We start from the raw sequence: 554,938 nt of genomic DNA, 5'->3' as shown, positions 1-554,938 counted from the left end.
AGGCATAGGGCGCGGTGGGAGGGGCCCGGTGCAGGAGCTCTGTCCCCGTGGATCGGGTGCCACCCTCCCCCCGTGATGTATTCTCCCACCAGGAGGCTCTCCCGCAGGTCTGATCTGCCCTTCACTGCGTTTGCATCCTCCTCCCTCCCCAGGGAATGGGGTGTGGGGCGGAAATTCCAAACTTCTGATGACCTGGTCTCTCTTGTGACCAGCCCTCACTCAGGGGCCACCCAGGAGGCCCCCTCCCCCAAGTCCCCTGGTAGAACACAAGAGGCCCCTGTCACCCAGGGAGCTACAAGGGTCCCAGGAGCACTGCCGGGACCTGGGGGCAGACGGGGGATAGTTCCTGTTGGGCTTGATCCCCAGTGTGGAGCGTGCAGGAGGCAGCCGGCCCATGATTCTCTGTCATCATTGATGTTCCTTTCCCTCCCACTCCCTTCCTCTCTGAAATCAATAAAAAAAAATCTACACTAATAAAAGAGAAACATGGTAATTGGTGTACGACCGCTACCCTTTTCATTGGCTAATCAGTAAGTATATGCAAATTAACTGTCAGCCAAGATGGCGGCCGGCAGCCAGGCAGCTGGAAGCAAACATGAGGTTTGTTTGCTGCCGTGAAGGAAGACTCCAATGTTCCCCGCCTGCGCTGCCGGCCTCTGAGCAGGCAGTTTGAAACTTTGTAACAAAACCCCGGGATCTCAGAGCTGGAGTTATACATTGTTTCAATTATAGAACGCAAACAAACCAGCGGAAGCCTCAAAGCTAGAGCCAGAGTTAAAGCTGGCCAAGAATAAAATAAAAAAAAGAGAAAAAAAAGGAGGGGTTGGGAGCTTCAGTCAACAATCGCCAGCCTGAAAGCAGCCCTCAGCCCCTCACCCAGACTGGCCAGGCACCCCAGTGGGGACCCCCACCCTGAAGGGTGTGTGACCAGCTGCAAACAGCCATCATCCCCTCATCCAGGCTGGCCAGGCACCCCAGTGGGGACCCCCCACCCTGATACAGGTCACCCTTCAGGGCAAACCAGCCGGCCCCCAGGCCTCTATCCTATATAGTAAAAGGGTAATATGCCTCCCAGCACCGGGATCAGCAGAGCCTCGAGGCCTCCTGGCACCAGATCAGTGTGACAGGGGGCAGCGCCCAAACCCCCTGATCGCCCTGCGACTCTGTGTGTGACAGGGTGCGGCGTCCCAACCCCCTGATCGGCCCTGCTCTGTGTGTGACAGGGTAGAGCCATAACCTCCCCATCAGCCCTGCCCTGAGTGTGACAGTGGCAGCGCCCCAACCCCCTGATCGGTCCTGCTCTGTGGGTGATAGAGGGCAGCGCCCCAACCCCCCCACCCCCACCCAACGGGCCCTGCTCTGTGTGTGATGGGGTAGAGCCATAACCTCCCCATTGGCCCTGCCCTGAGTGTGACAGTGGTGGCGCCCCAACCCCCTGATCCACCCTGCTCTGTGTCTGACAGGGGTCGGTGCCCTAATTCCCCTATTGGCCCTACTCTGTGAGTGATAGCGGGGAGCTCCTCAACCCCCTGATCGGCCCTGCTCTGTGAGTGACAGGGGGGAGCTCCCCAACCCCCTGATGGGCCCTGCTCTGTGCATGACAGGGGTCAGCGCCCAACCCCCTGATTGTCCCTGCTCTGTGATTGACAGGGGGCAATGCTCCAACCCCCTGATTGACCCTGCTCTGTGCGTGACAGGGGGTGGCGCCGCAACCTCCCCATCAACCATGCCTTGAGTGTGACATGGGGCGGTGCCCCAACCCCCCAATCGGCCCTATCCTGAGTGTGACTGAGGGTGGCATCGCAACCTCTCGATCTGCCCTTCTCTGTGCATGACAGGGGGCGGCACCCCAACTCCCCAATCGGCCCTGCTCTGAGCCTGACCACGGGCTGCACCTAGGGATTGGGCCTGCCCTCTGCCACCCAGGAGCAGGCCTAAGCTAGCAGGTCATTATCTCCTGAGGGGTCCCAGACTGCGAGAGGGCACAGGCTGGGCTGAGGGACCCCACTCTTCCCCCCCCCCCCCCCCCCGAGTGCACAAATTTTTGTGCACCGGGCCTCTAGTACATATTATAAAAGAAATAGGAAAGGAGGAGATAATTACTTCAGAGAGTGTTAAAATAATACTTTATGCTGAAATGTAACCGTTTTAACATCTGGTTTGTATATTTCAACTCTATCTTCTTATTGACTCATTTTCAGAATGGGTTGTGTACTTGGTGGTAAACCTGGAACCTTCTAGATAGAAAACATGTCAGAGAGGAGAGAGGCCGCAGGTTTCCCCACGCGGGCGCCCCTCTGCGGAGGCCCCTCCCCGGAGCAGGACGTCAGCGCCTCTTTCCCGTGTCTAGGCCTCCTGCGTGCAGTACCGCCTGGTGGTCCGGGAGGTGGGCAGCCTTCAGATCCTCCAGCTGTACAGCTGCCTGGACCAGATCCAGCACGTGGAGTGGTCGGCCGACTCCCTCTTCATCCTGTGCGCCATGTACAAGCGGGGGCTGGTGCAGGTACGCGGCCGGGCGCCGTCCCGGGTGAGCCCTGCAGACCCCCCGCTGCCCTCTGCCCTTCTGGCTTGAGAAAAAGGCCCCTCAGAGCCGCTCCCTGTGAAAACTGGTAGTTCTCTCAGTTCAAGTCCTTCCAAATGGGAAACACTTCAGTATTTTTTTTTTTTAAGATTTACCTTTATTGTTGAAAGTACTGCAGATGTCCCCTTTGTTTGCTGTTTTCCCATTGACCTCACCACCCCGCCCCGCCCCTCCCTGCACTTAAATGTCCCTCACCTGGAACCGAATAGCCGTTGGGACGCAGGCAGAGCGTGCAGACCAGGGCGAGCAGCTGGGGCGTGGGCATTTGGGAAGCCCTGAGACGAGGCTTTGTTTGGGAGCTTGGCCATTGCGGCATTAATGACTCCTCCCTTCACCCCCAGAAGGGTGGGGACTGGTGGTGTGCCCGCCGGCCCGGCATAGAGAGAGGGGGGCCAGCTTCCTGTGCCTGGACCGCAGTGGTTTTAGGGTCAGTGCTGCCCTGGTTGGTTTGTGATCCGAGTCTCTCCTGGGCCAGGTGTGGTCGCTGGAGCAGCCCGAGTGGCACTGCAGGATCGACGAGGGCTCCGCGGGGCTGGTGGCCTCCTGCTGGAGCCCCGACGGGCGCCACATCCTCAACACCACCGAGTTCCACGTGAGTGGCCCCTGCCCCTGCCCCGCACAGCGCGCTCGGACATGAGCCCTGAACTCCCTCCGGGACTTTGGGGGTTATTTATGTCAGTCGTCGGAGCACAGCAAGCCCCTAAGTGGTGATATTTAATCTTCTTGCCCAGTTTTAAAGGAAAATGAACACATTTTTAAAAAGTAAACCCTAAGTCACATTTTAAGGCTTTAAACAGTTCTCTATTGTTAAGAAACTTAATAGAGAATGTGCATCAGTATAAACTGATTTACATCTTTCCGAGGGGGTGTCTGACCTGGTGTCGGTGACCACATTGTTGGTTTGTTCTTTGAACACCTTGCTGGCGGTTCTGCCCGGTGGGGCCGGGGCTGAGTGCGGCGTCGTGTGAGGTCTGAGTAAATCCGAGAGCTCAGCAGGGCCTCCCCCTCCCGGGTGCGTCCGGTGAGGGCACGGCCTGTGCCGGGTGCCCGGGGCCCGCGTGCATTTTGGAGACAAAGGTGCGCAGATCCCGCTCCTGCGCTTTTCTGAGGCGCCTTAGGCCCCGGCATGTGGGCCTGACCCCGAGTGTGGTCGGCGGGCGGGGCTGCGGGGCGGCGTGGCGCTGGCTCCAGGCTCGGCCAAGCTGACCGCACGCACGTGGGGCGGGCACACTGATTCCCAGCGACCCTCGGGGTTCACTCGGCTTTTTCAAGGGCCCCTCTGGGTAGACCCTCTGTCCAACTGTGAGGAGCTGCTTCAGGCCGCTCTGGCTTCTCGGATTTGTCAGTCAGACCCTGGGACCTGGGCCTGCTGCTGTGATGTCAGAAATCGGGGAGCCCCTTCCCCACTGGGTGCTGGGGGGGGTCCTTACGATACCTTGAGGAACAGAGTATTCTGAGACTCGCATGGAGGTGAGTGATTTTTATTTGTGTGGAAATAAATCCAAAGTCCAGCTCCAGTCCTGGGGGAAGTGTAGCTGCAGGCAAGGCCAGTGTCCCCCTTCCGTCCATGTTGCAGCCGGTCCAGGCATGAGCGGCCGCAGTCCCTCAGCGCAGCGAGGGGTCCACATGGCCGTGAGCCGCGTGGGGAGATGCCAGGAGCGGAGCGAGGGAGCCCGGCCTCCAGGAGTCCAGTGTGACAGGCCAGGAGCCGAGGGAGCGAGCACCTCTGCTCGGGTTAATGTCCCAGGTTCCACGCCCTCAGTCGCCGTGCCCAGTCTGCCCAGTGACCTGCTCTCAGCTGTGACTGACAAGCGGGCACCTTCCCGGCATCGCCAGCTTGACCGGGCAGGCGTCCCGTGTCCCCGTCCAGCCCCTCCGCCAAGCCACCTGCAGGGCGGGACCTCGGCTCCTGGGGGAGCTCACCCGCAGCGTCCTGACGAAGCTGCTGGAACGACCTGGTGTCAGCATGGCCTTCCCTCTGCTCCTCCCTGTTGTCACTGACTCGCCAGCCATACGGGCAGTCGGGGGTGAGGCGGGAAGCACGGCTCCTGGTCTCGGCCCCGGGCACGCTGACACGTTAGAGCTGCTCGTCTCCGGCTTCAGACGTGATCCCTGGGGCTCTTCATGCTGCCGCGGGCACAGTCCTCGCACTCGGCTCCCTGGGCCGGGATTCGCCTCCAGCGGCAGGTGGCGGCCCCTCCGCGGGGGCCGACTCACACAGGCTTTGCCCCGCGGACCAGCCTCCGTGAGCAGGGACACAGGAGCCATTCGCGCCGTCAGGTCTGGGCTGGAAGGCAGGCCCGAGCCAGCGCCCCCCCAGCCAGTGCTCCCGGCTGCTGCATGTCTTGTGACTCAGTCCTCGCGCTCCTTGAGGGGCATGTGTGTATCTGTGTGCCCACACGTGTGGTTGTATGTGTGAGCATATATCCGTGTGCCCATACATGTCCTTGTATGTGCATATGTGCCACACATATGGTTGTATGTGAGTGTATGTATCCGTGTGCCCATATGTGTGGTGGAATGTGTGTATCTGTGTCCATATGTCCATGCATGTGGTTGTGTGTGTATCTGTGCCCATGTGTGTTGTTGTGTGTGTGTGTGTGCCTATACGTGTGGTTGTGTATCTGTGTGCCCATACGTGTGGTTGTATATGTGTGAGTGTGTGTCGACACTGCACTGTGGGTTTGCACCTGTTTCAGGTCCGTTTGCATGACTTTGTCCTCTGTCCGAGGTCCTTGCTCCCCCGCTGCATGTTTCTGAGACCCCCCCCCCATGTGGAAGGCATGGCTGGTCCCTGCATTCCTTGTGGGAAAACCCCACTTCATTGCCGTCCTACCTTTGCCGAGCATTTGAGGTGTAGGGACCCATGTAGCTGGGAGTCTGTTGTGTCTCCTACGACCCGTGTGAGCCGTCCTCTAGGATGGGCCTGTGGGTGGCCTGGCGGTGGGAGGCGGCGCAGAGCGATCGCCCGCCCCGTGCGGCTGCGTGGGCTGCACTTGGGCTTTGGTTTCCACTTCTCTGCCTATTGGTGAGGTGAGTGCTTTCCCGCCTGGTTTTTAGACACACGCACGCTCACTCACACACACGCACTCACACACACACACGCACTCTCACACGCACACACACGCTCTCACACGCACACACTCACACACATGCACATGCACACATGCGCGCACTCACACACACTCGTACACACGCACTCGCACACACACGCACTCGCACATGCACATGCACGCACTCACGCACTTGTACACACGCACTTGCACGCACACGCACTCACACACGCACATGCGCACGCACACGCGTACACACGCACTCGCACACACACACTCACACATGCACATGCACGCACTCACACACTTGTACACACACTCGTACACACGCACTTGCACACACACACATGCACATGCACGCACTCACACACACGCACTTGCACACAAACGCACTCACACGCGCACACACTTGCTCGTGCACTCACAGACACGCACTCACAGGTACTCACACACTCACACACACACACACACACACAGTTTACACATGTGCCTCAGGGTCATGTGTTTAGAAACATCAATGAGAGAATCCTGGACTGGCTGCCTGCTGCACGCCCCACACTGGGGATCGAGCCCGCAACCTGGGCAGGTGCCCCATGGGAATCAAACCACAATCTCCTGGTTCACAGGTCATTGCTCAACCACTGAGCCACATCGGCCAGGCACAGGGCCCTTTTTTCTTTTGTAGTTTGTGTAGTCGGGTCTCTGTTCACCACGGCCGGGCCCAGCTGGGGGCTCCTCCCTGCGCACCTGGCAGGCGGCTGCAGCTGCGGCTCAGCTCTCACAGACGGGCGGGCAGGGAGAGCCTTTCCACAGAGAAGTGGAGCCGTGCTGGTCGGGGCGGCTGCTCCCAGGCTCCGGAGGGGATGGGCGCGGTGGAGGGGGGCTGTGAGCCTCAGCGGCTGATGCAGATGCGCTGGTTTGAGTGAAAGGCCACGGCTCTCGTCCCCACCCGAGGTTGTCCTCCTAAGCACAGGGGCCTGCCGCCCACCGCCCGCCACACAGGTTCTCGGTCCTTCTGCGCCTGCCGGAGAGGGAGGGCGGGGACGTGGACGGGCTGCCTCAGTGGTTTCTCCGGGACCCTGGGCAGAAGCAGTGGGTCAGCGTTTCAGGACACAGCCTCCTGCCTGGAGCTGGGCCACCGCTCCAGCATCCCAGGCGCCAGGAGCAGCCAGGCCGACTCCATGGAGCGAGGAGGCCCGCGTCCTGCGTGCTTCCCCACAGGACGCTGCTCCTCAGACCAGCGATGTGCATGACAATATGCCAGCCGCCACGCAGAACCGACCTGCCCCGATGAACATCGACATTCGTGCATTATTCATTCACTCTCTGTCACTCACATGGCATTGCTGCAAAGTGAAAACAGTGGAGAGGGTGGCTGGAGGGCAGTGGGAGGTGAGCGTGGTGCCCACCGAGGGCCAGGGCGAGGGCCAGGGCCAGCCCTGCCCAGAGACCGTTCCCGCTGCGGCCTGGCTCAGCTCAGTGCCGCCTCCCCTGGGCTCGGACGCTCTCTCTGGAAATGTAACGTGTGCTCCTCCCCCTCCTCCAACAGCTGCGGGTCACGGTCTGGTCCTTGTGCACAAAGTCCGTCTCGTACATCAAGTACCCGAAGGCCTGTCAGCAGGGTGAGTGCGCAGACCACGGGGTCCAGGCCTCGGGCGCTGCTTTGGGTCCTTTGCTCTTTTTATTGGGAAATTTCAGCCACAGGCTGCAGTGCCTCCGCCGTCACCTCATCTCCCCTCGGGTTGTTCTAGAGCCTGTCCACCTCCGCATGTCCGTCTGTGAAGGAATATTTCCCGAGCCTCCAAAGACAAGGTCCCTTCAAATGCCCCAGGGGCCAAGGAGGCCTGTGTAAGGGCATCAGAGGCGAGGCGCTCCGTGGCCAGCCCTTCCCTGTCTCAGGGCTGAGGGCCCACTTCACGCCTCGAATTCTGAACCTTGAATCTCAGGCTTCTGTTGACTCAGTCTGTGGTCTCTGTCCAGGGCCATGGTGACCTGCCCCATCTGGACATCCCAGAGGAGGGCTGAGGGGCGGTGTCCCCTGGCCATGGGGAGGGCAGGTGGCTGAGATGGGTGGGCCACGAGGCTGGGTGGGCGTCCTGCTCAATGCAGCTACAGTGATGCGTCCTCCATGTGGCCAGGGGGAGGCGTTGCATATTGAGTGGTTCAGCCCTTTGCTCTGTGGCCTCGGCAGTTTGGAGCTTGCGTTTGGATGAGGGGCGGTGGTACATTTGACACTTACTTCTGGTTTGAAAGCGGGTGTCTCCCGAGGCCGCGTGAGCATTTCCTGCCTGGAGACGACCCTCCGACTCAGGCCGCAGGAAGTGTGATCTGGGTGTTGTCAGCTCCTTCCAACAGGAAATGCGGTGTAACATTTCCAGAGTCTTATCTCGAAGCTCCTTCTTCCAAAGAATTAGGTTCAGAAGTAACAATAGAAGCGTAGGGACAGGCTGATCCCGACGGCCCGAGAGCCCTGTGGTCTGTGTCCTGACGCCCAGACAGCCTGGGGCTGCGTGCGGCGGGTCCTCGGGCAGGCTGCCTCGTCTTCACGGGCTCCCGGCACGTGCGCGCCCGCAGGAGCCGGACCACACTGCCCTCGCCCCCGCGTTGCCGTGTCTATCTGGGCTGCACCCCCTTCTTCCTTGAAAACCACCCTGGCCTGCCTTCGGTCTGGCCTTGATTCCGCCCGTTCCTCTTGCTGGCAGGAATCAGCTTTTCCCGGGATGGCCGCTACCTGGCCTTGGCCGAGAGGCGGGACTGCAAGGACTACGTCAGCATCTTCGTCTGCAGCGACTGGCAGCTGCTGCGGGTGAGCAGGCCTCCCGCGGGGACCGTTGTCCTCGCCGCGTGGCAGGGAGCGGGTGCGCCTGTCCTCAGGCTCTTGGGCCTGCGGGGTCCTGTGGGAAACGGGACTCCCATCTCCGAGGGCGGGTGCTACCTGCGACTCCACGGGGCGCCCACAGGTGAGGCGTGTGAGCCGTGGTGGGATGGTGCGGGCCGGGGTGCGCTGAGGGATTGGCGGCCTCGGGAGCCCTTCCCCTTCCGGCCCGTCCATGGCATGTGGCGCCTCGTCAGGCGGAGTGTGGACTTGAACCCGACTCGGACTCCCCAGGGCCCGGGGCTCGGAGGTACCCCCAGCTGCAGGTGGGAGACAGGCAGGCTGGGCACAGAACCCTCTGGAACGCCGTCAGAGCTCAGGGAGGGCTCAGCAGCCCGCCGCCAGGCGAGGAGCAGGCCGGGAGAGCGTGCACAGGTGGGAGCTGCACCCGAAGCTGGCAGTACCTGCCGGGCAGCCAGGCTGCGCCCCCGAACCTCCGGACTCTCAGGCGCATGACGACCGGGAAGGACACGTGGTAGCCTCCCACCCACTGCTGTCTAAGGAAAGTGCACCCGGGACGCATTAGCAACATCGGCTGCACAAGCACACGTCCGCTCCAACGTAACCTGCTTCTCTTCTCCCCTTCCCGTGGCAGCACTTCGACACGGACACCCAGGACCTGGCTGGCATCGAGTGGGCGCCCAACGGCTGTGTGCTGGCGGCGTGGGACACCTGCCTGGAGGTGGGAGGTGCTTTGCCGCATTCATCCTCGCTTCCTCGGCTGCGGCGCCGTTGACAGCCGGTCCCGTCCGCAAACCTCACCGCTGTCTAGCGACCACCTCTCCCAGCTACCGCCCTGGGTCCCTGTGCCGCGGGCGGAGTCTGGCCCCGCTCGTCCTCGCCTCCCGTCTGTGCACTTGTGCTCGCCCGGCTTAGTGGGGGCTCAGCTAACGGCGCCCTCTCTCTTGCAGTACAAGGTCCTGCTCTACTCCCTGGACGGCCGGCTGCTGGCCACGTACTGCGCGTACGAGTGGTCCCTGGGCATCAAGTCGGTGGCCTGGAGCCCCAGCAGTCAGTTCCTGGCGGTCGGCAGCTACGATGGGAAGGTGGGCAGGGCGCCCGCCGTAGGGAGCCCAAGGACGGCCCGGGTGGCGGGGGTCCCCACGCAGTGCGTCTCATGCGTGGCCCGCCCTCAGGTGCGCATCCTCAACCACGTGACCTGGAAGATGCTCACCGAGTTTGGGCACCCCGCGGCCATCAGCGACCCTCGAGTGGTAAGCGGCGCCTGTCTCCATGGGAGCGGCGCTGGGAGGCGGTGATGCTGAGATGCAGGGCTCCATCCTGCGGCCAGGGGACCGGGACGGCCACGGACTCGCTGCCAGGGCCTTTTCCTGCCCACACTCCCACGGGGCGCCAGGCGGTGGCCTTGCGTCCCCCTAAATGGCTCATCTCTGATCTGCTCCTGCACTGTCCGGCCTCCTGCCCGGTGGAGGGCGAGGCTGGGAGAGCTGGTGTCTCCCAGGGTGGGTGGGGACGCTGCCACCGAGGGACGGGCAGACACCTGGGACGTGGTGCAGGATGGGGAGGAGCGTGCCAGGCAGCGGGGCGAGACTGAGGTGGGAAGGTGCTGGGGGGCGAGGGGCAGTGGGGACACAGAGCCTGGTCTGGGGAGTTCCTCGCCCACAGATGGGGACCTCAGTAAGGGGGCAGGTGTGTGAGGGCCTGAGCTGGGGGGCTGTAGGGACAGTGTGAGGTCAGGCGGCCCCGGAGCCGGGAGGTTCAGTGAAGACGAGAGGGAGCAGGGCTGTGCTGGCGGCTGGGGCGTCTGTGTGTCAGGCAGTCAGCTGTCCCCAGGCCTCGGGGACGTAAGTCGGGGTACTCGCCGCTGCCTGTCAGCCAGGTCACAGGGTCCCTTACTCCGAGCCTGTCACTCCCCAGGGAGGTGCTCACGTTTGCTAACTGGCCGAGCGGATGTGGGGCTGCCCCCATCAGACCTTCGTCCTTAGGGGGCTTTGGGGTCACACAGAACCCCAGGAGGGAGCAGTGCCCCGTGTCCTGCACCCGCAGCGGCAGCACCGCCGTCCCTGTCTTGCAGGTGGTGTACAAGGAAGCGGAGAAGAGCCCACGGGGGGCGCTTGGCCGGCCCGCCTGCCCGCCACCCAGGGCCGCCGAGAGCAAGTGTGAGCCTTTCCTTGTTTGTGGACAGGGGCTCCCTGTCCCGTCCTCGTCAGAGGTCCTTCCTCCTGTCCCGGCACCGCCTCGCAGCCGCAGCCCCACAGCCTGGGCTGCTTCCCCAGGGGGCGTGGCTTTTGTTGACGGACTGTCAGCCCTGGAGTCCGATTTGACGGCCCCAAGGGCCTTGTTTCAATCAAAGTGGAACTCCCTGGAGGAGCCGAGGGTTGGGAGCGACAGCGGGAAGGGCTGGCGGGCTGTTCCGTGTCCTGGCTGCGGCCTGGGTCTCCTGTGACCTGGCATCAGACACGCTTTAAGTGGCGCCCAGAACGCAGCCCCGGGCTCGGCGAGCGCTGATGGGCAGCCGGGCACACAGCGCGCTGCTCACGCCCTGTCGGCATCTCGCGCTTCTGGTCTTGTCTTGCTCTTTCCTTTCGATGATCTTTTTAGCAGCTTAGGGGAGGCACAGGTTTCCCCTACCCCCACGTTCTCGGTCCCCCCCCGGGGACGTTTGTCACAGTGGGTGACCCTGAATTGACATGAACCTAAAATAGCACATCGTATTGTCACTTCCCTTTTCTCATCTGAGAGGTCTAGAGCGAGGCTGTCGGGGGTGGGCAGCAGCGGGCTGTGAGCTGAGGGGCTGGGACTGGGAGGAGCAGGACATGCCAGGACCGTGCTCGGGAGGTGCTCCGCACGGACCTCACACGCCAGCGTCCCGCCGGCCCTTCCGTCAGTCAGGTTTTGCCTGAAGCTTTCAAGGTCGTGTAACCTCTTCCTCTGTCTAAACCGAACAGTCGGGGTCAGAGGCTCTGCCCATGACGGGCAGGATCGCGGGCCATGCGGCGACTCCGGGGTGCGTGCGCCGTGCTGAGACGGGTGTCGTGTTCTAGATGAGATCGCTGCGGTGCCGGTGTCCCTGCAGACGCTGAAGCCTGCTGCCGACCGAGCAAACCCGAAGATCGGCGTCGGCGCGCTGGCCTTCAGTCCCGACAGCTACTTCCTGGCCACGAGGAACGGTGAGCGCTGTGCCCTGTGGGGCCGGGACACCAGCAGTTTGAAAGGGCGTCAGCTGACAGGCCTGCCTGCATCCTCCTGACGCGCTGCCGAAACGCGGGTCCTCCCCAGAGGCTCGGAGTAGGCTGCGCGGCCCCTCTGCCCCGTGCCTCTCTGCACGCACTCCGTCCTTGGTGAACAGGAACCCAGGCTCACTACAGCCCTGGCCTCTTCCTGTGAGAAGGGCTTTTACACGTTAAAAGTCATTCTTAAAACACCAGAACATGCCCGTGCGGCCAGTGAGCCCCAGGGAGTGACTAGTGGCCCCTACAGACCTGGGAGCACGAGCACCGCCCCCCTCCCCGCCCAGGGCCCCACATCCACCGTGTCAGGGCCCATGGCAAGGCCAGATGGGGCTGAAGCAGGCAGCTGGAGGGCGGGTTTGACCGGGGACCTGCCCATCTCCCCTCAGACAACGTCCCGAACGCCGTGTGGGTCTGGGACATGCAGAAGCTGCGGCTGTTTGTGGTGCTGGAGCAGCTGGGCCCCGTGCGCTCCTTCCAGTGGGACCCGCAGCAGCCCCGGCTGGCCATCTGCTCGGGAGGCAGCAAGGTGTACCTGTGGTCGCCGGCGGGCTGCATGTCCGTGCAGGTGCCCGGGGAAGGTGAGCCGGCTCCAGGGGCCTGAGGCTCTGAGCTCTGGAGAGAGGCCCAGCCGGGTTGAGGCGGTTTGTTTGGGGCTCCAGCTGGGTCACTGCCCCGTCCCTGCACCACAGGCTCCGGGCTGCTCTCCTGGGACCTGGCTACCTCTAACCCTCGGCCACGTGTCCTCCCCAGGGGACTTCCAGGTGCTCTCTCTGTGCTGGCCTGTCACGGGGGACTCGCTGGCCCTGCTCAGCAAGGACCACTTTTGCCTGTGCTTCCTGGAGACGGAGGACGGGGCTGACGCCCTCGGGCAGCTGGGCGACCACACGTAGGACGCGTGGCAGCCGTGGGAAGGGACACAGACGTGCAGAGCTGTGGGGCGCGGGCTCGGGGCAGCTCCGACCCGTGGTCCGTGGAGACAGCTTGTGTTTGTTTCCCTACAGCGAGGCGCTCTTGTAAATATGTAAAGTGTAAAGCTGAATTTTGTAATGTAAATGTTTGCTAATTCATAAAAAGGCTGATGCTGGTTTTCTTGGAGGGTTTGGTCACGGTTTTCTAGGTTCGGTGTCTTAGGGAGCAGCACTGAGTCCCCAGCAGCCGGTTCCCCCGAGACAGACACGTGCTGGCTCCGAGCTCCTGCCGCCACTGAGTCTCAGGCGGACGGCGTGCTCTGGGTGCAGGGGGAGCCCGGGGCACCGGAGGGTGAGCCACAGAGTGGTGGTCAAGGTCAGTCCACCTGCAGAGTGGGTCCCACGGGGAGTTTCCACCCCAGCCGTGGCCCCGAACACACGGTCGGCAGCTGGTCCAGGTGTGTCTGACAGGCCGCCAGGGGAGAGCCCGAGAGCCCTCGTCACTGCCTGCCAGTAGGGGCCGGCTCCCAGGACGAGAACGGAAGCAGTTTGGGCTTCAAGATGCACTCACGGGAGAGGGACCGTCGCGGTTGTTGCACTTGTTTTAATAACTTCAAAAAAGGAACGACACCCAGTCGATTCTCAATGTCTTTACTGCGAGACTGAAAGCAGAGGTTCGGGGCCAGGCCGTGTGGGCAGCCTGCCCGGCGAGAGGCACTGCGTCCGGGTCCCATCCCCCCCAGTCCGGCCACCCAGGGCTGGAAGTGAGGAGGGAACCGGCCAGCTGGTGCTGTAGCAACAAGCCTATCAACAAATCCCGTCAAAGCCGCAAGCCGGGCCTGCGCGGGGCGGCGGGCTGTGGTCCCCGTGGGGCGTGCTCCCTGGGCGGGAGGCCAGGTGTGGGTAGGCGAGACCCTGGCGAAGCCTGTATCTGTGTGGGCGCTGCTTCCTGAGAACACGGTTCCTCGTTAAAGTGCTTTCTTTAAGAGCAAACGAAGCGATGCCCTTTTCAGACATGACGAGTGTGACAACACGAACCTAGAGCCCAGCAGCCGTCCCGGCGGGCGGACGGCTCGGGGCGTCAACCAAGGAGTGGCCTGCAGGGACTGCAGCTTCTGGGCGAGGAGGTGCCGGTGAACTTCAGATCCGACACCTGCTCACACAGCAGCTGCCCGCCCGCCCGCCCGCCCGCCCGGGAGCTGCCTCCTGCTCACCGCACCAGGCTGCTGGCCGCTTTTGTCTTTAGCTTTAAAACGTGGATTATGTGCCTGAATACACGGCTGGACACAGTGTAACTCACTTGTGACGCAGGCACTGGTGTGTGGTGCCCCTCGGGGTGACGACTGCCCAGCTCAGCTCGGCCAGCGGACGCTCCAGTGCAACCACAGCACGTTTATTGACAGGCAGGTGGGGGCGGGGGAAGGAGAGGCCCCAAGGGAGCTCCCGGAGGTGGCAGCGGCCAGCAGGGACAGCTGCATGCAGTCTGCGCCTGTCTAGCGGGTGACCACGTGTCCACACCCACCTCCAGTATACAAGTCATGTGACTGTTGTAAACCCACTCACCCCTACAGGGAAGGACCCGGCCGCAGGGCGAGCTGGCCCCAGGCCTGTGCCGGCCCAGCCGCTCTCCGAGGCGCTGCAGCCCTAGAAGCCGATCTTGCCTCTGGTCATGGAATAGCCCAGCTTCGCCTCGTTGTTGATGAAGGACATCAGCCCCACGTAGGTCTCGATGAGGAGCGGCTGCTCCAGGACCAGCACGCTGGTGGCCTGTCCCGGCAGAGGACTCTCTTTCTGGGCTTTTTTGACAGCTTGGATCAGCAGAGACTTGAAGCTCTCCAACTTGAAAAAGAAAACAGCTGGTCAGAGTGAGCCAGGGAAGGAAGCCACTGCCCCTAGCCCGAGCCAGCCCAGCCCAGCCCTCCCCTCCCTGTGGCCTCTGCTTGCCTGCTCAGGGGGCTCTGGAAGCCTCGGATCACAGCTGTGCTCACTGTGCTGGGTGACATCCAGGACCTGGAGCCTCGCTCTCCACATGCCTGAGTGGCTTAGCCACAGTGAGTGACCACCACCAAGCCAGGAAGTAGGCCAGGTGCAGGGCAGGCTAGTGGGCGACATGCCCAGGCCTTGGCACTGCCCTCACCACTGGCCACGGCCTCCTGTGATGAGCATACGGACTGCCTGGTGCTGCCACAGGCTGGTCAGCTGCCCTGCCCCAAAGCTCTCAGGCCCTTTCCCAAGACAATCTCGGCCACAAGGGCTACCTTAGAAAGTGGGGATGACCAGTGGCTGCCAGTCACATGGGGCTGCTTAACCTTAAGTCAGCTAACACCACTGAGAATTAAGAGCGTGTTTCCTGTCTTGCTACCCACTCAGTGCTCAGCAGCCACATGTGGCCGCCACAACAGGCAGTGCAGGCCTAGAACCCCACCACCCCCCGGGGCGGTGCTGCAGCCATGGGCTCTTACTTGGCACAGAGAGGCCGTCTTCTCATCCGCACCCGCCATCGGATGTTCCACGAACGTGGTGTAGGGTACGTTGGTGGACCAGGGGTTCCACCTGTGTATGAAGGAGGGGCGGCTCTGCTTGTCCCACTGAATCCGAATGCCCAGGCCTTCTCGCCTGCAGGGTTAGAGAAACAATCCGACTTCACCAGCAGGCCACAGCCTCCCACGGCAGCGGCTCAGTGATGGGTGTGACGTGGAAAAGCCGGTCGTGGTTGAAGACAAGGCCTGTGGCCTCGGGAGTAAGCAGTCTCCAGAGAGAAGGGCTGTTTCCCACCTGGCTGGCCAGGCACGACACACTCGCGTCTGCACTGACGTTCACTCGAGTAATTTTATCTGCTTTCTGAGACAGTGTTCGGGCTAAGCTAACGACTAACGCGGCAGGCAATGGGACTCCACAGAGGGGCTGACGCCTCCTGGGCCGGCGCCTGCTTAACGCCGGAAGCTCCTCTCTGCTTCCTGAGCTCCCTGCAGCCCTCGCCTTCGGAGCTCAGCACCAGTGTGTAACTCGGTGGCCCACACTCCTGCCTGGTTGCTCATATTTTAGGAAACTCGCTCCAGCATGAGGATCAGCTCCTGATTAAAGCAGTGCCACTGCTGCCTTTGAGAAGCGGGCAGGACAGACCTGACCCAACCCGCAGGTGTGTTCCTGGTCGGAGTAATACGCTGTCTGGTCCTTCGCTGTATGTGGAATCCACTTGCCTACAAGCCCAGCAGCGGTTCTGGTGCCAGAATTCCTCTTAATGCCGCACTGGTTTCTACTCTGAGACTATGGGCTCTGCAGCTGGTGTGAGAAGCGCGGGGCGAGGCCCTGGCGCTGGACCCCGCTGAGCACTTACTTGTTGAGCGATTTCGGGGGGAACTGGAACCGCCCGCAGGAGATGGTGTCCACGGCGCGGAGGGCGATGCGCACCACCTGCTGGCACTGCAGCGCGATGAAGTCGTACTTGCAGACGAGCAGCGACTGGTCGGTGATGAGCACCAGCCGCTCCTTCTCATTGTTCCAGTGATCGACCCTGCGGCAGGCACGCCCGACCGTCACCCCGCGCCCCCGCGCCCCCGCCCGCCCCACCCGGCGCCCCGCTTACTCGGTCAGCAGCCACACCCCCTGGATGTCGCCGTCCTCCACCGGCCGCACCACCACGCGGATCTCGTCCACCGCCTGCTCGATGGTGCCGGGCTGCGCGCGGGCACAGGGCGCGGTCACCCTCCGCCCGGCCGCTCCCCGCTCCCCGCCCCCGGCCCGGCCCGGCCGACCCCAGCCTCACCCGGAACACGAAGTACTCCTTGACACGGGCGCGGCGCGTGGGGTCGTGGACACTGAGCGGCCACAGCGTCTGCCGCAGCGGCGCGTCCGGCCGCCCCCCGACCGCGCCGCCCGGCCCGACCTCCTCGCCGGCCGCCAGCACCGCCGTGGGGCTCGTGCCCGCCGAGTCCACCGAGTCTCGCAGCTGCAGCATCGCCGCGCCCGCCGCCCACCCGGACCAGGGCCCGATCAGGACGCCGTCGCAACCCGTCGGCCCTCCGCCAACCGGGCGGCCCCGCCCCGCCCTCCGGGTCGCCGCGATTGGCTCCGCCTCACAAGCCCCGCCTCGGGCTCCGGACCCTCCTGTCCCCGCGATTGGCTCTTCGCCATTCGTCTTCCGCGATTGGTTCGTCCGCCGCTGCTCACAATCGCTCCCGCCCCTTCCGCGCAGGAAGCGCACATCAACTTCCTGTTTACGAGTGGGGGGCGGGGTCAAGGCCAGTTGCCAGGAGACGGGGAGGGGCGCCGGAGGCCCACGCCCCTTCGCAGTAACCGGCCCCCCTCGTGCGGCAGACGCCCGGGACCCGGCCACGACCTCCGCGGAGGGGCCGCCCCGACGCAGCCGAAGTCACGCCCACAGGGCGCACGAGGATTCATTCCCGCGGGTGGGGGTGGGCGTGGGGGTGGGCGGGGGAGATACGAGCATGGCCACTACCTTCCGCCAGGGGTCGCTCACTCCGCCGCCCCTGTCCCGCCCCGTGGGCTGTGCGCGAGCCTGTGGCTCTCACCCCGCTGCCCTGCGACGTCTGCTGCCGCCGCTCGAGCGCCCCTCCTACCCCATCGCCCCGCGTCCATCCAACACCCGTGTCCAGACCCTCCGCGGGACACTGTCAGTCAACACGGCCGCTGCTCCGCTCGCTGCTCCGCTCGCTGCTCTTTCATCCAACGACCTGCTCCCTGCGCGGTCCCGGCCGCGCGCGCCCTATTTGTCAGGAAAAGGCGCCGGGACCATTTCCTCCGCAGGGTGGGCACTTGGGGACTCTCCGCGCCTCCCGGGTCCTTCGCTTCCACCACAGCCCGGTGTGGGCACTGTGTGCAGGCTGCAGCTGAAGGCGCGGCCGAGGGTGGCTCTGGTGGCCGCCCAGGCGCGGCTGGCACAGCTCCACTCATTAGCAAAGGCCCTCAAGTTTGTGCGGACTCGGATGCCCAGAGGGTTCGTGCACAATTCGAGGGCCCTCCCAGCCTTCTGCTCCTCGAGCCTCCCGCCCCGCCGCGGGTCCTGGAAGCCGCACACTCCTGTGCTGGATGTCATCACTGATGGACGGGCACTGGCATGCCACCGATACTGAAATATTGTTGGCACTTTGCCTCCTAAAAAAAAGCCCTTAAAGAGTGCTGAGCGAATGCGCAGATAGAGGTAACAGCGTGGGTCTAGAGCTGCCGCGGTGGCGTGGGGACAGCTGGCCCTGCAGACCCCGTGTGTGGGTCTGGCTGAGCCTGCCATGCCCAGTCCCTGTGGGGAGGGCCAGGATCAGGCTCCGGAGCCGATGGGGCTGGAGGTGCCCGCTGACCCTCTCCTGAGTCTCCCTTCACGACGGAGGGGCTAGGAGCAGAACCAGGGACCCACCGGTGACGGCACTGAGCACGTGCCTGCGGAAGCCTGCTTGCCTGGGTTGCATCAGGCAGCTCCACTTCTGTCCATGGACTTGGACACAAGCTCTCCGTGCCTCAGTTTCCTTTTCTGGTACATGGGGTTAATACTCGTTTCTACTAACGGGTGCTGGGAGGGTTACATGAGTTCATGCCTGTGACGCGCTCAGCACTCTGCCTGGCCCACATGCAGCGCCATCTCAGCGTCAACTGTTATTCACGCTGTTGCTGAGCCTCGAAATGCCAGGTGTGCTGCAAATATGTCTCTGCTCCCAGCACAGGTGCAGCAGTATGCCCTCCAGTATGACGCCCTCTGACCCAAGAAAACGACCTCACGCCCCCCCCGGGGGCCCAGCATGCGCCCTGACCTGGAGTCCAACCAGCAACCTCTCAGGTGCACAGGATGCCCAACCACAGGAGCCGCACCTCACACCCCCACACCTCCCGGCCCCTGTCTTTGGTGCTTCTTTCCTGGGGCTTTTGAAAGGCTGTTCCCACGCCGGCCGGCAGGTGGCAGCGTCGTCCCGCGGGCGGAGCACCGGCCAGTGCTGGGCGAACCTCAGTGCCGGATGAAGGCTCAGCGGCAGGTGTGCGCCTTCTCTCTCCTTCCAGGTGTTCGCATCTCTCAGGGTCGGTGGGTCCGGCCTCTGACCTCTGTCTCGGATGGAAGCCGGTCGTGGGCACGGGGGTGGGCCACACAGGAGCCCCAGAGCCGCCGGGCGCCAGGTGCTCGGGGAGCTGGGTGCCCGGCGGCCCGGTGGCGGCTCCCAGGTTGGCGGCTCAGGTGCAGCCAGGAGGTTACTCCAGGTGCAGGGTCTGCGGGCGGAGCTCACCTTCCGGAGAAGCTGCATCGCGGGCAGCCCCTCCCGCCTCCCAGGAACCAGGGGGCGGAGGGCTGCTGCTGAGGTTGGACAGGGTCCCCTCCCTGCTGTGTCTCAGCCAGGACAGTGCTGGCCACGCGGTCACCTCCTGTGGGGCCATCCTCGGAAGCTGGCGGAGGCTCCCTCGCTATCTGGACAGAGCAGAAGACCGCTGGGGCCGCTCTGCGTGCGAGCCCCTGACCTGGAAACGCCTCGTTAATTAGCTCGCCTGCCCTCGGTCGGGAGTGAAAATCCAGACGGGACTACGTTAGCATGGCCCGCGGCTCGGCTCAGGCGGATGCAGGGGCTGTGCTGACCTCGCTGTGGGACCCCCTCTCCGCTCTGGGGGTGGAGGGGGGTTAGAGCAGGACCTCAGGGCGGAGCAGGAGGCTTTGGAAACGACCAGCCACGCTGGCGTGTGGTCCCCCCCTCCTCCACATAGGTTTTCCCCCGGCCCAGGCTATTTTTATCATTTCCAGAGGGTGAGACGGAAACAGTGAACAGCGGTGTCTTTTAAAAATGCTTCCACGCTCGCTCGGGCGGCGGTTTGCCAGATGTGAAGGGAAACGTTCCCTCCGCACACCTGCCTGCGTGAGCTCCAAACCGCCGACTCCGTGACCCCGGTGTGGTCACCTGGGCAGGCCAGGGGCCTCTTCCCGCCCAGGGCAGGCGGGCCACAGGGTGGCGAAGGGGAGGGAGCTGTGTGCGGCAGCAGGCCAGGCCACTGCGAACTTGTGGCTTCCACGTGTGGCCCTGCTGCTCAAGGCTCTCTGGCCTGAGTGCGGTGCATAATGTTGACCATAAAAATAACGCAGCCAGTTATTTTTACCTGCGAAAACGGGTTTATTCAGGAATAGCAGAGAATTCCTATTCGGGCCAAGCACACTGTAGCAAAAACGATAGGCAAGCCCAGCAAGCAAAGGGGAGGAGGAATGCTCCTTTCCAGGGAAAGAGGAGCCGGAAGGCTGCTTTAGAGGAACCCGAGAGTTCAGGCGCCCATGCTTCTCATTGGCTGAGCTTGTTGCTGGGCAAGGAGAAAATCTTCCTCCTGCTGGGGTAGCAGCGACACTTCCTGTTGGGAATGCAGGTTATGTCTCTCTTCCTGCCGGGTGTGTAATTGGCACAGAGCGAGCGCTGGTGGGAGAGGACTCTCCTGGCCTCTCACCTCCATTTTCAATGAGGTGTCCGTTAGTCGCGTGCACCCTTCTACCTGGTGTCCCACACCTGCAAACGAAACCACGTCTGTTTCTTACAAGTCAAGTCAGCGAATCCCAAGGTAGAAGGGAACCTCTTGCTACGGTTTGGCTAACGGCTTCCGGGCTGGGGATTGGGGCTGGGGCTGGAGAACTGAGGTGGGCCAGCACCCGCCCGAGCTCCCGCCTTGACTCCTAGGGTGTCTGAAGCCTGGGGTCTGTGGACGCCAGGTGGGTGCAGGGGGGGACCCGAGGCTTCCATTCCTCCATCCTACACCCGGGGCGTGCGTCCCAGCTCGGGCTGCGCCCCAGAGCAGCTTCCCGCCCCAAGTCTGGACCTTCTCAAAGCTGGATTCTTGGGAAGAGGCCATTTCTTCAGGAATTAATGAGTGTTCAGCGCAATTGCTGCAAAAGGTCCAGCGCAACTTTGAAGGAACCAGACAAAGGGACTCCAGTGTCTACTTGGACACATGATGGGTGAGAACGAGCGGCGTGCTCTGTGGGGAAACTGGTGCGATGGGGGGTGCTCCCTGGTGCCATCTCAGCCTGTCCTCCGCCAGCTTCCCGAGCGGGGGGCGCACCCCCTCATCTGCAGTGCAGCCGCCGAGAAACCACGCGGGGTGGAGCGAGAATCAGCGGCAATACCCACAGACGGGCTAAGCCATTTGTCCGGTTGGAGAGCTGTCACAGCAGCTGCCCGGCAGGGGGCCCTGGAGCCACCGGAGCACACAGCAGGGTGAGTCCCGCGTGAGATAGATGGGTGCGAAAGGCAATAAAGAAAGCAAAACAGTCATCATTTTTCCAAGCTAAGTGCTTATTTTTACATATATTTATATGTAAAAAGGATTTTATTTGCAGGGGAACGAGACTCTCATCAAACAAGCCAAATCCCATGTCGTCATCAGACTCCTCGGACTCCTCTTTCTTCCCATCTTTCTCCTCCTCAGCTGCAGCTAGGGCAGAACCAGCAGCAGGAGCTGCAGACCCCGGGGCGGCAGAGACCCCCACAGCCCCTCCAGTGGGAACGCTGGCCAGCTTGCCAATACCCTGGGCGATGACATCTTCAGTGTTCCTCCCGTTCAGCTCCCTGATGGCCTTGTTGAGCCGGTCGTTGTCCGCCCCGATGCCCACACTGTCCAGGATCTTCTTGTCCTCGTCCTGGGAGAGGCATCCCCCGAGGCGGCCAGCAGGTAGGAGGCAGTGTCGCGCATCTGGGGGCGTCAGGTAGGGAAAAAAAGCTAAAAATATATTTGTATTGATTTCAGAGAGGAAGGGAGAAGGAGAGAGAGAAACATCAATGATGAGAATCATTGACCGGCGGCCTCCTGCACGCCCCCTCCTGGAGATTGAGCCAGAAACCCGGTCATGTGTTCTGACCAGGAATTGAACCGTGACCTCCTAGTAACTGGTTCACAGGTCGATGCTCAGCCACTGAGCCACGCCGGAGGGCTAAGCGCTTATTTCTAAGCAACTTCAGAGGGATAAGCCATGGGTCTGAATAAACAAAACGAGTTGGCGTCGCCCAGAAGGACTGTCAACCGTCCTACCCCTGGGCTGCAGACCAGGACAATGTGTGCGACGTCCACAAACTGTCCTGAGTGAGAAAACGGGCACGGATGGGCGGCTCTCAGGGAAGGTGGGCGCCCTGTACTGCGTAGACTGATGGGTGACTCAGGGAAGGTGGGCGCCCTGTACTGCGTAGACGGATGGCGACTCAGGGAAGGTGGCGCACTGTACTGCGTAGATGTGTGGTGTGATGTGACATCTGTCTCTGGGGAAAGTGCAATGGGGGTGCTCCCTGGTGCCATCTAAGCGCTGGAGGGGAGGGGTAAGCCCCCTGGCAGGGGCGGGGTGGGGAGGGGGCTCACACGTCTAGGTGCACCCGTCAGGCGGGTGCTGAGGCAGGGCCCTTGAGGCTTCCTCCGGGCAGTTTCTCGGAAGATGAGGTGGCAGGAAGCCCAGGAGAGGGTGCTCCCGGAACCCCGCTGTGGGCCGGCCCTGCCCTGGGATCCCAGCCAGGGGCCAAGGAGCGGGACCCCGCAGGGCGGTCACACGAGGTCACACTTGGAGCATCAGCGAGCAGGATGCTAACCTGCATCTGGGGTTCAGTGACAGTGACATCTGTGGCTGGAGCTGTGTCCCCCCAAATCCATGTGTTGAAGCCCTGAATCCCAACGTGACTGTATTTGGGGATGGGGCCCTTAAGGAGGGAATTAAGGTTAAATGAGGTCATCAGGGTGAGGCCTGACCCTCCGGGGCTGGGCCAGGCAAGAGGAGGAAGAGACCCCAGGCCCTGTCTGTCTGTGTCTGTCTCTCTGTCCGTCTCTCCGCCACGTGAGCACAGCAGGAAGGTTGCCGTCTGAGAGCCGGGAAGAGCCCTCACCAGGTCAGATCCAGCTGCCAGCCACTGTCCGCCGCGGCTTTTTGTGGGCAGCCCGAGCCGACGGAGGCCCCCTTCCCCCCCGAGTTAGTGAGTCTCTTAGAGGCAGCGGAGTAGGGGGTTGAGTGAAGGTCCCCAGGACCAGACCCGTGTCCAGTCCCCACATGGCGACTTGGGGGTGTTGTCCCCCCCTGACCTCCGGTTCCTGTCTGTACAGCAGGTGACAGCCACTCCCTGACAGCTCCCCTGCGGTGAGGAGGGCTCAGATATGGGGGGCACTGTACCTCCACTGCCTCTGCACAGCTGTGGCCCCCTCCTCAGCCCCGCCCAGCCCGGGGCTCCAGTCCATATGAGGGTGGGGTTCTGGAGCCTGCAGGTCACGTGGACACCTGGAGTGGAGGGGGAGGAGCGCCCTGCCCGCTGGGCAGCGAGGCTGCCCCTGTGCCCGCTCCGTGCGGGGCCTGGCGGAGGGGGCATGTGGAGGGGGTGGCCCAGGCTCCACGCAACTGCATGTGACTAATGGGGCGCCCAGCTCCTGGCCACCCATCGGGACCCACCGGACTGCGTCTCCCTCCATCTGCTCTCTGACACCTGCCGAGGGCACTGTCCCGCTCCAGGGCCCAAGGCGCACCTGGCCCTCCCCCTGGAGCATGTGATTTCCAAACCCAAACGGGTTTCAAAGAGTCCTGGCTGGGCAGGAGGCTCAGGGGTAGAGCAATGACCTATGAACCAGGAGGTCATGGTTCGATTCCTGGTCAGGGCTCATGTCAGGGCAATCCCCAGTAGGGGGCGTGCAGGAGGCAGCCAATCAATGATTCTCTCTCATCAATGATGTTTCTATTTCTTTCTCCTCTCACTTCCTCTCTGAAATCAATAAAACAATACTTTTAAAAAGAGCTCTAGCTGGTTTGGCTCAATGGATAGAGCGTCGGCCAGGGGACTGAAGGGTCCTGGTTCAATTCCGGTCAAGGGCACAGATCTGGGTGGCAGGTTCCCTGCCCTGGTCGGGTGCGTGGTGGAGACAACCTATGGATGTTTCTCTCTCCCTCTCCCACTCTCTCTAAAAATGTTCTCGGGGGAGAATTAACCACAACAGAGTCCTGCCTGCACCTCCTGGGAGCAGGGCGCCCAGCACCCCGACCACAGGCCACCGAGGGGATGGGTGCGAGGGGTGACGGTGCACGGAGCATCGAGGCAGGAGAGCCAAGGCCGCTCCCCGGGGGGCCCTGGGACTTAGGAGGGCAGGAGGGCTGAGGGCTGCCCCGAGGACGGAGTCTGCGGTCCGGGTTCCGCGGAGAGCAGCCTTTGCCCGGCTGAGGGGCGCCCCCACCGGCGTTGGTCACTTGGATCCCGCGGGACCTGGCGCTTTGAGCCGGAGGAGCGCCGGGAGCTCGAAGGAACTGCGCGGGCCGGGCCGGGGGCTGGCGAGGACCCGAGCGGGGCTGTGGGCGGGGCTGTGGGCGGGGCGGGGGCCGGCGGCCGGGGGCGTGGCCGGCGGCTGTGGGCGGGGCTGTGGGACCGGCTGTGGGCGGGGTCGGGTCTGGGGTCCAGCCGGGGGCGGGGCGAAGGCGGCGGCTGGGCGCGCGGGCTGGGAGCGCACGGGGCTCGCTGCGCGGGGTGTCTCCTGGCGCGCCGGTCTCCGCTGCCCCGGGCGCGGGCGGAACCCCGAACCCCGCACCTGCAGCGACCTCGGGCTCGCGGGTCCGGCGCGGGCACCTGCGGCCGCGCTCCCGGTCCCCCCGGCCCCGCTGGGCCATGGCGCGCGAGGAGGCGGCTCGGAGGGCGCGCCGGGGCCGTCCGTGAGCTGGGGCCCGGAGGAGGGACACGGCGCGGGGCCGCGGGCGCGATGCCTGCTTTTCCGGAGGCGAAGGCGGCCAGACGCGCGCTGGCCCTGGCGCTGCTGCTCACCGTCGTGCCCGGGGGCGCCCCGCTCCGCCTGCAGCCCAGCATGTGAGTGGGGGGACGGGGGTGCTGGGCGCGACGCCCGGAGACGGGGCCCTGGGCGGCTTTGTCCCGGGGGCCCTGAGCGGTGGGCTCTTGGCCGGAGCTGGGGAGGGGAGGGGAGGGGAGGGGAGGGGAGACGAGGTTCCGGGCTGGGGCCCCTCCCCGGCCTCTCGCCGGCCTCTCCCCCTCCCTCGCCTCCCTTCCCTCTGCTAAGGGGGCTGCACGCTGAGGCGGATGCCCCGAGGTGAGGGAGCCTGGGTCCCGGCCAGGCGGGTCCGGCTGGAGGGGGCAGAGGAAGCCGCCAGCTTCACTTCCTTCCAAGCCGCCTCCCGGGGCGGGGGCCGGGCCGGGGCGGGCTGCGCCCAGACGGGCCGCACACACTCGGTTTGTGTGTGAAGCACGTGCGCTCTGGGGCCGAGGGACCCGCAGGAATCCAGCCGAGCGGCCGGAAGCGCGGGTCGGGCAGCCGCGAGCCGACTGGATCCTGAAAGACGACTCCGCGCGGGCTAGCGGTCTCTCCGCAGCTGGGCGGGCCTGGTGCCGCCCCGAGGGGAGCGGGGAGCCCGCCGGCCGCCCCCAGCCCGGCGCTCGCTCCCGCGGGGGGGCCTGCCCAGCTCGGGAAGGCTGCTGGGGGCCACGGAGGGGCGGGCGAGTGGCCCAGGCCTGGGGGAGGGCTCCGGCCCAGCACCTCCCCGAGGCCCCACTGGACACGCGTGCAGGTGGAGCGGGCAGGGCGAGTCCGCGCACCCAGACCCCCCGCCCTGGGGCTGGGTTTGCTCCAGGGGGCACGGCCTCTGGGGTGGGGGCCTTCGCGCCCAGAAATGTGAGAGCCCCAGTCCCGGCTGCACGTGACTTCTGCCGGACATTCCTGCCTCCTGCGACCCCAGGGGAGCCAGTGTGTTGGAGGGGAGCCCGGGGGCTGGCCGGGTGGGCAGGCTCAGAGGGCCCTCGCTCCAGGGCCGGTGTGGAGACCCAGCCGCCCTTCCTGGGCCCCTTTCCTGAGCCCCAGGGGATATGTTGTGACGTCACCTGCTCCCCTAGGGCCTGGGCTCCTCCTGGGGCCCCCCTCCCCGGGCAGCGGTGCCCCCCCCTGCCCCCACCTGGAGCATAGCCACTAGGGCCTGCCCTGTGGTGAGTTCTGTGGTACCTCTGAGCCCACCTCCCATGGCCCTCTGTCTTTGAAGCACCTGACTTGTCTGAGTGGCAGTGGGTGGAGGTGGGACCTGCAGTGGGACCTGCAGTGGGTGGAGGTGGGGCCTGCAGTGGGACCTGCAGTGGGTGGAGGTGGGGCCTGCAGTGGGTGGAGGTGGGGCCTGCAGTGGGTGGAGGTGGGACCTGCAGTGGGTGGAGGTGGGGCCTGCAGTGGGTGGAGGTGGGACCTGCAGTGGGTGGAGGTGGGGCCTGCAGTGGGACCTGCAGTGGGTGGAGGTGGGGCCTGCAGTGGGACCTGCAGTGGGTGGAGGTGGGGCCTGCAGTGGGTGGAGGTGGGGCCTGCAGTGGGACCTGCAGGGGGTGGAGGTGGGTCGCGGTGGGTGGTGGTGGGCTGTGCAGTGGGACCTGCAGTGGGACCTGCAGTGGGTGGAGGTGGGTCGTGGTGGGCTGTGCAGTGGGTGGAGGAGGGTGGAGGTGGGTGGAGGTGGGGCCTGCAGTGGGTCTCGGTGGGACCTGCAGTGGGTGGAGGTGGGTCACGGTGGGCTGTGCAGTGGGTGGAGGTGGTCGCAGTGGGTGGAGGTGGGTCGGGGTGGGTCGCGGTGGGACCTGCAGTGGGTGGAGGTGGGACCTGCAGTGGGACCTGCAGTGGGTGGAGGTGGGTCGCGGTGGGCTGTGCAGTGGGTGGAAGTGGTCGCAGTGGGTGGAGGTGGGTCGGGGTGGGTCGCGGTGGGCTGTGCAGTGGGTGGAAGTGGTCGCAGTGGGTCGGGGTGGGTCGGGGTGGGTCGGGGTGGGCTGTGCAGTGGGTCGCGGTGGGACCTGCAGTGGGTGGAGGTGGGGCCTGCAGTGGGTGGAGGTGGGTCGCGGTGGGCTGTGCAGTGGGTGCAGTGGGCCGGGGTGGGTCATGGTGGGCTGTGCAGTGGGTGGAGGTGGGTCGCGGTGGGCTGTGCAGTGGGTGCAGTGGGCCGGGGTGGGTCATGGTGGGCTGTGCAGTGGGTGGAGGTGGGTCGCGGTGGGCTGTGCAGTGGGTGGAGGTGGGCTGTGTGGTGGGTGGAGGTGGGTCTCGGTGGGCTGTGCAGTGGGTGGAGGTGGGTGGCGGTGGGCTGTGCAGTGGGGCCTGCAGTGGGTGGAGGTGGGTCTCGGTGGGTCGCGGTGGGCTATGCAGTGGGACCTGCAGTGGGTGGAGGTGGGTCTCGGTGGGCTGTGCAGTGGGTGGAGGTGGGTCTCGGTGGGCTGTGCAGTGGGTGGAGGTGGGTCTCGGTGGGCTGTGCAGTGGCTGGAGGTGGGTGGCGGTGGGCTGTGCAGTGGGACCTGCAGTGGGTGGAGGTGGGTCTCGGTGGGCTGTGCAGTGGGTGGAGGTGGGTCGCGGTGGGCTGTGCAGTGGGATTGCATTGGGCGGGGCTGCGGCTGAAGGGGAAAGCGCCCTGCTCCTCCCAGAGGTTTCCAGGCCGAGGCTGCTGCTGAGCGGAAGGTGGGGGGGGGGGGTCAGGAGGGAGGGCAGGGGGGCTGCTGGAGTAGCCAGAGGGGCAGAGGAGGGCCTGCAAGGTCCCAGGAAGTGCCTTGTCCTCGGAGGTGCTGCCTGCTGCCATCCTGACCTACACATGGTCCTGCCCCTCCTTGGGGGCCTTTGGGGGACCCACGGGGGAGGGAGTGTCAGGGCCTGTGGGCCTGTGGGAGCGACGGGCCGGTGCTGTGGCTCCTGCCGACCGGGTGATGGGAGCAGGTCGGGGGACAGGGGGACGGCATCCCCACACCTTGGCGCTCTGTCCGGGAGCAGGGCTCAGAGGAGACATCTGTTCCCTGGGGGCTGGGGTCCCCTCGGCAGCCGTGCTGGGAATGCGGCCAGGCAGCTGGTTAGATTGACCCCCTGTCCCCGGCAGGAAGGGCCCTGCAAGCTCAAGTCTTGTCTTGCAAGTGGCTTTTGCCATGACCCTCTCAGACCCTCGTGGCCCCAGGGCTGCCACTGGGCCCGCCAACCCCAGTGCCTCCCCCCTGGGCTGCAGCCAGGCGGGGGGGTGCAGGTTCAGGGCCCAAACCCAAGCCGGTGGAAACAGACACCATGGAGACGCTTCTCACAGCCCAGCCACCCTCCCGCCCTCGGGGTGTCCAGCTGCGAGAGCTGGCTGTCTGGTTCCCCATCTGCGCCTCCTGCCCCCCGGTGCCTTCATCCTGTGGTTTTGGGGCCTGGACCACCCCCCAGAGGGACAGAGCTCGGCCCACCTCCCCTCCAACTCCGGGTGAAGGCCCCCAGCCCCGGGGGCCCCCTTTCCTGGAGGAGGCGCCCTCCACAGAGCTGGGCTCAGGGCCGGCCGGGATGCCTTCCCAGCCCCAGGTGGCAGTAGGGCCTGACTGCCAGGCCCCTGCCCACTCCGGGCGTCTGCCAGGCGCCCCTCCCCCTGACCTGGGTGGGCAGCGGGTCCTGTCTGCTCCCTCCGCCCTGCCCCCACCCCACTTCCTCCACCCCCCAGATGGGAAGCTGCTAACTTGTGCTTCTGAGGCCAGTTGTCTCCCTGACCAGCAGCTGCCCACGTGGCTGAGGTTGGAGGGGGCTGGGGGGCTGGGAAGGAGGGGGCCAATCTGAGAGCAGCACCCCGCTCCCCTGACTCCTGCCCCGCCCTATGGGGCATTCTCCTCCCCCTGGCCCAGTGGCCAGACCACTGCCCCGCAGCCTGGGCGCGCCCCAGTGCCCAGTCTGCGTCCTCCCGCTGGGGGTGGGGCTGGACACAGGGAGGCCCAGTGCTGGTGGGAATGGGGGCTGAGACCCAAACCCAGCCGCCCAGACCGGCGGTTCTCAAAGGCCAGTCTGCATCCGAGCCCCGGAGGCCCGGCTTGTGGCCACGGGCGGGGCTGGGAGGTCCGGGTGCTGATCCCGGGAGGACTGTGCGTGTGCGTGTGTGCGCGCATTTCTGACCAGTTCCCAGGAGAGGCTGCTGGCGTTGCTGGGCAGCTGTGGGAGGGCGACTCAGCCCCGGGGTGAAGGGCATGGAACCCAGAGAGAGCTGCCCAAGGGTGCTGGGCCCGAGTGAGGCTCGGCCCTCCAAACCTGGGAAAGACAAGAGCCTCAGCGTCTTTCTCTCCGCGGTCCCCCCTCGCCCTCCATATCTTGCTGGTCCTCCCATTGGCCAAACCCACCTGGAGCCAGAGGGCAAGGATGTGAACACGTGTGCATGCATGTGCATGTGCGTACACATGTGTGCGTGTGGGCTCGTGCATGTACTTGTGTGCGCGAGAGCTTGTGAATACGTGTGTGTGTGGGGGGGTGGGGGACTGGCCTTGGGTCAGGGAGACTGGACGGGGCAGATGCTGGTCTGGGAGGACCCGGCGGCCAGCAGACAGCTGCGGGGTGGAGGGTGGCAGTGAGGCCAGATGGCTTTTGGGAAGGGGCAGGGCCACTGACCCCTGTCCTCTCTCCCAGGCCCCACGTGTGTGCCGAGCAGGAGCTGACCCTGGTGGGCCGTCGCCAACCCTGTGTGCGGGCCTTCAGCCGCGCGGTGCCCGTGTGGAAGCCGGGCTGCGGGCGGCAGGCCTGGTGCGTGAGCCACGAGCGCAGGTACGTGGGTCCCGGGTGGGAGCGGGGCTGTGCGCACGTCAGGAGCAGGGCGGCCAGGCCGGGGATGGTCCTGGCGTCGGGGCCACCCGTGCCCCCCCAAACCCCTCGTCTGCCTGAGGCCAAGGCCTCCCACCCCCAGGGGCTGAGGCTGGAGCACAGCTGTCCTGCTGGGCGGCCCCTGGGACCTCTGTGGGCGGGTGGGGATGGGGACCTGGCAGGAGGGAGGGGACCCTGTGGGGGGTGCTGGCCACGTGAGAGGTGGAAGCTGGGCCCAGCCTGTGAGTTCCCGCTGGAGCCTGACCCCTGGCCTCGCGCCCGAGCCCGTGTGAAACCTTCCGTTGCTCAAGATTTTATTTCAAAACCAAACGTGGGGAGGGAGTGCCTCTGTGCACCTCTCCTCTGCACTCAGCCCGCTGGGCCCATCGCAGAGCTGGGGGGGGGGCGGGGGGGCGGGAGGGGCAGCTCTGCTTGGGCAACTCCCGCCTGGACGCTGGCGCTGCTGGGCCGGTGGGGGAAGGTGGTGCTGAATGTTTTGATGGGCGTGGTGCCCAGCCTCTCAGGAGGTTTGGGGGAGTCGCCTACACTGTTTGGGGGAGTCGTTCATACACCTGCTGTGCCAGGGGCTCTGGGGCACCTGCCTGCAGCCTGGGGAGGGGGTGCAGCTCTCATTTAAATGTCGATCTGCTGTAGGTTCAGAGGAGAGGCAAGGGGTCCATTAAGCTCCTCAGTGGTTCAGGGGACAGGCGACTGGCCCCCTCCCTCCCGGGGACCTGGGATGGGCTGGGGACAGTGTCTGTGGTGACTGCAGCTGGGAGGACACGGCTGCCGTCGCCCGCAGGTGGAGGCAGGGGTGCTGCTGGACACCCTACAGCATGGGGTGCCCCCCCACAAGGGACATGCCCGAGGAGCCCTGGGCCCTCACCTGTCCCCAGACCCACCTCTGTGCGCATGCAGGTGGCGCAGTGCGCGTGCAGAGGGTGCGTGGCCGCCCCGGGGAGGCTGCTGCTGCTGGCTCACCCCCACCCCCGTGCATTCTTCGGGACCCCACAGGGGCTCGGGGTCCCTGGGAAGCCCCTGAGCCCCCTGCCCCCCTTCACCCCATCGGCCCAGACCAGCAGCCAGGCCGCCTCCTCCATGGTGCATCCAGCACATCAGGAGGGCTTCCCTGACGAACCGCAGCCCACACAGGCCGCCGAGGCAGGAGCCCAGGCCAGGAGAGGGCTGTCCCCCTCGGTGGGGGTGCAGGAAGGAAGGAAGGAAAGAAGGAAGGGAGAGAGGAAGGAGGGAGGGAGGGAGGGGGAAGGGGGTGCTTGGCCACAGCCACATGGGGACCTGCCGCAGGTCTTTGCCACAGGCCCTTGACCAGACGCTGCTGCGCTGCGGCCAGGGGTCCGGGTGGCTGTAGGGGGAGGACCGCACCAGCCTGGCGTCCCTCCTCCTGTGACAGTGGCCCCTGTGGACTAGCTCCCTGGTGGTGGCTGGAGCCCGTGAGGGTCCCCTGTGAGCTGCAGGGGAGTGAGGGGTCCACTCTTGGGGACTCCGGGGGCTATGGGCTGACCGCCTGTCTCCAGGGGACGTCGGGGAGGGTGGCAGATGGGCGGGTCAGCTGGGCTTCCCGGCGACGCCAGGCCCTGCACGTAGCCGGGAGAGGGATAAATATTTACGACGGAAGGGCCCAGATACTCGCTCTGCCAAACACTGTCCTGCTGCGGGGTCCCCGCAGGCGCAGGTGCAGGCGGTTCCTGTCCTCCAGGCGGGACGTGCAGAGCCCCCCACCCCCCGGCCGCCGCGGGCAGCGCCCAGCCCGCTTCCCGGAAGCCACCCTGATTGTTTGTGGGGTCCCAGCCCCCGGGGCCACCGGCTCCCAGGCTCCCAGGCTGCCGAGGGCGAGCCCAGCACCCCCGGAGCGGGTTTCGTTTCCTGGAGACACAGCAGCCCAGCCTCTCCGGCCGCTCCCGGCTCAAGGGCCCTTGACCCTGGTGGCTGTTGGCTGGTCACCTTCCTGCCGACGACGCGGTGGGAGCCGGGAGGAGTCACTGCCAAAGGCCGCAGGGTGGCCGGCCAGTCCCTTCCTCTGGTACCTCCACTGTCTCATCCTCCCTGCCTCCCTCCTGTCCCTCCTGCCCCCACACCCAGTGCCCAGTGTGGTCGTCATAGACCCAGGCCCTCGCCGCCAGGGGACCCGGGGGCACGGCTGAGTGCTGGGCACAGAGTGTCCGTTGCCGCTGCTGCTGTAACAGGTGGTGACGCACGGGCGGCTGAAACCACAGGGCACTTGGTCCTGCAGCCGGAAGCCCCATGACGGGGTGGGTGGTGGTCCCTCTGGAGGCCGGACGGGCGTCTGGTCAGGCCTCTCCAGCTCCCGTGACCATGGCCTTCAGTCGAGCGCCGGGGCTGGTGGCTGCGTCACGTGGCCTCTGCTCTCTGCTCACTTCCCTCTCCTCGTGAGGATCCTGGTCATGGGACTCAGGGTCACCCTAGGCCAGTGTGGCTTCACCTGGGCTTGGTGACACCTGCCAAGGCCCTGTCTCCAGATGAGGTCACATCCCAGGTTCTGGGGGGCCGGACTCGGGGTACCGCTCAGCCAGCACAGCAGTAAGAGACGGTGGGCAGGGGCAGTGAGCCTCTGTCTTGTGTCAGCAGGTGAGGGGGAGGTTTTGGGGGGAGGGGAGTCAGGGTGGCGCCCAGGTGACCCCCAGAGGCAGCTCACCTTCTGGAGAAGCAGGAAGGGGCTTTCTGGGTGGGCAGAGACCCTCCCAACGCCTGAGGCCCAGCTGAGGAGCTGGGATCTGGGACCCTGGGGTGCGGGGTGCCGCTGAGTGGGGTGCTGTGGGCCAGGCCCCCCCCCCCGTCCCCCGCACCCCCCCCCCCCCCCCCGCCTCTGCTCCAGGTTTGTGGCCCAGGGGAGTCCTGGGCTGGGGGTGGCCCCCCGCTGGCTGTTCCACCAAGATGCCCTGCCCCCCGGGCTGTGGATGGTGGAGAGACTGGGCGGGGCTGGGCCGGGCAGGCTGCCTGGGTGGCTGGGCTTCCAAGGGCCCAGCCTGGAGCCCCTCCCAGCTCCTCAGCCTTCGTGAGGGCCACACCCACCCTGTCTGAGCAGGAACCAGCAGGGACTGAGGCCTCCAGGCTGCCCCTCACCCTGAGAGCCCTCTGCCTGCTCCCCTCTGCCCCCGGCGCTGTGCACTGAGCACGCTCGGTCCTGTTATGTGGGCAGCTTCCTCCTGGCAACCCCGCTATCCCAGCTCAGCACTGCCCTCCTTGGGTGGCGATGGACCGCCCCCCCCATGGACCCTCCAGGACAGTCTGCTGTCCAGCCCCTCGATGAGCCAGTGGGCCGAGAGCCTGGGGCCGGATGGGCACTGCCACGCACGGCCCGCCCAGCACCGGCACCTGGCCCACGGGGGCCATTTTGGAAGCCGGTCTTGCTCCTCAGCTGAGCTCCAGAGTCTGACCCCCCAACCCTCCGAGACCCTCTTGGTGAGGCCCGATGCCGCTCCGGGTGCCTGACACCAGCTGGAGCCGGGGCTGCCGCGGGGGAGGGGAGTCGGCCATGCTGGGCCGAGCGCTGTGGCGTGCACCCCGGGCCGGCCTCGCATACGGCCTCCCCCCCGTCCCCCCGTCCCCCCCCTCCATCCCGCTGTGAGATGGGCATCGAGACTCCGTAGTGTGTGTGTGTGTGTGTGTGTGGGGGGGGGGCCGGTGAGAGCCGGACGCGGTGGGTGAGATGCGCCAGCGCCTCCCTCCTCCCTTCTTCTCTAGAACCGTCTACTACACGGCCTACAGGCAGGTGTACGCCATGGAGGCCCAGCCCGTGCTCAGGTGCTGCCCGGGGTGGAGCCAGCAGCCAGGCGACCAGGGCTGCCTCTCCGGTGAGTGTCCCCCGCCTGTGCCACCTGCAGGCACTAGACCTGCCTGGGAAGAGCCCGTCTCCTGGGACTGCCCCCCCTCACAGCTGCCCCCCCCCCCACTTCTGCTCCTGGTGGGACGGTCCCAGCAGTGCCCTGGGCCACGCCTCCCGCTAGTGCGCTCACTCTAGCGAAGACGGTTAGCGCGGGGGAGGAGGAGCTGGGACGCCCTGCGCCCATGCTGGCCGCGGGGCTGGCACCATCGGGAGGGGCTCTCTGAGCCTGGTTCGGGGTCAGCGTCCTGTACCGCCATGCCCACATCCTGCCCTCCGGGCCCACTTTGTTCCAGGAAGGCCGGGCTGGGCACGGGCCCTGTCTGCCTTAGCCCTGTCTGCTGAATGGAGTCGCTGCCTCCCGACTCCTGCACCCCCACTCCTGTACCCCCACCCCTGCCCCCCGCCCCTGCCCTGAGAACGAGTCCTGGTGGACGCAGTCGTGGGGAGCCCGTGGCCAGGTGGCTCCGAGAGGTGCGGCCAGGCTGGAATCGGGGCGTCTGGGCCCAGCGGGCAGCTGGGACACCCCTGCTTCGTGGAAGGCGGGGCTCACGGCCCAGGAGAGCGCAGGAGGCTGCCCGGCCTCAGCCTCCCTCCCGGGAGAGGTCGGCCTGACGTCTGGTGTCCCCTGAAGCTGACATGGCATCCCCGTGCCGTGAGGGGGCTGGGGTCCCGGCTTCCCACGTCCAGGGCTTCCCTGCGGCGACCGGGACGGGGACCAGACTGTAGGGGCCGTGTCGCAGCGCGTGCGTCCTCCGGCCGCTGGTCCCTCCCTCCTCACGGAGACCTGAGGTGAACTGCAGGGGCGGGGAGAGGAGAGGACGGGTGTTTTCTCAGGAGAGGAAATGAATGATTCTCTCCGGAAGGGAGAGAGGAGAGAGGAGAGGGAAGCAGCCCGGCCACGGGCAGGAGGGACGGGCGGATGGACGCCGGCCAGCTGCCCTGGGGGGGTGTCCCGCCCCTCAGCCGCCCTCTGTCCGGTCTGATCGCAGCGCTGATGTGTGCAGCCTCGGGCTGGCGTCTGGGAACACAAAGGGGTCTGTTGAGTGGGTGCAGGGCAGACATCAAAGCCGGGTCCCCCTTTCCGCTCTGCTGGGGGCTCCTCAGGCCTTCCAACTTGGCGCTAGCAAGTGTGACATATAAGTGGGGGCGTGTCCCCAGGCTGAGTGGGGGAGGCTGGGCCTGTCCCTCCCCCCCCCCAAGGGACGAGGTGCAGGACGTGGCTGGTTCCTGGGCTGGGGGAGGGGACCCGTGCAGGTCCTGGCGTGTCTAGCAGCCCTGATTACGTCTGGTTTCTCCCGGGTCTTGGAGTGACCGTCCCAGGGTTGGGTGGGAGGTGCAGCTGGGCCAAGGGCCGGCCAGACCCCGGGAGGGAGGCCAGCCTGCAGGGACGGGGGTGCGGGAGTGGGCACAGGGTGGGGGTGCAGGAGTGGGTGCAGTGCGGGGGTGCAGGGTGGGGGTTCAGATTTTGGCAGGTGGGCCTGAACCCACTGAGGATGGCAGAACCTGAGGTTCCTCATCCCGGGTGGGGCCTAGGCTGGCACCCCCACCCCAGGGCAGCCTGGCCTCTCAGAGGTGAGAGCTGGGCTGGGAGCAGGGCAGGGGGTGTGGGGAAATGGGGGGGTCTCAGTCACTAGGCCTGGCCTGGGGGGCCCAGGTTGTCACATCTGCCAGGAGACATGGGACAGGGTGCCTGTGGTATAGGGTCCTCATGGGACAGGATGCCACAGGACAGGCTCCCACGGGACAGGATCCCCACGGACAGGGTCTCCACGGGACAGGATCCCACAGGACAGGATCCCACAGGACAGGGTCTCCACGGGACAGGATCCCACAGGACAGGGTCCCACGGGACAGGATCCCACGGGACAGGGTCCCACAGGACAGGGTCCCCACGGGACAGGGTCCCACGGGACAGGATCCCACGGGACAGGATCCCACAGGACAGGGTCTCCACGGGACAGGATCCCACAGGACAGACTCCCACCGGACAGGGTCTCCACGGGACAGGATCCCACAGGACAGACTCCCACCGGACAGGGTCTCCACGGGACAGGATCCCACAGGACAGACTCCCACAGGACAGGGTCTCCACGGGACAGGATCCCACGGGACAGGATCCCACGGGACAGGGTCCCCACAGGACAGGGTCTCCATAGGACAGGCTCACTACATGTATGCGGAACTTGAAGCGCTGGCTTTCTTGGTTGTTGTTTTTAAAAACCCTGTGTTTAGGGCAGGATTTACTTGTCTGTGCCTTTGGCTTTTATCTGTTTGTCTCAGTGACCCGGGAAAAGCCCATGTGTCCTCATGTCCGGGGGCCAGCGTGAGGGGAGGGAGTGGGGGGCACGGGGGCGGGCCGGGCAGGAGCCGGATCTTGCCCTGGGTGGGTGCGCCCCCCAGGTCCTATCTGGGGCCGCAGCAGCGCAGCGGCTGGTTCCGTGAGGAGCCGCTGCCGAGGCCACGGAGCTGTGTTGCTGATGCTCTTAACTGCACGTCAGAAAGCCATTGAGGGACAGGATGAGTGATCAGGCGGCCACGTCGCTGGCTTCTTCGCTTTGTCTCGGAGGAAACGAAATCCTGGAAGATCCCAAGGAAGCTCAGCTCCGGGGAGAAGCCTCGAGGCTCCGGACGCGCGTCCTGCCGGTCGCTGAGTCCGCGGGACGCAGAGCCGGACGCAGAGCCGGGGCTGCCCACGGGGAGACGTCACACACACGGGAACGTGCCGGGCGCCGGGAGCGACTCCGTTACCTGCTGGGCTCCGAAGTCCTGGACGGAGGTTGGAATGACAAGGACAAGAACGCTGCGAGAAGCAGGGCAGTAGAGGATGCTGGGAAGTTCTGGGTAAATACCGAGCGGATCTCATCGCTTCCTCCGCGGGAGCCCACGCCTCGAGGAAGCGCGGACTTCTCCGCTGTCACGGGGGCGTGGGAAAGGCGTCGTGAGCTGTCACCCTGAGGGACGGCCGAGTCCGGACCGTTGTGCATGGGGGAGCGAGAGGCATCGCCAGGGTGGGGGTCACTCCCGCGTCCGCCGTGGGACAAGCTTCAGGCTCAAACCGAGCAGGACATGGGACAAGCAAATGCACGCGAGACTGTAATTTCTACTTAAAAAAAATTTTTTTTTTTTTTTTTGTATTGATTTCAGAGAAGAAGGGAGAGGGAGGGAGAGAAAGAAACATCAAGGAGAATCACGGACCGGCTGCCTCCTGCACGCCCCACACTGGGGACCGAGCCCACAACCTGGGCCTGTGCCCTGACCGGGAATCGAATCCTGACCTCCTGGTTCATAGGTCGATGCTCACCCGCTGAGCCCCGCCGGCTGGGCCATTTCTGCTCTTCCACTCAGAACCCGGCCTCCCAGGAACCCGCAGGACGTGCTGCTGTTGGAACGGATGCTGGTCAGTGGGACCCCTCCTCGCTCGGCCACGTGAGCACTCGCGGGAGTGACAGCAAAGGCACTGGACACCTGGACTTCTAGGCTGAAGTGACCGACAGTTGACTCTTCGCTGTCCTGTTGGAAGCAGCTTGGTTCCCGGGGGTGCTGGTTCATTCCTCCCTCCCCTCACTCATCCACTCATCAGGGTTTGCTCCGCCGCCGAGCGCTGGGATGCAGAGGGGCCGCGGGCAGTGCCTGCTGGGGAGCCCGCATCTCACGGGGAGGCAGGCTGCGGGCAGACACCGGGGTTGGGACGCGGAGCCCAGGGCCACGAGGGCATCTGTGGAGGGGGAGGCGAGGCAGGAGCGGGCCTGGGAGGCTGGAGGGGCAGCTGGAGCAGAGCAGGAGGAAGTGGGTGGGAGCAGAGGGGAACGGTCAGTGCGGCCGCTGGCGGGTGTCTGGGGAGCGTGGGCAGCGCACGGGGCCTTTTTGGAGCTGCCCCTCCGTGGGGTGTGGCCTTCGCGCCGTGAGCAGCCTCTGCCTCCCGCTCTCGGTGCTCAAATTCCCTCGCTGGCCCGAGTGCGCAGGTGCAGGAGCCCTGCCCGCTGCCTTGGTTGGGAGTCTGGTGGCTGCTTTGGCCCCTCCTGGCTGGCGTGCCTGCGGGCAGCAGGGCTGCAGGGTTCGCTGGGCTCCCCGCTCAGGGTTCTCTGGGTTCCCGGCTCAGGGTTCTCTGGGCTCCCGAGGCTGGTGAGGGTGTGACGCAGGTGAAGGGCCCCCACGTGGGACCGGCACTGCCTTGCGCAGCGGGGGGCTGGGTCAGCGGGCTCTGCCTCCACCCTCCCCATTTCTTACCCTCTGCCCCTCGCCTCGCCTCTCCATCATCCCTCCAGCCCTTCCAGAACCTTCTCTCTGTCCAAGGCCAGGCTCCCTGGCGGTCAGGCTGGGGCAGGCGGGGGTGGCCCAGGAGCAGCTGACACCTGCTGCCCATCCCCCTGCCACGTGGGCTTGTGCAGGGCCGAGGAGCAGGCCTGGTGCCCGAGGAGAGAATGGCAGGAAGCTCCTAATGGTGTCGGGATTCCTTGGAGACCCACTCGCAGCCCGGTGACCAGGAGGCGACCCGAGGGGAAAAGTGCTGGCTCCCCGGCCCAGTGGCCTCGTGCACACGCCTTGGGGCGGCCGGGCCCCGACCCTCTGCTGTTGGGGTTCGAGTTTTCCTGCTCAGGGGATCTCTGCCACCTCTATCCCAGTTGGCTAACAGCTTTTTGAAAATATATTTTTATTGATTTCAGAGAGGAAGGGAAAGGGAGAGAGAGAGAAACATCAATGATGAGAATCACCGATCGGCTGCCTCCTACACGCCCCACACTGGGGATCGAGCTGCAGGTGCCCTGACTGGGAATCGAACCCTGACCTCCTGGTTCATAGGTCGATGCTCAACCCCTGAGCCATGCTGATGAGGCTGGATAAGAGATTTTGCCTGGACCCTCACGATGTTTCAGCCATAGTAGCCCTGGGTCCTGGCTCCCCCTCCTCGAAGGATAAGGGGGAGCAGCTGTACCCCCAGGCCCCGCACGCAGACCCTGGAATGGACACAGCCCTAACTCGTGAGGCTGGGCTCAGCCCATCCAGGAAGCTGCAGAAGGGAGGCAGCTCCAGGAGTTCGAGGAGCCAGGGGGAGGGGACCTGCAGTCCAGGAAGCACCCCCACAGCACAGTTAAGCTCCATTAAGCAGTTCCCTTTGCAGGACTTCTCAGAGCCTTTGTTGTGCTAATGAGCACCATGGATTCCTGAGACAGACTCTAGTGTTTTCCAATCGGATTCTTTAAAAAGAAGGAGGGGTTAGTGACAACAGGGTCCGGAACAGTAAGACAGTGTCCCTAAAGCGCACCTGGGAGGTGCTGGCCCAGGGGATGCCTCGCGCAGACGTCCACGGGGGCTGCTGTGCCAGTGCTGCGCTCAGGCCTGGGAGGGCGGCAGTGAGCAGAGACCCGCAGCCCTGTCCTCACGGCCTCGTGTCCTATGGGAGGGGCAGGAAGGGGAGGAGGGTAAATGACGTGCCAGCCAGTGGGGAATTCTACGGAGAAAGACGAGTGAGGAGGTGCCTGGTACTGGCCCCATGGGCTCTGGGAATGCCGCCCCCTGTCCTGGACCCGGGTGGCCCCTGTGACTGGAGGGTGGGCCTCGCACCTGCCTGGGGAAGAAGGAGCGGACAGTGTGAGGCCGCAGGCACCTGGGCGGGGCTGTGTGGTCTCTGCCACCTGCCCCTCCGGAGCCCCTGGACCCTCTGGACGCAGCCCGCCCACCGCGCCTGTGGCCTCGGCACTGCCGTCACCAGCCCTGGTCCTGCCTGCCCTGGCGGCCCCGGGGAAGGAGTCGCCAGGAGGCCGCCCCCTGCCTTCTTGCCCCTGCTCACTGTTCCTTTTCCATCTGGACGCGTCCTCCCCGCCCAGCGTGGGAATTGGCAGAGCTGGCGCGTCCACACGTGTGTCACTCTCGCTGGCAGCCCGGCCGCATCAGTCTGGCCCGGCGCCCGCACCTGCCTGTTCTGGGGCACAGCTCTGTGCGGCTCTGCTTTCCTTCCCGTGGGTGTGGGCCTGCTGCCCTGAGCATCCTCGTGCGCACCCCGGGCTCCTGCCTGCCCAGAGCTTCTGGGCAAAGGACTCACCTGCCGCCTTGCCTGCAGTTTAGTTGTTCGTTCATTCCCTCACTCGTTCATTCACTCGTTCATTCATTCCCTCATTCATTCATTCATTCACTCACTTATTCATTCACTGACACATTTATTCACTCGTTTGTTCATTCATTCGTTCCCTCATTCATTCATTCACTCGTCATTCATTCACTCATTTATTCATTCCCTCATTCATTCCCTCATTCATTCATTCACTTATTCATTCACTGACACATTTATTCACTCGTTTGTTCATTCATTCGTTCCCTCATTCATTCATTCACTCGTCATTCATTCACTCATTTATTCATTCACTCATTCATTTATTTATTCACTCATTCACTCGCTCATTCACTCATTCACTCACTCACTCAGTCACTCATTCGCTTATTCATTCATTCACTCATTCAGCACCATTTATCCCACGCCTTCTAAGAGTCGCTGAGGAACATGGTGGTGATGAAGGTGGGGTAGTGGCTGCTCTCAGAGCCTGTGGCTGGGGGTGGGGGGAGGGTGAAACGAGCTGTTTCCCCCCTAAGTTCTTTGGTCCGTCGGGAGGTGCTGTGGTGGGAAACCGCCCAGAGGGTCCGTGAACCTTGACCACATGCGGCCACGGAGGGGTGGGGGCAGTGTGTGAGCCAGGGCAGCAGAGCTGGGACCGTGATCTCCCAGGTTTGGGGGCTCAGCCCTCAGGTGTGGTCCCGGCTGCAGTGGGGGGAGGTCTGGGTCCCTTCCACGCCTGAAACCTCTCCCCACGGGTGGGCTTCATGGGGAGGGCCCCCCAGGGACTGGGTCCTGGCTGGGCTCACGGGCCTCCTGTCCTCTCTCCACAGCCGAGTGCGGCGCCGGCCTCTGTTTTAATGGTGGCAGCTGCGTGCCCGGCTCCGCCCAGCTGTGCCGCTGTCCCCCAGGCTTCCAGGGTGCCCGCTGCCAGCACGGTGAGTGCAGCCTCCGCCAGGCTCCGGGGCTCGGCCGTGGGCGGGGGGCACAGTGTGGGGGAGACCCTGGTGACTGTCATTCTCCAATGCCCGCCCCCGCGCCCCACAGCCCACCCGAGGTTGTGAGAGGAGGGGGTGACTGAGAGGCCTCTGCACCCCATAACTTAGGGCCCCCTGTTCGACCGTGCCTCTGCGGGTGGGGCAGCAGGTGCAGAGAGGGCAGGGGCCGGCGGGGTTGCGGGCCGGTCAGGACGGGCTCGGCCCCGGGTCTCTGAGCTGCCTGCTGGCCTCACCGAGCCTCCGTGACCTCAATGTCGGAGGGTGGGGGCCCGGGGGTCCTGCCTGGGCGGTGGGTGGAGGAAACGGTGGCGCTCGAGACACTGAGGCCTGATGCCCACGGAAGTCAGCATTTGGGGGAACGTTGGCGGGCACTCAGGCGCGGACGGGCTCACAGCGAGCGAGTGGGGGACGGCGTTTTTGTGGGGTCACGCGTTTTGTGGGGTCTGTCGGAACACCCCACTCACCGTGACCGCTGCGTGCTGGGGCGGGGCTGGCTCGGGTCTCGCTTCCCGCCGCTTCCCCGGCCGCAGGGGAGGCAGTTCGCTGGGGTCCGGGGAACAGGGCGCAGAGCCCCGCCGCCCGCTGCCCGCCGCCGCAGACCACGCTCCTGGCCGGGTTCCCGGGCTTTGAACTTGCTTCTGGGAGCCGCCGGGGCTCCTGCCGGGTGGACGCCGGGCAGACATCCTGAGAGGAGCGTCCACGCTCCCGACGCCCAGCAGGCAACCGGGGGATCAGGAAATCGCGGGGAGCGGGAGGGCCCCCGCTCAAGGGGGGAGCCTCCACTGTGGCTGTTCCCTGCGTGTTCACATGCGGTGCCCGCCCGCCGCGCCCGCTGAGGGCCGGGGTCCCGGGAGGTGCTGGGTCCAAGTGCTGGGAGGGTGCCGGCAGCCAGGGGTGCCCATGCCTGTTGGAAAGGGGGGCTCCCCGCGAGGTTCTGTCCTGTGCCGGGGGCTCTGTGTCTGGGGGGCTGCCTCAGCCAGGCCTCCACCAGGACAGTCCCCGCGCCTGTCCGAGGGCTGGCCACAGGCGACCCCCCCACCCCCCGACGGTGCAGGCCGGGGTCCCGGCGGGATGGAGGCTGCGCACCGCGCCTCCTCTCGGGGTCTGTCGTTGGGGTGACAGGTGGGTGTGGAGAAATGCTCAGAGGAGCTTCCGGCTCATTCCTGCTGCTTGACTTGGTTTCATCTGGAAACCCCAGCCCTGGGCGGGGCTGGGACCCGGCTGCGGCTGGACAGCCGGCCACACAGAGGTGCCTGTGCTGCGGTCCCTGGTGGGGGCGGGAGGAGGGGCTCCGGAGCGCCGCCTGTCCTTGGTCACGTCCTCTGAGAAGCGGCAGGGACACCCTAGGGCCCGCTCCACAAGTGCCTCCTCGCCTGCCTGTCCAGGAGCCCGGTCTGAGCCACAGGCCCTGAGCCACAAGGGGTGTGAGGGCGGGTGTGAGGGACTGTGTGGGGGTCGGGCCGGCAGGGCAGCCCCTTCCTCTCCTCCCTCCGGCCCCAACCCCCGGCAGCGGCCCCCCCCTCCCCCCCGGCCCCTCTGTCCTGGGCCTGGACCCCAGCGCGCTGGGGATATTTAACCCCCAATTATAATTGATTCCAGTTTTGAAAATAAAAACCATGTTTTTTCTGGTTTCCCCAAATTCTCTCATTTGAACAAAAGCGAGGAGGGCGGGAGAGGGATCTGCTCGTCGATGGTGGTGAGCAGAGGGGGAGGGAGCCCCGGGAAGAGCCTTGGCCCCCCTCCCAGGGCTCCCCCTTCCAGATGGCCTGCCTGCGGGGCTTTGCTCCACCTCCCACCTCCCAGCAGGGGCTTTCTGCCCGAGCACAAGGGGCCTGTGTGGGCGGCTTGGGGGTGGGGGTGCCCTGGGCGAGCCCAGTGCAGAGCCCCGCCTGCCCCCCAGCCCGGGGCAGCCAGGCCCAGGCAGTTGGTCCAGGTTGGGCTTCAGGGTGTGCGGCTGCGCCTGGGACCCAGGATGCCACCCTGCGCCCGGATACCATCCTGCGCCCGGATGCCCAGCTGGGGGGTAAAGTAGCGGCTTCCGCAGGTTCCAGGCGTCCGCGCAGGCGTGCTTCCCCGAGGGCCTGGCCTGCGGGGCGTGGGAACGGCAGGGGGACAGTGGCTAGCGCTGGCCTTGTTCTGGGGGTGACCCGGGGACGCCCTGTCCTGTGGTGGGCTCGGGGGTCCTGTCAGGGCACATGTCTCATCAGACGGACCAGGAGAGGTGTGCGCGGCCGAAACACGGCTTCGTCACCTGTGCACGGGCTGCCCCGTGTGGGAGCTGCAGGTGCGCGCGCTCGCCCCCCCCCCCCCCGGCGGGCGAGCGCCCTTCTCGGCGCTGGTGCTGGCGCTGGCGCTGGCGTCGCGTCTTTAAGGAGGAAACGAGCCTGAGCCCTCATAACCTCAGGCGCCAGCACACCTCTCAGCAAAGCTCTCTTCTGCGCTGAGTTCCGGCACGGCCACCAGTCCCAGCTCCTGCCTGGTCCCGCCTGCTGCGTGGGGCAGGACAGCCCCTAGCGCAGCGGTTCTCAACCTGTGGGTCGCGACCCGTTTGGGGGTCGAACGACCCTTTCACAGGGGTCGCCTAAGACCATCGGAAGACACATATATAATTACAAATTGTTTTTGTGATTAATCACTATGCTTTAATTATGTTCCATTTGTAACAACGAAGTTGGGGGTCACCACAACATGAGGACCTGTGTTAAAGGGTCGCGGCGTTAGGAAGGTTGAGAACCACAGCTCTAGCGCCTTCTTGGTTGAGGAGCTTTGGCTCTGGTTCCCTCTGGGCCTCGGTGTCCTCACGGGGAAATGGCAGGTTGGGCCGGTCTCTGAGGCGGTTCCGGACTCTGGCTCCCAGGACCCGGTGAGCGGTCAGGGCTCAGTGCTGGTGCCCCGAGGAGGGCAGCAGTCCCGAGGGCTTCCCGGAGGGGGCGTGCCGTGGGCTGCGGAAGGTGTGGGGAGGGCCAGGCCGGCGGTTGGGTGGCCTCCCAGATGGGAGCCAGAGGAGCCAGGAGCAGAGCGCAGGGAGGGAGTCGGTGGGGCCCCAGGCTGGGCGGGGGGGGTGGGGGGGGTGGGGAGGGGGCTCAGGAGGGCCAGTGGCAGTTCCCGGTTCTCAGTCTCCCTCTCTGGACGGGACACCGGGTTGGAAGGACCCGGAACCAGGAGGGCTGCTCTGGGCCGCCTGGCAGGCGCCTGGGGAGCGGGTGGCCAGCCCCTCCGGCTGCCCCACACCAGCAGGGAAGTCCTGAGTGGGCCCACGCGCCTGCACACCCAGGCCCACGTGTGCCTAGTGGGTCCGCCTTTTGAAGGAGCCTCGGTTCCTCAGGGAGCAGGGGCGGGAGTGGGAGCTGCGAGCAGGAGGTGGCCAGGCCTGGCTTTGGCTCAAGGGCGACCCTGTTTCTAACCCGGGTCGTTGGTTAACGGGGAAGAAGCAGCGCCCTGGCTCTGGGTGCCACCCAGGCCCTGAGGGTGCGGCCTGACCCCGGCGGCTGGGGCCGGGCTGCCCTTGGCCACTCGCCCGGCCAGGCCTGGGCACTGCTGCTCGGCTGGGAGCCCCGCCCTGGGCACGACCCGCCTGGGACCTGGCTCTCTGCTCCCTGGGGGGGGGGGGGGGGGGGCACTCGCCAGGCCCCTCGCCCCCTTCTGCTCTGCTCCCCGCCCGAGTGGACAGAGTGGCCGCGGGCTTTGCACACACCCCATCGGCTGCACTGCACCCCTCCTTTGAGGACAGACCCGCCCCCAATCTGCCGAGAGCCCCGCGCCCCGCAGGAGCCACCCCAGGGGTGGAGACCGCCCGGGGGTGGGGTGGAGGGGGTGGGTGGCTTTGATTCCAACAACAGGCCACCAACTATTGTGACAGGCACCCCACATGGAGGCAGGCACCCCACATGGAGGCAGGCACCCCATTCTGTGACAGGCACCCCACATCGAGGCCGCACCCCTCTGACCCTCTGGCCTCAGTCTGCCCTGCCCATGACAGGCGCTGGGACACGAGGCTGCTTGGGCCTCTCCTGCGTGCTGGCTGGGCCTCGGCCCTCGGGGGGGTCTGGGGGGGGGGGGGTTGCAGACAGTCTGCTCCCCGCTGGGGTTGGGGAAAGAGGCCCAGCTGCTTTCCCAGCTCAGGGAGCGAGCGGCTGGCCCGAGGGGCATTCGTGTCGCTGGCGAATCGTTTAATTACCAGGTTTGCCCCCCGCCCCCACCCACAAAGGCGCCTCTGTCTTCGGGGATGGCTTGTGCCCGGCTGCTCTGCGCACAGTGGGCCGTGGGCTCTCCCAGCGCGGCCTCGGAGCCAGGGGCCTTTCATGACAAGCCCGGCAGGAGACACTGGGAGCGGCCCTCCGGGCGTGGAGGGCGGGGGCTCACCCTACCTGCCCCTGCCCGCTGGGGCCTGCTGTCCGGGCAGGATTGAGGCTCAGGGTCAGAGGTCAAGGCCCCGCCCTCCCCTGGTCTGCCCCCGGCTAGAGGCCCCACCCTCTGTGTGATCTGAAGGGATCCTGTGACCTGTGACCCTGCCCCTTGGATAACTGTCCTGCACCACCTGAACCCCCCACCCCCTCCCAGACTCTGGGCGAGAGGCCTCCTCTGGCCCCAGGGCAGCCCGGTGGCTGGGAGCTTGTCCTGTTGAAACTGGGGACACCGATCCCCGGTGGCGGCTGAGTTCCGGGCTCAGTGATGGCGCAGTGTCGGCAGGCAGTGCCGGCCCGGGCAGGGCTGGGTGCTGGGGCCGCTGCGCTGGGGTGGGCGAGCCCGGGCGGTGTCTGGTGCGGGAGCGGTGGGGGTGGGCGGAGGCCGTGCTGCCCAGGTTCCCTGTGCGGGTCCCCAGACTGTCTGCTCGGCACGGATGGATGGGCAATCGCATTTCCTTTGGTGCCGAGGGCTGTGCCCGGCCTCTGCAGACCTTCCCTGGCGGCCCCCTGGGCGGAGCGGAGCCAGGCAGCGGCCCCCTGGGCGGAGCGGAGCCAGGCAGCGGCCCCCTTGCCAAGAAGTGGCGGCGCCCGAATTTACAGCCTGAGAGCCTCGCTGAGCGGCTTGGCGCTTTCTCCTCTCGGAGGAAAGGCTGGGCCCAGCGGAGCGGAGGGGGCGTGGCTCAGGCTGCCTGGCGCATGGCCGGCCTCGCACTGCACCAGGCAGGCACTCTCCCCACCTTCCATCTGGCCTTCCCCACCCCTGGAGGGGCAGAGGGCAAAGCCTCATCCCAGAGGCCGCCCCCACCCCCCATGTTATGGTCTTGGTGGGTGAGCCCATGCCAGCCAGGGCTGCCCATGGGCATTCCCATCAGAGCGAGGGCAGCGGAGGGAGTGGGCTGGAGGGACCGGGAGGCAGCGTGTGTGGGGAGGTCCCTGCACTTGGGGGCCCTGGGCCTGGCGCTGGGGGAGACCCTCCGGCCCTGGAGAAAGCACGTGTGAAAGGAAACTCGTTGGGGGCTTAGCGAGCCTCCCTCCTGCCCCCGCGGACCGCCTTCCTGCTCCTGCCACAGTGGGCGCCGCCCTCTGTCAGACCCTCTCCTCCCCTCTCCAGAACCTGCCCCCCAGCCCGGGAGCCCCTGTGGCTGGCGCGCACCCCACCCGGCCCCGGCAGGGGGAGTGTCGGGACTTAGTGCAGCAGCCAGGGCAGGGCTGTGGGGGGGCTGCCTCTGAATTCCTGGGAAATTCCTCCGGGGTGACCCTGCAGCGGGCGGCCCTCCGCCTCGGCCCTGTCTGCTGGGCCCACCTGCCCGAGTGAGGTGGGCGCTGGCCACCCAGGGCCTCGCTGTCCGGGTGGGTTCCAGGGGAGGTGCTGCTGGCCGCTTTCAGGGTTCCTGGGGCCGTTTTCAGGGTCCTGGCGCTCCTGTCTCCCCTCCCAGCAGGGTGATTAATGAGGGTCTGTGAGGAGGGAGCTCTGGTCCCGGGCTCCAGGCTGCATTCCAGAGCAGCCGGCCCTGCCCGGACCAGGCGGCCAGGCGGGCCTGGGCAGCATCAGGAGCCAGGCCAGCTGATAACGGGGTGGGCGGGTGGGGGCGGAAGGGTCGGCCAGGGGGCGGCGGTGGGGCTGCTGCGCTGGTCAGTCTCCGGGCCAGCATCTGCTTCGCTGGGAGCCAGGAGCAGGGACGTCACCCCACGTTTGGGGCAGGACAGTGAGCTTCCGATTGGGGTTCCACGGTGAGGCCTTCCAAGGCAGGCCCGGGTCACAGGTCTCAGGAGAGGGGGGCACTCTACCCAGGCCCCGCCATGCGCTCCGGAACCCCAGGGGTTCTGTTGTTGAATGAACGAATGAATGACATGTGGCCGGGTCACTCACACACCTGCTGGCCCCAGTCCATCTGCTTCCCTCCGCCTCTCAGTCCAGAGCCAGCTGACAGTGCCTCCCCGGGGGACCCCTTCCCCGCATGCCCTGTGAGCCCCGGGAAGGCTCTGGAAGCACAGCCGCCGGGCAGGTTAGGCCTCACAGACCCCTCCTGGGCAGGCTCCTGCCCCAGCACCAGCCCCACCTGCTTCCCCTGCCTGCAAGGTCAGGACAGGGCACTGGCTCCCCCTGGTGGCAGTGAGAGGCCAGAGCAGGTGCAGGGGGCTGCCTGGGGTTTAATGTCAATGGTGACCGCCAGGGACAGAGCAGCAGGCTCCCCGCATCTCCTCACCAGCTCCTGATGCCAGTCCAGCCGCAATGCCTGGTGTCACGGCTGAGGCCTGAGGGCACAGGCGGGAACGAGAGGATGAGAACCTGACGGGGCCCCAGGGCAGGAGTGGGGAAGGGCTGGTCCGGGTGTGCACCATACTCGTTCATTCATTCACTCATTCATTCATTCATTCAGCCGTCCATCACTGTGCCCTCAATGTGGGGTGTGGAGGGGGGCATGGAACCAGGGCCTGGCCTGGCCTGGCTGGGGCAGCCGCTCCGTGGGGTGGCTCTGTGCGCCTCTACACTCACCTAAACCTGTCCCTGAGGCCACAGCTCCGGGTGCCTGCACGGACCTGCCCTGTGGCTTTTAGTGATTGAGAGAGAGACAGGCGTGGACGAGGGTTTGGGCAGGCGGGACAGGCCACCAGGGGAGGAGCAGGGGAGGCGTGTGCGTGCCTACGCATGCCCTTCGCTGTGCAGGGGCCCTGGCTGGGCTCCCTTCCCTGCGAGGCAGGGGCTGAGCTGGTCAGCAGAGCGGGAGGCCTCTGCGAAGTGCCTCGTGTGGGCCAGGTGAGAAGGGGTACAGATGAGAGCAGGCCAGCGGAGGGCAGAAGTCGGGGCGCAGCAGGATGTGTCTTCAGAGAGCTCTTCTCGCCGTGCTCTCGGGGCTCGTAGGAAAACAAGCCAACAACCCCTGGGTGAGTCCTGGGAGGGGCAAGCTGCTCGCCTCCCCTGTGACCTTGCCCGCACAGGAGCCAGCCCAGGGAGGCTGCTGCCCTGGCCTCATGTCCTGGACGGGGCTCCTGGCAGGTCAGGGCTTGGCCAGGGGCAAGTGTGTCCAGCCTGGGTTTCACCCCAGGGAGGCGCGGGGAGTCAGCAGGGCATCGAGCCAGGTGCTGGAGCTCAGCTGGGAGCTCTCATGTAGGGCACAGACATGCACGCACGCACATACACACATCTGTGTATGCAGGCACACATACACATGCACTTGCTCACATGCACAATATAAGCATGCACATGTGTGCACATGCACAAACTCACGCACATAATGCACAGCACACACGCATATGCACATGCTTGTGCTGTACACACATGCACAGTGCACACATGCACACGTGGACATGCACAGGCATGGACACTTCTGCATACAACACACACGAGTGCACATATGCTTGTACATGCATAGTGCACACATGCGCTCATGCACACAACACACATGCAGGTGCACACATACTTGGACGCATGTTCACACACATACACTCATGCACACGTATGTACACATATATACTCGTGTACACATGCACACCTACGTCTGCAAACATATAAGCACGCGTACACACGCACGTACACAGGAGAGATGGGCTGAGTGTTCGAGCCCTCCCCAAGCTACACCCCCCGCGTGGGGCACTGGCCCCCGGCTGCAGCCGGCTGCTGAGCCAGAGCTGAAGCGTCCCAGGAACGTGGCCCCGGAGGGGGAGCGGAGACCTGGACATCGGGGAACTGAGGAATGTTCTTGGCTCCCTTCTGGGCCTTTTACATTTTGTCTGTTTTCTGGGAAACACATGGGAAAAAGCCCATTTCCACATTTCTGGAGGCTGATTTGTATAAACAGACCGGACCTGATAACGTGCAGAGCAAACAGAAACGCCGTCCGCAGGCAGGGAAGTGTGTTGGCCACGTGAGGTGCCCTGGCCCAGGTGGCCCTCCCCGCTTCCCCCAGGCCCCGTCCACTCTTCCGAGCAGGCGTGGTTCGTGGCGCACTCGGTGTAGGGCAGCCGCGGGCGGTCATGGGGCCCGGCTCCCGTGGCTGGTGGCCTTGGCAAGTCCCATCTCTACATGGGCCGCGTCAGTCAGCCGGCGGCAGGCAGGTTCCGTGTGAAGAGCCCGGGAGCCCTTGGCTCTCGGTCGGCTTCAGCCCTGACGGTGCCGTCCCCACCGGGCGGGACTGGGGCCTGGGGCCTGGGCAGACGTGAGGGCGCTCTGGTCCTGCCCTGGGTGCTTCGCCTCAATGACACCTGCATGCCCGCTGCCGCTGGGGTTCTGCTCGGGCACCTTGGGCCCCGCCTCCAGTTGCCTGGACTCCCGGTGACGCCTGCCCCCCGTAGCCCTGGGGCTTTGGCAGAGCGGGTGGCACCCTCTGCTCCAGGCCTGACTCTCTGCCGTCTTCCCGGGAACAGCCCTGCCAGCCTTGGCCCGGGCCATGCCCACCGCCTCCTGTCTGAAGGCTGTGCCCTGCTGGGGGCTGTTCCTTCCTGCCCGGCCCCCCCCCGCCCCCGCCTCCTGCCACAGACAAGGGGGATTCGGCAGGTGCCTCCTGAAAACGTGAAACTTCACTCGGCCCCAGGCCATCTCCGTGCCTGTCCCTGGGGCTCAGAGGGACCAAGAGCTGACCCCTGCCCTGTGGAGCCTCTGGGTGGGGGCCTGGGCCCGGTGACCTCCTGGAGGGGTGCGCCGGGTGACCTTGGAAATCCAGAGCGGGTGATGCCTGTCCGACCGTTTCTAGGCGACCCACTCTTGGTTTCCATGGTTGCCCCGGAAACCACAGATGGGGTGGGGTTGCCCGGACCTTGGGGAAGCCGTGGGAACTGCCCAGCCTCCTTACATGCACGCGGCCGAGTGAAGGGAGCCACGGGCAGAGGCTGCATGTGGTGCGGCTCCCACCGCAGAACCTGCTGGAAAAGGCAGAACTTTGGAGGCGGTGGAGAGGTGGGCGGGGGTGCCCAGGCGGGCACAGAGGGTGGTCAGGGCAGCGACCCTACTCCTTCGGACATCACGGTGGTGGGCATGGTCACAGCCCATTGGTCAGACCCGCGGAGGCCCCGCAGGGACGCTGGGCTGTGGTGGAGACGTCGGAACTGCCCACGTGGGTGCTGGTGAGGGGGGGCATTGTGGGGTTCACAGAACTCCACACTTTCTGCTTAGATTTCCATAAACCTAACACTGCTCTAAGAAATAAAATCTGTGCATTCAAAATGAGACAAAATGAAACTTCTCAGCCTCATAGCCTGGGGGCCGGCCTGTCCTGCCCCATCCCCAGGGCGCCTCCCTGGCCATGGCTCAGGGCGGCCTCCTCGCTCTCCTGGCTTTTGTGGTGCATGGCTCCCTGCAGCCTCATTTCCTTTGTCTCCTGGGGACGCTCCCTGCTCTCCATCTCCGCCTGCCACCCCGCCCCCAACCTCCACTGATTAATAATCGCTCCTGTTGCACGTGTTTGGAAGCTGGAGTTTGAGCCTCTGAGGGGACCTGAGGGCGCCTCCTGCTGCAAAGGCCCTGAGGTCAGGGGACTAGACTCGCGCTCCAGAAGGCAGCCCCTTAAAGTGATGCTCCTGACCGCTCCCTGGCTTCCTCTCCGCCGGGTCAGTTCCTGGGGCGGCCACCAGGGGGCGATGTTGCAGCAGCACAGCTCGGGTGCGTTCCAGTTGGATGGACAGGACAGGTGTGCCCTTCAGACAGCGCTGAGGGTCCAACTGAGAAAGGCTCGCTCACCAGCCCCACAGTCAACCCTGAGCTTTCGGAGCCAGTGCCCGCGGGTGGCACTGCAGAGCCTTCTGTGTGTGGAGGGTCCATGGGACTCCTTCCGACGGCCAGCTGTCCGTGGTACCGGGCACGGGCTTGGCCTTCAGAGCGGCGGGGAGTGCAGCCTGCAATCTACACGCCCTCCTGGGCTGCCCTATTCCCCCCCACCTCTCCCCCCCACCTCCAGCCCCCGCCAATCCCGTGGGGTGGAGCGGCCTCGGAGCCTGTCTGAGCGGGCTCAGCCGCTGGACGCACGCTTCTTCCAGGAGGCCTCCCTGATGCACCTTCTGCGCTTCCCCCCCTGACCGCCCACCTCTGCTTTGCTTCTCGGGCTCCCTCACCCCCATCCTTGGGCTTCCCCTCCCTGTCTGACCCCGGGGGCCCTTGTGGGGGCTGGGCACCCGTCGGCACTCTGCAGGTGCTGCTGGGGGGTGAGAGAGGAGGGCCCTCCTCCAGCTCCCCCTGCGGTGCTGAGGGGGTGGGTCCCACCGGCTGCCTGGGCAGGCGGGGCTCTGAGCTGCAGGAACGATAACCACCTGGCCGCCCGGCCTGGCAGCCCTGCCCCCTAGAGAGGCTGCCTCCCAGCAATGGCCCCGCCCTGGCCCGGAGGCCAGGGACACGCGGCAGGAACGCCTCTCTGAAGAGGTGTGTTTCTCTCCCGTTTTAAAGGTGATACTTACAGTAGCTGCATGCGTTTGTCTTTTGCGGCCGAGACACAGCGCTGCAGTGTGGTGCCGTCAGAGAGCGCCCTCACCCAGGGCTCCGGGGTCCCGAGTCCCACTCGCGTCTCACGGGCTGAAGGCCGGCCTCGGGCAGGACCGGTTCTGTGTGGAGGCTCCTGGGAGTGCCGGTTCCTTCCGGGGTCTAGAGGCGCACATATGCCTTGGCTCGAGGCCCCGTCCTCATGCTCAGCTGGCAGCCTCTCTGACCCTTGACCCCACCCCCATGTCCTCTCTTCTCTCTCTCTCTCTCTCTCTCTCTCTCTCTCTCTCTTGGACTTAGCCTCTCCCGCCTCCCTTGCCCCCTGGGAGGCCCTGTGGTGACACTGGACCCGCCCACTTCTCCCGGACGCTCTCCCTTTGGCCAGCTCCCCGCTCTGCAAACGGGACCCCACCTGCCCTGGAGTGACATCGCCCTGGGCCCCGGGGGTCAGGATGGGAGTTTCCCGGGGTCAGCATTCTGCCGGCCACAGTGCCTGAAGTGGGGGAGCAGGGAAGAGGGTTGCAGCCTCGCCCCAAGCCCAGCGGGACTGCCCGCTGCCCGGAGCTGCCGGGAGCCCGTGGGTGAGCCCTGACGGAGGCCGCAGGTGCCTCTTCGCACGGCTCTCGGCCACCCCTGCCGCTCTGGCTCTGGGAGAAGGAACCCGCACGTCTGACCCCGTCCAGTGCGTGGTCCTGGGCCTGCCAGTTGCCATGGCAACCTCATCGAATGCGTGTGACGTTCTCTACCCCGGGGAGCTCACGGTGGTCTCTTTGGACCAAGATCGAGGAGTTCCGTCTGGGACCCGGGCAGCTGGCTTCACACACAGCCCGGCCCCACAGCCTGTCCTGGGAACCGGGGGAGGGGGGGGGGGCAAGCAGGGACCCACAGGATGTCCCGTGGGCACAGCGGAAATCACAGCGCCCGGTGGGGCGGGCTGAGCGCACCTGCTCCGGCCGCTTGGGGACCCTGGGATCCGGTCGTCCTGGGGACAGAGTAGATGGGAGACCAGGTGGTCATGGTGGATTCCCGGGGGGCGGGGGGTGGCCTGGGGCGCCTGCAGCCAAGCCCCTTCCTTGGGCGGTGGGGGCAGCTTTCTGAGCTGGGAAAGCTGTTTCCCGGCCCGGGGCAGGGCTGGGTCCCGGCTGCCGCCTCCTTCCTGCCCCACTTGGCAGGTGCCCCTGGTCGTGGAAGCTCAGCATTGGCCCGAGAGCCTGGAGGCTTCTGGGACACGCCGAGGCGGGTGCCGCCTGGCAGCGCTGTGAGGGAGAGCCCGAGGCGGGGGGATGAATGGGGGGTGTTGCTCCGTGTGCCCTGAGTGGACGGGGGCTGGGCTCTGTGCTGAGGGCCTGGGTCCCGGCCGGGCCCTGGGCTGTGCTGCTTCGGCCTGTCATTTCTGACCCAAATGGGATTAAATGCCAACGGGCGCGGCGCTCTCCCGGGGGGGTCCTGCCGGCCCTGCCGTCCTCGGGGCTGCCGTCCTCACCCGTCTCAGGTGGGAGACCGAGGCCAGCGGCGTTGACAATGGCGTGTTCGCCCAGCAGCCGAGAAGCCGGGCAGCTGGGACCTGTGCCTGGGGGACCCTACCCCCGCTTTTGGGCACTGCCTCGCCTGGGGGAGCAGGGTGGGGGTGTGGGGGGCCTCCGAGCACAGCTGGGTTCCCCCCCTGCCCCCGTCAGGCCTGGGTGTAGGGCTGGCGCGATGCGGCCGCAGCCCGGGACCCTGCAGGGAGCAGGCGGGAGGCCCCCGGAGCTCAGGATGGAGCTCAGGGAAGGGGTGACCTGGGTTGGCCCGGGGACACTGAGTTCACACTCTGGCGTCCAGAACTGAGAGGACAGCCCCTGCTGTCAGCGCCAGGCCTGTGGAGCCGCACAGCGGCCCCTGGACACGGCCCCTCCCCTGTGCCAGGACCCGGCCCTCGCCTGACTCCAGGGCATTTCTGGCTCCCTGGTCAGAGCCCAGGCCCTTCTGCTTCTCATCCCTGACCCCCCCCCCAGGGGCCCAGGGACCGCGCCTGAGCTGGGCCCACCCTCCTCGACCTACCCCCCTCCCCATGTCCCCACCTGTGCAGCTGGTCCCCCGGGGCCACCCTCTCTTGTGCCGGCCGACCCAGGTGCTTCCCGCCCGGCGTCTCGTGTTTCTTGTCTGACCCCTGGGGTGCCTGCCCCCCAGGCTGGCTTGGAGCCCCCACCAGGGCCTCGTCTTACCTGTCAGGGCTGGAACCCCTGCCCACGACATGCAGGGCGTGTGGGAAGGGGTGATGCAGGCGGGGCCGCGGCGGCAGAGCAGGCCCCGACCCGTCCTGGCGGGAGGTGCGCAGGCACGGAGCCCGCAGAGCGAGCTCGCACGGGCCGGTGTCCCGCTCCCCCGCGGGAAGAGGGGGTGGCCGGTCTGGGGGGGAGCATTCTTGGGGAGATAGACAGCCCCCACCTCCTGCGCTGGGGAGGGGTTCCCCACGTCGGTGCCATCTGCCCAGGCCGGGGCCCTGCTGCCCTTCAGCCAAGCACAGAGGGGGCCGGGCTGTCCGCTCCTCTCTGGGGACACCCCTTTGCCAGCCCCTGAAAGCTCGGGGCCCTGGTGAAGCCCCAGCACGGGCAGACCCGCCCCCCGGACCTGCCGCTCCCACACCTTGTCTGTCTGCAGAGGCACGCGCGGCCTCCAGCGAGCTGTCTGGCGCCCTTGGCTGCGATGCTGGGCAGCCTGCCTGCCTGGGCGACACCGGCTGCGGGTGGGACTCGCTTCCCACAGGCAGGGCCCTTATTTACTTGTTTACCATTTAAAAACATATTTTTACCGATTTCAGAGAGGAAGGGGGAGGGAGAAACTTCAATGATGGGAGAGAAACAGGGATCGGCTCCCTCCTGCACGCCCCACCCTGGGATCGAGCCCACAACCCGGGCCTGTGCCCTGACCGGGAATCAAATCGTGACCTCCCGGCTCATAGGTCGATGCTCAACCACTGAGCCCCGCCGGCCGGGCACAGGCCGGGCCTTGAATGCCGGGCTCCTGACAGGGGGCCCACAGCCGGGGAGGGCGTGCGGGATGGGGTGACCGTCCCCCAGGCCTGGTGAGCGAGGCCTGGCACCCCCTGCCCACGGGCTTGGCGACCTTCCTGGGTGTCCCGGCCTCCGTTCCGCAGTGAGCCTTCCCCACCCCCACGGCAGGTGGGGGACCCGGGCCGTGCCCCTACTTACAGACACCCAGTGGTGGGAGGTGGTCGGGGACGCAGGACAGGTGGCGGGGAGTGGGCTCGTGAGGGCTGGTCCTCCCACCACCCCTGCCTCTCTCCTGAGGCCCTGGAGTGGGGTGTTGGCTCAGACGGGCGGGGCCGGTACCCACGTCGAGTATGGCACGGACCAGCTGTGGGCAGACACAGGTGTGAGCAGCTCGCCCGCTGCAGGCCCCCGGGGCTCAGCCCAGCCGAATGCCATGGCCGGCTCCACCCGGTGTCGGGGCCCAGGTGAGGTGCTGGGAGCCGTGTGGCAGCCTCCACACCGGCAGCTGTGAGGGCTCGCGTGGTCTGGGGGCCTGCTCCCCGGCGGCCTGCCCTCCTGGCTGCCCCGCTGAGTGGCCGGAACGGCCGGCAGCTTCTGGGGATGCCTCGCCCACGGGTCTGGCCTCTGTGCTGTCCCTGGGCCGGGCGGGAAGCCCTGGGCGCTGACCCCGACTGGCTGCCTCCGGCTGGCCCTGTGTCACTTGTAGGAATTCCCAGAAAATCCCGCTGTTGGTCTTGGCCGGCCGAGCTGAAGTTTGCATTCCAGTGATCCCGAGGGATTCTGGCCCCGCCGTTCCCGTGGGACACGGCCGCCCCTGCCCCCTGACCTGCCTGGGGTCTCCTAGGGTCCCTCCCGAGGAAGGACAGCCTGTCCCGGCCACACCGAAGCCGTCCGGGCCTGGGTGTGGGTCCGGGGCGCCAGCGCAGGGTTGTTGGCGCTGAGGGGGTTGCTCCCGTGTGGCCGGGACAGTGACCTCCCGTGGCTGCGCCCGTGGCTGCGCCTCGCACGCTGTGGGGCGGCCGCTCGTCCGGGGTGCCCGGAGGGACCCTGGGGCAGGTGCCGGGTTTGCAGGTGGGTGTCCCCCTCGTGGGCCTGTCTGGGGGGGGTGGGGCTTGCCCGCTTCCTCCAGGCCAAGGGGGTCTATGGCGAGGGGGTCTGAGGCCCTGGGGTGGCCGTGGCTGGGAGGTCCCGTGGCGCTCACGGCTTCTCCCCCCGCAGACGTGGATGAGTGCGCCATCGGCCATGGGGGCTGCGAGGGCCAGCGCCCAACTCGGGGGCAGCTTCAGGGACACGGCAGGACCTGCCCCACGGCCACCGCCCACCCCTGGGTTCCTGGGTGGTGCCCAGTCCTTGGGGTCCTCCCTGCCGACCCCTCCCACGCCTTTAGGGGTCCTCCCGAAATGAGGTTGGGAGACTCAGAAATCTGATGTAGGTGGGGGGCCCTGGGGCTGTGCGGGGTGGGAGGCTGCTGTGCCTGGGGAGGTGCCAGTGGAGAGATGGGGGGGGCGGCAGCTGGCTAAGCACAGGCGGCTGGCTGTGTGCTGGCACCAGTGGGCACCCTGCCCCTGCCAGGGGTCTGGAAGCGTTCACCAGCTCTGGGATCACTCCGTACCCAGCCCTGTACCCAGCCCTGCTAAGGGCGGGGCGGGGGGGGGGGGGGGCTGAGGTGGGAAGAAGGCAGGTGGCGAGGTGGGATGTCCCCCTCACCCCTTCACCTGCCTGGCCCTGCCTGGCCCTGGCTGACCGTGGGGGAGGGTGGGCGAGGGCATCTGCTTTCCCTCAGGGGGTCAGACAGTTGCTGTCGCCGCCCTCTTCCAGCGCTTCCTTCCCCGACAAGAACCCTGTCTCCAGCTGTGGACCAGCTGGGAGCTGTCTGTCCAGTCTGTAGGAGGTCAGGGCGGGGATGCGTCTGCTGGGCGGGTCTAGATGGGGTGTGTGTGGGGGGGGGGGGGGGCGGCGCAGGAAGGCCTCCGTGATCCCTTGCTCACCCCAGGACCTGGAAGCCTGTGCCTCTGGGGGTGCAAGAGCGAGGGCTGGGTGAGAGGGGGGGAGTAGGAGCCAGGGCTGGGTGAGAGGGGGGAGCGGGAGCCAGGGCTGGGTGAGAGGGGGGAGCAGGAGCCAGGGCTGGGTGAGAGGGGGGAGCGGGAGCCAGGGCTGGGTGAGAGGGGTGCGCGGGAGCCAGGGCTGGGTGAGAGGGGGGAGCAGGAGCCAGGGCTGGGTGAGAGGAGGGAGCAGGAGCCAGGGCTGGGTGAGAGGAGGGGAGCAGGAGCCAGGCCTGGGTGAGAGCGGGGAGCGGGAGCCAGGGCTGGGTGAGAGGGGGGAGCGGGAGCCAGGGCTGGGTGAGAGGGGGGGAGTAGGAGCCAGGGCTGGGTGAGAGGGGGGAGCGGGAGCCAGGGCTGGGTGAGAGGGGGGAGCAGGAGCCAGGCCTGGGTGAGAGCGGGGAGCGGGAGCCAGGGCTGGGTGAGAGGGGGGAGCGGGAGCCAGGGCTGGGTGAGAGGGGGGAGTAGGAGCCAGGGCTGGGTGAGAGGGGGGAGCGGGAGCCAGGGCTGGGTGAGAGGGGGGAGCGGGAGCCAGGGCTGGGTGAGAGGAGGGAGCAGGAGCCAGGGCTGGGTGAGAGGAGGGAGCAGGAGCCAGGCCTGGGTGAGAGCGGGGAGCGGGAGCCAGGGCTGGGTGAGAGGAGGGAGCAGGAGCCAGGGCTGGGTGAGAGGGGGGAGCAGGAGCCAGGGCTGGGTGAGAGCGGGGAGCGGGAGCCAGGGCTGGGTGAGAGGGGTGCGCGGGAGCCAGGGCTGGGTGAGAGGGGGGAGCGGGAGCCAGGGCTGGGTGAGAGGGGTGCGCGGGAGCCAGGGCTGGGTGAGAGGGGGGAGCAGGAGCCAGGGCTGGGTGAGAGGGGGGAGCAGGAGCCAGGGCTGGGTGAGAGGGGGGAGCAGGAGCCAGGGCTGGGTGAGAGGGGGGAGCGGGAGCCAGGGCTGGGTGAGAGGGGGGAGCAGGAGCCAGGGCTGGGTGAGAGGGGGGAGCAGGAGCCAGGGCTGGGTGAGAGGGGGGAGCAGGAGCCAGGGCTGGGTGAGAGGGGGGAGCGGGAGCCAGGGCTGGGTGAGAGCGGGGAGCGGGAGCCAGGGCTGGGTGAGAGCGGGGAGCGGGAGCCAGGGCTGGGTGGGGGGAGAGGCTCCACATCACCCCCGAGCCATGGCTTCACTGTGACCCCCCTTCTGGGAGATGCGCCCATTGGTGTGCGGAGCCCACCCAGGCCTGCGCCCTGACTCCAGGACACGCTGAGGGCAGGGAGATGGGCGGAGGGGAGGCGTACCCCTCACTAGACTCTGGGTAAGGAGGGGCCCCCAGCTGCCCACCCCCGTCTCCCAGCAGTGCCCTCTAAAGTAGGCTGACACGCTGGTGTAGGGAATGAACCAAGGGTCCTAGGACATGCCAGGCCCAGGGCAGGCTCCCTGTGAGTGTCAGACGCCCCTCACCCTGGCCCACGGAGCCCACGGTGCCCACAGAGCCCACGGTGCCCACGGAGCCCACGGGGCCCACGGGGCCCACAGAGCCTGGTGCCCAGAGACCATGGTGCCCACTCAAAGGACAGGACAGCCCACGACACAGCCTCCTCCTTCGAGGCTCTGGGCTCTGACACCTCTGGTGCCCTTGGGGGATCCGGGCCCCCATCCGGTCTGCCGTGGGCTCACTGCCCGGCCTGGTTTCTTCTGCTTCCACATTCCTGCCGCGGGCTCCCCAGCCCAGGGGTCTCCCCAGCTCAGAGGGCTCCCCAGCCCAGGGGCCTCCAGATTGGGCCTCAGCCTTCCCATCCCCTGGCCCTTTCATTCCTCAGCCCCAGAGTCTCCTCAGAGCCTGTGGGCCCCCGCAACTCCTTGGTGTCTGGGGCCCCTGGCTTCCCCAGGAGGGCTTGTGCCAGGCCAGGGGCCATGCTGGGCTGCCCACAGGGGTCTGCAGAAGCATGTTCCGGGCTCCAGGGCTGACCAGACCAGCGCCAGGCCCGGCCCGGGGTCTGCAGGTCTTGGAACGGAAGTCCACCACTTGGCCCCGGGCATAGGTGGGCTAACCCGCCTGGACGGTGTTCCCTGGGGGGTGTGGAACCCCTCACTCCAGGAGGTCCCGGAGGACAGGGGGCTGTCACCAGCAGAGCCGGCTGGAGGCGGATGGGGACGGGATGGCCAGCAGGGGAGCCAGCAGGGGAGCCAGACGGGAGGGAATGGCTCTGACCTGCATCCGCTGCTGCGGGCCTGGCCCTCCCCAGCCTCCCCCTGGGCTGGCTGACCGGCTCTGCGTGTTTGGGGGGCCGGGGCTCCGAGGCACCGCGTGGCCGGGGCTCTGTGGAGAGGCAAGCGCCTGCGGGGGTCTCTCTGTCCCCTGCAAGCCAGGCCCTGTGCGCGTGTGTGGAATGGAGTGGGGCTCAGGGGCGGCCACGGCCACGTGCGGGCAGAGCCAACAGGGAATCGGGATGTCACTGCGGGGAAGCTCTGCTGGCCGCTGGCCGCACGGGAAGGTGGTGCGGAGCTGGTGGGTGAGCGCAGAGCCCGCTGGGCCGGTGCAGGGGCCTGTGGGACCCGAGCACGCAGGGGCCTGGCCAGAGGGCGCCGTGGCCCTCACTCCGGAGCGTCGCCAGGCCCAGGTGTGAGCGTGTGAGCATGTGTGTGTGTAAGAGAGCGTGTGTGCGCCTGAGCATGTGTGTGAACGCACATGTGTGTGCCCGTGTGTGAGAGCGCGTGCGCGCGCGCGCGCGCGTGTGTGTGTGTGTGTGTGTGTGTGTGTGTGAGATGTTCTGGGAGACCCTCCTGGAGTGGGAGCCGTGTGCTTGCTCACCGGAGCGGCTGGTGCCGGAGTGGCGTGTCCCAGGCGAGGCTCTGTGGGGGCCAGCCCTCCCCCCAGACCTCGGCAGGTTCTGACCTGAGGCTCACAGAGGCGGTGGGTCCCAGGGAGAAAAGTGGGGTCCAGGGCAGAGCTTGTCCTGGCCGCCCAGCTCTCCGCGGGGCCCCTTGGGAAGCTGCTCCGGGCCAGACTTCGGAGTCCGTGAGACCCTTGGGTGGGTAACTCTGAACCTCGTCTCTTCCTCATCTGCACTCCCGCCTCAGGGCCCTCAGGGGGCTCCAGGGAAAGCCTGCGCCAGGCCCAGCACCTGCAGCGGGCTCCCAGCCCCCCACCGGCTTCAGGGGGTGCAGGGGACGGAGGGAAGGGCTGCCCCAACCGGAGGGATCCTGTTCCCGCCTGGGCCTTGGGGCACTGCCCTCTGCTCCAGCCTCACTGTCTTCTCTTGACCAGGCCCAGGGGTCGGGGCTACATCAGGTCTGGGGGTGACAGGGGGACCAGGACCCTAACCAGGCCCAGGAATGGAGACCTACATCCAGGCTGGGGACCTGTCCCCTCCCCTCCCCTCCCCTCCCCTCCCCTCCCCTCCCCTCCCCTCCCCTCCCCTCCTCTCCCCTCCCCTCCCCTCCCCCTCAGAACCCCTCTCAGCCCTGAAAGCCCTCTGGGAGGCCTCCTCCACTGGCTGGTGTGTGGCTTGGGGACCCTGTGCCTTTGGAGCCCCTGCCCAGGGGGCAAAGACGCCACCTTCCGGAGAAAGTCAGGTGTCTCTGGGGGGGGGGGGGGGTCTCGCGGGTCCAGGCCTGCCTTCCCCCCACACCAGGAGCGGGGAGCTGCGGAGGCCCTGCTGACCCTCCTTCCAGGAGATGAGGCTGCGGGGCGGGGCAGGGCGGGGAGCAGCTTTCTCCCTGTGCGGCCGACGCCGCCCAGCATGGAAACAGCACTCGTTCCTGGGGCTCGGCATCCCCCACGTCCCCCCACCCCCCCACATGTTCCCCATCCCCTGCTGCTCCTCGGCTCTGGGGGCGGCGTCCAGGGAAGGGCTGGGGTCCTCGTCAGGGTGTCCGCGAAGCCTGCGGGCCCTGAGGCCTGGCCCCCAGCCCTGCCGGCTGATACCTGCTCCAGGTGGGCAGGTCTGCTGCCCCGTCCAGGCACCTTCCTGGGGCCGGGGTGGGGGGGGGAGCCCCTGTCCGAGGTACATGTGCTCAGGGCGCCACAGGCTGCCCTGCCTGCCTGGGTGGACGCCTGGGAAAGGGGCCTGGAGGCTGACAGGCGCTCCCCTCACACCCCACAGCCTGGCTGGGACGAGCTGCGGGCTGGGTCCCCTGGGGGAGCAGGAATGTGGGCAGTGATAGGCCCTGAGGAGGGTGCCCGGGGCTCGGCTGGGTCAGGAGGCCGAGGCTGACCGGGGCCAGCTGTGCCGTCCTGGGGGCTGGCCGGGCTGCGAGGAGGGGCAGGGGGGCGGCTGGGGGCCCTCGGCTGGCGCCTCCTCTGGCCGAGGCTGGCCCTGCCCCGTTGGAGTCCGCGTGGACTTGGGCCTTTGGGAGGCAGACCCCCCGTCTTGTTCTCAGGAGGGTCGGCCTCGGCCCCCAGGCCAGGCCCTCTGCTGGCCGCCCCCCAGTCCTCAGGCAGGATGGGGACGTACCGATGAGGCGTCTGCGGCAGGGCCCCCCCGCCCCCCGTCGGAGGCGCTGAGAGGGGAGCCTCATTCCCTGGCTCCGGCTGAGTCCGGCCCCTGGTGACCGATCCTGGCAGGTGCCTTCCTGGTGGAGGCCAAGGCGGGAACAATAACAGCCCAGCCCAGCCAGCCAGCTTTCCGTGCGACAGGGAGGCCAGCGGCTGCCGCACGGGCCTGCCTGCCCCCCAGCCCAGGCACTGGGCCGGCTCCCGGGAGGGGACCCCAAGACGGGCAGCCTGCAGGCGCCAAAACCAGAGCTTCAGGTGAAGGTGCGGACGGCGCAGAGGACGGGGGAGTCGCAGGGCCGCTCGCATCCCAGAGCCCCGGCCTCGAGCCTCCAGCCAGCCAGGCCCCCGACTGGCCTCTCCTACTGTCTGTGTCTTGGCTGCATCTTCTCTGTCCCCCTCACCCCCTTCCCTGCCATACCCCTGGGGCCCCGGCTCTTCTCCAGGCACCCCGAGAAGCGGGTCTGGGCTGGGCCTGCACCCCACCCTCGCCCCCTTCCCTGTTCCCGGCCACGCTGGGTGGTGGGCTCCTGACCTCACGGCCCAACCCCAGAATCTCTGCTTCCTGAGGTCTCAGGACAGTGGTGGGGTGGGGCATGGGCTGAACGCAGAGGACGAGCCTGTCACTGCTGCTGTCGAGGACACGAGGTGCCTGTCACAAAAGAACCCACGGGGCTAGGGGGTCTTGGGTTCGAGGGGGAGGGCTGGGTGCCCAGCAGGGACCACGGCTGTCGCATTAGAGCTGGGGAGCGCGGGGTCTTAGACGTTGACTGTGTTTTAGGGGTCGGCAGCTGTCCCCGAGCTCAGGCTGTGCAGCAGGTGGCCCTGTGCCCTGCAGATGGCATGGATGATCACCCTGCCAGCCAGCTCCAGGCGTGGGCACCCTGGAAGGTGGCATAAGTGCTGGCTGGCCCTGGGCCCGGCCGCAGCTGGCTGCCACGCTTTGACCCCGTGTCCTGCGATCAGGTTCGGCCCCCAGGTAGGAAGGGCAGCAGGAGGGTGACGGGTCCAGCAGGCCGCGGGGTTGCTGGGAGCAGGTCTGGCTGTGTGCCCGGGGGGTGGGGGTCAATTGCTTGTTCCTTCTGCCCGGTGGGTGCCTGCTGTGGGCCAGGGCCCGGCACCCGTGTCGGCAGCAGTCCCCGTGGCATCCAGCCCTCCGTGGCCCGTCCTGCCCCTGCACTGGCAGCCTCCTGGCCCTCCTGTCCTCTGACAAGCAGGTCTTTGCTCCCTTCCCTTCCTCCACTCGTCCAAAGGCCAGCTCAGCCGCTTCCCCCAGGAAGCCTTCACCGTCTCCTGAGTGCTCCCTGCTGCCTGGCCGCTCAGGTGTCCCAGTGAGAGCCAGGTCTTCACAGCCGTGCCCGTGGTGGGGCCGTGCCCGTGGTGGGGGCCGTGTCCGTGGTGGGGGCCGTGTCCGTGGTGGGGCCGTGCCCGTGGTGGGGGCCGTGCCCGTGGTGGGGCCGTGCCCGTGGTGGGGGCCGTGCCCGTGGTGGGGCCGTGCCCGTGGTGGGGGCCGTGCCCGTGGTGGGGGCCGTGCCCGTGGTGGGGCCGTGCCCGTGGTGGGGGCCGTGCCCGTGGTGGGGCCGTGCCCGTGGTGGGGGCCGTGCCCGTGGTGGGGACTGTGTCCGTGGTGGGACTGTGCCCGCGGTGGGGCCGTGCCCGTGGTGGGGGCCGTGCTATGGTGGGTGGCGTGTCGTGGTGGGGACTGTGTCGATGGCGGGGACTGCGTCAGCGTTCTAGGTGCAGGCGCTCCCACCGGGACTGGCCTCGCCGTCTTTGCGTGTCTACGAGAGCCTGGGCAGCAGAGGACCCAGGCGGGGGCTCATCACACGCTCACACATGTGCACACGTGTTCGGAGGCCTCCCAGGCCCTGGGTCTGGCTCTCGACAGCGCCCCCCGGGCAGAGACTGGGGCTGGTCCCGATGCCCCAGGGGGAAGAGCGGGTGATGCGGGCTGCCCCCCTGCCCTCCAGGGCCATGTGCGTCAGAGGGGGCTTCCCAGTTCCGCCCGGCCCAGCCAAGGGCAGCGGCAGCAGGAGTGGCAGCCGGGCTGTCGGAAACGACCTGGTTTTAATTTCCCCTCCTCTGACTCGGGGAGGGCTGAGGCGGTAATGGCTTTACCATGAGGCTGATGGAGCAGCGGCCCCAGAAGAGGGCCGGGGAGACTCTGGAGCCGCCTGCTTGGTCCCCGTGGAGGCAGGTGGATCGTGTGTGACCCGCGCCCGAAGCCGACCCCCTGCTCTGGGCTGGGCTCTGGACATCGGGGGAAACACCAGGCGGGTGTGTGTCACCTGGGACCCAGGTGTGAGGAGGGCTCCGGGCTGGGAGGCGATCGAAGCCAAGCCTCATGGGCACACGCCTCCTCCAGCTCCTTCATGGCCTCTCCTCACTGATGGGGGGTCTGTCCTGCTGATAGCCCGGCCCCTGAGGCTCCCCGGAGGCACCCACACTGCTTTCTCGGCCTTCAAGGCCCACCAACCTGCCCCAAACCAGTCACGTGACCTGTCGGACTCAGAGGGAGCGAGAGAGGGTGGGGAGGCCTCACTGCACCATCATGGAGGACGTGTTGGTGAGCGCCAAGGGACCAGCCACAGGGCGTGGCCCTGCCGAGTTCCTTCCGCCCCTGAGCTCCCTGCGGGGGGTCTGCTGTGGATGGGCCGGCGCTAAGGGAGGCATGGCATTGGGGGGGGGCATGGGCCTCGCCCAGCCTGGGCTCTGGCGGAGGAGGAGGGCTGGGCCGGCTGCGGTGGGGACAGCCCTGCTGCTGACACAGACATTCCGTGTTTTCCGCATCGGGAAGGCATTTCCCAAACCGCGTCCAGACCCACAGCCCCGGGCCGGAGACCGTGGGGGGTGTGGGCACCGCCGGGCTGCCCGTGGCGTCCGTACTTGGCAGCTGCGGCCCCTCACGGCCATGCCCGAGTCCAAACACCCGGCCTACTGGGCACAGAGGCCCAGAGCCGTCCACACCTCCTCCCGAATGTAACCCTCCACTGGGTGGGGAGACCACTGCACCCCAGAACCGTGTCCAGCGCAGAGCGGGCACACAGGCCGTTGTTGAGTGAAAGGCACGAATGCGTGAGTGAGTGAGTGAGTGAATGGGTAAGTGAAGGACGGGCCAGGTTTGGGGAGCACAGGGCGGCGGCAGCTGGGTCTGGGGGTGCTTTGCGGAGAAGGTGACCTCTGAGTTGGCTGTGGAAGCGGGGGCTCCCCAGGGCCAGCCACGCAGAGGCCGGAGGAGCCAAGATCCGGACCAGAACTTCCTAGAAACCCTCTGCCCGCATCCAGCTCGGACTCTGAGTGGGGCCCTTCAGCGGCTCAGCCTGAGGTGCCAGCACTGGGTTCTGGGGGACAATCCAGGGATGCGGCCGGGACACCAGGGACAGCGGGAGCCACAGAGACCGTTTCTTCACAGCTCACCCCCTCCTGCAGGTTCTCTGCCCCTCCACTCAGACACCCTGGGCACCCACAGGGAGACCCCGGTGCCAGAGGGAGGCCCCGGGTGCCAGAGGGAGGCCCCGGGTGCCAGAGGGAGACCCCGGATGCCACAGGGAGGCCCCGGGTGCCAGAGGGAGACCCCGGATGCCACAGGGAGGCCCCAGGAGGGCAGCCCTGGGCAGAGGAGTGCTGCGGGGGGCATGAGGGGCGGGGGACCCACGAGGGCTCTCAGGCTCTCGAGGACTTACTTCCAGGACAGGAAGGACTTGTGCCCAGACTTGTCGGGCACTTGGCAGCCTGGCTTTGCTTCGGGAGCCGCCCCTGCACACGAATTGCTTTTCTATTGGCCAAGTTCCTCCTCCCTGGGCCCCGTGGGCACGGCGGCAGGGGCACACCCGGTCTGGTTCTCTTCTGTCACCTGTGTTCCGTGGCGGCAGGGGCACACCTGGTCCGGTTCTCTTTCCTGTCACCTGTGTTCCGTGGCGGCAGGGGCACACCCGGTTCGGTTCTCTTCTGTCACCTGTGTTCCGTGGCGGCAGGGGCACACCCGGTTCGGTTCTCTTTCCTGTCACCTGTGTTCTGTGGCGGCAGGGGCACACCCGGTTCGGTTCTCTTCTGTCACCTGTGTTCCGTGGCGGCAGGGGCACACCTGGTCCGGTTCTCTTTCCTGTCACCTGTGTTCTGTGGCGGCAGGGGCACACCCGGTTCGGTTCTCTTCTGTCACCTGTGTTCCGTGGCGGCAGGGGCACACCCGGTTCGGTTCTCTTCTGTCACCTGTGTTCCGTGGCGGCAGGGGCACACCCGGTCCGGTTCTCTTCTGTCACCTGTGTTCTGTGGCGGCAGGGGCACACCCGGTCCGGTTCTCTTCTGTCACCTGTGTTCCGTGGCGGCAGGCCATGGCCCCCAGCTGGTCTAATCTGGCCCCTGCCTGCTGTACAGATGAGGAAACAGGCTCCGCGGGGGTCCTGGGACCTGTGTGTGCTCCCAGACTGCGCCTGCTCATCCCCAGCCCTGCTCTGCTGGGCACTGAGGACAGGGGCCCGAGCAGCGGAGCAGCCCGCCTGACCCTGGGACGGCCCTGGGAGCGAGGGACCCCTCTCAGGCCGGGATGTGGGTTGCAGTCCAGGTGGATACAAAAGGGGGTGCAGAGTGACAGCAGCGGGGCCTGTGTCCCAGCAGCTTCTGGGGCGGGGCAGGCCTGGCGGGGTCGGGGTGGGGCACCAGGGGCCGGCCGGGCTGCACAGGATTTGGGGCTGCAGGCCAGGGCCTTCCAGGGATGCCCAGTGGCTGTGGCTTTGATGACCCGGGGGAGGGCCATTTTGGACAGAGCTGGGGCCTAGGCCTGTGCCCTTGGGTAACATGGGGCCAGGGGTCTGGGGTTAGAGGCGTGTCCAGGGCTTTCCTAGCTGGACACGGGGGTGGGGCGTGGGGGTGGGGGTGGGCTGGTCCCCGCCAGCCAGGCTCCATTGGTTCTGGAGGGTGTAGCCAGACTCTGCTAGGCTCCCTGGGGGCACAGCCCTGATCCCTCTGGGTACCCACCTGCCTGGGCCCTGTGGGCGGGGCCCTGGGCTAGTGGAGAGCATGGCAGTGCCAGGTGGGGGACACCTGCGTGGGGGCTACAGGCATCTTCACCCCCAGGATTTCCACTTTGGTGGGTGGCCCCGAAGGGCCTGCTGCTCCCAGCTCCACCCCCCAACCTGTCAGAACGGATCCCCATGGAGCGCCTCTGGAAGCCCCGGCTTTGCAAGGGCGGCCCCTCCGCTGCTTGGAGTTCTCCCCTCCTTGGCACTGGGAACGCGACTGCGTCTGTGTCAGTATGTGCCTATCTGCGGGGCTCTGTCTCGCGTGCATGTTTGCACACGTGGGTCTGTGTGCACACACGTGTCTGAGTGTTGGCTGGGCCCTGGGTGTCTGCGTTTGTGCGCGGGGCTGTCCCAGTGCGGGGACTCCGCGAAGGAATGCGCTGCGGGCTGCGAGCCTGGGGGACCCGCGCTGCTGTGGGGGCGGCGGGGCGGGGCGAGGGCGGGGCCGGGGGCGGACCCTCAGCGCCGAGGATTTGACCTTTACCTGTGGGGGGTGGGGGTGAGGGTGGGGGAAGCGGGGAGGGAGGGGTGGAGGGAAAGCTGAGAACTTAAAAGGCGAGGGGCGGGGAGGCTGGGCGGAGCGGCTCCTGGTGGCGCCCAGCGGAGCCGGAGGCGCGGCTGCTAGTGCCGGCGCTGAGCGGGGAGCGGGGAGCGGGGATTGGGGAGCGGGGATTGGGGAGCGGGGAGCGGGGAGCCGGAGCCGAGCCCGTCCCCCAGCGCAGCATCCGCTATGGGGGTGTCCCAGCGCCGCAGCGGTCTGGCCGCGCTCTGGTGCCTCCTGCTCCTGGGGGGCCTGGCGCGCGTGGCGGGCACGCACTACCGCTACTTTTGGAGGGGCTGCTACCCGTGCCACCTGGGCCAGGTCGGCTACCCCCTGAGCGTGGGGGACCGGAGACCAGGTGGGTGCCGGGCGGACTCTGCGCAGGGCGGCGGGACGGGTTCGGGGGCGGGTGCGGGTGCGGGCGCGCCTCTCCATGTGTGGCCTTTGTTGCCTCTTTTTAAAGTTTGCGCGGGGCTAGGGCAGGAGGGCAGGAGGGCAGGAGGGCAGGGCAGGCCAGCGCCCAGTCCGCAGACATTCCTGCCCTCCTGGCGGCTGTGGGCTGCTGACCGCGGGGTGGCCGCCTGGCCAGAGGGAAGGACAGCCCCAGCCTTTGCGAGGGGCCCGCACCGGCCGCTCTGGGGTTCACCCAGATGCAGGCTCAGGAGAGAGGCCGGTCGGGGAGCAGGATCTCGGACCCTGGGGTCCCCTGTGGAGGTGGCAGATGCTGTCTCCCCCCCCCCCCCCCTCCGAGCCCAGTGAGCTGCAGGGTCAGCAGAGAGGACAGCAGCTCAGGGGAAGTGGGGGCACCCTGCCCCCTCCCGGAAGCTCAGGTCTGGCCCCCATGAGGCCAGCTTCCCCTCAGGGAGCTCCTGGGAGCTGGGAGCCAGGGATGGGGTGGGGGTGGGGGGGGTGCTGTGGGCCCTCTAGTCCCCAGGGCGGCATTCCCTGCCCTCTCCGTGCCAGAGGGCACACAGAGCCCCAGCTGCAAGCTCGACTGCCTCTCCTGGCTGTGCCACTCTGCCAGTAGGGGGGTGGGGGGGGCGGGCTCCATCCCCACGAGGTCCCCGGGCCAGGCCGCGGGTGGCACTGGATGCCGTGAGACTGTAGCATGCAGTGTGGGGCTGGGCGGGGCTGGGCTTAGGGGAGGCCCTGCCATGGGACCTGCTTGGGCTTGTGAGGGAGAGGGGACCGGCCCTGGGATAGGGGTGCACTCCCCGGGGTGAGGCCTGTGGCGTGTGGGGGGCAGGACTTGCTAACTGCTGACGGGGCTCAGGCAGGAGCCTGGGCGCTCGGTCCCTGAGGTCCGGGGCTTCAGCACAGGCTCGTTTGGGTGGTTTCTGTCGGGGCAGCTGGTTCCACCTTGGCTGTGGGCTCCTGGGCGGGAGCTGGTGTGATGGGTGACGGTTGATAGAGACCCTACGGGCCCCCCACAGCCTCACGATGGGCTCCCCGAGGCACCGCCATTTGTTCCCCGGCTCTGCAGACACCACAGGGCCAGAGGGCTCCCCGGGGACCAGCCCAGTGCCGGCAGTGATGTCACTGCTCCAGTGTGTGTGGCATGTCTGGGCTGCCAGAGTCCTCCGTCACGTATATCAGCTGAGGGCAGTCAGGGCCACGGACGGTCCCGCAGAGCCGGGCCCAGCGGGTCCTGAAACTGCCCTCGGACTGGCCCGCGGCCGCCAGCGCACTCTGAAGCTTCAGCGGCCCAGGGCATGGCGGCGGGGCCCGGGCTGGAGGGCCAGGGAGGGCCAGGCGGGTCCCCGACTGCCGGCAGTGCCGCTTTGGGGGTGGGCAGGGCCGGAGTGGGGTATCCGAGAGGCTGGGCTGGAGGCAGACGCCGGAGTCCACATGTTCCCTCCACGCAGCAGGCGCGGGAGAGCTGGTCCTGCGGGCTGCAGGTGAGACCAGGAGGGAGGCTGGCCCTCAGGGACGGGCAGCAGGTGAGACCAGGAGGGAGGCTGGCCCTCAGGGACGGGCAGCAGGTGAGACCAGGAGGGAGGCTGGCCCTCAGGGACGGTGGGCTGAGCCTGCCCCCACCCCCCCTCTTCTGCCCAGACTGTTGTCAGTTTGGTGTCCTTGGGCCGTGGGGCTGCTGTGTTGGCTCCTCCTGGACCCCTGGGTGTCCTGGACGGTGGTGCAGACCTGCCGGGAGCTGCCTGCGGACGTGGCCCCAGGGCAGGCTCGGCCCCCGCCAGGTGTCTGCAGGCCTCAGGGGTGCGATGCCACCTGGGCCTGTCTGTCCTTGGCCGAGCAGCTGGAGGGAGCTAGGGTTGGGGGGGGGGGGGGCGGCACATGACGTCGCCAGCATCCCCGCTGCCTGCTTGCCCAGCACCGGCCTCCGGGGGTCATATCAGGGAACATCCGTGTCCTATCCCGGCTCCCCCTGCCTGCCCACCCCTCAGACAACACACGAGGCACCCCTTCTCCCACAGCACCTCCCCGCATCCAGTGCTTCCCGCCGCCCTGCCCCACGGGCGTGGGTCAGCCCTCTGCCCCCTGCCCGGGCTGACTTCCCACGGAGCCCTAGGCCCGAGCCTCTTTGGGGCTCTTTGGGGGCCGTTAATTTCTTGCCTCTAAGCTCCTCTCCTGGCTGCGACCGAGGACCCCCCGGGTCACCTGGTGCAGGCGGAGAGGCTGTGGCCGCCCCTGCCCTCCTCTCTGAGGGGCCTGGGAGGGGCCTTAGGGCTCCCTGGAGCAGAGGGTCCTGAGGCCCCAGCAGAGACCCTGGGTTCTGCGTGTCGTTCCTGGGGCGCCAGGCACATTCTTGGCGCGTGGACTGGGGGCAGGTCCGTGCGGGGGAAGTGCAGCCTGGGGGCCTCAGGGGCGGCAGGGGGACTCTTCCCCGGTGTCACCTCCCAGGTCTGCTCAGGTGGCTGCAGCTCGGGGATGGGAGCGGGTGTGTGTGAGGGGCGGCGTTTCCTGGTGGTGCTGGAGGGCGGAGGGCACGGCTCTGTGGATCATCGGCAGAATGAGGGGGAACCTCGCTCTGCAGCCACTGGGAGCATGTTGTCTGCCGCCGAGGTCTCCCCTCAGCTGAGAACTTGCCCCCAAATCACTTTTCCTCCTGACGGGGCCGCACAGCCTCTGTGGCCTTCCCCGGCCAGGCCAGCAGCAGTCAGGGCCTCTCGTCCTGGGCGGGGTGCCCGGGCTGCTGTGCGCGGCTGGGAGACCCGCAGGGGTGAGGAGTATCTGTGGGTGTTCCCTGGACGCCGCCTCCTGGCAGCCTCCTGGGCTGCTCCGGCCTGAGGGGCAGGTGCCCGTGCTCCAGGCCCCACTGCTTCCCTGTTGTCTGAGCAGAGGCCTCGTTCCTCCCTCTCGCCGTGTCCCTGGGGCAGGCGGGTCCCTCCAGGCTCAGCCCCACACCCTGGTGCCCGTACCGCCTGGTGCCACCTCCCGTCCTCCTGTCCCAGTTGCTGCCTGGCTTCCCCCAGGCCCAGCTGGGCAGGAGTGGGCTTGAGGGAGGGCGAGAGGCGAGGGCAGCGGAGCCCCCACATCTCTGCATTCCTGCAGAAAGAGGGGGCCCCCATGAGGTGCAGCCCGGGGACCCAGTCCTGGGGAGGGTCTCTCCACCCTGCTGCTCCCTCTTCAGCCTCTGCCTTGGCCCAACCTCTGTTCCCCGTGTTCCAGCTGACCCCACAGGTCGGGGTGCCGCTCCTCCAGCCAGGTGTGGGGGACAGGCCCCCCTTCTCTTCTCTCTGCTTGGCCAGAGCCGGTGAGGGGCGGGCTGCAGGCGTGGCTGGAGACGGAGGGTCTGGGGCCTGGGCGGTGCCCTCAGTGAGGGGCGTGCGGACGCTGGGCCAGCGCAGAGCGGTGGACAGCCGGGTGGGTACTGGCTGGTAACCCTCGACCCATTGTGCCCCAGATGTGGATGAGTGCCAGCTACACAACGGCGGCTGCCACCACAGGTGTGTGAACACGCCCGGCTCCTACCTGTGCGAGTGCAAACCCGGCTTCCGGCTCCACGTGGACGGCAGGACCTGCCTGGGTGAGCTCCCCTGGGCCCGGCGCCCCCCCTGCCCAGCTCCTGGCCTCGCTGGTCCCCACCCTGCTGGGTCCACCCAGGTCTGGGCCAGGTCTGGGTCCCTGCCCTGGGCTGAGAGGCAGACGGGGCCTGGCTCAGGGACAGCGCTGTTCTAGGGCCCCTCCAGCGGCGTGTGGGAGGCCGAGGGCCCGGCCCGGCCTGTCACGGTCCTTCCAGCCCCACCCCCATGAGAGCCGAGGCTCGGTCAGGTCCCCAGGGCCCGGCTCCCCCGTGGGCAGGACCCTGTGACCCGGGGCCTCGGACCGTCTGCAGCCACACCTGAGCGGGCTGGGAGGCCCGGTGGTCTCCCTGGAGGGGGCATGCTCTCGTGACTTGGGAGGGGCCCTGGGCTGCAGCAGAAGCCACCGTGGCCTGTCAGCGGGGACCAAGGCTGGCCGGGCTGCCCTGAACTCCAGGAGACTCAGATACAAGCGGGGCCATGGGAGGCTGGTCTGGGGGCCCGGGAGGGGGGCAGGTGGCAGGGGGGGCAGGGAGGCCACTGTGCTCTGCAGGCTGGGCTTCCAGGAGCCCGGGGGTGCGCCGTCTAAGGCGGAGACACTGAGCCGTGGGATCCTGACCCCGTTCCTCTGCGGGCTCTTTGCTGTGGGAACAGCCCCATGGGGAAGGGGCCGGCGGAGGTCCCCGGCCCCAGACTGTGGCCCCTGCCAGTTCGGGAGGGTTACAGGGAGAGAAGGGGTGAAGGGGAGAGCACTAGACACCCACTGAGGTAGAGGGTGAGGGGCTGGAGGCCAGGAGCCTGGTGTTGAGCGGTCAGGGCCCTCCCCTGGTCCCCCTCTGCTCCCCCCTCCCCCTCCCGACCCCTCCCGGCTGGCCCTGGACACAGGTGCTGCGGGCACAGGGCTGACCCCTCCCCGTTGGCCACTGTCTGTGAGGCCCCGAGGGGTCGTCCTCTGGGGCAGGGGGCGAGATGCCCCCTCTTTCCACCCTGGCGACCGCGTGGCCGGGGTGGGCTCCGAGGGCCGCTTCCTGCGTGCCTGGCTGCCGTGTGGCAGGCGGCCTGCCAGCCCCGGGGGGGCCCCCCCGCGCACTCACATGTCCAGGCTGCTGCTGGGAGCGAGGCCGCTGCCCGTAAAGTTTCCTGGTCGGAAAGTGGAAACAGATGCAGGAATGCTGTGGTGTGTGGCGCTCTTGAGACACCCTCACGGCGCGGCCCCAGCTGCTGCCCGCGGGCGGGAGGGCTTTGGGGGCCATACCACGCGCGCTTTGTCCTCGGGGCCCCAGGTCTCCCCGATGTCCTCCCCCGCCCCTCAGGCAGGTTCTCCTTGGAGGAGGTGCCTGTGGGGCCGGGCCTGGTGGACACCCGCTGGCCCCTCCCTGCCCTGGTTCCCCTGTGAGGGGCCTGGGTCTGGGACACACCCTCCCGTCCCCTCTTCTCCCCACCTGCGCTGACGGGGGCCAGCAGCCTGCAGAGGGGAGGTGCCCTTGGGGACTTCGGGGGGACCCATCGCGGCCTCTACGAGTGGCCTTGGGCTGCTGCTTCGGGACGGGGTGGCCCGCAGCCTGGGGCCTGTCCCCTGTGCTTTCTCCGGGGACTGAGCCGCAGGGACCTGCTGGCCGGCGTGCAGTCTGTGACGTGGGGCTGGTGCCACCCCTGCTCGTGGCCCTGGAGTGTGGCTCCGGCGGCCGTGTACACGCCTGCAAGGGCATCGTGTCCTGTGCAGTGCCAAGGCCCCATCGGAGGGGGGACGGGGCAGGACGCACAGGGCTGAACAGCGAGTGACCCCAAGCTGCCGGGGTGGGGGCGAGGGGCAGGCAGAGCCCAGTGACTCTCTCCTCCTGGCCCAGCTGGCAGCCACCCTCCCGGTCCTGCCCTCCTGGCCCTGCCCCCAGCAGGGCTTCCCGGGAGGAAGGGCTGCGGATGGCCGCTGACCACACATGTGACCACACGTGGGATGAGGCGCTGGGGTCTAGCAGCCCAGCCAGTCTGAGGGCAGTAATTACGGAACCCCAGGAAGCCAGTCCCGAGACAGCCAGCTGGTGGAGGCAGCCTCAGGGGGAGCTGGGGCTCGGCCACCATTGGCGGGCTCGGCCCCCAGTCAGCCTGCCTCACAGCCCCCAGCTGACCACTCGGGCTGGCCTTGTGCCAGGCCTGGGGCCAGGGCCTTGAGGGCGGCCACTCACAACCCCCACCTGCCCCTTCCTCCGTGGCACTCTGGTGCACCTGACCCTGGGCTCCAGCCTGAACCCGTGCCCAGCTCTCGGGTGCTGCCACCTGCACCCCCAGCTGGGAGATCGCTGGCAGAGTGCGCCCCCACCTTGTGTGACACTTGTTTTCTAGACGCCCAGTTTCCTGCTCAGGTGAGGTTCTGCTCCCTTGCACCTCTCCAGGCCTCACACCTGAGGCTCCTGAGTAGGGCGGCCCCTGCTGGCAGAAGGCGGGGTTGCAGCCCAGCTCTATTAGAACCTGCAGTCCCCTGGCTGAAGCCCCGTGTCCTGGACTGTGCACGCTGGGGAGTGAGGGTGTATCCGTCAGCTCAGGCAGCTGTAACAAATACCACCGACTGTGGGGTTTAAACAACAGACCTTAATTTTCTCATCGTCCTGGAGGCTGGAAGTTTCAGATCCAGGTCAGTCCTGGTAACCCGCTGCCTGGCTGCCCCTCTCGCTGTGTCCTCATATGAGGACAGGAGACAGAGAGATCTCATGTGTCTTCTTATAAGGACACAAATCCTATTGGATCAGGGCCCTGCCTCTTTGACCGCATTTAACCTTAATTACCTCCATGAAAGGCCTACCTCCCAATACAGTCACATTGGGGGTTGAATTTTAGGGGTGATAGAGCCCCCTAGCCTTCTATCTTTTTTTTTCTTTTTAATATGTTTTTTATTGATTTTAGAGAGGAAGGGAGAGGGAAAGAGGTGGGGGAGAGAGAGAGAAAGAGAGAGAAACATGGATTGGTTGCATCCTGTAAGCATCCTGACCAGGACTGAACCCACAACCGGGGTATGTGCCCCAACCAGGAATCAAACTGGCGACCTTTCAGTCATGGACCAGCGCTCAACCGACTGAGCCACACCGGCCAGGCACCTCCCACCTTCTGATGGGCTCTCAGCTTTGCTTCAGGCCTGAGTGTGTTTTTTTAAAAAATATATTTCTATTGATTTCAGAGAGAAAGGGAGAGGGAGAGAGAGACATCAATGATGAGAGAGAGCCATGTGACACGCCTCACACCGGGGATCGAGCCTGCAACCCGGGCCTGTGCCCTGACCGGGACTCGAGCCGTGACCTCCTGGTTCATACGCTGGCGCTCAGCCGCTGAGCCCCGCCGGCGGGGCTAGGGTGTGGTCCTGACTTGCAGGACTTCCCAGGCAGGGGTCCCTGGGACATGGGTGACTCCAGGGGCCGGGAACGTCAGCACCAGCTCTGGACGCTGCTCACACAGTGGCCGGCCCTGCCCTGAGCGCACAGCCCTGCGCCCGAGGGATGTGCCCGCTCAGCCTCCCGGGTCCTGGCTCAGGCTGTGCGAGCGGCACTGGGCTCGGCTGCCTCCTGGCACAGCCCCGGAGCCTCTGGAACGTTAGAGCGTGTGCAGCAGCGTGGGGCTCGGGGGGCTCGGGGGCTGTGAGGCTGCACAGGGACCTGGACCCCCTCCACCTGCGCCCACCTGCCTGTGATTCCTTCCCCGTGGGCCCTGGTGGGCTCAGTGCTGAGTGCCTCTGGGCCCGTCCGGGGCGCTCTGCCGTCTGGAGGGCCTCTCCCCCAGCTCTGCCCCGGCCCCGCCTGGGCTCCCAGCCCCCGTCTCGGTGAGCCTCGCGCCTGCCAGCGACGCGCTCTGGTTCCTATTAGGCGTCCTGGTGCTGGGAAGGCAGAGCCAGGCGGGCTGCCCAGGCCACGCTCGGAAAGCTCGGGGAGGGGGGTGCTAGCCCAGAGCTGTCTCAGGTGAGGCGGGCGCGTCCTGGGGGTCCGGGCAGAGTCGGGGGTGGGCGGGTGGGGAGGAGGCTCAGGCCAGCTATGAACAGGGGACAGAGCCATTTCTGCCACCCCCCCACCCCGCACCCTCCTCTGCCCCCGGGGCTGGCTTGGCCCCGAGGGACCCTCAGTGCAGGCGCCCACCCTCTCGCCCCGCGTGGGGAGCGGCCGTGTCCCGAGTGCCGTGTTTGGCTTGTTTCAAACACACTTGCTTTGAAGGGAGCTTTGCTGTTGGCAGACGCCGTGGCAGGGGCCTCCCTGGGCGCCCAGACCACTCACGTGCTCCGCGTGCAGCCGCGCGGCACCAGCTCCCCTGGCCTCGGCGCTCTGCCCCCGCGGTGCCAGGCGCGTGCTCCTGGCCCCCAGACTTGCAGGGCGTCTCGGGGTGAAGCCCTGGCCCCCGCGGCCCCAGGTCTGTGCGGGCACACAGGCGCCGCATTCCTGTGGGTTTGCTCTGGGGTTCTGGGCCGACGCCTCCCTAACCACGAGGCCACTACCAGAGACTCGGTGGAGCTGCCAGAGGCCCCTGCCACCAGGGCACCCGCCCGGCTCAGCACCTCCCCGGGCCCGGCCGAGCTTCTCCCTGTGGGCGCCTCACGGAGGCCTGGACCAAGGTTGTCCTGGGCCTGGGCCTGGGGTCCCGTGCTCTGTGGCCGTTCCCAGTGTTGTCCCCTCAGCCGCTGGAGGGGCGGGGACTGTGTGAGCTCCGGTTTCGAGTGGGGCCCGGGCTGGGGTGGGCAGGAGGTGCACTGGTCTGTCAGGAACCAGGGGCCAGGCCTGTGGGCCATGACCGCTGTCCATGGCGGCTGTCCACGGCCACCCCACGCCTGGCCCGATGACCAAGATAGTGAAATGTCTGGGCCTCCACCACCCCTGCTGGCCTGCCACCTCCTCCAGGGGGCCTTCTGGCCTGCTCTGCCTCGGAACCCTGGACACCCTGGATCCCACGGGTGCTGGGCGACACCTGGCTTTCGCTGAGAGGCCAGTCCTCAGGCCGGTGGGGTCAGAGCACCCAGAGACGGACTGCGCCCCGCAGCCCCTGCGTGTGGGCCGAGAAGGGGCGCCTGGGAACCAGACAGGAGGTGTTGCCCTCTCGAAGCCCCGGCCTCTGGGATGGCGGTGGGAAGGAGGGGCTCAGAATGGCCCTGAGGTCGTGCCACCGCCTGCTCCGCGGGCCCCTGGGTCTCCCGTCCTGGGCTGACCTGGGCTCTCTGCGCCCCCAGCCATCAGCTCCTGCGCCGTGGGCAACGGCGGCTGCCAGCACGACTGCGTGCAGCTCACGGTGACGCAGCACCGCTGCCAGTGCCGGCCCGAGTTCCAGCTGCAGGAGGACGGCAAGCGCTGTGCCCGTGAGTGTCGCCGGCCGGGAGGGGGACCCGCAGCCTGAGCCCGGGCAGCGGCAGGCAGCACGGCCCGCCCTGCAGACCAGCAGGGAGGACGGGGCCCTGGGGCAGCCGGGAGCCCTCGGGGTCCCCAGCCTCCCACCCTAATCTCTCCCCTTGGCTCTCTTCCTCCGGGCGGTGGCCGCAGGCAGAAACCCGTGTGCGGACCGGAACGGAGGCTGCATGCACACGTGCCAGGCGCTCCGGGGCCTCGCCCACTGCGGGTGCCATGCTGGCTACCAGCTGGCGGCCGACCGCAAGGCCTGTGAAGGTGAGGCGCCTCCCCGGGGCCAGCCCCGCCCGGGGCCGCTGTAGAGGGTCTGTAGAGGGCCCGGCTGCACCGGCTGTGGGCACAGGGCCGGCCTTGGGTGGTGGCCGCTCCTCTGCACGGCTGGGGGCTGGGGGCTGGGGGCTGGGGGCTGGGAGGCGGGGCAGGACCGCATCAAGGCTGCTTCCAGCCCGAGCCTCATTTGGGCAGCGGTTGGCAGACTTCAGGCTGTGCTTTTGTTTTTGTTTATTTACTTATTTTTAATATTTTTATTGATTTCAGAGAGGAAGGGAGAGGGAGAGAGAGAATCATCAATGATGAGAGAGAATCATGGATCAGCTGCCTCCTGCAAGCCCCCCACCGGGATCGAGCCCACAACCCGGGCATGTGTCCTGACCGGAATCGAACCCAGGACCCTTCAGTCTGCAGGCCAACGGTCTATCCACTGAGCCACACCGGCCGGGGCTGCTTTTGTTTTTAGATGTTTCTGACGTCACTAAGCAAGACCTGCTGATTAGAGAGACGAGAGGAAGAGAAAGGGAGGCGTTCCCTGTGCAGGGCCACCTCCCCTGTGGCCTCAGGTGTCTGGGTTTGTTACCCTGCGGGCGACGCTTCCTAGAACAAGCCGCCAACCCCGGCAGCGGGGCCCTGCGGCCTGCGTGGCGCCGGTTAGTTAGACGCCCCTCCCGGGGCTTTCGGGTGTCCCCGCTCCCCCGTGTGACCCGCAGCCGGCCGGATCGGCGTGGGAGGGTGGCCGTCAGGGACACCGCAGGTGTGGGAGCTCTGGGTGCGGGGACTGGTGGGCTCAGGGAGACGTCTTCATCCTGAGAATGGGGGGGCGTGACCCAGGCAGAGGCCGGGACCCTGGGCTAGGGGCCTGCTGCCCCAGAGGCTGGAGTGCTAAGGTCCTCCCGGCCCACGCTGCAGGGGCGTGGTGAGCATGGGTGGGCGAGGGCACAGCTGAGAGCCGGAGGGCGCAGAGGGGTGGAGCCGCTGCCATGCTGCTGGCAGGGCCGGCCCTGGGGGCGGGGGGGCTCCGGAGGGAGAGCTGGGTGATAAAAACGGGTGCTCAGAGGGGCCAGCCGGGACTGGAGCCAGAGCGGAAGGCAGGAGCGGGCATGAGGGGGCCCCTCCTGGCACAAGGGGCCTGAGCCCTGACCCGTGGCGGGTCCCTCACACCAAGGCACCGCCCCTGCCGTGTACCTTCGGGGCCAGCACCCAGAGCCTCCCCAATTCCCTCCCATCCAGACGTGGACGAATGTGCCGCGGGGCTGGCCCAGTGCGCCCACGGCTGCCTCAACACGCGCGGGTCCTTTAAGTGTGTGTGCCATGCGGGCTACGAGCTGGGGGCGGACGGCCGACAGTGTTACAGTGAGTGGACGGGGCCGGGGGTGGGCACCTGGGGTGGGAGGTGGTGGCAGCAGCTTGCTTTGGCCAAGCTCCCCTGTCAAGGACAGTGCTGGGCGTGGGGTGGGGGTTGGGGGGTGGGGAGTGGGTGGCCCTAGGAGGGCAGGGGTGTGGGTGGCCCTGGGAGGACGGGGTGGGGATGGGGAGGGCAGGGGGTGATCAGGAAGCCAGCCATGCCAGAGCCCAGCTGCCCAGGGCTCCCTGCTGCCTCTTTCCCAGCAGAGAGGACCTGGGGCCCTGGCCGGCTGCTGGGTCAGGGCCCACCCCGACGGGTGGGGGTCACTCAGGCCCCGTCCCACGTCCCTGGGTGGGTCTCGCTCAGGGATCGAGATGGAGATCGTGAACAGCTGCGAGGCCGGCAACGGCGGCTGCTCCCACGGCTGCAGCCACAGCAGCGCGGGGCCCCTGTGCACCTGCCCCCGCGGCTTCGAGCTGCACGAGGACGGGAAGACCTGCATTGGTGCGAACCGGCTCCTCCCGAGGCCGCGCCCCCAACCCTGACACCCAGGTCCCCGCCTGTCACACCCACAGCTCCCTCTGCCCAGGCCAGCGGGACAGAGTCCGGGGGGCTCCTCCCGCCCCCGAGTGACACCCAGCACTGCGGTGTGAGGGTGTCCCCACCCCGTCCCCAGTCCGGCCCACAGCAGCGGGTGGTCCTGTGGCCATGACATCTGTCCTGTGGGCGTCTGTGTGTGCAGGACAGGAGTGCCTGTGGGGGCCTGTGGGTGCGCGCCCTGGCGGGTGGGAGGGGTGTGCCCACAGGGTCCCCGGGTGCCAGCGGGCTCCTGTGTGCCCGCAGACGTGGACGACTGTGCGGACTCGCCGTGCTGCCAGCAGGTCTGCACCAACAGCCCGGGCGGATACGAGTGCAGCTGCTACGCCGGCTACCGGCTCAGCTCCGACGGCTGCGGCTGTGAGGGTGAGCGGGGCCCGGGCAGGGGCGGGGGCTGGGCGCCTGTCTGCAGGGACCTGCCTGCTGGCTCCCCACCTGTGGTCGCTGGTCTCTGTCACAGGGCGGGCGTCCACCATCACTCTGAGCCTGGGGAAGGCGGGAAGGGGGGGCGATGGCTGTGGGGGTGTCGCCTAGGCAGAGCCTCTGCCTCGGGCCAGCAGGCAGTGGGGCGGGAGGGGCCTCCCAAGGCCCAGCAGCCCGGTCTGCCCGCAGACGTGGACGAATGCGCGTCCGGCCTCGGCGGCTGTGAGCACCACTGCGCCAACCTGGCCGGCTCCTTCCAGTGCTCCTGCGCGGCCGGCTTCCGGCTGGACGAGGACCGCAGGGGCTGCACCCGTGAGTCTGCGCCCATCGCGTGGGGCCCCTCTGTGAGGGCGGAGAGCTGCTCCTGCCCCCCATCCCCTCCATGCTCAGCGTTCCTGCGGCCAGGAGGGAGCGGCCGGAGCGGGGGTCAGGCCCTCAGGTCCTGGAGCCTTGTGTGTCCGAGAAATAGGGTCAGAGAGCAGCTGGGACCCCAGCCCCCAAGACCAGGCGGGCGGGGGAGGGCAGCAGGTTGGGCCCTGGGTGGGCTGGGGCTGGGGCTGGGGCTGAGGCTGAGGCTGGGGCTGGGGCTGGGGCTGGGGCTGGGGCTGGGGCTGGGGCTGGGGCTGGTACTGAGGGGGGTGGAGGCCCTGAGGAAGGGCAGCAGGGGCTCAGGGCCTTTGTGTCGCGCAGCCCTGGAGGCGCCCGAGGGGGACCCCGACGGCCGGCTGCCCTTCGTGCGGCCTCTGCCCCACGTGTCGGTGCTGGCGGACAGGCTGCCCCACCTCTTCCAGGATGATGATGTGGGGGCCGAGGAGGCGGAGGAGGCCGAGGCCCGGGGCGCCCTCTCCCTGGAGGAGAAGTTTGGTGAGCAGGGCCCCCAGGCTTTGGATCTCGGGGAGGCGTCCAGGGCCCCCGAGGACCCTTCTGACCTGGGTGTGGGGGAGGGACCCCTGTCATGGCCCTTAGACCACGGCTCAGAGGTGCAGCCACCTGCGGAGTTTGCACAGCGTGTCAGGGGCTGAGCCTGGGCCAGACGGGCCCCAAGTTCCCGGGGAGGCCCCCCCAGGCCTGTGTCTTCTCCCACCTCCCACCTCGCCCTGGGGCTTTCATGGACATCCCTGGGCCCTGGAGCCGGTGGGTCTGAGCCCTCGCCCTCGCCCTCGCCCTCGCCCTCGCCCGCAGTCTGCCTGGACGACACCTTCGGCCCCGACTGCAGCCTGACCTGCGCTGACTGTGGGAACGGAGGGGCCTGCCTCCCGGGCCTGGACGGCTGTGACTGCCCCGCGGGCTGGACTGGGCTCGTCTGCAATGAGAGTGAGGCTGCGTGTGGGGGGCGGTGGGGGCGGGCCTGGGCTGGGCAGCCCGTCCAGTGTGCTCCTTCCTGGGCAGGGTCCACTGGGCACCCACTCTCCCCTCCACCCACTCACTCACGTGTTCAGTGTCTACTGACCACCCGCCCCGTGCCAGGCGTTTGCCCCTCCCAGTGGGCGGGGCTCCCTCCTCTGTCCGGGGCCTGCCCCACGCCCCACCCCACGACCCCAGACCCCCAGACCGGGTAGCCCTGGAGGTGTGGTCTCGGCCTTGGTGCCTCCGGGCGTCTGCCAGCTGAGAGTGCCGCTGGGGAAGGTGGATGCCGGCGTCCGAGGGACAGCACGTGGTCCCAACCGGGGACCTCTGCCTTGCGTGTGGGCGTCAGGGGCCCGAGCGTCATGCGTGTTGTTCTGGGCGGTTGCTTCTGAACTGGCGGCTCAAACCCCAGGGGGGGCCGCAGTGTCCCTGGAGGGGCTCTGGGCCGAGCCCTGCTGCGGCCGTGACCTGGGCGCCCCTGTTCCTGCAGCCTGCCCTCCGGACACCTTCGGGAAGAACTGCAGCTCTGCCTGCAGCTGCCAGAACGGCGGGACCTGCGACCCCAGGACGGGGGCCTGCCGCTGCCCTCCCGGCGTCAGCGGCGCCCACTGCGAGGACGGTGGGTGCAGCTGGGGGGCGGGACGGGAGGGCAGCGCCTCTCGGCGCCCGCCTGGCTCTCTCCTGGCCGCCTTTCTTCCGCGGGAGGGGGGCAGTGACACTGGCCGTGCCCCGGTGCTGGGCGCTGGGCCCCTCGGGGCGCCTCCGGGGACTTGGGGGCCAGTGTGAGTGGACGCTCACAGGCCCCGCTCCCCAGGCTGCCCGCAGGGCTTGTACGGCAAGCACTGCCGGAAGAAGTGTCACTGCGCCAACCGGGGCCGCTGCCACCGCCTCTACGGGGCCTGCCTCTGCGACCCGGGGCTGTACGGCCGCTTCTGCCACCTGGGTGAGCCCCTGTCCCGGCGCCCGTGTCCGAGGGGCGACCGCTGCGCCTTCCCGCCCGCAGCAGGCGTGGGATTGTCTGTTCGCTAGTGCAGAGGAGGCTGGGGGGTGAGGTCTGGGGGGGGCCCCAGCTCAGGCGGGGGGGGCTCCCTCAGAAGCTCCTGGGGTTTAGGCTCATCTTGGCTTTGGAGCTTCCTGGTGGCACCACGGGCCCTGGGCCTGGGGGGGCTGCAGACGCCGGGAGGGAGGGGCGGGGGCTGCGGGGAGAGGCGGGTGGCGCTGAGCGGCTCAGTCCCAGCAGCTCTGCAAAGCGCTTTGTGAGAGGGGAGAACACCAGGACCCAGAGTTTCCCAGCTGGGAAGTGGGGCGCCTCTGGGCAAATTCCGGAACTTCACTGAGACCCGGGTCACCAGTGCTGGGGAGGTGTCCCAGGGACACAGCCCAGCAGGGGTGTGGGGACCAGGATCGGGGGAGGCGGGCACAGCAGAAGGCCCGTCATGTCTGTGGGTGCAGCCTGCCCGCCGTGGGCCTTCGGGCCGGGCTGCTCGGAGGAGTGCCGGTGCGAGCGGCAGAACACGCGGGCCTGCGACCGGAGGGACGGCAGCTGCTCCTGCAAGGCGGGCTTCCGGGGCGCGCGGTGCCAGCACGGTGTGTGCCCGGTGCCCAGAGCGGGGTCCTGGGGCCGGGTGTGGGGTGCTCCTGGAGGCTGGGTGTGGGGTGCTCCTGGGGGCGGGTGTGGGGTGCTCCTGGAGGCTGGGTGTGGGGTGCTCCTGGGGGCGGGTGTGGGGTGCTCCTGGGGGTTGGGTGTGGGGTGCTCCTGGGGCCGGGTGTGGGTGCTCCTGGGGGCTGGGTGTGGGGTGCTCCTGGGGCCGGGTGTGGGGTGCTCCTGGGGCCGGGTGTGGGGTGCTCCTGGGGCCGGGTGTGGGTGCTCCTGGGGGCGGGTGTGGGGTGCTCCTGGGGCTGGGTGCCCAGGTACAGGGGGTGCTCCTGGGGCTGCTGAACCCCACAGCCCCTCTCTCCTCGCCCCCTCAGAGTGTGAACCCGGCTTCTTCGGGCCGGGGTGCCAGCAGGCGTGTGCCTGTGCCCCGGGCTTGGCCTGTGACCCTGTCAGCGGTGCGTGTGGGAAGCAGTGTCCAGCCGGCTTCCGGGGGGAGGACTGTGACCAAGGTGAGCGGCTGGTCCCTGGCACCTGGGGTCTGGGGGCGGTGCGGTCGTTCCACACCTGGGCACTGGGCACCGAGCTGCCACCTGGGGTGCCACCTGGTGCTGCCCTTACACCACCCCCCATGCACCTGTGAAGATGGAGGTGCTGGGGTGGGGGCTGGGGGTGTGCCCAGGGCCCCGCCCACAGAGGGCCGATGCCTGTGCCAAACTGCTCCGTCCCCCTTCCCTCTTCCTCCCCCCTTCCCCCACCACGGGAACGTGTGCTGAGTGCGTCGGTGCGGAAGCTGGGGGCAGACTCCTCCCGGGTGGCCCGAGCCGGCCAGACAGGCAGCTGCTCCTGGGGTGGGTCCCGGAGCCGAGCCTGAGCGGGTGGCGCGGGCATGGGCGCGGGCATGGGTGTGGGCAGGAGGGACGCCCTCCCATGGAGGCTGAGGCCTGGGACCCTGTCAGTGGCACAGGGCGGTGGGCGAGGCGGGAGGCTGGACCCTTACAGGCCGTGCAGGTGATGGCAGGGCCCTCAGTGTACGTGTCGGGGCTGCTGCGGCCGAGGTGACGGCGCCAGCAGGGTGCCCTCCCTGGGCACAGGGCCCTCAGTGTCCATGGCCCCAGGTGGGCAGGAGCTGGGGGGTCCTTGGTGTGAGTGGTGTGACCGTGGCCCGGGGCAGCCGGCTTGAGCTCCCCCAGCCGCAGGCCTGTCCCCTCAGTCAGAGCCGCCCCCCAGTGTCCATCTCTGGAGAATGAGGAGGGGCAGGGGTCGGCGTCCCCTCTGCACCCAGGCCGCGTCCCTCCCGTGTGGGGGTCCCAGGACGCCAGTGGTGACCCTGCCAAGGGCTCTGGGTACAGCAGGGCATGTGGGACCCCGGCAGGACCCCGTTCCAGCCCGACCTTGTCTCGGAAGAGCTCAGGTCTGGGCTGCATGCGTCTGCGTCCATCTGTGGAAGCGACACGGGACCCGGGAGCCACACAGGCGGCCACTCGTGTCCTCTTGATTCCTCTCCACCCCACCCCCACTCACGCCCAAGCACGCACACGCACAGGAGGACACACACACATGTACATGCACACAAGCATACACACACACGCACATGAGCATGCACATGAGCACACACACAAGCAGTACACACACGCACACGAGCACGCACACACATGCACACGAGCACACACACGAGCACACACACACATGCACACGAGCACACGCACAAGCACCTACACACATGCACAGGAGCACACACATGAGCACGCACACACACACGCACATGTGCAGCTCACGCCCCGCCGCCCCCAGCGCTGTCTGCGGGGACTAGGAGGGCCCCAGCCCTTCCCGCTGGTTGTCTTATTCTTTCTTTCCCTTTTTTCGTCAAAAGCCTTCGGTGCCCCAAGGATGAGCCACAGGAAATGACACACATATTTTTACAGACATGATGCCCCTCCCCGCTGTTGTGAGGTCTGGAAAGTATTACGGAGCCAAACTCGCGTCTGCCCCCAATTAGTGGAGAGGAGATCCCGGGGCCGGGTGGGGCCACATCAGCTGCTCCGTGGGCCTCCCTGCCTGTGGCCTGCAGCGTGGTACCTGTGTGTGCGTGTGTGCGCGTGTGCGTGCGCATGTGTGTGCATGTGTGTGCTCGCCAACTGTGCCTGTGCCCATGGTGGGATGTGAGAGGGTCCCCAGGGGCTGGGTCTTTGTGACAAGGTTCCCTGGGGGGGTCCTCTGTCCCCATCGGGGCCCTGGAAGGCCTCAGGCCTGGGACCTACCCTGTCCCAGCTCGGGCTGGTCCTAGCTGTCAGCCCACGTGGGCGTTGTGCTCAGTGGTCTGGTTCCTGGGGTGCGGGGTGCGGGGTGTGGGGTGCGGGTGCGGGGTGCGGGGTGTGGGGTACGGGGTGCGGGGTGCGGGGTGCGGGGTGTGGGGTGCGGGTGCGGGGTGTGGGGTGTGGCCTTCCCAGGCCTGGAGGACGTCCTCCCACCTCAGGGGGCAGCTCCCACCAGCCCGGGCAGCTATGGGTGCACAGGGCTCTGCACCGCCCTCACGGGTGGGGTGGGGATTAAGGTGCCCAGGCTCTTCCCTCAGGCCCTCCTGCAGCTGAGCCCCGGGGCCACTGCTGCCCAGCACCCTCTCCCCCCCAAGGTGGGCGGGACTCTGCGGGTGTCCCGGGGCCCGGGGATCCAGGTGGCTGGAGGGAGGGCAGAGCTGGCCGGTCACCTGCTCCTGGTCCCTCACCAGGGTTCTGGGTGCCCAGCCTAACCCTCTGGCAGCCCCCCCCAGGCCCTGCCAGCTGGGCCCTCCCGGCGGCACACCCCTCCCCTGTGCTCCAGTTCCCTGTCCCCTGCCCACTCCTGTGACCACCCGGGGGACCCCGCTGTGTCCAGCAGCCCCGCTGGGCCAGGGGGCAGGTGCCAAGGGTGGGGGCCCGAGGGGAGACGGGCAGATCCATGTGGGGGTGGCTGAGGCCCTTCCTGCCCCCACAGACTGCCCGGCGGGGACATTTGGCCTGAACTGCTCAGGATCCTGCTCGTGCGGGGGGGCCCCCTGTGACAGGGTCACGGGGCAGTGCCTGTGCGCCCCTGGGCGGACGGGGGATGACTGTGGGGCAGGTGAGTGGCAGGCACGTCTGTGGCCCCCTCGCTTCCCTGGGCTGGACCACTGGGGGCGGGGGCCGCCCCAGGCCGTGTTCGCAGACCCCAGCCCTGGGCTGTGCTCGGGAGCCCTGACCCCGGTCCGTTCACAGAGGCTCTGGGAGCCCATGCTGGGCCACCCTGCGGCCCGGGGGCCGGGTCTGTGCTGCCCTGAAGGCGGTGCCAGCAGAGGGGCCCTAGGAGCCCTGGCCCTCGGGGAAGCTCGGCCCCAGAGCCCAGCCCTCCCCGAGGGGCTGTGGGCCGCCCTCCAGGCTGCTGCTACTCCCTGGGGGTCTCCTGGCCGGTCGGGCCCCCTGGGGCGGGGCTCCTCTCGGGTGATGGCACCCCGTAGTCTGCACCCTGCAGCCAGGAAGGGGCCGGGAGTCCCCCTCCTGTGCACGTTTGGGGTGTGGTGCTGAGCCCGGGGAGACTGACGCACCATGGTGGGGGCCCGGGGGCTAGACTGTCCCGAGGGCCGCTGGGGGCTCGGCTGCCAGGAGATCTGCCCCGCATGTGAGCACGGCGCTGCCTGCGAGCCCGAGACCGGAGCCTGCCGGTGCCGCCCCGGCTACACGGGCAGCCGCTGCCAGGACAGTGAGTGCCCCTGCCGACCTCAGCCCCCGGAGACCTGCGGCCCCCCCACACTCCCCCTCCCGACCCCCCCCCGCGGCTCCGCACCCCCCCCCCTCAGTGTGCCCCCCACACCCCCCCCCTCAGTGTGCCCCCCACACCCCCCCTCAGCGTGCCCCGCACACTCCCCCCCCTCAGCGTGCCCCCCACACTCCCCCTCCCCCCCCAGAGTGCCCCCCACACTCCCGCCCCCCTCAGCGTGCCCCGCACACTCCCCCCCCTCAGCATGCCCCCCACACTCCCCCCCCTCAGCGTGCCCCGCAGGCTGGTTTGGGCCCGGCTGCCACATGAGGTGCTCTTGTGCCAACGACGGGCACTGCCACCCGGCGACGGGACACTGCAGCTGTGCCCCCGGGTGGACCGGCCTCAGCTGCCAGAGAGGTAGGCGCCGCTGTCTGGCACCCTCCCCGGGAGAGGTCCCCACAGGCCCAGCAGCCCCCCCACCTCCATGGTGCCCCGGGCTCTGCTGGGCCCGGCTGGTGACGGCGCTCTGTTGCAGCGTGTGACAGCGGGCACTGGGGCCCCGACTGCAGCCACACCTGCAACTGCAGTGCCGGCCGCGGGAGCTGCGACGCCGTCAGCGGCCTGTGTGTGTGCGAAGCCGGCTACGGGGGCCCGCGATGCGAGCAGCGTGAGTCCTGCCCGCCCCAAGGCTGTCTGTGTGCACACGCACCCCCATGCACACAGACACACCCCACACATGTACACACCCCCGCACATGTGCACCCATGCACAGACACACATGTGCACACCCCACACATGTGCACCCATGCACAGACACACATGTGCATGCCCCACACATGTACACACGCCTGCACACATGCACGCCAGCACACATGTACATGCCCCACACAATGTATACATACCCACAGGTGCACCCCGTGCGCACAGGCACACGTGTACATGCCACACACATGTATACACACCCACACACGTCCCCCATGCAAGACACACATGTACACACCCCACATAATGTATACATGCCCGCGTGTGCACAAGCATGCACACATATGCATGCATGCACACCGTGTAACAGATGCACACATGCAAGTGTTGGGGAACCTGGCCCTGCCCTCTTCTCCCCAGAAGAGCAGGGGTTGCTCCCCTGAACTCACCAGCTCCCCTCCCAGCCCAAGCCCCCGCCTCCCACCCCCTGGGGCTCGGTGCCTGCGCCTGCCCCGGGGGCTGAGGTGGTGGCTGTGAGCGAGGCCTGGGGAGGGGAGGGACATGGGGTGAGCCCGGTGCCCTGGGGCAGGGAGGGCAGGGGAATGGGGGTGAGGGACATGGGGTGAGCCCGGTGCCCTGGGGCAGGGAGGGCAGGGGCATGGGGGTGAGGGACATGGGGTGAGCCCGGTGCCCTGGGGCAGGGAGGGGCTTCTCCATTAGCCAACCCCAAACCCTTGGTCTGGGGGCCGCTGGGATGGCGGAGGCCCAGGCAGGATGGGGGGGCGGTGGCCTCACTGTCACCCAGTTGATGGCGGGCGGGGCTCTGTCTCCCAGGGTGTCCCCAGGGCCACTTCGGGCCGGGCTGTGGGCGGCGCTGCCAGTGTGAGCACGGGGGCGCCTGTGACCACGTCAGTGGGGCCTGCACCTGCCCCGCGGGCTGGAGGGGGACCTTCTGTGAGCGAGGTGAGCGGGGCGGGGCCAGGGCCGGGCGGCCAGGCGTGTGGACGGGCCTGGTGACCTGGCCGGCTCCCCGTCACCGCCCACTCCTGCAGCCTGCCCGGCCGGCTTCTTCGGACTGGACTGCCGCCACGCCTGTGACTGCGCGGCCGGGGTGCCCTGCGACGCTGTGAGCGGCGCCTGCCTCTGCCCTGCTGGCCGCCTGGGCCCCCGCTGCGCCCAGAGTGCGTGAGGCCTACCAGCCTGGGTGGCATTGAGGGGCGGGGGGCGGTCACTGTGCCAGACCCGCTCCCGGGGCCTGGCCTGGCTGTCCGGAGCTGCCAGGTGGCCACCCCGGCACACCGCTCGCCCACGAAGGCCAGCATGGGGGCCCCTGTGTGTGGCCCCCCTGAGTCAGGGGTCCTCAAACTTTTTAAACGGGGCCAGTTCACTGTCCCTCAGACCGTTGGAGGGCCGGACTATAGTTTTAAAAAAAACTATGAACAAATTCCTGTGCACACTGCACATATCTTATTTTGAAGTAAAAAAGCAAAACGGGAACAAATACAATATTTGTATTTGCATGTGGCCCTCGGGCTATAGTTTGAGGAGCCCTGAGTGATGCCCAGGCCAGGGAGGGGCACGGCGGCCACAGCGGCCCCGGGGCCCAGCTGCTCCTCCCAGGGTCTGTCTCCCCAGGCCCCTGACTGCCCTCTTCTGCAGCCTGCCCAGCCCTCACCTACGGGCACAACTGCAGCCAGGCCTGTTCCTGCTTCAACGGGGCCTCCTGCGACCCAGTGCACGGGCAGTGCCACTGTGGCCCTGGCTGGACGGGTCCCAGCTGCCTGCAGGGTAAGTCTGGGGTCTGGTTGTGCTCCCTGCTCCTGGGTGGGTGCCAGGCTAACCTGAGGGCAGCAGGGTTGGCTGGGGCCCTGGCACCCGGGGGAACGAGGGGAGGAAGGAGGCGCTCAGGACCCAGGGCCACGCCCTGTAGCGCTGAGCCCCCCCAGCTGGGTGGCGAGAACGGGGGAGTGGGGGGGTGGAGGGGGGCAGGTTGTCCTGGGAACAGTGGTGGGCGGGGGTAGAGACCTCCCTAAGGCGGGCTCGGCTGGGCCTCCTGCGGGGAGGGGGCCGCCCTGAGGCCTGGCTGTGGGTGCTGCACGCGCTGCCCTCTCCCCAGCCTGCCCCGCGGGCCTGTTCGGGGAGAACTGCCAGCTCGCCTGCCTCTGCCGCAACGGGGGCACCTGTGACCCCGTCTCCGGCAACTGTACCTGCGCGGAGGGCTGGGCCGGCCGGGCCTGCGAGCAGGGTGAGCCCCGGTGGGCAGAGGGACGAGGGGCCCAGGGCTCTGTGGGAGCCGGGCTGGCACCCCAACGGGCCCCTGTGCAGCCCCACCCTCTGTGGCCAAAGCTTCCCGCTCAGGGGGAGGCAGCATCTGGCGTGTGGCCTGGGGCTGCAGCGTGACCAGCTCACCTCTCCTTCCTGGGGGTGGGATCTGAGGCTCTGGGTGCAGAGGCATGCGGGGGGGGGGGGGGGGCGGGGGGGGGGCGGGGGGGGGCCCAGGGTCATGGCCCGGCCCCAGGAGGCGGGCCCTCACCTGTGCTCGCCCACAGAGTGCCTCCCCGGGCGCTTCGGAGCCGGGTGCCAGCGCAGCTGCAGATGCCTCCACGGCGGCCTCTGTGACCCGCACACGGGCGGCTGCCTCTGCCCCGCGGGCTGGACGGGGGACACGTGTCAGAGCCGTAAGTGGGCGAGGCTGGGCCGGTGCAGGGCGGCCCTCAGCCGGGCGGTCGGCCGTCCCGTCGGGCGGGGCTGCGTCCCAGCTGCCCGTCCCCTGGGGCCCAGCCCTCCGCTGTCATCCCGCAGCCTGTGCCCAGGGCACGTTCGGGGCCCGCTGTGAGGAGCGCTGTGCCTGCCGGCGGGGCGCCACCTGCCACCACGTCACCGGGGCCTGCCTCTGCCCCCCGGGATGGAGGGGCCGGCGCTGTGACAGTGGTGAGCCCCCAGCCCTGCCAGCACCAGGGGTGGCCTGTCACCCGTGAGCCCTCCAGGCCAGTGCTGGCCCTGGGCTCCCCACCCAGCCCGTGCCTCCCGCAGCCTGCCCGCACGGATGGTTCGGAGAGGCCTGTGCCCTGCGCTGCCAGTGCCCGCCGGACGCCGCCTGCCACCACGTCACCGGGGAGTGCCGCTGTCCCCCGGGCGCCACCGGGCCGGGCTGTGAGCAGAGTAGGTGACCGAGCGGGTGGGCCTGGGTGGCGGGTGCTGGGTGCCTCCTGAAGCTCAGGCCACATGTCCCCCTGAGCCGGGCCCCAAAATCTCCTGCCAAGAGGGGCCACGGGGTGATGGGAGGATGTCTGCTCCCCAGCCTGCCCGCCCGGCACCTTCGGGGAGAACTGTGGGCACAAGTGCCAGTGTCCCGGCGAGAACCAGACCTGCCACCCGGCCTCCGGGGCCTGCGTGTGCGCCTCGGGCCACCACGGGCCCGGCTGCCGGCAGCGTGAGTGCTGGGACGGAGCTGGGCCGGGGGCTGGCAGGGGTGGAGGGCGGGGACGTGGGGGGCTCTGCTGGGAGGCCCAGCCCCTCACCCCTGGCAGCCGCCCCCCACCCCCTGCAGGGTGCCCCCACGGGCGCTTCGGGTCCGGCTGTGAGCACCTGTGCGGATGTCTCAACGGCGGCTCCTGCGACGCGGCCACGGGCACCTGCCGCTGCCCCCCGGGGGTCCTGGGGCCCGACTGCAGCCTCAGTGAGTGGCAGGGGGAAGGCGGGGGCTCCTCCTGCGCTTCGGTGGGCGGGGCCCCCCAGTTTATAGGGAGGACAGCGCCCTGCCCACCTGCCTCCCTGGCCCTCCCCTCGGCCCCAGGCCGGGGGAGCTGGGATGTTCCTGCAGGCTGCGTGCTTCATGCTGTGTGCGCGCCCCCCCCCCCCCCCCCCCCGTCATGCCCACCAGGGTGGCGCACAGAGGCCAGCGGGCATCCTGCCGAGAGCAGGGCCTTCCCCTCAGTCACGCGGGGACTCTCCATCCATCTGGGGTCCGTCTGGGATGCCGTCTGGGATCTGTCTGGGGTGCTGGCTGGGCTTGGGGGGGGCAGTGAGTCACTGTCGCTGCGGAGCAGGCTGGGCCCCAGCAGCACCTTCGGGGCTGGGAGGTGCCCGAGCCGGATGGGGGGGCAGAGGAGCAGGGAGCAGGCAGTCTCCACTCTGTCTGGGCCGCACGTGGATGGAGACTCCGCCCTGCCCCCCCCGCACCCCCCCTGTCCCCACACGGCGGAGAGAGGGGGTCGGCCACCTCCCCCTTCCTCCCGCAGCCTGTCCACGAGGCCGATTTGGCGCTGGCTGCGCCCACGTCTGCAGCTGTGGGCCGGGGGCGACCTGCGACCCTGCAACCGGCACCTGCACCTGCCCCCCAGGGAGGACCGGCGCCCACTGCGAGCTCGGTGGGTGCCCTCGCCTGCTGCCGGGCGCCCGGGGTCACTGCGTAGCCACGGAGGGCGGGGGCGGTCTCTGGCGCGTTCACACCTGTGGCCAATGTAGAACCCCCCCCGCCTCCCGCCCAGTGCCCCAGGGGTCATTGGGCCGCCCAACACCCCCCGAGGCCTTCCCTTGACCGTGGCCGGCTCAGGCCATCAGGTTGCCGGTCCACGTCCTGTGTCCAGTGGGAGCCGAACAGGGTCCCTCTAGTCCCGCAGCAGGAGGGCCAGGTGGCCGTTGAGTTGAGGATGGAGCAGCCTCTGGCCGACGCCCCCTGGGAGTGGGGTCCTCTGTGCTTTCTGCAGGCCCAGGGGCTGGGCCCCGGGAGAGGGAGGCGTGGAGCACAGGCCGTGGGGGAGCAATGGGGTGGCCCTGGGGACAGTCGTGGGGCTCACACCCCCGATGGCATGCAGGTCCCATGGCCATGCCCAGAGCCCCTGGCAGGCCTGAGCCCTGCCACCCTCTGGTCCTCAGAAGGGCTGGTGCCGCCCGCCCCCCCCTCCGCCCCCCCGTTCTCAGCCGGGGGCAGCAGAAGGCCAGCAGCCCCAGACCTGGCTCCAGCTGGGCCTTGTCCTCACCCCCAGAGAAGCAGGGCAGCCGCGGGCCAATCAGATGAGGAGCAGAGTGCCGCCACCTCCCGGAAGGCTCCCTGACCCTACGCCCCTTCCCCTGAGTGACCTCAGCTCTGGGTCAGGCCTGAAAGGATGGACGGAGGGGCAGGACACGATTGGGGTCCCTCCCCGACCCGTGTGCCCGGTGCAGGCTGGGCCCGAGGGTTCCTGGGAAATGGTTGAGTGGATGTCGGGCCTGGTGGGGACGGGTCCCCAGCGTGTCCAGCCTGGGCCGGAGCTCCAATGGCGTCCGGCCTCTGTCTCTAGAGTGTCCCCAGCACCGGTTTGGCGCGAGCTGTGAGCACCGGTGCGCCTGCCAGCACGGCGGCCTGTGCCACCCCGCCAACGGCAGCTGCTCCTGCGGCCTGGGCTGGACGGGCCCGCACTGCGAGCTGGGTGAGTGCCCGGCGGCCGGGCGGCGGGTCTGGCGTGGGCTGAGGGTCAGCTCCCGGGTCCCCTGAGTCCGGCCAGTGCCTGAGGCCGACCTGCCGCTCTCCGCAGCCTGCCCCGCGGGCCGCTACGGCGCCGCCTGCCGCCTGGAGTGCTCCTGCCTCAACAACGGCACCTGCGAGCCCACCACGGGCGCCTGCCGCTGCGGCCCCGGCTTCTACGGCCAGGCCTGCGAGCACCGTGAGTGCTGGGGCGCTGGCCCGGCACCCCCCCTTCCCGCCTGTGCGGGGGTCTGGGCTCACCTGGGCTTGGGCGGGCCTAGGAGACTGGGCCTAACCCCAGGCTACTGGTGTCATATCGGAACCTGTGAACTCCCCCCTGATCCCCGTGTGTGTGTGGGGGGGAAGCCGGGCCTCGATGGGCAGCAGGGGGAGCCCAGACCCCTGAACCCAGTCCTTTGCTCACTCGGGTAAACTGAGGCAGGAACTCTCACCCGGTCTCCCTCAGCCTGTCCCCCTGGCTTCCACGGGCGTGGCTGCCAGGGGGTGTGCAGGTGCCAACATGGAGCCCCCTGCCACCCCGTCAGCGGCCAGTGTCTGTGTCCCGCTGGCTTCCACGGCCAGTCCTGCGAGAAGGGTGAGCGCCCCCCTACCGCACCCCTGCCCTGCCCAGTCGGGTGTGGGACGCGGGGAGAGCTGAGCCACTGCCCCGCCCCCGCCAGGGTGTGAGCTGGGCTCGTTCGGAGAGGCCTGTGGTCAGCGGTGCGACTGTGAGGGTGGGGCCACCTGCGACCCTGTCACCGGCCACTGCCTTTGCCCCCCAGGCCGCACGGGGGCCACCTGTGACCTCGGTGAGTCTGCAGTCCCACCGGTGGGGCACAGGTGTGGGTTCCTGGACCAGGACCTTGGTCCGGCCCTGCCTGTGTCGTGCCGGTCTGGGCTCGGGGGGCACCCTCTGCTCCCCGCTCCCGCAGGGTCCGCTGTCAGGGCCGCACCCTGTCCTCAGACCCCTACAGGCTTCCGAGAGACCTCTGCCGGGGAGGTGGGAGGAGACCCTCGTCTGCCCCCTCGGCCGGGACAGGAAGGGCGCCCTGTTTGTGGTCTTGACGTGGGTGCATCGTGACCGCCAGGCCCCCCTCGCCAGCCCTGGACAGGGAAGGACCTGGGGCTGTGGGTCGGACACGTGCTGGGACCTGGCGCTTTCCCACGGGAGAGCCCACGGGGCCGGAAACAGTGGAGGGTTTGCCCTCAGGACCCCACCAGAGGGGGGCCGGGCCGGGGCGGAGGTGGCTCCCGGCTCAGCGCTCCGCCTCCCCCTGCAGACTGCAGAGCCGGCTTCTTCGGGCCGGGCTGTGCCCTGCGCTGTGACTGCGGGGGTGGGGCCGGCTGCGACCCTGTCAGCGGCCGGTGTCACTGCGTGGACGGCTACACAGGGCCCACATGCCGCCAGGGTGAGTCCGGCTCTTGGGGAGGGAGGACGGGGACCCTGTGCCCCAGCCCCACCCTGGCCAGGCCCGCCCCTCCCCATGCAGTGCTGACCCGTCCTGGTGGTCTGGGGTTCCCATGGCTTCTGATGAACAAAATGTAACCTTGCAGCCCTGGACCTAGGAGCAGGGCTTGGCATGCTGGCAGCCCCAGATGTGGGCAAGGGCGGGCTCCTGCCACCTAGGGCCAGGCCTGGGCTGTGGTGCCAACCTTGCCAGTCTGGTGCTCAGGACATAATGTTGGCTGTGGCGGCACCTGGTGGTGAGACGTGGTACTGCACCAGAGGGCCAGACAGCCTTGGGCAGCCTTGACATTTGAGGGGATTGGGGGGTGCTGCCTGCCTGAGGCCCCTTGGGAAGACGGACAGGCAGGGCCTCGCGGCCCCCTGCTTTGGATGGGACCTGGCTAGTTCTGGGGTGAAATTCCCCTCCCCCCATCCAGCCTGAAGTCCCGTCTCCCAACCCTCCGTGCTGCCTGGACAGGGCCGGGCTGGGAACACTCATTGGGGGTGGGGCAGGAGTGGGGAGGGGGAGAGGCCCCGCTGTTTGCCTAGCGGGGGCTCTGCAGGCCTGGGTTTCCCTCACCAGTGCCACCCAGGGGTGGGGCACTAACATGAGGGGGTCTGTCTGCCTTCAGGTGGGCCCCCCCAGCTCCCTGGGATCCCGTCCCCAGCCCTGGGCCCAGGTAAGGGGCTGGTGGCGTTTGGTGCGTCGCTGGTGCCTCAGCAGACGGAGGCAGAGGAGGGAGGGTGTGGGCACAGGTGGGACTGAGCCTCAGGGAATAGCCTGGTGGCGGCAGGGAGGAGAGGCTGAGCAGGGGAGCGGGGGGAGCGCGGCGTCCCCCCCTGCACTGACCCCCCTTCCTCCTGTCCCTGCAGCGTCCTCACAGGCCGCCCCGCACAGACCAGCGCCCGGGCTCCGCCGCAGGGCAGAGGAGCGCTAGCGCAGCCGCGTGCCGCGTCCCCGTGCGGCCGACAGCACCCAGGGCCTGGAGAGCTCCCGTGGGGAGCTGTGGGCCAGGACTGAGCCCGAACCCTTCTTGCTTCCGCGGGCTGTGGACACGGCAGCCTCTGCAGGGACCTGCACCGGGCCTGGCCTGCAGGAGGCTCCACTGGACAGCTCTGGAGCAAGCGGACTGGCCTGGCTGAGGAGGCCCCGCCCGCCCTGGGGGGGACTGCAGGAGGGGTGGCTGCAGGTGCAGGCAGGCCGAACCTGCCCTCCGAGCGGGCTCTCTGGTGCTACGCCCGGGACTGCGCAGCGCGGTCCGAGGCCTGGAAGGTCGCGGCGTATTTATATGATGGTATTTATGGGTCGTGGGCGTGCCCGCTGCAGCCTGGGTGCTGGAGGGCGCCTGGATCTTGCCGCCCCCGGAGGCCCGGACTCAGGACTGTGGGGTTTGGGGGCCCCCGGCCGTGGGCTCCGGCACCTTGTGAAACCCAGGAAGCTAAGAAAGGAGCGTGCTTCCCGAGGCCTGTTCGTGTGCTGCTCTGTGCGGGCGCCGGGGGCGCGGGCACGATCGTCCTCCGACAGGAGCCTCCCCTGACCAGGGAGGCCCCCGGGTACCTGGCCCACTCGGCCCCTGCTCCACCCTAGCGATGGGGTGCCCACAAGGAAAGCTGGGGTTGACCCTGGTTCCTAGGGGCTGCCAGAGGAGCCCACAGCCCAGGCGCCCGAGATCCAGGGTGGTGCGGGGCAGCATGGGGCCCACCTATCCCTACTCCTGCCCTCCTGGTCTCAGGCCAGAAACAGCAGCGAGGAGCGACCATTGCAGGGCAGGGCACCCGCAGAGAGGGTTGGACCCAGATTGTCCCACCAGACACGGGCTGAGCTGCAGCCCTGCCCCCTCCCCTCCCACTGCCCCACCCCTGAGGGCACAGGGCCTCAAGGGGCAGAGTACGGAGGGAGGTTCTGGGAAGCCTCACCCCTTAGCAGACAAGCAGTGAACAGTGGAGAGCGAGGAAGCCCAGTTAATGAGCCTGTCCTAGGACTCAAGTAAACTCATGACTTGATTACCTGGAAGGGGAGGGGCGACAGAGGCAGTTAAAGGGGAGCCACCAGGGAGACTGAGTCAGGGCGGCGGCACAAACACAGCCAGCGTGGGCTTCCCTGCCAGGAAGGTTCCCAGCAGGCAGCCGGCAGGCAGCCGGCAGGCAGAGAGAGAGAGAGAGAGTAGAAGTGGCTAAGGAAGGGTTGCTGTCCATCTAATCTATATATATAAAAGCCTAAGGGACCGGTTGGTTGCTATGACACACACTGACCACCAGGGGGCAGATGCTCAATGCAGGAGCTACCCCCTGGTGGTCAGTGCACTCCCACAGCCAATCTCCCGGGGCCCCGATTGGCCCTGATTGTCAGCCAGGCCGAGGGACCCCACCCACACACCAATTCGTGCACCGGGCCTCTAGTTGAAAAAAGAGAGAAAACCACTGAGGAAGTAGCAGTGAACAAGTTCTCAGACCAAAACGCAGCTGATCTCACACCGTGCCCCAAAACATCAGCAAAATAGACACGACCCAACGAGCATTGGGGTCATCGGCGCCGAGGAACATGCTAAAATGCCCGGAAAAGGGCCAGCGCCAGAGTGATGTCAGACGCGGTAACAGACACTCCAAGCAGAGGCGCAGACATTCTGTGTTCAGTGTTGGAGGAGGAAATCTGAAACTCGAGTTTGACGTCCTGTAAACGACGCCCCGCAGCACAGCCCACGAGCCCACGAGCCCACGAGCCCACGCTGCTCTGGGCGGCCGCCTGAGGAATTCTGTGCCACGGGGTGCCTGGAGGACGGCGGGTGTGTGGACATGCGTGTGCATGTGTGTGTGCACATGTGTGTGTGCACGTGAATGCATGGGCCATGAGCCAGTCACACTCTGCAAACAACCTAGTGAGAGAATCAGCAACAGACTCATGGCCCCCCCAAGAGGGGCGTGTGCTCCCCCCCCCCCCACCACTGGAGGAGGAGGAGTAAAGCAGTAAACTGGGGTGGGGACAGGTTGGAAGGAGGCGAAGGGTGTTTACCGTCCGCACCACCTGGGGGATGTCTCCTCCCGGGAAGGAGGGAAATAAGCAGAAGAGGGAGGAAACCCTCAGGTGAGTGGTTACGAACGACCCAGAGCAGGCACGGGCAGCGAGCACCAGGCCACAGCGTTTCCCCGGGAAGGCGATCTAGTCGCATGGACACGCCACCCGTGGTGAGGCCTCAGGACGGAGCAGGAGTTCTAACGTTCCAGCTGAAAGCACCGTCACTCACAGGCTCGGGCTCAGCAACGGCGGCGTGACAGGTGGGAATAGTTCTAACCGGCGGCTTCTTTACAAAACCCAAGCCGTTCTTTACGCAAATGGACATAAGCCATGGTGACCTGTGCAAAAGCGTTAACACGCTGTACGCTGATCGCCATGTCACATTCATGTGCGCACACGTTTACATGCGTACATAGACTTTACACGCAGAAAAAGGAGCATCACGGGACATTTAACAAAATCAAAATCTCTCCGAAGACTAATAAGAAAGAAAAAACTCTGGCAAGAATGTTCTTTTATTTTTTATTTATTTTTTAATATATTTTATTGATTTTTTTACAGAGAGGGAGGGAGAAGGATAGAGAATTAGAAACATGGATGAGAGAGAAACATCGATCAGCTGCCTCCTGCACACCCGCTACTGGGGATGTGCCCGCAACCCAGGTACATGCCCTTGACCGGAATCGAACCCGGGACCCTTCAGTCCGCAGGCCGACGCTCTATCCACTGAGCCAAACCGGTCAGGGCGGTCCTTGATCTTTTAAACGTAAAGCAAGGAAAAATGTACAGAAAGAAAACAGCAGACCCAACGGGGTATGAAACTGAAGAAGGAATGTTAAGAACAACTGTGTCCCGAGAACTGGAAACAGGAAAACGGGAATGTTCTGGGGAAATACAGACGCCAGGCACAGCCACGCGCAGGTAGAAACAGCTCTTCCACCCAGAACAGCGGATGCAGTGAGCACCCTGCTCCCTCCGCACCTGCCCCTCCCCAAGGCCGCCCGTGTCTGCCGGGTCCTAACGCCAGGCGTGCAGGGCGGTGCAAGGAAAGGGAATCGCAGGCTCTTTGTACGCAAAAACCCCAGTAAAACGTTAGCTCCTCAAACAAAAATATTTTTAAAATAACGTGAAGTTGAGCCGTGGGGATTGGATTGGATTCAGACGCCCGGACGGCTTCACATCAGAAAATGCGTCCGTGCCTCCGGGTGAGGCCGGAGGACCGATTGCCTCGATGGCAGCAGAAGGCGTGCGCCCAGTCGGTGTGTCTGTGGGATGGAAATTCTCGGGGGGCCGGACGGCAAGGGCCTCAGCAATGCGAGGCGCCCCGAGTCCAAGTGAGCGGCGGGGAAGCCAGCGGCCCAGTCTGCCCAGGAGCTGCCGGGCCTTCCCTCCACGGTCCTGCTGTTCCCGTGGGGCTCCTGTGGCTCTCGGTGGCCTGACGGACAGCTTCCCCACTAGGGGTGGCCCCTGGGGGGCGCGGGCTCTGCCTGCTCTGAGGGACCCCCGGACAGGCCCCGGACAGGGCCCAGGGGACACTGTGGGCAAGTGAACGAATTCCCTTCACAGCCAAGAACCCATGTCTCTGGCACCCCCACCCCAGCAGAGCTCGTGGGACCAGAAACAAGAAGTGGGGAGCGGGGGGTGTGTGCGTGCGTGTGTGTGTGCGTGTGCGTGTGTGCGTGTGTGTGGTGTGTTGGGGAGACGCTGACCGCCCTGGCTCCAGGGCTGGGCTGTTGCTATGGAGGAGCTGGAAGTGCCGACAGGTTAGCGGGGCCAACGAGCACGTGGCCAGGGGCCGCCAAGTCACAGACAACCGTTCAACACGGCAGCACCGACTGGAGAACAAACAAGCCGCCATTCCCGCTGCGACACCCAGCACACACCGGGGTGCCTCTGCGGCGGGACCTGCAGGGGCCTGACCCGGGAGGACGTCCTCTCTCCAGCCCGTGTCCACGTCTGACGGGACCCCAGTCTGTCCAGAGACCCAGCGACGGGCCGGACAGGTGCCAGCGGGGGGAGTGACTTGGGATGTCCAACGCGAACAAGGGTGTGTTACTGGGTCGGTGACAAATAACGGGGTGACAAGGAAGTGAGCAGAATTCATGGAAACCCCGCGGCCGTCCAGCTTGACTGGCGTGGGGCTCCACGCCCGAGGGCCCCCCCGTGGGGAGCCGAGGACTGTCATCCCACCAGGGACACTCAGAGGCCTCCCGTGCCTTGAACCCTGAGGGCTCGGTGCAGTGCCCCTGCCGACCACCAGGGGGCAGTAGAGGGAGCCAGGCCAGGGAGCTGGAGAGCTTGGTGGGCACGTGGGTCCTAAGACTGTGTTGGGGCTCCCGGCCTTTAAGTCAATTAGGTGCCTCTGCCTCAAAGGGGACCCTGACGTACAAGGACGGGGGGCAGGGGGGTCAGCTGCAGGCCCCAGTCCAGCTCCCACGGCCCCTGCTCTGCACACACATCTCCAGGGGCCAGGCCAGGAGGCCCTGGTGGAGGGGGGGGGCGGGGAAGGGGGGGGTCCCCTCACTGTCAGCAGGGGCTTCTCAGGCTGTCCTAGGACGCCTCGCTGTCTCCGGGCAAACCCGTGACCCTGCGTGGGCCAAGGGCTTGGGCCTGTTTCTCACCTGCATCGGGGGGTGCAGCCGGCTGGGCCTGTTCCACTTGGAAGCGCTCATGTCCTGAGCTCGGTGTTCGCCCCAGGAGCAGGGCTCGCAGCCCCTCTTCCGGCTGGTGGGGGCGGGTGGGGGTCAGGTGGGAGAGGTACCCTCCATCCCTCCGTCCATCCCACCTGCTCCTGGGGCGAACACTCACCTCCCTTGTTGGCAAGGCCCAGTGGACCGGCCGCCCCCACAGCCTCTGGCCACCACCCCGCCCGCCCTGGACATCCTCAGGACTAAGCATCCGACTCCCCCTTGCTCAGGAGGCACAGGCGCTGCGGCTGCTTGAAGACCCGAGGTTTCCCGCCCGAGGCCCCGGCACTGAGGACGTCTCCCTCCCCGAGGCCCCGGCACTGAGGGCGTCTCCCTCCCCGAGGCCCCGGCACTGAGGGCGCCTCCCTCCCCGAGGCCCCGGCACTGAGGGTGTTTCCCGCCCGAGGCCCCGGCACTGAGGGCGCCTCCCTCCCCGAGGCCCCGGCACTGAGGGCGTTTCCCTCCCCGAGGCCCCGGCACTGAGGGCGTTTCCCTCCCCGAGGCCCCGGCACTGAGGGCGTTTCCCTCCCCGAGGCCCCGGCACTGAGGGCGTTTCCCTCCCCGAGGCCCCGGCACTGAGGGCGTTTCCCTCCCCGAGGCCCCGGCACTGAGGGCGTTTCCCTCCCCGAGGCCCCGGCACTGAGGGCGTTTCCCTCCCCGAGGCCCCGGCACTGAGGGTGTTTCCCTCCCCGAGGCCCCGGCACTGAGGGCGTTTCCCTCCCCGAGGCCCCGGCACTGAGGGCGTTTCCCTCCCCGAGGCCCCGGCACTGAGGGTGTTTCCCTCCCCGAGGCCCCGGCACTGAGGGTGCTTCCCTCCCCGAGGCCCCGGCACTGAGGGTGCTTCCCTCCCCGAGGCCCCGGCACTGAGGGTGTTTCCCTCCCCGAGGCCCCGGCACTGAGGGCGCCTCCCTCCCCGAGGCCCCGGCACTGAGGGCGCCTCCCTCCCCGAGGCCCCGGCACTGAGGGTGCTTCCCTCCCCGAGGCCCCGGCACTGAGGGTGTGGCCTCAGGCTTTCCACAGCCACTTTCCTCCATTACCTGGACCAGGCCGGGCAGCGGATGGGCAGTGGCTGGCCCGCCCTCCTGGGGGGCTCAGTGGAGAGAACATGGGGGTCTGTGGGAGGAGTGGCCCCTCTTGGTCCAGGGGACGGGCAGCTGGGCTCACACACACACACACATACACACGCACCAGCACATGCACACACACACGCACCAGCACACACACCAGTGCCCACGGCACTGCACGGACAGCAGGGCGTCCACCCAGCTCCCAGGTGGGAAAACCAAGGCCTCCCACTTCCTCCTGTCCAGCCGGTGAGGGCCTGACCGACCCGGCCCCCCGGGCCACACCCTCCTAGCCCTGGCCTTGCCCCCTCCCTCACCCCCATCCCGGGCAGCGTCTGCCCAGACGGCCCTGCTGGGGCTCTGTAGGCCTGCCCTCTGCTGAGGCCACGGAGGTCACCTGGAAGTCTGGGAGCAGCGGCTCCACCGTTCTGGCCCAGGGGACAGGCTCGGAGGTCCACCCCTCACTCAGCCCCTCCCCTGGGTGGCCCTTCCCTCCTGGGCCTGGGCCGACCAGGGCCTTGTTCACGGGACCCTCTGTGCTGAGCCATCTTATCGGGGCGCAGAGGGCTCCCAGCCGTGCCCAGGAGGAGGGGCCAGTCGCACCCCTGGCTTTGATGCCGAAGCCGGTGCCCAGTGGGATGTGGCCGACCATCCAAGGACAGCCCTGCCAGCCGAGGCCACAGGAGGGCCGGTGGGGCTCCTGGGAGAGTGGACGGTCCTCGAGCCTGGCCAGGCAGCCGACAATCCGCCCCCCCCCCAGCCCCGAGGTCCACCGGCCTCTCCCATCTGCAAGGCCCCTCTGGGGCGTCTCCCAGGCTCTGCTGTCCTCACGCCCCCAGACCCACTGGCCTTGCCCATGACTCTGGCTGGACAGACGAGGGCCAAGAATGAGCCCGAGGGGCCGTGAGCGTGCGCCCAGGCGAGTGACAGACCCAGCACAGTGACCGCACACAGGCCAGGCCCCCGCCCTCGGCACCCTGGGGGCTCGTGAGGCCGGCGCGGCTCAGGTGTGCTGGAAACCGGGCGCTGCACAAGCACTTTAATGACCCCGGGAAGCGCAGCCACAGTACATGCGGGTGCCACACGGCCCCCCCACCACCACCACCCTCCTCTCGGGAGGCGGGGCAGCCCTGGGCGCGAGGCCTCCTGTGCACCCGGGGCAGGAGGTAGACAGTCACGCCATCCCCACAGTTCTCGGGGCCCCTCCGAGTCACCTGTGGCCCAGTCCTGGGTGCACGGGGCAGGGCGGGCTGGCGGGAGCTGGGTAGGGGGCAGTGGCCACGGCCGCTGGGCTCCTCCCGGGGACTGGGCCAGGGGCCAGGGCTGGTGTGGCCCCAGGAGCTTGCCTGGAGCCATCGCTGCAGCGCACGGTCCTCGGGGAGATCCAGGATGGGTCTGGGACGAGTCCCTGTGGCCCCGGGGCCTGGCACGGCCACTGGCTGGCTGGAATGTGGGCGGAAGCCGCCGGAGGCGCCGGCGGGGCGGCTACACGTCCGTCTCCACGCGCAGCCGCTCCATCCTGCGCATGTTGCCCTCCACGGCCACGCGGTTGGTGATGCTCTGGACGAAGTCCTCGGGGAACCAGCCCGTCTCTCCGTCCCGCAGCCTCTCGCCGTAGAACCATCCTGACCCAGACACGGGCAGGTGAGGGAGGGTCCTGGGACCGGGGAGGGGCCCGGCTCGGCACCCCCACCCCCGGAGCCCACCACCGCCTCCCCCAGGGGGTCCTGACAAGGCCTCGGGGCTCCAACCAGCTCTGCCGGCCTCTGTGGGGTCTCAGCAGCAGCAGAGCCCCCCACTAGGGCACAGCTTTTGATCCTGCACCTCGAGGGGGTCTGAAGGTGCCTGGAAGGAGGTGCTCAGGGCCTCGGTCCCAGGCTGGCCGGGAGCAGTGACCTCTGGGGCAGGGCCAGGGCTGCTGCCATGCCAGTGTGGCCAGACCCTCGCCCGAGGTCCAGCTTGCCTGGGCCCCTCTGCCAGGCCCTCTCCCCATACTCCCCTGGCTCTGTCCCCCACCCGTGTCCCCCTTGTCTCCCCCCTCCCCCCCTCCCCCAGTGCCTGGCCCCCCCGGCCCCCCCCCGCCCCCCGCCGCTCACCGTCCTCCTGCTGCAGGACCAGCACCACGTCCGCCTGCTGCAGCGAGATCTCGTCCACCTGCTTGGCGAAGTAGGCCTTGGTGACCTCCACCTGCGGCAGGTCTGCGGGACGGGCAGGTGTGAGTGACGCCGGTCCTTTGGGGAGGGGAGGGCTCCCGACAGCCCCCAGCGCCCAGCTCTCCTCTGTCCGGAGCCGGCCCTCCCCACAGCGGGACAGGCTGCTTTCAGGGTCAAAGAGCCCGCCCAGCAGGGGGCGCTCCCAGCTCCTGGGGGTGGGGGCAGGAGGAAGGGGTCTGTGGGCCTCTCGCTCTAGCGCGTGGGTCTGTTCCACCAGCTACTGGGCTCGGCACCACAGGGAGGGAGGCCCCAAGGCAGCAGGGCTGTGTGGCTGAGGCCCCTCCCCGGGGTCAGGTGTGGGATGGACGGAGGGATGGAGGGTACCCCTCCCTCCTGACCCCCACCCGCCCCCACCAGCCGGAAGAGGGGCTGCGAGCCCTGCTCCTGGGGCGAGCGCTCACCTCCCTTGTTGGCGAGGCCCAGCCACTGCTGCTCCCTGTACGTCAGCGCCGTGATCCAGCGGGCCCGGTCACTCCTGGGGACAGACAACATGAACCCGGTCACTCCTGGGGACAGAGCGTGGGCCCGGTCACTCCTGGGGACAGAGCGTGGGCCCGGTCACTCCTGGGGACAGACAACATGAACCCGGTCACTCCTGGGGACAGAGCGTGGGCCCGGTCACTCCTGGGGACAGAGCGTGGGCCCGGTCACTCCTGGGGACAGAGCGCGGGCCCGGTCACTCCTGGGGACAGAGCGTGGGCCCGGTCACTCCTGGGGACAGAGCGCGGGGCCCGGTCACTCCAGGGGACAGAACGCGGGCCCGGTCACTCCAGGGGACAGAGCGCGGGCCCGGTCACTCCAGGGGACAGAGCGCGGGCCCGGTCACTCCTGGGGACAGAGCGCGGGCCCGGTCACTCCTGGGGACAGAGCGCGGGCCCGGTCACTCCTGGGGACAGAGCGCGGGCCCGGTCACTCCTGGGGACAGAGCGCGGGCCCGGTCACTCCTGGGGACAGAGCGCGGGGCCCGGTCACTCCTGGGGACAGAGCGCGGGCCCGGTCACTCCTGGGGACAGAGCGCGGGCCCGGTCACTCCTGGGGACAGAGCGCGGGCCCGGTCACTCCTGGGGACAGAGCGCGGGCCCGGTCACTCCTGGGGACAGAGCGCGGGCCCGGTCACTCCTGGGGACAGAGCGTGGGCCCGGTCACTCCTGGGGACAGAGCGCGGGCCCGGTCACTCCTGGGGACAGAGCGCGGGCCCGGTCACTCCTGGGGACAGAGTGTGGGCCCGGTCACTCCGGGAGACAGAGTGTGAGCAGGGCCCGAGGCGGATGCCGCCAGCCTGGTGGCTTTGGCTTCAAGCCCGCACCCCCCGTTGGCACAGAGAAGATGGGGTCACACGGCTTCCCATGGGGTCTGAGCGCCGCCCCACACCCTGGAGGTGGGACAGGCCGTGGAGACCAGGCTGCCTGACACCCTCCCACGAGCGGGCTTCCCCCCGGGGCCTCCCCACCCCACCACCCGGGGCCAAAGCCTGGGAGGTCGCAGGGCGTGGGAAGCAGCGCAGGCAGGCTGAGCCCGAACCACACTGGCCCGGGTCCGAGCCAGGGGCAGTGGCCCCTCAGCACCCGGGCCGCCCACCTCCTGCGCTGGGCTCTGTGACCCGGGCCTCTTGTCAGTTGCTGTTTGACAGGAGCCTCAGCTTCCTGCCCGGGAAGGGGAGTGAGCGGGAGGGAGCGCGGACCGTCTGCTGGGCTCCCTCAGTGTACTGAGTCCCTGCCCTGTTGCAGCCCTGCTGTCCTCTGGCTGCTCCGTGCCATGGCCTCCTGCCCCAGGGCCTTGGCACGGCCGCGCCTCTGCTGGAACCCTGAGCCTTGCTCCCCTCAGAGCCCTGTGCATGAGGCTTCCTCCCCAGCCCCACCCCCTGCTCCCTCTCCTGCCTGTTTGTCTCACCCCTCACCCCTCAGCTGCTCATCTTGTGGCTGGGGTGCCCCTTCCCGGGAATGTGAACTCCGTGAGGACAAGGCTGTCCCTGCACCTGGTGTGGTGCCCGCACAGAGCGGCAGTCAGGGAGGTGGGTGGCGGGAATCCTATCCTCGTGGGTCACGCAGAGCCCCCTCCCCCCGGGGAGCCCTCCCAGACTTACGCAGAGTCAGAGGACAGCAGGATCCTCTCCTGGCGGCCCTCGCTGTTGTGCAGCAGGGTCACCTGGAAGGGGTGCGGCACAGACGAGCTGCGGTTGACGCCGCCTGGCAGGGGCAGCTCCGTGGCCTCCACCTTCTGGACCTGGAGGTGGTCCACGTGGGCGTAGTCCTGGACCACGAAGCTGTCCTCGCTGCGGGAGGAGGCGGGCGAGGTGCGGGGTCTGTGGGCAGCCTCCCCCCCGCCCCCCGGCCCACCAGGTACCCACAGCGGCCGGGGGCCAGGCCTCCAGGAGGGCGCTCTCTAGATGGCCCTCCATCCCCCACCTGGAGAATCGCGGCCACCAGGGTCCTGGTGGCTGGGCGGGCAGGCCCAGGTCTGCAAGTGGAAGCCAGGGCCACGGCGCCCCAGGTCCCCTGTGGCGGGGGGTGGCGCTGAGCACCCCCTGGAGCTGCATGTGTCCTTGTGGAGGGGACCCGGGCTGCTGCCATGGGCCAACCGGCTGGGCAGGTCCTGTGTGTGCCCCCCACTCTGAGGCCGGAGGAGGCTCAGGTCGGCTCCCCCATGTCCTCCCGGCCTCCAGCCCACTCCTGGCCCCGAGGCTGCAGCCCGCCCACCGGCCACGGCGCATGGTACACGGCCCACCACCCACGGCACATGGTACACGGCCCACCGCCCACGGCCCATGGTACACGGCCCACCACCCACGGCCCCCCGCGGCGGGGTGGGGCGCACCTCTTCTTCTTGGTGACCACCAGGACGTCATTGAACAGGAACAGGTGGCACGTGGGCCGGCTGGCGAGTTTCCGGAACAGCCCGGTCTCTTCCACCACGAACAGCTCCCCGCGCTTCAGGAGCCAGCGGGAGGCGGAGATCAGCGGGAGGGACTGGGGGACAGACAGACAGACAGACGTCAAGCCCCGGTCCCCACGGGCCAGGCCTGCAGCTGCTGGTGGTGGGGACCGACCCCTGCCTCTGAGAACCACGGCGGGCCAGACCCAGGGCTGCCCAGGAGATGCATTCCGGCTGCAAGCGAAGGGCCGGCCAGGCGGCTGCTCCGAGCCAGGCCTGGGCCCAGCCCCCCGACCAGCCCCCGGGCCAGGCCTCACCAGGCCTCGGGCTCGCTGTGCGCCTGCCGAGTGCGCCCGGAAGGGCTCACGGGAGGGGGGGGGGGCGTGGCGGTGGGGGGGCGGGCGTGGGGAGGGTGTGGTCTGGGAGCGGGGACAGGTCAGGGCCAGCCCGGGGCCGGTGGGCGTGGTGGGCACAGCAGGCGCCCTCTGGGGCTGCCTACCCTTGACCTTGCCGAAGTCCAGCTGTGTCTGCAGCGTGTACATCTGCTCCATGCGCTCCATCTTGTGGGCCCCCTCGTTGCACTGCTTCACCAGCTGCAGGGCGTGGGCAGGGAGGTGTCTGGGCTGCGGGCCCCACCGGCCCAGGTCGCCGCCCTCCTGGCTGTCCTAGCCTGCCTTGCCAGGAGCTCCATGGCTGCGTGCGAGCTCCACTCCCTCTAGGCCTCAGTTTCCCCACTGGTACCATGAAAAGCTTGGGGTGGACAATCTTCAAACGCTTCCTGCCAGGCCCTCGGGGTCTCTGCTATCGGGGGGTGGGGTTCCCTCTCACCTTGTTCATGGCTTTGAACGCGCGGCTGGCGGCCTTGTACCTCTCGGGGTGGCCCTGGGTCTTGAGGCAGAGTGTCTGCAGGGGAGACACCAGGGGTGAGCGAGCACCAGGCACCCTCCACCCCAGGCTTAGTGGCCGCGAGGGGGAGGCTCCCTCACACCAGACGCAGGTGGGGCCAGGGAGGTGGGGTTCCTGGCAGACCCCACTGGGGGACACAGCCCCCAAACGGCTCAGCCAGGTCAGGCCGGTTGGGGGGGACGTGGAGTGAGTGCCCCCAGGACCCTGCCCCTTCCAATCCTGGCCACCCTCGTCCAGCCAGGGGCCCCCACAGCCTCTATTCCTACTCTTCCCAGAATGCCCGTGAGGGGATGTCCCATCTCGCTTGGACAGGTGACCGCCTAGCACAGGCCCACATGCCGCCTCCAGGAGCTTAGCTGGGCTCCTGCCACGTGTGTGTCCACATGGGCATGCATGTGCCTTCCACCCTCACATGCCTCTCTGCCCCCTGAGCCAACATCTCAGAGACGCAAGCCACTCCAGGGAGCCCCTCCGAGCCCCGCTCCCCGCGCCCGGGACAACTGGCCGAGGGGTGCGAGGCAGGAGGCGCCGATGGCCCAGGACCATCTGGGTGACGCGGGGGTAAGACGCATCCTCATGCCCGTCATGTAAAGCGCAGGACAGGTCCTGGCAGAGACAGTTCTATGGGCGACGGAGACGATGCCGGGACCACGTCACCATGGCGACTAAAGCCCTATCACCCTCCTCATCATGGGGTGATGGGTGGAGGAGGAGGTCCCCGAGGGAGCAACGCCGGGTCTGAGCGTGAGACCGGAGCCCAGGCGCCTCCGTCCCCCGCCCGGCCCCGGCTGGTGCTCACGTCGGTCAGGAGGGGCAGGCGGGTGACCCGCTGCATGGGGAGGATGAGGAAGGAGATCATGGGCAGGCCGCCGCACGCCGGCCGCCGCTCGATCTCCCGGAGGGCGTCTCGGAAGGCGGGGGTTGCTGCTCCTGCAGGGACCAGGGGAGGTGGGTCAGAGCCCGGAGGCGGCGGCGAGCAGGCCGTGCCCCCGCCGCCCCCCGGCCGCCGCTCACGTGAGCCTCTGCAGGGCGCGCTGCTGGTAGACCTCGTTGGAGCAGTAGGCCACGTAGGGGTGGAAGTGCCCGCTCCGCGTGCTCCTCCAGGATGTCGCTGATGTCCTCCACGCACACCTGCGCCTTGTGCCGCCGCTCCAGGTCCTCGAAGAACCTGCGGGCGAGGACCGTGGCTGACTGCCCACGCCGCATGTGTGAGCACGCACACACGCACACACACACACGCAAATGCATGCACACACATGCACGCACACGCATGCACACAAACAGGTACACACACACACACACACACACACGCCCAGCTCAGCTCCGGGGCAGCACACATGTGGACGGAGCCCACTGGCCCAGGAAACCCCCAGGACAGATGAGCTGCTGGGATGGGCAGTGACTGGCACAGACCCCTGGCCAAACCCAAGGCCACGCCCCTCCAGGCCCGGCAGGAGGTGTGGGCCCCGAGGATGCTGGCGGCAGGACAGAACTTCATTCTGACTTGACTCCGGGGACTTGGTTAGAGGCGCCAGGACCTGCCTCGGGCCCAGCACCCCGCCCCAGCTCAGCGCGGTGCCTCCGGGCAGACGCCCTGGAGGGGACAGCCACAACCCCGCCCTCCGGGGTCCCCGAGGCTCAGCGCACCCAGGCCTTGCAGGGAGGAGAGGACGCCTGAGCCACCGTCCGGCGGGTCTGGCCCAGGGCTCTGCTCCCACAGGCAGCCGCTGTCCTGGGGCTGGGCCGTCAGGTTACGTGCTACACAGGCTCCGGCTGCAGCCTCCAGGGCGCCCTAACCCCAGGCAAGTGCCGGACCCCCAGGCCCCACGCCTCTCCCGGCCTGGCCAAGGCGGCCAGAGGGCCTTCCACCCCGAGGCTCTGTCCCGAGCAGTCCCTCCCTGGGGCCTGGGCCGAGGCCACACCCCCAGGCCAGCGTCTCAGTCCTGCTGAGCTGGGCGGCCTGTTACAGTCTTGCCTGGAGATAAGGTGCTGGCTGACCTCTGAGGGCAGAGGGCAGAGTCCCAGAGCTCAGAGCCACACGGGGACCTCAGGTGGCCCGCAGCCCTCATCAAAGAGTGACCAGCTGGGGCCGCAGCCCTTACAGCTCACCGTGGGGGGAGGGGAGGATGCTGGTACCCAGACAGGGAGGTGGGTGAGTCAGCCCCACCCAGGACCTGCGGCCAGGGCACCACCCGGGAGGAACATGGGCCTCCCACCGACCTGTGGGCCCCCTGGAAGCTGGGGCCTGGCTCTGGTGACCCTGGTGAGGCCAGTGAGGGGGGCAGGGAGGGGCGTGGCCTCGGCTGGGGGTCCCTCAGGCCCCTGTCACAGGCCCGGGCTGACCTCCTGCCACAGGGACCAGGATCCCTTTTGGTGGAACGTTCTGAGGCTGACAGGCAGCCCGGCAAATGGCTCAGTGTGTGTCAGGACAGATGGGGACCCCCCACCCCCAGCCCAGGATGACACACACAGGCACAGGCAGGTGTGCTGGCCAGCACCCCCGTGGGCATTCTGGAGGCTCTGAGAAGGGGCTGGGAGGTCTGAGATGGCCGCGGGCCACTGACCCAAAGTAGCCGATTCCTGGGGGAGGCCGTGTGAATGGCCACAGTGCATACTTGGACTGTGCCTGCCACAGGAGTAAACACACACTGCTGCCCCCACGCGTGCACACACATGCACACACGTTCACACACATGCACACGCACACAATGTGTGTTGCACACAATGTGTGTTCACACACATGCAAACAGCTGCTACCCACACATGCAATCACACACACGCACACACACCTGCTGCCACACGTGTACCCCACATGTGCACATACACACAGCCCACGCAGGCCTGCAGCTGCACGCCCAGCCCCTCCTCCACCTCCTGCCCTGCAACCAGAGCCCTGGGCCGGGCACCAGACACCCCGGGAGGAACATGACCCGGGGCGACGAGAGGCCGCCTCCCACCTCGCCCTCTGGGTGCCTCGCGCCGGGCCATGCAGCCCTCTGGGCCGGGGTGCCCTGGTGGGAACGTGCCTGTCCTTGGACAGAGCCATGTCCCATGGGAGACATCCCCCTCTCGAGCCTCAGGGGACAGGGTGCGGGGGTCCCAGGACACCCACAGTCTGGCGCTCAGCTCTCCCCGGGGCCACTCTCTGGCCTCAGGGCCCAGGAGGGTTTCACACGCCCTCCCAGCTAACCGCTGCCCCCACCCCCCCACCCACAGACCCAGACCCAGACCAGGGGCCTCCGGGATCTGCCCTCCCACCCACACCCAGGCCAGCGGCCCCAGCCCGAGGGGGTGGGGTGTGGCTCTGGGCACCCGGTGGGTGGAGGTTGTGAGGGGGTGGCTGGGGGGCTGTGAGGGGTGGGTGGGGGGCTGTGAGGGGTGGGTGGGGGGTTGTGAGGGGTGGGTGGGGGGCTGTGAGGGGTGGGTGGGGGGCTGTGCGGGGTGGGTGGGGGCTTGTGCGGGGTGGGTGGGGGCTGTGAGGGGGTGGGTGGGGGGCTGTGAGGGGTGGGTGGGGGGCTGTGAGGGGTGGGTGGGGTTGTGAGGGGTGGGTGGGGGGCTGTGAGGGGTGGGTGGGGGGCTGTGAGGGGTGGGTGGGGGGTGTGAGGGTGGGTGGGGGGCTGTGCGGGTGGGTGGGGGGCTGTGCGGGGTGGGTGGGGGCTGTGCGGGGTGGGTGGGGGGTGTGAGGGGTGGGTGGGGGGCTGTGAGGGGTGGGTGGGGGGGCTGTGAGGGTGGGTGGGGGGCTGTGCGGGGTGGGTGGGGGGCTGTGAGGGGTGGGTGGGGGGCTGTGAGGGGTGGGTGGGGGGCTGTGAGGGGTGGGTGGGGGCTGTGAGGGGTGGGTGGGGGCTGTGAGGGGTGGGTGGGGGGCTGTGAGGGGTGGGTGGGGGGCTGTGAGGGGTGGGTGGGGGTTGTGAGGGGTGGGTGGGGGGCTGTGAGGGGTGGGTGGGGGGCTGTGAGGGGTGGGTGGGGGTTGTGAGGGGTGGGTGGGGGCTGTGAGGGGTGGGTGGGGGGCTGTGAGGGGTGGGTGGGGGGCTGTGAGGGTGGGTGGGGGTTGTGAGGGGTGGGTGGGGGGCTGTGAGGGGTGGGTGGGGGTTGTGAGGGGTGGGTGGGGGGCTGTGAGGGGTGGGTGGGGGGTGTGAGGGTGGGTGGGGGCTGTGAGGGGGTGGGTGGGGGGGTGGTGAGGGGGTGGGTGGGGGGTTGTGAGGGTGGGTGGGGTGGTGAGGGGGGTGGGTGGGGGTTTGAGGGGTGGGGTGGGGGGTGGTGAGGGTGTGGGTGGGGGTTGTGAGGGTGGGTGGGGGCTGTGAGGGGGTGGGTGGGGTGGTGAGGGGGTGGGTGGGGGTTTGAGGGGTGGGTGGGGGGGTGGTGAGGGGGTGGGGTGGGGGTTGTGAGGGTGGGTGGGGGCTGTGAGGGGGTGGGTGGGGTGGTGAGGGGGTGGGTGGGGGTTTGAGGGGTGGTGGGGGGTGGTGAGGGGGTGGGTGGGGGTTGTGAGGGTGGGTGGGGTGGTGAGGGGGTGGGTGGGGTTTGAGGGGTGGGTGGGGGGTGTTGAGGGGTGGATGGGGGTGGTGAGGGGCGGGTGTGGCACTACCTCTGGCTGGCGCCTTGTACGTCCAGGATGTTGGAGAAGAGGTGGTGGTGCTCGGTCTGGGTCATGGTCGCCCGCAGCTCCCGGGACTGCAGGAACTCGGCCACCAGGATGCCCAGGCTGTGCTGGTAGGAGAACTCGGACGTGAGGATCTCGAAGATGGCCTGGCGAGAGCAGGGGGAGCCGGAGAGCGGTTTGGAGGCGCCGCCGGCCCAGGGCAGCCTGGACACACATGCACGCAGACGGGGGCTGGCCAGGGCGCGTCTGAGACCAGCGCTCGGCGGCGGAACCGTCAGGTGAGGCGACAGGCCGGGGTTGAGCCCCCCCCCCCCGGACGAGCCCTGGTGGGAGGAGAGTGCAGCCAGGGGGACGGGACCGACTCCTGGGTCTGCGCTCCGGCTCGGCCACAGTGAGCTGTGACACTGGGCCAGGGGTAGCTGCCCCAGCCCCCGCCCCGCCCGCCAAGGGCATCAGCCATCTCCCTGGTGTCTGGCCCAGCAGGCGGCGGAGGGCGAGAGGGCGGACAATGTCACTGTGGCCGTTGTCCCCCCCCCCCCCCCCCCGCTCGGTGAGGCTGGGACACAGGGCGCACCCCCACCGGCCGCTCACCTCCTGCCTCTTGCGCTCCTCGGGCCGGCAGTGTGTCCAGGATGCCCAACTCCACCACCTGCGGGCACAGGCCTGGGGTCAGGGGCCACGTGTCCTGAGTCCTCCCTGCGGGGCCGGGGCCACCGTGGATGGCAGAGAGGCCTGGAGAGGGCGGAGCCAGGCTGGCGGGGTGGGGGGGAGCCCCCCCTCCAGGCTCAGTGCAGTGGGACCACCGAGCTGGCCCGTCCGTGCCTGATCCTGCACCTGCGTCTCTCCTCTCCGTGGACACGTGCCCTGGGTGGGCCCTGCACCCCTGCAGGCAGACCTGGGGCGCGAGGGGGGAGGAGGGGGCCCAGAGAGAAAGGCCCGGAGGCACCCGAGCAGAGGAGGGTGGAGAGGGCAGGGCCACCTGGGAAAGCTGGGGGTGCCTGGGCCAGGTGAGTCAGCGCCCTGCCCAGGAGGTTGGGGGTGACCCTGCTCTAGCGGGCGCCCCGCCCAGCTCCCTGCCGTCAGGGCCGTGGCCTCCGGGCTGCCCTGGTGGCGTGTGGCTCTCAGCCACGCGTGCCCCGTTGTGCCCGTCGGAACAGGCTGGGCTGTGCCTCTGCCTGAGGGCACCCCCTCTGTAGAACCCAGAGCCACCCCGTTCCTGCTCCCTCCTCACTGGGCTGGGCACAGGCCGTGTCCTAGGCCTATGTGTGTGGGGGGGGGGGGGGGCAAACCCCGTGCCTCTTCCTCTAGCCCAGGCTGGGCCGAGACCCAGCTCAGGGGGTGGGGGGCAGACACCCCGCTCCCCTGTGGAGGGTGCAGCGTCTGAACGCCACCAGACCCGGGTGACATGCCCGGGACTCCTGGCACGCAGCTGGCACCGGGCAGGTGGGAACAGATTTCCCACTTCCCATCCGCCTACCCTCAGCCCAGCCTGGCTCTCCCGGCTGGGGTCCCACAGCCTCAGCTCTCGTCCCCCTTTGGGCGCAAGCAAAGAGCCCATGTACCGCAGACAAAGGACCGAGTGCCCGCCCCACTGCCCACTGTGCCCACGGCTGCCGCCCAGCTCCACGCTGGGCTCCCAGGGACGGGTCAGGAGTCTGCCCGTGGCCGACCGGGCCTGGGGGTGACAGCCGCCCCCATCCTGTGCTCTCACCGAGTCCCCACGTCCCTGCAGGTGGAGTGAGGGTGGCTTGGCCGTGGCACGGGGCTCTGTGGGAGCCGAGGCCTGGCCCCCCTCATCCCCTCCTGCCTCCTCAGGGGAACCCCTGGCACTTTCCTGGGGGCAGGGCCCTGGCAGGAGGGGTCCTTGGTACCCACAGCTCCCCGAAGGCCAGTCTGAGCAGGAGGCAGAGAGCACGGGGCTCGCCTGGGGACGCCCGTCGCACACCTGGATGGCACCTGCCCCAACTCCCCCGCCCCCGCCCCCGCCCGAGACCACCAGGTGCCGTGCAGGGCGGGCGGCTCTGAGGGCACGGGGCGCAGCTCTCCTGGGGCTGGGGTGGGCGCCTGGGGAGGCCCCGGGACTGACCGCCCACGGGTGGGGAAGGGCGCCCCCAGCAGCCGGCCTACCTCGGGGAGCTGGCTCCAGGTGACCTGGGGCGCCCGGAAGTTCTTGACCACGATGGGGGTGCCCACCGTCCGCGCTCCCTCGGGGCTGCCCGGCTCGTCCAGCAGGTCGTCGTCGGACTCCTGGCTGGTGGTCAGGCCCCGCTCCCGGATCTCCTGATAGAACCGGGGGTCTGGGGAGAGGGGGCGCATCACGCGGGGGAGCGGGGGCTGGGAGCGGGCCTGGTCCCCCCAGAACCCACAGGCCGAGTCCCGAGGAGCCCCTGAGAACACCAGCGCCCCTGGAGCAGGCTCCCCTGGGCCGCTGGCCGCTGTGGCCGCTCCGGGCGGGCCAGGCAGGGTGCGCCCGGTGCAGAATGTGGCACCTTCAGGCCAGCGGAGCTGACAAGTCAGAGCACAGGCGGGTGGGGGCCTGCAGAGGTCTTCGGGGGGCTGTCCCAGAGCCCCGAGACCAGGGCTGTGTCCTGCTCCCACACTGCAGGCCCCGGAACGGCCCGGTCCACCGCTCAGGGCACCGAGGGCCCCGTGCACCCCCTCCACGCCTCGCTCTGGGGCCCGGGGCAGGAGCCGGGTCCTGACGCCTCCCTCGCCCCCTCTAGCCGGTGCCCGTCACAGAGGTCAGGGCTGGCAGGGAGGGGGACCCATCCTGGCGGGGCCCTGTGTCCTCAGAAGCCGACGCCTGGCACCCAGCCTGGCACCCAGGCCCAAGCCCTTCCCGGCCTCACTGGCCCCCCCTCCTGCCCAGCGGGTGCTCCATCCTGGCCGGGCAGCACTTCCTCTCCCCTCCCCATGGGGCCCTGTTGGCACCCACCCCGCAGCAGGCTGAGGGCACTGCTCTGGGCGCCCCCAAGGTGCAGCTGCTGCCCATGCCCTCCGAGCCCCACCCCACAGGCTCCCTGTGCCCCGAGACAACCCCAACAGAGCCCAGCAGGCGTGTCCTCCCCGTGGGGCTTGGTCCCCCGTGTGGCTACCATGGGCCGCCCCCACACACGAGGTGCTGGACAACTGTCGCCTGGGGGTGAGTGTGGGGCTCTATCTTCTGCCCCCGGGATGGTGCAGAAGGGAGTCCATGGGAAACTTCTAGGCCTTTCTAGACCCATCAGCACTACATGGCCAGGTGGCCACCAGGACCGCTGGTCCCCAGAGGAATCCCTGCAGTGCGTGCTCTGTGCCACCACACCCAGCCCCCCTGTCCCTGCCCTTGCCCCAGCGAGACCAGTCTCATCTGGTCTGGCCCAGCCCACGGCCACCTCCCCGGGCCACACTCACCATCCTTGAAGGAGCCCTTGTGCGCACGCTTCCGCCCCAGCGTCTTCTGTGTAAACGAGACACAGAAACACCAGTGGTCAGCAGGGAGGAGGGGCAGGTGTGGGCCTAGAGCGGCTCCTCCACCCGGGCTCAGACCACACCAGGCCCGGCAGGAGTGGGCTCTGCTGAGCACACAGAAGCCGCTCAATAGATGCTGCTCCCGAGGGAGGCGGCCGCCAAGAGGAGGCCAGGGCAGGGGGGTGCCTCCAGAGCAGTCAGGGCAGGTGACTGAAATCTGGGCAGATCCAGGAGGGCTGCCTGGAGGTGGAGGCAGGATTGAACTCGTTAAGAGGGGTGCTCAGGAAAGTGGGGTGTTGCCACTTGGGGAAGCCTGAGGTAGGACAGGTGTGGTTAGGAGAAGGCCCAGAGGGACATTGCGGGGGAGTGGAGGCCACGGAGGAGGTGGCCTGAGGCGGCAGGAAGAGGGTGAGCGTCCGGCCCCAGCCCTGGAGGCCCGGCGGCTGACGCAGGGCTGCGGGGGGTGAGCAGGACCACACCCTGGCCCACCAGCTGCTGCTCAGCCTGCCTTCTTGGCCGGATGCACCACTGTCCCCCGACCTCACAGGTGCCGGTTCCAGCAGCGTGGGAGCTGGTTTCTCCTGACGAGTTGGGGCCTGACTCTCCCCGTGCTGGTCTGGAATGTGTGGCGCTGCCAGCTGCACCTGGCCCTGCTGCCCCCCCCCTGCCCTGCGTCCCCCAGCGCCCTCACCCCTCCCACCTCCAGGTCTGGGCACAGGCTGCTGCCTCGGCCCCTCCTCCACCTGGCACCCGCCTTTTGTCCCTGCTTCTGCTTTAACCCTCCCCTTCTGGTCCCCAGGCCCTGTGCTCCCGGGGAGCCCCTGCTCTGTGCTCCCCGGTTCCCTGAGCATCCCCTGCCTGGGAGCTCCTGGGCCTGACCAGCTGGGACCCCCCTCGCCCCCTGCCCAGAACCTGTGACTCAACAGAAGGAAGGAATGGGCCCCGCAGGCCTGGCCATGACGCGTGGATACTGAGGCCCTGAGGCAGTCCTGGGGCCCCCGGCTTCTCAGGGAGGCATGGCAGCGGGCAGCGTCCACCCCCCCGGCCTGGGCATGGCAGTGGGCAGCGTCCACCCACCCCAGCCGGGGCATCTTTAAACTGCGGACAGTGGCTCTGGCCTCCTCGCCTGGCCCACTGCACCCTGGGGGCCTGTCTTCCCACAGTCTGGGCAGAGCCCTAAGCTGGGGAGGCCGTCGGATGGCAGCCACGGGCACCGAGGTCCCGGGTGAGGCGCCCGTCCTGCTGGCCCTGGGCCTGTCCCGTGCTCCCCAGAAGGCAGAGGCCCCAGGGCTGCCGGGCAGGAAAGGGGGCTGCGTGTGCAGAGGGCGTCAGTCTGCTCCTGAGCTGGAGGCAGCCCCTCCCAGTCCTCGACAGGAGCCCCCGGGCACTGAGCCCCGGGCAGTGGCTGCAAAGCCATCCCTGAACCCTCTCCTTGAGACGAGCCGGCTCCCCTCGGGCTGGTCCCGCCCCAGGCTGCCCCGCTGTGTCTGTGAGCGGCTCACACTCTGGGGCCCTGGGCAAAGCCTTGGACCATCCTGAGCCTCAGCTGCCCCATCTGTAAAATGGGCAGTCAGCCAGCGCAGCCCGGCTGCCGGTCTCCGGGAAGAACTGGCAGAGCCTGCACGTGGCAGGTGCTCAGTGGCAGCTGGGACGGTGATGCCACGGCTGCCCCCGCCCCCTGCCCACGGGCTCCCGGGGCCCGAGGCCCATCCCCGAGCCCGCCACCCCCCCTTGTCCAGGCGCACGGGACCCCACCTTATTTTTGGGCGAGGGCCGAGCGGGAGGCAGGGCGGACTCCTCGGCCAGTGCGTGGAGCTTGGGGCTGAGCTGGACGGGGGCCACCTCGCCGCCCAGCGGCCCCGGGCCCTTCATGGCCGCGCGGTAGGACTGGCTGCGCAGGTTCCGAGCCGGCACCCCCCCCGGGGCCCGTGTCCATGTCCATGTCGTCCAGGGAGAAGCTGGGGGCCGCGAGGAGCCGGGGCTCCCGCCGGGCGGCCTCCTTGCTGAGCACGGCCGCCCCGAAGCTCTGGTGGCGCGTGGGGGCCTTGGCCTTGCTGGACACGGCCAGGCTGCGGGGGATCAGCTGCGCGGTGCCCAGCTTGAGGGCCGCGGGGCTCTGCGTGCTCAGGATGACGGTGCGGGGCTCCCGGGGCTCCGGGGACGCGGGCTGGGGCTCCGGGGTGTCGGGCTGGAAGACGGCATTGCTCCTGCCCTGCGGGGGGCTGCGGACCAGCGGGAGGCGGGGCTCGGGGTTCCCCTGGGCGTCCAGCCGCAGCTCCGAGTGGAAGCGGCCCTCCAGCAGCTGCTCCTCCAGGGCGCTGTCCGGGCGCCGCCGGGCCATGCCGGGCGGCCGTGGGGTCCTGCGGGGACAGACACAGGCAGCTGGGGTGGGGCTGCGGGGCACGGACACAGCCACCAGGACCGCAGGGCACGGACACAGCCACCAGGCCTGGCTGACCAGGACCGCAGGGCACGGACACAGCCACCAGGACCGCAGGGCACGGACACAGCCACCAGGACCGCAGGGCACGGACACAGCCACCAGGCCTGGCTGACCAGGACCGCAGGGCACGGACACAGCCACCAGGACCGTGGGGCATCACACACAGCCCGGGGCCTGGCAGGGAGGGTCCCTACCCCTCAGCCCGCAGGACCCAGGCGGGAGCAACCTGCAGCTGAGGCCGCCCTGTGAGGCCGCCCTGCGTCCTCTGCCGGGTCGCCCACGCTGAGGACAAACCCCTGAGCTGGGGTGTCAGTGCAGGGCGGCGGGGTCCTGGGCCCCAGGCCTGGGACGGGATCCGCCACGCGGCCTGTCGGACCACTCCCAGCGGGCAGGTCCCAGCCCGAGCCCACCTCACACCCGCTGCCCAATGTGGGGGCTGCGAGCTCCCCGGGAAGTTCCCAGTTTGGCCCCGGGACCCTCCCTGAGGGGGGCGGGCAGAGCGGCCACCCGGCTGGCCTAGCCCATAGCACAGCCCGCCCGGTGTGGCATCCGGACCTGGTTCTCCGCTGCACACCCAGGAGGGGGCGGGCTGCCTCCCGGCCACCCCCGCATTCTTGGGGACAGTCTGAGTCAGCCGGAAGAGGAAGGCGGCGGCCACTCCGGCCTCCCCCGCGCCCGCTGCGAGGGCACCATCCCGGGCTCCACCCCCGTGTTGACGTGGCTGCCTCTCCCCAGGCCTGGCTGAGAGCGGGGTTCAGACCTCCCTGTGAGCCTGCCCCCGAGCAAATGCGCCCCGAAAGGCGAGGCCTCTCATTCGAAGAGCAGCAGCGTGACCGAGCCCCTGTCCCGTCCCCCCTCCGCCTGTCGCCTGCCCAGGCCCGACTCTCCCGCCTCTGAGCCCGGCCAGACCCACGGCCTCTCCCAGCGGAGGGCAAAGTCTGCTCCGGGGAAAGTGCCCGGATGGAACCAGTCGGCCGAGCCACTGCAGGGTGTGGCCTCGGTGCCCAGCCAGGCGGCCCCACCACGGCCTGGGCGCTTCCAGGGGGACCCGGGACCGGGTCAGCAGGAGCTCCAGGCTGGGTCCCTTCCTGCTGCTCAGCTTGTCCCAGAGCCACCCAGGCACAGGTTCCATTCAACCAGCACCGAAAGGTGTGTCACCAGCCAGGCGTCCCCCTCCCGCCCTGCACCCCGCAGGCCGCCACTCTGAGCTGCTGCGTTTCCCCGCCCTACCCCCCCTTTTCTAACTAAGGTGCAGCCGCCGCAGCGATACCCGAGGGGTTTGTGCGCGGCTGAGTGGACGTGGGCCTGGCCTCCTCTCTGACAATCACTCCCTCTTGTCCAGCAGCCGCTCTCCCCCTTCCCCAGGCCGCCCAGGTCCCTGCCTGTGTGTCCCGATCGCAGCGGCCCCCGCAGCGGCCCCGGGTCCGAGAGCCTGGCTCCTCTCCAGCCTCCTGCTTCTGGGCCGGCCCTGGGCCGTCTGGATCCTCCTTCCCCTGGGTCCCCCATCACCGTGCCCGCTGTCCCCCCGTCACCGTCCCCGCTGCCCCCCCGTCACCGTCCCCGCTGTCCCCCCGTCACCGTCTCCGCTGTCCCCCCCCGTCACCGCTGTCCCCCCCGTCACCGTGCCCGCTGTCCCCCGTCACCGTCCCCGCTGTGCCCCCCTGTCACCGTCCCCGCTGTCCCCCTGTCACCGTCCCCGCTGTCCCCCCCCGTCACCGTGCCCGCTGTCCCCCCCGTCACCGTGCCCGCTGTCCCCCCGTCACCGTCCCCGCTGTGCCCCCCTGTCACCGTCCCCGCTGTCCCCCCGTCACCGTCCCCGCTGTCCCCCCGTCACCGTGCCCGCTGTCCCCCCCGTCACCGTCCCCGCTGTCCCCCCCGTCACCGTGCCCGCTGTCCCCCCTGTCACCGTGCCCCGCTGTCCCCCCGTCACCGTCCCCGCTGTCCCCCCATCTCTGTGCCCGCTGTCCCCCCCGTCACCGTCCCCGCTGTCCCCCCATCTCTGTGCCCGCTGTCCCCCCCCGTCACCGTGCCCGCTGTCCCCCGTCACTGTGCCCGCTGTCCCCCCATCACCGTGCCCGCTGTCCCCCCCGTCACCGTCCCCGCTGTCCCCCTCATCTCTGTGCCCGCTGTCCCCCCCGTCACCGTGCTCGCTGTCCCCCGTCACCGTGCCCACTGTCCCCCCCATCTCCGTGCCCGCTGTCCCTTTCTAGGAGGCAGGCACTGAGCTGATGGGAGGCCCCTGTGCCCGGTGCGCGTGCACACACGTGAGCCACACAGGTGAGCACACGCTCCTGTGGGCCGGCTGTGACCCTCCCTGACCCTGAGGTGTCCCTACCCAGCAGCCTCTCCTGCAGTGGGACCGACAGACCACCCCTCAGTGTCCTCCCTGGTGCTGGCCTGGCCTGGCGTCCGGGAGCACCGACCCTTCAGCCGCCATCGGGGCAAATGCCAGCCGTGCCGTCCGGGCAGCCCTGCTGAGAGCCAGCCGCCTGCAGAGGCCACGGGGCCCCCAGGCGGGTCTGCTCCCGAGAGGCGGCCGGGAGCTCGGCAGTGAGGCCCGAGCCGGGGCGGGGGGGGTGGGGGGGGAGAGGCCGGGCAGTGAGGCCACGCTGCTCCCCCACGAGGGCGCGGGCCCGTGGGGGGCAGGACAGCCTCCTGGGCACGTCCCCCGCCGTCAGGCTCAGTGCCCAAACCGACGGCTCCCCGGGCACTGGCCGCGTCCGGAGCTCTCCCCGGGGGCTGTGCTGAGAGCCCGCCCCTGAGGGCGCCTCGCTTCAAGACACAGGGACCCCCGAGCAGTGTCGGAGGCTCAGGGCCACCTGTGCCCCCGTGTGGGTGACTTCCTGCTGTTTCTGCTTAGGGCAGGCTGGAGAGGGTCTCCCATGGCTGAGCCCTCGGAGCCCATGCCACTCCGCGCCCCCTCACCATCCTGCCCTGCCCCCCAGCACACACGGGGGAGGGGAAGGGGTACCCGGAGCTCGGCAAGTCCTAGGCTGCACCGGCCCCTCCTGGCAGCCCAGCCCCTCTGACTCCCTGGACAGAGGGGCCCCGGGACCCCAGCAGGCCCAGTCCCCCCCTCCCCGGAGAGGCGCACTCTTCCTGGCTGGACCCGAGGCTGTGGCCTCACCTGCTCTCGCAGCCGCCAGCACCCACGTCACACCGCGGTTGGGACCTGCGACCCTGGATGCGGACACCACGCGACCTCCATCCTGGGGACGCCCGTCCCCTCTGCCCGACCCCCAGGTCCTGGTGAGACTCGGCCTCCCCCGGCACCGGCTGCGGACGCAGGTCTGCGCTCAGGCAAACTCAGCCACAATGACCGCCTTGTGCTCGGTAACCCTGCCCGGCCACGCGGGAGACGCGGGGAGACGGAATCCGGGGCCAGGCTCCGGCTTCCTAAACCACAACGCTCGCCGCAGACAGTCCCATGTGCACAGGGGCCACGGGGGCCACGGGGGCCACAGCCAGGGCCCAGCTCCTGGCCTCACGGAGAGGCCGCGGGAAGCTGCTGAGGGGCCCGCAGCGCACAGGACGCCCCAATGTCCTCAGCGCTGAGGGGGACCCAGCGCAGCCGACTGAGAGTCACCCTCACGGAGGGGGCAGGGGAGGGCCACCAGCACGCCAGCCCGGGACACAGCCTCCGGCCGCCTCCTTGCCGCCACACCTGTAGCACCAGCCATTGTCACTGACCAACCGCTGCCTGTGCACCGCAGCGCCCACCCCCTGCCTACCTGTCCCTGCCCCTGGCTCCTGCCCTGGGCTCGGCTGGCACACACTGCGTCGCCCACCCCCTGCCCACCTGTCCCTGCCCCTGGCTCCCGCCCTGGGCTCGGCCGGCACACACCGCGTCTCCCCAAAGGAGCCGGGCAGGAAACCAGAGCCCGGACCCAGTGGGAGCGGGACAGGTGACGGGGGGGGGGGGGGGCCTTCCAAAAGGCTTCTTGCCCCCCCTCCCCCGTCCTCAGCCCCTCTCGTTCCAGAAGGTGGGTCCTGCCCCGCTCGGATGGGCTAGGGCAGTGGTCGGCAAACTCATTCGTCAACAGAGCCAAATATCAACAGTACAACGATTGAAATTTCTTTTGAGAGCCAAATTTTTAAAACTTAAACTATACAGGTAGGTACACTATTATTAACTTAATGAGGGTACTCCTAAGGCTTAGGAAGAGCCACACTCAAGGGGCCAAAGAGCCGCATGTGGCTCGAGAGCCGCAGTTTGCCAACCACAGGGCTAGGGGACCAGGCGCAGAGGGAACATGGCCCGTGGGGGTCAGGCCGCCGGGCAGCAGAGCCGGCAGAGAGCAGGCCCCGTCCTGATGCCCTGACCCACACGGCTGCCCGGCGGGCACGGGGGTCCTCACTGGGAGTGAGGGTGCCCTTAGAGGCCGGGCCCGAGCACGCAGCCGCCAGGGCCGAGACGAGCAGCTGACATCGTATGGAAACAGAAAGTTCTGGGGCCCAGACCTCGGTGAGCACTGAGCCCTCAGTCCCACACATGGACTGCCGTCCTGGGGGCCGCGACCGCGGGACCCACCCCGCAGGCTGCCTCACCTCCGCGCCTCAGTTTCCTCGTGGGGTCAGAGATGACCTCCGGGAACCAGGGCGCTGGGGTGGGGGACTCACTTTGGTCCCCGCGACTTAAGGCCTTACCTCTTCCAGGAAGCCCCTGGAACCCCCACCTCCCACCCTCCCTCCACCCGGACGCGGGAGGGGGCGGCCCTGCCTTCGGCCCCGGCCCCCGCCCTGGCAGTGCCCAGGGCTCTCCTCTTCTCAGGGCCGCGGGCATCGGCGGGCAGCGAGCGAACCACAGCTGAGCCAGTGCCTCTAAGCGGTCGCACCTGCAGCTCCTGCTCCGCAGGCAGGAGACCGAGGCGCGAGGCCCAGGGCTCTGAACTCGGCCCCACTGAGCACCAGGCCGCAGGGAGTCAGGTACCCGGGGTGCCAGGCCTCCAGCCGGACCGCAGGTGCCAGGGGCCTGGGAGGGTCCCCTGCCCAGTGGGCTCGGGCTGTTCGCCCCGGGACGGACGCAGGGGAAAGGTCAGCCAGCCAGGCTCCCCCTGCCACCCACTCAGCCCCCACCCCTCGCGCCAGGTGCCGGGTGAGGGCACGCCAATCTCAGAGACCCTGCAGACCCAGGCAAGCATCAGAAGCTGCCCCCACAACCCGGGACCAGCCCCCCAGCGCCCGGGTGGGGGGGTCTTCATTCCTGGGGCTGCCACCTCCTGGGCCCAAGCGGGTTTGGGCACCAGATTCTTGAGAGGGTCCTCCGGTCCCTCCTCCGTTCAAAGGCCCTGGGGCTCCTTCCTAAAACCGTCAGCTCTGAGGTCTGGGGCTCCGGCCGCAGGAGAGAGAGCTCCCCACCTGGGCCAGGAGGTCCCCCCAGGCGCTCAGCGGGGCTGGGGTGCACCGCTCGCCCCGCCTCCTCCTGCAGCCGGTCCACGGAGGGAGGGAGGGAGGGGCGCAGAGTTCCCAGGACCCGGACGGGACTTGCTGGGGGGGCGCGGGGGGGAAGCGAAGGGGGCGAACGGCGCCCCAGGGTGACTGCCCCCCCCAGGCTTCCTCCCCCTCCCCCACTTCGCTCACCTGTCCCCCAGGCTCACCTGTCCCCCCCACTTCGCTCACCTGCGCCGCGGGGCGGAGGGCAAAGCGACCAGCGCGGGCGGCGTCGGTGGGGCCGGTCCAGCCTGCAGGCTCCGCGCCCCCGGCGCTCCGGCTCCGGCTCCTGCCCGCGCCCCGCGCTCTCCCGGCCGCGGTCCCGCCCCGTCCCGCCCCGTCCCGCCCTCCCACTTCCTGTGCGGCCGCGGGCGGGGGCGGCGGCGGCGCGGGGCCGGGCCAGGTGGGCGGCAGGTGGGCGCCAGGTGGGCGCGGGCGGCCGGTCCGCGGCTCCGCAGCCCGAAGCCCCGCGGGGAGGGGCGCGCACACCTGGCCGCGCCGCCGGCGTCCCCGTCCCCACCTGGCGCCGCGCTCACGTGACCGGCGGCCTCCGGTTAGGGCGCCTCCCGAGCTGGGGCCGGAGTCCACCGGCGCCACCGGAGGCCCGCGCCCCGCCCGCCCGCGATCGCCTGCCCGGAGGCGGGCTCCCTCGCTGCCACCCAACAGCCCCCCCCCAGGCCCGGCTCCCGGCTCCCGGCTCCCGGCTCCCTCCTCCGGACGCCCCAGAAGCCACCAGCCCCGGAGAATCTGACCTTGGCTGGACCCCACGCGGCCGAAAGGGCCCCGCCTGCGGGATTCCTTGAAGTGGGCGGTTTGGCCGGCAGAGTCCCGCGCCTGGGGCTGTGGTCTGGGTACCCGCACCCCTGTTTACACCGAGGATCCGGTGCCTGGACTCCAAGCCCCGCCGCTCCGGGACTTGTCCAGGGGGTGCCCGACACCCACCACGGGGGGTTCAAGCAAAGGGACCACACTGGGTGGAAAGAACCCGCTGGCAGGGCGGAGTGGCCGACCCGCCCGGCCCACACCCTGCGCTGCCTGAACCTCCCAGGACGATGATCCCTGTGTCCCCGTTCTTGAGTCACTCTCGGTAAGACACGGAGTTCAGGGTGTTCACCATTTCGGCATGTTCCTCCAAGTCACCTCACAATGTGCCAAAGTCCCCCTCAAGGCGCGGGCGTCAGAACAGAGCCCAGCACCACCCAGGACCAGAGGAGGGGGAGCACCCACCTCCTTCCTTTTGGAGACTATACCTCTGTTAATACAGCCTCCTCCTGCGGCAGCTCTTACATGTGTCCATCTCACAGCACAGAGCCCAGGGCCCTGTATACAGCTGGTGCTCAGCAAGTGCCTGGTGACTCACCGGCGTGACCTGAGATCCTGGGACTGAGCCCCAGGGGTGCCGGGTGTTCCAGCCCCACCCCCCCCCGCCCCGACCTGTCTCCAGGTCCCCTGTCCAGGAAAGGCCCATGTGATTCCATGTGAATCCCACAGGCTGTGCCACGGGGTGAGCTTTCAGATGACCAGCCCTGTGCCGAGCCCGAGCCTGTGCAGCAGGCAGGGCGCAGGCCACGCCAGGCCACAGGGCAGTATCGCTGGGGGTGCAGGCCCACCCTCTCCCGGAGCCTGCCTCCCCAGGGGCCAGCCTGGAGAGCTTGCTGCTGTGTGCCGGGCAAGGGGTGCCGCAGGCTCACAGGGCTGGCTTTCTTGGGAGCCGTGGTTTGAAGGGCAGCCCTGCCTGGCACACCTGTGGCCTGGCACACCTGCTCCCTTCCGGGCCCCCAGCGTCTGCAGAACAGGCTGGCCGGCCTCGGGGAGGGGCCTCATGTGCCCTCAGTGCCACCTGTGTGTGTCTGTGGGCGTGAGGCTGAGGGCTGACACCTGTGGGTGGGGGCCTGGGCCCTGCCGCCAGCTCCTGGGGAAAAGCGGGCAGCTGCTGCCCTCCAGAGGCCATTGTGGGTACTGCACTCACCAGGCCTTCTGTGGGGAAACTGAGGCCCTGTCAGTTCCCAACGTCCACTGAGCACCTGCCTGGAAAGCCCTCTTCCGGAACCTGGCTTGCCCACGGCAGGGTCAGCCCCCACCCCACCCCTTCCTGCCCCGGCACCCAGCACCCCTGTGGGCCCCTCCAGCATCGGAGTCGGCTCTGCCACCCGCCTGGAGGCTGGGGGGCCGTCCCCCCCGCCCCCGGACCCAGGTGGCTCGGCTGTGGCTGGGGACGGGACGCGGAGCAGTGGCTCCGTCTCTGGGCCTCTGTTGCCTCTGCAGCAGGTGGGGGTTTGATGGTGACACACGAGGGCGCCCAGAGGCAGGCGGTGGAAATGGGTCAGAGTCACAGTGACCGGCCGGGAAGAGGGAGCCCGCCTGGCCGCCTGGCCTCTCCCGCTTGCCCGCCAGCAGGGCAGGTCCTGGTTCTCCGCGGCCCTGGGCCCAGGACACGCAGGCCGGGCCTCACTGAGCGGCCGCGAGGAGGCCCGAGGCCCAGCGACGGCTTCGCCGCGCAGTTGGCTGGAATCGTGTCACCAGCCTGGAGGGCTTTCCAGCCTGAGACCTGAACGGCGAGAGTGGCTGGCGCGGCTCCTGGGCCCCCACACTCCCTGACAGCTGGGAGGGGACACCGCTGACCCGCCCTGGGCTCCTGGGGCTGCACACGACGCTCACCTTTGTAAGGTGAGAGGTGGCTCAGCCGCGCCTGGCCTGTCGGGCATCAGAACAGAGCCCAGCACCGAGGGTCTGGGCGGGAAGAGGGTGCGGAACCCCAATCCCACGCTCCCGGGACTTCATCCGCAGGCGTCTCTTTCCTGTGCTCGAGGGTGGCCGTCACCCGGGGTTATGGTTTCCAGTCTCAAACGTTGGCTCAGCCGCTGGGGCCGCGGCCCAGAGAGGCGGGGCTGCGAGGCATCAGCCCCAGGAGACCTTGGCCTGCCCGTCCCAGGTGCCCAGGTACCCAGGTGCCCAGGTCTGAGGACCTGAGGCTGCCCGGGGGCCGTCTCCCCTGCCAAGGCGGGGTGAGCCGTGCCCACTGCCACTGCCCTCCCTCCCCGGGGCCACAGGGAGCGTGCAGGGCGGAGGGCAGGGCACACAGCCCTCTTCTTCTCCAGCCCTGGCCCCGGGCTGACCTTCCCTCACTGCAGGGTCCCACGGTGCCCGGCCCAGCCTGCGGGCGGCTGGGAAAGGTCTCGTTGACCTCAGATGGCGCAGCCGCTGTGAGTGGGCCGAGGACAGAGGCGCCTCTGTGCTGGGTGGGTGGGGCCCAGGCCGGGTGGGGTCTGCAGATGCCCACAGGCTGGGGGTGGGGGCTGCTGCCTCTCTGGCCACCAGGGTGGCCTTGCTGAGCAGGAGGCCCAGCCAGGAGCACCGGGTCACTGCTGCACACAAACAGCAAACGCGCGTCACGCCTCCTGCAGACCTACTGTGTGCCTGGCCCTTAGGTCTGCGATGGGATTCCTACAGAAGCTCCCTACGTGCCACTGTCCTCCTCAGCCGACGGGTGCAGTGTTTGCCCCTGGTCTCCTGGTGAGGCCCCACTGGGATGAGAGCTGAGGCCTGTCTGGCTGTGAAGTCCAGGTCCCACGTGATCATTAGGGACGATTTCAGGTTTCCAAAGACGTAAGAAAATAAACTGTAGGTGCACGTATCTGCTTCCAACGGACACTTTAACCCGTGGCGGACACGTTGGCCCTGATGAAGCAGCTCCCACCATAACCGACGAGAACCCGGAGCAGACACAGAGTAAGCGCCTGGCAGGTGTGGCTCACGGCTGGGCACTGCCCCTGGCCGGTCCATTCTCCGCCGGGCACATGCCGGTGGCAGACTCCATCCCCAGTAGGGGGCGTGCAAGCAGCAGCCTATCGATGGATCGTTGTGTTGCTCTCACGTTGATGTTTCTCCCCCCCCCCCCCCCCCTTCTCTCTCTAGAATCAACGGGAACATGTCCTCAGGTGAGTACTGAACAGAAACAATCGTTCCTGTGAAAAATACCTTCAGAAAAGAAAGTGAAACCCAGACATTTTAAGACAAAATGTAAGCTCCCCACTGGGTGGAAGGGGGCCACCCCAAGTGCCTGGGGCGAGGCAGGGCTGGGAGCCCGGAGCTGGCCCCCCGCTGAGCCACAGCCCCTCTGCTCCTGCCACCCTGTGTGGCCTGTGTCCCCGGTCACTGCGTTGTAGGGCTGGCTGCTGCTCCGTGCAGGTCTGGGCGCCTCCTGGTGGCCGGGACACAGGCTGGGCCCCAGGGTAGAAGGGCCTCAGGAGGTGCCGTCCTCCTCTGCCGGGCAATTCCAGGGGCGGACTCCGCTGCCCCCTCCTGGAGGGGGAGGGATGTGCAGGAGACGCGCTGCTCAGAGCACCCAGCACTGCCCTTCCCAGGGTTGACATCCTGGCTCCTGGCTGGTGGCCACCTGGAGCCCAGACCCCCACCCCCAACCTTGAGCAAACGCAGCTGCTGGACACCTCTCTGTGGTCCCTCTGTCCCCATGCAAGCCCCCCCCCCCCCCCCCCCCCCCGCCCCAGGATAGGGCCCTTTCACCCCGGATGAGGACACAGCTCAATTTTGGGAAAACTTTTGCTCCCATGAGAAATAAGGCTCATGAATCTCAAAATAGCGTCGCTGCAAATAGCCAGAAGGCCCCGCCGGCCCCGCGCGAATCTGAAGGGCGATTCTTTCCCCAGAAAACAGATCCCTCGCTGACACGGTTTCTCCAGTCGGTTCTCTCCGTCGCCTAAATGCAGCCTTTTCCCCGCGGCCTCCATGCGAGGAGCGGGCTCAGGAGACAAAAGTCGCCTGTCAGCAATATTCCGTCTGTTCTCGCTCCCGGCGGCGACAATGCGGCCATTGTCAGAGCGCCTCCTGCTCCCCGGATGGTCCTCTCCTCCGGCTGATGAGGAGGGAGCGTGCCAGGCCCCCAAAGATGGGGGTCTTCGCTGGAGGGAGCCCCGTGCCAGGCCCAGGGCCCCGATGGGCGTGGGGGGACCCGGGGCCATTAGCAGGTTTTGTGTCACATCACTCGTCCTCTGAGAACGGAAATGCGTTTCCCAGAGAGAAGCCTGGCGCCTGGGTGAACCGGGTCAGAGCCCCCAGCCTCCTGGCAGCCCCGTGTCGGCTCAGGGCCTCCCAGCGCTTGTCGGCAATGGCAACGGCGGGAGAAGTGACCTGAAGTGGCCAGAGGCTCCCCAAGCCTCGCTGCGTGGGAAGCTGCACCCCAAGGAGGCTCGGCACCCAGGGGTGGGCCCAGAGCTCTTGTTCCAAGATCCGCTGCTGTTTCTTGCCTTTGGCGGCTCCTGGGAGCTGCTATTTGGGGACCCCAGGCCTCACCGTGAGAGCATGTTCAGGCCCATTGGGAGGCACTGGAGCTCCCAGAATCCATCTTGATCCATCCATCTGTCTGTCCGTCCACCCATCCATCCACCCATCCATCTACCCACCCATCCATCCACCCATCCATCCACCCATCTATCTACCCACCCATCCATCCACCCATCCATCCACCCATCCATTTATCCATCCACCCATCCACCCATCCATCCACCCACCCATCCACCCACCCATCCATCCACCCATCTATCTACCCACCCATCCATCCACCCATCCATCCACCCATCCATTTATCCATCCACCCATCCACCCATCCATCCACCCATCCATTTATCCATCCACCCATCCACCCATCCACCCATCCATCCACCCACCCATCCACCCACCCATCCATCCACTCATCTATTTATCCATCCATCCATCCATCCATCCATCCATCCATCCATTTATCCATCCATCCATCCATCCATCCATCCATCCATCCATCCATCCATTTATCCATCCATCCATCCATCCATCCATCCATCCATCCATCCATCCATTTATCCATCCACCCATCCACCCATCCATCCACCCATCCATCCACCCATCCATTTATCCACCCATCCACCCATCCATCCATCCACCCATCCACCCATCCATCCATCCATCCATCCATCCATCCATCGTGCAACCCACCCTCCACTCAGAGGGTGTCCCCGCCAGGCTCCGGGGAAGGAGAGCGCTATCAGGACCCTCACCTGGGTAGCCCGGTCCACTGTGGGGGACGGTTCTTGTCTCAGAGGACAGAGGTCCTGGGCCCCGCGTGTCCTGGGCTCGTGATGGCGGCCAGCCGGGAGAAGGGCCTCACCGTCTGGTTCCTCCTGTGGACGCGGGGCCCTGTCTCCCTCCCACTTTATGAGGAAAACAGAAAAGACGCGGGTCCCTCAGCCATCACGGCAGTGAGCTGCTCCCCCCTGTGGAGAGCTGCCCTTCGCACATCTGGGAGGGAGGCCACAGGCCAGCCTGCCTGGGGGGGAGGGGGGCGGGGAATAGGGAGGAGGGGCTGCTTTGTCAGACAGATGCTGGGTGTGGGAGGCGCCGCCTGCCTCATCTGTGTCTGCGGCCGGGAGGCTCGGCTGCTGTGGTGAGCCCGGGAGCTGGGGGCTGTCTCCTGTGGCCTGAGTGGGTGAGGGGGTGGCGTGCCCACCGAAGGTCAGGAGCTTCCTGGAGGGGGAGGGGCCAGCGGGCGGGGCTGGAGCAGGTGGGGGGGTTCCTGTGGGAGGTCACGTGGGCCAGCACTGTGTCGCCATCAGGAGCAGGTGTGGGGCCACGTAAAAGCCTGAACGCTGGGGTCTCCCACAGAAGACGCCACTTGGAGAAGCTAAAGGGCCACCACCAGGATATGGGGAGCTCTGGTGAGAGGTGGACCCACCACCCCAACCCCAGCCAGTGCTCAGGCACATGCCCTCCAGATGTGTCCCCTCCAGGTGTGTCCCCCTCCAGGTGTATCCCCTCCAGGTGTGTCCCCTCCAGGTGTGTCCCCTCCAGGTGTATCCCCTCCAGGTGTGTCCCCTCCAGGTGTGTCCCCTCCAGGTGTATCCCCTCCAGGTGTGTCCCCTCCAGGTGTGTCCCCCTCCAGGTGTATCCCCTCCAGGTGTGTCCCCTCCAGGTGTGTCCCCTCCAGGTGTATCCCCTCCAGGTCTGTCATCCTCCAGGTGTGTCCCCTCCAGGTGTGTCCCTCCAGGTGTGTTCCCCCCAGACATATCCTCTCCAGGCATATCCCCTCCAGGTGTGTCCCTCCAGGTGTGTTCCCCCCAGACATATCCTCTCCAGGCATATCCCCTCCAGGTGTGTCCCCTCTCCCTCCAGGCATATCCCCCTCCAGGTGTGTCCCCTCTCCCTCCAGGTGTGTCCCCTCCAGGTGTGTCCTCTCCAGGTGTGTCCCCTCCAGGCGTGTCCCCTCCAGGTGTGTCCCCTCCAGGCACATCCCCTCCATGTGTGTCATGCCCCTGCCCCATGTTTGAGGAGCCATCCCTGGGTCCTGATCCATCATTTGTCTTTGGAGGTTTAACCACTGGTCAGAGCAGGGTCAGGTGGGGGCCCGGCTCCCTGAGGCAGGTGGGCCTCGGAGGGAAATGCCTGGTCCTTGGGAGGAGGGGCGCCAGGGGAGGCGGCCTGCTCCCCGGCAGCCTGTCCCCTGTCCCCTGTCCCCTGTCCGCCTCCTGTGGGGCGGGCTCGAGCCTGGGTGGGGACGTCCACCCTGAGGCAGGGGCCAATTCAGGACGAGGCTTAGGGAGGAGACAGGGTGTCTCCAAAAGGGAGGCCACCGCACCTGGAGGCTACGCTGCCTGGAGGGCACCAGGTCGGGAGACAGACAGCCCTGGAGGCGCCTCGCCTGGAGGCTCCCGCTGTCGCCCAGGCTCTCAGGGTCCTGCTCTCCCGCCTGGTGGGTGCTGGGAGGACGGCCTCGCTGCCCCGGAGCCCATGCCGGACCCTCCCCCCCCGCCCGCCCCCCCCCCCCCCCTTGAAGGCGGGAGAACCTTGGGACTGCCGCCCGCCGCCCGGGCCGGCCCCGCCCCTGCTCGCCCTCAGTGACGCTCGGGGCGCGAGGTTAGAAAAGCACACAGATTTATTGCATATCAATCTCAGTATAAATTCATTGTAGCATCGGAAAGATTACATTTGGTATACAGTCCTATTCTACAGCATTAGCCTCGCATCGGCCACGGCGTCCCGGAAGGACCGTCTCTAACAGGCACGTCCGTCCTTATCACCAGCATCGCCCAGAACCCCCAGGCTCGGCCCGCGGTTTCCCGGACTCTGCCTCCCGCGTCCTCTGCCCAGCGAGGTCCGCACTCTCTCGGAGCCGCCCTGGCGCCAGCGGCTCGGGCCCCTCAGGCCCTAACGCGTCTTCAGTAAGTGCATCTACGGACTTTCCTTCCCATGGACACGGCACGACCAGACACGACAATGACCGCTACAACCAGCCATGCACACGTCACCGGCAACAGAAGCAATTTACAGTCTCGGACGGGGACGCACCAGCCTCCTGCTTCAGGGCGGTTTTTCCAACGTGATATGAGAACCAGACAGTTACATTTCCTGTTCACACTATACAGCCTGGAAGCAAAGCAAACGAAACAGAAACGCAGCCGAATTGGAAAGGCAGCGACGGGACGGACACCGCGGAGGCCGGGCGTGCCCACGGCGGCTCCCCTCCCCGCCTCGACGGATGGGACAGCGGGGACGCGGGCCCCGCCGCCGGACCCCGGCAGGATCGCTTTGTTCACGAGCAAATTGCACATTTGGAGACTCGAGCTGCCTTTTCCTTCTTTTCTTTCTTTATTTTCCCGAAAGTGGTGCTGGGGTCAGCGACAGAGAGGACACAACAACGGCTGGAACGGAGGGTGGGGAGGAGGCTCCGGAAAACTCGCTGCTACAGACACAGTGCGGTGGCTTTAGACCCGCTGAGCTCCCCGGCCCAGGAGCAGGGCGGCGTCCCCGGGCGGCAGTGCAGGGGTGCACCCTGCGGGCGGCGCTGTCCCCCCCTCCCTCGGGACAGCCTAGTGAGTAGCTCAGTAGATTTCAGACACTTGGGCGGGGGGGCAGGGGGAGGGGGGGACGGGGACAGGGCCCAGGGGCCGGGGACCACAATCCAGTGCTTTGAGGCCAACACACGTGACACGTATCTGGGCAAGTGCTTTGCAAACGGAACGCTCACCGAGGAAGCAGCGAGACGGAGGAGGCCGAGGGCCCGCGGGTCCACGAGGGAAGCAGCTGAGGCTGGACTGAGCGGCCCGGGCCCTGGGCAAACGCATGGCCCGGCTCTGCGGCCACGGGGCTGGCGGGCCCTCAGGTCTGCACGACTGGCTGTGCCTTGGCCTCGTGCAGGGAGGCCGTGTGGCTGGGGGGTGGGGTGGGGTTGGGTCTCAGGCTCACCCTGTGACAGGTCCACACTGCGGGTGCCCGGGGGCTGGGGCTGAGGGACGAGAGGAAAGGGAGAGGAGGCCCCCCCTTCTGAACTTCCACTTCGGGGGTGAGAGTCAACCGCCCACAGGATGAAGCAGCGGAGCTGGACGGAGGGTCTCAGGACTGTCTGACTCCCGGGCTGCCTGGGCCCCAGGGCTCCGGGCACAGATGGCGCCAGCGGAGACCCGTGTGGCAGGGCCGAGGGCACAGATGGCGCCAGCGGAGACCCGTGTGGCAGGGCCGAGGGCACAGATGGCGCCAGCGGAGACCCGTGTGGCAGGGCCGAGGGCACAGGGAGGGACAGGTGGCCCGGCGGCCATGCTCCCCACGCACCGGCACGGGGACCAAGTGCTCTCTGTTGGGTCCAAAGATGGATTCCCCGAACTGCCAAGTGCTTGGGCCGAGGGGCTGACCCGTCGGGACCAGCTGGCCTCGCACCGATCACGTTCAGGGTCACAGGAACACAGGCCTGAACATGTGCCAGTGGGGGGGCTCTGAGGAGGATTGGCTGGAAGTAACAGAACATGACAGTCTACAGAGGCAGGTGGACAGCAAGGGTGACCCTCAGGGTGGACAGCAGGGGCGGCCCTGGGGGTGGACAGCAGGGCGGCCCTTGAGGTGGACAGTAAGGGAGGCCTTCAGGGTGGACAGCAGGGGCGGCCCTTGGGGTGGACAGCAGGGGCGGCCCTCGGGGTGGACAGTAAGGGAGGCCTTCAGGGTGGACAGTAAGGGTGGCCTTCAGGGGCGGCCCTTGGGGTGGACAGCAGGGGCGGCCCTCGGGGTGGACAGTAAGGGAGGCCTTCAGGGTGGATAGCAGGGGCGGCCCTTGGGGTGGACAGTGGCGCCGTGACGGCTGGGGACACCACTCAGGTGTCCGCCCGTCCAAACCGCCTCTTCCACAGTCACCACGCAAAGTAGGCACATGCCGCCTTCTCCGGCAGGAAGCATGTAATCGGGGTACAGACACGGGTGTTTCTGAGGGGACCCCATCCAGGTGAGGGCCGGTGGCAATTCCGAGCCGCACGGGGCAGCCCTGGCTGAGGGGAGGCGCCGGGGCCGGGCCGGTGGGAGGTGGGAGCGGTTGTGTTTTCGAATCCTTGTCCTGGGCCCGGCCAGCTCTTCTCAGCACACGCCAGGGCGGCGCTCGGTCTTGCTGCCTCGCGGGGCTTGAGAAGGGGGGACCCTTTCCCAGGGACCCGCGGGCTGGGGGCATCTCAGGGGTCTCCCCACCAGGGTCTTGAGGGCGAAGCCGGGACCCCGACACCAGCATGGATGACTGTCCGGCCGGGGCCGCTGTGGCGGGCGTGTGGGGCACCGGCGTGCACGCTTCCCGCCACGCGGGCCAGCGGAGGACACGGCACCGTGAGACGTGCGTCGCCCTCACTGCGCGCTCACGTTTCTAAGGGCGACTCGGCGACTTCTCTCTCTCTTGTTGGGATACTATTACTCTTTTTTCTGCCAAACGTTAAAAGAAATAAATAGAACACTTGTCTTAAATGCAAACGCAACTCAAATTTAACAAAAACACATGATTGTCTGGAAAGGGACAGCCGCGCGGCGGGATTGGCGGGGACGCGGGACTCGGTGCGTGGAGACCGCCCACGCCTGGCTCTCAGTCACACAACACACAACCTATTACACGGGTTTGGTCCTTCACTGGGTACTTATATTAACATTATTTCTTCACAATAAGAATGTCTAATGCCAAAAAATACTGTTAAGGAAGAAATAAAATAAGAAAAGAAACAAATTAGAAAAAAATTACAAGTTATATACAGATTAAGGTCAATTCCATCAGGGAAAAAAATTATTATTTGAACTTGGCCCCTATGGGAATAATTTAAAGCCCATGAGTGGGGAAGTAGACTGGTCCCGGGAGGGAGGCGCGGCCCCGGCGGGCTGGGCTGTCTTTGCTGCAGGTCCCAGGTCCTGGCTGGACGTCCCTCGGTTCTGGAGCCGGTCCCGCCTGCCAGAACCCACTCGGAGAGTGGCATGGCAGCAAATCCTGAATCTGCGCTCTCAGAAACACGTGGGGCGGCGTGGTGGCCGGCGCAGGGAGCGGGAGTGTCCCCCACGGCGGCCATGGGTGCGCCCGCCTTCTGCCCGCGCCCGTCTGACGGGGAGGGTGAGGTGGCCTGCCTCCTGGAGAGCAGCGGTGGGGGCCGGCCGTGGTGGCCGAGGACAGACCGGGAGGAACGCCAGCTGCCCGGCCCACCTCTCCGACCTTCCCACATAATTGGGGGGTCTAGGGAGGAGCCGCCTGCGGGCCACGGGCACGGATCACATGTCACACAATGACAGGCACATGTCCCAGTCCCAGCCTCGGGCGGCCTGGGACACGTCTCAGAGTCCTTGGTGCAGTCTGAACTGGCTCACAGGCGTGGCCTGGTGCCCGGCCCGCCCGCCGCCACCACCAAACTACCTTGGCTTTACAAAGAGGGCCGAGGACAGAAAACTTCCCCGTTCGCTACAGTACAGAGGCCGAGCGCAGCCCGTGCGGGCCCGGGAGGGCGTGGCTTTGCCAATAAGCTCAGGTTCCCAAGCGATGCAAAATTACTTTTACAAAACAATTTGCAAGTCCTTTTTCAATTTCTTTTTAAAAAATACTGTCTGTTATTAAAACCACATGCTTAAATAGACTCTGTCGTCAATAAGGTTACCAAAAGGGCTGTTCTGGTCATTTTCACTATAAAAATCGTGTGGGCCTCCCCTCTGCCGGGCACATCGGGTCTGCCCCTCTCCTTCCGGCCTCGAGCGGCCCCGGCTTCAGTGCGGGAGGAAGTGCCGCCGGTGCCCGCCGGGCTGTGCCACCAGGCCGTTCCGTGCGCCGCGCCCACGGCCGTGCGCCGGGCTGTCCTGATGATGCCCTGGAGACCGGTTCTCAGAGACGTGGGCCCGACGACCTCAGGGACTTCGGCTTCTGGGTTTGCATTGGGAAAGGCGAGTGAGACCAGGGGCAGACACCGAGGAGCCGTCGGATGCAGGGGCGAGGGTCTCCCTGGCCGTGGGCCGCGCCGGCTCCTGAGGCCTCGCTGGGATTTCTGTCGCGATGCGGGGCCCGAGGTCACCTCGCGAGCCCCAGCCCCCCCCCGGCCGGTCAGAGGTGGTTGATGGGGTTAAAGGCTCCAGCCTCGGGCGCGGGTCCCGTGATGCTCAGCCACGCGTCCAGGGGGCTCCGGGTGGAGGCGCGGAGAGGAGGGTCCTCGGAGACGGACAGCATCATTGCGTACGCCTGGCGGGGAGGACACGGGACACAGGCGGCAGGTGAGCCGTGGGACCCCGGCCGGCTCCGTCCTCGCCCCCTCCCGCCTCCCGCCGTCTTGGCCCACTCAGACCCACACGGGAGGAGAGAGGGCTGGTGCCAGGGCCCGGCCCATGGAGGCCAGACCCCCCCAGCCAGGCCTGGATGAGGGAGACGGGAGGCCGCAGAGGGGTGCTCGGACGCCATGGCCCCGGCAGAGGGGTCCCTTGGCCTCTCGGATGTTCCCCCTGCAGTCACCTCCTCCACCCCTTTTCTCCGCCTGGTGACCAAACCCGTGGGCAAGCGGGCACTGTGGGGCCCCGGAGGTGCCGGTGGTCATCGCTAAGACCCCGTCCGCAGTCAGGCCCTGCCCAGGGGATGCCGTGGGGACGGGTGGTGCGGGGGGACACGAGCGTGCTCAGTCCCAGGGCACCTTCTGCCGTGAGCCACGGGGTGCGAGGTGACGGCACCCGCAGGGCGGGCTGGTGGGGAGTCAACACTGGACAGAATTAGTAAAAAGACACAGACAGACACACAGACGGTTTTGCTGAGACTCGGGAGCTGCAGAGCTGACTGAGACCCTGTGGACTCCAGACGGGAGGCGGGTCCTGCGGCCGTTACACTCGGGAACGGGCCCCGGCCAAGCCTGCGTCCTCCCTGACCCCATCGGGGCTCCAGCACGGACCTGTGCCCCCGCGGGCAGCTGGCTACGAGGAAACCTGGCTCCGTCACTCTGGCAGGTCACAGAGGGCGGGGGCAGGGCAGCCTCACCCGAGAACCTGCTTGCGGTACTGCCTTCTGGGGATGCGAGGACAGTGACCTGCATGTCCCTGAGTGACCTGTCTACGTCCTTCTGCTCTCAACCCTCCCTCCCCGCTGCTGCTGCAGGGACGTGCCGGTCGCTGGGCATCTCTTTAGCCAATGCCAGGGGCATGGGTGGGCCAGGGGGTCCTGGGCCCCGAGGCAGGCCCGGGGTGGCCATGCGAGAGGTAAGGCTGCCCCTGCCTCGCCTGGGGAGGTGGGAGGGCTCTGAGGGTACCTACCTGGTTCTTAGCCTGCCTGTACAGGGTCTGTTTTAAAGCCTCAGAGTCTAGGGTGGAATTAAGCACATCTTTAACTTCAAACGCTTCCTCGGCTGCTCTGCGCAGGTCCAGCCCCTTCCCAAAAGTCGGCATCGGCTCCAAAGCTAAGAGACCGCCCGCCGGCGGCTGCTCAGCACACCTGCACCAACCGGAGAGGCCTGTGAGCCGCGGCCTTGGCCCTGACGCCGCATGCACATGACAGACACGTGACACCATGGGTCTCCACGAGCCACATGCACAAGACAGACACACAGACACACGGACACAGGACGGAAGCCACACGGATGCAGGAAAGCGCGGACAGAGGACCACGGAGCGGGTGAGTACACGTACACATGCTGCAAGTAGCAGGCTGGGCACCCAGGTTTCCAGGGACAAGGACAGAGGGGAGGCCTTGGTTCCCAAGAGTCTGGGCAGTTGGGGAGCTCAGGACCCCAGTCCCAGGACCTGGGGGGGGGGGGGGAAGCTGGCACTGTCCGTTGCCAGGGGCGTGGCCAGCACTCAGGATAGAAGGGAAGGGGCTCTGATTGGCACAACTTCCAAAACTATGGGGTTCAGTCTCAGCACCACAGCGCCCGCGGGATGCTGGACAGCACCCCCAGGTGACAGATACTATGTGGCTCTGCAGCTGGACCAGCTCGCTCCGTGCCTTCCCCTCCACTCTGCTCCCAGGCCTCTGGATGTGCATGCACACACATGAGTGTATGTACATGCACGCATATGCCCACACACGTGTTTGCACATATGCATGTTTGCATACATAAGCACCTTGTGTGTGCACATGTGCGTGTTTGCGGGTACACACATGTGCGAATGCATGCACACGCGCACAGGTCTATGCATGTGTCTGCGTGTGCACGCCTGCATATGTTTGCCTGTGTGCATGTGTGTGTGCATGTTTGCATGTGGTGTGTGTGTGCGTGGCTGGGCCTGGCCCCCTCCCCAGGCCGGGGCTCTCCCTGGCCTACGTGCAGAAGCCCCCGTGGTTGAGACACTGCAGGGAGGAGGGCCAGCAGGGAGGGGGAGGCTCTCTGCAGGTTTGGGAGTGAGTCACCCTCGTGGTGCTCAGGGTCCTCCCTGGCTGGGCCCCGGCTCTCTCAGCTGCCCTGCCATGGCCTGGAGGCTGGCACCCACCTTCGGGTGTGGTCGAAGCCCACGGCCAGGGAGGCGGGGGGCTCCTCGTCCTCCTCGTCCTCGTAGGCGCCCTGGGGCTCGGGCGCGGGGGACACGTTGTCGTCCTGGGACTTCCCCGCAAGGCTGTCATCGTCCTCCTCCTCCAGCTCCTCCTCCTCCTCCTCCTCGCCGTCCTCCGGCTTCCCGCTGGCCAGGCCTGGGCAAGGCGCGGTGCCGTCCAGCTCCTGGACCTCTGGCCTGAAACGGCACGGGAGGGAGTTGGCCACCGACTCCCAAAGGCCGGTGAGTCAGCTCCGGTCAGCTCTCCCCCGCTGCACCCCGACCCTCCCAGCCCCACTAGAGAGCGCGCCTCTGTGGCCCCAGATCCCTGAGCTGTGGGCCTGCGCTGTCCCTGCCTGGTCCCAGCCCGTCCCTGTGGGGTGAGCGACTCAAGAAGAGGAGGATGCCCCTTCCTGGCAGGGCTCCTGGCAGAACGGACACTGTGTCGGGCGCCGTGGCCGGCCTGGTGCTGGGCCAGGGTCCGGCGGGCACAGGAGACGTCGGGGAGGGTTGTGGCCCAGCCCAAAGGTTCTGTGCCTCCAGCCTCAGGGGCTCAGGACGTGGGACGGCCCAGGCCAGGGGCCCCTCAGCGGACGGCGTTGGGTCCCGGGGTTCTGCAGGGGTGTTGGGTCCCGGGGTTCTGCAGGGGTGTTGGATCCTGGGGTTCTGCAGGGGTGTTGGATCCTGGGGTTCTGTGGACGGAGTCTGAGTCCCAATGTTCAGTGGATGGTGCCTGGGTTCTGGGGTTCAGTGGACAGAGTCTGGGTCCCGAGGTTCAGTGGACAGTGCCTGGGTTCTGGGGTTCAGTGGATGGAGTCTGGGTCCTGGGGTTCAGTGGATGGTGTTTGGGTCCCGGGGTTCAGTGGACGGAGTCTGCGTTCTGGGGTTCAGTGGACGGTGCCTGGGTTCTGAGGTTCAGTGGACAGTGTTGGGTCCTGGGGTTCAGTGGACGGTGTCTGGGTCCCGGGGTTCAGTGGATGGAGTCTGTGTTCTAGGGTTCAGTGGACGGAGTCTGTGTTCTGGGGTTCAGTGGACTGAGTCTGTGTTCTGGGGTTCAGTGGATGGTGCCTGGGTCCTGGGGTTCAGTGGACGGAGTCTGGGTCCTGGGGTTCAGTGGATGGAGTCTGTGTTCTGGGGTTCAGTGGACGGAGTCTGGGTCCTGAGGTTCAGTGGACGGAGTCTGGGTCCTGGGGTTCAGTGGACAGAGTCTGTGTTCTGGGGTTCAGCGGATGGAGTCTGTGTTCTGGGGTTCAGTGGATGGAGTCTGCGTTCTGGGGTTCAGTGGACGGAGTCTGTGTTCTGGGGTTCAGTGGACAGAGTCTGTGTTCTGGGGTTCAGCGGATGGTGCCTGGGTCCTGGGACTCAGTGGACGGTGTCTGGGTCCTGGGGTTCAGTGGACGGTGTCTGGGTCCTGGGGTTCAGTGGATGGTGCCTGGGTCCTGGGACTCAGTGGACGGTGTCTGGGTCCTGGGGTTCAGCGGATGGTGCCTGGGTCCTGGGGTTCAGTGGACGGTGTCTGGGTCCTGGGGTTCAGTGGATGGAGTCTGCGTTCTGGGATTCAGTCAGTGGCAGACCCGCCGGGACAGGTTTGCCTCAGAGACAAGTCCCCTGATGTGCAGGCCCCTGGGCCCCTCCAGCCCGGGCGGGGCTTCACTGTGGGTCCTCGTGACCACAGGCAGAGGGAGCGCGGGGTGGGTGTGAGTCCTCGCGTCCCTCTGGCCTGGGTTCCGCTCGTCAGGAAGCCCGTGACGGGGGTGTGGGGGGCAGGAGGCCCCAGGTGCCCAGCACGCGTGCAGGGAGGCGGCGGGCAAGGCGCTCGCTGGCTGCACCCACGCCTGACCTGAGCTCCGGCTCCCAGACCCTGCACCTCCTGGACCCGCAGGGCCGACGGGAATCCGTCCACTGGGCCAGGGACACGGTCCTCTCTCAGCGTCCGGCAGGCGGGCCTCCGCCCCAGTGACCTCTGACCTCCAACAGGGCAGGTCTGGGGCTCGCCCTTGTGCCGGGGACCGACCGTGTGCCCTGGCCCGTGTGTCTTCATTCCTCGTCGTCCCGTGAGGAGGAGAGGGATTCTGACAGCTGACCCGCCTGGGGGAGGGGGGTGGGCCCAGCGTGTTTCCCTGTCACCGGGCACCTGTGTGGGCACCGGGCGCGCGCCCATCCCACCGTGATGGGGGGTGGGGGGTGGCGGCCCTTGGACCAGGTGATGTAGCCAACAGCCTCCTGTCTCCTGTGGGCTCTCTGCGGGGGCCTTGGGGGGTCCTGGCCCCTCGGGGCCCGGTGCCCTCTCAGGGACATGAGACCCCGCCCCCCCCATCTCCATGCTGAGGACGCGGTGAGCAGGCGGGCAGCTGCGGGCACCGGATGCGGAGCATGTGCTGCCCACAGCCCTGTGTGTCCTCCGTGGAACCCGCACGCACTGGGCACGTTTCCATGTGGCGCCTCTGCCCGGGGCCGGGACCAGGCTCTTCACCTGTGTGCCCGCCCCTCCCCCCCGAGGATCTGCTCGTTGGCAGGCGGCCCGCACCGGCTGGGGTGCTGAGGGCCCAGCGGGCACCGTGGGGGGCCAGGCGCCTGGTGCCCGCTTCAGGCAGAGGACACGGGACACGCGTGCAGGCCTCCAAACAGCTGCCCGGGGCGCGTGCATGTACCCGGGGACACAGCCCACGCTGGGCATCAACAACGGGACCTTCTCTTCCGGTTCTGGAGCCGGCGCCCAAGGTCCAGGTGTCATGGGATGGTCCCTCAGGCCGTGAGGGGGACCCGGCCCAGGCCCCTGCTCTCTCTCTGCTCCGTCTTCGCATGACATCCATCCTACGTGCACGTCTGCGTCCACATCTCCCCCTTTACAAGGTCCCTAGTCAGGTGGGATGAGGGTCACCCAACCCCAGTGTGACCGCATCTTCCCCCATCAGGTCACGTTCCGAGGCTCCTGCGGGCCAGGCCTCCAACCGAGGGACCTGCAGGGGCACCGTTAGCCGTGAGGCCGGGACCCCCGGTGGGGCCTGAACTCCCCCTGACGCTCAAGGGCAGTGGTGCCGAGTGAGGACTATCCGTTCACACTGGCCCCACGGATCTGCCATGGGCCCCGCACTTGAGGGATGTACGTTGACCGAGACCCTGGTTCCCACTTTCAACAGTGACGTGGGGCACCTCCAGCCAGGGCTCCGGGCTCCCTGGACGGGCCGGTCCAAGGGCCTGGTGTGTGGCTGGCTCTGCCCGGCTCTCTGGGGACTCGGGCAGCGGCCTCCGTCTGAGCCTCCCTCACTCCCCTGCCCTGAGCAGCAGGGAAGCCCTGGCGGACGCGCATGCCAAGGTCAGGGGGTAGGATGGCGCCCTGGGAATACCGAGGGCAGGGACCCCTCTCCTGGGCACTGCCTCACCCGCTGGGGATGGATGGGGGCCCTGGGCCCAGGGACGGTAGACTGCAGCCCACCCGTGGCCACCATGGCGGCAGTGCCCTGGGCCTGGCTGTGTGGCTGGAGCCAGGCGCCCCACTCCTCCGGGCCTCAGTTTCCCCTCTGAGGAACTAGGGGACCGCACCCCGAGGCCTCTGGGAGTTGGCCGTGTCTCTGGTTCTCGGACGCCCGGTCTGGCACCAGCTGTCTCCCAAGGAGCAGCTCTTCCTGGGGTCGGAGGTCCTTGCCGGGGGGGGGGGGGGGGGGGGGCGGGGGGGGGCGGGGGGGGAGGGCAGTGCCACGCACCGAGCCCCGTGAGCGGGGCTGTGCAGACGCCCTCCTCCTTCTTGAACCCGAATCCTCCATTTTTCTGCTGCTGCTGGTGTGTGTCTCTGTGTGTGCGTGCTCACGTGTGTGTGTGCTCACGTGTGTGCGTGTGCATGTGTCTGTGTTTAAAGGGGCAGCACTATTGTTCGGAAACCTTCAGTGCCTGGGGCTAAGCAAGTGTCCCCGAGTCTCAGGCGGTGAGGGCCGTGGTGTCTCCCCCACTGCTGACACTTGGTTGCACACGTGTGAACGCCAAGGCCATGCACGTCCAGGGGGAGAAACTGAGGCAGGGGGGAGCCCTTGCTGACTCTCCCTGGCTTCCAGGCGGCAGAGCTGGTACGGAATGGGATCCGCTGCAGAGCCCTGAGCCCGGCCCGGGGGCAGGTGCGGGGGTGGAGGGCCCTGCTCTGGGCTCAGCCGCACAGGGGGGAGGGGCGCCCACACAGCCCCGGGGCCCGGCAGGGGCTCCTTACCGTGTGTCTGTTCGCACCGCCGCCTGGCTCATCTCGCTGTTGGCGATGAAGTTTCTGATTTCAGAGAAATAGGAGTCTTCCTTCTCGTCTAAAAGTGCGTGGGTGTCGGACTCAGAGGTGGGGGAGGAGGCGCTGGTCCCCAGGTGGTTCGTGAGGACCCCGGAGTGCTGGCTCACTGCGTGGAGGGGGATGGGGGACCCTCAGCTGTACCGCTCCGCTCCCCACTGCCCCTCTCCCCACTCATCACCCCATCATTCAAGTTCTACCCACCCCCACCCTCGTTTCGGAACCACCTCCCGGGGCTGCCTGCAGGCGCGCACCTGGGGTCTTTTCACCAGGGGCCTGCCTGCCTGGGTGTGTTCGCCTGGGGCCTGCTCCCCTGGGCTGTGCTCCCCTGGGGGGTGGTCCCCTGGGGGTGGTCCCCTGGGCTGTGCTCCCCTGGGGGTGCTCCCCTGGGCTGTGCTCCCCTGGGGGGTGCTCCCCTGGGGGTACTCACCTGGGCTGTGCTCCCCTGGGGGTACTCACCTGGGCTGTGCTCCCCTGGGCTGTGCTCCCCTGGGGGTGCTCCCCTGGGCTGTGCTCCCCTGGGGGTACTCACCTGGGCTGTGCTCCCCTGGGCTGTGCTCCCCTGGGGGTGCTCACCTGGGGCGTGCTCGTGCTCATGCTTCTTCAGGTGCCGGTCCAGGTTGGTCTGCTGCCCGAAGCAGCGGCTGCACAGGTGGCACTTGAAGGGCTTCTCCTTGTTGTGGATGTTGCGGACGTGCCGCTGCAGGTTGGAGGAGATGCTGAAGGACCGGTCGCAGTACTTGCACCTGCGGGACACACACCCTCAGAGGCGGCCCCGCGGCCGGCGGCCCCGCCCCGTGCTCCTGAAGGTGGGCACGGCAAGGCTGTGCCAGGAGCAGGCATTCGACCTTGACCTGCGGGCAGCGAACCATGTTGGGGTGTGCCCTAGCTGGAGGAGGGGCACCCGGTGGGGCCGTGCCCCTGGGTGTGCAGCGCCCAGACTCCCCAGCGCCTGCGTCCTCCCGGTGGTGGGTCACCCAGCCCGGTGGCCTCACGCCTGGCAGGTCCACCCACAGGGCGACGTGCTCCCAGCAGCCTCAAGGGGGCAGCATCTCACCATGGAAAGACGCTCAGCTGGTCCAGGGAAGGGGGACCAGTAGACAGCTCCCCGCAGAGACCCCCACCTGGTGCGGGTTGAGGAGAGCGGGGGTCCTCGCGGGCCCTCGGGCTAGTCCCACCCCCCAGGCCCTGAGCTTGCTACTCCATCGGTTGGGGGGGTGGGGGCTCCCAGCCTTGTGGCGTCTGGCTGCTCCCTCTGCAGGGACCATGATGACCACAGGGTCCCCTTTGCCTGGGGGGCAGCCCAATGCTCAGCTCATCTGTGTGTCCCATGGACACCACCTGCAGCCTGCGTGGTACAGGGGCTTCCGCCGCGCCCGCCAGAACATTCCGCTGACGCCCCTTCTCCGAACCCCGCGCTGACTGAGAGAGAACAGCCATGCCGCACAGCGGAGGCGCCTGTGATGTGATGCCCCCATGGGTGTGGGGCCCTCGAGCGGGGCCTGGCCTTCACGCCCACTCTCACGACCCCCATACTGAGGGCGAAACAAGAGCTAGCGACGTGAGCCGTGAGCGTGGGGAAGCAAGACACCCCGCCAGACACAGGGTGAGAGCCAGGGCCCCAGAGGGTGACGGAGAAGTCACCGTGCTGCCCCCTCCTGGTGGTGGAAGACCAAGCAAGGCCAGTGACTGACAGGTGTCCCACCTGTACTGTGTCCAGCTAAAGCCGCACACTGTGTGTATGTGCATGTGTGTGTGCACACGGTGCAGGTGTATTATTGTGTACACGTGTGCCCATGCACACGTGGGTGCACACGGTGCACACGTCAGCGTGTACATGCGCGCCCATGCACATTCTGGTACGTGTGGGTGTGCAGACATGCGTGCGCACAATCCATGTGTATTAGTGTGCACATGTGCATGCACACACGGGCACGTGTGTGTGTGTGTAGTGTGAGTGCATGCACACATGTGGTGCATGTGCACACGGGCACAAACAAGTGCTCCAGTCTTTGGAATTGCTCCAGGGGCCCTGTCAGTCTCTCTCTGTCCGATGGTGTCAGGCTCCCACTGCAGCCCTGCTCCTTAGGCGGCTGCTCAGGAAAGACAAGTGCAAGGCCAAGCTGGCCCCCTCCCGGGTCTGGGCATTCAGCCCCTGCCCACCCAGCAGGCGTGCCGGGCTGAGCTGTGCCGCCCCGGTCAGCGCTGCGCTCGCTCGCACGGCGCCCCTTTCCTTGTTTCTGTCAACAAGTCCCTGGAGGGCAGCGTGGGACCTGGAGAAGCGGGGTCCTGAGTGAGAACGAGGCTGTAGGGCGCGGGTTCCAGGCAGGAGGTCAGGACCTCGTGGGATCCTCCCTCCGGCCTCTGGGGGGCGGGAGGGTGGGTGGCCAGGCTCTCCGTGGCCACAGAGTCCCGAGTGGCCTCCCGAGTTCTCATCTCAGTAAATGGCCCAGACAAACAAGCCTGTTTGAACCTTAGGGGGCGGCAGCCCAGGGCTCCGGGGAGCAGGGCCTGCGAGCAGCTGGGATTTGCCTTGTAAATAAGCTGACAAGTGGCGACTGAAATTTATGGCCGCGCCGCATAGAATAACAACACCACTGCGCCCGCCAGGAGCGAGCAGATGGCGGCCACGGTGGCGGCGGCGAGGGCCTGCAGCGGACCTTGCCATGACCGTGTCCGCGGCCACTGCAGGGAAGCCAGCCGCGGGGGACACAGCGTGGGACGGGGGGTGGGGGGAGAGGGGGGGTGGATGGCCCCAGGCAGCGTCCCACCCCACACAGGGCCACACCCCAGGGAGAAATGCTGTCAGTAACTGTCAAGAAAGGGACAGAGAGATTCTGAAACCCAGCCCTAGTACTCAGCTAAGGGAGGAAGGAGGGACCTAGCCCTAGTACTCAGCTAAGGGAGGAAGGAGGGTCCCAGCCCTAGTACTCAGCTAAGGGAGGAAGGAGAGACCCAGCCCTAGTACTCAGCTAAGGGAGGAAGGAGAGACCCAGCCCTAGTACTCAGCTAAGGGAGGAAGGAGGGACCCAGCCCTAGTACTCAGCTAAGGGAGGAAGGAGGGACCCAGCCCTAGTACTCAGCTAAGGGAGGAAGGAGAGACCCAGCCATAGTACTCAGCTAAGGAGGAAGGAGGGACCCAGCCCTAGTACTCAGCTAAGGGAGGAAGGAGGGACCCAGCCCTAGTACTCAGCTAAGGGAGGAAGGAGGGACCCAGCCCTAGTACTCAGCTAAGGGAGGAAGGAGGGACCCAGCCCTAGTACTCAGCTAAGGGAGGAAGGAGAGACCCAGCCCTAGGACTCAGCTAAGGGAGGAAGGAGAGACCCAGCCCTAGTACTCAGCTAAGGGAGGAAGGAGAGACCCAGCCCTAGTACTCAGCTAAGGAGAAAGGAGGGACCCAGCCCTAGTACTCAGCTAAGGGAGGAAGGAGAGACCCAGCCCTAGGACTCAGCTAAGGGAGGAAGGAGAGACCCAGCCCTAGTACTCAGCTAAGGGAGGAAGGAGAGACCCAGCCCTAGTACTCAGCTAAGGAGAAAGGAGGGACCCAGCCCTAGTACTCAGCTAAGGGAGGAAGGAGAGACCCAGCCCTAGGACTCAGCTAAGGGAGGAAGGAGAGACCCAGCCCTAGTACTCAGCTAAGGGAGGAAGGAGAGACCCAGCCATAGTACTCAGCTAAGGGAGGAAGGAGAGACCCAGCCCTAGTACTCAGCTAAGGGAGGAAGGAGGGACCCAGCCCTAAGACTCAGCTAAGGAGGAAGGAGAGACGCCTGGCCCGGCACGGGCGTGGGCCTTCACGCAGATGCAGGACGGGAGCCCGGGAGGAACCGGACTGAAGGTGGGAGGCGTGTGTCCTGGGGCGGGAATCCCAGGTCCCCCCAGGGCCCAGGGCAGCCTCGGACCCTCGCCTCCGCCGTGTGACCCAAGGCCCTGCGGGCGCCAGGACGGGGAAGAAGGCAGCCCTCAGCCCTAGTTCAGTCTTTTTGTTGTTGTTAATCCTCACCCGGGATATTGTCCCACTGATTTTTAGAGAGAGTAGGAGAGAGGGGGAGAGACCAGATGTGAGAGAGACACATCGATGGGTTGCCACCTGACCAGGGCCTGGGCCGGGGAGCAGCCTGCAACCAAGGTACGTGCCCTTGGCCGGAATCGAACCCGGGACCCTCTGGGCTGCAGGCCGACGCTCTACCCACTGAGCCACACCGGCCAGGGCTCTAACTCAGTCTCCATGTCCCTCCATCTTTATCTCAACAAGGCCTGCGCGCGGAGCCGCAAGGACGGGGTCTCCGGCTCCTTCCTTCCCGCCGCACTCTGACCAGGAGGGGCCGGCCCGGCCCGAGTCTCCCCTCCCCTCCCGGCAGCATGCCCGTCACAGGAGAACGTGCCTGTCCTCCCTGCGCGCAGGCGTGGGGCTGCGGCCGGAGTCACTTAGAGGGCCGGGCGCGGACTTTAAAGGCAGCGGTGCAGCGCTGTGTAGCGGGGTCATCGGGTCATGCGCAGCCATGAGAAGCCGGCGAGGGGCCGTCCGCCTGCCTCCCTGGAGCGCACAGGGACGCACCATGGGGTGGGCGCTCATGTAGGCGGGGGGGTGGGGGGGTGGGGGGGCGGGCGGAGGTTTACTCAGCCTCCCGGGGCGGGGGGTCCCCCTCTTTGGCAGGTTTCTGAGGCCGAATGTGCGCATTTCCCTTTTCCCACTTAAAGCCTCCCAGTGATCAAAGGCGGCCCGGAACCCCGTGATGTCACGGGAGTCACCCCCGGGCCCCTCATCACAGGGCCGCCTTGAGCCCGAGAAAGTCAAGATCCACAACGCGAACTTTCCAAGCAATTATTGCTCCGTAAGTTGAACCTCACAGATTGAGAGAACAAAAGAAATCAATGATAATCAAATGTTTCTATAAACACGGCCCGGCCCCCGGGGGCTTTTACACGGAACACGGTCCGGAAACCGGCTCGCGTTACACAAAGGCCCGGGCGGCGGGCAGCAGACCAGCCCTCCCGCTGCTCTGGCCTTCGCCAGGCGGGACCCGCTTCTGGGCGGCGGGGCCTGTGCTGGGCGCTGGGTGCTGCCACAGGCGGTGAGCGGTGCGAGCTGGCCTTTCTCCCGCCAGGACGCGACCTGGCTTTGTGGTGGCTGGGGATGCGTTTTACGTCTCAGAGTGGGCGTAGGGCCCAGGATACCGGCAGGGGCCCGTGTGGCCACCTCCCCAGGGATGAGGACACCACACACACAGCTCAGTCTCCAGGGCCAGGGGTGACTCAGGCTCAGAGTGGCCAGATGTGGGAACCTCTGTCACCAACTTCCAGCCGTGCCAGCTCCCTACTCCCAACCGCTGCCCCTCAGGCCCCAGCACGATGCGGGGCAGTGAAACCAGCGGCTCCCCGTGCGCTCCAGGCCGCCAGCACCGTGGCTCCCGTCTGAAATGCCGACCCCGGGCCCCTTCCCGGCAGGGTTCCTGAAGGCCAGGGTCCCCGGCAGCCCGCTCGTGCCCCGGGAAGGCCCAGGGCCCAGGGCCAGGTCGGTGAGCTGGCGAGGCATTCGGCTCAGATGTGGCCTCGGACCCCCGCCAAGTCACGGGGCGGCCCTGAGCCCCGGGCTCCAAGCCTTTGAGAGGAGGGTTGTGCCCCACTTGTTGTAAACACCCCGCTGTGCTGTGTGGCCGCGTTGCCGCCCAAGAACTGAGGGGCAAGGTGGGGATTGGACGCACGGCTCTGTCCAGGGCCCTAAGGGGACCCGCGCAAGCCCCTGGGGTGCCCCGGCCTGGTGGGACCTGCATTTGCTCGGAGCTCCGTTCCACGGTCCACCGGCCTAGGCACCACCCTGGCCCGGGGTCAGGTCAGCCACGGCCATCGGCCATTGGTCATCGGGAGGTGAACGAGGCTGGGCTTGGGCGGGGGGTTCGGCTGAGGCTTCGCCGACAGACCACCCTGGGGCCCTGGATCCTGACAGGCCCTGCTCTGAGCCCCTGCCCAGCGGACACACCAGAGGAGGCGCGGGCTGCCCCTGGCATCGTCCTCCGGGGGCAGGTGGGAGCCTCGAGAACCTGCTGGGCAGGGGCGCCTCCTGCCTGACCTGTACAACGTCCCAGGGCAGGACGGGGGGTGTCAGGAGGGGCCCGGGAGTGACTGGGAGCACATGCTGGTCCCCCCACTCCCCGCGCCCCCCACGCGGCTCCCACCTGTACGGCTGCTCCCCGGTGTGCGTCCTCAGGTGTCGCGTGAGGTTCGCGGATCGGGGAAAGATCTTCCCGCAGTACCTGGGGGTGGGAGGCCGTCAGGAGACCCAGGGGCCAGGTGCTTCCTGGCGCAGCCCCCCTCAAACTGGGCACCTAGTCCCCCCCCCCCCCCCAGCTCCTCCCCGGGGCAGGTGGCCAGCTGCACTGCCTGCACTGGAATGTCTCCTGCAGCCCCAGCGCCCAGCTGAGCTCTACAGAGAAGCCACTAGCGGACGGACTGTCCTGCTGAGGCCTCCGGGCCGGGTCCCTCCTCAAACATCATCTCAGCCCGGAGCCCAGGGTGCTGCGCTGGCTGGGACCGGCTGGGACCGGCTGGGACCGGCTGGAACCACAGCCGGACAGACACAGGTGCCGCAGGGGACAGACACAGTGGTCTCTTCCCCAGGCTGTGGTGTGAGTCCCCACCCAGAGCCGCAGTTCAACCTCGAGCAGCCCAGGCAGCGGGGCGGGGGGTCCACCCCAAACAAGAACGTGAGGATCGCGGACCATTGTTTGCTGCGCTGCTGCAGGTTGTGACTGGGGTTTCCCTGGAAAAGCAGGGCCACGGGCTGTGCCGTCACCTGTGGCCCCCTCCCCCCACCCCCCGGGCGCCCACCAGCCCAGGGCCCCCGGGAGGCTCACCTGCAGGTGTAGCGCTCCTTGCCCTTCCTGAGGATGGGGTCGGAGAGCGTGGGGGGCGGGGAGCGGAAGTTGAAGGGGTGGTGGGGCAGGGGCTGCAGGGCGCCGGAGTCCGCCTTCATGGCCGCGAAGCTCTCCAGCTTCTCCGTCATGGTCTCAATGGCCGACATCTGTTGGCGTGAGAACGGGAGAGGCTGGGGGACTCCCCGGAGCCACCCCCTCTCTCTGGCTTTTTTTTTTTTTGGTTAATCCTCACCCGGGGACATTTTTCCATTGGTTTTTAGGGAGAGAGGGAGAGAGAGGGAAAGACAGAGAGAAGCATTGATGTGAGAGAGACACAGCGGTTGGTTGCTCCCTGCCTGTACCCCAACCAGGGCCCGAGTGGGGAGGAGCCTGCAACCAAGGTACATGCCCTTGACTGGAATTGAACTCGGGACCCTTTGGTCCTCAGCCCCATGCTCTATCCACTGAGCACGCCGGCCAGGGTCCGCCCCTCTCTTGAAGCGTGGGGACCCACCCATGGGTGTCGGGTCCTCAGTGACAGAGCACAGCAGGGGCCAGGCCGGGACGAGAGGCCACGTGGGCCTCAGGCCGTCATTGGAACCAGATATCCCGGCGTCTCCTCGGCCCTGGGCTGGATTCGTCCACCGACCGCGGCCCCAGCCCTGCCCTGGTCCGTCCCCAGAGCCCCCATCACCGTCCGGGGTCCCGGCTGTGGGAGCTGGAGCTGACCTGCAGCCGCCCTGCCTGGCGTGGGACCCAGTGAGGCGGACTGTGGACACGGGTCATCACCCCCCTCCCCCCTGACCTTCCCCTCCTCGGCCCCTGGCCATCACTCCTGACTGTCCAGTTTGGGTTAAAGACAAAATTATATCTTTTATTTTATTTTATTTTTTTGAGTCTTGAAAAATTAAGACAGTTACCTGAATCTCAAGGGATCACAGGGATCAGGCCTGAGGCGCCACCACCCCTAGTGGTGAGAGGCCATCATTGCAGGCAACGTACTAGAAAGAACCCACAGCTGGGACTGGACCCCACTAACTCAGTGGCCAGGATGGCAGTGCCGGTGCCACATGGCACAGGACACGGGGACGCGGGCCAAGGAGCTGCCTCTCTGCCCCTTGGAGATGCCAAGGGGGTGGCAGGAGGAGGAGGAGCGTGGCACTGGTTGTTTCCACGTGGTGGGCAGAGTCAGGGTCAGACTGTGCCTGCCCCCCGAGTGCTGGGGGCTCGGGGACAGGAGAGCGGGGGCTGCTGCAGCTGCACAGGCCTTGGCAGCACCGTCCCCGTGGAGGGGCCGTCCTGGAGGCCTGCCGGTGCCTGGCCCTGTGGGGCGTGGGCGGGGCCTGGACAGGAAGAGCCTTTGCCATGGCCAGAGCCCCTCGGGGTACAAGTTGGGGACCAACTGACTAATGGGTTAATGAACAGAAAATGCTGGCTGCCCATAACGGCCCAGGCCTCCCCCGTCCCAGGCCAGCCCCGTCCAGGTGGCAGGACCCTGTGGGGGAGGCACTGCTGTGGGCTGCCCTCCCCGGCCCCTGATGGACCGAAGTGAACTGCCCCCTCAGCGGCTGCCCGGCCTCTCCCTGGCCCCTTCCTTGGACAGGGGGACCCCAGAAACACGCTGCCCCCCCTGCCGCTGGTCTGTTTTCACCACAGTCTTGAAAGGTTCTGGAACCTGCCACCACTCCGACTCCCCAGGACCCCCAGAGGTGGTGAGGGGCCATGGCCAGCAGGACCTCCTTGCCCTGCACCCTGGGGCTGCCCACGGCACGTCAGGCCTCAGGAGGGAAGCTCTGGCCTGGCCTGACTCGAGCACAGGCTCAGGCCATGTCATTAGGTCACTTACTGGTCACCTCCCATCTGTCCGCCCACCTAGCTCTGGGCCCACAGGTGGGGCGGGGGCGGGGGCGGGGGACGGGTGGCAGGGCCCAGCTGACAGGGGGTCAGTGCGCCCCACCAGCCTCTGGTTGTCAGGCCTGGGTGGGTCTCAGAGGCCGCAGTCCTGCCGGCCCTGCCCGCTCCGCCCGTCAGATATTCCGGGCCCAGCTCCCCGCAAACACAAACACAGGATGCGCCTGGCCGGCCAGCGGTTCCCAACCTGGCTGCTCCCAGCCGGGCCGAGGAAAATCGGGGGAAGTTGTTAACCCGGCCCCGGCCCGGCGAGACAATGGGGCTCTAAGTTTAGCTGTGAGCCTGCGGCGCAGGTTTAACCGGGGGCTTGTCCACGGCGGGGCTCCGGGCAGAACAATGCCCGTCTGGAGTCTGGGCGCCCGGGACCCCCCGGGCCGAGGCGTGGGGGTGGCTTTGGGGAGCTGGGCCCCACGCAGTGAGGACAGGTGGGCGCAAGGCAGGGAACCAGGGACTCCGCCCGGCCCTGCTGGTCCCCTCGGCTCTGTGGCTCCTCTGTGCCCACCCCTGGGAGGCGAGGGCCCGAGGGGCAGACGGAGTGCCCGCAGGCCTGGGGTCTGTGGTCTCCTTCCCAGACCCAAACCCCAGTCTCGGGGGGGGGGGGTGCTCCCACCCTCTCCAGCCCCCGGGGACCCGCTGCTTGTCTCCTGCTCCTGCCTCCTCACCCCGCTCTGCCCCCTGACACACGGCCACCCTTTCCTGGTCTTTCTTGTCAGGCACCCCAAGGCCCGCGCACCCTGGAAAGGCCGCTCACCTCCACATCCCTCCGGGTCCCTCCAGCTGAACCTTCCTCTCCCAGTCTTGGCTTTCCTCCCTGAGCTCTGCCCCCCGCACCCCCCAAAGCCGGGTCACGGCCGGGGGGCCCCGTGGGCCGGGGGCCTTGGCTGCTTCCAAGGAACCCACAGGGCTGCCCCCCCAGAGCCCGCCTCCTTCCTCAGCGTCCAGGCCCTTCACCCCGTCTGGCCTCAGGGCGCTGCCTGGTCCGCAGGGAGAGACCCCGGGCATCTGACGGGCAGGTGGGGAGGCTGCCACCCGCCTCGGGGTGTGGCCCGGCCTGGACGGGCCTCGGGGTCCTGCCACCACCCCCCCCCCCGCCCCCCGCCCTGCGCCCAGGCCAGCTCACCTGGGGGTGGAAGAGCAGAGGGGGCGGCCGCAGGAACTTCTCCTTCAGGACGCCCACGGGGTCTGGCACCTTCCGCTTCTCCACCCTGCTGGACAGCAACGCCGAGGGTTACGTACCCCCAGGGCCCGCAGGCTCCTGCCTGCGCCCCTCGGTCACGGGGTGCCTCGTCATGCCGGTTCTGCTGGGCCCCACGGAGTCTCACCGACGTGCAGGGACCGTCATGGCTTGGCCCACGCGCTGCCCGCTGAGCCCTGGCTCCCTCCCTCCCGTGGCCCCATCACCTCACCAGCTCTGGGCCCCCCCAGTCTCCCCAGCGCCCCCCGCCCCAGCTGGGGCGCCAGTGACCGTGCGAATGCTGAACGCGGAGCCTGGGACCTTCTCGGGAGCCCCCCACACCCCGTGCACCAGCCCCGCCCCGCCCACTCTGTCGGGGTCCCTGGGGTTGTCCCAGCAGAACACGGAGCACGCGGGAGGCTGCCACCGACTCCCCAACTTCCCTGTCCCCGGCCCTGGGCATTGGGCACAATGCCTGGCCAGTGAGTGACCAGCGGCTTCGACCTGGGGAAGGCGCGGGGCCCCCTCATGTGGCCGGGCAGCTCCCACCGGGGCCCTGGCGGCCAAATGCCGGTGACACTGGGTCAGCACAGAGCGGGGGTGGGGGGGGGGGAGGGGTGGCCGGGGCAGTGGCCAGCAGCCCCTCTCCCCTGAGGTCACCTGACGTCCCCTCTCACCCAGGGCCCCCCTCACCCAGGTCTCCTCACCCAGGTGCCCTCTCATCATTTCCCAGCAGCACCTGCCTCAGTTTCCCCTCGGGGTTGAGATTCCATCTAAACGGGGGAAACCTCTTCACCGGCAGACACAGCCCCTCTGACCTTGTCCCGGGCCCGTGGGGCTGCCTGGCTCCTGCGAGGCCTCGCTCCCGTCCCTTTGACATGCGACTGTCTTCCCGGGCCCAGCGGGACGCTGGCCACAGCGGGACGGGGACGACCCAGGAGAGGGGCCGAGCGCAGGAGACCGCAGGGCCGCCCGGAGCCCAGGGGCAGGGGCGCCTCCCAGGTAGCCCGGCGGAGAGCTGCCGTCTGGGGGGGGGGGGCGGGAGCCGCAGGACGGGCTTGGGGAGGCCCCCTCGGGGGATAGAATAACCCTGGGCGCGGCCGTGCGGGAGTGGAACCGGCTCCGAGAGCTTAGCCAAGGCCCCTCAGAGCTGGCCGTGCCCGGTCCCGCCCTCCCAGGGGACACGAGGCTGGGGGCCTGGGCGAGGGGGGACCGCAGGGCCGGGGGGGAAGGCTCCATCCCTCTGCCTTCACGCTGATTTGGGCCACATGCGGCCTCACAGCGGGGCGAGGGGGACCCGGGTGGGCACTGGAGGGCAGGCGGGGACTGGCCCCCCTTCGCTGACACCCCGCCTGACCGGGCGCGTCTCCCACGTCCCTCAGCAGTCGTGACCTCACTGACCGCGGGTCCCAGGCCCCGCTGGCCCTTGGGGAGCGAGCAGCAGGCACACAGGCCCTCTGGGTGGCCGCACGGCCCTTGCTCCCTGACACCAGTGCATGTGTGTACACGCGTGTGCACACGCCTCCCGCCCAGAGGCAGGGCCTGCGTCAGCTGCACCGCCAGTGCCTGCGCCTCGGCTCCCTCCCGACCTGCCTGTGCTCAGCCCGCTCCTGGGGCTCAGCCGGGCTCCCCGGGGCACAGGTGGGGGTCAGACCCTCCCACCCCACAAACCCCAGGTCAAAGACCCACAGACACCGGGGAGGACGAAGGTGGCCCCTCACTGGGAGGCTGGCCGAGTAAAGGGACACTGATTGGTGCCAGCCCTAAAGCTTCCTCCTCCCCTCCTCCCCCTCCCCCCCCCCTCCCCCCCCCTCCTCCCCTCCTCCCCCGCCTCCCCCTCCCCCCCTCCCCTTCTGTGGGCAGGGGCTCCCCCTGGGACACCAGGAAGGCCGGCTGTGCCTCTGAGGCATGACCAGAGGGAAGCAGAGATGCTGGGGAGAGGGACGGGCGAGGGCAGGTGTGAGTTTTGTGGGGGCCCGAGCTGGTCCAGGAAGACAGCTGGAGGCTCAGGGGCCTGGGATGGGGTCCGAGGGGGGGTTGTGGGGGGGCTCAGGCAGTGCAGAGGGTAGCCCAGTGGCCATCAGTGAGAGGAGCGCGAGTGTCCAGGAGACCCTGCCCTGGCCTCCCGAAGTGGCCCGGCCAGGCACCCACACCAGGATCCCAGGATCGGGCCAGCAAAGGCAGAGGGAGGCCTGGGCGGGCGGCCAGGGCAGGGCCTGTGAATACCTGTAGATGGGGTCCATGAAGAAGGGCGACGGCTTGGCGTAGTGCAGGGAGGGCTGCTGGGGCAGCTGGGCCGGGCAGGCCTTGGGCAGCCCGTCGCCCGCCAGCTTGCGCTCCCCGTAGATGTGGTTCTTGCGCGGCTCCCGGCCCCCGCCGTTCAGGCTGGCCCGGGCGCGGCTGCCGATGCTCAGGTCCAGCGGCTGCTCCTCGCCGGCCGCGGGGCCCGCCTTGGGCGCGGGCGGGACGGGCAGCGCCTCTTTGGGTTTGGTGGTGAGGTCGAAGGGGGACTCGGTGCTGGGGCCGCCCCCCTTGAGGGCGTCCCGGGGCGACTTTGGCTCGGCCTTGACCAGCAGGCTGTGGGCGAGGGTGCGGTCGGCGAGGGGGTAGAGGGAGGGGGGGAAGTCGGGCAGGAACTGGAAGGGGAACACGGAGTGGTAGGGCAGCGCGCCCAGCCGCTTCTCGGGGACGCCCATGAAGCCGGGCCCGAAGTACTTCTCCGCGATGGACGCGATGGCCTTGATGGAGTCGCCCGTGGCGCCCGCCGCCAGCAGCTGCTCGTCGGGCGGCGGGAAGAAGGAGTGCTGGGCGTAGAAGACGGGCACCTCGCTCACGCTGTTGGGGGCCCCCGGCGGCGCCGCGCCGCCCCCGAAGCCGGGCTTGCCCTCGGCCGCCTGGCCCTTGTCCTTGGCCTTGTCGCGGTCGCTCTCCGCGTCGCTGTCCAGGTCCGAGCCGGTGCCCGTGGTCGTGTCCAGGTCCGTGCCGGTCGTGGTGTTGATGTCCTCGAAGTCGCTGCCGTCCGACAGGTCGCTGCTCCGTGTCTTGAGCTTCTCGGGATACGCGTCCTCCAGGTGCCCCTCGAACTTCTCCTCGGGCCCCGCGGCGCCCGCGGCGCCCTGGCCGCTGCTGCCCACGGCGGAGACCAGGGGCAGCGCCGGGTTCCCCAGGGGGCTGGGCAGCTTGGCGTCCTGGGTGTGGTTCAGGGGGCTCTTGAGCAACGGTGTGGGAGGTAGCAAAGGCGGCCGGGGGTACAGGGACGGCGGGAAGATGCCGGGGAAGCCGGGAGTCAGTGCGGGGAAGGCCGGCGGCGCCGCCGAGAAGGGCAGGCTCCCCGGGTGCGGCCGGGAGGGGAAGTACTCGCCGAAGCCCAGGCCGGCGTGGTTGAGGTTGGGGGGCGGCTTGGCCTTGTCCAGCAGGGGGCTGGGGGTGAGGGGCAGGCCCGGGGAGAAGAGGCCGCCGGGCGGGTAATGGTTCTTGCCCTCGCAGAAGCGCCGGTGCTTGTTGAGGGAGGAGGTAGTGCTGAACATCTGGCCGCAGTCCTTGCACTTGATCTGCGTGCGGCAGTCGGCGTGCATGCGCTTGTGGCGGCACAGGTTGGAGAACTGCGTGTAGGACTTGTGGCACACCTCACCTGCAGCGTCAGCAGAAAGCACGCAACACGCTATGAAATTACCAGGAAACCGGGGGGGGGGGGGGCTTCTGTCCCTGGTGATGGGGCAGCCTGTGCTTCTCTGTGCGTGTACATGTATGTCACTAGGTATGCATGTGTGCACGCAAGTGTGTAGATGCACACATGTTCATGTGAGAACATGCAAACGCAGGCACATGTATTATGCATATGTGCATGCAGACATGCGTGCACACAGGTTGCACATAGATGCGGGAATGCCATGTGCACAAGCATGTGTGTTCACGTGTGTTCACGTGTGTTCATGCTGTGCACAAATGGGTGAACGTGTGCACGTACACAAATGTATGCATGCCACACATGCATGTGAATGACACTCACATGCACATACGTGTGCACGTGCACACAAAGTGTGCTCATGTATTTCACAGTGAGCACGTGTGCATGCCATTCATGGGTACATGCATATGTTGCATTGTGTATGTGCACATCTGCATGTGTGTGCCTGAAAGCACACGTGCACACAGACACACATGTGCACCCCATGCTAGGGCTGGCCTTGTCCCTAGTATGAACGGACAAAGGCTACTTCTGCGTCTCCTGTGCTCCCCGTGCAGCCAGGCTAGGCCTCATGCTCTGTGTCTGTAATGGGGGCAAGGACTTCCGGCCTCAGGTGGGCAAAGGCACGTTTCTAACGGTGCAGTGTCCCCAGCCGCCCGTCCTCTCCTGTCCCAGGCCCTGGGGCCTGCAGCCCAGGCGGCCACCCCTCCGGAGTGCTGGGTGGGGAGCCTGGGCTCCCGGCCTGTGTGGTCGCCGGGGGGGGGGTGGTCTGAGTTGGGGGGGAGAGGGAGCCCCCGCAGGGCCTGCAGCGCGGGGCTGTGTCCGCTCAGAGGAAAGTGGAACCTCCCGAATTGGGATCCAGAGGCGGTGCCGTCTCTGCTCCCGACAGGAGAGGGCAGTGCCGGCTGGCGCCGAGCGCAGGGCCCAGGGACCCAGGGGACCCGCCGCGGCCATTTTCCCGGTGGCCTGTGAGCTGAGTGGCAGCAAGTCACCAGCGTTCCTCTCTCCTGTTTTTCCAGCCGCAGGAGGCACGCACGCCCCCCGCCCCCCCAGCCCCCCGCGTCTCTCTCTGCAGGACAATCTGCGCCCTGGTACAGCCCGGGTGGAACAATGGTTCCGCGTGCTGCTCGCTCCCCAGCCCTCGCGGCCTGACGGCAGGCCACCTAGCGGGCGCCGGCCCGGATTATGGCGCCTCCCATCGCAGCATCTATTTATATGAGCCGCTCGGCCTTCCTGGCCGCGGGCAGGGCAGGCATTTTCAAGGGAAGAGGCTGCCTCACGGAATCACATCTGCCCCTGGGGAGGCACGGGACCATCTATAAATACCCTCAGGTCCCGCCCAGCTCGGGGAGGGGGAGAGGCTGTGCTCGGCTCAGGCCTGGCTGGACGAAACAAGCGGCCGTCGCTGTGCCCTTGACCCTGGACGGGCGGTGTCAGTGCCTCGTTAGTGGCTGCTATCCCCTGAGCTTGGAAAGGTGCCTGGGCCTGGGAGCCTGGCATGCCGGGTCCCACCACCTGCTCCCACCGCGGGGGCTGCAGAGGCGTCTCTAGGGGACTGAGGTCAGGAGATGCGGGTCCTGGACCCCGGCTGGCCGCCGCTGTCAGAGCCGGTACGGGAGGCGGCTGCCCGCGGGGCTGAGAGGCCCTTGGACGTGGGGCCCAGCACCTGAGGGACGGGGACCCGGGCTCTGCCAGGGTGCAGAGGGGTCCTGGCCCACCATCATCCTGTCAGCAGTTTTCCGTGAGGGGTACATGTGTGGATATACACACTCACCACCACACATTCACACACATACAGACTCACACACATACACCACCCCCACTCACACACCTACACCCCCCCCCACACCCACACCCACACTCACCCCCCCTCGCACACGGCCACGCACACACACCCATACCCCCCCCCCCCCCAATGCACACACCAGCACTCACACACATGCATACACCCACACTCACACACAGGCACACACCCACTTACATACCCTCACACGCACACACCCACAGTCACCCCCCCACGCACACAGCCACTCACACACCCATACACACCTACACCCCCCAATGCACACACCAGCACTCACACACATGCATACACCCACACTCACACACACAGGCACACAGCACACACCTACACTCACACACATGCACACACTGACACACACACATGCCTGCACTCACCCACATTCACACACACACTCCCACATGCACACGCACACACACACACATACACAGAATGACCCCCTACGGCGAGAACACCCTGACACAACTCCCCACACTCCCAGCGTCACCCTTCCTGGCTTTGATGGAATGGAGCCTGAGAAGTCCCAGGCCACCTGGCCTGGGGTCAGGAGCCAGCCACCTCGAACCAGAAGCAGGGTTTTGCTGCATGGCCTTGAGCACCTGGCCCCTTAATGTCCTGAAGCCTCAGTTTCCTTCTCGGTCCTTAGAGATAGTACAGACCCCGTTCCCTAGGATTTCGTAAGGGTACTGTGAGATAATGCATGTGAAATGGTGACTCAGCACAATCTGGTGTGAAATGGTGACTCAGCACAATCTGGTGTGAATGGTGACTCAGCACTATCTGGTGTGAAATGATTGCTCATTGCACTGCTAGGCAGAGAGGAACGTTCAGGCTCACTTCCCTGGGCTGGCCCATGAGGTCCCTGGGACCTAGCCCTTTGTGGCCTCTGACCCCTCTCCTATGAACCCCCTACCACTCACCCCCCAGACACACTGGCCCCCTGGCCTCTATGCTCAGAGCTGTTGTTCCGCTCTCTCCTCCTCCTTCAGTCTCTGCTGGAGTGACTCGTCCCACAGGCTGCCCGGCCTCCCTTCACATGGGTGGAGCAGTGCCCGCCTGGCACTGAGAGCCTCCTAGTCCTGCCCTGCCCCACCCCCAGCTCGGGCGCCGGTCATATGCCTGGTTAAGGGTTACATGGCTCGACCGCTGTCTCCTCCGTTATTTCACTGGGCCCTGCCACCCGGGCATGTAGCCCAGGCCCCAGCGGAACTCGGTGGGCACCACTGGCATGGCCGTGCCTCCGGGAGCCCGGGTTGGGTGGGGCCTGAGTGCGGGGAGAGGGTGTGCATAGGAGAAGAAGGCGGGACCCAGGACCTTCCTAGCAGCCGCGGCCACCTCTGGCCTCTGCAGGGATGTGACGGAGGAGAAAGTGAGGGAAGAGGCACAAAACGAGGGGGGTGAGGGAGCCGCGCCAGGGACCGGCAGCCCCAGCACACCGCCCGGCCTGGGCTCTGCGTGGCAGAGGGGCCCCCGCCGCCTCGGTGCCTTCTGCACCAACAGGGGTCCTGCCATGCGGGGAGCCCCGGGACCCCCTGCCTTGGCTTGATCCTCGAAACGCCCGCAGGCCCGTGGCACCCAGCCGGGGACGACTTACATATGAAAGGTTTCACGGTGCTGTGGATGTGCTTGTGCTGCTTGAGGCCGGAGGACGTGGCGAAGGTCTTCCCGCAGTCGGGGCAGGCGTGCGCCCGCGCGCCCACGTGCTGCGAGCGGATGTGCCGCTGCAGGTTGCTGGGGTCCGTGAACACCTGCGGAGGCAGAGGCTGTGGCCGGCGCCCGCCCGCCTGTTCCAGCAGAGGCAGGCGGAGCTGGACACGTGCTGCCTGACCTTGGGTGGCCTTGGCCCCCACCCCCTCCATCCCCATCGTGGGGGCGGGGCCGCCTGGAGAGAGCAGGTCTGCCCCCGGGGCCCTGTCCCCTCCCAGTCCTGCCACCAGCCTGTCCGGGACGGGCGGTGGCCACACCGGGCGCGGTACCTTCACACAGTTTTCACATTCGAAGCGCTTGCCGCTGTCGTGGGACATCTGGTGGCGGATGAGGTTGGACTTCCAGTTGAAGGCCTTGGGACACTGGTCGCATTTGTACTCTCGTTCCTCCGTGTGGACGACCATGTGCTGCTCCAGGCTGTGCCGAGAGGTCAGAGGTCACTCCGGCCAGCCGGCCCACCCCCTGCCCAGCGGGACGGCTGCCTGCGCCCCCAGCACGCCCTGTGCAGATCAGAGCGAGCTGTGCACCGTCTGTCCACCTCCCCCCGGACAGTTCCATGGGATGGAGTGGCAGAGGCGGCCCTTGGCCAAAACCACCACAGGGCACCCCCAGCCCACACTTCCTGGTCTCCCTTCTGGACAATCTTAACCTTGAAGCTGACCCTGGGCCTAAGAAAAGGGGTCAGAGCTTTCAACAGGGCCATGAGCCCAGCGTGGGAGGGGGCGCACGAAAGCCACGGCCACTCCGAGTGGCCTCAGGTGCTCCCCGCCCGCTGCGCGCACACGGAGGTGGCCGGGGTGCAGGGCGGGCCGGGCCCGGGTGAGCGAGCAGCCCCGACCCTCGGGGGACCCCTGCCTCCCGTGGCCCAGGTCCGCCCGTTAATCTTCATGAGCGAGAAGCAATACATCACGGCCCGTTAATTACGGCGCCCAGCCATCCGTTCAGCTCGGCAGCGCTGGTCCTCGGCCCGGCAGCCGGGACCCCTCTCCGGTGCTAATTGTGATTTATGTGTTTATGTAAAGGAAACAGGGGCCCTCGGCAACGCTGACCACCCGGGGCCTCGGCGGGACTTGCCTAAGCGCCGACTTTCTGTCGTCTGTTCGGGGTGGAGGGTTTCCCGCCCCAGAGGCCACGAGGGGCCCGTGGCCAGTCCCCATGATCCCACGGCCAGTTAGGGGCCTGCCGGGCTGCGGCTGCCTTGGCCGGCCTGTCCGGGAGGAGACTCTCGAGGCAGGAGGAGGCCGCGCTGGAAAGGCTACCTGTCCCCTGAGCACGGGGACGGCGTGTCCCTCCTCGAACCCAGGAGGCCCGTCTTCCCCGGGGCCCTCGGGGCTCCCGGCTCCACCTTGACCCTGCCTGGCTGGGGGCGGGAAGGGCCACCGGGGCCGCTCCAGGGACGGTGCCCAGAACTCTGTGCCTCTCTGTGAGGCCTCCTGGGCCAAGTGGGTGGCACCTGGGACGGGGGTGGGGAACCCTGGGTGGCTCCTTCCCTCTCCTGCCGCTGTCTAAGGAGCTGTGCGTGTATCGGACAGTCAGGCCGCACCACCAAGCCCGGGGCCATGGGGTGTAGCTGTTCCCACTCTGGCCTGGGACCTTTCTCAAGAAGCGGCCCTGGGCCCGGCCCCGCATGTCCTGCGGTTATTGCCTTCCCTCCATCTGCCCCCACAGCTCCGCCTGATGCGCAGGGCAGGGCCAGTGGTCTCAGAGGGAATCTCCAGGGGATGAGGCATGGACAGGGACCGGACTTCATGTGAGAGCCAGGAACATCTGCGGCCTCCAACGACCAACTTATTGTCAGCTCAATGCCAGCTCAATGCCAGCTCAATGCCAGCTCAATGCCAGCTCAATGTCAGCTCAATGCCAGCTCAATGCCAGCTCAATATCAGCTCAATGCCAGCTCAATGCCAGCTCAATGCCAGCTCAATGCCAGCTCAATATCAGCTCAATGCCAGCTCAATGCCAGCTCAATGCCAGCTCAATGCCAGCTCAATATCAGCTCAATACCAGCTCAATGCCAGCTCAATGCCAGCTCAATGCCAGCTCAATGCCAGCTCAATATCAGCTCAATACCAGCTCAATGCCAGCTCAATGCCAGCTCAATGCCAGCTCAATGCCAGCTCAATATCAGCTCAATGTCAGCTCAATGCCAGCTCAATGCCAGCTCAATGTCAGCTCAATGCCAGCTCAATGCCAGCTCAATGCCAGCTTAATGCCAGCTCAATGCCAGCTCAATGCCAGCTCAATATCAGCTCAATACCAGCTCAATGCCAGCTCAATGCCAGCTCAATGTCAGCTCAATGCCAGCTCAATGCCAGCTCAATGCCAGCTCAATATCAGCTCAATACCAGCTCAATGCCAGCTCAATACCAGCTCAATGCCAGCTCAATGCCAGCTTAATGCCAGCTCAATGCCAGCTCAATGTCAGCTCAATGCCAGCTCAATATCAGCTCAATGTCAGCTCAATGCCAGCTCAATGCCAGCTCAATGCCAGCTCAATGCCAGCTCAATATCAGCTCAATGTCAGCTCAGTGACAGTTCAATGCCAGCTCAATGTCAGCTCAATGCCAGCTCAATGTCAGAGGAGTGGGACACGTACCCACCCCTGGGGGTGCCACACTGGAGGGGACCCTCATCTCCCCCTGTCCCTGCAGCCCTGGGCCTGTCAGGGCTCCCTCTGTGCTCCGAGGGCGGGCTGACCTGCTGTCCTGACTGGCTCCTGGGGAAGGGGCGGGGGAGGAGAGGTGGGGGAGGACGGGGTGGGGGAGGCACCTGTATTTGTTGGGGAACATCCGCTCGCAGTCCTTGCATTCGTGGGCCTGCCCGTCGCCGCCCCCGCCGCCCAGGCCCTTGGCCTTGAGCTCGTCGCCCAGGCCCGCGTAGAGGGCGGCGCCCACCGAGCCGCACGCGTACTTCTTGTGTCGCCGCAGGTCCAGCTTGGACTGGAAGAGCTCGTCACACACGTCACAGCGGAATGTGGGCTCCTCTGCAAGAGACAGGGGGCAGGACGTGAGGGGGGGCCGTGACCTGGGAGTAGCTGAGGGGCTGGGGGCCACCCGCACTCGCTGCTCCTGCTCCTTCCTGCCCTCATCATCGGCCCCAGGGGTGGTGGCGGACACGTGGAGACCGCGGGCCCCGTGTCCACAGCGTAGGAAACGCCGGAGGCCGGGGCCCTGCGTCTGGGGCCTCGCGGCGGGAGCGGCCCGTGCCTGGGAGCGGAGAGGAAGCGGCCAAGTGCTTTGTTTATGCATCAGGAGGAGAAGATGACAGCGCTCTAATGCGTGTCATAAATTACTGTCGTCAAGGTCAAACGAATTAAAGGGGGGCAGTTGTTATGAAGTTTACGAGGCGGCATCCTGCCCGGCCTGCCCAGCCCAACAGCCGGCCCAGAGCTGTCAGTTTCCTGGGGGGACGACCTCCCGCCCTTCCCAGCCTCCCCCCCCCCCCCGCCCCCCCCCCCCCCCGCCAGCGGCTGCTTGCCGGCAGCTCCTTCCGGAGCGGTATCCTCTCCCCGCCAGGAGGACCCTGTGTCCCACCCTGGCCTGGAGCGAACACCAGCACTAGGGCCCTTGCACAAAAGTGTGCTGGTGAGCGATGTGTGAGTGCACGTGTGCTCCTTGTGCAGAATGTGCAGCTGTGCGGGTGTGTGCATGCTGTGTGCAGGGCGTGCAGCTGTGCATGTGTGTGCATGCTGTGTGCAGGGCATGCAGCGGTGCAGGTGTGTGCATGCTGTGTGCAGGGCGTAGGTGTGTGCATGCGGTGTGCAGGGTGTAGGTGTGTGCATGCTGTGTGCAGGGCGTGCAGCTGTGCGGGTGTGTGCATGCTGTGTGCAGGGCGTGCAGCTGTGCATGTGTGTGCATGCTGTGTGCAGGGCATGCAGCTGTGCAGGTGTGTGCATGCTGTGTGCAGGGCGTAGGTGTGTGCATGCGGTGTGCAGGGCGTAGGTGTGTGCATGCTGTGTGCAGGGCGTGCAGCTGTGCGGGTGTGTGCATGCTGTGTGCAGGGCGTGCAGCTGTGCGGGTGTGTGCATGCTGTGTGCAGGGCGTGCAGCTGTGCAGGTGTGTGCATGCTGTGTGCAGGGCGTGCAGCTGTGCGGGTGTGTGCATGCTGTGTGCAGGGCGTGCAGCTGTGTGGGTGTGTGTGCATGCTGTGTGCAGGGCGTAGGTGTGTGCATGCGGTGTGCAGGGCGTAGGTGTGTGCATGCGGTGTGCAGGGCGTAGGTGTGTGCATGCTGTGCAGCTGTGTGGGTGTGTGCATGCTGTGTGCAGGGCGTTCAGCTGTGTGGGTGTGTGCATGCTGTGTGCAGAGCATGCAGCTGTGTGAGTGTGTGCATGCTGTGTGCAGGGTATGCTACTGTGTGGGTGTGTGCATGCTGTGTAAACATGGACATGCAGCTGTGTGGATGTGTGTGCATGCCGTGTGTAGGGTGTGTGGCTGTGTAGGTGTGTGCATGCCGTGTGTAGGGCATGTGGCTGTGTAGGTGTGTGCATGCTGTGTGTGTAGGGCATGTGTGGGTGTGTGCATGTGGTTGGCTGTGTGAGAATATGTGTACATGAGTGTGAATGCTCATGCATGTCAGCATCCAGGTATGTGCATCTTTGTGTGAATGTGTCAACATTTCTGTGTGTCTACACTCATGCTTGTGTTGTGTGCATCTGTATTCATGTGCAAGTGTGACCAGTGTGAGTGTGCACCTGTGCTTTTGTATGTAGCTACATGTGTGGAGATTTATGTGTCTGCATATTTTCACACTCCATGATGGACATGTAAATATGCCCGGACATGTGTGCATTTGTGCATGTTTCTGCACACCCATGTGTGTATTATGTTGTGTGTGCATGTTAAGTGTACACATTTGCGTGCACACATGTTGTGTGTGGTGAGTATGCATGTATAAATGTAAATTCATGCATGTTTGTGTGAATATGCAATTGTGTGCATTTGTGTGCCTGTGTAAATGTGTGTAGCTGTGTGTAAATATATGCATGCATGTGTGTGCCTACATGCGCATGTGTGTGTTTGTGTGTGCACATGCACAAGGACCCCTGGGCCTGGCACAGAGCAGAGGCTTGATAACCTGGGCTGAGTGCAGCCCCAGGGCTGGCCTTCCGGGTCAGGAGGCAGGCAGCAGGGAGATGGGGTTCCGCTGCCTCCTGGTGTCGGGGGCCACCAGAGCCACTCTGAGGTGAGGAGGGTGAGTGGCCTGCAGCCTGGGCGGTGAGTGGCCACCTGTCGCCTCCCCTGCTGATGCCCCGGGGGCACCTGCAGGAGCAGCGCTGAGGTGCCGGCCAAGCCCCGGGGACACGCAAGCACCGCCCTGCCCAGTGTCACTGTCGCTGTCTCTGCACAGAGGCAGGTACCTGGGGGCAGGGGAGGGCCTGCCGAGAGCAGCCCTGGGGACACGGGGGACTGGATCACCTGCGCCGGGGCAGCCCAGGCAGCCCGGGGAGGGAGTCACGTTACAGCAGCCGGCCCTGCGGGGGCTGTGGCCGTGGCCGTGGGGACAGGGCCTTGGGCTCTGGAGCTTGGGAGGCTCTGGCCCAACATCTCTGGACACATGGCCTGGACCGCGCCCCAGACACGCTGGGCGGCAGAGGAGCCTGGGAGGAGGCCAGCAGGCCGGTGTCCACACCAACCCAGCGGCCTGGCTGGGCAGGCGTTTGCCAGCACCGCGGCCAGCAGGATCGTGATGCTCCCGCCAATGGCCGGGCAGCGGGACAGGGCTGTGGGGCCGTGGCCGATGGAGAGTGAAGCCTCCGAGAAGATCTATAGCAGAGCCCACCTAGCCCGGCCCGGCCGGTGGGGCCCGGTGGTTGAGCGTGGACCTAGGAACCAGGAGGTCAGGGCTCGATTCCCGGTCAGGGCCCATGCCTGGGTTGTGGGCTCGATCCCCAGTAGGGGGCATGCAGGAGGCAGCCGATTGATGATTCTCTCTCCTCATTGATGTTTCCATCTCTCTCTCCCTCTCCCTTCCTCTCTGAAATCAATAAAAAATATATTTTTAAAAAATACATTTCAAACAGAATTCTGCGTGCCAGCTCCTTTCAGGAAAACGTTCCGCTGGGAGAACAGCCTGAGTGACGTTTCCACACCGAGGGGCGGGGCCTCCACGTGGCAGCACGCGCCCACGGACATCCTGGCACCCGCGCATCGGAGCCTCGCCCTCCCGGGGATATTCCTGTGCCTGCTTTCCAGGGGTAAACTGAGGCTGAGAGAGACTGGCCGAGGGACCCAGCAAAGCGACAGAGCCATGTGACGCCAGCCTTCGCTGTGCTTCCTGCCCTGGACGCAGGCGGCAGCGTCCCCGCGTCCCACAGGCCCATACGACATGCGAGGCGCGTGGCTGCGAGGCTGCAGGACACCGGCGCCCCCGGCCCCTCCCTGGCCTCGAGGTCTGTGAATTCCTGTCCATCTGAGCGTCCAGGTGCCGCTTCAGAGCGGAGCCGGATGCTCAGACCCCACAAAACGGCCCTGCGGGCTCGCTCGGGCTTCCCGGGCCGGGCTGAGGCCGGAGGCCCTCCCTGAGCGTCACGGTCAAGTCAGAAATGCGGGCCTGGCTTGCGCTCTCTGCACCCAGCGAGGAACAATCAGGGAGCTTGCAATTTGAAACAAAGCAGCGACGCCGGCCCCTCCCATCCCCAGCTCCGACCAACTGCTTTTCCCACGTTTGATCTGGGATTTGGATTGAACATGAAAACTCAAGCCCGATTCCCAGTCTGCGGCGTCTGAGGGAGTCTGGAGGCGACGGGCCCACGTGGCCATGACGGTCACCCTCCTCCGCCGCCTCCCCTTCAGCCATGGATCGGCCCGCCCGGAGGGAGGACCGAGCTGGGAACCCTCGCCACCTGCGGTGTGGACAGGGGTCCCACCATCGCCCTCGCAGGTAAGGCCGGGGCGCTGAGCGCACGCCTGGCTGTGCTGGGGGCAGAGGGGTGCCCACAGCCCACGGGGTTCACGTTTCCAGCACCAGCGATTCTCTTGTGTTGAAAGACTGAACCAATAGCTACATTGTAGCCCCGTTGTGTTACATTGTATCCGATTGTGCTGTAGGGCATTGCTTCGCTGCATTGTATGAAGTCGCGTTGTATTACATTGCATTGTATCGTGTCGTCTTGCATCGTGTCAGTCTCATGCTTATACACAGCACCCGGCGTCCTCTCGCCCGGGTGTGGAGAGGGTAAAGGGTTAATAATGCCGAGCCTTTCTCGAAAGAAAGGCATATTGAGTGGAAATGGTTTCGTTATTTTCTTCCAAGAGCGAGAAGTTCTCCTGAAAGAGAATCCTTTCCCCTCCCCATCCAAAGAGTAAAAATGAAAGGCTGCGGGGACCCAGGCCCTGCAAGGCCCCCTCTGCCCTGACCCCCGGGGGTGAAGGGCCGACTCGCATTTCTATGGAGCCGCAGCCTGGACAGAGGGGTTCAGCCCCAGGCGGGCGGGCCGGCGCTTGGGGCCCCCAGGGCGGCCGGCCGCCAGGGCCTGTTTCTCCCCTGTGACCTGATCAGTGTCCGGCAGAGCCCCTGCCCCCAACAGGAGCGCACACCATTGTGACTCAGAACTGCAGTCTCGCCCGGCAGGTGTGGCTCAGTGGTTGGAGCATCGGCCTGTGCACCGAAGGGTCACAGGTTCGATCCCCAATCAGGGCACACACCCAGGGTGCGGGTTCATTCACCGTCGGGACATGTACTGGAGGCAACTGATTGATGTTTCTCGTCCGCGTAGATGTTTTGCTCTCTCTCTCTTTCTCTCCCCCTTCTTCTCTCTAAAACCAATTTTTAAAAGGACCGCAGTCTCCTCTCCTAAGCCGGGCGGGGCCATGGGGGCCGTGGGGGCCGGGACCGGGGAAAGGCTCCTTCTTCCACCCAAACCCAGGCGTGCGGCCTGCGCCCGCACGTCCGTCTGCAGCTCCATCGGCCACGGGGGAGCAGGGACGCAGCAGAACGCCGGCCGGTGCCCAGCGGCTCTGAGCGCGGGGCCAGGGGACGCAGTGCGGTGCCGGCGGGCAAACCTCCCGCCTGAGTCCCCGCTCAGAGCCCCGAGTCCCCCGCCCGCTCAGGCCGCATCGAGGGGCCCGGATGGAAGATGTTTTATGGTAATTCTCTTCGTGAGGAACGTTTTTGCATTTTCCTTTTTGTGAAATTCAGAGTCTAATGGGGGCGGGGGGGGGCTGTTGGAGGCCAAGGAGGGATCCTGACAGCAGAGAGTCTGAAAGTCACCTACTCGATGGGCGAGCGTGGGACCAGGTAGCGACACGTTGGATAAATGAGTGAAATGCAGACCCAGGTGAGTTACGATCGGGCTGCGGGGAGGAGGAGTCAGGTTTAACAGCTCGGGAAGAAGGACATTTCGTCGCACACGAGAACCCGCCTGGCGCGGCGCGGGTTTGCCTCTGAGGCCCCGCACCGGCCGAAGCCTCTCGGTCTCTCCAACAACTGTTTTAAGGAAAACGAGAGCCCCCCCCCCCCCCCCCCCCCCCTGGCCGCCCAGGTCTCGGCCGTTTATTTTTCTTTTCTCGGCGGTTTCTTTTCTCCTAATGAAAACCACCCGTGGAGGAGCGGACAGATGGGCCCCGGCTCCCGAAACCATCCTCTGCGGGCCGCCCACCCGCCCGCCCGGCCGCCCGGCTCTGCCGCGGGAGGAGGCGCTCCCACCGCTGGCCTGGCCACGCGGGCACCAGGAGAGCGCGGAGCCGGCCCTCGAGGCGGCCCGGTGACCCCCACGCCCCGCTCCCCGCCAGCCAGGCCGCCCCGTGCCGTGCTGTTGGAGGGACTTGCTGTTAGAGGCTTAATCACGAAGCTGAGGTGTGTTGGGGAGGGAGGGGGAGAAATAAAGTCGGGAAGGAACCCCTCCTCTCGCATGAGGGGCAGTAGCTCCCAGCGCGGCTGAGAGGGGAGACTGCTTTCTGTTCACTCGCGGGGTCTCAGGCAGAGAAAAGCCTCCGGCCCGGCCGGCGGGGCTCAGGGGCTGAGCGTCCACCTAGGAACCAGCAGGTCACGGTCTGATTCCCGGTCAGGGCACAGGCCCGGGTTGTGGGCTCGATCCCCGGTGTGGGGCGTGCAGGAGGCAGCCGATCCATGGTTCTCTCTCATCACTGACGCTTCTATCTCTCTCCCTCCCCCTTCCTCTCTGAAATCAATAAAATAAAATCTATTAAATAAATAAAAAAGAAACAAAGAAAAGCCCGCATCTGCTCAGAGGCGGCGCTCGGGGTGAGGGGGCAGCCCTCCAGGGCCGGGCACCTCTCTCCAGCGACTTGTCCTCCGTGGCACAGGGCTCGGCGTCCTGGGAGCCCGGGCGCCCGCTGCCCCACGCGGCGGCAGGGGAGCGACTGTCTCGGGAACCGGAGCCCGTGTGCGGGGAGCTTTTCCAGCTTCCCCCGAGGCGCACGCGGTGGATGCGCGAGGGAGGGACGCGTGTCCACTGGACAGAGCCGGGTGACGGTCAGGAGGCAGGGACATCAGGCGTGGACAGAGGTAGCCGGGCCCGACCCCAGGACCCGCCGAGCCCTGCGCCTCCCTCTCCCAGAGCGCACTGGCCAGGCCTCCCCCTCGGACACGGTCTCCTTTGGCGACAGCTGGCACTGGTGTCAAAGCCGTGCCTGTCCCGCTGCCCTCGGGAGACGGACACTTCCCCGCAGGCACCGCGCTCTGCGGGCGTGAGTCTAGGCCACAGACTGTGTGGGTGCGTGCGTGTGCGCGTGTATGTGTGTGCGTGCATGTGTGCGTGTATGTGTGTGTATGTGCGTGTGTGAGTGTGTGCGTGTGTGAGTGTGTGCGTGTATGTGCGTGTGTGCGCGTGTGTGTGAGTGTGTGCGTGTATGTGCGTGTATGTGCGCGTGTGTGTGTGCGCGTATGTGTGTTTGAAAGCGCCGAGGAGAGCAAGCGGTGCTGCTGCTGCTGGCAACACAGTTGAAAACCTCCCCGGGACTCAGCCTGCGAGGTGCCACGCGACACCCCAGCGCCCCGCATCCGCCAAGGCCTACGTGGAACGCGGGGCGGGGCTCCCAGCACCCCAGGGAGGAGAAGCCCAGGGCGGAGGCTGGGGCGCTGTAACGGAAGCTGGTCCTGCCGGCGGGGACGGGGTGGGGGTGCGGCCCCGTCGGCGCGGGGCGGAGGCGGAGCTTACCCTCCAGGCCGGGCGGCGCGGTCCCCAGCGAGTAGGCGCCCTCCTTCATGTGCAGCAGCAGCTCTTCCCCCGGCCCGATGTCCTTGATGACTTTATAGTAGATCTGGGGGGAGAGCAGAGAGGGGGTGAGCGGGTGGCCTGGAGAGCCGCGGAGTGCGCCGGCCTCGCCCCGGGCGCTCGCTGGGAGCCGTGGCGCCTGCAGGATGAGCGCAGGGGAGCCGCGCCCCCTTTGCATCCGTGGGATCCAGTGTTTGGATGTCGATGGGGGTGGGGGGGTGGGTGCAAAATTAAATCCGTGAGGGTCTGTCCCCGAGTCCGGAGCAGGAGCATCTTGGCAGGAGGGGCCAGGATGGGGGCTCCCGCCCGGGGGGCCTGGGTGCTCCCCTTTGCAAACGTGTGTGAGTCAGGGAGCCGCCCTTTGGCTCACGCAGGCCCCGGGTCAGGATGAATGTGGGTGTCTGTGAAGGTGCCGTGAGCTCAGACAGGGACCGAGGGGGGGGTACCCCGGCAGTCTCAGTGGGAGTGGACACCGTCCTGCAAGGTGTTGGGGGGGCCTGCCGCCAGCATGGAGCCAGTGGCCGCCAGGGGTCTGAGCGGGGGACACCCCTGAGAATGGCGGGGGCGCAGGGTGGGTTCTGCACTGTGTCCAGGGGGCCAGCTCAGCACGCCCAGCCTCAGTGCTCTGCACGGCGGATGCGCCTGGAGCTCGTCAACGTGCCTCCCGAAGAGGACCCGCCGCATCGGAGGCGGCGGCCACGGTGGGGAAAATTCTGGCAACTTGAAGGGCAGCACGGAGGGGACATCTGGGACGAGCCCAGGAACAGTGGCTCAGAAGCTGACGCCAGGGACCCCGCACCTTTAATCCGGAAGCATCCGCCAGCAGTGTGTCTCCCGGGCCAGCCCACTGCCCGCTGCCCGCTGCCCGCTGCCCACTGCCCACCGCCCACGTGGGGTGTTTGGGCCTCGGCCTGGAGAAGCCGTAACCAAGGGGCTCCAGGAGCCTTGGTCGGGCCTCAGACAGACTGGGAGGCAGAGAAGGACCCCGGGCAGCATCTGCCCGAGACCAGGCTGGAGGCTACTTCCCGGGGTCCCCCCGAGGCCGGCCCGGGGCCTGGGGACAGGTATCCAGCCGACTTCCCAGCGCCGCTGACCACAGGTCAGGTGTCCCAGAGGCTGAGCTGGCCCCTGGCTGTCCCCCCTACACCCCCCGCCCTGGCGACATCTGAAGGCTGATCTTCCGGGAGCTGGGGGACTCTTGGGGACTCTCCCTCACAAAGGGCCAGTGCCAACCCCACAACCACAGCAAGGAACCCGCAGGAGGAGGCGCCCTTAGCCGCACTGCGTCCCCCGTCCCCCTGGGTGCTGTTCCCGGGACAGCGGGCTGCACCCCGCGAAGGAACCTGCCGGACACGGTCCCCTGGGATGAGCCCCTCGCTGGGCGCTCGGGTCGCTGCATTTGGAATCATGCTCAGGTGCGTGTGTAGAATAACGGCAAGATTTTAAAACAAAGACTAACACCGACCACGTGAGCTTATGTACTTAAACCATCGTGATTAACATCCCGGTTTTGTGTCATTTTATCCAAAAAGTTACACCGTGGCTGAGCCGGTTTTTAAATCATCAGCTTCGAGCCATTGTGTTTCCCGCCCGGGCGCTGCGTCGGGTTATTAACACGTAGGGCGGTCCTCTTCCACCCCCGGCGTCGGCGTTGGCGTCGGCATCAGAGCCCACGGTGAGGGCAAGTTAGGCCGCCCCGAGCCCGCGCCACCAGCGCCGAGTCCCTGCGTGCAGGCTGGGGAGGCCCCTGCGCTGAGGAGGCCCTGCAGCCAGACCGGAGGCTTCTGCAGGTCCCCATTAGGGGGCAATGTGGCCCCGCCCGCACCCCCCCTCCTGCCCCGCGGGGGCCCCGGCGCTCCAGGCGGCGCTCTGACCTGGCTCTGTCTGTGCGCGCAGCTCCAAGGCGGCCGTGTCCTCCTCGGGCCGGGCTGTTGGGCTCCTGCTACAGCCGGGGCCGGAGGGGCTGGGCGCGGTGCCTCCCTCCTCTGACCCCCTCGGAGGGCCAGCCGGCCTCCCAGGACCCTCCCCCAACACCGCACCTCCTCTTGGGGGGCCACTGCCTCTCCCAGGATCCACACCCCAGCTGCTAGGGCGGCAGGACTTCCTCCTCCGACCCCCTCGGAGGGCCGCGGGGACCTCCTGGGACCCCCCCCACCCGCATTCCAAGTTCCCCGGGTCCCCGCCCCCCACAGCCCTCCCAGCTCCCAGGGCTGCTGGACCCCTTGGGACGCTTCCGCACCCACAGCTCCAATCCCAGGGCCTCGGGACTCCCTCCTCAGATGCCCTCCAAGGCCGCCTGGCCTCCCAGGAGACCTACCCTCCCAGGAGCTGCGGAGGGAGGGAGGGTCCAGCCCGGGGCCCCGGGACCAGTTTGCAGGCCACGCAGTAGCCCCCTCCCCGGCTTCGGACCCACAGGATCCGCCCGCCCCGCGCCTGGCGGGGGCACAGGCTCAGGACGGGAGGCGGCGGGGCCGGTAGCCGAGGCCGCCTGGACTTTGAGCTGCAGACGGAATTAATCGCTATTAGTGCTAATCGCAGCGCCTGGGCGGGCGGGGCAGGTGGGGGTGTGGGGGCACCGTCACCTCCACCTGGAGGAGGGGGCGGGGAGGTGAAGAGGGTCTGAAAACGTTTCCAAAGGCGGGGTCCCGCCTCCCCGGGGCATGGCGGGTGCGCAGAAGCCCGCACAGAAGCCAGGGGTTTTCCCCTCGCGCCCCCAGCGGCACCCAGGCCTTATCAGCCAGAGGCGGGCAAAGACCTGGTTCCTGGTTCCCGGGGGTCGGCTACTTCCCGGGACAAAGGCCCGAAGGCCGGCTCCGTGGCTCCCAGGTCGGCAAAGGCACCTCCGGGGTCGGGTCCCTGTTCTGAGCCGGCCCTGCCCCCGGGGCCCACAGCAGCCCCTTGAAAATCCGAGATCAGCTTATTGCCGTCTGCCCCTCGGCCCCTCACACCCAGGGCGGGGCCGTCCACCGGCCCAGGCTGAGCCGGGAGTCTCCACGGGAGGAGAGAGGAGGCCCTTTTCCGGCAGCGGAGCCGCAGGAAGGAAACGCGTGTTGGTTTCAGGGACAGCGTGCAAGGACCTGCGCCTTTCCCCGAACAGACCCTCCCCGGCCCCGTGGTGTGCCCGGCGGCTGCGGGGCGGCCCTTCCCTGGTCCCGGATTGCGGGCTGTGCCGGCGGTGCCCGCAGCTGGTTCACTGGCGCCGATCAGTGTCCGCCTAAACGGCTGGCTTCCCACACGGGCTTGCCAAGCGGGCTGCTCGGAAGTGAGTTCTCGCTTCAGGGGCCCAGGCTCTGCAACGGCCAGGACCTCGCTGAACAGGGGCGGCCAGGCCGGCGCTGGGACTCTCTCCGTGTGGCCCTGCCTGCGAGCCTCCCCCTCGCCCTCCAGAGGCGCACTGCAGCGCGGGGAGTGCGGACACACGGTGGTGGCCAGGGTCCCACCGAAAGGAGCTGCCGCGGAGGAGCCGGGCTCGGCGCCAGCCACGCTCGGTCCCCGCCGGTTAGAACGTGAACATCTGTTTCCCCCAGCGACGTCCTTTAAGACCAAGACGTGTTCCCACCTTATCACGGCCGCCAGTTGGGGTACTTTCTCCTTTCGGTTTCTTAAGGGCTTTTTTTTGTTTTTTGTTTTAAATATCACACGAATTCGCAAGGATAAAGACTGCCTTCTCATGTGAAGCTAGAGAACAGTATCTGCTAACACTTAAGCCCCACAGGTTTTATTTCTGCTTGATCTTAGAATTCTTACACTTACGGGACGCAGACCCGGCCGGCACGGGACCCGGCGCGGGACACAGGCGGCAGCCGGCGCCGTCCCTGCCGGGAACACACGGTTTTCTCAGAAACAGGAAAGTGAGCAGGTGACCGGCCGACCCTGCCCCCTCCTTTCGACCAGTTTGGGAACTGTAAGGAGGCGTTTGGATACTGAGCTGCAGTCGCTTTCGCTGCTTCTCTTTAAGCAGCCACGGCTCTCCCTCCCGGATTGAAGTCCAAAGGCCTCTGAGAGGTGCCGAGGGCTGTCGGAGCCCCCCACCCCCACCCTAGGGAACTGCTGGGAGCCACTCACCCAGTGGCCAGCCGCCTCCTGGGACGACGGGGTCTGAGGCAATGCCTGGGCATCTTTTTTTTTTTTTTGTCTCTCGGGGACGCTGAGGGGGCAGTGGGTGCCCGCGCTGCCTCGTGGCCCCAGGACTCTGGGAGTGTCACTGCGTCTTCACGATTCGCTGTCCCCAAGGTAGGCCATCTGGTGCTGGGACGCTGTGGACGTGGGGGCCCTGCCGGGCTGAAGGTCTGAGCATGTGAGCTTAGACAACAGCGTAGGCGGCTCCACGGCCCGCAGGGGCAGCGTGGGAGCGCGCTCTGCCCGTGTCGGGCCCCTGGCCTGGCCTGGCCTGGCCTGCTCGCTGCTTTCAGGGCCCAGCGAAGGGACAGCAGTTCTGGGTTTGGCCCATCCACAGGCTCAGGGGCGTGCAGACACCTCCCTCTGCCGGGGGAGGAGGCTGCTGCCTGGGATTCGCGGGGCCTCTCTCCTGTGCGTGGCGAAGGCCATGTGCGCCTCCGTCTTTACACTGTGCCGCATGTGTTCGCCGCCTGCCCCGCGGCTCCGCCAGGAAACTGAGCTGCCCGTGCCTCAGGCAGTGTGGGCCTGCGGTTAATTCTCCCTCTGGAGTCTGGGTCCCAGGGAAGCCGTTCATTGTCCTTAAGCGCCAGTGGTGACTGTGGCGGGGACTCCCCGGCAGCTGGTGGGGTTTCTCGCCGCCGTTTGGCCGGACAGAGGGTCGCTTTGCTCTGAAGGCGCAGCGAGCGGACAGCTCTCCGACTGGAACGAACTGGCCGCGTGTCTTCAGTCTTTTGTGAACTGATCAGGAAATGCGGAAATGAACCCCTGCCCTCTCGCTTCCAAACGGAAAACCAGTTCACTCCAGCTTTTACTTTATCAAACCCAGGGTGGGACTGCAAGGCAGAGGGGCCGTCCCTGCGCCCGGCGGGGCGGGGAAGGGGTTCAGGGCCTGCCGGCTAGAATCCCAGCCCCAGCAGACCGCGGGGTCCACACCGGGCAACAGAAACGAAAGCAAAAGAGCAGCGCCCGGTGCCAACGCGGCGGGAAGCAGCGGGTTCGCATTAGCGCCGGCGCTGGCCCATGCGTGTGGCGTGGCTATCGGGCGGCCAATCTGCTAGGAGCTGCCTTTGTTTGACGGGAGGGGGAGGTCGGCCCGTCTGCTTCCACTTTGGGGAGGCCGACCCCTGCTCCGTCGGAGCCCCTCGCCCGGCCCCGAACATGCTGCTGACGTGGGTGTTCCTGCCGCCCGGCCCGCCCTGGGGGGTCCTCTGCCCCGAGCCCTGCGCCCCAACATGTGTGTGACCCTGGCACCACGCCACACCATCCTCAGCGCCGTGGCCCCGTGCCACCTCGCCACCAACACCCCTGCCTGTTGAGGGGCCTCTTGGAGCTGCGGGGACTGAGCGGAGGGTCCCTGGCAAAGAGGAAACGCCAGAGGCAGGGCTGGTTCCACAGCCACCGGACCAGGGGCCCTGAGGAGACGGCCGTTCAGGTGGCCCCGAGGCCGGCGCTGCCCGGAGGGAGGGGTTGGGGCCTCCGTGTGGGCACCTCCGTGTGGGCACCTCCGTGCGGGCACCTCCGTGTGGGCACTCCATGGCAGGGAGGACGCTGGTGCAGGAGCTCTTAGGAGCTCGAGTTCTTCTGAGCGCGGCTCACTGTCTTCCTGGGGCAGGGGCTGGGGGGGTAGGGGCTGGGTGGGCTGGGGAGGGGGCGGGCGGAGGTCCCAGGAGGCTCCAGGGAGAACGAGGCCTGGCCCCGGACGCCGTGCCGTGTCGGGGTCTGGGTCCCCTGAGTGCTGAGGACGTGAGCTGCAGTCACTCGCTGCCCAGAGCCCGTGGGGACCAGGAGCCCGGCCGCGAGCAGAGGCCCCGTGGGCGGAGGGAACTGGGGTGCCTGGGGACACCAGGAAGCTCCGTGGGCCAAGGAGGTTCAGGGCAGGCGGAGGGCTCCCCTCCCCCTCGGGGCGCAGGGCTCACGAGGTGGGGTGCCACCGGCCTTTGCCTTTGCCTCAACGGCCCCCACACGCCCCCGAGCTCCTGCACCGAAACAAGACGGGTACCGCGAGGCCGTGTCCGGGAGAAGCAGCCAGAAGCCTGATGCTGTGCGGGCGACACTCGGCCGGTGCAGCTACAGGGCCAGGCGTGCTGCGCGGGGGACAGCACTTTTGAGCAGAGACGCGCTAGGGTGAGCGTGGGGCCGAATGAAGGACGGGGAGGTGGGGGGGAGGGAGCCCTCTGTCCCCGGGTCTGACGAAGGCGGGCAAGGCAGTCAACCCCCTTTAGACCCTTCAGACACGACGTGGAGCGAGCCGTTCCCAGGGAAAGAAGCGGCCGCGCGGAGGGTCAGCCGTCTGTGGGCTTTTCCAAGTCCGCGCAGACAGATGGCCGCTCTCCTGCTTCCCGCGGGGCCCGGCGTGCCCGCCGCTGCTTCCCAAACGGGAAACCCGGAAGCTCCGTCTTCCCTTCTCTCTGTCGCAGAAGCGCAGCCTGGCTGCCGCCCCGGGCGAGTGGGCCACAGCCAAGGACACGCTCCCCAGACAAAGGCGAGAAGCCCGCTCCCCCCTGTGCGCCTGGATCTAATGCCTCCGCTCCCACGCCCCGCCATCTCCAATGAAAGGGTTTCTCGCCCGGCCCGCGGGGCTCAGGGCTGAGCCTCGACCTGTGAACCGGGAGGTCAGGGTTCGATCCCCAGTCAGGGCACAGGCCTGGGTTGCGGGCTCCATCCCCAGTGTGGGGTGTGCAGGAGGCAGCCGGTCCATGATTCTCTCTCATCAGTGATGTTTCTCTCTCCCTCTCCCTTCCTCTCTGAAATCAATAAAAATTTTTTTAAAAAAGCAAGTTTTTTTTCAAGTTCTGTTCTCTCTTTTATGATTTTTCTTTGCTTTGTATGGGAACTTTTTTTTTTTTGCCATCAGAATAAGTTCTTTTCTAAATGTCAGGTTCTAACTAAAAGCCGTGCACGTCCTGGGAGCAGAGGCAGACTCGAGCCTCAGGGTGTCCTCAGGCCCTGCTGGGTGCGGCTGAGCCCCGCCGGGGGCCCTGAGGGATGAGGGAGTCGCCCCCAGCCCGGGGAGGGGGGACCGCCCTGGTGGCGGCTCTGCCTTTATTAATCCCAAACCCTTTCTCTAACACGGGGAGCCTGGAGCCTGACGGAACGGCTTGCACAGGCCATGCGGGAAGGCGCCTGTGTTATGTGGTCTCTGCTAACATTTTTGAAAGCAATGGAATCCCTTTTGCAAGTGAGGTCTCCTGTGTGACCCCAAGATGCCGTCGGCAAAAGCAAACGGCTCGGAGGGAGGGCCTGGGCCTCCAGCTCCCAGGAGCCCTGTATTTGGGGAAGACGGCGGGAACGTGGCCCAGGGGCCGGCTCCGGCGCGGAGAGCCAAGAGGCCGGCCACTTGCAGACTTGTGATTAAAGCCATCAAAGCCGCTCGCAGCAAGGGCCACGCTGCCTTCCTGTCCACAGAAACTCCACCCGGCACCTTCCATCTGGTCCGCCCGTGGGTCGGGATGCCCGCCGCCCAGGGCGGCCCCGACACCCAGGGGATGAGTCCCCGCTGCAGGCTGGCCCTGCTGCCACCGCGGGTCTCAGGGCGGCGGGACCGCAGCAACCTTCCGGCTGGTCAGCGGCGACTCTCCCCAGGGCCTGGCCACACAGCCCAGGCAGACCCGACTCTCCAGCGGACAGTTCCGCTCCCCGCCTCCCGCCTGCCTCCCGGGCGGGGGCACCTGTCGGGAGCGAGGCCCGCAGCATCCTGTCTGCTCGCTGCTCAGCTTCACGCACCGGCCTCTTTAGCCCCCAGGCCTGGCAGCCTCGGGAGGCACTGACCGAGGGCCCCCGGGTGGAGCCCATGAGGTGGTGCCGCGCTCCCCAAAACCCTACGCCGACCGTGTCAAACCCCCACGCAGGACGGGGCCTGGCAGAGGTCCCTGGACCCTTTACCTTGGCCCTCCAGGCCTCTCGCCTCATTGCCAAGGCCCCCGCAGGGTCAGAGGTCAGGGGACCCTTCCCCTCGGCAACCCAGGCCTCCCGCCTTGGTGCCAAGGCCCCCGCAGGGTCAGAGGTCAGGGGACCCTTCACTTGACATGCCAGGCCTCTTGCCTCATTGCCAAGGCCCCCGCAGGGTCAGAGGTCAGGGGTCCCTGGGCATGAGCCGCGACCTACCTGCTCGTTGATCTGACACATGGTGAGGTTCTGGTCGTCACAGGAGCAGGCCACGCGGATGTACTTGAGCCAGCTGCCCGCCCCCGCCTGCCCAGCGTCCACGCAGAACTTCTCGCCGCCCAGGTCTTCGGAGACCTGCCCGGGAAGGAAGAAACGGAGCAGGTCAGGGGTGCCCTCCATGAGACACGCGGCCGGGCCCGGAGCGGCAGGCGCTCAGCACCTGGGCATGTGAGGGAGCCCTCGGCCCACAGCCACCTGCCAGCAGCCCCAGTGCCCAGGGAGGGGGCCTCTCTCTCACCGAGCAGCTCACTGGCCGGCGTGGAAGCTGCCACCCGCCCTGTGACGCCCCCAGCACAGCGCCCACGTGTGAAACCCGAGGCCGCCGCCGCAGGCCTGCAGGAGCCGCTCTCGGAGGTAAAGGTGTTGGGTGTGTGGCCGCATGCGAGCCGGGTGTGCACACGCTCACACCCGCGTGCACCTCACCCTGCAAGTCAGAAAGACTAAATGTTCTTCTGAAACGTGGAAAGTTTCATCTGACACCGTGGCCGCCCCCCGCGCAGCCTCTCACGCCTGCAGCCACGGCTCCTCTGGCCACGGTCCCCTGACCGGCTCTGGCCGCGGCGCCTTCATGCAGAGACCTGACTGTCCAGCTCAGAGAGGGTCGCCTTGCCTTGGTGGACCCGCGGGCGGCCGCAGGCTGGGTGCCCCCGACCCCCACCTGCTCCGTCCAGTGCCTCCGGGGGTCCAGCCAGAGCCGTGGATGAGGCAGCATCCGGGCCAACCTCGGGCAGCCCAGCCGGGTGCAGGGATTGGGGGAGCCGAGGCCACCTTCACCCTGAGGTCCTGACGGGCAGGGGTGTCCGGCTGAGCAGGTGATGGGAGCAGAAGGGCCCAGGGAAGCCAGGGCGGGGGGCAGAGGGGGTGACCGGCCAGTGCAGACAGAGACGGCTCTGGGTCCCATGGCCTCTAGGCCCCGTGGGTCTGCTGAATGCCTTACGAAGGGAGAGCAGCCAGGAGGGAGGGGCTGCCTGAGGCCGGAGCATCGGTGCTTCGTAAACATTCCTGTGGCCCCCAAGTGTCCCAGGCACTTCCTAATGGCCAAGGGCCCCCAAGTGTCCACAGATACTTCCCACACGGCCAAGGGCCCCCCAAATGTCCACAGATACTTCCCACACGGCCAAGGGCCCCCCAAGTGTCCACAGATACTTCCCACACAGCCAAGGGCCCCCCAAGTGTCCACAGATACTTCCCACATAGCCAAGGCCCCCCAAGTGTCCACAGATACTTCCCACACGGCCAAGGGCCCCCCAAGTGTCCTAGACACTTCCTGCCTGGCCAAGGGCCCCTAAGGGATGGGGGGCAGCTGCTTTGCTGTGGGGGACATAGAACCTTCCTCTAGTCTGTCTGTGTGTCTGCCCCCACGGCCCCTTGGGGGGCCCATGGCGGCCCCTCCTCTGAATGACAAGTGTCCGAGCGACATGCAGGGGCCTAGCGCTGCTGACACCTCTGTGGGCTGAGGCCTCCGCTCGGAGAACTCTCCATTTTTGGGGGGACTTAAACCAAATGGGCCTAATTCTGAAAGAGAGGAGAGAAACCAGAGGGTCTGGGCAGGGTGGAGACACGAGATGGTAGGTGGGAACAGGTGGGCCCAGGGCAGGTGGGCATAGATGAGCGCTGGAATGATGGGCACAGGTGGGCACAGGGAGGGTGGGCAGTGTGGCAGCGGGGCTCCTGTCTCCGTCCCAGCTTCCGGTCCTCACCATGGCAGCCCAGTCCCTGAAAGACCAGGGGAAAGGGGGCGTGGCCAGGTGAGGCCCCTGTGGGCGGCTTGGGGGGGAGCACAGGCCCATGGGAAGGGCCCCTCCTCCCACCTCCCACCCCAACTGCAGGAAACCCGTCGAAAAGACCCCACATGAAGCTTGTGGTGGTGGCACCTCCCGGAGCGAGGCTGCCCCTCCCCCGCCTTCCTCCGTTACAGGAAGAAGAGGGGCAGGCGGGGGGGCTGGGGTTCCCTGTGGCCCCCACCCTGCGGGTGTGTACCGGGCTGGCAGGGACGGCGTCTCTGTCTCCCTCTGTGCATGTCCCCTTCTCTCTCTCTGTGTCTCTCTGTCACCCGCCCCCCAGCCCCATCGGTGTCTCAGAGCCGGGCCTGCCAGCTCTGGGGTCCAGCTGGCTCAGGTGGCCCCTCACCTTGACCCCCAGGACCAGGTGCCTGTTGCCCGGAGTCAGCACTGGAGGGAGAGCCATGTAACCAACCAACGAACGAACTACTGTTCTACGTGCTTAAAGCTCCTCTCCATCCAGCTTGCACGTGTGAGTGCTCGTGTGTGCATGTGTGTGTACGTGTGTGCACGTGTGTGCATGTGTGTGCATGTGTGTGCACGTGTGTGTGGCTGTGAGGGGGCATCGGGTGGCTGTGCTTTGGGAAAAGACTGACCCGCTGCCTGAGGATGGGCCCCGCCGCCTCCACCAACCGCCTTTCCCGCCCTCCATCTCCCTCTGCACATCCCGGTGGGGCCGAGCCTGCGCCAGCCCTGTGCCAGGATGCGGGCACCACAGGCAGCCCCTGGGCAGGTGCCCTGGGCCCGGACGCCGCACTGGGCCCTGCAGACTGGCTCCCCAGGCGCCTCCATCTGCTGCGGTGACAGGGCCCCGAGTGGGACCAGGGCTCCTCTGCTGTCCCCCTGCCCTCTGTCACCCCGAGAGCCCACCTGATCCTCTAGGACGGCCCTCAGAGGCTTGTTCTGGGGGGAGGGGAGCTACAGCTCCAGAGGCCGAGGGCAGGGACGGCTGGAAGGTTCTGGGCTCACCCACCCACCTGACCCCACACCCACACCGACGCCTTCCTAACGTGCATGAGCCTGTCACACCTGCGGGCACAGGGACTCCGCCGCCTGTACTCGACAGCCAGGTCTACCGTTGACCCTGATGCAACCTGGACGAACAGGCCCCGCCTTCCAGAAACTTCCGCCCTCCACCCTTGCAGAACCAGCCCCTCTTTTCCACATGATGCCCCGCAGGCCTTTGTCCTTGACCCAGGGGCTCCTGGCCCTCGCGGTGCTGGGCACACGTCCCGGCTCGCGCACGGGTGTCTGAACAGGACATGGCTGGCCGCTCGCCCCTCGGGATGCTGTGCGGGGCCTTCAGTCTGTCCCTGCCCCTCGGGGTGCAGGGCCTGGGCCCCGGGGCCACAGTCTCCTGGCGCCTCCCCCACCTGGCGCCCAGTGTGCCCCCCTCTCTGGCCAGCAGCCACCCTCTCCTGGTCACTCTGGGGCATGTCCCTCCTCCTCAGTCCAGAAACCCTGTCCCCGCCCTGACCCGGCGCCTGGTCGCTGGGTGGCACTCACTTCCTGGTGGCCCCAAAAGGCCAGAGGAGGCCCCTCCTCCCAGGGGGCCTGGCTGGCTTCCGGGTGACAGAGCAGGACTTGGCTAACCCTTTCCCTCTAAAGAGATGAAATTGCTTCTGAGAGGCGCCAGGCGGAGCCTCCAGTCCCTCCCCGCGTGCAGCACCCGCGCCTCCGCCCCCGCCTGACCCGGGTCCGAATCCTGGCTACGATCAGGCTGGCCCTGGGAGTCCCAGCGCCCCCAGAGGAAGCTGCTCTGATGCCCGGGCGCCCACTCAGCCTCGAAGACCCCCTGGTCCTCGTCCCTGCCAGTTCCCCAGCTGGTGCACCTCCCCCCCCCCCCCCCCATCAGAAATGCCTCCTGGGAAGCAAGGGCTGGAGAACCTTCCCGTGGTTTGCACATCGTTCGAGGTTTCCTGCGCTTCTAATGCGTGGGCTCTGCCGGGTGGCTCTCTCCTGCTCATGGGCACGGCCTGCCGAGGCCCGTCGGGGGTGAGCGCGCAGGTGGGGTGCCAGGCTGCCGTCCTCGCTGGCCTAACGGGTCTGAGCGAGCAGGACGGCGCCCCAGGCTGCCCTCGGTGCCCAGGCCCTGCTGCTGTAACATGGCTCCCCTGGCACAGCGCCCACCCCCCAGCTGGTGGGCACCAGGGAGGGCCTCCTCCTCCTGCCCCTGCCCCTGCCCTCTTCTTTAAGGACCGGTAGTGTGTGTGGTGGGCGCGCACGTGCACACCCCGTGGCGATTCACGGTGTTTGTGAGCGCCATTCTGACAGGAGGGGCCGGAGGGTGCTCCGGAAGCCCCTCCATCGTGCGGGCAGGCCCAGGGCCAGCTCAGAGATCCCATCCCCTCCGACTCTCACTAGCTCATTACGGCTCATCTCAGCTCGGGGAAGAGACGACCCGGCGCTGCCCCCAAAGGCGGCTGGTGGGAGGGGTCGCGGGGCAGATGGGCGTCCAGGCGGCAGGTCAGGGCCTGGGCCCACCTGCTCCGTGTGGGAGGGAGGGAGGGATGGGGCAGGGAGCAAGGGGGCGGCTTCTGGGAAAGGGAGGGCAGCCAGGTGGAGGCAGCCCTCCCTGAGCTCATGAGGAGAGAGGGGTGGAGAGCCGTGCTTCCTGGGGCGCGCCCCCTGGAACCGGAAGGGGCTGGGTGGGGCTCCTCGTCCCCAGGGACCGGCTCCAGGCCAGGGTGCATGCCCTGGGCATAAGGACCAGGGTCCGTTGGTTTCAGGGACCCCAGAGCCCAGCCCACGTGAGGAGGCTACAGGCGCCAGGCAGGGGACGCTGACGCTGCAGAAGGCCGAGGCCCCAAGTCCGAGCTGGGGGCCCTGCTCCTGCTAATGATGCCAGACTCCGAAACCGCCTCTGCTGTTCCGGGGCACGGGCGCGTTGAGGGCCCGAGGAAAGGCACAGACCGCAAACTGTTCAGGTAAAAGGCCACGCGAACCACCGTGGGAAGGTCTCAGACCTCTGTCCCCCAATACTCAGGCAGCCGGGGCCACAGAGCCTCCTGGGGCTCACAGAACAGTTCCCCCAAATACCCTGACACTCGGGGGCTGTGGCGCCCCCGGGAGCCCGGATCCCAGGCTCAGCCCAGCATTGCCACAGCCTCTCTGCTCCGACGCCTTCCCTGCCTCCCCCCGCCCACCTGCCCCTTATTCTCCTTCTCCCTCCCTCTCGCCTCCCTGGCCCAGGGGGTGCAGGCGTGGGGCCACCCAGTCGGCAGCAGCTGCGAACTCGGCAGAAACCCAGGGCGAGGCAGCGGCACCGCAGAGCTTGGAGCTCGTGGGGTCCCCTGGGGTGGGACTCACACCCCTGATGATGTCATCGGCGCACGAGACAGGAAGAGCGGCTACAGAAACCTGGGGCTCGGCGGCTGCCCCTCACCTGCTGCAGGACCGGGTCCCCACAATCAATGGTCTGAGTGAGGTGTTGGGGGGCTGGGCTTCCCCCAAGCACAGGTCTCGTCACCATGCAAGCCTGCAGTTTGTCTCGGGGGCCACACGCTGCAGGCGGAGCCGTCGGAAGAGACGGGCACTGTGGTGCAGACCAGCTCTCCCGTGGGCAGGGCAGGGCAGGGCAGTGAATGAATGAATGAATGAGTGAACACGGACCTGCTCAGACACGGGCCCCGGGGCGGCCAGCAGGGAGCAGGTGACGGCGCAGGAGTGGGAGCTCGGGACCCCTGCGGGCGAGGAGCCCCGCACACGGTGAGTGCCGTCACGGGAGCATCAGGGACGGCCGGGCAGCCAGCGGCCAGGGCGCGCTGAGGGGAGGCTGGGCTGTCTGTACCACACGTGCCTGAAATGTCAGATTCTCAGCCAACAACACTGGGTGGGCTGGGAGGCTGGTCCTGCCGCCATCGCTCCTGTGGAACCAGAAAGCCTCCTAGCTGTTGAGGGCTGTGCGGGGGCCGTGGCCGAGGGACAGGTCGAGCGGCCTTGGCAGAGCCCATGCCCACACCGGCCCGGCGCTGAGAGCCTGCAGGGTCCCCGGCTGGTGGCCACAGGTGCCTGCTGCCCCCCCGCCCCCACACCCAACTGCACCTGCACATCAGGCCGCTGGGCAGAGGCGGCCCTTCCTGGCTCCCCCGGGGGTCCAAGTGCGGCTCCTGGTCGGTTGGGAATGTTCCGTGGGTGGCCCGGGGCCCCAGAGGGACAGACCAGCGGCAGGAGCAGGTGAGGGTTATCGTGAGCTTCCTCTCTGCCCCCCAGGTGCCCCACGGAACCTGCCCCTCGGAACCTGCCCCTCGGAACATGCCCCTCAGAACATGCCCACGCCCCAGAGAAGGCGGTCACTGCAGGGCTCCCACGCACCTCTCAGAGGCCCAGGACGGACCTCAGTGCCGCTGGATGACGGGGTCAAAGCATGGATTTGGGGCTGGACTTGAACTTGACAAGGAAGTCACACGCCCACAGGTCCAGGGCCCCTGCCTCTGCCCCCGGAGAGGCTGGTGCCCAGGCAGCTACTTGCCAGGGTGGGTCCTGCAGGGGCCTGGCCTCGGGGGACCCAGGTAATGCTCTGGCACCCCCGCAACCAGGCACCACCGTGGGGTACCCCCCACCTGTCTGTGGGTGCCCATGTGCACAAGCCTGTCTCTTGGGGGCTCAGCCTGGCCCAGCCTCATGGGGCTGCTGCTCCTGTGGGGTGGTGGGGGGGGGGGGGGTGGCGGGAGGACAGCCCCTCTGGTCCTGCGCTGTTGGCTGGACCCGGAGGTCGGGGAGGGCAGTTGTGAAAAGCCATTGACGTGCCACCATCTGGGCCAGTTTGGGCAGGTAAAGGCCGGTGCAGGGAAGCCCCCCAAACCCTGGCCTGGCTTGTAAACTGCCCCCCAACTTGCAGCTCCCACTCCTGCTCCCCCGCCCCCACAGGCCCGGCCCCTGCTCCCGGGACTGATGTGGTTAAGATCAGCCAGGCCCTCGCTCAGCCCCTCGCGGCTGCGAGGGGGGCGGGAGCAGGAGCTCCGAGCGGGGAGGTCACAGGCCACCGCAGGCCCAGCTGTGACGTTCGCGAGTGAGACGCTCCCAGCTGCTTTGGTTGCTGTTGCTCATGAAAAAGATGGAAACAAGCCGAACAACAAAACCGAGGGCTTGCGGCGGCACCTTTGCCCGGGGCCCGGGGAGCCCGGCTCTGCCCACAGGAAGCGACCCCGAGTGGAGGTGTGGCCCCCGCAAGGTGTCACACGGCCACATCGGTGGTGACGAGCTGCAGAGCTGTGAGCGGGCACCTGCCAGCAGGTGCTGAGCAGTCTGCACCGCGGCTGAGCTGCTGCAAACCGGGGGAGGGGCCTCCAACCTGGCAGCCGGCCGCGGGCCTCGCACCTGTCTCCACTCTCTCTTTGCTGGACAAAGGCCCCGGTGTGGGCACGGAATGCCAGGCCGAAATGCCCCCAAGGACCCAGGCCTCCTCCCCCAGCTCTGCCCCCTGGGCTGGGACTGTGTGCCGTCCAGCCGGTGACCCGAGAGGAGCTGCTCGGAGACCCAGAGTCCCGTCACCCTCCGACCCCCTCCAGCACCCCCGTCACCATGGATGACAATGCGGACGGCGCCCGGGAGTGACTTCCTCCCACATGCACGTCTCAGAGAACAGGGAGCTCAGCGTCCCCTCCCCCTTCCTCTGCAGGCGTCCCCGCCACCGCCCCGCAGACCGCTGCCCCGGCCGCTGGCCACCAGGAGCTGTACCACCGAGTCCTTAGCGGCCACGTTCGCAGATGAGGACAGGCACAGAGGGGTTAGGAACCGGCCCGGTGTGGCTCAGCAAGAAAGGGGCCGGCTGGCTGGACACGGCACTGGATGCCTGTCGCACTCCTTTCATCTCTGTGGGGACCAGCGCTAAGCACCCTGGTTGGTCCTGCCCTTTCTGCCTCTCCTCGCCTTGACCGTGGCGGCCAAGGGTGACTAAAGCTCCCCCCGAGCCTCGGAAGGACTGGGGTTCAGTCAGGGCTCACTGACTGTCTCCAGGGGTGGGTGGATTGGAGGATGGATGGATGGACAGACAGATGGATAGAGGGATGGATGCATGATAAATGGATAGATGGAGGGGTGGATGGATGGATGGGTGGGTAGATGGATGAATGGAGAGATAGATGGAAAGACAAACGAATGGCCCGGCTGGCATGGCTCAGTGCCTGAGCATCGACCTATGAATTGGAGGTCACAGTTCGATTCCTGGTCAGGGCTCATGCCCGGGTTGTAGGCTTGATCCCCAGTAGGGGACATACAGGAGGCCTCTCTCATCATTGATGTTTCTATCTCTCTCTTCTTCTCTGAAATCAATAAAAATATATTTTAAAAAAGACAAATGGATGGATAAATGATAGATGGATGATAGAGAAATGGGTAGATGGATAGATGGATGGACAGATGGGTGGATGGATGGATGGATGGACGGATGGATGGATGGATGGACAGATGGATGGATGGGTAGATGGATGGATTGATGGGTGGATGGATGGATGGATGGATGGGTGGATGGATGGATGGGTGGATGGATGAATGGGTGAATGGATGGGTGGATGGATGGATGGATGGATGGATGGATGGATGGATAGTTGAATGCATGGGTAGATGGATAGATGGGTAGATGGATGGATGGATGGATGGATGAATGGATGGATGATGATGGATGGACAGATGAATGGGTGGAATGGATGGGTGGATGGATGGGTGGATGGATGGATGGATGGATGGATAGTTGAATGCATGGGTAGATGGATAGATGGGTAGATGGATGGATGGATGGATGGATGAATGGATGGATGATGATGGATGGACGGATGAATGGGTGAATGGATGGGTGGATGGATGGATGGATGGATGGGTGGATGGATGGATAGTTGAATGCATGGGTAGATGGATGGATGGGTAGATGGATGGATGGGTGGATGGATGGATGGATGGACAGATGGATGGATGGACAGATGGATGAATGAGTGGGTAGATGGATGGATGGATGGATGGATAAGTGGATTGTTAAACTGAATAATAGATGAGACACAGAGTCCCCCAACCTCCCCAGACACCTTTGGCTTCCTCCGCTTCCCAAGGTGAGCTATAAGGGAACATCCTGCCAGGAGTTGTAAAGGTGGAAGAACTCCTGGGGACACCTCTCCCAGGAAGCCTGCCTTGATCTCACACACCAGACGGGCTCTCACAGTCCCTGCCCCATCACAGGACGACCACAGTGGGTTTCATTCGCTGATCCCCAGAGCCAGGCGGATGTGGTGCCCCTCACTGTTTGGGGGACAAATGGGCGAGGGGCTTCAGGACCACAGACTGGCCTTTGCCAGCGAGTCTGTGCTCATCTCCCCCTTCACCCTCGGGGCCCTCTGCTCGTTTCCCCGTGGGCTCTGCCCAAGGACGCGCAGACCCTCCTCCTCGTATCCCTGCTTCTCTGGATCCAGGGCTGCGATTCCCCTGCGGCCAACGTCACTGTGCTCTGTGCCCCTGACTGGGCTTTCCCCGGGGTCAACGGGGCAGCGTCCTATTTCCCAGGGCTGAGGCCACGCTGGCTTGTCCATCTCAGCGCCCTGGGGGACCGGCACACAGTAGGTGGTCGGGGGAGGGCTGGCGCGCAGCCGGATGGGTCCAGCTGGGTTATATTTAGTGCCTCCCTGCGCTGACTCAGTCTCTCCGAGCCCATCCCCTCTTCCTCCTCCAGGGGACATGTCCGTCCGGAGCAGCTCCGTGACTCACGCCCCCGTATCAGCCTCGTGTTCTGAGATCAGCGCCCACAAATAGCTCACATCTCAACAGGCCGACTCTACGCGAATACCTTGCCGGTCCCCCAGCGAGCACGCGCGGCTGACAGACAAACATGGTCATTGGCAGAGGCTCCTGGCGCACAGCCTGTGGGGTGTGGACGCCCCGCGATCAGCCTGCTCCCAGGTCCCCCCCGCAGGCCTGGCCGCGCCCTCACCTGCGCTTCACAGAGAGGGGCTGCCTTTTCTCCAAACACTTTCCCCTCATGATTCTGCCGCCTGGGATTTCAGTGGCTTTTTGTTTTTAAATCCTCACCAGATGGTATTTTTCCTTTTATTATTATTTTTTAATATGTTTATTGATTTCAGAGAGGAAGGGAGAGGGAGAGAAACATCAATGATGACAGAGAATCATTGATTGGCTGCCCCCTGCATGCCCCATCGAGCCGGTAACCTGGGCATGTGCCCCTGACCGGAATCGAACCCGGGACCCGTCGGTCCACAGGCCAGCGCTCTATCCACTGAACCACACTGGCCAGGAGATTTCTGTTTTCTGGTGTTTTTTTACCTGGTGGCCCGGAGCTCGGTCGTCGTCCGGCTGCGTGGGGAGGGGCCCGGGGCCCTGTAACTGTAACCCAATGGCCCATCTCTCTCTCCCAACTTCTCAGCGCATCGGACATCAGACGTGGGGTGACTGAGATACTGGGGGTGCGATGCGGGGCTCCGAACCCCCGGTTCCTTCTGGGTTCTCAGTTCTCCCGCGCGGCCCGTCTCAGGGACGGACCTCGCGAGCCGCACGCCCGGCCGCTGAGGCCTGTGCCCGGCCTGTACCACCTCCCTGGGAACCCACGGCCGGCTCCCTTCCCAGACGCGGGCGCGCTGGGGCGCCCGGCGAGTTTGGAAATGATTCATGGGCCGAGGTGGGGCAGAGTCAGGCCGGAATGACAAATGGAACCAATTAAATCCCGCAGGTCTGCCCCTTCCCCGGGTTCCAGCGGTCCAGTCACCTCGGAGGAAATATATTAAAGGAATTAAAGTGTGTCCTCCGCCCCCCGCCCTCCCCGACGGTATTACCTGGATTCCTTTCAAGTCCACACCAGCCCAGTGCAAACAGCTCTTCTCACTCAGGAAATAGCCCCGAAGTGGCTTGTGAAAGTCTAATGACAGTGTCCCGAGGCCCCGCCAGCCCTCAGCCTCGCCCGGTGGCTCAGCGCAGCCGGCCTCGCGGCGGGACCATTCTTCGTGGATTCTACCGCTTTTTTTAAAAATCCTCACCCCAGGATATTTTCCATTGATTTTGGGGAGAGTGGGAGAGAGTGGGAAGGACAGAGAGAAACATCGATGTGAGAGAAACACATCGATTGGTTGCCTCCTGCATGCGCCCTGACCCGGGCCCGGGCCGGGGAGGAGCCTGCAACTGAGGTCCGTGCCCTTGACCGGAATCGAACCTGGGACCCTTTGGGCTGCAGGCCGACGCTCTATCTGCTGAGCTGAACTGGCGAGGGCCCTATTGCTTTTTTAATTTTAAATTTGAAAAGAGGCAAAGGGAGGAGGATGTGGTTTCTTGAGGGAGCGGGTGTTGGATTTATTCCGGCTGCTGGGTTCCGCTATGTCGTGGGATGAGGATGAAAGCTCGGGGCGGGGCTCCCCGTGGCTCAGGTGGCTCGCCTGCCTGCTGTCCTGAGGCGGACACGTCCCCGCGTGACCATCAGGAAGGGCTGTGAGGACTCGGTCCTTCCGTCCTGGGTGGGAGCGGCCGGGGCCGGGGGCGCGGTCAGTCCTCTCCCTGTGAGCTTGGCTCTCGGGTGCCTGGCGGGTCTGACAGCTGTGGGGGCAGAAGGTCCCTTTGCCGTCTTCCTAGCCGGTGGTGGCCGCCCAGGGTGGGATCATGTTGTCCTTCTCCGGCGGCTGAGACACCCCCACACATTGCGGGGGGCTGAGCTGGGGTCTCTCTCTGTCCCGGAAGCCTCTTGGCCAGAGCGGCCCGGTGCAGTGACCTCCCGCGGACGCGGATCCAGCCCCACACGGCGAGGCGTGGGCGGCTCTGGGCAGACAAGTCGCCCTCGCGATCCCACGAAGGCCAGGCTCACGGAGCTGGTGGGCACCCACTCCTCCTGTCTTTTCTAGAAGGTTCCCTGCCTCTGTGGGAGGTTGTCCCTTAGGCATGTCTGGTGGGTAATGTCGCTCTCTATTTCCTTCCCTCGCACTCTCCATGCGTCCCATCCCCTTCTCACGGTGTTTGATTATTCTTAAGCAAAAATGATCACTTCGATTCTTTCCCAACTGCCTTGTTTTGAAGATAAGGTGTGTGTCCCCCCCTTCCCCGTTTAATACCCATTTTAATAAAAAAAAACCTTAATGAAAAGCAGAGGAGAATCCAAGCACTTAGCATAAGCCCGCACACTTCCCGACCGCCCTTCCCTAGGTCGCAGCCACTGGAGCAGACGCAGGCGCGGCGTGGAGCTCTCGGCGGCTTCCCTGCTGGGCCGTGCTGGGCTCTACGTGGGTCCCGTGGAAGCAGAAATTCCCTGAACACACGCGCCTCCTTAACATCTCAGGTGCACGCTAGCGCTGCAGGCAACATCGGGCGTGGCGTGGGGGCGCAGGCCTGTGGGACCTGGCGCTCTGGGGGGACAGCGTGAGGCCTGGTGTGGGGGCACAGGCCTGTGGGACCTCGCACTCTGGGGGGACAGCGTGAGGACCAGGCGCATCTGAAAGGGAGCCCCCGCTGAATGGGCTCCTGGCCACGGCTTGTGACATCTCTCGCCGTCTCTGCATTTCTCTCTCTCTTTTTTTTTTGTTAATCCTTATCCGAGGATATTTTTCAATTGACTTTTAGAGAGAGTGGAAGAGAGAGAGAGACCGAGAGAAACATCGATGTGAGGGAAACACATCGATCGGTTGCCTCCTGCACGAGCCCCGACCAGGGCCCGGGCCAGGGAGGAGCCTACAACTGAGGTCCGTGCCCTTGACAGGAATTGAACCTGGGACCCTTCATCCACAGGCTGATGCTCTACCCACTGAGCAACACTGTGCTTTCTTTAGACTAATGGTTTTCAACCTTCTTCATCTCCTGGCCACATATACTAATCACCAAAACTCTGTGGCACACCAGAACATACATATATATATACTAGAGGCCCGGTGCATGAAATTTGTGTGGGAGGGGGGTGTCCCTCAGCCCAGCCTGCACCCTCTCCAATCACGGACCCCTTTGGGGATGTCCAACTGCCGGTTTAGGCCCGATCCCTCAGCAGTCGGACATTCCTCTTGCAATCTGGGACCGCTGGCTCCTAACCGCTCGCCTGCCGGCCTGCCTGGTCACCCCCCAACTGCCCCCCTGTTGGCCTGGTCACCCCCCAACTGTCCCCCTGCTGGCCTGCCTGGTCACCCCCCAACTGCCCCCTTGCCAGTCTGGCCGTCCCCCAACTGCCCCTCTGCTGACCTGGTCGTCCCCTAACTGCCCCCCTGCTGGCCTGGTCGCCCTCTAACTGTCCAGAAGGAAGTCGGACGTCGGGAAGATGTCTGGTCACCTGGTCTAATTAGCACATTGCCCTTTTATTAGTATAGATATGTTGTTTGCTGATCTGACAAAAAAATAGATATGATTTTGATTCACTCACACTGGATGCTATCGTTGTGTCCGCTGTTGTCATTGTTTCGCTTGACAATCTGGGGACAGAGGTCAGTGCCCCGACCACATAGTCAGGTGCCACGTGTTTTAAACGTTCTCGCGGCTCCCCGGTGGAAAATGGCTGCACGAGACCAATATTTGCAAATGGGCAGGATCCCCTGGCCCGGGCTGGCAGCCACCAGCGTAACCCCCTGGGGGCCCGGGTGGGCCGGTGGTCTCTCCAGGGTCAGGCGCTGTGACCAGGGCTCCAAGCTGACGAGCCGGGCTGCGTGGGCTCCCGGTGCTGGCCTTGAGGAGGGCGGGCAGGAGGCCTCAGAGGTGGAGACGCCCCCTCAGGTGACCGATCGCTTTGCCCAGGGTCGCGGCCTTGCCAGGGCACCGGCTGTGCCTCCGCAGAGGAGGCTGTGGTTCCCTGGTCTCCGCGAGGCCCTTGGGCAGCGACCGGTGAGGAAATCAGGCCGTGGGCGTCTGCGAGGCAGCGGAGAAGCGGCTGGATTCGCACGGAGTTCAGACCCCAGGATGCGGCAGGGACGGCGCACTGCCCCGTGCAGATGGCGATTGGAGCTCATCTGGGGGAGGGAGGCGGCTCCGGGGAGCGCGTGTCCCGCTTGCCAGGCGGGGTCGCGGGCGGGGCTCAGCGCCTCTGCGCTTCGCTTCGTGTGTTTGGTGGGAAAGGGTCGGAGTGAGGGCCGAGGTTCCGCACGTGGGGCTTCCCGAGGGCCGTCCTTTCCAAAAGGGGCTCGGCGGTAACTCCTCCCAGGGGAGCTGTTCCATCGAGACGCGGCATAAATCGGGGGCCCCGGGCTGCTCGCGCTTCTGGATGACAGACACTCGGGGTCCTGTTTGGCAGCCCCATCGTGTCCAAGTGTCTCCCCCAAAGCCTTGGCGACTGGGGCGTCGGGCACGGGCTCAGCCGATGCCCTTGCATTCCAGCGTCCCCTCTGCTGGAGGGGCCCTCCCAGTCCCACCTGCCCGGGAGCCCCAGGCCCAGCCCCCCTTGCACTCCCCCCTGCACCCCCACACCCCTCCCCCTGCACCCCTCCCCTCCCCATGCCACAGACCCCCTTTGTGCGCGGTAGACGGGAGACCAGGCCGGGTGTCCCAACACCCAGCTACAGCCCGGGATTCTGCAAGAGGATGTTAACCACACGTTCTAATAAAAAAATAAAATAAATAATAATAAACATTTGACCCGAGTGAGGATCTTTCACGAGACGCCCTAATCATTTTTCTGCTCCGACCTCCGTTTTCTCTGGCCCGGCTCCAGGGAGCCCGGGGGCGCGACGGCCTTTCCTCGGAGGGAACAAAGGTCTTTTTCAGTCCGAGGGGCTGTCAAGTTTATCCAAATATTCTCAGCTCACTACCAGCCCCTTTCTGAATTGATATTTCCAATAAAAGGACACTTTGTATCTTTAAGCCACACGGCCCCCCGAGCGAGGATGCGGAGGGCAGGGGAGCGGGCCGCGCCGCCCGGCGGCCACTTCCTCGGGGACGGGTGGCAGGAGGCGTCCCCGGCCTGACGGGGTGGGAGCGGGCAGCCCCGGGCTGGGCGCTGAGGGAAGAAGGAGACGGGACCCACCGAGGGTGCCCACCCTCCACCACGCCCCACGTCAGGGCATCGCCACGCACCCCTCCCGGCCGCGGTGCTCATTTTGGCCGAGCCTGCCCAGCCTGCCAGCAGCTGCCAAGCGCATTAAGTCATGAGAGCAGCGGAGGCGGCGAGAGAATTCATTCCAGCCGGGCTGAGCCGTGCGAGGCCTGTGTTCTCCGGCTGTCGGCACGCCGGGCGGTGAGCGCCTCCCGGGAGCCCGCCCTTCCCCGCACGGCGAGGCCGATTTCTTAGCACCGGCTCCTCCCATCTGCCCAGATGTCTCCCACTAGCCAGCCTCAGAGCCCTGTGCTGTGTGCGTGTGTGTGCATGTGGGGTGCATGCATGTGCATGCACACACATCTGTGTTCACACGTGTGTACATATGTGTGCGTCCACGTGCATACATGTGTGTGCGTGCATGAGTGTGTGCCCATAAGCACGCACACACATGCATTCGACACCCTTCTGAGGGTCCCTGCAGCCCCACAAAGGGCATTTCCCCCCACCGGCCTCCTCCAAACGGCTCTGATTAGCGTTAATGATAATTCTCATTAATCACCCTCGGCTGCTGCGGATGGAAACGCGGCCGCGGCCCCGTGACAGGACCACTTAGCCGTATTTATGACTTGTGTGCGCAGCGGCAGCCGGGCCCGACACCTCTGGCCTGTGGCTGACATCGGGGCTGACATTTGGGGCTGCAGCTGCACCGCACAGAGGCCCTGTGTTTCTTCTCCTTGCCCGACCCCAGGCCACCCCCACCCCCCCCCAGGCCGCTCCAGTGCAGAGCAGGGGCCCCCTGTCAGGGCCGAGGGTAGAGGGAGGGGGCTGCGGGCTGGGGGTGTGGCTGCCTGAAGCAGGGTGGCTCCTGTTGCCAGGAAGCCTGCCTGCTTCTCAGGGGGAGCCCACACTCTTTCCTGTCCCTGCCTGTGTGCGTGTGTGCCCGTGTGTGTGTGTGTGCCCGTGTGTGTATGTGTGCCGTGTGTGTATGTGTGCCCGTGTGTGTATGTGTGCCCGTGTTTGCGTGTGTGTGTGTGTGTGTGTGTGTGTGTGGTGACTGTTCCCATCCTTGCTGGTGGAGCTGACATGGACTGTCCACTCACAGTGGGACTGCATCTCATCTCCCGGCGACCCTCAGCCACGCACACAGTAGGTGCTGGGGCATGTTTGTGGCTCTAAGATCGTCTAAGTCAGCGGTTCTCAACCTGTGGGTCGCGACCCCTTTGGCGGTCGAACGACCCTTTCACAGGGGTCACCTAAGACGATCCTGCATATCAGATATTTACATTATGATTCATAACAGTAGCAACATTACAGTTATGAAGTAGCAACGACGAAAATAATTTTATGGTTGGGTCACAACATGAGGAACTGTTTTAAAGGGCCAGAAGGTTGAGATCCGCTGGAAGTGTTCTGGGAGCAGAGGTCGGGGTGCTGCAGGCAGCTGTGTTCACAGAAGCCCCCCCGCTCCCCCGAGTCCACCTGAGCAGCCATCTGAGGTCCTGGGGTCACTGCCAAGCCGGGGACCCTGCAGCCCGTCTTGCACGTCCCGGAACCAGCCACCCTGAGCCGCAGCCCCGGGGTCCGGTGGCTCCCATGGACCCCGCCGTGCCCACCAGCTGCTGGTTCCGGCCGAGACGAACGAACGGGTGCATCTGGGGCCCGGGCAGTCTCCCCCTTTCTCTCCACCTGCAGCCCCGCCCTGGACGCTCGGGCAGTTCCCAGGGCAGCGCGCGCAGGTGCGGGAAGCCCGCGCCCATGAGGGACGGCGCCGCCCGGAACCCGCTGCCTCCTTAGGAAGCAATAACTGTCTCTCAGGCTCGGAGCGGGTGGGCCTGCATGTTGGCCTCTCCGCTCCGGCCAGGCCGTCGGAACTGAAGCTGTGCCCTGGCTCCCGTGCCCACAGGCCGGCCTGTCCCCGCAGCCCGTGGGGAGGCAGCCATCGCCCGGGTAGCAACAAGCATGCAGCCCTCGCCGGTGAATCCCCCCGGCACCGGGCCGCGTGCAGGGGCACAGGTCATCGCCTGGCTGTTGCTAGGTGAGGGCGGCGGGCGTGGCCCGGGTGGACTCGGGAAAGGAGCCGGTGCGGAGGCTTGTCCGGAGCTTGGCCTGGACGGGTGGGCTGTCGGGTGGAGCTCGCGCCCGCTGTGCTGACCTTCTGGGCGTCTCCAGCGGCTGCGGCTCGTCGCCTGCCCTCTTGCGTCCCTGAGTCACAAGGTCAAAGTGCGCTCTGACCACGCAGGACTATTTGGGGTCCACTAGATGGTGACCGGAGCCCCCGAGACACATTAACCACCTCCCCCAGACCTCCCACCGGCGGACAAGGTTCCTGAGCACAGAAGCCCCTCCCACAGCGAGCTGGGGCCGTGGGGGCGCTCTGACCTGTGCACCCTCGGAAGCCCCCGGAGCCCTCAGAGCACCGAGCCCCGCGGAAAGCTGGCAGAATCAGCACCCCGATTTCACGGGGGGTCTCTGTGCTCAGGGCCACGTGTGCCTGGACTCTCCGCTCTCCCGGCCCATAGGAAAGCAGGGGGACTTCTGGCTGTTTGAGCCTCCAGGGCGCAGGCAGGTGGGGTGCTGCCTTGGGCCCCTCTGTGAGGGGCTGGCACCCGGTGTGTTTTGTTTGGGGGTCTTCCTCCCCCCGCCCCCTTCCTCTCCCTCCACGCCCTGCTCACCGAGGAGACAGCCATCAGGCGGCGGTTCGTGGCTGCACCGGGAGGCGAGCGGAGCGGCGGAGGGGCCGCGGGGCCAGGGGGCCTATGAGGAATTTCACGATCATAAAGTCGAGGCCGGATCGCCCTCTCGGGAATGCAGAATCGGCGAGGGCCACGCAGGAGCCCTGAAAGCCCACCGCTTCATCTCGGGGCAAGGGTCCGAGCGCGGGGCCTGCGCTGGCCTCCCGACTCCCCAGCCCTGAGCCTCCCTCCACGCCGGGGTTCCCCACAAACGATGTTCAATTACAACGACACGGCCGTACCTCCCTGTCACAGGGGCGGGTAAACTGGTTGTCAAGGGAAAGTGACGGCGGACACACAGCAAAGACGGACGCCAGCCCACGGTGGCGGCCCCGGGGCGCGGGTGCGGTTGGGAGGGGCTGGGGGTCTGTGCGCCTGCCCCTGCCACTGGCGTGTCCGCAGTCCGGCTGCCTAAGAACGTGGACATGGGGCCCCGCCACTGAGGCGAATGAAGGCCCCCGCGACTGCTCGGCCTCCGTTTCTCTTCGGGGTCCTGAGCGAGAGGACCCCCCAGAGCCAGCCATTCCCTGAGAACAGAGTCTAGAGGCCCCACTGCTTCCAGGTCCCCGGCCTCCGGGGGGCAGTCCCGTCAAGCATGTCGGGTCTCAGCGGGAAACACCGCCCGACAGACGCCCCCGAACAGGCCACGCGAGGTCCCCACATGCGGTCACCATTGCAGCGCCCCAAGCCGATGACGAGATAGATGACGTGTCTGAGTCAATCACCAGAGCTTTCATACGGGCGACAATTAGGGACAAGGGCCTGTGGCCCCACCAACAGGGCTGCAAGGAGTCAGTGACTTTGTCTACGGGCAGGGATGGCGAGGGCCGGTCGGCGTGGGCCCTACTTCCGTGCCCAGCGCAGACGGAGCCGTGCCCATGGCACCCGCTCTCCGAGACCTGGCAGAGCAGCACGTGGAGGCGGGTCTGCGCCAGCACCACACGGACACCCTTCCCGCGGGCGGTGCGCTGAGCGGCGGGCGGGGGGGAGGGGGGTCACGTCCACACTCCCACGCCGGCTGCTCCGGCTCCCAGGCACACAGAGGACACGGTTTTTTCAAGGGGAAAGAAGTGACGATTGCCAACAAGTTTCTAAAGGGCCCTTAGACGAAGCCCGAGGATGGAGCTGTGAGCGCGGACGGGGATAAACAACCATGACAGGCGGGTGGAGCGTGAAACCCGACTCGGCTCGGAGGCGCAGCCGAGGGAGAGACCTCGCAGATGGCGACTGCGGACAGGCCCCGCGGGCGGGCTGCTGCGGGTGCTGCTGGTGGCCGGCGGGGGGTCTCGCTGCCGGAGCCTCTTCCCGGGAGCCTGGCCTCGAGGTGGACGGTCCTGAGAGGCCGTTTCACGGCCTTGACCCAGAGGAAGGGAGCAGCCCGGCCGGGAGGGCCGGCCGCCCCTGCTGTGGGGCACGGGGTCAGTTTGTCCCCCGATTTTCTCAACTTAGAAAAAATGTGAAACCACATACATTTAAAGAGTCCAGTGGGGTCCGGCTGGTGTGGCTCAGTGGTTGAGCGTCGACCTATGAACCAGAAGGTCATGGTTCGATTCCAGTCAAGGGCACAGGCCCGGGGTACGGGCTCGATCCCCAGTGTGGGGCGTGCAGGAGGCAGCCAATCAATGTTTCTCTCTCATCACTGATATTTCTCTCTCTCCCTCCCCCTTCCTCTCTGAAATCAATACAAATATATTAAAAAAGAATAAAGAGTCCGCGGGCACGTGGAGGCTGTGCGTCGGCCACCGGAAGAGGTCCCAGGAGACAGCACCAGCCATGGGGTCCCACGGGGGTGTCGGCCCCCATGCCGGTCACACAATCTTCCCTTCTCCCTGCACTGCGGAGTGTCGGTGTCCCTCAAAATGGTTTGAATTGGGGGTGAGCCCCCGTCTTGTGGCATGAGCGTCGCCTACAGTGCTTGAGGCAGACTCGGGACTGGGGGGCGTCACCCGATTCCGACTGTTCCGATGGGGGACGGCTGCCTCTGGGCGCCGGCCTGGTCCGTGGCCCCAGGAGACCATGGGCTTGGTCACCCGATCAGAGAGGTTTCAGAGAGGCCTCTAAGCACGAGAGGGGGCGGCCGGGGCCCCACCTGCCTCTGCCCTATCCATGGGGGAGCCGGGCCCCCCCCCCCCCCCGGCTGCCCTCTGAGCCACAGCGGGACATCTGCAATGAGGCAGCAGCAAACGTCTGTGCAGACGCTCGCTCTCCTGCGGCCGCCACGGTCTCCTGTCCCCGCTCCCTGGCGGCCGCTCTGTCCGGTGCCCCAGCCCCTCTCAGGGCAGGCGAAGGTCTCGTGTCCGGAGAAAACCCTCCAGGACCCACTGACCACGTTCCCGGAGGCTGGGCTGTGAGAGGCAACTTTTCTCTGCGCGCGGGGACGTGGGATGCACGGCCGCCCACTGCTGGGGCTTGTGGTCCACGCGGACCCAGGCCAGGGTTCGACCAGCCCCACCCCTGTCCCGGCTCTGAGGGCGGAACCCACAGCCCACGAGGGTCCGGGACACGGGGACCACGGGTGCTGCTCGTGCCCGACCTCATCCACGGGAGAGGGGGTCTTGGACCCCGGCCCTGGCATCACGTGGGCATGCTCACGTTAAGACCGGCCCCACCTCCCGCGGTGGACTCTGCGCCGGCTCACCCTGTGCTGGGGGCCGGCCCGGGGCTGTGGGGTGTCGAGCAGGTGTCTCCGGGTTCTACCCAGCATCTCTCAGTGGTGACAGGTATTGCCACTGTCCCCTGGGAGGCAGAGTGGCTGTGGCGGGAAGCCCCGGGGGAAGGTCATTGCTTGGGGACAGGAGGCTCTCGCTGCTGTGGCTGCGACCTGGGAGCAGCTGAGTGGCTGGCAGGGTGGCGGGTGCATCATGGGAAGGGCAGGTGCACCCCCCTGGCACAGCCCAGGCCGCTGCCCGCAGGGAAGCTGGTTCCTGGACCCCCCCGGGGGGGGCAGGCGGAGGCCCCGAGCGAGGCTCTGGGGAGCTCTCCCCGTGAGCCATGCCCAGGGGACCCCGGGCGCCCCGTGGCTCCCACCCGCCGCTGGGACTGGGAGGGACGAAGGCTGTGGATGCTTGTCCAGCTCAGCGGGTGGCCGGCCTCTCAGGAGCCGGCGGGAGCCACGCGGGGGTGCAGCCGCGGGGGCCTCTGAGGGCGATGGATTCCCTCGGGGCACAGGGGGCCGGGGCCGGGCTGCGGGCACAGAGAACGCCGCTCCGGGGAGGCCGTGCCCCCTCCTCCCCGACGGGACCTGGGTGGAGGCAGGCGGACGGCGAGGGCACGTGAACAGACCTGCCCGCCGGGTGTCCGCGTTCCTCCTGGGTCAGGTGCTTTATGGAGCAGAGGCCGCTGGTCTGTGTCCGGCTCACTGGGCCGGGGGTGCAGGGCTCCTGGGGTCCCCACCAGGGTCTGGGTGCATGAGCTGCAGCAGAGACGTGGGCTCTGTGCCTGGGCCGGGCCGGGCCGGGCCGGTGCGGTTCCACCAAGGCCCGAGGAGTGGGAAGCGAAGCCGACCCTGTCTGGAGGCCCAGGGTCCGTGCTGCCAGCCCGAGGGTGGCTGGTGTCGCCTCAGTGCCCTGAGCGTCCCTGCTGTTGGGGAATTTTCTCAGCTTCCAGGACCCGGCCGCTGAGTCTGGGCAGGAGGGACAGTGCCCCTCACCGCCCTGCAGCCGGGGCCCGCCCGGTCCAGCTCCTGGCACCACCGTCTCCGTGCCCAACCTGCTCACAGACCTCGCCTTCCTTGGCCTCAGCCTGCTCATCTGTAAAATGGGTGTGAGGGTAGGGCCTGCCTCGGGGCTGCCCCGCGGCCTAACCAAGACCACAGCGGGCGGCAGATGTGGCAGGTGTTCAGAGCGGGCTCCGCGGCGGCTGCTCTTGTTTCTAAAGCTTTGCACACAGGAGGGGGTTGGGGTGGGGGAGAGGGGATGCTCGAGGCAGAGGGCTTCAGGCCCGCCTCCCCCCATCCTCTGAGGGGGCCGCCATGAGCGCGGACTCAGGCTGATCAGAGGGCGGCCACACGTCATACAGCAGACGGCCGGCGTGTCTGTGCAGAGCTGCTCCCTGCCTGGGTGGGGAGGGGGGCTCCCCCGCCTTTATCTCCTCAGCAGAGATGACGGCGCGCGGCCGGGGCTGGGGCTGGGAACTCGGCTCTCGCACCAGGCCCGGGCCGCACGCTGATGTGGGCAGGGGGATTGTTTGCTTAAGATTAGGGCAGTTTTGCTAACGCCGTCATGGGGATCGTGGGAAAAGCAAACGGCACCGTTTCCAGAACGTGGCAGCCCTGGGCCCTGACCACGGCGCTCTCGGTTCAGGTCGAGGTGGCCGCTGGCCCCTCGGCCCCGACAGGCGGATTCTTCTTGTCGGGAGGGGCCCGGGGAGCGGGGTGCTGAGCGCCCTCGCCCACATTCCCGTCGATCGCATGGCCGAGGCATTTCAGGGGTCAGGGAGGAGCGTCCGGACCGGCGGGGCACCCCCATTTCTACAGAGGCCAGCCCCTGCACCCCTCTCCTCCCACGTGTGCCCTCGAGGTGACCCCCAGGCCCGGGAGCACCGGCCCAGGAGCGAGGTGGGGACCACGTGCCGAGGCCAGGCCGGGGCTCCGTGAAGAGGCCCTTGGACATCAAGGAGCTCAAGATACGTGGTCCCGGCTTCTCATGGGCTTTCAGCCACAGGAGGCGCCTCCACCAGGGGCCAGCCCAGGGGCAGGGACGTCGCAGGAGCGTCGCTGGGAGCCCGGAGTTCCCCGCGGCGTCCTCCTCTCGGGACCCGGTGACTCGAGTGGCTGAGCAGCCCGGGCTCATCTGCCTGTAGCCCCAGCCCCTCCCCAGGCCTCCCACAGCCCCCGGGCTCCCAGAGCCACCCCAGCTGCAGAAGCAGGTGGTACGGGGGCGGGGGGGGGGCTCCAGGGCCACCTACTCAGCGACTCTCTGTGCCTGGCCATCCCCAGCCCCTGGCCGCGCTTCGACCGGCTAGTGTCCCTGAGGCTCGCGGAGGCGGCGCCGATGGACGATGACGGAGAAGCTCTGCCGCCTGGAGGCTCCGGGTCCCGGGATGCGGACCTCGGCCCGTGGTCAACTCAACCCTCGCAGGGAGCACGGAGGCCCCGGGACTGCCCTCAGGGACGGCATCATGCATGAGCGAGGGCAACGCAGAGGGCGCTGCCGCCTCAGCACAGGCACGGCCAGGCCCCCTTGGGATAGGCCAGAGGTGCCTCCACCCCCTCCTCCCCCCGCCGTGTGTCTGTGAGGCCCCAGCTGCTGCGGGACCCTGGACCGCCCTGCAGGTGAGCAGGGAGGCCCGATCCCAGGCAGATTATCGGCCGGTAAACTCTTACCACGGCCTAGGCAGCACGCATTTCACACCCGGTTAACTTTTACGACAAACGCCGGAGGAAGGGGCAGAGGGAGCAGGCGGATCCCAGCCACAGGGGCTGCCGGCGCGGCGTCTGGCCGGGGCCTGTGGTCCAGCTCCTGGGGTGTATGGCGGCCCCCTCCCTGCACGCCCCCCAGCTGGGACTGTGGCCAGCACCACACTCAGGTCCCATGTCGAGGTGCTGCCTGGAAACAGCCCTAAGCCAAGCCAGGCGTGACCCCGAAGGAGCCCCTGCCACTCTCTCGGGGACAAACCCACAGGGGGTGCCCAACGGGCGCCCCAGGCTGGCACCCGGCACGCTGTGGAGGATGCCCCGCTCCCCGCCTTGGCCTCACTTTTGCACTCAACACGGGACTCTGATGGGCACCGAGGGCCAACCTGCCCCCTGAGCTGTCTATTGTTCACTGAACTGGGCAGAGGCCCCAGGGGGGGGCCCTGAGGTGGGGGCGAGGCGAGGGGGCGGGTCTGTCCGATGTCTGTTTTCAATATGCGGCCAATCAGGGCCGCCCCCTCGGCCTGGTGTAATTTGTGCTGGGGGTGCCCTGGGGCCGGTGGCTGACAGTGATGATTAATACGGTGCATTAGGGGATTCCAGCGCCGTGGCCAGGCTGCCCGCCCTGCTCATCAGATGGTCAAGCCTCGGGCCTATTAAAAGCAGCGGGGGTCCTGGCGGCTTAATCACAGGGGCCCGGAGGGAGGAGGGGAAGGGGGGACACACCAAGCAGCAGCGAGAGGGCGGAAGTGCTCCTGGAACCCGCCCCCAGCGCAGCCTGCAGCCGGGGCGGCGCTGAAGGGGAGAGGCCGGGGAGCGTTTGGGAAGAAAAACAATTAAAACCCGCACCCCTGCAGGCAGAGGCAGCCACTCGGGGGGTCTGAGGGCGGCAGCCCGGCGGGGGCGGCGCGGTGGGAGGAGGCCGCCCGGGCCCAGGACAGCTTCCTCCTAACGCAGCGCAGTGACTGCTCCGGTCAGAACCTCCCTCGGGTCCTCGGAACCTGCCCAGCAGCTTTTCCACCGGAAAGTCTGGCAGGGCCACCCCGGCTGGGCACTTCCGACCACCCGTTCATTGTTGGGGGGACGGGGAGGCCAGCAAGTGCCTGGCAGGTGGCCATCAGGGCCCATGGACCCCGGAGCGACAAGGCCACGCTGCTCGGACGCCACCAGGGGCTGGGCCCGGGAACGGCCTGGCGCACCCAGTCTGTCTGGCCTGGGAGACGGCTCCTGGCAGCTCCGAGGTCCCCGGGGGCCCGCTGTGCTCCCCCCCGGGGGCGTGTGGACTCCACGGCCCAGACAGTTCCCACCGCCCGCGGCTATTTCTGGAACCGGCTCTGCCTGTGCTCCCGCCCAGGCTCCCGGGTGAAGTGCGTTGACGTGGGGCTGACACCTCCCCGGGGCACGCTCTGCGGGGACTGGGGGCTTCGTGCCCCGGGTGCACCCACCTGGGCAGGAAAATGGGTTCCTGGAGGGAAAGAGGAAAGAGGAAAGCGTGGGCTGCACGTGGGAGCTGCGCCGGCAGAGCTGTCTCCAGGAAGGCCGCCTGGCTGGGCTTGGAGTGCGTGCCCTCTGGGAGGCGACCTGTGATTGGGCCCTGCCCGCGGGCCGGGCACTCCACCCGGAGGCCCTGGCAAAGCCACGCTGTCCCCGAGAGCACCAGGGACTGGTGGCATCCCTTCCTCTGCCCGGCCCATCGCTGCAGTGGCTCACCCCATCCCCCCCGGGGAGGGCCCCAGAGCAGCCAGGCCTGTGGCATCCTGGGAGCACTGGCCCCCCTGCCTGGACTGAGGGTCAGAGCCTCAGCCCCAGCCCTGGGCGCACACATGGGCGGAGACCAGAGGGGGTGAGGGCTGCTACAGGGCACCAGCGCTGAGGGGCAGAGCCAGGCACCCTCCTCCCTAGAGGGGAGCGGCCTGGGGCAGGTGCCCTCTGCCGTGGGTTCTCCCTCCAGCGCAGGGCTCAAGGCTGGGCCAGGCAGAGAGAGAATCCACGGCAGAGGGCGCCGGAGCGAACCCAGACGCCGCCAGGCCCAGGGGCTGCAGGCCCCTTGCCCCACGCCCAGTGCAGCCCAAGCTCACAGACACGCAGGGCTCGCAGGACACGCAGCCGGAGCTTCCAGAGATGGGGCTGGCCTTGACCTGGGAGGAGAGACCGTGAGGCTGAGTTCTGACCGACACCCTGGTCTCCCTGGTGACAGCGGCCTGAGCTCCACCTCCCCCCACCGCAGGGGGTCCCCTGGCATCCTGGGACAGGCAGGCCTGCAGGGCCTGGCAAGATGGCCTCAAACAAGCAGGCCGGGCCCCAGCGGTAGCAGAAGACGGCCCCGCCCCGCCGCACTCGCGGGCGCCTGACCTGGGGTTATCGGGGCAGCGGCTCTGGCGATGACCTCATTAAGGCCCGTGGCCACGTCAGCACCTTTCTGAAGCCCCTTTCATCACTCGCAGCGTGCGGGGCGCCCGTCGGCACCTCCTCCCCGACACCCGCCTATCTTATCTGCCCCGGCAGGACCCTGCTGGGAGCCGAGCGCGGTCTGGGAATGCCGGCCAGACAGCGGCTGTCGGTGCTGACACGGGCAGGGCGAGCGGACAGCGGATTCTTGCTGACAAAATTGTGCAGAAACACACGGACTCGGGCCCCCAAAGCCAATCATCGCTGCGACTGTGCGTGGAAGCCGGGCCCCTCCCGCCTCCATTGTGCAGACGGGGCCCAGTACCCCCCTTCCCCCCGCCCCCCCCCGGAGGCAGGGCTGAGAGCGAGTTCGGTGGCTGCCCATCCCCAAGGGCCCCCCTCCATGTCCCAGAGCCAGAGGCCCATCACGCGCCTCGGCCCAGCCGGGCTCAGGACAGGTGGCTTTCTGCCGGGGCCGCCGAGCAGGCGGAGGGGCCCTGCTCCCAGGGCTGCGCTCCGGGCCCCCGGGGAGGGGAGGGTGCCGAGGCCCCGTGTGTGTTCCCTCTGCAGTCACTGCAGCCAGGTCCCAGGGGTGGGAGGAGGGTGACTGTCCCCGTGAAGACCCCAGAGGCTGCTGTCAGGGGCCCTGCATGTGGCTGGCGGCACCTGACATTCAAGGTCACCTTTCAGGACCCGCTGGCCTGCCTGCCTGCCCCGCCCCCCACCTCACACTCAGACCAGCTCTGCAAGTGGCAGACCCATGCCCACCGCTCTGAGGAGACAGCTCCGTGTCCCCGTGCCCTTGGCGGCGGGTTCCACATGCGCTGAACGGCAGCCCCTCCTCCACCTCTCCCCACGCTGCCTGCTTCCCCCAGGGCCGCCACACGGACAGGAAAGAGGGCCCACCGGGTGGCCGGTGCTGCTCTGGGAAGCGTGGCCAGGACTCGCTGTTGGTGCTGGGGCCAGGCAGCGCCAGGAGACACGGTCCTGGGCCTGACAGCGGCTCATCCTCACCCCGAACCCACAGAGAAACGCCTGGGGCCCCGGGACAGCCAGGGCCTGGGCCAGGGCCGTGCCTGAGTCCACGCTTGGCCTCCCCTGCCCTCCCTGTGTCCAGGCCTGGACCGCAGCGGGAAGGACAAGCCGGGGCTCTGTCCCGTCGGCTCCGAGAGGGCGGCGAGCATCTGTCCGTGAAGAGCCGCGAGGGCTGTGCCTGAGCCGAAGCCGCACTGTGACCAACTGGCTCCCCTTCGCCGAGTGTGTGGGCGGGAGAGCGAGGGAGGACCGCGTGCATCTGGAAGGACGGGGACTCCCTGCCCAGGACAGAGGGAGCGGCCTGGCTGGCCATGAAGACCGACGTGAAGGAGAAGGTGGATTTGCCTGGCCCCCGAGACTGAGGAGAGGGAGGAGGAGAAGTAGGAGACCCCGGGACCGAACAGGGCGGGAGGGAGGAGCGGAAGCCGTGGGTACTGGGGACCCAGGGCACCTGAGGAGGAAGGAGGAGCCGTCCAGCTGGGGGCCTGCGGGGACGACAGTCCAGACGGTCCTGCATTCAGACAACCCTGCCTCCAGGCAGCGGCCCGGCCTCCCGCCCGAGACCTGGACTCCCCGTGGCCCCTTCGCCCCGATGGCCACGTCAGCAGCCCGAGGCTCGTCCGCTAGACAGCAGGCCCCCGCCCGCCTCGTGCAGAGCTCGGAGCGCGGCAGCCTCGCCGTGGCGCAGGGGAGGGTGCCGCCCCGACTGCGGGCACCGCTGACGGGAGAAACAAAAAAGGAACCTGATAAACAGTTTCCATCCCCAGCATTTTCCACATTCAATTATTTTTAAATTAAATAATCTCTCCCGAGGAGAAGAAGGAGTGTTCCCGCTCGCTCGGCCCTGCCAGGGCGCACAAAGCCCGCATTGTGGGCCGGACGGGGAGCGTCTCCGTGGAGCCCACCCTCAATGCCCCCTTTTGTATCCGCCCCCAGGCAGCCCCCCGACCGCCCCGCGCGCCCGAGACCCTGGCCCGCAGCCACGGGGCCTCGGTGGGGCTCTTGTCGGCTCCCGGGAGCCCGGGTGGGGGCAGCGAGCAGCCGGGGTGGAGTGAAAATCCCGCCAAGAAAAACAGTGATGGAGGCAGCACGGGAGGACCCGGGGGGGCAGGAGGGGGGGGGCGGGGGGTGTGGCTGGGATGGGGTCCCGCTGTGCCCACGTGACACCTTCAGGACCAGCAACTGGGAGAGTGTGGGCTTTGCAATCAGCCACATCCTCCTCCCACCCGTGGGGTGTCCGTGGGTGAAACATTAAGCTGTGTGAACCTCGTCGCTGCCGGAGGCACAGGGGATGGTTCCTGCTGGCCCCTCCCCAGGCGTCGGCGAGGGGCACGGAGCGAGGCCGCATGCCGTGCACGTGGAATACAGAAGAGTGGGGGCTCCGGGGGCTCTGGTTCCAGGAAGGCGGAGTCACCCGCGTTGGACTCACCCTCCTGTAGATAACAATGTTCTCTGCTGGACAAGACACTTAAAAAGAAGTGAAGGCATCAGAGAGTGACAAACGGCAGGAGGACACGGAAGGCGTGTGGCCCTGAGAGGAGGCTGCGCTGGGGAAGTCCCCAGTCACCTGGCTATTCCCTCAGAGTCACCCCCCAGTCCCCTCGGCACAGGGCAGTGGGCTCCCGGGGCGGAGGTGTCTGAGCCGCTGTGAGGCCTGGAGAGGAAGGGGCCAGAGGCAAGGGGGTTCCCGGTGTGCATGGGAACCCCCAAACCCTGGGCTTGTTCCTGCATTGCCCGTGCCTGGGAGGGACAGCAAGGAGCCCAGCAAAAGTCAACAGCTGGGAGGTGGAGAGAGCTGAGCAAAGATTCCGGCTGCTCCCGCCACAGCAAGGGGGAGGGAATCTGGAATGTGAGTCCCGTCAACTCAGAGGGATTTGGGGCGCATCTCTGATTTTCCATGAAAAGCCTATAAGGGCTCTGCCTTAAGAGCAAAGACTAGGAGCAGAACGAACAGACACGCCCTAACCAGATGGGTAGTTAAACGTCTACAAGGTGACCTTAAAGCACTAGGAAGCCACTAGTGACTGAAAGTCTGCTCTAGGACAAATGCAACACTCTTCAGAGGGAGACCACAAAATCTAGAGTTTCTACCGTGCGCCATCTCCAACGTCCAGTACGATATGCCAAATGCACAAAGGAACGGGAAAGCATGACCCGTAGTCAAGGGAGAAATTATCCAAGACAAACCAACGCTGATATGACCCAGAGGATAGAATTCGCAGACAGACACTTTAAAGCAGCTGTTACATATCTGTCCAAAGACTTAAAGGAGAAGATGATCGTAAGGAGTGCACAGATAGGAAATGCCAGCGGAGGAATGGGAAACGCAACAAAGAACCAGATTCTAGCACGGAAAAGTACAACCCATGAAATGAACACCTTGCTGGATAGGCTTTTAATAACAAGTCAAAGAACGCGGAAGAAAGGGTGAGTGAACCTGAAGATGCTGCGTAGAATTAAGCCAATCTAAATAACAGGAAAAATACTGAAGCAAAATGGACAGAGCCCCAGTGACCGGGGGGACAATATTCAGTGTATGTGTAACCAGAACTCCCATAGGAGAGAGGAAATAGGACATTAGAAGAAAATTTGGGGGGGAGGCTAAAAAAGCACTAAACAGAAAAAAAAATTAAAAACACCCACCAATAATAATAATAATAAAAAAAACTCTGCTAAGGGAATAGAAAGGCAAGCCGTACACTGGGAGAAAATATTGGCAGTACATACACAGGATGAAGGCCTTGTATCTAGAATAGCTAAAGACCTCCTAAGATTTGATTCATAAAAAGACAACCCAATAAAAGAGTGGACCCAAGACTTGAAGAAAAAACATTTCACAAACGCAGTCACACCCACAATAAGCACATGACATGAGAACATGGTTCCCGCCGGCAGTCGTCAGCGAAATGCACATGGAGACCAGGGGAGCTATTTGGTAGCCGCTAAATGGTTGCCATTCTCGAGGCCGACAGCACTGCGTGTCAGAGAGGCTCCGAGCACCGGGTCCCTCGCTGGTGGGAACACACGCGGGCTCATCACTTTGGAAAACACTTGGCGATACCTGCCAGATGGAGAAACACACCCATCCCTGGACCCAGCAATGCCCCTCCCAGGTCACGTCCACGGGAGACGTGAAAACTCAGCCGCACGCAAATGCTCACGGCAACTATGTTCATCACGGGCCAGATCTGGACCAACCCCACCGGCCCCATGAACAAGAGTACAGACGGCGCGTGTCTCTCTATGAGGCTCAGAGATGGGGAGAGCTCACCGGATAGAAAGAACAGCGGCGCCCGTCTGCCCGCGGGGAGTGCTGGCCGGGAGGGCAGGAGTGAGGGAGACACCCCGGGCCTGGGTTCTGGTGGCGGTTACGCTTGTCACTAGTCATCCAAGTGCCGTGGGACGTCCCTGGTCCTGCACTTCAGGTGATGTTACCTGCATGCCCCGCCCCTCCGCTGTCACTTCACAACATCTGCCTCCCTCAAGGGAATGCAAGCTCCAGGTGAGCGGCTGGGTCTGCTCGCTCCACCCTGGTCCCCGGCCCCTGGCACGTGGCCTGGCCCCCGCTGGGCTCGAAGGAGACCAGTGAGCCCCGTCACTGCCTCTGTGCGGCGCCTTAAAGCCCACAGGAGCCTGTGGTCGCCGCCTGAGCACCCTGCACTGGAGAGCACGGTCAGTCCCCGCGACACCCCTGGGCCCTGGGGGCGATCATCCACGTGGCAAAGGGGAGGCAAGGCTCAGTCCAGGCAGCGCCCGCTACGCCCCGGCTAACGAGAGCCTGTGATCTGACGACCCCACTCCCCAGTCTGGGCCCTGCGGCACCACACAACCTGGCGAGAGGGTGCCCTAGGCCGGGTCTCACTGCGTCCATGCTCTGCCTCCTCCAGGGAGGCCTCCAGGCTCTGTCCTCCAGGCAGCCCTGCTCAGCTGTGCTCCTGTCCCCCTACCCAGAGGGCACGGGCGCCTTCCTTCGGCCACTCCATGGCTTCTGCTCCCTGTCCCCCATCCCTCTGGCTGTTAATTTCATAAAGAGGCCATTATTCCTCTACGGTCTTCACAGAAGCACGTCCCCAGCGAGGGGAAACATTTAGTTAATAATTTAACACTGTGCTGTCTGCTGAGTTTTCAGGCCCCAAACAAGATCGATGGAGCTAACAATTGGCTTATTGAGTTTGCGGCTGTTTCCTGAAGACGCCAGCGCGCAGGGGCCGGCGGGGGAGGGGAGCTCGAGCAAGGAAAAATGTAGATGGTATTGACGCAGGTTGTCAAAAATAATTGTCTTATTTTCCCGGGGACTGTTCCAGGCGCCCCCGGACGCACGGATCGCGGCCGCTCCGCGGGAGGGGGAGCCTGGCATTTCCTGGCATTTCGCTGCCCCTCCCGAGGTCCCCCAGGTAAAGGCCTGTGTCTCATTATGTCACCGTGGAGCCCCAACCTGTTTCAGGAGGCGGGGGAGGGCTGGGCCCGCACCTCCTCCTGCTGCTCCTCCAGGGGCATGACCCGCAGGGCAGGACGGCCCGCCGGCGGCTTTGACGCGCCCTCTGCCCGGTCCTCCCCGGCCCCAGTGGTGAGCTCAGAGCTGGGAAGATGGGGGACAGTGCAGGGTGTGCCCGCCCTGACAGGGCCTCACCCACCCACGCTCAGAGGCCAGGAGGGCACAGTGGGCACGGCCACCTGGGTGCCGGTGCTTCCCCAGCCCGGTGTCGGAGCCCAGGGATGACGGATGGACGGACGGATGGACGGACGGATGGACGGACGGACGGGACGGCGCTCCTGGTCCCCCACTTTAAAAGGGGCCTTTGGAATCAACAAGTCTGAGGGACCCCGGGGCCTCTCGGGTTCTTGTTGCTGAGATAACGGGGTGAATGGGCGTCCTGAGCCGACAGGCCTTGTGAGGAGCCCAGAGCACCGGTCCCTGATGGCACCACTCACCCCCGGCCTCGGAGGGCTTCCTGTGCGTGAGAGCCCCTGCATGGTGGTGGGGGGCGTGGTCTCTCCCTCCCTCCCCATCAGGCCCCTCTCCCCCACCAGTCTCCCTGGAAACTCCAGGGAAGGCCCTTTGCAGTCCCTGATGGGAATTCGGTTTGTTTGTTTCCCTAGAAGAACGAGAATGAAAAACTGTCAACTGTGTTGGATCCTCACCAAACTGGAGGTGTCTGTGTGTGCACATATGTGTGCATGCATGTGTGTCCATGTGCTTTTATATGTGTATGTGAATGTGTGCTTTTGGGTCTTGAGTTGTGCATAGGTGTCTGTGGACACATGAATGTGTATGTGCATGTGTGCACGTGTGCACATGTGGTGCGTGCACATGCACGTGAGTCTGCATGTACATGCGTATCTCTCTGCGTGCATATCTGCATGCACGTGTATGTCTCTGTGCACATGTATCTGCATGTGCATCCTTGTCTGCATGGGCACATGTGTCTCTCAGTGTGTCTGCATGTGCACGTGTGTCTGTGTGTGCCAGTGAGTCTGCATGTTTGTGTGTGCACATGTATGAGCATGTGTTTTCTCTCTCCCCCTCCTAGCTTTCTGACCCCAAAGCTCATGGCGTGGGGCTCTGGATTGACGGGTCAGAACGGAGTGAACATGCAAATCTGAGAACTGCTGCCTCCCGGGCACCTGCCCCGAGCCGAGGGAGACACGGACAAGTCCCACCCAGGGACGGGAAAGCGCGCCAGCTCGGAGCTCTGAGGGCCACGCGGGGCGCGCCCAGGCCCCGCCCAGGAGCGGCCTTCCCTCCGCGCTGCTGTGGTGGCCCCACTGGGTGAACTCGAGCAAAGTGGTGCCTGCGCCCGGAGCTCCTGCCCTGCAGGCGGTGCCTGCACCCCGCGTGTACACATGGACACATGCCTGCACCCCGCGTGTACACATGGACACATGCCTGCACCCAGCGTGTCCTGGGCCTGCTCCACCCTCAGGACTCTGCTTCCGAAATCAGGCTCTCACTCGGCCAAGGGCGGCTCTCAGAGCAGGCGGGCAGCAGCCGGGCAGCGAGGCAGGCGTGGACGCTGCCAGGACAGGAGGAGGCTCGAAGCTGCGGGAGGAATCACGCCCGCTCTCCTGCAGCCGCCTCTCCTTCCTCCCAGGTCACACTCCCACGGAGGATGCACACACACACACACGCACAGACACACCATGTGTGTGTACATGCAACACACACATACTCACAAACACATCACACACAAATCCATGCACACGCAACACATGTGTACTCACATGCACACACAAACACTCCTCACCCCAACACATGTGCACATACCGCCCCCCCCCACATGCCCTCTGGCTGTGTCTCAGAGCCCAGGGACAGGGCTGTCTTGAGCACAGCTGTGGGGATGGCTGCCATGTGATGGGTTGAGTGACATTGGGGGCGCTGGTCCATAGAGACGGCGCAGCCTCCTCGGCCTGCGGCCCCATAAGATCTGAATCAGAAATCCCAGCTGGGCCGGGTCACTGCCCCACCACACCCCCCCTCCCCCCCCTGCATGTGGCGGCCTGGCTCCGTAGCCCCGGGAGCCCCAGAACCTGGCTGGGCTGCAGGGGCGCCCGGGGAGCAGTGGGCGGGGCCCTCACATTGCCAGCCCGGCGCTTTCTACCAGGACGGAGGACGGAGCGTGAATGAGGGCGGATTCCGAGAGAAGGAAAGTTTATTTGTAGATTCATGTCCGAGGGCGTGTGTTCGCTGACTTGTTTGGGTTGGCCGGACCGCAGTGAGAACACACATCCCCCCTGCCCTCCGCTTGGGGCCTCGTTAAGCGCAGCCGGACACACGCTACCGGTGGGGCCTGGGCACCGGGCGGAGGGCCCGCCCTCTGTGAGCCCCGGGGCGGGGGGCGGTGAGAGGGGCTCTCCCGTGTCCTCCGAAAGTCCATCCCGTCCCGCCCGTCAATAACCTCCTTCCATCCGGTTCCGCAGGGCAGGCCCAAGGAAGGGCCGCCTGTGCACAGGCCTCCTCAGCCCCCCACCCCGCCCCCCCACCCCCCCCGCGCTGCCCGCCCTTCGCCAGGACCCGGGCTCTGGCCGCCACATCGCTCAGCCTCCGCTCAGAAACGCCACGTCCGCCACCAAAGCGATTGCATTTTGTCGCTATAACCAGCAGGTGACCCATGTCACCCAGCCGTCCCGGGATACACCCCCCAGGGAGCTGGAAAGAGGCGGTCACAACGAAGGGTGAACACACTTCGCGGCAGCCCCGGTCCCCGTCCCGACGGCTGGACCCCCGAACGTCCCCGCAGGGGCTGACGGGCGGCCGCCACCCAGGGGACTATTACTCGGCCCCGAACAGGACGGAGCGGGACCCAGGCCGCTGCAAGGATGAGCCTGAAAACTCAGCGGAGTGAGGGGGAGCGGTCACCAATGGCCGCGCATGTGTGACCGTGTGTCGGAACCGTCGGGTGGGCAAGTCCACGGGACACACAGGACGGCCGGCAGCCTGGCTGTCGGGCCCGAGGGGGCCGCTAAGGGGTGTGGGCCACCCTCTGGGTGATGAAAGGTTCTGGAACTGGACAGACGTAATGGTCACACAACTTGGAAATGTGCTAAATGTCACTGACGTTCATATTTTAAATGGTTAACGTCATAAACGTATGTGCCTTTTACTGTAGCAAGAACAGCCAAGCCCCAACACTGAAGATTTAGAAGAAACACAAAAACAGAACCACCAAGCTGCAGGCGCGCCCCCCCCCCCACCCCCCCCCCGCTCCCGCCCACCCCGGGGGCATCCCCAGAGCCGGGCCTCCTGGGCCGGATGAGGGCCTGGGCGTGAAGCCACAGTCTCCAGGATGGAGGTGCCGTAGGCTCTGGCCACCCTCGCACCCGAGGTGCAGGCGGGAGGCCGGAGCCCAGAGGGAGGCCGGGCTCCAGGCTCCATGCCGGGCTCCGGGCGGCTCCCCGCAGCCCCCAGGCGAGGCGCGACCCGCAGCCCCCAGGCGAGGCGCGAGGACTGCGCGTCTAGCCTGGAGCTCCGCCTGTAACCCCGGGCCACTAATTGAAATGCACGAGAAACAATTAAGAGTAATTGGGATCAATTAATAGATGATTTTCTTGGGAACTGGTACACAATGTGAGGCAGAATCTAATTACAGTCGCCGAGGGCCCACCCCACCCCATCACGTCAGGAGCAGGACGCGGGGAGCGATTCCGGCAGAGCGGCCACCCGGGGGTGAGCAGGGACAGCTGAGGCTGTGGGCTGGCCAGGTGCCCAGAGGGCAGGTGGGCGGGTGTCCGAGCAGGTGGGGCCTAGCCTGTCACCTGCCTGGGGTGCCATTCAGCTCTAAGGCCAGCTTTATTTTTTAAAATATATTTTTATTGATTTCAGAGAGGAAAGGAGAGAGAGAGAGCTAGAAATGTCAATGATGAGAGAGAATCATGGATCGGCTGCCTCCTGCACGCCCCCCACTGGGGATGGAGCCCACAACCTGGGCATGTGCCCTGACCAGGAATTGAACCCTGACCTCCTGGCTCATAGGTCGATGCTCACCCACTGAGCCACACCAGCCTCATCCTTTGGGACTTGGGGACATCTGTGTCACGTGGAAAAAGGACCCCAAGCTGGGAGTCCCAGGACCCACAGGACGCAGGTCAGCTCAGCGGCCTTCCCCTTGGGGTGCGTGACGGCTGAGGAGGTGCCATTAGCCCAGGACAGGGACAGGGTCACGGGTCCCCAGCCTCTTGCCAGCACCGGGACCAGGTGCCCCGCGGCAGCGAGAAAGGCCTCCCTGCCCGTCCCCGCGGGGGCTGCCCACGTCCGGCCCCAGGGTCTCGCTTGGCCACTCCTCAGGGACTCGGAGGAGCGTGTTTCCTCTGGACTCGGCTCACATCTTAAAGCTCAGGCGCGGGAGCCCCCACCCCGAACCCCCTCCCCTAACTGCTCCCCTAACCCCCCTCCCCGCACCCTGTCCCCAGCCCAGGCCGCCCATCAGCAGCTGCTTAGCCTGGAGCACACGTCCCTTCCTTCCACAAGGCGTGCGGGCCCCCCTGGGGGGGGCGCTGGGTTTGGGGTTCCCGGGTCGTGTCCTCTGAGGAAGTGGCCGCGCCTAGAAGTCAATGGGCCCCGAGGTGGCTGTCAGCTCGGCCCCCGCCTCGGCCTGTGGGAGGAGCAGCAGTCTGCTCCCCAGACTGGGGGGGAGGGGGGTCCCAGGAATGTCCCATCAGCCAGCCCGGGAAGGGCCAAGGAGGCCTTGCCCAGTGGCCTCTGCCAGGCACCCAGGTGAGGGTGGGGGCGGGCAGATCCCCGCCCGGCTCGGCCTGCGGAGGGGGTCCCTCCTTATCAGATGCGGGTCCCGACGACCGGGAGCCCCTTCAGCGCAGCGGGGCCCCTTCCTGTGAGCGGAAGCCTAGCTCCCCTCACAAAGGCCAGCTCTGATCTCCCACCCCTGACCCCTGACCCCTGACCCCGCAGGCACGCGAGGCGAGGCGGCTCTGGTTCCTGCTCGGAGGACAGGTGAGAGCGCTGGTGGGGGCGTGCGGGGAGGAGGGGGTGGCGCTCAAGGCCCCCCCGCGGCCCCTGTGAGCAGGGAGTCCGCCTCCTCCCCAGGAGCTTCCCCAGACGCCCGGCCCCCTGGGCGCTCGCCTCGACTGGGCTCGCGCATCCCTGCGGCCGACGGGCGCTCTACCTGATTCGCTCTGGAAGGTGGGGTCCCGGGGCCTTGGACTTGGGGCTCAGAGCTGGCCGCTGGGGTGGACGGAGACGGGAGGCCCATTCTGCGAGGTACTCGGGTGGCGGATGGCGCTCAGGGGGCGGCAAGCAGAGGGTGGGGAGGAGACGGGGGCTGCAGAGACCAGCCCAGGGCGGCCCCACGGCAGGATGTGTGCTCTCTGCTCAAGGTCACCATCAGGGCGTCCAAGGGCATTGAGGCCTGCAGGCCTCCTGCCTGGCGCCAGCCACCCGGCCAGGCGAGGGTTAAAGGCCTGGTGTGGCTTGACACGTCCAAGGTGAAGTGGGTGCCCGAGCCCCAGGCACCCTCCCCCCTCGGGGCTGAGGGACCCCGTCATCACTGTCCCGGGAACCGAGAGGCCGGTGGCCAAGAGGGTCTTGATTCTTTTTTTTTTTAATCCTCACCCGAGGATATTTTTCCCATTGATTTCCAGAGACAGTGGAGGGGAGGGGAAGAGGGAGACAGACAGAGAGACGGAGAGAGAGAGGCATCAACGTGAGAAAGATACTCGACTGGTTGCCTCCTGCACACGCCCCAACCTGGGCTGGGGGACCTGCAACCCAGGTACATGCCCTCGACCAGGAATCGAACCTGAGACCCTTTGGTCCGTGGGCTGGCGCTCTAACCACTGAACAACCGGCCAGGGCAAGGCTGTCTTGATTCTTAAAGGGACAGTGAGTCCCCAGCCCTCCTCCGGGGGAGCATAGGTAGTGCCCCTCACTCAGCCCCTGGGCGGGCGGGGGGCGCAGGGCAGAGCAGAAAGGGTGGCTCCGATCTGAGGGCACCTCCAGGGGCCGCACACCCTGCAGGGGCTCCTCCTGGGGCAGCGAGTAGCTCCCCGCGCCGGCCGGGCCTGCAGCTGGGAAGGGCGGCTGGGAAGGGTGGCTGGGCTGGCCGGGCCGGGGCCTGCCCTCCTGTCAGCCCCGGGGACACCCAGCCGGCAGCCTGGGGACCGGGAGGGTCTCCGTGCCTGTGGCGGCGGCGTGTGCGGCGGCCGTGGGGGGCGGATACGCTGCGATCAGTAACCGGATCAGCGCCCGGGTCAAATGACTCATTGTCCGTGAACAGAAGTCCTGCTCAGACCCTCGCGTTTGTTGGTCCTGACTGTGCGGATGGGCCTGAAAGATGACGCCTGGGCCAGCGACCCGGGGCGGGGCGAGGGGACTGCGTGTCCTGAGACAGGGGGCCCGGGCGGCGGGGGGCCCGGGCGGCGGGGGGGCCCAGGTGGTGAGAGGTCCAGGCGGGGGTCCTGCGCGGGTGGCGGGGGGCCCAGGTGGTGGGGGGCCCAGGCCTCCACCAGGGCAGAGGTGCCAGGGCCCAGCCTGGCAGTGACCGCTCTTCCCTAGAGCTGACTGTGGCCCTGTCAACCGCGTCCCCCTAAAGTTCCATCAGCCTGGACCCTCCGAACGGGACCCCCCTGGAAGCCAGGCCTCTGCAGGGGCCGTCAGTTCAGCTGCGGGCACAGGGGCTGAGGCAGAGCCCAATCCCGTGGCGGCGCCCTTCTGAGAGGCGGCTGTACACACAGGGAGGGGCGGGACGGCGGGTCGGAGCTGGGGGTGACGTCTCTACCAGCCAACAACACCAGGGCCGCGGTGGCACCGGAAGCGGGGAGCCCCCTGGAAGGGCAGCCTCGGAGCGCCCAGAGGGAAGCAGCCTGCCACACCCTGAGCTCAGCCACAGCCCCAGCCCGGAGGGGAGATGTGCATTGTGTCAGGTCGCCACTTGGTTATGGCGGCCCCAGGACCCTGGCACGTCCCTGGGAGCCATCACCCGGGGGTCCCGGCTGGAAGCCCAAGCTGGTGGGTCAGGGACGCCTGTGTCCTTTCACTCTAGGGCACAGTTGCCCCCAGGGGGAGTGTCCCCTGCCTTTGTCTCGCTGGCCCCACAGGACTGAGCTGGCCCCGTAGCTGTGCCCACCCGGCAGCCTGACCCCTCCTGAGAGCGGGCCCCTCCCAGGAGGTGTCGTCTTTCTTCCAGTCCCCTCGGCGCTCAGTCCAAGGGATTTCCTGGGAGATACTGGTTTCGGGTAACCACTTCAAGGGAAGCGAGCTCCTTAGAGCATAAGGACGAGGGGTGGGACCCGGGGCTGAGCCCGCTCTGGGCAGGGGGGCTCCCCGGCCGCGGTGACCCCTCTGTGTGCTGGGGGACATGAGGTGGCCAGGGTCTGGGCAGGGTGGCTCCCCAGCCGTGGTGACCTCTCGGTGTGCTGGGGGACATTAGGTGGCCAGGGTCTGGGCAGGGGCTGTAACGTGTACCCCCACTGGGGAGCTGGGGGCCCTGCCCAGACCCTCTTGTGTACCCTTCCCGGGGCAGTGGCACATCCTCCGGGCACGATGCTGGGCCCGAGGCCACCTGGTGCCACACACGCTGCCACCGGCTGGCAGTCTGCTGGGTCCTCACTGAGCTGAGCACTGAGAGGAGGCTGCGGGGTCCTGACAGATTTGAGTGGACAATTCTGCTTAGGATTCAACTGAGGGTTCCGCCCCTGCGCACCCCCTGTACTGTGTCCGAGGGCTCCTGCTGGGTGGCAGAGCTTGGGTGGCAGCTGAGGGCCCAGAGGAGAGGCCATTGCCCTGGGAGTGGCATGTTGGCATTGGTGAGGCTGTTTGGCTTTTGTCTCAGGTGATGAGGACCTCAGACTCTTTCCAAAGGGAATGAAGGGATGAACGAATGAATGAATGGAAGAATGAATGAATGGATGAGTGGTGGATGAATGAAGGGATGAAAGGATGAATGAAGGAATAAGTGGATGGATGAATGAATGAGTGGATGGGTGGGTGAATGGATGAAGGGATGAAAGAATGAATGAATGGAGGAATGAGTGAATGGATGAGTGGGTGGATGGATGAATGAAGGGAAGAAGGGATGAATGAATGAATGAATGGAGGAATGAGTGAATGGATGGGTGGGTGGGTGAATGGATGAAGGGATGAAAGAATGAACGAATGGAGGAATGAGTGAATGGATGGATGATGGATGAATGGATGGGTGGGTGGATGGATGGAAAAATGAAGGAATAGAAGAATGGATGAGCTGTCAGATCTGTGTCTTACCACCCCCATCCCACCCCACCCAGCACTCAGGTGGAGCGCCGGAGCTGTGCGGAGGTTGTTATCAGAGTTCTGGGAAGCGATGTGTGGCTCAGCAGGGTGGGCTGGCCGCGGGAGCGCGGGGCAATGATGCCCTCAGAGGAGCAGAGTGAGCCATGCCCATCCCTGCCCTGGGCTCCTCGCCCCCCAGGCTGCTGTGGGGGTCCTGCCTGTACCCTCTCTGTAGAGGGGCCACGGAGGGGACTGTCCGGGGCGGCCAGCTCCTCTGCCCACTGCCCGTGTGGGCTTCTGACCGAGGGTCACCCTTGAGCTGCAGCTCCTCCTCCCTCCGTCCTCCTTGGCCCCGGCAAGGCCTGTCCTGCCTGTGGGAGCTGCTCCTGGAGCAGCCGCCCAACCGCCCGCCGCGGCCCCGCAGCCTCACAGGGACAAGGGATGTGCGGGCCGGGCCCGGCTCTCCGAGCTGAAAAGGCCTCTGTGGCCGCGTTACATAAGCCGTCACATTGTTGCCCGCCAGGCGGGCGGGATTCTGGGGAAAAGGCCGTCTTTGTGGCGGAGGCTCTGGGAGGCGGGGCTGGCCCTGCTCCTGCTCTGGACCAAGGGCAGCCGGGCTGCAAGGACGGCCGGGACCTTGTGCCCTTGACGCGCCTTTTATGGGGTGCACGTTGGTTTCCAGCCCCGGGTGGGGTGGGGCAGGGATTCCCGGGCCTGGGGCGCACAGGTGCCACCAGTGGGGGCCTCCCCCCGCCGTCCACACAAGTCCCTTCTTCCCGCGTTGCTTGGGCTCCCTGGCCCCCCTGAAGGTCCCAAGAAGCCTTCCTGAGGGGGGCTGATGCCCTCCCCGGCCGGCAGGCGGGTCCTGTCCAGCCTCCGGGCTCGCAGAGCAGTGCCGCCTGGGGCTCCCGGCACACGGGCCCGGGGTCAGACTCCGTGCCCCCCCCCCCGCCCCCGCCCCCAGCTGCAGCCCGAGCTCCTCGCCCCCCAGGTCCCGAGAGGCGGGTGCCCAGCCTTCTCGTGGCCCTGGGCCGGCGGCTGCTCCCGGCTCCGGCCTCAGTTTGCTGCCCTGACCCCAGCGAGGCGGCCCGCTCAGCCCTACCTAGCACCATGTGCGGCGTCACCGACTCCCCGACACCCTGGGCCGGTCCCCTGAGGCTGAGACGCCCCAAAGCCGACACAGGGGCCCGTCCCCGCTGACCACGCAGGAGCCAGAGTCGCAGCACCTTCCCCGACCGACCAGCCGCTGCCCAGCGAGGACGCCCGGCCCATGGGCCCCGCAGCCCCGCCACGGCCGGAGCAGGAAGCGCAGATGTTAGGGAACCTCAGCCGGAAAGAGGAGCCCCGCACCTCAGGAAGCCCCGCAGCTACAGATAAACGGGGTTTTCTCACTTGTCCCCAGGGACCCGGCGGGGGTGGCGGGTCCCCGGCCGCCTGCAGGTTCTGACCGGCGGAGGGAAGAGGGAGGACCGGGGCTCTGTGGGCGGAGGGTGCTGGCCCCGGCCCGGCCCCGAGCTGTGGCCACCGGGCGCCTGCCTGTGACTTGTGGGCCCACCCGGGTCTGGGAGGTGACGGACAGCCGGGAGGAGCCCCCCCAATGGCAAGGGCTCCCCTGCTGCTGTCTCAGGGGAGGGGCAGGGGGCCCAATCTGAGGGGAGAGGGACGGGGTCCCCTGTGCGTGCACTGCCCCGCCCACGGCCACGGCGGGAGCAGGTGGCCCGGGCCTCCCGTGGCTTTCAATTCTGCTTTACTGGAGCGCGGGCTCCACAGGCTCCCGGGGGAGAAGCGATGGCACTGGCGTCCGTCAACAGACCCTTCATCCGGGCCGTTTGCTCTCAGCTCTGAGCTCCCAGCTGCTCAAGGAGCAGCGGCCCTCACAGCCAACCAGGCCCCACACCCCACATTCACACCCATCCGCTTCACTCACGCACACACCCACACACAGGCACACTCATGGGCACATGCACACACGTGTGTGCACACGCTCACCAACACACATGCTTGAGCACTCATATGACACAGGCACACATGTGCACACGAATGCACACACATGCTGGAGCACACTCACATGACTCACGTGCACGCACACTCATGCACGCACGTGTGCAAACACCAGCACACTCAGCCGGTCCCTGCTCAGGCCGCCTGACCGCAGGCACCACGAGGGGGGTGCTTCCTCAGGCTTCCTCTCCCCCCTCCTGACTCCCTCATTTGCTCCCTCTGGGAGCCCGGCCGCACCTGCGTGGGCTGCCCCCGTGGTGCGACGGGGACCAAGCCCCGTGTCCGCCTTCAGCAGGTTGGAGTGTGACCAGGGCCCCGCGCTCCCCTCCACCTGCCCTCCCCGGGGCGGCAGGAGCACAGGTGTAGCTCCGAAGCTCTTCCTGTCGCAGGTGGGCGGGGTCTCCATCACCTGGGCTGGGAGAAGCCCTGGAGGATCCAGATCAAAGGACTCGTCTTATCTTTGCAGGGAGGACCTTTGCTCCCGGAGGGCTGGGGGTGGGGGGGGGGGGCGGGGGGAGTGGGGGAGGGAGGGAGGGAGAGAGGAGGGCTTCAGGGGAGGGAGGGAGGGGGGCTTCCCTGGTGGGAGAGAGGGAGGGAAGGAGGGAAGGAGGGAGGATCTTTGCTCCAGGAGGGCTGCAGGGGAAGGAGGGAGGGAGGGAGGGAGGGAGGGTGGGAGGGAAGAGGGCTTCCCTGGTGGAGGTCTGCCTGGAGGTGGCAGGAGCCATCATTGATTCCTTCTCTCTTCCCCACACAGAACCAAGGTGGACAGACGCAGGCCTTGTGCCCTGAGATGACAGAAGTGACCTGGGCCGCCTGGGAATCCCACCTGCTCTCCAAGAACACCGTGTGCGGCCAGCCCCCAGGCCCGCACCCACCTGCTTCCCCAGGCCGCAGCCTGGAGGCAGCCCAGCCCCGGCCTCTGCAGGACCGCCCCCCAACACGCTCACCTCCCACACGCACACCCCAGCCGCACGCGCACACAGGTCCCCATCTGCCTGTGAGCCGACGCCTCACATTCAAATTCCCAGCGGCCTGCAGGGTCTGGTCCTTAGCAGGCAGCCACTTCCTGTGCTGTTCTGGGCGGGGTGCGCGTGTTATTGTGGTGCTGCAGTGCAGACACCCACCAGCAGGGGGCGCCGGTGTGCCCGCACACAGCCCAGCTCCCAGGAAAGAGGAAGCAGGTCTCTCCAGAGGGCGCACCTGGCGGTGGTGGCGGCCTTGCTACGCTCCCTCCACAGTCGCCTCCACGCTCGGCCGCCGTCAGGCTGATGGGAAGACGCTGCCCTGGGCACTCAGCCTCCAGAGGCCAGAGGCCCGCTGGCCTCCCCTGGCCGGTCCTGCCTTGGCGCCTGCGGGTGTGGGCAGCCATGGCACCGCTCTGCGGGGAAGCACAGACCTGCTCGAGGACAGCGATGTCTGGTGTCATGTGGCGGGCGGAGTGGCCCAGGTCAGGAGCCAGCAGAGCTCAGTGCCGTCCCAGGTTTGGGAAAGTCTGTATTGCCCCCGTAGTGCCTTGGCCTCCGTTTCCCCAACTGGGCACCCAGGCAGGAGATGAGGCAAGCACTCAGAGCCCTCCCCGTCCTCCTCTGTCTGTCCCCGGAGCCGGGGGCCAGCCAGCACGATGCCGACCCCCACCCCACCCTGGCTGCCCACACGCTCCCCGCCCTGGCTCCAGGGCCTCTCACGTCGCCCACAGCTCCGTGAGCACCGGAGGCAGGTCCCAGCCCCATCATCCCGTGTCCTACCCCCCTGCCTCCAAGGCCGACACCCCCAAGCCCTGGAAGCTGGGCTGTTTGGAATAAAGGCCCAAACTCGGCGGAAGAGAACAGTGACAGGTGACTCGTTCTTCAAACACAGTCTCAGTCCCAGCTGCTCTCTCTCCAAGACCAAGCCACACGCCCTAGTCCTCCTGCCCCGGCCCATCCTGCTGGCCGGCAGCGGGCACAGCCAGCAGTGGGCACAGCCGGCAGAGGACACAGCCGGCAGCGGGCACAGCCGGCAGAGGACACAGCCGGCAGAGGACACAGCCGGCAGAGGGCACAGCCGGCAGAGGACACAGCCGGCAGCGGGCACAGCCGGCAGAGGGCACAGCCGGCAGCGGGCACAGCCGGCAGAGGGCACAGCCGGCAGCGGGCACAGCCGGCAGAGGACACAGCCGGCAGCGGGCACAGCCGGCAGAGGACACAGCCGGCAGCGGGCACAGCCGGCAGAGGGCACAGCCGGCAGCGGGCACAGCCGGCAGAGGACACAGCCGGCAGAGGACACAGCCGGCAGCGGGCACAGCCGGCAGAGGGCACAGCCGGCAGCGGGCACAGCCGGCAGAGGACACAGCCGGCAGAGGACACAGCCGGCAGAGGACACAGCCGGCAGCGGGCACAGCCGGCAGAGGGCACAGCCGGCAGCGGGCACAGCCGGCAGAGGACACAGCCGGCAGAGGACACAGCCGGCAGCGGGCACAGCCGGCAGAGGGCACAGCCGGCAGAGGACACAGCCGGCAGAGGACACAGCCGGCAGAGGGCACAGCTGGCAGAGGACACAACCGGCAGTGGGCACAGCTGGTGGCCCGTGGAGCCGGCCCACACACCCAGAACACCACCCAGGAGTGTTGCTGCCTCCCGGCTCGGCCTCTAAGGAACCTTCTGCTGATTTCCCCCCGAGACGGGGGAAGCAGGAGCCACGGGTCCAAATTCCCGGGGGTCACTTCCCATGTCACGCCATGTTCGCAGCCATGTGCGGCGCTAAGGATGTCAATGAGTTCGTTCCAGCGCTCAGGGCTGTAATTTTTGTTCACAGTCGCGTTTTTCCCGGAAGGCGGGAGCTGGCAGGACGCACCCTCCCTCGCTGTCTTCATGACTTTCTATTGTTACAAACCCCTCGGCGCGCGGGGCACCCCCTGCAGCTCTCGGCTGCCTCCGTCCCCTGTGATGCTTGGGACGGGACGGAGGAATTTACTTCTGCGACTCGTAATTGGAAATGCGGTTATTGAGGTCCCCCCACCCCCCCAGGGAAGTTCAAGGCCAGGAGGGTTTGTCTGCGAGGGCGGAGCAAAGACTTACAAGTGGGAAAAAAAATTATGTGTGTGTGTGTGTGTGTGTGTATTATAATTTGTGTATTACACATATATGCGATATATTATATATTTGTGATGTGTTGAAGCTTCCTCTGCCACAGTTTCTGGTTTAAATTGCAGAAGAAAAAGTCAATTTTGCACCAGAAAATTTTCTTTAAAAAAACAAACCTAATACCCAGGCTTCTCAGGGGCAGGCACCGGCCGAGGGAGCTGGAGGCGGCGACCTCGGGCCGCTCGGGCCGGAGCTCGGAGGATGCGCCGGTGCCGTCATTAAACGTCCCGTCCGTGTCTCCCCTTGTAATCGAATTTCACCGCATAATTTAGGAAAAGCCGCACACACAAAAAACTTGTAGTAAAAACCTGGGGTATAATTTTCTTCAATCAACTCCGGCTCATGACTGCAATTACCCCGAACCCTGTGCGAGCCTCGCCGCGCTGCTCGGGGCCGGGCCCGGGGGCCGCCGTGGGTGGCGGCCTGTCATGTGCCGCTCGAGCCGCTCTTTATGGTAAGGTTTCGAGTGAGCGCGAGCGGCAGTGAGCAAATTTGATAATTCCATCTCCAATTAGCTGACGTGGCGTGCCAGCCACCGCTAACGAGGGCATCGCACAGAGGGACACGCATCTTTCTGGAGCTGGGATGTAAAGTTAACCGGCCCGTCATTCTGCCATTGGAAACGTTGTGGGGTCTGCATTAAAAGGAAATGATCCCATAAGCACCGTGGGTTCCTCGCGGCACCGGCGGCGTCCAGAGGAAGCAGCTGGGGTGCGTGGGGAGGCTCCGAGCACGGGACGCTACCCCGCCGGCCGGGGGCCCTCCGCGGGCTTCCCAGGGCCTGGACCTGGAGACTAGCGGCCGAAGGTCCCGGGAAGAGCTGAGGCCGGAGGGATGGTCCCCAGGGTGGGTCTGCCGCCGGAAGCTGGGTCCGGACAGAGCAGGGTGCTGTGGGGAGCCAGTGACACCCAGATCTGGGGATGCCCAGGCCCGGCCCTGACTCCCAGGGTCCTGGCGCCCATGCCCACACCCCGCTTGGTAATGATGCCAACAAGAAGCAGGGCGCCCAGTAGCCTGTCTGCCGGCTGGAGTCCCCCACAGGGTCTGTGAGGGTCTGGCTGGAAGTGTCCTTGTCACTCAGCTCCTCCCTGTACCTCCCCAGGGCAGTGCCCAAGTGTCCCCGGGAATAACTGCTCACGTGACAGGAACAGGCAGCCAGGAAGGCAGCATCCCTCACACCAATGGCCCCCGAACAGTGCAAACCGGGGGATCACGGGCCAGTGTTTCTTCCCGGCTTTCTACGCGTCAGGCTGCTCAGTCCGGCCTGACAGGGTCACTGCTTCCCACTCTGCTGCTTCCCGCCACACTGTACCCCTGCTTCCCGCCACACTGTACCCCTGCTTCCCACACTGTACCCCTGCTTCCCGCCACACTGTATCCCTGCTTCCCACACTGTACCCCTGCTTCCCACACTGTACCCCTGCTTCCCGCCACACTGTACCCCTGCTTCCCACACTGTACCCCTGCTTCCCGCCACACTGTACCCCTGCTTCCCACACTGTACCCCTGCTTCCCACACTGCCAACTCCCCCTACGTTCCTCGCCCTCCCGTCTCCCCCGTCCTGGTGGGCATCCCCACTAGTGAACAAGCACCCACTTCCGCCGGAAGCTGCAGCACGTGCAGTGGGACCTGGAGCTCTCAGCTTTGAAGTGTTTCCTCTGGGACGTGAGCCTGGCCACCCCCACCCCACCGTGGGGGGTAAGCCCGTCAGCGAAGCAGAGGCAGGACTCTCCGAAGCTGCGCTGCGGCCCTGAACTTGCTACTTTAATCAGAGCTGAAAGGCCCCTCCCTGCCCCCACGTGCCCCGTCAGTGACAGATGACTCCCGCCTGAAAGGGCCGAGGGGAACGGGAGACGCGCTTTATCTGTGTGGCCCGAGCCCCTCTGCGGCCGGAGAAAGCCCGGCCCCGTCGCACTGAAAGCCACGGCTTGTTCTCTCATCTGATGGATGAAAGGAATGTGGAAGCCTGATCCTGTCCCCTGAGATGTCATTCAAATCCTCGGATACCTTCTCCGGGCCGGGCCACCTCCCCTGGACGCATCCCTGCCTCCCCGCCCCCACTCCTCCCGCTCACCTCAGAGCCGCTCTAATCAATAGAAACTAGAGTGACCTGGGCGGGGGGAGGCCAGGAAAGTAAAAACATGATTACAGACGCAGTCCCGGGGTGGACGCTCTCAATTGGAGGCTCTTTGAAACCCGCCGCAGATCGCCTTTCCCTCCCGGGGGGCTGAGGCAAGGGGGTGCCTGTCAGTCTCCCTGAAAAAGGAAGAGATGAAAAATTGGGGAGACAGAGCCCCTCCCCAGGCCGAGGGGATGCAGCCCGCGTTCTGGCTCATTAGAGGAAGGACAACAGAACAACCACTGGTTAAGTGTTTCCTCTTCACAAGAACAGAGAGAGCCTCGGTCTTAATGGTTCGCGCTGCGGCTCAGAATGTGCCCTGTCCCCCTAGAAGCTTCCTCCGCCAGCCAGCGCTCCTTGGTCTTATTCCAACCCCCCCCCCGCAACACAGTTGCCCTCCCCCGCCCCCGCAATAATAAATCCAGCAAACTTTCCAATCTAGGGGTGCAGCGCTCCTGGGCTACGGACCTGCCCCTCTTCCTGAAACCCGCATATACACCCGGCCCTGCGAGGGCCCTGGCAGCTTGATTTATTTGGGCCGCTGCAGGGTTGCCCTGTAGACGTTCAGAAACTTGGAAAGGCAAAGGGTGCAGGGAGAGGGGGAGAGAAGGAGGGAGCGGGGGGGGAGAGAGAGAGAGAGAGAGAGAGAGAGAGAGAGAGAGAGGCCTCAGCAAGTTCCCTCCTGCTGGTCGGGGTTCCCCCCTCCTGCCTCTAGGCCGTGGCCTTCACGGAGGGGGCTTTCCCGCGAGCGGGGGGAGGGCGGGGGGATCTGTGTTCAGAGCAGCCCCCGCGCACTCAGCCAATCCATCTTCCCCCGGATATCGCTAATCTGCACATTTCTCTTCTGTGTGATGTTCCCATCGCTTTATCATAAACGGGCTATGAAGACATTTGGAGCTGCTACTGTTGTAATCTATCCAAGATGAATCGGGCGCAGGCTGAGCTCTGCTCCCGCTTCCGGCCCCATCTGTCTGCCAGACTGTGGCCGGCCGGCAGGCCGGGCATCCTCCCTCCAGGCGGGTAATTGCAAAAAAGGAGCCAGCGAACCCGAACCAGAGATCAAAGCGCTCAGGGGGGCGCGGGGGTGCTTTCCTGAGAACACACTGGCTACGGGGGCGGGGGGGGGGAGGCGATCGGGGAAAAACAACACGGGACCCAACCTTCGCTCCTAACAGAGCGGGAGGGGGCAGATGAGCCAGAGCCACAGCGCTGCGTGAGGCACGGCAGGCCTGGTGGCCGGGGACCCGCCCCGGGGGCCTTCAGACCCTCTTGGCCCTCGTCCTGCCCTCCTCGGACCCGAGGCCTCCCGGCCATTTGATGGGCCACACGTGCCATCAAGTCCTTGAGCTCGTGGACAGCCCCCCTCCCTGTCTCGCTCTCTCCCTCGCTCTCTGGGCCAACTTACAAACATTCTTGTGCACACGGAGTTGAGAGGAGCTGGGAGAGAGTAGCTGAGTGCCGAGCCCACTCCACCCGCAGCCAGACACGCTGCCCTCCCGCCCCCGCCCCCACGCCCTTCCTCTCCCAGCGCCCAGGGCGGCCTGTCGCTCCCCAGGAACCTCAGCAGCACGGGCTCCTGGGCCCCGGACCCGGGAGCTTCTTCTTTAGGCTGAAGGGGCAGCGAGGGGCGGGGCAGTGTCCTGGGTCCCATCCTCATGGCTCCTGGACACGTTTCTATTCAGTGGACAACGCCCCGCGCAGGGCTGGGCCCTCCAGGGGCAATAAGTCACGCGGGCGCTCACGGCGCTCACATCTCCTGTTAATTCTTCCCGTTTCTGAGCTGGGCCGGCTCCAGGCTCCGCTCCCCCAGCTCCTGCCCACGAGCGGCCTCTCGGCGGCCGGCCAGGTACCGCTGCCAGCGAGGCCTTCACACATTCGCGCCCCGCTCTGTGGGGGGGGAGCTCCAGGTTGGCCTGGGCAGAGGCTGGCGGGGGCGGGGGGAGGGAGGTAGCAGAGTGGGGGGGCAGCAGCCCAGGAAGCCACTCCAGCTCCGAGGGGGGCCCTCAGGACCCCCCCCTCGGGACTGAACAGGACAATGGGCAGCGGACCCAAAGGGCCTCCTGCTAATTTTGCAAAAACGTTTCCGTTCACACTTAGATGTCTCTTCCCAGTTCCTTCCCTCACCCGGATGCGGGTGGGCGAGGCCAGCAGGGCCCTGGGCGCCACGCTGACCCCACTGGCGCCCTCCGCCCTTTCCCGGCTGCTGGGAGCTGCTCCCACTCCCGCGAGGGCTCTTTCCTCGCAGGGGTTCCTGGTGGATCGGCTCCGGGCGAGGATGCTGCGTCACTTTCTGAGTCAGGGTCGGTGCGGGGTGACTCAACGCGGATGCGGGTGCAGCGCCGGGCCAGCGGAGACCGCGCGGCACATTCCTTTCCGCTGTTGCCTCTCGTCGGACCCTCCGGGGGCAGAGGCCACGGAGGAGGCAGCAGAAACCACATCCTCGCCATCAGCAGCTCATGGGATGAGCATCCCTGCCGTGGGCTCGGCGTCACGTGTGGACTGACTCAGAGGAGACGCAGTGCGGCCCGTGGCCACCAGCCCACACCGGCTCCACCACCGGGGTCGTGGCCCCTCCCCCCAAAGCTCAGCCTCCGGGGAACCCGTCAGCGGACCCGGCGGGGATGCTTTCTGAGGCGTACCTCCAAGCGTGGGTGTGCTTGTAGGCACACACGGACACGTGGGAACACGCGGACACGTGGGAACACGCGGACACGTGGGTACACGCGGACACGTGGGAACACGCGGACACGTGGGAACACGCGGACACGTGGGTACACGCGGGCACGTGGGAACACGTGGACACATGGGTACACGCGGACACGTGGGAACACGCGGGCACGTGGGTACACGCGGACACGTGGGAACACGCAGACACGTGGGAACACACGGGCATGTGGGCACACATGGACATGTGGGAACACACGGGCATGTGGGCACACACGGACATGTGGGCACACACGGACATGTGGGAACATGTGGACATGCGGGAACACGTGGACATGTGGGCACACACGGACATGTGGGCACACGCGGACACGTGGGAACACACAGGCATGTGGGAACACGCGGACATGCGGGCTGGGAACAGCCTTCTCCGGGTATGTCAGGGTCACACGTGTTCACAGTCCGGGCACACTTCTCAGAAGTTATTTCTGGAAAAATGTTGCCTCTCACAACAGCAATGAAAGGAAAACATGGCCCCGGCCAACACAAATGTCTCTGGAACACAGACGTTCAGGCTTGGAGAGCCCGGAACATTCGTGTGGGTTTGGCATTCCAGCCGGTGAAAGGAGCGGCTGGGCCGTCGGCGAGCTTCGGGGGGGACGGAGGGTCCATTCCTGAAGCCCCTCCCCGGCCTGTGGCCCGGGCACCCGATGGGCCCCTGTGACTGCCGGCCAGGAGGGCAACGGGGATGTCATGGCGGCCGGCCTCCCGGACCAGCTTCGGGAGAGGGTGGCGGCAGCCCTTGGCCCGCAGGTCGCGTGGTCGTGTGCCCCGGCTGGTCCTGCTGCTCGTCACGCTGCCTGATCAGTGACCACCTGCCACTCCCAGCCCGTAGGCCGCCGGCCCCGACCCCGGGCTCTGGTGCAGGGAAGCCCCGAGGCGGTGAGGGTGCGGAGGGCACCACTGCCTCGATGAGCGCGAGGTGGGCCGGGCCCGGAGGGGCCCTGTTCACTCTCCTGCAATCCTGACCTTGACCGGCTCCTGAGTGTCCTTGGAGTCTTAGGAGGGGAGATCAGCCAGGATTGGGGTCCAGGGCATCTCTCTGGGGGCAGCACCCTGGATCGGAACCTGGCGTCAGCCCCCATGGCCTGGGCATTGCCAGCCCGGGCCAGCCTGTGGCTCTGGGCTCAGCAGGGACGTGCAGACGGGAAGGGCCTGCAGCCCCGCCGGCCGGGCAGGGGCAGTGAGGGTGTGGCCTCCTGGTTGTGGGCGAGGCAGGGCTCTGATGCCTGGAGGCCTGTGAGGAAGCTGAGCCCGCACTGCCCGTGGGAAAGGGGTGGAATGGCGCCGTTCTCCCGGGGACGGGCCCACACCCTTGAAATGTCTGGGTCACTTGTAACTTCCCTTTTTCTGGAGCCCCTGGGGCACACCCAGTGTGCTGGGCGCCAGGACAGAGGCCACAGATTCCTTCATTATCACGTTAATTGATCCTGCACCCACCTAAGCATGTGTCCATCATTTTACTTTTTATCCAATCCCAGGGGTTTCCCCACTTGGCTTGCTCCCGACCCTCTAGTCTACCACCAATGGATTCCATGTAACGCACCTACGTCCCTCCTTTGATTAAAATGTATAAATACGGATGTAACCCGCCATTCTCCGGAGCATCACCTCAATCATTGAGGTTCTGCGTCTGGGTCAACAGTTTGGCTCAAATAAACTCACAACGATTCTTCACAGGTTTCCATGGTTTTACGTGGACACAGGCGCTTTGGGGAGAGAGAAAGCCCCTCTCTCTGGGCGTGGCTCCGCCTGTTTGTCTTCGAAGGCGGAGAAGAAAGCGCGGAACTGCAGTGCGGAGCCCACTTTGGGGAAAACAACCAAGATGCGCCGAGCGGCCTAACACTGCGCGGTTGTTGTCGGGGGTCTGGTTTGCATTAGCGGAAGTGACGGCCGGGCACAGGGTGGCCCACGGGTTAACCCCTTCCCGCCTCGCCGCCCTCACCTGCCCGCCGTGCACTCTGAGTGGGAGGAGGGGTCCCGGGCCGGCAGCTGGAGGACCCTCTGCACCCCGACCACGGACACTGCCTGCTGGCGCTCGCATGTGCACGGGAACGTGTGTGCCCAAGCGTGCACGCGCAGGGACCCGCTCCACAACCCTCTCTCATCTCTCAATGCAAAGAGCTGCCAGGATACCGAAGGTCCAGAGAGAAGGGGTGGCCCAGGGAGTCCGGGAAGGGATGGGGTCCTGCCCGTGGGATGGGGTCCTGCACGTGGGATGGGGTGCAGGCCCCCTCGGGTGAGAAGGGCTTGTGGCTGGGCTTGTAGAGGAGGGGCGGCCATGGGCACTGGACCAAGCGACCGGCTGGTTCCTGGCCCTGACCCTGGAGGCCTGACGTCGCCCCGGCCAGGCGGGGCTGGGCCCCCAGTGCAGTGACCTCGCCCCGGCCAGGCGGGGCTGGGACCCCTTGCAGCTCAGAGGCCTCTGGGACGGTGATGCCAGAAATGGGGCCACTGCTCCACCAGCCTGACGTCACCTCCCACAGCCCGCGGGGTCATCGGGGTGACGGGTGGCGGAACACATACTCCAAGGCTGAGTGACAGGAGGTGCTCTCGCTCGCTGCGGGCTCCTGACTTCGGGCTCAGGTCTGCGTCATCAGCTTTGTGGGATTCCCTCAGTTAACCTCCCCGGACCACCGCTGCGGGGCACCCGTGTGATGCCCATTTTACTCATGAGGGAACCGAGGCACAGAGGGTGACGGGTCCCCGCGCCCTGAGCCGGGCAGTGGGCGGAGCAGAGCCCCAGCCTGAGGCCCTGGCACCTGCCGTTGAGCCTCAGGCCAACTAGCACGTGACTGTGCCCTGGCCCTCTTCTAAACGTGCCTCCCTGTGGGCAAAAGTCCAGGTGCGCGCGTGGGTGCTCGCGGCGAGGTTGGGGGCCGGGGACCTCTGGCCAGGGGTCAGGCTTGCTCCAAACCCTCATGGGCCCCGGAGCCTGGAGCCGGCTAGGAGGCCAGCTCCCGGCCAACCCATTGTCTCACCCACCAGGGGACCCCGCCACAGCCCCTCATCACCATGGCGACGACAGTGCCCGACACCACGGAGGCGGGGCCGCCATCATTTCTGAGAGGAAACCAGGCCAACACAACCGCTGTCCAGGGCAGACTCTTCCCAGCGCCCGCGTTTCTCTGTGGAACCCGAAAACCTCCCGAAACATGCTGCAGCTGTGCCGGGGACGAGCGCCCAGCGGGTTGTCACGGCGACGCTCCCGCCTGTGACATCCGCATGTCGCCGCGGGGCCGCGGCCAGGAGTGACGGGAGCTCCACTGCCCAGAGCCCGTCGGCCAGCGCCGCCCGGGGCCCGTGTTTCCAGGGGAAGAGGCGTGGGCCTTGCAGCCACTGGGCTCTTTGACGGGAACGTCTCTGAGGGCGTCCTGCTTCCGGCCTCAGCCAAGGGCGCAGCAGCCGTGGGGCCGCGTCGTGCGGTGACTCCACTGTGACTCCAGCTGCCGCTCCGAGCGGCCGGCGGTCTCCTGCGTCATGTGTGTGCGGTTGGGGTCTCCCGGGGCAGGGGGCCGAGGGCTCTGCTGTCCGGGGTCTGACCGCCCGTGGCTAGTCCTTCCTCTGCCTCTGACCTGCTGGAGGCTCAGACGGCAGAGAATCGGGCTCAGAGCGAGGCCTTTCCCGGAGGAGAGGGCGAGGCCGAGGCCGCGGGCCGGGTCTGACTCTCTCCGCGGTCCCGGCGGCCTGGGCCTGGCGGTGCGTGGCCGCGAGGGGCACAGTGGGAGGGAGACGTGAGCAGTCGTGGGGAGGACGCACTGGGCATGCACCTTGTCCCCCACAAGCTTCTCCTCCCATCTGGGTCTCAGCCGTGTCCTGAGTTCACACACGAGGCCCGCGTGTAACGTGGAGCCAGGACACGCGCGAGGGCTCGGAGCCGCCTGCCATCCTGCAGCGTCCCTGCCCCTCCCGGCTGTGCCCGCCGGCCCGTGCTCCGGTCCCAGGCGTGGAAGCTGTTCTGCTGTCACTCCGACGGGCCATAGGGTCGCACCGCCTGACCAACGTCAGCCCGAGTCGTTAACTCCGTGTGAGAGGCTGCAAGTGAGTGAGCAAATGCATGGGGGCGGGGGGCACTTATAGCCAATTGCGTGGCCGGACGTTGCCACCGGTCAGGCCTGGAGGTTGAGCAGCGGGATCCAGCCAGAGGCAGCGCGGGGAGGGGCGGGATCGGCCGTCCTCCCGCATCCCCTGGGCCGCCCGTCTCCCGGGGGAGAGGGGGGTGTGAGCAGCCTGCTCGCCAGCCAGACCAAGGTGCGCAGCCCCAGAAGGCCCTCTGCCGACTTCCCACGTTTCTGGTCTGTGGGAACCTCTCCCGGAGGGAGTGCGGGTCCGCTGTGTGTGCGGGACGTGTTCCCACACAAACGGCCAAAACGCCGCACTGCCGCCCGGAACGCCGGCCCTCCCCTCCCTCGCAGGCCTGCTGGACCACGGCTTCTTTTTGAAGAACTTAATATGTTTTTATTGATCTCAGAGAGAGGGAGGGAGAAGGAGAGAGAGAGAGAGAGAGAAACATCAACGATGAAAGAGAACCACTGATCCCACTGGGGATGGAGCTGGCCGCCCGGCATGTGCCCTGACCTTGAAACGAACACTGACCTCCTGGTTCATAGGTGGATGCTCAACCACTGAGCCACACTGGCCAGGCAAGATCAGGGCATCTTAACTGTGTTTACTCCCCATCCAGTGGCGGGGCCTGGACACCCCGTCTCAGTACCGCCCATCCCGCAGGGGCAGTGGCGGGCCCGCCCGGCTTCAGCAAGGCCACGTGGGAACTGGGGGCCCCATGCCTCCCCGGGCCCCCTGGACAGCCAGGGGCAGCGTTGGGGGAAGAGGAAGCTTTGGGGGTGACCCTGAGCTCCGAGGCCACTCCCTGCCCTCTCTGGGGAGCTCCAGGCCTGCGGGACAGTGGAGGGGCCAGGGGAAAGCTCCCTGGTCCTGGCGGACTCTGGCGGCCGGTGTGCCCACAGAAGACCACCCTGGAGGGGCTGAGGGACCGGCCCCCTCTCCTGCCCCTGCCTGGGGCGTCAGCCGAGCCCACGGCCCCGCCCAGCGTGGGGACACAAGGCACCCTTTGTTTGCACAGAAGCGGGGGGGCTTTGTCTGGGCTACAGACTTGGTTTCCACACACTGAGACTTGTCTCAGGAAAGTTCGGCTGAAAACTGCTTTCTTCTCCCGCTACGTCCGAGGAAGCGTCGCTCACACCGATGTGACCACCAGGTCCCTGCTGGGCTCCCCCACCCTGTTCCCAAGCCCCCAAAGCCCGTCTCCTAGGGCTCCCCCGGCTCCCCTGAGCTCCCCTGAGCTCCCCAGGGCTCCCCGGGCTCCCCCAAGCCCACACAGGATGCTACGGACAGAGAGACGACAGCGAGTACCCTGAGGATGTGGGGCGTCAGCCTGAGGGGCGCTATGGTGGCCTCTGGGAACAGCTGACAGTCCCTTCAAGAGGGAAACCGAGTCACCATGCAGCCCTGCAGCTCGACTCCTGGGTCCATGCCCAGGATCTACGAAATGGGCCCACACAGAAGTGTGTGCACGCCCACTCACGGCAGCACTGCCCACGGCCGCTGAGAAGGGGAATGGACCCCGCGGCCACGGCCGGAGGCGCGGACAAACAGAGGGCGGCCTCCCCCATGCAGCACGGCGTCAGCCACAGCAGGCACGCGCTCCGGACACCCCGACAACGCAGCCGGCCCTCAACACCCGCCGCTGGTGACAGGAGCCGGACGCGAAAGCCACAGACCTGTGACCCCATCTATGTGGGCGTCCAGAACAGGGAGCCTCAGAGGCAGGCGGGATGGGGGTTTGCAGGGACCGGGGCGAGGCTGCTAGGGGCATGGGGCTCTCCCTGGGCGAGGAGAGCGTTCCGAGGTTACATGGCGGTGACGGGCCCATCCCTCGGCGAACAAAACCCCAAACCGGCCCTGGCCGGGCAGCTCCGCTGGTTAGAGCCTCGCGCCCACAGGCCAAGGGAGTGGGTTCGATCCCTGGTCAGGGCACTTGTAAGAACCAACGAATACATCACTAAGAGGGGCAACCAACTGACGTTTCTCTCTCTCAAATCAATCGGTCAAAACCCACCAAACGGCACATGTCCGAAGGGCGAAGTTCAGGAAGGTAATGAGACCTCAACGAACCTGACCTCTGAAGCTCGTGCACACATACTAGTACATACGTGTGCATGTGAGCACAGCTGGTCCCCACCCGCCGGTTCCGCATGTGCAAGCTCACCTACTTGCCAAAGTGTATGTGTAACCGCGCGTCAGTCACGCGGTCCCGCCGCAGTCGCCCTGCGCGCACAGGGGCCGAGGTCGGAGAGGCCGGAGCCCTGGCCACAGTCCCCGTGGTGTCGTGTTTGTCCGCGTGTGTTTTCCCGTGGTTTCTGCCAGTGGCTGCAGCCTCGTGCGGGCTGTGCGGTGTCCTGGGTACAGAGGCTGCGGGTGCGGACGGGGAGACCCGCCACGTGTGATGGCGGTGTCAGCAGGACGCACGGACTAAGGGGCTTCACACAGAAACACACCGAGCGAGACGTGGCACGTGCCGATCGGCCGCCACGCGTGTGAGCAGCGGCCGGCAGGAACCCGGCCCTCCCTCTGTGTCCTGGGAGCGCTGGGCCAGTGGCCGGGGCCTTTACAGAAATTCACTTCCACCGACAACGAGCCCCGGCCACCACCGCCTGCTCCTCGCCTGGCCCAGGGGCCTCGCCACGTGCAGCCCACAGCCGGGCAGAGCCAGACCACGGCCTGGGAGGGGCCCACGTGGGAGAATCGGAGGCTTTTCTGCCGAGTCCACGGGCCCGGGGGGGAAGCACAGGGCTCTGGGAGCGGAAATGATAGGCCTGGGGCACACGCAGGTGGCAGGCCAGGCCGCCAGCCGGGGACGCCGTCTCCTGCCCCCTCGCCCCATCTCCACGCGGTGACCCGCATGCCTCCTCCCGCCCCTCCTGGAGCCTGGCCTTCTGCACAAAGTGGGGACCCAAATATGTGTGGGGTGACTGGTGGATCCCCTAGTTTCCCAGGGGCTGTGTCAGGAGGTGGGACCACAGGAGGGAAACGGGGGGCCCGTGTCCCTACGGGGGTGGGGGTGGCATCTCAGCGGGGGCGTCAGGCAAGAACCTGGAAGCTGCTGGAGCCAGTTCCGAGCCCAGACTGCCCGGCAATGGGCCTCCCGGGACCCACAGGCGCAGTGCTGCGGGGTGGGGGTTGAGGGGGGGGGCGGGAACCCAGGCCGAGTGGCCGCTGGGACTGTGGTTGAGGGCAGCTGCCATCCGGACAGTCCGAGGCTGGGATGGAAGCCGAGCTGGGGAGCCCCCACACACTCATGCCTTGATCAGGGCCGGGCCTGGCTCCGGCCTTCCTGTGGGGGGCGGGCGGTGGTCACGCTCCAGTTCCCCCTGTTCCCTGACCCGCTGCCGCCCTGGGGGGGACAGGAACTCCGCCATCTGAGGTGACTCACGCGCCCCTGGGGCTGCAGGGGTGTCATCGGCCTCCAGAATTTGGGAAGCATTTGGAGAAAAAAGAGCCCAGCGCCCAGAAACCCAGACTAAACAAAGCCTGCGGTGGGCGCGCGGCGAGGGGCCTCGGGGCCGGACGGTGCGGAGCGAGCGGGGGCAGCGGCTCCTCGGTTACAGGCCCAGCGTCGGCCCCGGGAGGGGACAGTGAAGGGCCCTTTGTTCCTGGGACACACGTGCGCGGCCACCTTTGATGAGAGCGGGCTGCGCACCTGCATCAGAGGGCTGTCTTCCCATCCCCCACGGCGGATGCTCCGGGGTCGGGACGGGGGGCACGGGGGCCAACGAGGGGCTGAGCGGGGCGTGTCACCTCCCCGAGCGTGTCACGGTCAGTCCAGAGACGGTCGATGCAAAGGGCCTCTCCCATCAGCAGACTAGCCTGCCTTCACGTAAGGGGGGAAACTGAGGCCAGAGGGGCGCCTGCTCCCTGGGCCTTGTCATGCCTGCTGCTCCCTCGGGCGGCACAGGGGGGTCGCCAGTCCCCAGGGAAGCAGGGAAATGGCCCAGCCGAGGCCCAGATCCCACACACGTGCACGTACACTCACACACTCACATGTGCCCACACGCACACAGTGCACCTCACACTCACATGCACACACATTCAGATTTGCACACACATGTGTAACACCCTAACATGTGCGCACATATGCATATGTACACCTCACACTCATATGTGCATGCACGTGCAAGCAATGCTCTCACATGTGCACACACATGCACTTGCATAGCAAACTCACACAACCATACATCACATATATCCATGCACATTCGCACACATGCACACGCTCATACCCACATGCATTCCTCACGCATGTGCACACACTAAAAATACACACATGCTTGCGCACACACATGCTTTGTGAGCTCCCAGTAGGCGGGAACCTGCAGGGCGACCTTCCCTGGGAGGCGGCGAAGAGCCCACTGGGACGGAGCAGCGTTGGCGCCAGCGCCCCCCTCCTGGCGACCGCCGAGCCTCCGCACAAACAGCGCGCAGGATTCTCCCATAAATCCCGCTCAACAAGCTCTTAGCCGTGAAATACCCTGCTATTAGCCGAGACAACCACTTACTCACAACAAATGCTCGTCGCGAGTTCATCTCGCGCGCACTCCCTCCGATCATCGGCCCCGCACTTCAATCTCTCTGTTTATGAAACAATCACGGAATCCTATTTAACCGCGGCCGGCCTCGCCTCTGATGAGTTGCCATTCCAACTTTGCCCCCGGCGATCGGCTGCTTCCATTAAGCCTTGTCCTGCTTCACAGACGGATGGATCGCCGCTCAGAGGGCAGGCGGCCTCTCCCCACGTGCTCTCATCAAAGCCTCGTCCCTGGCGGATCTCAGAGGGTTCATTCCCGCAGCCCTGGGCCTGGGGCGGGTGCGAGGTGGGTTCCCACCCCAGGCACCGAACCGTGCCCTGCGCTTCCCAGTGGAGAGGGCCCTCCTGGCTGCCTCACCGAGGACCCCTCCCCGCACACCCTCCCCCTTGGGTGACTCCATTCACATGTGCAAGTTGTATGTTCAAATGCCTTTGAGCTGCAGGCACGTGCCAGGTGCGGGAGTGGGATATGGGTCCACAGGACCTGGTCCTGTGTTCGTGGGGACAGTGGGCCTTGTGAGGCCCGACACAGACACTCCCCTTGTCCTGGTGCGGAGCCGAGCGCCGCTTCTGGGGCGAGTCTAGCTGAGGAGCTGAGGACCCTCAGTGCCTCCTCCGGGGTCACCCTCTCCGCTGCCCCCAGGCCACTCTGCATACATTTGGGGTGCAATGATTTCCTGGCTCAGCTGTGGGGTCGGCCAGCGTGGAGGTGATATTCCTCTTTGCCTCCGCACCAGTCCCCCGAGTCCTATCTCCTGGGCCCAGCCCCCAGGCCCCCAGCCCCCCAGCCCCCCAGCCCCTGGCAGGGTTCCCACGCCACCCGCCTGGTCCTCCGGGGGGCGGGGGGTTGTGTATCCTCGCCTTCCCCTCCTCGACACCCCGGCTCTTATCTGCCAGCAGGCAGTGCGGTCAAGGGTGAAGGTTACGCGGTGCCACTCGCTGAGAGAGCTCCTTTCAACGCCCGGGGAGCAGATAGCGCGGCGGGCGAGCATGACCCGCTCAAGTGCTCTTATCTTTCTGCGCCCGGGTTCTGCGCGGGCGGGGACACGCAGGCGGGGATCAAAGGCCCCGAGGAGCCGGACGCACCTTTGATTGAAGGGGCTAAAAATGAACGGGTCTGGGCAGGGCCCGCGCCTCCCGCTGCCTTATCGCCTCGGCGCTCTGGGCTCTCGGCTCGGGGCTCCCGGTAATAAGGCGGGCGCTGAGTAACGGCCTGGGCCTGGCAAGGAGGATCCTGCGGGCGACGCCATTGGACAGAACAGCCCGCGCTTCCCCTCAATCCCTCTGCCACGTGCGGAAGGTCGCGAGCACGACCTTGAGGGAGCGCCCTGCCAAGGCCTCCGCCCCAGACGCCGGCCTCTAACCCGCCTCTCGGAACCGACCCGGTGCCTCCACGCCGGGAGCCTGGGGGTGCCGCCCGCGGGGTCCCCGGGGAGATGTGCCCACGCGGCATAGGGAGACAGGCCCAGGAGGGGCACCGGGGCTTCCCCTGTGGGTCCCAGGCAGCAGGAGGCCCGTGACCTTTCCACAGAGCAAGGTCAGAACAGCAGCCGAACCGGGCTGTCCTCTGTGTCCGCCCCGAGGGTCTCGCCGAGTCGCCTGTCACCCCCGCAGGCCCGCCCGCAGAGCACCCGCTGCTCCTCCGCTCCCACTTGGGTCTGGCCGGACCCGAAAACCTGCATTTCTAACGGGGGTCCCAGTGACGCCGGGGATTGCGGCCCCGGCCTGGCACACGGCACTGATTTGGACCTAACTTCACGCGGGCACCGATTTGGGTGACAGCAGGACGTGGCGGGGAGGGGCTGGCCACGGGGGGTCTGCTCGAGGGGACGAGTGCCAGGAGGGGCCGCGGCCCGAACAAGGCCGGGGGGCACGTGCTGCGGCAGATCCTCCTCTCTTGCGGTTTCCACGCTCACCAGCGTGAGACTGCACCCGGTCCCTGAGGCCGTCCCTGAGGCCCGTCCCTGAGGCCGTCCCTGAGGCCCGGGCATCACAGGCTGGCGGCACGGCCAGGACATCGCCCCGCACCTTGCTCCCCGCGGAGGGCGAGGCCAGCCGCTCCCAGGCCCGGTGGCGGGAGGCCAGGCTGCTCCGGTCACGTCGCAGGACAGTTAATAAGGCCCCCGATGAGTGACGGGACGCATTTCTGCACCACTAATTTCCGTAACTGTCGCCCTTTGAAAGACGGCTCGGGGCCCCGTGACCCGGCTCTTCCCAGACAGAGCTGCTTTATGCGGCCAAGTTCAGGCCGCGGATCCCGTTTCAGGACTGACAGGGCCGCCTCGGGGAAGTCTGCAATATTCTGAGGTCCATGGCCCTGTCTTGAGTTTCTTTCTCTATTACAAGTCCTCTTGGAGCCCAATTCTTCCCTGTGGCAGTGGGGATGGTGCTCCGGGTAGGGACGCTGCTCCAGGGGGGGAGGTACTCTAGAGGGGGAGGGCGCTCCAGGTGGGGAGGTGCTCCAGGTGGGGAGGTACTCCAGGTGGGGAGGTTGCTCCAGGTGGGGAGGGTGCTCCAGGTGGGGAGGGTGCTCCAGGTGGGGGGAGGTGCTCCAGGTGGGGAGGTACTCCAGGTGGGGAGGTGCTCCAGGTGGGGAGGTGCTCCATGTGGGGGAGGTGCTCTGGGGGGGATGGTGCTCCATGTGGGGGAGGTGCTCCAGGTGGGGAGGTGCTCCATGTGGGGGAGGTGCTCTGGGGGGGATGGTGCTCCATGTGGGGGAGGTGCTCCAGGTGGGGAGGGTGCTCCACGTGGGGAGGGTGCTCCAGGTGGGGGAGGTGCTCCAGGTGGGGAGGTGCTCCACGTGGGGGAGGTGCTCCAGGTGGGGGAGGTGCTCCAGGTGGGGAGGTGCTCTGGGGGGCATGGTGCTCCACGTGGAGGAGGTGCTCTAGGTGGGGAGGTGCTCCATGTGGGGAGGTGCTCCAGGTGGGGAGGTGCTCCAGGTGGGGAGGTGCTCCACGTGGGGGAGGTGCTCCAGGTGGGGAGGGTGCTCCAGGTGGGGAGGTGCTCCAGGTGGGGACGCTGCTCCAGGTGGGGAGGGTGCTCCAGGTGGGGAGGTGCTCCAGGTGGGTGAGGTGCTCCAGGTAGGGAGGTGCTCCAGGTGGGGAGGTGCTCCAGGTGGGGGAGGTGCTTCAGGTGGGGAGGTGCTCCAGGTGGGGGAGGTGCTCCAGGTGGGGGAGGTGCTCCACATGGGGAGGGTGCTCCAGGTGGGGAGGGTGCTCCATGTGGGGAGGTGCTCCAGGTGGGGAGGTGCTCCAGGTGGGGGAGGTGCTCCAGGTGGGGAGGTGCTCCAGGTGGGGAGGTGCTCCACGTGGGGAGGGTGCTGCAGGTGGGGAGGTGCTGCAGGTGGGAAGGTGCTCCAGGTGGGGAGGTGCTCCACATGGGGAGGGTGCTGCAGGTGGGGAGGTGCTGCAGGTGGGAAGGTGCTCCAGGTGGGGAGGTGCTCCACATGGGGAGGGTGCTGCAGGTGGGGAGGTGCTACAGGTGGGAAGGTGCTCCACGTGGGGAGGGTGCTCCAGGTGGGGAGGGTGCTCCACGTGGGGAGGGTGCTCTAGGTGGGGAGGGTGCTCCAGGTAGGGAGGTGCTCCAGGTGGGGAGGTGCTCCAGGTGGGGAGGTGCTCCAGGTAGGGAGGTGCTCCACGTGGGGAGGGTGCTCTAGGTGGGGAGGGTGCTCCAGGTAGGGAGGTGCTCTAGGTGGGGAGGGTGCTCCAGTTAGGGAGGTGCTACAGGTGGGAAGGTGCTCCACGTGGGGAGGGTGCTCCAGGTGGGAAGGGTGCTCCACGTGGGGAGGGTGCTCCAGGTGGGGGAGGTGCTCTAGGTGGGGAGGTGCTCCAGGTGGGGAGGGTGCTCTAGGTGGGGAGGGTGCTCCAGGTGGGGAGGTGCTCCACGTGGGGAGGGTGCTCTAGGTGGGGGAGGGTGCTCCAGGTGGGGGAGGTGCTCCAGGTGGGGAGGGTGCTCCAGGTGGGGGAGGTGCTCTAGGTGGGGAGGTGCTCCAGGTGGGGATGCTGCTCCAGGTGGGGGAGGTGCTCCAGGTGGGGACGCTGCTCCAGGTGGAGAGGGTGCTCCAGGTGGGGGAGGTGCTCCAGGTGGGGCGGTGTTCCTTTCGCCCAGCACTGAGTGGACGTGGGCCCAGGGCTTTGCTAGTAGCAGGGAGCATTAGCGGAAGTTGTGGGGGCCACACACCTTCGCTATGACAGGGTCCCCACGGCTGTCCTGGGCGGAGCCTCCGTCTCCGTCAGGGGAGCAGCTGGAGACTCAGTGGGTCTGCGTTGGGACACCGTGTTCAGAGCGGAGGGGGGGACGGATGACCAGTGCCTTTGGGAGCACTGGGCTCTCCCTGTCCACCTCCCACCCTGCCTCTGGGGAGACCGGCAGGTCCAGCCTCTCGGTGCCTCAGTTTCCTCCTCTGTGCAGTGGAGCCACAGAGACCCTCTTGTCAGTCAGGTGAGGGAGCACCAGCTGCCGCCCTGGGAGCTGAGAGCCGCGCCGGGCTGCGGGCGCCGTGTGTCACTCATCCCTGCTTGCTTTCCACTCCCACGAGCCGGAACCCGCCCCTCGGGGGCCCTGCATGGGGGGGGGGGGGGGAGCGGCACCCCGGTCAGTACCATCCGATGCTGACTGGGCGCTGGGACAGGCTTCCTCCACGTCCGGCCCCAGCCCCGGCGCAGCGTGAGCCCGGCACGTGGGAGGAAGGCGAGTCCGGGAGGTGCCACGGAGACACGACGCGTGGGGCTGGGCTCGGGCCGCGGGTGGAAGCGCACCGTGACCTGGGCCCCAGAGCTCTCAGCTCGGGCACGGTGGCCCCAGACCTAGCCACGCGAACCGCCCCGGTGCTGGGAAGGCCGCCGCCTTCTCCCGGAGCCTCCGGCGCTGGTTCTGGGATTCGGACTGTTGTGGGGCCAGACTGGACTCTCAGGACCCGTGGGCAGCACCCCCGGCTGTGAGGGCCTCGCTCCTGGCCATGCGCTCCCACTGCCCGGGGCGCTCGAGCAGGCAGCCCCACCCGGGCCTCTGTTCCCTCCTGGCCAGGCCTCCTGGGAGTCTGTCCAGCACCCGGACGTTCACCCACAGACCAGGCCGTCCTCACGGGCATCGCTGATGTGGGAGGTGCAAGTACCACCTTCAGACCCCGCAGGCCTGAGCCCTGAGCAGAGCAGCGCGCCCCGCCTCGGGGTGGGGCGAGGACCAGTCATCCTCTCCAGGGGCCCCGAGCAGCCGATGCCAACCCGGAGGACCAGGGAGCACAGTGATGGGGAACGGCGCCATCTCTGGCACTTCTGGAAGGCTCCTGCGGCCCCCGCCCTGGTCTCTTCCAGCCGGGACACGGCCAGGCCCGTGAGTGGAGGTGGGGGTGGGGGTGAGCGGGCGCCCTCGAAGGGTTAACGCAGATGGCGGCCCCCTCCATGCACAGCGCTGCGGCTGCACCCACACGTGCTCTCCGCCTCCCACGCGCGTGGGAGAGTGCGTGTCTGCAGCTGGATTCAATTACGGGGCGCAGAGAGGGTGTTCCCCGCGGGGGACCGAACGCTCCAGTGCCCGCGGAGGCAGAGGGAGCCGTGGGCAGAGAATGCTGACTCCGTGCCTTCAAAATCCTGTAATTGACTTTTTAAAAAATGACATTAGCATTTAAATGGCCCCGTCGTTATGAGGTGAAGGTTCAGGGGAATATGATCAATGTATTGAGCTCCTCAAATGTTCTCGGATATTATTTTTGCGGTGTCTCGCCGCAGGGGCTTCGCGCATGCGGGCTTTGATTACGCTCGAGTCCGCCCACGGTGGGGTCTGCCCCCCTCCCCCGCGGACGTGCGCCGGCCTCTGCAGCCACAGCCGGCACCCCTTCCCCAGGGCCCACGGGGGCGCCTTCCCCGCCCAGGCACAGGCTGCCGGGGACCCTCAGGAAGCGGGTGGGGTGTGCCCCGGGCCCCAGGGGCTGTGACCACCAGTGCTGACATCGGGGCACAGGTGGAAGAGGGGTCCGGGCACGCTTCTGTCCCCTCCCAGGGGCTGTCGGCCTGGCCGTGTGCCCGGGGCCAGCGTCGGAGGAAGGCCGTGCTGCCCTGAGTTTTGTGAGCGGGGCGGGGCCCCAGCTGCACAGGGCGCTGGCCTGGGAGTGTTTTGCGGAATTACAGGGATCAGGTGAAAATGTAAAACGACCTAAAAGAGAGGCTGCGGAACAATGGGGTGCCGGGGGCGGGAGCGACTTTCCCAGTGACACCTGCAGAGGCAACGAGACTGTCCAGGTGGCCAGCGGAGGCGAGAGGCACGTGCCCTCCGTGGGGCTGGTGGCAGAGGGAAGGGTCCCGGCCAGACTGCACACCCACCCGGGTCCTGCAACCCTCAGAACCTCAGAAAGGGCCCTGAGAGCCTCAGAAAGGGCCGTGGGTGATGGTCCTGTGGAGCTGGGAGCACCTCCCCAGGACATGCTCTGGGCCGGCCCAGAACTCGGGGGACACAGAGCGCCACCCGACTCCCTCCGATGTCATCCAGGGCCCTCACACACCCTGGGGACATGAGGACCCAGCTGGCTAGAGGACCCGGCTCAGATCCATCCGTCAAAGCTCAGGACCCACCCAGGCCCACGTCGCTCTGGGCTCACCGCTGGGGAGCGGGGGAGGGGCCAGGTGCACGGGCTACCTGGGGACATTGAGCCCAGACGCTTCCTGCAGTGGCTGCAAACGGGACACGCACTCGCTGGCCCACCCACTCTTCCCCCGGCCCTGGGCGGGCCCTTGGCGTTCTGAGGCTCCGTGGCGCCGGCTCACTGGTCGCTGAAGCTCTGTAGGTGGAAGGCCCTTTCAGGGGGCCCATCACAGACACGACTCCCAGGCTGCGAGGCCCCGGTAAACCCCCCGACTTCCGTCCACAGGCCCCAGCTCTGCCCACAGGCAGTTTGCCGGGATGGAGATGGTCCGCCTTCTCTCGGGCCGCACGCCTCTGCTTTATGACAAGGCGCAGGGGGGTTCACCTCACAGGAGGGCTCCGCACCCCCATCTCCGCGGCGGTGCCCACAGATTAACAGCCACGCTCGCAAGGGTAGCTGTCGCCGGGTCCCCATGCCCGGAAGTGTCTCCCGGGCTGTCAGAAACCAACCGTGTGGGGGGCGGTGCTGCGGCCTGTCACCCAGGCCCCTCCTGCTGTGGCCCGAGGTGAGTGGCAGCCGCACAGTTTTGAACTGATGTCCGGGCCACCTGATGTGACACCTGCCCAGAGCCTGTCTCCCAGCCTCCCCACCTCCCGGCCGCCGGGGCCTCCGCCTGCCTCTCCAGGTCCCGTCTAGAATTCAGGACAGGGCGGGCCAGCTGGGTTTACCTCGATGGGTCCCTCCCCTCACTGTCATCCACCCTGGTCCTGCTGGGGAAGGACCTCAGGGCCACCCCCCCTCGGGAGGGACTGCCCGGTGAACGCTGCTGGCCAGCGGCCTCGCCCCCGGCGCCCCACAGCTGCCCACTCGGAAGCCGGTGAGGCCCACATGCCTGCCGGCCGGACGCCCCAGGGCACAGCTGTCCCTGCAGCCAGTCACCGAGCAGTAAACCAACAGCCTCCGAGGTAAAACTACATCCCACGCCTGCTTCCTGGACACACACACCTTTTAGAAATAAAAAAACACCGGACAACAAAATAACAACAAACCCGAAAGCCCGATGAAACCCTCCGCAAAGCGTCGTCGGTTGTCACTAACCCGATGTCTGAGCCCGCAGAGGCGCTGTGAGCTGGAGGGGAGGACTGTTCCCCGGCAGGGAGCCATCCTTGCCCCCCTCCCACCCCCCAGGGCTGCGGGGCCTGGTGCCCTCCCGTCCACTCTGGCCATGGGCCCCGGTGCCAGCTCCAGAAGTGCCCGAGGACCCAGCCCCGCTCCAAACACTGAACCCAGACAGGGCCCGGCAAAGCCCCGGGAGGCGTGCCCACGCCTGGGGTCCTGGAACGTCCTGAAATGCTTTTGCTCCCGACAGAATTCTAGGCCACGGGGAAAACTAAGCCGTCGTTCGGGCCATATCTTCAATTGCTTTTCTGCGAAAACGGACTGAATGGGAGCCGTTTACATGCTTAAAAACAGACTTGCTCCAGGCCCACACGGTTCATATTAAAAGTCAGACCGGAGCTGCGAACGCTTAGCTCTTTATTTAAAGGTTCCCCAAAGGCAGATAACGTCGTAATGCCGGGAAGCCGGGCTTGGCTGCCGTCTGCAGAGGCTCTGCGAGCGGCTGCTCTGGAGGGAAGCGTCCCCGAGCAGGCGATAGAGGGCGCCTGCACCCCAGCTTCCGGGCGCCGTGGCAGCCCTGCCCCAGGCCTCAGGAGGCAGCGGACCAGCCACTAGGGTCTCCGAGGGCGACTGGCCGCCTGCGACACGGGCCAGCGGCCCGGCCCTGCCAGCTTCCCGTGTGGAGGTGCCGCTGGGACTGCCCAGCGGGGAGCCGGTGTCACCCCCAGTGTGGCCCCTCGGAGCCCGAGTGGCTGGTCTCCCAGGCCAGCCTCATCCCCGCCCGGATGTGGCCTGGGAGCCTCCTTCCCTGGCCCCTCCCTTGCAGGGGGTCCCCCCTGGAGGCATCGAGGGGCTGCCAGGCAGCCATGCCCGCCCCTGGGCCAGATTCCTCCAGTTGCAGTGTGACCGACACCCTCACTCGGGCCTTCGGGGGAAAGGCTCGCCGGGTCACTGGGAACTGACCCCTCAGCCTGGTACCCCGACTCAGTGCACCCCACCTACGGCTCCTCCTCCCTCAGTTTCCCACGGATGACGTGTGTCCCCCCCACGGGTGACATGTGTCCCCCTCACAGGTGACATGTGTCCCACACGGATGACCTGTGTCCCCCCACGGGTGACCTGTGTCCCCCCCACGGGTGACCTGTGTCCCCCCCACAGATGACCTGTGTCCCCCCCACGGATGACCTGTGTCCCCCCACGGATGACGTGTGTCCCCCCCACAGATGACCTGTGTCCCCCCCACGGGTGACCTGTGTCCCCCCCCCCCACAGATGACCTGTGTCCCCCCCACCGGTGACCTGTGTCCCACACGGATGATGTGTGTCCCCCAAGGAGGGAGAAATGCAGGCTCGCCAAAACCGGTTTGGCTCAGTGGATAGAGCGTCGGCCTGCGGACTGAAAGGTCCCAGGTTCGATTCCGGTCAAGGGCATGTACCTTGGTTGCGGGCACATCCCCAGTGGGGAGTGTGCAGGAGGCAGCTGATTGATGGTTCTCTCTCATAGATGTTTCTGGCTCTCTATCTCTCTCCCTTCCTCTCTGTAAAAAATCAATAAAATGTATTAAAAAAAAAAAAAAAAAAAAAGAAATGCAGGCTCACGGAGTTACACGCAGCCCCCGGAACAGGCTCGGAACCCCCAGCCCGCCAAGGTCACGGGCCGGCTTGCCTCCGTGGCTTGTGTTTCCAAGACACCACACGGCCCCGTGTGACCGCAGGGACCTGGCATCACCGGGCTTCTTGGCCCCTCGGCTGTGAGACGCTCCCTGTCCCGTTAGGAAACGGCCCTCCTCACTGTGGGGGAGGTCACTGGCCCCCTCCGTGTGGGGGTCCCGGGAGGCGCTTCCCAAACCGGAGCCCCCGCAGACTGGCCGGCCCACCAGGCACCCGGGCCCAGGCTTGGGCGGGGGGGGGGGGGGGGGGTGTCCACAGGCCTGAGTGCCAGAGCTGGGGGCCAGGTCTCTGGGTCAAGGACGTGTGGGGGCTGAGCCAGGAGCTGGAGCCTCATCCGGCTCACAGACAGCGGAGCTGCCCGGCCGGCGGGGCCAGCCTGCATTCCCAGGGTGGCTGCCAGGGCCTGGCACTGCCCGGCCTCCATGGAAATGTGCCTGCCAAAGCCGGCCCCGGGCACATTCCTCTTCTAGAACATACTGAGCCCTCACGGAGCAGCCTGCTTGGGAGCGGGAGCCGCAGCCAAGCTGGTACCAGTGTCAGACGCTTCCCGTTCACAGGCCAACAGGCTTCCTTGGTCCAGGGAAGAGCTGGCGTCGCCACCCGGGCTGGACGGGGCCCGGCGCGGCGCACGTGACGGCCGTTAGGAATCGGGCCTCCGCTCCAGCAGAGCGCGCGGTCGCCTGCGAGGGGCTCTGGCCACGCAGAAGGCATCGTCCCGCGTGACCTGGTGGGAGCCCAGGGTGCGTCCTGAGGGCCCCGGGCCGTGGGGATGCTCTGCTGTGGGCCCTGCACTGGGGTCACTTTCTCGTGGGGTCCCCCCTCCGCCCCCGGCTCCACACCCCTCACCAGCACCCCCAGTGGGCCTGCCGTGCTCAGGGCCGGGGGTCAGCAGAGCCACAGCTGGGCTCTGTCACCGTGCAGCCCACGGCAGCGGCCCCAGGTCTCGGGGTCCTGCCCAGGCCCCGTGCCCGCCCCATGGCTGACGTGGCTGCAGCCCCATTCACCTAGGTCCCCACCGTCCCGTCCCTCCGGGTGCCAGGGCCCACAGGGGGTCTTCAGGCAGAAGCGGGTGAGGAGCCCACAGGACCTGTGGCCCAATTCACCGTCGGAGGGAACACCTGGGTCCTCGCCCCATCGCTCCCCACCGAAGGCCCAACACGCCCCCCGCCAGCCAGGCCCAGGTTCCACGTCCCCCCTTCCCTCCCTGCTCCCGGCAGACCCGGGGAGTCCCGCACGGCACCCCTCCCCCCGCCAAGGCCAGGCCACTGCTCTGCTCTCTGAGCCCCTCAGCCTCCAGAGCCCGAATTTGGGGAAAAACCACCCACTTTGAGCCAATCCTTCAACCCTCCATGCTGTCCTGATCGGCTTCCCCATTTCCCGCCAGTCCCCGCGTGCCCAGTCCCCGCGTGCCCAGCCCTGAGCTCGCAGGCTCGCTGCCCCGAGAGCGGCCCCGGAGTCCCTGGCCAGCGGCCACCTGCTTCTTGCTCAGCCTGGAGCCGACCTCGCGTCCCTGTATTTACGTTGTCCAAGCTGAGCACCTGCTTCCAGGCCTCGGGGAGGCTCTCGCTGCTGCCCAGGGTGCATTTCTGGAAGCCACGGCCCGTGGTGGGGCTCCCCAGCCGCCCGCGCCTGGAGCGGAGGGGACACTGCAGCCCGGGACCGACCGCGGACGCCCTGCCGTGCCGCGGGGCTGCACGCTGACGACAGGTGGGCTGGGAGACGGAGAGAACACCTGCTCCGTGGGCGGGAGACCAGACTGGCCAGGCCACCTGCCAGGTGAGCAGGGAGCCCAGGAGGTGAGAGACATCCCCGCCAGGCCATCGGCCCGCTGTCCAGTGCAGCCACCCACTGTCACCGACGACAGTGTCCAGGTCAAAATGCAGGAGCAGGTCCCGCTGCTGCGAGCGCTCCCCTGAGCAGATGCCGCCCCATGTCTGTGCTGCGGTCTCGAGTGTGTAAGTGTGTGTGAGCGCGCACCTGCACAGCCCTCGCACACACGTGTCCGCGCTAACCCCTGCACCACGCATAGGCCACGCCTGAACACGGACACCCCGACTCCGCTACACAGGCGTCGCTCACGGGGTTTGCTGGCGGTGGGAGTGCCCCCTGCAGCGCACGGCGTGTCTTTATGAATGAGCAGAGCAATCGCCACTCATTGTGATTTTCCCGTTTACACCACCTTGTTCCCCCACTGATGGCTCCACAAAGAACATGCCCCTCTCATGGCATTTCTCCAAGGCACCCAGCGTTCCGCAGGCTCTGTCCAATGGACAGGAGGGAGGGGACATTGTCAGGGACGCGCAGGGCACAGGCCGGCCTCCCTGTCACCTCCCTGGTGGCCCCCATGCCCAACCTCGCTCCAGGCTGTGCCCGGGCCTCTGTGTGGGCCTCCCTCCATGGGTGCCTAGGCAGGGGGCAGGGAGCAGGGGGCAGAGGGCAGACAGTGGGGGCCTGCTCTGTCCTGCTGTCCCTCCTGTCCCCATCTCCCTCCCTCCACAGGCCCCACTGTGTCCCCAGCCTTCCTGCAGGACCCACCCTCCCCAGCTGCCCTGGCTCCCTCCCTCCAGGGGTGTGGGCGGTATGCTTTTCTCAGAGGTTCTTACTGGTCTCTTTTCCCTCCAATTGGCCAGAGAGAGCCCTGAACCAAAGGGGGCTCTGGTCAGGGCAGTTCAGAGGAAGCCTGCGGCCAGCCGGGCGAGGATGGGGTTCAGGGGGTGTCTGGCCTGAGTCCCGTGGGCAGCCGAGGCCTAGGGGACAGCTGAGGCCCGAGGACAGCCAAGGCAAGGCCTAGGGGACAGCCGAGACCCGTGGCAGCCGAGGCCTGACCCAGCTCAGGCCCGAATGCCCTGACTCTCACAAACCGCCCTCCCCCAAACCCGCGGTGTCTTGGGCCCGGCAGGCTGCGTCTCAGGCGCCCCATTTGCTTGCCCCTCGGGCCCAGGCCGGCAGGAGACCCCGGCCTCCCTCTGCTGAGAGGCCCAGTCCTTCCGGGCCGACGGGCAGGGCTGCGGGGCCCTGCTGATCGTCTGCCCTTTCGTAAGGGGAGGTCCCCAGTCACCCCCAAACCTCAGGGGCCCGAACTGCTCTGGGGGCCACGGGCGCAGCTCCCACACCCTCTTTCTCTGCAGAGGCAGCGCCGAGCGAGCGCAGCGGCCACCCCGGGCCCCAGGGCAGTGGGAGCTGATGATGACAGACAGAAAGCACACGGCGCTGCGTCCCGAGCCGGACACGCCGTGGCCCCCTCCCCACCGCTGCAGCTCTGACGCCGGCAGGAAATGCTGGGGGACTGGAGCGGCGAGGGGGTGGGTTCGGATAGTTCTGCCCACAGGCCTCGGGGAGCCGGGCCACCAAGAGGGGACTCCCGGGGTGGTTTACGCTGTGAGTCTCATGGTCCCGTCCCCGCCCGTCTCAGTCCTCAGGCCGGGGGGCGGGGTTCTGAATTTAGACCCAGTCCCCCAAACTCGCCAGCAGTCACGTGTCCACAGAACTGGAGAAGCTGCTGGGCGGCCAGTGTCCCACGGGTCCCGGGAGTGCGAGCCTTCAGGGAGGGCCTTGCCTGGAGATGCCCCAGCCACGTCCCCACAGGTCCCACAGCCTGGTGGCCTGTCAGTGGCCACTGGGTGTCCTGGCTCACCGTGGGCACTGGAGGGGACCCCGAGCTTGGAGGCTGGTGTTTCATGACGCACGGGGGGGGGGGGGGAGGGGGATCACTCCCGGGCCCGTGGCGTTTGCTGACCCTCTGCTTTGAGGTTTCCCAGCAGCCAGGCCCCGCACGCAGGCCACCGAGGGGTCCTGACTGTGGCAGTTGTTTATTTTGTCGCCCCTGTGTCACCGGAACAGCATTAGGCTTAGGGCGCTGGCCCAGGGGGCGGGGCCGGGCCAGGCCACCCCTGGCAGGGACATCTTCAGAGGCATCTGGTGTCAAGGAGACCAGCACCTCGGGGTTTCTGTGCCACAGGAGGGAGAACTGAGAACCAGGCAAAACCCACGAGGAGGGAGAGGCTGGCCATGCGGGGGTCAAGGGGCGTCTGGATGGGAGAGAAAATGCCATGAGGACCCGGAGGAGGGACCCCCAACCCCTGCTCTGGCCGCTGCAGTGACAGCTCATGCACAGCCCCCAGGAACACAGCAGAAGTGGTCTCAGGATGGCGCGCACGTGTGAAGGGCTGTGTGGCACACAGGGACGTGTGCCCTGCTCCGGGTGCCCCCTGGATTCCTCGGGGTCCGTGCCCTGTGGTGCAGGTCCCAGGATCCGAGACGTTGGCACTGCACTGTCCCTGACCACGTCCCCAGGGGCACCGGCAGATTCATCCCAGAAACCGCTGTGCTCACCCCAAGGAGGAGGGGGGGCTGGTGGGGGCCTCCCTTCCCGGCCCCTTTGTCTCTGAGATGCGGGAGCCACGAGCTGGGGAGACGCCTCAGCAGGGGACCCCGGGAGTCCAACAGCCTCTGGTCCATGAGCCTGGGGCCTCCAGGCTGCCCTCGGAGGTGGGCAGGGTGGGCACAGGGTGCCTGGTGCTCGGTGACATCCCCGGTGGCACCTGGCCCCGGGGAGCTGGCAGCGGCTGGAGCCCCACCCCCTTCCGCAGGGTCCGCTGGCAGCAGACACACCATGTGCCCCAGCCGCCCCCGCTGCGGCCGCCCCCCAGGCCTCATCCGGGCCTGGTTCCTGTCTGTCTGCTGGCCATCGCACACGGCGACAACAGGCAGAGGTGACGGATGGCCTGTGTCAAGTCCTGTCATACCGACGGGGCCCCGGGGGAAATGTGAGAGGCTCTCAAAATGGCTTTATTACCAACCTGTGGCCGCAGCGATGATCAATCACACTGATCGGGGATGGCAAACAGGGGAGACGAGAGGCAGACACCGGCCTCGGGGCCGCGGGTCAGCCACGGGGCGGGCGCGGGGGACTGGGGAGGGTGGCGTGCTAAACGCCGACCTTGACCGCAGGCCAGGCCCGCAGTGGACACGCTGTCCTCCCTCGCGAGGCCGGCCGCGGGGGCGCTGGCGGGGGACGAGGGACGGGGTCCCCTTGGCACCGGCTCTGTGCGCAGGCCTGGAGCAGACGGCCCCACCCCCTGGGTGAGACGGGCCGGCCAAGTGGCCCACCCCGCGAGGAGGAGGCTGTGCAGCCCCGGGGTCGGGCCGAGCCCCGCACAGGCCGGCCGAGGCGGCCCCGCGCCCGCCCGGGGCAGATGAATCAGACCTTTCTTGGGGAGGTGCCTCGGCACAAGGACGCTTCAGTCGGACATAATTGCGAGGAAAAATAAACCCGCCTTAACAGAAAACAGCTTTCCCGTGTGTTCTCGGCGGGGCCTTTTCAGCGGCAGGTTTTGGCAAGTCCGGGCTGTGGGTAATTGTCAACAAGGCGCGGCGTCCAGAGACCAAAGCCAGCAGCACGGAAATGGCACCCGCAGCGTGAGAGGGCCCGGGACGCGGCCCGCAGGCACGCGTGTGCGCCTCCGCCCCCCCCCCCCCCCCCCCCCCCCCCGCCGCTCTCCGCGGGCGCCCCGACCACAGGCTGAGGGAGCTCTGTCCTGGCCTCCGGGCAGACGGCTCGCAGCACCTCGCGGCTCGGAGCCCCGGGCACGGAAGACGGCAGGCCTCGCGGGCAGCGGCCAGAACTGGGGCTCTGGCTGCGCTGGGCTCCCCCAGGGTGGGGCGAGTCCCCTCCCGCCCTCCTGGCTCTGCCTCCCAGTTCTCATGTCACCCCCGTGAAAGGTCACCCAGAGGCTGAGGGAGGGCCTCGGGAGCCTGGCCACGCCCTTCCTCAGGGGACCCGATGGACAGAGTGAGGTGGGGTCCAGGGCGTCAGGGGATGCCCACGGGCCACATGTTGGATGATCGCTGGCCCCTGGACAGGCCCAGCCAGAACCCCCCTCTGTCTCTATCTGTTTGCGTGTCCTGCCAAGGGGCCGCGGTGGTGAGCGGGAGGTGGCAGCGGACAGCGGGGAGGGGCATGGCGGGTCCGCTGGGCCCGAGGACAGGACAGACGCCACCCTGAGTTTACCCTGACTCCCGTCGTGCCTCTCCAGGACCCTGATGCCCTGGACCCCACCTCACTCTGTCCAAATCGCCAGCCCACGGGAGCCTGGTGACCGCGGTGGCTGCCCCAGGCCCCGGGACCAGGCCCTTTCTTGCCTCCCTGCCCCGGCCGCCACCCACCCCCGAAACACAAAGGGGAAGAATGTAATGGGGAAGCCAGGAACGCGGCAGCAAAATAAACCTTCCTAATGGCCACCAGACTCGCTGCGCGTCAGCCCGTCTTTGTCGGCCGCCTGTAAGGCTCACGCAGCTCGGAGACAAGGCCTGGGCGGCGGGAGCGGCGTGGCGGGGCCGGAAGGCAGGTGTTACTGTAATTAGCTATTGTTTGACTATCAAAAGTCAGGGCTGATTAAAGCCACTAAGCACAAGTGCGCGATTTCGTTTCAAAGAATATTATGAACTGCACGCTGGGCCCTTTCAGCGCGCCGCCCTCCGCCGCGCTCCGAGCCCATGCCAGCAGCAATCACTCGCGAAATCTGCATAGCCCGGCTTTAATTCCAGCCGAGACCATTCATTAGAGACATGTTCCTTCACGAAGCCCGGTCGCCAGCGAGGGGAGAGAAATGTGATTTCTTAAGAAGAGTGAATGGCACCTCTTTAGTGATTAACCCGAGATTAATGGGGGGCCCCACTGCTCGGCCTAAGTCCGCGTTATTGCTAATTCATTTAGGTGCCGCTTCGGGCCCGCGGGACCGACGCTACCTGCCGGGGCGCCGGGTTTTGGCAAGCGAGGCCGGCCATTAAGGTCAACCCCAAATACACTTTTTATTAAAGAAGCTTTGAAAAGTGTCTGGTATTAGCCTTTTTTCCCCCCGATTCCCTTTTCGATTTAATGTGCTCCATTAGTTAAAAAATTGGGTCCTAATTCACTCGTCGGAGAGCGATGTGAGTTTCACTTTGGGCGGCTCCTTTGTGACTTCTGCACGCTGAGCCCACGCGGGGGGCTGCGCTCGGGACCCACACCGCACGCCCCCTCACAGGAGCATGTGTCACACGGGCAACACGCCTGCCCAGTCATGCTAACGTGTGCACACACACATAAATCCACTCAGACACACACACACACACACACCTGCCCAGCCACACTCACATGTGCATGCACATAATACGTGTACACATGCATGCACATGCACACGCAGATGTACACACACATGTCATATGGGAACGCCCACATATTCACACACATGACCAGAGGGCATTAAGAATAGAACCACAGTGGGCAGGTGGTGCAATATGCAGATCTCGTAACATAGGAACCCACACCTGAAATCTGTATGTTCATGCTGACCAATGTCACCCCAATCAATTTCACAAAAAAGGATAGAATCTCAGTAGACATGGAAGGGGGACACCCCCTCGCCACCTGTCCCCCAAAGGACAGAGGACGGAGTCTGAGGCCTGCCCTCTGGCCTGGCCGCCCCGTCAGCAGTGGGACCGAGGCTGCACCCCCACTGGGCCGCTCCCGGGGGCCTCCGTTCGGGTTGCACTCTTGGATTTGGTCGGTGGGGAGTGCTTCACCCTGCGGTCCCCGAGACCAAGCGGCCACCACGGGTCCTGTTCTGAGACGCACGGCCGGGCGGGGGCTGCGAAGTCCGCATAGGTGAGGGAGATGCCTCCACGCTGGGTGGACCGAGGCCTCAGTTCCTGCCTCTTGGAGATGTGGGCGAGCCTGGGCGCTCGGTTCCGACTCCCAGACTTCCAAAGGGGCCGCCCCTGCCCTGGCGGTGCTCCCCCCAGCCTCGCCTGCCCCTGCAGCTGGGTGCGCACCCAGCGGCTCATTCGCCTCCCCCTGGCCTGTCCACCCAGCCCCACCCTCTGCCTCCTGCTCCGCGGCTCCGAAGATTCCAGAGATGCCCAGCAGCCCTGCTCCCGTGAGCCTCTGAAAGCCCCGCAAACCCTTATCTAGCGTCTCCTGCTCCTGCCCGGACATCGGGAAACACGCCGGCGACACCCCCTTTGCTGAGGCCCCCGCGCGGCCTGCCTGGCAGGGTCTGGCTGAGACGGGGTCGCGCGGGACAGCGTGCTGGCGGGGGGGCCCTGGTCACGGGCCTGGAGAATCGCACCCTCTGCCCCGGAAGGCAGACTCGCAGCCTCAGGGCTGTGCCCCTGGAGGAGGAACACGGGTGGGCTTCACTGTGGAGGGGACAACCCCCCGACCAGCGGCCTCAGAGCGGAGCCCCGGGAACCCGAGGTGCACACCGAGCCGGGCTGGGCTGGACAGGCTGGGGGGGGGGGAGGGGACCAGCTGCTGGCTCATGGGAGGGAGGCGGGGCCCTGGGCTCGGGCCCCTCGGGCTTGGGCATGAAGGGGAAGGCCCACGCGAGGGGGTGGAGGGGCCCTCCGGGGGCCCATGGCTCTCTCCACCAGTCCGTGCCCTTAGCAAGGTAGCGCCTGGCGGGGGCCGAGGTCTCTGAGAGGACTATGAACTTTCCTCTTCCTGAAGCGACGTGGGAATGAAGGGGCAGCCCCCTCTGACTGGCCCCGTAGCCGGGTCGGCGGATGGGCCGGCAGGTGCAGGGCCGTCCCCAGGCACCGCGTGTCCGGGGCAGGCGCCCCACCTCCGCGGCTGCCCCGCTCAGCCCGGCCGCGGCCTGCCCTGACACCCGTCTAACGGCTCCTCTAATGCGCGTGTTAATTATGTTGCTGCTGTAATTTCCCCCCGCGGCCCATCAATTAAGGGGTCACAATCCTGAGCGTGTTTACCCAATGAGCTTTCTTGTTTAATTACCCTAATTGCTCGGATCCTGACAAAGACTCTCCTCTTCCCCTTCCCTCGGCGGCTTAGCCGGTGACAAGCACCCGCACGCGTGCACTGGCCGCGTGGCTGAGCCGCGTCCCCCACGGGCGCCAGGCAGAGGGCCCTGCCTGGGGTCAGCTGGGTGCGGTGCGCAGGGCGGCTGGCTGAGCCCGGGCTGCTCGGCACGTGCTCCCACGTGTGTGCCCATGCGGTCCTTGGTGGGGCCCGGCTGGCAGGGGTGCCGACCTCAGGTCAGGGCTGAGCCAGCTCGCTTTCGGGGACTAGGCCTGTGTCAAGGCGCCCCCGCGGCCAGGCCTGCGTACAGAGCCGGTGCCAAGGAGACCCCGTCCCTCGTCCCCCGCCAGCGCTCCCGCGGCCGGCCTCGCGAGGGAGGACAGCGTGTCCACTGAGGGCCTGGCCTGCGGTCAAGGTCGGCGTTTAGCACAGGCTGAGCATGTTCTGGTCTGAGCGGGACCAGACGCGACCCCGAGGTTCTGACTCAGATTAGAGTTGGCCTCCAGGTCCTTCGTCCTGCAAACGGGGGGGGAGGGGGTTGGGGGGGATCGGGGGGCCCTCCCTGTGGGCCAGGCCTCCGCACTGACGGGGTTGGGTGCTGTCCTGCACCCCAATCTACAGAAGGAGGCGCTCAGGTCACCTGGGCCCGGCGGGCCGACCTGGAGTCACTCTGCGAAGCCCACTCTTGCTTTTGAGCAAGAAGCCGGGTCAAAGCAACGTGAAACGGGGCGGCCGCGGAGGGAACCCGTCTGGCGCATCCCCGACAGGTTAAATGCAGTCACCTCAGGACCCGGCACGTCCACGCCCAGGTCCACGCACAAGAGAATCGAAAACAGGATGCAGTTGGACACGTGACCATGCACATCCACGGCAGCCGACGGCGGGCACCACCCGGGTCCATCGACACCGTGGCTGGATCGACACGGGCGGCAGGTCCACGCCGTGCAGTCTCCCTCGGCCAAGAGAGGGCACGGACGCAGCACAGCGTGGCTGAGCCTCCAGGCATCACGCGCAGGGACGTGCTCTGTGAACATTCAGACACAAAGGCCACGGACTGCGGTGCCATTTACAGGGAAGGCCCAGGACACCACGGCGGCAGACCCACGTGGATTCTCGGCTGTGGGGGGCGGGGAGTGACTGCTGGTGGGGCCGGGGTCACCGTGGGGCTGAGGAAAGTGCCGAGAGCCACCCCGCATGCACCCAGGGCCGCTGCACCCTTCACTTCTAACCGTGCACGCGTGTGTGAACGTCACTCAGCGGAAAAGGCCAAGGGGCAGTGGAGGTGGAGCCAGAGGCAGCACCGCGGGGCCCGGCTGGCGTGGTGGCCACGCGGCTGCTTCGCCCCGAACACGGCAGGTCGGCGCTGGCCTCCCGGGGCTCCTGGGGGATTAGCTCAGGGCTGCTGAGGTCAGCAGCAGCGACGCGGGAGGTGCGGGCCCGCGACATTGTTCGGGGGGATTAGGGGTGCTGGCGGTCCTCGGCCACCCCGCCGGCTGCCCGGGCGTCCGGCTGTGCCGGGCAGGCCCGCCTGCTCTGTGCAAGTTTCCGTCTCTTTAATAAAGATTAAGATGTCAGAGGGCCAGCGTTGCACAAAATCCCACTTTTATTAACTTCTCATTACCAGCTGAAGGCGCGGCCCGTCGCTGAGCGGCGAGAACATGGCTATTAAACATGCATCGTGCCGCCGGCTCCGCAGTTCCGCTGACTCAGCGAACGGGCCACGCCGCCCACGCCGAGACAATGGGCCCGATGAAACGAGGCCGGACCCGGTGGGGACCACAGGCAGCGAGGGTCCCGGCCCAACCGGGAACTCAGTCCTCAGCGGGCCCTGGCCATCACTCACTCCGTCTCCATGGCAACCCTGCACCCCTCTATCCGTCCCAGGAACCTCAGGCAGCGCCCCTGACTCACAGGCCAGGGCACAGGGAGACCGGGCAGGCGGCTCGCCTCCCCCCACGGACTGTAACCTGCTCCGTCGCAGGACAAGCCCTCACCGGGGCCCCCATGCTTCCTCCGCTGGGGACCAGCACCCCTGCCAGCTCCCGCCCAGCTGCCACCCAGACCTGCTGTGCCCCACACCCGCGTGCCAGCCCAGTGGAGCTCTGCCCCAGCCCACAGCAATGCCCTCGCCCAGGCCAGTGGTCACAGAATGCCGAGCCCGCTCTGTCCTCTTTCCCGGTCACCCTGAGCCCTCCACACGCTGGGCCCTCTCCCGCCTCCCTCCGCGGGATGCAGGCCGCAGCTGCTCCGCTTCCTGCCGTCCTTCCGTGCTTGCTCCCCGGGTCCGGGGCTCATCGCTCCGCAGCCACTGCCCTCCGGACGCGCTCGTCTAAGGGGCACCGCAATGGAAGACCTGCCGGCCAACGTCCCGTTCCACCGCCATCATGCCCGGCCTCCCCCTGCACCCGGTGCCGCCCGCTGTCCTGGGAGCCGCCCTGGGCCCCTCGTCACGGTCCACACACTGATGCATTTCCCTCCAAAATATCCAAACAGGTCCGCTCGCTCATCTCCCTGCTCCCACCCTTACCCAGCCTCTCTACCCTCCCCTGACACCCTGTGTCTCCAAGACCCCCACCTGGACCGCCCCCCCCCAGCCTCTCTCCTTGCACTCGGGGGCCCTGGATGGTCTCAGCTCTGCCCTCCTAGTTCTGAGGGCCCCTCGATCTCAGGGACCTCCTCCAATCCCCCACCCGGGACCTGTCACGGCCCCCACTTGCTCCACTTCTGGTCACGTGAACCTGCTCACATACTTATTGCTCTGTTTGCATTTATCTGCCTCGTCAACAGCATTTCGGGCTGAATGTTTGTGTCCCCAGAATCCACACGTTGGCACCCGAATCCCCAATAATGGCATTTGGAGGTGGGGTCTTTGGGATGTGATTACGCCCCGAGGGTGTGGCCTTTCCAAGGGAATTAGGGCCTTAGAGGGAGAGAAGGAGAGCTTGCTCCCCCTCTGCCCCCCTACAGCCCACACCCCCCGCCATGTGTGAGGACACAGGGAGGAGACGCCCATCTGCAAACCAAGACGAGAGGCCGCACCGGCACGGACTCGGCGGGGCCTCGATCGCAGTTCCAGCCTCTGACGGCGAGAGGTCAGCGCCCCTGGCGTTTCTGGTCAGCCCCGCGCTGACTGAGACAGACGGGAGCGGATGGGCCGCGGGAAGCGCCAGACCACGCACAGCCGCGGCTCAGAGCCCAGCGCAGGCCGCAGGGAGCATGTGCTCAGCACACACGTGCATTGGGGCAGCGAAGGGGTGAGGCCGGTGGGGGCCGGCTCAGCTCCTGGGCCCCGGAACCCTGGTCCTCAAGGGGGATCAGCCGCCCTTTGGGGGAGCAGGAAGCCGTACGCCGGGGACAGTGTCCGACAGGGGCGGCCCCGCCCGGCCCACGAGCAGTGAGTGGATGAACGAATGCGTGTCGCTAGCCCTCAGCCTCTGCCAGCGGGCCAGCGGTCACTTTCCAAAAGGGTCGCAGGCTGCTCCCTGCTTCTACGTGAGGAGACCCCCCGCCCCCCTTGGTTATCAGTCCTGCCCAGGCGCCCTCTCCACAGTGAAGTGCGAAGTTCGCCGGCGAGACGGCTGCTGCGGCCGAGAGAAATGGACCTGAGCCGGTGTCGGGCCCGGGAGCCGGAGCACAGCGCCGTGGGGGTCACGGTGGGATCCTCCGAAGGAAGGATGTGCCACGGGGACCTGCTGTGGGCTGCACCATGGCTGCTGACTTCTGGGGGCTCGTTGGTGGGAGCCGGGGCAGGTGGCTCAGGCCCGGGGGACAGGGCCGGCGGCCAGGCAGGCCCAGCATCAGGGAGCAGCAGCCCCCCCTCCCCCCCGCCAGGTGGACCTGTCTGGACCGGCCTGGGAGGGGCCAGCAGGACAGCGGCATTCTCGGCATGTTTGGGATCGCCCCAGGACGCCTGCCGGGACCTCGCTGTCCCACACCAGGGGCGAGGCCACAGGCAAGGCCAGGGGAGTGAGAGGCCGAGCTCGGGCGCCACCGGGCTGCTGACGGTCCTGTTAATCCCCTGTGTCCACAGAGCGGCCTTCCCATCCCCGGGCCTTCAGTGCAACCGAAAACCAGACACAAGTGCTCCCGGGGCCCTGGGGACACACTGGGGGTGGGAGCGGCAGGGACGTCCGGTGCAGAGGGGGGCCAGGGTTCGGAAGACCCTGAGTGGGTGCTGCCCGGCCTCCAGCAGAGGCCAGGCCAGAGGAGCCAGGGCCCGGCACCACCTCTGCCAGCCTGGGGAGCACCCCCCCGCTCCCCCCCCCCCGCCACAGACCGTGTGATGCCGCCAAGTGCAGCTCGGGGCACAGTGGCTCAGTCTCAGGAGGGCGAGGGTCAGAGCCCACCCCACACCTGGCGTCACCCACACCTGAGAGATCCCCGCAGCACCTCCAGGGGGGCCCTGGGGTCCCCGCGGCCCCACCACTCCTCGAGCAGCCGCGGACGCAGGACCGAGCCCAGCCCACCCTGTGGCCTGTCCCTGCTGCTGCATCATGATTACTGCCGCCACCTCCGTTCTCACGTCCGGTGCCCTGAATTACCTCCCAGAGCACCCGTGGGCCCGGGACCCACCTCTGTGGCTCCCCCAGGCTCCCGCCCTCCTCGGGGCCTCCGCACACAGGCCGGCCTCCAACCTCATGGTCCAGTTTGGGGGGCGGCGCAGCCGGCAGCAGCCAGCACTCAGGGTGCAGGCAGGAGGGGCACCTGGTCGAGTTTCCTCTGACTGAGAGGGTCCTCGGGGCCTCGCGGGGCCGGCTCCCTCCTCGGTGTGTTTGCCTGGCTGGCTGGCTGGCTTTGCCGGCGATGGACTCCTGAGCCTCCCAGGAGGGGGCTGACCCCTGGATCCGGGCGCTAACAGGTGATGCGAGGACTTTCGGGAGGTGAAGGGCCCGGGGTCGTCAGCGTCCGGCAGAGCGCACACGGAGCAGGCCTGCGGGCCCGTCGAGTCAGTGCTGCTGAGGTCACGGGGCCGGACTCCTGGGTTCTCTCCCGACTCTCCCTCGCACGCTGTGTGACACCGGGCAGCTCCTTAACCTCTCTGTGCCGCACTTCCCGCCGCAGGCTGGGCACTGACCTGGGGTGTGGGCCCCAGAGCCAGCCTTTCGCAGCAAGTGCTTGAAGCGCCAAACACGTGAGCAGATTTGGTTCCAGTCCTTCCTCGCGGCTTCGGGGCCGCTGGGAGGCCGCTGGGAAAGGGAAGGGGACGGAAGGTCTCAGGCCCTGTCCCTTCCTCCCCATCCTGCAGCCTCGGGGCCCACATGGCATCCAGGCGGGCTCCCCTAGACCGAGGGCCAAGCAGGCCGCGGCTCCGAGCCACCGTCAGCTGAGCAAACCGGCCCCGCGGGGGACACCCTGGGCTGGGGTCAGGGTGGAAGGTCAGACAGGCCGCGACAGAAGGTGGTTCTCCCAGACCCCGCCTCGTGGACGGGGCAGGCAGGCCGCCCTGTCACAGGCCAGGGTCCCTCGAGGGGCAGACGCGTCACCTGGGCGTCTGGCTCCGGGGCGCCCAGGCAGGCCCACCGGAGGGCCCGGCTGGGTGCGGAGTGTGGGTGGGTGGGCGGCCGTCCTGTGTGCCTGCCCCGCCCGCCCCGGCGCTCAATAGCCTTCGCTCCAGCCTGTTTACCGGCGGGGCGGGGGGGGGGGGGGGCCCTCTCCTGCTGTGTAAACACGCTCTCCAAAGGGCCCGTTCTCACCGCCCAGCTTTCCACACTCGCATTAGGAGCTGGCGAGCTTATCGGAGGGCCGGCGGCGGTTAGAAGGTGTTTCCACGCATTGTGCGGCTGCATGGAAACCGGGCCATGTCAGCGCCGAGGACAAAGGAACTCAAGTGTTTGAAATGCAAAAATATTTTGACCCGACTACATCATGTTTCAAAGGAAAAAAGTAATTCACGGCTCACAATTCGCTCGCTATCTCGCAGGAAGTCCTGTATTTCTTATTCCCTCCCCAGGGCCTGGCCTCCGTGTGAGAGGTCGCCGCCGAGGGCCAGCGCGTGGGCCCCTTGATGAGTTTTCTTTCCGTCTCTTCCTGTTGTGTTTTCTGAGCGCCGCCTCGGTCTGTGAGGGGCTCGCCCCGCGCTGCTCTGGGCCTTGAACCCAGGTCCTCCCACCCAGGAACGTGAGTGGGGCCCCACGTCTGCCCTGTGCTGCCAAGTCAGGAACCGGGGCTCCCCAAATTTCAGGGACCTGCCCAGGTCGCACCAGGTGATGGCGGAGCCAGGACTGACGCTCCTCCGGCTCATGCTCCTCTGGGCGTCCCCTCCTGAGCTCTTCGATTCTCCCCTGTAGCAGTGGTGTCTGGACGGGACCTCAAGGGCTCATCACCATCATTACTATTATTGCCAACATCTGCACCATCACCATCACCACCACTATCACCATCATCACTATCACCATCATCACCATCATCACTATCATCACCATCACCATCACCACCACCTCCATCACCACCATCACCATCATCACCACTATCACCATCATCACCATCATCACTATCACCACCATCACCATCACCATCACCATCACCACCATCATCATTATCACCACCTCCATCACCTCCATCACCTCCATCACCTCCATCACCATCACCACCACCATCACCTCCATCACCTCCATCACCTCCATCACCTCCATCACCTCCATCACTTCCATCACCTCCATCACCACCATCACCTCCATCACCTCCATCACCTCCATCACCACCATCACCTCCATCACCTCCATCACCTCCATCACCTCCATCACCACCATCACCTCCATCACCTCTATCACCTCCATCACCACCATCACCTCCATCACCTCCATCACCTCTATCACCTCCATCACCTCCATCACCTCCATCACCACCATCACCACCATCACCTCCATCACCACCATCACCACCATCACCTCCATCACCTCTATCACCTCCATCACCTTCATCACCTCTATCACCTCCATCACCTCCATCACCACCATCACCTCCATCACCTCAGTCTCACTCTGAGCCCTAAGCAGGTGCCAGGCGCTTTACAGAGAGTAGCTCGTGCAATCAGCAACCACAACTTTGAGGCAGGAGCTATGATCACCCCCATTTTACAGCCGAGGAAATGGAGATGCCAGCGGGTAAGGAAGGCCTCAGCGTCTTGGGCCTCTGAGAAGTGTTTGCTTCCACCGCATCTTGAAACCACAGACAGTGCTGTGGACAGGCCTCAGGGGGCTGCTGGAGCCGGGCCGAGGAGGCAGTGCAGCCCGTGGGGTTGGAGCTGAGTGAGCCCCCGCGTGGCCTCTGACCCATGTGGGACCTGGGCCTGGGAGCTCAGAGTCAGCCTGCACAGGACGGGCTCCCACGTGGGCCATGTGGCCACGGCTGGGTTTCCCTGGAGGGTGCGGTGCAGACTCGGGGCCGGGAGGGCAGGCAGGGGAGAGGCGCCGTGGGAAGGGGGCTTCTGAGTAGGTGAGGGACGGGTCATGCTGGGAAACGGGCCCCCGGAGGGGCGAGGGCTCTGAGGGGTATCTCAGTGACTCTGGGGCCACAATGGGGTTCTGAAAGGGAAGTCCGGGTGTTTAGCGAGGGACACAGGAGTGGCATGTGCTGCACCAACGGGCGGACGACCAGTGAGACCCACCAGAGAGGCGGGGGCGCAGGCCCAGCCGAGGAAGGCGGCTCCCTCGGGCCTGCATGAGGCCCCCGGTCCCAGCGGCGCACGCTTCCCACGCAGACGCCAGGACAGTGACGACCCAGGGGGCAGGGCCTGCTGGCCGTCCTGCCGATGCCTGTGGGTCCCTCTGGACCCGAGCCTGAGCCTGGGTTGGGGGGCGTCTTGCAGAGGCCACGCTTGCCACTCACTGTCCTAGCAACCACAGGCGGGCGAGGCCACCTGTCCGAGCCCCAGGCTTGGGGCCGGGGCCGTGAACGTGCAGATGTGGCCTCTGCCCCAGTGTGGCCTGACTTCGTGCACAGACAGCCATGTGCCTGGCACCGGCACTGTCGTCCCCCACCTGGCACCTGGCCTCAGTCCCACCCAGGCTCCTTCGCATCGGCACCGGCCTTGACCTTCCCTGTGTGTGAGCGGGAGAGGCTCGGCCTCCCCTCCGCGGGTTCTGCCTCCAGGAGGGCGGCACGTCCGTCCGCAGAATGGACGAGACGCCCCTCGTCCCCGGCCCCCGCCCCGAGGGTGGCTGCCGCCCCAGGCCTCCCGGGGGCAAACGGGTGGTGGGCGCTGCCTCACCAGCTCCCTCTCCCCACTGCCTCTGCACGCCCCGTCCACAGCAGAAATACAAAGGGAGGAAATCTATTCAAAATGCCTCCTCCTCACTTTATTTTTGCAGCTCTCTGGGGTGCCCACGCTCCAGGTTCTCTTCCGATAATTATGTGCCCTTTCACGGCCTTGGCAACCCGGAGCCTGGGCTTGGAGGCGAGAAGCAAGGCGGGCCTGGCCGAGGCCCGTGGGGCGTCCCGCTGTGAACACCGGGCACACGGAGTCCGGCCCCCCACCCCGGGCGAGGGGGGAAACGGCGTCCATGATTCTTCCTGTCTCTGACTCTCTCTCCTCGCGCTCAGCTGATCCGTGATAAATGCCACGTCAGCCGCGTTTATGTGATCATTTTCCTTCCCCGGCAGCGGGCACATTTCTGCGGCTAATACCCCGCATCTCGGCCATTGCGCGGAAATAACAGGCAAGGCTCCCCGCGAAATAATAAGTCTCGCCTTTTATGACTTAATTTATCAGCGCTCCACCGAAGAGACGGCTTGTTAGCCGGGTGAGAAGCAGCCGTCCCCCGAGAAGGCCGGGCTGATGGAAGGGGCGTCGCGCGGAATGATGGGCCCGTTAGCGCCGGAGAGGAGGACGGATCACTGGGAGGAGGAACCGCGGCTCCCACCGCATCCGTTAAACCGGGAATCCCTCTCTCCCCAGCCCGAGTCCGTCCGCTCCCCGCACACCGTCCCCCGCACAGAATCGGGGAGGGGAGGACCTTCCCAGAAAACCATCTCTTCGGACTCACCCACTTGTAGGGCCTGGGCCACACCCACACCCACAGGGCGAGATGGGCGGTGTGTCTGTGGGGAAGGAGCCGAGCAAACAGCACCGGAGGCCCCGGGAGCCTGCCACCCGCAGGGGGGTGCCTGGTGCGGATGCTGCCGCTGGGCGTCCCAGGGACCGGGACCCCCAAAACTGAGGCTGGGGCCCCTGGCACAGGTGACGGTGTCTCAGAACAAGGACCGCGAGAGAGCACAGAGTGGGGGACTTCCGCCTGGTGTCTCCAGCACCTGGGACAGCATCCTGCACACAGTAGGTGCTCTGTGCCCATGTGCCGGGTGGGCGAGGGAATGAATGAAGGCGGGTGAGACTGTGCAGAGCTGGACTCAGCACCGGGAGCCCCTAAGTCAGTGAGTCGGGGTGAGGTGGGGCCTCAACGACAAACAGCCAGCAAAGCCAGAGGCTGAGCAAAAGTCTCACCCCTCCTGTCCGCCCCATGCGGCTCACAGGGCGGCTCTGCTCACGGCCATCACCTCCATCTTCTGGAACTTTCTGGCTGCTGAACCGGAGGACCGAGAGCTCGGGAGGGTGTCCCACGGCAACTGGCGGCTCAGCCTGGTGAGACGCGCAGGCATCTCCCACGCACACCGCCCGGCCAGGCCAGGCGCGGCGCGAGCTTGACGACTGAACCGTCAGTCACTCCAGCAGCCCGTTCAGCAACAACTCTTAACAATCGCCGAGTCACCACCAGAGCGACCGCGTTTTCTGTTGTTAATCGTCACCCAAGGATATTTTTCCCATTGATTTTTAGAGATTGTGGAGGGGAGGGAGGGAGAGGGAGGGAGAGAGACAGGGATGTGAGAGAGACACGTCGATTGGCTGCCTCCTGTACGCGCATGTCCCGACTGGGGCTGGGGTGGAACCTGCAACCCAGGTGCTGCAGGTCCTCGGGCGACGTCGGAGACCCGTTCCCACGGTGACGCAACGCGATTTTCGCCGTCAGTCGGAACCCACCCGCATAAGCACCGACGTCACCCACGTGGAGCACCCACACAGCAGTCATGACGGGAAACAGGAAAAACAATTTAAAAGATAGATAACAATTCCTGACCTTTACTTGTGGTAAATAAATAAAAAACACAAAGCACAGGTGTACACACATCAAAATGACGGAACTTTTTTTTTTTAATAAATAAATGGGAGATGGCGACGTAACCACGAAACGACATACGTCGAGTCCGACGTAACCCGAGGACTGCCTGTACGTGCCCTTTTATTTATATATTATTGATTTTTACAGAGAGGAAGGGAGAGGGATAGAGAGTTAGAAACATCGATGAGAGAGAAACATTGATCAGCTGCCTCCTGCACACTCCCCACTGGGGATGTGTCCGCAACCAAGGTACATGCCCTTGACCGGAATCAAACCTGGGACCCTTGAGTCCGCAGGCTGACGCTCTATTCGCTGAGCCAAACCGGTTAGGGCCTGTACGTGCCCTTGACTGGCAATCAGACCCAAGGCCCTTAAGCACGTGGGCTGATGCTCTAACCACTGGGCAGCACCGGCCGGGATGGGACAGTGTTATTTTGTACATCTTCTCCCCGCCTTTGCATGCACACGTGTCCTCAGCCGTGTGCATATATTTTGTGTACGACACGTGTGGGTGATGTGCGTCTTGTTGAAAACCCTCTTTCTACAAAAAGCAACAGCTTTATCTTTTTGAGTAGCTTCAGGCTTATAGAAAGGTGAGTGGAAATGACAGAGTTTCTGGGTACCCCCGTCTGATCCCCCCCAGTTTCTCCCCTCCAAGCTTCTCCTCCCAATCCCGCCCCCCTCCCCTGCCCAGTTCCCCTGCTAGTAACACCTTGATGCGCGTGGTCACTCGTCACACTGATGAGCCGTTGCTGACACAGATCATCGAAGGCCATAATTTGCCTGAAGGTCCGCCCGGGGGCTGTGCCTCCCACGGGTTTGGATAAATGCATCGTGTCATGCACCCCCTCACGTGGTCACACAGAGTGTTCTCGCTGCCCTGCACACCCTCCGTGCCCAGCCTGCTCCCCCCTAACTCCTGGCGACACTGACGCTTTTATCGTCCGTATGGTTTTGTCTTGTCACACAGCCTGTAGCCCTTTCCGACTCGCTCCTTTCACGCAAGAATGTGCAGCCCGGCCGGCGGGGCTCAGCGGTTGAGCGTCGGCCTATGAACCAGGAGGTCAGGGTTTGATCCCCGGTCAGGGCACAGGCCCGGGTTGCGGGCTCGATCCCCAGTGGGGGGCGTGCAGGAGGCAGCCGATCGATGGTTCTCTCTCATCAGTGATGTTTCTCTCTCTCTCCCTCTCCCTTCCTCTCTGAAATCAATAAAAATGTATTTTAAAAAGAATATGCATTCAAGGTTCCCCAGGAGTTTCTGTGGCCCGAGAGCAAAGCTCTCTCTTTGTTGCTGGGTCATCCCCGGGCCCTGCCAGGCACTGGGGGGGTGGGCTGGCGGGCTGGCTTCTCCCCTTCCTGGGCCCCTCGTCCCTGTCTTGGGCAACCCCACTGCCCATCGGTGAGAGGCAACCGTAGGGGGCCCTGCCTGGCCTGCCCCTCAGTCTCATCCAGATGCTGGTCGGAATCCCTCCCAACACAGGGACCAGGACGGGCCCCGCATCGCTGTCCCCTGGCAGCTCAGGACCAGAGACCAGGTCCTCCCTGCGAGGAAGAGGGTCCTTCTCCAGGGCGAGGTGCCTCCACGGGACGCCTGGCCAGGGTGCAGCGAGGAGCTGTGCCCCCGACGTGGCTGCAGGGGGCAGCGGCTGATTTCTGCTTTACTCGCTCCGTCTCCATGTTCATGGCTTCCTCGCCTCGCCTCAGTGTTTGCACCTGCTCTCGCCGTCACCTGGGAGCCGGCCACATGTCAGCTCCAGGGCCAGCTTCCCCAGGTGGCCTGCCTCCGAGGACTGTCCCCACCCGCATGCCCTCTGCCCCGGGGCTGCACCGCCTGGCGGGCAGAGATGACTATCCCACCCTGTGCTGTTCGTGTGGCCATGACATTGGCCTCGGCTGATGTGGGCCTAGGCCTAAGGGATTATGATTGTCAGCCTTCACCATGAGAACAGCACGGCCCAGGGGCCCACTGTTCAAGGAGGGTGAGGCATTCAGAGGAAACTGGACATCAGCTTGGCACTAGACCCAGCTGAGCCCGGCTCAGGTCAGCCGACCTGCCCACAAGAGAATCAATGAGTGTGTCAGAGTTTGGGGTGGTTTGTTACGCGGCATTATTGTGGTGATAGCTGACTGATACACTTACGTCCAGTTACTCCAGCCCAATCCAGGCTTCCTTTCTCTGTCCTGTACCCACAGCTCAGTGCCACTCTGCCCTGAGCTCCCAGAGGGTCCAGGTTGGCTCTGAGTTTATGCCTGGAGTGCAGCCCTGGAGGCACACGTGTCACACGATACTTAGGAGATGCTCCACGGAAAGGTGTGGCCTTGGTGAGTGACTCGCACTCTGTATCTGTTTCCCGGGCAGGGACGTGGGTGATGGCGCCTGTCTGTGGGGTAGGGGACATGAATCCGTGCTCCTAGTCCCAGGGCCGGGCCAGCAATGATGGGAGATGGCTTCAGTGGGGGGTCTCTGGTGCCCGGCCTGCAGGGCTCTGTGGGGGCGCCTGGCCTCCCTGGGGGCGGGCGGGGGGGGGGTCCCTTCCCCAGGAACCCTCACCTGCCGCTCTCCTCCTCCCCTGGGCTCTGCACCTGAGCACACGGCCAAGTGCATGGTCAGCCCAGCAGCCACGGGAGGCCCAGGAGCTGCGGAGGGTTGAGGCCCGAGGCCAGAGGCCCCACCGGGACCCCGGCACCCTCCCCCCCCATCCCTGCGACATCAGTCTCTGTGGCAGGAAGCCAGGCCGCACCTCAGAGCAGCGGGGAGAGAAGCTGGGTGCAGGGGCAGGGCCGCTCCCGAGCCGGGCGGTGCCTGTCCACAGGAGGCAGCAGTGGCCATTGGATGGGACAGGGAGGACCTGCCTTCCCCGAGGGCGCTGAGGCCTCCGAGGCCCAGAGGTGGCCCCGCTGGGAGGATGAGGCCCCGCACCCCAGGAACAGGAGGGAGGGTCCCAGCTCCAGTGGGGCCCGGGGCCGAGAGGAGGGACCCAGGCTCCGCTCCTGTCTCAGGGCAGGGCCTGCCCAGCGCCTGCCGGGAAGCCAGCCCGGGGCTGCCAGTGGGGGGCAGCGGCACAGCCTGGCCCCCCAACACCTTTGGGGAAACACCGCCCGAGGCACAAGGCGGCCTCCAGAGCCGATGCTTCCTGCACCCGCCGCCGAGAGAGAAGCGGAGCAGCACCGCTCACGCTGCCGTCTTTTCCCGGAGACGGACCCGCTGCCAACACAGACGTGTCGATCCAGAAGTGGAACGGCCATGACCACGCTGGCGAGATGCGGGTTTGCTCCCGGGGGAGGGGCTGCACTGGAGGGGGAGGCCCCACGGCCAGCCGCCCCTTTAGCCGAGGTGCGAGTCTGCGTCTAACGCAGGAGACAGGGCCGAGCCCAGGGCTGATGTATTTTCCCTCCTAAGAGTGCGGCGCAATTTAATTAACTCACTTTGCCCCCCCCCGGCCCCCCGCCCCCGAAGATGGCGGAGTTTATTGACACCACCATCTGGCTCCTGTAGGCGGTGATCAGATAATAAATCTGGGTCCTTAGCTGCTGCCTGGGAGAGGCGTCCTGCCCAGCTCCCTCCTGCCATCCAGGCGGGCCCGGGCGGGCACCTGCGCCGTGAACTCTGACCAACGGCAGGTGCCACGGCACCACGAGCAGACAGGTGTCCGCAAGGAGATCCGACACCCTCGCAGGCGGGCGAGCACCCAGGGCTACACCAGCCCCCTCGGCCCCCTGCCAGCACGTCGCCGCCCCAATGCCCAGGCTGTGCCGCTCGCTCTCAGCTCCCCAGCTCCATGCCCGCCACGCGCTGCCGGAGCTGCGGGGGCTCCCTGGCCGCAGAGAAGAGCAACCCAGCAGCCGTCCCGTTCAGCGGAGGGCGCCGTGCAGGGCAGAGCCGGACTGGGAGGGTGCTGGGGGCTGGGAGGTGAGGGACCCGCCGGCCTCTGGGGAAGTGAGGTCTTTGTTCACCTTGGGGTTTGCGCCCACGTTCAAGTTCCGAGTCTGTCCTCCGAGATGGGGTTTCCCTGCGGCTGAGGTTCAGTTTGGGCGGAAAGTCTCAGCGGGTGGGGGAAGGGCCTGCCCACGGAGAGGCCTCCCCCCGCACCTGTTCTCACACCCGGGTGCTGCTGTGGGCCCCCGGGTCCTCTCCACGCTCCTCCTCCAGGCCTGATGCCGCCCGATGCCTTTCAGAAGCTCTCACAGGGGAGCTCAGGCCACCGCGTCCCCAAAAGGGGAAAATCAAACTCTCGGCGCCCCAGGTGTGGTGCTCAGGCTGCACCCCACGCCTGCGCTGAGCCCTGCACCCCGGGGTGGGGGGGGGGGGAACACCCTCAGGCAGGCCCGCCCAGCAGGTAATGAATCACCGACGGGAACGGATCACCTGCCGCTCGCTCTCCAGCCTAATCTGGCGGGTGAAGCTGCTTTCAGGGACCTTTCTGTGGGGGTGGGGGTGGGGGCAACACGCAAAAGGCCGCCTTGATAATGTCATCACCCCGCGCGGAGCTGCCGGAACTGCCGGCCACACTTGGGGCCCATTAATCACCCTTATCTGCTCAGGGAGGGCCCCGCGCCGCCCGGGCAAGTTCAGGTGCTCGGAGGGGGCGCAGGTCAGAGTCCGCCCAGGGGCCCGATTTTCTGTCTCAGCCGCTGGAGCCACCGAAGTCCTGCCTCCGGGGTGGCGGGAAGGGCCGGGGCGGGCGGAGGCGGCGGCGCGCTTCCCGACTTTCTGCGCCTTGGCCCCATTACACCTCTCAGCTTTGCAGCCTTTGATTCAGCAAAATCAAGGATGCAAACTTCTTAGGAGTACTTAGTTTCCATGGCAACCGAAGCTGACCTCAACATTATTGTTCTCAAGAGGGGACTGACTTTCCTATATGTTCATGCACTGAATTAATGGACTCCCGGCTCTTTTATCAGCAGCCCCCGAACAAAGGGCTTTCAGCCACTGTCCAGCCTTTTGTCCCGGGCTTACTGCGACGAGGCCGGCCTATTCAGCCCCAGATTATCAAAACCAACTCGGGGCTGTCTCCGTGGCAGCTAAACACACTTTGATTTCATAAAGACATAACCGATCCCGCATGCAAATTCATAATTGCGATCCCGGGGTTCCCGGGCCCGGGCTCGGGGTGCTTTCTCGGTCATAAAGCTCACGTAGGTGGCCCGCGCGCGGGAGTGACAGCGCTGCCGGCCGAGGCAGGCGTTTCCGACGCGCACCCCGCGGCACAGGCGACGCAGAGCAGCCGCCGCCCGGGCTCGCTGCAGGCCCCGTCAGAACAGCCCAGCCCGGCGCGTGCACGCGGCGCTGCATTCTGAGGGTGCGGTGCCTGTGGTCTCTCCATTTCTCGGTCCAGCCACCTCCCTCCCCCTCCTCCCTCCCCCTCCAGCCACCTGGAAAATAGCTCTGCTTCCTCGGGGAAAACAATGCAAAAGAAATAAACTGCATAACGCGGCGACGCACACAAATGCTTGGCTATGCGGTGCTGTGCAGAGCGGAGCCTAAACAGCCAGGGAGCCAAGACCACCCCGCAGAGCACCCAGGCAGGCCGCAGAGCACCCAGGCAGGCGCAGAAGGCTCAGCCCTCGGTGTGTGGCCTTTGCTGGGACCTGCCGGACAAAGACATTTCACAGGTGCCTGCCTGTCTCCACGGCCTCCGTCCGGGGCTCCCACAGCTCGGCTCCCCTTCCCGGCTCCCGTGCACCCTTCATCAGCCGCCCCCCCCCACGCCCCCACGGAGGGACACGGGAGACCTTCCGGCTGCCCGTCACCGGAGGCGTTTGGCCCGGGTCAGGCGACGGGAAAAACGTCCGCACACAAGAGCCCAGTGGGACAGGCCGCGGTCCTAACATCCAAATAATCATTTCACAAATTATCATAATTATCCATCCATCACCCTGTTTGGACAATGCCGGCGGGGCTATCGGATGACTTTTATGACCTGTAGCATTTTGCACGTAATAACAGGAGAGATTTATGGACCCATCACGCCCCCTCTTCCCGCGGTAGGACTTCATTAGCTCGATTTATTTTTGTCTTTCCTTCCCAGCCCCGGCCTCGCCGGCCTCCCCCGAGCGCTGGCTAGGGCGGCCACGGCCTCCCCGGCTTCACCGGTTCCCCTCCCAGCCCTGCTCCTGCGAATTCCCGGTTTATTTCTTGGGGGGGGGGGAGGGGGGTGTTGGTGGAGAAGAAGGAGAGAATTTTTTTTTAAAGACCACTTTCCTTTGTGTGTTTGCTCCGGGCTGTTCTGTGTTAACACGTCCGTCCTTCCTTTCCAGACGGTCCAGCAAACAAGACGAAGTGGCACAAAGCGGAGGCGACCGGGGCCGTGTCCCCCGTTCATATCGCCAAAGAGATTGAATCAAAATTCCTTTCGCTGATACCATCTCCCCGGGCGGACTACACTCTTGCTCGGGGATAAATCCCAGCCCTCGGAAAGTAAAGAATACATTTAAGCCTTTTGCCAAATGTCTATCCTATTGGATTTTGATAAGACGGCCATTGAGCCTTAACAATGTCTCCCATCCATTTGCAGCGGGCCCTTAACACGGCTCTTTATTCGTCCCCAAAGCCTCTTCGGCCGGCCTTTTTATTACCGGCTCCGGCGGGCTCTCCAGGGAGCGGGCGACCTGAGTGATGGATGGACCACTGGTTAGATTATCTCCCGCAGATGTTTGCTCTCCCGGAGCCGCGGGCTTTCCCGCTAAGTAAACAGACTAAATAGAGTCGTTGGCGGGGGCAGTCCCAGAGGCCCCGGCCTGGAAGCTAGAAAAGGCAGCGCAGCTGGACCTGCGGCCAAAGCGGCTTTAGGGGAAGCGTGAGGGCCTGGCACCCTAGCGAGGGCACAGGGACGGGGGTGGGCACAGGTCTGAGTCTCCAGGCTGCTGGGGCTGCAGAGGGGACATGGGGACAGGGGGCTGTGGGGGGGAGGGTACGGAGGAGGATGCAAGAGTGGGGAGACAAGGGATGGAGAGGGATGAGGGGGGTGACGAGGAGGCTGGGGGTTGCAAGGGACATGGGGTGGGGGGGTGAGGGTACTCAGGGGTGGGATGCCCAGGTCAGCCAGGAGGTGGCTCCGCCCTTCTGGAGGCGGGGCCAAGCCTGGCACTGCTCACAAGCTGCTGAGTCTGTCACTCCAACGGGAGCCCCGCCCTGCGCTGCAGACCCAGCTGCATCCAGCCTTGGAATCTGGGGGCTACTGGGGTGTGGACGCCGCCCCCCGCCCTGGGCCCGGGCTGTTTTGCCGGTAAACTGAGCAAATGGGTTCCTCAGCCCCTTCAGCCACCAGGCTCCCTGAACCTGGGGATTTATTACAGCGACTTCCCCACAAAAGGCCTCATTTTCTGCAGCTCCTGCAACTTGCCACTGCTTGAGTGCATTGCCGTTCGTCACCGTTCTCCGCGCCGAGAAAGAGCAGGGAGACGGCCTTCCTCAAGTTGGACCGGAGGAAGCTCAGAGAGGTCAATGGCCAACCCATGGACACACCCCCCCAGCCCCCCAGGGCTGCCCCATCCTTTTGTCAAGACTCCCAGACCCCGTCTTCCGGGGAGGAGAGGCCCTGCTCTGCCAGACACGGGAATCCCAAACCACAGAGCCCGCGGGTGGGAGCCTAGGTCCATCACCAAGGAGTCCACCCGCCACGCGCTCAGCAGCCCGTCAGCAGGTGCAGTTAGAGACGTCGCAGCGCGCACACCTCCATCGCTGTGAGTGACGTCTGCTCGTCAGCGCAGCCTTCTATTTGGGAAGGAGGCGGAATGAATGCTGCATCGTCTGTCTCTGGCCCCATGGATAAACCCCTTTGCCTGTACTCACCTCTCTCTCAGTGCCACCCCCTCTCTCCCTCCAGAAAAGTGGGGCCACAGCCCAACGGGCCCCCAGCGAAGCACCATCCTTAGGTTGCCAGCAGCTCACCCTGTGACCTCGGCCGCCCATCTCGTCACACCCCACATGCCAATAACATCTAAGTTTAGGGGGAGGAAGGGGCGATTCCGGGGTTCAGGGGACAGCGGGGCTGGAGAGAGCAGCAGGAGGAGGTGGGCAAGCCCCCTCCAGGGGCCTGTCCCCAAGTAGCTGGCAGCCACGGTGCCCTGCACTCTGGGGCCCGACGCCGGCGCCCTGACGCTCAGGCGGCTGTGGGCTCTGGTCTGCTCGGAATCTACGGGGAGAGGGAGCCCTGTGCCCTCAGATGGGCTCCCGGCATCTGCGTGGAGGGGAAGCCCACGGGCAGCTGGGACGTTGGAACAGGGCCTGGCCAGTGGGCACCTGGCCCCCAGCCGTGCGCAGCGCTCGGGAAAGCCCCGGACCACGTCGGCCAGCGCCAGACGGGCTGCCACTCACAGAGGCGGCCGCAGGAGGACAGAGGAGGTGCTGACCTCGTCCTGTCGGCCAGTGTCCAGCACCTGCCCCTCACCGTCCGGGACCCTAGACTTGACCTCTGGCCCCTCATACACAGTCGGCCCCGCCCCTCATACATAGTCGGCCCCGCCCCTCATACATAGTCGGCCCCGCCCCTCATACACAGTCGGCCCCGCCCCTCATACATAGTCGGCCCCGCCCCTCATACATAGTCGGCCCCGCCCCTCATACATAGTCGGCCCCGCCCCTCATACATAGTCGGCCCCGCCCCTCATACATAGTCGGCCCCGCCCCTCATACATAGTCGGCTCCGCCCCTCACACATAGTCGGCCCCGCCCCTCATACACAGTCGGCCCCGCCCCTCATACATAGTCGGCCCCGCCCCTCATACATAGTCAGCCCCGCCCCTCATACATAGTCGGCCCCGCCCCTCACGTGTAGGTGTGCCCAGAGGGCGCCCCGCCCCTCACGTGTAGGTCTGCCCAGAGGGCGCCCCTCCCATGGAGAACGCTGTGGGATGTCCCAGCTCCATCCACCCCCCAGGTGCACAGAGAACCAGGACAGTTTGGCCGAACTTTTCATATCGGGAGCGAGGGAGGGAGGGGCCCTGCCGGACGTGAACGCTCAGCTCTGAGCCTGGCAGACGTGAGCACACGCTCCGTGACTCTGACCCTGAGACGGAGCGTGCTGGCTCATCACTCCCGGGCCGGGCGGCGCCCCTGCCGCTGTCGGGGTGCACGCAGCACGCGCCGCCCGCCGCTCTGCCTGGGGGCTTCGCCGCAAAGATGCCAAAGGAGAGCAGGTCCTTTACGTCTACTGAAGACGCGGTCCTGGCCCAGCTGCCGTGGGGAGTGTGGCCTCTGTGTGTATCATGCGTGTGCACCGTGCATGTGTGTGCGTGTGTGTCATGTGTTGTGCATGTGCGTGCCCAGGCATGGCCCACTGGCTAGAGGCTGAGCTGCCTGATGACCGGCTGGCCACGGGTTTGGGAGGTGATGTGAGGGCGTGGTCCCCTCCGCCGCTGACCTGCCCGTGTGGTCCTCTCCTCGCCATGTTCACTCTCACGGCCTCTTAGAGCTCATGCTTGTCCCACATTCGCCCGTTGTCACGCACAGAGCATGGGCGACGGCCGCGCTGACACCTCCTCGCGCCTGACGGGCGGGCGGCGTGTTCACCGCCACGAGGAGCCTTTGGGAGGCTGCGTGCCCGAGGCACAGGCCGGCGGCCGCAGCCACCTGGGTCCCTTCCCCCTCGCTCTCGGGGGACAACCCGGGGGCGACAGTGAGAAATGCCTGTGTGTTCTTAGTGTCAGCGTCGCCTGGCCGCCGCGTGCCCGCAGGTCGGGGCCCTGCCCGCTCTCAGCTCAGCTAACACGACGAAGGCAGCCCGTCCCAATGACAGGGACACGCCCATCTGTGCCCGGGCAGCCCACGGACATGACACGCAGATGGCCCACGCCGCCAGCCCGGCGGCCGCCCGTCCGTCCAGGACGCCCATGACAAGGCCCGGAGGCGGAGCAGCTCTCCTACCTTTTGGACGCAGCCCTCCTGCGGCGACACCTCCGCCTCGGTCAGCATTTGCTGCAAAACAACGGAAAGGGGGGTGAGTTCCCGGCCGTGCGGCTCCCAGGCTCCGCGGCCGCGCATCGCACAGGGCCGGTCGCGTGTTCTCTGGAATAACGAGCGTGCGGCCCGACGGCTTCTCCCCAACGTGGAGAGCGGGCTCCTCCCTTCTCCCCAGTGTGTTGAGACGGTAAGGAGCCCCCGGGACGTCACCTCCCTGAAGGCAGTGGGTCCCACAGGGACGGAGCCACCCCGTGTCGCTCACCCTGGGCCCTGAGACACGGGGCGGAGACCTGCACGCGTTACTAGAGCCAGCTCAGCGGGGACACGGAGGTGTTGGAGCCGTGTCATGGACTCTCCTTGCTCCCTCTGAGCTCCACCAGCAACGTGGGCCTGCGTGTGGGGGTGACTGTGCCGCCGGGAGCACCTGGAGGGGGACAGGCGGGTCCTGTGGCCACACAGACACCGGCCTGGGACGGCGAGGGGGCAAGGCCAGCCACGCTGGGTTTCCTCGCAGCCTGGACTTGGCGCTGTCCGCCGGGCTGGGACAGCTGTCGCCTGTCGTCTGGCAGGCGTCTCCTGAAAACCACCAGGTTCCACCCCAGAGGGCAGCGTTTCGGGGACGGTCCCAGGCGCTTTCTAGGCTAAGCACACAGACAGCTCAGCGACACGGTGAGGTTTCCCTTCTGGAGCCAAGTACCGCCGGACGCACGGAAACTGGACCGTCGCTTCCCAAGGACTGCAAACCGGGACTGAGACGGACGTTTGAGAAGTCAAGCGAGAAACGGGGTCCATCCAGGGATGTCACTTCCCCTCCCCTGAAAATTACGCTGCTGCCTTTTCAAGGTCCGAGCGCGGAGCAGAGCGCCTGCCAACACCCACCAGCACCTGCCAGGGCCCTCTAGTGCTTGCCAGCGCCCGCCAGGGCCCTCCAGCGCCCGCCAGTGCCCACGTGGCCAGGTGTGAGGACCGGAAGCTGCGGTCCAAAACACGGGCGCATTTTCCCGGGCTCAGCTGTAATAACACGAAGTCATATTTGTAAAATGTTGAGAATTCTAACCAATTGGGGAGTTTATGTTTCTTTTAATAGATTCTGAAGTTGTGGTTTGGAAGGTGACTCCAGCGAATAAAGGGAAGAGGGAGGAGGGTGGGCAGCGCAGAGGGAGGCCGGACGGTCCCCGGAGCAGCTGCGGAGACCGGGGCGCAGGGCCCTGTCCCTGCCAGGCTGGCCCTGGACGGGCCATGGAGATGGGCCCGAGGCTGGAGCCGAGGTCAGCAGCGGGCGGCCGGCCCTCCTTCTTCGTCTGCCTGGTTCCCACTCCACATCCCCGGGGCTGACACCAGCCCCGGCCCCCAGCCGCTCCTCGGCTGCTGCTCCTGGCTAGAGGGGTCTCTCTGGGTCCCCAAGAAGTCAGTGCCACCCACACAGGGGACACTGTGAACCTGCTCCTAGCCTCTGGCCAGCACCGCCTTCTTCACCCTCACAGCTCGCCCCTCACCCCTCGCCCCCCGCACCGCCCTGGAGCCCGGCTGGGAGCTGGATGGCCCAGTGGCTGAGCGGGGTTCGCTGGGCTCTGGTTGGGCCCCGCCAGGAGGCCCCTCCTCTTCCGGTGGGAGGAAGGCTCATTGGAGCGTCCAGGCCAGAGCCCACGTGCAGGCCATGGTCCCTGCATGTCCCCATCGCTCCCTGAAGGTTGTCAGCACCGCATGCTCAGACCCCCATCCGCTGGTCCCCAGCACAGGCCTCACTGGGCCCCGAGGGGGAGCCGCCCTCTAGGGGAGCACCCGCTTCCTGCCGTGGCCCCACTGGGGCTCCACGCTGACTCCAGTGGCCGTGGCCTTCCCCTGCCCCTCCCCTGGCCTGTTCGTGGAGAGGGCAGTTGTGATAACAGCAGGTTTGAGGTTTGCAGGCCAGTCATGTCCGTCCCCTCGGCCTGCCCGTAGCATTGGGGGAAGAGGGCTTATGGCATGGCCAGAGGAACTGGAGGACCAGGGGGAGCCAGGGGGTACATGGGGGGACATGGGGGACCAGGTTGGGCCAGATGGACCAGGGGGCCAGGCAGGACCAGCGGGGACAAAGGGGACCAAGTGGGACCAGGCAGGACCAGAGGGGACATGGGGGACCAGGTGGGGCCAGATGGACCGGGGGACCAGGCAGGGCCAGGGGGGACCAGGCGGGGCCAGGAGCTCCCGGGCTGTCCTCACTGCTCCTCTGAGCCGGGCCCCGGCTCCCTCGGGCTGTGGGCGTGGGTGCTGGGCAGTGTGTCCGCCTGAAGCAGCTCTACAGGGAGGACCAGGTGACCAGGGAAGCCCCCCAAGTCTCGTGATGCAGGGAGAGGCGGGTGTGAGGCCCCACGTGCCCAGGGCCCTCCCAAAAGGAAGCTGCACAGTGACCTTGACGTGTCCCTGTTCCGGAAGCTTCTCTCGCCTCCCTCTTCCCCGGCGCCTTGGCAGGTATGCTGCTCGCTGCCTCTGCTCTTCACCCAGCGCTGACCTCGGTGGACACGGCCGGACGCGCCCCTCTGGAGCCTGCGAGCCCGCCTCCCCCCAGGGCTGCGCGTCGCTGAAACGCCTCTTTATTCTGCGGCTGAGCCCTCGGCCGGCGGGCGCTGGCAGAGGCTGCGGCTGCTCTCAGCCCCGTCCCAGCCCCGGCACAAGTATTAGGTGTGTTTTGATTTAGCATTTTAGCCAAAAGAGAGAGGTTTGACCTCCGGCATTTCGCTTCTCTCGCGGTCTTGGTGCCAGGACTGAACTAAGTGCAGTTGGGTCTTTCCTGACCCTTAAAAATAAACACCCGCTGTTCTCCACAGAGCCCGCCGCGCGCAGACACCGCCGTCCGTGCGCTCACAGTTCTGGGCGCTGGCGCGCGCCCGGGCTGGGCTTTCTGCTCGTGTCACAAATGGATCCCAGAGGCTCTCTCCTCCCAGAACCTGTTATTACAGGATCTGCAAGCATCGCCGCAGGAGGAGGCCCGACGGGCCGGCCTCTCAGCTTCCAAACCAGACAGAAGGGGGTGAACCCCACCCTCACCCCAGTCTGTCCTGTGGCCCCGAAATCACCAAACGCCCGCAGTTACTGACCTCTTGCCCTTGGTCTTGGAGCCCAGACCTCTTTCTAAACTGTGTCCCCCTTGTCCACCGCTGACGTCACTCCCATGCCCAGAGCTGGGAACCAGGGCCTCCGAGTGGCTGACTGTTGGCCATGGTCGGGGTCAGTGCTGTCTGGGGGGGGTGGCCCTCGGGGGGTCAGGAGAGGACGGCCGGGTCCCCGGGGCTGATGGAGAGCCCCTCCCCCTGCCGTCTCTGAGCCTCACTCTGCTGACTCTGGGGGGACCGGGGGCCATGGGGGCTCAGGGGCTGCTGGAGACACCGCCTGAATGGAGGGGACAGGATGGGCCGGTGGGCAGCTGCCCTGGACCCCACATGGCCTGCCCTCCGAGGACGGGGTCACGCCCTGAGCAACGCCTGCAAATGGGCCTCAGGAGCTGACGACCTGAACTCCAGCGGCTTCAGGCTCCTCTCGGCCTCGACAAAACATGTCCACAGCCCACATGTGCACACAGCCCACACATGCACACAGCCCCATACGTGCACACAACCCCACGCATGCACATGCACACAGCCCCACGCGTGCACACAGCCCCACACATGCACACAACCCCACGCATGCACATGCACACAGCCCCACGCGTGCACACAGCCCACACATGCACACAGCCCCACGTATGCACACAGCCCACACATGCACACAGCCCCACGCGTGCACACAGCCCACACATGCACACAGCCCCACACATGCACACAGCCCACACATGCACACAGCCCACGCATGCACACAGCCCCACGTATGCACACAGCCCACACATGCACACAGCCCCACGCGTGCACACAGCCCACACATGCACACAGCCCCACACATGCACACAGCCCACACATGCACACAGCCCCACGCGTGCACACAGCCCACACATGCACACAGCCCACACATGCACACAGCCCACACATGCACACAGCCCCACACGTGCACACAGCCCACACATGCACACAGCCCCACACATGCACACAGCCCACACATGCACACAGCCCACGCATGCACACAGCCCCACGTATGCACACAGCCCACACATGCACACAGCCCCACGCGTGCACACAGCCCACACATGCACACAGCCCCACGCGTGCACACAGCCCACACATGCACACAGCCCCACGCGTGCACACAGCCCACACATGCACACAGCCCACACATGCACACAGCCCCACACATGCACACAGCCCACACATGCACACAGCCCACACATGCACACAGCCCCACACATGCACACAGCCCACACATGCACACAGCCCCACACGTGCACACAGCCCCATACGTGCACACAACCCCACACGTGCACACAGCCCACACATGCACACAGCCCACACATGCACACAGCCCACACATGCACACAGCCCACGCATGCACACAACCCCACGCGTGCACACAGCCCACACATGCACACAGCCCCATACGTGCACACAGCCCCACACGTGCACACAGCCCCACACATGCACACAGCCCACACATGCCCACAGCCCACACATGCACACAGCCCACACATGCACACAGCCCCATACGTGCACACAGCCCCACACATGCACACAGCCCCACGCATGCACACAGCCCTATACATGCACACAGCCCACACATGCACACAGCCCCACGCATGCACACAGCCCACGCATGCACACAGCCCTATACATGCACACAACCCCACGCGTGCACACAGCCCACACATGCACACAGCCCACACATGCACACAGCCCCATACGTGCACACAGCCCCACACGTGCACACAGCCCACACATGCACACAGCCCCACACATGCACACAGCCCACACATGCACACAGCCCACACATGCACACAGCCCCATACGTGCACACAGCCCCACACATGCACACAGCCCACACATGCACACAGCCCCACACATGCACACAGCCCACACATGCACACAGCCCACACATGCACACAGCCCCATACGTGCACACAGCCCCACACATGCACACAGCCCCACGCATGCACACAGCCCTATACATGCACACAGCCCACACATGCACACAGCCCCACGCATGCACACAGCCCACGCATGCACGCAGCCCTATACATGCACACAACCCCACACGTGCACACAGCCCACACATGCACACAGCCCACACATGCACACAGCCCCATACGTGCACACAGCCCCACACACACACACAGCCCACACATGCACACAGCCCCACACATGCACACAGCCCACACATGCACACAGCCCACACATGCACACAGCCCCACACATGCACACAGCCCCATATGTGCACACAACCCCACGCGTGCACACAGCCCACACATGCACACAGCCCCACACATGCACACAGCCCCATACGTGCACACAACCCCACGCATGCACACAACCCCACGCATGCACACAGCCCACACATGCACACAGCCCACACATGCACACAGCCCCACGCGTGCACACAGCCCACACATGCACACAGCCCCACACGTGCACACAGCCCACACATGCACACAGCCCCACACATGCACACAGCCCACACATGCACACAGCCCACACATGCACACAGCCCCATACGTGCACACAACCCCACGCGTGCACACAGCCCACGCATGCACACAGCCCCACGCGTGCACACAGCCCACGCATGCACACAGCCCCACGCGTGCACACAGCCCACGCGTGCACACAGCCCACACATGCACACAGCCCCACGCGTGCACACAGCCCCATATGTGCCCACAGCCCCACTTGCATATCCTCTCTTCCTGGAGTCTTTACAGAACAATTCTTATCCTTCATTTTGGGTCCAAACCAAAGTCCAACCATGACTGCCCCTGGTGCCGGTGTAAACGCTGCACTTCCATCGTGAAGGCAGCGGTCGCCATGGTGACATGATGACGACATGGGGTGGGGGGGGCATTGTCAGGGCCACGAGGCGGGGCCTGTCCCGGGCACCTCGCAGGTGGCTGTCCTCTCCTTCTCAGGAACCCATCAGGGCAGGCGCTGCCCTGACCCCGCCTCACAGACAGGAGACAGGCTGGGGCGTCGGGGCCACGGGGCAAAGGTCAAGGAGCTGCCAAGTGGAAAAACCCAAGTTCAAGTCCAGGCTCCGCACTCGGGCTTCTGCTCTGGGGGCACCCGGGGCCGCTGGGTGTGCCTCGGAAACAAGGCACACGGCGCCCCTTCCGCCTTCCGACCAGGACTCGCACCTGAAGGCCCGCCAGGCTCCCGGGCCGGGCCGCGCCCTGAGCTCGCGCCGAGCTGGGCGCCTTCCCGCTGGCGGCCGCGGGGACAGGAACCCCGAAGGGCTTCAGTCACCCCGGCCGCTGGCTGCGCGGCAAAGGCTCCCTGGTGTTGACACAAACTCTTGCGCTCTGGGCGGGGCGGAGGGATTTGTTTATTTTCCGCATTAAAAACCCGCTTGGCCGCACGGAGCTGCAGAAGTGATTTTTTTCGAGAGGCGCCTGGGACACTGTTTTTAGCTTTTCTGCCTAAACAGATACTCAGCCTTTCAAGTGAGCCTGCCCGTGAATGGAGGCTCTCTCCTCACCCGAAGGAAAATATTTACACAGCCCAGCGCGGCCCCGAGAAGGGCCAGCTCCTCCGGGGGGACGGGCCTCCCGCGGACGGGGCTCCCGCTGTTTACATTCCCAGCCAGCCTCTCCCCTCCACCGCCTGCCTCCCGCCCCACGTGCTCCCCAGCCTCCCGCCCGGACCCTGGAGCCAGGGGCACGCACCCCGAGTCCTCCCCGGGAGCCCACACCGCTGACCCACCAGAGGACACAGCCCCGGGCGGGTGACAGACAGGGACGCCCGGGCTCGCTGCTGGGGGGACCCGCCAGGGGCTGTGCTGGAGGCTCCCGCCCGCTTCCCGCTGCGTCGCCCCACCCAGCCCCCCTGCTGGAGCGGGACCTGAGGGCTCCCCAGGCCGCGGGAGCCGCGGGTGGCAGACCATTGTTTCCTGGCCAGGGAGGCCCTGCTCCGGCCAGAGCCTCTGGGCACGGTGTGCCGGCCGCCAGACGTGCCCAGAACACTCTGTGCGCTGGCGGTCGGTCTCCGGCCACGCACCCGCCCCCCGCAGCCTCCGGGGCCTGGGCCCCCTGTGGCAGGGGCGACTGAGGGAATGGGCTCCCGGCCCCGCCCCCCGGTGTCCTCTCCACGGGGGACGGTCCCGGAGGGCAGGGTGGCAGCACCTCACACCCTCGTCTCCACGCAGTCGCAGAGCGCCTGGCGTCTGCACGGCCGGGGGGACGCTTGGCAGAAATTTCAAAAATCCCGCAATAGCACTGATGCCAGTGTGTGAGCTCCGTGGGGCAGAGGCTATGGAGTGAACCCCTTCAATGCCTTGAGCCCCAAGGAGCGAGGGGGCCCAGCTGGGTGCTTCTGGGAGCAGGAATCCGGAAGCAGGGTGTGGAGGTGGGGAGGGGACTGTGATGGGGGAGGGGGTGGGCAAACAGCACCCAGAGGCAGGGCGGGGCCGAGGGGCTGAGAGGCGCCGGGCTCTGCTGGGTGCCCCTGTGCGGACCAGCCTCCACGGCCTCTGAGGGTGGATGTGGACATGGTGCTGGCAGGACAGGGCGAGGGGGCCGGGGGCCGGGGAGGAGGGTCTGCAGGGGGGCAGGGCTGGGGCTGACCACCTGCCAGGGCTGGGTTGGTGGCAAGGACTCCCACTCTTTGCACCGAGCCCCCTCCTCCCCCCCCGGGAGGAGAGAGAGCAGGTTACCCCTGGTCGGACGGTCAGACGTCCAACCTCTGTGCTGGGCCTTCCCAGCTGAGGCTTCGGCCCCCTCCCCCACCAGACAGCTCCTCCCTGTACTGGGCACCCCGGCCTCAGCGCCCACCCAAGGCACCTCCCAGCACCCCTGTCACCCCTTTTGGAGAGGGTGGCTGACCCAGCCCCGGCCCCTGGAGCAGGCCAGGCCTCTGGGGCTCAGCGCACAGGCCTTCCCGCTCGTCCCGGCCTCGGCGGGAGCTCTTCCCGGGGGCTCTACCCTGAGCTGCTCATGGGTGCAGGCACATGCTGGTGCCCAGGCCGCGCGGGCGGGCGGGGGCCTGACCAGGAGCAGGCGGGAGAAGGCCCAGTTCCGCGCTGGGCAGCGGCTGTGCCAGGCTCCCGCCTCCCTGCTCTGCCAGGCAGGGTGCTGGGCGCTGAGGCCTGTCCCCAGGCGCCACGTATCCAGCGTCCCACCCGCCCGGGGACGGCCCCCGGCCCTGCTTCCGGAAGATCGATGGCCCCGGAGGGAGTGGCATACATCACAAGAGGGGACGTGGGCACTTCCCATCGATGACGCGTGACGAGCCATGACATTCAGCAGCAGAAAGGGGAGCGCGGGCGTCCAGGGCCTCGGATCGTGGTGGCTGGGGGACCGACACGCGTGCCGGAAACGCGGGGAACGTTCCGTGGGGCCGCGTGTTCCTGGGCCTGGTGCCGGAGCTGCCTTCTGCTCTGGGGTCCGAGAGGAGAAATGCAAAGGGCGGCAGGGACCGTGGGGCCGTGGGCGGCTCGGACCCTGCAGAGGGGGTCCCAGTGGGGAGGGCGGGTGCTCCCGGGGCTCAGCCGCCGGGCGGGGCCGAACCATAGGAGGCTCAGAGCTGGGGGCACTGCTGGCGGCCTTGCCCATCATCCCCTCCCTCCTCTGGCCACATGCCTGGCTTCCAAACTCCCAGGCCGCTCCCAGCACCCACTGCGCCTGGGCGCACCCGGAGAATGAACCGCAAACTGCGAGTCTCCCGCCACGGACACATCTCCAACACCCCAGAGACCCGGGGGCCCCAGGCGCTGCCGGACCAGGAAGGGGCTGCGGGCACAGGTCCTCCGCCTCCAGTGGCCCCTTGGAGACAGGACGGAGGACCGCCTGAAGGAGCCCTCGCCGGACTTTCCAGACTGTTCCCTCGCATCCCCGCACAGCCTGGCCCACCGCAGCCCCAGAACACTGCCCGACCCTAGTGAGAGCCGCCGTGCCCAGTGCACCCCCGGGCGTCGGGGCACTGCCCATGCCCCTCGCTTGAACCACAGGCAGCACCGGCCCCCCAGCCGCACGCCAGACGGGCTCTCACTCTCATGCAACAATGATGTCCCCCCAGGGCCACGGCAGCCGAGTGTCGCTTCTGAAAGCACCACCATCCCGCGCACAGACTCCGCCTGGACCCCTCTAGGGTAGCCCACTTGGACGCCGCCCGAGACCCCGCGCAGACCTGGCGGACTTGGCACCTCGCGGTCTCCCACGGGGACGTACATCGGGGTCGATTACTGGTGCTGTGCACAGATCTGTCTTCTATCCGCAACCCTATTTGGTTATAGCAATAACCGGGGTATTGACAGACTCGGACGAATGCCCTGGCCCTGGCCCCTGCGTATTGATCACCTGTTTGTTAAGATGACTTTTAATAATCATAAGTGATCGGGGGCAGGTCTCCCCGCTGTGGCCGCTCCCATGTGCACGCAGCCGGGGATGCCGCTGGGCAGAGGCCGAGATGGGGCCTCCCGGCGCCCCCAGGATTCGGGCTCCTCCTGGGCTGCACGTGCCCACCCCTCTCACTGGGGCTTGGGGTCCCCTCGGATTATCTGGAGGCGGGAGGGTCCGAGATCGCCACCCCCCATCTCAAAGCAGAAGGAGTCTAACTCCGTTATAAACAGCGGGCAGCTCAGCACCTCGTGGGAACAGGAAGGCGAGGGAACGTGGACACCAGCCCCGTCCGTCGTCAGGGTCCCGTGGGGCACGACCGGGGGACAGAACGCCGTTCCCGACCAAGTCCCAGCCCATCTGACCCTCGCCTCTAATGATCCCCGTTCCTTCCCTCAGCAGGGACGCACGCACTCCCCCCCAACCTGCCCACCAGGGAGGGGAAGCACCCCGATCCCACTCCCGCTGAACGACAGTCGGCGTGAGGTTATCTTGTTACTGCTCACCCCACCCTCTCGTGACCCCCTTGCCTGGGAGTGCAGAGCTCAGAGAGGCTGAGCGACTCGCCCAGGTCACACAGCCGGGAACCCAGAGCCGGGACTCCCACAGGCTGAGCCCAGAGCCGTGGGGCGCTGTGGCCGCCGCACACCTGGCTACATGTGGAGAAGGGGGAGGGGGGGTGGTGATGAAAGGAGCTGCCTTCTCCCCCAGAATGTTTCCATCTGCGGGGGAGACGGGGCCCCCGTGCCCGGGCTCAGGCACAGCTGCCGTGCTAACTCGGGACCACCGTGCGTGGGGCGGCGGGAGGCGGGAGCCGCCAAGGGGACCGCACACTCTCTAACGGGACCCAGTGACAGCAACAGCTGTGCCCAGGCATCCCGGTGATCGCCGTGAGAACGGCAGCCTGGGACCGCATGTCCGTGACGCGGCGCTGCCGCCGGGAGCCCTGCCGCATCCGCTCTTTGGGGGGCAGGCAGGGGGGCCAGGAGGACCCAGCCATGTGTGGCCTGCCTCCTGCTGCCCCCGCCGCCCCTCCTGTCTCCCTGCAAACCCCAGGCCCTTCTGCATGTCCAGCTGGGGCTCCAGCGCTGAGGGGAACAGAGGGAATTCTGCCGGCCGCCCCGGACCGGCAGGCCCGGCGAAGGCCGCCTGTGTTGGAAGCCCTGCTGGCTGAGACAGGGTGTCAGCCTGGCCCTCCTTCCCCGGGAGCCTTCGGAGGGTGGGGCGAGGCCTCGGGGCGGCACAGGGAACCGGCATCACCGCCAGCTCTGCACCTGGGCCTGGCAGCACCCCTCAGCCCCAGGCGCCTTGCTGACCACGCAGACCCAGCTCCCCCATCCGGGCAGTGGGCTGCCGGGGCACTGGACACGCCCCCACCCCCACGCTGCCCATGGCCACCCCGGGGGAAGAGGAATACGCGCATGGCAACGGCCCGGCCCATTTCCGACAGGAACTCCAGTCCTGACACCACTGAGGACGCAGCGCCTGTGTCTGAGGCCGCCGGGCGCAGCCCCAGCCCTTGTGGGGGGACCTGCACAGGGGTGCTCGACAAACAGCCGCAGGGGGACAGAGGGCCCTGCGCGGCCCGGCTCCTGGCGGGGTCGGCGCCCGCAGCCAGCCCGTGGCCTGCTTTGGTTGTAAAATACAGAAGGACGCGGGGCAGAGGCCACACGTACCACAGACACCCTGAGGCAGTGACGGCGAACCTATGACACGCGTGTCAGAGGTGACACGCGAACTCATTTTTTCGGTTGACTTTTCTCTGTTAAGTGGCATTTAAATATATAAAATAAATATCAAAAATAGAAGTCTTTGTTTTACTATGGTTGCAAAGATCAAAAAATTTCTCTATGTGACACGGCACCAGAGTTAAGTTAGGGTTTTTCCAAATGCTGACACGCCGAGCTCAGAAGGTTTGCCATCACTGGTCTAAGGTGTGCACAAGCCGGTCACACAGACACCGGGGCCCGGGGACCGGGTCGGCGTCTCCGTGCCTCGAGGGGTGGCCGGTCCAGTTGCAAGGCCTCCTTCTGTGCAGAGTGTGGTTTTTTGTTTTTGGGGGCTTTTTTGTTTGTTTTTAGCCTCACCCGAGGATATTTCCCATTGATTTCAGGGAGAGGGGAAGAGAGAGGGAAAGACAGAGAGAAACATCGATGTGAGAGAGACACATCGACTGGTTGCCTCCTGCATGTGCCCCGACCAGGGCCCGGGCCTGGGAGGAGCCTGCAACTGAGGTACGTGCCCTTGACCAGAATCAAACCCGGGACCCTTTGGTCCACAGGCCGATGCTCTACCCACTGAGCTATCCCTGCCAGGTCAGAGCGAGGTCTCACTCTGTGCTCGCTGGGCAGGTGGCTCCTCTGTCCCAGGAGGGTTGCTCGCACTGTCGGCCAATACACGTGGCCAAGGCAGAGCCCCAGGCAGGGGAGCTGCCCACGCCTCCGGCAGGTGGACGGCCCGGTGAGCGGAGTGGCCGCTGCGGCCGCGCTCGGCAGGCAAGTTCCCAGGAACACCTGATCCCCGACAGCTGCAGCCGCCCAGGAGGGGACGTGTGAATCGGAAGCTCTGGGTCCCGCCATTCCTTCCACTTCCTGTCCTTCCCCCGTTTGTTTCCCGTGAGGAGAAGCCTACGGGACTGTCTGGAGGGAAATCTGCAAATGCCCCTGGAATTCTCTCCTCAAGGCCCTCGACGCCCCTGGAGGTCTGGAGGCCGAGAGGGTCTGTGCTCAGAGCCCCTGGGGGGGTGGGGTGGGTGGCCTGGATTCCACGGGCTTGCCCTGGGCCCCCCTAGGGCTCCTGGAGGGAGGTTGGGGGTGAGAGTGTGCCCTCCCGGCACTTGGGATACGGGGGCAGGGGACCCGACAGCTGCAGAAAGCCCTGCAGGCCCTGCCCTGGCCCCACGGACACCCTCGGGAATACAGAGAACGTGAACCCCAAGAGAACACAGACGCCGAAGGGCCTGCTGACCGTCCCGGCCTTGGCACAGGGCGGGTTCGTGCTGGGCCACCTCCCCTGCTCTCCGACGCGTCACTGCGTGTGTGCGTGAGGCTCACATCTCATCTAAGGATGGGAACAGCTCACTGTCCGTCCCGAGAGCCCAGCTCTGGACCCCGCTGCTCTCCAGGGCGTCGGGTCCCGCACAGACCTGCTCATCTCCGCTCTCTAGTCCTGAGAGCAGAGGGGGCCCCTCAACCCTTCCCTGGAGTTCCCGCAGCAGCCAGATGTGGCCCGGCCCCGGGAGCACAGACCCCGGAGGGCAGGACGGAACAGGCTCCTCTGAGCCCCGTGAGGGCAGCAGGTGCGTCCCCGGGCGAGGCAGCCCCGACGGGGGAGGGGCCTCTGCGGCTCATCAGCCACGCATGTGCCGGACGGTTTAACGTGACCCGGTCACTGTCGGTCTGCGGGACGGGCTGGGGAATATGACCCCCATTAGTGCAGGAGGAAGAGGGGCCGGGGACACACAGGGAGGCCGGGCCGCTGCAGTGTGCGCCCCGGGGGGACCCCCAGCTCAGGTCCGCCCCCCACTCCTCGCTGGTCTGCGGAGTCAACACTCCAGGATGCTGTCCGCCCAGCCCGCATGGGGCAAAGGTGACCTCGGAGAAACATGCCCCCGGAAACACGGGGCTTCGCAAACGCGCTCCATGCAGCTGGGAGATGGCTGGGCAGTGGCATCAGTTATTTGCTCTTTCCTGACGCGGAGAGGAGAGCTGGGGTCTTCCCGGCTCTGAGCCCCCTAAGGCTCATGCACCCACTGCCTGGGGTGGGGGGGCAGATGCCCTACACCAGTGGGGGGGCAGAGAGAGACAGAAAGAGGGGGGAGACACAGAGAGAGGTGGGGGAGCAGAGAGAGATGGAGGGAGTAGAGAGACACAGAGAGAGATGAGTGGGGTAGAGAGAGGCAGATGTGCCCCGGAGACACCGTGCCCACTGAGGGCGGGCGGGGCGAAGGGGCAGCGACGAGCGCCTGGCCCCAGGGCGTGGGCACTCCCTGTGCTGCAGGCAGGGTCCTGAGCCAGGACACCCCAAGTTCACTAAGGACCAGATTCACACTCGGACCCGGGCGGCCTCTGCTGGGCCTGGGGCTCACGCCGGCTGTGGAGAGTGACTCAGGGAGGCGCCAAGCGTCTGTCCCTCCTCCCAGCGACCATGGCTGTGCTGCTTCGCCAGGTCCAACAGTTGTGACTATGGCACGTGCGTGCACGGCCCAGATCCCCCTCCTGGGGCTGCGGGTTCGGGAAGCCGCCTTTGCTCCCCGGACGCCACGGTCATGGAGGCACACCTGCCCCGGAGCCCCGTCAGGCCCTGCCCTTCCCTAAGGAGCCTGCGCGATGGGACGGGAGCGGCCTGTTCATTCACCTGCGGGGCAGCCCAGGGGCCTCCCACGCCCTTCCTGCCTTGGCTCCCCAAGTGGAAAGGGTTCGCTAGGATGGAGCAGTAAATCCTGGGGCACCGGGGCCACACGTGGAAACGGAGGACGGGACGAGGAAGAAAGCTGAGGCTGGGGGCGCAGGGCGCGTGTCAGGGCGGGCATGGGAGGTGCTGTGCCCGAGCTGCCCAGAGCTGTCCCCACGGCCCGTCCGCTCAGGACACAGCGCCCGGTAGAAACTGTCGGCGGCCAGCCAGGGACTCTGGCCCTGGCCTTTCACCACGGCGGGCCCCGGAGCTGGGCCCTAGATCCCAGGTCCGGGGTCCGACGGGGGCCCACGGCTCTGATCTCCTCTTGCCGTTGGCTGTGACGCGCGCAGAGACCCCCAGCCCGGCCGGGTCCCTGTGTGCTTGGCCGTCACGGGGTCGCCGCCCGGAGCACCTCCACTCGGCGGCTCGTGGCTGAGACACCACAATCTTTTTACCCAATTTTCCAGCTGAGTGGCGGAGGCCCGGGGAGGTCAGATTGCTGGCGGGGTCACCGAGTGAGACAGCTAAGCCGGCCTCCGGCAAGGATGCGGGCCAGCTCCTCGACCCTCATCACCTCCCCAGCGGCCCCTCCATAAATACTGGAGTAACAGGCTCCGCTTTCCTCCCGAGGCTGAGCTCCCCACCCGGCCACCGGGTCGCGTCTGCGTGCCAAACCCTCGCAGGTGAGGCGGCCTGAGCCCCAGGGTCCCCGGCTCCCAGCACTACTGGCCCCCCGAGACCTGGAGAGAGAGTCCGCGGGCCGGTGCGTGCGCCGACGCTGCCGGGGGTCAGCCTGCTATGAAACGTCTGAACCTCCTCTTTCGCACCCAGCGCCGGTGCTGCCTGACCTGGCACTGACGGGTCCAATTAGCAACGACGCCGCATCCCTGTCGTGGGCGAGTCGGGGCTCTGCTCTGTCTGGGTCTGAAGGAGAAAAGGCCGCGGCCATCGACTGGAGCAACGCGTACAATTGAGAGAAGAGACGGGAGGGTCAGCCGGACGCAGACCGGGGCTCCTGGCTGGGGCCCCCGGCCCCCCGCCAGGAAGGGCTTGCCTGTGGCGTGTCAGCGCGCCGCGGCTTCCCTCGCGTCCGCGCTCCCGCCTGGGCCTGGCAGCGCCGTGGCATCAGGAGGGGAAATATTTATTTTCCTGTTGAGCTGAGAGGCCGGGCAGTGGAACTTTGTTATGAAACCCTCCCAGGCCAGCTCTGCAGAGACCCCGCAGCGCAGCGCGGAGCACTGATTGCGAGTTTGCTCCTCGTCGGGAGCCGGAAGGAACGCTGTGGGGAAGGAGGTCTGGGCGGCCGCGGCCGGGCAGCCCTTCTGTTTACGTCTCTGGGCGCACAGTTACGTGTTGGAGCCGCGGAGACGCGAGACGGGCCCGATGCTCCAGATGAGACTCAGCACGCACAGCACGCGCCACGGAGGCCCGGCCGGGGGCCCGTCGGAGGGGTCGGCCCGGGGGTCCGCCAGGCGCCCGTGGGGGTCGTTACGGCCGGGGAACAGGCTGGGCCCGGCACGCTCGGTGGGAGCCCCGAGTTTTATTAGTTTGTAAAACTGCAGAGCGAGTTCGGAGACTCTGAGCAGCTCTCCGCCCCGTCACGGGTCAGCAAGCCCGACGAGCTCTTGTTTTAGTGATTTCACTTGTATTAGTGAAGGTCCCGCCTTCCTCCCCGCCTCCTGAGCTACCGGGAGAAGGGGCTGCTGTTTCACCAAAGTGTCCTTGAAACCTGTCCACCTGCTGGCTCCGCCCACCCTCCCCAGGTCAGCCGGCCGCTGCGGTCACCATCGCCCCGCGGCTCAGGGAGAGGAAGGTCAGCGCGGAACGTGTCCCTGCGAGGCGAGCGTCGCCCTCAGCGTCTCTCACCGTCCCGGGCGCCACCCCTCTGCCCCCCCCCCCCCCCCCCCCGGCTCCTCCCGCGGCCCCGCTGTGGGATCACGCATTTCTAGGGGCGGAGCTGGATTTCCCCCTCACAACCCAGATGCCCGGGCAGCAGCCACCGCCCGACCCCATCCCGGCAGCCGCTGCAGACGGAGCCTTTATTCGATGCCTTGGAAAGAAGTTCTCATCTTCCCCCTTCGTCAAAATAAAGCTCGGATTCCTTAACTCTCAGCGCCTCATCTCGTTTCAGATCTTGCTTACTTAGATTTCCCTCGGCGCGCTGGCGTGAGTGTGTGTCCGCACACGACACGCACACGTATGTGCACGCACATGTGAATGCACACGCGCGCGCGCACACACACACACACACACACACACACGGACGATCCGCCCGGACGGTGGGCAGGACGCCGCTGGGGCCGGAGGAAGGTGAGGCGGACGAGGAGACCTGGGTGCAAACATCTCAGAAACCTCTTCCAAATATTTGGGTTTGTCACGGCCCCAAACCGCCGTTTGCCAGGCACTCTTCCCGCTAGTGCTTGAGCCCGCGGGTATTTTAAAGGAAATGAAAGCCGTGTGTTTCTGATTTATTTATACTTAACTCATCAAAATGCTGTTTTAAGGAGCTGTTTTGTGTCCAAATGCCCTTTATGCCTTTTTCCTTCCAAACGAAGAGTCACGCTTTGCCAAGTGTGTGTGACCTTCAGCGCTAACATTTTCAAGGCTCTTTTGAAAATCAAGTCCGTGGAGTCCAAACAGACCTGAACCGGAACTAATGGAGCCGCCCCCGCCCCCAACGCCCGGAAACCTGTGATTCCGAGACCGGCCGGGAAGGCGATGCCCTTCGGCCACCAGCTTTCTGCTCTGAGGCTCCGCCCCAGCAGGTGACCACTCACCCCAATGGCCGGAGCCCCCATGACCACTCACCCCCATGACCAGAGTCCCCATGGCCGGAGCCCCCATGACCAGAGCCCCCATGGCTGGAGCCCCCATGACCAGAGCCCCCATGGCCGGAGCCCCCATGACCACTCACCCCATGACCAGAGCCCCCATGGCCGGAGCCCCCATGACCAGAGCCCCCATGACCACTCACCCCCATGACCAGAGCCCCCATGGCCGGAGCCCCCATGACCACTCACCCCCATGACCAGAGTCCCCATGGCCAGAGCCCCCATGACCACTCACCCCATGACCAGAGCCCCCATGGCCGGATCCCCCATGACCAAAGCCCCCATGACCAGAGCCCCCATGGCCGGAGCCCCCATGACCAGAGCCCCCATGACCACTCACCCCCATGACCAGAGCCCCCATGGCCGGAGCCCCCATGACCACTCACCCCATGACCAGAGCCCCCATGGCCGGAGCCCCCATGACCAAAGCCCCCATGACCAGAGCCCCCATGACCGGAGCCCCGTTGTTGTGCCCAATGGGAATGCCCACATTTTCTGGAGACAAGCACCCCAAGATCTGAGATTTGAGTCTCTCCTGTTGGACAAGCTCAGGGGCACCTGGGCGCATCCCGGTCGCCCTGGGGGTGAGGGGCCGTCTTCCCGAGAGGCACAGGGCTCCCTGGTCCTCTGTAGCCCACGGCGCTTTTTAAAAAAATATATTTATTTTTTATTGATTTCAGAGAGGAAGGGAGAGGGAGAGAGAGAGAGAAATATCCACGATGAGAGAGAATCATGGATCGGCTGCCTCCTGCACGCCCCACACTGGGGATCAAGCCCGCAACCCAGGCCTGTGCCCCGACCGGGAAGTGAACCCTGACCCCCTAGTTCAGAGGTTGATGCTCAAGCACTGAGCCACGCGGCTGGGCCACGGCGCCTTTTATCCCACTCCTCGGCCTCACCCCTCGCCTCGCAGGGCCCAGGAGCGCCTCACACAGGGCCACGCGCACACACAATCCCGGTGCCCGTCGCAGGTGACTCAGACCGGGAAGGGTTTCTCTCCACGAGGCGAGCAGGTGGCACTGTGGCTCCGAGCGTGGCAGGGTGTGCGGGCCAGGCCTGTGGGAGGCCGGTCCCCTCGGGAGAGGGGAGAGGGGCAGGCGGGGAACACTGTGGCCCGCCTGTGACGCGGGGACTCGGGGCTCTGCGTCGGGTGTGATAGGTATTTCTGGCGGATTTCACGCCTCGGCCTTCAACTATGAATGAGGTTGCCTTTTCTGTGTGCGCGACACCGAGTGCTTCCCCCCGTAGGTTAAGCTGTGGTATTCATCGCGGCCTCGCTGCGCCCAGCCCCACAGATAAGCCCCCGGGCCATAAACGGCCTCGCGGTATTGAAGCTTCGGGGAAATCGACCGTCTGCTTGAGGGCGGAGCGCTGATGCATGCCGCCTCCTCCCCGAAGACAGGGCGTGGATGGCAGCCATGGATTTTCCATTACGGTGAACTGTTTCCGAAGTGGCACCTTTTATCTTCATGTTTGAGGCAGGGGTCCAGCCTGGATGCAGGTGGGACGCCGGCCGTCTCTGTCGTCTTTTCACGGGATTTCGAGTTGAGAAAAGCAAGGAGACGGACAACCTCCGTGACTATGGCTGTGCGGCGGCGTGCACTGGGGCCAGGTGTGCGCACATGTGTGTGGGTGTGTGCCGCCCCCCCCCCCGCCCCCCGCTGCTGTGGCAGGAGCTTAGACCAAAGATGAACTTCGGCTCATCAGCGTCCCTTCCATTAGTCAAAGATAACAGGTGTCGTAAACCCAAGAAACGTTGGCTGCGAGAAAATCGATACGGCTCCATGGTACGCGCTGGGGAGCTGGCCCTGGTGACGGCCGCCGGGCCGTTCCTGTGGTCACGCCCAGCAGCAGAGCAGGGAGGGTCGGTCGCTGGGCCTCGTCCGGGCGGGGGCAGATGCGGCTCGCCTGTGGGCAGGCGATCCCGCGCAGCCGGCCGCACCGCTCGCTCCCGAGACCCTGGTGTTGTGGCTTCCGCAGCCAATCTGAACGCCCCTTAAGCGGCCCTGGGCCCCTTTTGAGAGTCTGCAGCCACAGGCCGCGATGGCGGTGGGCAGGCTGCGCCATCTCCTTTGGATGCAAAAGGCCCGGACATCAGCCTGGGACTCGCAGGCGGAGGCAGCCACAGCGCAGGCGGGCGCCCCAGTCCCATTCCCCACCCATCGTCCTCGGCCCGGGCGGCACTGGAAACCTCCGGGGCTCTGCAGAATGCTGGTGCCCAGGCCCAGCCGGGTCTCCTGTCACGGGGGTGGGGGAGGGCCCCGCACGTCCGGTGATCCTGGAGCTCAGCCAAGCTGGAGCGCGGGCCTGTCGCAGGGTCCAGAGGCGCCAGCGCCTCCACACCAGGGCCAGCTGAAGCCGCCAGGAACGCAGGGATGGCTGAAGGCGGCTGAGACCCACCCCATGGAGGTGGGGAGGCCTTTCCGGGGCAGTGGCACCAGCCCGGGCTGCGTGGGGCCTGGCGAAGGCGCTGCAGGGCCGGAGCCTCTGGAGCAGGGGCGGGCGGGCAGCTGCCTCCTGCGGGCAGTGCGCTCTCTGCTGCCAGCTTCCCCGCTGTGTGCTCTGCGGGGGGTGGGCCGACGGCACCCGACATGAGGCGGGGCTGTGGTGCGGGCCCTGTGGCAGCCATGCCTTGCTCTCGTCCGGCTCCAGCACCGGCACTGGGGGAAGGGCCTCTGCGGTGTCCTGGGCGCTCGGGGTCCAAGAGCAGGAGTGACAGCCAGCGTCCTGTTTCCTGCTCGTGCTCCGCCCTCCCGGCTTTTCCTGTAAACTCTCCAGACCCGGAAACTCGAGGTTCTGGCCTCAGCAGGAGAGGAGCGACTGCCCCAGGAGGGATTTCTGTGTGCACGTGGGTGCACATGTGTGGGTGCATGCACATGTTTATCTCTGTGCTGGCACACATGTGTGCATGTGAACATGTGTACAGCTGTGCACACAGCATTACCCTTATGTGTGCATGTGGGTGCACGCACATGGGTGCATGTTTGTCTCCATGCTGGCGTGCGTGTGTGCACACACACGTGTGTACAGGTGTGCACACTGCATTCTCCCTGTGTGCGCATGTATGTGAGCGCTTGTGTTGCCTGGCACCCAGGCTCCGGACAGCTCGGGGCCGAGCAGGAAGGGGCCGGATGCAAGATGCCCGCGGTGCCCGGCTCCTTGGGAACAGTGCGCGCGCATTGTGCACCGGGGGCCCGTCTGTCCCGTGATTGATGGCCTGGGCAGCAGCTCTTTATTTTTCCGGAGGAAAATACAGTGCTTATAGACTGGCCCACTCGAGACAAAGGGTCCCCACAATGCAGGCTCGGGCATTCTTCCCTCATTTGCACAAAGACAACACATCCGGCAGCTCTTCGCCCGGTGCAAGGAAAGTCCCACATACATTATCCAGTTCGGTCGTCGCCGTTCCTCTGTGAGGCAGAGGCTCAGAGAGGTTAAGTGACTTGTCTGAGGCCACACAGCAGCAGACGGCTCCAGCACCGGAGGGTCCGCGTCCAGGCCGCTGCCTCCTTAGTGTGGAGTCTGTTTCCTTAGGGGTCAGAGCGACACAGGCAGCGGGCCCTGCTGCATGTGCTCCGCTCCCTCCACGCCAGGGGGCACATGCGGGTCTAAAGCAGACGTCAGCAGTGGCCAGACCCCTGCCCGAGGCCCGGGCCCCTGCCTAACAGACCATCCTGGTTGTAAGAGGCCTGCTCCCCAGCCAGGGTCTGCCTGGAGGCGTGGGCGCTCTGCCCCCTGTAGGCTGAGTGGCTGACTGGTGCCAGCTTCGCTGGGCTGGTGGTGGCTTCCCAGGCCTGGCCTGGCCGAGCGGGCTGTCTGTCCCGACCAGGCTGTGTCTAAGAGGTCACGGGAGGGACCTGCCCCACTCAGGGCGGCTTCATCTCTGCCCTCCTGTTGGCCCGGCTGCCGCAGGCCTCCATCCATCGGAGCTGCTGCCCAGGCCGGGCCTCTGGACCGTTCTAACGCCACCAGCCGTGGCACAGGAGAGCCCCGGGCAGCCGGGGAGACGGCAGGATCTGAGGGCGGTGGAGCGGGTGCCCCTGGGGCCCTGTGCTGGCGGCAGGTCCGGTAAGCTCAGCCCACCCGCGAGTGTGCCGATCCTGAACCGATCTGGGCGCTGCTGGAGCTGGTCCACCGCCAGCGAGGATGGGCAGGGGAGGCCTGAAGCTGGGGAGCCGTGTGGGCTGGGCGCAGGGACGGGGGGGGGGGCGGTGCATCCGGCTCGCGGGGGCCATAATGAATGTCTGCTGGGGAGGAGCTCGCGTCTGGGGAGGAGGCACCGCTGTCCTCGGGCTCCACCGGGCTCTCACTGCCTGAGGTGCCGTGGTCACTGGGTTGCAGGGAGGCTCATTACTGCCTCCGAGCCAAACATCTGTGGCCCGCGGGGCCGCCCCCTCGAGTGTCCTGTTCTAGCGCCGACTCCATGACCGGGACCTCAAGGCCGGAGCACACCTGCTTTTCCCGGAGGCGCCCTGTAGGCTCGCTTGCCCTGGGACCCAGTGCCCGAGGTTCAAGGAGGGACCCCCCCTCATTAGCTGCTGGGGCGCCGTCGGGAGGCAGCGGGCACGGGCGGTCCTGGTTGCCTTAAGGAGCCGTGTCCGGGCGCCCCGTCCCAGGCCTGTTCAGTCATTAACTGCCAGGGGACATTATCTGGTTCTGGATCTGCCGGGTGCAGAGCCGCGGCCGGGCTCCGGGAGCGCTTTATCGTCCTGTTCCCGGTGGCGCAGACAGGCCCGGGCAATCATTAACCGGCTCCCGCTGCTCCTGTGCGTCCCCCGGCCCTGCCCCGACAAAGGCCCGCGGCCGCGCTCCCTCCCACGCTCGGACCCTTCCCCCGCCCGCCCTCCGGGGAGAATGAGCAGCGGGCCCTCAGGAGCTGGCACGGCAGACAATGCGCGTCTGTGTGAGCCATTCAGCGCCGTGGCCGGCAATCTGGTTTCTGGGCCCGCTGCCCTGACCCTCTTTACAGAGCCCCGCTCGACGGCCCAGTGTGAGGCGGCTCCTTTCACGGCCCTGACACTCCGCAGATTGAGACGTCAGCCTGGTCCAACGGCAGCAAATTAGCAATTTTTCTCCCGCTAATTGGAAATAAAAATGTTTGCCGAGGGAGCCGTTTGTCGGCATGTGGTTTTCGGTTTCCGCGCATCCGAGGGCGCCACGCACCCTGGGGTGACCCGCAGCACGGATTCTACAGGGCCGGCTGGTGGCTGGGTGCCTGCCCCCGGCCCTCCCCCCAGTTGCAGCTCCCCTGGGGCCTGGGTCCCCCGTCCGCCGCCCCTCCTCTGCAGGAGCCGGGCTGTGGCCACGGTGCGCCCTCCGAACGCCGCTAGGCCGGGCAGGTGGCAGCCCTGGCAGGGGCACCTGACCAGGCAGCCCTGCGAGGAGAGAGGGAGCAGGAAGTCAGGGGTTAATGGCCAAGGGCGGCCCACGCTGTTCAGCACAGAACAGTCTGCAAAAGGAGCTGTGTTATCTGATTTCTGAGTCCCTGCCCGCCCCTGCCAGCTGCGCCCGCCGGGAGGAGGCAGGCCCTCTGGCCTCCGGGGCACTTTCCATTCCAGCCGCCTCTCGGCTCCGAGGGTGGAAAAGCCCCACGGGCCTGGGCGAGGGGCAGGGCCCCCGCCGATTGGAGCAGAGGAAGAAAGAACCACATGGAGGGCCGCGCCCGCCCTGAGCCAGTGGCCCAGCAGCTCCGGGTTAAGTGCAGCAATTTGGAAACCGGCTTCTCAGCAGACCACGCACACACCCACCTGTGCCCCGGCGCGCGCCTGCGTACACGTCGGGCGGGCGCGAGTGAGCGTGCGTGGGTGCCGAGCCGACCGGGGCCCCTCCCGACGCCCGGGGTCTCCCGGGAACGCCCCCGCTGGGCCAGCGCGGAAAGGGTTAGCCTGCGCCCTCCTTCCCCTGATAAAGCGTGTGACAGCCATGCCTAATAATTCCTTCTGCGGTTTTCTCTCTTGATGTCTTTATGTGAATATGAAGCCGAATGAAAGGCTTCGGGGGACCCCCACGAGAGAGGAAAAGTGTGAACCAGGGAGGAAGAAAGAGCGTGCTGGCCCCCCGCGGGGCCCAGCCTCCCTCCGCAGTCCACGCCTCGGCCCCGAGGCCTTTGTGAGTGGGAGCCCGAGGCTTCTTCCTCGGCCATGACAATAGGAGTTTTGTCCGAGGGCCGGGGTGGGGGGTCAGCGGTAGCGAGGGGCGGCCGGGGCCTGCAGATGTGGGACGAGAGATGATTTATTGCCGTAGTGTCCTCGGCGGCATTTGGCTACCTTCCCAGACCCCACCGTTGGTGGCGGAGGCGGAGGGAGGCGAGGGGGGAGGGACAGGGGGTCCAGTCCAGCAGCCCCAACACCTGGCTTGAGGGGTGGCCGTGGGGAAGGCAGCGGCGTGCAGGCCGTATCCCCGATACTTCTGGGCAGAAGAGCGGGCATCTCGGCCGCTCCCCAATGGAACTTGCCAGAACTTGAAACCAGCCGAGTCCCTCGAGAACATTTCCAAAAAGACAGACTCTCAGGATGAGCTGCATGGGAGTGGGGGGGGGGTGGGAGGTGGCGGGGGGGGGGGTTAGACCAGGGCAGGGAAGTCAATGGCAACGCTTTGCTCTGGAAGCTGGAGTCCTGAAGTCCTCCCCCTGCTCCTGCTTGGGACGCGCCCTCCAGTCCCGGCCAAGTTCCCATGTGGCCTGTCTGCGCGGCAGCACCCCCGCCCAAGGGGCCCACGTCCGTCCTGGCCTAGGAGCGGCCTTCCTTGGGCCCTGACCCGGCCTTAACCAGCGGGCCATGAATCCAGCCAGCAGGCTGCCCGCCCCGGGTCCAGCTCCATTCCACGCACATAGGTCGGCGGGGCCGCTGCAGGGTGGTCCGGACCAAGAGAGCCCCCGGCCGCCCGTGTCCCCAGCGCCACACCCAGAGGCCCACGTGAAGCCGAGCTGGGAGCTGCCTGCGGGCTCCGGAGCCAGGGCGGCTCTGAGTCATTTCCAGCGAGAAGACACGGCTGCCCGGCTGCCTCCCACCTTCGAAGCCACAGCAGGGGGCAGGTCCACGCTGGGCCTCTTCCTCCCGCTTTAGAACCGGCTTAGGAAGTCACCCCACTGGGCCCAGGAGCACGGGACGCGGCTCACTCCATAGAAACGACCTTCCTGGCCCGAGGCTGGGGCTCCTCCTTCCGCCCCTGCACGTTCGGACCAGGAACAGAGCGGGACCGAGTTTACCGGCACGGAGGCACCCAGCACCTCCCAGGCGGGGCCTCGGGCTGTCAGGACAGCGGTGGCCCCGGGAAAGGGCAGGAAGGTGCTGGGCGGCGGGGTGGGGCAACGGTGGACTGACCACGTGCCACCTGCACTGATGGCCAGGCCACGGTCCCTCCCTGAGTGACATGGAGGGTGATTTCAATGTCTTTGGCCCTGGCCAGTGTGGCTCAGTGGACAGAGCGTCGGCCTGCAGACTGAAGGGTCCCGGATTTGATTCTGGTCAAGGGCACATGCCAAGGTTGCAGGCTTGATCCCCAGTAGGGCGCGTGCAGGAGGCAACCCACCAATGTGTTTCTCTCACATCGATGTTTCCCTCTGTCGTTCCCTCTCTCTTCTGCTCTCTCTCTGAAAATCCATGAAAAAAATACCCTTGGGTGAGGATTAACGAAGAGAAAATAAAAAGTAACTGTCCTTGGCCTTCAGGTTCCAGCCTGAGCCTTCTTTTTTTAATACATTTTCATTGATGTCAGAGAGAAACGGAGAGGTAGAGAGAGGAACATCCGTGATGAGAGAATCACCGATCGGCTGCCTCCTGCACACCCCACCTTGGGGATCGAGCCCACAGCCTGAGCATGTGCCCTGACCAGGAATCGAACCCTGACCTCCCGGTTCATAGGTCGACGCTCAGCCACTGAGCCACGCCGGCCGGGCTAGCCTGAGCCGCCCACCTAGGCCCCAGGCAGCCACCCAGGAGCACCGCTGGGCCGCACGACCCCCTGAAAAGCAGGCCCCGAGGCAGAGCCAGCCCCCCCAGGGCCCTCCCGCCCTCACGTGGAGGAGGCTGGGGTGCTCCCTCCGAGGGGGGCGGGGCTGCAGGCACCGCACGCCTGCTCCCGGCGGCCTCGAGGCACCCTGTGTCGCTGCCCCACGCAGACGTGAGAACCACTCGGGCTTTTTGTTCCTCGGACACTATTGGGACGTCGCCCGTCCAGCGCCGGGAGGGCCTGGCGACTGCCACCTCAGCACAATCCCCGGCTCTTCCCCGGGCCCGGCCGGCACATTTTTCCCAGGGAAAGAGAGTGTGGCCTTTGTGCGCGGGCCCGGCCGGCCCGGGTTACAGTAAAGATTAATCCCAAACAAGGGACAAGGACAGACAGACAAAGAGCTTCATACACTCGGCGCTTCAATGGATGTTTTCATAAATGTATGAATAATTTAAATTATCATTGCCGGGCATTTATTCGAGTGTTTCGGGGGAAAATGCCGCGTCTTTTTGCTCTCTCGATTCTTTTCATTTTTGTCTCATCTCTTTTATGCGCGGCCGGGCTGTTCCCCTGCCATCGGAGTCGCGGGACAATGGGATGTGGAGGCGCGGGGGCGCGGAAGAATGCCGCCCTTGTTGCCATGTCGTGCTTGACGTTGATTAATGAGGGTGCGGACACGGGCAGAATCTGTGAGAGCCGAGGGGGAGCCAGGGGCCCGAGGGCACCCGAGGCGGAGGGCAGGGGCTGGCAGCGAGAAGGCCAGGCCACCGCTCCACGCCCAGTGGGAAAGGGCAGAGGGGGAAGAGCTGGGCCCGAAGCCACCAGCGCCAGGGATGGGCACAGGAAGGGGTCCAGGTCCCCGGCATCCGCTGGGCAGAGGGATGGAGAGTCCCGGCCCCCGAGCTGGGGGCACGGGCGGGCAGCCCACCTGCCCACACCCGCCTGCTGCCCGCCTCTCAAGCGCTCTGGCCCCGGTCAAGGGCGCGGGTGGGGTCTCGCCGGAATGACGCTGCTAGTGGGACCCGGCCACCGGGCCCAGCGCCGGCCTCACCACACACACTTCCGGGAGACAGACTGTCTTTGCGACGTCCCTTTGGTCGCCATCGAAACCTCCGCCCGAGCTCAGGGCTGACCAATGGAAGGAACAGATCAGCACACGGGATGGTATCTGTGTTTTTTGTTTTTTTTAAACATATTTTGATTGATTTCAGGGAGGAAGGGAGAGGGAGAGAGCGATAGAAACATCAGTGATGAGAGAGGATCATTGATCGGCGGCTGCCTCCTGCACGCCCCCTGCTGGGGATGGAGCCCACAACCCGAGCCTGTGCCCTGACCGGGAATCCAGCCGTGACCTCCTGGTTCATAGGTCGACGCTCAACCATGAGTCACGCCGGCCGGGCCGGACTGTCTTGAAATGGCCTTGTGATGACAGCCAGGTCAGCTGACGTGAACACCTTCAGCTACTGGGCACATACCCCATCTACACAGGCCCTGTCTCAGGCTGCTGCTATGGGCCTCTGGGATCGGGGGGCTCCAAGGAGAGGTTTGGGGGGGGGGGACGCTCAGAGCATCACGGCAGTGTCTCGTGACCCACCAGTGGAAGAGCCCGCATCCACCAGCAGGGCTCGCTTGGGCTGCGGCTCCCAGCTAAGGTCACGGTATCTGATGTGGGAAATGCCAGCCGGGACCAGGCACCCGGCCCAGCGCGGAGATGGCATCGCCCCCAAAGCTGCCAGCGCCTTGGGTGAAGCTGTTCTTGCCCTACAGGGCGCTGTGTGGGCGCCCCTGCCAGGGGTGGGGTTCTGGGGCCTGCGGGTCTGACCAGCGCTCGCCCTTGGAAACCAGCTCCGAGGAGCTGCCTGTGGCCCAAAAGGCATCCCTTTGGCCTGGAGGCGGGAAGACACTGGGAGGGTCCAGGTGTGCCAGGCCCCCAGGTCTAGAAGGTTCTGGTTTCTGTCCAACAGGAAACGCACCCATCTGAGCAGGGAAGCCATTGGCCTATTTGTCACTCTTCCCCTTTTAGAAATAAACTGCTCACAGACACCGCCTGCTCTGGCCAGTGCTGACCCTGGGGCGGGCCGTGCGCCCTCCAGGAAAGGGGTCTCGATGGCATGAGAGCAGGGGGCTCCTGGTCTCCGCCAGGCGACCGCATGGGCGCGGACATGCGTCAGGCGCAGCTCACAGCCGTTCTGTGCGGTGCTCCCGCCACTCCCTCCGCCCGCGTGCTTCCGAGTTAATGTCCCAGGGCGAGCGCCCCGATAGTGATCTGGACTTGCAGGATTAAGTGGGGGCAGTGAGGGCGCCTGGAGGGCACCTGCATGGCCTGGTGAGTCCTCTGGCTGCAGCCCTGGCTGTGACCTTGACTGTGGGCAGGCTCAGTCACCCTGCTCCCTGGAGGGTCCCGTCGAGCCCTCCTCCTGGTATCCTGCGGAGACACGCGTGATGTGCCCGGAGCACCTCATGAGCCAGCTGCCACCTGTCAATCAGCACTCTGTCGGGCACGGCCTTTCCTCGGGCCCGGCCCACGGCTGGCCACCTTCCGACGCTGCCCCGAGGGAAGGGAACAGACTCCCGGGGAGAAGGGGACACACAGCCAGTCCCCCAGGCGGAGACGCCGCGCACAGCCCGGCACCTGTGGCTTCCCAGCCCGTGACAGGCCTGAGTGGCAAATTACAGCCCTCGCTGTGTAACAACAGCTGAGCGGACAAGCGGGCCCGCGCCCGCCCCGCGGGGACCCCCTGCCAACAGCATCGCTGGAGCTGTGGTGGCAGCAAACTGAGCAGGAAGCGGGGTCTCCGTGCCTCGCTGGACTCGCCATGTTTGACTCACGAAGACCTGGGAAGGGGCCGACCCTCCCCGCGGAGGAAGGTCCTGCCGTCGGCCCGCCCGGGCCTGCGCGGCGGTGTTTGGCTGCGTGTTTCCTTTCTGGCCCACGGGAGGCTGCCGTGGCGTGGGATGGGAGCCCCGCGAGAGGCCTTCCCGGGAAGCATGCGGCAGGTGGGTGGGGCTCCCCATCCTTTCGCAGGCAGCGCCCTCCGAGGCCCCGCACACGGCTCTGCTGGGAGGGCGCTGAGGGCCCGGCGGCGGGGCTCAGGGGCTGGGTATCGACCTAGGAACCAGGAGGTCAGGGTTCGATTCCTGGTCAGGGCACAGGCTGGGTGTGGGTTCAGTCCCCAGTGTGAGGCCTGTAGGAGGCAGCCGGTCAATGATTCTCTCTCATCATTGACGTTTCTGTCTCTCTCTTCCCCTCCCTTCCTCTCTGAAATCAATGAAAATGTATTTAAAAACAAAAACTCGTTTAAAATAGTGTGGGGGCCAGGGGGAGGGGGTCCCCAATAAAAGCAACACAGCAAACGCTCAGGGCCCTGTCCCCGGAATGAGGGCCAGGTTGCCTGACCCTGTGGACACTTACAAACTGCCCCTTTGCCCAACTGTCGTGGCTCAGTGGGTTGAGTGTCGGCCTGCGGACTGAAGGGCCCTGGGTTTGAGTCCCGACAAGGGGCACGGGCCAGGTTGCAGGCTCGATCCCAAGTAGGGGGCGTGCAGGAGGCAGCTGATCAGTGATTCTCTGTCATCATTGATGCTTCTATTTCTCTCTCCCTCTCCCTTCCTGTCTGAAATCAATAAAAATATATTTAAAAAAAATAAAAAACAAAACCCTGCCCCTTTGACACTGAGCTCCAGGGGGAGGATGGAGTGCTGGGGCTGGGAGGGGTGGAGGGACAGAGCCAGGCACAGGGAGCCACCGAGACCGCCTGTGGCCTTAATCGGTGCAGAGCGCCCGTAATGTGGACGTGAGGCGGCGGCGAGGGCCAGGGACCCGGGAGCTGGACGCGGCCTTGCAGGACTCAAGTGCAGAGCTCCAGCCAAGACCTCGCGGAGGTCGGAGGGAGGAGGCGCCTCGGGCTCATGCCACCCTCGGGGTCCAGCCCTGCCTGGCCAGGCCCGGCTCCCAGAATTCCCCTGGTGGCCCCACCTCGGGCCGCCCTGCCCCCACCTCGCTATGCTGAGCCCGGCCCGGGGGCGTCCGATCACCTGAAAAGGCAGCCCCGAGGGTGACCCGGGCCCTGAGCCCCCGGCGGGGACAAATGAGGAGCTTAACTAGTGCAGGCGATGAAAGGGACAGGGAAGGAGGAACAAAGCTGCCGCCAATTTGCTCTTTTGGGCTTTGTGCGCGCTGGCCCGGTTCCCAGGTCCCCCCCATTGAAGGCCGAGCGGCCCTTCCGCAGCTCCGAGGGTTTTCAGCGCCGCTGAATGGAGTGCAAATTAGCGGAGCCTCAGGAGGCTTGTTACTGTCACTCCCAAACTGACGGCCAAGGCAGTGCAGGATTAGCCCATCCCAGGGACGCTCTCAGGCAAGGTAGGAAGCTATTCATTGTCTCCCTTTCATGTTCCCCCCGCTGCCGCTGCGGCGAGGGAGGCGTCCGGGGGGAGGGGTGCGACACACACCCGCCCCCACGCAGGCTGAGCTCCGGCTCTCGCTGCAGGGTCAGCACACACATGGACGGCACTGCAGTGTGCACACATGTAAGGCATCTCTGCATGCAACATGTAAGGCATCTCTGCATGCACACAGAACGCCCCCAGCCTGCACGCGGAAGGCCCCCCGCCTGCATACGCAAGGCCCCCTGCACGCACACACAAGGCCCTCAGCCTGCATGCGGAAGGCCCCCATCACGCACATGGAAGGCCCCCAGCCTGCACACAGAAGGCCCCCGGCCTGCACACGGAAGGCCCCCTGCACGCACACACAAGGCCCCCTGCACACACACGCAAGGCCCCCTGCACGCACACGCAAGGTCCCCTGCACACACACGCAAGGCCCCCGGCCTGCACACAGAAAGCCCCCTGCACGCACATGGAAGGCCCCCTGCACGCACACGCAAGGCCCCCTGCACGCACACGCAAGGCCCCCTGCACGCACACGGAAGGCCCCCTGCACACACACGCAAGGCCCCCTGCACGCACACGGAAGGCCCCCTGCACACACACGCAAGGTCCCCTGCACGCACACGCAAGGTCCCCTGCACACACACGCAAGGCCCCCTGCACGCACACGCAAGGTCCCCTGCACGCACACGCAAGGCCCCCTGCACGCACACGCAAGGTCCCCTGCACGCACACGCAAGGCCCCCTGCACGCACACACAAGGCCCCCTGCACGCACACGCAAGGTCCCCTGCACACACACGCAAGGCCCCCTGCACACACACGCAAGGCCCCCTGCACACACACGCAAGGTCCCCTGCACGCACACGCAAGGTCCCCTGCACACACACGCAAGGCCCCCGCAGGGTGCAGGCGCCTGGGCCACTGCCTGCACGTTGGTTCTCCAAGAAGCAGGCCTGGCTGGTGACTGACATGCCGAGTGACAGGCCAGGGGCGTGCAGCGGGCACCGACGCGACCAGCGCTGCTCCCGCGGACATGGCCAATGGCCTCGTGTACGCCCAGAAAGACCAAGGCCAAGGCTGCGACTGTGGGGACCAAGTCCCCCACATCACGGAGCAGGACGAGCGGAGCCACGGAGCCACCGATTGGACCAGAGACTTTGCTTCCAGCCGAGCGGCCTGTTCTCTGGGGCCCACCTGCGCCTCACGTCTACGCAGCCCAAGCCCACGGCTCCTCTCGGGCGCGTGAGGGAGGAAGCCCACAAGTCTAGTGGAGGCGTGAACAGGCAGGTGTCTGAGCGAATAAGTAATCGGATGAATCCACAAATAAACAGCTAATAACTTAATAAGAAACAGCCCTCACCAAGTGAGCACATAGACATGTAAGTCTAATGAGTGAGTAAACACATGTATAAGTTAATAAACAGTCAAGCGAATAAAATACATGTGTGGCGAGTGATTAAATAAACACCTAGTGAGTGAATGAGTAAATAGACAAATAGCTAAGGGGTGAGTAAACTCAGGGATGGAGAATAAGTGTGGAATGGGTGGTGAGATCGGCAAACGTGGCCAGAGGCCGAGAACGCACCCTCTCCCCTGCCTATCGGGGGGACACGCCGCGGCAAATTCTCTTTCATTCCAGTCCCTTCCACGTGGCCTGTGGTGTCTGTGCACCAGGAACGTCCCGGGAACATTCTATCCACCTTTCTGTGTGGCTGAAGCCACTGAGATCAGAACTGAGAGTCACACACAGACGCACCGCCTTCCGGGCCTCGGTTTCCCCATCTGTCGCAGCTCAGCTCTGCCGGGTCACGTCCGTGTCGCCCTCCACCTCTGAGGGCGCCCCCACCCCAAGCTCAGGACAGGACTTCACCGTGGAATGGACGCAGCCCAGCACGCGGTTCCTGGCAGCGGCGCCTTAAACGCGGCACTTGCTCAGCGCACCGTGTTCTCGGGGGCACCGCGGTGCTGTTTCAAACAGGGATGTGGACCGTCACCGACTGTCGTAGCCGAGACGCGGCCTCAGGTGTCAGGCCTCTGGCAGACGTCCCGCAGAAGTGCCACTGAGCCTTCCCGCTGCTCAAGAGCGCTGCCCACAGACGGGCGTGCGAACCAATGCCAGCCCGCAGGCCCCGCGTCCCCCGAGACCGAGAAGGCGGCCAGCGGCAGGGCCTCCCTTCTCGGGGTCTGGAGAATTCTGAAGGCGGGGCCGCGGGGCAGGGCGGCCTGAGCCTCCGCTGTCCCTCACCAGGGCACGCCTCCCAAGCAGAGGGGCCGGCCCTGTTTGCAGTAAATCAGTCTCGACCAAGCTCCCGACTCGGCGTTCCGGAACATTCCACCTGCACCTACAGGCTTCCGCTGAGATGTGCAGGCGGGACCGAGGCTCCCAGCAAAGCCACCCCACGCCCAGCCCTGGCTGCCTGCCTGGCTCTCCACGGGGACGTGGCCGTGACCTTCAGAGGGGAGGGGCCACGGTCTCGGTCTGTCTGTGATCACGCGGCGGGCGTGGCGGCCAGGCCAGCCTGTGGCACGGGTCGGCCACGGCGGCTGTGGGACGGGGACGTTTGCTGGAATCCGTGGGTTTCCAGCGTGTCCGGCCTGGCCAGCCCCAAGCGCGGCCTGTTTCAGGCCCTTATCTCCTTGTTCCTTTTCTCCCCAGACTTCAGGTCAATGATTAATTTTCTCGTCACCAGAACCAAACTTCCCCATATTTTTGACTAAGACATTCAAACGCCACCTGATGGCCTCCCGGCCCCCGCCCGCCCTGCCGTGGAGCACAGCCCACCCCCTTCTGAGTTCCTTTGGGATCCAAGGCGCCCCAATGGAGTGAACTCCCGGGGGAGCTATGTCCACAGCCGCCCCCGCCCAGGCGGACGGGTGGGGTGGGAGGGGGACTCAGTCACCTCTGGGCGGAATGCTGACCTTCACATTGAATAAGGAAATGGAGCCAGTGCCTGTGAGCAGGAATCCGGTCCCAGAAGAGCGAGCCGGGCCCCTCCTGCGCCCCAAGTCCCTCTGCTCCGTGTGGGGTCCTGGGTAGAAGCCACAGCCGTGCTCAGCCCAGGAAGGCCGCCCGATCCCTGTGCTGAGCCCGCTCCCTGCCACAGCCCCAGGGGTCCGGGGGGCCGAGCTGCACCTCAAGGGCCTGGGACCTGCTCGGCCACCAGCGGGTGCACCCCACGCTGTGCCCCTCCGGGTGGGACAGAGGCTAGAGGAGGAGCGGTCAGCGCGGCAGGCGGCCCCTCACCCCGCTCCCCGTGTCTCTCCTGGGTCTCCTGAGACCGGCCTTGAAGCCTCAGGACAAATCTGGGGGCCACAGGGCTGCCCCTCTGAATAAAGGAGAGGTGGCGCCTAGGCTGCGGGCTACGCAAAGAGACCAGCAGCCTGGCCCTGAGCCCACCGGCGGTGCCACCCCATCCTCCTGCGAAGGGACTGGCCACGCGCATCAGTCCCTCTCCTGGCGCCAGGAGGGACGAGGAACACACACACGGAGACCTCTACACGCCGGGGCAGGGCAGGGCCGAGCCGGGCACGTGGGAGTCTGCAGGCCACACCGGCCCCTGGGTGGCACCTGAGGGCAACATATCTGAGGGTCCCGAGGACACAGCTCCTCAGGAAGAGGCATGGAAGTGGTCACGGCCCCTCCATGAGCCCCGTGCTCTCAGGGGGGGACATCTGGCCGTGCCCGGAGCCTCCTGAGTGTCCCAGCTCGGGGTGGGGTGCCCGGCACCCATCATGCCAATGCCCGCCATGCCCAGGACAGCGCCCACGTCAGAGTCCGGGCCCGCCTGTCGACGGAGCCAGAGGTATCTTTGTGGGGGGCACACCCCTGCCTTCCCGCCACTTCCCAGGGTGACCCCTGGGGGCAGACACCCTGACTCTGACTGCGAGGCGCGTGCACCACCGACCGCAGACAGACCAGCTGTCTGGACACGGCCCCCCTGGGCAGGCCCCGGGCGGGCGGGTCCAGGTCAGTCTCCTGCAGTCACGACTCGGCCCGAGGGGCTGGACCTATGGGGACAGGGGTACTGGGGCACGGCACAGTGGGGTCACTGCTTCAGGGCCACCCCGCGGACACAGGGCGCAGCCAGGACCCAAGTCCAGGGCGGTGGACACGGTCTGGGGACCGCCCTGCCATCGGGCCAGGGAATGGCGCGAGGGACTCCGGCCGCCGCTGCTCTCACCTACAGGGTAACTCAGTCTACAGGGACGACGCCCCCCCCCCCCCCACCCGTCAGCTCCTCCCCGGCGTCACGCGGCCCGGCTCTGAACTAAGGTGCACGCGGCCGCCTCCTGGACGCTGCCGGTGACGTGCACTGGCCTCACCGGGACAGAGCGTCACGTGTCGCTGCCGTGAGCGGACACGTGAAGCCATGGAATTAATTAAGTGACCTCCCACTTGGTAGTTGCAAATTTCTTTCCACGTCATAAAAGGGGATAAACAGCTTCGGGCTGGAACTCCTCTGGGAAATTCTTTTCTCTCTCTCTTTTTTAATAAACTTTTTTTTGTTGATGTCAGAGAGGAAGAGAGAGGGAGAGGGAGAGAAACATCAATGATGAGAGAGAATCATGGATCAGCTGCCTCCTGTACGCCCCACACTGGGGACCGAGCCCGCAACCCGGGCATGTGTCCTGACCAGGAATCGAACCCTGACCTCCTGGTTCGTAGGTCGACGCTCACCCATGAGCCACGCGGCCGGGCTTGGGAAGTCCTTTGGAGGCGGAGCTGGCGGAGCTGGCACATGGGCCTGCATGGATGTGCCCACCTGCCTGGGAGGCTCCTCTGCCCGGCGACCACCCTTCAGGGCCTGGCTTTGGGCTCCCTCTCCCCTGCGTCCCGCTGGCTGCTCCCCCCTTCCTGGCAGCAGGCGCTCGGTGGGTGGGACAGGCAGGCGCGTGGACGTCCGGGGCGATGCTTCCCTCGCCCTCCGCTCTGTGACGGGGCGTGTGTGAGGCCACAGCCTGTTTCAAAATTCACTCCCCAAACTCGGTTTCTGGGGACGTTTGTAAGGCGGGTTCCCATGATCGGGCACCAGGCTGTGTCCCGAGCTCCCACCCGCCCGCGCTTTCCTGGCTGCTGCTCAGGAGTCAGGGTCACGGTCCTCGGAGGAAGTAACCGCGCACCTGCACAACATGAACACCCAGGTCTCCGCCCTGAGGCCCGAGGACCCCTGGGGGTCAGGCACCTGCCGGCTGGGGATGGACTGTGGGCAGCCCTATAGGAGGTCACTCGCTTCCCCTTGCCAGACACCCCATGGGACCCCGGGCGCCCCAACAGGGACTCCTCGTTGCAAACATATGTGCTCGTCACCCCCAAGGAGGGGGTGTGCCCGCCCTGCAGGCTTTCCTCCTGGGGGCACCTGGCAGGCCTGGGCCCCGTGGACAGGAGGGCCATGTGGCCCCCGAGGGCAGTGGCGGAGCCAGACTCCCCAGGGACACCCGGAAACAAGGCCACGGCGCCAGCCAAGCACCTTCCCATCCCCAGTGCTCCACAGGCGGGTGCACACCTGGGCCCCTCCCGTTCTGACCACAGCCCTGCGGGGCCCTCGGGGGTGCAGGGATGGCGGGTCCTGGCCAGGGTGGTCAGTGGGCTGGTGCCGGCCTCCCCGCTCCAGCAGGACCCTGGCTAGGAAAGTGGGGGTCGGTGCCTCGCTTCCGCCTCCGGGAGGTCCTACGGGCCCCTAAACCCCTTGGCATTTGGGTCCGGCAGGAGGGTCTGAGCGGCGCCTCGGACGGAGGGGTGGCCGGTCCCCTCCCTGTGGTGGCCCCCAGTACTGAGTCAGCACTTACTGGGGGCGGAGGGCCAGCCAGGAACGCCCGTCCCGGTGCCCCTGGGAGCGCCCAGCCCCCTCCCCCCGCCTCTGCACACGCTGCCTGGCCGTCCACAGCCAGAAGCCACCTCCGTCCTCACCTCGTGCTCTGTTAAAGCTGGGTCAGGAGGCCTCACCTGGAGGATCAATTAACGCGTGAACTCACGGAGCGCAGCGCTTGGGCCGGTGTTTATGTTTTATGGAACCTGTATCGCCTCCCTCCCCCGCCCCCAACACACACACACTTTTTTTTGGTCTGGGCAGGTTGCCGGCTGGCCCATGTCTGTTTTATGGGGTTTTATTGCTGCTTCCAGAAACATCATTCCCTCATCCAGCTACCGGGCTAGGCCCTCGCAGGCGCATGGGCCCCTGAGCGCCCAGGAAACCGCCTTTCCAGTGGAGACGAAGTGGTCGGATGGCCTGGCGGGAGGTGGGGGTCAGGCCTGCTGGGCTGCGGGCTCGCGAAGGCGGAGGGGCTCACTGGAGCCCTGCTGTGTGCTGTGCGATTGTGTCCGCTGTCACCACTGCCCGCATGGGATCAGCCTCAATGCCGCCCGTCCCCCGGCCTAGGTGAGCGCCCCCCCAGCACGGCCCGCCCCCGCGGAACAAAAGGGAGCCGCCTCCCCCAGGAGAGGAGGAAGCGCCTTGCCTTTCCCGGGTGAATGGCCGGCTTAGGCCGCATTGTGCCCCCAGCTTCCCCTCCTCCTCTCCTCCTTCGGGGGTGCTGGCTCCCCTCATTCCATACAGTCCCGCTTCCCGGCTCCCGGCCCCAAGCGCATTGTCCGGGCGCCCGCCTGTCCCCCACGCCCGGCCGCACTCCAATTAGCCGCCCGCGGGGCCCCTGGCCCCCCACTCTCTTCTGGCGTCACCCACTTTCCACTGTTGCCTTTGGGACTGGACTTTTCGGGCCTTCGGGCCGCGCACCCCTGGGCCGGGCGGCCTTCCCCGCCTGCGGAGCGCCGGTCCACACCGCCTTCCCTCCGCGCCCGCCCCGCTCGCGGGAGATGAGACGCCTGGACGTGGCTGGACAGCCGGCCTCTGAGGCGCCAGACCTCCGGCCCCTGGTTGTGAAGGGAGCCACGCTTTCCTCCGGACCTGGGACGGGCGGCATCGGGGCGCCGGCGTGTGGGGTCCCTGTCTCCCGCTTCTTCCTCGGACCATGGGCTTGGCGTGGCATCTGTCGCTGCCGTGTCCTGGTGACCACTTCTCCCGCCAGTGTCCACGCGACCTTGCTCTATCCCCACATTTTGCCCCTGATTTTTCCCGCTTGAAGAACACGTGTCAAAGCCGGCAGGTGGCGTCCAGGCTCACTCACCCAGGAGGGCAGGGCGCCCGGTGGCCAGGACAATTCCGATTCCGTTCACTTCCCTGCTGCCATCTTCACGTGGGAAATGGGGGAATTGGCGGCAAGTGCGAACCCTAAAAGTCTCTTCCCGTTAAGGTGGGCTAGCATCCCCTCCGTTAGCTAACCCCCCTGGTCTCTGCGGCCCGCGCTCCCAGTCCTGACTCCTCCCTCCGGGTGCCCATGGCCGGGAGAGGGTCCGGCACCCCAGGCAGGGCCAGGTGGGCCAGCCCGATGCCTGGCGATGACCCGGCAGGTGTTCGATCTCTAAGGGGACCAGCTGGGGGTGAATTGCTGATGGGACCGATGTGGAAACAGGGGTGCTGCGGGGTGACTGGTTAGACAAGGTCGCACTGCAGTGGGGTGGCCCTCACCCAGCAGGACTGGCACCGTCCTCACAGAGAGGGGCACAGCGGGCAGGTGGGGGTGACGGCTAAGATCTTGGGGTGAGGTGTCCACGAGCCAGCGATGTCCGGCAAACCACCACCGTCAGGAGAGAGCTGGGGACGGACTCCCCACGGCCCTGCCGACACCCCGGGTGGGACCCCCGGCCCTAGACCGAGTCTGCGTCCGAGCGGCATCTCGGGGACCCGGCCCCGCCCGCCTTCCTTGCGCTGTGACCGGCGCTGTCTGCAGCCCCTCTCACGGCCCGGCTGCCCCCTAACCAGCCTGCTCGAAAGCTGCCGTCGAATGAGAACTCGCTGAGGCCAGTTGGCAGCGACGTCCTTGTTCTCAAAGCGCCGCCTCACTCCTCAAACCCCCGTCCAGGCGTCGGAGGGACCGCGTGGGACTCGCTGCCGGAGGCCCCGCGCCCCCTTCTGCGCAGGTTCCTGGAGAAACGCAGCGGACAAGCCAGGCACGGGTCCCGGGCATCTGGCAGGAGGCGGCCGACAGGAGCTTCTTATCGGTGACCCCGGTGACGGAGACCTCATCAGAGATGAGGGCGCCGGTCTCGGGGAACACAACTTCCGAAGGGACAGACCGCAGCCAAGTCTGGGGACGCGCCGTCCGAAAGTCCAGACCTCACAGATGAAAGTCTCCCCTTAAAGACCGAGGGTCCAGGGACGGGCCAGCCTTGGGGGTGCCTTCAGGACGATTCGCTTCAACCCTCTTGCTTAACAAGTGGGGAAACTGAGGCCCAGAGATGGGACAGTGTCCTGAGCCCGAGCTGCCCCTCTGCCCACGCACCATCCCCACCCGTGACGTGAACATCTCAGCAGCCGGGGTCGGGGAGGCTGGAGCTGGGCCCTCAGACCCACGGATGATGGCAAGGTGTCTCCTTCCCCCACCTCGGTCTCAGGGGAAGCTGACCGAGGGCCCCGGCCCTGGGGCTCGGCCACACCCCGCAGACCCGCCCCCAAGGCCCTGCCTCAGTGCAGGGAAGAGCCCCCTCCATTCAGAAAGCCGCCCTCGCGGGGACCTCGGGCCGAGCCTGGGCAGCACAGGGTCCCCTCCCCCGGCAGCCGTCCCCGCGGGGTCTCCCTGCTGGACAGGTGCCCTCAGCCTCTGGGAAGAGGCGAACTCGTTAGTTTGGGGGAGCCCGGCACCCGGGTGCACCTGGGTGTCCCGAGGAGCTGCGGGCTCTCCCCCAGCTTCCCCGAGGCCTGGAGCCTCCAATTCCCTGGAGATGAGAGATGACAGGAGACGGGGGCCCAAGCACTGATGCTCCGAGGTCAGTCACCTCTGAAAGCTCCGACGTCAGAAAGGAGGGCGGGTCCCTCGGGGCGTCCTCCCAGCGGGCAAGCACGGGAGGTCGCACGCCTGGGGCGCAGCGGGGCTGGGCCACCCCTGCTCTCGGTCCCCAGCGCTTCTTCACCGTGTGAACCAAGCACATAGCACTTTCTAGAAAGGGGCTCTTGGCTAAGTCCTCAGCCCCAAGGGCTCCCTGTGCTCACGCGCCTGAGGTCTGGCCCCGGCAGCCTCTCCTCCCTGCCTAGCCCCAGCCCTAGGAGGTGGGGGGGGGGGGGGGGCAAGCCCAGGAGCAGTCGCCCAGGGTCCCAGAGGCCCTCCTGGGGCTCGGGCTATTGCACCTGGCTCAGCCTTTGCACCCACAGTTTTCCTTGGGGCCTGAAGGAGGCCAGGGGAGGGGTTTGGGCCCCCCTCCCAGGCTCAGCCACCCTCAGACCCTGGCCATCACCTGGCTGGATCTTCCGGGCCAGTCCCTTCCCTTCCCACGGCCACGCACAGCCCGTGAGCCCCTGGGTGTCCGCGGGGAGAAACACCAGCCAGGCCTCCTCATCCCCCGCCCGCCCGCCCGCCCTTGGCAGCTGCCCGGCCTCCGGAGTGAAAGGGAGGTTGATAAATTGGTCTGGAGGGAGACAAGGCGCTTCCACTTGTAAAAGGTCACCGCGACTTTGTTCTGGGTGAGGGTTTATCTCGCCGCCGCGGGCACGGACAATGCCCGGGGCCTAAACGCCAGAAACCTTAGCTGGGCTCGCGGAGTGACTGCGCCGATAAGCCCTGTGGACTCGGAGAGAGTCAATGGGGAGGGAGTGGAGGTGGGTGTCTGAACACGGCGCAGCGGCTCACACAATGGCCGTGCAATTACCCGCCCGGCCGGCGGACCGCCGCCTCGGAGCCAGGCAGCCTGCCCGGGACCCCTGCCCGCCCCGGTCTGCGGCAGGCCTGCGGCGGGGACAGAGGGCCACAAGCCTGGGCCCACAGATGCCCCTGGGCACGGCCGCGGGAGGCCAGGCCGTTCTCCAGCCGACTCCCTGGGACACACATGGAACAGGTCGCAGTGGCCGCACCTGTCACTTGATTTAAGTCACTGTGAGGCTGTGAGGCCCTGGGATTCACTAGGCCCCAGACATGAGAGAAGCACACGGGGGGCCACCAGGAGCACCCCCGATGCTGGGGACGCGGCCTCCCCGCTGCCCCCGACAGGGCCTTCTGAGCGGCCGCCCACAGCGCCCGGGGCCAAGCGGAGCAGGAGAGGGCGGGGGGTTGGCTGAGAGGTGGCCTGGGACTCGCTGAGAACACATTCCTCATGGGGGTGACCAGCCTCGGATTCCCGCTCGAGAGGAGCCCGATAAGCAGACAGGCCCGGCAGGAGGTGCGCCCCGTCCCATGGCCCAGGGAGCCTTTTATGGCCTGCCACCCCGGGACGCGCGTCCTACCCGGCGGAGGAGGCCCACGGAGGGGCTGGAGGACGGGCCGGCCCGGGCCGCGCCGGGGTTCCCCAGGGAGCCGCCTGGCCAGTAGCTGCCACCCTCAGGGGCCGCCCTCCTGGCCCAGTCTGCTCCCGGCGAGGCCGCTGCTGGGAAAGTGCTAGAAATAGACATATTTCCCAGTAAGTGCCGGGCCCTGCAGATGCTTCGGTCTCAGCAGGTGGGTCCCCGGAGACGGGGTCGGCGCAGGGGGGCCAGCCGGCCAGGCTCAGGCCGAACTCGAGAGCCAGCCTCGCTGGGGGCAGAGTGGGCAGACGGAGGCCAAGGTCACGTCCTTGTCCCCCCACACCTCCTCATCCCGTCCCCTGGAGGAGCCGAGGGTCAGGCCATCGCCCGCAGGCCGTGGCAGTGGGGCTGGCCTCACTGGGTGCGCCAGCCGGTGGGGCAGTGTTGGCCTCATGAACTGCGGGGGGAGTGGGCAGAAAGACGGTGCCTAGGGGTCCCGAGTCTGGCCTCATCCCTGTGCCAACTTCCCGTGCCACCCTGCCTGACCCCTCCCTTCTCTAGGACTTGGGGGAGAATGGTGAGGACCCCGGGTTTCCAGGCATGACCGGGACAATCGGTGCCCAGGACCCCCCTTGGCCATCACCGCCTGGCCCTCGGGGAGGGGGTCCCATCACTGGTCAGTCTCCAGGGGGCCACCTCCCACACTGGACCGGACCCTCGGCACTGAGCATAGCTGATGGGGTGAGGGTAACCGCCCTCGGGAGCCCCGGGGGGCCCCACTAGTCCTGCCCAGCCCAGGGCCACCAGGTGTCCTGGCTCCTCCCCCCTGATGTGCTGTCCCTCCGTTTCTGAGGGAAAAAAAGAGAAAAAAGAGGGAGGGAGGGAAGCCCCCTTCTCCTGGGCAGCGGTCAGGGGCCCACAGGAAGGGCTGAGCCCGGGCCCAGGGGAAGGCCGAGCGGCGTGGCTCCCCCTCCCCCCTCTCCTGACAACCTGGCGCTATCGCCCAGGCCCCTGTTCACAGCCGCGGCCCGGGCTGCGGGTGGGTCTGGCTGTCACGGTGGGTGTGAGACGCGAAGGGAAAACAGCGGAGGACGCTGGTATGCGTGGACACGAAGAGAAAATATTCATTTCCTTTTTCGCTTGTGAATCAGATGCGCTATTTAAAGCAAGTCCCTCTCGCTGGCCTGGGGCTGAGTTATTACCCCTTAAGGAAGTAAAGGAGCGTCCGGGAGGTATTCTTAGTCATTCTCGCTCCTTTTTCTAAATTCCTGATGTACCCGCGGCGGCCGGGCCCGAGATAGCGCGCGTTTCAGGGCATTCTTGGGCTAAAAATGTCTGGACCTGATGTCACGGTGCCCGGGAGGGCGGGCGGGCGGGGGCGGCGACACGGTCCCCTCACTGCGCCTGGAGAGGCTCCGGAGAGGGAGGTCGCCGAGGGGCCGATCTGATTCCTGCTGGCCGGGCCGGGACAGGCCCCGGGCGCACGCTGTCCGGGCGCCGTGTGCGCCGTGGGAACGCTCAGGGCGGCCATGCGGACCTGGCAGGTCCTGCAGGTGTGTGTTGCCTCCTAAAGGCGCTCAGATAATGATCATGAGAAAAACAAGAAGCAAAGTCCCTGCCGTGTTTCGAGGCCTCAAATAAAACCCAGCGACACAGGCCGAGCAGAGCAGCATCGGGCACGCCCCCACCAGGCGGGGAGTCACCTCGAGGACGATCTGGGGGTCCCGTCCAGTGCGGGGAGGGTTTTGGGGAGTCCTCGGTGTGGGTCCTGGTGCTTCCGAGACAAAAACCAGTCCAGGTTCAGGGCAGAGAGCACCAGGCCGTAGCTCATGTGGCCATCAGACCCATAGGAAGCCCCAGAATCGGGTCTTTATCCTTTAAATCGCGCTACTCTGTCCCTCAGCACCCAGCCCTGTCCCCCAGCACCCAGTCCTGTCCCCCAGCACCCGGCCCTGTCCCCCAGCACCCAGTCCTGTCCCCCAGCACCCGGCCCTGTCCCCCAGCACCCGGTCCTGTCCCCCAGCACCCGGCCCTGTTCCCCAGCACCCAGCCCTGTCCCCCAGCACCTGGCCCTGTCCCCCAGCACCCAGCCCTAGGCGGCGCCCTCCGGAAGCCTCCGCGTGCCCGCCGCCAGCTGCCGTTCAATGCCCCGCGCAGGTGCGGGAGGGCAGGCGACCCTCCCTCTTTCTCTCTAGATCTGCAGTCCGGCCCCGACTGCCCATGGAACTTTCTGGATGCTCTCACAAGCACGACGCCCAGGTGAGCTCTAAACCAGGACAGTCCTGGGCCTACGGGGCTGCTGGCGGAGCCTCTCTCCGGCCCAGGCACCTGTCATTCTGACGCTCCCGGCGATCCAACAGGCAGGTCAGGTCAGGCCCCGGATCTAGGCCTCAGCCATCAGGGCCAGACACCCCGGGCAAGTCCCAGGAACCGTCCTGGCCCTCCTGTGCCAACCTCACAGCTTCCTTTGCAAACTCGGACGGAAGAGGAGGGGGGCAGGGGAGATGCTGATGCAGGAAGGGGGGAGACTGAGGTGGAGGGGAAGCCTCAGGCTGCGGCCTTGGGGGTGCTTGTGACCCCGCAAGCCCGCCAGCCTGCGAGGCCCCAGGGTGCGGAGGCTGGCCGCACCAGGAACTCCGGGTGGCCCTGCCCCTCCCCCACAGGGTGACTCAGCCGCTGGGACCTGAGAACTCCATCGGGGTCCCCTCGGAAGCTCCGTCCTAGAGAGTCAGAAGCCGAACCCCCCGTGTCCTCCTCCTGCCACTTTCCACCCAAAACAGGCCCCCAGCTTCTCCCCGTTGTGAGATGCTTGGCCTGGCCAGGAGCACCCCCGCCGTGTTCCTCAGGGTGCGTGGGGGTGGGCGGAGCTCCGACTGCTCCTCCCGAGCCCAGGCCTCTCTCCAGGCCCGTGTCCCGGACAGGAACTTGGCCTGAAGTCCCAGGAGTGTCCCGGAACCGGGAGTGCAGCCTGCGGAGCTTTCTCCTGTGGCGTCCCCTGCCCTGGCCTCACAGCCCCAGGCCCAGGGGTGCAGGGTGGGCCTGCTCCTCCCTATCACCTCCCATCGGCCCCAGGACCCTGGGGGAGCCGGCCGGGGGGGTCACGTGGTTGGAGCGCGGGATCATCGAGCAGCCCCAGGCCTCGGGGCTCTGTCCCCCTTGACCTTGGAGCCTCCCACAGGCCTGGCCCAGACGCAGCCTGTTTGCTGGCTGAACAGCAAACACGAGTGTTAATACTCAGGAGCTAAGGCCTCGGGGTGAGGAGATGCACGGAGTGAGTGGCTCGGAGGATGGAGGCCCCCCTTCACGCTGACATGTCCGCCGGCCCCTTAAGCGGAGGCAGAGGTGCTGAGGCACCAGTCACAGCCCAGGCCCGGCGACGCTCTCGGCACCAGCCACCGCCGGCCTCGCTTTCTGGGGAGATAGGCACCCAACCAAGAGACAAGCCGGGCACAGGCAGGAGTGGGGTGGACTCACCCCTGTGGGCTCCCCGGGGCCGGGCATAGCACTCCCCACCCACCAGGCCCCACAGCAGGGGGGGTGCGGGGGGGGGGGCACAGCTGCAGGGCCCGGTCCCGGGCAGGTGGCCGAGGAGCCCGCGGCCACAGCCCTCCCTCTGGGCTGTCACTCACAGCCATCTCTTAATTAGCAAAGTAAACAGCACGATGATAAATGTCATCATTTACTCAACAGATGATCAAATCATTGTTTCTCAGACCCCAGGGCAATGAAATGCAATCAGGGGGTGATTTATTCGGGCAGGGTGCGTGGCGGCCACAGCGGCAGGCAGGCAGCCCATGGGGGGGGGGGCAGTGTTCAGGCGTCACCCTGGCACGGGGACAGGCTACCTCTCTTTGATGGAGCCCAGGGCCATCTCCACTCACCCCAACTCCCATCTGTCCCCACGGACGTGCCTGGCCAGGCCGGGTGCGGGGCAGATACACCTGACCTGGCAGGAATCACCCGGCCGGCGTGGCTCAGTGGTTGAGCATCGACTATGAACCAGGTCAGGGTTCGATTCCCGGTCAGGGCACATGCCCGGGTCGTGGGCTCCATCCCCAGTGTGGGCCGTGCAGGAGGCAGCCAATCCATGATTCTCTCTCATCATGAATGTCCCTCTCTCTCTCTCTCTCTCTCTCTCTCTCCCTCTCTCCCTCTCCCTTCCTCTCTGAAATCAATAAAAATATATTTTTTAAAAGGACAGGAATCTCCAGGTGTCCTCCGAGCACCCAGGAGACGGGGGGTCTACAACACATGTGGGAGGAGGGGTTCACCTGCCCGGCCGAACCCCTCGTTCCCATTTTGCTGAAGAAAAACTCCTGCATGAAACCTTGACCCTGAAGGTTGTAGGTCACCCATGTCGGGGCCAGCAGGGGAGAGACGCGTGTCCTGCCGGAGTGTGAGGGACCCCGGGGCCGGGCGTGGCCAGACCGCATGTCAGCCACACGAAGACGAAAGGAAAGGGCCCTTGGACTCGATCCCAATGGAACGTCCAGGAAAACGATGTTATTCTCAGGGTTGAAGGAAAACTGTTTCCAGGGCGCCCCACAACGAGGGGAAGTGCAATCCATTTGACCTTGGCTTTCACCCAGGCCTGGGTGACACTTTCCCTGTCTGTGGGGGGACCCCTCCATGTGCCCGACTGCCAGGCCCAGCGGACAGGGAATCCCCCTGCCAGCGTGGACCCTGCGCCCCGGGAGCCCACGCCGACACAGGACCCTCCTCGGGTGTCTTTTGTCCTCTTTGCTAAGGTGTCCCCACCTCTTCTCTCTCAGTAAACGAACAGCATGTAGACGGTGGTCAAATCAGACCACCCTGACTTACAAAACAACGACCAGCTTGAGGCTGAGCAGCTGCACAGACACTATCGGGGACTGTGGTAGGATCGTGGCCTCCGGGCGCTGTCCCGGGGACCTGCTCCGAGGTCCTGGGCCCGCCCGGCCTCACCTGCTCAGCTGCCTCTCACGCGCTAACCGCTGTCTAATTAGCTTTTTTTCTGTTTTTTTAATCCTCACCCGAGGATATTTTTCCATTGATTTTTCGAGAGAGTGGAAGAGAGAGGGAAAGACGGACAGAAACAGTGATATGAGAGAAACACATCGATTGGTTGCCTCCTGCATGAGCCCCAATGGGGGAGGAGCCTGCAACCGATATGTGTCCTTGACAGGAATCGAACCCAGGACCCTTCAGTCCGCAGGCCGATGCTCTATCCACTGAGCCACAGCCGGTAGGGCGTGTCCAGTTATCTTCCCATCGCACTGTCTGCGGAGCCGGGCTCCCCGTGGGCCCAGGGAGAGCGTCTTGCGGGAGGACGGAGTGGACAGGCCCTGGGTCAGGCCACTGGATTTACACTGGGGGCGTGGGGACTCCCAGAAAGATCCAGACTGTGGAGTCGGCTTTTCCGCTCGGATCTGGGGCCTCCCGGTGCCCACCCGGTGCGACCAGGGACCACTCCTCTGCCGCTGGGAAGGGGCGCCTGAGAGTCGCCGCTCTCCCGAGCCGCCCGTCCTACTCGGAAGGCGGGAGAACCAAGGGAGACGGCAATGACACGGTGAGGGAGCCACGGAAAACCCACGGGGCTGCTGATGGCGGCTTCCTGCCCCCAAGGCCCACACGGCGGCCTTGAGCTAGAAGGTAGCCTTGGCCTCCTGGTCGGTTTCAGGGGAAAGTGGGGCCGCCCTGAGTTTTGGGGACACCTGCCCGCCCCCCCGTCCCTCGGTTCCGGGGAGGCGGTGTCTTCCGCAGGCTCCCAAATGCAACAGGGACGCAAACAGCTGCCGGCGCGCTCGCTGGAGCCACGAAGCCCCAAGACGGATCCCGAGCAGGTAGTCGGTGCCCAGCTCGCAACAGCCAGACGAGCCCGCACCCGCGCCCGCGCCCTGAGCGCCCTGAGTGCCCGGGGGCGTGGGCAGGGCGAACACTCCCCGAGCTGCTGGCATGAAAGGCAGCTGGCGGGTCACGACCGGACAAGCCCACTGCCGAGGCGGGAGGCGCCGCGGGGACAGCGTTCCCTCACGTTCGCCGAGAATAAATACTATCGCAAAGTCAACAGCCCGGACCGATAACAGGGCGGCCGGACCAGGCCGGGCACCCAGCAAGCAGCCTCGACATGGCCGTTTCCTTAAAAAAGAGCAAACAGGAGCCTGTGGCAGAGCCGAGCGAACAAATCTCCTCCAGGTCGCCAACGCGCTGCCTGTGCGGTGCGTGCTCACCGCAGCGGCCAAAGCCACCTGCTCACAGGTAGCCCAGGCCCCCCTGCCATGTCCCCCAGCACCTTCATCACTCTCCCCGCAGCCCGGCGGGACGGGGGACAGGCAGGGCCTGCCAAATGCCACTCGCAGCCCAAACCACACGCCTGTCCCTGTCGGAGCTGCTGCCCTGGCTCCAAGGGGACGTACCAGGAGCCACAAAAGAGCACAGGGGTGGGCGCAGGGGAGGTGCCCGGGGGGCGGGGCTCCGGGAGCCTCCAGTGAGCTGGGAAGAGGGCGCGTGAGCAACACCATCTCTGGGGAGAGGCTGGGGTGTGATGGGCCAGGTTAGAAGCCGCAAAGCCTCATGGGAGGGCGGGGGAGGGGGAGGGCCACTTGGTCCCACCTTCCGGAGAGGCTCCCCGACCCTCACTGCCCGGACCCAGCCATGGTGCCCTCCTGCCAGACCTGACCCGGCCCAAGAGCCTGGCGGCACCCGCGTTTCCCCAGCAGGGTCCCCGCCGACTCCGCTCCGAAGGCTGCCGACCCGTGAGACCAGCGAAGCCCCAGATGGGGCCCAGGGCCCTTGGTGGCCGGAGCAGGGCACCCCCAAGGGAGGGACGCCTTCAGGGGCATCAGCAGCCTCACCTGGTGCCTCCACCCTCCTGCCCACTGGGGTTCAGGACCATCGAGGCGGACCTCGGCTTTTGGGCTAAGCTGCCGACTCCCCTCCGGCAGGATGAGTGTGCACCCCACTAATATGAGAAGCGGGGGTTCCTCTCAGGGAGCCAGGGGGCGGGGGCGGGGGCGGGGGCCGAGTGTGGATGTGCACAGGACAGCGCGGCTGCGGGCGCGTCCTGGGAGCGGCCCCATGTGCAGGAGGCTCCCCGGAGTGGAGATGGTCCCGGGACACCCCATTCCTCTCCACGCCCCACAGCTCGCAGCCTTAGCACCTCAGACCAGACAGGCAGCTCGGGCGGTTTAAGACATGAGCTCATTAAAGACACATTTCCGGGCTGGGGCGGGCGGCCGGTGGGGCTGCCGGTCCGGGGGCCTCGATGCTTTGGGAGTCGCGTCATGCGAGCTGCGGGATAAAATAGGCCTGGGAACCATGGCCGTCGGACGCTCCCCGCCGCCCTCCCACCGGCCCGCGCTCGGGGCTTATAAATAGATGGAGCCCGAGATAAACGCCGCGATCCATCACACTCACCTCCCAGCCGAAGTCCTCCCTCAGCGCGGCCCGGGGCGCCGCCAGGCAGGGGCCCACGCGCTCCCCGACCTCCAGCCGCTTCTTGGCCCAGATGCCCAGGCCGGCGCCCGGGATGGAGGACTCTCGCAGCTCGAAGTCGGGGGGGATGGGGATGTCGTCGGGGATGTAGACGGGGGCCTCGTACGGCGAGCCCTCCTTGGGGGTGAAGTCCTCGCTGGTGGGGAAGGGGGACGCTGGCCCCATGGGGATGGGGGACATGATGCTGTCCTCGGTCTCATCCTCCGCACTCTCGCCCGCCAGCAGGTCCGGGTCCGGCTCGTACATACTATTTACAACGTCACCGTCACCTGAGGGAAACAGCACAGCGTCAGGCCGGGCGGCACCCCCTCCCAGGGCGCGAGGCTCGGGACCCCCCGGGACCGGGACGGATAGGAACCCCGGGCACCCAGGCACCCCCTGCCCAGGACACGTCGCCTCTGCCCCTCCCGACCCAGCAGCCCGCACCCCCATGAACGGCACTAGGATGTCCGCCCCCCGCCCCCCAGGCTCCCTCCGGAACCAGCGTTTCCCACGCCTCCCGTGGCCACGTGTGGGAGAGCGGGGACAGGAGCGCCCACAGGCCACAAGCTTGGGGACAGTGGGGGACGCTGTCACACCGGCCCCCAGCCTGGGGCTGGTGGTGCACCCACGTCCCAGAGCCACCCAGTGTGTCTGCAGCCTGAATGGAGGCGGCCCGAGTTCCCGGGAGGATTCAGGATTTGGGCTCCTGCGGCCTGTACCCCACACCTGGGCCTCTCTGGGCAGCTGGTGGGCAGCGGCCCCGGTTCCTGACCGGCTCCTGGCAGGTGAGGGCGGCAGCTGACGGCACCGCCTGGGACCCGCGGGCTGAGGCCCAGGGCCGAGCCGAGGGCGGGAGGGTCCTCTCTGCGGGGCTCCTCCTGAGACGCTCGGTGCCAGGACAGTGCCCCTGGCATAGCCCAGCCCCGAGGGGGCGGTAACACTCGGGCTGGGGAGCGAGCAGGCGCCGGGGGGTGGGGGGCGCAGCACAGCCCGGAGAGGCTCACACAGGCATCACCCCCAAGAGCTGAAAAGACAGGTGAGCGTTCACAGCGCACTCGTTACCCACAACCCACCGGGCGGGCACACCTGGGGCCCATCAGCGGGTGAGCTGAGGAGCGGCCCGTCCACAGGTGAACCCTCAGCCAGGAGGAGGGCCCGCTGCTGCCTCGCTGAGCGAGAAGCAGACCCAAAAGGCCACGCACGCAGCGCAGGGCTCCCTTTCTGTGGGATTCCCAGAACCCGCGGGCCCCCCGCGACGGCGTGTGCAGGCGTGGGGTGTCCTCCGGGGAAGGAACGCCTGGGATGGACGGAGGTGCTGGTGGCACTACCTTGTGAATACGCTGTCACTGAACCGTTCACTCAAAATGGCCAGTCTCGATGGGATGTGAACTTCACATCATGAGGTCTTAAAAGTCAGAGGACGTGGGGGGGGCGGGAGGGAGGGGCGGAGGAGCAGCGAGGACACCCGCCCGGCCCGAGCTGCTGACCTCTGCCCACATGCTCCCACCCGAGCCCCGCCCTCTGCAAACCTGTGAAGGTGACCCGGCCGCTGTGGTCACCTTGGCCCTCGGCCCTCCCTGCTCCCTGCCTGCCGTGGCCGGCGAGGCCGAGGTCTCCATGGCGACGGGACTTCTAAGTACAAGAAAAGTGACTCCGGCCTCTCGCGCCAGGAGCAGGCAGATCTGGTGCAGGACAAACAAGAGGTTTTCTTTGCGGAGAAAGAGTCTCAAGGAGAAAGCGTCGCGAGGGGTCACCTAGTAGCTTAGCGCCTTCTCGGAGGTGACGGTTCCGGCCGCCATTGGCTGGCGGGGTCCCCTCCAGCGACCAGCAGCGAGCCCCCCGGCCCTGAGCACCCCAGTGACTTAGGTTTGAAAGGCACCCCCTCCCCCTTCCCTACCCCTCGTGGAGGCAGGTTGCAAGGGGGCAATTAAGGTGCCACTTCGTTCCTGGGAACCACAGAGTTCACCCCGGGCCCCACGCAAGTCCCCACTCCTGGGGGGGGGGCGGGGCCTGCGCTCCAGACAAGGAGGGACCAGCGAGGCTGCACGCGGGCCCCCTGCACTGTGTCCCCCACACGCAGGTGTATCTCAGGGCTCTTTTTTTGGCGGAGGTGTTATTTTCTGTTTTTAAAAAATATTTTTTTATTGATTTCAGGGAGGAAGGGAGAGGGAGAGGGAGAGGGAAACGTCAATAATGAGAGAGACTCATGGATCTGCTCCCTCCTGCACGCCCCACACTGGGGATCGAGCCCGCAACCCGGGCCTGTGCCCCGACCGGAATCGAACCGTGACCTCCTGGTTCATAGGCCGACGCTCACCCGCTGAGCCAGCTGGCCGGGCCCTTTACAGCTTCGGTGTGAATTCTACTTCCCCAAACACCTCGCCTGCTGGAGGGTAACCGCGCTTAAAAGCGTGTTGAACCTGCCGGCCACACAGACAGGAGCGCGGGGGCCGGGGGCGTGTTTCCTGCTGATTGAAGGTGGCTGCGCAGGCCTCCGCCCCCGCGGGCACGGGGTTAAGTGCTGCCTGAGGCACCAGGAAAACCAGTCTCCGCCCTCCCTCACCCCTCAGAGCTGGCCAGTGGCCTGATTACTCTGCAGAAGCATCTGGAGAAAATGAGGTGTCAGAGCCGCCCCCGGGTCCGGAGGAAGCAGAGAGCCGCTCAGAGACGCCAGAGGCGCAGGCCAGGCCGAGGGCTAACGGTCCCTCTCCCCGGGTCCTCGACCCGAGGCCGGATCCAGAGGCCATCCTTCCTCAGCCCTGCGCTCCGGCCAGGGACACAGTGGTGGCCGCCTGGGCAGACCCGTCTGCCCTCTGCCTTCTGCCCTCTGCCCTGGGCTGGACGTGCATCCCCCTGGACCGGCCACCCTGGCTCCTGACGCTGGCCCGTGTCCAGTGGCTCCCTCTCCAAGGCCGGGACACAGAGCCAGGAACACGAGCGTTTTATGACGTGGGAACAGCTGGGCGGTGTGTGTTAGCTACTGCTCGGGCCCTCGCTCCTTTACTGGGTTTTGCGGTAGTTTCAGGAGAGGGATTCGGGCCTGAGCCCATCGTTCCTCAAAGTTCTTTGGGGAGACCTGCCAGGATATAAAAGCAGGGAGGGGGCGGGGGGGGGGGCGTATGGCTGCTGTGTGTGTGAGTGTGCGGGTGCCTGTGAGTCTGTGAGGAGCGTGAGGGGAGCCGATGGGTCCAGCCAGCCCCCTGCCTCCCTGGGGTGGGAGGTGTGGCTGAACTCTGCCTGGGACCCCGAGAAGAAGGGAGGGGAAAGCCCGCCTGTGGTGGATATGGACCCACAGGACACAGAGCTGAATGCGCCTGGCGCAGGTTACAGCCCCAGGCCAGACGGAGGATATTGTATCAACATCCTCCATAGCGTCCTTGTCCATTGTACCCTTGTCAGCACCGGGAGGAGCCGGGAGCTCTGCAAACCCTTAGCATCGGAAACCGGGCAAAGGGCACAGGGTCTCGCCCTCTCGCAGGCCTACGGCTGCGTGCGAGCCTGCAATGGCTTCAGTTACAGTTCGGATGAAAGAGGACCTGCTTGAAAAGCCAGGTCCGTGTTGCTCAGCTCTGAGTAGCCGGAGAACATTACTTACTCTCGCCGTCCCCGAGACCCCGCCCCTTGGCCCGGTCTCCCCCCGCCCCCACCCCTCCCCCCATCCCAATCCTTCGGGCAGAAACCACCTCGGGACCATCACCCGTCACCTTCTTCAACACCCTCAAGGACGGTGGTGCCAGGCAGGGCTGGAATGGCAGAGCCACCAAGGTGCCCTGTGCCGAGCCAGGGAATGAGCCCCCCCAAATCTCACCTTCTCCCCTATCTCTACAACCCATCTGATGATCATCTCAGGGTCAAAGGTCAAAAGCAAGTCGACCTCTGCTGATCCTTGGTGGGGGGACACTACTATTCCCTCAAATGGGGGAGAACAGGTCAGAGGCCATGGTGATCCCCCCATGAGTGACCTTCTAGAAACAGCCTGTGGGCCCGTGGGGGCCCCCGGCCCCGGTTTGCTGGAGGAGCTGGCGCGGTGAGGCTGGTTCGCAGCGAACTCCACCCAGGCCCTGTGAGGTCAGCCACCGCCCACCGCGCCGTCGCCCACTCCCCGTGGAGGGATGCGCAGCCCTGCCCGCTGAGCACGACGCCGGCCACATCCGCCCTGTGGCCGCTGCTCCAGGCTGCCGCCGGGGCCCACCCTGCACGCTGCACCGGCCCATGGGCTCACGGAGCACCGAGGAGAAACCGTCCCTGCCCCCACGGAACCGGCTCTGAAAGTCCAGCCGCTTCCTCAGACCAGAGCTGCCGACACCGCCTCCCACGCTCCTCACTTGTGTCGTCAGTGACACCGACGCGGCCAGGCCGAGCTGACATCTCCCTGTGAACTGGGACCAGCACGGCCTCCCTAGGCCGTGACGGCGACACCATGGGTGGGGGTGATGCACAGGCCGGGACTCAGCTGGCTCCCCACAGCCTGGCTAGTCAGGGCCACGCCAGCTCAGTCAGGCCCCTCTGGAAACTTCTAAAGCAGTGGTTCTCAACCTTCCTAATGCCGCGACCCTTTAATACAGTTCCTCATGTTGTGGTGACCCCCAATTTCATTGTTACAAATTGAACATAATTAAAGCATAGTGATTAATCACAAAAACAATATGTAATTATATATATGTTTTCCGATGGTCTTAGACCCTGTGGGGTCGCGACCCACAAGTTGAGAACCTCTGGTCTAAAGCAACCCCCTTCCTGAGGCGGAGCAGCGGCCAGGAACTCTCCCTGGGCATTCTCACCCGGTGGCCTCTGAACCCGGTGGCCTCTGAGAATGAATGCAGCCCCTCTCAAAAGGGTGCTGGTTCCTTGTGGAGACCGGCCCGCTCCGCAAAGCTGCATCCTCGGGTCCCACAGCGCAGGATACAGGACACGTGGGGCACAGGACGCGCGGGGCACAGGACGCGCGGGGCACAGGACGCGCGGGGCACAGGACGCACGGGGCACAGGACGCACGGGACACAGGACCGCGGGGCACAGGACGCTAGGGGCACAGGACGCACGGGGCACAGGACACACGGGGCACAGGACACACGGGACACAGGACACACGGGACACAGGACGCGCGGGGCACAGGACGCACGGGGCACAGGACGCACGGGGCACAGGACGCGCGGGGCACAGGACACACGGGGCACAGGACACACGGGACACAGGACGCGCGGGGCACAGGACACGCGGGGCACAGGACGCGCGGGGCACAGGACACACGGGGCACAGGACACACGGGACACAGGACGCGCGGGGCACAGGACGCGCGGGGCACAGGACACACGGGGCACAGGACGCGCGGGGCACAGGACACGCGGGACACAGGACACACGGGGCACAGGACACACGGGACACAGGACGCGCGGGGCACAGGACACGTGGGGCACAGGACGCGCGGGGCACAGGACGCACGGGGCACAGGACGCGCGGGGCACAGGACACACGGGGCACAGGACGCACGGGGCACAGGACGCGCGGGGCACAGGACGCACGGGGCACAGGACGCACGGGGCACAGGACGCGCGGGGCACAGGACGCACAGGTTGAGGCCGAGCGGACTCCTCTCCAGTCGAAGGGGTCAGACGGACACCACGTGGCCCTGGGCTGAACGTCCCCATGGAGCGGCCTGGGTATGAGGAACCAGGTGCGCAGAGGGGACGGTGCCTGTCTGAGCTGCCTGTGGAGACAGACCGCAGGGCATGGCGTCCAGCTGTGGGTCAGGCCGAGGAGCTCCGCCCCCAGAGGCGGCCCTGAGCCCTGGGCCCCAGATGCCCCTGTGCCCAGGGCAGGGCGTGCCCAGCGGGCTGCGCTGGTCAGTGTCAGGAGCCAGGGACCAGCTGTGTCGGATGTTTGGGGGACGGTTTGCCCCTCCAGCTCAGGGGTGCTCAGCGTGGGGTCCCCAGACCCATGGCATCCGTGTGCCCTGGCACTAGGAGACCCACTCCGCCGGCAGCTGCAGGCAAGCGGGCTGTGCCCACCCGCACCCTCGGCCTGTGGCAGCTGCGGCTGCAGCTCCGAGTGGGGGGTGCACAGCCTGCATCAGAAATGCTGTTCGCAACAGGGGCAAACGTGAAGGGAACCAACCTCTTAAAACGGCCACAGGTCACCCTGGTGGGGGGACACTACTATTCCCTCAAATGGGGGAGAACAGGTCAGAGGCCACAGGGGAACATACGGGTTCGGGGGCAGGGGGCCGCTCCATCCACCCCGACCCCCTCCATCCACCCCGACCCTCTCCATCCACTCCGACCCCCTCCATCCACCCCGACCCCCTCCCTCCACCCACCCCCCACCCCCTCCATCCACCCCCACCCCCTCCATCCACCCCGACCCCCTCCATCCACCCCCACCCCCTCCATCCACCCCCACCCCCTCCATCTACCCCCACCCCCTCCATCCACCCCCACCCCCTCCACCCACCCAGACCCTCTCCATCCACCTCGACCCGCCACAAGGACCAGAGTCGACCACGCCCAGCAACCCCATCCGGTTGCCAAGGGAAACGGGCCTCAGTGTATTTCCCACCAGAGCCTTTAAAGGACAATTCTTGGGTCAGGAAGCTCCGGCCGAGCTCACAGTTCCGGTCCACCCCACAGAAGGCACCTGGCCCAGCGGCGAGCAGAGGTTCCCACGGAGGTTCCAGGGACTTCCGCGGAGCGGCGTTATGGCCCCCAGCCCTTTGCAGACTGGCCCCCAGAGGTGTCACTCAAGACCCCCTGAGCCGCCTGCTGTATTACAGGGTTTCTGTGGGTGAGGGGGACCCCAGCACCCCCCTTCCCTAGCATGGCTCCCAGGGAGAGGACCCTCATGACATCCGGGAAACAGCAGGTTCTATGTCCAGTGGAGCCACGTGGCCAGCCCTCACCCATCTGTTTGCAGCCGAAACCTCCTCCTGAGGCCGCCAGACGCAGCGGCCCACGGGCTCTGGGAGGGCCCCACCCAGGCTCTGTGGGCGCCGGGCCTGACGTCCCCATCACATCAACCAGCAGCAAGGCCTCAGGCCACGCCCTCTCCCAGGGAGACAGGCCTCCCCGGCCAACTCCAGGTTTTAATGCCGAGGGTCAAGCTAAATGCCACCAGGCCCGTGGAAAGCAGTATTTGAAGGTACCACTCAGGTCAGGTCAGTGTATGAAAGGGATGTGGTGGCAGAGGTGAGGTGAGGTGAGAACAGACAATTGCTGCGACTGTGGGAAGCGAAGTCCCAGGGTGTCCACGGCCGTTCAATTCCAGAACCTGTGACTATGAAGGCGACTGTGTAACAATGGGTAGGCCTGGTCAGAATGCCACTTCCCCTCTGTGCTGGGGCTCCAACCATCAGCACCGAGTCAGCTTGTCCACTGAGGGCTCAAGTTATGGATGAATGGAAGGATGGATGGTGGATGGATGGATGCATGGATGATGGGTGGATGGATGGATGGATGGAGGGATGGATGAATGGATGGTAGGTGGATGGATGGAAGGTGGGTGGATGGATGGATGTTGGGTAGATGGATGGATGGATGGATGATGGATGGATGGATGGATGGTAGGTGGATGGATGGATGGATGTTGGGTAGATGGATGGATGGATGGTGGATGGATGGATGGATGGATGGTAGGTGGATGGATGGATGGATGTTGGGTAGATGGATGGATGGATGGTGGATGGATGGATGGATGGATGGTGGATGGACGGATGGATGGATGGATGGAAGGTGGGTGGATGGATGGATGGATGGATGGTGGATGGATGGATGGATGGAAGGTGGATGGATGGATGGGTGGATGGTGGGTGGATGGATGATGAATGAATATTTGGATGGATGGATGGACGGATGGATGGATGGAGATGGTGGGTGGATGTGTGGGCGGAAGGACGGAAAAAGTTAAAGGCAGAAACTCTCACTTCCCATTCTTGACTTCCCTTCCCTGAGGGTAATCCCCTTTCCCTCGTACCCCCTGGACTCTGGTTGATCTGGGGGGACACTGGGCTTGCTTGGCCCAGTCCCCATCTCGGGAAGGAGCCTGTTTCTCAGCTGCTCCTTCGGAGCTGCCTCCCTTCAGCCATGGAGTGGCCTGCCTGGCCCGCACTCCAGGGGTGCAGTGGGCGCGGCAGCAATTCTGGGGTTCAGCTGAAGACCCCGGCCCTCTGAGCTGGTGGCACTTCGCTTCCCCACCTTCTGACTATTCTTTTATCTTTGGAACCACACGGCGAGGAGTACTGGGTACTGGGCCCCGCAGAGACCCCCACACGGCCCCCCTGCCCCCGAGCCCGTATGTCCCCCTGAGTTGTGACTATCAGGGGACCATCTTGCCTGCGGCTCAGGGAGGGGGACAGGGTAGAGAGCAGCACGCAGTCAAGCTGGGCCCACGGAGGCCACTGGATAAGCAGTGACGTCAGATTATTTCTAACGGATTTCCATGCTGCTGCGTTCCTGCCGAGGGCAGCCAGGCAAGGGGGAGCCCCGTCCCTGATGGAGGGGTTCTTGGGGCTGCACCAGCGTCCTGCAGACCCACCTCCCAAACCACTTGTTAGAAAGGGAGCTGGGAATCGGCGGCTCCGTGTTGCCATTGTTTCGTTTTCAATCGCCCGCGGCAAACGTGGAGCCTCTCCCAGCCCGGACCTGCCAGAGAGACAAGCACAGAGGGTCCCTGCTCCAGGACCAGCCCAAAGAGGCGCCCACGGTGGTGGGGACCCGCCGCCCGCCCGCCCGCCCGCCGGAGCTGCCAGGGCTGCGCCGCCCCAGGCCGCACTCATTGCCATTCGCCCCACACGCAGCCTCGAGCTTCAGAGCCCTCGGCCGAGCGCGGTTATTAACACGGCAGATGAATAGCTCTGAGAACAGACATTCCTGCAGACGTGCTAAATGCTAATAATAATCAATCGCCGTTTAGAATCCCAGCCCACGCCCGGGACGTGGCCCGCAGGGACCGGAGGCGCAGAGCCCAGCTGCCCGGCCCACGGCGCTGAATGTCCCCGGGGGTGGGGGTGGGGGCTGGGGAGGCGCAGGGCTGGCCCCTGTCTCGCTAGCGGCCTGGCCCAGCCTCTCCCGCCAGGGTCCAGGTGTGCGGGCCTCCCCCACACAGAGGGAGCCCCTCCTTCCCCAACCCTGACAAGACGCACCGTCTCCTGCACAGGCGGTGGCCTGTCCCCGGCACGGAGCCGGCAGGAAAGACTCGGGCATGAGGAAGTGAGGCCAGAACCACCTGCAGCCAGTCCAGGGCCCAGAGCGGGCAGTGCGGGTCCTTCTGGCCCTGGGCCAGGTGCTCTACTGGCCGACTGGCCCCCAGGATGGCCGTGTGGGCTGAGCTGTGTCCCCCACACATGTTTTGCCCGAACCCTGGGTCTGTGATGTGACCCGAGTTGGAGACAGGGTGGTCGTCGAGGTTAGGTGGGTCACTGGGGTGGACTTTAATTCAACACGACTGTCCTCACAGGAAGAGGAGACAGAGGCACAGGGGGCGACACGGCCACGGGGTGACGGAGGCCACAGGGAATAAATGTTTGACACCCCCAGTGTATGGTACTTTGTTACAGCCGCCCAGGACAGACCCAGAGAGCCGGGCGGGAGGGCCCTGGCCCCCCAGGGGTGCAGCCGGGGGGTCCTCACCGCTCACAGCCCCCTCCGGAAGCTCCCCACCTGCCCCCTCGGTTCTTAGTCTGCTCATAGCATCTGGAAGCAGGTCACCAGTGTACCCATTTCACAGACGCAGAAACTGATGCACAAACGGATGAAGGTTCCGGATGAGCCCTCTGCTGGGAGTGAAGCCTGAGCAGCAGCCCCTCAGAGCCTGGGACACTGGAACCCTGGGAATGAGTCGCCCGCTGCTCGGCCACGGCCAAGCTCAGCCACTCAAGGTCAGATACACTTCCCGACAGACCGGCAGGGGCCTGGGGCAGGTTTCACAGGCCACCACATCCCAGGGGCCCCCTGCCCTCCCCGGCTCCCGCCTGCAGCTGGGCCCAGCTGCCAAGGGGCTGCCGGCAGAGACCGCCCCAGAGCTCGCTGCCCCCACTCGCCCTCCCCGGCCCGGTCCCCGTCCAGTGGGGCTGACAGGGCCGGGGGCTGTGACCGGCAGCCCAGACCACCTGGCCCCCCCTTAAAGCGGCGCATTATTCTAAGACGGTTATTTATCGCCGTGCTCGGGGGACGCGTTCCTATTTCAGGCCCGTCCCATTTCCTCGTGCTTCCATCGCCCGGGGCGCGCGATGCCGCTGCAGTTTTGATCAAGGCTTGTTCCTGGTGAAAAGCCTCTTTGTTTCGGAGATGGGATTGGCCTTTCCCCCTCCTTATTCCTCGGTTAATACACCACTTCCCCGAGCCCCGGGGGCAGCGCGGTGGCCGCCGATTGCTCAAATCTCACTGTTTTTCTTCTAAATCACGGCCGAACCTCCCCCCCCCCACACACACACCCTTTCCCCGTCCGTGATGCACGCTGTGTGCGCTGTGGCCGAGCGGGGTGTCCTCGGGCCCCTCCACCTCCTCCTCTGCAGATGCACCAGAGGGGCCGCCCCCACCCTCCACCCGCCCCCACCCCCAATGTTAGAGGATGCTGCTCCAGGCACCAGTCCATCACCTCGCATCAATCCAGCAGCTCACAATTTTTTAAAAAATTGGAGGTGCCCAGCTGGCATGGCTCAGGGGTTGAGCATCGTCCTAGGAACCAGGAGGTCAGGGTTCGATTCCCGGTCAGGGCACAGGCCCGGGTTGCGGGCTCCATCCCCAGTGTGGGGCGTGTAGGAGGCAGCCGACCCATGATTCTCTCTCATCATGGATGTTTCTGTCTCTCTCTCCCTCTGCCTTCCCCTCTGAAATAAAAATAAGATAAAAATCATAAAGAAAATGGTGGTAAATGCACCGTCTTCACCACGGTCCGTGCAGCTCCGCGGCCTTAAACGCAGTCACACTGTCACACAGCTGTCACCACCCTCGTCTCGAGAACTTTCCATCTTCCTGAGCTGGACCGCTATCTCCACTGACCACGCCCCCCACCCCGCCCCCGCCCCCCATCTGCTCTGACGCGTGGGTCTGACTCCTCCGGGCGGCATCCCGGCGCCCGTCCCGCCGCGTCCGCTTCATTCCAACCGCACGTCCTCAGCGCCACCCACGTGGGAGCAGGTGTCAGCGCCCTTCCTCTGGGGGCTGAGTGGTGCTCCACCCCCTGATGCCGCACAGTCCCCGCCCCCCCCACCCCCCCTGCCTGGACACTGGGCTGTGGGCTGTTCCCACCTCTTGCTGTGGAGACGGCTGTTCTGAACGTGGGGGTGCAGGTGTCTGGCTGAGCCCACAGTGTGCTTTGAGCATCACCGAAACCCACCGACGGGGTCTCCCAGGCTGCTGCACCGAGTGAAACCAGGCCGCGTCCTCGGGCGGGTCCTCACCAGCTCACTCACTGACTCTCAGGCTCTACAGGCCCAGCGGGCTCTCCTTCCGGTTCCCACACAGACACTCTCTGGACCCCAGCCCCCCCTCCCACCATGTAAAAACGGGGTGTATCCCACCTGGGACAGTTGGGAGGTTCAGGGCCACAGGCCCCTGCATGTGGGACCCTGTGCCTGGCACTGCCATGGCAGGACCGCCAGGCGCCCCCACACCGCGGGCCAGCAGCGCTCCTGCCCCATCCCCATTAAGCACCCCGGCACCCACGTGCCCAGTGCACCCCGGGAACGAGGAGGACCCTGTCCCTCTGGAGATGAGCGCCTAGCAGACGGGGCGGAGGCCCTGCAGGAGCCCCAGGGACGGGCGCGGGCTCCAGGGCTGGGCACAGCCCTGAGCGGCTGGGTTTTCTGAGGCCCCGTTGTCTATGCGGGGCGGCGGGCGGCTTTGCTGGTGCCGGGCCTCAGGGGAGGAAGGGAGGGGGACCCAGAGGGATGCGGCTCACATAGGCCAGGGGCACAGCCACTCAGCATGTGGCCGGCTGGGTGTGGGGAAGGGACCCTGACACCCACAAACACCCTGTTTCTGCAAACCCAGAGGCTTGAGTGGGGTGCAGAGGGAGGGGTCGAGGTGCGACCGTCACCTGCCCCGACAGCCATGCCTGTTGCTATGGGCCACCCGGGACACAGAGAGTTTGGGGGACGAGGCTGAGGCCCCAGGGAGGCTGGGCAGGGCGGCCCCAGGAGCCGCCCCACCTGGGGGCACAGTGTCGGGGACAAAAGGGCGGGGCTGGCTCCCCGCCGGCTCCCCATGCCCTCTGGGCGGCACGTGGAGGAGGATCGGGTTAACGCCCAGGACCACCAACTACTTACACAGCGTGTATCTCTGTAGCCCCCACACCTGGGGCCGGCGGCTGCCGTTCCAGGCCGAGCGAGTCACACAGTTAACAAATATGGCCCCAAAATAGAAGTCTCAGGAGGAAGAAAGCAGACCATGTGCCCTCACCACCGGGAAGGCTGGGCTCCCGGGGCCTGGGGCTGGGCTCCGGGCGAATGGCGAGAGGAGAAAGGCCCCGGGAACCCAGGGCCTGGGGTGGGAGGTGGAGCCTTGGACCTCCGGCTGTGCGGCCGCTGGGCGCACGGAGCAGGCTTTGGGCTCCGAGATGCTGGCTTCGCGGAATGACAACTGGATGTTGGCACCGGGGGCGGCAGAGGGGGCGGCGTGGCCATTGCCTCGGGGCCTGGGGACGGGGCAGCTGGTGGTGAAGCAAGTCTGCTGCCCCCTTCCCTCTCCCTGGACGCCGGCTGGCCCCCTGCCCGGCCGTGGCCCTGGCCCCCAACCAAAGCGGGGGTGGGAGTGGCACAGCTGAGCCCTCTGCAGCCGGGATGGGGGCTCCGGTCGCCCAGGTGCCCGGGAAAGACCCTCCCGCTGCCGCCCAGGCACCTGCTCCCATGCCCCTGCTGTCCCCCTGCGTGTTGCCCAGACGATAGGCCTGCAGACAGGAGAGATGAGAGAAAACTGGGGCGCCCCCCCAATCCTCTGGGCCAGACACCCAGGGACAGCCTCACCTCACAGGGGCTGTCCACCCCCACCTCCGCGCAGCCCCCAGCTGCGGCCACAGCAGCCAACGCGCCCTGGCCCTCGGGCCATCTCTGCCCTAATAAAGACGTTTATAGTTTTAAGCATCAAATAAAGAGCTTGACTGGCCGGCCCCCTCCCTGCTCAGCCGCCGCAGCTCCATTTAGCAGGCCAGTGGCGAGAAAAGAGAGAAAGGGAGGAAAAAAATTCATTAATTTTTATTAACAGGGAGAGCCATTTGTTCCCTGTGACAATATTTGACTTGTCGAAATGATTTTCACCTCTGCCATGAGGTGGGCGCTCCTCACATACATCACCCGATTACTCGGAGCGGGCCGGCCGCAGTCATTAGGCAGTGAATTAACGACAATCCCCAGCGCTATTAATCACCCTGACAAAGGCGTTAGCTCGCGCTGACCCGAGCGCCGGCCCGGCCCGGCAGCCAGAGGGGAGGCCCGCGGCTGGGCTCCGAAGGCGCCAGGGGCTGGAGCGGCCGCCCGGCCTCCCCTTCCTGCCCCAATCCTGAGCCTTGGCCGGAGGGTGGGCGGTGGATGCCGGGCTCCCTGGCTTCCTCTTCGGCTGTTTTACTGCGACACTGTCCTCGGCGAGTTGGCGGCCAACACCCAGGGCCCACCAGGAGGTTCACACCAATACCGTCTTTATTCCCCAAGACACAACCCCAGGGGCGAGGCCCACTACTGCCCCATTTTATGGATCAGGAAACTGAGGCATGAAGACGCCAGCATCTGCGGCAGGTCATGATCTGGGGAGGGGCAGTGCCGGGGCCGAACAAGCTGCCAGGCTGTGCCGCGGTGCTGACTCCATGCCCGCGCTGACCCCGCGCCAATGTCTCCCACCCTGACCCCCAGAACGCGGCTGGGTGTCGGGTCAGTCACGGTCGCGGGTTTCCTTTGGCTCCTGATCCGCTTCACAACAATACAGTTGGCCCCTGAACAACATGGTTTGAGCTGCAAGGGTCCACTTACAGGTAGAGATTTTTAATAAATCGACTGGGCCAGTGGTCGGCAAACTCATTAGTCAACAGAGCCAAATATCAACAGTACGATTGAAATTTCTTTTGAGAGGCAAATTTTTTAAACTTAAACTATATAGGTAGGTACATTGTTATTAACTTAATTAGGGTACTCCTAAGCTGGCCTTTGCTAAAAACGTCCTCAATCTGATTGAGGTACGTTCACTGAGGTCGACCCCTTCCAACTCTCCCATCCACACTCAACTCGCGCATGAATCATGCGTGCCTCCCCCGCGCTGCGTATCCCGTGGCCCGACTGACCGACACCCCCCACTTCTTCTAACGTCACTTCTTCAAAATAGACTCGCACAGGCTGAAAACCGACTTCTGCGCATGGGCCACGAAGTTTCAATCGCACTGCACGTGCGTGCCCGCACGTGGTATTTTGTGGAAGAGCCACACTCAAGGGCCCAGAGCTGCATGTGGCTCGAGAGCCGTGGTTTGCCAACCACTGGACCGGGCGATTTCCTCACCACCCGACTCGGCCACGCCGTTTACGCCAAGCCCGCGAGTAGATCCGAGCATCTTCTCCTGCGAGCTTCCCATCCGTGGCGCCCGGTGTGGGTGACGCTGCGACACCCACAGGGCTGTGCGTCTGAGACGACGCTGACGAGGTGCCCACCGGCCGCTCGTCTGTGAACAGACTCCGCGAACCTGCGGCGTCGTTACTGCAAATGCGTTTTCTCTTGCGGCTTCTAATGCGGTTTCCGGAATAACGCGGTCTCTTCTCCACTGGCTTTATTGTCAGAAGGTAACAAAGGCTCATGCCCAGGGTGTGCTGGCCGCTGTCCTTGTCGCCGGTAAGGCTTCCGGCCCCCAGGAGGCTGTCAGGGGGTTCAGTTTTGGGGGAGACGAAAGTTCTACACGGACTTCCGGTTTCACAGGCTCGGCACCCCTGGCCCCACCTGGTTCAAGGGTCAGCTGTACTTTCCCATCAAGTGTGTGCGGCCGAGTGAGGCTGAAGGCGGGTCTTAGAACTCGGGCTTTCTCGGAGTTGACTTCCTCCTGGGTCCTGGGGTCACATGGGTTTTGCTGGTAAAAATCAGCAGAAAATTCTGTCCTGACGAGATGTCCTTGCTCAGCGTCAGGGATCCTGGGGCCCGGAGAGGAACATGTCCAAAGGAAGGGCCCGAGCAGGTGGGGCCGGAGCCCCGTCCGCCGGACACAGCGACTGGTGCCGGGGTTCCCTTCCGACCAGGACAGATGGCCTCTGGGCCTGCAGATCCAGGGGCAGCGGCCTCGCCTTCCCCGACCTGGTCCTGTTCCAGGTCCGAGATCCCAAGAGGCCGCCGCTGGGCGGGGAGGTGGGCCACACCGGGCTCTGGGCTGCTGGACGCCAGGCCGGCCCACGGAGCTTCTCGGAGCCACGTCCTTCCTGGGAGGCGTGGCAGGGCCCCTCTTCCGGGCCTGGCGGGATGGTGGAGGGCTGTCCCCAGACCTGACCCGGGCGGCAGGGGCCCCTCCCCCCTCGTTCCCTGACACCACGCCAACCATTTTGTGCACGTGAATCCAATTAATCATCTTTACATTTTAAGCCAATTTCCCCCATTAGCCTGGTCGTTGGACGTGTACCTCCGCCTGGTCCAGACCGAGTTTGAGAGAAGGGTGGGGGAGGACTCCTCGTGGTTATGCCTCAGCACGCTCCCTCGTTCTCCTCATTAGACCAAGTCACACGCCCCCACGACCTCCCGACCTGTTCCTCTCCTCACGGCTGCTGCGAGTCGGAAATCACCGAATAACCGCGCACTCACGCGTGGGTTCCAGTGGCAGACGGGGCTACGGGGGCGCAGAGGCGGGGTCCAGGCCTCCCTCCGTCAGGCTCAGCGCTGCTGATTGGCCGGCCGGCTGTGGACGGGGCGTCTTCAGTCCACGCGCATCAAGGGGGCTGGAGGCTTCCCTGCAGGATGGGGGCTGGGCTCTCCTGAGCCTCCCTCCTCCGCTTCCCCCGTTTCAGCCTCAGCCCAGCACCTCCTAGGGTTCGGCTGGAGGCGGTCTCGTGGGGGCGGTCTCGCCTGGTGCAGCCCTGGGAGCCCCTCGGAGGTGGGGCCCGGGAGGGGCGTGGAGGCCAGTGTTGAACCGCGTTCCACCACGTCCTGCTGTGTGTACTTGGGCAAGTGCCTGCGGTCTGAGCCCCGCGGCGGCTGCTTCTTAGGGCCGCGTGAGGATGACGTGAGCGAACACCACGCACACACTCAGCACCCACACCAGTCGGCCGATGGTCCCACTTCACAGATGCTCCCGGTCACTGTGGCCTGGGGCACCTCCAGGTCTGTCCCCCGCCCGAGGGCCGGCAGGGGCTCTGGTCAGGGCCCGGCCATGAGCAGGGCCTCCGGTTCCTGGCGAAACGCAGGGGCGCTCACCCCCAGGCGCGGTCTCTTTCACGGCAAAGGCCCCGGGCCACTGGGGAACAGGCCCCAAGGCCGTCTCCCCGCGGAGGCCCCGTCTGGCCCGAGCCCAGCGGCTGGCGGGCGGCGGGCGCCTGGCAGCGCTTCTGAACCAGCCCCACCTGCTCAGGCGCCTCTTGTGGACACTCCTCCACGGGTCCGAGCTGGTCCTCAGGCCAGGCCTGCGCCGCGCCCCAGGGCCCGGGTCCCCCTCTCCTCCTGGGAACCCTCACAGGGAGCTCCAGGGCGCCCCCCAGCCCTCAGCCGGACTCGGCCCCTGGCGTGACCCCGCGGCCCCCTCCAAAGTCACCTCCGTGTACGTCTGCCCGGGAGCCGGCGCTCCTAGGAGCCCTCGCAGGGACCTCGTGATGCGCCCTCGTCAATTAGCTTTTCTCCGCGGGCGGGGCTGGGGACCGGGCGTGGAAATCCACCATTTCCTGGCAGTTAATGAATTTCAGGCCGACGGACGGACGGCAAGGTGAGGCTGCAGAGGGGCCTCAGGGCCAGACACAGGAAGGTGGGCTGCAGCCCCCGCCCCCGAAGCCCCTCTCCCAGGCACTTCTCAGCCTGCATTTTGCCAGCGTCAACTGCACATGTGCGATGTGGTCACAGGAAAAGAGGCCAGATCCCCATCCCCGACCCAGGTGACCCCATCCCCGACCAGGTGACCCCATCCCCGACCAGGTGACCCCATCCCCGACCCAGGTGACCCCATCCCTGAGCCCAAGGGGGGCCCCATCCCTGAGCCCAGGTGGGTATCACACCAAGAGGCTGCCTGCCTATGAGACAAGTCCCCCCCAGAAGAGCCGAGCAGAGGAGGGGCCCTGGAGGTTCCACCATGAACCCCAACGGGCTCCCCCATGAACCCCAACAGGCTCCACCACAGCTGAGCTTCCTCACAGACGGCCACCTGCGCAGAGGCACACGCTTCCCCCGGGGCCCCCCACACAACAGCCAATCGATGATTGAGGACTGATCAGGGTTGGAGGGAGGCCTGTGGGGGGCAGAGGCCCCTGCACTGCTGGGGAACAGGCCCAAGGTAGCGGGGGGGGGGGGGGAGAGGAGGCCCATTCGCCTCCTGAGGTGACCGATGTCCAGGGGTGCCCTGCCATCCCCCAAATGGCACCCCCACAGCTCCTGATGCAGGTCCTCAGCCCCGTCCCCCCCCCCAACACAGCCCCTCGGAATTGCTTCACGGAGTCCTCACGGCCAGGCCCGTGACCTCATTTCTCCTGCGGGTCACCTATGGCCGGGGCCCCGTTCGGGCCGCCCGCCTGCCACCAGCACTTAGGTGGCAATTCCTCACGCTCCAAACCCGTCCCTGCCCGGCTCGCGGCCGGCCACGCGGGGACCGTGTCCCGTCCGACCGGCAGATCGCTCTGGGAAGTCCAGGGCCCGCGAGGAGGCGGACCTGGGGAGGGGGACGCAGCCTGGAAGGGCCGAGCCGCAGCCCACACGCCAGGAAAGCGTCCTGGAGGCTGTCAGCCCGGCCCCCCGCCCGACATCGATCATGTTTCTAAACATCAGAAACGAGGAAGGGAAATCCCTCCCCAGAAACACGCCTCTCGGACTGCCGGCCGCCGGCTGCCAGCCCAGGACAACCTGAAATCACCCTAAATCGCTACGCAAACCTCAGGAAACCACGGACCGGAGCCGTCCCCTGTGTTCGGTACACATCGTCCTCCAGCGGCTGGCCGGAGGCTGAGTGGCACGGAGCTTGGGCGGCGGCCTCTGAGGCCTGCGGACGGCGCGGCATCGGGGGACAGCAGGCACGCGCCACCACCACGGACGATCTGCACCCCTGGCTGTTTGAGGGGCCGCGAGGCCCGGGGGACAGAGCGCAGAGAGGTGTCCGAGCGCCTCCAGCACCCACGCTCAGGCCGCAGACCGGTCCCCAGAGGCCGAGTGAAGACGGGGCCTGGGGAGGACCTGGCCGCTCTCCGTTGTCCTGGGCTAGACTGTGACCCCCACTTTCACATGCTGACGTCCCGACCCCAGGACCTCAGGGTGTGGCTGCATTTGGAAATAGAGGCTCCAAATGAGCTGGTGAGAATGAGGGTCCCTCATCCCCCGTGACGGGGACCTTGTAAAAGGAAATTTGGATGCAGACGCGCACGCAGGGAGAATGTCATGTGAAGATGAAGCAGAGCAGATGATGGGTCTACAGGCTGAGGGCGCCAAGGATGCCGGCAGCCACCAGGAGCCGGGGGCCCGGGGCGGGTCTCCCCGCACGGCCTGAGGAGCCAGCCCTGCGACCCCTGGACCTGAATCTCTGTTGCTGAAGCCCCAGCCGTGGTTACAACAGCCCCAGGACCCACTAACGGAACCGGCAGATTTTCTTCGCAACTTCTTCCCGAGCACCTACTGTGCGCTAGAGGGTCGAAGGGGCTCGTTTCGGCCGTCGGGGTGGACACACAGTGTGGACACAGGATTGTGCCGAGTGACTGGCCGGATGGGTCAGGGCAGAGCTAGTGTTTCCCACAAACACCCGTGGAGCTCCATGCTGGGGCTCCAGCACTCGCCCCCGTTCCCAAAGCGTTCAAGAACCTGACCCTTGACCTCCTGCTGCCTGGGCGTCTGAGGCTGTGAAGTGGGACCGGCCAGCCCCTCCCCAGCTACTCGGGGGGTGCTGGAGGTTAGGGGGCAGCGCTCACCCCTGCCTGATGCCCAGCCAGGCCTCTGCGGCCCCCTCAGGGCCACGCCCTCCAGGGCAGGGGCCGGGGTGCGTCCTCCTGTCGGGCGGGCTCACCCCAAGTCACTCACTTCCCAGGGGAGGGACATCTCTGTCCCCACCGGCCTCTCCCAAAACCAGGCTGAACGCCCGGTTAATAAAGGCGGAGCCTGGGCCCCGGGCGGCGGGCGGGCCGCTCCCAGGCTCCCGAGTTCAGATCATCTTTGCTTCGGGGGAAGCGGCTCCCTCGTCACCGCCAGCAAATCTGTGGCGAAGCAGACCAGGACCCGGGCGCGGGGCTGGGCGATGGGGTCGTGTTTCGCGGCGACGGAGGTTTTGTTGGAGACGGTGAGGCAGCGAGGGTTACGGGACCTGCGGTGTATGCAGCGGCCGGCTCACCAGCCGTGAAAGCCACAGCATTAGCCGATGCTCATTGTGCCGCAATGAAAAGAAAAAGCCCGTTTTGGGGGAGAAACTTCTGCAAAGCGCGGCTGCCTCCTCCCGGGCGTTCCCGTCCGTCCTCGGGGAAGAAACCGTCTTCTCTCCCAGGTCACGTGAGCCTCCCCCCCCCCCCCCCCCCCCCCCCCCCCCCGGTTTCCAGCCCAGCGGCCGAGTGTGGTGAGGAACCCAGGACCACGGGACCTGGCCCACGGCAGGAGGACACTCGCCACGCGTGAGCACGGGGCCTGGGACAGACGGCGGCCCGGGGACCCGGGGCAGCTTCCCCAGAGCCGGACGCTGGAGCCGCGAAGGCGCTGGGACAGCCCCGAATAGACCCTCCTGCCCGCGAAGCCAGTGCTGCCCCCGAGTGAGGAGACGGGCCGTCACGCGGATGGACACGCGGACGGACACGCGGACAGACACGCGGCGCTCGGCCCAGGAAGTGATTTTAAGCCTCACTGTCCCCATGTCTTTTGTTCACGGTCTCGGTGCCCTGGAGGCCTCACAGCGAGCCCAGTGACAATCCGAAACGGACGGCCATGGACGGCCTGTGACCGTGAGCGGATGGCGGGCAAGGGCAGCGCCCCGTGTCCACGCTCCGGGTGAACCTCCAGTGTCCGAGGGCCCGGGAGAGACGCGCTGACCGCTGCTGCGAGCCGGGCCGCCATCGCCCCGACCAGCCCCCTGGCAGCGGCGGGCAGGGCCACTCATTGTGGAGCCGCTTGCTGGCAGGAAGCCCTGCCTCGGCCCGCGGGCAGGCAGCATGGTAATGAGACCGTTTCTATGGAAATGAGCTTATAACTATTCATTTTCTCCCCATTCCCGACCCATCCACAAAGAGGTTTTCCAAAATGACCCCCGTCTTCCTACCCCCAACGTGTCCTCGCGCCATCGCCCGGCCGCTAATCAGCCCGAGGAGAAAGGGGAGAGGAAATGCCGGCCTTTGACAAGATGTGGGAAAGCCTCGCCGGTGCTCCGTGCGGCTGTGACCGGCAAGCAAAGCAGCCCCGGCCGGGGGCCAGGCTGCCAGTCACGGTCCGCGCTTCCCAGCGGGCGCTGCGGTGCAGGCAGCGGCCGGCTCACCAGCAGTGAAAGCCAACCCCTCAACCCCCCAGACACTCCAAAACCCTCGTGCCTGGCTGGACATCCGGCGCGGCCTGCTGCTCGCCTCCCTCCCCTGTCCGCCAGGAGCCCTGTCCCCACGCAGCCTTTGCTCTCCTTCTGGGGTCACGGGGTCGGGGAGAGAAGCCGCAGACCCAGGGGGGTTTGGCCTGAGACACAGCACAAGGCCCTACCAGCCCGACTGCTCCTGGCTGTGTGGCCTCGGGCAGGGCACCTGCCCTCTCTGAGCCTCCCACTGCTCTGGAAGCGGAGGTGGGAGGACTGCACTGGCCATTCCTGCCCTGGCCAGTTGGGCTCGGTGGATAGAGCGTCGGCCTGCAGACTGAAGGGTCCCAGGTTGGATTCTGGTCAAGGGCACAGGCCTGGGTCGTGCGTTCAGTCCTCAGGAGGGGGCGTGTAGGAGGCAGCCGTACCATGATTCTCTCTCATCATTGGTGTTTCTATCTCTCTCTCCTTCTCCCTCCCTCTCTGAAATCAATTTAAAAAATATTTTAAAAAATAAGTGAAATAATAAATACAAATAATAATAAACTGGGCCATTCCTGCCAAGCACTCAGCGTGGCACCGCAGGCGAGGGGTCTGTGCGGCAGTCACCGGCGGTCGGTCATCAGCCGGGCTCTGGCTCCAGGACCCTGATGGAGACAAGAGGCTCCTCACCCCGGCTGCCAGGAGAGGTGGGCCCTGCCTGCTCCTGGGCCCCAGAGTTCTCTGTGCCCCTCCCCTGGTGGGGGGCAGGGGTGCTCCTCAGGGATGTCACCCCTTCACTCTTTCCTAAACGCCAAGCAGCTGCTGTGCACACAGCAGCCCCCCATGAGTGCACCCTGAGGTCATGGGGGGGCAGGTGACTTGGCACCTCAGGACGACCCCATCAGCCGGTGGCACATGCCCCGTGGGGACCCAGGACACCGGTCACGCCGACCTTCCCAGCCCCTCAGGACGATCCCACAATCTCCCCAGGGTGCCCAGGGGCTGATGTGAGACCCTCGGCCACCGGAGCCACCCGTGGCCCCGGGCCCTCCGTGGTCACTGCTGGCTCCTCTAGACACGCTGGGGGCCCTGGTGCCCATCGAGGCAACTGCCCAGAACTGACCCCACCCCGGTCCCTGGAGGCCACATGATGCAGAAGCTCCCACGGAAGCCACTTTCTGCCCGTGCTAAACCCACGCGTGGCGCCCAGGAAGGAGTGGCCCCGGGCTCTGGCTTGAGACTACTGGTCCCGCCCACCCGTGTGGGGAGGAGCCCACTGGGGGCTGCCCTCCCACGGCCCAACCCCATCAGGAGTGGACAGAACTCCCCAGAGCGGACTCCCCACCTCGTCCCCGTTCCTGTCGGTTAAAACCACCCAGAGAGGACGGCTCCCGGGAGCCAGAGAGGCCCGGAACCCCCGCCCGAGCCTCTGGGGAAATCGATGTGAGTTTGGGCCAATTCTTTCTTTCTTTCTTTAAAATACGTTTTTATTGATTTCAGAGAGGAAGGGAGAGGGAGAAAGACAGAAACATCAACAATATAAGAGAGAATCATGGATCAGCTGCCTCCTGCACGCCCCACACTGAGGATGGAGCCCGAAACCCGGGCCTGTGCCCTGACCCGGAATCGAACCCTAATCTCCTGGTTCATAGGTCGACGCTCAGTCCCTGAGCCGCGCCGGCCGGGCCATGTTTTAAATAATGGCCGCCCACCTGGACAAACCCAGCCCCAAACAGAAGCCACGGCGCCCGTCCTCCTGCAGAGCCAGACCCGAGGGCTCCCAGCAGAAATCATCTTCGGTCTCATCCCCTCGAGAACAATTTCCCCCAAAGTCGCCGGAAATGGACTAGGTGACAGGAGCCTCCACACTGGCCCCCAGCAAGCACCTCACAGCCGTCCTCCGGCCGCACGGGCCGCCGGGGCCCAGCCGTCTGTGGCCGGGCCGCCTGCGCTCCGTCACGGCCCAAGTAGGCGACCTGAGCGGCTGGCGGGGGACCGGGGAGATATATTAGTGCCGGGGGACATTCGTCACCTGCCCCGTCTCCTTCCCCAGGAATGCCGGTGATGAATTTGCAAATGGCCCGGCCGTGTGACAGGGCGTCCTCTCCCTTCATTATTTATCCCTCCCCGCGCCCCTCGATCAGCGGCCACAGTGACAAACGCACAAATAAAAGGCAGAGACAATATTTTAGCCGCGTGCCGTAAATCTCCCCTGCGCATTATTAATTTAAGGACGTCCATTCCCCGGCCGCTGCGGGGAGGGAGGCGAGAGGCCCCCGAGGGTCACAGAGAGGAAACGGCCCCACGGCCGGAGCCTCGCACCCACCAGGTTTTGTTTCAGTCAAAGACCAAACCGTCGCTCCCCCAACGCGGGCGCATTGTGCGACCCGGGAGCCTGGGCGTTTGAAAGGATCGCATTTTCTCAGGCGCTGGGAAGGCGGGCGAGGCCCACTGGGGCTGGGATGGCAGCGGGAGGGGGGGCGGGGGGAAGCAGGCAGGGTGCTCGGCGCTGGGCAAGGGCGCCCCTGAAATGACGGAGCCGGTCCCCTCCTCCCGCCCTGGAGACACGGCTGTGAAAATCCACCGCGAAGCTGCCACACACGGAAGCCAGGGCCTCCTGAGACAGCCCCCAGCCTGGTTTTCCTTCCCCCGTTTTATTTTCTTTTAAAATCTCCAAGAAAGGCGCCCCGGCTGTCGTCCCCCCACCTGCCGGTCCCCCCACCTGCCTCGCCCACCTGTCAGGAGCCAGAGAAGTCACTCCCAGGGACCTCCCTGGGGAAAGGGGCAAGGACAGCAGCGGCCCTGCGATGCGGGGGGTGGGGGGGGGTGGCTGTGAAGGAGCCGGGGGCGCAGAGGTCGGGGCACCCCCAGCTCGCGCCGGGATCACTGAGCCGACCTGCAGGCCCGCCCTGGCTGAGGGGTGGGAGGAGCCGCGGGGAAGGACCATCCCCGCAGACCCTCCTGTCACCGCGCACCCAGGACTGATCTTCGGTGCCTGTTGGTTTTCTTATGAACAGACGGGTTTCTTTCTCTTTCGCCTGCACCGATTTCACAGCAGCGTCCCAGGTGCTCCCCAGCCCTGCCCGGCTGCCCCCACCACACTTGTCCCCCTGGGTCCCTGATGTCAGGGGGTGATGGTGGCCTCGGGGGGCTCAACCCGGGCTGGGCTCTGGCCCTCCTCCACCCCGGCAGCACCACGGTCCCCCCACATGGGCATAAGGGGCGCTGGGCAGGCAGCCGGAGGCCGTGCGGGGCCTTGAGAACACGGGGGCCCGGTTGGGCCATTGGGGCGCAGGGAAGTGGGCAGGGGAGAGAGCCCCTGTGAGCTGCCTGAAACTGGACCCCTGGGGCCACTGGCTTGTGGGGTACAGAGGGTCCTGGCGCTGGATGGGGAACCCCCACCCTTTCTCACAGTGCCCCACGTGGCACCTTTGTCCCCAAAGGTTCAAGCCGTTCCTGTAAATGCAAAGGCCACGGTGGTCGCACACACAGCCCCGTCCCTCCTGTCAGCCCCCCTCAGCCCATTCAGGGGCGCGGGGTGGATCCCACGGCGGGTCCTAACGAGCTGTCACCGGCCAGGCCTGGCAGCCCCGTGACAGGGCACAGTGCCGGGGAGGCAGGGCTCGAGATCAGGAACTCGGACAAAGGGCTCCCGGTGGGACCCTGGTTGGAGGAGCAGGACAGGGCAAGACTCTGTTTTTTGTTCACCTGCCAATGGCCTCGGAAGCTGTGCTTTTCTGTGGGGGAGCTCGGGCAGGGGGACCCCGGGACGCGCACTCCAGAGCCGTCTCCGCCGGGTGTGCACTGATCTGAATCCCGGGGGGCTGAGCGCGTTATAATGTGACTGCGGGTGCGGACACGGCGCATTGCCTGAGTCCGGGCGGGCCAGCAGCGCCCGCGCCTCAGGGCCCCGGGCTGAATACTCAGCTGCTGTCTGCTGAGCACAGGACTAATCAGCGCAGATTGAACGGGAGCGTGAACCCCCACTTCCAGCCGCACTCGTTATTGTTGATCCAAACAGGACGGCCTTTTCCGAAAGCGGGAGTCGGGCTCTCCGGGGCCGAAGACGAGGAAGACGAGCGAGAGGAACAGGCGCCAGCGTCGAGGATCGGCGTCCATGGGGGCCCGGCCCTGGTCCACCCTGTTCAGCCCCACCCCCCACCCCCACGAGCCAGGGGTCCCGCGAGCCAGGGGTCCCGGAGAGCTGTCTGCCCGCTGGGCGGGGGACAGCTGAGCATTCCGTTCCCAGCACAGACAGTGTTGCCTGACATGCACACACGCATGCGCACACATCTAAACATGTGTGTGCCTGTGTGTATACATGTGTGTGCACGTGTGTGCACAAAGTCAGGATCCCAGGGGACCCACCCAGGTCCCCATCCTGTTCCTGGCCCCACTCCCAGCCCACACCCCTGACCCCTCCCAGGCCCCTCCTGGCCCCCAGCCACAGGCCGCAGAGCCAGCGTGGCCAGACCTGCGGGAGACGGGACTGGGGAGGTTGCTGCGGCCAATGCACGACAGCCCGAAGGGGACACAGGCAAAGGGGCGGGAGGCACGCCTCAGCCGCCAGCGGCTCTGGGGAACCCTCCCTCCGGCCTCGCCGGCGACATTCTCTCCGAGGCCGAGCCACATTTGGGGGTCCTGACTCTCCGCTGACTGAACAGTGACAGACGCCCCGGTTCCCAGGCTTCGGACAAGCGGGAAACGCAGAGACGCGTGGAGAGGCCTCAGGACGTGTGGGCCCCGGGCAGCGATGGGTACCAGCTGCACGGGAACCATGGAGCCTCCCTCACTGCCTGCCTCCGGAGCCCACACCGTCTAGTCCAGGCCCCCGCACCAGGCGGCAGGAGTGTGGCTGGACGGAGGTGGCCGAGGCGGGGGGCCTGGGAGAAGACAGACGCTCTGTCCCATCACTGCCCGGGGGCAGCCCCCGGACTCACCGTTTGCCCACCTGGCCACGCAGCTGGACTAGACGGTGTCCAGGTAGTTTTCTATCCCAGGTGAGCCCTCCCTGGATACGGCGATAGGTGAGGAGGCGCGAGGGGTGCGGACTCTGGACCGAGAGGAACGGGGCCTCCAAAGCCCCAGCCCCAGAGGCGAACGCCCCCCTTCTCCCCCCTCCCCCCCCCCCGCCGGCCCGCCGGGCGCAGGGTGGACGGGAACCTGCCGGAGTCGCTCAAGCATCAGACTCGCTGCAGGACAACCTGTCCCCGTGGCCCAGCCCAGCCACTGTCGGCTTCTCGTCTCCGTGGCCCCCGAGCCCTCCCCAGGGTCACCCCCTCCTGCTGCAGCCCCCGGACTCGCTCGGGTACCAGCCCCGTGCCCGGCCACGAAGGGCGGGGAAGGCACCGGCCGCTCGGCGTCTCCTCTCAGGGACCAAACACAAGTGGTTCCTAAAAGGCATGTGGGCACAACCCGGGTGGCTCGGGGGCTGAGCATCAACCTGTGAACCAGGTCACGGTTTGATTCCGGTCAAGGGCACATGCCCGAGTTGCAAGGTCGACCCACCTGCACCACCGCCCTGATGTTGATGGACGGTCCCTGGGCACGGCCCGGCCACAGCTCCCAAAGGGACCTGGAACGGACAACCCACTCAGGGGTGGACACGAGGCTCGGGCTCCGTGACGTCAGCTGACAAGGGAGGGGAGAGGGGAGTGCAGAGTGCCAGAGCTGCGCCGCCTCACCCAGCTGATCCCAGCAGGCCCTGCCACCACCTGCCACAGCCCAGCGAACGCAGGCCACTGAGCCATTTGCAGAGGACACGCAGCCAGAGAGAGCGTTCCAGAGCGACAGACGGGATCCTACGACAGGGCCCAGGGGCGGGTGCACCTGAGGCCCATGGCTGCCCGGGGGCTGGGGGGGAGGGGGTGGGGGGAGAACAGGGCAGCCCCTGGAGTCCAAACTCCAGAGCACTGTCTGCCAGGGCATGCTCACAGACGGACAGGCACACATGCACACAGACACGCTCCTAGCACGCACATAACATGCATCTACACACACGTGTATACACACACCTGGGCTCCTGGGCTGCAGGCATGGGGCCTCAGACACTGAGGAGACCGGGCCCTCCCCCGCCCGGACCTCGCTATTCAGAAGGTGGCTCGGTGGTTAGAGCATCAGCCTGAGCGCCAAAGGGTCACAGGTTCAGTTCCCGGTCAAGGGCACGGACCTCAGTTGCAGGTTTGATCCTCAGCCCCCGTCGGGGAGCGTGGGGGAGGCAACCAACTGATGTGTCTCTCTCACATCCACGTTTCTCTGTCTCTTCCCGTCTCTTCCACTCTCTCTCTAAAAGTCAGTGGAGAAATGTCCTCGGGTGAGGATTAACGAAACAAAAAGAGAGAGAGAGAAAGAGAGAGAGAGAGAAAGTTTCACACGCTGCTGTCGTTTTCCTCTGCGAGAAGAAGGGAGAAAGGGGGACAGAGACAAGGAGCGAGCAAGCCCCGTGGGGCCCAGTCGTAACACCCCAACCTGCAGGCAGGGACACCCCGAGGCCCCAGCCCAGACCCAGGTCCACTCCGCCGGCTGACCAGAGCTCGCTGCGCCCCTCGCCGCACAGCCGGGGAACCCAGAGCCCACCCGATTCCGGCCACACTGACCCACGCGAGAGACCACGGAGCAGCCACGTCACCTCCCGAGGCTCCCGCCACACCGACACTCTCCCTTTTCATTTTTATTTAAAATGACAGGCGACCAAAAAGACTGCCGGCCGGCTTCCGTGTGTGAGCGTGTGCACACGTGTCCCCAGCCCCCTGACAGCTAAGGAGGAGCACAGCGAGCCTGCGTCCTGACCGTCAGGGTCCCCTGACGAAAAGCTGCTGCCTGCGACCCACACTGGCCGGAGGGGCCGCCGAGGAAGCCCGTGAGCCGCGGGGCGGCCCGTCTGGGAAGCACGGAGGTGGCGGGCACGGCAGCTGGGGATGCCACGGCCACGCGGTGCCACGCCTGGGCCAGCCCTCGGCGGCACGGCCTGCCCGGCCCCACCTGGTGGAGTGGTTCCCTGCCTGCCTCCCACTGTTCCTCCCACACACTGACTGCTCCACCCGGCACGGCCGCGGCAGTGATATGAGCTTCCCCGCCCTCCTCCGTGACAAGGCGTAGGTCAAGGTGAGCGTTCACTTGGGATGCAGCTGTGGCTCGGACACGCCGGATGCTGGGCCCACCTCCATGCGAGGGGCACACGTGTCTCGGCATCGGGCTGTGACCGCCTGCCCCGGAGGAGACGCCGGCTCCTGGGTGTCCACAGACCCGTTTTGAGAGCAGGACACAGGCAGCGAGGAAGCGGCGTGGGGACATGGGCAGGAGGGCGGGGGACGCCGGCCGGAACTGGGCGCCCGGGGCCGGGCTCCCCCGCCAGCCCGGCCGGCAGCTCGCCAGCAGCGTGTTCACAGATGTTTTCACTCGGGGTTGCAAATGGGCTCCAGGTCTGAGACATGGCTGTTTGTTCTAGAAATCAGAAGGGCTTGCCTGGCTGTGAAAGACGCCTGCCCACCCCCCGCCTGGGCTCTCCCCCTGCCCCGCCCCTCCCCCCTCCGGGAGGCCCAGACCCCACGAAGGCCCCTGGGGTAGGTGCCGCACACTTTCAGCTTCTCAGGCACTTCCTTGTACAATGTGCTCCCCGCTCCTGCAGGCTGAGGGGCCGCATCTGCTCCAGCCACGGCGTCTGCCCCGTGGGTGGCACGTGCACAGCGTGACCCCGAATTTCAAAGAAGCACATTCGTGATGCATGGCCCTGCTCCCGGTGAGCCCAGGGCACACGCCACCGTCACTGCCCGGCGGGCCAGGCTGGCTCTTTGCTGGGCAGCTGTGTGACCAGCGTGCAAGGGTGACCGCCACCCCCACACCAGAGGGCGGGAGCAGGCCCCATGCTCCAGGGACCCCTGACTGTGTCCCTCCGCCTGTCCTGTCTCTACTTCTCTCTGTCCCTCTGGCTCTCAAAACGAGGCCTAAACCAGCACAGAAGGAGGCAGTGATGCCACAGAATTTATCATCCCCTTCACGGGGCCCGCGAGTCACTGACAAGACGCTGGGATACACCCCGCACTCCGGACACAGCTCCCTGGCCGCCGGGAGGGCACGGAGGGTCCGGGCGGAGGCCAGGCCCGGCGTTGATACCTCCCTGATAACGTATTGTACAATTAGATCAATTTGACAATTTCCATTATGGCTGATAAAATATTTATCGAGCCTTGGAGATGCTGTCTGGCCTCCGCACCATTTGTTCTGCTAATGGGGGGCGGGGGGTGCCGGGGCTGCAGACGGCAGACGGAGCGGGGAGCCGGGGCCCAGGCTCCTCCCTGCCTCCCCATTAGGTTTGCAAATTGCCGGCCGCAGCCATACATTACCGCCCGGCCCAGCGAGATGGATGCCCGGCTGACAGGGCAGGTAGGTGACTGGTGATGACATTGTTCCAGGGGAGCATTCATCACGGCGGGGAGAGAAACCCCCTCCAATGGCCGCACGAGGAGCAGGCGGCCCGCGGACGGTTTCAGCAAGAGCTGGAAATCGGGGAACGGCAAACATTTTCTATTATTTAACAAATCATCATTTCCAGGGCTTCTGCTCGGAGTTCCGGGGAGCCCAGACCACAGGGGCTCTCTCGCCGTCGGTGGCGTTTAATAAAGCGCATGCACGGAAGTGGCCTCCTTTGTCACGGGGTTTCCCTGGCCGGGGGGAAGGGAGGACGTGGGGCCAGAGCACCCACCGCTGCCCAGCTTCACCTCAGCCCAGCCCTCCCCCCCCCTGCCCTCCCCACACACAGCCGCCCTGGAGACCGCAGTGGGGACCCTGTGGCTTCAGGGCCCTGGGAGACAGAGAGGGGCCGTCGGCTGTGGCCCCCACCCCCAGCCTGGCACTCGGGCAGCCTGTGTGCCCACTGGCACCTCATTGCCGCAGCCCCCGGCCGGGCTGTGGGGCAATGCTTGGCTACAACAGGTAAATGGCCCCGATGAGTCGCCCTAGAGCAGTGATGGTGAACCTCTGACATGCGCGTCAGAGGTGACACTCGAACTCATTTTTTTGGTTGATTTTCCTTTGTTAAATGGCATTTAAATATATAAAATAAATATCAAAAATATAAGTCTTTGTTTTACTAGGGTTGCAAAGATCAAAAAATTTCTATATGTGACAAGGCACCAGAGTTAAGTTAGGGTTTTTCAAAACGCTGACACGCCGAGCTCAAAAGGTTCGCCATCACTGCCCTAGAGTGAGGAGCCGACCTGCTTTAACAGCCAATGGAACATGAACGGTCACTACGCCCGTGGCGGGCGGTGTCCGGGGCGGCTCCCAGCCCCGGCGAGTGGGGGGGAGGGGAGGAAGGGGTCGGAGCCCTGACCCTGGGCCGTGCCCTCCTGGGCCGGGGAGGCGAGGCGAGGCGGGGCGGGGCCTGGGTGAGCCCCGGTAGCCACAGTCCCCTCGGAAGGCCAGCGCCGAGCAATTAAATTAAATTGCTGCTGTCCCGGCTTTGAGGCCACCCTTGATTTAAGGCCAGAAAAGGAAGCAATTAAATTTAATAAAAACCAGGTTCCTAAACAAAGATCTACGGCCGGGCAGCCATCCGGAGCGGCATCCGCCGGAGGACCGCGCTGGGTGCCGCCGCCGCGGGCTCGGGGCGCTTCCCATCGCGCGGCTTTCGGCCCCGGCCTCGCTAATGACCTTGTCAAAACCGGAGCAGACGGTCCCTCCTCGGGCGGCTCCTCACCAGCCCGACCGTGTGACCCGAGGCGGACGGGCTGCTCTGGGGGCGTCGTCGGGGGTCCGGGTGCGGGGTCGGGGGCCAGGGAGACGGGAGGTAGCCAGGGTCCGGGCAGGCACGCCTCCTGCAGAGACCACAGCCGCTGTCCTCCATCTACCCCGGCCCCCAGTCCACTCGGCCCAGGAGCTCTGGGGAGCGGCTCCCTTTCCCGTTACCAGAACGGAACAGAGGGGGGGTGCACAGCCTCCACTGGGGGCCCCCACAGTGGGCCCTCGGGTCCTAAAAAGCTCTGTGCTCACAGCTACGAGCAACATCAGTCATCACAGCCAGGTGACAGCCAAGCAGAGAATGACCCTCAGCAACCAGGTGACAATGATGAGGACCATTCGCGATGGCACGGACAGTGACACGGCCACCCCCTCCCCCCCCCCGTCACGGCTGGGGGCGCGCCCTGGAGGGTGTCAGGCAGGTCTGGAGCCCCAGCTGCCCCCTCGCCCACCCCATACCTGCTCTGTCCCCTCGCTCTCTGCCCGGTGACCGGTTCCTGAGCGAGTTTATCAATCTGCTCCTGGCACCCTGCCCCTTCCAGGTCCCCATGGAAACATCTGGCTGGGGGAGGGGCGGGGCGGGAGGGAGAGGGAGGACCCAGGACGGCAGCGAGGTGGGACATCCCTGTCCCCGACCACTGGGCCGCCAGCCCCGCAGACTCCGGGAAAGGGCAAACGCGCCCGTGCGTGTCACCAGCCAGCCCGGCTCGGGGACACTGGAGCCTGAGCCGGCTCCCAGCACCGCCGGAGAACAGAAGCCCCATTATCTCATCCCAAAGGTCAAAGTTGAACGCCCACGGCTCCCGGGAATCCGCGGAGGGGAGGTCAGAGGGCAGCGCAGGGAGCGTCTTCGTTCTTCCTCCTCCTTCTCCCAAGATCATGAAACAGCAGCGAAACCAGAGAAACCATGGCCCCACGCCCAGCCCCACCCCGGGCGCCCGGCTCGTCCCCGAGGGCCTCCGCCACCTCCTCCTCAGCACGCGGCCCCCGCCTGGCCGCAGGTCTGTGTCCTGGCCCCTGCTGGGCCAGGGCGGGGAAGCCTTCTGGAACTTTCCAGGCCCTGGCGGTCGCCTTGCAGCTGAACCTTGCCCCCAACTCCCACATGTCTCAGTGCCTCTGGGCCCCGGAGGCCAGTGTGGGGTTGGCTGGTTCGGATCAGGGCACCTTCAAGGGGTCCTCAGCCCGGAAACCAGCGGACACGACCGACACTGGACCCCACAGGCCGGGAAATGAGAGAAGGGACGTTTCTCTGGTGTCATGGATATTCCCACAAACCCCCCTTGGAGGAAACCCGATGCCCAGGTGCTGCTGGGGATGAGACGGGGACTCGGGGCTTAGGCACCGGAGAAGGAAGCCTTGAGCCTTTCTTTGTTCGTCACGGAAAACCTCCACCCTCCCGCACACACATGCACGACGCTGCCTCCTCCAGGGAGGCCTCCGGGATGGCCTGCCTGGCCCCGGCCACATCTGGTGTCTGGCTAGCCGGCCCGGGAACATCTGGGACTTGGGATAGAGACATCCTGGGGACTCGGACTGCCTGGGTGGCCTGGGACAGCGCCGGAGCGTCCCCCTGGCAGCCACCACTGTCCCCAGAACTTATCTCACGCACATGACCAGGCTTTGCAGGAAGGAGGAGGCCAGCTTCGCATTCCTTGCTCCCTGCGCGACAGGCTCGAGTCTAAATCTGCACCGTGTGACCACCTCACATGCTGGCTCTGGGGCCAGGCGGCCGCGGGGTCAGAGAGAGGGGAGGGGGCCCGGGAGCCGCCCGAGGGTGCTGCCCCCAGAATGACCCTGCTCTGGGTGCCCTGGTGCCTGGGTGGAAGCTGTGGGGGGTCAGCGGGGAGCAGCTGTCCCAGGTCTGACTGGCACATCCCAGGCTGGGCTGGACCCCTGGTGCCTGCCCAGTTTCCTCATCTGTGAAATGGACTAAGACTCCTTCCACTGCCCACCCCCCCAGCCGCCCATTTGTCTGATGGTCCAATAGTGGGGGTGAGCCCTGGAGGGCTGAGACCTCCCTGCACACCCCCCCCCCCGCCCCCCCCCCCCCCCCCCCCCCCGCCGGCCCAGGGCCAGGGCAAGAAGGAGAAAGCGCCCTGTCCCACCACATAGGACCCAGGCCTCTCGGCGGTGACGGGGCCAGCATCGCCCAGCCCCCGGCGCCCAGCACCTGGTGGGACGGGGTTAATCAGGGGCTGCCCAAAGGGGGGGGGGGGGTCACGGGCCAGGGTGGGAGGCAGCCTGCAATGGTCCACAGAGCAGCGAGGTGGGCGGTGGGGCCACGGGAAACGCCTGAGAAGCCGACCCCTGCCCACAACGGCGCTGGGAGCTGCCGGCCAGAGAACCCGGCTGTGGCCTCAGAAAGCTCAGGCCTCAGCGCCGGCCCCCAGGGCTGCGGACACGGGGACCTGGGGGTCAATGTGCCCCAAACTAGGAACCGACTTCTCTAGGACTCCAGTGGCGAGGGCCCGGGACACGGCCAGGCCTGGTTCACATCCCCGCCTCCCCGCTTCCTCCGCCCTCCGCCTGCACGTGGATGACAGCAGGGCTGACGTCACCGCGAGATGTGAGGACAGCTCGAGGGCTTGCGGAGGCCTGACCCCGGGAGCAGTGCTCAGCGCCCCACCCTGGCGGCCTCTCACCTTTGCTGCCATTGCCTGGCCTGGGGCAGGGGGCCTGGGGCAGGAGGCCTGGGGCAGGGGGCCTGGGGCAGGGGGCCTGGGGCAGGAGGCCTGGGGCAGGGGCCTGGGGCAGGAGGCCTGGGGCAGGGGGCCTGGGGCAGGAGGCCTGGGGCAGGAGGCCTGGGGCAGGGGGCCTGGCCAGGAGGCCTGGGGCAGGAGACCTGGGGCAGGAGGCCTGGGGCAGGGGGCCTGGCCAGGAGGCCTGGGGCAGGAGGCCTGGGGCAGGAGGCCTGGGGCAGGGGGCCTGGCCAGGGGGCCTGGGGCAGGAGGCCTGGGGCGGGGGCCTGGGGCAGGGGCCTGGAGCAGGAGGCCTGGGGCAGGAGGCCTGGCCAGGGGGCCTGGGGCAGGAGGCCTGGGGCAGGAGGCCTGGGCCAGGGGGCCTGGGGCAGGAGGCCTGGGGCAGGGGGCCTGGCCAGGGGGCCTGGGCCAGGGGGCCTGGGGCAGGAGGCCTGGGGCAGGAGGCCTGGGGCAGGGGGCCTGGCCAGGGGGCCTGGGCCAGGGGGCCTGCGGTGGCAGGAGCTCTGCCTTTCCCTAGACTGCCAGTCACAGGACCCCCAGACCCGTTCTAGGGTTGGCATCAGCCCTCCCTGGAGCAGGACCCCTGGGCCCGTGGGCCCCTGGCCCGACTGCCCCCCAGCCCTCCCCGTGCCCTGCAGCTCCTGACAATGCAACACAGCCATGTCCTCACACCAGGGCGGCCACCTTTAGCTCCTGGGGACGTAGCAGGAGATGCCCCTGCTCATTCTCCGCTCGCCACCAGCACCCAGAGGCGCCCCTGCTCCTCCCCGCCCCCTCTCCCGGCTGTGCAGGGCCCTGAGGAGGGTCCCAGGGGACGGCACAGGAGCCCAGCCGGAGCGCGGGGTGGGGGTGGGGGGGGGGGTGTCAGGGCGGAACAATGCCCAGACCTGTTTCCCGGGGAAACCCAACCCCGTAATTACACCTCGGCCGGGGTGCGGGCCACAATGCCGCGCTCGGGGAGTGGCGAGGAGACCCTCTAATTGTCATGGCCAGGCGGGCGCATTGAGGCCGGCGGGTCCGGTTACCGGGCTCACAGCTGGCGTGTCACCTGCCCCGCCGGGGAGGGGCCCGCAGGCCCGGCCGTGGCAGTGCCGGGGGCGCCCTCGCGGGAGCCGCTGTGAAGGGCCCTTCCCAGGCCACGGCGAGCTCATTGTTTGCGCTCAGATAAGGAATATGGGCTCATGTGTTTTCTTTTCTTGAGAAAATGTCGGGCCCAAGGTCAGCGTCTGCGGCACAGGAAGGGCCCGGCTCGGAGAAGGCCCCCCGCCCGCCCTCCCCGCCGCCCCCCGCCCCCTCCCCAGGGACTCCCACCTGCCCCTCCCCGACCCGGGGGACACCCGGGCGGTGACTGGTGCCCAGGCAGGCGGGGTCCTCCAGGCCAACGTGAGGGGGACCAGGCCCACTCCCTCCTTCCCAGCCAGGGCTGGGCCAGAGTTGGGGGTTCATCCCCTATTGGTGGGGTGCTCCGCAGACCCCAAATAAGTGGGCAACCCTGCTCTGCTCCCTGCGGCCCCGGGCGCTGTGGGTGGCCCGCAGCCCCCTAATCCCCGCCAATACCATCGAGTTCGCCGCCCACGCGACCCCCACCCTGTTTGGGGGGGGCGGGCTCCAGGCGCCCCCCGCAGGCTCAGGGCCAGGCCCACCGCCAGACAAAAGGGGCCTGTTCGCCGCCTCGGCCCCGCGCAGCTTAAGGACATTTTTGTCATTTTTGACCAGCTAATGTCTTAAAAAAGAAAGTAAGTCGTGTAATCGCTTTAGGGCTAATCTCCCCGGTTTTGCGCACTCCAGGTGCCGGGCCGGCCTCCCTGGACCGATCGGGTCAAGGCCCTGCGGGTCCCGGGCCTTCAGGGAGGCGGCTGCACGGCCCGACGTCCTGCGGTCTCAGCCTTGGATGTGACCCCTCCGTCCAGGGGTCCCGACACCGGAGGCAGGTGGAGAGGGGGGTGAGGGACCCATCGTGTCTGCAAGAGGCGGGACCCTGGGCCTCAGTCCTGGGTCTTTTGCACCAATAAGTTCTGTCCCATGGGAACCGTCCTTCCCTCTCAGGGAGCAGAGGGGCTGGCACGCCGAGGCAAACACCGGCCGGCGGTTCCCGACGCTGCGGAGGAGCGGGGGGGTGGGGGGTGCAGGAGCCCCTGCCATGGTGGGTTTTTTTATATATATTTTTATTGATTTCAGAGAAAAAAGGAGAGGGAGAGATAGGAACATCAATGATGAGAGAGAATCATGGATCGGCTGCCTCCTGCACATCCCCTACTGGGGATCAAGCCCACAACCCAGGCATGTGCCCTTGACCGGGAATCGAACCCTGACCTCCTGGTTCATAGGTCAACGCTCAATCACTAAGCCACGCCGGCTGGGCCCCCTCCCATGTTTACCGGGCGCCCAGGGTCCAAGTCAGCAAACTCTGCCTGGTACAGCCTCTCTGCCTCCTGGGTGGGGCGTGGGTGCCCCACTGGAAGCTTCTGGAAAGTTTCAGATGATTCTATGAGGCCAGGCCCCACAGGCACCCAAGACGGGGCTCTGACCAGGCCCCGGTTTCCTGTCCACCCTCCACCCAGCAGCCTCCCCTCCCCTCCTGCTGGCCAGAGAGAGATCTGGGCCGGGACCAGGGCCCGTGTCCAGGTTCTGACACTTTTGTAAACATCGTTGAAATAATAAGACGATATAATGACGGCACATTTTTCTCCCGTGGCCCTGCTGCCTTCATCCCGGCTCCGAACTCCTCCCCGCAGGGCGCCGCGAGCGGGCGGCTCCCGCAGACACCCCACCCAAACGCAGAGAAACAAGTTCCGACCTTTCAAAGGTGCCCGAGCCCCCACGGGGCCCTGATTGCTCCTTCCCCAGCTGTGTAATTAGCACACAAAGAGCTCTCTCCTCCCAATGAAACGGCAGTAATTGGGTTTTTAAAAAACTCATTTAAATCCTAAACTCTTTGGGAAAAAAATGGCCATTGTTTACCTATTAGAGGGACTGGCACTTTCAGTCTCACGGGGCTAATTGAGCAGCTCACCCAGGACAGGGCCACGGGCAGGGGCAGGACGGGCAGGACGAGGGCGGAGGAGGCCGCGGCCGCAGCAGTGAGCGAGCGGGCAGAGGCCGCGGCCTGGATGAGGGCAGGAAGGGACAGCACGGGGCCCGCTCACTCCCACGGAGCTGAGGCCACGGCCGCCCTGCGACGCCGGCGGAGCGGGAGCTGCTCCAGCCTCACCCCCACCACGGCGTCCGCGGGGACGGCCACCCCGTGTCCCCGGAGAGCAGGGCACAGACGGCGAGGCGGAAACCACCGTTTCCCCAGCGGCAGGCAGACGTTCGCTCGTGGGTCCGAGCATCATCTCACCGCATGTGTTTGCTGCGTCGGAGGCAGGAGGAGGTAGAAGCGCCGTGATTATTTCCACTTTGCCGTTTCCCCTCGGATTTTCGGGCTATAAAAGCCTTTGAAGTACCTGGATGAGAAGGCGGGGGAGGGGGAGGGGCTACACATGAAATAAAACTTCAGGGAAAACGTTTGTCTTGAAATCCTTGACGGAGTGGGAGCCATGCCCTGTGCCTGAACGTGAAGAACTGGGTCCTAGAGCTCACGCCCCGCCAGGCTAACCTGGAGGTGGGACGCCATTGCCGGTTAGTCTTCTGTTAACTTGAAAAAAATAACTGCCCATTTTTTCTTGAGCGAAGGATGGAAAGTCAACCTCAAGGGTGACGGGAAAGGGTTAAGACAGAGGGAGCCCTGCTTTCCCGTGAATTTCACAACCTGAATGACGTGGGAAGATCAGCCAAAGCAGCGGTTCTCAACCTGTGGGTCGAGACCCCTGAAAATCCATCCTGCATATCAGCTATTTACATGACGATTCATAACAGGAGCAAAACTACCGTGATGAAGTAGCAACGAGAATAATTTTACGGTTGGGGGTCACCACAACATGAGGAGCTGTATTCAAGGGTCAAGGCATTAGGAAGGTTGAGAACCACTGCTCCAAAGGAAAACAAAGCCGTGAGGATTGCAAGGTGAGGCGAAGCGGGGAGGAAGCAGAGATGGGGCAGCCACGCGCCATAGAATGTTCTAGTAGAAAGGGGCCTGGGCTCTGCTTCCTCTCCCTGCTGCCGCATCAGAATGAGGGCCCCGGGGAGAGCTCTCCGCACACCCGGCGGGTCCAGAAAGCAGCGGGGAGGCGCCAACGGGAGTCTCTGCCTGACTCCGTGTGAGGGCAGACCCGCCGGAGCGAGGAGCCAGGGCCGACATGAAGGGGGACTGTGGGCGCGGGGAGAGGGGACCCACTCCACGCGGAACAGGATGAGCAGCTCAGGCAGGAATCCGCGCAGTGAGCTCTGAGAATCCCACCCGACGTCATGGCAGAGGAGTGGACGGCGGACATGACCCCGGCTCCCCGGTGGGCCCACACAACACGCAGGGACGTGGTGGTGACGAAACGGTCGGCGGCATCAGGCACACGCATGCACCCTCCGCGCTGGGCCAGTCTGACGGCCGGCGTGTGGGAGGTTTGTCTGTGGTTTGCAAGGCACACGTAGGGATGTTGGAACGAGCCTCGGTGGCTCCAGGGAGAGCCCAGCCGCCAGGGGCCCTGAGCTCCCACCGTGACCGGAGAGAACTAGAGAGACCCGGCCACCAAGGCCCAGGGCTCCCCTCCGTCCTGGCCTGCGTGCGGCCTCAGGGGAGGACCCCGCGGGTCTCCATGCACAGGGGCTCTGCCCTGGCCTGTCTGAATGTGTTACGTGCGCACACACACACACACGCACACACGCACACGCACTCACACCACATATGCACACAGGTGTGCACATGCACATACACTCCTGCACACATATGCAAGCACATGCATGCACATATGCTTCCCTCCTGGCACCCCATCTGGGTGCTCAGGGGCCCTCACCCCCGTGGGGAACCCGCAGTGGTGAGAAGGAGATGGCAGCGGGGATGACACCCCACCTGTCTCCCGTCGCAGGCCACACGCCCCTCCCACCTCCCAGGACACCGAGGCTGGCGGCAAAGAGGAGACAAGCTAGGGACCAGCAGACCCCGGTCACAGGAGGGGTACTGGCCGGGCTGCTGACACGTGTGGCCTTCGTCTGCCCACACAGGCCATGCCCACAGAGCCCACCCGACAGGTACCGTGGCCCTGACAACAGGTGGGAGAGGCAGAGCAGTGCCCAGGAGGCAGGGTCGTCCAGGCTCGGCCAGGCCGGGTGACCGCTGTCGGCCGAGGGGCCAGGAGCAACAGGGTGGGGCCACCTCGACCTCCAATCACCCGGCCCCCTAACTCCCAGGTGAGCTGGGTGCGGCCACGCACTGAGCGCCCATTCCCCCGGACACACACCAGCCCGAGTTCACCCACAGGTGAGAGGCGCCAAGCTGGACCGGCTGCTGATTCTGGGTGCAGCCTGTCTCCCTGGGCGCACACTGGTCCCCACGCACACGCACCCACGTGGGGTGTCCACCCACCCGGCCCACTCCAACCGCCTCTTGCAAAACGCAGCGGCCCTCCCGCTCGCCAGGGAGCTTCCTGTCAGAGCTCGCCCGCACCCAACTGTGCGCCCGGCCACCTCTGGGTTCCTGACTGGCTCTCCCGCCTGAGCCTGCAGCCCCCCTTCCCCCGCGGGAGAGGGCACCCCCGGACGGGCCACGGAGCCCTGGTTGATGGGCCCTCTCGGTGTCATACGTGGTGGCTTTCCTTCCCCAGAGCGGCAGGCACCACCCAGAACCGGAAGGAAGCAGGAGAGGAGCAGCCCCTCAGCCCGGGATGAGGTGGACAAAGGCCAGGCCAGGAGCACGGACGGTCTCTGCCCATCACGCCGGGTGGTTTCGTTCCTTTTTCCTAAAGACCATTCGCCCGCACGGCACAGGACACCCGTGGACAGACCAGATCCCCCGTCACTTTTAACACTAAGAACGGACTCAGACGAAGCTGGGGGGGACCCCCAGCGCGGGGTTCACTGCGGGGCAGGGATTTTCATTCAAACACCGGGGAAGGGAATGGGAACCCCATGGCCCGTTTCTCAGGAATGAGCAATGTAGGCAAGAAGCCGGGGAAGGGTTGCGGGGGGGTGGGGGGGAGTCCCTGATGGAGCCCCCTCCCCCCGGTGGCCACCATCTAGCTTCCTGCCCTGGCAGCGGCTCCCTGCTGAGCAGTCAGGGCCCAGGGGCCTCCCCAAACCAGGGCCGGTGGCCAGCCTGCTTCCCTGCCGCTTCCCCCTCACACGGGCAAACCCGCCTCCACCCAGGGGACCCGCCCAGGGCAGCCGGCGACCCAGGTCCCACTGTCCCCTGCCCTGCAGAGAGGGGAGAGCAGCGGCCCAGTGTCCATATCGGCTTACAGGCCGAATGGATCTGCTCAGCCGCGAGTTTCCAAAATGAAACCAGAAACCAGGTTTCATCATCGGAGCTCGATAAAGATTCCCCCAGCGCCCGGGAGGCCGGCCGGGCCGCGCTGGTGACCGGCCGCCTTTCCCCCCCCCACGCACAGACCTCGCACGCAGCAGAGCAGGACATTGGCTGCACCCACCCGGGGAGGGGCGGGGCGGCCTATCTCCTGGGGGCATCGTCTGGGTAAGACGATACCTGATGTAGCAAACAAGAAAAGCAAAGTTCACCAAACCAACAGAGATCGGCCCTTGGCACGGCCCGCGCACCGCTGCTCCGCGTTTGCAGCAGCTGGATGCCAAGTCGCAGCGGCTCCCAGGCCAGGAACCCGCGAGGTCAAGCGAGGACCGCGAGGAGCGCGCTCTGTCTCGGGGAGGCCGGTGCTGAAATCTATTTTGAGTTTTGCAAAACAAGAGGCGGCCTGGGCCTCCTCTCCCCATCGTTCCCCTTTGACCTTTCCCTCTTCGTCCGAAAGCCGGCGTCCCGGCCTGATTCCACCGCCAGCCTCCAGCGCCAGGCCCGGCGGAGCTGAGCCCAGGTGTCAGGAAGAACTCGGCAGACGGGTCCGCGACCAACCGCTGCCCTGCTCCCCCCCCGCCGCCCCCCCCCTCTTGCTCCAGGGACCGCACAGGGCCCTTCCCAGCCTCGTCTGGTGAAGCCAGTTCCCAGCCCTCCTGCTTGTCAGGACCTACGGGGAGGAGCGTGGGGTCTGACGCCGGAGAGAGCCCAGGCCCCTCTCCCCCTTGTTCACCATCCACACATTACCAGGAGCCGTTCTGGAACATCCTTTTCTTAACACATATTTTTATTGATTTCAGAGAGGAAGGGAGAGGGAGAGAGAGAAACATCAATGCTGAGAGAGAATCATGGATCAGCTGCCTCCTGCACTCCCCCCACGGGGGACCAAGCCTGCAACCCAGGCATGTGCCCTTGACTGGAATCAAACCTGGGACCCTTCAGTCCGCAGGCCGAAGCTCTATCCACTGAGCCACACCAGCAGGGGCTGGAACATTCTTTGCACCTCTCTGCCTCCGTGCCTTTGCGTGGGCTGTTCCCATGATCAGATCCGCCTTCCACTCGAGCCCAGGGTTGGAGCCTCTACCCCGCCACCGCCCCCCCCCCGCCACTCCCAGCTTCCCACGTCCCCAAAGGGCCTGAGCACAAAGGGGGGCGTTGCCTGGCATCCGCAGAGCCCACCCACCTGCGGGCTTCAAGGCCACGCCAGGTGCGGGGGACTCGTTTCCGAAGGAGCGTGCTCAGGTGACCGGAACGCCCTCCACAAGGTGAGGTAGCCAGCTGGCCTGTCACTCACTGAGCAGGTGCCATCAAGCCCTCAGGCCTCGGCCTCTCCATCTGTACAATGGGTCTGCCGGTGCCTGTGCCCCAGAGCACGGGGACAGCCTGAGCCACCGGGAGCTGAGACGGGCTGGGGAGGAGGACGCACGGGGCAGCGGGGCCGGCTCGCCTGGGGCCCGGCCAGGCAGACATTGTCCCTCGGAGCTGGGCCGGGAAGGGAGGCCACAATGGGCCCCTTTCTCCCGTGTTGATTAGACGGTTCGTGCGGAATATTTAAACAGCGAACATTCACAGATTGCGAGGAGGGGCCAGGATGACCTAGGAGGCTGGCCCTGCGATCAATGCGTAATCAGATAACTGCCCGCTCGGCGAGGCTTTAAGAGAGGATCAGCCACTCACACGCTAATTCCTCTTGCTAATTAAGCAGCCTGTTAATTGCTCTGGGGCTCTAATGCCTGTCATTATGCCTGTAACAGCCCGTGACAGCAATGGGCCTGGGGCTCGAGGCCCACAAAGGAGCCGGGCCCTTAATGAGTGGGGCAGCGCTGGGACCCGCACCGTCCGCCTCGCCCGCCAGCGCCGGGCCGCTCCGGGGGCCACAGCAGGCTCCGCGCCCCTCGCACCGGAACTCCCCGACAGCAAAGGAGAGGCCGGGCTGTTCTCCCCTGAACACACCGCGCGGTCCAGGGCCCCACGTAACTGCTCCCTAAACTCACAGCCTCCCCGAGACCCTCCCAAGCACTGGCCGCGGGCTGTGTCGGGCGCCTTTTCCCAAGTCCGCTGGGCGGCGGGGCCTGGCCTGGCGCAAGTTGCCTGGCCTTGGGGGCCTCAGTTTACCCTGTGTGACCTGCTGGGGGTGGTGCAGACCGCAGGAGGCCCCAGGAGACCCAAGGGGCTGGGAAGTCTTGTGACTGTCCTCTCCCTCAGCGGGCACCAGGCCCGGCCTCCTGTCCACCCGGCCCAGGCTGCGCGTCAGGACCTGGTGGGCCCCAGTGACTGGCCGGAGGAGGAAGGTTCTCGGGACCAGGTTTCTTGCAGGTGCGCTCGCCGCTGGCCGCTGCCTGTGCCGCTGAGTGTGAGAGCCGTTAGAGAGAGGCCCGCAGGCCCGCACGGGCTCGGGGTCTGTGAGAGCGTTTTCCCCAGAGCCACGAGGACACTAAGGGCCTGGGGCGCCGGGTCCAGGGGAGCCTGGGGGGGGCTGGCACCGGGAACCCCCTTCTGACCAAATTGCCAGGCCCTCGCTGCACCGGGGACTCTCCAGTGGGTCCTGGTTCCCTGCAGGGGCTGTCCGGGGAGGGGCTGTCCCAGCAGGGGCTGTCCGGGGAGGGGTTGTCCGAGGAGGGGCTATCCAGGGAGGGTCTGTCTGGGGAGGGGCTGTCTGGGCAGGGTCTGTCCCGAGGAGGGCCTGCCCGGGGAGGGGCTGTGAATCCATGTTTCTGGGCCCCAGGCTGGGCAGCACAGCCTCCCACATTGCCAACATCTCCCCTGGTGGAGAGGGGGTGGGTCACGGTGCTGCCTCGAGGCACAGCAGGGACGGAGCCCAGGTCTGAAGGACAGGGCAGCCCTCACTGTCCTTCCTGCCAGGGCCGGGCAGTGTGGGCGGGCGGCCCAGGCGGGAACAGGGCACATGGCTGCTGGTGCCCAGAGTGCTCGCTCTGACACAGAGGGCACAGCTGCTGGGTCCCGCCCTGTCCAGCGTCCAGTGACGGGTCACTGTCAGAGGTCACACGTGCACACAGTCCCCGGTGAGGTCACGGCCGGCCCAGCCAGGCCAGCAGCAACACAGAGAAGCCCGCAGCGACTCAGGGGAAGGCACCCTCCTCCCGGGGCCCCTGCAGCCAGCTCCTGGCCCGGGGGCCACATCTGATGCTGGGAGACCCTGCCCCCGCCTGGCACCAAAGGCCTCAGAGAGAGTCCTGCCCGGAGCCCAAAGGGGCAGAGCCGTGCCGCCCCGGGCAGCCCCCTGCACGGTCCCGGGGAGGCCTGCACCGCAGCCGCCCTGCCTCCTGGGGGTGCAGGTGGGACAGGTGCCCGGAGACACCGCTCAGAGCCGCCCACGGTGCAGCTTTCCTGGGCGCCTGGACGGGCAACCCAGCGCCCCTCGGCCCGGGGCCTCCTGCTCCCGCCCGGACGCCGGGAGGGTCCTGGTTTGAATTTGCGAGGTCGGGCTGGTTTTCATTCCCGGAGCCGCCTTCCCCGGGCCCTTCAGGAAGATGCAACCTGTTTAAAGTTGAAATAAAATAAAATACAACAGCATCTCTCCCCCTTATTAGATTAAAACCCTGGCCAGTGAGGGAAACCCCTAAATTTGATTTCCTTTCCGGGCGGTTTTGCACGGCGGGGCTGAGTCTGGAGGAAGGCAGGGTTGTGGGATGGTGGGGTCCAGACGGTTCACCTTTTCGCTCGCATAATGGTCCTTTCTTCCCCGGCGGGCACTTGAGTTTTGTTTATTCTGCCCAGACCCGACACTCCTCCACCGGCTGCTCAGAACGGCCGGGGCCCGTGCCTGCAGGCAACGCCTCGGTCAGGTCTGTGACCAACGTGTCGGCAGAGCGGCGGCTCCTGGGTCAGACACCCTCCCTTCGGAGAAACCCAGGACCGATTCTCCCGGCCGGTCCCTCTGGGGCTCAGCCACCCCGCGGCCGCGCCGGACTCTCTGACAAAGAGGGTTATTTGCAAAGGGAGTGTCAGGGCCCAGGTGTCCCAGGAATCGACCAGAACTGAACAGCGCGTTTTGTCTGTTCCCACCCTGAGTGGAGGGGGCGGGCAAGTGGGCAGGCCTGGCCGGCCACCCTCCCAGCCGGCCTGTGGCTGCAGCTCGGCCGGGGCTCAGCCTCGGCCCCCCGACCTCCTCAGACACCACGTGCAGAACAGGGGCTCGCACGGCTCCCTAATAAGATCCACATTCCGCCGGGTGCGCGTTTAATATAAAAGATCTGGCGGTGCCCACCGCCCGCGCTGCGCTGGCCCAACTGAAGGGCCTTTGTTCGGGGAGATTAGAGGAGGGCTCGCTTTCATTTCTCATGAGGTTTCACTCACTACATCACGGAGGTTACTGACGCGGCGGCCGCCCCTCCTTCCCTCCACATCCCACCCAGCTTCCAATTCCGGGGTCTCCGGCCGCCTGGGGGTCAGGGTGCTGGCTGCACGGAGGTCTCCCCAGGCCCTCGGAGGGGGGCCAGGTAGCAGGCCACGGTCCAGGCCTCGGCCGCATCCCCCGAGGCTGTGCGGCCGCCCCGTGGTCCTCCCTCCGTCCTCCCTGTCCTGTCCCGGGCTCACATCTGGTTCTCTGCACGGGAGGCCATGGTCATTTTTCACTGCCGCCCTTTGTCCCACACTTCCCGGCCTGGCGGGGGGAGCCGCGAGGGCGGGCAGCGGGGCCTGCGGGCCAGGGCACACCAGTCCTCGGTCTCCACGGAACCAGCCTGTTCCCGGGGGCCCCGGGCCACGGCGTGGGCTCCCGGGTTTTGTTTTAATTAAGACCCGATCTTTCTGGGGCCCCTTCCTGAAAGCAGCGCCATGCTGCCTTCCTCCCGGACAGAGGCTTTAAAATAAAGGCTTTTTCAAACACAAGTCCTGCTGTCCTCCCCTCCCCCACCCACCCCGCCCCCGGTCATTTTCCTGTGGCCGCTGGAGCTGAGCTGCTGGTGCCCGGGGCCCGGCTGGGAGGTGGGCTCCCGGGGCCCAGGCCAGCTGACCCCTGGCACCCGGAGGGCGAGGCTGCCGTGGCCGTGCCAGGCCCGGCGCCCGCTCCCCTCTGCCCCGGCCTCCACTGCGGCCCCCGCCCGCCTCAGAGCTGGGCACTAATTGCGGCGTTTTCCTGAAAGAAAAGAGGAGAAAACACCCACTTATGTTGTCCCAACAGCAGATTCTGACATGTGGACAAGTTTATTAGATCCTGCTTCTAATCTAAACACAGGGCAAGTCCTTGCAGAAGCGGGAAGTGGGCCTTTAGCGGTCCTCCCGGGAGCACCCACTCTGCCCCGGCCGCCCGCCCGCCCGCCTGGCCGGCTAGGTCATTCCCCCAGGCCTGACCAGCGGCTCCTGACCCGAGGCTCCAGGGCGGGGCCCCAGCCTGCCTCCCCGAGGTCTGCTGGCACAGGAGCGATGCTGGCAGTCAGAGGCGCCCTGGGTACCACCCTGGCATCCGGGTCGCCTGTTCAGCTGACGGCCAGCTCCCCTTTCTCTGGCTTCCGGGGGTGGTGGCTGATCCTCTGGGGTCACACGAACGAATGACCGGCGTGCCTTTGTGGGTGTGACAGCTGCGTCTCAAGTTCATGAACAAGCCCCCTGCCAGCCCCTTCCACCTGCGGTGCCTTTCCCACAGCTTGCTTTCTGCCCCGTCCATGTTCCGGCGATGAGGGTGGACGGGAACAGTGGCCTGGAGGAGGCCGGAATCTCCCAGCGCCTGGGGTGGGCGGCCGCCAGACTGTGCGAGTGGGGGTGGGGGACACGTGATAGCTGTGGAACGAGGTGACACGCCGGCGAGGAGACATCCCACAGATTTAATCCGGCCCCTCCACGACTCAGGTTTCAAGCTGCGAACTGATAACTCAGCCCGGCGGCAGCGGCCGGCCCGTCACCGTCTTCCCAGAGGCTCAGGGAGCCACCTGTGGACCTCGGCCAAGGAGGGGTGACAGGGGCCCCCACTGCCTGAGCAGGGGCCCCTCAGCCCCGGGGAGGGACCCACCGCCCCCGCTCGGCTGTCTGGGGGGCTCAGATTCCCTGCAACAGGCAGAGCTGGGGAGGGGGCTCCCCGCCCGTCCCCTCGACCCAGGCAGGACAATTCTGTGGCTGCCGAGATCGGGGTGCCGCCCCGGCCCGGCCTCGCCCGCCCCCGCAGCCTGCAGACGGCTGTCAGCTGCGAGTGAGACAATCCGCCGTGACCGGAGGGCAGGCCTTTCTCAGCTTCGGGAGCAATTTTCAAACACTTAGCTCCACGGCTCACACCAAGAAGGGGCTCCGTCATCAAAACCCCGTTGTGCCGCACAAAGCCCGCACCCCCACTCTCCCACGTCCCAGCCCCGGGCCTCGGCTGCCTGGCCCCGTGATGCAGCCCCGGCTTCTAGAACCTGCTCCCCTAAGGCATCTGAACCCACGGCCCCCCAGTTCCCATCCCGGGAGCGGAGGCCCTGGGGCCGCGATGCTGCCCCGAGGACTGACCTGCCAGCCTCCCCCAGCCCGCCTGACCGTGGGGAGGCCCGGCCGGCTGAGAGCCCCTCCCCTCGCCCTTTCAGGGAAATGACTTTCCAAGCCGGGGTCCGGGGAAAATTAATTAACCGGACCCCAGAGGGCCGCGCCTGCGTCGGTCACCCGCCTGGCCACACAAAGAGCCGCCATGGTGCCGGCGGCCACGGCCCTCCGTGCAGGGCCAGGAGGCCGCCGCTCGCTCTCCTCCGCCCGCGCCTGGAAGGGAGGCTCCCTGGGGCCCAGAGGCAGCGGCTGCCGAAGGGGACAGCGGGCTCTGCCGGGCAGGGCCATCCACGCGAGTACCGTGGATCGATGGGTGTCCAGGCCCCAGTCACGAGGCAGCGCCTGTGGCCACAAAGGCCTGGTCCGAGAGGGAGGCGCTGGGAGCCAGGGGAGGGCTGTCCCTGCCATGCCACCCACCCTCCTGGGCCGACCAGGTAGAAGGCCCCTCTGCCTCCCTCTCGGTCAAGGTCAAGCTCCCGGAGAGCCGGCCAGGCGCTGCGGGCTGGACGCGGGTCCCTTCCCGCCACGGCGCCCCGGGGCCAGGCAGGGGTTGCCTTTCCCACAGTCCTGGGTCCCGCGCAGGCACAGAGGCATGGCCGGTGCACCCGAGTCCACACACCTGCACACACTCACACGTGTGCTTCATGCAGTGCACACACACACACATGCACGCCTGTGGGGGAGCGCAGAGGCCCCGCCCTGCAGGCCTGGTTCCCTGAGCTCGAACCCCTGGCAGCCCCAGGACACAGTTGGCGGCTGGTCTCTCAGGCACCGAAACTGCAGCCGGACCTGCACACGTCTCCCGGGACCATTCCCTGGGGGTGGAGGAGACCCCCCTGCCCCGCCCGGGCCCAACCTCCCGTGTCACCAAACCTGCAGCCCAGGCCGCTGGCTGCCTGCGCGGCCCCAGGGCCTCAGGATCTGCAGAGAGGGACCAGCGCCCGGCGGGGCGTCCTTCCCGGGGTGTCACGGTCCAGGAGGTCAGGGGGGCACCAAGCGGAGTGTCCTTCTGCCCTCAGTTTCTCACTGACACCCTCTGGCCTGGCCGCCAAATCTGTATCTAAAGTGCCCTCAACCCGGGGCCGGCCTGAGGCGCCCTCACATCCCTGGGGCGGGAGCCTCTCGCGCTGTCTTCCCTCTAGAGCAGTGGTTCTCAACCTTGGCTGCACATTAGAATCACCTGGGAATCTTGTGAAAATCCTGATTTCTGGGCCTCATCCTCCGGAAGCTCTGTTTCTTTGTTATGGGGTGGGGCCACAACGTTAGTCACAAAGAAACAGAATTTCCGGAGGATGAGGCCCAGAAATCAGGATTTTCACAAGATTCCCAGGTGATTCTAATGTGCAGCCAAGGTTGAGAACCGCTGTTCTAGAGGTTTCCTCATCGGCACTGAGGTCCAAACGGGCCTTTTGGGAACACCTGTTTCCACAGGGACAGGGCAGTGCAGTGTGTGTGTGTGTGTGTGTGTGTGTGTATGTGCTCGCGCATGCACTCTGTCTAAACATGGCACACACACGTATGTGCACACAGTGTCAACACACAGGCAGCCCCGTGATGGGCCCCCAGCACCCAAGACGCCCTGGCTGCCTGCAGCCCATGAGCAGGGAGGGTCCAAGGCCAGAACCACCCCCACCCCCCCTCCCCGCACGTTTACAAGGAAGCACACACTATGCGGAGCCCCCGGACCCGTGAGCTCCGATCCCCTGCGGACAGCGGGCGCTTCGGGCTCAGACACGGCCCAAGGAGGCTGGGGCCGCCCCCAATTCCACGTCAGCCCGCAGTGGCCGTGCCCGCGGCCCAAGCACACGGCGCGTCCCCGGGGCTCTCTGGGCCAAGCGAGTGCTTTCTGCTCTGAGCTTCCCAGCCACGGTTTTCTCAGCAACACCCTCTGGGCCTGGTCGCTGTATCTGTGTGTCAACAACGCCCTTGAACCTGGGCCCACCCGAGGCAGCCCTGCCGAGGCGGCTGTGGGGATGGGCCGCCAGGAAGGAGCGCCCTGGGGAGGGGCAGCAGGGGGCCGCTCCCGGGGACCTGCTGGAAGACGGGGTGCCTGGGTCAGGGACCGTCCCTCCCCAGGCCGCCGAGAAGGACTTGGCCGCACCCTTCTCGTGGGTCCCCGTCACGCCCCTGCCATGGAACCCAGACTCGGCGCTGTGGGTGGGAGGGGCCGTGGGGTGGGAAGGCCACGAGGCCGAGACCTGAGTCCCCCGGGCGGCCAGAGAAGAGCTGGCGAGCCTCCCGGAAGCCGCGACCCGGATTAGGCGGCGGCCCCACCGCCTCCAGCAGCCAACCTGTGGCCACGTGGCTCCGCGACCAGGACTGCAGCCTCGGCCGGCCTTCCCGGCTCCGGTGCCCCCGTCCCCACCTGCCTCTCTCAGGTGGCAGTGGGTGGCGCTGTGGGCCGCGGGCGCACAGACCATCGCGTCGCCCCTTTGTCCTCGGAGCGCCACTCACACGGCGGCGCCTGATGGAATATTGATCCCTGAGAGCAAAGTCCGCGTGCCATTAGTCCGAGCTGACACAGTCCCCTCGTTTGTCATCGGCCTGTCCCGCTGGGTTTGTTTAAGAGCCGGGGCTTTGCTTTATCTGCCACTTTCCACGCCGCCCCCCCCCCCCACATCCCCTCTACACACACACACACACACACTCACACACCTCTTCCCCGATGGGCACTGACAGCCATGTTCTCACAGCCTCAGTCCCACCCCCAGGACAGAGTCTGGAGCTCCGAGACCTTCACACGTTAGTGAGGCCCGGCGTGGCCGTGCCGTCCTCCACGAGCGTCTTCCCGCCCACAGCGAAGCCAGCCCACAGCCCCCCACCCTCGGCCGGGGCGACGGTGAGGCGCAGAGAGGGACAGCACCTGGCTCAGGGCCACACAGCCAGGAAAGGCCCAGCCAGCTGGGGACCGAATGTCCCGCAGTCCACGGGCACGGACAGACATGCTGCCACCGGGCAGGGGCTGGCCAGGGGCGGGTGTGGCCCGGGGAGGGCGGGGCCGGACCAGCGGTGCAGATGGGGGCTCCCGCCCTCACAGCTGGGCCTGCGCTGGGCCTTCCAGTGCCTCGGCGTCCTGTCTCCCCACCTGGTGTGTGGAACTCTGCTGATGGCTCCCCAGGGCCGTTCCCGGGGCTGACCCGTTTTGGGGTGCCGATAATGCCTAGTTGGTGAGGTTCTAGGGACTGCCGTGGGGTCCCTGTCGGGTGCCCCCACACGGCCACTGACGGCAGCAGGGGGGCTCGCTTTCCCTGAGTGTGTGCGAGTGTGAATTGGTGTGCGTGCAAGTGTGAACTGGTGTGTGTGCGAGTGTGAATTGGTGTGTGTAGGGAATGAACTGGTGTCTCAGAGCCACGCCCAGGACATGGGTAGATGCTAGTCGTCCTACCGCCTGGCCCCCTCGCGCCGAAACGCCCCCACAGGACTGTGGTTCAGAAACAAAGTCCACCAGGAGCGTCGGCAGGCGGGGGACACGCCGCCGGGTCTGCCCCTCGCATTCTGAGCTGAAACAAAGGAGGGAGAATTGGGGAATGTTCTCAAGTGACAACCACTCCTGGGACCCGGGGCTGAGCTCAGACACGTGGGGGGCGCAGGGAGTCCCGGGCCGGGGCAGGGGCAGCGGCGCGCCTGGGACATCGCGGGGGTGCCAGCGCCGTGGGGCTACCTAGTGTGCAGAGACCAGGGATGCTGCTCGACACCCACGATGCCCAGGACGAGGAACTTTCCGGAACAGTCGACTGGAGGAGAAGCCTGGTCACGCAGCCCCCTCGCTGCTCTCTGCACCTGCCGCCCTGCTTCCTTCCCACCCGCCTGCTCCCACCTCCTCCCTCGTTCCCTCCGGGCTGCCTGTGCCCTCCCCTGAGCACCTACTGTGTGCAGCTGAGGTCCTGGGCCGGAGGGGCTGCTGAACAGACCAGCGACCCAGCCTGCTCTCGGCAGGCACTCCTCTTCCTCCCACGGCTCTGGCCCCCCACTCTGCTCTCCTTCCTCCCTTCACCATGCAGGACTGGGGGAGACAGATGTCCCCATACCCAGACCCCCTCCCCCATGTCTCAGCATCCAGCGGGAATGTGTCCAGTGAGGAACCAGGTGGGGTGACCATCGCTGGCGCTGCCCGGCATTGGCAGGCCCTGGCACTGGGGGTGCAGCGGTCTGGTACCCCTTTCCTGAGCCTGAGACCAGCAGCAGGCCCTGGGCTGAGCCCTGTGCGCTCCTGAGGGTCCCCAGGGTCCCTTCCACCGGGAGGCCCTGCTGTCCATCAGGTCCCAGAGGAGGGATGGAGGCCCCCGGGCTGGCCCATGAGCCGCCCTTCCCGCCGTGTGCTTCCTCCCGGGCCGGCAGAAGCCAGCCAGCTGCCCACGTGGAGGGGCCAGCGGAGAGCAGGGGCCCCACCTGGAGGAGGCGGTCAGCGGCCAGGCCCAGAGACTGAGCCCCGGGCAGGTCTGTGAAGTCACCATAGCGAAAGCAACAGCCCAGTGGCGGCGGCCGCGCCTGTGAAAGGGGTGCCGTGCGCCCCGCGGCCGGGAGTGTGTTCACACGCGCTCGGCCCCCGCCCTGTCCGCACGTGGGGGCTCGGTTTCGTTTTATTTGAGAAAAACTTTCACTGCAGCCAAATAAGGCGCCTGCGCACGGAGAAGGCAGACGCCAGGGCCTGCGGCGGCCGGGCCACGGCGGACGAGCCCACGGCGGGCTCCAGCATTTCGCCCGGAGGGACGGGCTCTGGCCACAAAGACGCTGCGTCCGCTCCCTTGGCCCTTTGTCACCGAGGACGAACGCCGTGGCCCCTCCCAGGTCTGGCTAATCCCTTCGAGTGACGCCGGGTCCGACCGCTCCTACTCCCTCCGATCCGCCCAAAATCACGGGGACAAAGACGGGACGAGCGAGGAGGGCTCCGGCCGGAGTTTGATGCGAGTCCTTCCTATCTACCCACCACCCCGATCCGGCCTTAATCACGGCCCCCAATTACCCGCCTGACATTTATCACGGCCGCCGCGCCCGCGCCCGCGCCCGGCCATCAGCCGCTCCCGCCTCCCTCAATGGAAGCTAATTTCCAGAACATGATTTATCTCGCTGGGCGAGCGGCCGCGCGGCCCACCTTTTCAAAGGGCGGGCAGGGGAGTGAATTATCGCGGGCTGGCCGGTGATTGGGTTCCGCGGGGACGGAGAATAGGCAGCAGTGTGTCGCCGGACGTGGCGCTGGGCCTTTTCAGCCCGCGAAGAAGAAAAGATTAGGCCTCTGACGGCGGGGCTGACAGGCGAGCTCAGGGCCGCAGACAAAGGCCGGCACCTGAAAGCCGCCCGCAGCCCCCGGGGGGAGCCCCGACCCACTGCTGCTCCCCACCTCGGTCCTGCCCCCTCTGCCCCCCCCCCCCCGTTCCTCTGCCCCTCTGTCCCCCATCTCCTCCTCCTCCCTCCCTCCCTCCCTGCTCTGCTCTTCCCTCCTCCTGCTCCCCGTCCCCCCTTCTCGCCCCCCTCCCCCTCCCCCTGCAGCCCAGGTCCTGCACTCAGGTCACAGCCTGGCTCTCGCTCTGTGACGAGAATCTGGCCCCCGTGGCCGAGGGAGGTCCTTCCTGTCCACCGTGCCCCATCGCAGGGGACGTGGAGGCCTGTGCAGACCCCTGAGGGTTCGAAGGGCAAAGCCCTTTCTCCTCCCCGCTTCCCCTGGGGATGAGGGAGCGCGGGCCCAGGGCTCCAGCAGGGCCAGCGAGGCCTGGGGCTGAGGGTGGCGCCCTCCGGAGGCCAGGACCCTGCCACAGAGACACATGGGGCCCCCAGCCCCCCACCCCGTCCCTCTGCCCAGCGCTCACAGTGGCCTGCTGGCTCGGGGTCAAAGGTCCCGAGGGCGTCCACGCCACGTCCTGGCCAGCCCGCCGTCCGCCATCCACCCAGACAGGGCCCCTCTGCCTCTCGGTGCTCTGACAGCCCCCCAGGAGCCTGGGCAGGGCAAGGACCGACCAGCAGCCACGCTTGTCCACAGGGGCCACGTTGGTCTCCCATCTGTGGCCCCGCACGCAGCCGCCCGAGAACCAAGGGCCCAGGACGGCCTTGCTTGGAGCACGGGCTCCCGGCTGAAGCGATGCCACACCTGCCCCATCCAGAACCTTCTCCTCAGGACCCCAGCACCCCACGACTCGGACGCCACAGGAAAGCAAAGAAAATGCACTCCCAGCCAATGTGGAGCCTAACAGAGGCTCCCCACCCCGTCTCTCAGGGGGTCAGTCGCAGGGCGAGGAAAGGCCCACTCCTGGTCCACGGGGACCACTCGAGTACGTGCACTGACAGGTGAGGACAGAGCAAGCCTCCAGCGGGGACCCCTCCTGCGGGAAGAGGGGATGGAGGTGTGGGCGGGGCCAGGAGGTGGAGTGGCTGCCCCTCGTTCCCACCCCAGCACCCAGCACAAAGCCGTCCCCTGGGAGCACACGGTGTGTCCTGGAGCTCCTGACCCTTCCCCACCCGCCACCCCAGGGACGGGGCCCAGGGAATCGGGCGCCCACAGGGCAGGCCCCGCCGGAGTGAGCGAGCCCAGCCCCTGCTTCACAGAGAAATCCGTCGTGGTCGCCGAGGACGCGGTCTTCCCACAGGGCTCCCCAGGCTGCACAGAGGGCACATCCTCGAACCCAGATCTGCCTCCTGGAGCCCTGAGCGCCATCCTGGGGGCTGGAGACCTCGGGGTTCCCAGGCGAGACTGAGCTGCCAGTGTTGAGATGAGGGCCCTCCCCCTTCGCTAAGCACCCCGAGGCTCTCCTTCTCCCTGGTCCCCAACTCTGGCGGCTCCCAGGGGGCAGGGCTGTCCTGGCGGGAGCAGCCGGAAGAGGCCGGATCGAAAGGGAACAGAGCCTCGTGTCATTGGAACACCCGTGGGCGCTAGCTGGGCCCTGGGCCCGGAGTCAGGCAAACCCGATGCGCAGCCTGACCCTGCCCGGCTGAGCCCCACGCCCCGGAGCGGGTCAGCCACACCCTCCCCGCTGCCTCCACCAGCCAGGGGCACGGGGTGACCGTGAGCAAAGAACCCGCCCCGGGGGCTCCTCACACAACAATGCATGCAGGTCATGCCCGTGTCCCCCAAATCCAGAGCAAGGGCGAAGGGCAGGTCGCGGCACTGTGCCCCTCACAGCACTGAGCACCCGCGGTACTGCGTCCCCCCCACAGCACTGCGCCCCCCTGCGGCACTGCGCGCCCCACAGCACTGCGCCTCCTCCCCCCCGGCGGCACTGCGCCCCCCCCCACAGCACTGCGCCCCCCTGCAGCACTGCGCTCCCCACAGCACTGCGCTCCCCACAGCACTGCGCCCCCCACAGCACTGCGCCCCCTCCCCCCGCGGCACTGCGTCCCCCACAGCACTGCGCCCCCCACAGCACTGCTCCCCCCACAGCACTGCGCCCCCTCCCCCCGCGGCACTGCGTCCCCCACAGCACTGCACCCCCTCCCCCCGCAGCACTGCGCCCCCCACGGCACTGCGCCCCCACTCTGCCCCTTCCCGGGAGAGGAGGGCTGTGTCTGCGTCTGTGTCCGGAAGGGGTGATGCCACCAGCCTGGGGCCTGGGGCCAGATTCCAAGACAGATGCGCTTCCCCCCACAACACGCCAGCCACTGGTCAGGGGCTCCTGCGGCGTGTGAGGCAGCCCCCCATCATGCAGGGTCAGCTCCTGCGCCCCCCACTCCCTGCGATGAGTCGATGCTGGTCGTTGACGGCCACGGTCGCCGCCCCACGTGAAACCGCTGCCTAATCTCCGCGCAGTCCATCCTGGGCCGCAGCCTGGTCTAAGGGCCTGGGTGCCTCACGGGCCTGGAGCCGGTCCCAGGCGGTTAGGAAAAGGCCCTGACTTCGGGGGCATGGGGGAAGGGGGGGCATTTCAGCATCTGTTTGGGGAGCCACGCTGAGCGCTGGCACCGAGGGGGCAGGAATCCACGGCGCCGCGTCCCCGGGGGCGATACGGACGTGACTGCTCCCGGATGGCGCCATCCCTGGGCCCACGGTGAAATATTAACGATAGAAAACACAGGTTACCGTCCTCAGCGTCGAGCCTCCTCCAGGAGCCGGCAGCCCGCCCACCTGCGGACGCGGAGCGGAGTCGGCCCACAGCAGCCCAGGACAAGGAGAACCTGCCGAGCCCAGACAGAGCCCCCCCCGCAGCCCCTCAGGGTGGCACACAGCACACACCTATGTGCCAACGCAGGCAGCTCTGTCCTATTCTCTTTCTTATCCTTTAAGTATATTGTTATTGATTTCAGAGAGGACGGGAGAGGGAGATAGAAACATCCACGATGAGAGAGAATCATGGATCGGCTGCCTCCTACACACACCTCACTGGGGATGGAGCCCACAACCCGGGCCTGTGCCCTGACCGGGAATCGAACCCTGACCTCCTGGTTCACAGGTCGACGCTCAGCCCCTGACCGGGCCAGCTGGGCTTGTTCTCTTCTAAATGTTACCACCCTTTTGTGACAACCCGCGGTGCCCAGACCTTCCTGTTCAAACTCCCCCCTCTCCTAGAGAAGGAAGCTGGGCCTGGCCCGGCCTCACGGCGGCTCGGCCTGTCACCGTATCTACATCTCGCAGGGCTGTGGGCACAGCGGCTCGGCCTGGGGGCGTGGCCCGGGCTGGGCTGGCTGCCCCGGAGCCCAGGGGGTTCACACTGGAGGCCCCTCAGTCTCTAGACATGAAAGTACAGAGTGAGGCTGCGCAGACCGCTGGGGTTCAAGGCCCTGGGCTGCACCCCCTGGCTGGGCCTTGCCACCTCGCCCGCCCTCTCTGGGCCTGGTCAGCGCACGTGCCTGTCACTAGCTTCCCCTGGTCTTCGAGACGTTTGCACCCTGGGCTGAGCGTCTGCCCAGACGAGGACCAGCTAACTCACGGATGAGAAGGGACGGGGACCCAGAAACAGAGACTCTTGCGTTCAGGACTTTGCCCCGGCACAGGGGTCGCTGCAGGTACCCGGGGACGTCTCAGACCCCAGAGACCAGCACCGCACTCCACACCCCAGGCTGGAGGCAGGCTCCCCGCAGGGGCACAGAATAGCGTCCGATCCCTGCCTCACACCGCCCACACCGACTCACCACAGGGACTGCAGGGTCTAGAGATGGACACAGAGCTTCCCAAGTCTCAGGAAGAGGCAGAGGACAAAAGAAAAGACGTCACTCTGGCTCCACTGCTGCCTCCCTCCATCCTACAAGCATGGGATTTCCAACTCGTGCTGAGGGCGTGTCCCCGGAGCAAGGACAGAGCTGGGCGGGTGGGGGGCAGGGTTCCTACACAGGCGACCACGTGGGGCTGGGCCACTGGCCACCGATCCCATCTTTTCCCCCCTCCTCCCGGGGTCCCCTGTCCCCCTGGGGGCTGGGGGAGAGCACAGGCAATCTGCTCCCAACCTCCCAGGAGAGCCCAGCCCCGGGCGGCCACACGGAGGAGCCACAGGGTCTGGCACCTGGCTGAGGTCTGGGGATGGAGGTGAGCGGAGACGCCAGGGCCAGGCCTGGAGGAGGCGGCTGGGTTTGCACGGCAGAGGCCCCGGGATCGCGTGTGTCCCAGTGAGGAAGGCGGTTCCAGTGTCCGTCGGGCGGGAGAGCCATGGGGGTGGAGAGTCGCCGGGGCCCTTCCCATAAGGATCCTGATCCGCTGCCGGGTCAGCCCGGCACCACCTGTCCCATCCGGGAAATGGGCGCAGACCCGAGGAGCGATCGGCTCGCATGGGCGTGCGGGTGTCACTCGGCTCCTCGGGCTTCCGTCGGGGTAAACGATATAGAGGGAAAGGATTGCTGTGTTTACATTAGAATCAGCGGAGCCGGCCGACACCGCAGAGCTGCTGGCCTGAAACCCTGAGCCGTAATCCTCCCTAAGCCTCGGCCAACCACCTGGGAGCCGGGGCCAGAGCACCGTGTCCACCAAGCAGCCCGGCGAGGTCTGAGCCGCCCCCCGCGACCACACCGCGGCTGCACCCCAGGCCAGGCGTCACCCGGCCCTCCAGCCAGGGCAGGAACAGAGGTCTCGCCCCCTCTGCCTCCGGCGGGCCGGGCTGGCCCCAACCTACAGGCACAGCCCTCAGGGCCCCGCACCTGCCCTGCAGGCGGGCAGTGCCCGTTGGAGCTGGGGCCGCCATATGGACCTGCAGACCCGCCCTCCCTTTTCTACGGGGGCTGGTTCCACAGGGCGGTGCCCCCCGTGTGGCCCGAAGGCCCGCCAGGCCCCCTCCTCTCTGCGTGGCCCCCCCGGTCAGGACAGGCAGCTGGGGTGTCCTCCCGTCCCGCACCCACCTGCACCCCCTCAGCTACTCCTGCCAGCGCCGCCCCCGACCTGGCCCAGCAGGAGCCCCTCCCTGGCGCCCCTGGCACTCTCTGTGCTGAAGCCGGGGGATCGGTGACACGCGGGACGGCTCACGTTACCCCGGAGGTGCGTTCTGTGCTGCTCTGCGCCCCGGCAAAGCCACCGGGTCCTCCCCCCGCCCCTCCCGCGCCCGACACACCAGGTTCTCAAGCCTCAGGGCCAAGCACCGCGCCCCTGTGGGCACCGTTCCTCCCTCTCCCGCCTGAGTCTCTGCTCAGGTTCCACATTGGATCTCACCCCACCCGTGTCACCCAGAACCAGGTGCGCCTGCCCAGGCCTGGTCACGTCCACCCCCACACGGGCCCGTCTGCCGGCAGCTGCTCCCTGAGCAGTTCCCCCTGCACCCCCGCGTCCACCCAGGGGGGCTCCCGGTGCCCCAGCGTGAGTGTGTGCCCGCCGTGAGTGTGTGTGTGCCCGCCGTGTGTGCCCGCCATGAGTGTGCCCGCCGTGAGTGTGTGTGTGCCCCATCGTGAGTGTGTGCCCCGCCATGAGTGTGAGTGTGTGCCCGCCGTGAGTGTGTGCCCGCCGTGAGTGTGTGTGTGCTCGCCGTGAGTGTGTGCCCGCTGTGAGTGTGCCCTGCTGTGAGTGTGTGTGTGCCCGCCGTGAGTGTGCCCGCCGTGAGTGTGAGTGTGTGCCCGCCGTGAGTGTGCCCGCCGTGAGTGTGTGTGTGTGCCCACCGTGAGTGTGCCCACCGTGAGTGTGAGTGTGTGCCCGCTGTGAGTGTGTGTGTGCCCACCGTGAGTGTGTGCCCGCCGTGAGTGTGTGCCCGCCGTGAGTGTGTGTGTGCCCGCCGTGTGTGCCTCACCATGAGTGTGTCTGTGTGCCCGCCGTGAGTGTGTGTGTGCCCGCCGTGAGTGTGTGTGTGCCCGCCGTGAGTGTGTGCCCCGCCGTGAGTGTGTGTGTGCCCGCCGTGAGTGTGTGCCCACCTTGTGTGTGTGCCCGCCGTGAGTGTGTGTGTGCCCGCCGTGAGTGTGTGTGTGCCCGCCGTGAGTGTGTGCCCCGCCATGAGTGTGTGTGTGCCCGCCGTGAGTGTGTGCCCGCCTTGTGTGTGTGCCCGCCGTGAGTGTGTGTGTGCCCGCCGTGAGGGTGTGTGTGCCCGCCGTGAGTGTGTGTGTGCCCGCCTTGTGTGTGTGCCCGCCGTGAGGGTGTGTGTGCCCGCCGTGAGTGTGAGTGTGTGCCCGCCGTGAGTGTGCCCGCCGTGAGTGTGAGTGTGTGCCCGCCGTGAGTGTGTGTGTGTGCCCACCGTGAGTGTGTGTGTGTGCCCGCCGTGAGTGTGCCCGCCGTGAGGGTGTGTGTGCCCGCCGTGAGTGTGCCCGCCGTGAGTGTGAGTGTGCCCGCCGTGAGTGTGAGTGTGCCCGCCGTGAGTGTGTGTCCTGTAAGTGTAGGAGGGGCGGCACATAGGTCCCCAGATGGGCGGGTCCTGCCCCTGAGCCGGGCGAGGGCCTGGGCCAACCTTGCAGGACCCCTCCCCGTGCCGGGGGCGGGGGGGGCAGGGCAGAGCGACCCTCACAGACAGGGGAGGGGCTTCCAGGGCTCTTGTCGGTCCCTGCCCCCTCCTGGAACTTCTGTGGCAGCTTGGCCTGGCACCTGGGCACCCTGGGCACCTCCCCACAGAGGAGGGGACGGGTGGGCAGGAGCAGGGGTGGCGGCCAGGCCCCTCTCGGGGAGGGAGCCGCAGCCGCCCTCCGGAGGGGCTAATTAGCATGCGGCTTGTGGGCGAGCGGGAAAGCAATTAGGGCTGAGCCCAGGAATGCATTCTGCAGGTTACCATAGGAATCAGCACGCTATTCATCGGTCATGAGGAAGGGATTGGGGACAGGCTGCGGGCACGCTGACGAACAGCCCGAACAAAGCCCGCATCGCTCCTTAACCCTTTGGGGTCCAGACCGGTGCCTGAGAGAGAGAAGGCCGAGCGCCCTGTCCCCCCTGAGCTCCCGGCAGAGTCCCCTGAGCGGCCACTCGGATGCGCCGCCCACCAGGGCTCCGTCTCTGAACAGAGAGTGGGAAGAGGGGGATGAGGCGGGAGGTGAGCGGCCCTGGCCGGGCCACGGAGGGGGCAGGGCGGCCACAGGACCCAGGGCACGAATGTCCCCCCGGGGCAGGGCAGGCCCGCAGGCCGGGACCGGGAAGCCAGGGGCTGGGAGGTGGCCTTGCCAGGATGGGGCCCAGGACTGAGCACAGGCCCCAGGACACCGGTACCCTCCCTCTTGGGTGGCAGCTGTGGCCCAGGCTGGCCTCCCGCCACTCCATGCTGCAGGCGGGAGCGGGGGGGAGAGGGGGGAGCTGGCTACCTGGGCGCCGAGCACCCGACACTCCTGAGCCCACGCCCGGTGCCAGCGTCCAGCACAGTCTGCCCGCCCCCCGCCCTCCCAGAGCCGGCCCTTCCGCGGTCACCACGGACCCGCACCTCTCGCCCACGCCTACCCCCTGAGAGCGGACTAAGTGCCTCTGGGGCCAGGAGACACAGGAACCATCCCCGCCCTGGGTCACGGCTCTGCCCGGCGAGGGACAGGGTGACAGCGAGGGGAGGCTCGGGCGGCTTCCCAAAGGGCCGTGAGCGGGGAGGGAGCAGCAGGGGACAGGAGAGAGCCCCGAGCTCAGGAGCTGAAGGGCGGAGGGTCGGGGAAAGGCCGTGTGCGGGCCCCACCGTGAGTGTGCGCCCCGCAGGTGCGGGAGGGGCGGCACGCTGGGCCCTGACCCCCGGCCTGGACTTGCTTCTCCCTGCATCCTATTTCCTGTCTGGGCTGAGGTCTCCCGGGGGACAGCTGGGGCACCCCACCTTCATGGACCCCGAAGAGGGACACACACAGAGGAGGCCCAGGCAGGTGGGCAGGCCGAGGAGCTGTCATGGGGGCTGTGTCTCAGGCCCCTGGTTGGGGGTCCCCTGATGCTGGAGGTGGCCACACTGCCCTAGCCCCCCAGGCCCTGCCCAGCGGGGACCGACTGCAGCCACTCCAGGCACACACGCTCCTAGAACCACAAGCCCTGGTGCTTGCAGGCTCCTGCCTTCCAGCGCCTTCCAGCACCTTCCAGCGCCTTCCAGGGAGGACGGCTGCTCCTGGGCGGACTCTGCACAGCCTGTCTTGCCCCCGGAGGCCGCTTCCCCGTCCCCACAATGCCACCCGCCCGTTAGCCGGCGCTCTGAAAAGACGGGAAGGGGGGGTGCACACTTAGGCTCCCCAGCCAGGCTGTTCTCGACAGACCGCGGGGACCCTGCCTCCGTGGGATCCGCCATTCAGCAGCGACCCAAGGGGCTGTGTGTTGTCAACACGCCCTCTCCGGGCCCAGGAGCAGCTCTGGGAGGAGGACGGCAATTTGTTTGTGAATTTTGCCCTTTGTTATGGAAAGCTGTTGGCTTTTAAAAAATTGTAAAGGTTTGAACCGTTAACTCCCAGGGTAGTCCGGGCTGCGGATGGGGAAGTTTGAGGATGTGTTTATTTCTTTAAAAAAAAAAAAAAATACAGAATGGATGTTAAGTAGCCGTATGCAAATTTCCTGGGGCCTGTGGGTTTTATTCTCTTGAAATCTTTGTGAAAAGGCTCAACCCCACAAAAATGAGAAAAATTGTGTTCGCAGTCAAGCCCTGATTTCCATGGTCGTGTCTCCGGCTCCAGGCCTGTCTTTCAGCTCTGCCTGCCTTTCCGGGGACGCGTGTGCTCCCTGCAGATTCGGGGACCCTCCCGGCACATCCGCTCCCTGCCTCACCCCTGGGGGGCTGGGTGTTCCTGGGAGCCCCTGCCATCCCGTTTCTGGGGGTGCACCCTTTTCTGGGGGTGCGCCAGGGCATCATCACAGACACGGTGGTGGCAAAGGGCGCTGTTTCGGGCAGAACTATGTCCCCAAAGGCGGGCGGGACTGTATGTGGAGCCAGGGTTTGTGCCGAGGAGCTGAAGGTGGAATCAGGTCACGGGGGGGCCCCCACTCTGGACGCCTGTGTCCTCATAAGGAGAGGAGATTGGGACACAGACACACAGAGGGACGGCCACGCGAGGACACGGAGAGGGAGGCCGTCCGCACGCCAGGGAGGCTCAGAGGAACCACTGCCCCACCTGGGCCGCGGGCTCGGGCCTCCAGGGCAGGCAGAGGGAAGCTCTGAGGTTGAAGGCGCCCCAGCCTGTGGCGCTTGGCAACGGGGCCCCAGGAATCGGGCGGCGGGGGGACCTAGTCGGACTCAGCAAAGCGGCCGGAGCACCCGTCTCTCCTGCCCCTGCCCAGGCTGCGCCCGAGTTCACAGGGTCAGGGACGCTATGTGGGACATTCCCGGCCCCCGACGGGGATGAGCCTGAATCCGTCCCCCGGCACATACACACACACACACACACACACGCACACACACACACAAACACGCACACACACACATGAACACACACGTACACACACACACATTCACTCAGCCACCGGCTCGGGTGCGAGCAGGGTCTGCAGAAGCAACGTGTCCCGCACACGGACCACATCACAGCACAGCAGCCCCATGGCACTTCCCCAAACAGCCCCAGACCAAGGGGAGGCCACGTGACCCCAGCGGCCCTTCTGGGAGCGGCGCTCCCGCCGCTGGTGGGACCCAGCCAGGCTCCACCCTGGGCACAGCCCGCGTCCGTCCAGGTGTCCGCCACTGGCCGCCTGGGTGGCCTGGACACCTCCCCCTGCGCTGCTCCCCGTCTATACAACGGGCGTCTGCTGGGTCTCCTGCCGGGGTCCCCGGGCTCCGGGGTCCTGGGCAGGGGCGCCGGCTCCCCCAAACCAGCTGCTGCATCAACGAGGCTCCTGCATGAGCCTCAGGAGAAAGGAGTCCGTGGCTCAAGTGCTGGGAAACCCCTGGGGCCGTCCTCCGGCCACAGGTGAAGGCGGTGGCCGAGGGGCTGTGCTTGGCAGATGGCACCTGCCTCGGGGACCACGTCCCAGCCCCGGCCCCCCCCCACCGGCCCCCCGAGTCTGTCCAATAGAGGAAGTGGGGTCTTGGGGCAGACCGTTCCGGATCCCACGGGTCAATTCCAGCTCAGCCTCAAACTGCCCTGAGGATCCCCCGCTGCCCCTCCTGCCCCTGGCTTGCCCTTTGACCTGGGCCCTCTGACCCGGCCAAGTTCGAGCCCTCCCTGGGCCCCTCCCCTGGACGGCTCTGCCAGGGACGCCCACCGGCTCTCGGCCGTGAGATGCGCGCCCTATGTCCTACGGGGCCCACGGGACCTCGGGTGGGACCCACCTCCCGCCCGGAGAGATGCCACCGTGTCCCTCCCCAGGTGCTGCCGCTCGGAAGGTGCCCGGGACGGCCACTCCCGGAGGCCGCTCGCGCTGCGGTGCGGGCGCCCATTCAGCAGATAAGCCCCTTCAGGACGCAGGGGATTTAATTCGGTGTCTGAGTGACAGCGCGAAGGTTTATCCGCTGCTCAGACAATGCGGCCGGGCTTTAATCTCCCCCAGACAATGCGCAGCCTCCGGCCGCGGCCCGGCCTTTCCCACGATGGCTGGTGATTAGCGGGAGCCTTGGATGGAAGCCACTATCTCGCGAGGAAGAGTGTCTGCGCCTCCGTCAGACCCGGGGGGGCGGGGGGGGCAGGGAGGAGAGAAAGCGGAGGTCATCTCTGCACAACCTCTGTCCCCCCACCAGTGCCCACCGGCTCCCCGGCAGCGCCAAGCCTTCCGCTCAGACCATGTCCCCCTGGGACGGGTAGCCCGCCCAGCTCAGGGCGCCCCCTCCCCGGCGGGACACAGGTCCCCAACTCTGAAGGGCCTTGGCCATGCTCCCCTCCTCCGGGAGGCCCCAGGCAGGATGTCAGCACGTGGCCAAGTGACAGGGGTCACCTTGAAGGCTCCTCCCCTTCCAGGCTCAGCCTCCCTCTGTACCCCCTGGGGCTCTAGTCCAGCTGCGGGGCCACGTGGGGCAGCTCCCCTTCCGGACGGTGCTGTCCAAGGGCGAGGACCTGGTGTATCCCTCTCGTCCCCCATAAGTCCCAGCCCAAGGCCAGGCAGGTCCGGGACGCAGCCAGCCAAGACCTACCTCCCTCCCTCCCTCCCTCCCTCCCTCCCTCCCTCCCTCCCGGCTGAACGACAAGGAGCCCTCACAGCGCGGGTCGGGGTGTCCCCCCCTCGCGGGAACGTGACAAGGACACGGTCAAAGGCTCCAGGTGGCAGCGGGGCCTCAGGCCCCGCCCCAGAGAGCTGCCCGAGCCTCTTCCCCAGGCTGTGGGCTGCCAGCCGGCGGCCCCCGTGGGGGTCCCAGCACCGAAGGGTGGTGCAGGTCTGCGGGGCGCCGTGGACCCCCGAGCGTTTCGCTGGCTGTCGCCTCTCTTCCTGTAACCAGCCCCCGAGAGTAGGTGCTTCCCTGGGTCCCATCCAGTTGCTGAGCGAGTACCACTCAGGGCCTGGCGCCCACACACAGGTCTCCCCGCCCATCACCTGACCCGGGTCCCCACACAACCAGAACCCGCTCCTGCTCCGGCTCTGGCTCCGGAGGGCCACCCGGACCTTGCCCTCCGCCCCCGCCCCGCCTTCCCCGTGGCCTCCTTCCAGATGAGCTGGTCCAGACCCGCCTGCCCCCCATGGCCTGGCCACGCAGAGCAGGCCCGGGGCTCACTGTCACCCCCACCCGCCACCACTCCCGCCTCGGCTCACCCAGCGTCACCAGCTGTACATACATCCCTCCCTGCCCACCTCCAGGCCAGAGCGGGGAGTGGCTCAGCCTTGGGGCCCAGCCTGGGGGGCAGGGGGCAGGCAGAGAATTTGAAGCAGCACAAGCAGCTGGTTGTCGTCCCTGTTATTATCCCCCCAGTGACCCCCGTAGTCAGGCCTGGGCCGGTGGCGGTGCCCCAAACCACGCATGCTGCCGAGCTGGCTATGCAGGCGGGGGCTCCGCCCTGCTCACATGCCACTCATGACCTCCTTTCTGCCTCGGGCCACGTGTGGAAGTTAGCTGGAGACTCCGGACACGCGTGGCCCCCCATGCACACCCTCTGAGGGCGCGTTCGGAGGCCGGGCTTTGGGGTGGGCTGTCGCCGACCCGGCCGTTACACGAATCCCGGGGCCCAAACCATAGACGGGGTCAGTCGTCCACACGGAGCCCCGTCCGTCCTGCGTCCTGCCCGCCCCGACCGCGGGACCTGCGGGGAGGCCCCGTCTCAAGCGGAGAAGCGGTGGGACTGCAGGGGGGGTGCTGCCTGTGAGGGTGCATTTCAGGGGAGACGGGAGTTCCCTCTGCGGAAGGGTCAGCGGCTGTAAAATTAAATGAGGAAGCGATGATGGCAGCGGTGACTGCTGGTTGTGACTAAAGATGGTCGGTCACACGGAGGAGGGAGGTGTCGAAGGACCACTGGCCACCTGGACCGCCTGCCACGCCCTGCAGGACCGGCTGTGCCCCTCCCCCACAGCCCCTGTCCCTCAGCCTCAGGCCGGGGTGCGGGGCCTCGCCTGTCTTTCCCATCAGGGGCCCTGGCTCATGCCCAGCACCCAGTGAGCCCCACAGAGGCCAGCCAAGCAGCTGACTTTAGTTCATCAGGCAAGGACGGGGGGAGATGAGGTGTCAGGCCAGGGGGTGCACGCGGCCTGGGCACCCCCACCCATGAGGCCTCGCTCCACAACCCTTAAATGCAGGACAGTCCCAGAGCGGGGGACAGCAGGGGGCAGAGGCGCCTCGCTCTGCCTGTACCCCAAATGGGTGGATAATGGGGGGAATAGGGGCTAGGAGGGTGGGGCTGGTGCAGAGGGGGCGCCCTCATCCACATTCTTGGAGGGATGGGGGGACACGCCGTCCTGCCGGGAATGGACCGCCGTGGCGGCCCCGCGGACTGATGCCCTCCCGGCAGGAAAGGAAGGAAAGTGACCCCGATGCCCTCCTCCCCCCCCCACCCCCCGGCAATGCCAGGGGGAGACCTCGGCCAACACTGGAGACACTCGGGGCAGCACTGGGCAGGGTCTGCGCCCTCAGAGGGCAGAGCTGAGGTGCCCGGCACCCCAGGCCCCATGGGACTCAGGACACCCCTCCCCCACAGCCTCCTGGCCCAAGGAGCCTCCCCCAGTGAGGCCCCTCCTGGGTGTCGGCACCTGGTCCCCCTCCTGGTGGGAGGGCGGTGGCATCTTTTCCCGTTGAACCGCCTCCGACGCCCCTGCTGCCAGGCCTGCTGCAGGCGGCGCCCCAAGAGCAGGAGAGGACGCGTCCCCACCTTCCAAACGGACTCATCGGTGTCTGTGCGCCCAGCGACAAGCGAAGGCCCTGCAGGTCTGGGGTTCGGGGAGCACCTCTCTGTGATGCAGGGGGTATTCAGAGCAGGGGCTGCTGAGGTGCTGGCACAGACCACGCCCAGGACATGGGGGACCCAGTGCCGAGCAATCAGACGCCAGTAAGAGCGCGGCCACTGCGGCTGGCTCCTGACGTACCCAAAGCTGAGCCTTCCCCTGGGCGGCCTGGGGGTGGGGTCGCCCTGGCGCCGCGAGCACCTTGCCCCTCAGTGTCCCGACACCCACCCCGCCATTCTGACACCTCGGTGCTCGGCGGGGCTCCCGACCGGGGGCTCTGACCCCATCCCAGCGACAAAGGTGCTGGCTTCCGCGCTGACCGGGCCTTGGCGTGTGGCTGGGCACCGCGTCCCGCAGCCCCGAGCGGCCAGGCCCGGCTGGGAAGCTGGGGCGTGGACCTGGCGCTGGGGAAGCTCTCTGCTCCCCGAGACCCGGCTCCCTCCGGGCCCTGGGACACCCCACCCTTCCGGCCACAACAGGGTCGGTGGGGGCCCAGAAGTCCAGGGGACTTCAACACGACTCGGGGTGGAGCCCTGAGTGCCCCCGTCCAGCGGGGAGTCTGGTGTGCCCTTCAGGGAATCCTCAGTGATACCCGGAGACACCAGGTGCCCAGGTGCAGCCCTGCCACTCACTGTGATGGTTAATTATTATTATGTTGAGGGCGACGCACACGGTGCCGCTCGGCTCCCGCTGGGTGAGAACCCTCACCCCACCCTGCAGGTGCGGACAGAGGCCCAGAGAGGTCAGGAAGCTGCCCGAGGTCACACAGCCGACGGAGGGCCATGCGAACCCACCTTGGCCGGCAGAGCCAAACCTCGTTCCGCGGCTCATCCAGGGGCTCAGCCAGTTCACCCTTGACCTTTCTCATGACCTCGGCAACGTGGGCAGCTTCTCTGAACGGCTGGGTCCTCACCCAGGAAAGGGGGTGGCCTCACGGCCCCCAGGGGCACCCACACCCCAGGCACCCACCTGGGCAGGTGCGGGGGGAGGGACACGCCCCAGGGACATGAGGGATGGAGCGAGGGGCCAGGTGGGAGGAGGCAGAGGAGAAGGGCCCTGGCGCCTGGTCGTGGGCAAAGGGCCCAGCGACCCAGAGAGCAGCTGTGAGGACGGGCCGCGCGGGGAAACCGAGGAAGCCAGGAGCCGGCAGCACAGCCAGCCTGTGTGTCACCTGGGAGGACGCCTACTCACCGCCCTGCTCCCGGCAAGTCCGCTGTCCCCGGGAAGCTGCCCGCTCCCAGCTCCCAGCCCCGCGCCTCCCTCGCTGGCCCGCGCGGGAGCGGATGGAGGCCCCACAGGCTGTGGGTATGAAGGCGGCTTGGCCTGCAGAGTGGCTGGCGGGGAGGCGGCCGAGCTGGTGAAAGAGGAAGAGGCGCCGAGGGGCTGGGAAGTGGCTCTGGCCTCGGCCTGAGGTGTGGGTTCTAAAAGCAGCCCCTCTCCTGTCAGTCCACGCCCCCCGTGACCTCGTTCCTCCCCACGCAGGTCCACCGCAGCCGGGGCCAGGCCAGGGCCAGAGGCTGGGAGCCCCGCAGGGTGGGAGACGAGAGGAAGGACACGAGCCCGGGGGTCAGGGGCTGGGGGTGCAGCCGTGAGACGGCGGGGGGGGGGGGGGGAATGTCCCCCTGAGCAGGCTCCACGCTGACATGGTCCCAGTCAGAAAGCCCCTCTCCCAGGGAAGGGACCTCGACTCTGAGCCGTGGGCGGTGGAGTGGGAACGGTCGGTGGCAGCCCCAGACCCCAGCTCCCCCGTGCACACCCCCAATGACGCATGCACTCCCGGGAGTCACCCCTGATGCCACAGAGACTCCCCTGGCCCGGCCCAAGGCTGCCCACAGCCCCCGCGGGGCCAGCAGGGTCTCCAGCGGACACAGGGCCCCGGGCTGCCAGGACAAGGAGGCCGAGCCCAGCTTACCCGAAGCCCACAGGTGCCCACCCAGCACCACGGTGTTAGCAGCAGACGGGTCACAGGGCCACCTGCATCCTCCCCACAGAGGCTGGGGGACAGGGCAGGACCAGGACCTGGGCCTCCGCCCCGGCCCCCGCGGCCCCCGGCCAGCCTCATGGCCTCACTGCCTTTCCCAGAACTGACCCGCATATTCCCCAGCCTCGGGTCCTCCTGCCTCTCCTTCCCGCCCGCCGGGGCGGGGTTCTCTCATCCCGGAAGGCTGACCCCCGCACCCTGCACCCGTGAGGGACCGAGGCACGGCTGGCACACTTCGCTGAACCCCAATGTGCCACAGATCCCCGAGTCCTCCATCACTCTGTTCTCCGCAAACCCCAGGGGCGAGCCCGGTGTCTCCCACGCGGGACGCCTCCTGACAGCCGTGGGTGAACAGGCCACGTGACCCCTACAGGGCTCCGGGCCAAGGGGCAGCCTGGTCACTCCTGACGGCCGGCGGACAGGCAGACGGGCCCTGAGCACCCGCAGCGCCGCACCCAGCACTCCAGCCGCACCAGCGAGGACGAGGCTGGGCGCCCGGTCACCACCTCCCCGGTGGCGGGCGCAGCAGACGGCCCCTGGCACATGGCCAGGTGGGGGCGTGGGAGGGGCCGGAGTGGCAGAAGGGCCCCGAGGCCCCAGCCTCCAGCGGCACCCCGTCCTGGCTTTATCTCAACACAGAACATTCCCTGCGCCGCCCTAAGTCATGCCCCTCCGAAGGGAAGAGCCCAGGGAAGCCCCCAGCCCGAAGCCCCGGCCCCTCCTGGCCCCCGGATTCTCCCAGGGGACCCCGCTCATCCCCTGGGCTCCCCACAGGGCAGCACCGGGCAAGGCCCAGTGGGGACCGCAGGAGCCAGAGCTCCCTGGCCGCTCCCCCAGCAGGAACCTGAGCCACCAGGCTGTGCACCTTGCGAAGGTGCGCCCCCCCACCCCCCACCACCAGAGCAAGCTCAGGGGACCCGGTGTTCTCCACTAAGCCAGGCTGGTCACGCCGAAAGCGGAATGCCCTCCTGGTCACCAGCGTGAAAGTCACCTCCCGTCACCGTCACCAGGGCCCAATGGAAGTGACAGCCGCTCTCCGCAGGCCCCGGCCCGGAGCTGAACGGCGAGGGGTTCCACGTTCCCGCCACCCTGCTCGCAGCCGCCCAAACTGCCCCCGAGCCGCGGGCTCTGGTCCTGGGACGGGGCGGGGAGCCCACCATTCACTTCACGAGGGTTTATTTCACGTCGCTCCATCCGAGAATTCCAGAGACGCCGAGGACTGGAGGAAGCAGAAAGTCAGGGGGCACCTCCCGTGTGCCCTGCCCTGCCCCCTCACCGACCCAGGCCCCCCTCAGCGCCACCACCCCATCCCCCACCCAGGCGCCCGTGGCTCCTGGCCCCGGCCTCCCCCCTGAGCGCTCACGGCCGGTTTCTAGGTCACCACAGCCACAGACCACACTGGCCGAGGCCCTGCTTCCCCAGACAAGGTCACTGGTCAGAGTCACCACTTCTGCTTGGCACTTCCTGCGGCCCAGCGGCCTGACCACAGAATCACAGAAGTCCACACGCCCGGGCGGCCCGTAAACTCCCTCCGCGCTCGGGGAATTCACCAGAACTGCTTCCTTGTCCCACCTGCTCTCAGCACGGGGTTGCACAGGCCAGACCCCAACCCCCGGCCCTGCCCTGCACGCTGGAGCCTGGATACACCGGCCACTGCTCGGCTACCGTCCAGGTGGGAGTTCACATTTCCCCGGAGATGTGACAGGGCCCTGCCCCTGACCCCTGACCCCTGACCTGGGCCCTGGAGGGAGCTGAGGATGCCCCCTGCCAGCTGGTAGGCGGAGCTTTTTAAAATAAAGGGCACATTTTATAGGAAATGAAGAGAGTTCCTGAACAGGGGCCCAGCCTGCTCAGCCACGCTCCCGGGCTGTCCCTGGACCAGTGACCCGAGAGCCCTCTCCTGGGACCCGGCGGCGGGCGGCCCTGGGTGCTGGGGCCACCACGAGGCCCAAAGGCTGCAGGCACCGGTGACGGGGAAGGGTTAAGGGTGTGTGATGGGGGAGACCCTGGAGTGCAGGCAGCACCCTCTGCTTTGGGCTCATGCTGGGGGCCTCATTCCTCATCTCCCCGTCGGCCCACCTCTCCCCGACCCTTTAGGGCCTGGGTCCCCAGGTGGACTCCATCTAGACGAGAAGCTCTGGGGACCTGGTGGCCACAGCCCCCGGCGCCACCCCATTCTGCCCAAGCTGCCCCTGGGCAGTGGGGATCCCCGATGGCCCCTCCGTGACAGTGACATCTTCGGCTGCCTCCTGGAGGCCGGGACACTCTTCCGCTTTCTCCTGTCGGTTCCCGGGAGGGCCCGGTGGGAGGGGACCCTGATGTCCCCGTGGGAGGGGGCAGAGCTGGGGGTTGGGTCCCAGGCAGCCTGGTGCAACCTCTGGATTGCTGACCGTGCCGCACGCAGGGGCAGCCCCGCCATCCTGAGCCCCGGGCTCCTATCTGCGGGATGTTTCTGTCTCTTGTCCAGTTTGCCCAGGAGCACACGGAGCCAGGACAGAGCATCTCAGAACTTTGGAAGAGACAGGATGGGTGCCGTGTAACAGACACTAAAACATGAGGGACAGGCGGGTGGATGATGGACGGACTGATGGATGGTGGGTGGATGGGTGGGTGGATGGATGGTGGATGGAAGGATGGATGGGTGAATGGATGGATGGATGGTGGATTGATGGGATGGTGGATGGATGGATGGACGGATGGATGGATGATGGATGGATGGGTGGGTGGATGGATGGATGGATGATGGATGGGCATGTGGATGGATGATGGATGGATGATGGATGGGCATGTGGATGGATGGATGGATGGATGGATGGATGGATGGACGGACGGATGGATGGATGAATGGATGGATGGATGGGTGGGTGGATGGATGGATGGATGGATGATGGATGGGCATGTGGATGGATGATGGATGGATGATGGATGGGCATGTGGATGGATGGATGGATGGATGGATGGATGGATGGATGGACGGACGGATGGATGAATGGATGGTGGATAAATGGATGATGGATGGATGATGGATGGATGATGGATGGGCATGTGGATGGATGGATGGATGGATGGATGGACGGATGGATGGATGAATGGATGGTGGATAAATGGATGATGGATGGATGATGGATGGATGATGGATGGGCATGTGGATGGATGGATGGATGGATGGACGGATGGATGGATGAATGGATGGTGGATAAATGGATGATGGATGGATGATGGATGGATGATGGATGATGGATGGGCATGTGGGTGGATGATGGATGGGTGAATGGATGGTGGATGGATGGATGGATGATGGATAGATGATGGATGGATGATGGATGGATGATGGATGGGTGGGTGGATGGATGGATGGATGGATGATGGATGGATGGGTGGGTGGATGGATGGATGGATGATGGATGGATGGGTGGGTGGATGGATGGATGGATGATGGATGGATGGGTGGCTGGATGGATGGATGGATGACGGATGGATGATGGATAGCCATGTGGATGGATGGACGGACGGATGGATGAATGGATGGTGGATAAATGGATGATGGATGGATGATGGATGATGGATGGGCATGTGGGTGGATGATGGATGGATGATGGTGGATGGGGTGGTTTAAGCCTGGGTCACAGTCACTCGGACGGCATGACAAGTCAACAGGCAGATGTTCCTATTTCACTAAAATCCACAGAGCCGCCCACGGGAAGAGATTGGGGTTTGGGGGACAAATGTCCGGTCAGCTGGGCCTGGAGGAGACACATGAAAGGAGGATGTGCAAGCGCAGACGTGCGGCCCCTCGCACTGTCTCTGCAGCGGCGGCCGCCCTGGGAACAAGCCGCTTGGGGTGCAAGGGCACCCGAGGAAGGGTGTCTGCCGGGCACGTCTGCTCAAAGTGCAAACTCCGTCATATAAGGAGGCCAGTTGGACAACCTGCGCTTCATGACTTAGGGACGTGTTATTGTCCCTGCACAGGAGCAGGGACAGGCCGCGGTGCCCAGAGGGCTCCCGCCATCCGGCTGCCCGAAGCGAGCGCTCACAGAGCCCCTTGGGCTCCAACTAGGTGACTGGGCTCCACAGAGGATGCAGGCACAGGTGGTCCCCAGGGGGGCCCAGGGGCCCACGCCTCTCAGAGAACAGTGAGCTCTCAGCCAGGTGCCTCCGTGCCGGCAGCTGGGCGCAAACCACGGCGGGTCCCACGCACGCACGACTTCTCCAGGCAGAGGCGGTGCTGGCGGGCGCCTGTGGGCCAGCCTGTGACATCCCTCGGGCCCGCCCCCCAGGGGGAGTGGGGACTGTGGGCTGACGTCCTATAAATGCATTTCATGCCCCACTAGCTCCCACCCCAACCCAGGGTCCAGCTTAGAGTCTATTCAAATGCACAGGTGGGGCGGGTTTCTGGATCCGTCTCCCCGGGGCCCAGGCCTGGCTCCCTGACTGGAGGCGAGGAAGACCTCGGGCGGCCTGCCTCCTCCAGGGAGGTGTCCCAACCCCACAGGCCCCTCCTGCTGCAGCTGCGGGGAGCTGCGGCCCAGGTCGGAGCTGGGAAGCCGAGAGAGCGGAGAAAATGGGCGATGCTGTTAGACATTTAGCCTCATAAATCTCAGCCGCGCGGCCGGCTGGCGGCTGGCGTTCGGAGGTGAGAGAAACAACATTACGAGGCACAGAGAATGTGGCATGAAGGCCAGAGAGCAGGGAAGTGGCGGGGGGCCGGCAAGCGCTGAGCGCGGAGTTCAGTCTAATCGCCCCTCTGCACGTGGGAGGCCGCCCGGTGCCACCAACAGAAACGCGCTTCCCTTCCTGGAAAATTGATTTGTCAACAGCCAGAGATTTGTCCAAAGGCATCTCAAGGTTGTTTTAAAAAAAAAAAAAGGAAAGGAGAGAACTGGGCAAAGGCGCGCGGTCAGAGCCGCCTCTGAGGACAGCGCTGCGGAGCTGCGGCCTCGGGGTTGACGGTCTGGAAATCTCGGATTTATGGGCCGCAGGGCGGGGCACGGGCGTTCGCCATAAGGATCGGTTCGCAAAGAAAAACAAAACTCAGCGACGTGTGAATCTGCCCCTGGATCTAAAACCCCCTCCCAGACCCACAGGTGCATTTCCTCCTTCGGGGCCGAGTGGCCTGCGAAGGGCAAGGAAGGGCCCGACCTGACCCGATTGGACGGTGGTTCCCTGCAGGCCCCCGGCTGTGTGCGGGCGACTGGCCCCGAGGGGGGGGGGCGTGGGCATCACGCTGGGCCTCCGGGTCCCACAGGCTTCCGGACCCTGACCTGGGCCAGGCAGGAGCTGGGACCACGGGGTGTCTGTCTGCCGTGGGCTAGAGGCTCCATCTCTGTAGCCCAAAGACACCGGCCCTCCAGCCCCAGCGGCTGGGGGCCAAGGCCGTCCCGTGTGAGGCCTCCCCCCGTCCCCTGCAAGGACAGAGGGTCAGCTCTGCCGCTGGGCCCAGCGCCCACAGGAGCCAGTGGACGCTGCCAGGCTCGGGGACACGAGCTCCCAGGGGCCCCACTTGGCCCTCCTGCTCCCAACAGGACCACGGTGCCCGTGTGGGGAGGCAGATCAGGAGCTGGGCGGCTCGGGGTTTCCACTCAGAGGGTGCACGGGGCAGAGGTAGGGGCGGCCCCTCCATCCCGGGACAGGAAGTGCAAGGCGCCCCTTGGCCACAGCAGTGACTCCAGGCCCCCAGGACCCCGAGCCTGGGGGTCGGCACCGGTGACGCCCCTGAGTCCAGGCTGGCACCCCGGCTCTGAGGCCCTGTGTGTGCACCTGGCGAGGAGGCAAGTCACAGTTTCTAAAGACACCCTGAGCGTGCCTCAGTTTCCCCGCCTGACCTCCCTGGGAGGAAGCGATGGAGGTGAGCACAGGGAAAGGGCACAGGGGCAGATGGCTGCCTGGCACCCAGGACACCATGACCTTCGACGGCGCCCGTGGGGGCCCCACTGGCCACACTAAAGGAAGCTGCTGAGGCCACGCCCAGACCCGGGGGCTTATGGCCAGACGCAGGCAGCCTCGGAGCCCCAGAGGAGCTGACCGCCCACCACCGGCCAGCCCAGCGCACGGAGGGCCGCCTCTCGGGGCCAGACACGCTCCTGGGCCTGGGGAACCCGGGCGGGGAGGCCTGGGCGGGTCCCACAGCCGTGCCCACCCGGGGCCCCCGCAGGCCTGGGGGAACCTTGACCCAGGCCCCTGCTTCCTGCCCTGTGACCAGGCAGCCCCCCAGGCCCCCAGGGCCCCCGAGTGAGCTCAGGGGAGATGGATACTGGTTTCCAGGAGAGAAGGGCGAGCCCGCTCTCAATGCAATCACAGTCCACATGCGTGGGTCTCCGCCTCCCAGCACAGCAGGCCACAGCCCTGGGCGACAGGATTCACTAGGGTCTGTCTGAGGCCAAACCTACGCTGCCCAGTGGCTCACAGTCGGACCGGGGTCAGGGTGCACCGGCCTCCTGAAGGGACCATCCAGCTTCAGGCCAGACCAGGTCTTCCTCCCCTCCCCCACCCAGCGGCTGGGCACTGAGCTCAGCGAGTTGGACCCCACAATCCGTGATCCTCCTTCATCCTTGAGCTTCGGGGTGACTGCCCAGCGAGGCAGAGGCCGCCCTCCCGTCCTCTGAAGCTCCCACCTCGTCTCTGGGTGGCCTGTGGACGCCCCGTCTCCTCCAGGCGGCGGTGCCACCTGCACAGGTGTGGTCTGTGCTCAGGTGGCCATGGAGTCACATCCTAGAGCAGTGATGGCGAACCTTTTGAGCTCGGCGTGTCAGCATTTTGAAAAACCCTAACTTAACTCTGGTGCCGTGTCACATAGAGAAATTTTTTGATATTTGCAACCACAGTAAAACAAAGACTTATATTTTTGATATTTATTTTACATACTTAAATGCCATTTAACAAAGAAAAATCAACCACAAAAATGAGTTCGCGTGTCACCTCTGACATGCGTGTCATAGGTTCGCCATCACTGTCCTAGAGGGTCAGGGGTGGGTCGGGGCACCGGCCCCAGAGAAGCTAGCTGTGCCCATGTCCACTGGCAAAGGGGGAATGAGTTGGGGACGGAGCAGCAGGACAAAGAAGGGTCTGGGTGCGTCCCAGAGCCCACGTGGCACCTCCACCCCGGGCCCCAGCGGCTCCAGATGAGCTCACAGACTGCGCCAGGAACTGCCGGCCTCTGCCCTGCCCTCCCTGTGCCGCGGGGCCACACGGCCCGGCCTCCGGGATTCACAGGGGACCCCCGCACACTGCCGGCTGGAGAGGGAGGCGGCCTGTGGGCTGCAGCAGGCGAAGCCCTGGTTCAGGCCCCGCCGACGCGGCCTGGACTCGAATTCCCACGGGCGAGGGCAGAGAGGCGGGCCTCCTGCTCAAATGTCCTGGCCAGCGGCCTCCTCTCGGCCGCACCTCAGATTTCGGCGACAGCCCGGGAGCAGAAAGCAGCCCGCGTTACCGGAGGCCCGCATGAGCCCTGTGCGGCGTGGCCCCTGGCCCCGGAATTCCACGCCTCCCAGGGGGCAGATAATCCGCACAGGGCCTCCTGCCAGGGCCCGGACGGAGCAAAGTGCTCTCCGCAGCGCGAGAGCTTCTGATCCCCGCAGGCCCGCGAGGAGTCTCCTTACTGGGCCCCAGGGTTCAGATCGAATGTCCCTTTGAAAGAGCCAGACGGGACCCCGTGCCCCTGCCCCTGGGTCCGCCCGACACCAGATCCAGCCCGTCCCGCCTGTGCTGTCGGAGCCACGGCCTGCCCCACCCAGGGGACAGCCGCCACCCCGGGGCCCCGGACCAGCGTCCCGACGAGGGAGGAGGGACAGGCTTCCCTGGCCGGGCAGTGGTGAGACCCACCCCCTCAGGGAGCCCCGGCCGGGGTGGACTCTGCCGTCCCAGCTCCTCTCACTCCACAGCCGTGGGGCCCGGAGGCCCAGCGACAGCTCCCTGAGCCGGCCCCTGCCCCGTCAGCGTGGGCTCCGTCTCTGGCCATGTGTCCGTCTCCTCAGGAGTCCAAGATCCAAGCCAGAGGGTGGCTCAGGGCATCGTGTCTGTGTGCACACAGCGCTCTTTGTGCAGGTGTACATGTGTGCACGTGTGTGTGTACATGTGTGTGTTGCACACATGTGTGTGTCGCATGCATGCACACGACGTTGTGTGACTTGTGTGAGTGTGCACGGTATATGTGCTGGTTGTGTGCACATGTGTACACACATGTGCAGTGTGTGCGTGCATGTGCCTTACACGTGTGCAGTGTGTGGGGATGCATCCGTGTGTGTGCTCCTGTGTGGATGCATGTCACATGTGTGCGCACACTGATTACAGCGGCCCCGTGACTCTAGGTCCCTGGGAGCCCCTGGGTGGCATCGGAGACCCTCTCACAAGGGCAGCTGGGCAGCCACAGGCGAGGAGACCTGTCAGCCAGCACCCCGAGTTCCCTGAGCAAGAGACCCCGAAAGACAGGGCCCCTCCCCAGGGCTCCCGGGTGCTGGCGCTTGCGGGGCGGGCTCGACAGAAGGAGCCCGACACCGGGGCATGTGCTGCAGGGACAGCACCCGCCCGGTCACCCAGACAAGCACCGCCCCCCACGCGTGGGCCCCGTGCCTGCGCCCAGGGCCAGGGCCTGAGGGAGGACCCACGTCGCTCAGAATTGCTCCCTGTCTACTCATCACAGCACCGTCCCCTACGAGCTTGTAAATCTGTCGGCCACACACTCGAGTGCACATCTGCTTCGGCCAGGTTCCACCAAGTTCCAGAAACCCAGAGCCGCTGCTCACAATGCCAGCCTCGGCCGCATCATCTCTCCAGCCGTCACCTCTTATGTCCCTTCCCACCGAGCCGGTCAGAAGCGGGGCCGGGGGAGCGCCCTGTCCTGGAGCAGAGGAGACAGACATGGGGCCACAGCGGGGGGCCCCCGGCTCGCCCCCTCCCCCCCAACATGCAGGTCTCATTGTCTGTCCCCACCACCCCCAGGCTGCCCTCGGGACCGACGGGGCGAGGGCACCCGATCCAGCTGCCACGGCTCGGAGGGAGCGGACACGGAACTGGACCCCACAGCGGGAGCGAGGCCCCAGCGCTGCAGGCCGGGCCGTCGGTCTCCCTCGAAGGAGCAGGAGGCCAACGGGGCTGCTCTGTCTGACCCAGCGGAGGTGACACAGGGAGCCCAGGCACTGGTGTGTCCCCCCCACCTCAGCCCTGACCAGGGTGAAGGGTGCCTCCTGGGGACCCCATCTCCACTCTAAACCCCATCCCACCCTCAGCCACAGGCCTCCTCAGAAGGTCGGGGTCCAGTCCACCCAGGTTCCCGCTTCTCTGCCGCTGTCCTGTGTGGCTCAGCCTTGGCCGAGGGTGACCCCAGATTGAGGGCAGCCATGGTCTCTCTGACCAATCAAGCTGGCCTGGGGGTGCTCCCGGGGGACCTGCGGGAGGCCGGCCTGTTCCTGAAGGTCTCAGGGAGCAGAAAACTTCCCTTTGGGCGGGGCCCCAGGCTGCCACCTGCTCCCCCACACTCCTCGGCTGCATTCCCCCTCTGCCCGGTGACGGGGAACCCGAGGACCAGCCTCGCACCCCGGCACCCACACCTCAGCCGGCAGGGCGGCCCGCAGGCTCCTGTGGTTTCGCCCAGGGTCGGCTACGGTGCTGGAGCCGCTCACCCCACTTGGAATGGGGAAGTGCGGCCCACATGTCCGCCGCTCGGCCCAGCACCCAGGGCCTCTGCCTCCGGGCCCGGCAGGAAGCGGGGTTTGCTCGGTTTTGCTCTTATCCATTCTGTGAGTGTCACAGGCCGCGAGGAGGGACGTCCTGGTGATGCTGGCCCCGAGGTGCCCCCCTCCCCCGGGCCCTGTGCCCAGGCTGTGCCGCTGGCCGGTGGTCACACCCCGTGATGGGAACCAGCAGGGGGCCCAGATCCGTCCCTGAGGTCCTGCTGCCCTCCCCCGGCTCCCTCCGCCAGCCGCAGGCCCGCAGGTGAGGCCAAGCATTATTCTTCCCCGTGAATAAGGAGCCGGAGCTCTTTGTCAGAAAACAACGCGAGGCCACATTCTTCCACGCCAGCCCCCCCGCCCGCCCCCGCCTCGGGGAGTCTGTGGGTCAAGGAGGGGGATTCCCGAGGGGCAGCCTTCTCACCCTCGCCCTCGCCGTGGCCATCCGCACCCCCTCCCCTTTGAACGAGGGTAGTCTGTCAGGCCTGCAGGCAACCCAAAACCCGGGTAAAGAGAGAACTCGGAGCAAAGAAAGATGCCTTATCCGGCTGCCAGCGGGGACGTGGGGAGCCGCGCTGGGCCCGGAGCGATCCCTGCGTAATTAGCAGATGAGATTCAATAGCTCCCGGCAGCTCTGAGCGGCTTTATCTAACCTTTGGAAGGTAAGATTAACACCTTCGATGGAGAGAAAGTTAAGACGGGGGCCCTGCGCTTTGCGATCCTGATTCCGAGCGTGAAACCAGAGTCCCCCTCGGGCCGGCTCGCTGCCCCCTGGTTTCTGAGCCCTCATTCTTCCCACCGTTTTCCTCAGCCCTTTGTTCCCGAAGACACTCGGCCGAACGTGCAGCCACGAATACCGCAGCCTTCCCCACGGCACACACGCTCACCCATGCTCACACACGCTCACACACGCTCACACACGCTCACACACGCTCACACACGTTCACACACACTCACACACGCTCACACACGCTCACACACGCCCACACACGCTCACACACACGCTCACACACACGCTCACACACTCACACACGCTCACACACGCTCACACACGCTCACACACGTTCACACACGCTCACACACGCTCACACACGCCCACACACGCTCACACACACGCTCACACACACGCTCACACACTCACACACGCTCACACACGCTCACACACACGCTCACACACACGCTCACACATGCTCACACACTCACACATGCTCACACACGCTCACACACGCTCACACACGCAGGAGCCCTGAACAGGGAGCATCCATGTGGGGAGGGGGGTGCGACCCCCATCTCACCCGGCTCCTTATCAGAGACCTGGTCTCCCTGGGCCCCGTGGAACCTCCCACCACCCGGCCAACTTGTTGCTGCTCAGGTTCCACGTGCCCGGAAGGAGCCCTGGACCCGGAACCCAGGCCTCTGCCCGGCGACGGGCCCTGTGGGGAGGGGTGCTGGCCACGGGAAGTCTGCCTCGGGCTGGGCTGCGGGGGGCGGGCAGGTGCCCAGGCCACGCGGGCCGGCCAGCGTGGTCACCACACGCACGCTGGCGGATGCGAGGGGGCCGCTGCGTCTCAGGCGGGTCTGATTTTAAAAATCAAGTGGAATCACTTCCAGGGAATCGCTGGCCCGCCCGCCGGCTTCTCCTCCTGCCGACGTGACAGACGTAGTCAGCCGCACTGGGGGGCTGTTCCCCGAAATGAAAGGCTGCGGGCTGGGCCGAGGCAGAGGCGACGGAGACCGCCGCGCCCCGCGCCCCGCGCCCCGCCAGCACGTGTGTTCCGTCAGTCACTGGCCTGGCGGCCCCCCTAGAACTGAATACCCATTCAGAGGTGCTCGCGGGCGAGTTGTTGCAATTTAATATTCTCGCGCACAGACACATCATTATCTTGGAACCTGACACTGGCCGCATAATCCTGTCATTTTCTAAGAGGCCTAATTTTTCTAACTGTGAGCACTGGGCCCGGGGTTACTATAGCCCCCTCGTCTTGGCTGCTTCTGGGGGTTATGAACGTGCGGAAAGTGCCACCTTTGAACTTGTCTCCTCTCCCCTCGCGGCCAGCTGCGAAGGGCCGGCCCAGCCGGGGCTGCTGCAGCTGTGGCCGCAGACGCGGGGGAGCTCAGCAGTGTGGGGGGCAGCGAGGGTGGGGGGCTCTTTGCAAAAAGCAGCAACGTCACTGACAAAACAAAACAGCCCACGGGTGGGTCTCGGACCTTAGACCCACGCCTGCACACATGCATGTGAACACACAGAGCACTGCACACGTGCGGACACGCAGAACTCGTGCACACGCGTGGACATGTCTGCACCCTCTCTGAGCACCATCCCTGCACACGGACCAGGCGAAGGGCCGGGTTTCCCCGGAGCAGCGTCCGCTCTGGCCCAGGAGACGCTCCCGGTTTCCATGCGCCTCGAGAACGCACGGCTTTCCTGGGACTGGACGGGGAGCTGGGGGATGGGCAGGGGCAGCCAGGACTCCCGGGGGGCAGCCAGGTGGCGGGAGGGAGCTCGGGCTGCAGCCTAAAGCAGCTCAGGGTCTCCCCAGCCGGAGACGCCCTGTGGGTCGGAAGCTCCCTGCCCAGAGGGAGCCTGGGGCCTCCCCAGCACTGTGGGTCCTCCACGCTGACACCCACTGCGACTGAACCCTGACGCCAGGGCCAGAGGGCTGGGCCGCGAGGGGGCAGGGAGGGACCCGCAGCTACTTCTGATTCGGGGCTGGGAATGGTGTCAGCTCGGCTCCAGGCAGCGATGCCGGTTTCCCACACGGCGAGGAAGGAGCTAATCAGCTCGCTCTCCCAGGACCGAGGGGGACGCCCGCGTGGGACGGATGCGGGACCCTCTGGGGCAGTGGCCTCATCCCGGACCTTCGCGAGGGGGTGGTGCCGGAGGGCACACGGTGCCAGGGAGTGTGGCGCCTGATCTAGGGCTGCAGAGAGGAGGACCCGGGCAATGCCAGCCCTGTGCCCCCCGGGGCCTCCGCGAGCCCCACCTTCAGTTCTGCTAAATGCTCCAAAGCGGCCCTAACAGCCCATCACACAGATACCGATGTCTGAGCGTTTTATTTATTATTTTTTATTGACTTCAGGGAGGAAGGGAGAGGGAGAGATGGAAACAGCAATGCTGAGAGAGAATCATGGATCGGCTGCCTCCTGCATGTCCCCCACACTAGGAATCGAGCCCACAACCGGGGAATGTGCCCTGACGGTAAATCCAACCGTGACCTCCTGGCTCATAGCTCGACGCTCAACCACGGAGCCACGCCGGCGGGGCGCAATGCCTGAGCCTTTTAAATGCGCGCCCTTGCCCTGGGCCCGGCCGCTGGAGGAGCGATGGGAGTCGGTTGTGTAAATCCGAGTTTCCACTCGGCATCGGCTGCCAGCCCCGGAGTCGAGACGGGATTAGCCTGTGTCACGGGAGAGGGTGCCCGGACTTGCTCCGTCCCTGCCTCACGCGTCCGCCCGGCATTTTCTTCCTGAGCCGAAACGCTGGCCGGGCCCTGCCTGCCCGAGGGGCCGGGGAAGGCTGCACGGGTCGCATTTGAGCCACTGAATTTAAATCAGAGAGAGAGACGCGCAGAAGCTAAGCCAGCGACGCCGCCTCCTCTCCAGCCTCCCTCCCGCCCGGGCCTTTCTCATCGGAAATTAATCTGAGGGTCTGGCGACCCCTCTACCTGCAGAGGCCGGGGGGGGGGGGGCAGGGGGGAGAGCTGGGGTCCCCAAGGCGCTGGGGCTGAGGGTCCTGTGAGCTGGGGCTGGCTCTGTCCCCTTCCCAACAGTTTGGACAGAGGCACAGACTCCGGGACCAGCACCCGCTGGCCAGCGAGGAGCAAAGGTGAACCCCCAGATCCCTCGCTGGCCAGAGCGCCGTGGCAGGACCATGTCTTCCTGTGAATGCCCCCCATTGCCTGGCCGAGCATCCTGCCACCGCCTTCACCCTCACCCGTCTTGGGGCCCTGCACACAGTAGGCCCACGGGCGACGTGCGGGACTCCAGGGGCAGAGACGAAGGGACAGATAGACTTGACCCGCCCCGACCACAGACGACCCCCAGCGCCTGCAGGGGCAGGGAGGCCTCTGATGAGGAGGAGCCGGCAGATGCCAACGGCTGTTTAAGCCCTGGCGACACGTCAGATGGAGGGCCCACGTGGCTGAGGGGCCCGGAAGGCGCAGGAGGGGCCGGCCTTGGGCACGGCAAGCACCTGGCTACACGGCAGCAGGGCTGGCACAGACCAGGCACCTGTCTCCCAGTTTGAGAATGAAACCCTGAATTAGGGACCACGTGAGCCACGCGGCAGGAATCGGGGAGCCCCGAGCGAGCCCCGCAGACCGGCGGGTGGCAGGCAGGGCTCTACGATGCTGAGGCCTGGGCAGCCGCGGCCAGAGACAGGGCTGGGGGTGGGCGCCCCCTGCAGGGCCCCCTAAGGGCCCCCACGAAGGCCAAGGTCGGGAGGCTGGGACCACAAAATAGGTTCCCATTCAGGCCAAGGGCACGGCTGCTGAGTCCGGAGAAGCAGGAGTCTGACGCATGCCCCAAGCTCCCTGGAGCAGGACGCACCTGCCATTCTGCTCCCCCCGCACCTGCCCCAGGACCCTCACCTTCCAGGCAAGAACGCTCATGCGGGACCCTTCCGGAACCTTCCGCGCGGTCACGCCTGCTGGAGGCGGGCAGGGGAACGCTCACTGTTCACACACCGAGACCCAGTTACAGCTCAGTTATTCTCCCAAATGCCGCCCTCTCCCCGGTTCCACAAAGGCAGAACCCGGGAGCCCCTGGCCTGGGCCTCGGCGGCGGAGGCCGGGCGTGGGGCGCAGGAGCACGCGGGGTCCCCGAGGGCCGGCAGTGATATCTGCACTGAGATGGGCTTTGTTCTTCTTTCTAAAGCAGGAGCGGAGACAAAGCCACTGACTGCTCGACCAGCCGCTCGCCCGAAGGAAAGCAGGCCTGAGCCAGGACCGGCCCGGGCGCGTGGAGGTCAGGCCTGCAGGACCTGGTCCCCGAACCAGGGATCTGGGGAGACCTGGCCAGGACCCCCGGCCGGCCCCCCGGCCGCCCTCCTCAGAAGCAGGAGGGGCTTCAAACCCCAAGACAGTGAGCCTCCCAGGGCCCCCCACTTTGAAATCGTGTCTAAGCAGAAGCAGGTCCACCTGCATCCAGGCAGGTGCGTGGGAGTAAGAGGCAGGGCGCGGGGGCAGGCCTCAGTTCAGCCAGAAAGGACCAAGGACATCTGTGGGAGCCTCTTGGACACCCCGGAGGACTGGGGACCTCTCCCCCACATGGCAAGACAGCAGCCCTGGAGGGCCTTGCTTCCCGCACATGCCCGTGGGCACGACCTGGGCATGGGCAAGGGGTGAGCACCTAGAAGCCGCCCAGGAGCCTGCAGGGGGCGGGGGCAGGAGGCACGCAGGCTGGGCCCTCACAGCAGAAGGGCCCGTGTCACCTCCACGGGGACAGGCCAGCGGCCTCCCGCAGGGGCTTTGCCGCACAGCCCCCATCTCCTCGGGGCCCATCTCAGAACCCGGAGGCGGACGGCGCTCTGCCCGGCACCCCTCCCCGGGGCCCCGCTAGCCTTCTCCAGCCACATGCCCAGAGGAGCGAGGGGCCAGCACCCACCCCTGCCTCCCGGGCCGCAGCGTCCGCCCAGGCCAGGCCAGGGTTCGGCGGGTGAAGCTGATCCCCACACGCACACGCACACACACACACACGCACACGCACACGCACACACGCAGGCGCACCCTCTGCACCCAGCTCCACGGGGTACGGGCGGCAGATGCACAGCCCCCCGAGAAGCGGCCAGTCTGCCGAGTGCCCTGACGCGGCTGATCTGGCAGAACCTCTGGGCGCTCGGGGAGCAGGTGTAGCCGCCGGCACTGGCTTCTGCGCAGGGCGGCCGAGGTGGCGCAGCTCCGCAGGCTGCTCAGCCCCGGGCTGGGCCCGGGGACACCGTCCGGGCGGTTCTGCTCCCGCCAGGCCCTGCGTGTTCACGGAGCCTCCCTCCACTGAGGGCCGGAGTGGAGTCCGGTGCCTCGGGGCGTGCAGCACCCGCCTGCCGGTGCCCTCTGCCCCCCTCTGCCCCCTCTGCCCCAGGTGAAGGTATTTCAGAAGCGGCTGACGCTGAGGAGTCCGACTCTGGACCCGGCCCGCAGGGCTGTCAGGCCGCCGCCCGCCTCCGCCCTGAAGGATGAGCGCTCGGGCCGGAAGCACAGGCGTCAGGATGTGAAATGCGCGGATAACCGAGCCTCCGAGAGAGGAGATAAAATATTCACCGGGACCCAGCCATGTTTTCAAATGATTATAAATTATGTTAACAGTGCATTTGCAAAGGGTTATAAAAACAGCCATAATATATTTTTTTCCCTCAGATTCTAGAATTACCAGTGTGACAGCTAATGCAATAATGATTTGTTTCAAATGCCAGTGTTTAAGCTGTATAAAGCTGATTTTATACATTTTTCCAGTAGGCCGCATTGTAGTTAATGAAATTAAACACACCAATCGCATTTGTCCCCAGGGGACGAGGAACTGAACACACCACTGGTTTATTTTTTTATTAAAATAAATTGCAGCCGGCAAGATGGACTAATTGCATACAGAATTGAAAAAGAAACATTCCATTGATATAATTAAGCCAATTTTCATGGACATAAATAGTTATAGTGGATATAAAATAAGCAATGCCTTCCCCAGATTCTGACTTCCCTCCTTTTTTTTTGCCCAGAATGTTAACTATTAAACAAATATGCCTCTCCGAGCGGCACGGCTGTCTGTGGGCTGCGTGCATCGTCCCTCAGAGTCTCAGAGATGCCGGCCGGGCGGGCAGCTGGGCACCTCCAGACCACAGCAGATCTGATGGCAGAGCCCTGAGAGCAGTGTGGTCAGAGCAGGAAGCGGCCAGCCCTCCGCTGCCTGGGCCACAGGAGCCGGGAGCGCGAGCCAGCGGCCCAGAAAGGCCACCGGGGCCTGGCGTCCACACGGAGGGGCCTGGTCCAGGCTGGACCAGTGACTGCAGCCCCAGCTCCCTCCCTGGGTCAGGTCCACCTCTCCCTGATGGCCTGGGGGAGGGGCCGTGATGAGGGGACCTCGGGGTTTGGGGGGAGGGTGAGCAGACAGGGCCTGCCGCTCCTGCATTTGCTCAAGCAAAGACACTCCGTGGGGGGTTCTGCACCTGCCCTGGAACAGGACACCAGCGCCAGGGCCGGAGAGGAGGCGGGCCAGGCTCCTGCCCGCCCGGGGGAGGAGGAGGAACCAGCCAGGAGGAGGCTGGGCGCACAGGCCCTGAGCACACGGAGGTCTCATCTACGCTCTGAGTGAGAGCGGACCTGGTACACGCTGAGCGCGGGGCCTGGGAAAACGCTGGAAGCCGACACATTAGAAGCACGTCCTGCGGAGACCTGCCCTTTGCCGTTTGGGGGGGGGGGGGGGGGCGGCTAAACAAGAAACCCGGGGCCTTCATTGAAGCAACACTCCCCCTCAGCCTGAACTAGCTGTGTGACCTGCATGGGTTCCTTGACCTCTCTGTGTGCTGACCCCTAAAAGTGGGGCCAGCAGCCACATTGCACCCTCCCCAGGGCAGGGAAGGGCTGGGGTCCTGTCTTCCACGTGGGCCATGGGAGCCTCCGGGGGAGGCTTGACCGTCTCCCTCGCGGCTGAAGGTGGGCAGGGCCGGGCCGGGCTCAGGCTGCTGCTGGCTCCAGGCTCCCAGCGGACAGGTGTGTGGAGCCCATGCACAGGGCGGGGGAGCCCCCTGCCTGAGCTGTGCTAGCTAAGCGGCCCAGGGAGGCGGGGTCAACCCTGGAAAGCCGGACCCCACCCTCCCCCTCAGGCCCCCACCTCTGAGCCCCCTCCCCCGCCCTCACTGCCCCAACTTAGTCCAGACTCCGCTCCCAAGGTTCCCTCATCTCTCTGAGCCTGGGTCACTGTCTGAGAAGCAACTGAGAACGGGGCCCGGCCTGCCCCCCCCACCTCCCTTCGGAAACTCAGCCAGGGTCCAAAGCGGAGGGGGTGGGGGGGCGGACCCCACCCGTCCTGGAAGCTAAAAGGCAAAGTCCTTTGGGATGGGACCAGGGCGCTGGGCACAGCCCTCGCTGAGGACCCGCTGAGCGGGTAGACGGGATGCTGCCTCCGCGTGATAATTGGCCGTAACTTTTTGTGCGGAGATCCGGGAGCCGCCGCGGCGACCAGGGGCTCAGCTCCGGTTCCGGCCCCGCGCCCCAGTCGGCCCACACCGTCTGGAGCCCTCGGCCGCCCCGCACCCGCTGCGAGGCACTTAGGCTCTGGGTTCCCTGATCCCTTCGCTGCGAGAAGTTTCTCTCTCAGGGACGGCGCCCGGCAGTTCCTCCCGCCCGAGACCTGAGCTGTGGCGTCCAAGACTTGTTCCGGGGTTTGATTCAAAACCTGATAAACTGCATTTAGCGCTATTTGAAATTTTTTAAACGAAATCACTGAAAGGATTTTTAATCCTGGATAATTTTTGTTGAAACTCTAATTACACAGCACCTTAATTACCAGCCCAGCCCCCCAAGGCTCCCTAATTGCCTCCTAATTGAATAAAACAGGGGGCTAATCGCGCCCAAAGTGGCCCAGAGAGCTGGCTCGCCTCCCCAGGGGCCAGTGGGGGAGCCCCCCCGGGCCCCACCGCCAGCACCTGGCCGCTGAACACCAACGGGGACCAGGACCCTGCCCCGCGCTCCGCCCAGAGGGGGACGCAGGGCGCCCGGAAGCCCCGGCTGCGGTGGGGGAGGCCCAGCCTGCTGCTGGGGGGAAGCCGGGACAGGAGGAGCAGCCGCCGGCTCTGTGTTCGGACCCTGGAAAGCCGAGGTGCCCTTCCCGGGGGCGGCCGCCTGCAGGTCACTGCACGAACAGGACTCGGCCACCCCGCCTTCCCCGTAGGCCCGGGCACTGCACACCCACTGGCCGGCCGGCGAAATCAGAGCCCGCGGGCTTCTGCGCGCCGCGGGGCACCTGGCCTTGGCCGCCAGCCCTGCCCCCGCCCCTCCGCCTCTTCCTGTGCTTTCGCCCGAAGCGGGCTAGTGGCTCCACTCCTGGGACACCGGCTGCGGCATCCAAACAGGAGGCTGCCTCCTGGCTCAGGGGCCAGGCCCTGTGGACGGGGCAGACCGGAGCAGGGAAGGCAGGGCCCTGGGAGACGCGGCCCGGCCTGTTTCCTGGGGAGTCGGAACAGAACGGGCTAGGTGCTCAGCCTCCAGCCCCGCTCGCTCCCCCAGCCGGACGCACACATCCCCCCAGCGGGTCGCACACACCCCCTGGAACACACGGGAGGCTCACAAGTGCTGGTCTGGGGAGGCAGCAGCCCCGGCACACCCAGGGGCTGGCGGCCCGCACCCTGAGGACAGCATCCCAGCGCTGAGGAAAGTGGCGGCTAAGACATGGGGTGTCCCCTCCACGCGGGTCAGGCCCTGGCTGGGCACAGTCTCTCAGTCTCCCGGCCCATCCTTCCCCTCCCCCCGCCCCCAAGCACAGAGGTCAGGAGGGCACTGCCGCTGTGCGGACCCCCCACCTGCCCACCTGGCTGACAACAGAGGCGGAAACAAAGCTCCCATCAGGCGCTTCCTTGTTCGGTGGGGGCAGGGGCAGCTCCCTTTCCCCACCAGCCAGGAAGGCAGGCCTGTGGGAGGGAAGCCTGGCCACCTGAGCCCGCGCGGCCCCTGCCTCCCGGGCGCAGGCTGAGGACGTGGTGGGTCCCCAGCAGCTGGAGGGCAGGCCTGGGCGCCCCAGTCGCCTCTGCCCTTGGAAAAGCTCCACTCAGAGTCCCCAGGGTGGGCCCCCCAGATGCTACCAGCAAGCAGGCTGGCAGGAGGGTCCCCTTGAAGGGAGTCGCCGGGGCAGCCCCCCAAGCTCCGCGAATGGGGGTCACACCCACTGACCTGACTGTCCTTCCCTGGCCAGCACATGGCTGCAGTGCCGCCCAGCCCTGCACACTCACACTGGCCTTGTAACCGTGACCTCTCCCCTCAGACCCAGCCCCTGCCCCCTGCTGGGAGGTGGCCTGGAGGGGAGGGTCCATGGCAGGCATGGCTGTCCCTGCCTCAGATGCCAGTAATGGGGTCAGGTCCCCAGGGACGCCAACGTCGGCGGCGGGAAGCCCTGTCACATTAAATTCCAAAGCGACTCCTGTGCTCCGTGCCGGCAGGCCCCCGCCTCTCTGGGCCTGCCTGGGCCACCTTGTTGGGGACGGTTGGGGGCAGCGACCCGGCTCATGGGGCCCGAGAGGGAGGGCTCCCCGGTGCCGGCCTTGCTGCGGGCTCCAGCGGGGCCCGGGCCTGATGGACCTGCTCAGGGTGCGTGTCCTCACCCAGGACCCAAGGCAGGGAAGCCGCACTCCCTGGTCCCGGTCCCGGTCCCAGCCTCGGGCCTCAGGGCCTGTGGGCGGAAGGGCACCGCCAGGCACCTCTCCGGGGCCTGAGCAAGCCTGGCCCTGCTGCCCCAGCCAGCGGCACCTCCTCCACCTGCTGGAGGAGCAGACAGAGCTGAGGGCCAGGCCGCTGCCGGCGGGGAGTTTTCAGCTGCCTCTCGCTTGCGGCGAAGGCCAGGAGAGGTGGCCACGGCGGCCAGGCTGGGGCTCCAGTGGACCCCGCACACGCAGACCCGAAAATGCACACGCACGTGCACCCCCACGCCCGCAGGGACGCAGGGAGCACTGGGGCAGCTCGGCCAGCAGAGGAACAGAGGCCGTGTTCGCACCAAGAGGGGCCAGAGGTCATGGGAGGCCCGGGAGGCCTGGGAGGCTGAGGCCTGGCACGGGGAGCGGAGGCTGGCAGGGAAGGCGCTTCCAGGAAGGCCCCCAACGGGCGCGCGGGGTCCGGGTCTCCCGCCGGAGCGGGGAGCTGCTTTTCCCCGGCGGCCGCACAGGGCAGAGGGCTGCAGCTGTGACTGCGGCCGCGGTCCGGCGGAGCTGGGCCCAATGCCGAACACGGAGAACAGAACTTCTTCCGAAAACTGCGACGAGTGTCCGCCCACCAGGCTCACGCTTGGGGCTGGCCCCAGTGCAGCGAGGCCCGGCCGGCAGGGTCAGGCCGAGGGCGGCGGCGGGCTGAGCGGCGCGGTGGTCGGCAGAGATCCCTGGGCAGCGGGCCGGGCTCCCTGTCCACCGGGGGCTGGCGACGGCGGAGAAGGGGGCGGCGAGAGCGGGAAGCACGGGTTCCACTCGGTGCGGCGCTCGCCGCTTCGCTGCACCCGGGCCTGGGCCAGGGCTGCGGGAGCCGCACTCGCCGCCGCTGCTGCCGCCCCCACCTGCCCGCCTCTCGGGCCGCAGCCCCGGGCCCAGGGGCCTCGCGGGCCGATGGCGCCGACGCTGGAGGTGGAGGGCGCTCGGGCGGGCGGGCGGCCGGGGCGCTGGGGGCGGGCGGCCGTGCAGGCGGTGGGAGCGCCCGGCCCGGCCCGCGGAGGAGACCGGCGGCGAGGACCTAGAGGCGGCGGGGCTGGGAGCCGGAGCCCGGGCTCCGCGGAGACGCAGCGAAAGAGAAAGTAAGACCCGGGCCGGGCAGTCTCGCCGGGGCAGCCCTGTCCCCGACCGGCCTCGCGGCGATCGAGCGGGGCCGAGGGTGCAGGCGGCGGCGGCGGCCGGGCGGGGACACTCCAGCCGGAGGCACCGGCGCCGGGCGGCCCGCGTGGGCTGCCGAGTCGGGCAGGAGCGCCCTCCGCCGCGTGGGGCACCCGCTGGGAATGCACTTCGCGGCCACAGTTCCGAGCCCCGGAAAACGGCTCCATTTTGCTCCCCGAGAGCCTGCGGCCGTCCCGCCTGCGCCACCGCCGCCTCGCGCCCGCGGAGCCGGTGGGCGCCGGCCCGCGCCCCCTCCTCCGCCCCCTCCCGGCCCGGGGTCTCCCTCCTCCGCGCCGGCTGGCGGACGCCAAAGGCGGTGCTCTAGCGCCCACTATTTCAAAAGCCCGGAATATGATTTGCCCGGGACCGAGCCGCGCGGAGGGAGCGAGAGCGAGCGAGGAGGAAAAGTTGCTCTCCCCTTTCGTCAACTTTTCGCTAACTTTCGCTTTTCGCTCCCCTCCACCCCCGGCCCTCCCCCTCCGCCCCCCTCCCCGGCCCCCACCGCGCGCCTCGGGTTCCCGGGCCCGAGCGCCTGACAAGGGGGGGGGGAGGGGGTTCGGCGAGGAGGGGGCCGGCGCCTTCGGGGAGCGCGCGGCCCTGCGCCCCGAGCCTCCGCGCCGAGCCCGGCCGCCCCGGAGCGCGGGAGGCGGAGCAGCCCCCGAGCCGCGCCGGCGATTCGGGGGCCGGGAGCCTGGGGCGCGCCGGCCGCGCCCCGACGCGCACCCCTGGCCCGGGCGCTCCGGCCCCGCGGCCCGGGCCGGCGGCGCGACGGGCCGCGCGGGAGACTTACTCTTGGCTAGCTTCCGCGCCCTCGCCTTGGATCGCATGGTGTCGGCTCGCGGAATCTCTCTCCTCCTCCTGGAGTCCAGAAGCAGCCACACACTATCTTCATCTCCCCAGCATTGTCAGTTTGGACACCTTCGCACATGCGCACAGAGCGCTCAATCTGACACCCCTCGCCGGGGCCAAAAAAACTTTGCAATGTATTCATCATCCTCATCGTCGCGCCGCCGCCGCCGCCCGCCGCCGCGGCGCGGGATTGGGGGGCTCTCCGCGGCCTTCCCGGGCTTCACCTCACTTCCCTCTCCCCCCGCCCCCCGCCCCCACCCCCGTTCCCAGCGCCGCGCGGAACTGGCCCTTTAAGAAAACATGCCGGGCTGGGCGCTCCCTCCCGGGGCCCGCACCCCGGACACTTTAAAAGGACCCAGGTGGCCCCGGAGGCGAGGGGACTCCCCCCCCCCCACCTTCCCTGCGTCGCGTCGCGCGGCCGCTCCCGCCCCGCCGCGGGGATGGGGTGGCGGCTGCGTTCGCCCTGCGCCTTCCTGGGCGGCAGGGGCGAGCGCGCCCACAGTTCCGACGCGGGTCGGGCTGCTTTTGCTTCGTGGTCTCGCATTTTCGTGCTAATTACACCGCTTGGCGTTCGCCGTGGCCCCCCGCGCGCTTTCTCCCCGAGTCCCCTGGGTCCCCGCCCCCGATCCGCGGTCGCCCCAGGGGGTGTCGGGGTCCGCGCGCCCGGGCTGAACCCGGCTCCTCCGAAGCCCCCTCCGGGCCGCCCCCTCGGGCCTCCGGCCCCCGCCCCTCCCCTCCCCACACCCAGCAGCCGCTGCTCCGGGCTCCGCGGCTCAAAAACAGCAGCGCCAGCGCCGCCAGCTCCGCGCTCGCCGCTGCCCGGCCGGCGGGGCGGGCGGGCGACTCTCAGACCCGCCGCCCCGGGTCCGCGCGGAGCTGCGGGCGGAAAGGCGCGGGCACCGGGAGGCAGCGCGGGGCAGCCCGCCGCACACCGGGCGGCCCGCACCTCGCTGACCGGCCGCCTGCGCACTCACTCCCGCCTCCCGGCCCCAGGTGAGTACCGGCGGGCACCCGGAGCTGGGCCACCTTGGGGACCAGGGCCTCGGGGACACTCCCCTCCGCTGGGCCCAGGTGTGCCGGGTCGGGAGGGGGGAGGGCCGGTGGAGCAGGTGGAGGAGGGCGGGCGGGAGCCGACGGGGCTCCTGGGGCCGCTGCCCTCCCCTCGGAGCCGTGCAGAGGCCGCGCTGGGCACAGGCAGGGCTTGTGGGGACAGCGGGAATTCTTCATGTCTGTCGGGGGTTCAAGAACGAATTGCAAGGAAGCGGAGGCCTGACCCCGCGCCTTTGGAGAACCAGGGTCCTGCGGCTGCAGACAGGGCCGCCTCAGCGGGAACCAGAGCCCGGAAGGAAGGGGTCAGGGCTGTGTGCCCCCTCCCCGTGTGAGACCCGCAGTGAGACCCGCAGCACCTCCCCTGGGACCACACTCAGACCCGAGCCCTGGCCACAAAGGAGGTGACGAGAGACCCCAGCCAGCAGAGGCCCGATAGCGAGGGGAGCTCGGCCAAGGCGGCCCCGGAGGAGAAGCAGGACCAGCCGCTTTGCAGGAGCCAGCGGGGCATGGGCCGGGCCTTCTGCCCTCCGGCCTCCTCAACCGTCAGCCGCCCGTGGAATTCGAACCCCGACGACGACGTGGCTCCCACTGCCCGGGGTGTCCAGTCTTGCGTCCGCTGGGCTCGCCCGGAAGGAGAAGGTGGTCCCCGCCCAGCTCGGTTCCCACTGGCCGCTGCCTGGATGGTTCAGCCCTGAGGTGAGTGTTGCCCTCGGAGGGAGAGTGAGCGCCAGGCAGCTCAGCCCCAGGGCCCACCCGCGTTCTTCCAGGGTCTGTCCCCCTCCACCCCCCAACCCCATCTTTCCCTTGAGCTGGGCTGGGGGTCCCGGCCTTGCTTCCAGGCTCTCTGTGCCTCCAGGGAGCAGGGCCCATTCTGCGGGGTGGGGAGGGTGGCTGCTGGTGGAGGCAGGGTGACCCCCAGAGCTCTGGAGCCGCCGCCCTCCCCCCCCCCCCCCACCAGCAGCAGGGCAGGCTCCAGCCAGTGGGCCTCACCTGTCTGGGCTGCTGGCCAGAGAGAACCCAGGTCACCCTCGTGCTCTGCACCCCAATACCACCCAGCAAGTTAGGTCTGAGGCCTGGGAGAGTGCAAGGTGCCTGAGAGCACTCCCCCTGCAGAGGGGGCCCCCCCACCCCCACCCCAGCCCAGTGCGGGGTCCCCCAGCTCAGCACAAGTCCCCAGGCCCTGGAGGCAGCCAGCAGACCCTGAGGTTAGGGAGACCCAGACTTCTGGGGGCACTCAGCTTCCGCAGGCCTTCTCCTGCTCCCTCCCTTAGCTCAGGGGGCCCATGACAACCCTGAGCCCTGGACAGGCTGAGCCCAGGGTCCCTCCAGACTCAGGGGGCAGAGCTACCAGCGGCTGCCCTGGCCCTTTCCTCCTGCCCCTGCTAGGACCCTGCGGGGTGGGGGTGGTGGGGGTGGGGGTGCAGTTCAGGGCCTGCCTGGAGGAGAGGGATCCAGAGATGATGGGGTGACAGGGAGACAGCCCCCCCTACCCCGACCCCCCTACCCCCCAAGGCACTGCAGCTCCTTCAGGTCTCCCTCCCATCAGCCCCTTCAGCTTCAGGAGCGCAGGCAGGCCGTCCCCAAGGCCATGGTCCTGGCCTGGCTGGGCCCTGCCCCCGCGTGGCCAGACCTAGAAGGAGATCCGCTGGCCAGGCCTGTGGCGTCCCAGCGAGAGCCCAGAGCAGGGAAGGAGGGAACATCAGAGCAAGTCCCCCTGGGCCCACTGTGTGTCCGCCCGCAGACATCTGCGGGGCTTGGGGGAACAGGTGTGGGAAGTGGGGAGCAGCTTTCATTTCGTTGATACTAAAAGGTGTCAGGGCAGTTTTCAAAGTGTGCCCAGCTCCCAGGAGACGCATGGGCCAGGCCACCTGGGGGCTGCACCCGCCTCACCCCAGTGAGCACGGCTTCAGGCCGGCAGACTGTGGAGGCTGGAGAGCTGTGGGCCGCTGCGTGGACGTGCCCTACCCTCGGCTTGTAATCGACTGTCACTGGGTCAGGGGGCCGCAGAGAGGGCTTGACCATGGACGCCGGCCTCACTGGAGCCGCCTGCTCCCAGCCTCCAGCCTCCCAGCCTCCCAGCCTCCCAGCCAGCGGGGAGCACAGCCAGGGACAGGGACCAGCCCTCCCGTGGGAAAGGGTCAGGTTTGGGGGAGCCAGCCTGGCAGGCCCTGCAGCTCTGCAGTAAGCAAGGTCCTGTCACAACAAGTGAGGCGGCTCCCAATTGGAGTGGGGGGACCCAGCTTGTGCACTGAAGCCGGAGCCCCCCTCCTCACCCCCGCCCCCCGGTTTTGTGCTCCCCAAGCTCTGCCCCAGCGGTGTCTGGGCTCCCCGGATTCCAGGTCAAGGTTGCTCACCCCGACTCCTGCTCAGAGAGGCCTGCTCAGAGAGGCCGAGTAGCTAAGAGAACGAAAGCCCTTCCCCCTGAGTTTACACGTGGGCTCTCCTCCCAGACCCCAGCTGCGCCAGGGCCCCCCTCCCACCACCACCACCACCACCACCAGCCCTCGTCCCACCCACGCGGGGCCACTGCATCAGGCCCAGACGCCGGCTTTCCTCCACGGGCATATTCGCCTGCTCCATCCCAGGTGGGAATGCTGGCCAGATCTGAGCAGCAGGAAAGGCTGGAGCCCACCTGGGGACTAGCCCCTTGGGTTCCCCCTGCGCAGAGGGGAGAGCGAGGTGGTCTGGGCCCCGCAGGAGACTCTTGGGGGACCGGATGCGGAGGCCTTGCCGCCCGCCACCCGCGGGGGTGAACAGTGAGCAGGAGAGTTGGGTCTAGAATGGGGGTGGGATGGGGCACAGACTACCTACCACTGACCGGGCCTTTTCCTCCCCTTGGGGCGGCCCCACTGGCCCCCAGCCCGCGGCCCCAGCACCGGGCTCCCTCCCACCCCAGCTCACTTTCAAGGACAGGACACAGCGAGTTCCTTCCGGAGCCGAAGCCGGTGGCAAGGCCGTTCCCGGCGCTGCTCGGAGGGGAGGCCTCCCAGCGCCCTCCCAGCGCCCGCACCCATCCTGGTTCTGGATGGGGTTCCCCCTCCCCCCGCGGGGGCTGGGGGTGCTCTGGACCAGCACTTCCCAGGAATGGGGACCATGTGGCCAATTTCCAGCAAAGCTGCTCCTCCCGCAGAAGGACATAGTTCCAGGGAGACGGGCAGCCTCCTGGGCGGCCGGGGATTTCTCCGCAGCTCCTACCTTTTGGGGTCCTGGCTGGGCCCCCGTCGCTCAGGAGTGCACATGCCTCATGCGCATTTAGGGGCACAATCAGGAGCTTTTTCTCTTTGTTCTGAATTTTAATTGAAGAGACGGAGATACACAGGGGCCTGAACTCCCCGCCTGAGCCCGGAGGGATCTGGCTCCTGGGAGAGGGGCAGGGACCCCCTGACAACCCCCCCCTACCAGTGGAGCGCACGTGGGCCGCCATCAGGACTGAGTGGCCGCCCAGCCACAGGGCTCCAGCAACTGTGCTCGGCAGCCACCGCCGCGGGGGAGCAATAAACGAAATCGGTTTCCCACGCTTTCCTGCCCCGTCCTGGAACCTTTCAGAATCTGCCTACAAATTCTGTCGTTCCGTTTGCGTCGATCCTGAGCTGGGCGGAGCTCACCCTGCACCCCAAATCGCCAGCACCTCTGGAGAGGGGACCCTCGCGCCACCCGCACTCCCCGGCCGCCCGTGCTGGCCAGGAGCAGCTCCGTCCCCCAGCGCCCGGCCCTGCGGCGCCGCCTGCAGAGCTGAGCGGGCGGAGCTGGCACTGTGCGGGCTCCCGCATGCACCGGCCGCCCCTGTGGACGCTGCGCAGCCTCCCGCTCCCGGTTCCGGCTGCAGGCAGGGTCCTGGCAACAACGAAAGAAAGCCGAGAGCCGCGTGGCTTTCTGGACGCCCGGTCCCAGGAGCCGCCGGTGGGAGCCCTTCCCTCCCGTCCCCAAAGGCCAGAGCCCAGGAAACCAGACAGGCTGCTGGTCCCCCAGGAGACTCCCCAATGGGCTCCCGCCCGCCCGGATCCACACCTCGCTTGCAAAGGCCCTTCCCTCCCTCTTCCCGGCCGTGGTCCCCACCCTCCCCACGCCAACCTTCTTAGTTCGGAAAGGAAATGTCGCCTTCGGTCCTGAGGGCTGGATATGGCCCTGGCGGGAGCTGCGGTACATTTTTCTCCAAGCCTCGGTTTCCCCGTCTGTGAAATGGGCCAGACAACCTGTGCCCCTGGCAGGGTGTGGGTGAGGCTGGAGGAGGACCGATGGTGGAGACCGCCACGCAGCCCACCCTTTGGGGCTGAGCTTGAACGGCCGGGCTCAGAGGGGGTACCCAGATCCGAAGGGATGCAGGCTGCTTTTAGGGAGCCCCCCTCCCCAGAAGTCCTCTCTCTGGGGCTGGGGGAGGTCAAGGTCTAGCTCCGCCCTGGCCGATCTGCTTGCCCTGGGCTCCTCTCAGGTTCCTCCAGCTGGCCCGGATGCAGGGAGGTTACCACACCAAGCTCCAACCACGGGGTGGTCCACCCCGAGCCCCAGCTCGCAGAGGGCAAGTGCTGGGGCTGCCAAGGGAGGGAGGGAAGGACAGAGGCCCTGGTCCCAGCGAGCTCCTAGGAGGGAACACACCCCTCCCTCCTGCTCCCTGCTCCCCACGCTGCCTGACTGCCTGGGACATGGGACACGGAACACGGGTGTTCCTGGCTTTGGGGGCCTGTGTGACCCAGCGAGTCTGGGCGGACCTCAGGGCCTGACCTTGGAAGTCTGGGCTTCCTCCGCCTCCTGTAAGCTTTCCCGCTGGAGCTGGGCTATGGGGCGGGGCTGGGGGCAAGAGGAGGGAGCACAGGGATGTAGCAAACCTCCTGGCCGGCCCTCTGCTCCTGCAGGACAGGGAGGGGAGAGGGAGGGGGATGGAGCAGACGGGGCGGGGAGCAGGGACTGCACGGACACCCCCTCCCTCACAGGCTCTGCTGCCTAACCAACCAGTCATCTCCTGGCGGGTGGGGGAGGCGGGGAGACCAGAAAAGGGCAGAGACCTGGACCCCCCCCAACTCCCCCACAGGGGAAAATGGCCTCCTGAGTGACCCTAAGGTGAGGCCATGTCCTCCAGGGGGGGGGCCTCTGGCCCCTGCAGAAAGCTGGGCACCCAATTGGCTCTGGCCTCAGGTTTGCCACCTGGAGGGGGGAGGGGGCTCCTGCATCCCAGACCTGAGCCCCCAGTAAAGGAACCACAGGAGAGGCAGGGACACACTGCCTGCTTTGGGTCCCAAGCCCCTGCAGCCCAGGCAGGTCGGAGACCTTCACGGGCCTACAGCGGGCGACCAACGGGGCAGGTCCCGGCCCCGAGCAGCCCCTCACTCTCCGAGGAATGATAGGATGCGAATGGAGTCCGTGGGGGCAGCAGTGGAGGGACTGCCTGGGCCCTGATGATGTGTCTGCCCCTCCCAGGGCAGCGGACAGCTGGGGGGGCGGGTGGGAGCTTCAGCATAGAGCCAGCCTCTCCCCACTCCCTCCCTCTCAAACCCTGGGCCACCTGCCCTGATTCTGTATGTGGGGGCAGACAAGCCTGGGGCCGTGGGGGGGGCGATTGTGGGGAGCGACGCATGTGTGTGGGGTCCCGGAGCTTCCTGGGAGCTCTGCGGGTTGTGGGAGCAAAGACTGCTGGTGGCCGGGCCCCTGCGCCCTCTGACCCCTGCTGTCCCAGAACCAAGGCCCCCCAGAGGCTCCGAGTGGGCGGTCACGGAGGGAGGGGGCAGCCCCTTCCTGGCTGGGTGCAGGGGGGAGTGAGGCAGGGACAGCACCTGGCAGGCGGGTCTTCAGGGGCTTCCAGGGTCAACCCCACCCCTTGACCTTGGCCTGGCCCATCCCCCCCCCCCCCCCCCCCCCCCCCCCCCGTCAGAGTGGAGGCCGTTCTAGGGCAGCTGGTCTCCTGGCACCTGCAACCCGGGCTTGTCACAGGCCCACCCCTGCCCCCTGGGAGCCAAGGCATCACTGGTTCCTGCATCGCTTCTTCATCCCTTCTTCACCCCTCCACCCACTGGTGCACTGGCATGCGGCAGAGGCCTCGGTAAGGCCGAGTGCTCTGGAACTAAGGTCCCACGTGGAGGCTGCCGGAAGGGCGAGCCCTCTGGCCCTCCTGGGGCTCCGGCCCACCTGGCTCCCGGGAAGCTGCTGGGAGCTCCGCGGAGGGATGAACAGCTCACAAGTGGATGAAGAGCAGAGCACTGGGCAGGTAGGGAGCGGCCCTCGCCCGCGGCCTGGATGCAGCCCAGGGAAGGCCGAAGGCCACCGGGGGCACCGTGACGGACAGGCCGTGCTGAGTGACCGCCTTCACCTGCACCGGCTTGCAAAGGGCCGCCTGCATCCCGCCGCCAGCACCGGCCCACGGAGGGGACTGAGCAGCCAGCAGGCCTCCGGGAGGAGGCCCGGACGGGGAAAGTGCCCGTGTGGAGACTATCCACGGGGTTTCCGGTCTGGAGTGACCCAGCCAGGCGGTGCCAGTCTCCGGTGCCTGGCGGTGCCATGCGACCCTCACAGGCTCCTGCAGCTGCAGGCCCCTTCCCAACGGGAAACAGGCTCAGCGCCAGGCGGGTCGTGGGGACGGGGCGTGGGGACGCTGCCTGACCCAGCCCCGCTCCAGGCCCCTTGGGCAGCAGACCTGCCCTGCAGGCGCAGGTGACAGGACAACAACCATCGGGGTGTGAGCTCCAGGCGCCCCGGCCGGGTGGCCCCGCGTGCTCCTAGCAACCACCGCGACGTCTATTGGCGGGTCCAGAAGCACAGCCGCTTGGGGTCGGGACTCCCTGCGTCCCGCTGCCCCTGGGGAGCCAGGCCCGTCAGGGTGGCCGTCTAGGACCGCCCTGGGAGCAGGTCCCACAACCAGCCAGTGGCTTCGGGTCCACTTGGGGCTCAGACGCCACGCCAGTCGGACCCAGCATCTGGGCTGCCTGCACGGTCTTCCCATCGTAAGCCGTGTCGCTCAGAAAAGTCTGGTGGCAGTGAAGCGCGCCCGAGCCTGGCCCACATGGACGGCCGGCCGTGCTGCTAAACACAAACGAGAGAGATGGCCGCGTCCGGCAGCCGCGGCGCCTCGACAATGGGCCGGTGACTCAGCGGCGGGCGCCCGGCACCTCCCGGCAGCGGTGATTCTCCTCCAGAGGACGAGGCCCCCCCCCCCACCCCCCAGCTTTTCTGTGTAATAATCACCTTGGCTTCACCTCCGCCGTGAATTTGTACAGCTGGACCTGTTTACCCTCGCTCCGCCGGCCACTAGAAAGGAAAAGCTATCGCTTAAACAAAGCCATTGAAACGCTCGTGTGTGGATTTCTTAACATAAATAAATCACACAACCAAGATTTATGTTCTCCGAGTGATGTCATGCCTTGAAGTCGGCCTTCCCATCGGATCTACGCTCTGTGGCCCGCCTGGTGTGTGCGGGTGTGTGTGTGTGTGTGTGTGTGTGTGTGCCTGCCTGTGCATGTGTGTGTATGTGCATGTGTGTGTGCTTTTTGCAAAACAAGAAAAGCCACCCTGGCATCCGGGCTGCCTTCTCTGCTCAGCCCAGGACTGCAGATGGGCCTGTCCCGGGGCTCAGCCCAGCAGAACCCATGGCAGGAGGGAAGGGCGGGGGGGGGGGGGGGGGCAGGAGGGGGCGGTTTCAAGCCCAGGGCGGCTGCTACAGCCTGTGCGCTTGCACTGGACATTGTGCGGCCAGAAGACTGTCCACGCTCCCGGAGAATTTGCGTGGACCCAGCAGGAGTGGAAGGCCCCCTGGGGCCCCAGAGCCCACAGTGCGTCTCCCCACAGAGGCTCACATTGAGGTGATCGAGGAACCTGAAAATCGCCACCAACGGGGGTGGCAACGGGGGTTGTGATGGGGGTCCGTCAGCGCCACGCAGGAGGACTGGCCACAAGCAGGACTGACGAGCTGACGCGGCCCTGGCGGGAAGGAACCTCGGGAACTTGATTCTCAGGGAGAGAAGCCACACGCTGGACGGTTCTGTTCGCGGGAAGTGTCCAGGCGGGAAGCCCTGAGAGGCAGCACACAGATGGGCGCGGCCAGGGCTGGGGCCAGGGCTGGGGTCACTGCTCAGCGGGGACAGGGCTCCTCTGGGAAGAACAAGAGCTTTAGGGACTAGATGCTGGTGGTGGCAGCACAACATGGACAAGAGGCTCAGAGCGAGGACGGAACCCAACGCGTGCTGAGTGTGAGGAAGCGGGAACGAGGGCTCAGGAATCTGTGATTGGGAAAACCGCATGTTTAAAGAGCTTTACACTCGCCCGGCCTGCGGGGCTCAGTGGTTGAGTGTCAACCTAGGAGCCAGGAGGTCAGAGTTCGATTCCCGGTCAGTGCACAGGCACGGTTTGCGGGCTCGATCCCCAGTGTGGGGCGTGCGAGAGGCAGCCGATCAATGATTCTCTCTCATCATTGATGTTTCTGTCCCTCCCTCTCCCTTCCTTTCTGAAAGCAGTCTATAATAATAAAAGGGTAATATGCTAATCAGACTGGACTTCATTCCAGACGTCCTTCCAGACGAAGCCGGGGCTGGAGGGCAGCCTGGGTCCTGGGTGCCTGTGGGCGGCCAGAGGGGAGCCAGCCTGGGTCCCGGGTGCCAGAGGGAAGCCGGTGCCAGCAGCGGGGGGAGGAAGGCCTACTCTTGCACAAATTTCATGCATTGGGCCTCTAGTAAAAATATATTTTAAAAAATAAAGAGCTTTACACTCATCTTTAAAGCTTTTTTTCATGTTTAGGAACGAACATCCCACTGGACCAGGGTGTGAGGCGCACGCGCACGCCCGGAAGGGGGTCGGGGAGCCCCTGGGTGACCATTGTCATCTGTATGGCCCCTCCCCCTAATTGCATCCCTTCCCACCACCTGGTCTTGTGTCAGCAACGATCGCCCAGCTCCTCTCACCTAACGCAGAGGCCTGCGCCGCAGCCAGCTATAGACGCTTCAAGCAGCTGAAATGCGTGAGGAACATTAAAATCGCCACCACGGGTCAGCGAAAAGTGGCACATCCTCCCGTGGACCATTACCTGGCCACACAGAGGACCGCGGTCCTACTGACACGCGGCGACGGGGACGAGCCTCGCAGACATCTGTGGGAAAGAAGCCGATGGTAGAGGCCACAGCTGGGTGACTATTCACATGACGCATCCAGAGCAGGCCAGGCCCCGGGGACAGAGGGCAGACTGGCGGCTGCCGGGCCAGGGGAAGAAGGGCCGTGGTATCCCAGGCTGGGGCGGGGGGCGGGGAGGGGGCGGGTTTAGGAGGACGGGAGCCAGACCACAGTGTGGCTCCCAGCGTTGGCAGGAGACCCGGTTGGGAACCGGCGGGAAAACAGGGCCCACATGGCTGGGCGCCCAGCAGATCCCGATGTGGACCATGCATTCGTCCAAGCGGCACATGTTCACTGCACACCTACTATGTGCCGGCGTGACCACAGGCCCCAGGACGCAGCCGGAACCCAAACAGACAAAAGTGCCGGCACCCTCTTCCCACGGAGCTCACCTTCCAACGGGAAGCAGCTAAGTAAGATGCAGAAGAACCCGCACAGACATTGGAAGGTGGTTCGTGCTGTGCAGAAGCAGGAGGGGAGGGGGGAGGGGGGAGGAGCCGGGGGAGGAGCCAGGGGGGGAGGAGGGCCCGATTTTCCATAGGGAGGTCCAGCAGTGGCATTGAGCAGAGGCATGAAGAAGTGAGAGGGAGCCGTGGGCGCAGCCAGGGCACAGCGCTCGGGTAGAGGGAACAGCCAGTGGGTAGAGGAGGCCCTGAGGAGGACGGCCAGTGCGGCTGGAGCAGAGGATGGACGGGGAGGAGAGGAAGGCCACGCAGGGGGGCAGGGAGTGGGAGGGCGAATGAAGGTGCAGATGGGGCTGAGGTGGGCGCCCGCTGACCCGCAGCCAGGAGTGACCCTGGACTATACAGGGGGTGGGCCCCGCGTCACCACAGGAGCCCTGACTGTGTAGACAGAGGCGGAGAGAGCCCCCGCCTAGCCGGCTTCGACTGTGAAGGGGGACCGTGAGCTCAGGAATGAGCAGCTTCTAGAAACAGGAAGAGGCAAGAAGTGCATTCTAGACCCTCCAGAAAGGCGAGCAGCCCACATGGACCCACAGGTTGAGAACCACTGGTCTAGTAACTTCTGATCGATTGCGAGGCAAGTTCTGCGGGCCTCGGCCGTCTGAAAATGCCTCTGTGCCCTCGCAGAGCGATAGTTTGGTTGGGAATGCAATTCTCTATTGGGAAGGATTTTCATCCTGAACTTAAAGAGCCCGGTCTTTTGCTTTCAGGGGTGGCTGTTGAGCAGCCTGTGGAGAGCCCATCTCCTGTGCTCAGTGTGTGACTTGTTTTTTCACCTTTGGGGCCTGTGGCATCGTCGGCTTGTCCCAGGGGTTCCCCTGTTTCACAGTGACGCGCCTGCGTGTGCCTGCTGGCATCCCACGGGGAGCCTCTCCAGCGGGAAGCTCATGTCTTCAGCTCCGGGAAATCTCCTTGAAACCTTTTTTTTGCTGATTTTCTACCCTCTGTTTCTTCGAGGTGTTTTTTTTTGCCTTTGGAAGCTGATAGCATGAGGCAGGCTGGGTGCGCTCCAAATGGCCCTGTTGTATTTGTTTTAGTCTCTGCTGTCTCCCTTCCAGTATCTGTTGATCCTTGGCTGTCTGCCCGCGAGTCGGAGGAGCACAGGGCTGAGTGGAAGACCTGAGGATGGGGGGGAGAGGGAGGGGCTGCCTCTGAGATTCAGGAAGGGGGGTCCTGGGAGCCTGCACATCAGTATCGTGAGGGCATGAGCTGACTCCCAGGGTCGCTCCCAGGAGTGAGGGGAGGGTCCCGCAGCCAGGCTTCTGGGAGCTGGGTTGGGGTCCTCTGGCGTCGGCTTTCGGCCCCGGCTGCCTGTGGTCCAGAGAAGAGGCCTTTGGACTGTCTCTGACGTGGGGGAGGGGCAGCGGGAGAGGGAGGGCGTCTAGGACTCTAACTCCTTATCACCCCCTGTCACTCTAGACTCCTGGTCAGTCCCGTTCCTGCTCCCCCGGTCCCCGGGGGCACTTCTGTGGCCAATGCTCGGTTTTGGGGTGCTCTCTGTATTAAATCTGGTCAAATGTCACTGTCCCCGCTCTCCACGTAGGGCTGCCTTTGTCTCGTTGGCCCCTGACCACAGAGCCTTCTGTAACCCACCTTTCCGATGCTCACCGTGGCCCTGAATGCCCCTCCCTCATGGGAAAACGCCTGTTAACGCCTCTGTCCCGGGTGAAGGGGGGTGAGCAGAGGAAACGCCGCCCAGATGGGTGTGACCTGCCACCTTAGCCCGGAGGCTGGCGACTGGTTCAGAAAGGCTGCACCCCGTCCGTCCGTCCGTCCGTCCCCGGCTCCCACCCCGCCCGCCGTCCCCAAGTCCGGATCCATCCGTGCCTCCCCAGGGCCTCCCCAGGGCACGTTCCGGAGCCGAAGGCACTGACCCGTGGTCTGTTAGCCACGCACAGACGGCTGTGTAGACAGTGGACGCGGCACTGTGGCTGCAGCCCATGGCCACACGGACGTGTCCCCGAGGGCATGCGACCTTCAGGGATGCAAAGTGAAGGGTGCACGGCGGTTCTCTCTGAGGGACGGTGTGTCCGGGCGGTGCAGCCGTTTCTGGTCACACTTACGGGCCTTTCAGTTCTTCTCCCGCGACTGCACTTGTGGGAAATTGTTCCAACGTTTAAAATTCAGGAAAACAGCCTGCCCGTCCTCCGAGAGCCGGCGCAGGCGTCCCCTCCCGGCGGCCTCTGCTCATCCCACTGTGGGTAACATTCTCCTCACCACGCACGTGAGGGGTTTCAATAAAACTTTAGGTTCTAAACAGCAGCCTAATTTATACGTTTAAGCTTCATTTCCACCCGGGTATGGGAGGCTGGGGACACACTCTGAGCTCCACTCGGTTTCTTAATTTGCTCAGGTGCGGGGAGGGGCATCTGGCCCTGGGCTCCAGCCTGAGGCCTGGGGGTGGGGGGGTGTCACCACGCCCCCCTGTGCACGTGATCTTGTTCCGCCTGTTTGGGCCTCGATCTCCTCCCCTGTAAACATGAGAACCGAACCCCCTCTAGGCGTGTGGGAGGCAGCCGATGAATGGTTCTCTCTCATCATTGATGTCTCTCTCTAATCCTCTCTCAGAAATCAATTTAAAAAAATATTTTTTAAAAATTTTTTAGAAATTGAAATTACCACCCTCATCGTTTCTAAGTACACGGTTCAGTGGCATTAAATACATCCACCACCATCTCCAGAACTTTCCATCTTCCCAACTGGAACCCAGACCCCCTTTAACACTCACTCACCCCAGCCCTGCACCACCGTCCACTCGCTGCCTCTGGACCTGACTCCCCCAGGGCCCTCCTGGGAGTGGAGTCACACAGCCTCTGTCCTCTGCGACTGGTGTCACAGCACAGGGCCCTCAAGGGCTGTGGATGCCACAGCAGGTGTCAGCCCCCTGCTGGCTGATGTCCGGTGGGGGATGGACCACACGTTCTCCATCCGCGCATCCCCAGGTCTGAGACAGCCAGACAGCCACGCCCTCCTCCACTGCCCACCCTGGCTCTGCCCATTCCCTCTGTGGGCACAGGAGGACCCTGGGATCTGCTCAGCAGGCCTCCAGCTCTGCCCGTGCTGTGCCAGCCAGGAGGGAGGATGGCCTTGACGTGAGGGGCGGTCTGGTGGGGCCCTGGACCTGGCCTAGGACACAGGCCTTGCCCCCTCCACCGAGGGCAGCTGCTCTCCATGCACAGCCCGCCGCTCTCCGTGCCCCCTGTTCCCAGCCTCTGGCTGCTCCACCCTCACTGCACACACTGCCAAGGCCCCCGGCTGGTTCCCAACACCTGCCCCCATTCAGCCCTGGAAGCCTCCCCGGTAGCGTGGGCTTCTTGCCTCTATTATTCCCCCTGTATGCTCTAGGGCGGACAGAGACTGTGGCAGATGGGGGATGGTCAATAGGTTTGGATGGATATGGATAGAGGATGGATGGAGGGATGTGAGGATGGATGGGTATATGGATGGATGAGTGAATGGATGGGCAAATGGATGGGTGGGAGATGGATAGATGGATGGATGGGTGGTGGAGAATGGATGGATAGGTGATGGATGGATGGATGGATGGGGTGGATGGATAGATGGAGGATGGATGGATGAATGGATGCGTGGAGGGAATGAGAGAAGGTGAATGGGTATATGGATGGATCAGTGAATGGATGTATGTATGGATGGATGAGTAGATGGATGGACAAATGGATGGATGGGAGATGGATGGAGGATTGTTAGGTAGATGAATAGATGAATGGATGGACGGAGAATTGATGGATGGATTATAGATGGAATGATAGATAATAGATGGATGGATGAGTAGATGGATGGGCAAATATATGAGTGGATGGGAGATGGATGGAGGATGGATAGGTAGATGGATAGATGGATGGATGGGTGGAGAATGGATGGATGGATGGATGGATGATGGGTGGATAGATAATAGATGGGTGGATGCATGGATGGATGGATAATAGATGGATGGATAATAGATGGGTGGATATATGGATGGATGGATGGATGGATGGATGGATGGATAATAGATGGATGGATAAATGGAGGATGGATGAATGGATGGATGATGGATGGATAGATAATAGATGGGTGGATATATGGAGGATGGATGAATGGATGGATGATGGATGGATAGATAATGGATGGGTGGATGGATAATGGATGGATGGATAAGTAGATGGATAGATGGATGGATGGATGGAGGATGGATGGATGGATGGGTGGATAATAGATGGATAGATGGATGGATGGATGGGTGGATAATAGATGGATAGATGGATGGATGGATGGGTGGATAATAGATGGATAGATGGATGGATGGGTGGAGAATGGATGGATGGATGGATGGATGGATGGATGATGGATGGATAGATAATGGATGGGTGGATGGATAATGGATGGGTGGATAGATGGGTGATGGGTGGGTAGATAATAGATGGGTGGATGGGTGGAGAATGGATGGATGGATGATGGATAATAGATAATGGATAGATGGATGGATGGATGGATGATGGATGGATAGATAATGGATGGATGGATGGATGGATGGATGGATGATGGATGGATAGATAATGGATGGATGGATGGATGGATGATCGATGGATAGATAATAGATGGGTGGATATATGGATGGATAAATGGAGGATGGATGAATGGATGGATGGGTGGAGAATGGATGGATGGATGGATGGATGGATGGATGATGGATAGATAATGGATGGGTGGATGGATAATGGATGGGTGGATAGATGGATGATGGGTGGGTAGATAATAGATGGGTGGATGGGTGGAGAATGGATGGATGGATGGGTAGATAATAGATGGGTGGATAAATGGAGGATGGATGAATGGATGGATGGATGGATAGATAATGGATGGGTGGATAGATGGATGATGGATGGATGGATGAATGGATGGATGGATAATAGATGGATAGATGGATGGATGGGTGGATAATGGATGGGTGGATAGATGGATGATGGGTGGGTAGATAATAGATGGGTGGAGAATGGATGGATGGATGGATGGATGGATAATAGATGGATGGATAAATGGAGGATGGATGAATGGATGGATGGATGGATAGATAATGGATGGATGGATGGATGGATGATGGATGGATAGATAATGGATGGATGGATGGATGGATGGATGGATGATGGATGGATAGATAATGGATGGATGGATGGATGGATGATGGATGGATAGATAATAGATGGGTGGATATATGGATGGATAAATGGAGGATGGATGAATGGATGGATGGGTGGAGAATGGATGGATGGATGGATGGATGGATGATGGATAGATAATGGATGGGTGGATGGATAATGGATGGGTGGATAGATGGATGATGGATGGATAGATAATGGATGGGTGGATAGATGGATGATGGATGGATGGATAATAGATGGATAGATGGATGGATGGGTGGATAATGGATGGGTGGATAGATGGATGATGGGTGGAGAATGAATGGATGATGGGTGGATAATGGATGGATGGATGGATGGATAATAGATGGATGGATAAATGGAGGATGGATGGATGGATGGATGTCCCACCCAATGACCCGAGGAAACTGAGTTTAATGATGAAACTGGAATGAACTGGGGAGACCGACACCCGCGGGGGGAGGGGGTCACAGAGCACATTGACAACAGTGGGCCCAGGACCCAGACGCTTCCTCCCGGCCCAGCTGTGTGGAGGGCGGTTTCCCCTTGGCACCCAGGCGGGTTCAGGCCCTGTGCCTGCCCTCAGCCCCAGCGGGGTCCCCGGAGCCCAGGAACTGCCCCCCTCCCCTCATTCGCCTGCACCTGTGGGCAGCCCCGCCCCAGCTGTCCCTTCCTGGCCCCGTGGCCCCGCGCAGAGCCCGGGAGAGGAACGTGCGCCCAGCTCGCAGGGTTGCTGCTCAGAACAGGTGAGACAATGGGCTTCAAGGGACCAGGCCCCTGGTGGTCACATGACGCCCATGCCCTGCCCTGCGGTCACTACCCTGTGTGCCTCCTTCTGCTGACACATCTCTCTGGGGTCCTGGTCGACACCAGGCGGCCCTGCCCCCCTCATCTTCCCGCAGCGCCCCCAGAGCATCGCCCGTGCTCACCCAACTCACCCCCAAATGGACACGCACCCTCCGAGGCGGGGTCCGGCTGGGCACGAGTCCCAGACGCCCAAGGTGGCAGGCAGCTCCGGGTGGGGCCGCAGTGCCGGGCTTGTCCGTTTATCCGCCTTTTCTGCATGCCCTGCCCCTCAACATACCACAGCCACACGCTGCCTCTGACCGTGGCCACAGCCCAGCCCAGCTCTGTCCAGCCCACACCCGCGTGTTTTCTCCGGAGGTGCGTCCCTGACGCGGAGCCCGCAGGGTCCGGGGAGCCTCTGACCTCGCCCTGCGCAGGGCACGGCCATGAACCGGCCAGGGTCCTCCTTAGGCCCTTCCTGGCGGAGGTCCTGAGACCCGCCTGAGGCGCACAAGGCGGCACCCAGCCGGGTATTACAGGCCCCGTGGTGGGGCCGGGCTGCCCTCGGCGGGGGGCGGGGGGGGCCGGGGGGGCCCTGCCTCCTCCAAGGCCTTTGGCCCCTCGGGACTCCGACCCCCGAGGTCCCTGCAGGGCAGCCCCAGGCTCCGCGTTAGACAAGCCGCTGCAGGAACCGCTCCAGGGTTTTTATGGGTTTGCCTTAAAGATTTTATTTCCAGAAGAAACCAAAGCAATTAATCCAAATTACAGAGCAGTCATTTGCAATAATATTTGCTTTAAATATATATATTTTTAAAAACCCCTAAGCTGTGAGCCTCCGGTGAGTTGGAGGTGAAGGACACCTTGAAATAATTACACTTTCTGCTTGTTTTATGTTGTGAAAATGGCCTGGCCGATGGGGGGAGAACTGTAAACGTTCGGCCGACTCCCTTATAAAGACGGCGGGGTTTTTTTCTGCGAGCTCTGCCAGGAGAGCCACGCCGACTGCCTCCGGGCGCCTGAGCGTGGGTCCAGCTGCCTCCCGGCCCAGCCCGGCCAGCAGGGGCGACCGGGAGGACAGGGCCCGGCCTGGTGGGGGGTCCCGGCGCTGGCAGACACCCAGGTGGGTGAGGGGGCCCAGGTTCACCGGTCCCTTTGTCTCGATGACCTTGGGGGGCTTGCCCACTGAGTGAGCACAGCCCGGGGCCTGGGGGCGGGGGGCGGGGTGGTGGCCCCCCCACTAGGACCCTCCAGCCAAGGAGTCCATCTGGTGAGAGGCTCGGACGCCTGAGAGATGGGCATCGACTACAAGATTAAATGGGGCGACATCGGAGCGCTCGCCATGGCCAGGGCACCTGCCTCTGGTGCCAGGGCAGCCACTGTGCCCAGGGACCTGGGGAGGGAGATGTGTCCCCTGTTCCCCAGATGGGTATCATCCAACGCCCGCTCCCACGTCCTTGACGGGAGAGGGGTCTCCCCAGAATGGCCCACCGTTTAGTTCTCCTGTGTCTTTTGAGGAATTAGCAACGCCGTTCCCGCATTTAAACTTTGTACTTTTGTGTCTGTCCTGTTTAGGAATCTTTGCCCAACGTCACCAAGGTTTTTCTACTGTAGCGTCTTACTTTTATGGTTTTTCATGCTTATATTCGGATTGAAGATCTATTTGGAGTTTTCTTCTGTATGGTGTGAGGTAAGGGTCAGAATTCTTTTTTTTTTTTTTTTGCATCTGAGTGTCCAGTTCTTCCAGCATCCTTTTATCCTTTTCTGAGAAGTCTGTCACCCCCACTGGACTGCTCTGGCCGCCTTGCCTGAAATGAATCGCCCCCATGCGGGTGGTGTGGGTGTGGGTGCTGCTCCACACGTGCAGGTCCAGCCTCTGCCAGCTGCACCCCATCCCGGCGACTCCAGCTCTACAATCCGCCTCAGACGCAGGGTACGCCTTCAGCCGTCTCCTTCCTTCTCACAACCGCTTCGGCTGCTCTCGGTCCTCCGCGTCCCCACACAAACATCGAAGCCAGAGGGACCCCGGGGAAGAGGACACCCAGGAAGAAGGGCTCCGGGTGGCTGACAGGGCTCAAATGAAGACAAAACAAAACAAAACACCCCGAGCGCCTACAGCAGCCACGTCTACGCAGGGCCTCTCCCGCCAACTGCACTTCAGGGAGTCCCCTCGCCCATCGGCCGGCTGGGCACTGAGCTGCCCGCTGCACCCTCCTGCCTTCCCAGCCGGCCCTTATAGGGGAGTGTGGGGACTCCTATTCCAACCAATAAGACCGCCCAGCTCTGACCAACCAAAACGCCTGTATTCTGACACATCAGGATGCCTTTTGGACCAATCAAATTGTGAGGATTTGAAGTCCTCATTTGCATGAGGACCGGCCAATCAGGGGCCAGGGGTGGGGACTCCTGTTCATACAAGCCAGCTCCCCTCTGGTCTGTATCCCAGTTGAGCTGTTTTGCACTGAATGAAGTTTCCTTCTTTTTGCGCCCAAATGTGGGGTTCCTGTGGGCCCCGAATTGGCACCAAGGACCGTTGGTCTTCCCTCGCTTGTCAGTTCCATAGAGAGAATTCTTGGCTGTTTGGTGTTGGCGTTGCTGGAATCTGTAGATCAATTTCAGGAAAACGGTTGTTCTAACAGTACTGACCCCCCCACACCCCTCAATTCATGAACGCAGCTTCTCTCTCCGTTTGCTTAGGTCTTCTTTCATTTGTCTCTGCAATGCTTGGTTGTTTTCAGTATGTGAGCCTTACACTTTTGGGGGGTTAAATTGATCGCTAAGTGGACCATATTTTTTTGATTCTGTAGAATTTTTTAAATTTCAATTTCCAGTGGTCATTGCCGGTATGTGGAAACCCCATTTATTTTTGTACATTGACTTTTGCACGTTGTGACCTTGTTCAACTCACTCACCAGTTCTTGTAGCTTCTCGTCGTTCCCTTTGGGTTTTCTACATAGAAAAATGCGCCACCGGCACCTGTTCATTCTTACGTGAGCGCCGAGAGCTTGTGCCTCATTTTGTTGTGTTTTTCCTTATCCTCCCTTTGCTTTTTGCAGTTCTATTTATTTATTTTAAAATTTATTTTCTTTCCTAGAGTTTTATTTTTATTTTAAAAATGTATCTTTATTGTTGAAAGTATTACAGATGCCCCCCTTCCTCGCCCATCTGACCCTCCACCCCACACCCTCCTCCCTTGTTACCCCTTTTACCGTAGTTTCCAAATGCGTCGCCTGGAGTGGCGCACAGCATCCCTGCTGTCCCAGCGCTGTCTGCAGGCTCGGCAGCGATGTCTCCTTTCGTCTCAGACGTCGGGAGCTGTATCTTCTCCCTTTTCTTCTTTGTCATTTTGGCTAGAGGTTTATCAATAACCCTTTTCAGAACAGATTTTGGCCCTAGCCGGTTTGGCTCAGTGGATAGAGCGTCAGCCTGCAGACTGAAGGGTCCCAGGTTCAATTCTGGTCAAGGGCATGTACCTTGGCTGTGGGCTCATCCCCAGTAGGGGGTGTGCAGGAGGCAGCTGATCGATGTTTCTCTCTCATCGATGTTTCTAACTCTCTATCTCTCTCCCTTCCTCTCTGTAAAAAATCAATAAAATATATTTTTAAAAAAAGAACAGATTTTGGTTTTATTGATTTTTCTCTATTTTTGTTTTCTATTTTCTTTAATGTTTGCTCTTATATTTGTTATTTCCTTCTGCTGACTTTAATTTTTTTGTTCATTTTATAGTTCATTCAGAAGGGAGAAGCGATGATTAATCTGACATTTCTAATATAAGAATTTAATGTGACAGGTTTTCCTCTAAGCCCTGCGTAACTGCATCCCACAAGTTTCTAAATATTGTGTTTTTAAACTCCTTTATTATTAGCAAATGTTCATCCTTATCCATGGTAAGATTTCTCTTTTTTAAATATATTTTTATTGATGTCAGAGAGGAAGGGAGAGGGAGAGAGAAATAGAAACATCAATGATGAGATAGAATCATGGATGGGCTGCCTCCTGCTTGCCCCACACTGGGGATCAAGCCCGCAACCCAGGCATGTGCCCCGACCGGGAATCAAACCTTGACCTCCTGGTTCAGAGGTCAATGTTCAACCACTTCAAACACTGAGCTATGCTGGCCAGGCATGGCAATATTTCTTACTCTGAAATAAACCTTTATTTTCTGCTTTTTAAAAAAAATATATTTTATTGATTTTTTACAGAGAGGAAGGGAGAGAGATAGAGAGTTAGAAACATCAATGAGAGAGAAACATCGATCAGCTGCCTCCTGCACATCTCCCACTGGGGATGTGCCCGCAACCCAGGTACATGCCCTTGACCGGAATCGAACCTGGGACCTTTCAGTCCGCAGGCCGACGCTCTATCCACTGAGCCAAACTGGTTTTGGCTGCTTTTTTAAATTGATATTTACGTAATATACCTGATTCCAACCTCTTACTTCTAACTTATCTATGCTTTTTGTGTTTATAGTAGGTTTCTTGAAGTCTGATATATTGGGGCCTTCATTTTTATTAGTCCAATCTGACAATTTTTGCCTTTTAATTGGAATGTCTAGTCCATTTACATTTAATATGATTCTATATAGATGGTTCTGTTTAAACATACCAGTTTACTATTTATTGTCTGATTTATTTCTTCATTGTTCTGTTTTTCTATCCTCTTGAATTAAATGTTTTTCAAATATCTATTTGGCCCTCAGTATGATCTTATTAGCTACCCCTTTCCTTTACTGGATGCTCTAGTTTACAATATACATCTTCCACTTATCAAAATGCCTTCAAATGATCCCACACCGTTTTATATTCGTGCAAACACCTTACAATAGTGCACCTGCACTTACCTTCTGCTCTTTGAGCTTTGTCCTAAATTTTACTTTCTCATGTCTTCAGCTTTTTAATACATTGTTACTACTTTCCTTGAGAAGTTAATTATATTTGACATTTTAAAAAATAATTGAAATGCTCTATATTTACCCACACAGTGATCATTCCCGGTATCCTTCGTTTTTCTGTGTAGGACCGTATTCCCATCTCGTGTAATTTTCGTTCTGTGTCAAGAATGTTATTTGATAGCTATGATAGAGCTGGTCTGCTGACCATAGATTTGCTCAACTTTTATTTTGACTGAAAAAAATATTTGTTTTTGCCTTATTTTGAAGGACATTTTTGCTGGGTATAGAATTCTAGGTTGACAATTTTCTTCCTTCAGTTCTTTCAAGGAGTCTCTCCATTGTCTTCTGCTTTACGTAGTTTCTGATGATAAATTTATTTATACACTTAGCTTTGATCACTTGTCTTCTATTCTCTGGCTACATAGAAGATTTTCTATTTGTTACCCCAGCAGTTTGATGATGATAGACTTTGGTATTTTTCTCTGCTTGGGGTTCATTGATATCCTTGACTCTGTGAGTTTATAGAGTTTTCTCAAATAAAACGTTGCATATTTTCAGCACCTATATCTTCAGATACTTTCTGTCCTTCATCTCCTTCCTCCCCATCAGGTATTTCAATGACATCCATGTTAGGCTATTTCCCATTGATCATTGTTGTTCTATTAATTTTTTTTCTATATGTAATTTCAGATGATTCTACTGTTCTCTTAAAAGACCTCATTTTTTTTTTTAACAATTTTCTGCCGTATCTAATCTGCTGTTAATCCCATTATTGTATTTTTCCATTTCAGCTTTATGTATTTTTATATCTTTCAGAAGTTAATTTTGCGTCTTTATTATTCTTCCATTGTTCTCCTTATCCCATGTATGGTTCCCTCGGCCTTTTTGATAACATCATTTATATTTAAATTAGTTACCTCACCATTCATTTCTTGTATTTCTGTCAATAGTGTCATTTGTGGGTCTGTTTCTAATTATTAGTTTATCTCTTGGTTACGGGGCATGTGCTCCTATATTCCTGCTTCTTTTAATGACTAGACATTTTTTTAAAGACTATTTATTTTCTATTTCACTCTTAAAGTTGCAAAACAGCACACAGAGTTCCAAGATCCTCTTTGCTCAACTTGTCCTGATGTTAACATCTTACGTAACCCGTCCGTGATGCCAGCGGAGACTCCCATTAGATGACACCGCTCACATTTAACCATGGTGACACCTGGGGCCTCTGAGCTCATCTTTCTCTAAGTCCCCAGAACTCTGGCTCCGTTCAGATTCCGCTCCCTGCACTGCAGCTGGGGGCTCTCTGGGGACAGTGAGCGGGGCCACACGGGGCAGGGGAGTGACATGCAGACGACATACTCTGAGCGACACGGAGCCCACACCCGCCTGGGGCAGGTGTACACAGCAGTGTGGTTTGGAGGGGCAGCCAGAGGCTCCGGGTGACCGCCCACCCAGGATCGTGTGGCCTCAGGCTGTTATCAGAGACCTGCTCCTTGTGTTTGAAAAGAGGAGCGCAGCCTTCAGAACCCACGGCAGCTCTCCTTCCGGGAGCAGAAAGCTGGAAGCATCTAAACATCGGTGGACTCTGCCCCTGCAAGAGGGGGCTTCAACCTCTTCTCCCTGAATCCACCTGGTCCCCTGTGTACACCTGAGGCAGGTCCACACCCACCTGGTCCCCATCACACCCCTGAGGCAGGTCCCACACCCACCTGGTCCCCCTCACACACCTGAGGCAGGTCCACACCCACCTGGTCCCCCTCACACACCTGAGGCTGGTCCCACACCCACCTGGCCCCCCCTCACACACCTGAGGCAGGTCCCACACCCACCTGGTCCCCTGTGTACACCTGAGGCCGGTCCCACACCCACCTGGCCCCCCTCACACACCTGAGGCAGGTCCCACACCCACCTGGTCCCCCTCACACACCTGAGGCAGGTCCCACACCCACCTGGTCCCCCTCACACCTGAGGCAGGTCCACACCCACCTGGTCCCCCTCACACCTGAGGCAGGTCCACACCCACCTGGTCCCCATCACACCCCTGAGGCAGGTCCCACACCCACCTGGTCCCCTCACACCTGAAGCAGGTCCCACACCCACCTGGTCCCCATCACACCCCTGAGGCAGGTCTCACACCCACCTGGTCCCCCTCACACCTGAGGCAGGTCCCACACCCACCTGGTCCCCTTCACACCTGAGGCAGGTCCCACACCCACCTGGTCCCCTCACACACCTGAAGCAGGTCCCACACCCACCTGGTCCCCTTCACACCTGAGGCCGGTCCCACACCCACCTGGTCCCCTTCACACCTGAAGCAGGTCCCACACCCACCTGGTCCCCCTCACACCTGAGGCAGGTCCCACACCCACCTGGTCCCCTTCACACCTGAAGCAGGTCCCACACCCACCTGGTCCCCTTCACACCTGAGGCCGGTCCCACACCCACCTGGTCCCCTTCACACCTGAAGCAGGTCCCACACCTACCTGGTCCCCCTCACACCTGAGGCAGGTCCCACACCCACCTGGTCCCCTTCACACCTGAAGCAGGTCCCACACCCACCTGGTCCCCTCACACACCTGAAGCAGGTCCCACACCCACCTGGTCCCCCTCACACCTGAGGCAGGTCCCCCAGTCCATTCTGTTACCTGCACACATTCGATGCAGACCCCCCAAGCCACCGTGCACATGGAAGTGGTGTGAAATGTTCGTACATTTTATTAGTAATATGTTCATTGAGATGTGGGTTTATAGGACTTCCCTGCAAAGTCCAATTTTTCTAGATGCTTCCAAGTTTTCGTAACACAGTGTTGGGAAAACCCGAGGGGAAATGGCAGCGGCCACTTCGGACGCAGCAGCCGTCAGAGGAACAGGCTTCACAAAGACCATCCACCTTCACCCCAGCGATTTGCAAAACTTTGAAAGTGAAATGATAGCCAGTGGTGGGGCGGGGGGGGGGGGGGGGGGGGGGGGGCGGGGAGTGGGCCAGACAAGGCCTGGGAAGGACGCCCAGTACGTTTCCTGCCCGGCCCTGGCCGGTTTAGCTCAGTGGACAGAGCATCGGCCTGCGGACTGAAGGCAGCGGATGACGTGACAGAGGAACTTAGGGGTCAACAGAGGGGGTTCTCGCTACGACTGGGAGGTGCAGGCCACGGCCATGGCCCAGCAGAGCCCAGTCAGGCCTGGACCTCGGTGCCCCTCACACCTGACCTAGCCCCCCCAACCCCCCGCCGGGAAGAGGCCCCGGGATTGGTCCTGCTGAGACCCCAGGTGCCGTCAGTGGCCTTTGCAGCCATGGGCACGGGTGCAGAGTGGTCATGTCCCCCCGGCCCCCCGTGGATGGCAGGTGCCCAGCAGGCCACTGAGTGCGTGCACCAGAGCCCGGCGTCTCTGTGACGCTCCCTGTGAGTCTCAAAGCTCCCGGCCAGCCTGCGGCGTCCCCATGGCGCCCGCCGCCCACCGGCTGCAAACGGCCTCCGTCACACCTTGCTCCAGCGGTTTCCGATCGCTCCCTGTAAATCCGTTCCTGGCCGTGGCAAAGGGTCCCACAGCGCACAGGGCCCTGGGAATAATCATCAGCCAGCAGGTCCCTCCCCCGCTCCCACGGCCACTGCCCCCAGCAGCCCTGCAGGGCCTGTGCCCCGAGTGGGACCCTCGTCTGGAGACCAGCCCTGGAGGGACCAGGCCTGGTGGGGCCCGTTGGCTCCATCCCTTGAGGAAGGCCCCATCCCCTGGTCAGCGGGCTGCACGTCTGACCCCGGGCAGAGGGGCATGTGGGCCTTGGGGGGCGCATGCATTTGTGCGATGGCGTTAGGCTCGTGGGAAGTGACTGGGGCTGCGTGTAACCCCGGCAGAAGCACGGGCGTCATTTCGGACCCTGGCGCGCAGGAGCCGCTGCGGGGAGGGGCCGCTGGACGGGCTCGGGAGGGAGAGGATCGGCGTGACTCGTGGGAGCACAAGGTCCCGCAGGCGGTCACCGTGCGAGGCCGGGTTTTCCATCCACACGCGTGGCTTCGGGGAGGAGGTCCCCGATCCCCCCTGGATGGCAGCGCAGCGAGAACGGAGGCCCAGCTCCGCACTCCCACGTGGCTGTGGCTGTGGCTGTGGCGTGGAAGGCCCTGCCCTCGCACCGCGGCCCGGGCCAGTGAGCCCGCCCAGGCCCCCGGGAGGAGACCCTCCAGGGTGGGCGGGGGGACAGAGGTGCCCGGTTCGTGCATCGGGAGCGATATTCCCCCTGAGGCTCGAGCCCCAGCGGCCGTCGCTTTCTGAGAAGAGCCACGTGGCTCCGGCATCTCGTCCTGGAAACCGGGTTTCCGGTCACAAAGCAGGGCCGCTCCCTGAGCTCCTGCCGCAGGGGCCTGGCTCCACCCTCAAAGCGTCGCTGTCGGGAGAGCCGCACCTGCTGTTGGCCCACAGGACGCCCCGGTCCTCCTGCCCCGGCTGGAGTCACGGACACCGGGCCATCGGCGCCCTCTCCGTGCCCGCTCCTCCCGGGCCACCTCGCCTGGGGCAGAATCGGGGAGACACGCCGTGAGGTCCAAATACCGACTTCCCACCATGGCCAGGCTCTGAGACTTGCTCTCCCGGCTGAGAAAGGACGGAGGCTGCTGGGCCCCCACCTGCTCCCGGGAGAGAGGCCGCAGGCGGCTCCATGTGAGCGGGCACTAAGCAAGGCCGGGCCACGGGGAAACGCGGGCTGTGGTCCCTCCGTCCCGGCGGCCGGGCTGGGAGCCGAGAGGCCAGCACAGGGGCTGGGGTGCTGCCCCTCCCCGGCCGCTGCGGGGCTCCCGGGCTCTGAGGAGTGCGGGGTGAGGGGGGTGTGCAGTCAGGACCTCCCTGACCACAGTCTCTGCAGCCCCATCGCATCTGGGCTGCGCTGCTCCTGCCTCCCGGGCCTCAGAACTGCCCTCGGAGCTCGGGGCTTCCCATTAGAGCCTCACCTCCCACGGCACAGCCACGGCCGGGTTTCAGCTCTGCAGGCGGCCCCCTTCTACCGGCCGGACAACCCCCTTCTGCTGGCCAGACAATCCCCTTCTGCCAGCTGGACAACCCCCTTCTGCCGGACGGACAACCTCCTTCTGCCGGCCAGACAACCCCCTTCTGCCGGACGGACAACCCCCTTCTGCCGGCCGGACAACCCCCTTCTGCTGGCCGGACAACCCCCTTCTGCCGGACGGACAACCCCCTTCTGCCGGACGGACAACCCCCTTCCGCCGGACGGACAACCCCCTTCTGCCGGACGGACAACCCCCTTCTGCCGGACGGACAACCCCCTTCCGCCGGACGGACAACCCCCTTCTGCCGGACGGACAACCCCCTTCTGCCGGACGGACAACCCCCTTCTGCCGGACGGCCCGGCTGCGCCTGTGGGATAAAGGCTGCCTCCCACTCCGCCACAAGGAGCGTCTCCCTCCTCGCACATCTCCACGCAGCCTCTTCTGGGCCCCGCCCCCCACACTCACCCTCAGGACCCTCGCCTCTGACCTCCAGCCCCCACCCCTGCAATCCCTGCACCGAGACCCGAGGCCCCAACTGCACGTCACGGGCTCCAGAGAGGCGTTTGCCAGGAAGGGAGGCCACACACACACACACACACACGCGCGCGCGCGCACACATGCATACACGCATGCACACGTGCATACACACATACATATGCACACACGCATGCATACACGTGCGCGCGCACATACACACATGCACACATACAAACACGCACGCACACGCACGGGAGGTCCTCACCGAGGACAGTGCCCCGTCACCCGCTCGCTCCAAGCCCCTCCCATGGCCGCGGGGCGTGCCCCTCCCGAGCCCTCCATTCAGCTCATTGTGGGGCCCTTACCAGACGCCAGGACACCCTGGTGAGTAGGATGGAGGGCAGCTCCCTGTCTCCCCGGGGTCCCAGGTGGCCCCTGACACTGAACTTCTGGGGACCCCCAGGCTGGGGCCGGGAGACGGTGGGAAACGCAGGGCCCGCCGGGCCAGTGACATCCATGTTCTGTGAGTCACGTAAACGGCTGGGCGGAGGCTCTGCGTGCGCCGACAAAGGGCAGCGAGAGTCTCCCCCAAGCCCCCCACGCGGGCCCTGGCGGGACAGGGCCAACCGGGCTGGGGGAAGGGACAGGCTCCGGAAGCCTCCCCCTCTGCCCCCGGGGGGGGGGGGGGGGAGGGGGGCCCGGCCGAGCTCAGGGCCCTTCCCAGGAGGCTGTCATCCTCGCGCCCCCAACCCCCCGCCTCCCTTTAACTGGGCCCAACGATTTCACACCCTGGAGCCGGAGCCGCTTGTTTTGGCTGCCGGGCGGCCCATCCTCGCCGGCGGGTTGCATAACTGCGAGGTATCCGCTTACTCGGCTGACGCCTCAGCCAGGCCTCGCGCGGCCCGTAGCTGGCCGGCCGGCCTCCCACCGCCCCTGCCCGACTTCCGGCGGGGGGCTGCACGGGGCCTGACCCCGCGGCCCGGCTGGCAGTGGCGGGGGGAGCCCTCGGCCTCGGGGGGCCAGAGCGGCCACCTCTGATCGGACTTGGCCAGTGCGGCGGGCGGCCCACCGGGAGGCCTCCACCCTCTGATTGCGTCTGTCCGCGTCATCCCCCGCCCTGCCAGCGCCGTGGCCTCCGGTCAAGGGACGCTGGGGAGGGGGGGGCGCCCGGACCCGGCCACGGCCACCCCGGTCCCCGGGGGCCTGGCCGCGGCCCAGCTGCCCAGGTGTGAAGGGATCCTGGGATCCTGGGCGCTCACAGCCCAGCCGCCTCTCCGCCCGCCGCTGCCGCCAGAAGGTGGGGCGAGACAAGGAAACGGGAGATTTGAATAATGGGAGAAATGATGATTCTGCGTGCGCTGGAGCCCAGCCCGGCCGGGAGGCGATAACAGGACGGCAGCTTAGGTTTCCGACTGCGGGCCAGGGCGGCCGCGACAATGCCCGCATTGTTCCCGTCCGCCATTGTCACAGGGTCGCAGGCCCGGGGGCCAGGACAGGACGGGCGCTGGGCTTCACCGGGAAGCCGGGCTGCGGCTGCTGACAGGGTGCACGGCCCAGTGACAGCTCCGCCCGCCGCGGGGACGGCGGCCGGGGGAGGGTCTTGGGTGTCGCCGTGGAGGCAGCGGTTTATTTTTTAGTGAAACTGCGAGCCTGGAACCGGCTCTGGCTTCCCCGGTCAGAGCAGGAGCTGCCTTTGGGGGTCACCTCCCAGGACGAGAAAGGGCTCCACGCAGGGCCGCCCCAGGGGACGGTGAGCGAAGGCCTTCCTGTCGCGGGGTCCCTGGGGCAGAGCCTAACCCCCACCCACCCCCCCACCCCCTGCACGCTGCCCCTGGAGCCACCTGGGGCCGGCAGGAGGGGGCCCCGGGAGCCACCGAACCCGACCAGCCCGAGTGCACAGCTGTGGTCCCTCAGGGGCGCCTGTCCCCCCTGTCTTTGCAGCTTCAGTCACACCTGCTCATACAAGGACAGGTGCCCGCTCTGCCCGGTGCCCGGACAGGCCACCGAGAGCCGGGCCCGTAGCAGCCCACGTCCGGTGCACACGCGGGCGACCGAGCCCTGATGGGCCTATGCTGCTAAGCCAGGTCTGGGGGGCCTCTGGCTCCCAGCTCCTGCCTGAACCCCTGGCTGCTGCCCCAGGCCCCCGGGCTGCTCTGCCACCTGCCCTCCTGCCACACCAGGCCTCCGGCAGCTCACCCGGGGCCGCGAAACCTCCGGCTCCTGGAAGCACATCGCCCCCCACGAACACATTTGGGCGCAGGGCCTCACGCGTGGGCCTCCAGGGCTGGTGCCGCCCTGAGCAGGTGCAGGCGTCAACCCAGGGGCCACACCACCCTTGTCCACGGGCCTGCGGCCGCAAGAGAGTCAGGCCTGCTCCCTTTGAGGGTCCAGACGCTGCCCACAGGTCCTGATCCGCCCCCGGGGACCCCCCTCCTGTGCCTTCCGAGGACCTGGGAGCCCCTCTGAGTCAGAACGGAGGGGGCGGGGCCAGGACGGGGCCTCTGGGGAGGCTCCTGGCTGCATGTGCTGCCCCTGGACCCCCTCGAGGTTGGCACGGCCCCACCAGCAGCTCCCAGTTCGCTCATTATCTGTGTTCAGTGCCCAGAGCACGAAGCCCAGCCCCTCCCCTGTGAAGTCAGCAGGCCCCGTGCTGTGCACTGTCAGCAGTTGAGCCTGTGGTGCAGTTTCCCCTGTGCTGCCCGACACCGGGACCTCAGGCCACTGCCTCAGGCCGCTGCCTCGAGGTCACTTCCCAGGAGGAGAAAGGGCTCCATCCAGGGCCGCCCTGGGGGACGGTGAGTGACGGCCTCGCCTCCCTGTAGCAGGGTCCCTGGGGGAGAGCTAACTCCTGGGGAGTGGGAGGGGGATGGAATGAGATGGGGAGAGATAGGGTTGGGAGTAGGATGGGGATGGGTGGGGAGTGGGATGGGAGTGGGATGGGGATGGATGGGGATGGGATGGGGATGGGTGGGGAATGGGATGGGAGTAGGATGGGGATGGGATGGGATGGGGATGGGGATGGAGTGGGAGGGGGATGGGGATGGAACGGGGTGGGGAGTGGGGTGGTCTCCAGTCGCCCTGCGGTGGTGCTATAGGACTGAGGGACCTGCTACATCCGCTCACAGAAGTGGGTGACCCCCGTTCCCATGCTGGGGTGGCGTTTATGGGGTTCAGGGGTGATGTGAGCCCACCTGGCAGCAATGAACCTGAACAAGGGGTGTGAGCCAACACTCCTCACCCTCCCCTGCTGTCGGTGAGTCGGGGGGGGGGGGGGGTGGGGGGCGGGCCTGAGCCTTCAGCCCCGCCCAGCATTAGCAGATGGAAGCAGGTGGGGGCACACAGGCTAGTCGACACCCCCTCTCCCCTTCCCAGGTGTCAGCTGGGCCTGCTGGGGCGATGAGCATCTCCCCTACTAGAAGGGGTGGGGTGAGTCAGTACCACGTCCTCCAGAAGGTTCCCTGGAGCCAAGCAAGGACCTGAACCCCCCACACTCCCTGCCGAGAGGCCGTGGCTTCAGCGCCCCAATTTCTGGGGTGGTTCCCGCAGGGCCCACGGGAAACTGCGCGCCCTCCCACCCGCCCTCGTGCTGCACCTGGACGGGGGGGGGGGGTGACACCAGCTGCAGACATAGCTAAACAGGGGCCTTGAGACGTTCAAAACGTCAGGGTGCCATCAAAGCACAGAAACGCTGAACTAAAGGAGAGCAGGCAGCCCAGACGCGAGCGTGGAGGGGCCGAGCTGCTCGGACGCTGGCACGATCGGGCGAGGCTGTAAGGCAGCCGCCGCAAAACCGTGTCAGTAAGCGACCGCACGTGCCCTGAAACACACGCACAATGAACATCTCAGCAAGGAATTCAGTTATAACACGAGCGCCAGACGGAAGTGATCACACGGGAAACACAACAGCAATGAAAATGGGCTGCAGGGGCTCAAGAGTAGAGCGAGGGGACAGAGGACAGACTCCATGAAGCTCAGGACAGGCGGACAGACTCGGCCAACCTGGACCACAGGGACAATGGGCTGACAAATGACGGGCGGAGTCCCCGGGGCCTGCGGGACGATGACAAGGCGGCTGACTTTCGTGTCTTCGGAGACCCAGAAGAAGAGAAAAAAGTGGGGCCGAAAAAGTGTTAGAAGAAACTATAGCATAAAACTTCCCACATTCGGCAAAAGACATAAATCTACAGATTCGAGAGGCCGGATGGACCCCAAAGAGGACAAACCGAAAGCATCCACACCACGACACATCGTGGAGCTTCTGAAGACAATGAGACACTCGTGAACGGAGCCTGAGGGGAGTGACGTGTTACCTGCAGGGGGTCGCCTGTCGAATAGCAGGTGCTGCGGACCTGCAACCACGGGGGCCACGGAGAAGGGCCCGGCACAACGTTCCCCAAGTGCCGCCAGAACACAGTTAGCCATTGATTTCACTTCCAGCCAAGACATCCTTGGGCATGAAGGGGAAATAGGGACATGCTCAGGGGACAGAATTACGGAAACCCTGTTGCTTAGCAACCTGTTGCTATAACACAGCTAAAGCAGAACAGGGAAGGACTTCGGAAAGAGCGACAGAACATGGGGTTGGGGGGAAGAGGGGTGCCCCATCTGAGGTTGTGCCTCACGTACACAGAAGAAATACGGACGACAGTTTTGTTTCAAAAGTTGGGAAGGGCCCTAACTGGTTTGGCTCAGTGGATGGAGCATCGGCCTGTGGACTGAAGGGTCCCGGGTTCGATTCCGGTCCAGGCATGTACCTTGGTTGTGGACACATCCCCAGTAGGGGGTGTGCAGGAGGCAGCTGATGGATGTTTCTCTCTCATCGATGTTTCTCTCTCTCCCTCTCCCTTCCTCTCTGTAAAAAGTCAATAAAATATATATATTTTTTTAAAAGTTGGGAAGGTAAAGGGACTTACATAGAAGTCAGGCTCCTACACTTCACTCCAAATGGTGAAATGTTGGTCCCAGTGGGTCGTAACATTAACGAGGACAATCATTAGGAAATTGTACAAAAACCCACAAATAAAGCAACATAGAATTCTTAAAAATGTGTAAGTAACCCACGGGAAGGGAAGGCAAGGGGAATGGGGCCCTGGCCGATTTGGCTCAGTGCATGGAGTGTCGACCCTCAGACTGAAGGGTGCAGGTTCAATTCCGGTCGGGGGCATATACTTCGCTTATGGGCTCAATCCCCGGCCCCCTCTCTCTCACATCAATGTTTCTCTCTGTGTGTCTCCTCCTCCTCCCTTCCACTCTCTCTAACAATCAATAGGAAAATATCCTCTGGTGAGGACTAACAAAAAAAAAAGAAAAGAAAAGAGAGGAATGGGAACAAAAAACAGAGGGGGAAAAACAAACAGAAAATAAAATGGTAGGCTTAAGACAGAACCCATTACCTTAAACATAACCTGTCTAAATACACCGAGGAAAAAGACAGGGATTGGTGCCATGAATGTGAAAATGACCGACCTACCTTCTGCCTTCCGATGCAGCACATGCTCACTTCCACTTCAAACATGACATGGATTTTCCCCGTCATATTTATTCAACTATTACTTCATTCATGGCCGTTAACTCTGCCTCCAGTATTTTTGCCCCTAAACACTGCCCAAAACACACTTGAATAGAAAAACAAACAGGAAGCCTACAATAAACAAAGCAGAGAAGCGGAACCTCACACGCTCCCGGGAGCGGCCCCGAGAGAGTCCTGAACAGGTGGCGGTTTCTGCTTCTGCCCGTCCCCAGGTGCCCAGATGAAGGGGTCCCTCCTGCTCAGCTGCCCGGCCCCATAAAAGCAGCGTGAGAGCCCTACTGTGCTCAGCACTGACCGGGCGAGGGTTTGTGGGCCTCAGGATCAGGCAGCAAGCATCCCTGCTTGTTCCTGCCACACCCCCTCCCGGACCCTCGGGCCCCCCTAAGACACCTGTTTTAGATGCAGACGCCAGGGCCCTGCCTACACGAGCTTCTGGCATGAGGTCCAGACCCCCCGAGTTTGGTCCAAATTCTGCCAATGGACACAGCCTCCACTCACCCCCGGGCTCTCCCCGGAGAAGGAGGGGGTCGGGGGGCAGACCACTGGAACGAGATTCGCCCCCGGGGTCAGAAATGCTGCCGGTGCCGCCAGGAATGAACGGACGCAGCCAAAGACTGCACCGTCTCGTCTTTTATTGAACACCGTGCCGATGTCGAGGGGCGAGCTCGTCCCCCCCCCCCCCGCACCCGGGGGGCCGCCCCGTGCGCGGGGCCCCTCAGAAGCACCTCCTCTGGACCACCGACGTCCCGAACTCCTGGAAGTCGGCGGAGGTGACCCACATCTGCTTGAAGCTGCTCAGGGAGGTGACGATGGAGGCGCCGATCCACGTGGAGAACCACCTGTCGGGGGGCGCCGTGATCTTGATGGGGGTCCCCTTGGCGGCCAGCTGCTCCAGCTCCTTCAGGAGCCGGTCGTCCAGGCCCTGGAACAGGGTGCTGCCCCCCGACAGCACGATCTCCCCGTAGAGGGCGCCCTGGATGTCGGCGTCGCACTTGCCGATGCTGCAGGAGACCATCCGGGAGAGGCCCGGGTTCTGGACGCCCAGCTGCTCGGGCGCGAACAGGGCCTCGGGCGCCTGGAACAGCTGGTCCCCGATGTGGACGATGTTCCCGTCCGGCAGCTTGTACTCCCGCAGCACCTCCTCCGCCCGCCGCGACAGCTCCTGCTCGGGCTCCCGGGCGACGTAGCACAGCTTCTCCTTGATGTCCGCCACCAGGGCCCAGGGCAGCGCGCAGGGGAAGGCGCGCCCGTCCGCCTGCAGCAGCCGCGTGAGGCGCTCCGTGATGTCCCTCCCCGCCACGTACAGCTTGCTGACCGCGTGGGGCAGGGAGTAGCCCTCGAAGATGGGGACGGTGCAGGTGACCCCGTCCCCGCTGTCCACCACCAGGCCCGTGACGCAGGCCGAGGCGTACAGGGCCAGCACGGCCTGGTCCGACAGGTAGAAGGCGGGCACCTGGAACGTCTCGAACATCACGGCGGCCGTCTTCTCCCGGGCCTCCCTGGGGTTCAGCGAGGGCTCGGTCATGAGCACCGGCCGCTCGCCGGCCCGCACCCCCAGCTCCCACTCGAACAGGTGCCGCCACAGCTCCTCCATGTCGTCCCAGCCGACGATCAGGCCGCGCTCGATGGGGCAGCGGAGGAACAGGGCCTCCTTCCTGTGCAGGGCCTCCTCCCCCACGAAGGTCTGCTTCTGGCTGGCCCCCGCCGAGGCCGCCTGGAACTTGGGGCGCCCCACGATGGAGCTGACGATGTGGCGGGGCCCGATCTCGCCCGACAGGCCCGCCTTGCAGAGCCCGGACCCATTGTCCACGATCACGGCCGGGGAGTCTAACACGTGTGGGTTAAACATGGCGCGTCCCCCGCCTCAGCCGCATCCGACCCAGGCAGAACCCTCGCGGGCCACGCTGTGACACCAGAGGCTCTTCCGGAAGCTGCAAGGGCCTGGGGTTCCACGGTCCTCGGGGCGTCTCCCCGACAGGCGAGCCGACGGCGGGTCCCCGAGAGCCCTCCCTCCACCCGCAGGCCCGCTCCCCTCCAGGGGCCCAGGCGCTGAGGCTTTCTCAGGGGTGGCGTCACATGTAACAATGTAACCAAGGCAACCATTGTGCTCAGCCAGCGTCAGAGGGCCTGGGGGCGGGGCTCAGAGCCCCCGGGGTACTCCCACCTGGGGAGACACCTCACAGAGGAAGGCAAGCTATGCCCCCCGCTCCCCCCCCGCGCAAGGAGGTGTTATCAGCAGCCTGTAAGGTCCAGCCTTAGGACCGAGTGAAGCAGCCCCCCGGACCTCCCAGCCCACGGGCATCTCAGCCCACTGAGCTGCGGTTTGTGGGGTGACAGAAGCACACGTCCCTTGCTAAGGAGTGACCAGGCCCCAGACATGGGTCCCCGTGGGAGACATGATGTCCACACCGCATCACATCAGGGACTTAGCACATTCTTTTTGAAGTCAGACTCCTCCAGGAAGCCCTCGGGGATTTCTCTTTCCTTCACCCCAAGGGCCCTGGTAGATGCTAAGCAAAGCCCCCCGCACCCCGGGCCTGCTGGCTACCTCTCCAGGCACACGAGTCCCTGTGCTGGGTCGAGGTCAGAGCCCCCCTTGCTCCCTGCAGGGGTCCGTGGGGCTGGGAACGCAGTGGGGATGTGAGGTTTCATGAGGGCAACCTGATGGAGCCGGTCACACGGCCACGTCCACTGAAACACATTCGGAAATGACCAGGTCACCAGGGCTGAGGTGGCCAGGCTGCAGGGCCAGGCTGCATCCCCAAGGGGCTGGGTGGAAGGGCGGCTCCGGCCTCCACAGCACCCAGTCAGCAGCTCAGGCTCCGACGCTCAGGAAGAAAGAGGGACCAATCAGACCTGGGGACTGAGCTCACTGCTCCCCAAGGAGGTGGAGGTGGTCGGGGGGCCAGGGGTCCGGGGGGTTGGGGGTGTGTCTCCAGCCCGGCTCCTTCCCATCCGGAAGCTCCCAGAGGCCTCCCCCAGGGTCACGTCCCTCCCAGACCCCTCGCCTCCTCCCGCCTGTGGTCCTCACTGCGCATCCGGCCAACCCACCAGCAAAACCTTACGTGGCTGGTCACGTGGTGGAGACGAGTGGCGGGTGTGGCTCTGTGCGCACCCACCGGGCCGAGCCCTGGGCAAGGGTCAATCAAAACTTCTTTAATACTTTCTTTTATTGATTTCAGAGAGGAAGGGAGAGGGAGAGAGAGAGAAAGAAACACCATGATGAGAGAGAATCCTGGAGAGGGGGAGAGAGAAACATCCATGATGAGAGGGAATCATGGATCGGCTGCCTCCTGCACGCCCCCCACTGGGCAGGTGCCTGACTGGGAATCAAACCCTGACCTCATGGTTCACAGGTCACCACTGAGCCACTCCAGCCGGGAAGAAAGCCTCTGGTTGCTACGGAGATGTTCCCCACGGACACCTCCAGGCGCATGGCAGGGTGGACACTGCGACATGACCCCAGGCATCGCAGCGACCACGGGGAGGGTTTGAAGAGGCGGGTCCCACACTGAAGGGAGCGCGGGGCCCTGGCAGGCAGGCGGCTGGGAGGCCGAGGCTGGTGAACAGGACACTGTGACCGGCTCCAGCCTGTGACGCCCCCGACGCCGCGTGCTCGCTCCGGCGAGCCAGCCTCTCCCCTTGCAGCCGGCACTCGGCGGAGTCAGGAGCACGTGCCCTCCAGGTCCCTGGATCCTGGCCCTAAAGTGGCCGTCGTGGGGGGCAGGGGAGGTAGCAGAGCTGCGTCCGGCCTGGGGCCCTGGGCGGGCGGAGGCACTGGGCGTGTGCAGGAGGGACGGAGAGGGGAGGACACGCCCTGGTTAGTGGTTCTCAACCTTCTGGCCCTTTCAATACAGTTCCTCATGTTGTGGTGACCCCAACCATACAATTATTTTCGTTGCTACTTCATAACTGCCATGTTGCTCCTGTTATGAATCGTCATGTAAATATCTGATATGCAGGATGGTCTGAGGCGACCCCTGTGAAAGGGTCGTTGGACCGCCAAAGGGGTCGCGACCCACAGGTTGAGAACCGCTGGTAGGAGCTGAGACTGACCGGCTGGTGAGGGCGCGCTGAGGCCGCGCGGCACCCCGTCGCGGGAACGCGGTGGCGGCGTCCGGGGCAGCAGCCAGGGCACCGGCCTCCCAGTCAGGTCTGGGCACTTCCCCCGTCACCAACCTGTGACATGGCCATTCTCCGTCCCTCTGTGACCCCGGCCCCCAGACAAGCTCAGACCCCTGGGGACAGAGCCGGGCAGCGAGGCTGGCCATCGGGACGGTGGCTCCGAAAAGCCACCTGTTTCCAGGACACGTTTCCCGACGTCCCCTCCCCGCTGAGCTGCGAGCCGCGCTGCCCTTTGCGCCGGGCCTGGCCCCCAGCCCTGGCCCCCAGCCCGCCTGGCCGAGCGGCCCTGGGACGCTGTCCCCACCCTCCTCTCCTCTGCCCGTGGGACAGACGAGCCCGTCAGGAGACACCCCCTCCCTGCTCCTCGCTCCGGGCCCCGACGTCAGGTGGCGGCCCCCCGGCGTCCTCCTGGGCTGGCCGAGGGGGGGAAGGGGGGGAAGGCTTCTGCCCCCGCCATGAAGTGTCTAATCGGCCCACTGTTGCCCCTACAGAGAGCAGCAGGAAGGCCTGAGCCCCCCCTCCAGAAGCGGCCCCTCTGTGTGGGGGACACCACTGGCCCCTGAGGAAGCGAGTGGGTTTATGAGCCACAGCCTACGTGACGTCCCGCTGGTTCCCAGGGCCCCGCGGGCAGAAACCCCAGCCGGGGCCTGGGAACCGCCGCCTCGGCCTCCGGACAGGACGTCCCGCGGGCCCGCCTCCGCCCCCGCCACCTGGTCCGTGCCTCCCGGGAGGGTCCCGTGTGCAGGTGTCCGGGCCCCTGAGCGGACGCGATGGGCAGCGCCGCAGACACCGCGGCCAGGCATCCGCCGCGAAGGCCGTTCGCTCAGGACGTGGGCCGCTCCGCTGCGGCGCCAGCCAGAAGCTCCAGCCAGAAGCCGCCTGGCCGGGCCCTGCCCCCACCCGGCCGGCGGCCTCGTAAATCGCTTGAGCGAGTTTATGGGCGAACTGGCTGTAACTCCATCTCCCTCCGCAGGGCAGGCGGCCACCGTGACGGCGATTATTCTAGGGCGTTCGCTTCCGTCCATCGGAGGCTGGCGCTCGGTTCTGCTCGGCGGTCACGCCCGCCCGGCCTCTCCAGGCTCCATGCGCCCCGCCCGTGCCCTTGGAGGAGCCCCAGCCGTGACGGAGGCCGACAGACCCGAGGAAGCCGGGGAGGCTGCCAGGCACTTACCCTTGGGCGGGGGCAGCCCGGGGTCCGCTGGGCACCCGCTTCCCACTGCCCTGGGTCAGTGACTGGGCCACCCAGGCCCGGCTGAGGGCCGCCCTGTCCCGTCACCCCTGGGCCCATGTGTCACTGGCGCCCAGACCCTCAGCCAATTAGTGGCCAGCAGCCGGGCTCATTAGCGCCGGCTGACATCTGGCGGCCAGACCCTGCTTGCTGGGGGCCTGGTCTGGTGGCCGCCGGCAACCGAAGGGACAGGCAACTGCGGATGGGAAGATGGGCACTGCCATCGCAAGAGAGAGTGGTGTGTGTGTGTGTGTGTGTGTGTGTGTGTGTTTGCGAGCGTGCAAGGAGCCCTGCCCGTCCAGGGCCACGGTGCGCCCAGCATCTTCCGAGTCTGTGCCCAGTCATTTCCAGAGAAGCATCTTCCGCTAGCCTGGCCTTTTAAATCTCTAAGATGGAGCTTGTATCACCTACCCTCCCATCCATTCTTTCATCCACCATCTATCTACTCATGAGTCATCTGTCCATGTACCCACTTATTCATCCATCCACCCATCATCCACTCACCCACCCACCCACTCCTTCACAAATCCTTTCATCCATCACCCTTCCACCCACCCACCTATTCATCCATCCATCATCCACCCACCCACCTATTTGTCCGTCTACCCACCCACTCACCCACGCATCCTTTCATCCATCCCCTCACCCATCCACTTATCCACCCACTCACCCATCTATCTACCCAACCTTCTGTTCAGGTGTCTTCTCCTTCTCTCTCCCTTCCTCTCACCCACCTTCCCTCTCTTAGTGGCTGGCATGAGCGTCCTCTCTTGTGGAGGCCGACGCACTCGGATGGTCAACATTGAGGGTGGTTGGCACCCATCACCCTTTCACTGTGAGGGGTCAACGGTGTTATCTGTGGCCCTTTGGGCTGAAGTTCAGGGCCGTGGGCCCCCGAAGGCACTGGGAGGACCATCCAGGCTTCCCTCCAGCCCCCGGTGGTTCCTTGGGGGGCACAGCGTCACCCAGTCTCCACACGGCCCCTTCCTGTGCGTGCGGCCCCCTCTCCCCTTTCAGAGGGGACCAGTCCCTGAGTCAGAGCCCATCCTGACGCCTCGTCTAGACCAGGACATCCGCCATGACCCTCCTTCCAACCGAGGTCGCCTCTGCAGGTGCTGGGGGAGGACTTGAGCCTGAGGACTTGGGGGACACACTTTCACCCACAGCCCCTGCCGGTGAGAACCGGGTGCCTTGGTGCGAAGAACGTGAGTGGGACGTGGGAGCCCAGCGACCCCTCGGGGCGCCTGCTCCCCGGATGCACCACGTATCGCTGCGTGACAAGCTGGCCCCACACTGAGCCGCTGGAAGCAGCCAACGCTTCTCATCTCGGTCTCTCTGGGTCTGGAACCGGCCCGGCTCCCCGGCGCCCATGCCTGTCTCTCCCGAGGTTGCCGGCCGGTTGTCGGAGGGGCTGCAGGAGGGTGGGGCTCCTTCCGGCCTCACCCCTGCGTCTGCTGGCAGGTCTGTCCCTGTGACACGTGGGTGCTCCCAGGGGGCCCCCTGACCTGGCATCTGGCTTCCCTTAAAGGAAGAGAGAGAGAGAGAGAGAGAGAGAGAGACAGAGAGAGACAGAGAGAGACAGAGAGACAGAGACAGAGAGACAGAGAGACAGACAGAGACAGAGACAGACAGACAGAGAGACGGAGAGAGGGAGAGAGAGAGAGAGACAGAGAGACAGAGACAGAGAGACAGAGAGACAGACAGAGACAGAGACAGACAGACAGAGAGACAGAGAGAGGGAGAGAGAGAGAGAGACAGAGAGACAGAGAGAGGGAGAGAGAGACAGAGACAGAGAGACAGAGAGAGGGAGAGAGAGACAGAGACAGAGAGACAGACAGAGACAGAGACAGAGAGACAGAGACAGAGAGAGGGAGAGAGAGACAGAGACAGAGACAGAGAGACAGAGACAGAGAGACAGAGAGAGAGAGACAGAGCCCACAACGGAAGCCACGGCCCTTTAGTAACCAGTCTCGGAAGCCGTGGCCATGGCTTCCACGGGTTTCTATTGGTCAGACACGAGCCAGCCCCGCCCAGACCACGGGAGGTTTATGTAAAGACGCACACGCCCGCGTCTCCAAATGCCACCGTGGAAGCTGCCGGGATGGTGGGAAGGGTTACCCTCTGGCAGCTCCGACCTGGCCCAGCCACTCCGGCCTCGGTTTCCCCAGCTGTCGGCTCCGAGCACGGCGGGGATCTGAGGGGACCGCACACTGTGGCCACCTGTGGAGGGGGCCCCACTAGCGGGACACGCGGCACAGGTCCGTGGGCAGGTGCAACGGGCGGGGCCACCCCGGCTCCTGAGAGGTGAGCGGGGCCTCCCGGGGCCTCGTTTATGTAACCACTGTGGCTGCCCCTCGTACTGCTCCCGAAAGCCCTGCCCTAAGTCCCCGGGACAAACTGGGGCTGCTCCCCGCACCCCGCACCCTGCACCCCGCTCTCAGGCCAGCAGCCTCCGCCTCACCCTCCTCGGAGTCTCAGCTGCTAGGCACCCCTCAGGGGCTGCGCCAGACCCAGGCTCAGCCCCCAGGAGCGCCCTCGGGGTGGCCCTCAAAACAGAGCGTCTCCTGCCCCCTGCTGGCGCCCGGCGGAAGTGTCCCCGGACGAGGGTTTGGGTGCTGGGCCCGGAACAAAGGGGGCTTGTTTGTGGGTTGCCTGGCCGGGCCGGGCTGGGGAGGAAAATCAATGTTTGCTAAACGGGGATCAGCCGCCTCGCAGGGAGCGGTTCCCAGTGCCGGCGAGATCACCCCGAGGAGCGCCACCGCAGTGGGCAGAGTGCAGAGCAGCCGCTCCAGGTGGCAGAGGTGCCCGGCCCGCCAGCCCGTGTGCCCAGCGCCGGCTTCTAACTGTTCACCTGGCCCAGGGCGGTCCCCGGAGGCGCCGGCAGCGGCCGTGATGGATGGCCGGGCGCGCACGAGGCCCGGAAGGATCCAGATTTAATTCAAATCCTTTAAAACCTAACAGTGAGAGAGCTCTGTGCGTGCGGCCAGCTGGGGGTTCCAGCAGGAGAAAGAAAAGGCTTTGTGTGTGTGTTGTGGGGGGTGGGGGCCCGCGCAGCCCAGGTGGGGACCAGCCTTTCCTCCTTGCGCCCCGCCAGCCAGCGCAGGACCGTCGCGGCAGCGTAGCGTCTCGTGGAGTCCCGCCTCCCGGGGGAAGGGGTTTTGTCCACAGCGAGGTTGCCTCTCGCGGCCCGTGGTGGGGAGTGGAGGGGGCCCCTCCCCAGTGGGTGCCCCCCCACGCGCTCAGGGGGTCCCGCTCAGCCTTCCAAGCCCAGGTGTCTCCTGCAGAAGCCGTCACCCCCTGCTGTGCATCACGGTGGGGCCAGGGCTGGGTGGCCGGCCGATGACACACCCAGCAGGGCTGGGGGTCATGGGACGAGGGCACCCCAGTTGGCCCCTCCCACTTCCTGCCTGGGCCACAGGTCGAGCAGGCAGCTGGGCGCCGGGAACTATGTCCCAGGACCCTGGACCAGGCCTGCGGGTCCGCGCTCGGTTCTGAAGGATTTGTGCATGTGTGTGTGTGTGCATGTGTGTGTGTGTGTGCGCACATGCATGTATCCTGGGTTGAACAGGGTCACCCAGAGATGCCCAGCCACCAGCACCTCGGACTACGGCCTTATCTGGAAGTAGGGGCTCTGCAGACGCAACCAGATCCGTTAAGGGGCATGCACGCTGGATTCGAACGGGCCCTAATCCTGGTGGCCGGTGTCCTCAGAAGAGAAGAGCAGACACACAGGGCCAAGGCCACGGCCACGTAACAACAGAGCAGGGATTGGGGCGGTGCACCCACAAGCCGAGGGCGCTGACAGCCCAGCGCGGGGAGCTCTGTGACTCCCCGTCCCCCGACAGCGGGGTGTGCACCTTTGGCCGACAGAACGGGGAGTGCATTCATCTCTATCGCCGGAGGCCCCGGGAGACGCACTGCAACAGCCTGGGAAGGTTCCCGAGTAGCTGCCCAGGCTCAAGAGGCATCGAGACCGCGCATCATCCCGTTGACATCGGTGCGAACAGGCAGCCACGCGGGTGACGGAGCAGCCTCCCTCCCGCACGGCTCCAAGGACTGGCAGCCCCAGGACACGGCTCCTCAGATCCCCGGACTCACTCGGCTCCACGTGGACCCACAGGGCCCACGGCAGGGAGACTCCACGTGGTTCACACGCCATCTCAGTGAGGAAGACACTCGGGATCACGCATGAGCTGTGCAGCACGCCGCCCGGGAGTGACATGGTCACTTCTGCTCATTCTTCGCTGGTCCCACGGCCGCGCCCGCCTTCAAAGGGACCAGGGACAGCAGGAGAGCGGAGGCTGTCTGGGGATCACCCTGATGACCCCCAACATGGCTAATTCATGGGACACGTGTGTGCAAGCATGTGTGTGCGTGTGTGCTCTCTAAGGTTGTCCTTGGGCGGTGGACACGTAAGGCTGCCCAACTCCTCGGGACACCCCCGCACTGAACACAGCGCCTGTTTCTCTGACTCACAGGGAACTGGGCGTCCTGTATTATAGGGGGACACCCGCCCCACCCCCACCCCCACCCCCTGCGCCCTCGGCTGCAGCCCCTGAGCTCCATGATGAGTGTGCCCGTGGCTGGTGCCATCCACGTAGGCGCCTTCGCTACAGAAAACATTGGACCTAGGTCATCAGGACAGAGCCGCCTGTGCCCCGGTCCCCGGGCTGGGAGACGGTCAAGGAACCGACCGTGGCATAGAGTGTCAGCCGCTGGGGTGGCGCTCTGCCCCCCGGGCATCCGTGCCAAAGACAAGAGCTTCCCAGCAGGGAATTCAACCCCCCCGTCCCCATCCATCTGCCCAGACTCCCCGCCCCGGAGAGGGGCCTTTGGGGACCCGCCGGGGGAAGACCCCAAAACAGCCGCCCTGCCCACGAGTCTCACCGGCCCGGGGTGACCGCTCCCCACGCTCGGTCTCATCTCCTGCCTCCCAGGAGAGCAGCGACCTGGGCAGCCTGACGTCCAAGGTGCTGGCGGACCTGGTGTCTGGTGAGCACCCACTTCTCTGTGTGTCCTCACATGGAGAGCTCTCCAGGGAACATGTTTTTTTCATACATGTTTATTGATGTCAGAGAGGAAGGGAGAAGGAGAGAGAGACATAGAAACATCAGTGATGAGAGAGAATCATGGATCAGCTGCCTCCTGCACGCCCCACACTGGGGATCGAGCCCACAACCCAGGCCTGTGCCCTGACTGGGAATCAAACCCTGACCTCCTGGTTCATAGGTCGATGCTCAGCCCCTGAGCCACGCCGGCCGGGCTGTTCTCTTCATACCTTGACGTTTCCTGCTTCCATGTGCTCCGTGTTGGCAGCCGTGTGTGTGTTAGAATATGGAGAGGGCTCCTTGCCCCAGGAATATCCTAATCAACATAACCCAAGAATACTCCTGTTTTTAAAAAAAAAAAATAGTCCAGAAATGCCAGGTGAAATATGATACACATCTTAGGAATGGAGAGTTAAGCTTGCAAAAGTTTGATGGAAATTTCCAGGGGCCCAAAATGAAGACCAGGACCCCACAGAGTCCCTGGGGGAGCTCATGCTGCGGCCGGCGCCCCGACGCTGGTGTTGGTGAGAGGGACCTGAACGGGGCTCCCAGGACGGGGTGAGGCCCCAGCACAGAGGCAAGCCCGGGAACGAAGGCCGCTGCACAAACCCACTTCCCGCTACGTCCTCAGGGCAAGACATGGCCACGCAAACATCCATTTACCACCCTGGCCGGTGGCTCAGTGGTTGAGCGTCGGCCTAGGAACCAGGAGGTCACTGCTTGATTCCCGGTCAGGGCACAGGCCCGGGTTGCAGGTACAATCCCTGATGGTGCAGGAGGCAGCCGATCAATGATTCTCTCTCATCATTGATGTTTCTCTCTCTCTCCCTCCCTCCCTCTCCCTTTCTCTCTGAAATCAATAAAAATATATTTAAAATAATAATAATAATAATAAATAATAATAATAAAATCCATCTACCAGCACACACATCACAAGGAATGCTGTCCGTCACGCTTGGACTGGGATAACAATGTTAAAAGTTCCCCCAGAAGAGGAGCGTTTCCGGAATGGAGCAAGGACCCCCAAACCTCTGCTTCTCCGGAGAAGCAAGGAGGCCGTGCACAGAAATGGGCAAGATAACTGTTCAGAAGTCTGGAAATTCACCAAAGGCCTCCAGAAATTTAAAGAGTGTTTGCTCAAGAAAATGGTTGGGTCTTGGAAAGACCGGACAGCCTTTGGCATTTTCACCTGCCCCATCCCACCTCCTCTCCCCAGCTGCATGGTGGCCTGCACACCAGCAGCGAGCCGGTGGCTGGAGGCCTAACAGCCTCTGCAGGGGGAGGCCCACCGCACCCCTGGGGATCTAGAAAGCCACACACATGTGCAAGGACACGCACAGGCCCAGGAAATACCTGGAAAGGCTCTGACCTCTCACCTCTGTCTGACCTTGAGACTCAGCAGAAGGAGCCATTGAAGGCTAAGACAGAAGTGCCACCTGCCTACTGGAGCCATGACATGCTCCTCAGCAAAGTCTAAGACTTATTGGCTTCAGTTATTTATGGAAATTTCTGTCCAAACATGAACTGACTACAAAGCAAACCACACAGAGACTTCAGTGGCCACACCTGAGAGAGTACAGACTTTCCAGAATTCATTCAGAAAGTCACCAAATGAACAAATAGCAGCAACGACCAACAAAAATGTTAGGGGAGTGAAATTGATTTTCAGAGTTGCGACACTATATTATCTAAAACACCCATTTTCAAAAAAAAATATTTGATACATTTAAATAAACAGGACAGTGTGGCCCACACTGGACAAAAAAAAAAAAAGCCATTGATAAAAACTGCTCCTGAGGAAGCCCCGGTGTTGGACTTACTAGACAAAGATTTCACATCAGCTATTTTAAATGTTCAAAGAACTAAAGGAAATCATGAGAATGATGTGTCACCAAATATAGAACATCAATAGAGAGATGAAATTATTTTTTAAAATCAAATAAAAATTCTGAAGTTGAAAAGCACAATAACTAAAATGAATAAATTATTAGATAAGCTCAACAGAAGATTTAAGCTGGAAGAAGAAAAAAATCTGTGAACCTGAAGCTAGGTACATTGAGACAATCCAACTGAGAAACAGAAAGAAAAAAGAATGAAAAAGAATGAATAGGGCCTCAGAGATCTTTGGGACACCATGACACAGCAATTACATGTACTGGGAGTCCCAGAATGAGAGGAAGAAATGGCAGAAATTTGAAGGAATAATGACAAAAACTTCCCAAATTTGATGAAAGACATTCATCTACACATCCAAGAGGCTCAATGAACCCCAATAGAATAAACACAGAGTTTATAGTCAAACAGTCAAAAGCCAAAGATAATATTAGAAGCAGTAAGAGAAAAAAGCAACTCTCACATCCATGTTTATCTTCTTCTTTCCCTTCCTCTTTCTCTAAAATCAATTTTAAAAACCATATTTAAAATCAATAGAAACATATCCTCGGGTGAGGGTTTAAAAAAAGGATTGATCAACACACCATGCACCTAAGCGAGGACTCCCTCAGGACAGAACACACCAGCACCCGGAACACGCACTGAGGAAGCAGACGGCATCGCAGGCGTGTGACTCACTTGCATCAAGTTCAGGGTCAGACAGTTACCACCTGCGGCAGGAGATGGGGTGGTGATGGGAAGGCACCAGGGCTCCTGGGTTCTGGAATATTCTGTGTCCTGATCTGGATGCCAAGTATATGGTTTGCCCACTCGGGGAAAGTTCACACAATGGCGTGAGCATGTGTGACTTTTGCATTTTTTCTGTGTGTTATGCCATCTTTAAATAAAACGCTTGTTTTAAAAAAATGCACTGCAACAAGGAAAGATAGAGAAGACAAAACACTCCCATGGGAAAAGGGGGAAGGCCATAGCGGGCACGCGCACATTCCAGGTTCCTGGGCAGAGATGCTCGGAGTCGCCGTCACGAGGGACAGGTCATCAAAGGAGACTGATGAGCCTCGGGCGAGGTCTGCCGACGCCGGGCCTGGGTGACCTCACTTACCACTGGGGCTGCAGGCGCCAAATTACAGCAGCACCTTCCCCCGAGTCTCCTGGCAAGTTTCTCGGGGAAGACAGGCCGGCCAGCAGTCCCACTTAGGCAGGCCCCGCAGAACGCTCGCTGTGTGTGCACAGGACTGGAGTGCAAGCCGCCCGTGTTCGTGCCGTTCACAATAACAAAACCTGGGAGGCCCCGAATGTCACGCCGGAGCTCTGATTGCACTTGGCGGCAGCTCCCCCGCCTCCGACCACCCGCCGGGGATGCCACGCAGGGAGGCACACGGAGCTCGCGAGGGCAGGAAGGCTCCCCCCGGGCCTCGGATCCCACTCAGCGGCAGCGAGGGCTGGGACCTGGGCCCTGGTCGTGGCCGACACTGCCCACACCCGTGTCCCCTGGACAAGGCCCCGCCGCGTGAAGGAGAGTCGGCGGCAGAACCCTGAGGCCTGGGGAATGCTGAGCCCAGGCGCCAGCAGCAGGGACCTGGGCGGGGGTCACAGAAGGGCCACTGCCCACTCGGCTAGCATTTCCTTGGCCTGGGGCGTGGAGCAGGCAGGAGAGGGAGGCGTGGAGCCTGGGCCGCCCCAGCTAATGGCCCGGACTCTCACTCCCTGGGCAGTAGCCCCTCTTCTCTGTCCACTGGTTCTCGGAGGTTTCCCAGAGCCCTGGCCTGAGGAGCGGCGTCTCAGGGGCTGGGTTAGGCAGGCCCTTCCTGCCGGAAGGGCCTCAGGTGCCAGGCCCTGGGCCCAGAGACAAGGCCTGCACGTCCTCTGACCTCTGTGCTCACGCAGTTTATTCACTGACTTCCTAGTGCTTCTGGCCTCCAGTGTACCAGCCACCCGTGCAGGCCCCCAGCCGATCCCCTCGCACACCCAGCAGCTGGGAGGGATAGGCCGTGTGCATGCTGGGAGGGGGGAAACCCAGGCACCAGCCAGGGGCCTAGAAGGAGCCAAGTAGATATTTATTGGATGGATGAATAGATGGATGAATCGTTGGAAGGATGGATGGAAAGATGGATGGATGGATGGATGGATGGATGGATGGATCGATTGATGGATGGATCGATGGGGGATGGATGAAATGGATGGGTGGGGGAGGATGAATGGATGGACGAATGGACAGATGGATGGAGGGATGTGTGGATGGATGGATGAGTGGAGGGATGTGTGGAGGGATGTGTGGATGGATGGATGGATGGATGGATGGATGGATGGATGGATGGATGGATGTGTGGATGAATGGATGAATGGATGGATGTGTGGATGAATGGATGGGTGGATGGATGGATGGATGGATGTGTGGATGGATGGATGAATGGATGGATGTGTGGATGAATGGATGGGGGGCATGGATGGATGGATGGATGAGGGGCATGGATGGGTGGGGGATGGATGGATGGATGGATGGATGGATGGATGGGGGGCATGGATGGGTGGGGGATGGATGAATGGATGGATGGATGGATGGATGGATGTGTGGATGGATGGATGAGTGGAGGGATGTGTGGAGGGATGTGTGGATGGATGGATGGATGGATGGATGGATGGATGGATGAATGTGTGGATGAATGGATGAATGGATGGATGTGTGGATGAATGGATGGGTGGATGGATGGATGGATGGATGTGTGGATGGATGGATGAATGGATGGATGTGTGGATGAATGGATGGGTGGATGGATGGATGGATGTGTGGATGGATGGATGGATGGATGGATGGATGGATGTGTGGATGGATGGATGAATGGATGGATGTGTGGATGAATGGATGGGTGGATGGATGGATGGATGTGTGGATGGATGGATGTGTGGATGGATGGATGGATGGATGGATGGATGGATGGATGGATGGATGGATGTGTGGATGGATGGATGGATGGATGGATGGATGGATGGATGGATGTGTGGATGGATGGATGAATGGATGAATGGATGGATGTGTGGATGAATGGATGGGTGGATGGATGGATGGATGTGTGGATGGATGGATGAATGGATGAATGGATGGATGTGTGGATGAATGGATGGGTGGATGGATGGATGGATGTGTGGATGGATGGATGGATGGATGGATGGATGGATGTGTGGATGAATGGATGGGTGGATGGATGGATGGATGTGTGGATGGATGGATGAATGGATGAATGGATGGATGTGTGGATGAATGGATGGGTGGATGGATGGATGGATGTGTGGATGGATGGATGGATGGATGGATGGATGGATGGATGGATGGATGGATGTGTGGATGGATGGATGGGTGGATGGATGTGTGGATGGATGGATGTGTGGATGAATGGATGGGTGGATGGATGGATGGATCGTGGACTCTACCTGAGCTGAGGTTACCGCCTGAGGCATTTGTTCAGATAAATTCTGCCAACAGCTCCCTTGGGGTCTCAGGAGTCCAGCGACAGGGCCCTCTGTCCCCAGGAAGCGTTCCTCACTTAGCTTTTCCGGGGGAACAGCTGTGAGACACCTGAGGCAGTTTCCCGGCTCAGTGAGCCGCTCAGGGCGACAGCTTAGCTGCCCGAGAGGAGGCTGCCTCTCTGGGCCAGGCGGCTTCCGGCCCAGCCCAGGCGCCGCAGGGATATTCGGACGTCCACCCGGGCAGAGGGCAGGCGGGCAGGGGCCCTTTGGGGCGCCATGGAGACAGGCTTTCCCAAGTCCTGAGAAGCGCCGGGGCCTCTGGGATTCGTGTTTTCTCTGTGGAAGTGAAGGCAGGAGCAGCAGAGCCCCCTCTGCTCAGCCCTGTCCCGGAAGCCGTGCGTAACCACAGCCCTGACTTCTGGAAGTTTCCTCCTGGACTGGACGACTCGGCTTAGAGGTTAAACACAGGAGACGCCACGGAACAGCATCAGCTTCAGAGCAAAGACAGAGCTCGCTGGCAGGGCGGGGCGTCAGCTGAGAGAGCTCAGCGGGTGGGGAGGGGCCGGCCACGGAGGCCTCGCCTGCGCCTGCAGGACCTGGGCCTGAGCCGGCTGGACGGACGCACCAGGGGACACTGAGGGCTGGTGTCCGGGGCTGCACGGTCTGGAGAGGCCGACACCCGGGCCCAGGGACAGGAGAGCCCAGCGCCCACCGGGTCGGCGGGGCAAGTGGGGGCATCCGCTTTGTAACCCCAACACTGGCAGCCGCTCCGCGGGCCCCTCGCCGGGAGGTGTCCAGGAGCCCGTGGCTGGTCTGTGGTGCGGAGTATTAGTAAGTTTTGTAAATGCCAATAAAAAAATAAAAGCCGCTATTAAACCGAACCCCTGGCACATACCTGGTTTCGATCACATAGGAGCTGGCCTTTGGCACTGGAATGCGCAGCATCTGTTCCAATTAAGCCTCGCTTTTCGCTTAAAGATATTAGCCGCTCACCAGCGTTCTGCTGGGACATGAATGGCGCATTGTTCTGACCCGGCAGCCCTGCCGCCGCGCAGACACCATTAAACGGCTTTGCGGCCCAATTAGAAGCGGAGGTGGGCTGGCGGGGGGGGGCGGGGACCGGCCACCGGGCCGGCGCTTCACGGACACAAGTCAGGCCGGGCCGGCTAACGTGGACCAGGTGTGGAGAGCGGCCCGGCACGCACGCCGCCTCCCGGGCCAGCACAGGGCGCTCGCCCGTCTGGACTCTGGCTGTGCCCTGCGCCCAAGCACAGTGGCCCGAGCAGGCGCAGGCAGCTCCCAGGGGGCTGCCAAAGGGGTGTCTGGGCTGAGGGCGGGGCTCAGGGGGTTCCTGTGGGAGGCCAGGCGGCGGTCAGGCCCGCATCCGTCAGCCGCGCTGCCCGGCCCCTTCCCTCCCAGGGTGGCACACACACCCTGCACATGTGCAGACACTCACTCTCACACTCTCATTCACACACATACATTCACACGCTTACACACGCTTACACATACAAAGCCGCAGGTACCCCACCATCCCCCCCCCTCTCTCACACACACACAATTAGAAGTGCATTATTTTATATGCTTTTTTGCCTGCTCATATGCTGAATCTAGAGAGCATGGCTGGGCAAATTGAGGGGTCTGGTCAAGAAAAAAGAATGCGTGAATAGATGGATGGTAAGTGGGTGGATAGATGGATGGATGGATAAATTGGTGGGGGTGGATGACGGATGGTGGATGGATGAATGGATAGATGGTGGATGGATGGGTGGGTGTAGGATGGATAGGTGAGTGGGTAAATGGATGGATGGATAGATGAACTTGTGGATGTAAAGATGGATTGGTGCATGGTGCATGGATGGATGGAAGGGTGGATAGTGGATAGGTGGATGGATAGTGGATGGATGGATGGATGGATGGATGGATAATAGTAGAAGGATGGAGGAATGCTGAATCTAGGAAGTATGTATGGGCAAATTGAGGGGCCTAGCCAGGCAGAAAGAATGTGTGAATAGATGGCTGGTGGGTGGATAGATGGATGGATGGATGGTGGATGGATGGATGGTGGATGGATGATGGATGGATGGTGGGTGGATGGATGGATGATGGATGATGGATGGTGGATGGTGGATGGTGGGTGGATGGTGGGTGGATGTATGGATGGATGGTGGATGTATGAATGGATGGATGGTGGATGGATAGATGATAGATGATGGATGATGGATGATGGATGGTGGATGGTGGGTGGATGGTGGGTGGATGGTGGGTGGTGGGTGGTGGATGGATGGATGGTAGATGGATAGATGATAGATGATGGATGATGGATGATGGATGGTGGATGGTGGATGGTGGGTGGATGGTGGGTGGATGGTGGGTGGTGGGTGGTGGATGGATGAAGAGTGGATAGCATGGATGAACTAATGGATGGGTGCATGGATGCATGAATGGACGAGTAGCAGGTAGATGGGTAAGTGGAGCTATCAATGGAAAATACTAGAAGGCAACATAACAAAGTGGGATTCTGGGTATTTTCTCTTTCTTCCTCTTGCTTTTCTAGGTCTTGTAAGTCATCTGTAGTGAACACATGCTGCTTCTCTAATCTGACAGCAAACACATCGGCACTACCTCTCTCCCGGAGCCGAGGGGCAGGACCTGGTGCAGGGAAGCTGGCCTCCCCGGCCCTTGGGCTGGAAACACAGGAGCCTCTTTCTTCTCCACTCCGGCCGCGATGACATCACCCCGCAGCATGTAACCTGAGAGCCATGCCGAGAAGTGCTGGGCCTGATTGATCACGCGAGCTGGTGTCCTCTCCGGGCGGCGCTGGCGGCCGACGGCAGCTGGCCGTGTCCCTCACCAGCGATTAGGCCTGGGGGCCGCATCTCCATTCCACAGGCCCCGCTGGGCGGACAGCGGAGGGGATCGCGTTTCCGCTGCGCACACGGGGCCGTATCAGAGCGCCCGTCCCCTGCGGGCTCCCCGGCCCCTCCTCTCAGAAGCCTCGGCCCACCCTGCCCGGCTCCCTGGGTGGGCCACAGTTGTCGCCCCTTCTCCGCGCAGGAGCAGACAGACACCGGAGAGGAGGCTGCGGCTGGATGGCCGGGTAGGAGGTGCTTGACCTGCACCCCGAGGAGGCCGCAGCCTGTGTCTGTGGTTTCACACCTGAGGCCGGATGGCAGGCAGGTGCACCCCGAGGCCCTGGGCTCCGCCGCGAAGCCCCCGGAGCCTCAGGTACACCCCGAGGCTGTCAATGGGGAAGCGGGGTCTCCCCCAAGAGTGTGCAGGAGCCACACGGTGCTCGACTCGGGACTGGACCCAGGAAGTGAAGGCCGCAGTCCCGCCTGGTCACCCGGGACAGGACGTGGAGGCCCCCGCTGGTGGGTTTTGGGGACCACACGGATACCCCACCCCTGGCCACTGGCCCCTCTCCCATCTCCTAAGACATTTCTCCTTTTTTCCTTTTTATGTATTTTTGTTGATTTCAGAGAGGAGGGGAGAGGGAAAGAGAGAGAAACATCAATGATGAGAGAGAATCAGGGGTCAGCTGCTTCCTGCACGCTGCACACTGGGGATCAAACCCACAACCCGGGCGCGTGCCCTGACCGGGAATCGAACCCTGACTTCCCGGTTCATAGGCCGACGCTCAACCACGGAGCCACGCCCGCCGGGCTCCTGTGTCATTTCTCTGCTCCTGGCAGAGCAGGTGCGGAGCTCATCTGAGGCCCAGGAAAGGGGCGCCTCTGGACGTGGGGGGGTCGCCCTGTTGATTTCCTGTTAGGTGAGCACTGAGGCCGTGGCTGTCCCAGCGAGAACGACCCAGACACTTATTACAGACGCCACGTGTGCCGGGAGCTCAGGAGGTGACACTTCACAAACATGTCATGTGACCCTGCAAGCGTCGGGGTCAGCCCCGCGTGGTGACTCAGGGCCTGGCCAGGCCCTCACTGCCCAGGGCCGCGGACCTCGCCCACCTCGGCGTCTCCGCTCGCCTGGCAGAGCCCGGGCCTCGGCCCTGCTGCGACGCGCCATCTCCCAGGCTCTCCGGGGAGGACCGCCAGCAGCCACAGCCCAGGGAGCCTTAGGAGGGCTCTGGGCAGCATGTAGACCAGTGGTTCTCAACCTTCTGGCCCTTTAAATACAGCTCCTCATGTTGTGACCCAACCATACAATTATTTCGTTGCTACTTCATAACTGTCATGTTGCTACTGTTATGAATCATCATGTAAATATCTGATATGCAGGATGGTCTGAGGCGACCCCTGTGAAAGGGTCGTTCGACCGCCAAAGGACTCTCGACCCACAGGTTGAGAACCGCTGACATAGACAGTGGGCCCCAGTCCCCACCCCTGGCCGGGGAGCAGGCGTGTCCACCTGGCGGGAAGGCCGAGCCTGGACGAGGCACAGCCTCTAACCCCATGACAACTCCGTGCGCAGAGGGTGTCCCTGTTCTCCCGCACCCCCAGGGGCCTGGGCTCAGAGAGGCGGAGCCACCTGTCCAAGGTCACACAGCTTCTCAGCACCAGCACCGGGATCTGAGCCCGAGTGTGTCCAGCACCGGCCTCCCTGCACACAGGCTGCCGGCGTGGGGTCGAAAGGCAGGCGGGACACACAGGGCCCCCTCCCCCGAGGGGGCCGCCTGCCTCTGCACCGGCCCAGGAAGGGATGCTAAAGGGACAGTAAAACCAGCATCTGCTTCAGGGCAAACAGCTGCCTCTCTGTCCAGGAGGAACGAACGGGAGAAAGCACTTACGTAAATTGCTGTCTTACAACCACCGAGCAGCTATTTTCAGACCCATTTAACCGCCGCCCCTCCTTTTCCCGGGGAAGCCCACCTCCCCTGCCCTGTATGCGGGCTCGGGCGGGGGAGGCGCAGGCCGCAGAGCCACGGGCCCACCCACTCCCCCGTCCCCCAGCTCCCCTCCCGAGCCCGGGTGAGCGGGGTCCCAGCACGCCTTTCCGCGGCTACCTTCGTGGTGGGGGACAGGTCAGGGCCCCCTCGCCCAGGCCGTTGACACGTAAACACAGCCCCAAGTCACGTTAAATACGCTAAGCCAGTGGTCGGCAAACTCATTAGTCAACAGAGCCAAATATCAACAGTGCTTCCTCAAAACAGACTCGCCCAGGCCGAAAACCAACTTCTGCCACGAAGTTTCAATCGCACTGTACGCGCGCCCGCGCATGGTATTTTGTGGAAGAGCCACACTCGAGGGGCCAAAGAGCCGCATGTGGCTCGAGAGCCGCGGTTTGCCGACCATGGCAAGCAACCCGCGGCAGGCAGCGTTTCTCACAAACACCAACACCGGCCGCTCTGACGGGCGGAATTCACGCAACAGACGCCTCTTCACTCACGTCCCCGCATCCCCAGGACAGGCCCCGGAGGGCGGGCAGCCCCGCAATTCTGCCCCCCAAGGGCGTCTGGGCTGGCATGCAGCCGCGGTTAAGGTCGCCGGGGCTGCCCTCTCGCCCTGGCAGCTTCTCACCAGGGAGGTGGCACGCCAGTGGGGGGACAAGACGGCCGCCAGGGCCCACCTGCCGCTCTGTGGAGGGACACTGGCGGGGCGGGGCGGGGGAGGGCGCCGCGCGTGTGGCCTCATGGCCACTTTCTGCAGGGGACCTTCTCCAGGCCCCCGTGTCCCCCAGGCCAGGGCTGACCCGCCTGAGACACCTGCCGGGCAGGTTCACGACTCACCCGTGGTCCAGCCGCTCCGGGGACTCCAAGGGCCTGTCTTCGGGGCCTGCTCCCATGTCCCTGCCGGGAGCCCTCAGCTCAGAGCGCAGGTGAGAGGGCAGGGCCGGGCCCGCCTGGCCTCAGGCTGCCCCGCTAGGAGAGTGCAGGCGCTCGGCCTGTGGCTCCTGCCCATGGCCCCAGGGAGGCTGGGAAGAGCCAGAGGCATGGGGGCTGGTGCCGGACGCCACGCTCACTGATTCCTCACATCTGGCCGTGATGGCGGCTACACCTGCAGCTTTTTTCTAACTCAGCCGCACCAGGTGAAAAGAATTTGAAGAAAAAACAGTCACTGTGAAGACTAGCAGGTGTCCGCACCGTATTCCCCGCACAGATGGGGGGTGGGGGGGAGCAGGGCCTTGTCTGCAGACCGGGCCACAGACACTGGGGCTCCCTCCTGGCCCTCCCTCCAGCCCTTGAGTCCCATCCAGCTGGCCACACAGGCTGGGCCTGGCACAGGACGCCAGGGTGGCAGACCCACTGCGGGCCCCGGCTGGCGCCCGGCCGCCCCCAGGCCAGCCCTGCCCGCGGGACCCAGGGGAGGCACCCCGTGTCCGAGCCCCGCTGCCGGGAGGCGCCCCGGGTCTCCCTCTCGCTGGGTTACTTTTGGAGCCGGTCATGGTCCTGTGTGCCTTCCCGTTGACCTCGATCTTTCCACTGCCCGGCCCCCCGGCCTCAGCTGGGCGCCCCGCTCCCGTCACCGGTCTGAGCGACGCCTCCAACACCTGGGGAAGGGCAGGTGACAGGGGCTGTGCGGCCCAGTGGGGAGGGCAGCCCTGCGCAGCCGCCTGGTCCACGCTCCCGGCCTCAGTTTACTCCCCTGTGCAGTGGGAGGACCACAGCACCACGGCCACGAACACTGGGCGCGGACGAGATGACCACATGGGAGCGGCGGCTGGGCGCTGGTGTTGCTATGATTGTGGGTTTTGGGGGACACAGGGCAGCGAGCAGGGTCTGCCACTCCTCCACCCCGGCATCTGGGGTGCAGGGGCTCCAGGGGCTCCAGGGGCTGCAGGGCTGCAGGGCAGGGGCGGGGTTCCTATGGCTGGATGCTGGGCCTGGGCGTCCGGCTCTGAGGACGTGGCCGCCGCTCCCCAGCACTTGCGGGAACCCGCACGCAGCCTCCATCAGCAGGAAGCCACCCTCGCCCTGGTCTGCAAACGCCCGTCGGGTACGAAGGAAATTCAATCGGGTTGTTTCAGTTCCCTCACACTTAACTCACCGGAATGCCATTTGGTGAGAGTGAGACGGACCACGGCGCCTCCGAAGTCACGTTCCAGGCTGCTCGGGCGGCCGAGCGAAGCCAGGTCCACCGGACAGACCGCGGGCCTGACGCACCCACCCCCGGGCGGCCCCCTGCCCCGCTGCCGCCGCGTTCCCTGGGGACCAGTCCCTCTTCCCAGTGAGCATCTGGGGGTCTCAGAGCTTGGACCCTGCGCCCCACATACAGCCAAGCCCGACCACCCCCAGCTCGTGAGAGGAGTGGCCCCAGGTCACAGGTGTCCACGCGGCCAGCGAGGAGCAGGCCCGGCGCTCAGCGGAGCCCGAGGGTGGACCGCCGCCCCCTGCCCATCACCTCCATGCGGGGGGCCTGCTGCCCGCCTGTGCCCGGAGGCAGCGCCCGGTGAACTCGCTCCGGCACCTGGTGAGAAGCCGCCAGCTCGACCTTCCTCTGTCCGAGAGGCCCTGCGGTCGTGCTGGGGTGCAGAGGAGGCAGCAGGCGTGCCCCCCAACACCCAGAGGGAAGGGGAAACCAGAGTGACTGAGGGACCCGAGCCAGCCAGGCACCACGCGCCCCAAAGTAGCTGCAAAGCCGTGGGAAATGGGGCGCGAAGCGTTTGCGAGCGCCATGGAGGGCGGCCAGGCGCGGGCCCGGCACCACCGTGCGTGGCATTGGCGTGAGCAGGGCCCAGACCTCGCCCGGCAGAGCCCTGAGGGGCAGAGGGAGGCGGGCGGCCCTCTTGTCCCTGGACATGGCCGGCCACTCCTCCCCCTGCCTGGCTGCCCCCCCCCCCCCCCGTGGGGACTGTGTGTAAGCAGGAGTGGCCACTGCTGGGCTCTACACATACGTTCACACACACAGACATGCACACTCACACATGTACACTCACACCTGTACTCTCACTCACACACTTGCACACACACTCACACACTCACATTTGCACATACACTTGTGCACTCACTCGCATACACACACTCACACACTCACATTTACACCAACACGCTCACACGCACACTCAGCCACAGATGCACACACAGCCGAGGTCCTGGCTGCAGCCTCCCTCCCTCCCCAACGGCGTGGCCAGGTGTGCAATGGGGGCCCGTCCAGAGCTGCCAGTCCCCTCCCCACCCCAGAGCCTGCGGCCACTGTGTCCGTCCTGGGCTGCCCCCGCCTGCCATGTCCTCTGTGCTGAGGGGTGAGGAGACCTCTGGTGAGGACACAGGCCGGGGTCCAGGTGGGAGGTCAGGGGGCTGCAGCGGGTCCAGGGCGCCTGGACATCCCTGACCAGCCCTCCCCGAGGAGCCCAGTGAAGTCCCATGACTGAGGGTGGGTTTCGGGGTGCCCTGGGGGTGCGGGGGTGCCGGGACCCCACAGGGGGCTCTGTCCCAGGAGACGCAGGCTGACTGTGGCCACAGCTGCCCCTGGCGTGTACGGACTGCGCAGACCAGCACGAGGGGCCCCGAGTGTGTGGGGGGGACACCTGTCCTTGCCACCTGTCCCTCCAGCTCCTGGCCCCTCCTTCCAGCTCCTGAGCCCCGGTCGGGGCCTGGCCTGCGCCTGGGGGGCTGAGGGCAACACGGCTTGGCCCTTCCTGGGGGCAGGGGTCTCAGTCCAGCAGGGAGGTGACCAGTGGCCCTGCGTGCGGCCATGGTCCTACGGCCGTGCTGCGACGGGGACCCACAGGGCTGGGGAGGACGAGGCAGCTCCTGCATCCCCCGGGGGTGGCCTCCAGGGGAAGGACGCTGGGAGGAGCGGGTGGTTAGCGGTCCAGCAGGGCCGCGTGCATTGGGCAGGGGGGCAGGGCGCCCACGGCCTGGGACAGCGTGCTCTGCAGGGCTGCCTCCTCCCTCTCCTCCCTGCCAACGGCCACGTTCCCTCAGGGACAAACAGAACCATCCCAGACGGCTGACATCTCCCCGAGAGCCCTGGACGCCCTGGAACTGGAGGTGGGGGGGTGGGGGCGGCGGCCAGAGCACAGGGTCCCTGAAACCCGTCAGAAACCAAACCCTCTGCACAGAGAAGGAGCTGGTCCCGCACCCTTGTCCCCTCCACGCCAGTCCCACGCCCCCCGGCCCCTGGCCCATGCCCCTGTCTGCCCCCCCAATCCCACGCCCCCCAGTCCCCGGCCCGGGCCCCCTGAGGCTGGCTCTGGGTCTGTCCCCTCTGATCCTCTGACTTACGGGGAGAAAGCCCAGCCCCGAGTGTTACTCCCAGTGGCTGGCCTGGCGCAGGCACCAGAGGCACCTTCTGACCGGAGGCCGGGGGGGCGGGGGGGTGAGGACAAGGGAACCGGGCAGAGGCCAGCGCTGCCCACCCCAGACCACTGAGCCCTCACAGGCCTCTGGAAGGCTCCCGAGGTGACTCCCAACCAGGGCAAGTGTCCTGTGTTGCCCCAAAGGTGGCCCCGCCTGGGCCGCCCCTCCGCTCGAGAGGGAGGGTGAGCCCTCCGGCCGGGGCACCGGGCCCAGGTGGGCTGCACCGCGGCCGCGACCCGAGAGGAAGGTGCCGGGACCCAGTCAATGGCCTTTTCATTCCGTGTGCGCACAGCTCCCCGCGGCCGCGCCCTCGCGCCCTAATAGAATTACTCTTATCTGCAAGTGATTTAAACTCCGCGTTTACTGAAGATTTAAAGAGTGTGAACACAGTTGGAATGTTTTAAACTAACAGTACAAGTTGCATTTTAAGAAAATAATTAAGTCCCCGGGGAGGTGCAGGCGCTGGAGCGGGGACAGGCCAAGGCCGCCTTCCCGGTGTGGACTTTCCAAATAATAAAACAGCTCCGATTCCCTGCTGATGTCAGATGAGAACCTGCTAGCGCGCGGCAAACTGTCATTTTTTTTAAGAGGGCCCATTAGCGTCTTAAAGACGCAGGCCGGCCTCCTCAGAGGGCAGGGGTCTGCTCCGCGCAGGGCTCGCCGTGGTCGGCCCGGCTGCACCCCCTCCCAGCCGGGTCCCGGGCCTCCGCGGGGCACCCTGGCTCCCCTCAGGCTGCCCCCGGAGGGCTCTCAGGGCCCTGCCTTCGGGGCTGGCTCCCGGGACACACACCCGGCTCTGTGCTCAGCGCCCACCCCCAGAGAGCACCGTGCAAGGCGTCTCGTCGCCTGTAATCCGCGACGCACGCAGCTGGAGGCGGGCGCTCTCCCGTTTCGCAGATGGGAACAGCGAGGCTGAGGGCAGAAGCGGCCCAGGAGCCCGCAGCCCCGCGTGCACGCCCTCGTGGCCTCGGCCCCTCCCTGACTCTGAGCTGGCACCGTGTCCTGGCCTCTCCCGGGTCCCCGGCTCCTCCGAGGAGCAGAGTGGGGTGCAGGTCAGCCGCTGCGAGGGGTCCGCCTCAGGGCAGAGCCTCCGAACCCCTGGCTGAGCCTGGGCAGGAAACCCTGACCCGGCAGCTGGGTCTGGAGCAGAGGGGGGTCTGTGGCCGGCGGGGGGGGGGGGGGGGGGGGGTCCCGCTCTGACGGCATCCGTGGCAGCTCCCGTGGTCCACCCACTGGCTACCTGGGTCACGGCGCCCACAGTTCAGCCGGCGGATATTCCTTGTGCCAACTTTGTGTCTGGCCCCCCGAGGGCCAGGAACCTCGGAGAGGGGCACTGGCTGGGTATGTGGGAGCTGCCGGCCCTGCTGGGAACAGGCCTGGCCGTGTTGTCCCCTCAGGCTGTGAACAGTTTGTCAGCCAGCTCCAAGGACTGGGTGCCCGGGCCCCTCAGAGCCACGCGGTCCCCTTACAGTTCCTAAGATGCCACCACGGCACACGCCAGGGACAAGGTGGGCAGTCAGACCCCCCGCCCGGCTGTGCCCGGCCACCTGGGAGGGAAGCTGAGAGGGGCAGTGGGCCCAGGGCCCCTGGGGAAGGGGTGCCACGGAGCCCGGGCCCCTCCTGCTCACTCGCCCCACCCTCAGCGGGAGAGGCTCTGGGGGGGCTGGCGGTCTTTCTGGCGGATACACGGCCCTCCGCCCCCAAGCCTCGGAAGCGGGGGGCCTGGCCATTTGTCCGGTGCCTGACACCTGCCCACAAACCTCCGCCTCAGGAGAAACTCCTTCGGGTAATGTACTTGCAGAGCATTTCGCCGTTAACACCCGCCCAGGGTGGTGGCAGGTCACACGCTATTAACCGGCTCCGCACCTGGTCCCCGGCAGCGGGCGGAACCCCTGTCCAGGCGGGGGGCGCCGGCGGGGGCTGCATGTGGGACAGCCGGTGGCAGGAAGGCGAGGGGACCCTGGCGGCCTGCCCTCTGCCCCCCCTCAGTCCTCAGCCTTCGGTGGGGCCGGGGCGTGAGCCTGTTCTTTGTGGGGCCCTTGGGGTCTCCTGCCGAGGCCGGGCCTGGGTAGATCTTTCTGGAAGGACGCTGCACGTGGAGGCTGGGGACCTTTGCAGATGTTGGCTGTGAAGGCCCGTCCGCCGTGGAACCCCCTTTCATCGGAACACCCACATGGCAAACTACCACCGGCTCCTTCACCCACCCGCTCACAGGGGAGCCGTCTGCTGCTCACAAGGCGTGCCGACGGCAGGCTTGCTTTCCGGTGGGGAAACCGAGGCAGAGAGAGGCAGTCGCGTGCCCGCCGCGGCCCCGGCTGCGAGGACCTTCCACGCTCCAACGGCAGGAACCCGGCACGTCCCAAGCTCACCTGCGGGACCAGGAGCCGCAAAGCGTGTGCCCTGCCCACCTGGACGTTCATGCTCAGGGGCTGGACGTGCGGGAACCATGCCTGCAGCCCAGCCGGACCCCGTGGGCCCCAGGCCGTCCTGACCCAGGAGAGACCCCTCCCCTCGGCCGCCTGCCGAGTCTCTGGGGACTGACAGCCTTGGCCCAGCCTCCTGGGCCACAGTGTCCAGGCGTGAGGAGGAGAAGGTGCTGGTAGGACAGGGGCTGTGCACCCCAGGGCCTGGGGGGGCGGTGATGCTGCTTCCCTCCCAGCCCCCAGGCCGCGCCAGAGGCTGCCGGTCACCAGGGGCTGCAGAGGATTCAGATCCTCCCAACCCACCTCCCAGGGCGGAGGAGGACTGCCGGTGCCTCCCCAGGCACACGTAGTCAGCCGTGGTCTCCAAGGCAAGGCCAGTCCCTGGTGGTGGGAGTGGGGATGCTGGTGGTGCAGCCGGCCCGGGACCCTCTCACGGAGCCACCCCTGCACCCCCAGGCCCAGAGCCCGGCCACAAACCCTCCTCACCCCACTGTGACCAGGACAGCTGGACGGGGCGGGGGGGGGGAGGCTCAGGGCTCCGGCAGTGCCCTTCCTGCAGGTTCTGCCACCTGCACCCCGGTTCCTGGGCTGGGGGTGTGGACATCGCGGTGTCCCAGGGCCTGCAGGGAGCCCAGCGGGCAGGCACAGGCGGGGAGACCTGCATGGAGCCTGGTCATCGCCCGGCACCGGAGGCGCAGTGGCTGGGTCTCTAACTGAGCAGCGTCTGGCCATGGCCACTGGGACAGACTCTCTCTCGGGCCTCAGGGTGTCTGCTGAGGAGGCCCAGGGGGGAGGCCCAGGGCAGTGCCAGGCCTGTGCCAACGCCCAGCACGGGGCAGGCACTCAGCGGGCGACGGTGGCGGCTGTGGTGGCTCTGCGACCAGCATGCGCCTCTGCCCAGCGCGGGCCCGGCCTCGGGGGAGGTGAGACCTGGGCGTCCCACTAACCACGGGGAGGGAACAAGGACCCGAGGGGGGTGGGCTCGGGGGGCTCGGCCTCCGGGAAAGAGCCTTCCAGACACCCCTGCCCCCGCGCTCTACCCCGCCCCCCAGCACCCCCCACACCACGCCAGAGGCTCCATAAAGGCCCGCGCGGCGCACCAGGGAACACACGCTATCATTAAGGGATTTAACGACAGCCCTGCCCGATATTGGGGATTTGTTATGTCTCTCATTACACGTTTAACAAGCGCATTTCTCCGCGACGCAGCGCTGCGTGAGGGCTGCCCGCTGCCTCCACCCGTGTGACTTTCATTAGACGGCGGTTTATGAAGCCACGGGTCACAGACGCGGGCTCCGCCCCCAGCCTCAGCTCAGCGGCCGCTGTCGGGCGCTGGGTGGCCAGTGGGGCACCCGGCGGTCAGTGCCCCTGAGCCCAGACCCACGCCCTCAGCCTGGACGTCAGGGTCCCCTCTGCTGTGTGATCCCAGGGGAGCCTTGAGCCTCCTCTCTGGGCCTCGGTTTCGTCCTGTGAGAGGATCAGGCCTCCGAGCCTCAGTTTCCCCAGATCTGAACCGTCAATGCTTTTGCCCGTCTCAGCAGCAGGATTCCGCTTGCCCACCGCACCCCTGGTGTGAGGCCACATGCTAAGGACAGGCGGGGCTCAGTGGCTGAGTGTCGACCTATGAACCAGGAGGTCAGGGTTCGATTCCCGGTCAGGGCACACGCCCGGGTGGCGGGCTCCATCCCCATTGTGGGGTGTGCAGGAGGCAGCCGATCCATGGTTCTCTCTCATCATTGATGTTTCTCTCTCTCCCTCTCCCTCTCTCTCTGAAATCAATAATAGTATATTTTAAAAATATAAAGGGCAGGTAGGAAGCCGGCTCTGTAGGCCCAGAATGTGACCACCTGTGCCACCTCCCCCGGCCCCTGGGCGCCCACAGCCCTTAGAGTGTGGAACGCAGCTGGGAAGCCGCTCGGTGGCCGAGGCCGGGAAGCCCCCAGGTCTGTGACGTGAGCCCATCGTGGACGGGGTGGCCCTGCCCTGAGAGCCGGCCTGGCACCGGGTCAGCCCCCTGGGCCCGGCAGCAGCAGGAGGAGGGGCCACCTGCAGAGTGTGAGCTAATGTCCAAGATGCGTGTCCTCCCCCACTCCACCCCCCCAACCTGGCACCTCGTCCTCTGCTCCGAGCCACCTCCCTGGGGACAGCGGAGACCAGCGCACCTGCAGCCAAGGATGGATTCCTGCCAGAAACTTCCGACAAGCAAGACTGGCAGCTGGAAGGTGGCGTGAATGGGCGCCGGTAGACGGGGAGCCCTGATCCCTCCTGTGCCATGGCCTGGGCCCCTCTGGCAGGGCCAGCAGGCGGTCCACCCAGCCTGGCCTCATGGCCCAGGGTGGCAGCAGCCTCCCGGGCGCACAGGAACCCTCTGCGCGGCCAGCACAGCTCGGCAGCCGCCTCACCCGATGCCGCTCCCCGGACTCCTCTGCACAGGACAACGAGGGGACGGGAGGGTTTGCTGGTCTCAGCTCCTGGGGCCCAACTTAGTGCGGCTCTTTTTTTTTTTTTTAATATTTCTTTATTGATTTCAGAGAGGAAGGGAGAGGGAGAGAGAGAAACATGACGATGAGAGAGAACCGCTGATCGGCTGCCTCCTGCACGCCCCCACACTGGGGATCGAACCCGAAACCCGGGCATATGTCCTGACCGGGAATCAAACTGTGACCTCCTGGTTCATAGGTCGACGCTCACCCACTGAGCCTCGCTGGCCGGGCTCCACGTGGGCCCAATGTTGGGGAACAGTGGACTCTAAAGAAATGTAAAGAATTCGGGGGCGTGGCCAGGCCAGGGCTGGGCGGGTGCGGAGGGCAAGTGAGCAGACAGAAGGCGGAAGGCACCTCCCTTGGTCCCTGCCGCCTCGGGGTGCAGGGATGCGCAGGGCAGAGGGAGCACACCAGCCCCTCATTCTGGAAGGATCCCGCCCTGCAAACATTCCCCGAGTGTGGGGCGTGGCGACAGTGTTTGGACGGGTTCAAGCCTTGGACTGATGAGAAGGCACAGTCCTCTCGTTGCCACGTGCAGGTCCAGCTTGGAGGGCATGGCCTTCCCAGCACAATTATAGCCAACAGCTACGGTTGTGAGCTTGAACCTGTGGTTGGAACACGTGGCCCCACGTGCCTGAGTGATGTGGGCTTGATAGAGTTCAGGTGCATGAAGTTGAGTGGGACTGAAACCCAGGAGAATGTTGTAAACATCTTGATCAAGCCCTTACTTTGCCTCGTGGCATCTGCTACAAAATAAAGACACGGCTTGTGGGTGCGGGCGCTGTCCATCAGAGGGGCAGCGTCCCACCAAGACCCGGCTTTCATTCTCATGTCTGTCTTTCCTAAGCCTTTCATCGGCCCCACTCAGGGCCACTGAACCAGGCTGAGCTGGCATGAGTATGCCATGGCCGTGCCAGCTCCCCACATATGGCGCCCGACCAGGAACTGAGTTCTGGGAACAGGGCCTGAGTTCAGGCTCCCCACACCCGAGGCTGCCGGTCCTCCTCGCTTCCCCCACAAATGCCCTGGGGACCAGGCTCCGGCGGGGGGGGGGAGACCAGCCCCAGCTGTGACCATTCCCCGCCCCCCGAGATGAAGGGGGGCTAGATAAATGCTAACGCCTCGCTGGGCCGGGCAGGGCGCGAGCACGCCCACAAAGCCTCACATTCACGTGGGCCGGACCGCGTCGGGGAAGCAGGAAGCGGCCGGCAGCCCCCGTGTGAAGGCCATCTGAGCGGGGACCCGCACGTCCCCGGTCAGGAGGCGGCAGGAAATAAACACGGAGTCCCGCACGCAGAGGGGCGCGGGAGCGGAAATTTGTTTAGTCCAATAAAAGCTCCGGCCGTATATCAATAGGCGGTTAAAAGTGGAAGCGCAGCCGGCTAATGGACGGTATTGATTTTAATAAGCGTTGAGCACATGGAGCCGAGATAAGAGCCGCCCGGCACCTCCACACCTGGAGGAAGCGACTCAGCGACGAAAAACACCCTCTTCCCCGAATGGAAGCTTCCCGGGCGGCTCGGCCCGAGCAGCAGCCTCCCGCCGGCGTCCACGCTGCTGCCTGTCCCCGTGGCCCTTGGAACAGCAGCCAGGAATCTCGGGGTGTCTCGGGGTTCCGGGGCTCAGCCAGAGCCATCCCCCTGCCTCGGAGACGCCCCATCCACCCAGGTGCCATCCTGTCCGGAAACTGACGGGAGTCCTTAGAAGACCAGGGAGGCAAATACTGCTGGGACAGCCCCGGCCAGGCCCCCACATTTGCCTGAAAGTTCATCCTCACTCAGACAGCGGCCCGGACCCTCCAGGAGCCCTGAGAGCTGCTCACATTCTGTGTCGAGTGCTGCTGGGGTCGGGGCTCAGCTGAGGCTGGGCCAGGAGGACGAACCCCCAGAGGAAGGTGAGGCTTGGGACCTGGAGCCTGCCCTCGGTGCAGCGGGCCTGGGGCCCTGGGAGCTCCCCCGGCTCCACTGCCCGGGACTCCCCGGAGGAACCAGCAGCAGGTGCCGTGTGAGCCCTGCCCGGCCCCGTGTCCCCGAAGGCCTGGCCGAGGACAGCCCAGCGGCCACCCCACTGCCCCCCAGAGATGCGACCACTGCTTCCCCCAAATGCCAGGCCTCCAGGCTGCCCATGAGGAGGACCTTGCTCTGTCCCCGGTGCCCGGGTCTTCTCCCCGTCACCCTGGCAGCCCCCCGCCGGGGGTTCACAGACACGGGCCGGAGACGGGACCAGAACACCAGGCCTCCGAGAGGGAGCCACGCCGGCTGGTGCCGGGGGAGTGAGGCCCTGTGGCAATGACTGGTGTCTGCCATCGGCTCAGCCCTGCACCAACCCCGACCGGCAGCAGCCAGGTGGGGCGGGGCCAAGAGGGGTCCCCACCGGCACACGGTTCTCTTGGAACTCGCTGGTCACCGTGTTGTCGGCAGCCTGCTGTCCAGGTGACCTCCGTGGCCTCCAGGCCTCTTATAAACCACGTCCCTTGAACGGAAGCCAACTACCCCAGGGTCAGCTCCCGAGTGGGCGCGTCTCCTCCTCAGGGATGTGTCCTTGCAGATGGGGAGGGGGTGCCTCGCCGGCCCCCCAGCTGGCCGGCCCGGGGACTGGTTGGCGGGGGGGGGCGGGGGGGGGGGCGGGGGGGGAAGCGGGCGGCGGACATGATCAGAAGGGGCGGAGTTTCTCAGAAAATTGAAAGGTGAGAGTGAGGTAACTGGGTGTACATTATAAAGCACCTACTGTGTGCACTAGGCCAGCTGCTGGGCCCCATATTGAGATGTGGCTCAAGCCTCCAGGGGCTGCCACCTGCGCAGTGGGATGAGGGGACAAGAACGCCAGCCTTGGGGGTGCTGCCTCCTGCACAGGTGACCCCAGGTACAACGGCGTGAACGGCCTGTGGCCTCAGGAGGGGGGATGTACCCGCGTCTCGGCCGCCACAACAAACACCAGAAACGAGAAATGTATGCTCTCACCGTCCGAGGCCAACGTCCAAAACCAAGTGTCAGCAGGGCAGCGCCCCCTCCGGGACGCCAGGGAGACCCCTCTGTGTTCCGTGGCTTCTGCGTGCCCCGTGGGTGCGTCTCAATCTCCCTGGTCTTCTAAGGACGCCCGTCGGTGGGTCAGGGCCTACCCTACCCCATGTAACCCCCTCTTAACCTGATCACATCTGCAGAGACCCCATTTCCAAATAAGGTTACATTCAATTTCCATGGACATAAACTGGGGCGGGGGGGGGGGGGGGGGGGGACACTGTTCAGCCCAGTACAGGGGGCTCCACAACGTCTCCCTGGGGAGCAGCGCCCTCCACCCTCCACTCCCCAGAAGTGCTGGCCCTGCCCTTTGTGGGGGACCTGAGCAGAGCCCCGGGGTGATGTGTCTGGGCTGCAGGTCTCTCCAGCGACCTCCCCTTGCCTAGGTCCTGCCCAGGCCGCAGGGACAGCGCAGGCAGCCTCGGCCCCCTCGCCCGCCAAGGGCCTTTCCTCCGCACTGCAGGTCTCGGGTTCCTGTGCCTCCTCAGAAAGGCCTCCCCCACTGTGTCCCCCAGAACGTCCGCTCACTTTCTGTTTCTGTCATTATCATTCTTAGCCATGGACTAGGTTGTTCCCGTCCGTGCAAAACATGAGCTCCACGAAGGCACAGACTTCACGTTTGTTCCACACAAGACTCCTGAGCCAACATGGCACTTGGTCAATGACCACTTGGGAAATAACTATTGAGTGAATGCATGGAAGGGTGGTGGGTGGATGGATGATGGATGAAGGATGGATGAATAAAAGGATGATGAATGAATACTGGATAGATGGATAGATGGATGGATGGATGATAGATGGATGATGGATGGATGGATGGATGGGTGATAGGTGGATGGATGGATGGATGATGGATGGATCTATAGATGAATAAGTTGGATGGATGGATGGATGGATGGATGAGTAGATTATGGGTGGGTCGATGGATGGGTGGATGGATGGGTAGATGGGCGGGTGGATGGGTAGATGGGTGGGTGGATGGATGGTGGATGGGTAGATGGGTGGATGGGTGTGTGGATGGATGGGTGGATGGGTAGATGGGGGGGTGGAGGATGGTGGATGGGTAGAGGTGGATGGGTGTGTGGATGGATGGGTGGATGGGTAGGTGGGGGGGTGGATGGATGGTGGATGGGTGGATGGGTGGGTGGATGGATGGGTGGGTGGATAGATGGGTGGGTGGATGGATGGGTGGGTGGGTAGATGGGGGGGTGGATGGATGGGTGGATGGGTAGATGGGTGGGTGGATGGATGGGTGGATGGGTAGAGGTGGATGGGTAGGTAGATGGGGGTTGGATGGGTAGATGGGGGGGTGGATAGATGGGTGGATGGTAGATGGGTGGGTGGGTGTGTGGGTGTGTGGGTGGGTGTGTGGATGGATGGGTGGATGGGTAGATGGGCGGGTGGATGGATGGGTGGATGGGTAGATGGGGGGGTGGATGGATGGGTGGATGGTAGATGGGTGGGTGGATGGATGGTGGATGGTAGATGGGTGGGTGGAGGATGGTGGATGGGTAGATGGGTGGGTGGATGGGTGGATGGGTGTGTGGATGGAAGGGTGGATGGGTAGATGGGTGGGTGGATGGATGGGTGGATGGGTAGATGGGGGGGTGGATGGATGGGTGGATGGGTAGATGGGTGGGTGGATGGATGGGTGGATGGGTAGAGGTGGATGGGTAGGTAGATGGGGGTTGGATGGGTAGATGGGGGGTGGATGGATGGGTGGATGGTAGATGGGTGGGTGGATGGATGGTGGATGGTAGATGGGTGGGTGGAGGATGGTGGATGGGTAGATGGGTGGGTGGATGGGTGGATGGGTGTGTGGATGGAAGGGTGGATGGGTAGATGAGTGGGTGGATAGATGGGTGGATGGTAGATGGGTGGGTGGGTGGGTGGGTGTGTGGATGGGTGTGTGGATGGGTGTGTGGATGGATGGGTGGATGGGTAGATGGGCGGGTGGATGGATGGGTGGATGGGTGTGTGGATGGATGGATGGATGGGTGGATGGGTGTGTGGATGGATGGTGGATGGGTGTGTGGATGGATGGTGGATGGGTGGATGGGTGTGTGGATGGATGGGTGGATGGGTGTGTGGATGGATGGGTGGATGGGTGTGTGGATGGATGGATGGATGGGTGGATGGGTGTGTGGATGGATGGGTGGATGGGTGTGTGGATGGATGGTGGATGGGTGGATGGGTGTGTGGATGGATGGGTGGATGGGTAGATGGGGGGGTGGATGGATGGGTGGATGGGTAGATGGGGGGGTGGATGGATGGGTGGATGGTAGATGGGTGGGTGGGTGTGTGGGTGTGTGGATGGGTGTGTGGATGGATGGGTGGATGGGTAGATGGGCGGGTGGATGGATGGGTGGATGGGTGGATGGGTGTGTGGATGGATGGTGGATGGGTGTGTGGATGGATGGTGGATGGGTGGATGGGTGTGTGGATGGATGGGTGGATGGGTGTGTGGATGGATGGGTGGATGGGTGTGTGGATGGATGGATGGATGGGTGGATGGGTGTGTGGATGGATGGGTGGATGGGTGGATGGGTGTGTGGATGGATGGGTGGATGGGTAGATGGGGGGGTGGATGGATGGGTGGATGGGTAGATGGGCGGGTGGATGGATGGGTGGATGGGTGGATGGGTGTGTGGATGGATGGTGGATGGGTGTGTGGATGGATGGTGGATGGGTGGATGGGTGTGTGGATGGATGGGTGGATGGGTGTGTGGATGGATGGGTGGATGGGTGTGTGGATGGATGGATGGATGGGTGGATGGGTGTGTGGATGGATGGGTGGATGGGTGGATGGGTGTGTGGATGGATGGGTGGATGGGTAGATGGGGGGGTGGATAGATGGGTAGATGAGTGAACAACTGCCTTACTCATGTTGCCCCTTCAGGTGAAAGGTGTTCAGGGAATGGGTGAGTGATGGCGGGCATGGAAAAATGAAGGGACACAGTGGGTGAGCAGGAGGGGTTTGAACCCTCAAGTCAAGGTGCCAGAAATACGCCATGGATAGCCTGGTCCTGTTCCAGATGCGCTGCTGTCAGGGCCCCTGCCCAGCAGGCAGGAGGCCTCTGCCACCTCAGGTCACCAACATCCAGAGAAGCCGCAGGCACAGCCCCAAGTTCCCAGCGGGGAGCCACCCTCCCTGTGCACCCCGACCCTGAAGAGGCAGGTATTTGCCCAGCAACTGCCCCCACCACCCCATATGCTCTCATTAGCTTCTCTAAGTGGCTGTTAATTCCATTAATAGCCCGTGGTCTCCGTGAGGCCGGGTGCTCATGTGTTCCCCTTAGAAAGGTGAGCAAATATTTGTTTGACCAGCAGGCGACACCCACATGTCTGTTGTCCCGCTCACACGCGTTATTGCCCCGTTCCTCCCCAGCGACCTCCTCGACCTCCTGGCAGCTGAGCTGAAGAGATTGTTCCCCAGAAGAGATTGTGTGAGGTCGGCCTAGTTCCTTCCATGTTGGTAGAACGGAACACAGCTCAGCTGGACACAGGGTTTTCTTCATGGGCAGGATTTTAATTCTGGGGCCAACTTCATTACCAGTTATGGAATCCCGTAGATTTTTTTCAGTTTCTTCTTGTGATGGTTTAGCTTTTATTTTCCAAGAAATGTTTTCATTCACATTTTCTAAGTGATTAGCATAAAAATATTTTTAAGGCCTCCAGAATCTGCAGAAATTTTAAATCTTTAACATGGACGATTTGCACTTTTCGGTTCTCTCTCTCTCTCTCTCTCTCTCTCGTTTATTAATTTTTAATCTTGTGAAGAATCAACGTTGGGCTTCACTTTCTTACCTTTGTTTTCTTTTTCATCAAAATCTTGGTTTTTTCTTTATTATTTTATTTTTTTCCTTTGTTTAGAGTTTTTTGATTACTTGTTGAGGTGACTGCTTATACTAGTATAATTGGTTTTCCGATTTTTATTTTCTTTTTTAATGCATTAGACACTATAAATCTAGTGTCTAATTAGAAAGAACTTTACTTTCATACCACTCATTTTGGTGCAATGTACTTCTGTTGTCATTAAAGTTAAAATATTTTTATTTCCAAAGTGATTCTTTTCTTTGACTTATATGTTACTTTAAAATATCCTTCTTAACTCCCAAACTTGCAATCTTTTTCTTGTTGTTATGTGTGTGGGTTTTTTATTTCTAATTTAGCTCCACATGAGTTCAATCCTCAGATTTTTTTTGGAACCTTTTCGATGTCCCTGAATGAACTTCATTTTTAAATGCTTCGTGTGTGATATATATGTTTGCCCTCTGGGATGCACTCTTTATCTATATCCATTAGGTTCAGTTGTTGACCATGTCGTTTAAATCTAGATCCTTCACGATCGTTTGTCTGCTTCCCTGTCAGTTACTGAGCGATTTGTGTCAAAGCCTTCCACTCTGTCTGTGGGTCTGTCCTTGTCTTCTTTTAATCCTCTCCACGCTTGCTCTACTCATTTCAAGACTATTTTGGGGGGATATGCTTTCAGAATCCACATATCTTCACAGTGAATTGAACATTTTACCAACATGGGAATGTCCATCTTTCTCCCGGGCGATGCTTCTCGCCTTGACCCTTGCTCTGTCTGATCTCAGTGCAGCTGCTTTCGCCGTTAATCTCTCTGTGTGTGCAACCGCAGGCTTCTACATGTGTCAGTGTTGTGTCCAATGTTAGCCTTTCACAGACCTGTTTTCGACTTTTATTTCAACCCGCCTTTATCATTACATTTAAATCATAGCTTTTACTTTTAAAAAATGTATACCTCGATTTCGTTTGTGTAGATGTTGTAATCAAAACGTATTTGGATTTTGGTTGTATTGAGCATGTCAATCCTTGTCTTTTAATGAGAGCATTTAATCTATTTGTAGTTAATGAAGATGTTTTTCCATCTACTTTCTATTTGGCCTGAACTGTCTTTGATCCTTTCTTCTCCTTCCTTACTTCTTTCAGATCAATTCAACTTTTTTGTTACTGCACCCCCATTATCTCATCAAATGTGTGTGTGTGTGTATATATATATATATATACTAATAAAAGGTAATATGCCAATTAGACTGCATAGACTAGATGTCTTCCGGACAAAGCCACGGTGGCGGGGGCCAAGGCAGAGGCGGTGGTTAGAGGCGATCAGGTGGTTAGGGGCGATCAGGCAGGCAGGGGAGAGTAGTTAGGGGTGATAAGGCAGGCAGGGGAGCAGTTAGGGGCATCAGGCAGGCAGGCAGAGGTGATTAGGGGTGATCAGGCAGGCAGAGTGGTTAAGGGTGATCAGGCAGGCAGGCAGGTGAGCAGTTAGGAGCCAGTGGTCCCAGGTTGTGAGAGGGATGTCCGGCTGCTGGTTTAGGCCCGATTGGACATCTCCCGAGGGGTCCCGGATTGAAGAGCGTTCACTGGGCCTCTAATATATATATACAAGGGCGAGGGTGGCCGGGCACTGCAGCGGCCTGGCATCCGCCTGAGTTTGGGCGCCAGGATTCCCAGGGCAGGAACAGGAAACAGAGCGGACCCTCCCGTCTGTCTTTCCATCCGCAGCTCCCGCTCCAGCCCCCGGGCTGTCACAGCTGCGGGCTGCTGGCTGACTGGGGCCACCTGCTCCTGCCCAAACCTCTGAGCCCTGCAGCGAAGGGGGAGAGCGGGCAAGGGCAGGGGGAGTGAGGGAGAGGGAGAGGGGGAAGGAGTGAGGGGAGGAGGAGGTGACGGTCAGAGGCAGAGCCGGAGGCAGGAGCACAGCCAGGGGAGAGGGGCTGCGTGCGCCCACGCACCGGACGGGGCCAGCGCCCACCGCCACGCTGGCCCACTCGCACCCTCCCCTCTGTCTCTGTGCCTGTCCCCAGCCCCGGGGCCGGCCTGGCAGCCCGGGCACAGGATGGAGCCCCTCCCGGAGCCAGAGCCGGCGCGCTGCCCGGGCTTTGTTGGGGCTGCAGCAGCCTCGCCATTTCCTGCAGCCCCTCCCCCCACCGCCCCCCAAGCCCGGGCGGGCGGCACAGGCTGTCACCTTGGACACTTGAGCCCCAAACAAGCTTCTCGTCGTAATGAGCTCCATATGGGGTCTGACGCGGCTGCCATCTCGCGGGCTCCCCGCTCCTCAGCTCCTGCTGACACGCTTGACCGGGAGCTCACAGTGGAGACTTGGGGGGGGGTGTCCTGGGGGCTGGGATGGGGGCCCAGCACAGGCTCATCCTCCGGGTCCGTGTCTGCGGCCTCCCTCGGCCCCTCTCCCTGCATCCCAGCCCCCCGGCCTGGCAGGCCCAGCCCCTGCGGGCACCCCCCCCCCCCAGGATGGGTCTTGGCAGAGGCGGGCAGCGGGCGGCACACTTTCCACCGGCCCGGCCCGCGATCCCCTCACCCGGCTCCAATCCCGGGGTTCCCGCCGCAGTTGTTGGGGTCCCTCTCCCGCTCTCCTCTCCCCGCCGCCCCGGCCAGGGTCGCGGGTCCTGCTTCTGCCTTTGGAGCCGCCTCCATGATCGCTGCAGGCGTGTGTCACCCCACAGGCACGTTCCAGCCCAGGGTCACCCCAAATAGGCCCGAGGTGCCATTTAGCTCTGAGCAAAGATGGGAAACGGGTTCCAGGGGAAGCGACGCCGACCTCGAGTTGCCCAAACACAGCAAGGCTGCGGACTCCTAGCTGAGATGCACTTTCTCACTGTCCGGAGCCCTGAACCCCGAACCCTGAACCCCGAACCCCGAACCGAGGTGCGGGCAGGGCTGGCTCCCTCTGCGGGCTCCTGGGCAGGTCCTTCCGGCTTCTCCCCGGCTGCTGGCGGCTTCGTGGCGTCACCCCAGCCTCTGCCTCCGTTAGCTCGCACCCTCCCCTCCCCTCCCCGGTCTGTGTGCCCCCCTCAGCATAAGGACACAGCCCCACAGTCGGGGCCTCCCGTCCAGTGGGACCCCATCTGACCCGATGACGTCCGCAAAGACCTAATGTAAAACGAGGTCACGCTCGGAGGCCCTGGGTGGACACGGGACCTGCTCACCCCTGGACGGGCGCCCAGCCCCAGGCCCCGCCTGTGCCTTTGGGACTGGGGAGCAGCACCCTGCTTCTCAGCACAAGACTCCCTCCCTGAGCGGGGACACCCTAACTCTGGGGCAGGGGCAGGGGCAATGGGGCCGCGGGCAGAGGGGCCTGGCAGGGGCAGGGAACCAGGGCTCCCAGCAGCCCGGCTGGCCGGGCAGAGGGCGACAGTGCAGAGGCCAGCCTGCAGGACAGAGCTCCCGGAATGCCCCCCGCACCCCAGCACCCCAGCCCCGGGTGGGCGTCAGCCTCACCCCACAGCCTGACCCCCTCGGCCAGGCCCCTCCCGCCTGCCGCCGGCTGACCTTAGCAGGCCTGGCGAGGACCCCGTAACCCTCTTCTGAGAGGTGCGAGGGGGCCCTTTCGGCTCCAAAGGTTCACATTTGCTCAAACCCCTGAGCGCCCACAATCCGCTGACTCCGCGGGGCTCCCCGCAGGCGGGCAGCCGGGAGGGGCCTCGCGAGCGCCGGTCCTGGAACTGATGCCGAGGCTCCTGTACAACCGCTGGCCCTTGGGCGGTGGGGCGGCGTCCCCGTGCCCACCCTCGCCCCCTGGCCGCGGAGAGCAAGCCGCGCTGCCCCGGGCGCCGCCTGCCGGCTCCCCTGCCGCCCTCAGGGGTCTGGGCCCCAAGAGGGTCCCCACCCAGCTCCGCCCGCGCCCCCTCACCCTCCCCACCCCCCTGCCTGGCCCACCCTGGGGTCTCAGCAGAAACGCCAGCCATCGGGGTGTCTCGGACCCCATCCTGCTGACCCTCGTCCCCGCCTGTGCACTGTCCTTGTCCCCTTTAACCCCGAGCTGTGATGTCACACTTCTCGCCTCGCCCACGTGGCCGGGAGCTCCCCCCGCCCCCCCCCCTCCCCCAGCCCTCGGCTCCGAGCACATGGCTGGTGACCGCCACTGGGGGCGCAGAGGGCACAGCGGGGGCATCGGTGTCCCCCCTGCACCTGGGCCGCCCGGGGAAGAGGGGCAGCTCTGCCCTCCGAGGCTGCAGGCTCCGTGGCCCGAGCCTCCCACCCCCCAGGCCCTGCCTCAGCCCTCCGGCCCCTCACAGGGCGGCGTCTCCGTGGAGAACCGGACCGGAGGGCCCCGGCTCCAGGGCCGAGCTCAGGGCTCTGTGCCACCACCTCACATCGAAATGACACCGTGGCGTGTTACCGTGATTTGTGCTTGAACGGGTACTTTCTTTTTTTAAATATATTTTTATTGATTTCAGAGAGGAAGGGAGAGGGGGAGACAGAATCCTCAATCATCTATCGGCTGCCTCCTGCACGCCCTCCAATGGGGATCGAGCCTGCAGCCCGAGCATGTGCCCTGACCAGGAATCAAACCCAGGACCCTTCGGTCCGCAGGCCGACGCTCTATGCACTGAGCACACCAGCCAGGGCCTGAATGCGTGCTTTCTGACCAGGCCCTGGTGCATGTCTGGGAGGCTCGCCATGCTCCAGGTGGGGGGCTGGGGCGGGCCCTCACTCCGCCTCCACATTGGGCACTTGCACACAGTAGGGCTCCACAGACGAGGCGAGGAAAGAACGTTCGCTCCCAAAAGACACGGTGACGCCCTAAGGCAGCGGTTCTCAACCTGTGGGTCACGACCCCTTTGGGGGTCGAACGACCCTTTCACAGGGGTCGCCTAAGACCATCGGAAAACACACATATAATTACATATTGTTTTTGTGACTAATCACTACGCTTTAATTAGGTTCCATTTGTAACAATGAAAATACATCCTGCACATCAGATATTTACATGACGATTCATAACAGTAGCCACATTACAGTGATGAAGTAGCAACGAAAATAATTTTATGGTTGGGGGTCCCCACAACATGACGAACTGTGTTAAAGGGTCGCGGCATGAGGAAGGTTGAGAACCACTAAGTTCTAAGGGGTTGCAGGGAGGATGGGGTGGGACAGGCGGTGGCCCTGCCTGGCCGAGGAGCCCACCCCTGGTGGGGGGCCAGGGGGCCTCGGGGCGCCGACCCGTGCGGTCAACCTCGGGGTCGGTGGGACCTGGGAACGCGCCTGGGGTCTCGCCGGGCACAGTTCATGGCTCCGTGTCCATAAAGGCACTTCAGCGCCAACGGGCCTTGAAATTGGAGTCAGTCTGGAAGCCACCTTGACTCGGTGATGCAGCCTGGCCCCGCCCCCGGCGGCTTTATTAGCGGAGGAGTGGCAGGCGGGGGGCGGGGGGGGGGGGGGGGAGGGGGCCGGCAGGCAGAAGGGGGCAACTTCAAATAAAAGAGGTTTGGGTCCATGTTATGTTTTGCTAATATTTGAATTTTCCCTAAGATTACTTTTTCTCCCCTATTTAATATATTGTTTTAAATAAAAATTCCTAATAAATCTGGAGAGAAATATGTCATAGCAGAGCTTAAAAACCGTAGTGCAATATATAACAGTTCATAAAACGCCCTCTCCCCGCAGCCAGGCCGCAGCGCTCGGGCCAGAAGCAGTTAACCGCGGGAACGGCCTTTTATTAGCTCCTAAAATTAAGAAAGGGTAGGGCTGTTTCACAGCCAGATAATTAAGTACCGTTTTCTCTTTTTTAATTCTATAAAATTAAACTTCCTGTTTTAAAGGTCTGGAGGGGCCTTGGGCACAGGGTCCACGGATGGACCCCGAGGGCAAAACCGGGGGAACAACAAAGGCCTTATGTGCCCGAGACTTTAAAACGCGGGGCTCGGGGAAAACACACCACAGTCAGCAAAAAATTGCAGGTCATAAATCAGATCCATTTTTTCACATCATTTTAACTAATCCATTAAACCGAGCGCCCAGGGCGCCATCAGAAACAGAAGCCGCGCTGGCCGGCCGCACCCCGCCCCCCGCCTCCCACCTCTCGCCTCCCGCGCGGTCAGACCTGCAGCCGGGACCCACGTCGACGCGAACCGGTCCCGGGGCGGCCGGCCCGGGCCCCTCCCCGCCCACTGGCGGTTTGGGGGTTCTGGCAAAGAGACCCCATCAGCTGTCCTGCCCCGTCACTCGCTCTATCCCCGCGGGGGAGGGAGCCCAGGGGACAGAGGTGCGTCCCCCCCCCCCGGAACTGACGGGCCCAGTTCCAGTGACTGTCTTCCTCGTTCTGGGGAGGAAGCCGGGCCTGGTCATACTCAGTCCCAGCAAGAAGGGGGTCCTTGCCCTGGCCGGTGTGGCTCAGTGGATAGAGCGTCGGCCTGTGGACCGCAGGGTCCTGGGTTTGATTCCAGACAAGGGCACATGCCCGGGTTGCGGGCTCGATCTCCAGTAGGGAGCGTGCAGGAGGCAGCCGATCAATGATTCTCTCTCATCGTGGATGTTTCTCTCTCTCTCTCCCTCTTCCTCTCTGAAGGGGGTCCCCTCCCGGGCAGGGGGGTCCGGGCCTGGGGCCTGCGTGCACACAGCTGGGCTTCCGCTTCCAGGAAAGAGCACAGGGCCCGTCTGGGACACGTTATGACCCCTCCCCCAGGCGGGCCGCCACGGGCGCCCACGGCGGCTGCTTCGTGCCTGTGCCCGCAGCTTCTCATTTAATTTTATACCATTTTGGTTGTTCGGGGCCTTTGGCTTCCATGTGTAGCTGAATTCTTAATGAATCCAGTTTTTTAAAAATGACTAACAACATGGCCAGGTGGACGGCTCTGTGGTCGCAGACGAAAGGGCGGGGCGCCTCAGGGACCCTCCGCCCGCCGAGGGGGCCCGGCTGGTGCTCGGCCCGTTGGCATTTGAAATGAACAGATGCTTCCAGCAGGCCTGTCCCTCATCCGAACCCGGTGCCGGCCGGGGCCCAGGACGGGCCAGACTCCTCCGTGAGCCGCACGGGCCCGTCAGACCCTGCCCGGGCTGGTGGCCGACAGCCCCAGGCCAGCCCTGACCACGGCCCCCAGGAGCTGCAGGCCACAGCCTTCCTGGCCAGACCTCTCTGTGCGTTTTTGGAAATTAAGGGTCCTCAAGGCAACCCACACGCTGACACACGCAAGTCACACATTTTCCCGCGCACCTGACACTGGAGCTCACACACGCGCACACACACGAACACACACGCACACACACCAACATGCATACACACGCGTACACACACACACACACACACACACAAACACCACGGTTGCATTTTCCCTCCAGAGTGGCAATCCTGGCACCTGAAGCCAGGGGTCCCCACCATGTTGTCCTGAGGCCTGTGGGCGGGGCCATCGGTGGCTTCATCGGGGCCAGCGAGCCCCGTGGGCCTTGGACGTCAGCGTGGAGCATGGGGTCTGCCCTCTAGGTCCTGGGCCTCCCTCCGTGGGTCCTGGAGGTGAACCGTCCCCCCGACGGGCCCGCGGCTCAGCGTCCGGGAGCCCCCGCAGCGTCCCCTAAACCCACCCCGTGGCCTCTCCCGTCCTGAACCCCCGGGAGGGAGGCCGGGCGGCCAGGAGGCCAGTGCCCTCCGCACTCTAATTGGCAACAGCAGCAGACTGGCCACATCTGCGGGTCATTTCCAAGACAATAAATCAGGAGGAACTTTCCAGACTGGCGCCCGGCCGGGCGGAGCGGGGCCGCGGACAACAGGAGCCGCGGCCCGGCCCAGGGTGGCTCCCGAGCTGGTGGGGGTGGGACCGGGAGATGTTAGATTTGTCTCCGACGAGCCTTTGTGGTCAGCGTGGGGCTGGAAGCGATGACGGGGGAACGTGCCCTCGGTGACAGGGACGCCACGCTGAGGGGCTGCCGGTCGTGGAGGGCCCTGGGCTGTGAGCAGGGCCCAAGGGCAGCTAATCTGGAGGCGGACGTGAGCGGGCCCTCGGGGGTCAGTGAGGCCGTCAAAGGGGGAAACAGGCCCAAAGCCGCTGAGCCAGGCCCCGGGTTGGAACTGAGCCCCGCCCAACGCTGCCCGAGACCGACGGGCACCTGTTCCCACGAGTGAGCCCGAGAGAGACAGGCCCAGGAGTACGCCTGGTGGTGGGAGGCCCCTTGGCCCAGGGCCCGGTCACAGGCCACCAGGCTCAGGTGCACCCCTGGGAAGGGGAACAAGACTGGGTGGTGCAGGCTTCCGCAGGCCCAGGGCCAGCACCCCTCGGTGACACGGTGACATCGTGACCCGGTGACCCAGAGAGTACAGCCCGCTGGCCTCCCCAGAGCCCCTCCGTGGGGAAGTCTTCCGAAAACCAAAGCCCAGAGGGTCAGCTTTCAAGGACACGTTTCGAATCGCCGTCCTCATGGATGAGCCCCACGCACCCCGAGAACCCTGGGGGAAGGCGGGTGGGGTTCGAGCTGGAGCAGCAGCCCAGGAGGCCAGCTGCTGAGCCAGGAGGGGAAGAGAGAAAATCAACGAAGTGCCAGGAACGAGGACTTCCCTGCACCGAGAAGCCCACAGGTTGTCATGGTCCTGGGGGGGTTGGGGGGGGGGGTTATGGGGCGGAGACGCACCCTAAAGCTTCCATCGGGGAGAAAGCAGGTGCTGTGGGATCAGGAGTAACATGGGGTCTGACCCCAGAGCCACTGGAAACGGGGGGGACCACAGAGCAACAAAAACTCTAAAGGGAAGGCATCCCCCGAATCCAGTCTTCAGGCAAACACCAGTCAGGGGCGCTGGTGGAACAGACAATGTCACAGATGCAAAGGCCTCAACATTTGACTTTCCACGGGCCCTTTCTCAGAAAGCTACTGGAGGGCGCGCTCCAGGACCAAGGGCAGAAACCAAACCAAACAAACAAACAAACAAACAAATAAAAAGATGAAATGGGGTCCAGGAAACAGGGAACTCAACCCCCAAGGGAAAAAGGGGAATTTCCGGAATGATGGTGACAGCAAGTCCCAAGACAGCCACTACGCTGGCGGCCTAACTGGGTGCCGTCCGTCTCGGTTTGAGACTGTCCTGATTCACGCCCGTCTCCCAGGAGGACAGTTGTTAGCACCCCGTCCACTCCCACACGTGTCCCGAGTGAGATGAGATGACTGGTGAGCATCCCTAACAGTGTGCAGCGATCCAAGAAAAAGAAACAACGGAAATGAACAGAAAGCCCAGGCACTCGGCGTTTTTAAGGCTGTGGTTCTCAACCTTCCCAATGCCACGACCCTTTCATACAGCTCCTCATGCTGTGGTGACCCCCAACCATAACATTATTGTCGTTGCTACTTCATCACTGTAATGTTGCTACTGTGATGAATCGTCATGTAAATATCTGATGTGCAGGATGTATTTTCATTGTTACAAATTGAAGATAATTAAAGCATAGTGATTCATCACAAAAACAATATGTAATTATATATGTGTTTTCCGATGGTCTTAGGCGATCCCTGTGAAAGGGTCGTTCGACCCCCAAAGGGGTCACGACCCACAGGTTGAGAACTGCTGGTTTAAGGGAAGCCCTGATGGGTTGCTCAGTGGTTAGAGCGTTGGCCTGCGCACCTAAGGGTCCCAGGTTTGATTCCAGTCAAGGGCACAGACCTGGGTCCCAGGCTCGATCCCCGGCCCTGGTCGGTCCAGGCGTGTGTGGGAGGCAACCAATCTGTGTGCCTCGTTCACGTCGATGTTTCTCTCTCTGTCTCTCCCCTTCCCTGGCACTCTCTCTCTCTCTAAAAATCAACAGAAAAGTATCCTCCAGTGAGGATTCACAGACCAACAAGATCACACAAGGATGAATCCCTGACGGCCACACAGAAACGGATGCAAGTGAAATCAAGGCTGTTTTTACTGCAGGCAAACAAGAAGGCTGTGCAAGGAGGGACGTGAAACCATAGTCCGTCGGGCGGCTTGGCGGGGAGCCTGCTGGGCGCGTTCGTGACGGAAGTGAACCTGAAACTGACGCCACAAAAACCCGTGAAGTGACGGCTCCGTCGACAGGGGCCGTGTGGGGGTCCCCCGTGTGGGTGTCTCTGAGCACTTCTTGTGTCACGGCCCCTCATGCCCCCGCGGCCATCCCCAACGGCTGGTCATGGGGGGCAGCACAGATCATCCAGTGGCCACTGACAGGGCCTCCTGGGGACGTGGCTGAGGGGTCGGTGGCACACCTCCCCCCTCGCTGAGTCCGGCAAGTGGAGGATTTCAGATTCCAGTCCTGACCTCCCCTCTGCCCCCCGCATCCCGCCCCTGCCCCACTGCATCCCGCTCCTGCCCCCACATCCCGCCCCTGCCCCCCGCGTCCTGCCCCTGCCCCCCGAGTCCCACCCCTGCCCCCACATCCTGCCCCTGCCCCCACATCCCGCCCCTGCCCCCCGCGTCCTGCCCCTGCCCCCGCGTCCCGCCCCTGCCCCCGCGTCCTGCCCCTGCCCCCCGAGTCCCACCCCTGCCCCCACATCCTGCCCCTGCCCCCGCGTCCCGCCCCTGCCCGCCCTCCCACCAGGAACCGGCGTCGCTGTGGCCGTGCCTGTGCTGACCCGGGCTCCTTGGTAAACCCCGGAGAAAGAGTGGACGGTGATGTCACCCAGGACCCCGGGCTCCGCAGCCAGCAGCCAGGGCGGCCCCGCCCACCTGTTCCCGGAGCCACCTGCTCCTGCTGCAGCGGGTGAGTGTCACCTGCATGTGCAGGTGGTGGGCTGGTCTCCACGGCCAAGGGCAGCCCAGGGCTCTGAGGGAACGGACGGGAACATGGGGCATCCCCCAGCCTGCAAGGTGGTCACCTCAGATGCCCGCCCCCCCTCCCCCCCCCCGTCATGGGCAGCCGGGGCAGGTGCTCCCTCTGGCCCTGCCTGTGCGAGGCCGTGGCCTGCAACGGGGCCCGAGAAAAGCAGGCTCAAGGCTACAGCGACCACGTCCCACTGGCGCCAGAGGACGGCGTGGACACGTGGGGCTCGTGGCATCCTGGTCTCTGCTCCGTGCGGGGCCTGGCCCCCCCAACCCTCAGGAGGGTGTGCGGACCACACGCTCAGGCCCACACAGCCTGGGCTCCTCACCTCCCAAACTGGACACGGGCCCTCACACGTTAGCCTGGGTCTCAACCCTGGTGCCAACAGGGCCCTGGAAAGCCAGCTGCTGGCACCTCTGCCCACAGCCCTGAGAGTGGCCACACTCACGGCACCGCCCCACAGCAGTGCCACCAAGCGAAGAGCCCGTGGACGGAGGCGGGCCTCCAGGGCAGTGGCCAGGCCCTGCTAGGCCACAGGGGCCACGGAGCCTCAGCCGCACAGGAGAGCCCGAGTCACATCGTCCTGCCTTCCGGCTCCTGGCGAGGCCAGGCTGGTGGGGACGTGAGCGGGCTCAGAGCCGAGGCTGTGGGCCCCGTGTCCACGAGGCCACGCCTGGAGGCCCCGGAGGCCTGCCCCCCGCTCCCAGGTGCACCCAGCCCTCCACCCCGGGTTTCACATTGGGTTCTCACCTGCCTTAGCAGCGGGGTTCTTGTCCAGGGAGGCTGGGCCTCCTGCTGAAGAGAGTGTGTGCTCAGATGTGTGTGTGTGAATCCATGAGCGTGCATACGTGTGTGCAAGTTGGCCATGTGTGTGAATGCGCGCACATACCCATGTACATGCCGTGTGTGCGCGTGTGTGTGTGCACGTGTGTGTTCAGCTCCCTGAGGTGCCGGCTGGGGCAGGAAACAGCAGAAAGTGAAATAAGACCCAGAGAAGTGAGGTTGGTTCTCACCTCCCGTCAGACGCTGCCAGCAGAGCACTCGGTCAGGGCGTCAGGGCCTGGTGGCCTCCCGAGCCCCAGGGTGCCAGTAGGGTCCCTGCTCCGACCTGTCCCTCCCCAGAGGCCGGGTCCTCTGCCGGCCACCCGCCGGCACCGAGCTCCCTGGCCCTTCCTCACCCGCCTCTCAGGACGCGGGAATCCGAGCTCCTTAACCAAGGTCCACGGGAACCAGCAAACCGGGGTCAAGAGGGAAGCGCAGAGGCCACGCCCGCCCTGGGCCGCAGTGGCTGCGACACGGAGCAGGGTGTCGCTCACCTGGAGGCTGGCACGGGGTCATCCCCCGAGGCCAGAGGCTGAGCCGGGGCGGGCGGGGTGGCGGGTGGGCAGAGCCGCGGGGTCTCCGGGGCCTCCCCTCCCTGGCGCCACCGCGGCCCGAGAGCCAGACTGTCCCCACGCGGTGGGCTTGGGGGGGACCCCGCCGCCCCGCCCGCCCCTCGGCCGCTCCTCGCCGCAGCAGCGATTCTGGGCGCCGGCATTCCAGCAGCGCCGCCGGCCTGGTGTTGAAAGACGGCACAAATGATAAATTAAATGAGAGGGAAACGGCTGAGGCCCCATTCATAACCGGCCTCGAAGGGCGCCGGCCCCCAGCCCCCCAGGCCAGCTCCCCGCTCATAAAGGCCCAATTCAGGCCCGAAGCCGCCCGCGGACCCGCCGCTCGGGACGCACCCCGGGCCCGGGACAGGGGCTGGGGGTGCAGTGGACTCGCCTTTGACCCGTAGTCCCTGCCCTCCCCCGTTCCTACCCAACAGGAGGTGCGCGGTCACCCCACCAGGCCCCCTCCCCCCGCCGGGGTCCGGCCGGTGCACAGAATGGCTAATTGTAAAAACGTGTGATCCGGCGGCCCCTCCCGTGTGGCACGTTTCCTGGGTAATGAATTCAAGGCCGGAGATGCCAGCGCGGAGCGGCCGGAAAGGGGAGGGGGCGGCCCCTCCCAGGCACGCTCCGGGCCACTTCATCTTCCAGCGTTAATGCCGCGATTCACGGTCCTGCTCAGACTCCGGGCCGGGTTCCGCGCCCCTGCCCGCCCCCCCCTCCCCAGCCAGAAAGGCACACGGACCTCTGGGGCAGGAATCCGAGGCCAGGAGACCACCAGTGGGCGAGCCGTAAGCGTGCCTCTGCGGTAACTCAATCTCCGCTCCATCTCCGCCAGGTCTGCAGGATTTGGCGCTTGCAGGGGGAGGGGATTCAGCCTGGCCCCCCCTCCCCCTCCCCCTCATGCCCCAGGTGACATCTGGAGCCCAGGGGGGCACCTGTGGGTGTCGTGGTTCCCACGGTTCCTCAGCGCCAACATCCCTTCCAGCTGCAGCTGGGGGACCGTCTGCCGGCCTGTCTGCCCTCCTTGCTACAAACTTCCAGAACTCGGGGGATGGCCCTGGGATGCCCAGCCCTGTCTCCTCCACCTGGCCTGCCTGCCCCGTGCCGGAGTGGCACAGACGACGCCTCCAAGACCAGGGCCCGGGGTCCTCGAAGCCACACCTGCAGGCCCTCGGAGACCTGCCCCCGGCTCCCAGGTGCACCCAGCCCTCCACTCCCAGGGTTGACGCCTGTTTCTCACCTGATTGGCAGCGGGGTTCTCTCCAGGGAGCCCAGGCCTCCTGCTAAAGAGAGTGTGTGTGCACGTGTGCACCCATATATGCAAGTGTGTGCACATATGTGTGCGTGCATGTGTGTGTATAGCAGTGTGCATGCCTTGTACACATGTGAGCATTGCGAGTGTGTGTCCAGCTACCCGTGGGGCAGGTTCAGCTCTTTCGGGGCCTCCCTTGGACGAGCAGGGCTGGGCCCACGGCATCTCCCTCCCATGACCTCTGCCCCACGGCCACGGGAGGCTCAGGAGCAGGGAGATGGTGGCGGCCACGCTGTCCCGATCACATCGCTCCCCAAACTTCCTCGAACAGAAAGGCCAGAAATGTCCCGCCTTGATTCTCCCGTGTGCCCCTGAGGCGCTAGCTTGGCTGTGCGTCCATGTCCTGGGGCCCCATCAGGGAAGCAAGCGGGTGAGGTGGGCTGGGCCATGAGTTAACACGTCACCACGCCGCCCCCAGTCCCACTGAGGCATTTGTGTCTATGGAGCCAAGTCCGGGGTGTGACCCCACAATAACAGGTGCTAGGGTTTGCAGCCCAGAGGATGGAGATGGGGTGCTGGGGAGGGGGATGGGGGCAGCACCCCTGCATGGGCTGGGGGCCCAGCCGGCTGCTGGTGGCTCACTCTAGGGGGTGAGTGGAGAATGGCCAACCAAGGGTCATGTCCGAGATGTGGGCGCAGGGCCTGCACCCCCAGAGCTCTTCGCTGTGGGTGCCTGCAGGGGAGGGGCAGCTGCTGGTCGCCGGCCTGGCCAGGAGTGGGGATGGGACACGGCCCCCCAGCTGGCCCCGGGGGAGCAGCCCAGACCTGCAGTGACTCCCGTTGGCCACGCCCACGCCCGGTGGAGTCAGGCTGCCGCCTCCGCCTCCCGCCACGACCTCGGGCCAGGGTCGGAGCAGGCGGAGAAGGGGGCGCCGTCTGGGTCCCAGCCTACCACCCATCTTTCCAGAAGCAGCTCTCCTCCTGCGATGGTGGGCAGCCATGACAAGGGTGCTTACTGTTGGCCGTGCGATTGGAAGCCACAGCCGGACCCTGGGGTTAGGACACGCCGCCCACTGGACGCCAAGGCCCAGCCATGGCAAAGGCACGGAGCAGAGCCCTCACCCCCAGGCTGGGCTCTCCCAACCCGCCCCCCGAGCCCCAGTGTACGGCGTTTCCCCCAACACAGGCCCAAAGCGCACCCCGGCTCCGCTGGGCTGGGCGGGCGTGAAAGACGGGGCCTGGAAGCTCTGAAGAGTTTCCCGGGGCCACCCCGGCTCTGAGCACCCGGCCGCTGCATGTGTGTGTGCATGTGTGTGCATGTATGTGTATGTGCGCGCATCTCTGTGTGTACGCACACGTGTGTACGTGTGTGAGTGCGCACGCGTGTGTGTGTGTGCCCCCAGGGTGGCCAGGACACAGCCCACGGCCGGGCATCAACGGGACCTTCTCTCCCGGTTCTGGAGCCGGCGCCTGGCGTCCAGGTGTCGCGGGGCTGGCTCCTCAGGCCGTGAGGAGCCGGGCCAAGGCCCCGCTCCGGGTGGCTGCCCGCATCCTTGGCACCCTGACCTAGACCCATCTCCCTCTCTGCTCAGTCTCCGCATGACGTCCATCCCATGTGCACGTCTGCATCCAGCTCGCCCCTCTACCAGGGCCCCGTCATGTGGACGGAGGGGCCCTCCCTCATGACCCCGTTCTCGGCAGCTCGTCCGCAAGGACCGTTTCCAGATGAGGTTCTGGGGGGGGGGGGAGGGGGAGCACAATGCAGTTTATAACAGACCCCGGGAGGCCCACCTGCCGGCCTCGGGGGCACCCCCTGTGGGGTGCCAGCCTCCTGGGAAGAAGCAGACACAGAGGAGACGCCGGGCCCAGCTCCCCTCCCAGGGGTCTGGGGGACAGAGCTGCAGGGACGAAGCCGCCCCAGCCGCGTGGGCCTGGTCCCCGGACCAAGGAGGGCTCGGGCGGCCCGGGGCCCACCGCCTGCAGGAGCAGCCCGGCGCCCCTCCCCGGGGCCCGCGTGGGATCAGCTGCTCGGGGCCGGGGCCTCGGGCCGGGCGTCTGGACTTCACATTACCCGCCGGCACTGGGAAGGCGCTGCGAGGCGGCGTTGGGTTTCAATCGCCGACTCTGACTTCAAGCGCGGCCGTAAAACAGGGGCCGGGACATGTTTCTCGCCTCCTTCCCGACATTAGCAGCTCATCCGATACTTACTCTGCGGCTCTGGTTCCCTGAAAGCGCCGACACGTGAGCGCCGGGCCGGCTGGCGGCCGTGGCGAACGCGCAGGAGCGGGCACGCGGGCGAGGTCACGGGCGCAGGTGTGCTGCCCGGCCGTCAGGTGCTGTTTTTTAAATATATTTTTATTATTGATTTCAGAGCGGAAGGGAGAGGGGGGGGAGAGAGAGAGAAGCATCAATGATGAGAGAGATGAGATCCCCACACTGGGGATGGCGCCCGAAACCCGGGCCTGTGCCCCGACCGGGAATCGAACTGTGACCTCCTGGGTCAGAGGTCAAGGCTCAACCCCTGAGCCCCGCCAGCCGGGCTCGGGTTTGGTTTGGTTGCTGTTGTTGTTTGTCGTTACCCACCCCCCGGCGTCCATCTGCTTGTTCCACCCGGAAACCCTCCCGCAGGAGAGACCGGGAGAGCCGGCCCTGGGCTCCCGGCCCCCCGACGCCGGACGGGGGGTGAGCAGCGCAGAGCGGAGCCGCGGCAGCGAGTCTGAAGTGGGGACCGGCCCGCATGGCCCCGGTCGGACGACGTGACCTGGAGGCCGTCACTTCCCCGCTCGGCCCGGAACCACGGCCACGGAGGGGTCTGCGGGGGTCGGCGGCCCGAGGCCCAGACGGGCGGCTTCCTGCTTGTAACAGGCGAACATCCGAACACCCCATGACCTGCGGCCCTGAGTGCGGAGGTTCTGCGAATGGAGAGGTTGGGGGCAGCAGGGAGGGCACAGGCCTGACCTGCACCGGCCGCATCTGGACCCGCCCTACCCCCCTCCCCGCCCCCTGCCTGCCGGCCTCACGGCTCCTCGATTAGACACGTGTCTTGGGGAAGGAAAGGGACTCCCAGGTCTCCCGGCTGAGACCCCGCCCGTCAGCGCCCACACCAGGCCCCTGCACCCCGAGTTCCCTGGGAAACCCCGCACGGCCGAGCGAGCCCAGGGACCCCGGGCCCCGTTCCAAACCAGAGAGCCACCCGCCACCCCCGCCCGGGGCTCAGCCTGGCACCAGGCATGGAGGGAGGGGGGCTGGGGGGGAGGCAAACGCAGGTGAATGGGTGCAGCACAGGGGTGTGGGGGGCAGGTGCCCACTCCCTAGACCCCGAAATCAGGTGCATATGTGCCATCAGGCTCCTCCAAACCCACAGAGCGAGCGGAGAGCCAAGAGCGGCGACAGGAGAGGGACGCTCCGTGCTCCGTGCTCCGTGCACCGAGGCCGCAGGGAGGGAGGGCGTCCGGCCGGCCCGTCGCTGTGGCCGGAGCAGCTCACGGGGAAGATGTTCACATTGGGGGGGGGGGGGGGCCCTCGGTCACCTGCTCAGTCTCGGCACCTGAACCTGCTCTTCAAAATAAAGACCATTTTGTAAAAGAGGCAAATAACCCGGCCGGTGGTTCAGTGGTTAGAGCGTCGGCCCTCGGAACCACAGGTCGTGGGTTCGATTCCCGGTCAAGGGCACGTCCCTGGGTTGCGGGTGGATCCCCAGCCCTGGTTGGGGCGTGTGCCGGAGGCAACCAATCGATGCTTCTCTCTCTCTGTCTCTCCCCCTCCCTTCCACTCTCTCTAAAACTCACTGGAAATTTATTTTCAGGTGAGGATTAAAAAGTAAAAATAAGTTTAAAAAAGCAAAAAGGAGGCTCCTGCCCCCACCCCCAGATGCTGACAGTCGGGGTGAGGGGACCAGACAGGACGAGAGAAGCTGCCGTTGGGAGGAGCCAGAGGCACGTCGGGGGTCACGTCCGGAACCCCATCCTGGGTATCCACCCGGAAACCCCGCCTCCCAGACCCCAGCGGGCTGCACGCGTGCCTCCGCATCAGGGCCAGCTGGGCCCGGCCGTAGCCTGCGCTTGCTGGAGGCAGCTCCCGGGTCCCCATGGGGTCGCCCCGACCTGACCAGCCACCTGGCCCTCGCGGCACCAGCCCCTCTGCTCCCGCCTCCCCAGAATCCAGGCCGTGCCCCTCTCACCTGCCCAGGTGTCTCCCCCAAGTCACAGGACACCTCGCCAGCCTGACACCTGTTCCCGGTTACCCCTGAACCCTCTCCCTTGACAACCCAGGCTATAGAAGTGTCCCCCGTCCCTGCCCTGTGCCCCCGTCCCTGCCCTGTGCCCCCGTCCCTGCCCTGTATCCCTGTGCCCCTGTCCCTGCCCTGTGCCCCCGTCCCTGCCCTGTGCCCCCGTCCCTGCCCTGTGCCCCCGTCCCTGCCCTGTATCCCTGTGCCCCTGTCCCTGCCCTGTGCCCCCGTCCCTGCCCTGTGCCCCTGTCCCTGCCCTGTGCCCCCGTCCCTGCCCTGTGCCCCTGTCCCTGCCCTGTGCCCCCGTCCCTGCCCTGTGCCCCCGTCCCTGCCCTGTGCCCCTGTCCCTGCCCTGTGCCCCGTCCCTGCCCTGTATCCCTGTGCCCCCGTCCCTGCCCTGTGCCCCCGTCCCTGCCCTGTGCCCCGTCCCTGCCCTGTGCCCCCGTCCCTGCCCTGTGCCCCTGTCCCTGCCCTGTGCCCCTGTCCCTGCCCTGTGCCCCCATCCCTGCCCTGTGCCCCCGTCCCTGCCCTGTGCCCCCGTCCCTGCCCTGTGCCCCTGTCCCTGCCCTGTGCCCCTGTCCCTGTCCTGTGCCCCTGTCCCTGCCCTGTGCCCCTGTCCCTGTCCTGTGCCCCTGTCCCTGCCCTGTGCCCACAGCCCTGCCCTGTGCCCCTGTCCCTGCCCTGTGCCCCCGTCCCTGCCCTGTGCCCCTGTCCCTGTCCTGTGCCCCTGTCCCTGCCCTGTGCCCCCGTCCCTGCCCTGTGCCCCCGTCCCTGCCCTGTGCCCCTGTCCCTGCCCTGTGCCCCCGTCCCTGCCCTGTGCCCCTGTCCCTGCCCTGTGCCCCTGTCCCTGTCCTGTGCCCCTGTCCCTGCCCTGTGCCCCCGTCCCTGCCCTGTGCCCCCGTCCCTGCCCTGTGCCCACAGCCCTGGCAGTGGCAGGTGGGCCATGTGCCTGGAATGAGGACAGGAGTGAGTGTGCTGTCTCCTGTCCCTTGGGTGCCGGCGGGCTGCCCAGCTGACCTGCTGCCTGGCTCTGGGCTGGTGAGAGACCCGCCTCCCCACCCCCCCTGCTCCCCCCCGCTCCCCCCGCTCCCCTCACTCCCCGCCTGCACAGGAGCCAAGGACGCCGCACAGGGGCTGCCCGGGCACAGAGGTCCCTGCCCGGCTCAGGAGCACCTGTGAGTGGCCCGTGTTCCGGCCACGCCTGCCCGGCCGGGCACACAGAGCTCCCGCGCACAGCAGGCCCCACCCAGATGCTCTGGGGAGACACATCTGGGAGCCGCATGTGGACGGATCCGCGGGAACAGGGCCCAGGAGGGAAGACCTGGTAGCCGGGCCATAAAGACCCCCCCGCCCCGCCCGGACGCGCTCACAGGAGAATCCTTATTGGGCGTCATAAACGCTCGGGCCTGCTCGCCGCTTTACGGGCAATAAACCGGAAGCAAACAGCCCAGATCAAAGGCGCATCCACAGCAGACGCGCTGGCCGCCGGCGCGGAGTTAATAACCCGGAGGGTCCCGGCTGGGAGCGGCCCGTGTGGACGCTTCCCCACCTCCTGGTGGGGCCGGGGCTGCCCCCTGCGCCCGTGTGGCCATCGGGTCCTCGGCCGCCGGGCCTGGAGCCGCGGGGACCGCTGCCCGCCCTCACCGGCCCGCCTGCCGGGGCCCAGGCTACCCGGCTGGGGTTCCCAGAGCCGAGGCCGCACTGGACGCCCCTCGGGCTGCGCCGCGCACCCCGCCTCTCTGCCTTTTAACCGGAGACTGGGGCCCCGAGCGTTTCCTCAACGGTAACCAGAGGCCGCCCGGCCTCCTTCTGTCATCAGCTGCCCGAACCCGACCTCACACCCCCATCTCCTCGGGCCTCGGAGCAGCTCGTTAGCGCCCTGAGAACCGCCTGCAGCTTGGGGATCCCAGTGTGTGTGACATGTGGTGGGGTGCGTGTGTGCATGTGTGTGCGCATGTGTGTACACACGTGTGTGAGCATGCGTTGTGTGCATGTGCCTGTATGTGGTCAAGGATGTCTGCAGACTTGACCCACTACAGCTCCTCCTGGACAGAGGGGTCCACCCCCCAACCCCCAAGTAAGGCCAATACTGACCCCGCCCATCCAGGGCCCCAGCCCTCAGTCCCCGGGGCGTAGTCCGCGGCTTGGCTGGGCCACCACTGGGAGTGCGGGGACGGGGGCCCGGCCGGGCTCCGTGGGCAGCGTGGCCAGATTTAGCAAAGAAAACACAGGTGGGCAGTGATGTTTGCATCTCCGACAAGCAAGGAGTCACTTTTTAGGCTGCATCCGTCCGAAGTATCACACAAGGAGACTTATAGGTTGAATTGTGTCCCCAGAAAAGATATGTGGGAGCCGGACCCTCGGGGCCTCCAAATATCACTGTATTAGGAGGCAAGGTCGCTAACGTGAGGTCACTGGGCTGGCCCTGGCTGGGGTCCTTGTAGCAGGAGGTCAGGACATGGACACACGGAGCGACGGCCACGTGAGGCCCGGGAGATGGCAGCTACAGAGGCTCCTGCTGAGCCCTCCACCCACTCGAGGAGCAGCAGACGCTGAGCGGGGGGGGGGCGGTGTAACTGCTCCATCACCATCTCCCGCATCCAGCGGCGGCCAGACCGTGCATCCCAGGAGGTGCGCTTCCACCAGCCGCAACCTCTGCAGCTTCATTCCCGCAGCACAGGCGCTGAGGGCGGCTGACTCCCTGAGGGTCCCCACGTTGTTCGCTCCGATCTCGAGGGAACAGTGTCTCCGTGCAGCCCGAGCCCCGCACAAGGGCCCTGTCCGCACCCGGTCACACGCACACGCGTGCACACGCTCCCCAGGGCCCTGTGGGCACCGGGAAGCAGGTGGACCCCGGCTCCGCACCACGGAGCCTGCCTCCCCGGCCTGCGGGAAGGGACATGTCGCCAGGGGTGGGACAGGCGGCAGGCCAGGCGCCAGCACTCAGGGGACCCAGGGGGACAGCTGCGCCCCCTCCCCGGGCCCCGGGCCGCCCCCTCGGGCAGTTTCATCCCGAAGGCGCTCGGCTAAAAGGCCCCGTTTCTGTGGGTGTGACTCCCCGTCCGGGCGCAGGTTCCCGCCCGGGAGCCGTGACACCGACGCACCTCGCGGTCCGGGCCCCTGTCACGGGCCTCCCGCGGTGGCAGCACGAAGGCCTTTCTCCTGAATTTCAAACGCGACCCGGCCTCGCGGGCGGGGTGTCTGGTCTCCCGAAGCGTAAAGGTCTGAGCCCATAAACTGCTGTTTCTTAAATGTTTCAAAGCGGAACATTGACACCAAGTTTTGCTGTAAAACGATCAGGAAACACGGCGGCCGGGGTTTTACGCGGCGTGGCGAATCCCCTGACCCCGGGGTGCGCAGGGCTCGCCCGCCATCCGGCCCCCAGGAGCTCAGGCTCACGGGGACGGCAGGCGGGGCTGGGGGACCCGAGGCCCTGGGACGGGTGTGGCCTCCTGGGGGGGGGGGGTCACTTATAAATTCTGAAGCTGATGACAGTGCCGGGTGTGGTGAGGCTTTGGAACCAAAGGAGAGCGAATCCTTTCTGGTTGGGGAGCGGGGGTCTGGGACGGCCCCTTAGAAGTGGGGACCTGGCAGCCAGGCCTGGTAGCACCCGTGGTGAGAGAGAGAAACTGAGGCAGGGGTGGAGAGAGGTGTCCAGAGAGAGCCCTGATGAGGCCGGAGCGAGGACAGCGGCCCTGGGTCAGGGGCAGGACGGCTGGGCCCACCTGAATGTCCACCCAGGGCCGCTCCTCCCTGGTCCACGGCGAGGCCTCGACCAGCTTCTTGGGCCCGTGCCCTCTGCCACCCTCACTCAGCTGCTGAGCTCCCTGGCAGAGAGAGAACAGGGAGAGGGGGCCCCCATCAAGGACGACGCTGACCTCGCTGCTGGGACCCCCAGCCCAGCTCACGGGGGCCGGGGGGGGGGGGGGAGGGCGGTCTTGGAGGCATCCCCGCCTGCTCAGGTGTCCCCTACGCTGCGGATGCTGCGTCGTCACCGTGTGTGGATGAGACTCAGAGGCCCAGCAGGCCCCCAGCCCTGGACCACGGAGGACGGGGCAGGTGGCTGTGAACCTGTGCCTCAGTCCAGAGCCACCGCGGGACGGGAAGGGACCCGCCGGCTCTCGGACCACCGGCACCGGGAACGGCCATGGGCCATGGGCGGCTACGGCTGGGAGACCCCACTGCACGGTCCCCGAGGGGCAGGCGGGGTGGGGTGACGAGGCCCCGGCTCCGCCTGACACGGGCTGTGTCCCTCCCAGAGACCCGGTGACGTGGGCCTCTCCTCGATCAGTGGACCGTTCACCTTGCCCAGGTGTGAGCGGGCCCCGCCCACCATGGCCCCTCGGCCGCCCACGTGGCTTCCTTTTTTAAATATATTTTTATTGATGTCAGAGAGGACGGGAGAGGGAGAGAGAGAGACATCAGTGATGAGAGAGTCCCTGAGCGGCTGCCTCCTGCACGCCCCACACTGGGGATCGAGCCCACCACCCCGGCAGGTGCCCTGACCGGGAATGGAACCGTGACCCCTGGTTCATAGGTCGACGCTCAACCACTGAGCCACGCCAGCCGGCCCGGTCTCTCTCTTTTGCTCCTCCCACACCCGCGCCAGCGTCTCCAGAGAAACCCAGGTCCCTGAGCGGCAGCCCAGCGACGGCGTCTTCAGTGTGAGCCCAGACACGGTGCAGGACACGCTCACACTGAAGCATAACGCGCCGCAGCCCGATGCCGGCTTCGCTGGCGTTTGTTGGCTAAATCTGACCCCTGCCTGGCCCCCTCCCTGGGCCCCACACGCAGGTCCCAGGACCCTGGGGAGGCCGACCCCCGGGGACCAGGTCCGGAGGGAACAGGCCACTGCAGTGGCAGCCCCTCGCCACCAGGGGGCTCCAGGCACAGAGGTTTCCTGGGCGCCCAGCGTGGCCCCCAGACTCGGGACCCGGGACCAGGAGGCCCCTGGTCGGCGGGGCCGGGCGCAGAGCTGGCTGTGCCCGCGTTTCCTCCTCCTGGCTCTGCGGCTCGGCTCAGCTCAGCTCGGCTCAGCCCCGTGGAGCTGCCGGTCCCACAAGGTTCTGCGAGGGGACGTCTCCGGGGCCCGCTGCCCCCCACTCAGAGGCTCGAGTCAGAAGCAAGAGGAGGGGGGTCACCTGAGCTGTCCGGGGTCCCCTCCACCCGATTCCTACATCTCAGTGGTTCTGTGTCTCCGCGGAGCCCAGCAGTGGTGACCCCGCACCCTGTGGGCCCCCTGCCCTGCCTCCTGTCCCTCCTCCCGGGGCCCTGTCCCCCTCAGGACACAGTCCCGTTAGCACGTGACCCCCATCTCCCCGCCCGACGCCGGTGCCCGGCCCGCCTTGGGCTCCAGCACGAAACCCAGGGAGGTGGTCAGGTCCTTCCCAGCAGCCCCCCCCCCCCCCCCCCCCCAGTGACCTCAGATCAACGCCCAGCCTGTGCCAACAGCCGGCTGGCTGGCGGGCGTGGCTTCCGGAACCTTCCGGGCAGCGTCCCGGAGCTGAGACAGGAGCTCCCAAAGTGCAGAGAGGAGGAGAGGGGCGCAGACAGGTCCAAGCTCCGCCGGCTGCCCCACTGGGGGCGGGGGCTGCAGTGAGGGGTGCGGGCTCCATCCCAGGTGGGAGCTGGGGAGTGAGATGGGGGGGGGGGCGGAATGTGCCAGAGGTTGTGTGGACCCATCACTGAAGTCACCAAAACCAGCATGTTGGGGGGACACATGTCCTGGACATGGGGTTCCAGTGGCAGGGACCCCTCCCAGCATCCAGGACGCAGCAAAGTCCCTGAGCGAGGCGAGGTCACGGGGGGCACAGCCGGGGGGGGTGGTCGGGGGGGACAGCAATGACCACGCAAGTGTGACCCCTGGACCGGGGCACCTGCATTAGCGGTGGTCAGAGAGGAGGGCTCGGCTCAGAGCCTCGGGGGGCCGTGGTGGGGTGCCAACCAGGCCTGGCGTGGTCAGAGCTGGGCCGGGAGGGGCCACCCCTCAAGCAGCACCAGGGCCTCAGGGGCCTCAGGGGTCAAACCCCGCCTCCTGCTCTTCCTGCTGTGACCTGGGCGAGGTGCCCACCCAGTCTGTGCCCGCCTCACCGGGGGCAGCTGGGGGGGGGGGGCAGATCCGTTTCTCACTGTTCACAGCTGGGAGAGCGGAGCCTGGACGGAGGCAGTGAGGGGCCTGGGCTCTGGGGGGGCCCAGCCCTGCCCCCGGGGCCACCATGACCGTGGGCTTGGCTGGGAAGGGAAGGGCTGGCCTGGGGGATTATGATCCGGGGGCCAAGGAGGTCAGAGGTCAGAAGGCCCCCGGGTGTCAGCCCAGAGAGGGGAGCCCTGTCCCCAGGCACCGACCGCTGGGGGCTCCAGGGACACGGCCCCTCGGCAGAGTCCAGACCCGGACAGGGCGGGGGTGGGTGCTGACCCGGGGGCTCCCTGTCCCCGAGACAGGCGGCCTCTGCAGCTGCTCGCCCTGGCCGCCGGCACAGGGCTCTACTGTGGGTTCCCCCCCGCCATGCCAGATATTCGGGGCCCACTTTTATATTTTAATGCATGTTTTTATGGAAATATTTATGGCGCACATGTAGCGCATAAAACACCGCCGTAAAGTCGTTCTGCCCGACGCTGCTGAAATAAATGATGTTGTTAGTGGTGGCTTCTCCGGCCGTAATGAGAGAGGCCCGGCGAGGCCCGGCTCCCGCGCTGCCCGCACAGGGAACCACTCAGGACCCACCTCCCTGCCCGGTGCGGGGGCACTGCCAACCCCCCTCCTGGGCCCCAAGAGAGAAATCCCCGCTGGACCCGCCTCGGTTTCCCCGCTCGGAACCAGCAGCTCCGTCCCCCTGGCTGCCGCCCGGCCTCCTGGGAGCAGGAGCAAACGCGATGATCCTGGACCATCCACGGGGCTGGGCGGCCGCCGAGAATTCCCACCCGCACCGACCACGCTGCTTCCAGATCCGGCAGATCTTCCACCGGGAGCCTGGGATCCGGCGTGGAGGACGCCCCGGCCACACGGTTCCTCCGGCCTCCCCACCGAGGGCCTAAAGAGGCGTCGTGGGGCTGGCCGGGCCGTGACCCAGTTTAAACATTAACGGGCATCGTGAGCAGCCCTCCCCGCGCCCTCGCGGGCCTGTCCACCCGCCTTCCCCGCCGCTCTGTCCCGGGAGGCCAGGCCGGGAATAAGTCACCGTCACTCCGACCCTCCAGGTGTGTGAGCAGGAGGAGCTGTGGGGGTGAGGGAGCCGCGCGGGGGGCCGGGTGACAGGCCAGGTGACACGGGCACAGAGCCCTCAGCCCCTCCCAGGGCTCCCCCCCTGCAGGGCGGGGCCGCCAAGCTGGGGCGCGAAGAGGGAGTCACCATCACCGCCATTAGCAAAGGGGCTGGCCACGCCCTGGAAAACACCTCCTTTTTTAAAATATATATATATATTGATTGATTTCAGAGAGGAAGGAAGGGGGAGAGATAGAAACAGCAATGATGAGAGAGAATCATGGATCGGCTGCCTCCTGCACGCCCCACACTGGGGATCGAGCCCGCCGCCCAGGCCTGTACCCTGATCAGGAATCGAACCGTGACCTCCTGTTTCATAGGTTGATGCTCAACCCCTGAGCCACGGCGGCCGGGCCACCACCTCTGCTCACACCTTCCTCGAGAGCCGAGCCTGAGGGAGCCTCAGGGAAGGACACGCCCCAGTGGTGGGTCTGTCTGTCAGCCGCTGCCCCTCCAGCCAGGCCCACCCCGCAGCCTCCTGTGTGCGGCTCTGCCTGCCGCGTCCGTCCTGGTGGAGGAGGGAGCTGGGGTGCCCGCCGCCCCGTCACCGCGTGTGGGAGGCCCAGGGGGGCCCAGGCTCTGGCCGCACGCAGCTCACCACCTGCCTCAGGGCCGCGCAGGGCCAGGTGCCCAGAGGCACGTCCACGTGGCCACGGGTCTGTCCAAACGTCTGTGCGCAGCAGGGAGGGGCCCGGCGAGACCGTGCTAAGTGACATCAGTCCGTCAGGGAAGGACACGTGTCACACAGCCTCACCCATGTGGCATCTCAGCCACATATGTGAACGGAGTGGATCCAGAGCCATGGAAGCAGGAACAGGGCGGCATCTCGGAGGGGAGCTGGGGGAGCTGGGTGGGTGGGAGGTGATCAATCAGAGACCTGTGTGCACATCTGCACGGCCCACGGGCACGGACAGTGGGGTGGTGAGGGCCTGGGGCGAGGAGGTCGATGGGGGAAAAGGGGGACATGTAATACTGTCAACTATAAAGATTTTTTAAATGTCTTTGCAAAGCAGGGCGGGGACCCCGAGAGCGGGGACCACACCCCCAGGCTTGGGGACCCAGCGCACTGAAGGCCCCAGGAGCTGAGAACAGGGGCTCCTGTGCCTCCTGACATCTCACGACGCCCCCTCCCCACTCCGAGGCGCACGGGGCCAGGGGTCCAAGCGGGAGACCCCGCAGCTGACGGGAGCCTGGGAGGGGGGCCCTGGGCAGGACCCACAGACACCTCAGCCATGACCCCTCTGTCCACCACAGGCAGAGGGGCCTGGGTGAGGGGCTTCACCCTTACCTGGGGCTCCCGGCCCCAGAGGCCAGGACGGCTGTGGCATTGGGGTGACTTGTGTCCCCACCAAGGGTGTGCAGGGGGGGCCTCTGGGTGCAGTCGGGTCAAGACAAGGGCACAGGGCAGGTCTGATTCAACGTGACTGCTGCTCTTTTCTCTTTTCTCAAATTAGCATTTAATTTAATTTTATTTTATTTTATTTTATTTTATTTTTTTAATCCTCACCTGAGGATACATTTAGAAAGAGGAAGGGAGAGAGAAAAGCATTGGTGTGAGCAGCTTCGATCAGTTGCCTCCTATAAGCATATCCGTTCGCGGATCAAACCCACACCCTGGGGATGTGCCCCAACGAGAATCGAACCCGAAACCTTTTGTGCACAGGACGATGCTCCAGCCCACAGGGCCACCGGCCGGGGCACGACTGCTGCTCTCACAGGAGGAGACAGACCCAGAGAGGACAGCCACGTGACAACGAAGGCAGAGGGCGGGGTGATGTGGCCACAGCCCAGAGCCGCTGGGGCCCCAGACACTGGAGGGGCAGGAAGAGCCCCCCAGACACGGCCCTGCCCACGCCTGGACCTCGGGTTCCGGCTTCACCTCCGGGAAGAACTCTCCCTCGTTCTCGCCCAGCTGTGGTTCCCACCCCAGCAGCCCCAGGAGCCCCAGGGTACACAGTAGGCACTAAATAAAGGAGCGCACTGGGGCTCAGGATGAGGGTGACGGAACAGAAGGGGCGGCGGGAATGTGTTTGGGACTCCAATCCCCACACGCAGGTCAGCAGACCGTGGGCAGGAGAGAACCAGGCTGGGGGCAGGCGCTGAGCCTCCTGCTGCCCAGGCCGGGCAGACCCCACATCCGGGCAGACTCCACGGCTGGGCAGACCCCACATCTGGGCAGACCCCACATCCGGGCAGACCCCACCCTGGGCAGACCCCACATCCGGGCAGACCCCACCCTGGGCAGACCCCACATCTGGGCAGACCCCACAGCTGGGCAGACCCCATAGCTGGGCAGACCCCATGCCGGGCAGACCCCACAGCCAGGCAGACCCCACATCCGGGCAGACCCCACCCTGGGCAGACCCCACATCCGGGCAGACCCCACCCTGGGCAGACCCCACATCCGGGCAGACCCCACCCTGGGCAGACCCCATAGCCGGGCAGACCCCACATCCGGGCAGACCCCACCCTGGGCAGACCCCATAGCCGGGCAGACCCCTCGCCAGGCAGACCCCACATCCGGGCAGACCCCACCCTGGGCAGACCCCACGCCGGGCAGACCCCACCCTGGGCAGACCCCATGGCCGGGCAGACCCCACGGCCGGGCAGACCCTATATCCGGGCAGACCCCACATCCGGGCAGACCCCACCCTGGGCAGACCCCACATCCGGGCAGACCCCACGGCCGGGCAGACCCCACATCCGGGCAGACCCCACCCTGGGCAGACCCCACATCCGGGCAGACCCCACATCCAGGCAGACCCCTCGCCGGGCAGACCCCTCGCCGGGCAGACCCCACATCCGGGCAGACCCCTCGCCGGGCAGACCCCTCGCCGGGCAGACCCCACATGCAGCCCCCGCACAGCCCCATCGCTGGCTTCCCCACCTCCGGCCCCTCACCTCCTTTTCGTGTTCATTTTGGGCTTAAATACGTGTTTCCTTTCGTTCTCAGCAAATGCGTCTCCCACACGTTTTAAAAATTCACGCATGTAACCCTGAAACGCAGGCAGCGTGTGTACTGTTTCGGGCCCTTTCCCTCCCACGGGACGGCCCCGCGTCCGAGGGGAGCCTCGCACTGTATTTCCATCAGCGCCTCTCGCTCAGGTTCAAGGCTGCTTTGTCCGTCCCGAGGGCTGGTATTTCCGTCTGTCAGGGAGCGGCCGCGCTTGTCGACATGACAGGGGAGGAAAGAGCGAGGGAGGAAAATGCCAGGCTGTCAGCCACGCGACGGGCGGGAGAGGCGGCGGCAGGTGGGCGGCCCTGGGGGTCAGGACCCGCCCGCGGACAGGAGGCCTCGGAGCTCGGTTCTGGGCTGCCGGACGGGAGCCCGGTGGGGGGACACGCCGCCCCTCTCTGCGGCGACTCAGAACTGCACAGCCTGGTGGACGCGAGCCGGAGCCCCGGCCAGCTGCCCACCTGCCTGGAGCGGCCTGGGCCTCAGCATTAGGCTGGGCACATGAGCCCCGGTGTGGACAGGAGGTGTAAGGGCCACAGACAGGTGTGGGGGTGCGCACGCTCGGAGCAGGGGTGCAGCGTGAACACACACTGTGGTCCTCCCCACACGTCACGGTCACACGCAAGTGCACAGGCCACTGTCTCACACCCATGTGCACGCCGCAGCTGGCCACCCGGGGGGTCCCCTGCCCGGGGAGGTGGCAGGCGGTCCCCGGAGGCCCCAGTGCAGGGTGATCTGTCCGAGGGCTGGAGGGGCCCCAAGACCTGGTGCTGGAGTCAGAGGGCAGCATCACCAAGGGTCCCAGGAGCCGGGGGTCCCAGGAGCTGGGGGTCCCAGGAGCCGTGGGGTCCCAGGAGCCATGGGTCCTAGGAGCCGGGGGTCCCAGGAGCCGGGGGTCCCAGGAGCCGGGGGTCCCAGGAGCCGTGGGGCTGTGTTTGACTCGTGATGTCTGCCCGGGACACAGAAGGGGCAGTGACGACATGACTGCAACCTGCTTGCCTTTCCCGCCTATCGGCCCCGCTCTGCACAGGACAGGTTGCCGGGGTCCCTCTTCCTGAGCTGTCTCCCCACCAGGCGGTGGGTGACCCAGGACAGGGGGTGTCTGCGGAGGGAGCGAATGCAGCAGCCCAGGAACCAGCTCCAGAGGCAGCTGATCCCAGCAGCCGCCCCTCGACTTAGGCAGGTCCAGTGAGGATGGAGGGGGGGCGGCAAGGTGACTGGGGAAGCCAGGTCCCTGCCCGTGAAGGCGGGGTGCAGCCGGCCCAGGGGAGCAGTCCCGTGCACGTGCACAGGAGGCCGGGCAGCCTCGGGGCACCGGGTGGACCCCGGGCCTGGACGTGGGCTGCCAGGATGTGGAGGAATCGGGGCCCAGGGGAAGCCGGGCAGTGCAGCTGCTGGGTGGGCCCTCGGGGAAGGGCTGCCCGCAGGCTGTGGGCCCCCAGCAGCGCCTGCGCCCCGCTGAGGAGTCCATCACGGAGGCCGGCGGTCCGCTCCGGGGCGGCCAGCCTCACCCAGAAGCCAGCGGGCCAGCGGGAAGCTTGTCCAGCACCCACCATCCTCGTCACTGGCCGCTCCTCTCCGAGCCGTGGGGCAGGGCTGCCCTCCGCCTCCCACAGGGAGAACGGGAGACAAGGGACTTCCCACGGCCTCAGAGAGGCAGCCAGCGTCACACGAAGCTGGTGCACACGCTCACACACTCGTGTGCACACTGGTATACACACACTGTACACACATGCACACCCCCACATACACACACATCTACACACACTCACAGGTCCACGTGCACACTGCTACCCGTGCATCACATGCTCACATGTGCACGCTGGTATACACACACTGTACACACATGCACACCCCCACATACACACACATCTACACACACTCACAGGCCCACGTGGACACTGCTAGGCGTGCATCACATGCTCACATGTGCACGCTGGTATACACACACTGTACACACATGCACACCCCCACATACACACACATATACACACACTCACAGGCCCACGTGGACACTGCTAGGCGTGCATCACATGCTCACATGTGCACTCACACTCCCACACACATGCATATCCCCCACACCCTCATATGCACACATACATCCACACACACTGTACACACATGCACACACTCACACACTCAGACACCCATGTGCACACTAATATACACATGCTCACACCCTCACACACATGCACACTGATACACATCACACATGCTCACAAGTGCACACATCCTCTCACGCACATGCACTAATACACACATAGCACACATACTCACACGTGTACACACCCACATACACACTGATACACACATCACATGTGCTCACACACGCACACCCCACATGCTCACACACCCACATGCACACTGGTACACACATCACACGTGCTCGCACATGCACACCCCCACATGCTCACACACCCACATGCACACTGGTACACACATCACACGTGCTCACACACGCACACCCCACATGCTCACACACCCACATGCACACTGGTACACACCCATCACACACCCACAGCCCCTACGTCTCCCGTGGCCTCTGAGACACTCGCAGGAAAAGTCAGGTCCAGGCCCGGCGCCGACCGTGGACGCGTCGCCTCCCGCCCCGTGGCAGCCTCTAAATGCCACGGCCTGCCGAGGCCCACGCGGTCCCCGCGGCCGCCTGACAGGTGCGGGAGACTTGGCGGCGGTGGCGGCGGCGGCGGCGAGATTTATTGAGCGGGAGGCGGCGGCGGGGCCGGTCCTCCAGCGCTGAATTATCTCCGCAGAAATAAAAGTCAGCTGAGCGCCGGCTGTGGATGGGCCACAATCTGTTAGCAGAAAATTGGACTGTCACCGCGTGCCATGTTCATTTTGGCTGATTAAAGAGATATTAATCTACTGTCACGGCAGCCGCTCTGTCAGCGGAGCGAACGGCCGCGGAGGCAGGGCTGCGGGGACGCGTGCGGCCGGGCCACCGCCCGGGGGCTGCCCTCCGCCCTGGGGACTCGGCAGGTCCCCTCGGGCAGCCTTTCTTGGCCTTGAGCGACCCCACGACTCCAGCCACCTGGTCCCGGGACCCGTTTGTTGGCTTCTGGGGTGATGCCTGGGTCTCTCAGCACCCCCAGACTGGAGGGCTCACTGGGGTACCCGTCCCTCACCCCACAGAGAGGGTTCCTGCCAGACTTGGGGCGGCACTGGCTACAGGACGAGGGGCAGAGACAACTCAGGAGAGAGAGTGGGAGTGGCCTGTGCGCTCGGACCCTCTGTGGAGCCCCGACACCCCATGCAGCCCCCCCCACAGGTCCCCACACTCAGCTCTGCAAGTCAGAGGCCCCGTGGGGCCAGGGATTGCCTGCCCAGAGCACTGGGCGCCCAGTCCCTCCTGGTCCAGAGGAGGAGACACACTAAGCAGTGATGTGGCGCCTACTGCATACACACCAGCCCCACCCCCTGGGGGTGCCTCTCGAGTCAGGGGTCCCGGGACCGGGGGTATGTGCGGGGCCGGCGGGCCGGCAGTGAAGGGGGGCCCAGGGCCCGCTGTCCCTCCCCCACTGGACCCCTGCTTCCCCAACTTGTGTCCCACAGCAGGGGATGGGCTTGCTCCCCGACCTCAGCAGCTGAGCCGTGACCCACAGCGCCTGGCTGGGCAGACGCCGCCGGTGGCACCCGGGGTCAGCCCACCAGGCGAGGCCGCCCTGCTCACCAGAAGCCCCAGGCACCCCTGCCCCACCCTCACCGCAGGCAGCCAGCGCCGCTCAGGGCATCTGTGGGCCCGCACCTGCGCCCCCCACACCGTGCGGTGCCAGAGACGCTGACCAGACAAAGCTCCGACTGCAGGGACCGTCCTCCGCAGGGCGAGGGGTCCCAGCCGGGCCGCGCACCCACCCCCGTGTTAGCTTAGGCCTGGGGCTCGGCACCCAGGGCATTGCAGGTGCCGGTGGGCTCGCCCCGGGGGCTTCTCCCCTGGCGGGGACGCAGAGACAGTCACGCGAGGATGTGAGCAAACAGGCTTCTCACCACCAAGAACCGAGCAGCCGGGAGGGCTCAGAGGGTGTGGCCGGGAGGCCTGGTTCTCCGCCTTCTACACAGCGGTCGCCGCCGGCGGTCCGCGGACATTGGTGGTCCGTGAGGTCCGAAAGGTTGGCGACCGCTGTCTAGCCCAGTGATGGCGAACCTTTTGAGCTCGGCGTGTCAGCATTTGGAAAAACCCTAACTTAACTCTGGTGCCGTGTCACATATAGACATTTTTTGATATTTGCAACCACAGTAAAACAAAGACTTATATTTTTGATATTTATTTTATATATTTAAATGCCATTTCACAAAGAAAAATCAACCAAAAAAACGAGTTTGCGTGTCACCTCTGACACGCGTGTCATAGGTTCGCCATCACTGGTCTAGACAATCACAAGTTTGCCCAAACATCAGGGGGCCCAGCCCCAGGGCACCACAGGCACCGGGACTCACAAAGGGGCATTGTCAGGCCAGAACCCGGGGTGGAGCTGGGTGGGCACCGGGTGGGCACACACGGGTCCCTTTCCTCCTGGCCGGAGCTGCCTGTAGACCACGGCTGGGCAGGAGGCCCCAGGACACCGTAACCGCTGGCACCACCTCAGCCACTGCGGCCACTAGACGCCCGCTCACTGCTCCAGGCACGGAGCCACGCGGCCAGGAACATTTACAGAGGAAGAGCCTGAGGGTCCGAGGTGAACCCAAGCCTCGGTGGGGAGGGGGCAACTCAACGCAGCCAAGCCTGGCACCGACACTGGTGTCCGAACCCAGAGTGGTTCTGGGTCCCTGTGGCCATGCATGACCCTGGGTGGGGCCTTCGCTGGGCCAGACAGACAGACCTGTCTCCTCCGAGCCATGGTGGGCGATGGGGGATGGGGCACCGGCTTCCAGGGGCACCTGTGGGGCATCACGCATGTGCCAGTGCAGGGCACCCGTGCCCTCCCCGCGCCGAGCCCGCAGCCACGCTAATAGGAGGTGGGGGGAAATTTGCATCGAATTCCCAGCGGCCGCTCCATCAGCACCCAGGCCGAGGGCCGCGGCGCGTGGGCAGCATGAAATATTCAGGAGAGCCTACTCCTGAATTAACTATTTATCGATTTATAATTTAGAAGATGTATGCCCTGCCGCTAACAAAGATTCCACACTCCATTCCAGAGCCGCCAGGCGCCAGGGCCCCGGGGGAGTCCCCGCGGCAGCCTTTCCCCTGCAGAGTGCGGGGGGGGGGGGGGGGGACGGGGAGCCCTGGGGGGGCTCAGCCCGTGAAGGCCTGCGGGTCGGCCCCCTCAGGGGCACAGGGCCAGGATGGAGGAGAGGGGCCTGCTGGGGCCGAGGGCAACGTGAAGCCGCCGCTGCCTGTGCTGGGTGTCCGGTCGCTCCGCTGGCCCTGCTGCCCGCCCACCGCGTGGCTGAGGGGCTCCGGGTGCCCACGGCCGGTCTGAACCCCTCCCTTGACAGGTGGCTGCCAGGGCTGTTGTGAGGGGCTAAGCCGCGTCCCCCAAGCCCCACTGCTGAAGCCCCAGGACCTCGGGGAGCTCAGCTGGAAATGGGGCCGTGCGGTGTCGTTGGTTAAGATGAGGTCACACTGGACTTGGGTGGCTCATATCCACTGTGACGGGTGACCCTGGGAAAGAGGAGACTTTTAAAAATATATTTTTATTGATTTCAGAGAGGAAGGGGAAGAAAGAGAGAAGCATCAATGATGAGAGAGAATCATGCATCGGCTGCCTCCTGCATGCCCCACACTGGGGATGGAGCCAGCAACCCGGGCCTGTGCCCTGACAGGACTCGAACCCTGACCTCCTGGTTCATAGGCGGATGCTCAGCCCCTGAGCCACGCCGGCCAGACAGAGACAGAACACGCCCAGGGGACGAAGCAGAGATGGGGGTGTGTCCACAGCTCAGGGAGCGCCCGGGTGCCCGCAACCTCCAGGTGCTCAGCGCTGAGCGCGCCCATCGATGCTGGCGGCACCTCTGTCCCCCGCGCTTCACCGTGTGTCTGCACATCGCCAAGCGGGGGCTTCGCATCCCTGGGGGCCCTGCCAGCAAGACCTCCCCCACCACCCCAGACGGACAGGTGCCCCAACGAGGCCGCAGCCCGAGGACAGGAGGCAGGCCCTCCCGCAGGAGGGTAGGCGAGTCGGCGCCTCCTCTGCCGTCTCCCGCAGGACGTCACCCACACGCCGGGGCCACCGCGGTGCAACGGGAGCCTCCGTGACCCGTCCACACCAGGGCCAGGCTGCAGGCCATCAGGACCCCGGCGACGGGAGGCACTGCCCGTCCTCAGGCCAAGGGTGGGAAAGCCCCAGCTACCGGGCAGCAGTGACCCCCAACCCCGGTACATGGCCTGACGCTGCTGCCAACCTCCTAGGACCAGGGTGGGGAACGTCCGGCCCGCGGGCCACATAAGGCCCTCGAAATCATTTGGTCTGACCCTGCCAGGCAACTGCAGGCGGGACTCAAAATTCAATAACTCTGAGAGCTTTTTCATAGCAGCACACACTTATGTGAAGAGAATGATTCTCCGTGAGTGATGTCATGACAGCCCCATGGCCCGTGGCAGGAGGAAGGCCCACCCCTGCCTGGGCATGAGGTCCCGGCTCTGCGTCCTCAGCTCTTTGTCAGACTCGGCATCGTGTTCTCCTGGGAGGGACAGACAGCGGGGCAGCCGGGAGCCACCAAGGTCAGGAGCCCACGTCCGGCCACGCACAGGCCAGCAGAGCAAGCTCCTGGGCACGTGGGCCCCCAGGTGTGGTGTGTGTGTGTGTGTGTGTGTGTGTGTGTGCGCGCGCGCATGTGGGGAGGAGGTGGGTGCCTCTGTCATCTGTGTGCATGCAAGTGTATGCTGTGCATGAGTTGTGCACGTGTGTGTCATGTATGTTGTGTATGCATGGGGGGGTGGGTGCCTCTGTCATATCTGTGGGCATGTGTGCGCGTTTCACATGTGTGCTGTCGTGTGTGCAATTATGCACATGTGTGTCTGCATGTGCCGTAACTCTCAGGCTAGAAAGGAGAGAGGACTTCTCTCTCCCAGCTCCGCATGGACCCGGCCCCTCCCACGCCCACCAGGCTGCCCACGGCCGGGCTCTTTGCACAGAGCGGGGCGTCATCCCCACGGGTGGGTCCCCAAGCCACCTCGCCTGTCCCGGGCCAGGTCCCAGGCTGTCGGGTGTGGATGGCTGCGTCCCCTCCTCGCCTGTCCGCACGGCGCCTGGGGGTGACGGTCAAGCTTGCTGGCTGGGCCCACCCTCGCCCAGGATCACCCGCAGCACTGTCCCCACATCCACGGACAGGCAGCTGAGCACCCACGGCCAGGCAAGGCGACACCCCACCGGCCAGCTCTGACGGACGCCGGCAGGAAAGATGCCGACCGGGCAGCGCCGTCGTTCCACGGCAGCGTCCCGTGTGGCCACCGGCAGGCTCCCGCCTTGTGCCTCGGTTTCCCTGCCTCTTATCTGAGGGGTGGCCGGGTCCTGCTCCACCCTCCTGTGTGTCCCGGGGGCTGGGATTCACCAGAGACCAGCCGGCCAAGACGCAGGTCCCTGCGATGGGACACTGAGGGCCGCTGACCCCGCGTGGACGTGTCCCGCCTCCGGCCCAGCCCCCGGCCCGGCCCCCGGCCCTGAGATCCGGGGCCTGGGGGGGCCAGGCCCGCTGCATGCTCCCAACCCACCCCCCAGGCTGCCCAGCTCCCACCCCCTCCGACAGCAGAGCCTTCCCTCCGCTCTCGGGCGGAGCTCGCGGCCTAATTATCTCTAACCTTCTGCTGAGGACCGCTGTCCTTGCCTGATAGAAACCAGCGACTTTGAAAGCAACCCGGGTCTTAATTTCCCCTGACAGCCCTTCTTGAGGCCCGCAGGCCGGGCCGGGCTCTAATTAAATGCACATTCGTATTCCAAACAAATTAAGTACAATTAAGGCTTCTGAGTTATGGGTATCTATCACTCGGCGATGTTTTTGTAGAAATTACCCCGTCGAGATCAAAGTCGGAGGACCCTTGCCTTAATTGCTTCATTAGGGCGCCGCGCACCAGGCTGAGCGCGCCGGCCCCCGAGTCTCGGAGGGAATTGCTCAGCGACGGCCCTCACGGTAATTGCTTCCATATTTCTCTCCCAGAGACGGCCCGGCCGCCACGGATCACCGGCAACGGCTTCAGGCACCCGCCCGCTCCAGCCCGCGGCAGCGGCCGAGGCGTTTTCGCGGCGCCTGCACGGAGGCCCCGCTGGCCGCCGGTGGGTGGGCCGCCGCTCGCCCTGCCCGCGCTGGGCACCCAGGCCAGGCCAGCCGGTGGTCCGGAGAGTGGGGCCCAGGCAGCCCACAGGTCCTCCAGGCCACGGACACGCTCCGGGCAGAGCTGGGGAAGCGGGTGAGGCGTCCCCACGCGGCGTCCCGGGCAGGGGGGACCCAGACACTGCGGCCGGGGCAGCGGCCAAGCGGGCGGGAGAGGCTCTCGGTGCAGTCGGGGCACCTGTGGCAGGGGTGGCCCCCAGACCACAGCCTGGCAGCCACTGGGGGGGTACCTTCCCCCCACACCACTGTCACCGCCCCTGCACCCACTGGGCAGGTCTCCTGATCGCCCACCCAGGGCCACAGGCACATGTGATGCCTCAGGAGACGGGAGCGGAGCCTCGGGGACCCCAGCCCCACGGCTGCCGAGGGAGGGCCTCTCACCCCAGGCCCAGCTCCGCCCGGAGCCTGGAGTGGACGCCGGCAGCGAGACCGGATCGCAATGGCCAAGGCGCGGTGGGAATCGGCTGCCAGGTAAAACCTGGGCCGCCAGCACCAGTGACTTCAGGTTCACAAGGAACTGTCTCGTTGGGGTCTGAGAGCCCCGCAATTCTGGGCCACCCTCACCCCTCAGTGGCTTGTGGTTCCCCCGAAATCCAAGTCTACCAGGGCCCCCTGCACCTCCACCCGCTGGACCCGGGACCCCAGGCTCCAAGGCCGCCCATCGGGGGCCATTTCCCTTTCGTTTTCCAGAGAACCCCGTAGGTGGACAGCACTTCCCAGACTGTGTCCCGCGGAACCCCAGGCGTCCCCGCGCAGTGAAAGTGGTCCTTTCCGCCCCCTGAGCCTCCTCCCAGGACGGTGCCCGCGTTCCAGCGCTGCCGTGCCCGTGGCCCCCACCCCCTGGCCACCCCGCGCTGTGACGGATCGTCGCACGGCCCGGGACCCCCGCCGGGCTCATTACCGCCTTCAGCACGCAGCCAGCCTCACGCTGACACGCTCATGGAATATGCATGGCTCATTAGCATCGCGCGCTCCCCGGGCTCTGGGCCACGGAACCTTAAGCAGAAATCAAACCGGCGGGAGGGGCAGGTGGCTGGTGGGGGCTCCAGGACGGGCCAGAGGCCCCCGTGCTCCTGATGGAAATGGGATCCCCTCCCCCCTGGTGCTGGGGTGGGGTCCGTGCGGTATCTGGGGGAAAGCATTTTCTGAGACCGGCACGGAGGGTGAGAGAGTTTCATTTTCACGGAGTTACATCCGGGCCCTCACGGCCCACTGCCCCCCACCCTGCCCTGGAAGCCGCAAAGGGGGGCCGGGGGAGCAGACGCAAAGCCCGTGTCCGGCTTCCGTCCACGTGCGGCGGCCCCGCCCCGATCAGGCTGCTTCTGTGAGCCCAGTGCAGGGCGGGCCCACACGGCTGTGCGGCCACATGGGGGGTGTAGGGGAGCCAAGAGAGCGTGCCCCCCACAACAGGAGTCCCGGCTGGCAGGCCTCAGTGGCTGAGTGTCGACCTCTGAACCAGGTCAGGGTTCATTCCCGGTCAGGGCACAGGCCCGGGTTGTGGGCTCCATCCCCAGTGTGGGGCGTGCAGGAGGCGGCCGATCCAGGATTCTCTGTCATCAGTGATGTTTCTCTCTCTCTCTCTCTCTCTCTCTCTCTCTCTCTCCCTTCCTCTCGGAAATCAATACAGATATTTTTAAATAAATAAATAACTCGGTGGATTACATGGCATCGCTCTTCCCGGGCGCTGCCCCACCTCAGCCTGACGTCCCCTCGGAGGGTGAGGCCCAAAGGCTTGTTCCAGGGTCTGGACACGCCCCTCACTCCCTGTGCCTGGGCCTTGTGGGCCTGGGGGCCTGAGAGCTGTTATAGGGACCCCCCCCACCGGGTCCTCGGGGACCGGGCCCTGGGCTCCACCCCCTTGTTCTGGGTGAGAGCCCCTGGGTGGAGCTGCTGGTGGCAGGGGCCCCCCTCCCCACCCCCAGGACTGCCCCTCCTGGAGCAGGGAGCCCCGTGGCCAGGAGAGAGGTAACCGCGTGGGGAGCCAGCGCCCTGACAACAAGGCTCCCCCCATGGCCCCGCCAGCTCCCAACAGCCCCTCCACCCTCTCCACCCCCAGCCGGGCCTTGGGAACTGCCCCGCCCAGAACCAGCATCAGGGGGTCCTCGTCTACCGATCCCCCATCATTGCTCTGTCTGCCCTCCGGGTCCCCCATGGCGGCATCTGCCTCAGTGCCTGACCCCACCCCACTCTCTGGGCCCTGTCCCCTCCTGGTCCCACCGGCTCTCATCTCCCCACCGGCTCAGGGTGCCGCCAGGGCCCAGCCCGGCCTCTCTGCCCACACTCGGAGCCTGGCGTCCAGGCCGGCCGCCCCCGGGCCCCCAGCCTGGGTGGCCTCGGTGTCAGTATCTCCTGGGCCTACGTCGGGGCCACAGCAGAGGCCGCACCAGCCAGTGGGACGGGGAAGAGGGGCTCCCCCACTGCTGCCTGATCCGAGAGGACGTCAGGACTCAGCCACGGGCCTCATTCAGGGGCACGGGGTGGAGCCTGGTATCCACCACCCGGGGCTCCATCCGCCGGTGGGGCCTCCTAGAGGTCAGGAGGTCAGGAGGTCAGGAGGGGTGTCTGGGGCCCAGAAGAGTTCATCCTGGGATGTGGGGGGCTCGGCGGGCTCGCAGAACCAAGGGGAGAAGGGTCGGGCCCGGCATCCCAGGGGCTCACCCCTCTCCCACCACGGCCACTTCTGACCCCGGGGAGTGGCTGTGGGTAGGGGACATGGGGTGGGCGGGGGCAGGCTCCGGGGCAGGAGCCCCGACACAGCACCCCCGGGCAGCGGGGGGAGGGGTGCTCATCAAGGGGATGTCCAAGTGGCACCTGGGCATGGACGTGGGTGTGCGTGGGTGACCAGGTGTGCCCGGGCGAGGGGCCTGAATGGGCGGGGGTGGGGGGCGTCATTTAGGAACTAGCATAAGGGGGAGAGGAGATGCCGGTTACACCATCCCCTCCATCCTTCCTGCCTCCGCCCCCCGCCCCCACCCCCACTCTCAGGTCAGAAGGCTCCACACCAGGTGCCATCAGCCACTAAGGAGAGAAGCTACGAGGCCCGTCCATCGGCCCAGCGAGTGCAGTCCCCACATGGCCCACAGCGCGGGGAGAAACCAGCCCCTCACAGGGTGGGTCTCGGGGGAGACTGGTCCCCAGGTGCGCGCTGGGCTGCGGGCGGGTCCTCGTCAGGAGACAGCGCGGGGCCAGCGCGGGGGCCGGCGAGGGGCTGGCGGTGACGCCTGAGCCGTCCGGCTGGGTCAGGGGGGCCGCGCAGGACATGAGTCCCCGGGCAGCAATAACTGTACGTGTCAGGGAAGCCGGGTCTCCGCAGCTCGGCCCTGACGGCTTCTGACCACAAACAAATCTAAATGGAAACGAGGGCCCCGGGCGCCAGCACCGCGCGGAGACCTTAACCCCCGCGTGTCCGGCGCCGGCGGCGGCCCAGCACAGCCCTCCCCCCGGCGGCCCCGGCCGTCCCTTCGCAGGACAGACAAGCGCGGCTCCTCCCAGACGGTGACCAGGCCGTGACCTCCGCTCCCGGGGGCCCAGCTGTGCGGGCGGCGGGGGTGTCGCTTTGGAAGCCAGAAATACAAACGTCCCACGGGCGGGGGGTCGGGGGGGAGTGTGGACCCGCTGCCCCCTCGCCCGCCCTGCAGTGCCCCCCGTGCAGCGAGCAGAAGGCACCTTCGCGTAACATCACCTGCAAAGCCCACCTGCCCAGCCCCTGCCCAGCACCTGCCCAGCGTCCAGATGATGAGATGCTGACCTCAGGCCGGCGGAGGGGTGGCAGGTCGTTACCATGGTTACTCGCCAGTCTGTTCATTTACCCCACACGCTCCTCTCACCGTGATTTTAAAAAGTAGTCACTTACCCAGCGACGGGGCTCAGCGGTTGAGCGTGGAGGGGTGTCAGGGGCCGGGAAGAGTTCATCCTGGGATGTGGGGGCTCCGAGTGTGACCCAGGAAGTCACGGTTGGGGTCCCGGTCAGGGCACCTGCCAGGGTTGCAGGCTCCACCCCCAGTGGGGGGCGTGCAAGAGGCAGCCGATCCATGATTCTCCCTCATCACTGATGTTTCTGTCTCTTTCCTTCTCCTTTCCGCTCTGAAATCAATAAAAAATATATATTTATAAAACTGTATAATAAAAACATTTAACATTTTTAAATTAAAGATTAAAAAGTGGTCTGATAACAGATGCACCGGGCCCACCGCTGAGCCACGCCCACCGCTGAGCCACGCCCACCGCAGCCTCCTTGGTCCCCGGCTGCCCAGCCCGGCTCCACACTGGTCATCACACCAGCTGCCTGTCCCTGCCCGTCACTTGGTGAAAACAGGGAAACCCCTCCCCCCGTGTATGACTTGAACGGTGTCCCCCAAAGTCGCGTCCACCTGCACCCCAGCCCGTGACCTTGTTTGCGAGCAGGGTCTCACAGATGGACCTCGTTAAGGGTTTGCGATGAGGCCATTCTGGACTTGGAACGGCCACACCCAGAGGAGACAGGGCGGGGAAGGCCATGTGGGATGGAGGCGTTGAGCGGGGCGCTGCCTGGAGCCCCCACGCTGGCAGGGGCAGGAAGCAGCTGCCCGCCCGGGAGCCTGTGGAGGGGCCAGCCCTGCCCACACCTGGATTTCAGATCCTGACCCCGGACTGCGAGGGTCCATGTCTCTTCCTTTAACCCTCAGTTTGTGGGACTTTGCTTCAGCCCCCCAGGAAAGTGGTCCCCATGGCTGTGGTGCCCCAAGCCTCCCTCCGTGGCCCTGGCCCTGCCTGGGAATCCAGCGTCAGGGCCCTGAAAGGCCCTCTCACCCCAGCCACACGGCACACACCCCTCCCCGTCGCAGAAATCAGCCGGGACCAGGGAAGCATTTTGAGAAAAAGCCATCCGCCCAGGACCCCGCTCCCCAGAACATGGGGCTCCCCTTGCTGTCACCCCCAGAGGGCGCTGTGTGGAGGGGGCCGGGCACACAGGGCATTTGTTCTCCTCCCCGTGGGGTGGCACCACAGGAGGCTGGGCCGGGGCAGGCGTGACGGTCACGAGGGAGGAGCAGGAAGTGGCAGAGGGACCGGGAACAAACGAGACAGTGCCCCCCAACTTCTGAAGGCAGCGCATGGCCCCGTCTCTCCAGGATCGCGACCGTCTGCCGACGGCACTCATGGCACAGCTGGCACTGAGACACGGGGGGCGGGTTGTAACTGGAGGGGGCCCAGCGCCCGCGGCCACGGCTACCCCTTCGCTCTAGGCCAGCGGTTCTCAACCTGTGGATCGCGACCCCTTTGGGGGTCGAACGACCCTTTCACAGGGGTCGCCTATGACCATCAGAAAACACATATATAATTACATATTGTTTTTGTGATGAGTCACTATGCTTTGATTATGTTCAATTTGTAACAATGAAAATACATCCTGCAGATCAGGTATTTACATGACGATTCATCACAGTAGCAAAATTACAGTGATGAAGTGGCAACGACAATAATTTTATGGTTGGGGGTCACCACACCATGAGGAGCTGTATTAAAGGGTCGCGGCATTAGGAAGGTTGAGAACCACTGCTCTAGGCGCTGGCGGGCGCGGGGGCCAGACTTCGGCGCGTGCTGGCCTCATGGCGCTCGATTCCTCTCCCGCAGGGACCTGCAGCCGCGCCACCTCCCGGATGGCGGCCCCTCCGTGACCAGACCGCGGGGCCTGGCTGCGAGGGGAGCCTCACGGGGAGCCGGGCCGATGCTTCTTCCCCACCCCGTGCCCACTCAACCTCGAAAGTGCTTTCTGTTTGGAAAATGACCTGCCGCCCGAAATAAGCCGCGCTGAGCTGGGGCGCCAGCCGGACCACGCTGAGGAGCCGCGAGTAAACGGCCTTGGTGGCCGCTCGGCCGTGGGCAAGGCCGGCGCTGCCTCCCCAGGCGGCTCCGCACCAGCGGGCTCTCGGCCCCCGCGGCGCCCATGGCCCCCGGCACCCCGTGCGGGTCCTAAGCCTGACCCCTTGGACCAGGACCAAACCCGCAGCCGCTGACCCAGACTGACTCCCAGACAGACCCACCCAAACCCAGGAGTCGGGGGGGCCTCCCTGAGGCTGGAACCCACGGCCCCAGGTTAGCCGGCAACATGCACACACATGCATTGCGGTCACACACATGCATTGCGGTCACACACATGCATTGTGGTCACACACATACACGGCACGCACATGTGCACACACAGGACTCACACGGGCACACGTGGAGCACATGCATGTAGACACTGGGCTCCAGGACCAGAGCAAAGGCCTGACCAGGGAGGGGTGGTCGCCCCCAGTGTGGCCAGGAACGCAGTTGGGAGGGGGGCAGCTCCGGCCGTGCCCAGGTCATGCCGGGGCTGAAGCCTGGTGGGTGGGGCCCAGCACGAGGAGGGAACAGCCCAAGCCCTCCAGGCAGCACACAGCTCCTGGCTGCTCGAGACTCAGCATCCCAGGTGTGTGCCCGCCTCTGCCACAGGCACTGGCCAGGCATCTGGCAAGAGGGCCTGTCCTGTCCCTCAAGGAGGGGCTCTGCGCCCCCGGGCGGCCTGGCTCCCGACCACAAGGGCCCCACCGGGCACCGAAGACGGGTGAGGGCCTGACAGCAACCTAAGATGGGGCGCACCAGGTGGCACCCAGGTTGGGGCCCGGTGCTGCCCATGGCCAGGAGCAGCCCCCAACTCAGGTGGCCCAGCTGCTCCCCGAAGCTGCCCTGGCCGCAGGCATGGCCTGGGTGTGCGCCCTGGTGCCCGGGGCAGGGGCTGGCAGGGCCCGGCGGCCCCGCCCCCCGCACCGGCTCTGGCGGGAGCGCCTGCGTGTCCGCCTGGCCGAGCAGGGCTGGCGGCCACTTGCTATTCTGAGGCTCAGGGCGCAGCGCTGAAGCGCTCGGTGTCACCAGGAGCCGGGCAGGGGAGGAGGGCAGAACCTTCACAACGAATGTCAATTTTCTGCATCAAATATTTTGATAATTAAACAAAGCTGATCGAGAGAGGCGCGCGGCAGGCTCCGGCGCTCGGGAAGCGGCCCATTAAATCGAGGCCCCGCAAGCGCCCGCGGCGGCAGCCCCAGATTGATGACGCGGCCGTAATAGATTTTCCCAAGCTCAGCCGCACGGGCAGCGGCCAGGGAGGGGCTCGCAGCCCGCGCCCAGGGGAGACCGTTAAAGGGACAGGGACAGTAAATCAAGGGGTCCTAGGGCCGGGGGGACCAGCAGTGGGCAGCGACTCACCCACCCATGTCTGACCCAAGGTGTCCCCGCTCCGGGGGACGGGGGTCAGTGACCCGGGCCCCCCGCAGCCCAGCTAGAGAGGGACCCCGGTTCAACCGGATGCACAGCTGGAAAGGCTCCCACAGTCAGGCCCTCATTCCTGGCGCCTGAGCAGACCGGGGAGCTGGCACTGCCTCACCTGCCATGTGCCACCTGCTGCCCTCCAGTCTGGCCAGGGGAGGGGCAGGCGGATGGCGCTGGCCCTGACCACCCACCGGCCTCGCTCACGTCCGCACAGTGTGGGGCACGGGAACCGGATGAAGGAAGCCCGTGTTGGGCTCGGCAGAATCACACTGCGGTGCCGATTCCATTGGGGTACTTTCCGGGCCGGGGGACTTAGAGGTAATGCATCCCAGGGTGCTGGCCCGGAGGGCGGGTGTGCCTGGGGGCAGGCACCCTGTGACCCCGGCCCCTTAGGGCAGCTGGACCCTGCAGGACAGGACAGAGCCAGGGCCCACGCAGCCCCCGCGGCTCCTGGGACCCGCGGCGAGATGGGGTCTCAGAAGCTCCGGCACATGGAGGGCTCGCCTGGTGTGGCTCCCGTGTCTGCACTGTCCCCGGCCGGCAGGACATCGGCTGCCCTCCTGTGGGACATTTCACACCAACAACCAACGCTCGCCGGCAGCTGTGGCGGGCGGGCCCAGGAGGACTACAGGCCCAGGAGGACGGCGGGCCCAGGAGGACTGCGGCTGCGGTGGGCCTGCCTGGCCCCCGTCTGCGGCTCGTCCACTCGGGTGGTGGGGAGAAGCCAGCACCTCCGCCGGCGCCCAGGCCCGCAGCACGGCCCGGGTGCCTCCGCTGGGTGCGGCCCGGCAGCAAGAGGCATGGGACTCGCTCCCTCGCGCCTCGGGACCTGGCCCCGGAGCTCTTGGCAATGAGGTTGCAGCCAAGGCGTCCTGTGGGTTGGCGGGCAGGGTCCTCGCCGGAGGGACAGGAACATGGCGTCCCCTGCAGCCTTGGGCTCGGGGCCTGGGGCCCAGAGGGCCTCCTGGAACCGCCAGCGAGTCCTGGGCCCTGCCCAGCATGGTGCCCGGGCTTCACCGCCAGCCTCTGTCCTCTCAGGCCCCGGCAGTGGCCTGGCCAGGCTGCTGGCCTCCTCAGTGGGTGCCGTGCAGCCCAGCTCCTCTGGGACCCTGGTCTCCGGTGCTTCTACCCTTGCCACGCCCCCCCCCCGCCCCCCCGCCCGCATGCGGGAGGGAAGGCTCCCGGGGGAGGGAGACTGTGGCCAACCTGGGGCCAGAGCCCTCCCACCAGCCCCGCGTCCCTCCAGCTGCCCCGTGTCCACCCTCCGTCCTGGACACAGCGCTGGACAGGCCATTGCCCAGGCCCCCGGTTGTCCCCGAGCCCCGCACCCGCCGGCCTGGGTCTCTGACTGAAGCCACGGTGCTCGCTCCGTCCTGAAGGAGCGGCCCTCCTTGCTGCCCGGGGCCACTGCACGGCTCCTCTCGCGCGGACTCCCCTTATTCTAGTGAAAATAATCAATCCAGTGGTGACCCCGCACATCGGCCGGGGCCGGACAGGGCAAGGGAGGGGCTGCAAGTCAGGGACTCGAGGTGGAGGACGGGGTGCAGGCTGCAGTGCCAGGAGCTCCTGCGCTGAGAGTGAGTGCACGAGTGCACGCTCACATGTGTGTGTGAGTGTGCATGCCCTCATGTGTGTGTGTGTGAGCATGTTCTCCTGAGTGTTAGTGTGCATGTCCTCGTGAGTGTGAGTGTGCATGTCCTCATGTGTGTGTGAGTGTGCATGTCCTCATGTGTGTGTGTGTGAGCATGTCCTCATGTGTGTGTGAGTGTGCATGTCCTCATGTGTGTGTGTGAGTGTGCATGTTCTCGTGAGTGTGAGTGTGCATGTCCTCATGAGTGTGAGAGTGTGCATGCCCTCATGTGTGTGTGAGCATGTCCTCATGTGTGTGTGAGTGTGCATGTTCTCGTGAGTGTGAGTGTGCATGTCCTCATGAGTGTGTGAGTGTGCATGCCCTCATGTGTGTGTGAGCATGTCCTCATGTGTGTGTGAGTGTGCATGTTCTCGTGAGTGTGAGTGTGCATGTCCTCATGAGTGTGAGAGTGTGCATGCCCTCATGTGTGTGTGAGCATGTCCTCATGTGTGTGTGAGTGTGCATGTTCTCGTGAGTGTGAGTGTGCATGTCCTCATGAGTGTGTGAGTGTGCATGCCCTCATGTGTGTGTGAGCATGTCCTCATGTGTGTGTGAGTGTGCATGTTCTCGTGAGTGTGAGTGTGCATGTCCTCATGAGTGTGTGAGTGTGCATGCCCTCATGTGTGTGTGTGTGTGAGCATGTCCTCATGAGTGTGTGAGTGTGCAGGCCCTCGTGTGTGTGTGTGAGCATGTCCTCATGTGTGTGTGAGTGTGCATGTTCTCGTGGGTGTGTGTGTGTACATGCCCTCATGTGTGTGTGAGTGTGCATGTCCTCATGTGTGTGTGAGTGTGCATGCCCTCGTGTGTGTGTGCATGTCCTCATGTGTGTGTGAGTGTGCATGTCCTCATGTGTGTGTGAGTGTGCATGTTCTCGTGGGTGTGTGTGTGTACATGCCCTCATGTGTGTGTGAGTGTGCATGTCCTCATGTGTGTGTGAGTGTGCATGCCCTCATGTGTGTGTGTGTGCATGTCCTCATGTGTGTGTGAGTGTGCATGTTCTCGTGAGTGTGAGTGTGCATGCCCTCATGTGTGTGTGAGTGTGCATGTCCTCATGGGTGTGTGAGTGTGCATGTCCTCATGAGAGTGTGTGAGTGTGCATGTCCTCATGTGTGAGTGTGCATGTCCTCATGTGTGAGTGTGCATGTCCTCATGAGTGTGTTCCTGGCAATCAGGGAAGCAGGAGGCCCCAGGCCCAGAGGAACCGTGCCCATGGCTCACCAGCAGGTACCATAAGGCAGCCTTCTAGGGGCAGTGAGACAAGAGGTGGGTCAGGGAGGCAGCCGGTGAGGACAAGGGGGACCAGGCTCCCACGGCCAGAGCCCAGCCTGGAGGGGTGGGACGGGGGGTCAGACTCGTGGACAAGAGGAGGCGGCCAGAGCCCAGCACGGGGGGGTGGGACGGGGAGTCAGACACGTGGACAAGAGGAGGCGGCCAGAGCCCAGGCTTGGGGGGAGGGGTCAGACACGTGGACAAGAGGAGGCGGCCAGAGGAGAGGAGGCATTGGAGGGGGCAGCGTCCGGAGCCGCCTACTTGGCCCCACCCTGGACCTGGGCCACCAGGAGCCCAGGAACCCGGCTGCCCCTGAGCCAGACGCAGCCCCAAGTCCCCACTGTCACCTGGAGACCCTTGGTCCCAGCCACCTCAGCCTGGACGCTCCCAGGCCATGGAGATGCAGCGCCCACCCTGTATTGGGGAACCCGACACCCCGCCCACCCCGAGGGCCTCTGTCGCACGGGAGGCCCATTCGAGGCCGGCAGCGGCCCGTGCGGTCTGCGCACCCGGCCCAGGCTGTCCCTGTGACCCAGGAGGCCGGGGCAGCCCAGACGGCCACTGGCTGTGACGGCGAAGACCAACCTGCCCGGCAGCCCCGAGGGCAGCAGGCCGGCCAGAGAGTGGCAGCCAGCCGGCGGGCGCTGGCAAGACAAGGACCCCCGGGACCGGCCGTGGGCTCGGCCTCGTGGCTCCGTCGCGGCCCCTGCCGCCCGCCCTGCCGGCAGTGACGTCTGTGAGGTGGGACTCGGGCGCCCGGCCCCTGGGACCTGCCGCTTTGTGTCTCAGGTCGTCACTTGTCGGCTGTGTGGCCTGGGCCAGATCCTGGCCCTCTCTGGGCCACCTTTTGCTCACGTGCTCAGAGGGGTAACCCCCCCATCGGACTGAATGCACTGATCTGTCGGTCACGCCCCATCGGGAATGAGAGAATCCCACCCCAGGGCTCCCCCACGTCTCATGCCATCCCCACCCCAGGCCGCCCCCCATGGGGTCTCCCGGCTCCGCTGGCCACTCTGTTGACCATCCAGCCACCCCTCGCTGACCCCAGAGGCAGCACTGGCCGCCCAGGCCCAGGCCCAGCCCTGCCACCAACCTGCGCAGCCAGGGGGTGGACAGAACCGCCAGCCTGGCCCTCGGGGACCTCCCCACCGCCACGGGGACATGAGATGATGCGCGGGCGGGTCCTTCGTGTCCCTGACACGTCCGGTCTGGGGCTCGGCCCCCCACCCACAGAGCTCGGCGGATGATAACAACGCCGCTGAGAGCAGAGCAGCACTCGCAGCCACGCACCCGTCCCCCTGCCCGGCCCAGGGGTCCCCCTCAGCGAGGCCCCCTCAGCGAGGCCTGCGGCCCAGCGCGTGAGCATCTGCGTGCGTCCGCCTCCTCCCCGTGGTGAGCATCACCGCCCACACCCACGGCCACGGGACGCGCAGACCCCCGAGGACCGAAGCTGATGGGCCCCAGGCGCAGAGCCCGCCTGCTCCCGCGTCCCCTCACGTCTGCGGTGGCCTCTGTCCTCAGACGTGTCCCCTCTCAGCCCTGTCACTGCCCTTTGATCGTCCCAGCCTCCCTGGGCCCCACCGGCCCCTGTCCAGCTGCCTCTGTCCTCCCGGAAGGACCGCCCGGGGCCTCTGGTCAGCAGACAAGGACACTTCCACGGGGCAGGATGGGGACTCGCTCGCCAAAGACGCGCAGGAAAGAGGAGGGGCTGCGAGAACCCCGTGACGAGTGTCACCCTGCAAACAGGAGACGGCCCCGATCAGGGGGCTCCATCGTCGGCCAGGACCCCGGCCGCAGGCCCTGCTGTGAGAGGCGCCTGCAGCGGGGCCGGCCCAGGGCTTGGCCACCCGCTGCCCACCCACAACACAGCCCCTGCCGTTCCTGCGAGCCACGTGCTCCCGCTGAGGCCACCGGGGGTGGACGCCTCGTGTCCACCGGCATCTCAGGCACGGCCCGAGGCGCCCCAGGCACGGCCAGCCCACGCCCTCTGTCCTGGGCCCGGCCTTGACGCCCCGGCAGGACAGGCCTCTCGGCCCCCCGAGGGGAGCCCCCTCGTCGGGACCCTCAGGCAGCAGCCCCTGCAGAGATCTCTGCGCCTCCCCCGCGAGGACGTGGGCGAACCTCCCCCCGGAGGCCAGGCGGCCGCGGGCGCTCGGGGCGGCAGGGGTGCCAGGCCCCGCATCCCGGGAGTGACCGGGTGACCCGTGGCCCCGCCGGCCGCAGACAGAGCCGCATCCGCTCCCATCTGCGCCGATGGCCGCCCCCCCACCCCTGAGAGATAATGGTTTAATAAGTGATCTGTTTTTTATTTAAAGGGTCGGCAGTAAACCCAGATCACGTTTCTCACTTGGTGGGTCAGAAACCGCTTACGCTCATTTCGGCAATGTAAAGCGACACTCTGTCAAATCAAACGCTTCCAGATGCGCCCAGCCTGTGCGAGGAGCCGCGGCCGCGGGCGGGGAGGCGGGACAGCGGGCCGCGGACACCCCCTGCCGGCCGCCCGGAGCCCGGCCTCCGCTCCCTCCCGCCTCCATCGGGCTCTGCGGCCACAGGCAGATGGTGGACGCCGAGGGACCGCCCCCCGTCAGCCCTGTCCACGACCGGCTGCTGGCTGTGACGGCGGAGATGGACCTGCCCGGCAGCCCCGAGGGCAGCAGGCCTGGCCAGAGAGAGGCAGCCAGCCGGCGGGCGCTGGCGAGACAAGGACCCCAGGACCGGGCTGTGGGGCTCGACCTTGTGGCAGTTGCTGCCCCTGCCGCCTGCCCTGCCCGGCAGTGATGTCTGTGAGGGGGACTCGGGCCCTGACCTCGGGCGCCCAACCCCTGGGCCCTGCAGCTTTGAGCCTGAGGTCGCCACTTGTCGGCCGTGTGACCTGGGCCCTCCCCACTGCGCCGCCCAGGCAGGGCCGCGGGAGAGCACCGGGACCCGCGCTCCCAGGAGGCCGGTGCGGCCAGTCCGAGGGCTGGGAGGGAAGGAGGCTCCGAAATGGCCTGGCAGCGGGTGCTGATCCGAGCCCTTGCCTGGCACTGAGCATGCCCGGGGCACGGCCCTGCACCCCCCTCTGCACCATCGCGTGCAAAGCCAGGCTTGTCCTAGAGCAACGCACGCGAGCTCCCGGGACTCGGCACAGGGAGCTCAACCGCCACCCAGTCCCAAGGGGCACGAGGACCTGGGCCATCCGCCGGGCAGCCCTGCAACCACGAAGAGGAAAACGCAAACGAAATTCAGGCTGAACCCTTCCTGTAGCCACCAGATCCAGCTCATGACCCCGAGGCTGCCCAGGGACAGGGACACGGGTGAGAAGGCTGCCCAGGGCCACAGACACAGGTGGGAAGGCGGCCCAGGGCCACGGACACGGGTGGGGAGGCGGCCCAGGGCCAGGGACACGGGTGAGAAGGCTGCCCAGGGCCACGGACACGGGTGGGGAGGCTGCCGGAGGCCACGGACGCGGTGAGAAGGCAGCCGGGCGCCTGTGCACTTAGGGCTCGGAAAGTCCCTTCGGGGTCTGGGCTCCCGGACCCACCTGGGCCTTGCGGGGGGCGGGGGGGGGCTGGAAACACACTTGCTGGCAGTCACCCCGAAGCACATTCCGGTTTGCAGTTTTCGCTCTGAATTAAAACCGCAGCCAACGTTAAATTTAATAATCGTTATAAACTCCCGAACATGCACGGATGGCTGGCCGACCCCGGAGGGGAGGCTCTATAAATAGGTCCTTGTAAGCAAATAGCGGGATTGGGTCCAAAACTTGTTGAATTACCTTTTGTGCAAACGCCGTGTCTCCGTGTCGGTCACGGGCGGGGCTCAGTGACCGAGGGCGCCAGGCGGACCCCCTGAGCCCTCACCCTGCGGGACCCACCGGGCCGCTCCTCCTACGGGGGTCCCCGCCCCGGAGCCAGCTCCCGCGGAAGCCCCGCGCCCCCGGACCCCTGCGCGGTGATGAAAGGCGAGGCGGGACGGGGACGCCCAGGACGGGCGACGGATGAGAGCCAGCTGTCGGGAGGGTGTCCCGCCTCGGGCTCCAGACAGGCCGCCCGGGATGGAGCTGGTGGGCCCAGCTGGACGGGACACCCCCCCCCCCCCCCACAGTGTGCCTCCCAGCTGCCCACCGGTGGGAATGACGGGAAAGGCCCGGTTTCTCTGGGAGCAGACAGTCTCGCCCACCCCGACCCCAGGGGTCTCTGCAATGCCAGGGCCCCCCACCTCTAACGGGGAATCTGCAGTCACCCCGAGACCAGCCGGCGAAGGAGACCACGTCACAGAACAGAAACCGAAGGGCCCAAGCACCCCCATACCCGTCCCCAGCCCCACACCACTCACTCACCCACCCTCAGTCCTGTACCCTCTGACCCACGGGGCCTGGGAACCCCCACCCCAGGGCCTTCCCAATGTCCCGAGGGCCACGCCCCCTTTCCTCCCCTCTGAAGGTTGCCACAAAGGTAGCGAGCCCCCCTCCGCCCTGGGGCATAAACCTCCACATGGACGGAGATTGTAACGGAGAGACCGTAGGAGGAAAAATCCTGCTCCTGAGCACACATGCCGCCGCCTCCAAGAAGCCTCCCGGGTTTAACCCCCAGCCCTGGGCACTCCCCTCCCGGAGACACCAGGGTTGGGGTCTGTGCCGTCTCCCTTTTCCCTCCTGCAGGCCCCCCCCACCATCACCACAACCCCACCCCCCACCCCCACCCCCACCACCATCACCACAACCCCACCCCACCCCCGGTTCCTACACGGAAGTACATCTGAGGGAGCCTGTCGTTTCCATATGAAAACGGTTGATGCGCCTTTATAATAAAGTAGCCCGGGCTGCAGAGCTGGTGTGTTTGCTGGTCACAAATCGAAGGCAGGACGCCAGCCCTCCACGTGGGTTTCGCTGAGCCCAACACCACGGACGGAGCCACTGCGCAGGGCACAGAGCTCGGAGAGGCCGCGGGGCCCGGGGGGGGGGGGGTGGGCGGCAAGGACCCGGCCGCTCACCCCGGCACAGCCTGGCACACCTGACGGCCGGGCCGGCTCTGAGTGGCTCCAGCACACTCCCCTGGGGTGCCCTCGGCTTTCCCTCTCGGTGGCCCCTCTGCCCGCGGCCCTCCCTGTGGGCCTTGCTGCCGCCTCCTCCTCCCTGGGCGCTGGGTCCTGCCCGCGGGTCCTTCGGGATTAACCTTCGGGGCAGCAAGCGCCCGGCGCACCCTCGGGAGCACCGGCTCCAGGTCCCCGGCCAAGGCCACCCGGTGCCCACTCTGTCCCCCAGGGAAGGACAGCCTAGGAGAGGCGGGGAGGGGCTCCCCCGGGCAGGGGGTAACTGGAGGGACTCAGAGAGGAGCTGGCCCAGTCTCAGGGTGTCCGGGGCCCCTGGTGCCTGGGGGGGAACAGGACCCTCCCAAAGCAATGCAGCCAGGGTGGGCCAGACACTGACCCCCACCCCAAGGCAGCTGCCCTCAGCCCCCTGCTCCCCCAACCCCAGGGATGTGGTCCAGCTGCCCAGAGCCCCCCTTAGAGAAGCGGGGCCTGAGCGAGCCTCGCCTGCGCCCCCGAGGGAGCCAAGGTCTGCCGCACCAGGTGGGCACGGTCCCGGGCCCCCGCCGGGGTCGTGGGTCACGGCTCGTGGGTGGGGAGGTGGCTGTGTGGTGTGAACGTCACTCCTCAAATACCGGCCCCCCAGCTGGTGACCCTGGGAGAACCCCCAGGAATGCCTGCCTTCGTCCCTCTGCCCGGCTGCCATCCTTGTCCCCAGACAGCCCTGTGACGGGCAGAGGAAAGAGGGGGGTCCCCCGTGGCCCTGACCAGCCCTCCGGCCCGTCCAGCTCCCAGAGGAGCCCCGGCAACGACCGGACCAACAGCGTCTCCCACAAACGCACGGCCGGCACCGGAGGCTTGTAAGAGGGGACGGCCCGGCCGTGTCCCAGAGACGCTAGAGAACGGGCTCAGCCCCAGGGGGTCAGGGAGGGCTTCCTGGAGGAAGAGGCCTTCGAGGGCAGGCGGAGAGGGGCTGGCTGGGTGCACAGAGGGCAGGAGCAGGGAGGAGGGTCAGCACCCAGGAGACCTGGACACCGGGCTGGTCAGACCAGAGGCAGGTGGGGCCTGAGCCAGGACACGGCCTCCCAGCGGCTGAGGCCTGGAGCCGCGCCCTCTGTGCAGGGGTCTGACCACACCCAGGGCGGGCGGGGCAGAGCAGCTCACAGCGACTCACAAAGAATATTTGTTGAAAGAAGGTGTGGCTCAGTGGTGGACCATCGACCTAGGAACCAGGAGGTCACGGTTCGATTCCCGGTCAGGGCACAGGCCTGGGTTGTGGGCTCCATCCCCAGTAGGGGGCGTGCAGGAGGCAGCTGATGCATGGTTCTCTCTCCTCATTGATGTTTCTATCTCCCTCTCCCTTCCTCTCTGACATCCATAAAAATATTTTTTTTTAAAAGAGAGAGAGAGAGGGCAGCAGAGCCCCTCTTGGTGAGAGTCAGGGGCTTGACCCACACAGAGGAGGGGCTCAGCCCCCACCTGCTGACCTTGTGCCCAAGGCCCCTCCCGTCCCCTCCCCTGGGGGTCCTGCCCTCCCTCCTGGGGGTCCTGCCCTCCCATCCCCTCCCCTGGGGGTCCTGCCCTCCCTCCTGGGGGTCCTGCCCTCCCATCCCCTCCCCTGGGGGTCCTGCCCTCCCTCCTGGGGGTCCTGCCCTCCCATCCCCTCCCCTGGGGGTCCTGCCCTCCCTCCTGGGGGTCCTGCCCTCCCATTCCCTCCCCTGGGGGTCCTGCCCTCCCATTCCTTCCCCTGGGGGTCCTGCCCTCCCGTTCCCTCCCCTGGGCGTCCGTTGGCTCGAAGAGCAGAGCCGCCTCTCCACGTGGCGCAGGCTGGGGAGCAGCCGAGCCACTGGGCTCTGAGGGTGGAGCCCCCAGCGGCCCCCTGCACCCCCACTCCACTGGGGGTGGACACAGCGCATCCCCTGCACCCCCACTCCACTGGGGGCGGACACAGCACATCCCCTGCACCCCCACTCCACTGGGGGCGGACACAGCACATCCCCTGCACCCCCACTCCACTGGGGGCGGACACAGCACATCCCCTGCACCCCCACTCCACTGGGGGCGGACACAGCACATCCCCTGCACCCCCACTCCACTGGGGGCGGACACAGCACATCCCCTGCACCCCCCACTCCACTGGGGGCGGACACAGCACATCCCCTGCACCCCCACTCCACTGGGGGCGGACACAGCACATCCCCTGCATCCCCACTCCACTGGGGGCGGACACAGCACATCCCCTGCACCCCCCACTCCACTGGGGGCGGACACAGAGCATCCCCTGCACCCCCACTCCACCGGGGCCAGGAGGCCGGGAGTGCTGCCGGGTCTGGGTCTGGGGTCTGGGCTTCGTTGATGAGCCCCTGCAAACGCGGCGTGCTCTGTCAAAATATTTTTAGCGTTTGTTCTGTTTCTGAAACCCCGAGGTACTGGAGTGCACTAATCTTTAAAAAGGTTAATTTATTCATAGAGATGCTGACAGAGATGTATGGCTCCTGCAGCCGGCCCCTTCCCGGGGGGAGCACTCCGCAGAGGAGGGGCGTGCGCAGGCGGCCGGCGGCCACCCAGGGCCTGGCCCCGTCGCCCCACCCAGCCCGCCCCGGGCGCCGGCCGGCCCCCTCACCTTTGCTCGCGGCCCTCAGCCCAGCCGGCGGGGAAGGGCTCAGCAGGCCTCAGTGTGAAAGGCGGGGTCTGCTCAGGCCACGGAGGCCCGGTGGCCACAGGCAGGGCCCTGAGGAGCCCTCTTCCCAAGCAGCCCCCGGCCCCCGGGCCTGGAGTTGGGGCCCACATGCTCTCCGGGTGGCGTGGCCTCCTGGGCCTCACCAGGGCGCGGCACGTGGGGGGAACGGAGCCGGCCTTCCTCCCTGGCCAGCCCTCCAGGGCCAGGGCTTCGAGGGGGCCTAGGGGGGCCACGGGGACCCCGAGGGTGGGCTGAGCCCCATCATCCAGCTGGTCACCGACCCGGCAGAGCACCCACCCCGTCAGGGACCCAGGGGAGCCGGCAGCTCTGGGGGGTGAGTGTGTTTAATACTTTGGGGTAAAAAAGGCTCTGTTCCTCCAGCACCAAGGTCAGTCACACCCCAGGGCCTTTGCCACAGCTCCTCTCCACCCAGACTCCTGCCCAGCCCTTCCTGCGGTGGCATAAACGCCACCTCCTCCAGGAAGCCCTTCCTGACTGCCCCGGCGTCACCCGAAGCCCAGGCCCCAGCATTTCCCTGGGTGGTGTCCTTCAAGCTCCCCTCTGGAAGGAGTGTGTCCGTTTATCATTTGTGTTTGTCATGTGCGGCCCCGCCACCAGAGGGCGACACGAGGCAGGGGAGTCTCATCAGCCTCACCCACCACCTAGGCCTTGGCTGCCTCCGTCCAGGAGCCTCAAACACAGCGGCCGCATTGCTGCCTGGCCCCCGGCGGCTCAGGCTGGTCTCACTGCCCCCGGCGGGTACACGCTTCCTTTTCTGTCTCTTTTCTACCAGAAGCAACACAGCGAGAGACCCCTCTGGGCAGGAGCCGCTGCCTCCCAGTGCTCCCCGAATTGGAGCTCTAGGCCCGAGGCACGGCTGTCTCCCCCTCACCTCTCCCCTCCCACGGGGTGTGGGTCCCCTTCACCGGGTGTTAGTGCTCCAGCAGCCCGGGCCCGCCGTGGGGGCGCCCTGGCCAGCTCCCCGCCACCCCCCACCTACCCCCCTACCCTGAGCCTGGGCAGCTCCTCCCGTGCCGGCCGGGCCCATGGAACGGGCTCCATGCGGCTCGTTGGTGACTCTGGGCTGAGGCTCTTTCTGTGAAATGGGCCGCAGGCGTGTGGGGCCGGCGCTCACGGAGCGTCCAGCCCAGAGGGGAGCTGGGTAAATGCAGCGTCACGCGTGGGGGGCCCCCTCAGCCCTCGCCGCGGCCCCCACCAGGGGAGGCCCGACCGGCAGGTGAGGCCCCTCCCGCGGCTCAGGGGGCGCCGAGGCCTGGTCCGCACCCCGAACCCGAGGGCGCATAGCGTGTCCCCTGCTGCCGGGGGGGGCCCCTCCGAGCGCCCCGCCCCGGCTCCCCGTTCAGAAACCTGTGTCCTTGGCAGGCGGGGGCCGCGGCGACAGGGGCCGCAGGGGCGCTCCCGGCGGAACCGCGGCGAGAGGCGGGGATTGGGTTACGCGGGTGGAATCGCGTAAAGTAAACACGCGGAGCTTGGTGAGCTTCAGGTGAATTAGGCTGATTCGAGCTGTCAGCTTTAGGAAGTCTAAATAAACAGCCCGGCCCTGCCCGGCAGGAGGGGGGGGCGCCGGAGCCCGGGGGGGCCGGCTGCGGCCTGGGGCACGGGGGCGGCGGACACAGGGCCCTGCGGCCGAGGTGCGCCCGTGGGGACCAGCCCGCGTGGCCAGCGGCCCCCCAGACCCATCTCAGGCCTCTCTGAGCCCCGCGGAGGGTGGGCCCGCGAGGGGGTGGGAGCGGGGTGCTCCGCTGGGGCTTGCCGGACCAGCTCCTGGGTCGCCGCGTGTCCCCGTGGGCTGGTGGGTCCAGCTGCCTGCGGGACGGTTCTCCCCACCAGCAGGGCCTGGGCTTCCTCAGAGTAAGAAACACGCCCCTCGAGCCCGTGGGGGGGGGGGGGGGTGAGGTGACCCAGAAGCAACTGGCGCTGACCGGGGCTCACGGGGACAACATCCGGCCACTGCGTCACAGACCGCGGCGTCCTGCACAGGCCGGAAGGCTCAGGCCCCGGGCACGGCTGGCGAGGTCCATGCCCCCCCGCCTCCCCTGGCCTCCAGGCGCTCCAGTGAGGCTCCTTCACAGACCCCAGACCAAAGGGAGGGTTGGGGGGACCCAGGGCTGGACCCACCCTGAGTGAGGGTTTTAGGACCAATGCTTTGGGCAGCTTACCTCTCTCTCTCTCTCTCCCTCTCTCCCTCTCTCTCCCTCTCTCTCTCTCTCTCCCTCTCTCTCTCTCTCTCTCCCTCTCTCTCTCTCCCCTCCCTCTCTCTTTCTCTCTCCCTCTCTCTCTCTCCCCCCCACCTTCCCCGCTCTCACCCCCGAATCCCAGCTGTGCCTGTGTCTCTGGCTCCATCAGGGCACATGGCCGTGGGATGGTCCCTCTTCCTCATGGGCAGCGGGTGAGCCGTGAGGAAGGCCCCTCCAGAGGCTCCGCGGGCACCGCCTCCTCCAGGCCCATCAGAGCGGAGCCGTGACCCCCCTTCATCCCCTCGGCCTGCCCGGGGCCCGCAGCGGGGAGACGCCAGGCCTCACTGATGGGGCGGGTCCGGGGCACCTGCTCAGAACCAAACCCCCAAAGTGGGGGGGGGCTAGCCCCACGATGGCCCTGCCGACCCAGAGTTCCACCACAGAGAGTGGGGTCTGGCTTTGCCAAACCAAACGGGCCCAGGAGTCCGGCCAGGGGCGCGGGCAGGGGCGGGGCCGCAGACCAAGGAGCCCTGGTCTGGGTCTGGGTCTGGGCCGCCCCGTGTCTGCCGGGCCGTCACTCTTGGGCCTTCCCATGCCACCTGGGATCACCCCCAGCCCAGGACGGGCCGAGAGAGCTGGTGAGGGTCCCCCTGCCCCGGGCTGGGCCCTCCTCCGGGACCTGGAAGGGGAAGGGCGTGCACCGGGCGGCGAGGCTCCATCCCCACCCCGCCTCGTGCGGGTGAGCCCTGAGCCCGCGTAGGGTCCCTCACACACGAGTGTTTTCTGGAAAGTGGTCATTAGGGGCCCAGGTGGCCGCCGAGACTCCCACACTCGCTGGCTTTTTCTTTTTTCAAATATATTTTTATTGATTTCAGAGAGGAAGGGGGAGGGAGAGAGAGAGAAACATCAATGATGAGAGAGAATCATGGATCGGCCCGCCTCCTGCACCGCCCCCCACCGGGAATGGAGCCCGCAACCCCGGCCTGTGCCCTGACCAGGAATTGATGGGATTGATGGGGTTCAGGGGTTGATGCTCAACCGGCGCCACGCCTGCCGCCCTCGCTGACTTTCTAAACGAAGGAGACCAGAGATGCTGGCCACTCTGCCCGGCCACGACGGGAGGAGTGAGTCGGCTACGGGGCGCATGTCTGTGCTGGGCCAGCCGTGGGGGCCGCGCTGCCTGGCACCGAAGGTCATGTCCCAGGGTCAGTGCCAGCCCTCACGGCTGGTCCCAGGACAGGAAGGCGGATCCCAGGCCGCGTGGCCGCGTGTTCCCGTGAGGTTTTCAGAGGCCAATGGACACTGTGGCCTCCGAGGGTCTCCCCCTGACCTGCAGACGGCGACCATTGAGGGCGGCAGCTGTCGGCAGCCCCTGTCCGCGTGGGCCCCCCACACCCCTGCTGCTGCCCCTCTTAGGCTCGAGGGCCGGGACCTGGGCTGGGGGCGGGCGATGGGCGGGCGGCGGAGGTCCCCGGGCGGCGGAGGAAGCGTTTGATCTGCGGTGGGAGTTTGTTGATATCCATTCCCTTCCTGGGGAGACCGTGCGTCTCAATTCAGGGAGGCGGCTGGACTCAGCAGCGGGCGGGGGGCCCAGTGGGTGGGGGGCCCTGGTGAGGCTCCCCCACCAGGTCGGGGCTTGGCCGCCTGCAGGCTGCACCCCGTGCCAGGCCTGCCCACCTGGGCTCGGCCCCTCGGGCAGCGGCCCTGACAGCCACCCCAGCCCACACCCCCGCCTGGACCATCTGCGTTTTATTTACAGAACGGCGCATGGGCCCTGGCCGGTGTGGCCCAGCGGATAGAGCACCGGCCTGCAGACTGAAGGTCCTGGGTTCGATTCTGGTCAAGGGCACGTACCTCGGTTGCAGGCTCCTCCCCGGCCTGGGCCCTGGTCAGGGCTCGTGCAGGAGGCAACCAGTCGATGTGTCTCTCTCACATCCATGTTTCTGTCTGTCTTTCCCTCTCTCTTCCACTCTCTTTAAAAATCAACGGAAAAATATCGTCGGGTGAGGATTAAAAAAAAAAAAAACTGTTCACGGCCCGGGTCCCGGTGCCACGGGACGTGGATCCAGCCTTGTTCCAGCCCCACCTGGGCCTGAGGGGACCGCGTGTCCTGTGTCCACATCCCCCCGCTTCCCCGCAGGCTGCACTGAGAGCCGCTCCTCCCCGCGCGGCCCGCGTGTCCCGGCCGGATGGGGATGTGGGGTTCGGGAGCCGGCACGGTGGCCTGGTTGAGGGCCCCAGACCCTCCCCCCAGCCTAACCCCAGGGGGTGGGCGATCCCCAGGGCCCCAGGGAAGACTTCTCCCCTCCCCCTCCCCGTTCCCAGCGCTGCCCCCCGCCCCCAGTGCGGATGCCCGGGCGGCCCCCGGCCCTCCCTGGGCGGGCAGCTGGTGGCACCTCTGGCCTGGGTTTCCCGTCACTTCCTGCTTTTGAGGGTTCACTTCTCGGCGACACCTTGGGCCACAGGAGAGAGGGGAGGGCAGGGCCGCCCTGGGGGAGGTCACGGCTGAACACTAAGGCACTTCTGGCTGCCTTGTCCCCTCGAGGCCCGGTGGCCAGCCCACACGTCACCTGTACAAGTCACAGCGTCACCAAAGCTTCAGGAGCCGGGGCTGCGGAGGGACAGGGGGTGCAGGGAGACCCCGCCAGCAGTCAGTGCGGGGCCGGGCGACAGACCCCCTGGGGTGGAGCCCCAGCACGTCCTCAAGGGGGGCCACCAGGTGGCGTCATCACAGACGGGAAGCCTGCCCGCTGACCCTTCCCGGGCCCCCACCCCCAGCGAGCACCCACCTCACAGAGAGAAGGCCGAGGCAGCGTGGCTCAGCTGGCGTGGCTCAGTGGGTGATCGTCAACCTTGAACCAGGAGGTCAGGGTTCGATTCCCAGTCAGGGCACATGCACGGGTTGCGGGCTCGGTCCCCAGTGTGGGGCCTGCAGGAGGCAGCCGGTCCATGATTCTCTCTCATCACTGATGTTTCTCTCTCTCTCCCTCTCCCTTCCTCTCTGAAATCGATAAAAATCTATGTTTTAACAAGAATGTGCAGCTCTAAACCTGACACCTGGCTGCCAGCTCCAGGCCCAGGTGAACAGCCTTAAAGTCCCCGGCCCATCGGGGTCACTAATTCGAAGCTTACACTAACGTCACGCGTGCGCTCACTGCGGGCCGGCGCGCTCGGGGAGGCCCCGTGCCCACGCACAGGCGTCTGCTGGGCGCTGGGGTGACCCCAGACGTGGGTGCCGGTCAGCCCAGCACTCGGGCGTCCCCACGTGTGAATCGTGGCAACCACGGCAGAGCAAATCGCCCCACGGGAGGCATGCGCATCTCTCGTTCCTGCTGATAAAGAATGAATGTCCCAGGCCTGGCCGGTGTGGCTCAGTGGATAGAGCCTCGGTCTGCGGACTGAAGGGTCCCAGGTTCGATTCTGGTCAAGGGCACAGGCCCGGGTTGTGGGCTCGATCCCCAGTAGGGGGTGTGCAGGAGGCGGCCGATCAATGATTCTCTCTCGTTGATGTTTCTATCTCTTTCTCTTCCTCTCTTCCTCTCTGAAATCAATAAAAATATAATTAAAAATATAAAACAAGAATGAACGTCCCTCCCTGGGAGACGCGACCCAGTTCGTTGGGGCCCAGTCAAGCCCCTGGGCAGACACCCCAGTTCCTGGGGAGAGAAGAACATGGTGCTTGTTGCCCCAGAAAACATCTGCCCCCTCCCCCGCCCCCGGCTGGGCGCCCTGCTCGCTGCTGCCACGCCTGCTGCCTGTCCCCTGACGGCAACGAAGGGGGCGGCTGGTGGGGTGTGAGGGCGTCTCGGGGACACACGGGGGTCCTGGAGACGGTCCCCGGTCTGGGGGTGCCTCTCAAGGGTACACAGGGCCCTGGGGTTTAGAAAGAACCCTGAAAAGATGAAGGTTCCAGAAACTTCTGGATTCCTGGCAACTTTTTTGTTCACCAGAAATGGTTTCCAAGTAAAGGGTGTATTTCAAAGCCTCCCAGCCTGGCGCCCTCGTGTGGCCGCCTCTCGGCGTCCAGGGACCGGCGGCGGCCGGCTCGCCCTCCGTGGCCACGGACAGGGAGGCCTTCGCCGTGCTGGCGGCCTGTCCCCTGCGGGTGACGAGCCCCAGGCACCCAGGACTGCGTCCCCCGCTCCCGAGAGAAAGGTGGCCCTCGGCTGTGGGGGGGGGGGAGGGTCCCCCCAGCAAAGGGTGGGGGACAGAGTGGCCTCGAGGTGCCCGCTGTGGCTCAGCCCTGGGCCCCCAGCAAGGAGGCTCCCCGAGTCCCCCGTGAAGACGGACGATTGGCCGGAATGGACGGACCCGCTGATGACTGTTTAGCACGTCCCTGACTTCCCAGCCGCACTCGGCCGGCCCGACGCGGCCGGGCCTTGATTAATGCTAATGGCTTTTCTCACCAGCTGTGAAAATGCATTTTCCATAATTTAGCTGTCATTACAGCGGGAAGGATTTATAAAACACGCGAGCACTCGACGCGCTTGACGGGCCTCGGGGAGCGGCCCTGGGAAGAGCCAGGGGGCGGCTGGCCCTGCCCCCCAGCGCAGGGCGGGCACCGCAGCCTCACCGGGCACCGGCCGCCGGCTCCCGGGCCAGGCCAGTGCCGGCCTCTGCGTCCACCTCAGAGCTCGGCGCCTCTCCCCGGCCAGGGAGGGGGCGGCACCGTGACCCCCGCCGAGCCAGGGCGCCCCTCTCAGCGGGAAGGAGGGCGAAGGGGAGGAGGAAAGCGGGGGCCCCGGCCCTCAGGCCTCGCAGCACCCAGACCTCTTTGAAGATCTGGCGTGGCCCGGCCCACGTGGCTCAGGGGCTGAGCGTCGACCTATGAACCAGGAGGTCAGGGCTTGATTCCCGGTCGGGGCGCCTGCCCAGGTTGCGGCTGGATCCCCAGGGCGGGGGGTGCAGGAGGCAGCCGATCATGATTCTCTCTCATCGTGGATGTTTCTATCTCTCCCTCTCCCTTCCTCTCTGAAATCAATAAAACCATAAAAGAAAGGTTTATTTTTTAAAAGGTGTGTGAAATCTCTCAAGGGCACAGCGGCCGTGGCAGGAACCCCCACACGGTGGCGTCCAGCCAAGGACAAGATCCCCAGGTGACGGGCAGCCCACTGACCACTTCCCCCCACTCTCCCTGCCCCCCCCACCCCCCCGCATCTCAACCGGCTCAGGCACCGTGACTCCCTGGACAGGGCGTGGAGGGTGGAGGGGCAGAGCCGGCAGCGAATCGATTCAGGCCTGTCCTTCCACGCCCGCCATGCCCGCGCTGCCTTCAATTAGCAGGTCTGGCCGCGCAGGCCCGGAGCCACGGCCACGGACCCGCCTCCTTGTTCTAATCTTCCCGAGCGGCCCTGCGCCTCCAGCCCGGCTAATTGAAGCTAATCTCCACGGGCAGGGCCTGTCTCTTCCCCCTAATCCCGCTCCGGGAAGTTCACCTGCTCCCAATTACGGCCGCGCCTCCCGCGCCGCGCCCGCTCCGAGCCTGATTAGCTCCATGCGGCCAGTTCCTGCCCGGCGGCCGGGAGATGCTATCGGCCCGGATAGGGTTTCGGAGAAAGCATTTTGTGGATTACGTTTCGCACGAAGGCGATGGAGGGCATGATGGCGCAGAACGGTGAGCTCCTCGGGCGAGGGGCCGGGGAGGGGGGCTGGCCGGCTCCCACTGTGGCCCCCTAGCAGGGAGTCCAGGGGGTTCTGGAAGCTTCCCGGAGGGGCAGAGAGGAAAGGGGAAGAGCAAGGAGGCCCCTGGGGCAGGACCCCTGCGCACCTCGGGGCCGAGCCCGGCCTCAGTGCCACCAGGAGCCACGGGAAATCCTACCTTCCCCGGCGGCGGCGGGAGCGGCGGGTTCCCGCGCTCCGGGCTGGATCCCAGCACCGTGATCGCTGATCAGACGGCTTGGCAGCTGGGGTGCTCCGGGTCTTGTATTTTTAAAGAGAAACTGAAATGACTGTTATTCACGAAGGCGGTTGTGTTTTTTAAAGTCCCTACACCCAGCCCAGGGGAGCAAGGCAGTGACGGGGCCGAGATGCCGGGGACGGGGGGGCCGCCCGCCCTGACCCCGGCCTGGCTGAGCCTCGGGCACCAGCCCGAGCAGGGTCCCGGGTGCTGCCCGCCGCCCTGGGGGCCCGGGCTCTGCTGGTGTGACCTGGTTTACGGCCTGTTTATAGAGTCCGGGGCTTAGAGCCAAGGCGTGTAAACCTCTCGTCCGCCTCCGCCCCCTCGTGCGCACGGCCGGCGCCTCGGCTTTTCTAGAACAGTCCACGGACCGGGAAGGAACCCCCACAGGAGGGTCCCAGCCGAAGCCCCCCTGAGCGGGACCCTCCGGGCAGGCTCCCCCGAAGCCGTGGCCGACCCCTCGGGCTCTGCCTCCTGGCTGAGCTGGGACACTGTGACGGGGCCCTGACACCGGCTCCAGGCCCCGCTCCCTCTGTCTCCAGCGCCCACTGTCCTCCCCGGCCAGGCCCTGGGCCCAAGCTGGGGGGCTGCTCCCCCAACACGCAGCCCCCCCTCCACGCAGCCATGGTGGCCGCTGGGAGCTGTGCCTCCAGCCCCAAGGGGCTGCATCTCACTGCGGGGCCTGGGCCTGAGCGGACCACGTGGCCCACAGGACGTCCATCCCTCCTCCCGAGTCTGCACCTCTGAGCTCAGCCTCAGTCCCGTGTGTCCCCCCGCCCTCCCGGCAGGGCCCTGTCGGCCCCCAGGAGCCCGTGCTGGCCAGAGGCCCCGGGGCCTGTGCACACGCATCTCAGCGCCAGCAGCACCGGGCCCCTCGGGCTGCGTCTCGGCACCAGGCTCTTGGCACCGAGTCGCCAGGGCCTTCCTGGGCTGGAGGGCAGGGCGCAGGGAGAGGAGCCCCCCGACTCCACCCGACTGTGGCCTGAGCAGGGCCCACCGCTGTGCTCAGCTGTGCGAGTTCAGGTCACACTCGACATGAAGGAGACACTTCCAACCCGTTCCCCACACGCCTGACATCGGACCCGCGGGGACGCGTTTCCAGTGACCGTAGAGCAGGGGCCAGGCGCTATGTCTCAGCGGCCTGAGTCCCGGGACCCCCAGCAGCGGGGCCGAGCGGGGCAGCCCCTGCCCGGGCTGTGCCAGGCCGCCCTTCACTGTCCTCACCAGGCCTGTCCGCTTTGTGACACGGCGCTCACTGGGGTGTCAATCTCACCTCAGCCGTTAGCAACAAAGTAGCAACAAAATAGCAACAAAGTAGCAACAAAGTAGCAACAAAGTAGCAACCAAGCTCCCTGCCGTCCCTGGAGGCCCCTGAGCTGGTTTCGGAGAAGATGCAAAGCTTCCGGGGCTCCGAGCCGTGACCAAGGGTCACAGCAGACAGCGCCCCTGGGTCGGGGCCCGCGGACCACCGGCTGCCACGGCCCTTCCGAAGGAAGTGCCGATGGTTGGTGTGATGGGGGTGCATGGTGGTTGGCGTGATGGGGGTGCATGGTGGTTGGCACAATGGGGGTGCATGGTGGTTGGCGTGATGGGGGTGCATGGTGGTTGGCACAATGGGGGTGCATGGTGGTTGGCGTGATGGGGGTGCATGGTGGTTGGCACAATGGGGGTGCATGGTGGTTGGCGTGATGGGGGTGCATGGTGGTTGGCGTGATGGGGGTGCATGGTGGTTGGTGTGATGGTGCCTGGTGGTTGGCGTGATGGGGGTGCATGGTGGTTGGTGTGATGGGGTTGCTGTGGGAACCGTAGTCTCAGCCCTCACGCTCGGGGCAGCTCCGTCCAGACCTCGGCGCTGAAGACCCCTCGAGGTGCCGGGATGGGTGGCCCGAGCCTGAGGCCCCGCACGCAGGGGGGGCTGGTGCTGCCAGGCGGGCGCCGTGGCGGAGGGCGGCCGTGTGGCCTCACAGGCAGGGCCCGGGGGATGGCTGCCGGCTGAGGCCACAGCTGAAGGCCCTCATGGGAACAATAGCCCGGAAGCCACACACCCGGTTCTCGCCCGGCGGGAGTGAAAGGCCTGGAGCTGAACCTTCCCCGTGGCCGTGTGCCTCCTGCTGACGTCACAGGCTCTTGGGGCTCCAGCTGGGGGTGCAGATGGCTCCCCGGGGACTGGACTCCCCCTGGCCCGCCCTCCCCGGCACGGTCAGCTCCTTCTCCGTCTGTCTCCCCGCCCAGCGCCCAGCGCCCAGCACCCAGCGCCCAGCACACGGCCCTGACACCTGCACTCAAACCCACACGCCTGAACTCACAACCTCCGGGGCCCCTGGGGCCTCGCACCCCAACCACACGGCGGCTCCGGGCGGGGAGGCCCGGCCCCAGGAAGCTCCGGGTGGCGGGGGGCAGGTGGGAGCCCTGTGCTCCCCGGGGTTCGGGGCGAGGGCAGCGCACAAAGCCCCATTCTCCTCGCCCGCCGCCCTCCCTCGCGGCCCGGAGAGCCGCAGCCGCATTTTCCAGGACGGTTTCCGTCCGCGGCTGCTCCTCCCAGCAAAGCCTCTTTGTCCCCCTTCCTGCCCGGCCTGCGCCTCCACAAACACCTCGAGGCCGGGGCTGTGGGGTGGGGCCCCGGGCCCCCCACTGCCAGCCTGCAGGCCCGAGGAACGGCCCCTCCCCACTCCCGGTGCCACGCAGGCTGCCCCGGGGGGAGCAGAAGGAAAGCAGGCCTGGCCGGCCCGGGAGGGCTGGGCAAGGGCAGGGCCTCCCTGGCTGTCCGGTGCCCCAGGAGGGAAAGCTGGGCCCTCGCCTGTGCCCCGTCGGCCACACGAGGCCGGCACGCAGGCTGGACGCGCTCCCCACGCGACACGTGGGCCAGTGCACACGGCAGCGGCAGCGAGGCCACGTGAGCATCACGGCTCTAACCGCCTCGGAGGGGCCGCTCGCCTCGGAGCGGAAGCGAGAGGCAGGACACCCGTTCCCGGCGACGCGCCCGTCCCTCACTGCGGGCGACCGTGCGGTTGAGCCCACGGATGCGGCCACGCCTATCGGCAGAGGGAGATGCCACTGGAATCCACCACAAACGAGCATCGACTCCTGAACCCACTGGCGTGCACGCTTTAGAGTGAGTGAGCCCGGCCGGCGCGGCTCAGGGCTGAGCATCCACCTGTGAACCAGGAGGTCGGGGTTCGATCCCGGTCAGGGCACAGGCCCGGGTTGTGGGCTCCATCCCCGCTGTGGGGCGTGCAGGAGGCGGCCGGTCCATGATTCTCTCTCATCACTGATGTTTCTCTCTCCCTCTCCTTTCCTCTCTGGAATCAATAAAAAATGAGTAAGGAAGCGGGAGAGACAGGTAGAAACGTCCACAATGAGAGAGAATCATGGACCGGCTGCCTCCTGCACGCCCCCCACTGGGGATGGAGCCCCCAACCCGGGCCTGTGCCCTGACCGGGATCGAACCCGGGACCCTTTAGTCCAGTGGTTCTCAGCCTTCTGGCCCTTTAGATACAGTTCCTCATGTTGTGACCCAACCATAACATTATTTTCGTTGCTACTTCATCACTGTCATGTTGCTACTGTGATGAATCGTCATGTAAATATCTGATATGCAGGATGGTCTTAGGCGACCCCTGTGAAAGGGTCGTTCGACCGCCAAAGGGGTCGCGACCCACGGGTTGAGAACCGCAGCTTTAGTCTGTGGGCCGATGCTCTAACCGCTGAGCCCATCCGGCCGGGGCAAAAACAAAATTTGTAAAAAGAGTGAGTGTGTCACATGCGCCTCATCTCAAAACGGAAATCACCAGAGCCCGTGGGAGGCACACGGCGTCCGGGCGGTGAGAGCCTGCCCGCCGGTGGCCTCGCGGCTTCTGGTGCCCCCACCTCCCAGGTCTGGAGGGGGCAGGCGGGGAGCCGGTGGGGCCCCCAGCAGGAGCTGTGCCCTCTCCATCTGACCCTTGTCCTCTGAACACCTGACCCCCAGACTCAGGGCGTCTTCAGGCCACAAGCAAAGGGGGGCACAGCGGGGACACGGGGGGGACACAGGACATAGTGGGGACATGGTGGGGGGGACACAGGGGACACACAGGGAGGGCCCGGCAGCGTTGACCCAGGCGGGCGAGGAGATCCAGGGAGCCGAGTCCCTGACCCCTGGCTTCGGGGGCGGGTGGGGGCAGCGAGCCGGCCGGGCGGGAGCAGCTCCCTGAACAAAGGCCCGACAGCGAGAGGCGAGGGGGGAGATGCCCGGGCCCTGGATGACGGTCACACCCGGTCCCGGCCAGCGGGGACCCTCCTGCCCTTCCGCTTGTGGAACTGTTCTCACGACCCCTCTGGGCGGCCACGCCCAGCCAGTGCCCGGCAGCACTGTGGGCAGGAGTGGGGGCCCCTCGCCTCACTCTACCTGAGGGGGTGTCGGGGGAGCACAGGCCCTGAGACCACAGCCCCGCCCACCTCCTGGGAGGCCCCCCAGGGCTGGCCCAGGGGACGTGCTGTGGGAGAAAGGGCTCAGGGGGTGCCCGGGGCTGCCCCACCCTCCGAGCTGCCCCTCCATGCCGCCTTGGCCTCCGTGGTCACTGCCCCACCATGTCCCGGCATCAGCTCCACCCGGGGCCTGAGGCCACACACACGTCCCCCCGAGGGACGCCCAGCCCAGCGCCCGCACCCCCACCCGTGCCCGGCTACCCTCCTTCAGGCAGAGACTGAGGCCCCGCACCCCTCCCACCGCCCTCCCATGAGCGGAGTTTGGGGGAGCAGGCACCCCTGGATTGCCGCGGGCGGAGGCTGAGCCCTGTCTCCCCCTCATGATGTGGCGGCCGGAGGCTGGGCCAGTGCGGAGAGGAGCCCAGCAGGGTCACCGCTGACCGCCACGCCCTTCCCCTCGCTCCCCGGGCGGAGGAGTTGGGGTGCAGACCCCCAGGCGGGGCTTTGAGGCCCAGCACAGCCCGTTCTCACACAGCACCTCCCGCTCAGGCAGCCTGGACACCCCCAGGGCCTGCGGCTCAGCCAGCAAAACGGGGCTCCCTCCTGTACCCCGTTCCCCCACTGGGAGCACACGGTCCCCTCCACCCCATGGGGCACCTGGTGGGACGCACGACTTGGCCTGGTCACCTCCCCAACCCAACTCACACACACACACACACACACACACTCACACTCACAAACACACACACTCACACGCACACACACACACTCACACTCTCACACACACTCACACACTCACACTCAGCTCCGTTCTGCACCAGGCGCCGACCACTAGTCGAGCTGGGGGTGCTGCTGGGGTGGAAGAGCCAGTGACCAGGCCGCAGACCCGGGGCGGGGTCCCAGCAGCACCCCCTCACCGGCTCAGGGTGCTGAGAGCTGGGTGGGGTCTGAAATGACTCCGCTGACAGAGGGCAGACACCGCCTCTCACACTCACGCTCCGTCCACCCACGGCAGACGTCACTAGTCAACCAGCACCACGGATCCACCGCCACGCGTGTGGCCGCCGAGCCCGGACCCAGCCAGGAGGGCGGGCGTGGTGCTGCGTGGGGAGCCGCCGGAATGTGGACAACAAGCAAGACGGCCGCCACCAGCCGGACGTGGCGAGTTCAACTTAAATTCATTAAAACAAAAAAATCTAAAATTCGGCTCCTGAGTCACACTGGCTACGCCTCCTGCACCCGCAGACACGCGGGCTGGCCGCCACCCTCGGATGGCGCAGGCGCTGGGTCCGGGCCACCGCGGTCCCCTGGGCTCTCCGAGCGCAGGAGGCGCTCAGTGTCCACTCAGAGCTGCCTTCTCCTGTGCCGCCTGCTGGGCAGAGCGGGAGGAGCGCATGGGAGGGGTGGTCAGGGAGGACTCCCTGGAGGAGGTGGGGCGCCCGGCAGTGGCGTGGGCAGTGAGGGCTGAGGGGCGAGTGGAGAGCAAGGTGGAAGCAGGTGGTCAGGGATGACAGCACACACCTCCCAGGGCACCGGCCGCCATGACACTGACCAAGGTGCCCTCGGCCCCGCGGACACCCTCTGGCCAGCGGCCTTGATGGCCCCAAACTCCTTGGGGAGCAGAAATGCTTTGGGGAGGGAGGTCCAGACCCTGGGCTGCCACAGGGGGGCCGAGGAGGGGAGCCGTGACCCACAGGGCCAGTGGTCACCCTCGCTCCACCCCGAGGCCCCGGGCGGGATCCGGCCCGAGCCCTCCTCACCGGGACCTGGCGCCCGTCACTCGCCGCTCGAAGGAGCCGCCGCCGCACCTGAAGGGCCCCTCGCTCGGTTGTGTTTTTTATTTAATTTTCCAACGAACACGCTCTTTTATCATCCCAAACCGTGAAAGTGAATTAAGGAGAAATGGGTTTCTTTCAATTAGGCTCGGCGTTGCTTTGAGTAACTGCCTATAATTCTATTTAATGAAAAAATAAAATCATTATTCCGCGGCTCCCCTGCCCTGTCACGAGCCCGCAGACGGGCTCCATTAGCGTGCACCGTAGATTTATTTAATTAGAAAAATATTTTGTTTTCTCTGATTCTTTGGGAAAAGAAAAAAAAAAAACCCTCCAGGCACAAAATTAATCAAATCTGTTACCTGGCGGTTAATGGCTCCTCGGCTGCGGCACCTCTGGGCCCGCGCGGCTCCGGCCCGATTTCCACCCAGATGTGGGCGCCGCCGCCCGGCCCGGCCGCGTCTGGTGAGCTCAGCTGCCAAGCCCCTGGCTGCCGGGGTGGAGACCCCCGTGGCGGGCACACGGGAAAGGAGCCAAATTCTTCCCTGGCCGCAAAGACCGTCCGCCGGGCGCGGGGCGCACACAGGATGCCCGACGGGGCCCACACGTGCTGCTCGTTAAGCCCCAGCCCCTGCGACGGAGCCCACCCGGGACCCACCACCCGGGACCCACCACCCGACCCCCGTCTGGTGCCCAGGGACCAGGTGGCAGGAGGAGCCGGAGGGACCCGCTCGCGGTGACGAAGCTGTCACTCCCCCTCCTGGGGATGGCGGGTGTGGGGGGCAGGCACTGGGCCCCCAGAGCAACGAGGAGGGCCCGGCAGGGCGGGCCCACGGGATGAGCCTGCGAACTCCGGGCCACTCCGGGCCGAGCTGGGGACATGGCGTCACCCCCTGAGCCCTGGCAGAGGACGGGCGCCCGGGAGGCCCCAGGGGGCTGATGCGGAGGATGTAGCTGGGGGGCGCCGGTGAGGCTCGGGAGAGAACTTGGGGGCGGGCGGGGGGCGGGGGGCAGACTGTGCTTCCCAGTGTCCGGGCTCAGGGAGGTGAACAACCGGCCTGAGCAGGCAGGCCCATCCTCAGCCCCAGAGCTCCCCTCCCTCCCCTCCCCTCCCTTCCCCCCTCCCTGCCTTCCCCCCTCTCTTCCTGCAGGGACCCCAGAAAACCTTCCTCCCGGTGGCCAACAATTCCAGTGGCACGAATCGGGCAGGGCTGGCTGGAGGGCCGGGGGGCCTGGCTGGGTCCAGGGCGTGGGGAGCACAGAGATTCCGAGAGAAGCCACCCGGTGCTCCCGGGACCCTGACCCTCCTGGTCCCATTCCCGGGGGCAGGGGGGTCCCCCACACCTGGTTACGTGGATTTGTGTCCCTGGCTTCCTCAAACCCTGACATTTCTTTTTTCTTTTTAAATATACTTTTATTGATTTCAGAAAGAGAGAGAGAGAGAAACATCAATGATGAGAGAGAATCATGGATCGGCTGCCTCCCGCACACCCCACACTGGGGGTCGAGCCCGTAACCCGGGCCTGTGCCCTGACCAGGAATAGAGCAGAGCCGTGACCTCCTGGTTCCTAGGCCGACGCTCAACCCCGAGCCCCGCCGGCCGGGCCCACCCTGACCCCCTTAAACAGCCGAAGGACCTGAAGTGAGTTCCGTTTGGTCTTATTGCTGCTTTGGGCTTTCCCAGCGAAAGCGGCTCCCCTTTATTCCTGGGGAGCGAGAGGGGCGCAGGGCCAGCGGGTCCCTGAGGCTGGCAGGACCCAGGCCAGGCCTGTCCGGAGTTCACCCCCAGGACTGAGCCCTCGGCCGTGTGAGGAGCCTCTCGGGCCGAGCTCTGACCCCTCTGTGGGGTCCGCCCCTGACACACCCTCTGGACACAGGCTCGCCCTCCGCTCAGCGAGGGAGCCCGCGGCCGGCTCCACGCGCCTTGGCCTGGACCTCGCGGGAGAGGCCTCCAGACCCGAGGCCGCGGGACGTGCTGGGAGCCGTGTTCTCACCTGACACCTTGGCTAACGCCGCGGCCACCTACAGGCAGGCCCGAGCCCCCCCCCCACCCCCACCCCGTCCTGGGCCGCGAGCTCCGGGAACAGCCATGCAGCCATGCACGAGGTCTCCCGCCTAAAGGTCAGGGCCACCTCTGGGCCTCTGTCTACTCGGAGGCCCCAGCGTGGACCACATCCTGCAGCCGCAGAGGGTGGCGGCCACACCCACCCCACCCCAGCGTGTCCCGTGGCTCAGAGGCAGACGGCGTGGAACACCCGTCTCCGTGGGATCAACAGTCAGGCCCTCGTGCCCCCGCCTGCCTCAGCCTCCCCTCCATGCACTGCCCCCTCTCCCCCCCCCCCCCCCCCCCGCTGCCCCCAGGCTCCCCGAGACCCTGTATGGAGGCTCCGAGGGCAGGCCGACGGTGGAGTGTACAGGCTGGCAGCCTCTCACCCGTCCATGTCCATGGTGACATCTCAGAGACAACTGGTCTCCACCTCCCAGTCCCTGCAGGTGGCCAACCCGCCCCCCCCCCCCCCCCCCCCCCGCTTTTGTGGCTGCGGGCCTGGCTCTCCCGCCCTCCTTCTGCCACCACTTGGGAAGTTGGACCACGCGCTGGTCCATCTGTGTGTGGAGCACGGGCGCCCTCTGCTGGCGCCCGTGTGCAATGACCACAGGAGGGAGTCTGGGCCGTCACCTGGGGGCTCATCTACAGGCCTGGATGGGGGCTGTGCAGGCGGACCCCACTCTGGCCGAAGCCGCAGACTCAGCCCTGAGAGGCCAGAGCGGCCGTGATGGACAGGCCTGTGTCCACTGAGCACGTGCTGTGGGTGGAGCCGGTAGCCTCGGAGCCAGGAAGGAAACGGAGGCACAGATGGGAGACGGATCAGAGCTGAGGGGAGGGCCACACAAGCATCAAGGTTATCACCCTCCACCCATTGCCCAGAGGGAGAAACTGAGGCACAGGGGCCCGTCGGGAGCTCTGTCCCCTGCAGGCTGCTGGTCTGGGTGCTCTGGAGCGGGCACCTGGTGCCAGGGAGGAGGAGGAGCCAGGAGCCGCAGTGGTGGGGCCAGGACGCCGCCCTCCCACCCACAAGACCTCTTCCTCCGGCCGCTGGAGCGAGGCTGGAGGCCCAGGACAGACCGTGAGCGAGAGGTGCCAGCTGCTGCCCCCGGGGTCGGGCCCCGGTGCTCCTTCCTGCAAGCTGCTGGCCGCTCCCTGAGCCCGGCTCCCGGCCCCGACCTCCCGTGGGTCAGCCAAGGCCCTCCCCGATGTCCCCTCCCTGGACGCCTCCCGGATGCGGGCTCTGCGCCTGGGGCCGGCCTCCACCCTGCCAGCGCCCAGCGCACGCACACTCCCCCGCCGCTCACTCCCGCAGCAGCCACCGCAGGCCCCAGCTCCCCTCCTGCTGCCCCGCCTGGTGGGGCTCCCTGGAGCCTGGCCGCCCAGTTGCCACCTCAGCCAAGGGTGCAGCTGACGACCACGGGACTCACCGGCCGGCAGATGGAGGGCGTCTTATGGCCACTGTGGGTGACCCCGGACCCCGGAGAGGCACTGGCGGCCTCAGCAGGAGCGAACAGCAGAGCTGGCTGCCCACCTGTCCCGACAGCAGAGGCTGGGCGGGTTCTGTCCACTGTGCCCGTCGGTCCTGAGCGGGGCCGCCACGGGTCACCGGCCGGGACTGCGCCCAGCCCACCCCTGCCAGAGGCCCGGCTCGCTGAGCGCGGGGCCACCGAGGCCTGGCCGCTGGCCCCCACCCCCTCCTGGCCACCTGGCCTCCAGCCCCATCCGGGACCCACAGCAGAGGGTGCAGACCGGACGGCACTGCCCGCCTCCCACACTCACTCCTAAAAGCCTCGTTCACTGAGCCCCTGGCGCTGCGAGGTCAGGGTCACCAGCGTGGAGAGCAAACGGAGGCTGCTGAGGAGTCCCTGCCCCTCACACATGCACACACCTGCATCATGCACGCTCACATGCAGGCACTTTGCACACACACGCGTGTACACGTGTGCAAGCAGCGCAGCGTGTTTCTGGTGCTGAGAGAGCTCGGGCCCGGGGAGGACGGGGAGGGGTGGGCGCCGGGAAGCCAGGCCGGGCAGCTCTAACCGGTCCCTCCGCTGGGTCCCGGCAGCTCGAGCCTCCCTGCTCTGCCTGTGGTTCTACACCTAACCCAGCGTTTTTCCGGAGGGAGTCCTTCATGCCTGTACCAGCCGCAGAGGGAACAGACTTCACTTCCTGCTTCAGTGCCTCCCTGTTCTCACAACACCCTCCTCCCTCAGAGACGCGTTATTCTAAGGAACTAAAACTGACACAGAGAAATCTTCCCATTTTCCTAAAAGTCCAGCAGCTTCACAGACGGTGAGCCCCGGACCGTCCCCTGGGATCCCAGGCCCGGGCGGCTGTCGGGTTGCTAAGCGGAAGCCGGGGCTGGGCTGCTGGGCATCGAAGGCTTCAGGCCCCAGCACAGACCCTCCCTCCAGCAGCACAGACTCGGCCTGTGAACTCTCTGCTGGTCCCGCCCTCCGTGGGGACAGGACGGAGGCTCCGGGGAAATCCCTCGCCCACCCACCCCCCGAGACCTTTCTCGGCCACTGAGCCGTCCGGCCCCACAGTCCAAGGGGAGGTTGGAGTCCGGTCATCCATCCTCAGGGCCCGGGAGCCCGGCCACCCCACCAGCCGGCCCGGGATCAGGCGGGTCAGCGGGACCAGCCCGGCCATCCAGCCACCACCCCGGTCCCTCGGCCCAGAAATGCCGGCCGCGCGGGCCACCGGCTGGTTTGGGCGGCGAAGGCGCGGGTGCCCTTTGCGTCGCTTCTGGGAAAACACGAGATGTAGCTCGCGCCTCGACCCGGAGCCCCACAGCCGCATCCTTCAGCCCGAGAATAACAACTGTCCCCCAGCTCCCTCCCCCCAGGTCCCCTAAGGCAGGAACGCGGCCTCCGGTGCTGGGGTCCCCGCTCCCCTCACTGACCATCCTGGGGGTCAGGTGTGGCCATGAGGCGCTTTAGCCAATGGATGGAGCACAGGTGCCGGGCGGGGCCCAGAGCCGCCCACAGCCCCCCTTCTCCCAATTATCACGAACACCTGAGGCTGATGATCTCCCCTGAGAGCAAGTCCCAGGCGGTCCCGCTGGGCTGAGGCCCAGGTGGGCAGCGGGGCCCTCGGGGTGGGGGGCGGGGGCGGGCTGCTCCGGCCTCTCGGCTCCTGGAGGCACCACAGCCCGTGGCTCGCGGCCGCTCCTCTGCCTTCAGAGCCCGCAGTGCGGCTTCTCCTCTCTGACCTCAGCTTTCAGGGTCACCTCTCCGACCGTGTCCCCGCCGCCCCTGGGGTGACCTGGGGCCACTGTGTGACCAGGGTAACCCTGTCTCCAAAGCTCCTTCCCGGTAAGGCCCCCCGTCCACAGGCCGGGGACTCGCAGGCACTTGGGGTCCTTATCCTGCCCCCACCCCCCTCCGCGGTTGGAAGGAGAGGCTGTGGGCACCTGGCAGCCTCCGCCTGGAGCCGGGCGCCCGGAGCAGCTGAGGCTAGAGCGGCAGCCCCTGCCCATCTGACCCTCATGAGGGACCCATCCCAGACCCGGTGAGGACTCTTGTCTCTAAACCAGCGGCCCGGGGCACGGATTCGTGCACACTGAACGGAAATGAATGAGAAGAAATATTCTAATATCGCTGTTCATCCTTTCTCTATAATAGAAGTGTCACCAAATTCACGATCGACAACGACAGAGGGAAACACACGTGCGATTGGCGCCAGCGAGATCTTTATATGTATCTCACGTGTGCCAGTCAGCTTAGCCTCTTATAGATATAGAACTTGCTTAGTTACACCTGCTTTCTGATGTAGATAAACTTTTCCCAGCCCAGTGCAGCTCCCCAACTTCTCCTTCAGGTAACAGCCAGCAACACAGCAGGAAATATCAACACGAAGCAGATTATTATTGTAGAGCACACAGGGAGGACAAAGGGTGAAATATCTAACTGCAGCCGTGTCTGACTATATTCTGTGCAGTGAGAAAACCTGAAGTCATGTTCAAGGTCCACCATTTCTTTTCAGTTGGGTCAAGTTTCTAAGCTTTCTAAATCTCCGTTGTCCGGCTAATGAAAAGAAAATAGGATTCCACCGAGTCTCCTATCTGCCTACTCCAGGACTCCTGTGAGGATCAAATGGGAAAACGCTTCACAGACATCTGGCTAAAGTGTGAAATGTTTGCACCTGGCTATAAAGCAAGTCGTGTTCCTGGGCTGAAGAACTCCAAGGAGGCTAGTTGCTAGGGAGAGGAAGCCGGGCGTTGCTACGTGACGTCATTACCGGCACCCACAGCGACCGTTTCCGGGCTGGGCTGGGCTGGGCTGGGCTGTGGCCGGATTTTGCGCCGTGGGGTCTCGGCAGCGTTGGCTGCGATTGGGTGGGGTGTCGCTCCGGGTGGTGGCGGGACCTGTGTCCCACTTGGGGGAAGCTGAGTGTTGCTTTGTGGGTGCCGGGTCCTCGCTGCCGTTTCTCTGTAAATGGCCGGTGTGTGTCACGGCAGCTCCTGCATTGAGCGTCTGCCCCCTGGTGGTCAGTCCGTGTCATAGCGACCAGTCGGGTGGATGGAGGGACACTTAGCGTAGTAGCCTTTTCTATACAGAGACGTGTTTAATAGCAAAGCACTTTCCACTGAAAACCAAGGCTCTGTCCACATCCCTTCCCTGAGCCCTGGGGCCCTTTACGCCTCCTCCTGCCGCCCCAGAGGCCGGCGGGACAATGGAGAGGACCACGGTCAGTGGGGCAGCCCCTGACACCCTCCGGCCAGGAGGCTGCGCCTCCCAGGCTGCCCTGCAGGTGAGCAGCCGCGTGGGGCCGGGCCTGTGCTGGGAGCTGGACAGACGCACCTCCTGTGAGCAGCTGGACGGCGTTTGGCCGAGGAGCTGCGGGTCCGGGAGGGGCAGGGGCACAACCGGGGAATGTGGACGTCGTGGTGTCGAAGCCGTCTCCTCGGCCACACTTCAGGCGGCTCGCCAGCCCCTTCTCCCCGGCCCCGTCCACGGGCCTGGCCTCCCCCGTCCACAGGCCCACCCTCCCCGTCCACAGGCCCACCCTCCCTGTCCACAGGCCCACCCTCCCTGTCCACAGGCCCACCCTCCCCGTCCACGGGCCCGGCCTCCCCATCCACGGGCCCAGCCTCCCCGTCCACAGGCCCACCCTCCCTGTCCACAGGCCCACCCTCCCCATCCACGGGCCCGGCCTCCCCATCCACGGGCCCAGCCTCCCCGTCCACGGGCCCACCCTCCCCGTCCACGGGCCCACCCTCCCCGTCCACGGGCCCACCCTCCCCCACTGAGTCCCCTGGTGGCAAGAGTCCTGCTGTCAGCCAGGCCCGACTCCCCAGCCCTTGGTATCCGATCCAGTTCCTCCCCCCACCCTTGACGTCGATCCCCCTGCCTGCCTTCAGCGGGAACGCCCCCACTGATGTCTCCTCCTCTTGGGGCCCCTCCACGGACACTCCCCACCCCCCGTCCCGTCCAGGCCGTACATGCCCTCGCCCTGGTCTGGAGCAGCACTCGCTCTCCCCGCCGCAGGGTCCTGCATGAAGACTCCCAGCCCGGCCTGTGTGGCTCAGTGGTTGAGTGTCGACCTATGAACCAGGAGGTCACGGTTCGATTGTGGGCTCGATCTCCAGTAGGGGGCGTGCAGGAGGCAGCTTTTCGATGATTCTCTCTCATCATTAATATTTCTCTCTCTCTCTCTCCCCCTTCCTCTCTGAAATCAATACAAATATCTATTTTTTTAAATGACTTCCTTGAGTGTCAGAACGATTTCATCTCTAACCGTGAATCCCAGCCCGGTCTCAGGCAGCCCAGCCGGATCCCCGGCCCCTCCTGTCCATCCCAAGACCACAGCCCGGGACAGCGCCAGGGGCCGCCTGACCTCTCAGCCTCGCCCGCCCTCTGGGCACTGCCCACCGTGAGCGCCGCTACAAGCCAAGGTGCCAAGTCCTGGGGACACCACCACGGCCAGCGAGGCCACCAGAGCCCCCACATGGAGGGCTCCCAACCCTCCCCCAACACCCCCCACCCCCAGAGAGGCAGCTCGCCCGACTGCATTAATCCAACGCTCGCTCGCGCGTCAAAGTGCACACGATTTCTTGTAAAAATGATCGGGCTGCTAATTAGGCTGTTTATAACGTGTTTCCCTGGTCACTAATGATCATTAACATGCAAATGAGCTCTGGGAGGGGAGGCCTGGCCCCTTCATTACCAGTTAATTACTGTTTGCATACTGAGCCGGGATGTGAATGGCGGTTGGTGACGGCGCGATGATAATTACACCGCCGACATTTGGAGAAGTCATTTCGCCGCGTTATTTTTCTGCGTGATTAATGGCTCCGCGCCTCGGGTTGATAAACTTCGTTAGCGCGAACCGGTGTCGGCTGGTGCACAGAGCGGCCGGCGGGCCCGGCCCATTCATCTCCGTCCCTGCTGGTTACCGAGCTTCAGAGAAGGGAGAAGGCAAAGGAGAAAGTTGGGCGGCTTCAGGGAAGCAAACTCCCGGAACTTCCTGCTTTTAGGGCTCCCGACTCCGCTCGGACGCGAGGACAGAGGGCGTCCGTCCGTCCGTCCATCCGTCTAAAGTGCTGAACTGGGGAGACCTGAGACTCCAGGAGGCCGACCCTGGGGCAGAGTCCAGGTCCTCCCTGAACGGTGGCAGCTCCGAGGATGGGGCCCGGCGTCCCTCCTCCCTCCCTCCCTCCTTTCTCCCTGTCTCCCACCTGCCGGGTGCCTGCCGGGCTGTGCAGCCCCCGCTGTCCCCCTGGCGCCAGCGTCCCAGAGACAGAAACCTAGGCAGATGCTGGAGCAGGCGAGGGGCGAGAGGAGCGCCGAGCTGTTCTGGATGAGGGGCTGAGCGAGGGTCTCTCTGTGGAGGGACAATGGGAAGTGAGGGAGGAAGTGGGGGGGAGAGGGGCCATGCAAAGGTCCTGGGGCAGACACAGAGAGGGGCCGTGTGCCTGGACCACGTGGCCAAGGTGCTGGGAGGTGGGCAGCAGAGGGTGGACAGGAGCTCGGGAGCCTGATTGAAACAGAAGAGCCGTCTCCATGGCCCTAAGAAGTGGCTTCTCCAACCTGCTCCCCGGACATGAGCTTCGCCCACAGCAGCACCCCGACCGCAGAGGGGCCCCCGGAAACCACCAGCCCTGTCACTGAGACCAAAACACACCCGAGCGACAGGTGGGCGGGTGGGTGGGGGTGGGGTCGCTGCATTATTGATCAGGGACAGGAGAGCCACCTGGCGGTGTGCCCCGCCCCCTCGCCCGCTGCCAGGCCCGCAGGAAGCTCAGCCAGGCCGTGAGGCAGGGGGAGCGGCCGGGCCGGGGTGGTCCAGGGCCAGGGGAAGGGTCCACGAGGGGAGCCCCCGCCCCAGGCTCCCGCCCCGGGACTGTGTCCTCTGCCCGCAGTTCCCTCCTGGCTGGTGGCCGGGACCAGAGGCTGAAATTTCATCGGGTGCCTGCGGACCAGGCCCCCGGCCGCCCTGGTCCCCGCAGGTGAGCAGCCTCTGCAGCCACAGGTAAGCCCCCAGGCCGAAGGACGGCCTGAGTCCTGGGGTGTCCTGAGGGCTGCCAGCCAGGGGGCTCTGGGGGAGCACCCGGGGACCGCGGATGGTGAGAGCTGCACCCCGAGACCTGGCCAGAGCTGCACCCGGGTCCCGGCGAGGGGGGAGGGCGCAGACCTGGGCTGTTGCTAGTGCTCTCCTGCCTCATGGGGGTTGGCTGGGGGGATGAGTCTGCCTCCTGGTTGGTGCCTGTGGGGGAGGGGGAGAGGGACCCAGGGGAGCCCACAGGGGGGCAGATACGCTCAGGCCTGGGCTGTGGGCCTGCCCTCCCTCCTGTGCCCCTGGGGGTGGGGGGTGGCCGGGGCAAGGCCACCCCCCCACTTGGGAGCCCAGCCTGGGCCCCGGCAGTGACGTTGGCTCAGGGTGTCGGGGGCTCAGACTCTCCTGGCCGAGGCGGGGTCTGCAGGCCGGCACCTCACCGACACCCCCTCCTGGCTCCTGGCCCAGCGCTGGGATCAGACGGGACCCGGGGCAGCGCTTAGGCCTCTGACGGTGGCAGCGGGCGAGGGGGGGGAGCGCACCTGCTCACGGAAAGGTGATGGGACCGTGGGCTGCCCGCCCGAGGCCTCCAGTCCAGCTCCACCCGCCCCTAAAGCCGTGGATGCGCCGAGAACCTCCCACAATGCACCTGTCCTGTCAGGTCGGCTGGGCCGTGCAAAGGGCAAGGGCTCCCCATGGCCCGCCGCTGCCCAGCTGCCCTCAGGACTAACACAGCCTCCGTCCCAACCCGGTCCTCCCGCCGGGGCCTAAAGCAGCCGCGTCTGTACCCTCCACACCTGCTCATGGCCCTGCACCCTGACACCCCCTCCCCCCCAGCACGAAGGGGGTGCCCTGGGTCACCTGCGCCAGGTGTGCTGCCCGAGGCGGGGCTGCCATCACTGCTGGTGGCGGGCAGAGACTGGCTCATTGGCCAGTGCCCGTGGGCACAGGGCTCGGGCAGAACTCGGGGGACCGATCAGGGCTAATGTGACCCGAACGTCAGGCAGCCCACCTCCCCCACCCCCGGCCTCCTGGCCCCAGGCCCTTCCTCAGCCTGTGACAGCCCTGCTCTATTACGGCTCCTGCCTAATTAGGGTAATGAAAAGGGAAGTCATCAGAGCAGCAGGAGATCTTAAACTGCCACCGAGTCCCTGGTCCCTGCCCGGGTGCTGCGCCCTGTGAAGGTCAAGGAGCTGCAGAGCCGGCCGGGAGGGCCGGAGAGGAGGACCGGGCCCTGCTGACCCAGCTGCCCACCCGCTGCAGGCCGTGCCCAGACCCCCCTACAGGCCAATCCCAAGAGCCCAGACCCTGGGAAGGAAACCGGAGACGCAGCACCCCCACTCCCAGTGCCCTCCGCCCTGCCTTGCAGCACCGGCGTCCTCCCCGTGGGCGCCCAGCTGGCTCCCTGGACCCTGCCGAGGACCGGCTCTGCCTGGCATCTGGGCCCTTTGGCGGTGCCCAAAACAGCACCATCTTTCCAGGGACCTGCCACTCCCCTCACCTCCCCTCCCAGGGCCCTCAGGTGGCTGGAAGGGGAGGGGGGGGGTCCTAAAATACCACCTGATGGGCAGCCCCTTCCCCAGCTACATGGAGACCACCCAGGCTGCAGGCTCGGGCTCAGCTCCTGGCAGCCGCCTTCTGGACCAGGGGGGTCCCCGCCCTCCGCCTTCCGGGAGCTGGGAGGCCCCGCTGGGAGGGCGCCGGCAGGAAAGGCCCAGGAGACCAGGTGGCCAGTGGCCGGGACAGCTCCCCTGGCAGCGCAGGGGGCGGGCGGGGCAGAAAGGACCGGCTGTTCTGGGGAT

The 554,938-nt window shown here is 65.6% G+C and overlaps 6 protein-coding genes, 1 long non-coding RNA gene and 1 pseudogene across 15 annotated transcripts in view; 3 read left to right on the top strand and 5 right to left on the bottom strand.

Moving 5' to 3' along the window:
• The window catches only part of WRAP73 (WD repeat containing, antisense to TP73), a 15,548-nt gene extending 2,750 nt beyond the window's left edge, over nt 1-12,798 (top strand). Inside the window, exons 2-12 of one of the 4 annotated variants that reach the window (XM_070403939.1) lie at nt 2,351-2,503; nt 3,057-3,173; nt 7,184-7,256; nt 8,337-8,440; nt 9,105-9,191; nt 9,421-9,555; nt 9,646-9,723; nt 10,545-10,629; nt 11,515-11,640; nt 12,090-12,281; nt 12,454-12,798. In XM_070403939.1, the coding sequence (XP_070260040.1) occupies nt 2,351-2,503; nt 3,057-3,173; nt 7,184-7,256; nt 8,337-8,440; nt 9,105-9,191; nt 9,421-9,555; nt 9,646-9,723; nt 10,545-10,629; nt 11,515-11,640; nt 12,090-12,281; nt 12,454-12,593 (1,290 nt within the window). In that variant the 3' untranslated portion in view covers nt 12,594-12,798. Of the gene's footprint in view, nt 1-2,350; nt 2,504-3,056; nt 3,174-7,183; nt 7,257-8,336; nt 8,441-9,104; nt 9,199-9,420; nt 9,556-9,645; nt 9,724-10,544; nt 10,630-11,514; nt 11,641-12,089; nt 12,282-12,453 lie in introns of all 4 variants that reach the window. The other 3 variants (XM_070403940.1, XM_070403941.1, XM_070403942.1) reach the window with 3 other exon arrangements.
• Nucleotides 12,799-13,246: 448 nt separating this feature from the next.
• On the bottom strand, nt 13,247-16,650 carry TPRG1L (tumor protein p63 regulated 1 like). The gene is made up of 5 exons (XM_070403936.1): nt 16,378-16,650; nt 16,198-16,289; nt 15,949-16,125; nt 15,074-15,227; nt 13,247-14,450 (listed from the first exon to the last, which is right to left on the bottom strand). The coding sequence occupies exons 1-5, from the start codon at nt 16,567-16,569 to the stop codon at nt 14,256-14,258; spliced, it is 810 nt and encodes a 269-aa protein (XP_070260037.1). The 5' UTR covers nt 16,570-16,650; the 3' UTR covers nt 13,247-14,255.
• Nucleotides 16,651-20,742: 4,092 nt separating this feature from the next.
• Nucleotides 20,743-21,269, bottom strand: LOC139001530 (large ribosomal subunit protein P2 pseudogene; annotated as a pseudogene).
• Nucleotides 21,270-24,284: 3,015 nt separating this feature from the next.
• Nucleotides 24,285-93,148, top strand: MEGF6 (multiple EGF like domains 6). Its single transcript, XM_070403104.1, has 38 exons — nt 24,285-24,388; nt 28,947-29,081; nt 32,841-32,950; nt 39,862-39,966; nt 69,754-69,876; nt 75,066-75,191; nt 75,373-75,495; nt 76,741-76,863; nt 77,222-77,359; nt 77,699-77,818; nt 78,065-78,187; nt 78,566-78,739; nt 79,058-79,189; nt 79,713-79,841; nt 80,037-80,165; nt 80,675-80,809; nt 81,194-81,328; nt 83,790-83,915; nt 84,399-84,530; nt 84,819-84,947; nt 85,066-85,197; nt 86,067-86,195; nt 86,285-86,413; nt 86,892-87,020; nt 87,349-87,477; nt 87,782-87,910; nt 88,035-88,163; nt 88,266-88,394; nt 88,534-88,665; nt 88,783-88,911; nt 89,474-89,602; nt 90,515-90,643; nt 90,749-90,877; nt 91,145-91,273; nt 91,359-91,487; nt 91,959-92,087; nt 92,758-92,805; nt 92,999-93,148. Exons 1-38 carry the CDS (start codon nt 24,285-24,287, stop codon nt 93,061-93,063), a joined length of 4,734 nt encoding a protein of 1,577 aa, XP_070259205.1. The 3' UTR covers nt 93,064-93,148.
• A 6,766-nt stretch (nt 93,149-99,914) lies between these two features.
• On the bottom strand, nt 99,915-121,688 carry ARHGEF16 (Rho guanine nucleotide exchange factor 16). Its single transcript, XM_070403934.1, is given in 18 exon segments — nt 99,915-100,514; nt 100,986-101,087; nt 101,504-101,577; nt 103,186-103,374; nt 103,917-104,070; nt 104,476-104,566; nt 104,802-104,876; nt 105,679-105,806; nt 105,892-105,961; nt 105,963-106,047; nt 109,462-109,622; nt 110,068-110,088; nt 110,090-110,125; nt 111,604-111,773; nt 112,870-112,915; nt 114,682-114,849; nt 114,851-115,286; nt 121,552-121,688. Coding segments are annotated over 17 exon segments (2,127 nt in total). The 5' UTR covers nt 115,268-115,286; nt 121,552-121,688; the 3' UTR covers nt 99,915-100,374.
• Nucleotides 121,689-130,511: 8,823 nt separating this feature from the next.
• On the bottom strand, nt 130,512-406,493 carry PRDM16 (PR/SET domain 16). 4 transcript variants are annotated; one of them, XM_070403930.1, is made up of 17 exons: nt 406,212-406,493; nt 317,739-318,085; nt 271,034-271,084; nt 175,351-175,485; nt 167,071-167,173; nt 159,722-159,935; nt 157,222-157,369; nt 156,840-156,993; nt 151,983-153,387; nt 149,703-149,790; nt 146,672-146,838; nt 145,994-146,071; nt 140,397-140,566; nt 139,755-139,929; nt 135,518-135,754; nt 134,345-134,522; nt 130,512-133,292 (listed from the first exon to the last, which is right to left on the bottom strand). In XM_070403930.1, the coding sequence occupies exons 1-17, from the start codon at nt 406,246-406,248 to the stop codon at nt 133,158-133,160; spliced, it is 3,822 nt and encodes a 1,273-aa protein (XP_070260031.1). In that variant the 5' UTR covers nt 406,249-406,493; the 3' UTR covers nt 130,512-133,157. The 4 variants fall into 4 exon arrangements, with proteins under 4 accessions (XP_070260031.1, XP_070260032.1, XP_070260034.1 ...); XM_070403931.1 differs by having other exon boundaries at nt 149,703-149,787; XM_070403932.1 differs by lacking the exon at nt 134,345-134,522 and having other exon boundaries at nt 133,200-133,292.
• Nucleotides 406,494-406,658: 165 nt separating this feature from the next.
• Nucleotides 406,659-410,868, top strand: LOC139002798 (uncharacterized). Of its 3 annotated transcripts, none has more exons than XR_011470173.1 (3): nt 406,659-407,263; nt 407,516-408,016; nt 409,771-410,868. It is a non-coding gene; the product is annotated as an uncharacterized lncRNA (long non-coding RNA). The 3 variants fall into 3 exon arrangements; XR_011470174.1 differs by lacking the exon at nt 406,659-407,263 and having other exon boundaries at nt 407,270-408,016; nt 409,771-409,905; nt 410,181-410,868; XR_011470172.1 differs by lacking the exon at nt 406,659-407,263 and having other exon boundaries at nt 407,270-408,016.
• A 28,546-nt stretch (nt 410,869-439,414) lies between these two features.
• On the bottom strand, nt 439,415-440,548 carry ACTRT2 (actin related protein T2). Its single transcript, XM_070403103.1, has one exon. The coding sequence runs from the start codon at nt 440,546-440,548 to the stop codon at nt 439,415-439,417; it is 1,134 nt and encodes a 377-aa protein (XP_070259204.1).
• Between the last annotated feature and the right edge of the window lie 114,390 nt (nt 440,549-554,938).

Source organism: Myotis yumanensis, unplaced genomic scaffold (genome assembly GCF_028538775.1).
Source record: "Myotis yumanensis isolate MYYU_CA2020_CCGP unplaced genomic scaffold, mMyoYum1.0.hap1 SCAF_2, whole genome shotgun sequence".
Lineage (NCBI taxonomy): Eukaryota > Metazoa > Chordata > Mammalia > Chiroptera > Vespertilionidae > Myotis > Myotis yumanensis.
Note: the sequence above shows the minus strand (reverse complement) of the source record. Positions and strands in the feature narration are given on the sequence as shown.

Bases quoted from the DNA above. Each gene is read 5' to 3' on its own strand.
- TPRG1L (XM_070403936.1), bottom strand. From the start codon at position 16,569: ATGCTGCAGCTGCGAGACTCGGTGGACTCGGCGGGCACGAGCCCCACG. The intron at 15,228-15,948 runs GTAAGTGCTCAG...CTAACCCTGCAG, and splicing joins CCCCCGAAATCGCTCAACAA to GCGAGAAGGCCTGGGCATTC. The intron at 14,451-15,073 runs GTAAGAGCCCAT...TTCTTTTTCAAG, and splicing joins AGACGGCCTCTCTGTGCCAA to TTGGAGAGCTTCAAGTCTCT.
- MEGF6 (XM_070403104.1), top strand. From the start codon at position 24,285: ATGCCTGCTTTTCCGGAGGCGAAGGCGGCCAGACGCGCGCTGGCCCTG. The intron at 85,198-86,066 runs GTGAGTCCTGCC...TCTGTCTCCCAG, and splicing joins GGGCCCGCGATGCGAGCAGC to GGTGTCCCCAGGGCCACTTC. The intron at 90,644-90,748 runs GTGAGTGCCCGG...CGCTCTCCGCAG, and splicing joins GGGCCCGCACTGCGAGCTGG to CCTGCCCCGCGGGCCGCTAC.
- PRDM16 (XM_070403930.1), bottom strand. From the start codon at position 406,248: ATGCGATCCAAGGCGAGGGCGCGGAAGCTAGCCAAGA. The intron at 318,086-406,211 runs GTAAGTCTCCCG...TGTTTCCCTCAG, and splicing joins GGCGCGGAAGCTAGCCAAGA to GTGACGGTGACGTTGTAAAT. The intron at 134,523-135,517 runs GTGGGTGCCAGC...CGGTTGGTGCAG, and splicing joins GGCTTCGACCACACCCGAAG to GTGTGCTGAGCAGCCGCCGG.
- ACTRT2 (XM_070403103.1), bottom strand. From the start codon at position 440,548: ATGTTTAACCCACACGTGTTAGACTCCCCGGCCGTGATCGTGGACAAT.